The sequence below is a fragment of the Podarcis melisellensis genome (genome assembly GCF_964234715.1).
Source record: "Podarcis melisellensis genome assembly, chromosome: 3".
Lineage (NCBI taxonomy): Eukaryota > Metazoa > Chordata > Lepidosauria > Squamata > Lacertidae > Podarcis > Podarcis melisellensis.
The window spans coordinates 99007140-99583855 of NC_138530.1; the positions used below are offsets into that span (position 1 = coordinate 99007140).

General features: G+C 41.0%; 1 protein-coding gene across 1 annotated transcript; it reads right to left on the bottom strand.

The window, feature by feature from the left end:
- Positions 1 to 25958: 25958 nt before the first annotated feature.
- Positions 25959 to 427568, bottom strand: LOC309367252 (CUB and sushi domain-containing protein 1-like). Its single transcript, XM_081906663.1, has 4 exons — positions 426089 to 427568; positions 245085 to 245301; positions 152846 to 152958; positions 25959 to 26098 (listed from the first exon to the last, which is right to left on the bottom strand). The coding sequence occupies exons 1-4, from the start codon at positions 426156 to 426158 to the stop codon at positions 26061 to 26063; spliced, it is 438 nt and encodes a 145-aa protein (XP_081762789.1). The 5' UTR covers positions 426159 to 427568; the 3' UTR covers positions 25959 to 26060.
- Between the last annotated feature and the right edge of the window lie 149148 nt (positions 427569 to 576716).

Here is a 576716-nt window from a genome sequence, read left to right on the forward strand (position 1 = left end):
TTTCATGCGCTACACTCTGTTGTGAAAATCCATATTTAGGCAGGTTTTTTTAAAAGAAAGTTGCATTTTGATATGATAAACCATGAAAGCTCCTTAAAAAGCTATTAAGGGTGATGGTGTAAATCCTTACACCATTAATCATTACAATGTTAAGGTTTTGCACATGCAGTAAGCCCTATCTACTTTCCCATAAATCCAGCTGCCAATGGCAGATAGAAACAAATATGCAGGGAAACTCCTTGAAAATATAACTAAATATAGGTGTTGTCACAGTCTTGACAGCCAAAATTAATTATCGTGGCTATCTGAAAAAAGGCAAGTCATCTGTGAAAACAATGCCAATCACGAAGAAAAGTTTAGCTCATTACTCTGCTCGACTTTGTCAACAGGAGAGTAAATGTGACCACAGCAAGGCATTATTAAGCCCAAGAGAGTGCTTGTTAATGCTTTCGTTGGCAACATAATGAAATGCAGCACGTGTATCAAGTGATCTTTTACAGTATCTTTTTATCATTGTGTTTATGTGAGTGAGTTCCATCTTGGTAATCTGATAAACAATTTCCATGTTCATATGGGAATTAGATATTATGGCATCCTCAGATATTCAGCTATATGGAGTGTATTACAGCTGCCATCCACTAACCATGGAAATCAGACTTTCCTCCACATGGTTTTTTCACAGTGTCACAGATATCACTCTTCTTTGTCAGACTCCTTTATTTTTCAAAGTTTGAATGCATTTCTTATTCACATTCTAATATGAATGTTAAAAAAGAGCTTAGGTTGTTAATTTCATTTCCCAACATACTGGAATGACCCAATCCTACAGAAGTCTCTTCAGCAAAAGGAATAGCTAATATTTTCCCCTGGGGAAATGATAAATGTTAAGGTTAATAGCTTATGTTTAGCAATAACAACAATAGCGATCATAAATTAGATCCAGATTTTGCTCCTTATGTTGCAGGGCATCATTCTCCAAGGTCAGAATCATTTCATGGAGAAGTTTTTCTGTCCATAGAAGGAAAAATCTGGATCCAATAGAATAACATTGGATGCTGGTTTAATCAGTCACATTAATATATAGATCTAGATCTAGATCTAGATCTAGATCTATGAGTTGACTGAAAAGGTACCCCAAGGAATATACACATGTAATTTGCAGATGACAAGAACCATCTTAAGGCTGCAATCCTAAACATATTTACTAGGGAGTAAGGTCCATCGACAGCAGTGAGATTTGCTTCCAAGTAAATGTGCTAAGATTTGCTTTGCAAAAATGGTATTCTCCTTTCTCTCACCATGTGGGATGGAATGGCTCTTCTAAAATGCAGGTGCAGGCATAATGAAAATGCATATGTTTTTACTTCATAGTGATAGCTTTTACTCAGTTTTACTCACAAATTTATGAAAATGCAATCAGCTAAACGATCAACAAATCCATTGTATCTAAGATTTCTTCAACTGCTGATGCTAACAATTACACGGGGGTGGGGGTGGGGGGCTGTGGTGCTAATCGGGTGATAAACTGCAAATACATTTTATCTCTTTTGAAAGTGCCCACAAATACTTCTCGAGGGGCCAATTAGCAAGATCCCAATGCAACCCCTGGAAAGAGGCAACATCCAGTAAGCCGACTAATGAAATGCACTTATCAGATTGCTTCACTGTTTGATCAGATTACCTTATGGTTTACCTTCTTAAAACAAGCGGGGTGAGGGGTGGGGAGTCCGCTAGTTGTTTAGTAAAATTGATTAAATAAACTTTTTTTTTTCTTGCTTGCTTTTTTAAACTCCAGTGTACATTCCTGGTCTTTTGCCAATCTCTCTCTCTCTCTGTATAATGTTTACCAGAAAACACTTTCTACATCTGTCTGAAAATGTCAACCTATGAAGTTGTCTCCCAGAAAAGTAGTTTGCAATCTGCCAACAATGACATGACAGATAAGCACCAGCTTTATATTCGCTCAGCAATCACAGCAGCCTCTTATGGCAAAAACAGGCAATCAAGTTATAAAAGAGCTTGTCAAGGCGAGGGGTAGAGTCCCTGGAGAGTAGCATGCTATGGATTCATTATTCACCCACTTATTTCAAAGCAGCACAGGGTCAGGTGCGTGTTAGAACTCTGCCATATAAGACGCATTTCCCTTTGCCCTCTGGTGATGCCGCCGGGATCATTCTAATTTCATTTTGTGTTCCTTCAGTATCACCAATGTGTAACCTTCATGTACTCTGCATCACCATCACTTATAGCAGCTACACAATTAAATGTGGTGTTTAGCACTATAAAGAGATATGCAACTTTCTAAATTATAATCTTACTCTCACAATATGTAATTAGTTGTTGGTTTTCTGTCCTGGGAATACATTTTAAGACATTATTGTAAAAGTTGCACCTAATGAACTTACTCTTTTTTTAAAAAACAAACAAACCCAGATAAAAACGGTTGTTTCCCAACAGATTTAGGTTTGATGAGGCCCTAAGCTACTGAAGGTAATAGGGCCCTTTACATCATGTCCAGCTGTCCTTTGTCAACAACAAATTGTTGCTGTTTTTTTTGTGTTGAATATATGCTATATGGTAATTTATGGGCATAATAGGTATCGAAAGCCATTTGCCCATAACAAAATATGTATTTTATCAAAGAAATTGTTGAACTAAAATACAATTAAAAATAAGTATATTAATGGTGAAATACAATTAAGAAGTATATTTTTTGTGGGGAGGAGAGTGGGGCCCTAAGCTATAGCTTGTTTAGCTTATATGTAAATCCAGCACTGCAAATGTTGTGTGTCCAGATGTCAGCTCACACAACCATCTTTTTTCCTCTCCTCCCCCACATTCCTGCAAAGCCTCTCAAGAGGATTGGGGGAACTCCTGGACTATGTTGAACGGTGATGCAGTGAAATGCACAGAATGTTCCATCAGCATGCTCTGCTTGCACAAAAATATTTCATCTGATTTTGGGTGAATTCTCCCTCTCACTGGAGCCTGATTTAAGCTACTTCTTCCAACTGCAGCCCCATATGACCCATTACATGCTGCTTTTGGGAGCTGCAATGGGGAGGAGGAGAAGGTTGTGCAAGTAGCCTTCTACTCAGACAAATGCTGGATACACCTTAAATACCTTGACAAAGATAAATAGCAAGAGGAACCAAACCCCGATCAGATTGCAATTTATTTGTATCACATATTCATTTTCATTTCAACTGCTCATTGCCTCATGTGATCCATGAGGCATCATCATTGCTGAGAAAAAGAATGCCATTACCATTTGTTTTCAAAGGTTATTGAAAATCACCAAGCTGTCTTCCAGAAAAGCAGTTTGCAATTTACCAGCAATGACATGACAGGTAAGTGCAGGTTTTATGTTTGCTCAGCAATCACAGACATAGTTTGGCTTACTGGGCCATGCAACCCAGGCCGACGTATGATATTAAAGATGAAACAACTCCAAAAAAAGAATTTTGTATGTGTTTATGTCAATAAACATTTATTTATTTATTTTAAAAAGTTGATTATTGGTATTCATTAGAGAACAAGCACATTATGAATAGGAATGGCTGGTAAAGAAAATAGGTTAAAAAGGGGGGGGGACCCCTGGATGGTTAAGTCCAGTCAAAGGCAACTATGGGTTGCAACACTCATCTTGCTTTCAGTCCAAAGGAGCCGGAGTTTGTCCACAGACAGCTTTCCAGGTCATGTGGCCATCATGACTAAACCATTTCTGGCACAGCAGAACACCATGACACAAACCAGAGCGCACAGAACTGCCAATTACCTTTCCATCATAGTGGTACCTATTTATATACTCGCATTGGCGTGCTTTCGAACTGCTAGGTTGGCAGGAGCTGGAACAGAGCAACGGGAGCTCACCCTGTCGCAGGGATTTGAACCGCCAACCTTCTGATCGGCAAACCCAAGGGGCTCAGTGGTTTAGACAACAGCACCACCCGCGTCCCAATGGCCAGACAAGCACTGCAGCATATTATTTGTATTTTATGTTTGCTTGAGATGAAACAAAAGAGATCTGTATGTTTGCTGCAGGATGCAAAGGCATCCAGAGAAATCACCTTTTGTCTTAAGCAAAGATTACAGTAGATAGTAGGGAGATGGGTTGACATGCCGGTGTTTGAAACTATTATGTTTATTTCAGAGGTTATCCTAATTGAAGAATACCAGTGAGCACCTTAAATCAGGCAATGATGTCTGTGACTCCCGACTTCATTCTATGCAGTTTTCAATGCCTTTTAAGTTGCCCGAGACTTCCCACTAGATGCCAAATGTGCTTGCTCTAGTGGATCTGTTTAGTTGGGTATTGCCATGTAATCTGAGTTATCCATGGTGAAAATTGGGGCAGAATGGTCTCTCTTCCAGATTAATCTATGGCACATTTCTTTCTGGCTCTACCCATCATCAGCTCGGGATCTTTTCATTGCTATTAAAATAGGACAAGGATGGGGAGTTGCTTTGATGTGCTACCAATAATAATAATAATAATAATAATAATAATAATAATAATAATAATAATAATAATTTATTTATACCCCGCCCATCTGGCTGAGTTTCCCCAGCCACTCTGGGTGGCTTCCAATCAAGTGTTAAAAACAATACAGCATTGAATATTAAAAAATTCCCTAAACAGGGCTGCCTTCAGATGTCTTTTAAAAAGAAGATAGCTGCTTATTTCCTTCACATCTGAAGGGAGGGCGTTCCACAAGGAGGGCGCCACTACCAAGAAGGCCCTCTGTCTGGTTCCCTGTAACCTCACTTCTCACAATGAGGGAACTGCCAGAAGGCCCTCGGTGATGGATCTCAGTGTCAGGACTGAACGATGGGGGTGGAGACACTCCTTCAGGTATACAGGACCGAGGCCGTTTAGGGCTTTAAAGGTCAGCACCAACACTTTGAATTGTGCTCGGAAACGTAATGGGAGCCAATACAGATCTCTCAGGACTGGTGTTATGTGGTCCCAGTGGCCGCTCCCAGTCACTTGGTGAATCATGGCTAGCACAGAGTGGATATGGCCACGAAAGCAGAAAAACAGACAGATTTTTAAAACACTCAGTCTTTGCTGCTGTCATGTTAAAAAGGTAAAGGTAAAGGTACCCCTGCCCGTACGGGCCAGTCTTGACAGACTCTGGGGTTGTGCGCCCATCTCACTTAAGAGGCCAGGGGCCAGCGCTGTCCGGAGACACTTCCGGGTCACGTGGCCAGTGTGACATCGCTGCTCTGGCGAGCCAGAGCTGCACACGGAAACGCCGTTTACCTTCCCGCTGGTAAGCGGTCCCTATTTATCTACTTGCACCCGGGGGCTGCTTTCGAACTGCTAGGTTGGCAGGCGCTGGGACCGAGCAGCGGGAGCGCACCCCGCCGCAGGGATTCGAACCGCCGACCTTTCGATCGGCAAGTCCTAGGCGCTGAGGCTTTAACCCACAGCGCCACCTGTGTCCCTTGCTGTCATGTTAAGGATGAATAAAAGGCTCACTTATTTGCTTTAAGCTTCCCTAGGGAAGGTAAAAAATGTTATATAAGCATAAGTGAAATGAAATGTTCTTGTTTCTCATGGGTTGAATCCAAATGTTTCCCATCTAATGAAATAATTCCCACCCCCCGATGGAAGAAACTCCTGCCATACAGTGAAACTAACCTTTGAACCTAACCCCATATGAATGTGTTTGTTATATATAGCAAGGGGGTAGGACTGCAGTCCCCATACATTATGCTTCTAAATGTGTAGGTTGCCTCTTCTTCTTGCCACTGCTGTTATATGTAGCATGTTTGTTCCCAGTCATATTAAATGCTTCCAACAATAGCCAAATCAAAGAATGCACAGGACTTGTGTGAGAAGCATAATGTATGAGGACAGTGGTACCTCGGGTTACATACGCTTCAGGTTACAGACTCCGCTAACCCAGAAATAGAAATTGTGCTCTGGCAGCATGGCAGCAGCAGGAGGCCCCATTAGCTAAAGTGGTGCTTCAGGTTAAGAACAGTTTCAGGTTAAGAACAGACCTCCAGAACGAATTAAGTACTTAACCCGAGGTACCACTGTATAGAAGAATCATTTGGTGACTGGCACTACTATTCAAAATGCCTAACATAGTGTGTGTGTTTCTGTTGGGGGGAGGACAGATCAGAGATGCCATAGATACAAGCTGTGGCAAATCAAGGCCATTGCCCCCATCCCAAATTACTACAACATGAAGCAAGTGAAAAAAGTGAGGGGTGTATTGCAAGTTGGAGAAGCAGCAGGCTTGCAGCTTTTGGTTTTACTATTTAAACAATACTCGATACATCAGGATATATACTGAATGCTAAGATATAGTTTGTGTCAGCCTCAGTGTCTGTTAGACTCAGACTTCAATAACCTGTTAGGGTTGACAAGCATTTCAGATTTTCAGCCATGTCACTATTAATCAATCAAATAGCCAACTAATCAATTAAGCACTGAAATAGCACAGTGCAAGAAAACAGCTTGAAATCAAACTAATTACTGGCACTTTTGTCCCTCAAAATGTTAATAGCCCGTTTTCAATGTGTGGACAATTCAACTGTCTGTAGATATATCCTTTCAATTTTCCAATCTGTGGCAAATTGTAAGGAAAAAATATAGTGCAGGTGCACACATTGGCTTGGTGAACTACAACATTTCTTTCTCAATCCAAGTCACCAAATACCTGGACACTGGCTGACTAGTGACTGAAGTTACAGAAGAGAGTCATCTTCTGTAGTAACTGAAGTTACAGAAGAGAGTTGTGTGGAATCTACACACATATAAAAAAAACGCTGTGAAAATGCTTTTTTAAAAAAGGTTTTGAAAAATATATTGAATTTGCCATAGCTCACAATCGCCACCTAGTGTCACATTTCTATATTGCACTTTACAACACATTTTATTTGCAGCGATATAGCTGACTCCTTGGAAAGAATCAGTGCAACACAACCCCCTGCTTTGATACAGATTATCTTGTACTAAAATATTCATGATGAATGTTCCCACAAGGCTTTTCTTGATAACCTCTAAAGGACAAATTCACAGTCTCCCCAGGTGTCTTGCTGTATTGCTGTCCTGTTCTTATTGTTAGAAATAGGAAGTGTAGAATTCCCCTGAGAGACATCGCTTGTCTTACTGAAATTATTGTTTTTGCTCAGCATTTGTTTGATGTCTCAACCAAGTACGAATCTCTAAATTTGTCCTGGGAATGTCACTTTAGGGCAAACTCCAAACAATTTAAAGGTGTCCACTTCCCCATAAAATTTGGTAACTTTTGTCAAATGTTTTTACTTCCCTTAAGAAACTCCTTTTGGGATGTTTCCAAACAGTAGCATTCACTTTAGTGACCTCACAGGGAAATAAAGAGGAACTTTTATCCCTCCGTCATAGGAAGTCCTTGCTTCCTGGGGATGGAAGTTCTACAAGTCTCTCCCTCCCCACCAAAAAACTCCCATAACCTTTTCTTTGAGTAGGGCTCAGAGCTAAAAAAAAGACTTGACTAGCAGTTGCTGAAGTGCATTAAGCATCCTTTGCTGTCACTGGGGTAATCAACAACTTTTCTGAGTATAAACACTTCAGATAAGATAATCTGAAAAGCTATCTGTGTGCCATCTGATATTTAAATCCACCTTCTAGATTTCTACAGAACAAGGAAAATGTAATTAATGAGAATGTAGGTGTCAAACAACTTGAAGCTCTCTCTGTTTTATATGAAATTAAGACATAAAATTGAGTTTACAGTGAAATCTTTTATGTGACTACCCAAAGGAAAACCCCAATGACTTACTCCTATGTACGGTAAGCACACAGAGAAATGCAGTCTTAGCTTGCTAAGAATCTGCTAAGAGTGTTGCAGTATTGGCCATAATTCAACCAAGCATATTTATTTTATTTTTTGTTTCCAGCTGAGATCCAAGCCTGAGGAAATACACTTTATAAAAACATATTATAAAAAGCAACTTGTGAGGGTACTGAACCTGCATAATGCTATGAAACAAATGAAAATGTCTGCACAAACCACTATAAAAATAGGAAATATTATGTTCACGAAAGCTTTACAGAATGATCCGCTGTGGATCAATGGGTAACATAGTAAACACATTAAAAGGCACTAATATAGTGGTGATTCCACCGCAAAGTATGTTTTAATTGCACATTTCTTCCTGAAACATCTGGTTTGGAATGGCCTATGCATTCAGCAGATGTGCAGCTCTCTTTAGACTAAGGCTAAGGCTTTATACTAACAATGATTTATCAGTTAGATAGACTGAATCATATTAAGTGTAGGGTGTCAGTCTTTGCAAATATCCTGAAAACATCGCTGCATGTCTATTTGCATGGACAGGCGGAGTCCTCCAAACCCTGGGCAGCCCCTGTGTGGAATAATGACTCAAGACAACATACTATGGGATTAAAATTGGCCACAACTTTATTATGTTTCAGATTTGGGTAGACCTTGGCTCAGGAATTGGGCGTTTATCCCTCCAAGTCCCCTGCCGGGGATCTGGGGAACATCAGGGTTATCCAGAGGGGGGGGGGTTGGGCTAGCTCTGGAGAACATATGCTCAAGCAGAGAGAGCCTACTCCCATTACGCCGCTGTTGCAGAGGAGAGCAATGACAACCTCTCGGCGTACGGCCAAAGCCTCCCCTCAAACAACCCCTTTAATGGGGAACCCTGGTATTGCCGCCGCAAAGAGAAGGGTGCGTGGCTCACCGCTACACGCCCACTCCCAATTTAGGGAAAATAGACTAAAGGATTCCGCCTAAGGCCTGATATCGCCAAAGTTGTGATGTTTTGCTACGGGAAAGGCAAACCTGCCAATGCAGGAGAATTCCTTTCCGGCCCTTCAACAGCGACCTTGACGTAGCAGCGCCCACATACCTGTGGAGAAAAGGTTAACCTGCAAAAGAAGTCTTAACTGAGGGTGGGTAGGGTGGGAGAAGCTCTGGAGCCAACTGACGATTCCCAGGTAAGATCCTCCCCCTATTGTATGGGCAGGGTGGTCCCTCCCCCTACCTGGCCTGGTCACCTTGGCAATGCCTCCCCAGGTGGGATTGAGCAACTGGCTGAGGTAGGCGGAGACCTCCAGGTATCCCACCTGGGGAAGGCGAAGCCAAGCCTGTGCTAATGGTGTTGCATAGGGTCTAGGGGGCTGCTCACAACCACGCAAAGGGCGCCCCCCATTTAATGTGAGGAGCGGTAATTATGTGTTAGAAATGAGCATATGCATTTGTTCAGTGAAGTTGGGTGTGTCAGCTTCTCAAACTGCATGCAAGTTATGTTATTGCTCCTCTCAAGGCAACTATTTACTTTTCCTGGTCATGATTAATAAGCAACCTGTAAACATTTCTGATTATATTCAAATGTAGGCTGCTAATATTACCTATCCCCCTCACCCTGAAGATTATATTTCAGAATGACACCTACCCCAAACTCATTTAATGCTGCTCAACTTGACCCATGATGATACATTATGACTCAATCCCAATGCCCATTTATCTCAGAGGAATCCCCACTGAACTCCAGGGGATTTACCTCTGAGTAGACCTGTCTAGGATTGTGCTGTTAAATAAATAAGACAGCACAAATAAAAAGTTCACTCACTCTTCAATAAGCTCAACTCATGTGTTTCAAAGGGTTTTTAAAAACCAAACAAAAAATGCAAGCCTTAGCTGTTTGAGGAATGAGGACCTTTCTTGGTGGGGAGTGCTGCAGATTTGGCCCAATCCATCTGCATTTTAGATTGCAGTGTTTAGCAATCTGCTTCCAGGTTCCTGGTTCTCCTTTTCATTGTGATTTTAATGGAACAGATGTGGAGGTATCCCATCTTAAATGTTGTTTATTGCTCAGATTCACTAGCCATTGGGCCTGTACAAGAAGTCAAAGATTCTGATAAGCCTACTTGTAAAATTCCATTGTGTATTTGTCTTGTTTCATTAAAACCCAACTGTTTATTATTATTATTGTTGTTGTTGTTGTTGTTGTTGTTGTCATCATCACCATCATCATCCTGGATTTCTCAAGGACTGTTCAGTCCTGCAACAGCTCTGGCAAGTCTAGTGGTTATCTGCTATAGATTCTGACAAACTTAAACTGTTTATGGCTGCACAACACTCGGAAGGCAAACTTTAGCTGTTGATTGCTGAAGTTCTCAAATGTTTCAGCAAATAATCATGGTGATAATAGTTTTGTTTCTGCTGACTCTTTTCAATGCAATGTTAAAACAATGCTGATCCAAGGACTTGGAACAAGTCTTTGTTACAGCAAAATAAATGCATAAGCAAAAAGTGACGAATACACATACTCTGTGCTATATGTATGGATATATATTGGTTTAAACACACACACACACACACACAAACATATACTGGCATTCCAAATTGCTGCCTAAAATTGCAGCATAGGGACAAATTTATATTTAATCATCTATGTATTCTGACAGACACATCTCATACATCTGAAGAAACAGAAGGCTCATAACCTTTCATGTTATTCGATATTGATATTTTGATTAATGTATAACATATGCCTGGTAAACTAGCTTTGCACCATAGTTTTAAAAAATAAATAAATAAATAAATAAATTCATTTTCTCAATTCATTCTCTTAAGTCATTTCTGGTAACACAGCAAGTATCTTTTGAGAGAAAGAGAGAGAGAGAGAGAGAGAGAGAAGCACAAAGTGAGATAAAACTGCTTTATAGGAAACTAACAGCTTCAGAACACAGAAAAGGCAGTTAGAACCAGAGTTGAAGAAAATCAGCCTGGTCACTTAATCAATAAAGCATGATATGTCAGGCCTTCTTCTGCAAAGCTTAGCCATTAGAATAAAATGCAATTGATTGCTCATCTTGATCATAGTTACTTAGACAGTATGCCAAGAAAACACATTAAACGGCTAAAATAGCTTACATGGGGGAAAACAATTCAGCCAAGGTAACACAGCATTGTACAGAAAAGGGGGGGGGGCTGATAATTGTTTCACTGGACTCAAAAAGTTGCCTGTACTTGGGACTGTAATTAACTATAAACACAGTAAAAAGTGAATTTGAATACTCTGGTGTAAATGAGATATTTATTTTCATACTATATCCCACAGTTAAATTTTATTACAAATGTGTTGCTTCTAGTGCATGTTGAAAATGGATGTAACTGCAGAAGATAACTTTTTGTTTTTGTTGAAGGGGGTGGAATCTTTGATTCCCTCCCCTTTCTCAAATTTACATGATTGAATGCACAAGTTCTGAGCTGCCTTAACAAATATAAAGTAATGGCGAGGGATTACAAAATGCTCTTGCAAGTATATATGAAGTTATTTCTAATATTGGTCTGGATAGCACAGAAACTGTATCTGCTTTGTGTAAAAGGTTCAGGGAATTGTGGACCTGGCACTAAGTGGGCAAGAGACATGACAACCTTGCCATACTTCAGCGCTAATCCTGAGCAGAAATGGGCTTAAGCAACCTACCGTACTTTTCCGCCCCGGGTATAAGACTACCCCTATTTTGGGGGACTCAGATTTAAGAAAATGGGGGGAGATGGCACAGAGTTGTTGAGCTTTCTTTGCAGAGGATTGCCAACAGTTGTTGTGTCTTATACAGTAATACCTCTTGTTATGTTTGCTTCAGGTTAAATCTTTTCAGGTTGCGTCCCACAGTGACCCGGAAGTACTGGAAAGGGTTACTTCTGGGGTTTGCCGCTCGTGCATGCGCAGACGCTCAAAATGACATCATGCACATGCGCAGAAGCAGCAAATCACGGCCCACACATACACAGACGTGGGTTGCATTCTGCTCATGTTGCGAATGGGGCTCTGGAATGGATCCCATTCGCAACCAGAGGTAGAACTGTACATGGAAAAATACTGTATCCCCCCCCCCACCTGTCCATTAACACTAGTATTCCCGCAGCACCCAGTGTTCTGGCCATTTCTTACCATTGTAATGTTTCCTGTCCTAATTGACAGATGATAGACAGATGATAGAATTGATAGATGATAGACAGATAAATAGATGATAGATAGATAGATATAGATAGATGATAGAAAAATAGATATAGATAGATGATAGATAGCTAGATAGCTAGATAGCTAGATAGATGATAGATAGATAGATAGATGATAGATAGATGATAGATAGATAGATGATAGATAGATAGATAGATAGATAGATGATAGATAGATAGATAGAGATAAAATCTTTATTTGCGTCAACCACAAGGCATAGCAAAGGAATCAAATACAATCAAATACAGATATAGCTGGGTGGCTGGCTATACAAAATACGTTCTGAGAATTTACACCTATACAAATGAAAGAGTTAATAACTGTCCTTTGACCGCAAATAAAACTTATGAACAAGTTCATATGTTTACCCTGAAAGAAGTGCTGTTGAATTCAGTGTGGCTTAATCCCAGGTAAGTGAGGTTAGGATTGCAGCATACTATTCTGAGTGGGGATGGGGGTGGGTAGGCTGTTTGCCTGAGACCCTTCTAATTCCTGGATTCATCACAGATTCAATTCCTGGGGAAAACCATAATAGTTTCCTGGTGAGGTAATGGCCCTCTAAGAATGGGTCATTAAGGGGTAACCATGGAAGTGGCTCTGTGCCAGACAGTAAATGTGTGGGCCCCTCTCCCTCAACTTGCTGGTTGTTAGAAAGACAAAGGGCAGAGTTGGGAATTGAGTTGTGTGAGTTGAAGCAAGGCGGCAGGCTGGGCAGTTGTAGACAGAGCCATGCCTGATTTCTGCTGGAATCCAACACTGTGGCTATGGGAGAAGCAAGACCCCCTTGGGGTGTTAATGCTGTGAACCCCTCCATCATAGGCTCAGGTTGTATATATGCGTAAATAAGCTATATATCATAAAGATACCACATTCTTCCCTGTCCCTTCATTACGAGGAAACAAAACCCTGGGTAAATGCTTAGAACCCCCTGGAATCTCACACTGCTCAAAGGTGCGCAAAAATTTGTTAGTTGAGAACTTCATTCCCATTTAAATAAATGGATTATAAGTTAAGTCATGATTAACGTGTTATTTATTCCACTAACATAGTTTGGATGCAACCTCTTGACTCTAGTTTATATGCATAATGGACGCACTCATGATACATCAGTTCCGAAACTGCATTGGGCCAAACCATCAGACTTTAAGAAACCCTATGGGGTCCAATGCAAAAATATATATATAGTATGGTTTTAGCAAGACTGCCCATAAGTCAGTGTGGCAGTTCATACATGCACAAACACACACACAAAATGCTGCAAGATGGCCAAATGGCTTATATTGTATGGGCAGGGTGAGCGGGAAAGGCATATGCTGATTCCTTGTCAGTAGTATTGGGAAAGTCTCCTACATTTTAGAACTTCATTAATGGAACTGAAAGCAAAGTGGTGTTTTGCAGAGGTGGTATATACCAGTGTTTCCCAACCTTGTGCCTCCAGATGTTTTTGGCCTACAACTCCCATCATCCCTGACTAGCAAGACCAGTGGCAAGGGATGATGGGAATTGTAGGCCAAAAACAGCTGGAGGCACAAGGTTGGGAAACACTGGTATATACAGTTGTCCTCATATTTATAAGCATACATACGCGGCATGAAGCTGGGCATTCAGAAATGAAATGGAAAAGAACTAAGAAAACAAAAGTGATGTGTAAATCTCACTGCCATCACCAATATTACATGCGACTGGGGCACAGTTGTGTCCTGCAGTGATTATGAGTGGCTTGGCTAGGGGCTATGTTTCTCTTCACGGGAAACTTTCCCACTTGATCATTGTTTTGACGTAGGACAGCTCCTGCTCAGCCACGTTAAACTGAAAGCTGTGTATCTTCCAGTGTGGAGCTCTGCAGTTTAACCTTGTCACAGAACAGAACTGGTTACAAATATACAGAAGTTGTACTCAGAGAAAGTATTGTCACTCAGGCTATGAGATGTACATTTCCGGTTGGTTTTTGGCTGTGGTTCAGCACAGTTTAAGGACCATGTTATTCAACTTATGAGCTTTTCAGAGGAACAGTCCATCCCCACCCCACCCCCACGGTAGTACCAGATTCCTGCAGCAGTATGGTTTTCTCACTAGTTTTACTATCATTTGTGGTTCATCTGGGGTAGGTTACAAGTATTGCTCTACATTCCAGAGAGACTCTATCACCACTGTTTATCTTCTGCTGTGTCCAGGGCAGGGGTGAAACCACTGGTGTAAAGCTGGAGGTGGAAAGGGTTAAGTCTCACGCCACCTGCCCCTAACAAATCTTGTTCCTGCTGCCACTTTGCAGCAAAGAAGCAATACCTTAGTTCCCAGGTCTCTGTTTTAGGCTTTGGTCATTCAGCCCTATTCTGCGCTCACCTGGTTGCTCACATGAGAAACAGAGAACAAAACATTTCAATAATAGCTCTTAAAAATAATAATCAGGTTCAGTAAATTAATGTACGAACATAATTAAATTGGGGAAGGAAGTAGTACGTTTCCTAGGTGCTTTTGCAATGGGAAATTCCTCTTCATTTGCAACTTGATAAAAAACTTAAATTTCCTAATGTGAATGCCTAAGAGCCATTAGCAGCTAACCACTTATTCATCAAACCAAGGACCAAAAAGAGAGAGGGAAAAATGCAGTGTAGGCTAATGATGAAAGAAAGCTTTTGCTCAGCACAGCAATCTTAAAGTTCACGGTGTGAGATGCACCACCTTGCTATATATAAAATCTGAATTGTTTCTGGAAATACGTATTTAATTAAAACTGTCATTTTTCACCCTGCTGGCAGCAGGCACCAGCATGCGTCCTCATCCTCATGTCTCTTATCAGCAAATGTGCTATCTAAGGCGAAACAGCAGAGGGAGATATAAATATCTCAGTAGAAGGTATTATATAAATATCTCAGTAGAAGGCCTGGATTCTCTTTTCAATACTCTGTATATAAGGGGAAATTGACATTGCTGCTCTTTTCAGCTGTGTCAACCTGGCTGCATTCGCTCCCATCATGTGCAGTGCAATGTTTATCTCTGCAATGTCATGTTGCCTAAGCCGTTACCATTCTGAAAAGAACAACACCGCTCAGGGGCACTTTTTCAGAATGATCAGTGCAACCTGAAGGGGTTGGCTGAAAACGTTGAGGGGCACGGGCTGGGGCAGCTGCAAGACACATTCCCAGTAAACGACTGAAAATGAGGTGAGCCCTGCTGGATAAAGGCCTAGCTTCAGACTTCTCTTCCACCAGTTGGTCTACCAGATGCCTATGGGAAGTGCCTATGGAACAGCAGGTGGCGCTGTGGTCTAAACCACTGAGCCTCTTGGGCTTGCTGATCGGAAGGTCAGCGGTTCGAATCCGCGCGGCGGGGCGAGCTCCTGTTGCTCTGTCCCAGCTTCTGCCAACCTAGCAGTTCGAAAGCAAGCCAGTGCATGTAGATAAATAGGTACTGCTGCAGCGGGGAAGTAAATGGTGTTTCTGTGAGCTCTGGTTTCCAACAAGGTGTTCCATTGTGAAATAAGCAGTTTGGTCATGCTGGCCACATGAGCTGGAAAGCTGTCTGGGGACAAACACCGGCTGCCTCGGCCTGAAGCAAGATGAGCACCGCACCCCCCCAGTCGCCTTTAACTGGACTTAACTGTCCAGGGGTCCTTGACTCTCTTTTTTTTTGTTACCTTTTATGGGAAGTGTGCAAGCAGGGAAGGAGCACAGTAGCCCTTGAACACTTGTAACTGGTATTCAGAAGCATGCTGCTTCCAATACTGGGAGTAGTACACAGTCATCGTGACCAGCAGCCATTGACAGCTTTATCATCATTATTTATATATATATAAAATCCCTTTTTAAAGTAATTGGTGTAAGAAGTCAGGGAGGAAACAGAATGGAGGTCTATCATCAGGCAACACACCATTCTTGCTGATAGACTCCATGTCTGATCAGGACACCACCTGTTTCATAGACACCTGCTCAGTGGCGGAGGAAGAGTGGCGAGGGGGTGGTCCACCCTGGGTGCCAGCCTGGCTGGGTGACATCACTGTGGGAGGGTACCTCCCCATTGGGATGCTCGGGCGGGTGCCTACCCAATTAGGACAACGCTCACATGGGAGGCTGCCTCCCCCCTGGGATGTTCGGGCGGGTGGGCACCTACCCAATTGGAATGATGGCTTACACGGGCAGCTGCCTCCCCCTTGGGACGCTTGCATGTGCAATGTGCCATGCCCCAGCTGCCACGGGTACCGAAGCCCCTTCCTCCGCGACTGCACCTGCCTTACCTTTCTCCAGACCTACTTAACCCATTGCACTGAAACCAATATTTGTGAATTGACACGGCTTCATCTTGGTCAGTCATCCAGGAATTCACTGCTACAAGAGCTGGTGGCAATAGTCATTGACATACAACTTTAAAAGGGGGATTAGAAAATTCATGGTGGATAAATCTATGTTTTTTTCTATTAGGCATGGTAGCTTCATGTTCAAAGTAGGGATTGGGGTGGTGGAGGAGAAATTCACTTTGGTACACTAGACAAAACTAGACAGTTCAAACTTCCCAAAGTAAGATGTGAACTGGAACACAGCTATCATTCGAAATTCACACTTCACACATTTTTAAAGTTCTCTAGGGGAAAAAAAGTGTAACAAAATGCATATACTAGGGCAAAGTGTGCATAATGCTGCACATATCCATGAAAATAACATACAAAATGCATTATATTAGGGGAAATTGCATGCAAAAATGTGTATGTTAGGCAAACCTGCATACAACTGTATGTATATTGGGTGAAATGTGCTGACAATTGTTAATAAGGAGATACATAAACACACACACATTATAAGTTGATGTGGAAATACGACAAACTGAAAGTCAGAAAAATGAGAAAATGATTGGCATTGGCTATTTATCGCTGATTCATTTATCGCTGATTCGGAGGCAGTACACTGATTATGGAGGGAAAAGAATGTGAGAGTGATATTTCCTCTACACTCTGCTTATGCAAATAGGATGCTAGCCTGAACTAGATGGTCCAGTTGCTTGATTTACCTGGACTATTGTTTTGTTCAAAATGCATAATCAGAAAGAAGAAGAAGAAGAGAGAAAACCAGTATGACAACAGCATCATATTTCCATTCTTCCTTTCTTCAGAGTAAGATGCTCTCCCTGGTGTCAGAAGTTAAAGTATGCCATTGTTAATTTCATGTGCTAACCTGGCTGTGGCTGGTTCAGATTGCTTCTGTCATAACAAGTTTAAAGAGCTCCTTGGTCAATTTCAAGCTCATATGGAAACTGTCAGTCATGAGGTCCTATTCTTTGAGGAACAGATGACTGACGCCAAAGAGCTCTATAACCTACTGGAATGTGTCAGCTCATTACTGGAAGGTGATGTGAAATCTCTACCAAGAATATAGATCTAGTTCAGCTTTTACATTCCCATTTCACATTCTTACTTCCCTCTTGTGTGGCTTAAGTTGGAAAAAAATCCACATGAACAGTCTTACAGGCCACGGGCTACCACCATAAAATAGAAGATAATTAATATATTCTTGCCATGGAAGTCCACACTGATGCAAAATTAAAGGCATGTTTTGAGCATACTTGTAGTAATCCTGCAAACAGTACTGAGTAAACCTATCCACAGTGCAATGTGTCCTTAGTTAAAGTACTACTCAATAGTATCAGCATCTAAGCCCCTGTCTGTAGAGGGCAGCTCTGCTCCAAGGCTCAGCCCTGTGACTCCCTAGTAATGGATAAGTGTGTTGACCAAACAGGAGGAGGGGCTGGACAGCTGGAGATTGAGAAGCCAGATGGGCTCACCCCTGTCCCATTGCCAATAGCTTTGTGCTGCCTCCACCATTGGGCTCAGTCTCATCAGGAGAGTATCGCATGCTTCATCTTGTCTTTAAAACCTGGTGGGAGGAATATGACCAGTTGTCAAGACATATTCACAGCTTTAATCTGGTCTTGGTCTCATGGTGTCATTGGCAATCTGTACCTATAGTCTGATCTGAATAGCTATAACCCCTAAATAAATGTTCTTCCCTACACATATGGAAGAGCCTCTGTTGTTTCTGGGACAGGAGCCAGGACACACACACTCCCTCTTTCTCCCTCTCTTTGAGGAGGGAGAATTCTATAATTCAGACTAGTACACAGGTTGTGCTCCTCCTGGCCAGGGGCCAGTGGTTAAAAAAACTGTAGAACATCATGGCCATGAGGAAAATTACATACTCTAAATGATTTTGGGATGGAAGAGAACAAACAATCCCAGCACTCCAGCAGAACGGTTGGTCTTTTACTACATACTGTGGGTTAAACCACAGAGCCTAGGACTTGCCGATCAGAAGGTTGGCGGTTCGAATTCCCGCGATGGGGTGAGCTCCTGTTGCTCAGCCCCAACTCCTGCCAAACTAGCAGTTTGAAAGCATGTCAAAGTGCAAGTAGATAAATAGGTACTGCTCCGGAGGGAAGATAAACAGTGTTTCCATGCGCTGCTCTGGTTCGCCAGAAGCAGCTTAGTCATGCTGGCCACATGAACCGGAAGCTGTACACTGGCTCCCTCGGCCGATAAAGCGAGATGAGCACCGCAACCCCAGAATCGGCCACAACTGGACCTAATGGTCAGGGGTCTCTTTACCCTTTACCTAGAATAAAATAAATAATGAAATAACTGTGGATAGTCCTTAGCATTATGTAGTTTGATAATATGCATGATATTACTTGTATCGTATAATATCACTTTATACAAGACATGATTTAAAAAATATTTTGTCATCAAATAATTCATTATTAAAAATATTAAAATATGGGGGAAACATACTTTGGTTGCATTAGTTTGATTCATAATTCCTTTCAAATGCTAGCACATATATTGCATTATTTCTATGGCTTTATTTTTACCACTTACATCTATGATCTGTTCGATACAACACTCAGTTAAATTGAGGAATATAATATGATTGTCTACTCCAACTGACCTCAGTAGTTAGACAAGAATGAAAACAGAATGCACCCGAGCCTTCACAGTGTCAAATTCGAAGCTTTAAGAATGCATTCATTCTGACTAATATATCCACCCTCTGTTTGTGGCCCTTTTTGCTAAACTTAATATTGACTATTTTAATGCATTTTGTATTAATAAGGTCTGTGTTTACCAAAGCATCTTGGGAACAAAGCAGAAGATAATGCAACTTTTGGCAAAAAGTACAGATAGATAGCAATGGCAGTTCTTAGAAGGGGAAGCTTTCCGCACTAGTCTCGTGTCACACTGCAGCGACGACAAGAAGTTTAAGCGGGTACATCAGATTTTCATGAAGTAGTGCATTGGAAAATGATCAATATCTGGCCTGCTTTAAAACTGTAAGACAGCATCTGCTGAACTGTAATTATGGGCAGAGGTTTCAGTGGCTTGCTGGAAGCAACGTACAATTCAGACGAATATACAACGAACAAGTACTGAAAGCTCATTTGGAAGAGCAATCCATCATTTGTGTCAAACATGACAGTGCGATCATGCAGTAAATGTGCACTGTGTCAGATGTTGCTGATTAAAAAGATATAGCACTACTATTGAATCATGTGGATGCGCTTCTTTCTGTGCCACCTGTGGTTGCTTACATGCATTTGAAGAAATAAGAACGGCAATCATACAGAAAATATAAAAATGGGGTGGGGAGGGGAAAGGAGGATCTATACACATAAAATGAGCTTCTGCTTCAAAGAACACAGCACGGGGAAAATAAAGTTAGACAATTAAACTAATAATGTCCTGATGTGAATGAACCAAAATATTAACCAACGCATTAATATCACAGTGCAAGATTTATACAGTATTCTCATTACACAGGTTAATGGCTCCCCCCAACTATTTTTGAATTCAGAGTTTCAAAATTCATTTTGACAACCTCTGTATTGTGGGTTGATCATTTTAGTAGTGATGTCAAGAATGCCATATTTCTCTTCAAATAGCTCTTCTCTCATTAGCTCAGGGTCTTGAAAGATGCTTTCCGGTGATAATTCCACAACACTGGGTAACTGCTAGACTCATGTGGCTTGTTGATATCAGGTATCAATTGAGTGGGAATGATCCGCACAATTGGCCCCAGCCGTGTGAATCATGGATGCTAGTAGTTCCTGGATTGGCATGAAACCTCCTTATGGTGAAATAGCTGCTAGGCCGATGAAGTAAAGCGACACAATGCTCTAGTCATACCAGTATTTCTTATCAGTGTTGATTCTAGTTATGAGGCTTGCAGTTCAAGTGGGGACCAGCTCTGATTTGAGTACATTTACTGCTTATGATTTATTCAGTGCTTCTCTTCCATGACATGACAAAAAAGAAAAGGTTGAGAGCCAGCTCCCAAACCACATTGTAGGCGGAAATGGGACAGAACATCCTTTGTTCTGAAAACATGTGAAAACGGTACAAAGTAGACTTGGACTGATCAGTGCCTGAAGATGTATGCCTGAAGGTGTATAATGGTGTTACCAGTCATCGCCATAAACAACAACACTGTTGGACAGTCCATAGGCCTGCAGAATTTTATGAGCTGTATTAAATCCTAAACAACTTAGGTCCAATATACCTAGGAATGTCTTTCACCTCATGACCTGTCACAGTGCCGTGCATTGCCTATGGACAACTTAATTAAGAGTGCCATTTGTGTTCCAATACTGCACACATCTAGAGATGCTTTATTGCTAGCCACAGTTCTGGCACTCACTGCATTTAAAGAGCCAGGAGAGTCCAAGCATCTTCCTGAAGTGACAGGACTTAATACCAGTGCTGGAAAACAGGTTCGTGAATAATAACCACCATATTAATGTTTCCATTTTAAATGTATCTTTAGGACTACAGGTCGTTCATAAAGTTTGTCAATCACCATATGGGGATATGACAAAGCTATTCTTCACAAGATTTCTCAGTTCTTTGAGTTTTCTAGTCCATATCCCTATCCTTTTACTGTTGCCAGGTTTAATTGGACTTCTGATATAATTTACAGTGGTAGCTTGGTTTTCAAACTTAATCTGTTCCGGAAGTCCGTTCCAAAACCAAAGCATTCAAAAACCAAGGTGCGCTTTCCCAAAGAAAGTAATGCAAAACAACCCCTAAAATAGCAATTTAACATGAATTTTACTAACAATACTATTGATCCATAAAATGAAAGCAATCAAAGTACTGTACTATAAAATAAATAAGACAGTATTGTAGATGATAAAAATAATAATAATTTTTTTTTACTTGCAGTGATGATAGTAATTGCTTGGATGGGGGCTTTTATTCATTTTTGCAGTCACACAATCAATCACTCAATCAATCATAAAATGAAGAACAATCCATAGTCCCAAAAACGAAAAACCCACACCAACAAAAACACAAAAAATAGCAAAAACAAAAGCACCAAATATAAGCCCCAAATATCACCTCAGAACACTGCAATCGGAAATGGAAAGCTTTGATTACAATTGGGGGGGGGGACACAAATTAGCAGCGCAACAGTGAAAACGGGAGGAAAAAGGCTTTGATTACAATGGGGGGGCGCAAATTAGCAGAGCAACAGTGAAAACGGGAGGGAAAAGGCTTTGATTACAATGGGGGGGGCACACAAATTAGCAGCACAACAGTGAAAACAGGTTTGCAGCGTTCGAGTTCCAAGTTGTTTGGGAACTAAGCTGTTCGAAAGCCAAGGTACCACTGTATTTAAATGTTCTGTATGTTGCTCTGAATGCATTCATAGAGAAGCAGGGCGAAATTGTTTTAACTGAAAGTAAACAAATATATGATCAACAACAACAAAATGCCTTGCTCTTTTAGGCCCTGTCTTTCCACAGACCTCTCTGGGGGTGAAGCGAGACTTTATAAGACACACAGAATTGCTTCCACTATGTCCTTCTCCACCCTGTGATGTCTAAAACAACACATTGTGTAATTGACTTCATCATGCTGTGCATGTTGCCACCAGCCAGCGATATGAGGTTGGCCCAGGGAGACACACAGCAACATTATTGTATCACTCTTCATGTTGTATTATTTCTACAAGGAAAAGAGAACAAAAGACGCAGTACCGGTAGCTGTTAGAATGTCTGCTTCTGACATGACCCATCCATGGCAGTTATACATTACAGGGATAAAAAAAATGTGTGTCACAGGAACATCCCAATAACGGGGGGGGGGGGGGGAGAGAACTGTACTAGAGTGACAAATCATTACAAGTGAGGAGAAGGAAGCAGTTCAAAGATTGTTGTTTTTTAAACGAGATGTAGTTTTACAGGTAGTCCTTTGGGCAAACTAAAAAAAAGAATCAGAGTATATCAATAATTCAAAGCACAACAATAATGTGGGTCTCTCCTCATTTCTCCTCTGCAAAAATGAGTACAGCTAGTTTCAGGTTTTGTAGTTAGCTGCCGAAGTTAAAGATCTCCATTAGCACAGGTCTGAGCTGATCAGCCTACAGTGGTACCTCGGGTTAAGTACTTAATTCATTCCGGAGGTCCGTTCTTAACCTGAAACTGTTCTTAACCTGAAGCACCACTTTAGCTAATGGGGCCTCCTGCTGCCGCCGCGCCGCCGGAGCACGATTTCTGTTCTTATCCTGAAGCAAAGTTCTTAACCTGAAGCATTATTTCTGGGTTAGCGGAGTCTGTAACCTGAAGTGTATGTAACCTGAAGCGTATGTAACCTGAAGCGTATGTAACCTGAGGTACCACTCTATTTTGATTCCTGTCCTTCTCCTCTTCCTCTGTGTCACACATCACCTGGCAACTCAGGGAAACGGTTTCTTCCCTTGAGCGCGCGCGCTCTCTCTCTCTCTCTCTCTCTCTCTCTCTCTCTCTCTCTCTCTCTCTCTCTCACACACACACACACACACACAATGTACAGGAGGAAGTGATTCCCAAAAGAGTTGTCCAGAGATCAAGAGTGCAACATCCATAGGCCCACATGAAATCAGAAGACATTTGGGAGAGATGATGATTCGAGGATCTACATCCATAGGTGTGCTTTTATAGTCCTAGAAAAACTCATAGTGACTTCAGTCTGGCCTTGTGTGAAAATCCTTACAGTAAGGAAATGACTTTGTCAGAAACATTCTCTTTCCAGGTGCATTTGCTTAGTACTTCTAAGCATATGAAGAAAAGACACCAGGGGATAGAAGATGGGAAGTAAGTTCTTTCCCCCCTAATAATAATAATAATAATAATAATTTATTTATACCCCGCCCTTCCCAGTTCAAAAACCAGGCTCAGGGCAGCTAACAACAAATTTAAAACACTTAATTATAAAAACAGCATAAAATACAGTATAAAAACATGAATAACAATAAAATTCAAAAATCAGTTTAGGGGAAATAAGCATTAGATAATCCCCAGGGCTAGCTGGCTGAATTGGTCCTACTTGGGCCAGAGAGGAGGCCAAGGGAGAATTAGCTGTGGGGTCCCAGAGTGGGTGATCTTCATAAAAGGGGAGGGGGAGGGAAGGGAAGGGAAATAAAAGTTCAGGCTGAATTCAAATTAAAGGCCAGGCGGAATTTTCTTAGACACTCAGCCTACTGTTGTATAATAACAAATCAAATAATGTAAATGGCTTGTCACTAATAGATAATTGTGGAAGCTTTTTTTTTTTTTTTAGAATTGTATCTATGGAATCAATGAGGTATCTGTGATTCAAGATGAGAGGATTTTTTAAAAAAAAAATGTCAAGCTTCAGTTTGCATAAAGTAGTGATTCAGGTGACTGTTTCAGCTTCTTGCGGAATTACATTCCCTTTGTAAAGAATTGTCATTTTAATGGAAAAAGCCCTTAAATTACACAGGATTGTGAGAGAAGAGATAGCATCACCTTTGAAAACCATACCATTTAAGTATAATTTAGAACCATTACATGTATAAAAAAGTAGTTTTCAGTCAGATATTGTCATGTGAGCAGTACTTGTTGCAAAGCAGTCATACACATGGAACACAGTGATCTGACAAATATACAAAATATTTCAGCTCTTCTCAAATATTTCAGGTTGCAACTTTATAGCAGTGTTTCGTTCTGCACATCATTACATCATTCACGATTTCAAAATGTGCTATCCTGCTCAGCTCCATTGCCCCCCCCCCCCCGGTGCAAACGTTGGTTAAAAACCCAATGAATTTTAGACACATCCTGTTTCACATATAGTAACTTATGAATGTCAAGAGAAGTTTTTTAGGGGTGTAAGAGGTTGCCGTGCATAGAGGTGTGTACATTTGAAAGATCCATTGTGCATGCACAGATGGCAGCTTCAGGAATAGGACCTGAGAGGCGTTTCAAGTGCAGCGAAGCTACACATGTAACTAGGGCTTTTTGTTTTCAGCTGGAACTCACTGGAACTCAGTTTTGGCCTCTCTCAGGTGGGTGCCATTGCCATTACAGTGGTACCTCGGGTTAAGAACTTAATTCATTCTGGACGTCCATTCTTAACCTGAAACTGTTCTTAACCTGAGGTACCACTTTAGCTAATGGGGCCTCCCACTGCCACTGTGCCTCCACGCGCCACCACACAATTTCTGTTCTCATCCTGAAGCAAAGTTCTTAACCTGAGGTACTATTTCTGGGTTAGCGGAGTCTGTAACCTGAAGCGTATGTAACCTGAAGCACCTGTAACCTGAGGTACCACTGTATAAGATAACAAGAGAGCCGTCCATGGTGAGTTCCAGCACCAATTTTTCTAGAAAAATAGCACTGCGTGTAATGCAAAGCAGGTGAGAACATCCCTGCCACAGATATCTCTGGTGTGTTCAACAAAGTGTTACAGCAATGTGCACATGTGGTTTGAAATGGAGTGGTTGGGGAGAGAAACTGTGTTTTAAGCTGCTAATGTGTGCATAGCCCTAGATAGGAAATGTTATAATCCACTTCCTTGTAGTGCACATGAAGGAAGGACCACTTCCTTAATTGTGTACATGAAAACGTCTCGTCAAGTTCCAGAGTACCGCAGAAACCTAACAGGCTGGGTCTCTGCCTATCACAAAGCAAATGAAAGCGGGGCAATGTTCTGAGATGCCAGTGTTGTGATACTTTAAATAAATGATGCATTTGCAATAGTATAAATCATCTGCACCTGATTGCCTCTCCTGGCAGCCTATTACAATACTTGCTGATTGTGACAGCAAGCGGCATTTTTGGCAGCTGATCATTTTCACCAAGGTCTAGTATAGGGCTAAAAAGTGTTCCTTTCTTTCTTTATTGTCTAGTCGCATTTAAAAGTGCCGAAGGCCCTACAATCTCATAAGGCAATCAATGTGACTTTATCCTACTTGAGCGATGACATCTCAGTTGGTGGTAAGAAATAGGTGGGTTGGTACACAACTTAATACAGAATAATGTCGGGTAAAACTGTGTAGCCACTTGTTATGTATCTTTAATATATTAGACCTTATAAGCTACACCGTTTGCAAAAAAGAAGGGAAACTAATCTTCACATGTAATGGAAGACTTTGTATAGCTTTAATACCGGACAATTAGAGGTCAGAGTTCTAAAGCTGTTCCCTGACAATATGCTTAAGTAAACTTAAAAGCTTTGTCCCGTCACCTGATTAACCCTGACAGGACATTAAAGTGAGTTCAGGGAGTCACCAAGACTATCTATTGTCAAAGACTTCCTAATAACACTGTGATGTCATAATCTATTAAACCGCCACACTGTGGTTTCCACCCTGATGAGAGTCAGAGTGCAGCAGTATTTTATGATGAGAACTGCCCACATGTGAATTCTAAAAGAGCTTTTTCTTCTTCTTTGTAGAATGATGTTACTTTTCTGTACATGATAACAGTGCCCAGTGAAGACAATTAATTGCAAAAGTCTCTCTCTCTCTCTCTCTCTCTCTCTCTCTCACACACACACACACACACACACACACACACAGACAGACACAGACACAGATTATTTTGATGCAATAGATGTATTTTACACAGTGCTTTCAGTATCACAAAGGATTTTGCATGCATTGAATGATAACATTTTCTTAAAAGCTGGGCCATGGCAAGTCCATTTGCTAATACACTTTTCACCACAGGGGCTAAATCAGGAGCCAGCATGATCACAAGTGAGTCAATACTGAAGTAAACTGGTAGATGAACAGTCAGCTAAGGAATCGATCAGCCATAAGTGTGGGAGACTCTGGTGCAGAAAGGATATAAAGAAAGAGTTCTCCAAATGAAGTTAACAGACAAAGAGGGGTGTCCTTGTTAAAAATCTAATTGATGAAACCCCGTGTACACTTATGAACATTTTTTCCCCTTGTACAAGAAAGATAAAGAAGGGGGATCCTAAATTCCACACAGTCCTCCAGAATCATTTAGAAGAATAAACTAATGAGCTTAAGTCCTCACTGTGGGGAGAAGTAATCTGCTTTTGAAGAATCCATTTGTAGCCTGCTGCTTCTTTACCCAAATAAGAGAAGGGATTAGCACTTAAAAGTAATTTATAACCAATGGGAGACAATGCTTTGAAGGCCTGTGCATAGTGGTCCTTCCCATTCTTTTCAATGAGGGGAAACACCTCCCATTGTGGACATGGAATTTTCTTCCCACATAGACTAGGGTGGGAAACCCCATTACATACCAAGTTTCACACCTGGTGGTGCCAACCCAGAGAAAGGCATGCACAACAGTAGGCTCAGTTCATGCCAGACACCTGTTTTTAGAAGGAAGGGTGGCCTCAATACATGTTCCCCTTCTTCCACTTTGAAAGAGGACATGGTGAGCTCAGGAACAGAGAAGGACAAGGTTCAAACACACATTTCCTTCCTTCCACTGCAGGCCGTTTGAGCATAGCCAGATTGGACAGTTGGGTGGGCTAAACCTATCTTCAGGGATTGGCTGCTTGCTCAAGCAAATGGGAAGCCAGTGTGTGCAGCTGATCCTGCAGATTCCCACCCAACAGCTGAAGGGGAGAGAGCTGCTCTCTGCTTTTGCACCCTACCTTTCAGGCAAACCCCCTCCTGCCCAACAGGTGATGGGGTGGGGTGGGGAAAAAGAGTAACAACAGACCCACTTCTCACTTCCTTTCCCCACCCTTTCTCTGGGTACAAGTAGTGGACCTTACTGATGCCCTGTGTGAAGGCAAAATTCGGCACCTCCCTGCCTCTTCTGCTCCATTCTAAATCATAGCTGTGGTGCTCCGTGTGCTTGGGGCCCAGTGTGACCGAACCAGTCACATCCTCCTAAATCCACCTCTGCTGTGTGTATCCCATGTGCGCAGTTCCACATGTGGGGTGCAGAGATACAATGCAAGATACCCCATGTACAATTCAGCACCCTGAATTTCCAGTCCTGCAACCCCATGGGATGGTGGTGCTTAATGATAAAATAATTTCTCCTTGATGGCTAGCTGCCCTTATTATATAATAAATACGTAAGAACATATGGCGCTGCCTATACCAGATCATATCTCTGCCCAGCATGGTTTACACTGAAAGGCAATGACTTTCCATGATCTCAGGTAGATGCCAAAGATTGAATCTGGGACCTTATGAATGCAAAAGCACCCCCTCCACACACACACACACACACACACACACCAAAGATTCACTGCCATATCCCATAGGATAAGCAGGAGAAAACTGGAAGGACTCATCCATATTATTATTATTATTAACTGCTTGTTTTATTGATAATTTGGCATTCATACACTATTGAATTTCAAATATATTTGACATTTGACATTATACCCCATATTAAAATCACCGTGCAACAACAAGCACTGCTGACCTTTTACTGAGATATCTATAGCACTTAATAGATTTTTGTGCACTGAAAAATTCAAAGTGTACTCTAGACATACAGTTCAAAATAAATTTGCATTCGGTATGCAGTGCAAAAGTTATGCTAATGAGCACAATAGCACAATTTGTACCAACAGATATAACAAAATGCAATCTTTTGTTCTTTCCACCAAATGTGAATAAAGAAGCAAATATTGTTTACGAGTAAGAAAATAGGGAAAAGCTGAAGGAATGCAAGATCAAGCAAAATGTGTTAAAAATATCTTTTTTGCTTGGAGTTCGTATCACTGTAGCTTCTTTCACTCATGTGTTAGCTGGCAGCTAGCTAACGGTTACACACTGGCTAAAAAGAAGAAGTTTGAAACTCATTTTAGCCTACTTTATACTTCATTGTTGAACGGTGGTCCAGTATAGTTGATTGTTTACTTTTTATGGCATATTTTACAGGGTGTGGAAGCACTTGATTCTTAATAACGCCCCCACGGTACCCAAACATTTTACAGTGGAGAAGAAGGACTCTCATTGCAGACCTGCCGTTTCTCTTACTCAACCTTCTGCTTCATTGATTCATTATTTATTGTAATATTACGGAAGAGGGTAGCTATAAAGAGCATTCTGTATATAATTTAGTCATATTTATTGTTGCTTATTTATGCTTAGTACTTGAGGCTAGCAAGCTAGCGACGCAAACTAATAAGAGTTACTGTGCCCAGAGGAAGCATTCAGAAACACCAAATGTAGCCCAATAGCTTCAGCCAGTGTGAGGGCAAAGGACCTGAACTAGACTGAGGGCAGGTTGTAATTACATCAATGGCATTTATGCAGGCTCACGCCAACATGATAAGAGACATCAAGAACTATCTATTCCAGCCCTCTCCCTCAGTTTCCAATTGCAAACACTGAGAGGAGGAGGATAACGGAAGCCAGTATATATTAAGATCTATGGAAGCTGAGCTCCCTCTCTACCAAGCATTTAAACCAGTAACATACCACTTTAATCAGTCATGGCTTCCCCCCAAAGAATCTCAGGAACTGCAATTTGTTAACAGTCCTGTTAAGAAATTTTTACTCCTCTCACAGAGCTACAATACCAGAGTGGTTTAACAACCAACCCCTTTTCCTAGAGAACTATGATACTTTTGGTCATGTGGAGGGGATAGGGGTCTCCTAAGAGTACCCTTGGGACGCGAGTGGCGCTGTGGGTTAAACCACAGAGCCTAGGGCTTGCTGATCAGAAGGTCGGCGGTTTGAATACCCGTGGCGGGGTGAGCTCCCGTTGCTCGGTCCCTGCTCCTGCCAACCTAGCAGTTCGAAAGCACGAAGTGCAAGTAGATAAATAGGTACCACTCCGGTGGGAAGGTAAACGGCGTTTCTGTGTGCTGCTCTGGTTCGCCAGAAGTGGCTTAGTCATGCTGGCCACATGACCTGGAAGCTGTATGCCGGCTCCCTTGGCCAATAAAGCGAGATGAGCGCCGCAACCCCAGAGTCGGTCACCACTGGACCTAATGGTCAGGGGTCCTTTACCTTTAAGAGTACCCTTAACAAACTACAGTTTCCAGGGTCCTTTGGTGGGCCTTTGAATGTATAATTGAGATGAGGCCTTTGTCACGGAAATCTAGTCTGCTTATAGCTTTTGTATCAATTGTGAATGTTGAATAACTTGTTGCCATGAAATAAAGCTGTGTTTGTAGAAAACAGCACTCTCAACAAAAAGCATGTCACTAAAAACAATGTATCATGAAATGAAGGATGAGGAATTATATGGACACATTCTCCAAAGAAAATGACTGTAAGAACCTTTCATTGGGACTAATTGGGACATAACTTAATGGTAAAAATGTACTGTATCTATAAACTGTTCTTCTGTAGTATTATTGTTCATTGCCCTATTTTTATATGTTTGTTCTTTGATGTGCATTATAATTATATTTTCATATTTGCGGGTGTTATTGTTGCTTGGCTTGTTACATAGACCCTCGTTGCATATTGTATAGGCAGATGACCATTTTGCATACCCCACCCCATGCCCCACCCTGCCCCTATTCCACCCCTGTTCTTCCCTCTTCCAGGTTCAAAAGGACCCATGCGTCAGCAATCGCACATCATTTGGATGGGCCCAAAATGGTACTATACCCTGAGGCTACAGTAGTGCCACCTAACTGTGCAGAACCCCTCAGGTTACAAACCCCTCAGGTTACAAACACTCTGCTAACCAGGAAGTAGTACCTCGGGTTAAGAACTTTACTTCAGGGTGAGAACAGAAATCGTGCAGCAGTGGCGCAGCTGCGGTGGGAGGTCCAATTAGCTAAAGTGGTACCTCAGGTTAAGAACGGTTTCAGGTTAAGAACAGACCTGCGGAACAAAATTAAGTTCGTAACCAGAGGTACCACAGTATTCTTAATCCCCCTAATACCTAACAGTGCTGATAGATTCCTTTATTAAACACAACAACATTAAACTATTTTTCTGAAATAATCTGTATCTCTCTATGTTCCAGTAATATTGTTGGCTCACTGTTCACACTTTTCAAAGTGGCTTTTTATTCATAACCCCATGGACCAGAATTTGAGGCAAATGTTTCATGGATGTTTTCCTCGTCTGCAGTTGTGGCCATCTGAGGGGCGAGGGTATTATAAAGCAAGTTTCCACAACAAATTTTAAGAAAGCTTGATCTATTGATTCCTGCTCAGCAATAGGTTTTCTGCTCGGCCACAGTAACGTAAGGTATCTTTAAACTCAGCTTGGTGCACTCAGCAAGAACAATTCAGGAAGGTGGCAGCAGAAATGACTCTGGGTATGCTTGGCAGTCAAGGGCAGCGGGTGCGCCGAATATCATCCCCCTCAGCGATGACACCCGGGGCAGCCTGCACCCCCCCTCCCTATGCCTCTGCTCACCCCTAGGTCCCAGTGGTCCTCAGCCTGATAAGTATGGCACCGCAATGTATTTGAAATCTGCCATTGTTTCATATACAGTCATACCTCGGGTTACAGATACTTCAGGTTGCGTTTTTTCGGGTTATGCGCCGAAACCCGGAAGTACCAGAATGGGTTACTTTTGGGTTTCAGCGGTCGCACATGCACTTTGCGCATGTGCAGAAGCACCGAATTGCAACCTGCGTGTGCGCAGATGTGCCACTGTGGGTTGAGAACGCTGCAGGTTGCGAACGTGCATCCCACACGGATCACGTTCGCAAGCTGAGTGTCCACTGTGTGTGTGTATTATTTCCAGACTTCATTCAGATCAAAGGGCTTGAGTCCCCCCACCCAGTTCTCAAACTTTTTCCACAATTGCTTTAACGTGTTAAAATTCCTTTTTATGTTGTGATTTAATTAATGCACATCCACTTAAAATCACAAACATTAATTGTGATATGATTCCCTTTTCTGCAACGTTTGAACGAATGCAACAGCTGTGTGCATTGGTGGCTTGCAATGGATGAAGACATGTGAGACACAAGCCAAGATATGAAACAATATCAATGCAGAATGAAAGACATCTGCTTATCCCTAGATATTAATTATCACAAGCAATAAATATATTTTTAAAAAATTGCAAAGTAAAAAAACAACAACAAATTAACAAGGGATTTAAAGTAGCTTACCAATCGTAAGTCCACGCATTGGGGCTGAAAATTAAATAACGATCACATTGGATTCTGTTACATAAACTGCTACTATCTTTTCCTCTCTTTTTTCCCCTAGTCTGCCGTTGGCATTATACAAGACATATTACTGTTTCAAATCTCAAAGGTGGATGTGACATATCGAGTAAAACCATAAATATTAGCAGGAACATCCATTTGAGTTTGTTGCTGTGTACGAATGACAGCACAAGCTCATCTTTTCCTACCGAGACCAAATACAAGTACATCAGGGGCATCCATCAGTTTTCACTTGCTGTGTTATGCTCAGAGGTTTACGTTATGTAACTGTTTCTTTTCCTAGAAATCATAAACTAGTCATAAGAGAAGGGATAAAATAGCGCATGCATATGTTAAATGATGAGTAGCTTGATGTTATCCACTCTAGACTATCTACAATTTAAATAATGAACCGGGCTTTTCTCAAACTGTACTCGTATGGTATACTTGGGAAGGGATTAAACAATGATAAAAGTTCACTTTGTCTCTAAATTAGTTGGTCCTCTGTTTTTATCCTCTTTCCCTTCCCAGACTTCCATCTAGCATAGAAGATCGGAACAATTATGGTTACCTTTATTGTATTAAAATAAGTTCAGAAGCCGAATTAGATCACAGTTACATCTATTCTCCCATATAGCAATGCAATGAAACCTGTATTTAGATGTAAAGAATTAATTCTGATATCTATAAGAAACTGTATAGCTTGTTGTTTGTTTGTTTTTTTTAAAAAAGTGGCAATAATACCAGATTGTCTTGAAATATACAGTAGTTCCAACACTTACAGTGACAGCTATACTCATCATAGTTCACGGCGGTACAACAATGGTTCCATATGCCATGTTGACATTTATACGATGGCGGAAGGAATATTTTATATCTTCAGCCAGAGACAGGATGATAAGCAGTGCAAATAGCTGCCCTTGGACTTCCTATTGCCATCTATTACCAGCATAATCATCTGAACTAAAATTCTTAGAGGAGCTGATAATATTCAGGGCCATCTGCCAGGAAATGCACTTGGGGGGGAAATATCTGTGTTCATCATATATCTCTGAGCAAAAGATCTTAGCAGGCTGCTATAAAACTACTGTAAGCCATGTTCAAAGCTAGCAGGAGTTTTCAGGGAACCATATAGAAACCATTTCTGTAAATAATTTTGGATCAAATCTAGGCAGTGCTATTAACCTTGCCACTGCAGCAAAATTAGAATGATTGGGAGTGGTTTGTATTACTTTATTTATCATTTAATAGTAGAACAAATCCCAATGGATTCCAAGCCTATAGACTCTGCATGTGCAAACAAGCATATACAGTAAAATCAGCCATATGGGTTAATATGTATTAAACTAATACAGTCATGCTAGTCTGAGTGCCACTTATAGCCTCAATAGCTTCTTACCTATAGAGAAATAATGGTTTTAAGTCTTACATAATTCCCAAAGGTCAGTCAGAATACTCAAGTTCAGTGGTCTCCAAATTCTCCACCCCTCCTCCCCCACCAGGACCATTGCTGAAGGTCTTGGTGGACCACTTAATGATTTTTCTTAATTATTCTTTGGCTATCCAGTTACACATTTATTGAATTGTATGCTAGAATATACTATCCACTGGCATGGCAATCAATGCACATAATATTGGCAATCATGGAGGAAATGTTTGTAATATTACACATTTGTCCAAGTTCTTGATTTCAGCTTTTAAAAAAATAACAGAACAGACTATTTCAGCTTTTAAGGATTATTCCATTCCTTTGCCTAGGAACAGAATATAAAATGTCAGGCTTTCTGTTTTGGCACTTTGTGTTATTTAATGTCTAAATGTAGCATTTTCCCTAACTGATTCCAGATTTTGTCCCATAGTTAGTGCTATCATAGTACTTAAAATGTTCTTAATACCATAAAAGAACAAGGAACGTTAATGAACTGCTGGAGGTAATTCTACAGATATCACTATAGTCAAATATCATTCCTGCAAATAGGTTATAAAAATGACTTGGGGCTTCCGAACTCCACTGACTTAATTTTCCTGAGCCTGAAATAGGTGCACAGTCTTGTTGTTGGTAAGATCTCATGATCTGTGGCCATTCACACACAGAGGGCAATATATACCTTTGGATGGTAGCAATTCAGCAGAGGAGTCAAGTGGAAGAGAGAGTACAAATTAGGCCCCTGCTCCAGCCACAGGTCACTGGAACAAACCACCCTGTGAGCAGGAGAAATAGTGAACTGTAATAATCACCCCCCCAACCTTTAAATTGACTTTTACTGTTCTGATGATATGTAATTTGTACTGTTCTTATTGGCGTTATATAAGCCACTGTGGGAGTCTTGTTAACTCTACAACAGGGCAAAAGGATGGGGTAAAACTTCAGAGGATCAAAATTGTTTCTCTGTATTATTTTAAGAAGCCTAATAATTCATTAAATTATCTAAGAGGTGCAGCTCATAGTAATCACACAAATGTACAACCCAACAGTCTGAATGTACAATCCAACAGTTTCTTGGATGCACCTTCTGCTGAAGGATATCTACAAAGTACCTGGGAGCAGTGGGCAGATTTTGCCCTCAACTTCTTTTTAAGGTACTTTCTTCTTCTTCTTGAAAATGGACTCTGCACATTCTCAGGGCCACTCAGCCCCAAGTAACAGAACTAAAATAATCACATGGGGGGCATAGCTCAAACAGAAGGGCTTGCACCTAGTACTAAGATAAGGTAAAGGTAAAGGGACCCCTGACCATTAAGACCAGTCATGGCCGACTCTGGGGTTGCTGCGCTCATCTAGCTTTATTGGCCGAGGGAGCTGGCGTTTGTCCGCAGACAGTTTTTCCGGGTCATGTGGCCAGCATGACTAAGTTGCTTCTGGCGAACCAGAGCAGTGCACGGAAACGCCGTTTACCTTCCCACCGGAGCGGTACCTATTTACCTACTTGCACTTTGACGTGCTTTCGAACTGCTAGGTTGGCAGGAGCAGGGACCGAGCAACAGGAGCTCACCCCATTGCAGGGATTCGAACCACTGACTTTCTGATCGGCAAGTCCTAGGCTCTGTGGTTTAACCCACAGACCACCTGCGTACTAAAATAATGACATGCAAAAGAGGTGTTTTAGGAGGTAATACCAGGTATGTGAAAGTGGAGAGCATTTCCACCAACTCTTATGCATTCAAGAACATGGAATCTCATTTCACCAGTCACACCTTTTAGAGTTGTGTCATTCACAATGGAGGAAAAGGTTGACAAGCAGCGCCACCTTCTAGAATGGTTGCCAATAAGGAGGGGATTGGCTGATCAGCCACTAATGTAGATTGTTGGTTGTTTACTCCCAATAAGATATAAGCTATACAGCTGCTGACTCCTCTGCTTATCCCTCCCCAATTAACTCTGCAGGAAATTAAGCTTGCCATACGTTAGGAAAATCCATGTCATGCTCAGGTTTTTGGGTGTAAAAATGGCGTGGGGGGAGGGATTTCACCAAATCGGCAAAATGTCAGGGGAAACCCAAATTGATGGAAAAAGCAGTGTAAAGAGCTCCAAAAGCTTAAAATCACTATTTTGGGGTTAGGTTTCCCTAAGAAAGCTCAACAATTTTGGTGGGTTTCTAATTTTGGTCACATAAAATAAAATATACTTCTATGCAAAATTAAGCTTCTCTTAGTTTTCAATTCATTCATGAGGCCAGGAGGGCATGACTCAGACATCTGATTATTCATTATTTAATGGAATGTGTATTTGTAATTAATTAATAGATTACAGGCAAGCCAACGAATTTGTGTATTTCCTCTGATGTGCACTTTCAAATGCCACATTCTTCGAACATCTGCACTCATGTTTAGTGACTGCCTGTCAATCACTGTTATTTAGTTTAATGATTCTCTGACACACAATTTTCTTCCAGCTATCCAGAATAAATTAACTTAAGTGCAAAAGAACAGAGCCTATGTATTGTCAGATAATTTTACAGAAAGGCTGGTCAGATGTATTCAGAGGGAAAAGCTTCTTTCTCTCACCTTAGTTATCAAAATTGTGTTTTAATTAATAAGAACTGCTTCTAATAATCTATTGGTTTCCATGTTTTGAAGCATTATCATCAAAAGATAATCCTGGATCAGACAGCATAATACATTACTTCCACCTGATCTGAATATTGGGTTGCAAGTTCTTCAGTATTCATTTAAGATAACATGATAGGTATATTATAGAAAATATACATCGGGCTAGTTTGTAACACATTTACACTTCTGTTCCCAGAAAATGTCCTAACAAAGTCTATCCAGAGATTACAGAGGGTTGGGCCATTTCAAGCTGATTTAAACTCCATGTAATTTGTGGTCTCTTCCACTGGCATTTCAACTATGAAGAACAGACAAGAAATTACTCTAAATACAGCATTTCAACAATTCTTCATCATCTCCAAATACGTCATTTCTTAAAGTCTAAGTGCCGGTCCTCAGCAAAGCTTTGATAAATAGCATCTATTATGGTAATCACATCTGTGGTGTTCAGTATGTCGTTGTGGGGGTTATGAGCTTGAATCAGCTTATGGCAATTCTGTGACCTTATTCACTACTATTCAGATTATTTTAAGATACTTTGTGGTGCCAGTTAGTCATATGCAGTGCACCAGACTGATCCATTTCTGCTGAACTAAATTTGTTTAGACTACATTTCAGGAATGAAGTGGTGTGGTTTTTTTCAGGCAGCAGGGGGGAGAGAAATTAAGTGGCCACCATTTGTTTCTCCGCAGAAAGTCCTGTTTTGAGGTGTTTCTTTTAAATTCTCAGAAATTCAAAATGGCAGTGTTATTGCCCACTCGTTGGTGGCCGCAGTTACAGTGGACAGTACTTGAAATATAGGGTAATATCAAAGTACGTCATACACATAGAAGATCTATTGAAATCAATGGACTTTAAGTTCAATGGGCCTATTGTGAATTACTAACACTGTCACCGAGTAACTAACACTGAATAACAGCCATACATAAAATCTCATGTTTTTACAAAAGTGGGTGGCTATTAAAGCAGCTCATGGTTTTATTCAAGAAATGACGTGTTAAAATAGCCCTCAAATAAGTGGGTAGACTTGTTAAAAATATAAAGTCACAGTGTCCATGCAATCCCATACCCTCCAACATTTCTCCGATTAAAATAGGGACGTCCCATTCCATAACGATAACTATTTATACCCCACATATCTTACTGGGTTGCCCCAGCCACTTCCAACGTGTGTGTGTGTGTGTGTGTGTGTGTGTGTGTCTGTATTAAACATTTTAAAAAATAAACTTCCCTATACAGGATTGCCTTCAGACGGCTCAGGCGTTGGATGACACCGTGCTCTCCAACGAAAATAGGGACATCCTAAGGAAAAGTGGGGCATTCCGGGATCAAATCAGAAACCGGGACGGCTTCTCTAAATCAGGGACGTCCCTGGAAAATAGGGACACTTGAAGGGTCTGCAATCCTATATGTAACCCTGGTATACTAACAAAACTATGTTTGGATCTATTTCTTTTCAAAATAATGTTAATAATGTTTTTCATAAACAAAAGGATGCTTTATTCAAAAGCAGACTCAAAGATTTAAAAGGCACCCAACACTGATTTTTTTTTTTGGGGGGGGGCAGAAATGGCACAAGAGATTGTCAGTGCAACCATATACAGATGCTTAATAAGAAGTAAGCTTCATGGAGTTCAGTTCGACATCTCAAATAAACATGCTGAATAACTGTATGAAATATTTGACCAAACAAAACTGGGAAGAAAGTTGGAAGGGGCGATTTCACAAAAAATTGCCTCTTCAAATTCACTGATTCTATGGGTAGTATTCAACTAAGTTTTAGCCAGACATTTTAAAATTAATGAGCATGGCTAAGTTAGTTTCTTCTTAAGGAAATTAGCCCTGAATGCTCACTGGAAGGACAGATCCTGAAGCTGAGGCTCCAATACTTTGGCCACCTCATGGGAAGAGAAGACACCCTGGAAAAGACCCTGATGCTGGGAAAGATTGAGGGCACAAGGAGAAGGGGATGACAGAGGACAAGATGGTTGGACAGTGTTCTTGAAGCTACCAGCATGAGTTTGACCAAACTGTGGGAGGCAGGGAAAGACAGGAGCGCCTGGCGTGCTCTGGTCCATGGAGTCACAAAGAGTCGGACATGACTAAACGACTAAACAACAAGAACAAAGTTTTAATTTCAATGGGTCTACCCTGAATAATACATGGCTGAATCACTGTTTAATGCCAGTGCTATTAATATCAGTTTGGAAAGCATTATTTTACAGTATTACCCATTGTGGTTCCAATTAATTTAATAAAATTTGATGTTTATGAAATGTTTGGTGGTGGTTGCTTGAGTCATTAGGATAGGCCAGGCCTGTTCCACTTGTAACCCACCAGCTCCATCATATTCAAGTTAAGGATTCACTTTTTGCCACAGGGACATCTTCTTACAGCTATATAGAGTTAAAAATTTCCTCCTCCATCATGGAATTTAAGGATTAGCTCTAGCACAGGATAAGGAAGGGGGAGAATCCCAACACACCCACCCACCATAGATATAGGGCAAATGTACCATACAATGGTATCTACCAATACAACTGAAGATATTTGAAATAACAAAGCTAGTATGAGTTAAGGCAAAATATAAAACTTCTGTAGAATGTGCTGTTCTTTTTTTAATCCATCAACTCTGGTAAACTGCAAATGCTCAAAACATTTTGAAGCTATTAGCAGTGAAAGTTAGTTGTCTGCAGAGCCATAAAATAGACTCTGTTTGCCTCTAAGAATCTATAGCTGTCAACCTTGGATAAGCTTATCTTTTTCTAGTTCAATGGAAAGATCAGGTTGTGTATAGATTTCCTCTGAGGAATAAGCCAGGACTGTGATAGTCTCACTACGATGGAACATATAATTGAAATCTGCAGGATAAAAAAAAATCACAGGCTGGTAGAGGTAAAATTGTGTGCCTTACTAGTCCCTTGTCTTCTATGTGTTTTATAGAAGGCCATTTCGTCAAACAACTCAAAACTCTTGTAAACACAGTCTTGGATATAGTTACGGATGAGTCAAAAGCAATATTAAGTTTCCCCAAAAGTCATAATGAAATCCGAAATACTGTACAAAGCTAAAATACTATTGCCTTTCTTTTCCATCGCTGACGACATGTAGGCTATTTTAAGAATATGTTATTTAATCAAACGTGCATGAAATAGAAATGTGGCACATGGTTTATGATCAAAAATTACTCCTTAGCTCTGACATTATGCTCTGAAATGCCGGTGGCTGCACAATGCACATCAACTCACCAACAGTGGTGTTTGGAATGGAAGCTGTGAAGAAACCCTACTCAGATTAATTATGATGAGCATTTAAATATTACATGTACTAGGAAGTTTGCTTATAGAAATAATCAGTGGTGCTGGCATACTTGCACAGTGGAGATTTTATAGATATACTATACTGCTTGCTACTGTTGTGATTTTCTGTTTTTACTGAAATTCTTCTAAAGAAGGCTATAGGCATCATCCCCAGCATTATGCCATCTGAGGATAGAGCGTGTCTCATCATTTTGACTGTTCATCAGACAGAAACTGCTTCAAGGAAACCTGCAAGTGAGATTGATGTAGAAGCTTTGGGACCCAGTCTTCAGGTCTGCTGTGCACTGCCTGTGTGGATTGGCACAATTCCTTAGCCCTAACCAATCCCAGTTCTTTCTGAGGTTAGGATATAATTCAACCCAACTGTCATGCAACCACCAGTAACATCAGCTTGTCTAGTGAAAGTAGCCACTGGCACATAGCTGTTTCCTGGCTGGGAGCTGTTGTGACAAGTTTTGCCGGTCTTAGCAGCACAGCTTGTTGTTGCGCTAGCAGTTAGGCCATGGGGGTCTCTTGACCTTGGAAGGCTGATTTGTGGCTAAGTTTGCTGGGCTGAGGACTTGTATGCCTGTGTTGTGGAGGAAAGGGAAAGTTTGTTTGTGTTTGGGCCACAGCCATTGTAATTAACCAAACACACACTCATGACACTAGAAAAATCAAAAAAATTGTCCAGTAGCACCTTATGGACCAACTAAGTTTGTTCTGGGTATAAGCTTTCATGTTGCTACTGGACAAATTTTTATTTTATTTCATCTGTGTCAGACAAAATACTTACCTGTCACAAGGCTACTTACCTGAATCTAGAACCAGAAAAATAGTAATTGATCAGAGGCTTTTGTTACAGGAAAACATTTTTCTTAACCATTTTGCTACATGAGAATTCAAACTGACCCCAAGATCTACAAGAGAACAGGCTAACATAATCACATCCTGGGAAACAGTGAGAAATGTGCAAAGATTCTGCCTCACACCCCTTATCAATTCCAAATATAGTTCTTCTTCAAACCCAAAAGATCAAATGTTAGCAGCTGTTAATAGTTATGAAAGACCATTCATATGGGTGTGATATTATATTCTAACTCATACTCATCTGTTGGTTAGTCCAAATATATTGAACTTTCTCATCCTTAGAAGAAGAAGGAAAGTGGTGTTTGTGATTCGACGACCTGTCCCCCGCTTGGGAATAATAAAGACATGTGGACACAGTATATTAGATTAATGGGCTAGAAAAAGGCCACAACTTTTATTGATTACAGCATGTGAGAAGGTATTGGCTTAGGCATTGGACAACAGCAAATTTGACTCCACCCACTCGGAGAGGGGTGAGTCTGACGAGGGTTAACCACCAGTAGGAGGAGCCTGTTGATGCCAATACAACTATAAGCTCTCCCCTGATGTCACCGGAGGCCGTGCCATGGCCCCCAGCCACACAGGCATCGGACAGGATTCACGACCGCTGGATTCCTTTAACGGAATACCCATAAGTGAAGGGGTAGGCGATGGCCACACACTGCCCTTCCATACACCAACAACACATTCCAATGCCTAACCGCCACTCAAGCGGCTCGCCGCCAATACCCTCACAGCTGCAACCAATCCCTAAGGCTTCTGATGATGTCGGCCAACCATATATCGTTGCCGTGATCTGAAAGATGAACACCGTCATCCCGGAACAAGGTCTGGTCGCCAATCCGGATATCACCATGCAGAATAACCAGGCCATTCATGAAACACACTTTGTGCGCTACCACCCGATTTAAGAGTTTCCTGGATTTTTCAATGGCCATAATATTATGAGATCCGCGCCATACCCTTCTCTTCAAGAGTGAGGACCAAAACAAGGCTGTTCTGGGAAATACTATGGGTGTAATATTGTATTCCGTTTCCTGCTATGTAGTATGAAGGGAAGAGGGAAGACGTGCACCAGACTTCTCTGTCCTGTTTAAAGGCAGCCCTTCACATTTCATAAACAGATAACAGGACATGGGTCTCTCACAAGGAAGCTGCCTTATATTGAATCAGAACATTTGTTCATCTAGCGCAGTATGGTCTACACTGAATGGCTGCAGCTCTCCAGGGTTACAGTCAGGAACCATACCTGGAGATGTCAGGATTCGAACCTAGGAGTTTCTCTATGCCAAGGTTATGCTCTGCCACTGAGCTGTGGCTCTTCCCTAACTTTCTTAAACACATTAGACCAGCTCTGCAAATTAAATTGATGAAGAGATACGGCAAAAAAAGTTAGAATTATCTTTTATCCCTTTTATTTCATTTCCAACTTGCCTCTACAATGGATTACTATAGTCATAGTCACATACACTAGGCTCCCCACACCAGTGCCATGTAATGAACCAGTATGCAAATCTTCCTATACTTTTCTGAAGGGGATAAAACAGACAAATAGCATGACTGGACGTAGGAGCTCATACTAATGTTATATCAACTGCATGTGGAGGAAGAGGGCATGTTCTCTCTACCTCTCCCATTGCATAGAGCAGTGTTTCCCAACCTTGGGTCACCAGCTGTTTTTGGACTACAACTCCCATCATCCCTAGCTAGCAACACCAGTGGTCAGGAATGATGGGAATTGTAGTCCTCAAACAGCTGGAGACCCAAGGTTGGGAAACACTGGCATAGAGAACTGCTGCCTTGGGCAGCTTATGAACCAAGAAGACACAGAATCAATTGTAAATTTAGGCAGAATGTTCATTGCTCACACTGTTCTGGGAACTTCAGCAAGTTAAATTAAACATTAGACACATGTTGTTCCATCTGTAAGTTTAGCTCATTTTAGTCTTGTTTCTCTCAGTACTTTTTGTATGAGGAAGATGTAAACAAGTTTGAATATTTGAATGGGAAAGTTATTTTTATTATATATAGCTTATATTGGGTTTGGAAATGCCTTCAGACTTTATACATTCACATAATCTGTGGATCATTAAGGAGCCATTACAGTCTATTGTGTCAAGGCCTCTGTGGGGAAAATTTAATTTGCAGATTGGAGTCATTATCCCTTCAGAGCTGTTCTGTTCATTCATGTCAGTGAAGCTGCCACGTGCACAACTAATTCTGCATATTAAAAAGAGTACAAAAAAGTGTCTGAAGAGAAGAGCTGCTTTGTTTGTGCACATCACAGTCACTCAAGTCCATCCCACCTCTAAAATGGAAGGCAATAGGAACATTTTAGATATAAATGGCTTGTGCAATGGATTAAAGTAATCGTTTACACTTTGTGAGTTCAATTAAATAAATAATCAGCACAGGGTTCCATCTTTGCAAATGAGAAAAGTGAGTTGCCTCTGAAACGTATAATTACTTGAATCTTATGGTACAGCAAGTGAAAAGGAGGATAAGAAGAAATATACAGATGCAGCACTTTTAAAGAGAATGTTCAGTTATTGAAAAGAACAGGCTTAGAGTCTCTCAATTCTACATTACTACAAAACACAAGCTAAAATAATAGTTTTGAAATTAGCCAATCATACATATAGACAGTCTTAACTTAATATCGTAGATTAACTTTTTTATAGCTTCCCCTACCTCAGTCATTAATAGAGACTGTTGTGGCCTTTGCCAACGTTGAGCTATTATATTTGCAGCAATAATTAGGACCAATGTCAGATCTTTCAGATTATCTCAAAAGCACTCATCCAGGTGGCCTGAGAATCACTTGAGGACCAATCAGGAGTATAATTGATTAAAAAAAAGTTTCATTATACTAATTATCTCAAGCAGCATATATAGATGAGACACATGTATTCAAGAAGCTCAATAAGTTTCTACCCATTAGATAGCAATAAAAATGACAGCCCCAAACTAGTTATGGGTCACTGTTACTTCCAAGTCTCCCTCACCTTCATGTTCCACTCATCCACATACGGTACCTGGAGAATCTATTACTAGGAGAGTTATGTCAGACCAAGCACAGCAAATGTTTTTGCCCCGCATTTCCTGTACTACTAAGCATCCTACAAATATCTACTGGAATATGTTTGATATATACCTATCCTTCCAAATAAATAAATAAATCACAGGGAGTTTTGTGTATATTGTTAGCTGTTTTACAGGTAAATAACTATCAAGTGTTTGATGTATAGCAATGACTAAAACGATCATTTATTTACTCTCAAATTGGGCAACATTAAGATTTCTACCAATTTTTTTTTAGCACAAGATGCAAGTGTGATAAAAGCTAGATGCCATCCAGCATGTAGAATATAAAAGCGATAAAAACACCAAGCCCAGCACATATTTCAAATTAAAGAACACAGCATGCAAGTGAGATGCATAGAATGTCATAGAATCACAGAACTGTAGAGTTGGAAGGGACCCAGAGGTTCATCTAGTCCAGCCCCCTGCAATGCAGGAATATGCAGCTGTCCCATATGGGGATCGAACCTGCAACCTTGCTGTTAACAAGTGAGCTATCATCTAATCAACTGAGCTATCCAGTGACTCAGCTACATTAGTAAAGAAAAGGCGCTTTATATGAGTTATAACACTGTGAGACCAGAAGGCACTGCAGAATCCCGTCTTTCGCCAGCGGGATTTCCCTTTATGAAGTTTACAACGCTTTTAACTGAATTGCTGTTTTGATGTGTCTAGATCCAGGCCAGACTGAGCCACTTGGACCAACTACATTGGTCATAGCAACTACAGAAAGACTAATTAAAATCACCATTTATCCCCCCCCCACAGTATTCAAAAGAATATTTTGTGTGCAGTGTCGAGATTCCAAAAGGCTAGGTAAGTATTTCCAGAATCACTAAGTCATTAGCCACAGTAGTGTGAATAATTATTAAATTTTCATTGGCAATCCTCAGTTTCCATAGCATAATTGCCTGCTCTCATGTGGAGATCATTGGTAAAGTCAACCATTGTGTATTATTAGGCAATAATTGGCACTGCTGCCAAATTACCGGAAGATGAGTGGCCTGGATTTGCACTAGGAGGTGAAGCATATCAAAGCACTGAAACAAGCATTATCCCCTGCTAATTACTCCAGTTCAAGGCATTATTAATGGCCGATTCCAAAGCAGGCAACTTCAGTTGCTAATGTGTAAGCTAGCTGTGTGAGATGTGTCTACATCTTCTTCCAGGAGGTATTTCTGAATTCATTAATGGATGGGATCTACTTTTAAGTTACATATGGATAACAATATGTTCCCCCAAAGGCATAAACTTAGCATATTAATATAATGTGATTAAAATGCCTTGTGTCTGCTGCCATCCTAAGATCTGTCTTACAATGTACTAGAATTTCATTTACAGCTTACCCACTATTGTAAGCCAAATTCAGCATGGAAAACATTATCAAGTAGAATAATGCAAAGACCTTGACCAGAAGGAAAGATCATTGCAGAAAAGTGATTTTTAATTACTTCTTACTGAGAGAGATTTAACTGAAGTCACTAAGGTGATATCACAATGCCAGCCAATTAAACAAAACTATTTAAATTTAATTACCTCCACGGCAGGGTTACATCCTTTCCAAAAAAGGTTTTACTGATGCATGGGTCAATAGGTTACACCTACCATTCGTTCCTAATTACTTTTTAACAGTTTGGAGTCCTATTTTGATCCCTCTTACGGTCTGCTGATCTCCCCACCCCTATTTCAAAAAATCTCTAAGATTTAATGCACTTCTCAAAGCAGCTTCAGTACATCAGTGGAGAGCAGCAAAAGAGGTGTAAATATATTGGAATTTATTCAAAATGAACTGAAATGAGAAGGAAAAAGCTGACTGAATGAGTTCAGAATATTATTCATTGGACTAAAGTGGTTTATACAGAGTTGAAGATGACCATGCTGATGTCTCATACATAGTGATGTTTTACAGGGAAGGCAAAGGAGAGAAAAAGGTTTAAAGAGAATAGTTGAACTAAAGCGTATCTTTTCTTCTTTCTCCACTACTTGGAACTGGTCAAAACAGATAAAAACCTATCTCATCAAGTTGCCATTAAAATAATTGCTGTTAACTATAACCACAATTTGTATGATATTAACAATTTGTTAATGTGCTGCAAGATCTTTTATTCCACATTTGTGACAATATTATCTGCAGATTACTATCTGCCTGGGACATCTATCTACAACAGTGAGTAAACAGATTGGGGTTTGGAAGCAAAAAAGGAGGTAATCATGGTATCCCTAAAGAGAACATAATGTAATTCTGTAGTGACGAACTTGACATTTGAAAACTTATTTACAAAATATTTTGCAGATGTGTTGGATAATAGTATTCAAACTCCAATTAACATTATATATGATATGTTTGTCAATTAGACTGATATTTCCTACAAAAATAATCAATGTTACCAATAGCTTTAATGTTTTCTTTTTATTGTGCTTTAGAAGATGTGACTAACACAGCAGTTTTGCAACCTCAATAATTCATCTGTGACTTAGACCATTGCATTCTTTAAAACTATGAATCAAGTTTTCCCAATCTGCAGTGATATATAGCTGGTGTTTCATGCACAACTGCCACATTTATAACAATGTTTATTGGGAACTGAGGGCATGGGATTCTGGCAAAAGACCTGTGACTAACATTGATTCACAAGTTTCAGGTCAGCACCAAGTTCATGTGGGAACTTGCAATGACCATAGGAATTTACATTTCCTGTGGCAAAACCCCAATTTTAATTTTATTTTCAACCCAACATTTATCTTCATTTGAATCCTCTTTTAATAGATTTCATATTTATGAACACCATATTGCTATTACCTGTCTAACAAGTTTTCTTTTCAGTTTCTATGTCTCAAATTTGGTGATAACTTGGTTGCCAGTTCTTTTGTGCCTGCTGAGATAACTGACTCTAAAATGGTCTGTTCTCAGGAGTGGTTACCAAGGAGAAAATTTGTGTTTCTAATTAGCTGGGGATCCCTTCTGGATTTTATCTGGAAGAGGCAATCCCTTAGTTGACACTTATTCAAGATCAATGCAGAGCTCAGTTCTGGAAAATAATAATATTAGGCTAAAACATCTTGACAAGCTGCTTCCCAGAGTTGGTTATCAACCAATTACACATAACACTTTGCAGGAAATCCTCAATTGGCACTTTAGCTATTCTTTTAATATACTTTAATATTCTTTTAATATAACTGAGTGCTGTCTGCTCTTGGCTTAATTGTTGGCCACCTGGATTCTGTATGAAGAATAGCTGTTGATAGTCCTCATGGTAGAGAGTATAGCTTCTGAAAAAAATATTCTGCTCAGTTTCCAAAACTTCAGTAGAGTTCGAATCCGAGCCCCAGATTTCAACACTAGAGAGCAGTGATGGCCAAACTCCAGCTGTTTTGGGACTACAACTCACATCATCCCTAGCTAACAGTTCCAGTGGTCAGGAATGATGGGAATTGTAGTCCCAAAACAGCTGGAGGGCCAAGTTTGGCAATCACTGCTATAGGGCATTTGAGTAAACACTTTTCCACCAAACATCTTTAGAGTAAGTTCAATCAACTGCCCACAACAATCACATTTCGAATCAGGGGAAATCACCTGCCTGTATTTTAAAATATGTGAAAAATTTATTTACACTTTGCATTCAAGACTGCCTTGAGGGAAAGGGAGAGGCCTTTCTCTCTTGTGGTAAATTTCTGTATCTCTAAATAAGCTCACCAATTCAGCATAGGTAGGGAGAGCCAATCAGTATGGCCCCTGCCTCCTTGATACATCTGATGGGAAGTGAATTATGCTAACTTTACTGTATGTGAAAATGGAAAATTGGTCACTAGGTTGACATTTTCATGCAATTACCCTATAGGAATATAGTGTATATATCAGTCTTCTACAACATGATGCCCTCCAGGTTTTTTTTTTTTTTTTGGACAGCTGCTCATATCAAGGTCTGGTTAGGGCTGATGAGTTGTAGTCTCATGGAGGAACCCAGTTGGCAAAAACAGTTATATACAACAGGCATGCACACACATGCAAAAACACACATACACAGACATTCTAAATTGTGTCAATTGTGTGTTTTTTAACCTCCTAGTTATGTATGTTTTGAATAAAAAGTTGGAATGAAAATAAAAACAGATCATAGAATAATAGAATTGTAGAGTTGGAACGGACCCCAAAGCTTATCTAGTCCAACCCCCTACAATGCAGGAATGTTTTCCCCAGTGCGGGGCTTGAACCCACAACTCTGAGATTAAGAGTCTCGTGCTGAGCGAAAATGGATTAGCTTATTCACCAAATAATGAATACTGTGAAAATGGCCTTCCTATGAACAATTACTCTATTCTGCCTGCTTGCCCCAAAGCAGTAAACAATTATGATATGCTATATCTAAATCCTTCACTTGCTGCTTTTAGAATTTTTGGAATCACCATTCTATACTTGCTAGCCCTAGGCTCCTTTTTATTATTTCAGTAGTTGCCTGCAAATTGAGTTGACTAATAATTTGTTTCAATCAAAATCCTGTAAGAAATTTCTGAAATGAGAGGGGAAAAAATGATGAAAGACACAGAACAATACCATTTTATACGGGCTCCTAGAGACATAACAGAGAAAAACAGGAACATACCGTATTTTTCACTCCATAAGGCGCACATTTTTCCTCTTAAAATCTAAGGGGAAATGTCTGTGCGTCCTATGGAACGAATGTGTGGTCCCTGGGGCTGGGGGAGGGGACGACCCGGGTTTCCCCCGCCAGCCCCGACAAGCTCTGGGAGCAGTGGGAAGGCATGCATACTTCTAAAGCTTATACCAGAATAAACTTAGTTGTTCTATAAGGTGCTACTGGACAATTTTATTTTATTTTATTGTTATTTCAACTGTGTCAGAGCAACACGGCTACCTACCTGAATCTAAAGCCATATATTCATAACTGAATATAATATGTTCAATATTTACAAGCATTTTCTACAGTAGGCGATGTGTTATGATAATCTAAAAAGAGACGAGTTCACCATCTTCAAAAGCTGCAGGCCACATTCTCACTCTGAGACAAGTACGTTTAAGTCCATTGAAGTAAATGGTATTTAATTGTGTTGCGTATTGGATCTGTGTACCTCTCAAATTATTAAGTGAATAAAGTTGACTTGGATGAAATTTTCACATGCCTGAGCACTCTAATCACAATGATTTCAGGAAGGGATTGAAACCTGTGCTTGTTTTATGCTGATCTACATGACTTTTCCAATAACACCTTTTCCCCTGTGCATGACAATGCAGAGATTTCTCTCTGCCAGGGGGAAGAGAATGCATTTTAGTGTGTTCTCCCTCATGGAGAGCATGTGTTGTGGTGGGGTCTGCCGAGCCACCCCTCTGTTGCCAGACAGGGTTTCTAAAGTGGGCCTAGGGCAACGATTGGATGGCTGGGTTGCTGGGTTAAAAGTTATGTTGCAATTTGGGTGGGAGGGGTAAAAGGTTTTAAATACTCTGCATGCAGAATGGAGCTTTCTCCTTGCTGCATGCAACGGATCACCTGCCCACCTGCCCTAAATTAAGGGGGTTTTTTTTGCGTTGACCTTGCTATGCCTGTCATGCGGTCGTCTGCTGTTGGGGTAGGGGCCTGGTAGAAATTTTGTCCATTTGGCGGATTGGCTGGTGCCATTTGGTTTTTCCCTACTGTGTAGCAAATCATCACAACTTGTAAGGTTGTGGTTAGGCATTGGTTATAAATTGGTTGGAGGAGGGGTTAGGATAGGCTGGGCCTGCCCCTCCATGGTTGCTGCGGAAAGGGAATTCCGTTAAAGGAATCCAGGGGCTTGACATCTGCCTGAATCCCTGGAATGGGACTAGGGCCGGCAAGCCTTCGGGGAGCATGCGGATGAGAATTGAGGGTCTGTGACTCAGCTCCATTTCTCCCTGATATTGTTTTCCCTTACTGGCTTTCGGTGGTGCCCGGAAGTCAGTTCTGTCCCCAGGCGGGGGGACAGATAGTCTTCACCAATGCCTAAACAACCACTCACGCTTATGTATTTTAATAAAGTTGTGGCCAAAATTATGCCAAAAACCTTAAACAAAAATTATGTGTGTGTTGTGAGTTATTTGGGGGGGGTGGCTTGGGGACCTCGACACGCAACAAAAATCCATGACTGGATGGTGGTGCAAGACCACTCACCAGCGATAACTATTGTGATAACAAGGCCCTTACTGAAGGTGTGACATTTTCCCCAGCACAGTTTTTATTAGGAGTCAGTCTCCTCTTTTTCCATCCAGCCCCAATGATTCCTATTGTACCCACCCACATTTATGTGAGATGGAAAAAATACTATAACATTTTTAGATTCTCCATTATAGTGAATGTGGAGGTCACAAGAGCTTCATTTTTAACACATCTAACTGGGTCCAAATAAAAAGTTGAACTGGAGAGACCCAGATCAACTCTGGAACGGGCTAGGCTGCTTTCTAATGCTACAGATTTATGCAAGTTGAATTTTGTATCCCTGTTGCAGGTTGTGGTTTTTCTACCCCCTGCTCCTCGTATGTGTGACCCCCCCACCCGCCAAAATGAGTCACATGCCATGTTTGCTTCCATGAATCTGTTGGACACTTGCTGTGAACCAGATGGACCTTTAAGCGTACCTACCAGATCTTAAAATTAGGCTATTTCAAATAATAAACTTCATGTAAAGGTCAGCTAACGAAATAGTTGTACTACTATATTCATGGTAAGCTACTCATGCTGAAACATCGAGTGGGAATTAAAGCGTACATATTATTAAAGATACTGCGAGAATATAACAATTCCTTGTTTTGTAGGTGAGCTGAATAAATAACTGAAAATGCACCATTAAAACTTTTTCTTTTTAGTGGCTTCTTGCAAATTAATGACCAGAAGCTCTTAGGGCTGGCAGAGGGCAGAATTCAAGAACTTTGCAATTCTGTTCTCCATACGCACACCCTTTTCCACGATACTGAGATTTTATACATGGCATACATGCCTTCCGTAGCCTGAATGCTTTCCTATATTACTTAAATCCCCCTTTAAAAGACTTTAGTAACATTTGAAGGAAGACTTTAACGTTTATGTAGAGTAATGGGTGTGTGAAAATTTACAGGGATGCCTCAGAGCCAATTACCTTCTAACTCACAAATAGAAACTGTATTTATTTTTCTCAAAAATATTATCTGCCTGAAGGTGGTAGAAGAAGCTGGGAGAATTAAAAACCCAGAAAGAATAATGTGCCCTTCCATTTACTTGCTCCTTCTGACCAGTATATATGCTAATGGTCTTGTTTATTGAGATATTGCATACTTAACTTAGTATTTATATTAATCAAAAATTGATTCCCCTCCTAATCATACATCACATTCCAAGCCTTGAAGGAAAAGCAATACATAGCCATGCAGAAATGCCCAAGAAATAATATATGCTATTTATCTCCTGCTGTAAAAAAATGGAATAGTATACACAGTGAGCTTCCCTTGCTTCATAATTAAGTATCTAATTCAAACTCTTGGACAATAGACAAATTCATTTTCTCATGTCTGTGTGAAAGATAAATGAGTCCACATTAATCATTAAAACAGACTGTATAGTTCACTACTGCTTTGCTGGTGTTTGATGTTAATCATAAATCAATAGGATTAATCTAATCCACATGCCTTCATTGCCATCAAATCTAATTGATATAATATAAGAGTGTCTGATGGCCACTATGGTATATTATTTGTCAAAATAAAACATTATATATTGAAGACATAGTGAAGCTAATTTTCATCACCTACTATTGGAAAGTAGGCAAAATATAATGCTACAGAGTATGAGAAAAATTAAGGACTTGGTCTAGGCTAAGTTCAGTCTTCTAAGCTCCCATAAATTTCAGAGAAAGAAATTTAAGCATTTCTTAACTCCCCCGTTGACATCTAGAATATCAAAAGTGCTTCATTTGGGGGGGGGTCATGCTCTAGCTATAGGCAACATTCAATGCTTCTCTAGTTGGAACCATAACTCAATGACTTCATGCTTTCTGACCCAGATTCATATTCAAAATATGAATAAATGTGCATTTTGTTCAAGCTGCTGAGAACTGCATTGAAATGTTTGGATAAATATATAGTCCAGTAAACAGATACACATAAAACTTGCACATTCCAATCCATGCATTAGTCTGAGAGTACAGAGCAGGTTTGGTTTGTATAGCAATTTACAAAGGTTAAATTCTGCCTCCATCCCTAATAAAGGCTCTGCCTTTAGAAATCAATTGCTTGTAAATCCACATTACTGGGCCAGAAGAACCAATGGCTTGACTCAGTATAAGACAGTTTTATGTATGAATCTAGTCCAGCTTTTCCCAACCTGGTGCCTTCCAGATATTTTGGACTACCACTTTCATCATCTTTGATGGTTGTCCATGCTGGCTTAGGCTGATGGAAGTACTAGCCCAAACATCTATAGGTTACATTGTTGGGAAAGGCTGATCTAGTCAAAGGAACCAAGTTCTAAAGATTGTGTGATCCAAAAATAAATAACAGAAGCCAGAGGATTACAAACCTTCATGCATTACTGTCTTTTTCAAGTTTTTCTCAAATTACTGCTTGCACTGACTTAAGGATTTCAGGCTCGAAGACTAACTGGATTTAAGAGCTTGCCTCTGTTTATAATTTTTTCCCCAAAATACTTTGCTGAACTATCAAACAGCAAGAAAATGCAAACATCATTCAATAAATTTGAGTAGATCCCGTGTGTAAGATCATTATGCAGATCTCTCCAACAGAAAGACAGTTTGGTGCTATAGGGGTGGCAAAGGTGATTTCCTCAGGCATAGATTATTCTTTTTTCTAAGCCTTAAAGAAACTCTTCATTAATTTGACAGATCAAACACATTCAAAAGAAATTTAGCACTTATTACTGAGAGTAATTTATTTTAGTAAGGATGAGAAACCCATTATTACTATTATATTAACTCTTGTTAGAAAAGCAATTGACAGGACTATAAGTGTGGTAATTCAAGAAAAAAAAATAGGAAACAATCTAAGATTGAACCCTGAAAATCCTTTTCCAGATAACACAAATATTAAGCCACAGTTTATTTTGAACACATCTTTGCTAGCACATGTCATATTTTAAATACCATAATAGCCAAGTGGTTTTAGATAATAAAAACTAATTTGCAGTCATTCACAGCACATAGATTAATAAAGTCTCCCTCTTTTTTCTTTTTCTTTTTTAAAAAAGCTGTTATATAGCTGATTAAATTTTGAAAACAGGTGGTAGGATTATTTTGAAGTCATTACTGCAGTTCCCAATCAAGTTCTTTTTAATATATATTTCTACATGATAAATTACAATAAATTACTGCCTTGAAAAACAAAACAAGTGCTAAGTTGCCATGGGTGATATCACTTATTAAAATATGCACCATTAGATTTCAGCAAAGATTCATTTTATAAGTTTTAACATGGGATTTTGAAAGGTAAAGTACAAAAACATGGTCCTAGATAATTTAATAAGTTTATCCTCATGAAACTGGGTTTGCAGCATCCTGTTTCGATTACTAATGCATAAAACTTGTTTCTGTTTTAGAGAACAAAGTGTGGCAATATTGGGACCATAAAAAATCCAAACTGCACCAAGGAACCCAGTACCATACATAATATGCCAACTCATCAATGGGCCACACATTCCTGCAGACGTAATGAAAGATCAATATAAAGAAATTATGGGAGATCAATATAAAGGCCTTAGTGAACTATACACACCTCTGTCCTTGCTACAGATAGCGCTATTCATTTCATTGGTCTACAGTGGTACCTCAGGTTAAGTACTTAATTCATTCTGGAGTTCCGTTCTTAACCTGAAACTGTTCTTAACCTGAAGCACCACTTTAGCTAATGGGGCCTCCTGCTGCCGCTGCGCCACCGGAGCACGATTTCTGTTCTCACCCTGAAGCAAAGTTCTTAACCTGAAGCACTATTTCTGGGTTAGAGGAGTCTGTAACCTGAAGCGTATGTAACCTGAAGCGTATGTAACCCAAGGTACCACTGTATATACCAGTGTGCTCTCCATCTAGCTGACATTACAAGGAATCCATATTTAGGCAGTATGCCAAGAAAACATGATGTGAGAAGAGGTTTCTGCTAGAGATGTTGTCAAAACTTGGAAATATCTAATTGACAACTCTAGTGCAACTCGTATTCCTAACTGGGTGGCCCATGAAATCCAACAGTTCTTTTACAGCTCAGATCATAATCAAGACCAGAGATGAACCTGTTCACACCACTCACACGACTCCGTTCTCCCACTCCTTCCCACACAATAATTCACCACTTCCTCCTCTCCCAGCAGATCAACAGTATCCCCAGCATTAGTGGAGCCTGTGGCATCTGATATCACAAGGGGATTGCTTGAGGTCATCAGTTACACTACAGGGTCCAGCTTGTTTTCATAACTGGGCTCATAATTAACCACTTTATTTTCTGAATTATTTATTGCTTCAGTGTTTACTGAGCAAATTCTAAAATGCAATGGAGAGAAGCCAGGTGTGAAAGGCTGGGGAGAAGCAGAAGGACATCATTGCTCCCATCATTGCTCCCTGCGCCTGAGCCCAAGGTGGATTCACAGCATGAATGCCTCTTGAGGCTACTTTTAGCAGTGCATAATTCAAATGTATTGCCACACTCAGTACAATTTAACATCAAGTTCTCAGTGTATCTGTGTGCAGTATGTATGCACGTAATCAAGATTATTGAGAAGATGGCTAATACTCTACAGCAGCTTGTTTACTTTGTGAAAGTTTTTCTATTTAAGCAGTTTATCATGGTTTGTCAGATTTCTTAGTTGGGCTTGCCTAATATGTAAGTAAGTTATAAAAGTTTATGAGGCACTCATATGCACTTTGGAAACATTGTATTGCAAAATTGCTGCACCTTCCCCTTTCTGAGCAGTTTACAGGTTTACTTCACCGGACTCACTAATGATTCTGATCTGTCAAAGAGGAGGACGGTGAAAAATTGTTGCTCTTGAGAGAAGATGTAATTCAGATTATAGGCAAGCTGTCTGTAAATTGAGAATAAATATTCCATTTCTGGCACTTAATGTACAATCTGTTTTTATTAAAGGGTTTGGGCACTCTGTTTTGAAGTTCTCTGTACACTGAGGCTCTCTCCCATGTTGCAGTCTACCTTGAAAGGTGTCATATTTCAAACTAACAGACTTTTAAAGATAAATTGGGAGGCTTAAGCTAAACTCGTGATGCTTAGTTCTTTGAGCTTTTCATACAAGAGACATTTTTTTACAGGAAATCAGAAGGCCTGTTTCTCAATCTGCACTGGCCCAAACTAACCCACAACCTTACACAGAACTCCTCTGCACCCATCCACCCACAAATTTGTATAAGTGTGTGCATCTTTTGCATTTGCAGTGGAACCCTGGTTGTCGAACTGTTCACCAACCGAGGCACAAAGGCCTGTCAGCAATTTCCATTGAGAAAATGGAAAAATACGCAGCGGAAGCCGTTCAACTTCCGAAGCACGTTTGAAAACGGAAACAATTACTTCCGGGTTTTCAGTGTTCAGGTTCCAAAACTATTGGCTTCCGAGACACTCAAAAACCGAAGTTCTACTGCACAGTTGCAGAATCTTGCCCTTCATATAAAAGTCAATGTCAGTGATAATAAGCCATGTGATATTTCACTGTTGAGTGTATGCAACCTCTGCTCCATCACATAAGTCCCCACATGCAGGTCCCACTATTGGAATGCTCCTTATCCAAAATCTCAGATACCCAAACATAATTATATCCAAACCTTGCTACGCAAACAGCTGATTCAGATATTTGAACAGCCAGAGTTTCCCTTCTTCCTTACTTGTTTGCCTTTTGCCGCTCAGTGAAAGCTATTTCAGGCAAAAAGCATGGAAGGAGGGACAGAGATCCAACAAGTCAGGAAGCAGGAAAGATAAGGTGAATCAGTTTGTTTTGCTTTTGCAGATTAACTGTAGCAGTTTTGGGCAGAAACCATGAAGGGAGGGAGGGAGATTGGACAAATCAGAAATTAGAAATGTTTCCATAGGAAATAATGGAAATCACCAGCTTGTTAGGTGAATGTTCACCTAACAAACGATGGAAGGCATTGTTTTTGGAAAGCAGGACCTGCAAGTACTTGTTATTAACTACTGATATAGTATGAAGCTGTTTTGACCAATGTACATATTTTTGCAACAAATTCCTCCTGGTATAACACATTTTTGCATGTTGTTTTCACTAATCTATTCATTCCTATGCACATTTCCCCCCTATTATAACCCTTTCAAAAAGCATTCTTTGTTTGGATAACTGCATCACAAAATCCTGATAGGTGCGAATTTTGAAAGAAGGCTGATATTGTTTCAGTAGCGTGAACTGAATTCCCTCCCATTCCTACACTTAAACAAAAAGCAGCCAATGGGGGAAATTTCCTTTGATGTATACAGTTATTAGGTGATCCCATGTTCAGATGCATATCTGTTCTAAATGCACTGTTGTAGCAATAATAAATAATAAATTAAATAATAATTTTATTATTTATACCCCGCCCATCAGGCTCGGTTTCCCCAGCTGCCCTGGGCAGCCTACAGCATATCTAAAAACATAATAAGAAAATTAAGCATTAAAAACCTCCCAATACAGTGGTACCTCCGGTTAAGTACTTAATTTGTTCCGCAGGTCCGTTCTTAACCTGAAACTGTTCTTAACCTGAAGCACTACTTTAGCTAATAGGGCCTCCCATTGCCACTGTGCCACCGCCACGTGATTTCTGTTCTTATCCTGAAGCAAAGTTCTTAACCTGAAGCACTATTTCTGGGTTAGCGGAGTCTGTAACCTGAAGCATATGTAACCTGAAGCGTATGTAACCCGAGGTACCACTGTACAAAGGAAAAGAAAAAAAATCAGAGTAAAGCTTTCTTCATATTGTAGATTGGAAAATTCAAACTTAACCCATATCATATTATATGTATGCTTTTAAGTATATATATGATAAATCATGGACATCTTAACTTCAAGAGCACCTAAAGTAATAGTGCTTTATTGTCATTGCTGCTGCTCAGATTTCTTCTAGAGGGGCATATTGGCTGTTGATTTAGTCTGGGAAAGAAATAAACATTGATCCCTTTTTTTAAAAAAAGTATACAAAATATATAAATGGTATATTGCTCTTGTTAAATAATAAAAGGCTCTCTCTTGTATAAAGGTAATTTGAGCAAAAATTGTTGGAAGGGAGAAGGTTCATGAGTCTGACTAATGAAAGAGATGAAAAAGTTAAGTGTTTTCTGACTTTGATGACATGTAAACTGCAGTGTGGGAAAAGTATGCAGCCCACGGCCCACAATAAGTTAAAAGAAAAGGCTCACAGAGCTTTCGACTTCTACCTCCCATCTCTTTCTTATTCTTCTCAAGATTAATCAATGTGAAATTCTCTCTGCCTCGGGATTATACTTATATGAAGCTAGCTTGCATGGACTGATCAGTAATTTCCATTACGCAGAAAGGTCAGCATGGATTCCTCTGTTGATAGCTGCAAAACAATTAAGTTCTTCCCCACAGGGATGCATGGCCATTGCTTGACTCTTGTTTTTATCACTGTCTTAAAAGACCACAATTGTGAAAGCTATGGAAAGTTGAGAAAATATGTCCACTTCAGATTTCTAGACCCTTAAGCTGATTAGCAAATAGTTTCTTAAAGACATATCACAAGTGTCTCTACCACTGTGCACTGTGTAGCTAACAGTATAGTTAAGCAGGACTTTCTTTTCTGCATCTGGAACTCAGTTTCGGCACCTCTCAGGTGGGATCCACTGCCATTATAAAAGAACAAGAGAGGCGTTCATGGTGAGTTCCGGCACCTCTTTTCCTAGAAAAAGGAAGTAGTTAAAGTTACTTGTGGGCAAAGTAGAGGGCTTGGTTGAAACAATCCTTCCCTTCATGAGGTTTACAGATAAGGCACTGACAGAAGAAAATAGCGTTATGAATTTGTGGGTGCTGGACCTCTTCTAACCCCTGAACCCAGCAAGTGGGAAGCTGGACTAGCTTCCTGTGTTCAGGTAAAATCACCCGGGGTGATAGGCCATTAAGAGACAAGAGGAAAGGGGGTTCTGTGTCAGTTGACAAATGGGTGAGATTCCTCCTCCAGCTCTTAGATCAGGCATCCCCAAACCTGGCCCTCCAGATGTTTTGGGACTACAATTCCCATCATCCCTGACTGCTGGTCCTGTTAGCTAGGGATGATGGGAGTTGTAGTCCCAAAACATCTGAAGGACTGTGTTTGGGGATGCCTATATTAGATAGCTGGAAGGGCAAATGCCAGAGTTTAGAGTTGAAAAGTGCATGTAATGTGATCTAGAAGTAAAGCTGCAATCTGGAAAGCCAGAGAGGCAGAGCACAATGTTTGATTTCTGTTTGAATTCAAGGCTGCGGCTACAGGAGAAGTAAGATCCTTTGGGGGCATTAATGCTGTCAACCCCTCCATTGTAGGCTAGTAGTGTATGATGTGGTGTTGTCACTGCCTAGATGAGGCAGTATGGAAGTGAGGTTGAAGCTATGTGTTTCCAGTACAGCCAAGTAAATAAGGATAACCCATTTTAATTTGATACAAGACTTTTAGATAGCCCACAACATATGGGAAACAAGATGGTTTGCACTCTACAAGTTGAGCACACTGGTTTCTATTTTGTGTTTTGGAAACTATTGCAGGGCAGTTATATGAAATTTATAACATATAAACACACAAACTGAATGCATAACCAGACATGTTATCACTGGATCCTGCTCCAGATGTTGAAAATAAGCCTTGCTGGCAACTTCTGCTGTGTTTCCCACTGTCAGTTCATGGATACAAATGAGGAGCAAAACCTTCTGGGAACGAAAGTTTGCACTAGCGCATATTCACAACCCAGGCCATATTTCCATGCTGAATTGTGTGATTTGGCAAAGCCTTTTACCGTGTGTGTATGTGTGTGTATTCTTACATATTGAAAGCAGTCATGAAGTATGAAATATTTTCAAGAGGGAAAACAAACCAGGAAGTCTTCCTCCCATCCAGTGTTTTCAAGCATATTCATAAAGCATTCAGCAACTGCATAGAAGCAAAGAATCAGCTCCCAAAATCCCAAACAGCCCTAGCATTTAAGGGAAGATATGCACATTTTTCACCTCCTATGAAAAAAAAAACAAAAAACAAGAGGCATAATTATTCTGAGAATGATATGAGAGAATTAAATGGCTGGAAAATTGTTTGAACTTCAGCGATGTAATACCTTTTTGCAGACACTTGCCCTTTGTATGGTTCAGTGGAAACAGCACTGCTCAATTAAAAGAAAAAATGAAAATCCACATGAGAAACTCATCAGGGTGATTTCCATTGTTGTTCACCTTTGAAGAAAATATAATCTTCTTCTTCTTCTTCTTCTTCTTCTCTCTCTCTCTCTCTCTCTCTCTCTCTCTCTCTGTGTGTGTGTGTGTTAAAAGGGCAAGTATGCATATACTTTTGTTAAGTGAGTTTTCCAGTTGAGCCAAAATACCAATTCAGTGAAGTAGAAGGATGCCCTATCTTAGCCTGCAATCCTAACTCCCACCCATGGGACAGTCTGGAGAAGCAGAGATCACGGTAACTCACAGTGGCCACAAAAGAAGGTGGGGAAGGGAAGGGGAATTGGAACCAATTCCTGAAGATCCCAGTCCATCCTTACCCCTTACTCCACCCCCATTGAGCTTTCTGCAGGGTTTTGTGGGCAGAAGAGGGAAATTGGGCTGAAACTCTTCTTGTCTGAGCTAACCACTATGAGTGAACAGACACCTCCAGTCAATCTAACACCATCCCCACAGCCCAGCACAGTGCATGGCAGAGGTCCCGGTTTGGCGTGCTAGTGGTTTTCCACCTGAGAAGCAAACATTGCATATCGCTCACTGCTTCAGGTTATGTGCAGCAGGCTTGCAAATGTTTTGTTAGGTTTGTGAGGAAAATAAGAAGATGAAGAATAATAGCTAGTCAGGCCAGAACTCGTGGGAAATAGCGTAGCATGATTCATAAAGAGTCTACACTACTGTTGATTGGTGCAAATAATAGCAACAGGCACCCATGGCAAAACAAAACAAAACACAAAACCAAACCAAACCAAACCAAACCACAAGAACCTGTGGCAGTTATTTTAGGAATACAGTGGTACCTTGATTCCCAGACATCAAAAACCTGGAAGTAAGTGTTCCAGTTTTCAAATGTTTTTCAGAAGCCAAACCTCTGATGCAGCTATCTGCTATTATTTCCAGGGCACCTGCACCAATCAGAAGCCGCACTTTGTTTTTCAAACGTTTCGGAAGTCAAACGGCCCTCTGGAATGGATTAAGTTTGTGAACCAAGGTACCACTGTAATAAAAAAAGCAAACAAATAATAATAATTTATTATTTGTACCCTGCCCATCTGGCTGGGTTTCCCCAGCCACTCCAACAAATATTAAAACACTGCAACACTTTTCTTTTCATCTCACTGCCTGTGATTTTTCTCCCCTTCCCTCTAACTTCAAACCAGCAGGTTGCCAGACAAGACTCTGGCATTTCCCCCCATATGTTTATTGCATAGAGTGAGAGAGGGGTATCACAATGCAGGGTATATCCTCAAATTACATGCTTCCCCTTCCCTGACCTGAAAAAGCATACAACTGTATACAAGTACAAAATAATTTTGGACATGAAACAATTTTTGTGTTGACCAGGGGCAGAGCCTAGTGTCATAGCAACAACCCCTGCACGCAGATATTGATCTACTACGCAGTGAACATCTGAAAAGTGCCACAATAATATGCCTAAGCCCTGGTCACATTCTGCCATATGATGCCTGTGACTGTAGCAATGTTCACAGTGATGTAGTAATTGGTTTCAACCCAATTAAACTGTTCTTTGTACTGATTTCACACAGCTCTCTCAAATGAACTTATAAGCACGTCTCTAAATGCATTTCCCTTACATTATAGACTACAGTTCAAAGTGAATGATAAAAGTGTGCTTATTGAGGGGGAGTGGCGATATGTAGGGAGCTGTTTTCCATACAGCAGGCCACTGTGCATCATGTAGGTAAAGGTAAAGGTTAGGTCCAGTCGTGGACGACTCTGGGGTTGCATGCTCATCTCACTCTATAGGCCGAGGGAGCCAGTGTTTGTCCGCAGACAGCTTCCGAGTCATGTGGCCAGCATGACTAAGCTGCTTCTGGCGAGCCAGAGCAGTGCACAGAAATGCCATTTACCTTCCCGCCAGAGTGGTACCTATTTATCTACTTGCACTTTGATGTGCTTTCGAACTGCTAGGTTGGTAGGAGCAGGGACCAAGCAACGGGAGCTCACCCCGTTGCGGGGATTCGAACTGCCAACCTTATGATCGGCAAGCCCTAGGCTCTGTGATTTAGACCACAGTGCCACCCGCGTCATGCAGCATGTGGGGAGGAGCTAATACAAGCCTCCTGACAAAGCTCCGAACAATTCAACCCTCCCCTCTTAGGAACTTGCTGTGTTGGGAAGTCAGGATAGCAGTTGTGTTCCACCCATACTATTTCACCAGCTGCAACTGTGTACTGGGCCCATAGTACACCATCACCACCCAGTGTGACCCACATATTAGTCTTGCCAGAAACTGTAAGGTAAGAAACTCTTGGCTCAGATTTCGTGGCACAAAGTAAGACAGTCCTCATTCAAGTGGCCACATGGTACCACCTGATGTTCTCATCATCCACCTCAGCAAGAATGACCGAGGCAAAATATGCCAAGCTTGCTATGTCTGTAACCAATGAAGTTGTGGCCATCTCTCTCTCTCTCTCTCTCTCCCAACACACCCACACCACACAGGTATATTGTGTTCAATGCTTCCAGGTGACCTGCCTAGATGCACCTGGGGCAGAGTGAGATACTGGTATGATTGTGCTTTTCCTGCACAGGCCCTGCTGAAATAAATTGCATCACTAAGATTTTATTCAGAGCCTTTGGATCTGTCTTCATTTCTGTTTGCACTCTTTGAAACTGGAATAAGATAACAGTAAAAAATGAAACAGCTAGAAGGCTAAAGCAATTACATGCAATTACAAGTCTAGGAACTCCAAGCAACAGAAGGATGACCACAACTCCAAGCACTAGAAAGATGACCAAAGACTTTTCAAATAATGTCCAGACATATATTATATTTTGGATCCTCAAAAAAACCTCATGGCAATACATGTTTATGCTACTCCCAAGGAAAATTTCTCTGAATCACATATTACGTTTATCCTCATTAAATATTTTTAATGTAGAATTCAAAGCACCAAATGCCAACCAATCACACAAAAATGATCTTAAACCAATCAACATGATACTGCTGAGATATAAATAGCAAATGGTTTAACATTAAACACTGATTCCAATGTCATTCTCCAGAAGGCAAGAAAGAAATGAAATGACTGTTCTAAAACTACCTAATTTGTTTTAGACACAGAATTGGGCAACAACAAAAAGTATATTAAAGAGCTGTCAAAATGGACACAAGAAGAAAATACAACTTCAATTCCACAAGAAGCATGAATATAAAAATAAAGACATGGACGAAATTCACTGCCACAGGATGTGGTGATGTCCATCATTTTGGACAACTTCACAAGAAGAACAGAGCTATTGATAGTTACTACTCCTGATGGCTGGACCACAAAGAAGGCTGATCGCCAAAGAATTGATGATTTTGAATTATGGTGCTGGAGGAGACTCTTGAGAGTCCCATGGACTGCAAGAAGATCAAACCTATCCATTCTTCAGGAAATCAGCCCTGAGTGCTCACTGGAAGGACAGATTGTGAAGCTGAGGCTCCAATACTTTGGCCACCTCATGAGAAGAGAAGACTTCCTGGAAAAGACCTTGATGTTGGGAAAGATTGAGGGCACAAGGAGAAGGGGATGACAGAGGGCGAGATGGTTGGACAGTGTTCTCAAAGCTAGCAGCATGAGTTTGACCAAGCTGTGGGAGGCAGTGGAAGACAGGAGTGCCTGGCGTGCTCTGGTCCATGGGGTCACGAAGAGTCGGACATGACTAAACGACTAAACAACAATAACAACTCCTGATGGTTGTGAACCACTTTCAGTTTCAGAAGTGGTATGCCTCTGAATATCAGCTGCTAGGCAATCCAAGTGGGCAGAGTGTTGTTGTGCTCATGTCTTGCTGGGGGCCTTACCATAGGCATCTAAATGGCCACTGGGAGGAAAGGTTGCCAGAATTTGGTCTGATCCAACAGAGCTTTCCTTATGTTCCACTGAAGAGAATTCTTCCCCTATCAGCATTCAAGAAACACACACTTTCAGGGGTATTAAGTTTCAGCAAAACATTAAAGCTTAATCCACCTACCAACTCCTTAGGATTAATTGAATAAACGTAGCTCAGTTCATTGACAAACTCTTTATTATGTCTTGCTTGCAAACATTATCAGAAACATTCTGGGCGTTCTATGGAATGAGAGTCCTTTGCTGGTTAGTCACAGGACCAAACAACTGATCGGATCCTGACCTATAGCACAATTCTAGGCATGTCTACTCAGAAGTAACTTCCACTGAGTAACTCCCACCTATATATGCACGAACAGAATTGCAACCTCCACATCCCAGTTATTCAGCTAATGTTAAACCAGAGGGCTCTGTTTTCAATGAATGTGATTTAACTTCTCAGGATCTTTACGCTTGAGGTGAGATGGGAAGGCTGTTGCGCATGGACCTAGTGCGTGCTTCATAACAAACCATGTTTTGTGAAGCTGGCAATTTTACATCTGAACCAGACCAACATTTTTAAAGATTTTCTCTTCTAGATAATAACTAGGGAGGGGGGTCTGGAAGAGGGGAATCAGTTCTATTCTATTCCTAATCATCACATAGCTATTTAGGGCAGAAAGAATCATTATTAATAACAGCATTGTCATACCATTGCATTCATATACAGCTTTAAAGCACCCGGAGCTTTTCACATAATTATAATGGCCACATAAGGAAGGTTAGTAAATCTGGAGGGTTGCCCAAGGCTACGTGCCAATTTCATGACATGAAAAAAAAATGAACTGGGATCAAAGTCTGCACTGAACCCGAAGAAATCTTCAACAGTTCAGAAACTGACCAAGAGCTGACAATGGAATGTTAGGTGTCATTCCCAGAGTTTGTCAACTTACCCCACTGTTTCTGATATTTTGAACGTTTCAAAAAAAGTGGAGGTAACAGATATGAAGGTGTGTCTAAATGTGTGTTGTGTGCGTATATATACAGTGGTACCTCGGGTTAAGTACTTAATTCGTTCCGGAGGTCCGTTCTTAACCTGAAACTGTTCTTAACCTGAAGCACCACTTTAGCTAATGGGGCCTCCTGCTGCCGCCGTGCTGCCAGAACACGATTTCTGTTCTCATCCTGAAGCAAAGTTCTTAACCTGAAGCACTATTTCTGGGTTAGGGGAGTCTGTAACCTGAAGCATATGTAACTTGAAGTGTATGTAACCTGAGGTACCACTGTATGTGTATATACCAAGGACTACTAGTACGTACTTCTTGTCTTTCCAGTTTTCAGTGCTTTTAAGAACAATTGTCTCTCCCCAGCCTGTCTGAAACCATAATTGGAGCATCTGCTGAAGAATTTATTGCTGTAGCTACAATCTAATACCAGACCTACAGCACCATCACTGAAAGTACTAGAAACCATTCAGTTAATTGAGCATCTGGTAAGACCGTTTAGTTAAAGGGTCTGTCACTGTTCATACGCAGGCACCCTCCAGGTCTCCCCAATTACATTCGGTTTTTCATATAGTTCCGATCTGAGGTGCGCCCATTTCTCAGATGACTAACGGCACAGTCATGTTGAATATACTCAGAAGTCCAACTTACTTTAAAGTAAGGATGCAAGCAAAATAATGGTGCAACAGCCAATGACTAACAAACCATGAATCACATTACTATTTTTTTTTAAAAAAGCTTGGTACATATTAATATCTTTGAAACTGGCAGGAGAAAGATAAAAAGAAATCATGTGAAAAGAGAGGAAGCTCTTTAAAACTTTCTTTTTTAAAAGAAGTAGCACAGCAACACTGAGCAGAAAGCCTGCTCTCCCCAACCCTCGTCTTCCACTAAGCAAACATCTGCCCAATGCCAGTCCTGCTCAGCCTGCTAATGAGTTTTAAAATTCAGAGTATGACCGTTGCTCAGCAACTGATAAAGAATACTAGTCACACGCTTTGGAGTTAATATACAGGAAACCTTTACCCCACATATTCACAAATCCTATTTAAAAGGTTTTTTTTCTCCCCGGCCCTTGGCCATACAGAACTAAACAATCCTGCAGGATCTTTCAAATAATCATAATCATATGGGAACTTGATTTATAGATCAGGAAAAAAAAACCTTTTATATTCTGACATGACCACATGCTCTCTGAATTTTTGGTCCTTTTCCTCGAATGAAGACTGTGCGGCCTTACTCATGTAACGACTGAACCATAGCTGTCAACGTTTCCCTTTTTTAAGGGAAATTCCCTTATTCTGAATAGGATTCCTCGCAAGAAAAGGGAAAAGTTGACAGCTATGGACTGAACATGTGTATGAGGTGCCCATCCAGGAGGTATAGATGCCAGCTCTGTCCCCCAATATTATTAGGGTTCCCCCACCTCACATTTTAGTCCAAACACATGCTGAATGTCTGAATAGGACTTATGTTTAAGCATTAACTAGGATGGACTTTGATTCAATTTATTGTACATTGCTCTCCCTTTTTGAGAGATTTTCAGGGGACTCCCAGCCGCCACTTTATTAGATCCACACCAATTAGCTATGGAATTAAATTTCATACGACCAATCACTAGGACAACTCTAGGAATTATAAATGGCTTAAAAGATGTGGACTCAAATATTCTGGGAGTGGAGTTTGGTGGATGGGATGCTCACTGTGGGCAGAAGAAGGGAAGGAGATTTATTTGCCGGTTGCCAATTCCCCATTCTTCCAGAAACCCCCAATATATACTTTAAAAGTCTGCTCTCAAGGCTGGGGATGCTCCAGAACAGTGTGGGAGGTGGCAAAAATGGCCTCCCTCACTTTCACTGGCAGGAACCTTCACTTGATCAAAAAAACAAAAGCCTTCTGTATGCACAAGAGCAAACCTGAATCCCAGCCAAGGTGTACAGTCTTGTTCCATTCAAAAGATCCTTGAACAGATATCTTGGCAGAAAGCCACAACCATAATATTCATCTATTTATCCTAGAATAAACCTCTTGAAGGGACTTGGTCAGAGTTAATGGAGCTTCTGGCTCCTGATTCATTATATCACTGGAAATCCTTCATGGTCTTTCCAGATTTAACTTTCCCAGAAATTGCATACTCTCCAACATTTATCCTATGAAAATAGGGACGCCCCATTCCATAATGATAAATTTATTGTAGGCCTGTGGCCACTAACTGATTGTAATAGGAGGGATTTTAATGGTGTGTGCTCTGTATTTTCTTCTAATCTTGTTTGGCCTTTAAATGTTAACTTAAAAACAAAAAAATATATAATCGATAGATACAGATTGATAAGAAAACCACACACATCTGTTACAATTCATGTTGTGAGCTGTCTTGTGTCCTGCACTGGGAGAAAGGCAGGATATACGTTAAATAAATATAATTAAAACCAGTGAACAAATCCAAGGTGGGATTCAACTTATAGGTCCCATTAGCAGGCACCCCACACAATGTCTTCTGCTTGTGCAATGGGGCTTTCCCTCGCTCCTGCACTCCCCCTGGCTTTGGGTGGGTCAGGAGAGCCCGCAGAACAGCACTGGGGGGATTTTTCCATCTGACAAACCAAAATGCATGCCCTGACAGAATATTCACTTTAACATGACACTGAAATCCTCCCTCAATGTTTCCAAAGAGGTATAGGTGATACAGTTGCGTGTCAAGCCCCGAAACCCACCCCCATGGAATAAAGGCGCAATGGACACAGAATTTAGTTTAAAGGTTAATGGGCAAATTTAGGCCACAACTTTATTGAATACACAAGTGTGACTGGTATTGGCTTAGGCATTGGTATCTAATGACTATAACTGGTTCCTGCCCACCCAGCAGGGAGCCTGCAAAGTGTAAACTACCAGCAGAGGGAGCTCCAACAATGGCTATTGATTGGTACTCACCCCTGGGGTTCCCGGGGGTCCTGGCATGGCCCTAGCCCCTCACTGGGCTTTGGATGAGATCCAGACCCCCCCCCCCGATTCCTTTAACAGAATACCCTATTAAATGGAGGGGCAGGTGATGGCCGCACCTCCCCTCTCCACCTTCCCCTAAAACCAATGCTTAACCGCCAAACCTTACAAAGTTGTGACGATTGCTAAGAGGTAGGCAAAAACCAAGTGGCCACTGCCAATCTGCCATATTGGAAAAAAATTCCTAACCGGCCCCTGTTCCAAAACAAGTGACTAACAGAAGTCCAAAGCAAGGCCAAACGCTGAACTATCAATGGGTGGGTGGGTGTTCGGCAGCACGAAGCAAGAGGGGTTCCCCATGTCACACTACTATTTAAATAATAAAGCCCCGATCACCCCACCACTCCAATTGGCTAAGAACTGGTGGCGTGATTGTGGCACCACCATCCCAGAGTGGGGCAAAGCTCCACCTCCAGGCCCATTGGGGGGAGTCCTGGGCTGCATTCAAAACGGACCCTCAGTTAGGAGGATCCAACATATAGATATAAAGATATATCACCAGAATAGAGTTAGAAAAACAGAATTGTATAGCAAGTTTTTACGATATTAGAAAAGGAATACAGTGGTACCTCAGGTTACATACACTTCAGGTTACATACGCTTCAGGTTACAGACTCCGCTAGCCCAGAAATAGTGCTTCAGGTTAAGAACTTTGCTTCAGGAAGAGAACAGAAATCGGGCTCCGGCGGCGGGCAGCAGCAGGAGGCCCCATTAGTTAAAGTGGTGTTTCAGATTAAGAGCAGTTTCAGGTTAAGTACGGACCTCCGGAACGAATTAAGTTCTTAACCTGAGGTACCACTGTAGTAGAAAAATATACACAATGATATCATCCTAAAGATCCAGTTGCCCCCTGAACATTGTTTTGCTTCCATTTTGAGCTCACTGTCAGAGCTACAGCACAGCACTTTAGTCACTCCTATACCTTATATATTTTAAGCATATAGCATAATTTAGCTATTTAAATATAACTGTAGGTCTGTGCACTGGAAAATGGTTTACAACAGCCAGGGTACTGAGATATTACAAATAGCCAGGATCCACTGTTTCTATAAACGAACATGAAAAAACAATGCCTCATGTGAGGGTTTAGGGACAGGGCCTATTTTAACAACCACCAAGGAAGCCAAGTGTAATTCTCTTTCAGTTCTATAGCTTTCTGCTGGGTTGGCACAAAAACTATGAAGCTAGCAAAATAACAATGCTGGCTATTCCAAAGATGTGAATAGGAGCTCAGTTCTTTGGGTGCAAACCTAAATTTCATATGCACAGCAACCAAACAGAGAACAATGGTAACCTTGTGTTGGTAGCATAATACTTCTAGTGAATTATAAATTCTAGATGGACACTATTTTTCTTATAACATGTTACTTGTAATATAAGTCAAGATACACTCATTTCAAAGTATCATTGAGCTTAGTTTATGCAAGACAATATTTTATCTATTTCTTAAAAAAATTAATCAGAAAAGTTCACTTATTTTATGGTATGAATCTAAAACAACGCTGTAGTTAAATATGAAGTTAATTAAATTGCTTTGTGATGCTTTATTTTCTTTCCTATGAATACAATGGCAAGGACCCAAAGATCTACAAAACAAGTTTCATGTGCCTACTTCTTGATTTGTGTCTTCCAAACTACAGTTTCAGACCCTCGAAGTGTCCCTATTTTCCAGGGACATCCCTGATTTAGAGAAGCTGTCCTAGCTTCTGATTTGATCCTGGAATGCCCCACTTTTCCTTAGGATGTCCCTATTTTCATTGTAAAAATGTTGGAGGGTGTGCAATTTGTTAGAATTCCAGCCCCATGATTGCAGTCATGGGATTTTTGTCTATCACATGACGGTATATGTTTCTGACTCCACAGAGTGGGAAGTAACAGAGACAGGATGTTTGTGTTACTGTGTTCCGTGAAGTGGGACTATTGTCCTTTGTTCTTTTTCTCTTTGCCGTTTGATGCTAGAAAGAGAGGGAGCCATGTTGCAGTGTTCTGTGTGTGTTTATATGTGTAAATAAAGTAGATTAGCCAAAATGCTGAGTTGCTGAGGTCTGTCATGCAAGTTGCGAAGGCTCAGCAGATCCCTAAGTGTGCCAGTGTCGGTTGGCATCGGTCGCTGTGATGTTTGGGCTGAAGAAAGCTTATGAAGCTCCTGAACGATCGACCAGGACGGAGAGAACATGCCAGTCAGATATGTGTCTCTGTCCGGGTCCTACTCGAGTGTAGGCTGAACTTCTGAAAAATCCAACCCCCAAACAGTCTGAAGGCAATCTTGTATAGGGAAGTTTTTTTAAAAAAATGTTTTATTATGTTTTTATATATGTTGGAAGCCGCCCAGAGTGGCTGCAGCAACCCAGTAAGATGTGTGGGGTATAAATAGTAAAATTATCATTATGGAATGGGACATCTCTATTTTCATCAGAGAAATGTTGGAGGGTATGTTACAGAGTGAAGCATCAACCTACGTGGATTTGAATGCTGTATATGAGGTTAAATGTAGACTAGGACTTGAGTTCAAATCCTCTTTAAGCCACAGAGCATAACTTTGGACCAGTCACTCTATCTCAGCATAACCAAACTCAAAGATCCAGTTACAGATAGGTAGCCGTGTTGGTCTGCCATAGTCAAAACAAAAAAAAATTTCTTCCAGTAGCACCTTAAAGACCAACTAAGTTAGTTCTTGGTATGAGCTTTCGTGTGCATGCACACTTCTTCAGATACCTGGTATGAGCTTTCGTGTGCATGCACACGAAAGCTCATACCAAGCAGCTCATACCAAGAACTAACTTAGTTGGTCTTTAAGGTGCTACTGGAAGAATTTTTTTTTTGTTCAAACTCAAAGAGTTGAAGGATAAAATAAAATAGGATAAAATAAAATAAAATAGGATAAAATAGCAAAGTGAGAGGACATCACTGTATACCACTTTGATCTGCTTGGAGGAAGAGGAAGATGTAATGAACATCTTAGATAAAGCGAGTGCATTTGCACCCCAAAATAAGCTCCTACGTGTCCCCATGAAAGAGCACTGCCAAATGTTAAAACAGGCAAGGATTAAATAATGCTTCTGCATTAGCTCTTTCTTGTACAGAGTTTTTAAAAAGCATGACCCTCCACGGTTGCTATTTTGAAAGTTTTTTGTTTTTTTTTAAAGTGACATTAAATGCATTCACACGTTTAATGTTGTGCCTAGTTTGGCCCCAAGCCTAGTTTGCCTGTTTCTTGGGGAGACTGGCACCCATTGGACTGGTTTATTTTGCTATCAGAGCAATTGGTTAACTTAGCAGCATTGCCAAGTGCAATCTGAATTAATTCATTCCAGGCAGTTTATTTGGAGCCAGTGAATTATAGGCTCATTTCAATTACTTACACACAACACACACAAGAACACACACCTTCACACTTCAGCAGGCTTAATTATAACCACAAAGTGGCCACTGAGGCCAACAGGCCAAGTAACCAGGAACAAGGCAGTAGTTACCTCATGTTCAGCACTGTAATTCCCAGAAGCTGAGCTTCAAGCAAGCATGAGCCTTCATTAATATAAGAGGCAGCTACTCAGAATACTAAAATGAATAGCAGAGATCTGTTTATGCAGTGCTTCTTTTAGTGCTGATGACAGTCTCCATTATGTTTCTCTTTGTTTCTTATATTCTGAGCCCAGAAAATGAAAGAGCAATAATATATTTTTTCCCCAGTTGGCATCCTTCTATGTCAGGAGACAATGGAGCACCTTTGGGGGTGAAGTCAAACGGTTGGAGCGTTACAGAGACCAATACGGGAGAGACATGTTTTGTTGCAGCTGAGGCAGATTAAGGTTGTGCTGCTGCAAATGCACCATGGCATTTCTCTCTCTCTTTCTGCGCTCCTCCCAGCGGTCTTTCCTCCTCTGGTCACTGCTGTGAATACACAACCTTACTGTCTCCAGGCACTGTGGTCATCTGCAAGGGATTCCTGGGTTGATGCTGCTAGCCTTCAAGTCTCATTTGCAGACACCTTTGTAATGCAGAGTTGGTCTGCCTGGTGCCTGAAGCCAGTTCCCTGTAGAGCACATCCTCGTGGATCCTGGCATATTTCATTCTGTGGACATGACCAAGCAGCTTAGATGTCGCTGAGACAGGAGTGCAAACATGCTTGGAGGACCACAGCTTTCTTTTCAAATGTAATATTAAGAGGGCAGGTAAATAAAGAGGGAAGAAGATGATTGCTGAGTGGCATTGTCTCAGAAAGAGCACTTTGTTGCCTAAACATTTACATTCGCTGTGGGTTAAACCACAGAGCCTAGGACTTGCCGATCAGAAGGTTGGCGGTTCAAATCCCCGCGACGGGGTGATGTCCCATTGCTCGGTCCCAGCTCCTGCCAACCTAGCAGTTCAAAAGCACGCCCAAGTGCAAGTAGATAAACAGGTACCGCTCCGGCGGGAAGGTAAACGGCATTTCCGTGTGCTTCTCTGGTTCGCCAGAAGTGGCTTAGTCATGCTGGCCACATGACCCGGAAGCTGTACGCCGGCTCCCTCGGCCTATACAGTGAGATGAGCGCCGCAACCCCAGAGTCGGCCACGACTGGACCTAATGGTCAGGGGTCCCTTTACCTTTACTTCACTGGGATACTCAATGATTTTTCTACTTCTACAGATTTGTAGGTAAGTGAGAGTCAGTTTACAAGTTTAAATGGTCTTCATGACACAACACTGTGAGCCAACCTATGGCTTATCGGGACTGCAGGAATGTGCAGCCTTCCAGAGAAGACAACGCAGTTGCTTTGCTCCTGTTGGCAAAGTCACTCAAATAACACAAAAGTCCAGATACAAAAGTCTTGATGCCACTTTACAATAGAGAATGAACAAAACAGTATGTAATTTGAGGAAAAAAGGAACAGAGATGTCTTGCCTTTCTTACTTTAGGTCTTTTATATAGCAGGGAGACATTCAGCCAAATATACAGGGAGCAGACACCCTCATAACTACACAGCCAATCATAGCATGTGCTACCTCAGGAAAGATCTCATCACACTACTTGGTTGCTAAGCAACACCTCCACTACCACTCCACATCAGGGTCATAGCTCTTCAAATGCAGAGAACTCTGCTGCCATTACAAAAGCATTTGAATTTACCACATCGGACATGTAATTTAAGAAACATACCTGAAATTCCCACTAGATGGTGCAAAGTGAATCTGAAAACATTCTGAACTGTCTATATTTCAATCTAGATCTACTTTAGATTGCTATTTTTTGTTCAGTTCTACTATTTGAATGTACTTCCAATTTCACTGCTGGGATAAAAACTTTTGCATTTTGAAAAAACATGCAGATGAACATCATGAGCAGCAATTCTAGCTTTTGAAACTTCTAAAGAATCTGTATCTAACCGCTATTTGATGCATGTGCTGCTGTCTAATGGCATTTTTGGAGGAATTATTTCTTTCAGATTGTGAGCTAGATAATTCTTAATTTCAGTCAATTTTTCTATATAAATAAAAGATGCACAGCGTAGTAGCATTTGCTGTGCTTAAGACCACTGGACACATTATCTAGATTCACCACTGATACATGCTACCAAGTAAATTGCTACAGTTTTGCATTCCTGAGTGCTAGTAATGTGATTAAGACCATAAGTACATCCTTTCAGGAAACCGGAGTGTGCTTATTCCCCATTGGACTTGCTCACGATGGTTTGGATCCACAAAGAGGAGGAGGATATGCATCAGTACGGTTCCATGAACCTTTGTGCAAGAGCTAGTGGGAAACGTCTTGCAGGGCAGTGCCACAGTCAGGGATGACATTGCAATGTAAGAAACAGTAGCTAAGGGAAATATAGGCTATAATATATAAATGTTAGTGAGCCGAAAGGTCTTGAGAAATAACATCTCATTTTTCTTTTTTGTTATGATCTTTCTTCTTGTTTTGCTTACATCTTTCTCCTTGTACACTTAGAACAAGGCAAACACAAATCTATTTTTTTAAACGTTTTGATTTGCATGTATCACATTTGCCCTTTTTGGCTTGGTGCTCCATATGCTCACAATTCTATTCCATGCAATATCCACTTAGCTCATTTCCTTCCTTCCTTCCTTCCCTTGTATTTCTCTCTCTGATTTTTCATCTCAATCTTACTTTTAGTTTTTCATGTGCTAACAGTCTATAGTCCAGCAACTGAACATTACTTCCTTTCTGCCATTTCCTTTTGTATGTAATATCATAAACAGATTGTATGCCCATAAGCAAGATTTGTTTGTTTCCCATTGCCTGGGGAATTTCAGGTACTTTAGAAAAAATAGGTACTAATAAATACTATCATCATCATCAACAACAACATGACCATAATCATCATCATTATAATGATGAAAATAAACACCATTATTTATTATTATTGTTGTTATTATCGTTATTACAACATGAATTTCACATTTGTGTTGAAGTTCTCAGACACTAAAATTTGTGCTAGGATAAGGCATATGACTATGAAATCTATAGGTACCTTGTCTTGTGTAAAATTCAGCATGAGTTCCAAGTAGTCAGAAGTGTAACTGGGAAAGGATTGGGCCCCCACTTACAGATATTTTAAAGAGGCATGAACTGTATTTTACCAGATGTGTTCTTTTTTAAATAATATATTTTTATTAAAGATTTCTTAGTTTACAAAAATACGTGCATTGTCTCTTTTTTCAAAATGTGTTTTTTACAGATCAGTTTCACTTCTTGTGAGACATAGGCTATGAGATTAACCCCACCCAATGGACCAGAATGTGGGCTAAACCTCCCTTTAAATCCATATCAGCGAAAAGAAAAGAACTCACTCTGAAACTCACTTACAGATGGTACCTAACACCACAAAAACTGCTGCTAATACGCCCAGGAACCTCACCAAAATGCTGGAGAGGATGCACCTCCACATGTACATAGCTCCACATGTGGTGGGAATGTCCCAACATCCAACTTTTCTGGACATCAATCATACAAGAAATATGCAAAATAACTAAGCAAATATTAGAAGTCACCCCAGAACTGGCCCTACTTAACATCTTCCAAGATAATAATGCCCACTCACACATCATAAAGAGCTCATAACCCACCTACTCTCAACAGCCAGAAGCATCATAGCCAGACACTGGAGAGACCTGTCAGGAGTAAGCATGGACCAATGGTATCAAATAGTATAGGGTACCAGATGTGTTCTTCATCCTTCATGGGGTAAGTATGCATAGTCTGCACTTGGGATCCTTACTAAGGGATCACCCCAAACCATTTAATCATTATTATTTTTTTAAAATGACATTGCACATTCATTTGTAACCAGGTAGGATTTTAAAAGGTACACATGTAGATATGCTAAAGTATAATACGACCTGCCAAAATGATTGAAATACTACCGCTGATCTGGAATGCTATGGGAAATTCTGAAGGAGATAATCTAGCAATATTTTATTCTTGGCAAAATATCTCACTGCTTGTCAAAACATTTTTTTTTTGCATCTGTCCTTTTTTTTTATTAAGAAGGTTACCGAACACATAACAAGCACAAGCACACAAAGAAAGAGACAAAGAGATGTGATACATCCTTCAAGCCAGGTGTCAAATCAGGTTTCATTGTGTCCCAAGAGTGCAGTAAACTCAAAAAGCAGGCAACATAACTGCCCAGTGCTTTATCAATATGCAACACCCCTCACCCGGTACCTATTAGGAGGTGATTTTCTTGTATTATGCCCTTGTCCAGGGTGTGACTTATCTGATGCATGATATACAACACAGTGAAAAATAACTGAAGTCAAGTTCTTTAGTCTATATTTTTTTTTTAAAAAAGGTACATGTTTTGAGTAGGCTTTGTTCAAGTAGTTTCAAATTATTCACAGAAAGGAAGAGGGGGAAATTTCACTGGGCAAAGATGCATGGCACAGCTTGAACTGCAAACTTCATTCAAGTTCTAAACTCTTGTGGGTGGGCAAAATTTGAATTTAAACTGGAACCCAAACCTAACAAACATATTGAGCTACATATTGATATGTCCACCAAACTGAATTAAATAATTATTCAGGGCAGGATTCAAAAGCCTTATTTAGGATCATTCAAGGGCTCCCAGAAGAAATTTATTTTCCTACTCTTGCAGCCTATAATAAAAGAAACTGATTTTGAACTATTAAAAAAAAACCTTTTTCAGCTTCAAATGCATAGTGGGGTACTGTTTGGAGTGGGTGGTGCTAGTTTACACAGTAACCCTATGCAAGTTTACTCAGAAGCAAATCCCACTGATTTTAATGAAACTCACTCCCATATGTGTGCATAGGATCGCAGTCATGTCGTGCAATCCTATACATGCCTTTTACACATATCTGACTGTCAGAAAGTTGATGCAGAAAATTTGCTTTCTGTTGCTCATTACCTGGGCCAATGAGTTCAAATTACAGAAAGCGGGATTTTAGCTAAACATGAGGTAGAACTTGCTCATGGTATAAGCTGCTTCAACAGGGGAAGCAGATGGCAGTGGTCTCTCATTCATTTGCAGTTTTTAAGTAGAGGGTAAATGGCCACTTACCCGGAAAACTGTAGTAGTGGATCTCCAACCTTGCCAGGGCGTTGAACTAAATGCTCTTTGAGGTATCTTCATATGTCAACTCAGAAGTTCAGTGAGTTCAGTGAAACCTATTTCCAGTAAGTGTATACAGGCAACTCTCAACTAACATGGAGGTTTACAGGGTAAAGCCAGAATCACATATAGTCAAACACATTGGGTTCAATGGTGCCTGAAAGCCAAGCACAGTTTTTTGGAGCCCACCCTCAGGGTGGACAATACAGCAAAATTACTATTATTATTCTGTTACCCTCATACGAATATAAGAAGAGCCTAGTGGATCAGGCCAGTAACCCATCTAGTCCAACATCTTGTTCTTACAGTGCCCTGTGGGAAAGGAGTAAGGAAGACCTCAACAACTGGTATTCAGAAACATTACTCTCTATCACAGAACACGTTCATCATGTCTAGTAGTCATTGATATCATTATCCTCCATGAATTTGTCTCATGCACAGCACAGCCCCTCTCAGTAAGTATGGATGGGAAAACATACCACCACCCTTAAAAAATGTATTGGGAAACGTAAAAATCATTTCAAGAGAGCACCATTTTAGAAAACTATACATGATCACTAGCACCTATCCCCATTCCTAGATAAGTGGCAACATACATATTTAGTACAGTGGTACCTCTGGTTACATACTTAATTCGTTCTGGAGGTCCGTTCTTAACCTGAAACTGTTCTTAACCTGAAGCACCACTTTAGCTAATGGGGCCTCCCGCTGCCACCAATTTCTGTTCTCATCCTGAAGCAAAGTTCTTAACCCAAGTTTCTGGGTTAGCTGAGTCTGTAACCTGAAGCATATGTAACCCGAGGTACCACTGTATTTTATATGAGTATGCTGATTTCTTACAATAGGAATTCTTGCATGATGCTAAAATACCTCTACTGCCTAACTGAATAATATATAATAAAGTGATTGTGGTTTTTTAATTTTTTGAATGACTGAGCATTTTTCAACAAATCGAAATTGCTTTTACCTGTCATCTAATACCTCCCCAGATGTGCCATACCTTTCCTCAGCTTTATATTTTAAAATTGTATTAAAAAGTTCCGCAGACTTGTTTTGTATAAGATAAAGAGTCAAACGGCATATTGCGTATCACTGCATTAATTTGCACAAAATTAATTGTGCAGCCTTAGCTGCGTCACTGGCTTCCCAAGAGCCGCCACTCTCAGAGAGTTCCAGATTACGGTTGTGCAACAAAGACTTGCCAAGCTATCCAAACAAAGTGAGGATGACTAGAGAGTCAGAGAGGAAAGATAAACACTCATTCCCGTCCCCCTAAGCACGCAACAAGTTCCCCAGTAAACTGCAAGAAGATTGAAGACAGATGAAAGGAATTACATCTTTGAATAGCACACAAACTCTGGAACTCACGCCCACAAGAAACAGTAATGGCCACCAACTTGGATGGCTTGAAAAGAGAATTGGACAAATGCATGAAAGATAAGGCTACTAAGCCATGGTGGCTATGCTTGGCCTCCACAGTTGGAGAAAGTAATCATCTGAATACCAATTGCTAGAAACCACAAGAGGCATGGTTTCCTGGATAGCTCAGTTGGTTAAAGTGTGGTGCTGATAATGCCAAGGTTTCAGGTTCAATCCCCGTATGGGAGTGCTGCATATTCCTGCATTGCAGGAGGTTGGACCAGATGATCCTCAAGGTCCCTTCTAACTCTACCATTCCATGATTCCCCACCATATATGCATTTTCTCATCTCCATCTTTTCACAGGCCTTTTCTGTTACTCTGTACATTGCAGCCATTCATCCAACAGCTTGGATAGAGCGCTCCACCTGCCAGGCAGTAGGCAAAGTGTTTACTGCCTAAGTAATAAAGTGCAGTTCAATGGATATGCAGGCAGCACATGTGGGGGTGGGGGGAATGGTGTGTTTAGATATACTGCTGCAATAGGAAGGAATATGGAGGCTATGGGTAGATCTTGATACTAGAGGCTTGGAAGGACTTAGTGGTCAAATGGTGTTGGAAACAGAGGTTTATTTAATTTATTCATGTATGCAACTACAGCTGCAATAATGTTATTCGCCCCAAAATGGAAAGAAGCAGAAGTCCCAGCAAAAGAAGAATGGATACAAAAACTTATGCAATATGCAGAAAGGACAAAACCTACTGGAAGAATAAGAAATCAAAATAACAAACTTTTTATAAAAGAATGGAAATGGTTTATTGAATATTTACAGGTAAATTATAAACAGATAACTACATTGGCAGGATTATTGTAATAACCTGCAAGTTTTATAAGAGTATATATTTAAAGTAGATGAATAAATGAGTAAATTAAGTTAATTTGGATATGCAGAAGATATTAAAAATAAATTTAGGGAACTGCAGAAAGGGAGGGAAGGAAGTCAAGTTTTGAAATGTTTAAATGATTGTAAAATTAGTGAAATGTTTAAACCTGAAAAGCATTACAAAGGAAATGGAGCTTAATCTAATTCCCTCCACTCCAAATTAAGCAAGGGTCGTTTACTAAATGTGGTAGTAACTTAGACTCCAGGGACTTTAGAGTTTTTGCAACTGCCTTGGGGGGTTTTTTTGGGGGGGGATATATGGTGAATGTGACTTCCTGTTGAATTTCCTTATATGATAGGGGGGAGTTTGTTTGTTTGTTTGCTTTAAAAAAAAACTTTAAAAAAAGTTTGAACTTTGAAGTTTCAAGCAGCATTGGAATCTTGTGAGTCGGAATTCATTAAGCGCCATGATATGCCATCTGAACAGGGAGTGTGTGAAGGTTGTTATTATGATATATGAATTTTCTTTCTAATGCAGAGATGACTTGTACCACATATAAACAGTTGTCCATAGTAAATTTAGACTGTATAAATCTACTTTAAAACCTTAATATGGCTGACAGACCTGCTGAAATGTCCGTATGAGCCACCCACTCACTTGCAATCAAAACCCAAGAGCAAATGTAAATGCCGGTCAACTTTAATTTTGTTCTTTGGGAGATTTGATTCTGTTTCGCTGCCTCATTTGCATTGTCTGTGTGAGAAGGCCAGAATTTATCTGTGGGAAATTATATTCTGAAGTCATATTTACAACATCCAAATATCAGGTCCTTGTGGGACTAGATATGTAATACGAGAATTATAAATGTGCATGTTAAACATTAATACTTAGTCAGACATTGCTCCTTTAGTCTGGCAGCTGACATTTGTGATGTCTTAACTGTGCCAAAAAGAATGGGCCAATGGCTCTTTTCAGAGCCAGTATCAGGACTGCCAAGTCAACTGTTAGGAAAAGCGACTGAGCACTGTGTGTGATACATATTGAGGCCAACAAAATCTCTCTGCATGGCTCCTGCAATTGCATTTCCCCCCCCTACAACCCATATTTTCTCTTAATTAAAACATGCACAAATATATCTCCCCTCCCCTAATTACAGTGTACCTAGCAAATAGGTACATAATTGGGTTAAACTGAAATCTTTCCAGGGCAATTTTGTGTTTTAATAGTACCTTTCACCATTGGACCAAAGTGAAAGTCACTAAGGAGGGTTGTCAGCTGCCACTTGCTTACAAAATGACCCAAACACTAATTGTGTATTTTAAAAAAAAAATCAGTGAACAGATCTGATAATATGAATGGGAACTGATCTGTTTATGAGTGTTAATAAATGCCAAGATTTTATGGAAGTTTTCCTGTGTAAATACAAAATGAGTTCCCTCGCTGCGAATCCTTTATATTTCTATCCTGTGAAGAATAAAGCATCAATGACTTACTTCTGAGTAAACATGTGTAGGATTTTGCTGTAAATCCCACTGAATTCAATTGTGGTTATTCCCAGGTAAATGAGCACCGTATAGCAGCTCACAGTCTCAAACTCATTGTTTGTCTCTGATACCAGCTGAGCAAGATTATTCTAATTGTGTTATGCTGTTTTTATTAGTTTGTCTTTACTGTATATGGATTTTTAAAATATAATTGTTTTACTGTACACTGCCTTAGTATTATTTTAATGAGATGTAGCATGTGCATATTTTAAATAAATAAACTGCATACCTCGTCAGCCCCCATCATGGTAACTAGCAATTTTTGTCTTCTTTTGCTTTCTGCTATTTTAGTGGAACAGTATTCCAACCTTGGAACATATGTAGACTGCGACTCCCCTCTGCCCAAAATCCAGCTGCACCCTACAATTAGGCTTGGAGAAAAGCCTTCTACAAGGGAAGATGGTTTTCAAGCCTAGTTATTTCAAGCCTGGAGGGCAGCAGAAAATGTCCTTCCCTAGCTTCAGTCTCCATTAAGTGCACACACCCTGAAATGCTTTAACCCCCAAGCATAATAGCTTGGGGTACGGAGGGCAGAAGAAGAGTGTTATGCATTTCAGCTCAAGCTCCTCCCACTTTTGTTTCTACTCCCAGGGATGGGGAACTCCTGGCTCTCCAGAAGTTATTGGACTCCAACTCCCATCAGCCCCCAATTAGATGGCCAAAGGTGAGGGGATGATGGGACTTGTAGTCCAGCAACATCCAGTTTGCTAAAGGAACTAGACAGGTGCAGCCTGTCCGGCAAACGTTTCAAGGCTATGTGTGTTTTCAAAGGAAATCTAGCCACATCAAAGTTCATGGGGCTAAAGAGCTTCAAAGCCCAGTCCTTATGTTTTTTCCTGGTTTTGCAACCATGGCCCTCGCTGCTAACTGCAGAGTTCTGCCAGCAGCCCATGAAAGAGACTGAGGAGGCTGAGCTTTAAGACTGCAAAGGAAGACCTGATTCTGCTGCAAGTTCCACTTCTGTCATCTCTACATTTGGTCCTGCTGCTTTTCCCTCCTTCCTCCTCCTTCCACTTGCCACTCTGGCTATTTTACTTGGACCTGGACAAAGGTTGACCTGCATTTCTGTCTTCTCTTTTGTGGAATGGTGAATTTGCTTCAGCAATTTCCTTTTGTTCTTCCCAGAGTGGGTATTATTCGCTCAGGAGGCGGAACTACGCTTCTTTGGGTGATGAATGGTGATGAGCCCTACAACCCAGCGCTTCTTCTGCTTCCTCAGGATGTGTCGCCTTTTGAAAAGCTTTTTCTGTAGCTCCGTCTGGGGCCAGTTGATTTTTTTTTCCTGTGGAAGACCCCATGTCTCACCCACGTAGTGCTGTTAACTAGCAATTGTAAGAAGGTTCTTACATGCAGGGAACCACCACAATGCACATTGCCCATGCAATCGTTTCTGGAGGTGTTCAGAACCTCCTAGGTAGAATAATGTGAAAGTGTTGATTGTATGGACTGGCCTCTTTAAGTGGCTGAGCGAGTCACTGGCTGTGATTTGTGCAATTGTTTAGGCTTGGCAAAAGGTCTGTTTTATGCAATCACCACTTTCTGATGATCCTTTTGAGACTGCATGGGGGCCGGGCAGGTATGTAATTGTCCTTTATCATAATTCCGAGCAGCGATTAGTCTCTAAATGGCAAGCTGCAATCGCTTTGCCCTCCCTCAAATCTCTGCAGTGACTTTATGTCTCACTCTGCAGCCATTAAGTTTTAAGCTGCTGCGCTACTAAATGTGTGTTTGTCTTTTGAGCACAGAACCATGATGTAGCTCCCATGTGGTTGGTTGATGGCTGTTACCAGGCTGGTTGCTGGCTGAAGTCCATATGAGAGCAACACCGATGCTTCCATGTCCATGGAATATATGTGACTCTACCTGCATTTCTGTGGTGGCATTATCTATCAAATGTTGGTAGCTACACATGGAGCTCCAGATTTTGGGGTCCCCTAGAGTAAGCTGCTTTCAGTCCCTACCCTGAGCATCCAACACATCTGTACTACCACTTACTGGCTGGTGTTCTGCCTGCAACTCCTGTGGTGGTGGCATCAGGGAAAGAGAGCTCTGGGGATACATTGAACATCTGTATGCAGTGGCACCACTTTCTTAATGTAACATAACAAATAGGCCTTTGAGGAATATCATTGTGCACTTTCTTTTTTTCTCCTGGGTATTAAACTCATCATGAAACCCCCCCCCCCACTGATATTAATTTTGGTTCTGTTAGATACAAAATCCAAAACGTGCATTCGTTGTAAAACGTTTTATCTGTTCAGACGGCCACAAATCCCTCCCAGGGTTTACAAGTTTGCTTTAACTTTGTGCGCGTTCCAAAACAAATGGGATTACTGTGTATGTATACGTAAGAATCAGTGGAAAAATCAGCTTCATTGTCAGATACAACCATTTATATATAAAAGACAGTATTTGTCTTTTGGCTCTGCATTGACTCATGATGATACTTTGCCAAAAAAGGGGGGAGGGTTAAAAGTGATTGTTTGAATATGTTCGTGGTAACTTCCACACATGCTGAGATGTAGGAAGCCTCTTCAAAACAAAGGAAGGAAGACTGATCCTTTAAGAGGCAAGGCTTGGCTATAATTTGGATTGTCCATAATATGTTCCTACTGTGGAATGACATTTTAATGTTACTTCTTCAACCAATGCATTCATCTAAAGTGATGATAGGGACACAGGTGGCGCTGTGGGTTAAAGCCTCAGCGCCTAGGACTTGCCGATCGAAAGGTCGGCGGTTCGAATCCCTGCTGCGGGGTGCGCTCCCGCTGCTCGGTCCCAGCGCCTGCCAACCTAGCAGTTCGAAAGCACCTCCGGGTGCAAGTAGATAAATAGGGACCGCTTACCAGCGGGAAGGTAAACGGCGTTTCCGTGTGCAGCTCTGGCTCGCCAGAGCAGCGATGTCACGCTGGCCATGTGACCCGGAAGTGTCTGCGGACAGCGCTGGCCCCTGGCCTCTTAAGTGAGATGGGCGCACAACCCCAGAGTCTGTCAAGACTGGCCCGTACGGGCAGGGGTACCTTTACCTTTACCTTTAAAGTGATGATGATTTAAGAGAGTAAAAAAAGCCATACTGTGTAGTTTTCCTTTTCCTTCTCAGATTCTAAGATGTCTCTAATGTCAAAGTTTGCTTTCTCCCGCCCTTCTTATTTCTTGCACTTTACATTCATTGGGTATTCAGAATATTTCCATATATATTAGATCATCTCAAAATTTATCGTCTTCAAGATCTTTTCCATCAAATCATCCCACAGGAGGAGGGAAATGATCATCAGTATAGCTTTATTTGTCTTTTTAGAAGCATCTCTTCAAAAGCAAACTAAATTTATGTCCTGAACTTTCTTGTTTGGGGATAATCATTTGTCTAACCCATAGAACTTCATTTGCCAGTAATATTTGGAAACCCACCATTCACATGCTTCTACACATATTATAGTCAGGGATGAAGCATACAAAAATCTACTTGTATGCCTGATTTCCACTGCATCCCCCATAAATTTGTACACCTACACTTCCTTGCCTGTGATACATGTAAACAAAGTAATCAGCTGATTGAATCCCTTGCAAACCAGCTGAATGAATGCTAAAGGTCCCCAACTATGTATTAAAGTTCCCAGTTACCTAATTACTGAGGACCCCTTATTTTTCAAATGCCAAGTCACTGACCCCCTACTTTTTAATTTTTTTGTAACTATGGTAGTTACTTGTGCAAAGCAATTTTTTGAAGAAAATGTGGGCTGGCCCCTAATAAGCAAAGGATTTTAGGTATACAAAAAAAGAGAAACCATCCCAAAAATTGTGATATTACCACAAATTGCCTATCCCCAGACAGTAGGAAAACCTTGTCTCCATTGCTCCATTGCAACTGAATTAAAAAAAGCAATTGTGTCCCTAACTTGCAATTTTCTATACTGTATGTAGAAGGCTGTTTATATGAGAGAGTATTCAAACATGCTATTCCTTACTTGTAATCTGGGATGGTACATTTTAGCAAAACTTTGCCTCAGCCTGCTATGGCGTCCTCAGAAACCCTTACCCCTTTAACCAAAACCAAACGTTTCTGAACTTACAGGCTGGGATCAACATTCCACTCCAGAACATGTTGACTCAAAGTTTAGTCTCACTGATGAGATGATGACAGCATGCACAAAGAGATTTATTGGTTCAATCCTTTACATAAAAGGATAATATTGGAGGCTGAAAATATTGTTACTTGAAACTCCAGAGGGCCTTCTCTGTGTATTACAGCAGTATACAATTCTTGGCTAGCTAGAATGACCAGAGGTCTTACTCAGTATAAGGCAACTTAATAAATTTTTATGTATTTGAAAAATGTTTTCTAGCATTTGTGACCTATATCGCAACTCTCAAAAAGGAAATAAAAGTAACTTTGGATTTTTTTTACAAATTGCAAGCTAACTTTCCAAAGCTTTTAAATGAATTAAGGGTTGTTAAGAGACAGCCTAAAATAAAACAAGAGAAAAGGTGGTAGAGGGAAAAGATAAAATGAAGGGAAAATAAAGCAGGGTGCTGTTTTTCAAATACTGAAGTTGCAATTGTAGATGTTTATTGTGGGGGTTGCCACTTAAGGTTCTTAGCAAACCAGTGGTAGATAGATGATGATAGATAGATGATAGATTAGATAGATAGATAGATAGATAGATAGATAGATAGATAGATAGATAGATAGATAGATGATAGATGATAGATAGATAGATATAGATAGATGATAGATGTTTTGAATATACAATTGGGCTGGATCCAGATTTAGTCGTCCTTAAATAGACCCATTCAACACAACGGGACTTGTTAATCTTCAGTTCCCTTTGACTTCCGTTATTCTATTCCAAATATAACTAAGTCTGGCTCTGTCCCCATCTATACAGCAATGTGAGAAATAGCTACTCATAAAGGTACATTTACCAAGATCCTACATTGCATAACTACATTTCCCCTCTTTAGGTACAACCCTACAAAATGCTCAGCATGCATAAGCCCAGTTAGAAGGCACTCGTCTGGTTTTTAGAAGTAGCTCTCAACTGTAGGTATTTATATCTCCCTTCTGTGATCAAGTTACAAACTGGGGGTGAGGTGGGGAGGGCTTGCACATTGTGCTGATAGACAAGAACACAGAATCCATTTTGCCACTTTTAATTGTTGTGAATGGTCTTAATGGCATTGCTTTAAGTGGCAGTCTTAAGAGTGCTGAACAGCTGTCAGAAGGACCATCAACAGAGGCAGACATAGCAGATTAGAAATCCTTAACATGATAAATTATCAGACAGTTTATCTGCTGGGCCTTTGTCAGGACTTCTTATAAATTACAAACACAGATTCAGTGTTAATTCAATATTTCAACACCACAATAAATTATTGGATGGATTCTCACACTATTTTCACAGTTCCGTAGCACCACTGATTTATTCTTCATTAGCAAATACTTGGGACCCATTACAAGACCAATAATAAGGGCAAAATTAAGCACTTACAATCATAAATATTTGTTATTCTGATAGGTGCAAATGAAATATATTGCAATTCCATAGCTATAATGACTCTATCTGTCATCAGATTTGAATAACATACAAAGTAAGCATGTGGACAGCTTTTAGCTACAAATTAATGTTGCATTACCCTAAAAGACTTCAAATTACTGCATTTCCTTTAATTATAAATAGCTGTTAGCTACATTAATGCAGTTAACATTTTTTTTTAAGTACATTATTTTCTGAGAGGGAAAAGGCCTATGGGATATGGTTTACAGTTCCTCCAAAAACTAGTTATTCAGACTTGACTTGAATTCAAAGATGTATCTCCATTAAGAGATTACATGGGTGTGCACAGCATCCATCTCAGATCATATGCTAAAAAAGAGATCACTCCAAGTTAAAAGACCTCAGCCAATACAGGCAAAGGTGATCAAGTGAAAAGATGTCAAGTAATGGCTTGCCTTGCAACCATGTGCTGAATCAGTTTTATAAAAAGGAAGCTAAACCATCTGAAATTGATAGGATATATTTTTATGTAACTGGTTTATTTATGACATTTATATCCTGTCTTTCTTTCCAAGTAACTTGAGGCAGTGTCCATAGAGCCCCATGCCATTTTATTGTCACAACAATATTTATGAGGTAGGTCGGGCTGAAAGAGCGTGACTTCTTCAAGATCACCCAGTGTTAGGAGTCCAGGTTCCTGGCTTGATAACACAGTAAATGTACATAATTAAAAAGGAGGATTTATTGCAAAAACAAGCAATTAGCTCTGGACGGCTATAGCCAAGCCTCCAGCATCATCACTTAAGGTGACCCTTCTAAAGAGTCCTTCCGTTTCTGGCAGAATAAACTGAACCTATGACCCTTGTGTTTCTTATTTTGTTTCCTGTCAAACACCCGACCCCTGCAACGACTTCGTGGGCTCATTGGATCCTCTCCAACTTCTTCCTGTGAAGAAGGGCTGTATATCTTGTCTCTCGTGTCTGCCTGTGCCTCTTGAGAGCCATGGCCTAATTCCAACACGGTCTCAGCTACAGCCTTATCTGGCTGTCAAGAGGAGGGGGAGTCTGCATCTGCCTTCTGTCCCCTATCTGAGAGAAATCTGATCCAGTCAGTTGCAAACAGCTGGCTGCATTCCTAGGCTTGGAGCTAGAGTATTCATGACACCCAGTAAGCTTCATGGCTGATGGGGATTGGTCTCCCCAGTCTTAGCCTGACACTTTGATCACCACACCATGCCAGATTGAATCTTCTTTGAGATCAGTGTCTAAGACTATGGTTTCCAAAATCTGAAACATCTGACCTCCTACAGTGAAAACATTTAATATCCCAACATCTGGGGCTGACAGTTGCCAACTAATCTCCATGTGTTTCTAACAGCTGGTGTTTCTGCTTTCCAAAGTCGTATGAAGGGATATGGCAGGACAAATGCTAATAGCTGTATGGTGGTATGGCGCTCAGTCAGCGTACAGATTGCATGCTGATGTCACAGGGACAATTTCCTCTAGAGAAGTCCAAGATACACTAGCAAGCAGATGCAGCCTATGAATTCCAAACTAAAATAAAGCTTGAAAGCTTTATGAGGTGAATGTACACACAAACTACACATATAGCAAAAAGGTTTTTGATCTGTCACCTGTAATACCGGGTACATACCAACTTCTATATATTATATATATACCATTCGATAACGTTTACAGTATTGTCACACTCACCTATAATTGCAGCTTGGCTCACTAAACTAGGCCAAGCATTTCAGTATTTGAATGTATGCAGAACAGACTCACACAACAGAAGCTCAAATGTGCATGAAAACCACATTTTCCTCATCATATGTCACCAGCTGCAAAGAAACAGAACTCTAACAAGAACCTCTTTGCTAATCTTGCGGCTTAAATCACAAGAGTTTATCTAGGTATACTGGCCAATAATATTAATTAGAAAATAAAACACTTGAGATTTATAGTTATCTTAGCAAAATAAAATTGCATAGTATGAGATAATATCCCCAAATGACCAACTAAAGGTCCATCTGTAGAATACATCTAAAGCTGTATCATACCAACAGCCATGGCTTTCCTCAAATAATCCTGGGAAGCTTAGTTTGCTAAAGGTGTTAAGAGTTGTTAAAGATAAAGATAAAGGGACCCCTGACCATTATGCCCAGTCATGACCGACTCTGGGGTTGCAGCGCTCATCTTGCTATACTGGCCAAGGGAGCCGGCATACAGCTTCCGGGTCATGTGGCCAGTGCTTTCGAACTGCTAGGTTGGCAGGAGCAGGGACCGAGCAACGGGAGCTCACCCCATCACGGGGATTCGAACTGCCGACCTTCTGACCAGCAAGTCCTAGGCTCTGTGGTTTAACCCACAGCGCCACCTGCGTCCCTTTAAAAGTTGTTAGAAGAGTCCTATTTCCATCACAGAGCTATAGTTGCCAAAGTTCCCCGAGAACGGGTATTGCCAGCCCACTCTTGGGAAGTGTAGCTCAGAAAGGAGACCATGATTCAGCTATATATCTCACTGTTACTAAAGTGACCACATTTCTTATGTAAGCCTTATAGACTGGAATTGGTGCAATGATTAGTGGATTAAAGTGGGCTTAGACCTTGAGTTTCTTCTTTGAAGGTAAAGACAGAGCATAAATTTTGGGAATGAATGAATACATAATCAAGACAGCAAAGAAAGCATCACTGCTATCTTTTTATTTTTAATCCTCTCTGAAGGGATATTATTAAGATTTTGTAAAAAGTGTAGCACTTGAAGCAGACGGCATAATGACACACTCCATTATACATTGAGGAACCTTCCAAATAATAGCAAAAAAAAAAAAAAAGAGGGCAAAAGATTCTAGGCCAGATTGATATTTGGGCTGCAAATCCCCCACCCCACGCCTGTCACCTCACTGAGCAAATGGATCGTTTCAAAAAAAGCACAAAAGGAAGAAGCCAATGCTGTGAAGCTATTTGCAGGATGCACTCTCCACTCCTTGCATTAATGGCTCTCATACAATGCAGTCCTAATCACTGCTAAGCATTTCCCTTAGATGCCTTCCTTTAGCCAAATGTTGCAGACTGCATTGATTAGACAGTGATAGCTCTTAAATCACTGCTAATGGCAAGTGTAATTTTAGCAATTGGGAGGGGAAGGACATACCATGGGTTGCAGGTGGTTCTGAAATGCTATACAGTACACTAACAAAGTTTTCGCCACATTTCCTGTGGTTAAAAACGTAGCATAAATAATTTTGGCTATAAAAGCCTATAAAGTCTTTCAGGGATATATGCAGTACTACATTTTAATATAACTGTATACCTACTGCATCAAAATATTTAAAATGTATGATTTCCCCTCCTCTGATGTAATCTATTACAGTATTTGTTTTTGTTTGTATCGTGTTGCAAGCATAAAGGAAACAAACAGCACCTTCTGATTTATTTGTTCTACGCCAATAAATTGTAAGAGTGGGGTTGGCAGTGACTTTTGGAAATGAAGATCTGGGAACACAAACTCCCCTCCATTTAGAAATCCCCACACAATTACAAGCTGAGCCAACCTTTTTCTGTCTACCTTTTGGCTCTGCATGGCATAGATTAGTGCCAGTCCAACCCATTGCCATTGCCAATCATTCCAGCTTCTATATCTCTCAACTTTTCCCAAAGTTCCCTAGTTGCAAGTCAAGAGAGAAAAGCAGCCACACAAAAAACTGATGAAAGTTGTAGAATGATCCCACTTCCTTTCTACCTCATAACTTCGTTGATTTGGAAAATATATGTCCTTGAGCAACTCATGGAGCAGTTTGAACAATCTGCTTTGCCATTTGTGGAAGCTTTCGCCCTTTATTATCTTGCTTATTATTCAAGGATACATATATGGACACTTGTGCTCTGGGAAATTGCAATCCGACATAACTATGCATAAATGCTAGAAAGTGCATGAAGGGGTTAAGACCACTGAGTTCTGTTCCTAGGTCATGGCCCCCCTTCTCCATGAGGGAGGAAGTGAAGCTGCTTATCTTTTTCTTCCTCCCCCTCTTTTCACTATGTAATCCACCAGGACAAACATGTTTGAAACTTTATTCTATATTTTGCAAGAGTAATCTACCTGTGTTCCCCTGGCAGCTGCATGGAATAACACATGAACCAGACCTTTGAATTTGTAAATAAAGCATTTTAAACTTAATTAACAATGTGTGGTCTGTTCATTGCTAGAGGGGGTAGAGAAAGGGCTGAAAATGTTTCAAAACAGACCAAATAGGATATGCAAAAGGGTTTAACAATCTATACACCACACTATGCTGCTGATTAACTGGGAGAGTGTTTTATTTAACTCTCCTGGGGGCTGTCTTCTGCTGGAGAGCATGCAAAGCCCCACATTTTGAATCTAAGCTCCAAGATGAGTCAGCCCCACATTTTGAATCTTAGCTCCAAGGTGGGTCAGATCTATTTTCCACATGTACCACCACACTAGTAGCAACGTTTCTGCATTCAAAGTTTATAGCTTGTCCCTTTGGGGTTCATTGGTCATACTGGCTCTGTCCAGAACATGGTGTTTCAGCTTGTTGGATGCTATGCTGAAAGGAGCCTTTCTCCATTATGGAAGAACACACAGCATTCCTGTGTTCATGATATTATAGTTGCTGCAATGTTGTGGTTGTTGCTTAAATTAAAGAAAAATTATATGAAGGAAACACAGCACTTATTTACAATATGCTGTAAAAGTTTAAGAAAGTTTGAGGGGGCATTTTTCAGTATAAAAATTCCAATAAAGTATATGGTGTTAGGGCTACTCCCTTACTTTTCCTGTCCAAGCAGTCTCTTTTGTATTTCCAGACAGGCATAAAAATTATTGTTCAATGGTCATTCCTCCCATTTCCTTCAATCAAAACATCCTGCCAGTATTTCACTTTTAGATCATTTTTGAGTAGGCCATATTTCTCACATTTAATGCTTGATGTTTTGTTTGATGTTTTCATGGTCAAGTTGGTAACTCTCTTAGGAATCATCAAGGGTCTACTATTTTTCAACATGGTAGACCCTTGATGATTCCTAGAAGTGTTACCAACTTGACCTGCTTCTTGGGAGAAAAGCAATGACAAACCTAGATAGCGTCTTAAGAAGCAGAGGCATCACCTTGCCAACAAAGGTCCGTATAGTTAAAGCTATGGTTTTCCCAGTAGTGATGTATGGTAGTGAGAGATGGACCATAAAGAAGGCTGATCGCTGAAGAATTGATGCTTTTGAATTATGGTGCTGGAGGAGACTCTTGAGAGTCCCATGGACTGCAAGAAGATCAAACCTATCCATTCTGAAGGAAATCAGCCCTGGGTGCTCACTGGAAGGATAGATCCTGAAGTTGAGGCTCCAATACTTTGGCCACCTCATGAGAAGAGAAGACTCCCTGGAAAAGACCCTGATGTTGGGAAAGATGGAGGGCACAAGGAGAAGGGGAAGACAGAGGATGAGATGGCTGGACAGTGTTCTCGAAGCTACCAGCATGAGTTTGACCAAACTGCAGGAGGCAGTGAAAGACAGGAGTGCCTGGCGTGCTCTGGTCCATGGGGTCATGAAGAGTCGGACACGACTAAACGACTAAACAACAACATTTTCAAACATTTTGTACACATTAAAGTGATATTAGTAATGCCAGTGCTTTTTTGAATAGGAAAAGAGGTGCAGGAACTCCCACTTTTTTTTTACAGACAACCCTCAGTTGTTGAGCTTACAATGCACTGCCCCACAGCCATGAGCTTGCAGACTGAAGCCTATACAGCTGCCGGAACACACCAAAGAGGTGGTGGAACTCAATTCCAGTGAGTTCTGGCTGCAAAAAGGCCCTGAATACAGATGATGACAAGCTGGGCATTGAGTACAGGTGGATAGAAAAATAAAACACTCACGTTTGTTTAGATTTTATGTTTCCAAGAGCCTTGATGGTTCTTGCTTCATTTCAAAGCACTTCTTTGTTCATTAGCCTTTTCACATTTTTTATGACTCAATATGTTTGAGATTTTTAAGTATTCCTAACCAACACTTCAGAGTTAACATATAACACCTGCACTGAAATTATTTTGCTTTCTATTAATTTGACTGACACACTGTTTAAATAGACACAATAAGCAGATTTTTCTTGATGCCATAGTTTAGGTAGAAAAGGATATGAGGAAATGCCTTGCAAATGCTGTACAAGCACCTCTCAGCAATCCTTCAGTAGGATATCTTGTGTTAGAGTAGTAGTGAATGCTGAGCCATTGATCTTGAATGCGCAATTGCCAACACATTATTATCAGGAGACCATTTCTGCCCTTTGTGCCAACTGAAGCTTCTGATTACAGTGGTACCTATGGATGTGAACGGGATCCGTTCTGGAGCCCCGTTCGCATCATGAAGTGAATGTAAAACACGTCTGCGCATCTCGCGTTTTGCTGCTTCCGTGCATGCGCGTGACGTCATTTTGAGCACCTGCCGCATACGCGAGCGGTGAAACCCGGAACTAACACGCTCCGTTACTTCCGAGTCGCCGCAGAGCGCAACCTGAAAATGCTTATCCTGAAGCGTATTCATCCCGAGGTATGACTGTATAATCATTAGATCCATTACAAAAAATTAGTAAAAAAGCTATAGGGTACTAACTGCCTTTCCACACATAGGCCTATTTTGGCTAGAAAACTAAACTAAAGTTGTGTGAGCCTGTTCCTTCCTTCTCCTCCTATGTGGATATTAGGAACTATGCAGCATTTGCTTACATTTCAAAATAGCCATACTGAGCATTTTTATACAAGCAAGCCAGGATTGTAACTATGGTTTGAAGTTCCATTTCTCAGACAAATTGTTGTAAAAAGCAACCACAGTTTCTCCTGGTTTAGATAAACCATGGTTAGCTACAAATGAAAGTAAATATTTCCGATTTCCTCCTTGTGAGAAACACTCACTCTAAGGCTTATTCATGTAGCAGTAAAACATAGTTTAGTGTTATATGTAAACATAATCATATCACACTTGTGATAGTCTCAGAGTTCACCTAAACACGTAAAGAGTGGATGTGCCAAATGGTTTAAATAATGCATTTCATGCTTAATCTTTAAATCATCTCCTCAAATCAGGATAGAGACAAAGAAATAACTTAGATGGCTTTAGAGACTTAACACAAATTTGCAGGGGATGGGGCTATCAAGTGTGATGGTTGTATTTCACCCCCAGGGTCCAAGGCATCATGCGTCTGAATACCATTTGCTGGGGGGAAAACAGCAGTGAGGAAGGCTATTGCCCTCATGCCCAGCTTGTAGGCTTCTTATAGGCCTCTGGTCAGCCATTGTGGAGAAACAGGATGCAAGACGAGATGAGTCTTGGTTCTAACCCAGCAGGGCTCTTCTTATGTAGGTTTCAAATGATTAACAATGTTTGGTGGTATTTTCAGAAGGTTCTGTTATTCACCAAAAAGAACTTGAAAGGAAATCTGGAATGAAATTTGTACACAAATACCTGCCATCTTTTCCTAGCTTTGCATTATGATATTATCAAAGCCACATTTACATGCCTTGCCCTTCTACATGCTCAGGAGTGGTATCAACTGAATGGTTGCTGAGGGGAGAAAACAATTTTCAGTTTCTGTAAAACAGAAAACTAATAGTTTTGACAAAAGATCAACCTCATTTAGGGTTGGAACTTGGAACTCCTATTCACTGACCTGTCAGATATTACCAAAGGCCACTTCTTCTTTGATTGTGGCCAGATATTTGATTAAGCTAATTATGTGTACTTTTTATGGCATCATAGTGTTATCCGACAGTGATGATAGCAGTGTCTCATATTGTTTTACAGTATCTGATTGAATGATGATACATTCTTAACCAATAAAAAGCTGAAACCAATCCAATACCCCAGTCCTAAACTTATTTATTTGAAAGTGGAGCAGCTCACACAGCCAGCCTGTGCAAAAAGAACATGAAAATAAGTCCTGCTATACCGGTACATCATCATGTTGTGATGAACATGTCAAATGAATTTCTTTGTTACAAGGTTATTTTATTGTATGATTTCACTACTCCCCACTTCTTCAGCTATCATGGTTTGCAGTGGCATCCAAAAAGCACACTTTGTGCTTATGATTACCTTTAGGAAGAAAAGTGACCAGCCATGCACACATTAGATGTGTAAATTTGTGTTTGGTTATTTCTCATTAAGAGTTTCTAGGCTCACAGCCCAGAAGAGTTGTTTTCAGTTTCTAATGCCAATTATGCTATAAATAGTTCAGATAGCCATTATTCTGTGCAGTAGGGTTTTTGATTGGCATTAATGCGTAAGAGAGCTATTTATCTCATACAACACACTTTGCCATTTCTCATTTCTTAAGCCAAAATGTTTTCATGTAAACTCTTATGTCTGCTCTGCATAGTAAAATGACCACAACTTGAATTCACTAGCAGGAAAGTAAGTCAGGATGAGTTCCTATGTTTGAAACAGGCAGGCAGCGCCAGGTAAGCCCTGGCTAAGCTGATTGCCACAAAACCCTTAAGCTATTCGGAAGTGATGGAGACAGCAGACAGTTGGCTTCCTTCTTTGACAAGCTATCATGGTGATATACGGGATGAGATACTTCGGTCCACCTGCTACTAGAAACCCTGGTTAAAATATCCCTGTCACTTTTCAGCTTTAGAGGATGATGACCTTAAGCTTAACCATTAAAAAAAATTGCTACCTTAATCGTAAGTCACATGATACTTCTGTATTTAAGCCAAAATATTGAAGATGCTATTTTGCTTTGTTCCTGTAGACTAGAACAGGAGAAATCAATCTGATCCCTTCCAGAGTTTGTACTCCAACTCCCTCCCATCAGCACCAGCCATCATGGTCAATATTTGAGGATGCTGTGAACTGTAGCTCACCAGAACCTGGGTGACTAAAAGGTAGTCACACCTGCTGAAGAGAAGACAGTCAATTTCCAGTGTAAAATAAAAATAAAAATGTCAACTGACATTCCAGTGTAAAAACAATGCAAGTAGCTAGGATAAATATCCAAATGAAACTGAATTTTTTCATCATCCACAGCAAATGCCAAGTGAATGTAATTTCCATTCCTCACATATACAACATGTGATCCACAATAAAAAGCTGCTAAGGGGCCATTCCGTCTGTAGCTGACACTTTTGATCTTTGCTGCATCGGTGTTCTGACAACCATACTGGTATTGATAAGGAAGCAGTGCTCACAAACGCATTCATCCGAATCAACTGGTTCTAATCTGTCCAATCAGACAATTAGTAGACCTCACACAAGCTGCTGAAACTGATCCAGTGCTAGTCAATGTGGTTGCTGGTTTTCTGGGCTAGCGTAGTCTTTATTGGCTGTGCGCTGCTATTCAAGGGAAATCACACTGTGGTTCTGGCTTGATGAAACCTTGTAAATAGATCTATAAATCTGAAGTGGTGGGGTTAATGCCATGGCATTTTCGCAAAGCTATGCTAGAGGGCCTGGAATGTGATGAAGGAAATGCAAGGACGTGTGCCATTCTTCACATTTGCCTCTGATACTTCACCGCTGTCTCTGATGCTTTTGAAATATTTAATGCTTCTACCTGTAATGCCACATCACAACAGTATGCTGCAACCTAGCATAGGTAAGTAAGGTTGTTCTCAATCCTAGGTTGGTTTGGGAACCCAGTGAAACCATGGGCAGTGGGGTACAGGCAGCAAACGAAGACCAAGAAGCAGTTGCTAGATTGTAATTAGGCCACAACTTTACTGATTAAACTAGGTTTGGCATAGGCATTGTGAATGTAACCACTGATCAACCAACCCACCTGCTGACTGTTAGGCTGTTCATTAGACAAAAGGGGCTCATCCAATGTTAGGAATCCACCACACCATGACATGGTTCTAGTGGACCATGGTCCATAACTGCCAGGGGGTGTTGTTTTCATGCCATGGTAAATTAATCATGCAGAGTCTTCTTCATAAACTTTACTGAAGAAAATAAACTTGTTCAGAAACAGCACAGTTAAAGAGCATACACAGAGTGCTCATAGCAGCTACCTGACTCTTCACAGAGGCACAGTCTTAGTTAGTGATTCACTGGAGTCCTGGAGCCACTCTGTCTGCCTGAGCTTTACATAGCAACAACAACAGCACTATTCCACAGACTCCTCTATGCACAATCCACACAGCTCTCTGACTGAGGCCCAGAGAGAGGCTGGCTACTTTTATAGGGAGATTAAGTCATCACCCAAGATGAGTCACGAGTCACAATGACTTAGCAGTTTGCTGTTCACAGCAATTAGCAAGCTTAGGCTTGAATGATTGTGTAGGCCTTGTAGGATTTACTGCTTCTTCTGCTCTCAGGAACCTTTGTCTCATGGCAGTTGTGTCCTGTTAAGCCTCCAAGCTACACTTCTGGAAAGGAAGTGCCACCATCCAATATCCCTTAAGTGTACCTCTGGCTGAGATGGGGCAGGCGGGCTCTTTTCCCTGCCCGTCCCTGCTAAGGACCCAGCCCAGGGCCTTTTCTGCCCTAAAGTTGCAACATTTGCTATGATGATGATGATGATGAAGAAGAGTTTAGATGTGATATCCCGCCTTTCACTCCCCTTCAGGAGTCTCAAAGCGGCTCACATTCTCCTTTCCCTTCCTCCCCCACAACAAACACTCTGTGAGGTGAGTGGGGCTGAGAGACTTCAGAGAAGTGTGACTAGCCCAAGGTCACCCAGCAGCTGCATGTGGAGGAGCGGGGACGCGAACCCGGTTCCCCAGATTACGAGACTACTGCTCTTAACCACTACACCACACTGGCTCTCGAAGAAGGCTATGGGAACCAGCCAACCTGTCTGCTGGAAAAACCCTCCTGAAAGCAGTGACCAACACATGTCCATAGCAAACTCTGAGCCAAGCTGTTCCACTCATTGAGAACAATCCTGAAAAGAAAGCAAAATAGGGAGAGACGGTGTGTAAACCAAGCAACTACTGCTGTGCATTGTGCTCTATAGGTTTCCCCTTTTCATTCCGCTAACACAGAACTGGAAAGGTGAAGTGTTCACCCAGGTCTGTGCCAGAGCCCTGTCCCCTGGGAATCCAGCTTCCTCACTGATTGGCTCCCAAGGTCACATGGACATTCCCAGACTCCTGTGTGGCTGCAAAGCATAACCCCAGATGGATGAAGGACAGAAATGCCAGGTGTCCCCCTCTCCACTAGAGGGCTGGAGTCCAAAATAGCAGGTTCCTGATCTGTAACTTTTAAGCGCACTGCTATTCACAACCCTGCTGCCAGACTGATTTCCTAATCATTTGCCAAAACTGTCAGGTTCACCAAGCATGAGAAGGCTGTGATAAAATGGAAGCTTCACAATAGATACGAAGTAATCTGCAACACAAGCAGCCCCATAAATCAACCATTTTAATCCAGAACTTGATTCTAAGAGTGTGCAAAAGATTCAGAGCTTGAGTCACATCACACACGATTTGGGCTTGTCCAAACTGAAGCAGGAGCTCTCTGAAGCACTCCGAACTAACACCTTGACCTCCAAAGCGCTTCGAGGTGCTTTGGAAATTCAGGTTTTAAAAAACCCTGCGGACAATGTGTTGGGGGTGGGGGGGGAGGGAGATGAAACATTTATCCCCAAGCTTACCATATCAGGAAAATGTCATAAGCAAGATAAGGAGAGTTCTTTAGCAGCTGGCAGTGATTCAGAGGGAATAATTTTACCAGGGCTCACAAATCACATGGCTTTGGAGAAGGGATGCTAAAGTAATGTATCATCTTATTTTTGTTTGTTCCGTGTACCTTCCTAGTTGTGTTAGCGGTACTTGCTTGAAAAATCTGGGCAATTCCAAGTCCTTCTCCCTCTGTGCCACATATTCACACATCACCTGTTAAATCAGCTTTCTCTTAGTTTCTGTGACGTACAGAATCACAGAATTGTAGAGTTGGAAGGGACCCCAAAGGTTATCCAATCCAACCCCCTGCAATGCAGGAATCTCAACGTGTGGTCCTCCATCCAGTTTGAAAGCATACTGAATCCTGCTTAGCTTTGCAAATGTGCTAGCCGTTCTGTTGCTGCACTACTAGGAAAAACAAGACTTGTACATTATGCCAAATAAAGTAGGAAAACAGCACAAAGCCATGACATGACATGACATGTAATGGGTGGTTATACTCTCAATCTTCTCAGTAGATCCAATCCAGCAGTCTGTTGCCAGTGAAAGGTAGGATCTCATGCCGCAAAAAAAATAAAACATTGGTGATTGTCACAGAGGCAAGTATTGGATTTGCGCAAATTTACACCTTAAACAGGTGGTGTGTACAACCCAAAATGACCATCTACACTAATCAACAATGATAATTATCAAATGGCACAAATGCAAAAATTACTGCAGGGGGACATTATGGTGAAGTAATGTATATGCTGTAATCTGAATTAATCCCCTTTTATTGCTCTACCCTTTCAGACATCTGGGTAATAACATCTCTTTGCTGTGCATCACTGAAGAGTGAGCATTTGCTCTAAGTTGTTACCTATTTCTTTTGAATTTCAATATGACAATTGGGGTGGAGAAAATGCCCAAGGGGTCTAATTACTGAAAGGTTCTGTACTTGACAGATACTTAAGAGGAAATAATATTTTATTCAAAGATGCAGGGAGTATTTTGGGTTCGAAACAGGTTGAAGCAAAGTAGTCCTCTAATCTCCATCAAAATGCAGATCGTGTTGGATCATAATAGTGTTAATACCTTAAAAAAACTTTTGTAGTCTTTAGTACTAAAGTTTAATTTAGATGCTGTGTTTCCAGCATCTTCAAAATTGTTTTTATGATAGCAGTTGAAATTATTCAGGTTTTATACTTGGCTGGGTGAGTGTCATACAATTTAAACCCCATCCATGGGTCTCCTCAGTTCTAGTCTGGCTACTATTATTTCCATATTTAGAAGACTTGTTTTGTTGTGTTAAGTCCAACTATAGTGCTAAATGGGTGTTCGGATATTGTAACTTTGTATTAATGTGACATTTTATATGTAACTGTGTATTTTTGTAATATTTTATGTTTTCTATTGTTGCTCCTGTTTTTTGTGTACCACTTAGTCATATTTTAAATATATTAGGCAGTACAGAAATTAAATAAACATGGAGAAAATGAGGGATATTCAAGGGGCAGAGAAGCATATAAGGCATTGAAGGTGGTCTAGGGAAAGGGGAGTGTCTGAGAAAATGCCCCATGCTTGTGACAGGTTTAAGGAGCAATAGTTCATTAATGTCCACAGAGGTGAAGATGAGTAGATCCCACCAATTTGAAACCCATGAACCTCAACACTTGCCACCACTGAGAGCTGTTGTAGTACTGTGGTCAAGAACATGAGCTGTGAGCCCTGGGGTTCCCAGTTCAAAACTTGCATCAGTGGTATGCTCACTTGGTGCCATAGGCAAGCTGATGTCCTCACCCCTTAGAACCAAATGTGTAAAGTGGTATACAGTGGTACCTCGGTTTTCACACGTAATCCTTTCCGGGAGACCGTATGAGTTCTGAAATGTTTGAAAACCAAAAACTCACCACAGAAGCCTCAGTACGGAAAACTTGATAAGGAAGTTGTGTGGCATGTTCGACTTCCGAGGCACATTCAAGAACTGAAGCATTTACTTCCAGATTTACCGCGTTTGAAAACCGAAATGGTCGTCAACGGAGACGTTCAAAAATCAAGGTAGCACTGTAATTAATAATACAGAATTTTCTTTCCCATGTTAACAAGAACATATTTATGACACTTGAAAACCTCTACAGAAATGCAAAACGACAGTATCAGCACAGATGGACAAATCTGTTAATTTTATTTTCAAAGGATAGTTGTGTTTTGATTTGATTTGCATACTAGCACAGGAAGTGTGAATTAGGTAGGCTCACATTAAAACATATTTTTCCCCACCATACCTAAAACCATTATCATTTAAACATTTATAGCACACTTCCAGTTCAGCTGGGATTTTACAGTCCTTTGAACACTATTTTTTTTACTGAACTGTATTAAGATCTACGCACAATTATCTCACCTATCTTCATGTCTCTCCAATAGAAGGAGGGCCCCTAGAGGTAGAATGAAGTGTGGGAATGGAGAGGGAAAAAACATTGAGAGAGAGAGAGAGAGAGAGATGCAGAAAGCAAAGTGTTATGTGTGTGTATTAAACTAGGTAGCTAAAGCTGGATTAGTGGATTTGCTCACCTATGAGTACAGTATAAAGGGATAAGATGAAAGGTTTGATGAGAAAGATCAGTTGACTTTCTAGATAAAAGGAGAAGGTTCCATTGAAGGAAATGCTGATGATACAATAATGGCTTGATTCTCACTTCACAAGAGTCTCTGGAAATGGGAATGTACATCTCAATATGTGAACCATTGTGCTAACACCACCTTGAGCACTATCCCTTTCTCTGCTTATTGTTGTGAAGAAAATAATAGGAGATAATTGTGGTGTTGTTCCAAATTACCCCTAGTGAAGCAGAGAGCTGAGGTACAGCCAACCTTTTTCATGTTTGGATCTGGAGAAAAATGCAGCTAGCTTCAAGCACTAAGCAGAGAGAAAGGAGCTGTTTACTATGGCATTTTCCACCTTGCAGGCCAATTATTTCCCTTTGTAAGGTTACAATTGTGTTACAAGGCTCAAGCTCCATGCTGTCAGATATTTCCCAAATGTCGTTGGACAAGCTGTAGTCTGCAGCCTTTCTGTCACCAGAGTTAATGGGAAAAGCATGGAAGAAGAAACTTCAAATACCTTGCTGTGGAAATCCATTAAAAATAATTCCGCCTCTTCAAATATTGCAGTATGAGCAGGTAGCATGGCACGTATGTTTCAAAAGGCAAATATTAAACATTTTTTCCACCTTTAAAGTCTCAAAGTTGGATCAGAAAATAAGAATAGGAATGAAATTTTACAAACCTAATCTATTGTTAAGCAGAAATTAAGCAAGGATCAGTACAATAAAGTTAAATATTTGGTAAATATTCTGTGGGAGAATTTTGACCAACTGGTCAAAATTTATAAATTAATAAACTGAAATTCCCTATGCCCTAAAAGTTTCTCCTAATTTGGGTCTTTCCAATATGGTTATTTGTATTAACCTCATACAAACACACCTTTTCTGCAATGTGGGCATAATGATATACATACTGAGATGATTGGAAAGTTTATGTCTACATTTCTATGCAGATGCAAGCCCCACAGAGTTCAATGCAGTTTACTCCTAGCTCTGTGGGTAAGGTATTGCAGCTTAAAATAATTACCAGTATGTGAGATGCTTTGAGAACTCACGCCATCTCAGATAAATGCTTAATATTACTGCTTCAACCTGTTGACCTATACATACAAGAAAAGCCACCAAACCATAGCAAGGCAGGCAGAAGTTGGAGGGGGGGGCGGGTTATCAATTCAGAGTAAATAAGATTTCTTGCTTTTAGTATGACTGCCTTTGCCTGCAAAAAAATGAGAGTTATTAATTCTCATGGGGTAAGTTAATAAAAGTGTGCTGCTAATAGGAAGCATTAACAGATATGTTTTGATGAGTAATAAGAAATTTGACTACAGTGGTACCTCGGGTTACATACGCTTCGGGTTACACACACTTCAGGTTACAGACTCTGCTAACCCAGAAATAGTGCTTCAGGTTAAGAACTTTGCTTCAGGATGAGAACAGAAATTGTGCTCCGGCGGTGTGGCAGCAGCAGGAGGCCCCATTAGCTAAAGTGGTGCTTCTGTTAAGAACAGTTTCAGGTTAAGTATGGACCTCTGGAACGAATTAAGTACTTAACCCGAGGCACCACTGTATTTTGGAAAGGATATTCCTTGTGCCTCTTCAGTCTTTCTGTCCAAAAAGACTAAAGTGAACTGACAATAGAGCTGAAAACATGATGTGTGTATCCTATTTATTTATTAGATTCATAGCCTGCACCTTCCACCAAAGGAGCCCAAAGGATAGTTGTTGAAGAGCAGTGGCTAAAACAGCAGCACAAACAAGGAAGGCTCCAGCTCTTATTTCACATCTGCTATGAGCTCACTAGGTGGCCTCGGACAGGCCATTCTCTCCCAGCCATCTGCAATGGAGATAAAAAACAGCAACACACAAAACACCCAGCCTTAAGGAATTCAAGATACTTTGGGTGAAGGGCTTTGAAAACATGGACATATATGCAAAGTAGTTATTATGTTTGCAGTAGGAACTTCCCAATAAATTCTAGCATAGCTTAGCAATTATAGTTAAGCAACTTCAAATACTGTACATATTGTACAATGCTTGTTATCCGTTGCAGATTTTAATGTAGTGTACGTAGTGTCGGGGGCGGGGGGAGCTCTACTGCACTGCCAGGAGTGCCAGTGTGTGTATTTTTGACGATAAAAAGGCTGAGTGCTTGCCAGCAGCAGCTTGCTGTCAGTAAAAATGAATCTGAAACAGATGCCAACTGCGTCAACAGCTTGAGCCCTATAAATTTTTTATTAGTCAAAGACACAAATCATGACAAAAGTACATAGGTGCAAGCACATCAAAGAATGCCATTATTATATTCAAATTCAAAGTATAAAGCTATCAAATGATTTGTTTCCCAGGCAGACTATTACATTTCCTATCTAACACACCACAATGACCACATTAAGACCCACAAAAATCTATTTGGGGGAAATTTCCTGTTTTACCATAGTGAATTACTTCAGGGGTAAGCAGAAGGTGTCCTGCAATCCCCTGGTGGACCAATAGCTAGTTTCTAGTGTCTACCTAGCAGAAGTGCCCCACCCAGAGCAGCAGCAGCTTAGTAGGATGGTAAGTATGGGGGGGGGGGAGAGAGAGAGGTTGGGGCTACATGACACCCCAGTGAGAATGATGGATTGGCTCTGCAGGGGTATCAAACAGCCCCAACCTTGTCATTGCTTCACTTCTCCTCACCCTTTCTTGGTAAAGCTGCATATGCAAGACCACGTAAGTTGATTAATTATGTCTTAATTCACAACAGAGTATAAACAGATGCAGTTGCAGTTGTAGGAATTTAACATGAACTACAGGGATTCTAGCTTTTTTAAAATTTAAATAAGGATATTATTAAATAATAATAATAAGTTGTGTGCAGTGTACTTATTATTAAATTTGTATACCGCCCTTCATCTGAAGATCCCAGGGCGGTTCACAACAGGAAGATACAAAATGAGAATACAAAATACATAATAAAACAAGAGCAAAAATAAAAACAAACCAATAACCCACGCTCCCACAAACACACTTAGAAAGCCATAAAATGTTGAGCTAGCCACTCCTGATATATAAACAACCATGATAGGCAATGGGTAGGTTGGTAAATGGTAGGCAAAATAGGTTGTGTTTGTGTATGCTTTTTATACATGCGCCCACACATTGCACATACTTACATATACTGATTCATACATAGATTTCCTTAAAAATCTTCTGGATATCTAAATTTGTTATTATTTTTAAAGCCACTAATAATAATAATAATAGTAATAATAAATGTAGCTGTTAGTGCTTTAGGGTAATATATTTATATTAATTTAACATATTTAAGATATGTTATTTTACATATGTTTATATTATATATTATATTTTAATGTTATTTTACATATGTTTGAAAACATACACTTCCCTTCTAAAATAAATCTCTAAATGTACTATATATGGTATGCACTTTGAAATCGTTTGGAATGAGTGGTGCCAGAACATTCAGGAACTGTAACAGCCAGTGGATAACTAAGTTCTGATCCACATTAGTCTGGGAGATGTGGATCTAGTCTGATGTGGATCTGATGTGGTTTGACTTGCTCTGTGTTCTGGATCCAAAGCCATGGCTTTGGGGATTTACCCCAGAGAAGCAAGGTCTGTTGCAGTGTTAATGTGAGTGCACTGAGGCCTAGGTTGCATATCGTGTCCTCCCTAAAAGAGGGCACGTTTTGCGGTGAGACCTGGAGACTGACTCCCTGTGTTGTGGGTGGGTTGATTGGTTAGCCACAACCCCTGATTGGTAGGTCCCTCGGTGCGGGGTTCAATCTGGCCAATGGGGCACAGTCTAAATGGATCGCGGGACTTATATATACCCATGCACGTAACCCAGAGCTTCCTCTTTCGGCTCATGCATTCAGAACACCCGCCCACCGTTCCCTACTTTTAGGGCATTTTGCGATTGACCTTGCTATGCCGTTGTCTGTCATCTGTTGTTGGGACAGGGACACGGCAGGAATTTCCCCACTTGGCTGATTGGCTGTTGTCATTTGGGTTTCGCCTGCCGCATAGCAAATCGTCACAACTTGTACGGTTGCTGATAGGTTCTGGTTCAGGTGATAGGGATGGGAGAACGCTCTCGCCATCCCTATGTGAAGGGTATTCCGTTAAAGGAATTCAGGGACTCGATGGTTTGGTCAACCCCTGAGAGGGGGTTGTGCCCGTGCCTGAGTCCAGGGGGACATTTGGGTGGTGGGATTAGCCCACTCCCGGCTTTCCGCTTATCCAGGTGTTCACCCTAGGCTGACCTATGCTGGTGCCCTGGGTCAGCGTTGCCTGCAAGGGTGCAGGGAGCTAGTCGAACCAGAGCCTATGCAACCACTCACCTTCTGTAATCAAGTTGTGGCCTAAATTCTGCCAAAAACCAAAACTAAAATTTGAGTCGTGTGAATTTATTTAGGGGGGAGGTCTCTGGGTCTGAATACACAAATATGTGTAAATAAAATCATGCATCCTAAGGACACTGCAGTCTCCATTGAGGTTCATTCCAAGGAAACCAAACCTTGGATGAGCACTGGCAAGTGGCGACCCTGGAATCTAATGCTGCTCAGAAACAGAGATGTGTACAATGGTATCTGCCAATTCGGATGGTCTCGAATTTGTTTGGTATGCATATCTTTACATATTTCTGAACCTGTTTTTCCTGTTATGGGAATAAGACCCATTATTAGATGAGTGAGAAATTTAGTTAAGTGGTAAGAGAATTTCTTCCTCTGGCAGCCCTGGTTTTATTCCTGACAGAGGACAGGTCTGCTGCCAGTATACCAGAGCTGACCCAGAAACTACATGATTAGAACGTGGTTTAAGCTTGGTCTGGTTAGTGAGGAATTTCCACAAGGTGCCCAATAGGGAAAATAGAATCAAGACTTTACCTAGAAAGAAGTTTTCTTAAAGAGCAATAAAATACCAAAATCAGTCAAGTTACTCATGGCTGCCCAAGTAGCAAAAGTAGGCTGAAAGTCAGAAATAGGTGTTTTTGGAATCCCTTGATGACTACTGTTGGACAGTGGTAGAGCTAATAGGAAGACCATTGTAGTCTGTTGCAGTGACTGTTTGTGGTGGTTGTTTGAAATAGATGGTGAATTAGCATGGATGTATATGACTAAATATGGGACGCAGGTGGCGCTGTGGGTTAAATCACAGAGCCTAGGGCTTGCCGATCATAAGGTCGGCAGTTCGAATCCCTGAGACGGGGTGAGCTCCCGTTGCTCGTTCCCTGCTTCTGCCAACCTAGCAGTTTGAAAGCACGTCAAAGTGCAAGTAGATAAATAGGTACCGCTCCAGCAGGAAGGTATTTCTGTGTGCTGCTTTGGTTCGCAAGAAGCAGCTTAGTCATGCTGGCCACATGACCCGGAAGCTGTACGCCAGCTCCCTTGGCCAATAAAACGAGATGAGCGCCGCAACCCCAGAGTTGTCCGCGACTGGACCTAATGGTCAGGGGTCCCTTTACCTTTATATGACTAAATGAATGCTGTGATGTTTTAAATGTTGTATCATAATGCTCAGTAGCACTCTGGTTTTATTTTTATATTATGTTTATGTGCTGTATATGGTTATTTACATATAAATAAGCATGTGGTACTGAGCTCATCTTCCTTATCAAGAATGAAGAAGACCAGCAGAAACTAATTTGGCAGCATGTATCTGTGATCTTCTGTTACAAGCAAGCAGTTGAACATCATGTTTGCTAAAATACTTGCCAGAAGCTAGCAACCAGATTAGCTGCTATAATTCTCGGAAGCAGAGAGAGGTCAATCCTCATCCAGAAGTCAAACCTATCACTGATGCAATATCCAAAGGCAATCTCTGATCCAAGCTCTTTTGCCAAGTAACAAAGCAGAGGCATTTCAGCTGCTCTGTGTTGTTTTAAGCCCAGAAATGTAAAATTCGCATAGATTTGCTTGGTCTTCTTTAATTTTTAAGTAAGAGCTTCCCAGGAAGAATAGACAGATAAATAGTTAGATAGCGAAAACATTTATCTAAGCAGAGTTATTGTAAGAAAGGAAAAGCAATTAAATGAAATTTTAAAATTGAACGAAGGAAATCTCTTTAGTTGCATATTCATCTTCTACTACTACAATGTTCTATAATATCAAGGATTATGTAGTCGGAATGAATGATCAGACTGGAATAAACTAACTCAGGTAATTGGGTTCCTATTAGTTTGAAAGGGAAATAAACCCTCCCAATAAAGTAGTTAAAAAGTAGAGACATCACCTTGCCAACAAAGGTCCGCATAGTTAAAGCTATGGTTTTCCCAGTAGTGATGTATGGAACTGAGAGCTGGACCATAAAGAAGGCTGACCGCCGAAGAATTGATGCTTTTGAATGATGGTGCTGGAGGACACTCTTGAGAGTCCCATGGACTGCAAGAAGATCAAACCTATCCATTCTGAAGGAAATCAGCCCTGAGTGCTCACTGGAAGGACAGATCCTGAACCTGAGGCTCCAATACTTTGGTCACCCCATGAGAAGAGAAGACTCCCTGGAAAAGACCCTGACGTTGGGAAAGATGGAGGGCACAAGGAGAAGGGGACTGCAGAGGACGAGATGGTTGGACACCGTTCTCGAAGCTGCCAGCATGAGTTTGACCAAACTGCGGGAGGCAGCGGAAGACAGGAGTGCCTGGTATGCTCTGGTCCATGGGGTCACGAAGAGTCGGACACGACTAAACGACTAAACAACAACAACATTAAAGTAGTTGCTTTTACATCAGGGGTGGGGAGCCTATTCTGGCCAGCAGAAATCCTGGTAGGCCAAATTTGATAGGCCACCCACCAGCCAGTCAACAGGCATCACACTTTGAAACACTGACTGTGGGCTTTGATCATGGGTCAGCACACTTGGAAGCTGAAACGGCCCCCATGTTCCACTTGAGCCTCTAAAACAGACATAGGGAAACTCCAGCCCTCCAGATGTTTGGGACTACAATTCCCATCATCCCTAGCTAACAGGACCAGTGGTCAGGGGTGATGGGAATTGTAGCCACTAGCCTGCTCTAAAGGCTCCAACCGATTGGTGGCTGAGGATAGGAGACAAGTGTTTGAAAGCTCTTTGTAAAAGGGAAAAATCCCAAATGCAGTCAGTGCTTTCTTGTTCCCCTCCTCAATAAGGAGAAGAGGGGAAAGGTCTTTGGAAAACATTGCCTGTACATGAGTTTCAAACATCTCTCATGGCTTTTAAACATACTAAGAACTCCCTAGTTATATAGAAGTACATCTTCAACATGGAGCAGGCGGTATTCAAGTGCTATATAAGCACATGAAGGGAGGGGGAAGGCTGGGGAGAGGAACAAAAGGGAAATATGTAATTTATTGATTTCCCATTCCAGAAACAAGACAGGATGGCTCTTCTTCCAGGTTGTCTGGAGGAAAAATCAACAGGATCACTTTGGTGCTGGGTGAGGGAGGCAGCTAGGATAACCATTTGTTGCAGGTTCCCTTTGAATTGTAATAATAATAATAATAATAATAATAATAATAATAATAATAATAATGGCATAACAATATGAGGAGCATGGCACATAATCCCTTGGGAAATGACAGACCCGGTAGGAAATAACCTCTGCTTCCTGATCTTTTTCTTGGCCTGATCTGATCCACGTCTTTCTGGGATTCTTCCAACTATTTATAGCATTCTGTGTTTATGCTAGTATATCACAGCTCTGTTGACTTCAACAGGCCAAAGAGCTGTTCATCTAGAACTGTGCTATTCTGAGTCCCCCATTAAATCACTTACTGACCTTGCTAGCCAACTTGCCGTATTTAAATAAGAATGAAAAACAAAGAGCAGCTGGGTGTGAAAATGCAATCTTTTTTCAGTCTCTCTTAATAATAGCAACTGACATTTATGAATCAGCTTTTATCCCAAGGGATCCCAAAACATTCTGCAATATCATATATATATATATATATATATATATATATATATATATATATATATGCCCTCTTAAGGTGAGATTTGAGAAACTAGATAGAATTTGACTCACCAGTGACACAGCTTTACAATTTAACTCCAGAAGAAGATGGTTATAATGTTGAGGTAATCTTAATCTGCTTTAGTATTTTAACTTTTCCTATTTTAAAGTATGGTTGGAATATTTTCTTCATTTTCTTGCTTCATATTTTTATAAATGGTTTTGAAGGGTTTGTTTTTGTTGTTGTTTTTAAAAAACAACACAAGAGATGTATGAATTTTATGAAATATTAAATAAACAAATAAAATTCAGGCCATCACCTGGATTAAGATTTTTAGCTGCTTCGTGTTTTTTGTTTTTTTGTTTTGAAAAAACTCATAATTTAATAGCAATCTATATATTATGTGAGGAGGGTTGTTCTCTTTAGTCCCAACCTATGAGAAAGAGAAAGTAATCAGTATGCTTTAATTTTTAAAAGTCAGAAGGTGAAACACATTTGGGAAAAACTTGGTACTGCTTATTCTGTATGATTCTGTATGATTCTGTATGATAAGTCTTGTTAATCTTACCTACCATAGTAGCACCCATATGAGTGTGCCTCCCCAACCTCTCTGTTGTGTCCTTTGTCCACACGAAGCCCAATGGGGGACTTTTGGGAAATGTTGACTCTGTTGTTAGGGCGTTGAGATCCCTGACAACGCCCCAGCTTGATATTTTGGGCACTTTTAGGAAGGCAAAACAGTATTCTATATTGATTAACAGTAGGGTGCCTGGAGTAGCATAACCCATCATGCTATGGTACATGTGGGAGCCAAGGTGCCCCAACTGCTCCACCTGGGCTGATATCTACCTTCCTGCCTTCACCCCCACCACGAGCACTTCTGCTAACCAGCACTGGTGGTGGCTTTACCCAGTGATATCTGTGCACATCCTATGGCAGTTGAATGGCTGCAAGCAGTGTCAAGCAGTTTAAATTTCCCATAATGCAATGCCACAGAAAGTTCCACATCAGACACTCAGTTGTGACATAATAAAAATGGTATCTGCCCTGCAGCAATAGGAATGCATGTTCATGAGCAGGAGGAATTGGGAGGTGTGTGAGAGGTGTGTGAGAGCATGCAAGGAGAGCAGTCAACTCCAGAGGCAATGACATTGTTGTTATGTACTGAAGTTCTCACCCTGGGCCAGCAGGGGAGAACTGTAGACAGTTTTCACTCAGGTCCACATATGCAAATAAGGGATTGAAAGTGACGTTCAGTAATTGGATAGTTACAGAAAGTTGTTACAGTTGCATTGTAGTGGAGTTCTGTATAAGCAGGCTGGCTGAACCCTTCAGTTCAGTTCTGTTCTGAAGGCTGTGTCGTCTGATATGTTCACCCACAACTTAAGAATTGTTTTCCTAAGTGGAGAACATACAAGGAAAGCTTGAGGCATATGTGTGTGAATAGCAGAAGAGCAGTTGGCGCTTGCTGGATCTGTGGAGGTGCTAGAAAAAGGGTTGCAGCAGGAGGAATTGGAGGCATGTGATAACATGCAATAAAAGCTTGCGTGCATGCTACAGAAGAGCAGCTTGCTCCTGCTGAATTGGGTGAGAATAATAATTTTTAAAAACCCCAATGATTCTGCTTCTTGGGTGCCCCAAAATGGTCTTACAGAGAGGGAACCAGTTCTTATACTGGGTGCAGCCCTTAAGCAGGCTCCAGCAGCCAGGGTCACCCAGGGTCCTGTGGGTTTGGGAGGCAAAAGCCAGTGGGAGGGTTACCTTCCTTTGTTTGGGACAACGAAGCATGCAAGGAGTGTTTGGAGTAAGCAAAGAGGGAAATTCTTGCTTGCCAACTTGGGTAGACTGGGCCAACTATTCCGGAATAAGGTGCCTCCAGATAAAGACTAGTGGCCGGACTTTGATTTGCAGTTTGAGCCTGGGGGTGATGTGCACTGGCCCAGATGCAGTAAGAGACATAAAGATGAAAGGAATCTCCAATGTGCCAGAGAGGAAGCTGATGGTGTTTTGAAGCCTGTGTGTGGCTACAGAAACTGTTTAGGGACCGGAGCGCACGTTTGGAGGGCGGGAGGCAAAGAGAAATTGAAGGCTCTGAAAAGACTAAGCCTGTGATTTGAGACCGAGAGTAGTTGTTGATCAAATTGAACTGAGAACTCTGTAAAATCCCAGAACAAAGAGCCATGTAGGCAACTTAGCGCCTTTGGGGATTGTGTACTGATTTACCTTAAGGATCTTTCTTGAAAGTTTTGTCATTGCTGTTGGTTTGTGCTTTCTGCATGCTTCTGGTGAAGGGAACTTTATTTAATTTTTAGGAATTGTTCAGATAAATGTGTATTAAATGTGTGTGTATTAAAACAACGTTCAGCAGTAGTACAAGGGAAAGGAATAAGATATTGTTGTATTGGGGTGGGTTAAAAGTGTAGTTGTGTTTTATTGTCAGTTTTGTGGTGTGTGTTCTTAAGCCTTTGCTAACTTGTCTGATAAGTTGTATTCCCCCCCCCCCAGTTTGTTGTACATCTGGGGACAGATGTCTGGTTCTTGGAGGAGAATAGTGTTATGAGTTTGTGGGTGCTGTACAGTGGTAAGATTTTACATATGCTTCAAGTTACATACGCTTCAGGTTACATACTCCTCTAACTCAGAAATATTACCTCGGGTTAAGAACTTTGCTTCAGGATGAGAACAGAAATCGTGCTCCTGCAGCGCAGCGGCAGCAGGAGGCCCCATTAGCTAAAGTGGTGCTTCAGGTTAAGAACAGTTTCAGGTTAAGAACAGACCTCCAGAACGAATTAAGTACTTAACCCGAGGTACCACTTGTAAGTCCTTGGAACCAGGAACTTGCCAGACCACTATAATTGCCAGATCCAGGAAAGTGTTAGAATCTAATTAAGGCTGTGTGCTGGACCTCTCTAATCCTTGGATCAACATGTGTTGAAAGATAATTAAGTGAGGCTAGGTTCCCGATGATGAGATAATTGCCTGGGGTGATGGGCCATTAAGAAGACAAAGGATCAAAGAGACTCAGTGTGAGATGGCAAGTAGGTGGGACCCCTCCCTCAACAGATAAAGCCAAGGTTTAGAGCAGAGAGTTAGAAGCTTAGGGGTAGAGGCAGTAATGGGAACTAGAAGTAAAGCAGGAAGCAGGAGAGCCACAGCAGCATTTGAGAGCAATGGCCTGTTTGAATCTTACGTTTGTGGTTATGGGAAAAACAAGACCATCTTGGGGTGTTAATGCTGAACCCCTCCATCTTAGGCTTAGATTGTATATGTCTGTAAATAAAACACAATGTATATTCTAAAGACATCACAGTCTCTGCTGTCCCTCATTCCGGAACTCCTGGAATCTCGCTTGGAGATTTAGTGGTGTGCAATAACATTTATGATTTGATTATTCTAGTGTTAAGATTTTGGGAGATTTCTGATTGGCCAGAGGGGAGATAATTTTTTTTTAAAGCTACTCAGTTACTGAATTGATTAAAAATGGTGAAGAAAATCAGAGTACTGTAGCTTTCAAAATCAGCAAATGTATGGACCTTCAGCTAAAGTAATATGACTGTTCAAAATGGATACCATGTCCTCTGATCTCATATGCACCTTGATTTTCTCACCAAACACAAAAATCCACTTGTCTACTCAGCATATGCAATTTCCCTTTCTGTAAGATTAACACAGGCATTATGTCCACATGCATACCCACATTGAAGATGTGTGCTGGTAGAAGTGCCCACATTATAATGTCCTTAAATTTGCCATTGTAGCAAATGCTGTCAGATGCTACACTGATAGCAGTCAGCACGCCTCGCCTGAACAATTTATTTGCTTGGCAGAGCAAGACTTAGGATTGGATTGTTAGTTCTCAAGAATAGATAATTAAACCTTGATATGTCAACAACGATTTGTGTTTCAGATTGTTCCCAGCAGGCCTTTTCAGAAAAACCTCTCTTCCTACTGTTTGTTAGGATAGTCTTCACCTGCCTTGACAGCTGGGGTGCTTAAAACCTGTCATCTCCTGTTATCAATAATCAGCACTTTGCAAGGGGAATGTGTGTGATTATATACATGATTCTGCATATGGTTAGCTGTGGCCTACTGATCACAGCAACAAGCAGCTTTCATTGGTCTTGATGGCGGGGGGTGAGGAGCTTCTGCTTACTGCATAAGGTACAATAACCCCATATATATCAGAATGAATGACTGAATGAATTTGTTCCCATAAGAAGAATTATAATTATTTGGCGGTGTGTGCCTCCCTCCCTAAGAATAAAGCAGTTCCCTTCAAAAATATTCAGGTGGTAGAATGCCTCCTACTTTCCCGAATAGGGAGAAGTTGAACACAGGTAGTGATACACAGGTAGCACTATCTGAGTTTGGATTCTTTTAATGAGGGAGTATTTATACATTTTTATAATATTTGCTTGAGTGGAAGCCAACAGCAGACATTCCTGAAAAACATCAGATTTCCAAACAGAGACTATACATCCTCAAAGTGCTTTAAGTTTCTTCCCAAGTATGTCTGTCTGTCTGTCTCTTCCTCTTTCTCTCCTTCTTTCACATCTGTATATTCAAGTTCACACACATAAAATACATGTCCCCTCAATTTAGCTGGTGTTTGTGGGGAGAGGGAGAGAAATAGAGAGTATACTTTGATGGCTTTCCCATTTGAAATATGTACAGAGATTGCAGCTATCTCCTGTTAGCTCTAAACAGCAGGTACAGTGGTACCTCGGGTTACAGATGCTTCAGGTTACAGACTCCGCTAACCCGGAAGTAGTACCTCAAGTTAAGAACTTTGCTTCAGGATGAGAAAAGAAATTGCATGGTGGCGGCGCAGCGGCAGCGGGAGGCCCCATTAGCTAAAATGGTACCTTAGGTTAAGAACAGTTTCAGGTTAAGAACGACCTCCAGAACAAATTAAGTTCTTAACCTGAGGTACCACTGTAATTCTCAGTGATGACCCAAAAGAATTAAACAGAACTAATGGCCAGCCATCAGCAATGGCTCACCATTTATGGAATGCTCTCCCTAAGGAGGCTTGCCTGGCGCGCCCCCCCCCCATCTTTACATGCCAGACAAAAACATTCCTCTTGTCCCAGGTCTTTGGCTAATTAAACAATCTATGGCCTTTCAAACTGTGGGGGTGGGGTATTGTTTTTGTTTGTTATCATTATGTATTTTTGTCTTTCAATATTGCAAACCACCCTGTGATCCTTGGATTGTTGGCAGTACAGAAAGTTAATAAGTAATTTATTTATTTTTTAAAAAGGCTACTTCACCCAACTATTATTCATCCAGATGCAAGTAACAGGGTTCTTTGTCATCAGCCCAGAGCATTGTTTAGCTAGGAAAGTGTTAATTCACAGGGAAGGCAGCCTGATTAATTGAGAATTACCCAGAGATATGCTTCTTGGTTTCGAAAGTGAGTTATAATATATATTTCCTTAATTACACTTTTGCAAACACAGCCAAACTACTTACAATGTTTACCTGAGAGACTCATAAGACTGTCTTTTGAGTAAATATATACCTATTCCTTTTTCTAATTACATATTTACCTGTGCAACCCTGTAGCTCTGAATAAGCCATTCTGGCATCTTGGGTACTAAAAAAAAAAAAGCTTACTCTTAATTGTTGAACTATGGGAATTCCATCTTTTTGTCCTTAAAAAATGTTAAAACAATTTAAGAAGGAATATGAAGACTTGACTGAAACTTCCAATATATTGATGTTAAAACAATGTAAGGATCCTGGCTTATCTGAAGACGGTGACTAAATTCTCTTACATTTCAGATGATAGCAAAAACCACAATGCTAAGAATATACATCAGTCTTGGGACTCCTTGTCCGAAGAGGACCAAGGAGGCCTGGCTTTAGACCTAGCCCTGGGTCAGGCTCCAGAGCCAGTATTCTGTGACAAGATTAATGAGAGGCCATCTGCACCCAGGGTGAGTTCAGCTTCTGACATTGCAGCTAAATGGGTTACAAGCCCGAGTGAGAGACAACACTTTAAGCACCAATTGGAAATGAGTCCAGGCAAGGACTCATTGGGAATAAAGACCACTCTCTCAAGTAAGACCCTCTCCTCTGGAGTGAATGGAGTTGCTAAAAGTAATCTATGATTTGGGTGTGGTTCCAGCAGCTTCAGCGCAGAACCTGCACTGAATTCTGTCTGGCCTTGGTTCCCCGATGGATGACATTTTCAAGGAAAGTGTGGCCTTGCTCTTGCTTCTTAATCTTTCTGTAGCTTTTGACCACTGTATTCTCCTGGACTGGTGTAGTGGTTAAGAGCAATGGACTCGTAATCTGGTGAACCGGGTTCGGGTCTCTGCTCCTCCACATGGAGCTGCTGGGTGACCTTGGGCTAGTCACACTTCTCTGAAGTCTCTCAGCCTCACTCACCCCACAGAGTGTTTGTTGTGGGGGAGGAAGGGAAAGGAGAGTGTTAGCCACTTTGAGACTCCTTAGGGTATTGATAAACCGGGATATCAAATCCAAACTCCTCTTCTAATTGTGGGCACTGGGTTCCAGCCCTACTTATGGGTGAGGGAAGGAAGCCACCACACAATATCAAACCTTTGGGGTTGTAGGTAGGAAGGGTTACACTATGGAAAATAGGCTAGCCTGCAGGTTCTGTGATGGGTGGTGGTGGTTGGATGGAAAGATAAGGATGCCAACCTCTTCCTATTCCTGCCTCAGGCTGGTATGTGCTCACAGTGATGGGACAGCAATATGTGACTGTGAGAGCACATAGTGCTGAAATCTTGTTAAATCTGAGTTTTCCAGAACTTGCAAATTTTAAAAAGATGAGACAGCTGGAGCCCTATAAAAGGCCCTGCATTATACCAAACACAAGGAGAGCTTTATGACAGGGAATCAAAGTTATTGGGTAAGAGACTGAAGAAACATAGAAAATAAAAATAGGATTAACACCATTGTTGATGACAAGGAAGATAGAAACCTCTTTAAATAAAATGGGTGATGCTTTTGTTTTCTTTTTTAAAAACTTATATAGGGTTGCTCTAGCAGATATAGATCACAATCATGTGAATTGGCTCCTGTGATGTAATTATTAAATATGGAGGGAAATGTATGTATCTGGCAACATTACTTTAAAGCGAAACAATATGAGGCTCATAACAATGTTGGCTGCACTATATTGATCAAGGAAATATTATTAATTCAGTTCAAAGCAGAAAATGCATTCTGATTTTATTGCAAAATTTACTGTTAGCTTACTGATCTTTCATTGATTCTGAGGAATACCCATAAAAATAAACCATGTGAACAAAGTCCACACATAAGTTTCTTGACTCGTAGACAGAGCTCCTAAAATATGAACATAAAAATTACAACCACATGGCAACTCTACTTGCAAAATGATTTGCACTCCCCTAACCTTTGAGGTGCCATCCAACCCAAAGGAGCCATCAAATGTTCAGAGACTGGAAGATGAAGTCTGAACAGTTTACAGACTGTATTTGTTCATGTGTCCCTATCCTGATACAACTTTTGCTAACTGGTGAATAAATACTTGTTTCAGAGCTCCCTGTCTTTATGTAAAACGAGATACTTAAGGAATCCAGTACTACTTTCTGAAAACTCACATACTTGTTTTTCGTTGCAATGCAATTATCTGAAATTTACTTTCAAGAACATTAAAGTAGCATCTAAATTGCATCAAAACATAATTATACTTAATTGATACAAAAGCAAAGAAGAGTGAAGTGCCAATAAAGGAACTGAAGATACAAGAAAAGAAAACACACACTGTTAAATGTTTGAAACATCTCATGAAGTGAGAATTCGTAATGCCAATAGGTCTGCTAAGGTGTCTCAGTCATGATACAGGCATAGGACATAAAACATCACAAAGGCATTAGCAACACCAGGGAGTAACGCTGATTCCATTCTGATGTTCCTTCCATTCTGGTGCTACTTGCAGTGGTCCAGGATAGAGCGTTAGGCAGGACTGTGATTTGATCACATGTATTCCACACAAAAACTTGTGGCAATTAAAGTGAACAGAGATCGACATAGATGGCTTAAATCTATTTGGTGCAGTCCAACTAAGACAATGGGTGCCTCCAGATGGGCACTGATCATGTGTGCAAGTTGTTTTGTAGAATCCATGTGGAATCATCAGCATCAAAATGCCAGCCTGTATATTTAATCCAGGTTTACCCTTTCCATGGAATTTGTAAAGTGTTTTGTTGTTGTTGGTTTTTTTGCAAACAACTGTTGCCAGCAAGCCATTTGAAATATATGAATGACCCATTTGCAGTATTAAACTGCCATTTGGAAACATTACATGTATCCATTGATGTATCTACTGACATCCGGCTGAAAACCTGAGATAGCAGCTGGGGTTCTGTGTGGCTCCAGGTTTTCAGCACTGGCGATCTGCTTAGTGTATGAGGAGCATGGGATGAACTGAGTCTAGCACTCTGCCACCTCTCTCCTACTGAACACTTGATTGGTCCTGGCATTAAAAAAAATCTGGCTGAGGATGTGCATTTACTCCCCTGACTATTGGGCTGGAATTTTAAGCCCAGGGAACAGCAACCTAGTGCCACATGTGAGTAAGAAGATGAGGAAAAAACAGCTGTCTCAGGCTAAAGGTCCATCTAGTCCAGCCCTCTGTTCTCAGTGGCCAACCAGATGCCTTTGAGAAATCCCTGAGCACTCTTCCAACTTCCTAAGCAAGTAATTCTGGTTCAATACTTTTTCCTCCTTTACTTTTTGCCATGCTGCCTGAAACAGACTTTTTGTTGTTGCTGTTCAAACTTCACTTTGGTGGGTTTGACACCCGCCAACCACAGTCTTAAGACAAAGTTGTGCATAAGGCAAACTAACCTGTTCAGTTAAGCAGCATGACGACAACAAAAACATTACAGAACAAGCAACTATTAGATCCTCAAAAAAAGCTAATTCTGGGTGGGTGGAGGGAGAGGTATTTTGCTGAGAGAAATATAACTTGTCACTGAGCTCATTCATTCTTCAGATTCCCAGATTGTTAATTAGAAGAGGGGTTGCTGACTGGGTAGTTTAATTATAAAAGTCCTGTTTTCCAAGCACCTGAATATAAATTTTAGCCACACGCCGGTAAAAAAACTGGGAAGAAACAAAATCACAATTAGGATTTTTGGTCTTGAGGGAAACCTGAGCTTTGTTTGCAAGGGTCTTTCCAAAACAAGAAGGAGAGACTGCTTGGTTCTCCGCTAGACCTACCTCCATCCCAACAAGTTCAGTGACTTCTAATCTGCACTTCCACTGTTTCAGAACCTCTGTTTAGCCTTTCCTTCCACTAAAGTTGGCTCTATTTTCACTCTCAGCCGGTGGTGGCAGTGCAGAAAAGCTCCAGATTTTGGTTCACGTATTAACGTTTTTCAGAACTCCCCATGCCTACCAGTCATGTGAGTATTGTTTTGGGAGCTAGGGCAAGGAAGGAGACCTGTCACAATGTTTAATCACTGCTTACTTTTTGGAAAGGAAAGGGGCTCCACCTTAAACACTTGGGTTTACTTTAACCTAGAATTAAAAAGAGTCAAGATTCTAAGAGGATCTCACAGGATCATAGATACAAATACAACTAAATGAACAAATGATCATTCTGCCATGATGAGAACTATGTACTGCATTATATTATCAAAACTGCTAATGTTTGCTGTGCAAATCCACACTTTAACTTTCATCTTTGCTACGAGTCAGTACATTGTCCAATCCCCTGATAATATTCATATAGGAGAAAGAGACAAGAAACCACAACGTAAAGAAAAGAAAAAACAGTGAACAGGCCAATGAGTACCATTTTCCTTATAATTGCCTCAGGCTAGTTCAGGCAGCCCACGGTACATGCACACCATGGTCCAGTTTTGCCGATATTATAAGCTATGCTAGTTTATTAACTTTCTCTTATAATCCTTCTTTGGTGTTTGAAATGAATTATATTATAGTGGCTTGAGTGCTATGTTTCGATTTTAGCTTTGAAGCTTGCTAGGCAACCGTCACTCTCTCAACTTAACACACGTCAGAAGGGTTGCGATGAAGATAAAATCAGATAATCGGATAATTCCATCTAAGCCATTCTAAGCTTTTTAGGAGGAAATATGGGATGCAAATATGACGCCTCCAACTCCCCCAAATCCCAGAAAGGCATTGTAGCAAATTTGTTGAGAGACTTGAAGTGGTGTAAAAAAAGGGGAGAGAAACAAAGACAGGAACGTCAAGCTCCTATTGGCTTTGAATGAAACAGACTCACCCTCTATATTCTAAGATGCTTGCATGCCTATTCTACACTAGTATGTAAAGTATGTCTACTGTAGCCTGGTAACCTATTGAGATCATCCTTAACTAGATGCCTGCTTCACATGCCTACAGGATTCCAAAGTGCCAAGTACTTCACCTTGTGCAGCCCCTTAAATAGCCCCTTAGTTGTCAATCAAATCCCAACCGACAGAAAATTTCCCCCAGCAACAAAGGGGCAACCAATGAGGTGCAGAGTTCATCCAAATGGGCCTGCCCCAGCAACAAGAAGGCAGTCTGGTGATCTCACCGCAATACACGGCTCTCCATGATTTGGAGGACACGATTTGGAAGGCCATATTTTAAAGGTCTAACAGCCTATATTTTCATGGTTTACTTTGCTGCATATTTTGTGACTTTAAAACTCTGCTGGGGTTCTCTCACCAAAGAGTACTTGCCCCTAACATGGATCCAGAAATTACGGATATATATATATATATATATATATATATATATATATATATATGCTTTCGTAGATTTTCACGGGTACAGGAATGCAGGTTTTGGTGTCCTCGGGTGTCTTCCCGTGTAAAAGTTGGGGTGTCTAGGCGACGTTTCGACGAGGTCTCACTCGTCATCTTCAGGCTGGTGCTTTCGGCTTCTTGTTACTGGAACAGAGCAGGATCTCAGTGTTTGAGTTCCTATAAATACTGTTGAGGGGGTGTGGTGTATAGCCTCCAATGTTCTGGGCAGAGAGGAAGTTCCCAGGCTAGTGTGCCTTTTCTTCTTTTGTTCCTTAATTACTTGAGGGATATCTTGAGTGATTTCTTGAGTGATATCCTGAGTACCACTTAGGTGGGTCATTAGGTGTGGATTAGTTGCTAAAGTCTTTGTGTCTTGACCTCTTGAACTTTGTGAAGAGTTTTTCTGAGAAGATGGCTGTACTGCACTTAGTTGTGCTCTGGCTTGGCTTCGTGTATAGGGGCGAGCTGTGGTTTTGTGGCCTGTGTCAGCCAGATCTGTGTAGGGATTGCAGGGGGGTGCAGCATCCGGAGGTGCCACCATGGTTTGGCTACTGGATGGTGTCTGTAATTTATCTGTGGAGAGGGTCTGGGTTTGGGTCTGGTGTGGTTGATTGGTGATGGCGTTCTGTGTGCCTCTGGATCTGGTGTCAGTTTTTGTGGGGAGGGCTAATTTCCAGATGTCTGGCAAGCGGGATGTGTCGTCACGCTTGTTCATGTTGTGAGGGTGTTTCTCTATCTCGATGGCTTCCATGATTATTCTCTTGTGGTGATGTTCCATGTTAAAGAGCAATTTGGAATCTGCAAAATTAATTTCGTGTCCTGTTTCTTTCATGTGTTGGAAAAGAGAGGAAGTTTTTTCTTCTTTTTTGACGGCATTCTTGTGTTCTGCGATACGTGCATTTATTCGTCTGTTTGTTTGTCCAATGTACGTGGCTGGGCAGACTTTGCAGGGTATTTCATAGACCCCTTGGTTTTCCAACTGGATTTTATCCTTGGGGTTTCTGAGGATATTGGCTATTTTTTGGTTGGTGCAAAAGGCTGTTTTGATATTGTGTTTATGGAGGATTTTGCTAATTTTATCTGTAGTGCCCTTGATATAAGGAAGGAGGGCCATGCCATTGTTTTCTTCTGTGTCTTGGTTTTTGGGGGGTGTTTCTTTTTGGATTAGCTTCGTAACCCTGTTTTGCTGGTATCCATTGGCAATTAACACATTTGAGAGATTCTGTAACTCAGTTGTCAAGTGGTCTTTGTCAGCCAGGCGTTTGGTTCTGGAGATGAGACCCCTTGGTTTTCCAACTCTCATCTCCAGAACCAAACACCCCCCAAAAACCAAGACACAGAAGAAAACAATGGCATGGCCCTCCTTCCTTATATCAAGGGCACTACAGATAAAATTAGCAAAATCCTCCATAAACACAATATCAAAACAGCCTTTTGCACCAACCAAAAAATAGCCAATATCCTCAGAAACCCCAAGGATAAAATCCAGTTGGAAAACCAAGGGGTCTATGAAATACCCTGCAAAGTCTGCCCAGCCACGTACATTGGACAAACAAACAGACGAATAAATGCACGTATCGCAGAACACAAGAATGCCGTCAAAAAAGAAGAAAAAACTTCCTCTCTTTTCCAACACATGAAAGAAACAGGACACGAAATTAATTTTGCAGATTCCAAATTGCTCTTTAACATGGAACATCACCACAAGAGAATAATCATGGAAGCCATCGAGATAGAGAAACACCCTCACAACATGAACAAGCGTGACGACACATCCCGCTTGCCAGACATCTGGAAATTAGCCCTCCCCACAAAAACTGACACCAGATCCAGAGGCACACAGAACGCCATCACCAATCAACCACACCAGACCCAAACCCAGACCCTCTCCACAGATAAATTACAGACACCATCCAGTAGCCAAACCATGGTGGCACCTCCGGATGCTGCACCCCCCTGCAATCCCTACACAGATCTGGCTGACACAGGCCACAAAACCACAGCTCGCCCCTATACACGAAGCCAAGCCAGAGCACAACTAAGTGCAGTACAGCCATCTTCTCAGAAAAACTCTTCACAAAGTTCAAGAGGTCAAGACACAAAGACTTTAGCAACTAATCCACACCTAATGACCCACCTAAGTGGTACTCAGGATATCACTCAAGAAATCACTCAAGATATCCCTCAAGTAATTAAGGAACAAAAGAAGAAAAGGCACACTAGCCTGGGAACTTCCTCTCTGCCCAGAACATTGGAGGCTATACACCACACCCCCTCAACAGTATTTATAGGAACTCAAACACTGAGATCCTGCTCTGTTCCAGTAACAAGAAGCCGAAAGCACCAGCCTGAAGATGACGAGTGAGACCTCGTCGAAACGTCGCCTAGACACCCCAACTTTTACACGGGAAGACACCCGAGGACACCAAAACCTGCATATATATATATATATATACACACATACCAACATTTGGCACAGTGAGAAGCGACATCACTGACCTTCCATTATGACAACAACTCCAGAGCATACACAATGAGCCCCTGCAACGCTGCACCTGCCTTGTGTTGATCATGGAATTTGACACCCCACCAAGGTGTGCTACTCAAACCCTACGGCGAGATCTCAATTTAAAGATTTTCCCATGCTCAGTTTGAAGCTTATTCATTTAAACATATTCTATACTAAAAGGCTTTTGTAAATTATTCAGCATAATTGCTTGCCCTTCCAATATTTCAGATATTATGATAAGAATCAATGAGGCATTGCATAGGTTTAATAAAAGCCAAATCAGTTACATTTTAAACTAATATTGTCAGATTGAATTGGGAGGTTGAAACTATTGTTTCCTTTCATTAACAATAAATTGCTCATTTGGGGTCTTAACCTCCTCCTCCCCCAGAATCAATTGAAAGATTTCTCCAGGGTTTTGTTAATGGAAAAAGTGTTTTTTAAAATCAATTAACAATGAATTTTGCAACCTACAACTTCCATAGTCTCATGACTATAATACAATAGCAATATTAATGGTGTGTGTGTGTGTGGATTTAGATATATGTGAAATTCCAAACTACAACATAGCACTTAAAACTTTGGATTTACTTGTTTGACTTTTCAGTGACTTGTTACTTTTAAACAGTTTACCAGGAAATGATCATAAATATACATTTCAGAAAAAGCATTTTTAAAATAAAATTAACCCCTCCTAAGATACACAGAATTAATTTTAGATGTTAGCAATTTGGAATGCTTATAATGGGCTAGTGGGTACAGTGGCATAGTGGGGGGGCACAGGGCCAGTTGCCCCTGGCGCAAAATTGTTAGGGGCGCAAAATTTCAATACCCGGTACTGCCTCAATACAGCTGCCCATTTCCATCACTGGGCTCCATTGAAAACAGCTTCTCCATGTGAGCCAGGAAGTGACCTCTCCAGACAACGGAACGACTCTTCTTTTCTTCTCTCTGTGGCTGCGATCTCCTGGGTGACACAGGCACTGTTAGGCAGTCAAATGTGTATGCGTACTTCATTTGTTTCTCTCCCTCCCACTTCTGCACAGCCACAGGCACTGGCAACCCATGCTATGCCACTGAGTGGGTATAGTTATGCAAGAAAACATGTAAAGGGTTATCTATTTTCTTAAACATATCTTCATGATGAAGAGACTTTCCCCCAGATGATCAAGCCTTCAGCTCTTCTCCTTTCTTCCTGGTCAATGCCAGTAGCATAATATGCCAATCTCATGTAATGAGTGGTAGAAGGATATAATTACTGCAAGAATTTGTTTCCCCAAACCACCAAGTCCTTGTGGCTCTTGCATCGTACTGCATATGGTATGCATTACACTCGAGCTAGGGAGGGTCTTTAAGCTTCTCTACTGACAGAATTATTTTGGCTGAGAAACTGTAAGACCTCCCTAATAGAATATAGCCTTGTTTACAGCAACAAATTACTAACAAGTGACTGACTGTGCTAAATAAACTTTATATAGAAAAGGCCCTATAATGTGAAGTTGATGGATTCCTCAAAGTGATTTTTATCCAATCTTTTGTTTCTTAAAGTAAAAATATTGCTTAGGTTGTGCTTCTTGTCCTTACTTATAATGCAAAAAGTATATTACACAGTATAAAGATGCTCTGTGGGTCATCTGCTTTAAATCATAGCTGACAGATGTCTATCAATGAAAGTCTCGTGGGAAGAAGGGAAATTGTTCCACAACCGAAATGTTGTTAGAATGCTTTACTCATTATTTTCCATCCTCCTTTAATTTAACCTTTTAATTCCTTGCTATGTCCACACAGTTGATTGGATGAACAAGTACCTTTTCCGGGCCCTCACTTAATTAGTTGTAAATTGTTAATGTATGACATTCTCTCTAATTTTCATTATGCTAAGCTACTCATCCTTCACATGCAAGCTCTCACCCCCAATATCCTTGATCAACCCCCTAGTTCTCTTCGTAATCTTTTCCAATTCATTAACAAATGTGATACTTAAAATGCAGCTCTTTATATCATCGTCATCTACTTAAGCTAGTGTTATGTACTAAGCTTGGATCCTATAACAATAGGGAGGTAGGATCCTAGAATGCAACAACTGATTGGCCTGTGGGAGCAGCCCAATCAGGCTCCAGGAGGGAAGCAGAATCAGCCAATCAGAGGGGACCCATTGTGTTACTAATGTATATAAAGCTAGAGGTTTCGGGGGAAATTCATTCACTGTTTTACGAGCGGCAATAAAGAGCATGAAATCACTATGTGACTCCGAGTAGATTCCAGCTAGCTTTGTATGTTACATAATGCATTAGGATAACAACTGTGTTGCTTGTCTACACTTTCCCTGCAGCATCCAAAGTGAGAAATGCACACCTCTCCTTCAAGAACCAAATGGACAGGGCTCTACTTGCCCTTTAAAAACGCACACACACGCACACACACACACACACACACAGAGAGAGAGAGACCCCCTCTTCGTTCCTTTTCCTCTATTGTGTCAATTGTTCTGTAGCATCAGAAGTTATTCTCACCTACCAGTCCTTATGCCCTGCTCTGCTAACACATTTATTTTGAAGTAATAGTCATTATTACAAGTGGAATTATTTACAATTAGGCTGTTAGCCTAACAGCTGATTCATATGTAACATCTCCTGGTTTGTGTGAAGTGAACCAATAAGATTTCACCCATGACAGATGATCGCTGGCACTCACAGAGCTCACCAGGTATGAACTAGGCCCGGGTGTGTGTGTGTGTGCTTCTGCTAATTTAAAGGTAAAGGGAAAGGACCCCTGACAGTTAAGTCCAGTTGCAGAAAACTCTGGTGCTCATTTCACTTTACAGGCTGAGGGAGCTGGTGTTTGTCCGCAGATGGTTTTTCTGGGTCATGTGACCAGCATGACTAAGCCGCTTCTGGCGCAACGGAACATGGAAACCAGAGCAGCGCACGGAAACGCTGTTTACCATCCCACCAGAGTGGTACCTATTTATCTACTTGCACTTTTTGCCATGCTTTCAAACTGCTAGGTTGGCAGGAGCTGGGACTGAGCAGCGGGAGCTCACCTCGTCATGGGGATTCGAACCGCCGACCTTCTGATTGGCAAGCCAAAGAGCTCAGTGGTTTAGACCACAGGCCACTCGCATCCCCTGTTAATTTAGGATATATGAAATTCCCCCTACTGCTAAAATCTTTTAAAAATACATTGGCCTACTTTGTTATAGTTGACTTGTTCTGTTCAGCAACCATATGAAAACATTTCACAATCTATACAAGGGACATAGGGGTATGGTCTTCATATAGAAAATGAATTTATAAATGGAACACTGTTTCATCTTCCAAACATGAGCAAGGAACCTATATTGAGCTGCATATACATTTATCTAGGATTAAAAACAAGCCTAGCCAAGAAATATTCTATAAGAACAGGCCTTACCCACTCATTGGAAGTTTTGGATATTTGGAAAATAAAGTTACTCAGATACTTAATGGAAAAAATGTGATGGACATACATAGCAGAAGAGAAGGGAAAAAAAACACAGGCAAGTTCCTCACACATCACCTCAGTGTTATTCACCTAGCTGTTTTCTAATTCAAGCCCTATTTATATGCCACCTCAATTGATAAACTTCTGCCACCTTCTCATTCATGTCTAGAAAAGGTTATTCCCTAAACATGGAAAGGTAGGTTTCAGGTGAATAGAGATGTCTCTATGGCTTGTAAACTGCCTCATGTGTAGCAATATAGAAAGGCGGTATACAAATTAAAAACGAAATGGGGTGGGGGAAAGAAATGTGTCCCAAAGAACTGTGATGAATGAATGAACTGAAAGCTGCAATAAACTCTGAATGCACCAATTCCAGAATGAATTTTAGAAATTGTCCTAGTGAAATTGCAATTCGGGAAGTATGAAAGTCAAGGAGAACTAGTTGATGGAACAATAAAAGACAGGGATGGAGGAAGCCATCCTAATCTTGATTTAAAAATCAAATCACTCCTAATCACCCCTAATCTTGATTTCAAAAATTACAAGTTTCTGTAAAGTAATGTATATTCTTTACCTTTATGCTATGTTAAGAAACAAAACACCCAATGAAAACAGGAATGTTTTTCTTTTGCTAATTCATTTTGATAATGTAATTAGCAACCATTTCACAGGGTACCACTGTCATTTTTTGGACATCAAATAGCAAACAGGAAAGCACCAGGAGATACTTTACTGTATGAAGAAACGCAACAAGAAAAATGATGAGAAGGAATGTCTGAAGCTCAGCAGAATATGGTTTAGTGCTTCTGAGATTGGCTTGTCTGGAGCACTAGCAGAAATGCTCATCCAGGATTTATATTCTCATTCAGCACGGTTGAGTATAAAATTCATCTTTACATGCAGTTGTTCACCGAACACTAAATATAAAACTGCTTTATTTGTTTAGCAATATATTTGAGTTGTGCAATATGTTTAATCCAAATAAAAATGAAACAGTGCTTCAGATTTTAATAAAAATAAGAACCTCATTTATGGGTGGATAATGGTAAAACACAGGAGCGAGTGATTAATTTCCTAGCGGCTTAGAATCAAATATTTTAGAGCAGGCAGGCAACTAGTAATAATCAGGAATTAATAAGTGCTGGCAAACCACATTTAGAGCATATAAACATAAATTATATTTTCACCCTGATCCAGAGCGCCATGTGCTCTGAAATGCAAATACAGAGCTTCAAAACCTGTAAGTTTCCTCACTAGCTTCTAGTTTGCTATGCACATGGGTTAAAAATCAGGATGCATCAAGGGAAACAGTACAATGAAAATCTTGTATTACAAGGATGGGGAACCTCAGGCCTGGGGGTTCAATGCAGACAGTCTGGATCCCTGGAAAGTCCTCAGGCCATATTCCTCACCCTCGTCCACTACTGTTCTACTGTTGCAAGCAAAAGGGGACGTCTTTTCTTCCTTTCCCCATTAATAAAAACAAGAGTATATGGGAGTAAATACAGGCAGTTCATGACTCCTGCTGCTCCTGCTCTCTGTGTATATCAAAACTAGGATGCTTTTCACAGAACCTCACTTGTGCTAACTGGATCAACTCCAGACATTCCTAACTAACTCAAAGAGCCCATAGTAACCCCATCAAAGATAAATTTCAATTTAAGAAGTATTGCAGATTATTTTGTTTCCATAAGACAGCCCCCGAATCAGTGCACACAAGACTACAGAACCCTGTGGGACATCTTCAGGAGAAGAAGGAGAAGGAAAAGGCTAAGGAGTAAACCCTACACAAATCCAGAGTGGGGCTCAGAGTTGCCTCCTTCTGGCAACTCCTGCAGCCAAACTGGTGCCAAATGCATTTTCTGCTTTCCTTTGGACCACATCCATGAGGCCGAGAGGGAGCTCTTGTTGTCTGGGCAGCCCAGAATTTCCATACACACACAGTGCTCTGGAGTGGTCACTTCTGTGCTGCTAACACTGCAAAAACAATGCAGGAGGCTGCAGTAATGAGTTACCGGTCTCTGCAGACACAGCAGGTGCTGTGATTCTCCAGCAGTTTTACTCCACCGCCAGTGGCACACTCCATTGCCTCTCAAGATGGATGGACGCCAACAATGTACTACAGAACGGCACATGGATGTAGATGAAAGGCAGGTGGAATGCAAGAGTGAAGTTCCAAAGGTGGGGAAAAACAAAACTTCTGCGTTCAGTATTTATTGTGTAGGAAGCCTTTGAAAAAAATCCCTAGCCAGTCTATATTGCTATATCTGTTCTGATAAAGCACATAGGATTCAGTATCAGTAGACAGCACAAGCAGAGAGTGCTTATAACAGTCCTCCTTTTACATATGAGTCATTTCAAGGTAGGAAGAGAAAAGCACAATAGTCTTCCTTCCATTCGTCTTATTTGGTTCTAAGCTCGACAGATTGTACCTCAGTTCTAAAAGAAATGGTACGTGTTCATTCAGAGCAATAATTTTGCACAGGTTTTAAAGTGGCTGGAAGGTTTGCCCTTCACACTACACATTCAATTTACTTATTTAGAGTAATATAAATGGCAGGATGATTAAATCCGCTGCCTCTCTCCTTTGTGAGGCCCGTTTAATTATGGCTCATCTGCTTTACAGCAACACTGCTGGGTAAAAATGGCATGTTCAGCAAGCTGTTTCTAGGCAAAGCTCATATTGGGTAAATTAGGGAATTTCAGCAGCTTGATCTGATGATATATTGCCCTTCTTCCCTACCACCTGGGCTACCGCTGAGAATATTCATTAGTAACTTTTGGCTTATTAACAGTTATCTGTAACATCAAACAAAGCTAATTATCAGCACAAGTCACCTCTGTTGAAAGCCTTTTCTCCACTGTGTTGTCATTTCTCTTCCCCTGCTGCCTCTGCATGTTTACTCAGAAGTAAGTACCACTATATTCAGGTAAATGTTCACAGGATTACGATCCATGTCATTTTAGGTGAGATCATGTTATACCAAATCATCCCATATATATATATATTTTTTCCCAATGCCTTCCTCCTGTCCTCCAAAATGTAGATGGCAAGCTTATCAGGACAGGGATCTGTTTCTCCCTCTGCCTTCCAAATGTTATTCAGTCAAGCCCACTGACAGTACAATGATAGTGCTCCATAAATAAAAGGAAGGCATGCATATGTAAAATGTCTGGGTTAACCATTATGAACAGAATGACTGTGAATTAAAGAATCATACATCTGTGATTCTCAGCTGGGATGATGCAGATGTCTATGTTTGCCGTTAATCTAATATAACGGCCTTATTTCTAAACATTAAAAATCTGCCTGCTGTAAGTATTTAGAAGATCATGCATTTCCATAGCTTGCCTTCTCTTCATGTCTGACAAATCTGCTCCTGTGTCTAGTAAGCTTCACACAGTTTGGCTGTAGACAAATGGAGCTTCGGAGTCTAATATCTTAGGCTGCACTGCACTGGATAAAACTTTGTAATGGCTTTGTAATGTGGCTTTGAATATTAACAAATTAGATAAATGTAATGTTCTCCCATTAAGCTATTCAGGAAAGTGATTATGCACTGAAACATTTGTCATATTCACCAACAAGCCAGCAATCGGCAAACCAGACAATTCTAGCTTCCAATCTGAAGCTACAACGCCGTCATTTTAAAAATTGTGTTAATTATGTTGTCACTCTAAGCATCCGTGGACTTGGTTACTGTGAACCTGATGGCCAAATCCTGTGTTATAAAGAGGCAAATCTGAGTTTCTCATTGAATGTTAATGGGAACAACTTGGGTCCAGGATATCTTCAGGACTGTCTGAGCCCCTTATATCCCAGTTCAGTCACAAGATCATCTGGAGGAATGCTGCGAGTTGTCCCGAATGCTACAGGGGCCCAACTATCCTCAACTACAAGTCAGGCATTCAGCACTGCTGGTCCCATGCTGTTGAAGACTCTTTCAGCAGAGATGTGGCCGGTATCTTTGTTTTCAACTTTCAGGTGCTTCTTGAAGACTTTTTTGTACACTGAGCTTGCAGTAACCAGCTTAGACCTCTGTACATGCTGAGCTTTTCAGGTAGACAGGGAGATAACAATAGGCCTAGTTCCTCCCAATGTGAGGTAAGCCTGGCTTACTCTATGGTCTTAATCCTTCCATGCATTAATTAGAATTAAGCATGTTGGTCTAGTCTCAAGTGGGTGAGTGGGTAGTTCTGGGAGCCATCTTGCCTCACTGCAATGTGTGGGCCTTTAAAATCCACACTCTCCATCCTGGCACAAGCATCCCATTACATTATGGCAGAACCAACAGTTTTGACAACTGTCATAAATTAAAGTAAAAACATTTGTTACTAAAAGCAAAATGATGCATTTGGGCTGGGTTTCTAATTCCAGATTTCTGTAAGCAAATCCCTACTGTGTACATAATAGCAGCCACATCCAGTACATCAAAAACAAAGAACACAAATGTGCCATTTGTATTTATAAGAAATAATTTATGGCTACATGGATCATGAAATCTTAGGGAGAAACAGGTGCTTGAGCATCTGCAAAGCAGTGGGCAGGTGAATACATCCTTATGTGATATGCCCAAAGCCATTTAGCAAAATGTAATAGAGTTGTTCAATCTCTCAAACATGAACAGAAAAACAATTCCAGGAAACAGCATAGCTAAGTGTGTGCCTGCAAATGCATACATAAATGTTCAATGCAGTGTTAAACTTGAACCTAGAGATTTCATAGAACTCAAAACTTACTAGACAAAAAACACAGAATCTGCTGTTTCCAGGGAGACACCAGGAAAAGGAGTTTCAAATTTTCCTCTGTTCTCTTACAACTTGCAGGCATGAAAAAAGCATTTAGCAATGAACCACTTCACTGCCCTGTGCTTTGTTTAGTATAGACTAGAATACAGTAACAACTGTTTCCATCAATATTGCCTAAAACAGGTAGCAGCTTTCCTGGAATTTTGAATTCTGTGTCAAAAGTACCGAGGCAACCCAAATTGAATTTGTACAAGCTGAACTGGTGAACACTTAAGTTTGCAGAACAAGAATGCAAGATAGGATTCCTCCTGAAGTGTTCTATCAGTGAACAGCTGGAATAGCACATATCAATTTGACTCTTATAATCAGGGCTCAAAAAGGCAGGTGCAAACAGCTGTGAACTTCAATCATTAAAACTTTTTCACTAATAGGTCTATCTAGTGCTATTTTTCTAGAAAAATAGGTGCTTGGACCCACCATGAACGTCTCCCTTGTTCTCTTGTAATGGCAGTGGTGCCTACTTGAGAGGTGCTGGAACTGAGTTCCTGTGCGTTCCGGTTGGAAAAAAGCTCTGGGTCTATCTGGTTCTGCATGAACCTATCTGGCCTCAAGGGCCTTGCTTGGGCTTCCTCCTCCATCTGAAGTTAAGGCAGATAGTGACAAAAGGCAGGGCCCTTTCTGTAGTGGCACCTTGCTCTGGCTGTGTCATAGTTCTGGGGCATTATGCGGATTTAAACATGGCAGATGACAGCACAGAGGATGCCTGTGAATAGGGCCCTGAAATGGGGGGCGGGAGGGCATTTTGCTACAATTCTAACCCAGGACAAGAGGAGCACATTGAAGTCAACAGAGGTGATCTGTGATAGCACTCCAGTAAAGCTGGCTCTCCATAATAATTGTCTAAATGCTACTTTTGTAAGCAATGGCACTCTTAAAAGAAAGAGGCACGCATGATGGCCTGATCACACACAGCTGGAAATATTCCCTTGTCAACCCCATATCTCATGCACACTATGAGCTGAATCCATGTGGACAATCACAGAGAAAAGAATTGTGTTAAATTAACCTTGTAAAATTCTGAACATTGTATTACTGCAAGAAAGCCGAATGCACATGTTTGCAAGCACTTGAAGGAATGTTGAATCACTCCAAAATAGGGCTAAATGCTTTATGGGTGGTAGTCAGTTTATTGAGTTTCTTACTGAATAGAAAACAGCTTTGCATTGGGCAAAACCAGTATCTAAAAGGGTAATGCATTCCATAAGGGTAATTTGACATGTTTCACTTCACAAATATTTAAAGCATTAAAAAAATACCCTTATATAAGATAATAAGATTTATTTATTTTTTTGCTAGTCTTTTCTCTCTCACGGGATTATTCTGAAATTTAAATTCAGTGCTTCCTCTATAAACAGTTTCCCTCCCATCTTACTTAAGAAACCAGACCCCATCAGTCTGTCATTTCACTATTAAATCTATATTGTTAATTTAAACAAATCTTCTTTCAGTAGTCACTTTTGGAAACTATATTTAAAGATGAGGGTTAATACAGATGAATATATATCTCCTGTGATAGCCGTTTCCTTTGTGAGATGATCAGTGGTTTGAAATACTTATTTATCAGAGAAAGAATTTGCGCAACTCCAGTCTATGAGTCGAAAGATCTATTTTAAGCTGCCTGAGAATGAGACATAAAGCTATGGACAGAGTAAGAATTGGCTCTAGGGACAAATGACTGCCCAGTGCTGCTCCAAGTCCCTTTGGCAGCATGGATGGAAGAGCTGACTGAAGATGTTTTGCTGCCTGATATGAAACAGCAGATGCCTTATCCCTGCCACACATACACCTCCAAGTCAAGGTGCACACCATCCAAGGCTGGAATTTTGTTTTTGGCCCCTGAGGCAGAAGATTTCACAAACACCTCTTCCTGTGAACAAAGAAGGCCAAGGGCCTTCTGGCGGTTCCCTCATTGCGAGACGTGAGGTTATAGGGAACGGACAGAGGGCCTTCTCGGGAGTGGCACCCGCCCTGTGGAACACCCTCCCATCAGATGTCAAGGAAATAAGCAGCTATCTTATCTTTAAAAGACATCTGAAGGCAGCCCTGTTTAGGGAGGTTTTTAATATGTAATGCTGTATTGTTTTTAACACTTGATTGGGAGCCGCCCAGAGTGGCTGGGGAAACTCAGCCAGATGGGCGGGCTATAAGTAATAATAATAATAATAATAATAATAATAATAATAATAATTACTTTGCTGCACTTTATTAAATACAGCCATCTGCTTTCTTTGTTTCTAGACTTCATGGAGTTTATATGCCCATATTCTGTTTCAGCTGCACCTCCATTCTAGAGGATGCCCCAGCCTTCAGAAGAGCTTTTTTTTGGGTGTTCATTGGAGGGGAGTTTATGAATCCCATAACTTGTGAGAAAGCCGCACACAGGACTTTGGATCTCAGTCATTGTTTTAACTGAAGTGAACTCACTGAGCAGGCTCCTAGCTTCCTTTGTAGAACTGCCGTCATAGAGAGGAAAAGTTATTACCATAGAAAAATCATAGCAATGCAAGTATTAGTTACATACATGCTAATTGCCATCACAACTGTCTATTTCAATTCCTATAAAATCTATGGCTCGCCCCACAATCCATAAAGTACTGATTAAAATTAAATTGCCATTCTAAACCAAGTGCTGTCAGCAAAAATAATAAAAATCAATGGGGCTGTGCTACAGAAAGTAAATTTAGGAGCAAAACCTTAGCCTTGTGCTGTTTTTCTCTTTGGATCCCTTCACTTCAGTAATTAACTGTGTGATTAAATCTATTTTACACTTTAAATGAGCATTATCTATTAACCTTGCATCCATAATGTTTGTCATTATTCAGAATTCAAAACAATTACACGGAATCAGTTTCTCTACATAATCTACGAGATTTAAATTTTTTATGGCAGCACCTGCCTCCTCTTACTTCTTTTTAGAGTGTAGTCAGAATGAAGTTAATAACAACTGGGGTTGCCACTGAAATTCCACATAAATTCCACCATTCAGGGTGCTTTTTGTGGGTGCGGGGAAGAGCTCCATCTTGAGTGAAACATCAGAATAACTGGAAATGCTTTCACTAAACCCAGTGAACTTTCTCATGAGGGTTCTATACATTTCTAAATTGGTGACAGCCTAAGAGGTACAAGCATGAAGGTGAGTTTGTTTGTTTTTTTGGCAGTAAACAAGTCTTTGTTGCACATCCAGTGAATGGGTGAGAGGGCCAACTTGTGATCATGCCTGTTGTCCCTGCTCCTGACTGCCACATGTTTACAGAACACGTATGTTTATGCACCGTATGCACAAAGAGAGACCACGACTTCTTTTAGGTTCCTGATTATGTAGAGGAAACCTGAGTGCATATAACTGGTATGTATATGCTATGGTTTTCCCAGTAGTGATGTATGGAAGTGAGAGCTGGACCATAAAGAAGGCTGATCACCGAAGAATTGATGCTTTTGAATTATGGTGCTGGAGGAGACTCTTGAGAGTCCCATGGACTGCAAGAAGATCAAACCTCTCCATTCTTAAGGAAATCAGCTCTGAGTGCTCACTGGAAGGACAGATCCTGAAGCTGAGGCTCCAATACTTTGGCCACCTCATGAGAAGAGAAGACTCCCTGGAAAAGACCCTGATGTTGGGAAAGATGAAGGGTACAAGGAGAAGGGGACGACAGAGGACGAGATGGTTGGACAGTGTTCTCGAAGCTACCAGCATGAGTTTGACCAAACTGCAGGAGGCAGTGGAAGACAGGAGTGCCTGGCATGCTCTGGTCCATGGGGTCACGAAGAGTCGGACATGATTAAACGACTATTGAAGGTGGGGTGTTATCAAATGTAAGGTAAAGGTAAAGGGACCCCTGACCATTATGCCCAGTCGTGACCGACTCTGGGGTTGCAGCGCTCATCTTGCTATACTGGCCAAGGGAGCCGGCATACAGCTTCCGGGTCATGTGGCCAGTGCTTTCGAACTGCTAGGTTGGCAGGAGCAGGGACCGAGCAACGGGAGCTCACCCCGTCACGGGGATTTGAACTGCCGACCTTCTGACCAGCAAGTCCTAGGCTCTGTGGTTTAACCCACAGTGCCACCTGCGTCCCTTATTATCAAATGTACAAGGGAGTTATCAAGTGTACAAGGGAGCTATTCTATTCCTTCTCTTGGTGCACTGTTATTATTATTTTGATTTTTGCCTTTCAGTTAGACAACTGAAGTGTCTCCGAGTGATAAGTGACTGAGTTACATGGCAATCTAACATTTCAGAATTTTAACAGTGTGTTGCTAGTTCATAACACTTCACTTTTAACATAATTGGGCCAAGATACAGCTAGTATTTGCATTATGACTCAAGATTGCTTGTCTTGTTCTAGCTGCATTCTTCTCCAAAAAGAATATTGTCTGTTTTATCCAACAAAAAGAAATAAAGGCAATTTTAAAGTCTTAATCTAAAAAGATTTAATAATGTAGTAGTTAAGAGGAGCAAAATAGCATATATATTTTTCAAGCAAGAAAAAGGAATGTGAGCGATATTGTTAGCAAGTCTAAATGTTGGAAATTCTGGTGCTGTGTATGCAAAAGTGAGAATGAGTTTATTCTATTCTATAAATGGATTCTATTCCCACATATGAAATCTGAGAAAATGTATGTATTTTGTTTGATGTTCTGCCAACAACAACAAAAATCTATCTAGTACTTTACCTTCCAGAATTCCCCACAGTTTTAAATTCTTTCCCCCCCCAAGAATGTTTATGAGTTTTATAAAATCATTAGAGATAAGAACTTTCTGTGTAACCAAGGATGTGAAACCTGTGACCCTCCTGACTCCAGGAACTACATTTCCCATTATTCCAGACTACTCGCCATGCTGACTGAGATCTATCAAAGTTTGACTACAACAATATCTAGGTTCCCCATCCCTGAAAACATTTTTTAGATAAAAAAACCCCCACACACTCTGAATTATGCTCCATATTACCTAAATTAGAAAGTATTAGACTCAAGCAGAATCAAAATCATAGATTAAAACTTGGGAATATAAAAGTAAATTCAGCACAATTCCAAATGCAGTGATTTTGTGATGAAGAAAAACAACCCCAAGTTTAGATGTAATTGTGACCAGATCCAGGAATAAAGAGGCAAGATACAAGTGATGGGTTGAACTAGAGCTACATATGCTTTAAACTACATCTGCAGGGGAAATGAGAAGAGTAGGAGCCTACTCCGTGGCATTTCCGTGCGCTGCTCTGGTTCGCCAGAAGCGGCTTAGTCATGCTGGCCACATGACCCGGAAGCTGTACGCCAGCTCCCTCGGCCAGTAAAGCGAGATGAGCGCCGCAACCCCAGAGTCGGTCACGACTGGACCTAATGGTCAGGGGTCCCTTTGCCTTTACCTACATCTGCATGAAGATCCTATCTACTTCCTTCTATTCTTCCTTGGACAAGGCACACTGAACTGCCTCTGATTAAAACCCATATTTCCAAGGAAACTCCTTCGAGTCCCATTCCAATTATATGTGAGAATGATACAAAACGATTTTGTTTCTTTTTGCCCTAGATACATAAAGACTAGATGATTGATTCTTACCCAGGTCTGCTAAACTCTTATTCACCAGCGGCAAAATGTTGTTTGTGTTAATATGCTTAGGTTTTGTGGTATTTTGCCCGAAACCTCATCATCCACGTTGCTGATTGATTGCCATGATCTCTGCATGCAACCATTTACTGTTGCTGCTTGTGGAGCAGATGCGATACAGATCCTCAGGCTCTCTTTCACTGGTAGCTAAAAATGTCTCTGACTACAGTCTCATTACAATTAATTTCTGTTTCAGTTATTTTGTGATTATTTTGTGATGTTAATTGGCATCCAGCAGAGGTATTTTTGTTATGCCTTGATTAGAAGCCTTCTATATCCTCTGCGTATCAGCTTGGATATACTGCATTATGTTCCAAAATGCTATCCCTAAAGAGGCTGTAAATCACTTTCATATACATTTGACTCTACATCTCCTCTCTACCTAGCCATCCACAGCGGGATGTGAATTGCACAGCTATTTGAAGTTAGTGGGGGAAAATTCCCAGTGACTCAAATGGATCTGAAAGTGATGCAAATATTCAAAAGACTGCAAAGTTACTTTAGATTTGAAATGCTTGCTGAATCTGTATGGGGAATGAAAAGCAAACTTATGGAGATGATTATGACTTTCAATAATTTGTAGAATGTGTGTTTCTTCCTGCGAATTTATGCAACTCCAGGCAACTTAGGTAGCTAAATCAGAGTTGCAAGGATATCCTCAACGTTTTCCACAGCATTACTAACCCCATATCAATTTGTATGCCCATTTGCTGTACAAATGATCACCTTGCTTCAGTAAAATGCCATAAGGAAGTACAGCATATTGATCTCAGTGAAGCTATGCAAAAATTCACTTGTTCATAGAATGGAGAGGGGATGTGATTTTTATTCAATTTTTCATTCTCCTGCATGCTTGTAGCTCCACTTTCTGTGCTGTTCTGGAGAGTCCTCAAACATTCTGGCGCAGATTTATTTTTTATTTTTTAAGTGTGTAGGGGTGATTGGGAAATGGCCACCTCCTCATTCATAAACAATCTTTAAACATTGTTACAGAAGTGCTTGATGCTGTTTCCGCTATTCATGTGAATGAAATCTCGGATCCAAAGACCCTGTGAGTAAAGTTCTGCTCATGAACACTCCCATTCATGAATGAATAGGCCACAATAGCTGTTCCAAGAAAAATAAGAGCAAAAATGCCACACGGGTAATGCTGATGTTCCTCAATGATCAAATCAGCTACTTTTTGAATGTGCAGGAGTTATGTATTCTCCACAGGGCTGTTTAAGCATTAACTGTAGGTGGTAATTAAAGTAAGGTAAAGGGACCCCTGACCATTAGGTCCAGTAGTGGCCGACTCTGGGGTTGTGGCGCTCATCTCGCTTTATTGGCCGAGGGAGCCGGCGTACAGCTTCCGGGTCATGTGGCCAGCATGACTAAGCTGCTTCTGGCGAACCAGAGCAGCACACGGAAACACCGTTTACCTTCCCGCCAGAGCGGTACCTATTTATCTACTTTGAAGTGCTTTCGAACTGCTAGGTTGGCAGGAGCAGGGACCGAGCAACGGGACTTCACCCCGTCACGGGGATTTGAACCGCTGACCTTCTGATCGGCAAGTCCTAGGCTCTGTGGTTAAACCCACAGTGCCACCTGTGTCCCAGGTAGTTAAAGTAGATGTTAACAAAATCATCCAAGATAAGTGAAGTTTGATTAGAACTCATCTCTCAGGGGCCAGCTGGGCACGGCCAGGAAGTGGATCCCAGTGAGGCCAGAAATGCTGTTCACTGAAACGGGGTGATGATTTATTTTAACACCCTAGTACATTTCAGCTGCTTCGCAGTCATTAACAAAGCTGCGACATTGTCTACCCAGTAACTGTATCTCTTTTCCCTCTCTTCTGGTTGCTTCTTATTCCACTTTGGAAAGTGCTCTCTGCATTTAGAAAAGCTTACATGTTATTGCACCAACAAGGTTGGTCCAACAAAAACAGCAACAAAAATATTTGGCTCATTTTTGCATCCCGCATCATTTGGAATGAACACAGCATCCACTTTTTTATTTGTGAGATGTAGCGCAGCACACAGAAATGATAATGGATGGGGAAATCTCAGTTGATTCAACCCACACAAACACAAACAAAACTAATAAAGCTTAATAAAATAAACTCAGCCCACACAACTCCCCTGAACCTATTTTTCACAGCTCTGGCACACAAATAATTATATTTTCTTTAGCATTTCTCATAGCAGGTGCACTGCAAAACACACTGCAGCTAAGCAACACTGACCGTATTCAAAGAGTGTATTAAAATATAAATCTAGAACTTAAAAGACCAGGCTTCACATATGTTTAGGACTGGCACTTAAAAGAAAATGCACACTCATCTGTAGCCCCAGACCTAGGCACCTCTTATTTCTTTGCAGTTTTTGAACCGGTACATGGGCAATACACTTGTGTATTATATTCTCAAATGCAAACTTTGGAGTCACCCAGAGGATACAAAAAACAAACAAAACACAACCCTCAACCACAGTAAAGGAAATAGGATTCTCCTTTATAGCAAGTCAAATTAATTGCCCATGTTGCCCAGTAATGCTTATGCCAGCAACTCTCCAAGGTCTTAGGCAGAGTTCTATCCATTAACTAAAACTACAGTTTATGCTCTCCATTGAGATACAGTCCCTCCCCAGAGTTATTACCACTTCTGTATGGAGTATGATTGTAAGAAGCAACTGGTCCAAGGGCATGGTCTGTGGACACTATGCATATGAGCTGGAAACCAAGCAGGTCTAGATCAGGTCAGTGGGTGACTTGTGTATATACCCATATTTCATCTTGTGTTCCATGATGGAAAAAGGTAGGATAGGAAGGTGTATTTTTTTTCTTTTTTTAATGCAGTCATACCTTGGGTTACAGACGCTTCAATTTGCATTTTTTGGGGGTCATGGACCGCCAAAACCCGGAAGTACTGGAATTGGTTACTTCTGGGTTTCGGCGGTTGTGCATGTGCAGAAGCGCTGAATCTCAACCCGTGCATGCACAGACGTGCCACTGCGGGTTGTGAACGCTGCAGATCACGTTCGCAACCCAAGCATCCACTGTAACTTGAAAGGAGAACTGTTGAAGATGCATAAAATCTGTAAAAGTTTGATTAGCTCTGTTGTGTGTATGTGTGTGAGTGAGAGGGAGAGGGAGGGAGAGAGAGAGAATGCCAAGATGCAGTCTAGTGATTGATTGGAGTACTGAACTTAGGCCAAGGAAACTTGGGTTCAAATCTCTGTTCAACCACTATGCTTACTACATCTGTTTAGCTCTCCCGCAGCCCTAAACTAAATGAAACCCATGTGTTGGCCAGATATGCAGAAAAATTACTTGGGATAACTGAATGTACTGCGCACATGACTGCTTTGAGAGGCTCTTTTATTACAGGCTTCTAGTGTTTCTCAGAGAATAAGAATATGGAATGGTCACACTAATTCCTGCATATCCAGCAGTGACAACTTGAGATGAATTATTCAAATTGAAATGTTGTCTCCCACCAGTGCATAGGTGTTATTTATGTTCCTGGCATTTTCTTCCTAAAATAAGCTTAGCAGCAAAACAGTGGATTAACATTTTTCTTTCCCGAGCTAGCTGGGGCAAATGCCAGTGCAGTAGTACCATATTCGACTTGTCTTGAGTGATACTTGGCCCTTACAGTGCAAGTAGCCCTAATTGAGATAATTGCTCAGCAAATCAAAGTAGTGTAGTGAAGCAAGTAATTATGTGTCACAAATTGCTGGGCTAAACTATTTATTTTTTCAACCTGAATAAGTAACAAGTAGCAGGATTGCCCGAGTCTTCCTCTTGAGAATGAAACAGAGAGAGAGGGAGAGAGAGAAAGAGCGAGAGAGAAGTGACAAACCCATATTTTTTCTAAGCGACTGCTCTGGATGATGATTCATATTTCCTTTCTGAATCTTTTCAGACATGAAATTGTTTTAGATCTGGAGGCTATGATCCCTAACAGACATTAGAGAGAAACAATTTTCTTCAAGGCAAATTTAAGGCCAGAATCAGAAGAAGAGTGTAGTTTTGCTTTCTGTACCAATATTAATTTAAAAACTGACCACTGGGCAACCCCTCCACTCAGCTCTTGTCAAGAATCTGCCAACAAAAGAGTGGCACTGAATAGTTTTCTCTACCTGAGCATATATCTTGTTGTGACACTTTGGAGACTAAAAGAAGGCAAAGGTGTTGAGTAATCTTCATATAATATATATAGTTTCAGACAGCTGAGCCAAAGACTGGTGAAAACACCAATCAAGATACCACAAAAACTGAAAAGACAATTACAGCAGTTTCTATGTTAGAATTTACTACAGTATTTTCTTCCTGTTTTCTATTTTCTAAGAGGTTGTCTCACGTGAGCGCTCTATGTCTGAACTGGGAATTGACAGATTATTACAAATTACTCCAGTAGTTTGTGGGGGTGGGGGAATAAAAATGGCGCAGCTGCTTAGTCTTAAGAACATGAAAAGAGCTCTGCTGGGTGAGGCCAAAGGCCCAACTTCTCCAACATCCTGTTCTCACAACTAGATGCCTATGGGAAGCTTGGAAACAGGAAGCCTGAGTGCAGAAATGCTCTCCCCATTTGTGATTTGCAGTATTCAGAGGCCTAGACACCCACCATCCATGTGAACATACCAGACATTGTTTTTAACTTGTGGCTCCGAATGTGGGACATACACATACCTTGAACAATATTTGCCATAGGGAGAATGGCAGTTTTTGGAGTCTCTTCCATTGCAGAAAACAAGGTGGCCTAGGAGAGTGGGTCACACTCATGATGCATAGATATATCATTAATAAAACATAAGTGGATCCACTCACACATGAGAACCCTGCCCAGTTCTTCTGATTCCCCCACCTCTACAGGTATTCCCCACTTTGCTCTTCAGCCGCCTGCACTGCCAGGGCCAGGTGCATTTGGCTTATTAACTGTGTTTCAATGCTGGTTAAAGCCCTGGTCCGCTGTCCAGACCCCTCTCACTTGGCTGCCCCTGATAGAGCAGTTTGAACTTTGGCTTGGAGGGCTTTTGCCTTACAGTGTGACCAGCCTGGGCCCAGCCTGGAAAGTGACTATTTACGCCCTGGGAATGGGGTCACAGCTGCCGCCCACCCAGATTGCAGAGTAAGCAGCTATTTCCCCATCCTTCCGCATCCTCCTTTCATGCCCTTCCCCGGCCATTCTAAAGGTTCCTGCAACCTCAGGAGCTGCTTTTGGGGTGGTTGGATGCAGCCGAGAGCTGTACTGATGGTGGGAGATAGGGAAAATCCCCATGGGCAGTTTCACTCTGTTTGCTACCCTTTGTTCTCTGCATTGCTGCTCTTGTACTATGTGAGCTGCTTCAGCTACCTCTGTATGGAAAAAGTGTCATACAAATTTAAAGTTAAAGGAAGGGTTTAAAACTTGCTTTTATCACAAAAGACCAAAATAACTTCAGGACTTCCAGATAGAAATTAGAATAATATTTTAAGGAAGGGGAGAGGCGTGTGGCCATAACAGTTCAATCCCATATTAAAATCTAACCCTATTATTTCAACAGGAACAAACTAAGAAACTACAAATGTTTACAGTGTAGGTGTTAACAGATAAATGTTTTTGTTGTTGTTTTTTTAATTAAGACACTAGTAATATTGAAACAAGGATTTCACAGTTAATTGTAAAAATATGGTACCTAGCAATTATGCATTACCAACATGCTCTTAAAACTGGCTTGTTTATGCTGCTGCTTGTTTGTGCTATAATTTTGCCAAAATAGCACAGCTTTGTAATGGCTAAATCTCTGAATCAGTTAAAGAAGAAAAAAGAAGGGGAGGAGAAGGAGGACAAGGACTATATTAGGATAATGTTGTGGGTTGCTTTTCTTATGTAATATTTGTTTACTGTTTGATTTTTTTTTAGTTTCTGTGGAACATGCAGGGAGGAACTAAGGAAATGGTAGCATGCAATGTAAAACTTGGGACTATAGGGTACTGCTACTTGAAAATTCAAAAGGTCTATTTAGAAGCTGTGCCTACTGTGTCCTATCACTGAGAGGAGAGAATAGGTAAAACAGACTTCTTAATCTCGCAATACAAGTAACTACTTTTTGTTCGCAGGTTAGTGGTTCCTCCATGCATATCTCATGCAAATTTTTATTTTATTCTAATCTGTGTTTCAGAATTAATCGAACACTGAAAGATACTTCACTCATGAACACAAGAATGTTGGGGGACAGAATCAGTGCAGAGACTCCAAATCCTATGTCCCCTTCTGAGGTACCTCTAGTTCTGTAGAACACTCCTTCCCACAGGATGGTAATAGGAAAAATCCATGTCATCAGTTAGTCCTGCTCATGCAGTTGCCTCCTTCACATGCAATCAGGAGCCATATAGGATTGCATATCCAAAGATTTTTGTGACTTTATGTGATGGCAGCCTTATTCCTGTTAGGTATAATAACTGAGCCTACCAGAAAACAGACCCTCCAAGTGTTCCTATTTTCCAGGGACAGTCCCAGATTTACAGAAGCCATTTCTGGTTTCTGATTTGATCCCGGAATGTCCTGCTGTTCCTTAAAGATAAAGGTAAAAGACCGCTGACAGTTAAGCCCAGTCACTTTTAATGCTGTTTCTTAGGACACCTCTATTTTCATTGGAGAAATGTCGGAGGTTATGGTAGAATGTCCCTATTTTCATCAGAGAAGTGTTGAAAGGTATAGCGTTATGAGCCCTTAAGCCAAGAAGATAAGTACCTATACAATTTCTAGAAGACAACTGAAGGCAGCTCTGTATAGGGAGGGTTTTTTTAATGTTTAATGTTTTATTATGTTTTTATATGTGTTGGAAGCCACCCAGAGTGGCTGGGGCAGCCCAGTCAGATGGATGTGGTATAAATAATAAAATTTATTATTATTATTATTACTGAATAGGACATCCCTGTATTCATTGAAGAAATGTTGGAGGGTATGGAATAATCCAAGGCTGTCTAGCTATGTTTAAGCCATGTGGGAATGACTGAGCAGTAACTAAATCATGGTCTTGAACTATTCCCATTTCTGCCACACTAAAGTACTACAAAACATGGAATCGGGCCTTTTGAAAAACAGATTCCAAAACATTACAAATGCCTACTTATGCATTATGCCAGCAGTAAGATTTGTGAGATGAAAAAAACCAACAACTGTGTTCCTTGCATTTTCAAGTTGTTCAATTTTCCCCCTGCCAAGATTCATTTAGGGCTTAGAATGGCACAGAGCACTCAATACTTTCAAAGATTATAGCCCAGGAGCTTATTGGTAGTGAAGTTCTTCTCATGAGCTGGTGTCAGCATAGCAAGTATTGCCACCATCAGCATACTAACAATGGTGGCAACTGCAAAATAAACAACACTCCGCAGCTAGAGTGACAAGCAATTTTTTTGGGTAAACTTAATCTACTGTTACAATAATCCTAAAGAGAACTGTTAATGCATTTAAATACTCGCTTTCACAAAATTTCTACAAATATGTGCAGTAAGTATCTTTACTGCTTTATTTAAGTACATCCTTGATTTCTATGACAGCTGAAGGATCAAGAAGTGAATTGGAGGAGGAAAAGATCACATTTCTTTTTAACAGAATGTAGTCACATGTTTGAACAATTTGCATTTTATAAAGGCTATGGATTGCTTAAAGCACAAAACAATTTTAGATGCCTAAACTCAGACAAGGTATGAGTTTAATAACAGCAACATACCAATGATAATTTCTCTGTTATAGCACTGTAAAATGCCCAAGATGAAAGGCATTCTGCAAAACTTATTGAAGTCAATGACAACTGCAGGATTTGAAGTAAAATTATTCTTTTTTGAAAGGCATTGCAACCAAAATATACTGAAATTCTATATCAACATATACAAAGTACCAATATTCTTATTACTAGTAATGAAACATTGTTTTTTTATCTTCTTTACTAAACCTTCTGTTAAGACCCAATCTTTGCTCAGAAAAAAAGAAAGGAAAAATTGAATCAAGTGGATGAGCTCAGCTTCATGAATCTTCCAAGAGGTGGTAAAGGTGCCATGATGGCTCCATACGTTCACATACGCATGCACACATGCACACAAGTAAGAGAAGGAATGTTTACCTTCAACAGTGTGAAAAATGTTGTAGAGAATTCAGATATGGGAAAGACCGCTTGCTGTTCTCGGATTGGCTGGTGTCACTGCTTCAGTCAGTTATGGGGGCTCTTACTCTGACAGCAGACCTGTCAGAGTCAGACTTTTGTCAGGTCTGCTGCCAGAGTTTTAAAACCAGCTATGTTGCAAGTACCAACTTGGACACCCCGCCAATTTGCCTGCAGACAAAGTGGGCCTGTCTGGGTTTTCATCTCTGCCAAGCTAAGCAGTTGGCTCCTTACCTCTTTCACCGTGAACTAGCCTAGCCACTGTGATCCACATGACGGTCACCTCCAGACTTGATTATTGTAACTCACTCTACGTGGGGCTGCCCTTGAGACTGACCCAGAAACTCCAGTGGGTGCAGAATGCCGCGGCGAGACTCCTTACGGGGTCCTCGCTGCGGGATCACATTCACCCAGTGCTATACCAGCTGCACTGGCTCCCGGTGGAGTAAAGGATCAGGTTTAAGGTGCTGGTTTTAACCTTTAAGGGGGCGCAGGTGGCGCTGTGGGTTAAAGCCTCAGCGCCTAGGACTTGCCGATCGAAAGGTCGGCGGTTCGAATCCCTGCGGCGGGGTGCGCTCCCGCTGCTCGGTCCCAGCGCCTGCCAACCTAGCAGTTCGAAAGCACCCCCGGGTGCAAGTAGATAAATAGGGACCGCTTACCAGCGGGAAGGTAAACAGCGTTTCCGTGTGCAGCTCTGGCTCGCCAGATGCAGCTTTGTCACGCTGGCCACATGACCCGGAAGTGTCTCCGGACAGCGCTGGCCCCTGGCCTCTTGAGTGAGATGGGCGCACAACCCCAGAGTCTGTCAAGACTGGCCCGTACGGGCAGGGGTACCTTTACCTTACCTTTTTAACCTTTAAAGCCCTATACGGCCTAGGACCCTCGTACCTATGGGACCGCCTCTCCTGGTATGCCCCACAGAGAAACTTACAGTCTTCAAATAAAAACATCTTGAAGGTCCCAAGCCACAGGGAGGTTAGGCTGGCCTCAACCTGAGCCAGGGCTTTTTCGGCTGTGGCTCCGATCTGGTGGAACGCTCTGACACAAGAGACTAAGGCCCTGCGGGACTTGACATCTTTCTGCAGGGCCTGCAAGACAGAGCTGTTCCAGGCCTTTGGCCAAGGCACAGCCTGACCCCCTCCTTTGGTAATCCTCACAGAGCTCTAGCCCAATTGGTTGCCATTAATTTGATTTGAACTGATTTTATAATGAATTTATTTGAGAATGCTGTATTATTTTACTGTTGTTAGCTGCTCTGAGCCTGGCTTCGGCTGGGGAAGGGCAGGATATTATTATTATTATTATTATTATTATTATTATTATTATTATTTGCCTTCCTCATAGCAACTGTCAAAACTTTTAGTGGGGAAAAGACACTGGGTTTGGATCCTTAGTCTACTGATGTTTCGTCTCCCATACCAATAAAGATAAGTCTTTATAGTTCAGTTCTTCCAGCTTACTGTTTGCTTGGTGCAAGAGATACTTTTTTCTTTGCAAAACAACAACCACCTACTTCCCACATCACACACATAAAAGCTGGATGCCTACCCTTGTCAACCCTTATTCAATATTGTTCACTTTTGCATTAGCGTACAAAAAGCTCTAACTATAATCAGTAGTAAAACAACAGAAAGAGTATTAGAGGGCATTGGTTCCCCTTCTGAATGTGAACCTACAAATTTCTCGTGCCACTTCAAATGTTTGCAAGTAATAAGTATATCTGACCTCTGCAAGCTTTAATAAGATCATAGCCCAAGAGGTTACTGCCACAGGCACACCAATATGCTACTAATAAATAAAGTATGAGACAAAGCATGTTCACTGAACCTTAATAGTATATTATCGCCATGTACTGCATAATACATAAAGTGCTTTCTATACTTTTTCACTATAATTGATTTACCTATTTATATCCTTCTACAACCTAAGCTATACAGAAATTCATAAATTGTGAAGATCACTGATACTTACTTGCTTGACATTTATAAGCATGTCAATAATACTTGGAAATAAACTTCACAGAAATAAATGTAAATATACTTAGGATCAGTGCTTTTTTTCTGGGGGGACACAGAGGTACACATACCCCTAAACATTTTGTGAATCTTTGTACTTTTGTCCATTTAATGTATTTATTTCCCCCAATTTGAATTATAAAATGGTGATTTTCTTGAGTCAAAGTGAGAGTACCCCTAAACATTATTTTAGGGGGGGAAAGCACTGCTTAAGATTAATATGTGAAAGCCATAAGAATCAGTTGAATAATAAGCAGCAACAACTTAGTTTTCTAGTAAGCTACCATTGGCCACTTCCCACAAATGGCATTATTCTCAGGAGTTTTTTCCCCCAGTTTGTAATAAATAACCCAAGTTCAGAAGCTTCTGCATTCTTCCATGTCCAGCAGACTGGCAAACACTCTGAAAATTAAGTCTGTTTCCATGCTCTAAAGAGTACCCCAAGTGGGACTTTAGCTAATGAGCATAGGTTTTTAGAATTTCAGACTGCCAGACTAGTCCAATGCAGTAATGCATCACAGAGCTATTTAGGTGTCATGATTTTAGTGTAGCAAATCCATACAGTGGTACCTTCAGTTACGAACTTAATTAGTTCCGGAGGTCCGTTCTTAACCCGAAACCATTCTTAACATGCGCTTTCACTAATGGGACCTTCCTTTGCCTGGGGCAAAGTTCGCAATCAGGAGCATCCACTTCCAGGTTAGCAGAGCTCATTACCCGAAGTGTTTGCAAGGAGGATGGTACGTAACCCAAGGTTCCACTGGACTGAGTTTGCATGTACAACACTGCACCATGGCAGATATGGAATAGCAAACAGATCCCTCCAACATCACAGAAGCTGAGTTGCGTTCAGCCAAGATGAAGTGTAGTGAGCAAAACTGTTAACATTTGTGACCCCAGTATTTATCTGCCCTTATAGCTCTATCCCCAAATCCCCAAGAACTGTGGGCATAAGTTACGTACTTGTATATCCTAAATTACTTCCATTTCAGGGGATGTTCCACACATGAAGTGATGAAGTGTTGCCTCTTCCATCAAGACAAATGGGAAGTCTCTGTGCAAAAGAGATCTCCCTGTGTGCATCAGAGATTCAGTGTGGACATGGACTTGTTCTGTCAGAGCCAATGTTCACATGGACTTGCTCAATGAAGGAGAGAACTCTACCTGTGAGGAATCTATAATGGCTTCCTTCTCATCTGCACACTTGCACACTGAGCACATAATATGGGAATAAGAGCCTTTTCCAACATACAAATGATTTACTTTGTATTCTCTGACACTAGAAATTCTGTCCTTATCTAAGCCTTTGTTACAGCTAAAACAATTTTAGAAAATTTCAAAAAAATATTAAAAAGATAAGGCAGCCGAAATGACATACCAGTTCTGAAATGCTGGAGTAGAGTACAATCACCAGAGTGTTATATAAAGCACTGCTGCTACAGCTTTTGAAAAGGTGGTGATGACATTTAATTCAGCAATATACATGTGTACAGCATCCTAAAGGATATAAAAAAATGCAGCCACTTCCTTCCTGTTTGACTAACATGCATCAAGTCAAATTATATATACAAACTATACACTTTAAAACATAACAACTGGTTGATGAATTTAAATTATTTGTTTTCTGTTAGAGCTGACATTGTAATCATGACATCTATTCCAAGCTATTATACATTTGAGCTCCTAGAATCAATCTTTTTTCCAATAAAAAGATCACTCCGATAAACAAGTCGTTCCTTCCCTCCTTCTCCCCCCCAATTGTGTTTTGTTAAGTATGTCAGCAACAAGGCTGCGTGGGTAAGATCTGTGCTTCAGAAGGACTTTAAAAACAAAACAGCCCCTGAGAGCTGTGGAAAAATTCCTTTAATTGCCAGCAGAAAGCCTGGTGATAAGTCTAAAGCCAAAACTGTGCTCAGCAATGGTGTTTTTTTGTTTTCTGTTACCTCACCGATGCCACCATTTGCTAAACTCCTACGGCAGTGCTGTGTGCCAACATCAAAACAAGTCTAACATCCTACACACAGCAGCTGTCTATTCACCCACTTCTTTTCTCCCCTTGGTTTGATTTAAGGATGTGGCCTGTACTTTTGATGCAAAACATATTTTTTAACAAGGAGGAAGTGCAGCAGAAATGTCACCCATTCTGCAGGGTCAGTTGTAACGAAACTCAGCAGGATTTGAGGAGACAGCAGGGGTGTACGCAGTCTTGTCTGAGGATATTTACTGTCACAGTTGTTACAAATCCACAAGGTTTGCCCTACTGAATCTCTCTACGGGTGTCACGAGAAGAACATCGCCTTTTCTCTTACCGCCATCCTACGCCAACCTTTTATCAACACAATTAAAGCTACTGAAAGCAATTTTTTTTAAAAAAAACGGACAGTGGAAAATTGCCACTTAAGATCCATGTGAGATGGCCAAAAACATTGGGCCACCTGAGGCAGACCACCAAATGCTGCCATCTCCTCCTTCCTTCCTCATCATGCACCAACCCACTGGACAAATTCTAAACATTTGCTGCCACTTCCAGTTTTTGGTGCTGTGCGGCCCAGCTTTGCAAGGTCCCTGGACAGCATTTATGCCCACAATGTCTCATTCAGAGGAAGGGCAGACCCTAACTCATGATGCAGTAGGGTCCTTCCTCAGAGTGAGGCACTGAGATGATAGGGCAAAATAAACCTGCTGAGCCCCAGAAATGCTGTTGCCACTTTGCAGCAGGGGGAAGAAGAAGAGAAGAAGAGTTTGGATTTGATATCCCGCCTTTCACTCCCTTTAAGGAGTCTCAACGCGGCTAACATTCTCCTTTCCCTTCCTCCCCCACAACAAACACTCTGTGGGGTGAGTGGGGCTGAGAGACTTCAAAGAAGTGTGACTGGCCCAAGGTTACCCAGCAGCTGCATGTGGAAGAACGGAGACACGAACCCGGTTCACCAGATTATGAGTCCACCGCTCTTAACCACTACACCACACTGGCTCTCCCTGGGGAGGAGATACAGTTTAAAGTTTAACAGGCAACAGTATTTTTTGCTTCTGTGTTTCCAGGCTGCTTGCAGGCACAGACAGGCAGAACCTGTCTACTTTTTCCTCTTTGGAATTGGGTGAAGAACTGATGCAGGAGAGCAGGCAAGCTGTGGGGTCTGTGGGTGGGTTTGCAGGCAGCCCAGAAGCAGATGAGAAGGGGATGTGTGATCTAGCATCCTTCGCAATCTGCAGCCAGAGACAAGGACTTTGCCTTGCTTCATAGAATGGCTGGGCATGCATTCATGAGAAACTTGGTAATTGGAAGAATTCAACCATGGTTTTGTTTGGTTTTTAAAATGTCATTTTCAGTATGCCTAATCAAAATCTAGTTTAGACTCTTCAGACAAACCTAGCTTGCTGACTAGTTATACCACTGACTCTTGTAAATGCCTCACTTAGAATACAAAGTTTACCAGGGATACTCAGATGCAATACATATCTAATGCTATTTCTATCAGAATATCTTCTACAGTGTCAAATAAAGAGGTGTGCACGGGTGCAAAGAGTACTCTTTAATTTATATCTATAATTCTGCAAAAAGCCTAAGGAAACATGATCCTTTGCAGCCAGCATTATAAGACAACCTAGAATGTTTGAACAGGGATGATTCCTTCCCCACTCCCAGTGTTTCTTAAATATGCTCCTAATTGCTGACCCATTTCTAAATTGAGCTTGCTTCCTAATCTGCTGCTAACCTCACCGAAAGCAGAGAGGGACAAACTCTGTGATTTGCAGATGCTCAAACAGACCTCACTTATAGTGAGGATGCATCACTATAAGTAACGAAAAAGTCATGGGGGGTCAAAAATAAGTTAGAGCCCATACTACAGAAGGAAGTGTGGTTTAAGGAGGAGCTGTTTTTGCTTTGATCTTTTGTTTGATTCTGGTACACAATTCCTGAAAGTGTTTTAAAAGGGATGCTACTTTATAAGCACCAGCAGCAGTTGAGATAACAAAAGGACTAATGCTGCTAATGGAAAGGATTAAAGTCTGAATAGAGGCAGAGTTGCCTCTCTTTCTCAAAATGTTTACCAGATCATGGCACAAGTTTTTCAACCCAGTGTGCACTTCATTTTGCAAGACTTCATTCAGGTTCAGATTAGGTGATCACTGCAGTGGAAAACATAAATCAGGTTGGACACTGGATAAGGGACTGAGCTCAAGGGCAACAGTTTCTCCTAGCTTCCTTTCAAAATACAAATCCTAATGTTTCATGCACAGAGTGTGGTTCTATTGCCAGGTGAAGAGAACACATACTGTGATATAGCATGGAGAGAGACAAGATTGCAAGCCTGCCAAAACTAAAGTCAGCAATGGAGGCCGCCAAGACTGTCTACAGCTAAAAATGGTCAGAGGAAGGTAGAAGAGGAATCCATTTTATATGAATTTATACATGGAATCTGGTGGTTCTGATCCAATCATGCTTCAGTTGCATTGGGCTGCCTATTGGATCAAGCATCTGCCTATGTCTGAGTCACCTGTGCATTGCCTTTTTAAAAAAGAAAAAAAGCCTATGCAAGACTATACCAAAAATGCATGTATTATAAATATATTAATTATAGAAGAGTCAAGCCATGTGACACTATATTTCTGCAGCTTAATTTTAGAAGTACTAATCCAGCAGTAGTCTTATATGATCATATCCTGTGTGTGTGTGTGTGTGTGTGTGTGTGCATGCACACATGCTTATGTACTGATTACTTTAGGAAACTGTGGTCATGTGTGTGTGTATAACATTATAATATTGCATATAGCATGTACGAATTGCCCATATTTTTAGCAGAACAGCAGAACAGCCAGTGTGGTGTAGTGGTTAAGAGCTGTAGTCATGTAATCTGGAGAACCGGGTTCGTGTCTCCGCTCCTCCACATGCAGCTGCTGGGTGACCTTGGGCCAGTCACACTTCTTTGAAGTCTCTCAGCCCCACTCACCTCGCAGAGTGTTTGTTGTGGGGGAGGAAGGGAAAGGAGATTGTTAGCCGCTTTGAGACTCCTGAAGGGGAGTGAAAGGCGGGATATCAAATCCAAACTCTTCTTCTTCTTTAAAAAACCCTCGCTATTCATCAAGGTGTAAGATAATAATTAGAAAACATCAGTGCGGAAAAGTTCAACATCAAGAGTTTCAGAAAATTCTCTCTCTACAAACAAGCAGCATCAATATTTTGCTAATTACAGAAGCCAGAGGAAAGGCTTAAATGACGCCCACCTCTTTGTGGTTGCTAACAAAAAAGCCATTTCCCTGAGCTGTAATCTATGCAGCAGGGTGTAGTATAGAGATATCTATTCTACAGACACTGTTCTGTTCCCACGGAAGTTATATGGGAGTAGCTGATGGCCTCACGCAAGAACACCACGTTTTAAAATACTGGAGCAAGTGAAAAAAATGTTCAAAAGTCAGTCCCCTGGGTGGTGTACAACATTAAAAACACATTACAGAATATCAATGATTAAAAAACGTAATGACAGACACCCTAATAAAAACAGTCATCATAATAACAGTCTATTTTCCCACACTTTAATAGGCAATAGATTACTAGCCACAGGCTTGGGTAAAAAGGAATGTTTTTGCCTGGTGTCTCAATACATGTAGTGATGGCACCACGCGAGCCTCTCTTGGGAGAGCATTCCATAATTGGGAGCCACCACAAAAAGGCCTGTTCTCTTTTGGCCACCCTCCGGACCTCTCTGGGATGGGGGACATAGAGAAGCACTTCAAGTGACAAGCGCAGGGTCTGGGTCGGTTCATACACAACTGTACCCTGTAAAGGAGAACACATGGCCATCCTAGGGCTGAGTGTGTATTGCAGAGTATATGAAAAGGGATATTGCTTATGCTTCGCATAGGCTGGGACAAGATCTTTCTCAAATGCAGCAAGATGAATTTGGGAGTGACCAGTAGTGGACAGTGTGGTGAGGATAGAGGTGCTTAGCTGACCTTCCAGCAGGAGAGATGCCGCTGCTTACTGTGTGTGTGTGTGTGTGTGTGTGTGTGTGTGTGTGTACAAAAGTGCCCCACCATACCAATCCACTACGAGGAATAACACAGGAGATTTGTCCCAATGTTCAGGTCTTTATCTGACCTGTGCCTCAGTGGACGAGCTCAGAAAAGTGCACAGCTTTCTAGAACGCCCCTTGAGGCATTTCAGAAAGCTCTACGCTTGGATGAAAAGCAGAGAAACAATCATTTTCATCCAATTTTCTTAACTGCTTGACACAAGGTTTTATGGGAGGGGGAGTTGCTGTGATCTATATGATATCTCTCTCTCTCTCTCTCTCTCTCTCTCTCTCTCTCCCTCTCTCTCTCCCCCTCTCTCTCCAGACTTTCTGTCTGGTTGGGGGGTAGCATGTTTCTTCCTGGCACTGAGTAATTGTGACAGATTAGAGATTCTACTGGTTTACTGCCTGCCTCACTAAAAAGCACTCTCCCTGCTTGTCTGAGCTCACACAGTTGGTCTCAGAGGTGGTGTTGAGGACTCTCAGATTGCTGGTGTTGAGGGCTTTCAACGGCCATACCAAGGCGAAAAGCTGTGGCTCAATGTTAAAAAGGTAAAGGACCCCTGACAGTTAAGTCCAGTTGTAGATGACTCTGGGGTTGCAGCGCTCATCTCGCTTTACAGGCCAAGGGAGCCAGCGTTTGTCCACAGACAATTTTTCCAGGTCATGTGGCCAGCACGACTAAGCCGCTTCTGGTGAAACCAGAACAGTGCATGGAAACACCGTTTACCTACCCGCTGGAGCGATACCTATTTATCTACTTGCATTTTTGATGTGCTTTCGAACTGCTAGGTTGGCAGGAGCTGGGAGATCACCCCGTTGAAGGGATTTGAACCGCCGACCTTCTGACTGGCAAGCCCAAGAGGCTCAGTGGTTTTGACCCACAGTGTCACCCGCATCCCTTTCTCAATGTTACCTGATTTTATTTTATTTATTAACAGAATATAGCCAAGGCAAATGAATTACCTTACACTGGGATGTGCATTCGAATCAACATTCCACTGAAGGTAAATAATGCAGTGCAAATGAACTACACCCACATTTGTATCTGACTGTACATCTAAACATGTATGTTTTTACTCTGCACTGCATTGCTTTCAATAAGATGTGGTTCCTCTGCATGACATCTCAATGGTACAAACATTTGTATGTGTATCCCAATGTAAAGAAGCACCAGCCTAATTTCCTTAGTAATGGGGATAATGGCAACATGCCATACAGAAGCAGATGGGGAAACAAAGTCTTTTGTGTGTGTGGAATATACAAATGAATGGAAGCGTCAGGGCAGGGGCTGCAGACAGTTTTACTCTTCCCAACATGCCAAGTTTTGCAACAAAAACATTTTGAAAAATGAGCTAAAGCAGATACTCATCAACTAGCAAGGAAGCAGAAATTGGATATAATTCCTCCAGTGAAGAAACCCTCTGGGAAATTAGCTAATAGTGTAGAAGATATAAAAATGATTATTTTGTTTTTCAGCCACTTATATCAAACTGAGAGACCTCAGGATGTGACACATTATTATTATTTTTTTTAACGAACTGCAGATCCCCAAAGTTTAGATTTAAGATAATTGAGGAACTAAATGCTGCAATTTCCCACAGGAATTCATAAATCAGATTAAGAATCTTCAGAATAAAAGACACCTGATTTTGATCATTTCGCAGCTGAATTCTACCAAAATTATGCATAAGTATCGAGCACTTATTTAGGTGAGTTTGTTTAATTAGCACATTGACAACAGGGGTTCTGGAACGCAGCAGGAACACCTCCCTCCTTCTCTTTAGAATGACAATGGCACCCACCTGAAAGGTGCTAGAACTGAGTTGCAGTGAGTCCCCCCCCCCCCCAAGAAAAAGCCCTGCCACAGGCTGACATTGCTGGAATTTCACAAGGGATTATATTTTATCCTATAGCCAACACACACTGAATGGGTTAGAAGAAAACTGACATCCAGTAGGAAGAAATACACAGAGACCTATGTCTTCTAAATAGGGTCTTCTAATAAAAGTGCAATATGATATTATACTCCATAACCAGAAAACCATTACGGAAATGCTTCAAATAATACAGCATCTCTCTCATATATATCTTATCTAAATCTTACATAATGGTTCCAGATGTTTTCATCAACTGTGGATAATTAATTAGGGTAAATCACCCCAGTCACACCCTTCTCACCACTTCATTGTTTGCCTCACATTGTCCCGTGTCCATCATATGTTGAATAAAATCTTGCTGCTGCGCTTTTCCTTGTATCAAACATTTGGAGACAGTGGTTTGTTCCCCCCCCCCATAGAAAGATAGAAAGATATCTTTCCATAACAATTAGTTTTGTTTTTCTATCTGCCACCAATAAATGTGTTATCAAATCCTTAGAACTTATATTATTATTAGATGCATTCTAAATAAGAGTTGTTACTGATCTTTTATATATTGAAGCTTAGAAGGGTGATTTCAAAATAATAGGGTTTCCTCCATAGCATAGCACCTCTAAAGACCATAGCACCAAGACACACCATGAAATCCAGAGGCTTAGTTAAATAGTCTATGTCTTTAAAGACGAGGCAGGGCTGGCCCAAGACATTTCATCACTTGAGACAGACTCCCAAATGGCATTCCCCCTCCTTGTCAGGGAAAAAGTGGGTCAGGAAAGATCTACATCAGAATTAGGGGGGTGAGGAAGAAAGGTCAACATCTGCATAGCTGCCCAGGTAGACCTTGCCACCTGAGGTGGTTGTCTCACCTTGCCTCATAGATTGCCCAGTCCTGGGCCTAAGCTTGGGTTTTTTTGTGTGTGTATTTTTTTTAATTATTATTTTATTATTATTTGCAGGAGAACACCAAATATTTTCAAAACTTAACAATTTCTATAAAAGCCTTCTTTCATACACTTCTCCATGCCAAAGCAAACACAAACTTCAACCAGGAAATGTAGACCGGCAACCATTACAAAACTTCAGAATCAAATGCCTCACAACTGCAGAGCAACAAATATCAACATTATCATGCCAAACATTTTCTGAAACAAGCAAGCTGTTTTCTAAATCAAATAAGCAAAACAAAACTCTGCTATGAATGACCACAAGTTTCGCTCTCTACTAAGTTTGGAATAATTCCATTGTTTTCAGCTGTAGCGTTCTTGTGCAAATGATTTTATCTCTTTTACCCCCTTGGGGAAAGAGATTTATGAAAATCTGAACTCAGAATAGAAACTGCACATCATAGTAGTAGTGGTATCTTTAAAAAAAATCTGAATTACTCCCCGCTCCTACTGGAAAAGCACATTAATCAGTGCCTAGAAAACATACCAACTTTTGAATGCATATTCAGGAGTCTATGCATATCCATCAAGTTCTCCAGAATTCAGAAAACATAATGTACAATAAACCAAATCCATATAAAGATAAAGGTGAAACAAACATGCAAGGGTTTGAATAAATACCAGTCTAGTCCACTCACTGAATACAATTTTTTACCATGTTATTCCAATATATTCTAGTACAGATATGACCAAGACAGGTAACTCCAATAAACAAAATATAATCCTTCAAATTTGGGATTCAGGTCAATCCACAGGAAAAACAGGCTCACCAACCACTCTGTACATTTTTCCTCCCAAGTTTCTTCAATAGATCATTCAAAAATAGTTATTGAACCCTACCTTCGTATATCGCCTTGAATCCTTGAGCACTCACAGCGAAGTCTGTAGTGAAGCAGAGAGTCATAATTGATCCTGTGCTCACTATGGAGGATGGCAGCTGAAACCCAGAAAGCCTGCAAGATGCAAGGGACAAAAAGAAACCACAGTATTTGTTATTAATTGTAACAACAACAACAACAAAACTCCCAAAGAGCATCATTTAAATGTTTATATTGGCAGCCTCTTCTTTGATGAATATCTGAAGACTTGAAAAAGCATCTGGAGGTACTCCACTGATATTTCTAAATCTTTTGAAAACTTTTTAATAGCACACTTCACATCTGAGCTGGGGGAGGGCACCCTTCATCCTGACTATAATTAAAGAGGACTTGAGCTCTGCTCTGCTCTCTTCCCAGCAGGGAGGTCTACGTGTGTGTCTATGCGTGTAAATTAATGTTGGCCTGAGTGTACTACTGGTTTAGATACTAACCTTGGAAATGATTTGGGGGATGGAGCCAACATCTCTCCCCAAACAATTAATCATGGTTAGTTGGTTTGTTTTTACTTTTCACAACTGCCCATAGCCACTGCTCTTTGGTTTGCTGCCTGTGCTGCTGTTTGGATAGTGTTTTTGCATTTTCATTCCTTCTTGAGCGAACCCAGGCAGTTGAAGCTCTCTATTCTCAAAGTGACACTGTCAAATGTTTAGCTTTGTGCCAAAGCACACGAAACCCATTGCTCTGAAAGCAGCACTTCTTGCACTTGTCATGTGCACTGAATATGACCGGCTGGTACATAAAATAATGCCACAAAAGAGTAGCAAAAATTTTGTGAGTTGAGAGGAGGGGGCGGTTATGCTGTATGTCTGAGTCCCTTTAAATTCTTGGCTCTGGCAAGGATTCAAATTGCTGGAATAGCAAGTTTCTTGGTAATGGCCCTCTAAGTATGGGCCACTAAGGTAACAAAGGAAGTGGCTCTGTGCTAGATAAAAATGGGTGGGCCTCCCGCCCTCAACTCACTGGTGGTTAGAAAGACAAAGGCAAGAGTTGAGTTGTGTGTGAACTAGAAATGAGAAGCTGCAGGCTGCAGGCTGGGCAGCTAAAAGGAAGAACCACGCCTGATTTCTGCTGGAATCCAAGGCTGTGGCTATGGGAGAAGCAAGAACCTCTTGGGATGTTAATGCTGTGAGCCCCTTTCATAGGCTCAGGTTGCATATATGTGTAAATAAACCATATATCCTAAATACACCTTTCTGAGGAAACTGAACCCTGATAAGTTGTGAGGATGCACATAGGCTCCTTAGTATGTGGAACTGCTTTGCACAGACCATTTTAGGCATATCCATTGTGGCATATTGTGAAACTGTCCCTAATCCAGGAGTTATATCTAGACAGGAAAAACCAAGCAAGAAAACTATCTCTATTTGAATGCACAGTGCAAGGTGACAATAGAACTAAATCTGAAGGCTTTAAAATATTCATGTTCAAATAGTTTTTCTTTGCTTACTTTTCTTTGAAAAAGGACGGTCTTAATAAACTGTGAAGTTAGAAATAGGTGGTATTAGTGAAAACATAATTGCCCAATTTTTTTAGATTAAGCTGTTGGCGCAGTTGCTGCTGTGATTCTGAAACACATGGGAGATTCTGTGCATGGTAACCTGCTCATATGGAAAGATGCCCACACAGTCTGTGTAGGTAAGCATGTACAAACACACCCATGTGGTTAATGTCAACTGGGTCATAGAATTGCAGAGTTGGATGGGCCATTTCAACCTGCTGCAATGCAGAAATCACAGGTACAGAATATCTAACAGATGGCCAGGCAAAACCAGTTAAGGAGGTTTCATGAGCATTAGAGAGGTAAATATTATTATGTAGATCATGTGGCAAGTCCTGTTATGTATTCAGTGGTCTGTGTTTGCCTGAGCTTGAGTCTGGACTAAGGATTCTGAGCCCGTGTTCTGATTCGATACATGATATCCAATCAAAGAACAATTCAGGATTTGGGCCTCTGTCATTGGCCCTTAAACTCTGAGTTATGATTCACAGCTTGAAAGTTTAGATAGCCAATCATGTTGGGAGTGGGAGTGGCCCATGCTTTCAGAAATGTATATAAGCAGTTGCTTTGCCTCTGTTGTCTAGTTCTGTTAGGTCAATAAAGGTTCTTGCTGTTATTACTGTGTCTTGCCTCGTGGGAACCCACCTACACAGACAACAGCATTCCCAAATCAAAAGGTATGCAACCTCTAGCAAAGGAGGATTAATTCTCAAAGACTGCAGATCTATGCACATTTAGCAGTGAGTAATTTCCATTTAACATAAAGGACCTTACTTCTGACTGGAGAGGCATGCAGTTCTGTCACCAACAATGGCTTATTCCATTAAATATTCACATGTATGTTCCAGAAATCTTTTGAAGTATAATTGTTAGCAAATTCTTCCAAAACTGTAGTTTACAGAAAGTTGTATCCCATGTTTTCCATGCATAAGCAGAATATATTTCAGCTTGCATAACAAGATTTCTCATTCCTCTCCTCACCCCTGCAGTCCCCCATATGCCCCATGGGTAGGAACAGAAAGTGAATGTGGGTCACACAATACTGGATTCTCCACAGAAGTATACACTGCTAGAGAGAAAAGCCCATGTATATCAACTCCATGTGAAAATGAAATTATGATGTCAGATGGCAATGGTGGCTGCTCATGAGTAACCAGTCAGGGCTCCGACCTGTCTTTTACAGGTTTTTATTTTGGTGCAAAACTATTTACAGTGCAGTACCACAAGTTTATGTCTGCCTTAATCACTAGCAGAATCTGGGCATGGTTGTTTCCGGATCCTCCCCCCAACATAATAGCTTAGTCATCCCCAGCCTTTTCCTTCCTTCTTTGCATTTTACACCTCTGCGCAGGGTGGGCGACGGAAGAGGCATGCTTCCCTCCTGGCCGGCTTGACCAGGAGTGGTGCTGAGGCTCCCAGCAGCATCCTCTGGTCCCTTCTCCTCTTCTCCACTGGAGGTGTGGCTTTCCCCACCACAGGAAAAGGAACTGCTTCACAAGATTTTCGGAGGTTGCCTGTAAACCAACTCCCCCTCAGCTTCCCTTCCCTGTTCGGATGGCAGTCCCCTGACATATGACTTCCCAACAGGGTGCATGTAGGAAAGAAGGCACTTGTATGATTTTTAAACATTGCTGGCAAACTGTGATACTAGTGCACAGCTGTGCAAAGAAAAGTTGTAGGACAAGTAGCCTTAAAAGCAGGCATCCCCAAACTCGGCCCTCCAGCTGTTTTGGGGCTACAACTCCCAGCATCCCTGGTTAACAGGACCAGTGGTCAGGGATGATGGGAATTGTAGTTCCGAAACATCTGGAAGGCAGAGTTTGGGGATGCCTGCCTTAAATAATAGGCTTGAGTCAGAACTATACACTATAGCATTAACATAATAAGCTACCATTACCAAAGACTGTAAGAGCCAACTACTAGGGGCCGAAGTCCCTTTGCCCCCCCCCCCCCGTCAATAAACTTTTTGAGGGATCCAGGCTCCTACAAATTTGATGGGTGTTGCCATTCAAATGGTTTGTGTGTGTGTGTTGTGATTGATTATGCAGGTTAGGCCTTACCTGAGTCCCCCCCCCCCAGGTATTTGAATTCAACTCAGCACCCCTGCCAAAGTCTGAATCTTTTTGTCTTCTTTGTTGTGATATCAGTCCTTTAATGACCAGATGTTTTGTTTGTGCTCAAAGGCACATCCCAACAGACCTCAAAGTTCATTATCAGTAACACTGACTACAAATTCTCAAAGCAGTCTACTATTTTTCTATCCACGTAACTTGATTATTTTTGAAAAGACAGCAGGTGGCTAATATTGAGAGGTGTATAATTTTTTAATATCTATTGACTTGATATATTTCGTACACACACATGCTGCACTAAATTTCAGGATGTATTTATGCAGTGCCATGGTGACTATATCTTGATCTTATTTTGTTTTAGTAAATATTTCCACCTCTAGGATGATGTCTGCCTATGAGACCTGTATTATTGACAAATGACAGCCAATATGTCTACTTCATCTGATTTCAAGGAATACTGAAGTTGTTCTGACACAAACTACTTTTTTTATGAAGTGTGTATACTTCAAAGGCTATATGACTGCTTTAAGGGTAGTTCCTGTACACTACCTTTTGAAAGTTGGCAGTATTTTTTAAAAAAATGGTAGCCAATGAAAATGAAACATACGTTGAGTTAAACAAATAATCTACAAAATGTATCCAGTTTCAATGAAAGCAAAGCAAAAACAGCACTAAAATACAGTAATGGGATGAACATACCCAAAAAACCTGTTGCACACCTCCATGAAAGCATTTTGCACCTCATTCAGTTGTATTTCTTCTGGAAAACTCCTTTTATAGGTGCTCTTTATAGAACAGTGTCTAGCTTCTAACACCAATTTTCAATTTATTTTCCGTATTTGGGTACACTTAGCCAAGTCCAAAGTATGTATGTATGTATGTATCATATAATATATGCCCTTCCATAATCTCATCACTTAATTCTTTCAGATGTGAGTACAGGCCATAACCTTTCTCTGTTTCCAAATGTGATTATGACACTATAAAGCAGTGGTCTAATGAAGTGATCCAGTCAAAATCAAGCAATGGAAGAAACGAGCATGTGGTCTCTTTAAAGAAATGAGAAATAAAAATGATATTGTGCTTAATGTTTTTGTTTTTTTACCATTCTCCATGAGAATGCAAACTCCAGCTTTAGCCTTTCACCTCTACCTTATTTTTTAGAGTAAACTTTTTTTTAAAAAAGTAAGTGAATAAACTTTTGTTGGAAATGAAGTTATTTTATTTGGAGTTTGATAGTTCAAAAAGATACCGTCATATATATCCCAGAGAAAATATATTTTCTTGGAAAGACTCCTCTGTCATATTAACATCCATAATCATTCAATTATTTAACCTTATTAGAAAGGTGAATTTATTCATAAGGCAGGGAACATTAATTCCATCTTCCATTGTGCTAGAAGACATTTTATTCAAACCTTAATTTAAATTGTCACCCAATATTGTCAGGTCACCTAGCATAATTGAAGGATTGCATTTTGAAAATATCTGAAATTCTGCATAGTATTTTAGTTATCTCTGCCTTAGGAGCACAGATATATCCTTCTCAAAAGTGGGTAATATTATGGTTACAGCTACTGTACTCACTTTCAAAAGCTCTCAATTTCAATTAAAACCTTTGTAGATGCTGGTTTAGCTTCTCAAAGCTCCTCTCAGATTAGATCAGAAAATTCCTCCAGAAAAAAATATATGCAAGAAATCAGGTAATTTTTCAAATGGCTTATCAGTTCATATGGGGGCGAATGGGGGATACTGCTAGAGCAAATCAAAGGGAAGCAGTCAAAAAAAGAATTTACTCACACCTTTGGAACAAATAAACATTTAAAACATTTTCATTTGTGACCTGATGGCCAAATAAAGACACAGACACAAGGGCTGGGTTGAACTAGGTTAAACTTAAAGTGTAAACCAATGAAACACCCACAGAAGGAACCAACTATTGATGTGGGAACCAACATTAATGTAAGGCAAAAACTGCAGTCACTACAGTGCCCACCATCCCTGGCCTGTTGTGATGGCCTGGGAATCGGATTCAGAGGCTGAACCTGAGGAATCCCAGCCTGTACAGGATTCCCCGCCTCCAGAACCAGCTGAGCCAGGGCTGGGGCATGAGCCTGAAGGGTCCTCACCTGTGCTGGATCCTCAGGTGCAGGCACCAGCTGAGTCTGCTTTGGCCCCTGAGGAGGACCCATTGCCTGCAGGTGCTCCACTCTTAGCCCTATCAGAGGAAGCTGAGGTTGTCTCTGGGTCTGGTAACCCTCCAGCCTCTCCTGAGCTGCAGAGGTTCAGGGCAGAGAGGTGGAGAGAACTAATTTCCCGCAGGAGGAGTGCTTGCCTCCAGGCTAGGAGAGGCGAGTCACCTGAGGATCAGGTCCACCCTATACCTCGGGGGAGATAAAAGCCAGCCAGCCCCAGTCCCAAGTTGCAGGAGCAACATCATTGGTTGTCAGTTCCAGCCTGATCCATGACCTGCTTCCCTGCCGGAGCTCCTGACCTCACCTGACGCCCTGCCCTGCACCCAGCTTCGACTTCTACGGACTACCTTCATATTGCACCATCGACCTCGGACTGGACTCGGACCTCGCCTCTCAGTTAGCCCCCGGGACCAGCACACCTGTGGGAAATAAAGGCATACATAGCTCTTTTCCCTAGGCCACAGCACAATTATGAGTAGGTGGGCTTTGTGCATCCCCCTCATTTCCTGTGACCTTAGCTCCAGGTGGGTGGGGGAGATTGGCCTCAAAGGCAGCCTTTATCAGGGGTGTAGTGTGTGGGGGGCTGCTGGGGCAATGGCCCTGGGTGCATTTTTTCGGGGGGGGGGGACAGAGCTGTGTGAGGAGGAAGCAACAGGCATGCATCCTTCAAATCAGACTGATTGGAAGGGTGCATCCCTGCCCTCACATGGCACTGTTATACTAGGAGAAAAGAGTAAAAAAAACCCTCAGCTCGAAACCTCACTAAAAGCCAAAAAGGCAATTGCTCTTAGAGCCACAGAGCTGACCCGGAAATATAAAGCAGGAAGAAACCTACAGTGGTACCTCGGGTTAAGTACTTAATTCGTTCCGGAGGTCCGTACTTAACCTGAAACTGTTCTTAACCTGAAGCACCACTTTAGCTAATGGGGCCTCCTGCTGCTGCCGTGCTGCTGGAGCCCGATTTCTGTTCTTATCCTGAAGCAAAGTTCTTAACCTGAAGCATCATTTCTGGGTTAGCGGAGCTCCATGATAAGCTCTTGGTGATATACATCCATATCTGGACAATCAAATAATAATAGCAGAGCTATCCCCCCGCCATATAAAGTGCCTTTTATAACTTCCCCCCTTCATTTTTACCACCATCACCACCAGTTATGATAAAATGAGTCCTTTTCTCAACAGCCTCTCCAGCATTCAGGTTTGGTTAAGCCATTCACACAACCTCAAAGGAGTGAATCAGCGAGGCAAAAAATCCAACCTATTTCCTGATCTGGGACAATATCAACTTCAGCAGCTTTTTCTGCCTCAAAGAAATGCCATGCATTTGGTTCTATTTCAGCTCCCAAATCCCTTTCAAACACAAGTCTCAGTCAATCTAAGCTCCCAGTAGACATTTGAAAGTTACTTGATTACTGGATACTTGAGATTTTTATAAAATAAGAGCAGATGGCAAGTTACAACATCACTTTTTTATTAATAGCGGTGACTCCCAAGTGCTCATTGCACATCTTTTCGGTAGAGTTATAAAGGCATATCCCAAATTAAAATTGTTTATATGCCAAACGTGTTGCTTAGGGATTCATTGCTTACTTCATGCACCTTTCGGTTCCCTTGTGTATCTTTTAGCATGAAAATTATAATATTTTGCCAGGTTTAAAGGCATGATAGGACGTTCCTCAACGATTAAACGTAGAATGTTAAGTAAAACAAGTGTCAAGAAGACAAAATCTGTTCAAATCCCCTGATAGTCTCTGTGCTGCTGCTTTTTAGATCTCCGATAATTAGATAAACTCACAGTGCTTCTGGCAAGTACCATTTTCAAAAACAAAGCTGTATTCAGGGTTCATCTAACTGAATTCAATGAAAACCAATATGTGGAGGCAAATGTGGTTTGAATTCTACCGCAGCTAAGTAACTTTAATTTCATTTTGCCTAAATAACTTGAAAGATATAACACAAAGCTGTTGAAAGGTACCATCTACTACTATTGTCCCAAAACCCAAGAGGCATAAAATGCGGTCTCATCTACTCAGTCGCCTCTCATTTCCAGCAACTTGGTGGCAAAGTGCTTACTCAGATTTTCTATGGTGTTGAAATCTGGAGCTCTCATCTGAACTCCATTAAAGTTTTGGAAACTGTGCAGAATTTTTTTATTTTGGAAGCTATACTCTGGGCCATCAGGAATATTAGCAGCTCTTTGTACAGAACCTGGATGGCCAACAATTAAGACAAGGACAGACTAGTAGTATGCCTGTTGAGCATTTTCCTGTGCTGTGCTATATGGAATTGGATGATAACCAACTCTGGAAAGCAGCTTGTCAAGATGTTTTAGGGTATTATTTTCTAGAACTGAGCTCTGCTTTGAAATTGAATAAGTTTCATCTAAGGGTTTGGCTCCTCTGGATAGAATCCATAAGGGACCTGGAGACTAATTAGAAACAGCAAAAAAACTCCCCTTAGTATGCACTCTTGAGAACAGAGCATTTTAGAGCTAGTTATTTGACCAAACTCCCCCTAACTCAAGAAATGACTTTATTGAGTTGCATTTCCCACCACAGTCTTGGATGGCCACTGCAACTACATCACGTACACAGACACACTTTGTATTTGTGGTCAACCACAGATGGAAGATGACACACATTATCTGCTAGCCTGCCCCTTATATAGAGACGGAAGAGATCGCTTTCCAAAACCTTTATTCACACAAAAGCAAGCAGGTAAATCCTGCCATAAAGCTGGATTTGAATTTGTTGATGTCTCTAGTAACTCTTCTCTTACATCATAGGTTCATATTATGGATCCATGGTCTGTAATGTTTTATGTATGGGTAGCCTTTAGACTCTGCACTTCTCTGAATTTTGCAATAGAGTACAAAGCTGTTCATCTTTTCCAGAATCCAGTGCATTTAGAATCCAGTATATTTAGAAATGTACATTGAGTTAAATTATTGTTTAAATATTTAAATATGGTTTTATATGGCCTCATATTGGTAAAATATGATTTCATATGGTGTATTTTGTTTTTCAGTTCAAGATCGGGCCAATTTTAAGGGCAGCCATTTTTATTTGTTTTAGTAAGGTCCATGGGGCTGCTTGCCAATTGTATTGCCATTGGCTATTTTTCTTTAAGCTGCTCCCTTCCTTTAACTGTTTGTAAATTTTGTTTTTTTGCAGTGGGAGTAGGTTCTCACAGCCTGATAGTGAAAAAATAGTTTACAATGGAAGTAAACAGTTAAACAAAGCTTAGGGAAACAGACCTCACAACAACTTATGAACTTTTGGTAGCCTACCCCTGAAAATTGATAATTTTTGCTTCTGCAAATGCAACAGTGCATTTGGAGGATTAATTCTGCCTGACCCTTGTTCACCCACACTCATATGCATACAGACTTTCTTAGAAGTCAATTTCCCTGAAATAAATGGAACTTTAACTGAGTAACTTGGGGCATCAGGATACAGGATACCTTTCTCTACCATAGGTTTTCTTTTTTCCTTTTCCTGGTAATTCTTCTTTCCCCAGACCCAAGTCAATAAAAACTAGTTTTCCATGTAATTTGTTTATTGATATTGCAGAGCTGCCATAGTTGAACTGTTTTCGGTACTTTCTCCCCTTCATTCAGATTTATTCAGCTCAGTATATCCTCCCCACCATCAACACCAATGGGTGGTTGTCATATGGGTTGTCCATATGAACTATGATACTGTGTAATCATATACATGTTATTCATAAGTCAGTCCCATTGAGTTCAGTGGGACTAGATCCTCATTCAGTATGTCTAGAACTGCAGCCTAAAATTGTTATTGACTGACAGCTAGGAAGAAGCGGATCTGGTTTTTGAGTTGGCATTTTCAATGGCCGGAGAATGATGGTGCACTTCAGATGCAAATTGCTCTTTTATTTTCACTTCAAGAGCAGCATTACAGAAAGATAATGCAATGTCAGAAGAAAGGTTAGACCTTAAATGTGCCACAAATGTGTTCATTATTGTACCTTTTTCATTTTGTAGGAACTCTGACAACTATTATATTGCAAAAGGGGGCTTTTGAGCTATCAAATGAAACATACGCAATCTGTATTAAAATAAATATTGGAGGGGATGAATAAGTGAAATGACAGAATTGTTAAAGGAAAATTGTTTCTGCTATGGAACTTTTTATGGAAAGCATCTTACATTTGGCAATTACTGGTAAATATCAGTCACACAAGGCAATGATCATAGAAGTTAGCACTTTTTAGACAGTAGAAAGTGCATTAAAAGACTACTACACTTGATCTTAGCCAAAAGGCCGAGTGATTAAAAGACTATCAAAATAGAATGTTAAAAATATTTATGTGTTTATATTATCAACCTGGTTTCGTTCGAATGAGATTCCAGGGTGTTCTTACAAATATATTGTGCATCCACATGCACACACAAATTGAATAAAACTATTAAACATACCAAAGTTTTAAAACTGTAACCTGATATTAAATACATAAGATAAAAACAGTGACCATTGTGGATATCCCAATTCCATTAAACATGAACAGCTTGCTCTGTCCCATAAGCCTAACATCTCCAAACAACATTTCAAAGCAACTCCTAAAATTTTGTAATGAGGGACCACTACACAGCTAGAGAAGAGGAAATTCCACAAACTGGATGTCATAACCAAGACGGCTGTTGACCATGCTACCACCCACAAGCTTTGTTCCTCAGTGGGAGCATGTTAAGGGCCTTGACTTCATATCTGAATGCAGATATTGGGAGAGGGGCTCCATCATGTAATTAGAACCCAGGATTTTCAGGGCTTTATAGTTCACTGTGCACATCAACTTCCTTAAAACAAGCCACTTCCATACTTTGGTTATATCTGACACTATCTCCTAGGTAGTTTTTGGTTATGGACATAAGCATCGGCTCCTGGGGGCTGAGCCACTGTGGACCCTCTCAATTTGTTTTGGGAGGGGACTGGGGGCCTCCCTTGTTGAGGCTGAATGTAGAGTCGGGTGCAGAACGCTAGGATATTGGTTTGGGTCCCCTCAATGTGCTTCAGAATATGGTGCCTGTGGTTATGGATATATACCGTATTTTTCGCTCTATAAGACACACCAGACCACAAGACACACCTAGTTTTTGGAGGAGAAAAACAAGAAAAAAATATTCTGAATCTCAGAAGCCAGAACAGCAAGAGGGATCGCTGTGCAGTGAAAGCAGCAATCCCTCTTGCTGTTCTGGCTTCTGGGATAGCTGCGCAGCCTGCATTCGCTCCATAACATCCACACACATTTCCCCTTACTTTTTAGGAGGGGAAAAGTGAGTCTTATAGAGCAAAAAATACGGTAAGTTCAATGCTCTCCCCAGGTCCAGATATGGGGATTCTAATTATGAGAGCACGTACATATAAAAATAATTTAAGAAAATCAGATGGGACCCAATTCATACATGTGCTTCATGTGTAGTGCCTGTCTCACACAATGTCATACGCACAACTAGAATGAACACACAGCCTGTTCCTTCCAGCCAACCAAGGATTGTTATTTAATGGATTGTTAGTATTATTACTATTATCATCAAACACTCATGCCAAAGACTCATGTATGCAGCTGGGAAAGCCTGCTGTATGTTTCACCCCCATACCCACTTTATGTAATAGCATCAGCTGTGATCTTCGGGCTGTCAAATTTCAGGGGTGCCTTGTGCAACGCTAAAATTCAGTGCCCCCTGCCTCTCTCACTTAATTCCACAGTATTGCTGTGGCGCCCCCTGCAGCGTCCAGTGTGGGCGAACCAGCCCTGCTACCCTAAAACCCCCTCTGATAGCATTTCCTACTTGAAAAGCATTGCAACTAAGGAAACAAACAATGCCACTTTGTTAAAATAAAACGATCTTGCAAACTGTTGCCTTTACAAACTTACCATTGCCATTCTACGTACGCAAGTAAACACAGTGCTTATCCTTCCGAATGGGATAAGGAGAAAAACGATCTGTTTCAGAGCAAATTGTTGAAAAGCGTTCAGTTAGCAATCAAACTCATGATTTAATATATCCCAAAACAGCCATAGGAATTTGGCAGGGCAATGCAGCTGTATGACAGCATAACAACCACGGAGGAGAAGAGAGCACCATACCCTCAGTCTGCATCAGGCAGCTAAGCAGAAAAATAAGCTTCCCAAAAGTCGACATATTATCCAACTCTGAACCAAAGGATAAAAAAAAATTCTTGAATTAGCAATATGAATCTATGATTCACACTTTCTGGCCAGATACATAACTTGAGCCTATATTTTAAGGTTGACAAAATGTGTTTTATCTTGCTTTCCTTAAAATTTTGCAAAAGAGAGGTGGGGATCCAGAAGAAAATGTGGGATATATATATATATTAGGGCTACTATTGAAATGTGCTGGCGGATTCTGTTCAAGGGAAAATGCCAAGCAGATCCCACTAGAGAATTTGGAAATGGGGACTCGGCAGTCAGCTACAGATTTCACCCGGTCCAAATGGATTTTGTAACAGTGGCCTCATGATTTCAGCATGTGCAATATTATAATTTTTGTGTGCTTCACTTTGCAGGATCGCTATGCAACCTATAGGATGGTGTTTCTAGATATTTCATCATTCTTCTGGATATGTCTGTAGGTGTCTCGCTAAGCCGAACACATAAGCTAGGATATTCTGTTCCATTGCAATAAGTAGAAACTTCCCCCTGAATTAGAAGAACTAAATCTAGCTATTCTAGTTGCTACTGATTTTCCCCTGGCACCTACTCCATTACCTTTTTAGCCATACTTTATACCAAAAGAGTATAAAGAGTCATGGTGGTCATGACTAGACAGAACTTTGCTATATAGATAATTAAAATACATCCTGGTTCTTCATTAACCTAGCATCCAGATTAATATCTCAAGATTTTGACCCCTTTTAATAGACTCTTAATTCCGACTTGTTTTTTTCCCATTTTCCCCAGACCATTATCAATGCTGCTTTGATGTGCTGTTTTTATTTTATTTATTTTTTAAATGATTGTTTTTATCCCTTGGGAGGCAGGACATTTTTTGAAGGGCAGAATGCAAATCTTGCCCTTCAAAAATGTCAAAAGCTCTCCATTAACTGTACTTCCAATAGTGTAGTCTTTATGATTAAACAAATGCCGAATCTTCTTTACTATATATGTTCTGGTAAGAAATGCTTAACAATGGGGCTCAGTTATGGACCAGAAGCACCTACTCAAGTCATCAAACTTTTACATGCCTGCTTGACACACTTGGAAAAGACAGATTACTTACATCCATTTTAATGTAGCTTCAAGTCTGATCACGGCACACTGAAACCACATTGGTCACCCTGGTTGATGGCATTTGACAGAAGAAAGATGGGTGATTGCACCCCGAAGCCCCCAAGCCCTTCCCCAGTAAATATATTCAAATGGACACATAATTTTAGTTTTGGTTTTTGGGCAGAATTTTGGCCACAACTTTATTGATTACAAAACAAATTGAGCGGTATTGGCCTAAGCATTGGTCAGGGACTATAACTGACTCCTGCCTCTCTGCCAGGCAGTCTGAAAGGGCAAACACCAAAAGAGGGAGCAACATCGGTGAAGATTGATTGAAGTTGGGGTTCCTGGGGTCCTGGCATGGCCCTAGCCCCTCAAGCGGACTTTGGATGAGATCCAGGACCGGAATACCCTATTTCTGGAGGGGCACGTGATGGCCACATCTCCCCTCCCCCACAATTCTATAAACCAATGCCTAACTGCCTCATGAGCCTAGCGCTCACCGCCATTACCTTCACCTTGCAACCAGTCCTTTAAGCCATCACGGACTTCAGCCAACCACACATCATTACCTTCGTCAGATAAATGCACTCCATCTGACCTAAACAGGGCTGCATTAGAGAATGCAATGCCTGGGTGGGGGAATCACCCTGCCACTCATGGATACCTTCCGCACTACCTTGGAGTCTACCCACTTCCGGGCATTATTTCTTGCAACTGGGTTGATGCCATTGTGCCAAAAGTGCCTCATAAGGAAACGTGACCAAAAAATTAATGTGCCTCACCCACGTCGCGCTGCCGCATTTATAGGATCCCAGGATCATGCCACCTGCCTCAATTGGCCCAAACAGCCAGGCACGATCCCAGGGCCCAACTGACAAGGCTTGGGCCACGCCTAGCAACAACTCACCCCGTGGGGGTGGCTTAAGGGGCCCGAGAGCAACCAGGACCCTCAATTTAGGAGGATCCCATAAACCAACCCATCTTGTTCTTCTTGAGCTCTTGGCAGTTTTTGATATAATTGTATCATTCTGGATTACGCCCCCCCCAAAAAAATCTCAACCAGAGCAGTCTTACGAGTACATGCTTTGCACATGAAAGGTCCCAGGTTCAATCCTGCTTCAAACCTTTGAGATTTTATGCCACTCATTGTTGACAATACTAAGCTAGACTGACTGGCATTGTCTAATGCAGCATTCTGTGTTGTGTGTGTAGGTCCCCAGGCCACCTCTCAAATAATTTCACACAACACACAACTTTATTAAAATACAAAATCTGTGAGTGGTTGTTTAGACATTGGTTATGACTATCTGTCCCCCCGCCAGGGACAGAACTGACATTCCAAGCTCCGATCGGAAGCCAGTTGAAGGGAAAGTCAATGTTGGGAATCAGTTGAGCTGAGCGTCAGTCCCACGCCGCTCACCCAACCAGCTCCCCAAGGCTTGCCGGCCCTGGTCCCATGGAAGGGATTGGACGAAATCGTGGCAAGCCCCAGGATTCCTTTAACGGAATTCCCTTCAGCACAATTGGAGGGGCAGGCACAGCCTATCCATCCTATACCCTCCACCACCAGCTTATTAAAACCAATGCCTAACCGCAACCTTACAAGTTGTGACGAATTGCTAAGTAGTAGGCAAAAACCAAATGGCACCAGCCAATCATCCAAATGGAAAAATTCCTACTAGGCCCCTGCCCCAACAGCAGATGACCCCATGACAGGTCAACCGGAAAGCAAGGTCAACTGGAAAACAGGGTGGGCGGGCAGGTGATCTGATGCATTCTGCAAAAGAGAAAGGAAAACCAGAGAGCCCCCATATTTAAAGGCTATGGTCCCACCAACCAATTTGCTACATGCAATTGGCCCCAGCAACCCGGTCATCCAATCAATGCACCAGGCAATAGCCATTAACCTGCCTAGCAACACAGGGCTGGCCTGGTGGCCCACACCGCAACACACTCTCATTTAATTGGAGAATGCGCTTTACGTGAAAGAAGTTCTTCAAAGGAATCAACAGTGCAATCCTACATTTTTATTTTTATTTTTTTTGCAAAATCTTGATATATTCAATTGAACTCTCCCATGAGTGAATGTGTACATGATTGCAGCCCTAGTCAGACATCTGTAGTACCCTATTCCTTGAATACCTTACTGAGAGATTATCTATGTTAACCAGTGATTTTAACCATAGTGAGTAAAGTTTTCAAAAGTTTCACGTTTTCACAAATGTTACGTAGCTCTGCAACCTACTCTGCAGCAGCTCAGCCAGGCAGATTATTCCTCAGAGATGACAGTGATCCATTTTATTAAAACCGAAGTTTTATTTATCATCCAGGGATGACAAGAAGATACTGAACCACTCACTCTGCAACTCTTATCACAGGCCTTGTCTCTGTAATTACCTATTCTAAGTGCACATATAACAGGCCCTCGGGCTTCCAGAATTATCTCTGGCTTCAGGGACAGGCTTTTTGCTGCTTCTTTTTTTTTACAAACATTTCCCTTAAGGGTTGCCTCTGGAGATTACAACTGACACCAGAAAGGAGGGTGGGGAAGGTAGAGGTGCAAAATGGAAGACTCAGCAGGGGGAAAGGAAGAGGAACAAAAATGCAAGGAGGGAGAAGGCAATCAAGAGAGAGAGAAATGTGGGGTTATTAGGGGCACTAATTAATGAAGCCACACCACATTTTTCTGCAACAAACTCAATAATATCCTGTTGCAAGGGCTTTGCATTTCTTTTCTACATTGCCTACAGGTATCTGAACATTTGATTTGATAGCACTTAGGACACTAAGGCTGAAACCCTGTACATCCTTAGCTGGAAATATTTCCTTCTGTTCACTCATGCTAAACTTGTGGCCCAGATACCATAGCATCTTCTGTTTTTGATTATAACACAAAGGCCAGGAAGAGGGGAAAAATTCAGTACCCAAACAGCTGCCTTGGGAGAACACATACACAGTGGCATAGCGTGAGTTGTCAGCACTCGGGGCAAGGCAAGTAATTTGCACCCCCTAACCCATGGATTTGTGCCCCCTAACCCGTGGATTTGCGCCCCCTAACCCTAACCCCCAGATGTTGCGCCCGGTGCGGTCAGCCCCCCCTGCACCCCCCACGCTACGCCACTGCACATACAATCCTCCTTGAGACAAGGATCCAGTTTCCAATGAGGGAGGATAAAGAATTGTTTGCCAAGGAAGGAAAGGGAAATATAAGCAACCAGGGAAGACACAACCACACACTGACAGAAGCAGACTCCTGCGGCACATGACATAGGATTTGGAAAACAAAGGTGCAAATTCAAACCCTTGTCAAGGGGGATGTTACCTCACACAAGCTTTTATGTGCCTGGCCAGCAAGAGTTATGTTGGACCTGTTGACACCACAGAGTTGTTCCTTGCCCACTCAGTCATAAGCAGACACATCATGGGACATTTCTCTCCCCTGCCACTGCTTTAAGAACAAGTCATATAAGCAAATGGACTGCACTAGAAACCGTATCCTGGTAGAACAGCTCAGGTATCATAGGCATGGAGGTCTAGCTTTGACCTCACATGGCAGAAGCTCCTAGATCCAGAGACAAATTTACAGCTGCTTTGCCAGCAGAATTGTGCCTGCACAGCAGAAATGCTTGTCTAGCATCATACCAGTGTTGTGCCTCATAAATGACCGGCATATGGAAGTTTCCACCATATCCTACAGCCCCACAGCTGGTATAGAGGAAGACTCCCTAATGCTTCAAAATGCTGACAGGTCTAGTTTTGCGCATATATGCATTTATGTACACAAGCAATATATTTGGAACAGAAGTGCTGAGAAAGAGGGAACAAATTAACCATCAAAGCAAAAATTTATAAAATTCCAATGTTTTGAACAATTTGAACTCATTAATGACTCGTCACTTTTGCTGAGCCTAAAAGAGCTTTCTCCAGAGAACAATTAGCTCTTGTCTGAATACAAATATTTTTAAACGCACCTCATTCATGTTTGTTTTGTCAATAAAGCAACGACATCTCAGTCTCCCCGAGGTTAATTGCTTGACTTATTAAAGATGCATGATTTTTTGGCTTTAAATACACATAGCTGACACTCCATTCAGACATTCTTTAAACTTCTTATTAAAAACACCTTTTCAAAGGACATTTAAAAAACCAGAAGCATTTTTGTTAGGGATTGTAGGACAAGACCTGCCAAGGAAAACAAAGAATTTATGTATTCAACAACAGTGGCAAGAGTCTTGTAGCACAAGGATGGAAGAATGAGGAAACCCTGACAAAAGAACAGTGGCAAGAGAAATTGATGAACTATGCAGAACTGGCTAAACTGACATACAAATTGTGAGATAAGGACAACTGTGACTTTAAAGAAGAATGGGAACTTTTCACAAATTACTTAAAAAGATAACAAAATGAATTGGACTCCTTGGCAGGTTTTGCCAATAAACATACACAAATTCATTGATTGATTGATAATAGGGTAGACAGATGTGAGGACTTGTATAATTTTATAACATGCAGAGAATAATATGGGTTGAGAAATCAGAGAGGAGCTGAGGGAAGTCTCAGGGGGAGGGTTTGAGGGGGGAGGGGAAAAATAATACGAAATTGCTAATAAAAACATTTTTAAAAAACACAAAAAACCTCTTTCTTCTTTTTGTTCTGCATATACCAGACAATTTCACAGGCTTCTAATCTACAGGAGAATTTGTGTGACTACGCCCCGCCCCCCATATCCCATGCTTCTTCCATTAAGGTGTTTTATGTTTCAACAATGCACTGGAGTATGAGGGTGTCAGGATCAAGTATTAGAGGGAAAGTGTGTATTCAAATAATCCCTGAATGCTCCAGTGGATTAAGATCATTCTTGTAGCAAACAAGTCCATACTGCTGTAATTAGAGGAACACAGTAAGGGACTTGAAGGGACTGCTGTGGAAAGTTAGAAACCTAAGTTTTCGGACCCAAGAGATTGAACACAATGCTAATGTGCCCAGACCTATTATGAAACTTTGAAGAATGAAAACATACTGACCCACAGGCAAGGAACAACAAGCTTAAGTACTTGAATCTATGTATTTAAACACATAGGCTTTGATCTCCTGACATTCTGCTGTAGGAAGAAGTGGGAGCAATTATTGCCAATTACTCCTCCTCCTTGCAGGTCTCTGCACCCCCTGAAAATGTGCACCACAAGATTGGGAATCCCTCTGGAACTGTATGAAGAGGTGCTGCAGGGTGCAAGGGTAAGGAGGAACTGGTTGTATAGCTTGTAAAAAAAAAAATGCACGTTTTCTATATCCAGTGAATAGCTAAGTGCAAAGCAACCAACAACATTCTATTCCTGGAACACCTAAAGAAGTCGAATGCCACATGAATCAACGACAAGGTCAGAGCAATACCATCAACACCTTGTGGCTTGTTCTTTTGCTAGAAGAACATATTCCAGTGTCAGAGGCACTGCCAATCCACAGTCATGCATTATACATTTTGGCAGGACTTACCGCAGTAATCACGGCACCCTTTTACATTGCAAACTTATACGAAAGGCTCTTTCTGCTTAGATAAATAGATGTCAATATTATCGGGCAGCCAGGATGCAGAATGATTTGAGAAATAAAGACGAGGGTGCCACAGAAAAGGGCAGCAAAACATGCATTGCTAATGCATGGCCTTCAGCAATATTTTTATTTATTTACTTACTATACTCCAAGCATGGAATCATAGAATACATTAATATTCCATACAGCATTTTGGAAAAAGAAAACATCTGCCCTCATAACAGTTATTAAAAAAAAATTAGCAATGTGCAAACAATAAACAAAGCTATACTCCCACCCTACTAGCAGATAAAAATAAAAACTCAACACTGGCCCCCTTCTCCATAATCCAAAAACCCTTCACACCAGCCTGGCATTTCCCCCCTCCTTTTTAATCTCCCCACCTCACCCCACACAGAAACCCAGAGTCAAGACCAGCAGAAGTACATCCATGGTGGGTTGGTCCAGGGTTCTGCAGGAGTGGTCCAGCATCTTTCCTCCTTTCAGATGCATTTCTGACAACTGGATTTCCTTGAAAACCAATGGCACTGATATGTACCAGTAGACTCTTAAGTTCAGTTGACTTCAATGGGGTTTAGGCTGAAATCCAAACCCCTTCCATGTTGTGCTGGTGTGTTTGTGGAACAGACATAGCTGTCTCTCCATGCAGCCCTGCCAGCCTCACGTAGCCTCCCCCTGAGGATTGACACCATATCACGGCACTGCATTTACAGTGCAGATACACAAAGTTCATGTCTGTCTTAGTCACTTGCAGAATCCGGGAGTGGCCCCTTCTGGCTTTCTCCCTAACATAAGAACTTAGACATAGGGATGCGGGTGGCGCTGTGGGTTAAACCACAGAGCCTAGGACTTGCGGATCAGAAGGTCGGCAGTTCGAATCCCTGCAATGGGGTGAGTTCCCGTTGCTCAGTCCCAGCTCCTGCCAACCTAGCAGTTCAAAAGCAAGTGCAAGTAGATAAATAGGTACCGCTCCGGTAGGAAGGTAGGAAGGTAAACGGTGTTTCCGTGAGCTGCTCTGGTTCGCCAGAAGCGACTTAGTCATGCTGGCCACATGACCTGGAAGCTGTACACCGGCTCCCTCGGCCAGTAAAGCGAGATGAGCGCCACAACCCCAGAGTCGGTCACGACTGGACCTAATGCTCAGGGGTCTCTTTACCTTTAAGAACTTAGACACCCCAAATCTCCACCTCCCCTCCTTGCATTTTACCCCTCTGTGCAAGCTGGGCGACAAAAGTGGAGTGTGTGCCTCCTGGCCAGCTGGGCTAGATGAGGCGCTTGGGCTCTCAGAAGCATCTTCGAGCCCTCTCCTCGCTTGGCCGGCCCCTTCCCTCTCTTCTCCACTGGAAGTGTGGGGAAAGCTTTCCCCACTGCTGGATGGGGAACTGCTCCTCAGAAGTTTCTGTGGCTCCCTGTATCCCAACGGCGTCCCTGCCTCCCTCCCCTGTTCCAATGGCAGTCCCCTGGCACCTCAAAGGCTCAAAATTGGTAAGAATGCCTAGAAATAAGACACAAACTAGCAGTTTAGATTTCATTGAATATTAAAATCATTTCCAGGGATTGGAATGCATGACCCTTGGGGGTCCCTTCAAGCTCTACAATTCTACGATGCTATGATTAATAAAACACAGAATTAAAATAGCCACGTCATTGAACCATGCCCTGCAAAAGCCGAATGTTGGCTTTTATTTGGTTGTGAACTGCCTTAGTATTTATTTTTGAAAAGAAAGGCAGAATATAAAATTTTTTAATCATCACCATCCACAGATATCCTTTCTTGCCCCTAGGGGGGTACTCTAAACCACTTCTGAAGTGGCAGATTTGCAGCCAGACGATGATGCCAATCCCAAAAGTGTGCGAAAGTGCTGCATTTATGATTTAGATTTGGTTCACGAGACAGTGGTTTCTACAATTATAAGAAAGAACCATTCAGGGGCTATCCTCTAGACGGAAAGTGATATTCAGATATAGTGAATATCATTTGGTAAAATGGCTTTTCTTTTCTTTTCAGTTGGAACTCACCGGAACTCAGTTCTGGCACTTCTCAGGTGGGCGCCATTGCCATTCTAAGAGATTGAAGGATGTGTTTGTAGTGATTTCTGGCACCTCTTTTTCGAGTAAAACAGTAGTGGGCATATCCTTTTCAGTGAGACAAAAATGATGAGGGTGGGGACTATGGAGAGCTATTGTTGCACAGAGAACAGTCAAGGTGGCAGGGGGAATTCTGTTACTCCATGTAGATGCAGAGTGATGGAGCTTTTAACAAACACAATAGTAGGATATAAGGAACAAACTAGGTCATGCACTAGAAATATAGTTGCAGACTACTGCTAACAATCACAGGACAGAAGACAACGCCAATGGCCTAAATTGCAGCCCATTGTGAAGCACCTGAGTTTGAACCCAAACAAAGTGGAACATCCAGAAATGACCCAAAGGCAGAGAAGGGAAATTATGGCACCACTACACTCCTTGAATTGGCACAATATTTTGGCTCAGCCGAAACATCAGCACAGTACATAATACTAGGCCGTTTCAGCAGTAAACTTGTATCACGTTTTTCAGCAATTCCAGTCAATTAGGCGTGCACATTTCTCACTTGATGACCTCAGCAGCGCCACACCCTGAATGTGCAATCACAGGTCAAGTATTGCACGTTACTACAAATGAAATGCTATTATTAAGTACAAGTAGTCCCTACGTTAAACATGGGCAATTAAGTAATGAAAAATAAAATTGTTCTAGTAGTGAAATAGCTGTTATTTGCTAGTGCCAGAATTTTTATGCCTGGTTTTTTCACCACAATCCTACAAACACCTACTCAAAAGTAAGTCCCGTTGAGTTCAATGGTGCTTATCTCCAGATAAAAAAAGACTAGGGCTGTAATGGAGGGGGTACTTGGATACATAATTAAGTTGTTGTTGTTAAATAAAAGCAACATGAATTTAACTTCAACTGTATCCTTGCACTAGCCATTTCATCAGGCTGTAACAGAGGGAGAGAATGGAAACAATGCCATCCTATTGGCTCTGCTAAGGGACTAGACGCCTTTGCTTTTCCTGTTGAACTCATCCTTAGAAAAGAATTGTTTCCTGAATGTGCATAGATACTATGCAGCTCTGTAGAATTTGCAGCTCCGTAGGCAGCAATATTTTGCCCTTGAAAAGGTCAAGGAACTTACTTTAGGGTGAAAACAGTCATAATATAAATAGAGGATTCAAAGTGCATATACTTCATCTGTGCTGCAAGCCCAGCCGAGCTAGCAGACCGTAGTAGCATGCATAAAAAATGAAACAATAAATGAGAATTCTGAAAAACCAACAGCAATTCCATCAGCATCGCAGGTAAACACATGGGGAAGGAAACATTTAAAGTAAGCCTAACTTCAGACAGAAATTAAGGCTTAACTATCACAAACTGCAAACGAGGTAACTCAATGACTTACTATAAACACATGCTTACGAATGCATCGTGCAAGTACAGTAATCAAGCAGCCATCATTGGGTATATATTCAGTGACAAACCTAGGTTTGCCCCTGAGTGCTGTGCAAAAGAGTCTTCTGCCAACATGCGTTGTTCTCTCATAACTGAAACTTGATAGCCTCAAGTGGATATGCTACTGCTGTTTACTGACATTTGAAGATATCTACTGCACGTTAGTTTTCTTTACAAGAAACTACATTGTGTCCTTGGTTACCAATAACGTACATGAAGACGCCGTAGCAAATCATTTAAGGAAATTAAGAGGAAGCACAATTATCACAGGAATAATATAACAGTAATAATGGTGTTATGACCACATACATTAATAAAATCAGGAGATCCATATGACCTACACCAAAGAAGAAAATATTTTGCATTAAACTCACATTGTTATTGAGCATAACAAAGAATAAATGAAATACACTGTGGGAGATAAGCTAGCTCCCAAATAAAGGAAACAGCCTCAAGAGTTTCATCAAAACAGCTATTTTCTATTACTTTAACCTAGATAGTGTTTGGATTACTTAACTGGAGGATGTGCATGTTTAAAATTGCTAGCAACAAGGAGTGAGGCCTGTCAGTAAACACATTTAGTCCTTATGACAGAAGAAAATGAAAATGGGAATGCTTTCTGTGCCATTTGTTTTCATAACACATGGCCTTGAATGCTATTCAGACATATGAGATGCCCATCGTCTGCAGCCTACAATGAACCGACTCTGCAAATGTGCTGCGGAAAGTACTTTTTAGCCCATTAGAATTAATAGAGCAATCTCTTCGGTTCAGCAAGTTTGAATTAGAACATTTAGTCCTTATGCACATTTTAAGTTCTGGTCATATTGCAGATTTCTAAATAAGCTTCTTAAGCATTTTCCACTATCTCTGCATTTAGTGTGAGGTCCTTCTAAATAATATTGAAACACATAACTTAATGGCTGCCTGACTGAAAGGGCACAAATCTGATAGTTTTTAGTACCCTCGCGGAGGAGGCAGATAGCTAGAATTTTTTAATGAAAATAGCATGTGTTACCCACAGGACAAATGAGAAGCAAAGAGAAAGGCACTGTATGCAGCAACTGAACATAAATGGATTATCGAAAGAGCTTGAGTTTCTTGAAGCTCAGCAACGTTGGTGAAACACAATTTCCTTCTTAAGGCTCAGCCTAAAGACAACCATGCAATTGCTTGTGACTATTTCTTCATTATAAAGAAAATTATACAAAATTAAATTAAAAAAAATATGTTTATAGAAAGACCAAATGACTTCTTAACGACACCCGCTATGGCACATGTACCCCAGTTTTCAGAGCAGTGAGATATTTCAGGTGTGCAGAGTCTAACTTGGGTTCAGTTTCCTTTGAATGAGGCTGCTTTTTGTAGTACAGTGGTACTTCTGGTTGCGAACAGGATCCGTTCCGGAGGCCTGTTTGCAACCTGAAGAGAACGCAACCTGCGTCTGTGCACGCGCTGGTCGCAATTTGCCGCTTCGCATGCACGTGACGTCATTTTGCACGTCTGCACATGAGCGAGTGGCGAAACCCGGAAGTAACCCTTTCTGGTACTTCCGGGTCGCCGCGGGATGCAACCTGAATATGCGCAACCTGAAGCAAACGTAACATGAGGTATGACTGTATTTATTTTTATATACAAACATATAGGTCAAGCACAGGCAGAAGTTACAACTTAAAAAAACCAAACCCCATCTGTCACTCCAAATCCTTCAAAGTTTGCTGCTCTTGTTTCCCATCTGCTTCAGTATACAGTGTCTCCTTACAGGCTCAAACTGACACTGAATCAGCAGATAGTAGGGAAAGAGAAGAGTTTTGTTCACCATACATCTTTCACGAATACATCTAGGTGGAACCTTAAATGCAGCCTTTATTCATTAACACTCTTCATTAGAATCAGCGTCTACACACTTGGAAAGGGAACCTACATACAAGGTCATTTAGCCCAACGCAGGCACCTTTTGTGAACAAGGGCAGGATAGAAGTTTGATAAATAAATAATTAGCATACTTGCTAAATTTCGGAACTCTATATATGGGAAATAAATTCAGTTGCTAATATACAAACAAAACACATACAATGGGAATTCCGTTTTGTTCAGTTTTTGTTTTAAAAACCAGTGTAGACCTTTATGCCTTACTGAATCAAAACTGAGGAGGGAGAGCTGAAAAACGGTCTTATGAAGTACTAAAGGGCTGCTGACGTAGAAAACAAAGAGAGAGACCATTTTATGTTGGGGAAAGCTGCCTCTCATGTTGGTATACTGAGTGGTCATGAGCAACTCCTGTATAAGCCTGGGCTTCCTCTTATGTAGAGCTAGGCTCAATCTTGACTCACTATTGGTATAGAGATTTTAAAAACAATTATTCAGCAACAAGGGGTGGGAGTCTTCTTTTAGAACACAACTGGAAAGTGTATATGAGCATATATTTAAAATGATAAACAAAAAAATAAACACATAATTGAAACTTCAGACTTGTGCTGGAAATGTGCAGTGTCTAATTTCACCATATACAAATTGTCACTTAGGAACTTACATTAGTGACAGCTATTCAAGGTCTTCATTTAGACTTAATGAAGACAAACTATTGAGTTTTAATATACAAAACATTTCTCTCCTCAGCAAATGTTTTCCATCAATTTCCCCCTCATTCTTTTCCTATTGATTCTAACACCACTAAAATTGAAGGACAAATTGCCATGTCACAATGCTAAATATTCCTTTGTTATTTATTAGGTCATCTTTGTTGCACATCTTAGGTATGTTTCCAGTTCCCTAATGTAAGCAGCTAATATCCGAGAATCTGACACACATGACCATAGGCCCAATGTAAACATTGATGGAGATTAGTTTCAAGAGGTAAAATCTTTCAACATCTCAATGACTATTGGTTCCTTTTGCGCTCTGAGGGCCCTAAGACACCCCACTCCTATCATGAGAAGACACACCAAGGCTCGGTATGTCGGCAGTGGGACTGGATGGGGGGGGACTTTTCTTTCTTTCTTTTATGTGATTAATCAATAATCCCCCCTCACAAATCAGAAATGCCGCTTAAATGGCCTAAGCTGGATGATTTAAGACTGTGTGGAGATAAACTCTAACCAAAAGCATGTTTTAAGGAGATCGAGGAAAGTACAAGAGCTTTGGGATGACGCAGTAAAAGACAGCGTCGCCATTTTGGCAAGTTCTGCCAAAGGATTTGTGTCTGGGAGGAGGAATGGAGTTGTTTTCGTACTGCGGGCGAACCTCCTCGGAGGTCTAAAGAAGGCGACAGATTTGCGAAGATTAATGATGGAAAGAGTGCTTTTATTTATGGAAGTGGTGATATATGGAAACCATCTCGATATGGCTATTGGACGGACGGAAAAATTCACACAGGATTACAACTTGCTTTTACCTGCTTAAGGAGATTATTAGAAGAGGTCACAAAGAAAAAGGAAAAATATATGAAAATAACAAGATGAGATGTGGAAACAGCAAGATAGGACTGGTTAGAATTATGAACATTATTTAGACAGATTTGTGGACATTAATGGAGCAGCAAGAAGATGATTGGACCCCCTTCAGAAATATGGGTACCCCCAACAAAAATTTAAAATTCGGCTTTGTAATTTGGAATTTATGTGATGTGATTTGATTTGATTGGTTGGTTAATAAAAAAATTTTTTTTTAAAAAAAGACACCGCACTCCACCCCCCCGTAAATAACTTCACACAGCCACATATTTTAGTTTAAGTTATTGCGCAAATTTTAGGCCACAACTTTATTGATTACAGCAAAGTGAGCGTTATTGGCTTAGGCATTGGCAAAAGACTATAACTGACTCCCCGCCTCTCTGGCTGGTACTCTGAAAGGGTAAACACCAGATGAGGGAGCAACATCAATGAAGACCAACCAAAGCTCACCCCGGGTTTCCTGTGGTCCTGACATGGCCCTAGCCCCTCAACTGGGCTTCAGACGAGATCCAGGACCCCCAGATTCCTTTACCGGAATACCCTATTTCTGGAGGGGCAGGTGATGGCCACACCTCCCACCCCCCACATTTCAATAAGCCAATGTCTAACCGCCAAACCTTACAAGTTGTGACAATTGCTGAGGGGATAGGTGAAAACCAAGTGGCTATAGCCAATCTGCCGAATGGAAAAATATCCTACTCAGCCCCTGTTCCGAAACAGGCGACCCAATCCAAAGCAAGGCCAAAGCAGCACTGCCTAACATTAGGGAGGGTGGGTGTTCAGCAGTGCAAAGCAAGTGCCCCAAATTACATTGCGCTGCCGCATTTATAGACCCCGGGAATCATGCCACCTCATGCAATTGGCCCAAACAGCCTGGCATCATCCCAGGGCCGAAACTAAGGCCTAGGCTACATCGCTAACCAAATTAACCCTACGGGGGGTGTCTTAGGGGCTCGCGCGCAACCAGGACCCTCAGTAAGGAGGATCCCATTTCTCTTCTGAAACCAGTGAGACATTGTGTGTCTACCAGCTTGAAAAGCTACAAATGAAATGCACCCATCACTGCTCATGGTGTGCTTACTTGCTTGCAGAAACAGAAACAGCAGCAACTTAGTCACTGGGGGACTTTTATTTTTATTTTTTCACCATTTAACTCTGTTTTAACGTTTCTCCACAAATGGTGGAAAATATTAAGTACCGATGAGGAATCATCACAATGCTCTGGTCAACATTATAAATATGGAATTATAAATTTAAAACATTTTCTGGTTTAAAAATAAATCTGGTACTAAATTATTCATTACTATTTTAAATAGAGGCAAGTCTTAGAATGAAATTCACCCTACTACCCTTCAGGAGGGCAGACAAATTTAAGAACACAAAATTCTTCACCCACATAGAACAAAACCTGACTCACTGCGAGAAGAATGGCAAACTCTGGATTTCTTACTCTTCCCTCTCTGGTTTCCCTTGCAGCCTTTATCTTTCCTTTTGCACCTTTCTGCACCAGTGTAGTATCTCTTGTAAATTCTCTGGGACCTCCTTCTGACCTGCTAGCTTCCTGCCTTTTATACAGCTGTTGTGATTATCTCTGTAACACTCCACAGCTGCTGCTGTCCTGGCTGGCCATTTCCTGCTTGCCTGTGTTTTTCCTCTGAGTGAACCAGAAGAGGAAAGACATGGGAGGTGGGGGAAACCTCCACATTCTCCCAACACCTGCATTTCCCATCTTTGCTACCTTTCCCACCCCCTGGGGAGGGGGAATCATCCCAATCCATAAATATAAATATCTTTGGAAGAACTGCAGCTCTGATTTCCTTCCACACTATTCACACTGTTAGTGCTGGTGAAAGAGGAGAGGAAACATGGAAGGTGAATCTCCATTTTCATTTGTCCTGTCATTAGCTACTCCTGTGCCACACTCTATAAGTGGCATGGCACCTTCCTGTTCCATTAGATTCACTAGCAAAAGTGTTCCAAGGTTTCCAGGGCACTTCATAGGTATCCTATATAACCTGCATGATGGCATCTCTCCCTTGGTCTCTTCTCCTTCAAATCGCTTCTCAAATCTCACCTTTTCCATGCACACAAGCCCCTAATTGCTATTCCCTACTGTAACACAGCCTACTTTCGGTCTAAGCGCATGCAACGGAAACAACCACATATTGCTTTTTTTGAATTATTGATGTGTGAGCTTGCATAGCACCAGGAGCGCATGCATCTTCCTATGGAGGGGATGCATGAATTCTATCTTCACACAAGTTAACTTCCCCTTGTTTCTGTTATCTCATGCTAAGAACTCTGCCAGCAAACATTAAAAAGAGACACCTCTTAGTTCACTCAATCTAAGTAAGTTGGAATTTGAAAAGGAAAAGGAAAAGAAAGAAAGAAATGAATACGACATGAAGCTTTGAGCCTTCCAAGTCTGTCAGTGTCAGCTATTATCGCGGAAGTACCACATACTCAAGTCACAGAGGACAAATTACAGGAGTACTCCGATATTGTTATAACAGGGTCACTGTTGTACCTGTCAAGATGATTCCATCCATTTATTTGATGGAGGTTGTTTGAAATATTGCACATTAACCCAGACAAATTCAAGTGAAAATTGCCTCTGTTAAATCCTAATAGCAGACATTTTCGGTGCTATTTTTTTTTAAATCTCAAAAGACAATATTTGCTTTTAACGAGCTACAAATATTTAGGCTTTGGATTACTCAGGTCCAGGTCATTATAGAAAAACATTACTATAATTAGATAAGCAGAGCTCCCTATTTGTTTCTGCAGGAGACAATCCAGGGAACCTGTCGGATTATCTGAAATTAGGGCTGAACTTAATATTTGTGAGCTTTGAGTTTTTGCACTAAAGATTGCTGTTCAGTGAAGTAGAACTTCACTGGAAAAAAAGATGCAGCCAATGTGGGAAATCTTAAGTTCATGTGACTTTTGTGGCAAACGACTTCCCAGAGTGGTGGCAAAGTCCTCTGAAGAACTTTAAAGCATAGACTGCAAATTTAGTGTCTACCAGTACTCACTATAATGTTTGTGAAAGGTCGTGGTAAATATCCCCTCAAAAACCCACAATGCAGGAAAAACTGTTTGCTTTTCCTACACTGTTCCTGCTACACTGAAAATGCTTCCTTAAATATACCCACATTTCACTGAATGCCAAGATTAGGCACCTAGCCTCCCATCAGTTCTGAAAAGAGGAGAGGCACTAACAACTTCTCTCTGTGAGTGAGCATGGTATTGGCTCATACAGGTGGCATTTTCCATTGATGGGGGTGGCTGATGGGGGCCTGATGATACCATTTTATGGCCCTGCCTCTTTCATTCATGCAACTATCACAACTGATGTGCATTTTATTCTTGGCTGTCTGGCCTGTAGACAAACATGCCCTACAAGCTTCATCCTTAAATCAGTGAATGCTTAGGATTATACACAGGTCTGAGGTAGAGCAGGTTCCATAAATCAGGCCATAGACTACAGGCCTGCTTGTTGCTGTACTTATTTGCATTCATCAGTTGCTAGTAATAAGTTTATTCCGAAACTTGTATCTTTATTAAGATTAAAATATTTCCAGGGCTGCTTGCTAGCTGTGCAATCATATGCCCTCTCTTTTATAAAACTAATTTTATCAAGTCATGTTTTGTTTTAATCAATTTCTCTCTCAGCAATATTGATGACACTGTAGCACAGAAGCATTTCAAATGTCTCACACCAAACACAGAAAGATGCTGAAGGGAACTGATATATGCACAACCTTCAGGAAAAATAAGCAGTTAGGCATGCAATACCCCAGAGTACACACCACTGTATTAATAAAATATTATTAATAAAAGATTAACATTTACATCACCATCATAATGATAGGTCTCAATGGGGGAGGGGATTTCACAAATCACAAAGTTTATTTTGAAATTTGAGCCAAAGAAATGAAGCTTAATTTTCCATTCAAATATCCCAAGGGGAGAATTTTCTTTGAATATATTTTGCAATTTAAATATCATTAGCATTATATATAAGCATTTGCAGCAACAAACACATAATTGGCAATTCAAACAGCCTGTTTGGTTTCATTTTTTGATGCAACATAAATGCAAATGTCATAAAAGCTTCTTGTGCAAGTACAATTTTGGTTAATGTTATGGTACTGGTGCAAAGCTGAACTTAATGGATGTGTGTATATATTTGGATCACACATACATATTACACTGTTTACATGGGAGCTGCAGTACTGAAAAACCTTCACATATACAAACACCAGCTGCTATGTGGATAGTCACCTCAAAATAACTCAGGCAAATATTGCCCAAAGGGGACCAGGATAGGAATTCCTCCATGATGTAGAAGGGTAGTAGTTTGAACATCCAAACATGTTCTAATAACTGGACCAGAATATTTATTCATATGAGGATGGGAATTCATGCATACAGATGTTGGGAACTGAGTGTATCCCTTCACATGCTGGTTTTTTGTGTTCAACATGTATGTGTGTGTGTGAGAGAGAGAGCGCTTAAGAAAATTCTATTTTGCACATGTAGTCTCATGTACTCCAGACATCAGAAGTTTGTATAAGAGCTACACCCATGTTTCCTCTGTTTAATAAAGTGCTTTCAGCCTCATGGGCCTGGGTCTTCAGAGCCATGAGTAAAAGGAAAGTTGTGGAAGAGGTCTTTCCCATCCCATTCTGCTCCTTCGGCCCTCTGCCCAATTTCCTCTCTCCTTTTGAAACCAACTTGAGTTCCATTTAATGCTGTTCAAAATGGTTCTCCACCTATGCAAGGATAGTGTTGGCTGAAGGAATGGATAGAAAAGTCTCATTTTCAAAAGCTTTTCTTTTGCCCCATAGAAAACTGCACAAGTTTCTAGTCTTGGTTGTTAAATGTCCTAAGAAAGTAGACATTTCATCTTCCCGTGTTTGTAAAAATTGTGGTTTATGGAGCAAAAAAGCTCTCATATCAAATTCACAGGAAAATAAAATCCCCCCCCCCAATACACAAGGAGGGCTCACAAACTGAAGATCAGGCTGTGGTAAGGACTGGATGGTGGCAATGTTGATAGTGACATTATATCCAGCATCAAGGCTCCTTTCTAATATCATCATACCAGGCATTGACATGACACACAGGAGCTGACTGTCACAGTGAATTGCATCAATGAAACTTGCAATGGTGCTCTGAGGCAATATCAAGGTGCATTGAGGTTTCCTGGAGTTCAGTATCTCTTGAATCATCCTCACATTGTGAGTTTGTGACAATCAAGGACTAAAGGCCTTGTGAGCTGAGCAGTGAAACTGAATGTAATAAAATAATCATCATGCCTAACACGTTATAAGGTCAATAAAACAAAACAAGCATGATAAAACGCAGTAAAGTATTTAAAAAGTATTTTACGTATGGTATAGCAAAATGGAATCTACATCATGATCCTTAAATATTGTTGTGAGTTGGAGGGGCGGTAGGGGGATGCGGTAGGCTATATGACTCAGTCTATTCCAATTCCTGTATCCAACAGAGATTCCATTGCAGGCAGCCCCCACCCCCCAAGCTGATGGGTATTGCCATTCAAATAGTGTGTGTGTGTGACACATCTTGTGATCTGTTATGCGGGGTGGGGTTACCTGCCCCCCAATGTATTCAAGTTGGCACTCCTGACAGCAAACAGAGATAAGACAGTCATGAGTACGCTGCAGATGTATTGGGAGGGGAGGAATATTTTGTGCCAATTTATGGAGAATTAACTCATTCCTTAACAAATTTAAGGGCCGTATTTTACCTAGGATTGTCACTGTTCTTAGTAAAATGCATTTTTTCCCCCTGGCATAAAAGATGAGCAGGTGTCCAGCAAAACTATTTTCCATATGTTCCACTGATTTGCTTGGGTTCTTTTGTGCAACTGAATATTTGTGTAATTCATCTATAAGCTTTTCCTAATTGCACAATAATTCTCCTTGATATTTACAGCGACAATAGAAAGCCAACACTGAATCTATGAATATGAATCCTAAGCAAAACAAAAAACCAAAAAACCCCACAACAACTGCAGTCAGGACTTGGAAAGAAAAGAACATGCTAAAGCCAGGAGACAGAAGCAGGACTATTCTGTCACCATGTGGAGTCTACTAATGCATACTATTTGGAAGCAAACAGAATGGTCAGAAAGTCAGGCGGCAAAATCCTTGCATTCTAGCAGTAGCGTGAACGGTTGTAGTGATTGACTGCAGTGCAATCAAGCTCCCAATCCTTAGTACGAGAACAGTGTTTGTAGTCATCTTGTTTCATAACAAACCCATCACCACCTAGCAATACACTATAATGAAGATAAATGTAGCACCTATGTTTCAGTGCATCTTTGGAAGATAGCACTATGTTTTCTGCTATGAACTCCCTCTGACCTTACATCTGTGGGATTCTGTAGAATTCCTGTGTGGAACTTTTGAGAGAGGCAATTAAGATTGTAAAGGGTTGTATGGAATCTGATGGATAAGTCATACACAGACTTATTGCCTGAAATCAATTATCTGTGTGAAACGAACAATAGTAAACAATGCATCCTATTAGGTTTTTTTTTTAAAAAAACACCTCAGGTTACAAACACTTCAAGTTACAAACTCCGCTAACCTGGAAGAGTTACCTCAAGTTGAGAACTTTGCCCCAGAATGAGAACAGAAATCATGGGGCAGTGGTGCAGCGGCAGAAAGAGGCCCCATTAGCGAAAGCACATCTCTAGTTAAGAACAGTTTCAGGTTAAGAACAGACCTTCAGAACGAATTAAGTTCACAACTAGAGGTAAAGGTAAAGGTAAAGGGACCCCTGACCATTAGGTCCAGTTGCGGATGACTCTGGGATTGCAGCTCTCATCTCGCTTTATTGGCCGAGGGAGCCGGCGTACAGCTTCCAGGTCATGTGGCCAGCATGACTAAGCCACCTCTGGCGAACCAGAGCAACGCACGGAAACGCCATTTACCTTCCCGCCGGAGCGGTACCTATTTATCTACTTGCACTTTGACGTGTTTTTGAACTGCTAGGTTGGCAGGAGCTGGGACTGAGCAACGGGAGCTCACCCCGTCGCAGGGATTTGAACCGCCAACCTTCTGATTGGCAAGCCGTAGGCTCTGTGGTTTAATCCACAGTGCCACCCGCAGCAATTCTAAAGCAAATGCTGCCGCTATTTCACAGTATAAGATTCTACCTCCCCTGTCTTCAGATTGGTTAACTGAGCAGCACAATATAAAGTTTTTTGAAAGAAAGAAAGAAAGAAAGAAAGAAAGAAAGAAAGAAAGAAAGAAAGAAAGAAAGAAAGAAAGAAAGAAAGAAAGAAAGAAAGAAAGAAAGAAAGAGAAAACAGGGGCCCAAGAGGGAACAAGTTTTTCTCAGTAAGAAAAAATGCTGTTGTACCTTGAATTCACGTACAACAAATGTATGAAGGGGTGGGGATTGCGGGGGATGCACCCACAAAATTACATGCATAAATTTGCATGTCTGAAGAAGGCCTGCATGTGTATATAAACATAGGTTGTCTTCAGGCATTCAAAAAAATCCCAAAAATGGACAGGGTGGGTCAGGTGGAGCCTGCTAGCATGATTTCACTCCCCTGCTCCACCCAGGACATTCATTGTTCCTGAACTGAAAATCTGAGTGTGGCTTTTGCATGTTTGTTTTAAATATTTATTTCCCCAGGTAACGGAATGGCTTTTCCCAGTCTTCTTTTTAAGAATAATCATAAGTGATTTTTATATAATGTCTCTGACAGTTAATTCTATAGAAACAAAAGATGAGTGTGCCAAGTCTACTTCTATAATAATATTGCAACAGTGAGCCTTTATAAAATAGAATATTGGTGTTCTATAAGAGTTCCTTTCTGTCTTTTTAGCAGACTTTTATTCTATAGATGTGTTTATACTGAGATCCCATGGGCACTATATAATAACAACAAACAACAACAGTAAATGGAATAATGTGAATAATCTCAATGTATTGAAAGTCTGTGGAACATTGTTTAATTTAGTTCCAAGAACGCTCCAACTTCTTATCATGCCTAACAGTTTTGAATATATAATTTCCTTTGTCAGAGGCAGCTAAAAAACAAAACAAAACAATTTAACAAACATTGTTTTTAACAATTGTCTTTAGAACCGATTGAGGTCATTGCCCTTGGCTTTGAACTGAGAACACACACCCAGTGAATGAAGAGATCAGGGCACAGAGATAAGGTGATTCTTCACTCTTGCATATCTATGCAGTTGGGACTGGAGTGTCCAAAAGTATTTGTGCTGTGCTTAATGGTGCCTTTCAAATGTCAAACACAGCACACCCCCAACTATGTGGAATAAAATTCCACTAGCCCTAGCAATCACTTAGCATTAATGTTATAGTAGCGCTGGGTCCTGTGCTGCAGAAAGTATATACAACTGTAATGGTATTACATGACACCGAAGCAGTGGCATATACAGAACAGGATACAAATGGGCTGAGTGCTGTTAAAATGGAGCTTGCTGATTAATTTTCTTCTCCAGCTTGCTTTCTTTTCATGAGGTGACTTTAAATACAGTGGTTATCACAATAATGAAACAGCATCATTAGCGTGCTTCAGGTTAAGTTTAAAATGGAACACTGTGGCTTATTCAATTAACACATTGCTAATGACCAGGATCTATTTTTAAATTGGTTTTATAACAACCCATATCCACCCCTCCTTTTCTTGCCCAATGCAAGGGCAAAAACAAGATGACATTAAGGAGAGATCAGCCATATCAAAATAAATTTTAGGAGTGTATATGCTCTAGTACGAAACAAACATTGTTTACATAAAGCTGTTCATTAAAGCTCTTTTAATCAGTAGAGTGCAAGAGTAATCAACCATGTCAAGAGCAAGGCAATACGGAAATATATATATGGGTCAAGAAAACCTGTTGAACGCATACTTAGAGCATGATTCTACCCTCCTCTTCTGAAACTAAGAATTGTCATGTTGGATCAGAAAGAGGTTCATTTTCTTCCTAGCTGTGGCCAAGCAGATGCCTCTGGTAAGTTTACAAGCACAGATGAATCTGTTGCAAAAGACCAGCCACCTTCATGCTAGTCCGCCACCACCAATCCCAGAACATGGCCAATGAAGGCTGCAATACTTACACACTTATTTGGACTTAAATCTAACTAGACTTATATAGGACTGCATTGTAAGAGTCAAGCAAGAAGAGACAAACCCAGAGATTCAGGAAGTAATATTCTTAAAGACACATTCGCATAGATCCAACCACCTCAAGCCTAATGCCGAGGGGCTGGCCCACCAATGAGGCATGGTGAGGTGACTGCCTCAGGTGGCAGGATGTACAGGGGCAGTAGATCCAGCATCCAAGGAATACATCGCTCACTACGGCTGCCACAGTGACAGTGACAGATGCAGCACACTCCTTGGCTGGATCTGTCCACCCATCCCACCTCTACAACAACCTCTTGGTGAAAGGGACAGACTACTAGTCTTCTACCAACCTTGTTCCCAATATCAATATTTATTATGGCAGGGTGCAGGGGCACCATTTTGTGTTTAATCTCAGGTGCCCTTTAGAGAACTGCAGCTTTATATTAGCATGCAAGATAAGCATATAAGATACTCATGCTGGGAATCAGGGAAGAGGAAAGGTCAAGTAGGTAGAATGAGGGCCCTCAGACAAGGTAGCACTGCCCCTGTGTCTTCTGCAAGTACCACTGCTGAAATTCCAGAATGTTTGCCAATGGAATGGGGCTATACGATTTGAACAGGTGTGGAGTGAAAGGAATTGGTGCAGAGTGAGGCCTTGCGCAGATAATGCTCCCATGCTTAAGGTACCTGTGGAGGGAGGGGCATACTCACCATTGCTTAGCCATGGACATCCACTTAAGAAGTACCTGCCAAAGATGTGCTAGAAGCTCTGTTTTCCCTCTTTGAGCCATGCTTTCAGGCAAGATGGGCTGGATAGCTCCCATCTATAGCTTGCCACTGCAGGAGCTGTCATGGCACTTTGCTGGATCCCCTCCTCTCAACCTGTCCACCTTGTATGAATGGTGTATAGACTTGAAATTGCTATCAGGCAACTCTCTGAAGCATCTCAGTGGATTCATTGTGGTCTCTAAGGGTCCAGGAGTTGGGAGTCAATTTCTGTAGCCCTCTTATCAGCAACATCTGTGTTTCTTGACATCATCATTATTAGTAGTAGTAATTATTATTTTACCAACACTTAATTTCAGTTTTTATGCATAAAAAGAGAAAACAAAACTGACAGCTACAAAGAACAAAAAAGAGAGGACACCAGCCAACTAAAGGTATGCAATTATATCCCTTGGGTACATCTTCAAAAGTAGTCTATACTGCAATTTATTCATGCACTCCAAATTCCCAAAGATACTGTAAGCAGTTGAAGGATGTTAGCATTGGTGGCATAAACAATGACGTTCCACCACATGGCATGAAAAACATCCAGAGTTTCAATTCCCGGTTGAGATCACATTTATAAAATGGCAATATTCCACACATTGCTATACCACATTTCAATGTTCAAGCTATGCAATGTTTTCCTTCTTTTGCCAATAGTCTGTCTTGCAGCAACAAATAACTATATTACAAGGTCCTTGGATTTAAGCGTCACATTTTCATGTTCAAATATAGAGAATGAAAAGAGTTGTAGGGTACATTGGGACAGTAGTTGTTAAATAACATTGGGGCCATGAGTGGCCACATTACTATCTTCTTCAAAGCAGCAGGTAGTATGCCCAATCTGTTCCTTTGGCCCTCGAGGCCAGTCTACAAATGGAGAAGTCTCCTGGAGGGAAATATACATGATTTATGGTCCGCTGTAACACTGTCCCCTTGACCCTCCAGTCTGTGGTGCTACTGCACTGAGAACCTGGGTGGGCAAAGCTGGGTAAAGAGTCATTGCTCCAGAGGACTCAGGGACAAATGCCAGATGGGCTCTCTCGTCTTCTATTAAATCATGGATGAGCAAGAACTTATTTTGAACTGTCCTGCCATTTAATAACAGACGAGTCAGACTGGAGGGTGTTTTGGTGGTAAAGCAACCAGAGTTGTAAGATTCTCAGGGTGGGAGTGAGGAGAAGAAAGGGAAATCATATAGAATCTCCTGGTATTACATCTGTGGTGATTGAATTATTTCTGTCTTTGGGTCACTGGTCTATTGAGAGTGATTCTAAGCTCTCTCAGTGTCTTGCAACCTAAAAGTAGGAGGGCACAGTAAGGTGGAAGGTTTGCCCATTTCCCAATTTCCCTGTTAGGACAGCATTGTAAAGTATTTCCAAGATAACCATCAAATGGTTGAAAAAGCTGAGCTGCATCTGAGTGGGTGTGCTAGAGCCAGCCCAATCTTTTCCTCTGAGCTTGCTTTGCTGCATCTTTTAAAAAAACAACCACTCCACTTTCTACTTCTTTTATGTTTCTTGGGGTCTGCATCTCTGCCCCTGATTTCTGAAGTTCTCAGTTTTGTTCCCAGACAAAACTCACTTTGCTCACTTTTGTTCTTGACTGTTCGCTTTCAGGCCTATTAATAGGTGCCGCGGTGACATGCACTGGTTGCTAAGGCATGCAAATTGATCAGAAATAGGTGCTAGGTCACAAAGACACTTTGTCTCCCTGAAGCAAAGAAAAGTAATTTTGTTTGTTTCACTATGCAGCTCCTCAGAGAATAAACATTATTTCAGGTGCAAGGCTGCAGGTTCTATAAACACATTCTAATACGTACCTTCCTGTTTGCGTGTCGAGGTCCCCAAGCCACCCCCCAATAACTCACAACGCACACTTAATTTTTGTTTAAGGTTTTTGGCATAATTTTGGCCACAACTTTATTTAAATACAAAACCGTGAGTGGTTGTTTAGGCATTGGTTAAGACTATCTGTCCCCCCGCCTGGGGACAGAACTGACTTCCGGGCACCACCGAAAGACAGTGCGGGGGAAAGCAAGTCGGGGAAGAATTGGAGCTGAGACACAGACCCTCAACTCTCATCCGGCTGCTCCCCGAAGGCTTGCCGGCCCTAGTCCCATTCCAGGGATTGGACGAAAAGATGGCAAGCCTCAGGATTCCTTTAACGGAATTCCCTTTCCGCAGCAACCATGGAGGGGCAGGCCCAGCCTATCCTAACCCCTCCATGGAGGGGCAGGCCCAGCCTATCCTAACCCCTCCTCCACCAATTTATAACCAATGCCTAACCGCAACCTGGGGATGCGGGTGGCGCTGTGGGTTAAAGCCTCAGTGCCTAGGGCTTGCCGATCGAAAGGTCGGCGGTTCGAATCCCCGCGGCGGGGTGCGCTCCCGCTGCTCGGTCCCAGTGCCTGCCAACCTAGCAGTTCGAAAGCACCCTCGGGTGCAAGTAGATAAATAGGGACCGCTTTCTAGCGGGAAGGTAAACGGCGTTTCCGTGTGCAGCTCTGGCTCGCCAGAGCAGCGATGTCACGCTGGCCACGTGACCCGGAAGTGTCTTCGGACAGCGCTGGCCCCTGGCCTCTTGAGTGAGATGGGCACACAACCCCAGAGTCTGGCAAGACTGGCCCATACGGGCAGGGGTACCTTTACCTTTACCTTTAACCGCAACCTTACAAGTTGTGACGATTTGCTACGCAGTAGGCAAAAACCAAATGGCCCAGCCAATCAGCCAGATGGACAAAATTCCTACCAGGCCCCCGCTCCAAAGCAAACGACCCCATGACAGGCATAGCAAGGTCAAAGCAACAACCCCTTACTTTAGGGCGGGTGGGCGGGTGATCCGTTGCACACAGCAAAGAGAAAGCTCCAGGCTGCATGCAGAGTATTTAAACATTTTACCCCTCCCACCAAAATTGCAACATAACTTTTACCCCAGCAACCCAGTGAACCAATCACTGCCCCAGGCCATCTTTAGAGACCCTGCCTGGTAACAGAGGGGTGGCTCAGCAGACCCCACCGCAACACGTGCTCTCCATGAAGGAGAACACGCTTTCTCTTAGCTTCCAGACAGTTCTATTTCACCTGCACTATAGCAAAGAAGTTCGGAAAGACAACCTGGACAAAATCACAGACATATGTGACATATGTCACATCCTTTTGCACTTTTAAATGAAGGCAGAGACAACATCGTAGTTGTGTACATGGTTTGCTGTTATGAGAAGAAGCCTAGCCTCTCCCCCATACACCTGTGTTCTGCTGGGACATGGCTGCAAGGAGTTCTTGCATGGCTTATGAAGCTGGCTTGTTTCAACAGACCGTAGTTAAGACTAAGCACAGTTTAGGGTTTGAATGACACACCAAATGGCAGATAATCTAGAAAAGAAGTAAAAGCTTCCAATAGGTTCCTTGTAACCATACCAGAAGGGAAACTGCAATTCCATGGGATGGCTATGCCCATTCCTATCACAATAAACTGTACTTTACTGATACGTATAAATTCAGCCAAACATGTCAGGTTATCAAACAAACAAATTAAAAAGGATTAAAAAGTTACACGTATTGGTGCCAGCTGTCCATGTTTCCTAGAATTATATGCCTTTGTATTCAATTCTAAAATATATGACTGGGTTTCTTTCATTATTTCAAGTGAAGCAAATATGAATCTACTCCTAACAGTATTTGGGGAACTAAGCAGAACTCTTGGCTATGTAAAACATTTGCTTTTGTTAAGCATATGAATTCTCTTATCATTTTATATAAATGCCCATGGCAGAAATCTATTTGCTTTTATATGCAGCTTAGAAACCAAAAGTGTTTCAATGAGTGGAAGATCACACTTTCAAGGACTTTTTAAAAATGCATTTTTCTTTTTTAAAAACCTAACAAAAAGATAAAACACTAAACATCTACCCTTTAGTATTGAATTATTAAGTCTCCATGAATAATTCTTTTTGTCAAAACCTGGTTGCAGACTTTAACATCACATATCGACATGCAGTAAATGGAAATAGCTTATGGTTGAAAATTTTAAAAGGATGCAATTGAGTAATAGTTTTTTAAAAAAAAAATAACACAAACCACTTGTCAGGAATTTCAGCCAGAATATAAATATGGCAGCTGGAAGGGAAATGTCCTTGTTATTAGTCAGCCTTGAAGACTGACATATTCCAGTTACTGATAGCAGTCAATAAAGATAATTTTACTTTTCTATAAATGATAATTAAATGAATACTGATTTGAATCTTTCAGGCTTCTTTTTTTTTAAAAAAAGTTTAATTATTTAACCGTGTTCACTAATATAGCAATTTAAGAAAACACAAGCTTGAGAAGTAAAAGGAAGCTTTATATATGTCAATCAGTTGTCAATGGCAGGTGCTAATCCTATTCACATGTCAGCAAAAATAAAGATTGTTTTGAATCTTTCCAGATCACAGCACATCCACTTTTTTCCTATACTGATTTGTGAGTGGAACCTCTTGATTCAAGACTAATTCTGTCAAATGCTCAACCTTGGAGAAGATTCCTGACCTCTTGCTTAAAGTCCTTGTAATCTTCCTATTATTCACTGCCCCTCATCTTGTATCTATTAGAGCCCCTTCTTACTGGAAGGTCAATTAGGATACCAGAGGAGAAATAGAAAATATAATACAGCCTTTATTGTGCCCATGGAATTCACCTGTGGGGTTAATACTAAAGACAGATGTCTCAATTAGGTTTCATGTTGGATGATCAAAAACTTAGGTAAAGGTAAAGGTACCCCTGCCCGTACGGGCCAGTCTTGCCAGACTCTAGGGTTGTGCGCTCATCTCACTCTATAGGCCGGGAGCCAGCGCCGTCCGTAGACACTTCCGGGTCACGTGGCCAGCGTGACAAGCTGCATCTGGCGATCCAGCACAGCACATGGAATGCCGTTTACCTTCCCGCTGGTAAGCGGGTCCCTATTAAGCTACTTGCACCCGGGGGTGCTTTCGAACTGCTAGGTTGGCAGGCACTGGGACTGAACGATGGGAGTGCACTCCACCGCGGGGATTCGAACCGCCGACCATGCGATTGGCAAGTCCTAGGCGCTGAGGTTTTACCCACAGCGCCACCCGCGTCCCCTCGATCAAAAACTTAACGTAGTATTAAAACCTAATGCATTTTCTATGCCCAGAATGGATTCCCCGCAACCCTCATGTACTGATATCTACTAAAGCTTTATCCGCTATTGTTTTATATAAGAGGTTTTGGATCTGAGCCCCAAATCATTGTTATCACAATGGTTAATATGAATTCAGTGTGTTACAATTTGGATTAGGGAACCCAACTGCTTCATTCCAATGGCCAACTGACAACAACCTATTAAAGTAGTTGCTTTATAGATGACACGACACAGCTGTTTTTAGAGACAGCATGGAAGATCACCATGTTAGTTTAGAAGCAGTCTTAGATATCATTCAAATAGTGGGAATGGCCATCAACCGATCCAAATGCAAGTTTAGTTTCCCAAGGTGGCATATTACGGTATAAAGTAAGGAATGGAGAAATTATCCCAGAGTGGAACAGAATGGAAGCAAGTAATTGTTGAGTTCCACCTATTACCAAGAAACAGGCTAGTTCTTTCTTAGGCATAGCTAGCAGGTCTTTATTGCAGATTTATTCAGCAACTTGAGGATATAGTGATACCTTTACATGAATTTACAAAGAAGGTGATGTTGGCCATACAGACGTCAGGAAGCTTCTGAGAAATTAAATGATACTGTACTGACTATGCCAGTGTGGTGGAAAAATATGGCACTGCCGAGTGGCGTTTGGTGTTATTAATATGCAGATGACTCACAACTCTATTTCTCCTTTTCATCTCTTGCAGATGAGGTGGCTGATGTGCTATATTGATGCTTAGTAGCAATAGTGGACTAGATGAAAGCCAATCAACTAAACCCAATGCAGACAAGACTGCTGTTAGTGCGTGCCTCCTCTGACCAGGTGAGTGGCATTCAAGCTTTTCTCGATAGGGATGTATTCCTCTTGAAGGGGCAGGCTCATAGCTTGAGGGTTCTTCTGGATTCTCCTCTGTCACATGAGACACATGTGGTCTTGGCAGCATGAAGTACCTTCCACCAGCTTCAGCAAGCAGCCACATATTTCCATCTGTGATATGCTAGTTGCTAGTATCCTCTGGTAACCTCTAGACTGGTTCACTGCAATTTGATGTATGTAGGGCTTCCCTTGAAGGCAGCTCAGAAACAGCAGCTGGCGCAAAATGCAGCAGCAGGCTGCTATTCGGACCAAGTGGTTCTGGCCATCTAACATCAGTATTAGCATAACTGCATCAGCACCTACACATGTCCAGGCCCAATTTGTGGTGTTGGTATTAATCTATAAAGCCTTATTCATCTCAAGACCACAATGCAAGACTTACACAGCAAGAATATACAGAGACTTAACAGCTGTCACCTGAGGTCCTTCTCCATTTGTCCCCTTGAGATGCCTAGGCTATGGCTTCTCCACACACCTGTAAAATGCTGTCCTGTGTACCAAGTGAAGACTGCCATATTCACTTGGGCATTTGTTGAAATTAGAAATATTGGGAGCATTTTGTAAGTCATCAATACACTGCCCTGTGTAACTAACAAGATGAATGAAGAAAGAAAGAAAGAAAGAAAGAAAGAAAGAAAGAAAGAAAGAAAGAAAGAAAGAAAGAAAGAAAGAAAGAAAATAAGCTAAGATAAGAACATATACTATATATATGGGAACAGGAACTTGCCCTTTTAACTGGTCTTTGACAGGGCTTCAGACTATGAGGAATACCAACATAAAACCGCACAAATGGTCATAGAAGTTGAATGAGTTTAATATGTGGAATGAACATATTGCAGGAAAGAAGGGAATGTTGTTTCAGGCGCCCTATCAAAAAAGGAACAAGAGAGGTCAAATGACTGAATAAACTAATTCATAATCCCTCACATTCCCTAGTGCCTGTTGCATGCTGAACTTTGGATAAAGATCCATTTAGGAAGAAGGGAGGAAAGGAGGCCTTTGGCGTTACCTGGAGGTAATTTCTTTCGGAGGCTATTCCATCAGGTTGGCTATACTGCCATTTAGCACCCAAGGGAAGAAAATGCAAGGTGTCCAATATGTGGAAACTAGATGGCTGATTGACTATCCCGAAGGCACGTGACAACCAAATGGGTTAAAGAGTCATAGTTTTATTAATTACAACAGGCAGATAAGAAGCAACGTAGAATTGTAAGCAATGGAATTCAAGCCAGCTAGCATAAATTGCCAATTGGCTCAGTAAGGGCAAAAACACCTGGCATGAGCCAAGAGTTCACTGTTACCTGAGTCCTGCCCTTGCTTGCTTGCTTGCTCTTGAGGAGGAGCTGAGGGACCACCATCAAAGAGGCATTCAGTAGGGTATGTTCAGTGGACCGAAGGGTTGTGCAGCTGCAACCCACATTGAGCTGTGTAGTTTGCCTTGTGAACATATGGCTTGAATGCTTAGGTTTTCATTTTAGTTTTTTAAAAAACCTACTACATTTTTTTGCTTGCTCTTTGCAGTGGATGTTGTATTCTTAGGTAACGGAATAATTTCAATAATGCAGTATAAATTGAACATCTTGACACATCCCCATGTGAGTTTGTGGCCATTGTTTGATTCCTTTAAACCTGCTGTATATGGTAACAAAGTGGCAGTGAATTCAAGAGATATTCATTTTGATTATCTAGCAAGGCATAGCCACATAGCAAAAAATAATAAATTGACTGAACAATGTAATTTTAAACCTGAATGCTCTTATTATAACTACATGGGCCAAACCAATTAATACTTACACTATTAGGGCAAACCAGTGATAGCTGACAAGACATAAGATTACAATAGGCTACCTTCTATATTAATGGGCAATTGCCTATGTAGCAGTTGTAGTTACAGAACATTAGGCTCACTGAGAAGTTTGCTGAAACAAACAGATATTGACAGTGTAAAATGAAATGTAAAATCAAATATAGTCTTGCAATCACTGTCGTCCATGTTAGTGGTTGCTTGTGCGCAGACCAATGTATACTCCTTTGTGTGGAGCTGTCCCTTCTGCTGAAGTTAAATGGGAAGATTGTTTGCATGGCAGTAGCTGTAGATGGTAGGGACGCAGGTGGCGCTGTGGGTTAAAGCTTCAGCGCCTAGGACTTGCCGATCGAAAGGTCGGCGGTTCGAATCCCTGCGGCGGGGTGCGCTCCTGCTGCTCGGTCCCAGCGCCTGCCAACCTAGCAGTTCGAAAGCACCTCCGGGTGCAAGTAGATAAATAGGGACTGCTTACCAGCGGGAAGGTAAACGGCGTTTCCGTGTGCGGCTCTGGCTCGCCAGATGCAGCTTTGTCACACTGGCCACGTGACCCGGAAGTGTCTCCGGACAGCGCTGGCCCCTGGCCTCTTAAGTGAGATGGGCCCACAACCCCAGAGTCTGTCAAGACTGGCCCGTACGGGCAGGGGTACCTTTACCTTTACCTAGCTGTAGATGGCAGTGAGTAACTGTAAATGAATGTGAATGAAGTGAAGGCATTTCAAATATTGGATCTGCTGTTTCAACTAATCCATCCAAAAGTACTTAACCGACAGAGTTTTCAACCCATTATAGTTTCCACCAGCCCACACCACGGACGACAAAGACTATCCCAAGAGTTGAAAAGTCTGTGTGCCTTGTAAATCAAACACTGTACTTTGATCACCAGGGTGCCCTGCAGCTGTGTCAAAAGGCTGTTGTTTCCCCCCCTAAGAATGCTTCCTGTCTTTCTCAATACATATGATAGCCATATGTCCAGGTTCAAAATTAAGCCTTGCCCATTCATATTTATTATTTGTATAGCAGTCCCCATGAAGAAAAGCTTGCTGGGTTCAAAGGGTAGTCTAGAATAGGCACTTAAAAAAAATTTAAAAGTGACTGATAACTCAGTTGAATATTCCTCTTTAAGAAACTGGATTGAATGAGAAAAATCAGAATATCAATACAAATAAATATTCTGTACACCAACTCCAACATTAAAAAACAACAACCCTACATTAAATCACCACCTACTTTGAAGTGCCACATTGAAGTGTTTCTGCAGCTGACCTGCTGAACTATGAGCTCTTCAGAGTTAGTTTGGGAATGGGGACAGTATATTCTGCTGAGATCTAATCTTAGGACGTGTCACAAGGAAGGAAACCACTGCCTGATCTTTGTATGACCTTGGAGTCTGGAGGGCAAACCACAGAGTATATGTAACTATTACAGCAGAGAAATACAAGAGATGAATACCCTGTGAAGAAATGCAGATTGTATATAGACAATGCATTTCCAATAGCTTTAGAATGCATTCCTCATTCTGTAGTTACAATTTTGTTTGTTTATGTTTCTTGGTGGCAATGCTAACTGCAAGTCGGGGTATAATATTGATATGCATCTGACATTTAGAGAGTGTGCTGTCTTTTACAGATGTTTTATGGGTTATGACACAATCAATAAGGTTTTTCAGAAACATTTCTCATTTATAGCTATTGATCCAATGCTATTTATAACTCAGGATATTCTTAAACATTTTAGTGATTGTAAATAGAGAGTGTTGCATAATCTGTATCTCACAATTTGTCATCTGCAAGGCATTATCTTAGCATTAGACTGAGGCTAGTATAAAGTTCAACATGGCATCCGTAGTCAAATTCAAACAGGCAGAATCACTCTGTGTCTGGAATTAAAGAAAGAGCTTTGCTGACTCCTACTGGGAAGCAATTTTTGACAGTTTAACTCTCATTGTGCAATAAGTAATATTTTTGTAAAGATATACTGTCTAAATTGTCAACAGTGTATAATGTCTCACATTTATTGGATTCTATATTAGTGTGTCTTGTGCATGCTCGAAACATAAAGTTCAGGTAAAACTCTGCTCCTCTGGGTAAGAATCATGAACACAGTAATCTGTGCTTTAAAAGGACTAGCTCCACGATGCCTGAGGAATTCAGTATTTGAAAATGATAGTACAAATACTGGAAATAATGCCTAGACTGGAACTAAGTCGTTCACCAGGTCTGCACTTCCCAAATGTTCCAATGCAGAACTCAGCTCACAAAAAAATGTCAAAATAGGTTTTTAAATGTGTATTTTGAGAGAAAATATATTTAGAAATGTGATCTTTGATAGAAAACGAATATAGAAGGTATGAAATAAGGCAGTTGAACTATTATAGTTTCTGCCTACTGAAATAAAAACTTGCACTATGTTCACAAAATTCTGCCAAATTAATTTAGGAATGCGGGGTGATCTTTCTTCCTTCTCAGAAATAAGGATATGAAGAATCCTGCTGAGAAATTTCACTTTTCTTACCAAAATTCTTTTTAATTCCTTCAAAATTCCTTAAAATGTGTTCCTGGGCAAGAACCTCAGGAGTTTACATTAGAAGAAAAACCTTAATACATATAATTAGTTACTTCATCCTTAAACATGCATTTTTTAAAAAAGTGAAAAACACTAGATAAGAACTTCACCATGAGCTCATCATCATAATTTTATTTATGAAATGACCAAAATTATAAAGCACTGTTCACAAGCTCAATGCCTAAAAGTAGAGCGCTCTCTCTCTCTCTCTCTCTCTCTCTCTCTCTCTCTCTCTCTCACACACACACACACACACACACACACATTCTTATGTCAAAGTTTGCACATTAAATAAGGGTGACTGCTTTGTCAAATAGCCAAGCCAACTGCTTAATGACTGGTTTCAAATTTTCCTGCTTTTTCTAGGAGTTCTGAATATTAATAACAGTTCAGACAGAACTCTGCAGAAGTCTCTAGGAACTGTTGTTGTTGTGTGTGTCTTTTGAAAGGCTCCAAGTAACTGTGCAGTACCAAATGGTGCAGCTCAAGGAAACACCTAAGAATCTGGAGAAAAGGAACTGTGCGGTTCTCAAGCTGCTCTCGCCTAAGATGAGGGAAGCACTCTCATCGGTCTGACCTAAATATTGGGCTGAGTCCTTTTGTATACCATTTGCAAGCCCCTTATATGCTAACCCCACATATTGCACCTCGCCCACTCAGTAAGTGGCAGTGAAACTTGGCACCAGGAAACCAAGCACACAATGGCACCTTGCCTGTCCTGTCCCACCAACAGCTGCTGCAGTGATCCTCTTCAGGAGGAAGAACAGAGAGCTCCATGTTGGCAGAGTGACACTGGACTCATTGAACAAGTGGAGGCCAGCAGATGCTGGCAGTGCTGAACACCTGTGCTCAACTTAATACCCTCCACCCCCACCAAATCCTGAGTTTGGACCACATTCTTAAAGATGGATGTTCTTTTTGAGAATAATAAAATCATAGACACGAACACACACATTTTTAAAATCTGTTTTACACTGAGATGACACTCCAGAACAAATTATATAGTTCTGAGTAATTTCGAATCTGCTAGAATTATGCATCAATTAAAATAAAGACAACAGCTTCAGAGCAATATGCCGGAGTAATTAAGAACTGGAATGTAACCAAAGTTACATTTAAAAAGTTACTTTGACATTACTGAGTGAATGGTGCGTAGGTGATTATCACTATAGGCAGACTGCTATAGTTATACCTGTAGTGTGTGTGTATTTGTGTATGTGTGTGCTTGTATGCATACACACACACACAGTTTATTGAACAGTCAGGTGGTAAGAATATTTTCCACCTCTGCACAGACCCCACAAAGGAAACATCTATGTTTATTGTTACCAGAATCTGGGTTTCAGGTAAATTGGAATAAAGCATTATTTAAGATTGTTGAACAATAATAGAATAGGATTTATACAGATTCTCCAAAGGGAAAATATGCCTCAGTTTTCCCCTACCTTGCTCATGCTGCCCAAACAACCACAGTGCATAATTGTGTGTCTACTTTCTGCACTTCTGAGCTTTGCCCCTTATACAGACTTACTAGGCCATGTAATATATATCATATAGCTGCAAATCATCTTCCAAAGCAAATACTCTATTCCGAACTTTAAAATCGTAAGCGTAATGCTGGTGGTCAACAAAAGAGGTTCAAAGACTGTCTCAGGGCAAATTTTTAAAAATGTAGTATAAACACCAACAACTGGGAAACACTGGCCTGCGAGTGCTTCAATTGGAGAACAGCCTTTACCAAAGGTGTCATGGGTTTTGAAGACACTCGAACTCAGGACGAAAGGGAGAAACACACTAAGAGGAAGGCACGCTTGACAAACCCTCATCATGATAAACTCCCACCTGGAAACCTATGTCCCCACTGTGGAAGGATGTATGGATCCAGAATTGGCCTCCACAGTCACTTATGGACTCACTTTTAAAACCATGTTTATGGAGGACAATCTTACTCGGCCAAAGAAGAAGAAGAATAGGAAGAAGGAACACTACAGCCATTCTATCAGTCTGATTACATGAGAATTTTTTGCCCAACTGGCATCTCATTTGTGAGAAATTTAGAAACGCAGTATCCCCCCCCAGTAAATCTTTAAATGCAGTCCCCTGAGAATTTTTTTTAACATGTACAGGGATGTTTACTCCCTCTCCTCAAATGTACTGAAACAGACACTAAAAATCTTATTGTTCCTATAGAAAATTGAATACTGCTGAAGAAAGCCTTCCACAATGAATTTTAAAATTGTACTTTCTGTTATGAACATCTATTCTTAGCGCTATTGTATTTTACTAAAAATAGGACTCTGAGTGTCTTACCATTGGTGCTCTCCAAGGCACTGTTTGATTAATGCTAACACTCCTGAAGCCTGGATGGTATAAGAACGTTCTTAGGGGTTTGTTATACTGCTTTTATGAGAACAAAACATGCATAGTATAAAGTTCACATTACAAAATGTGCTTTGTCTTGGAGTTAGACATAGGAAACATTTTTTAAAAAAACACACACAAACAAAACAAAAATGATTTTGCAAGCTTCTTTTGTGAAATGGCTTTGAGATGTACCCTAACCTAATGACATTGCTTAATGTGTCTAAACATGCAACAACTTTCCTCCACTTGTCAGAAAACTAATCAAGACTATCTCAGGCCAAAGAGATAGGGATCATTCATTCATTTATATTTCTAACATCTAAATGTTATACTGCTCTCTCAAAGACTGTATTCATAAAGAAGATGATACTTCTTCGGTAGTCTTACTGAACAATATTGGAACTCAGTCTTTTGCTATCAGGCAAGCAAATCAGTACATGTGTCCTCTGTCAAATACTCTAAAAATCACCCTTCAAGCTTACAAAGCTGTCCACTGCAAAAGTCTTAAATGATTTGGATGACGGAAAAGTTCTCATCCAGCTATGGTTTAGGGCTGGACTGTTGTGTTGTAGAAGGTGTGTAACTGCTACTGACACATATCTACTTGTGCTTCTCCATGATAACTTTTAAGCTGCACACACATGTTTTATTGTGGAATCACTGTATCTCTGTGCACTATATATGTGTGTGTAGTCCACTCACAAAAGTGTTTCCTGAGAAACTGGTTCCATTCATGGTGTGTAGGGAGCTCGTTGCAGAATAATTCTGCATTACCTCACAATGTGTCCATTTGAAAATGCAGGCAGTCCTGACAATGGGGTGGTATACCTGACAATTATATTGTTGTTGTTGTTTAGTCATTTAGTCGTGTCTGACTCTTCATGACCCGATGGACCAGAGCACGCCAGGCACTCGTGTCTTCCACTGCCTCCCGCAGTTTGGTCAAACTCATGCTGGTAGCTTCGAGAACACTGTCCAACCATCTCATCCTCTGCCGTCCCCTTCTCCTTGTGCCATCAATCTTTCCTAACATCAGGGTCTTTTCCAGGGAGTCTTCTCTTCTCATCAGGTGGCCAAAGTATTGGAGCCTCAGCTTCAGGATCTGTCCTTCCAGTGAGCACTCAGGGCTGATTTCCTTAAGAATGGAGAGGTTTGATCTTCTTGCAGTCCATGGGACTCTCAAGAGTCTCCTCCAGCACCATAATTCAAAAGCATCAATTCTTTGGCGATCAGCCTTCTTTATGGTCCAGCTCTCACTTCCATACATCACTACTGGGAAAATGATATTGTAGGTTGGTGTATACCAAGATTGAAATAACCACTTCCTCCATCATTCACCTGCAGCATGTGCAGAGAGAAAAAGGCAGGGGAAGCCAATCAAGGGCAGAGTTTTCACATAGACAGATACCCACCATTGTGGGTGGCAGGGTGTAGAATCTATTTAGATTGAGAGCAGCATGCTGGTGACAAACATGAATGATTCCATACTGAGACTAGCTGCGTAGAATATGTACACAGCCCTAGTCAACAAGATGTGTGACCTCAATGTTATTAATATTGCAATGTGTTTGCGTGATCCATTCATGTACAGGATGTGACTATGCATTGTGTCACATAAGAAGTGAGTCAAGCAACACCCCCATAACACGTAGTTTATGCAGCTAATGGTTAGAAAGGAACTCGCAATACCTTTCTCCCCGGAGAAATGCAACAACTGAAGCTATGACACACCTCTTCCATTCACTGCTATTGAGAAGGGGAAGAACATAATCCTCAGATAGGTGGCAAAGTAACAGGCAAATGTTGACCAGACACATAGCCACCTACAAACACTGAGTGGTTGTAAGTCTAAGAGACTATTATGGTCCCTGAAATGCAGATTATCAAGTATTTGTAACAGGGCGTTTGCCCAAATGCTGTTACTAAATGGGACGGCGAAAAGTGAGGCCGCGTGACTGGCGCAGCAGCAAGTTAAGCTACCGTCCACGCCCCTTCCAAGCCACCTGGTTGGGTGCTTGCCCATGGGCATGGTGCGCCAGCCACGTGAGTGGGTGGCAGGGGGCTAATGCCCCCTGCTTGAGGCGGAGGTTGGCTCCCGCCCACAACCCCTCCCCTCTTTGCAGGAGGAGAGTCTTTACTAAACCCCCATCCCCTCCCCCAACAAACACTCACTGCCTAGCAATAATACTGTCAAAGGAAGCAAGAATCTCTGTGACACTCCTGCAACTGCATGGTCAGGGAATACACAAATGTGCATGTAAACTGCAACACTTTTATTTACAAACTAAATGCCAAATGATGATAATGCATTATAGAAATATAATGCGCAAAATGCCATCCTTATATTGTCCCGCTTTCTTTCAAGATATTCATAAAAGTAAAACCACCAGAGTCAGTCTTTTCATTTCCACTCCCACACTGAAAGAAGTCCATACTGTTTAAATTACAAGGAGATGTAAAGCGCATTCAAAATGGCACCTTCCTTGATTGCATATATTTAGGTGTAAGCATTATACACACCACCTTAGAAACATGCAGGAAATTCAAGCAAGCAACAGATATTTTTATTCTGATGACTAAAGATGTAATTAGCCACAACTTAAGCTAGAGAAGCAGTTGATAAATGTATTAATAAATAGGTTCAATAACCCATTTTTGTTAATCATTATCCTCAAAGTGTTTTATTTTTCAGCGTTACAATCTCAGGCTGGTTGGGGACCTCCTCAACCATAATTCCCTTGATTTGGCACCGCTGAAAGCAAAGTGGAACAAACAGAAATATTATTTATATACTTATTTTTACATTAAGAAAATGAGAAATGGAATTGATAGGCTTTAGAACAGGCGCAGGCAAAATCGGCCCTCCAGATGTTTTGGGACTGCAATTCCCATCATCCCTGACCACTGTCTCCTGTTAGCTAGGGATGATGGGAGTTGTAGTCCCAAAACATCTGGAGGGCTGAGTTTGCCTGTGCCTGCTTCAGAAGCTGCCCCAACCTCTTCCTGCAAGAGCAGAATATTAGGATGGTGGCAGTAACCACAACTGCAAGGAAGCTGCTTCCTTCTGGTCCAGTAGAAAGGAGGCAGAGCCTTTTGGATCCTAAGAGAATGAATGTTTGCAGCTTTTATAGATTTCACTTTGGGGGCCAGTTCATAATCAGACGGAGTAGGAAATTTTGGCTCTCAGGCAAGAGACTTAATATTTAGAATTATTACACGAGGAAAAACTAGAACTAACCTATAATAATACTGATAACACAAGTGTAGATTTCATATTAAAGGTTGTTATATCTGCATTCAGACAAACACAAGTATTTTTCATTCTTTTTGAATATGTTTTATTGGGATTTAAAGATCTAAATATCATGCACCACAGAAGCAAAAAAAAAAAAAAAGTCCGAATTAGGTTTTCTTTTCTTTTTTATTTTGCTAAAAAATATAACTTGCCACAAGACGAGAAGATAGAGTGTGACACTAATGATATTCATGTGGGTAGAGTCAATGCATCATGTTGTCATAAATCTGCCGTTTTCATTTCTCACTCCTACAGACATAAAATAGCAGCATTCAGTGCTGTAAAAGGACAGAATAATGGTGGAACTAGCATTCAATCTGCAAAACAGAAGATTGCTTACAATTCAGTAGGGTTTCCCTAAAAGCAGTAATATCCATTACACTGTTAATAGATTTAAAAGAGAGAGCGAGAGAAGAGGGAGAAACATGAACTGTGTATTGTCAAAACCATATTGGGCAAAATGACTTTTATCCTGCATTTATTGCAATCTGTTAACAGTTCTTTGAAAATAAATCATAGTATGATTCACAAAAGCTTGGTATTATCTTAACCGACTCAAGAAGGGTATTAATAATCTTATTTTTGAAACTTACATCCCACATTTTATACCAAAAGTTTCCTTGAACCAGCTCAGAAAAATAAATTTAAAACACTGAAACAATATTATAAGCATTATTAAAACAGGGCAGCAAAAAACCAGCAGCAAAACAGTAAATATTTAACTCATCTCAAAAAACTGTGTGCTGTTTGTGTGTGTAAATCATTCCAAAAGTCCCAAAAGGTTGGGCCTGGCAGGCCTTCCTAGGGCATGTGTTTCATTATTTTTGGGGTCAGCATAGTAAAGCTTTTGCCTATCATAGTTTTAAAGCATCACAAGGTGAGTAGATGACCCATACAAGAGACAGAAGATTAAACAAACAAACAAACAAACAAATTCCCAAGAAGCCTAACGTGATGAACTGAATTTTATGTATTTAACCAAAACTTCCCATAGTATTCCAACAAATATTGCTTATTATGATGAACTGTCCAAATTTTAAAAAATTAATATCATTGGAGGAAGGATATCTTATAATTGCTAGTTCATAACTGACTGCTGTTTGTGGTTTAATGGATATATATCCCCCCCCCACTTCTACCTGAGGTTTAATACACAGTCAAATCTATGACCTTCTCTAACAAGCTGATTTATTTAACATAGTCTATGTATAAGAAATTAATATTCAGAACTAGATTCTGTAGTTGGGATGGTTTATTCTGACCTAATGGTTCAGAAATAAATTATTTGGATTTATAAATATTGTAAAATTTTATATCACACTTTGGTCAAGGTTCACCTTTTCTAATTTCAGGCTAGCTCTTATGAAACTTGGGTCCACCTGCTTTACCTGACTGCTTTCTCTTGTGATTTTCACTGCTGTATTACATTATTATGAGCTAGGATCTCAACAAATAAAATTATTTTGTTTCTAAATTTCAGACTCAATTACTTAGCAACCCAAAACAGAGATTTTCTAAGATCCATATTTTAAATGCTAACCTGTTATAATTAATTTATTTGGGGAGGATACACAACTTTGTGGGTTGTATTTCATTCTCTCTCCTAATGGCTTTCAGCCAACCTGAATACTGTATCACCATTTTTGATACAACTCAACTGAATTTCCAGGTCCTCCGATTCATGTTGCTAATGTCTGCCATTTTCAGGACAGTATGTACACTGTTCTGAAGGACAGGGCAATAGCTGAGTTCAGATGTAACACTAAATCAAACCACGACTAAATGTGAAAGAGGAAGCATGAGTGTACACAGAGCAAAAACTGTGGTCCGCTGGCTTCTCCCTCAATCTTTATGCTGAGCCAAGCCATGTATTACTGTCTATAAATCTGGGCTTATGGTTTTTCTCCCCCAAACAAATAATGAGCAGTGAGATAAAAAGAAAACTTGGCTATAGCTTTTATACCACAAGGAAATTAAAGTAATTAGAAACACATTTCAAAGCATTTGTAAAAAAATCTGGTCTAAATTCATGCTGGACGCTTCAAGGCAGATTCTCAATAAAGTTATGTGCTAAGTGACCACAGGCCATGCCATCTACCTCCCAGGAAGAACATAATGACAAGAGGGAAACCAACCTGACCCCAACCACTGGTCACAGAAGGAGCGGCTGCAGGTTTATAAACTTCCACACCACAATATTGAAGAAGAGTTTTGATTTGATATCCCACCTTTCACTCCCTTTAAGGAGTCTCAAAGCGGCTAACATTCTCCTTTCCCTTCCTAGTTGGTTGCTAGTTGCTAGTAATATTGCTAGTTGTTTATCTCATTGCTTGGCTCTATATACTTTGGTCACATAGGGTTTTCATTTCAGGTGCGGGAGGAATGAGGTCAGATCCATAGCTGAGTAGTAAGTGGGGGTTCCTTGGAGTGCCAGTTTATGACACAGCTTAATGGCTTTTCCACTCACCAGGTTGCATGATGGGCCCACAACATCATTCTGCACCACAATGAGCCCATGATCCTTGCCTCCTCATCAAAAGTACCCCATGCATATTGACCGGGACAATGATACTGGCCAACAGATGGGTTAGGCCATGGGTAGGCAAACTAAGGCCCGGGGGCCGGATCTGGCCCAATTGCCTTCTAAATCCGGCCCACGGACGGTCCAGGAATCAGCGTGTTTTTTACATGAGTAGAATGTATCCTTTTATTTAAAATGCATCTCTGGGTTATTTGTGGGGCCTGCCTGGTGTTTTTACATGAGTAGAATGTGTGCTTTTATTTAAAATGAATCTCCGGGTTATTTGCGGGGCATAGGAATTCATTCATTCCTCCCCCCAATAAATATAGTGCAGCCCCCCCACAAGGTCTGAGGGACAGTGGACCAACCCCCTGCTGAAAAAGTTTGCTGACCCCTGTGTTAGGCAATGACCTGTTCCTGGTATCACACCAAAACTCTTTGAGTTTTAGTCTTCATAAACCCACATCAGCCTACGTGCATTAAGTGCTCCCAGGCACCGCCCCCTGCTCTGTGCTGCTGGCAGCTTGGCAAAATCACTCAAATGAACAGCAGAGTATAAATCTTCAAAATAAATAATTGAAAAATATGCCCAGGAAGCTCACAAACAAGGCATGAAAACAGTAGCCCTCCACCTTGACTTCTCTCTCATCAGCTGAGGTTCTTCTGCTGAGAGACTGTGACCCATTTACTGTAAGACCCGTAGAATCAGTTTATGTTCCTAATCTCTGAATTCAAGTTTATTCTTCCCATGGGTCTTTTCCTCCCAGGTTTCCCTTGGTGTGTCTTTATTTTGGAGTGAGGTTAATAAATTCTGCTTTCCATTGGAAACAGTTAACGCCACATAAGCACCCCCCCAAGTCTGCTGTAATTACCAGTGATTGGTACTGATATGCAATAAACCCAACCTAAATCTCATTGCTTAGACTTCAGGGGTGCCCAAACTTTTTTCAAAGAGGGCCGGATTTGATGAAGTGAAAATGCATGAGGGCCGAATAAAGTTGTTGACCTTTTTCTAGGACTGTAGTTGTTGAGCTTTTTTGTGGATTTTACCCCAGGAAATATACTGCCACAGGGACTGGGTTAAACCGACTGGTGGGCCATATCAGGCCCCCAAAATAGACTTTAGACATGCCTGGCTTAGATAGCCACCAGTTATAAAAGGAACACCCAGCTGTTTCAAAATTATCCGATGTGACTCAAAATCCCATGCATTTCTAGGGGCACTCTGACTTTTAATATGGCACAGCCAGAGTACAATAGCAGTAAAGATGAAAAAAACCCCACCTCTTAAACTGTGCAACCCTATGCAAATCTACCCAAAATTAAGCTCAATGGGGCTTCCACCTTAGCGGGTCTTAGTCAACCATTCAAATTAATGGACCTAATTAAGTCATGTTCAGTAGTTTGAATGGGACTACTCTGAGTAAGACTTAGTTGACTATCACCTATGTTTAGGGCTGCAGCCTCAGTGTGTCAGAAATAATGAATTATGCATTCTAGACTTACATTTCCAGATCTGGAAAGCTGAAGGAGTTTTAATAAGTATAAATTTAATAGGAACTCTTCTGCTAGAAGCTACTTTTGGAAATTATAACAAAAGAAACACCTAGGATGTACATTATAAATGCTTCATTGCAGATTATAATAAAAGATGAAAAGGCTTTTGTAAAGGGCGGACTTTGTAAGATAATCCATAACCTTTACAAAATGATGGCGCTTGTCAAAAGAGCAAAACCTACTTCCAATCAGTTCCAAACTCCTATCTTGACCAAAAAAGAAGAGGGGGAAAAAGTTCAGCAGTAGAAATACTCCTTTGGGGAAAAATATTAAAAAAGCAACCCTGCTTTAGTAGAGCAGCTGAATTACAAAGGAACAATGCACTGGGATTGCTCAGCTGACAAAATGAATGATAGACCTCAGAATATAACACTGCCACCTCTATTATAACAGAGGGCAAAGCCACTTCAGTTCCAGCTAAAATGCCTTGGGAAATGGAGTTCCCAATTTCTTCTCTTAAGTTATTCTATACACATGAATTTGACCATTTTACATTGCAACCTGCACAACAGCCTACCTTTCATTTCAATCTATACATTGTTAAAATAAATGGACTTTATTAACATGACATCCAGTATAAGCACTGCTAATCTATTGCTGTTCTCCCTCACTGAGGAGGAAGCTATTGTAGCACCAGTGTATCAAACAAGGAAGACGCTACTTAGCAGGGTGAAAGCTGCTGTGTTGTGGTATGTTCTTCAAAGTTTTGTTCCCCTGTTTTTCAGCCTCCCTTGCAGGGCACTTTAGAGATGTGCTTTCCCCTCTGTTTTTAAGAGCAAGTGAGGGCAAATCTGTCAGTTTCTCATTTTTCCAAACTTAAGTTCCTGACATTTTCACATTTGTTTGTGTGTTTCTTCAAGAAAAATACTATGTATGAAAATTTGTATTTCAGCGTGAATTTCTCCTAACATACACACTTCATATGCAATTTCAGTGAAAGACCTAAATGTTCATACCCTCCGTCATTTCTCTGATGAAAATAGGGATGTCCTAAGGAAAAGCGGGACATAGAATCATAGACTTGTAGAGTCGGAAGGGAACCCCAATGGTCATTTAGCCCAATCCCCTTCAATGCAGGGACATTCTGGGATCCAATCAGAAACCGAGATGGCTTCTGCAAACCTGGGACTGTCCCTGGAAAATAGGGACACTTGGAGGGGCTGCACCTTCAAATCCATGCTCATTATTTTGGAAGTAAAAAGAGGTCATTTAAATATATCAGATGCATTGTAGGCAACCCTCCCTGCTTCCCCCACTTACAGGAAAGTTCAGCCATCAATGTCATTGGGATTCAGAAAGGAAGAGTGTGCACCCAGAAAGACTGCAAAGTGCAGACCACCAGAGATGTACCGTGAAATAAAAGACACTAACATCATCCAGGCACCTCATAAGTAGGCTAAGTACAACAACCTCCTCTTCTCCACATCATTCGGGGAACATCAAAACATGCTCCTGCCTCCATGGTAATTTTTGAATGCACTTTCTTGTTATTATCTAACCTTTACATCCCCTCTTCACATAATTAAGAAAGCATGCCTTGGGTATTATGACAAATACCAGACACTATGGAAAAGCAAAACATTTCATATCAGCAATTCATTTTTTGTCCCTTTTGCACCATCTAAATGTTTGTATAGTTTATATTGCCATTAGAAAAGTCAGAGAGAAAGAAGCGAACTCTATTTGCTGTAAATATATACATGAATGACAAATCCACTGCAGCTTTCAAAAAGGGTGGAGCTCATCATCTTCGATCCAGAGCATGCCTTTTCTCATTAGCTATTCTGAATTAGTAAGAAAAAGTCCTAAATTCAATTACTCTTGCTGGCAGGCCAATTCGTTTTTAACAACTGCACTCTTTATGAGACACCTTGTACTGCAGTCATGGGGTTTTATTCATTTGAATCATATGGTTAGATGTAATTATAGCTGTCAATTCCTCTGTACTTTCAATAACACTGAAACTACCTTGCATTGCGAAGAAGATTCCATTAATGGGATTGATTCTGTCTTAATTGGCCAGGCCTGTGTATGTTAGAGTGCTTTTGCAATTCTAGCATCAATTTGTTAGGCTGTCTCCCTCCCCACTTGCCACCTTCCTTTGAGACACTGGCCACTAAAACTGCAAGCTAATGAGTGGAGAGAATTATCACCATCAACATAATCATCATAGAGTTGCCTCCTCCCCATTCAGTTTAATTAAATATTTCTCCACACATTACAGCAGTTTCAGGTCAATATCATAGCCATGAGTTATTAATTAAGGATATCAATAAACAGTGTGTGAGAAAACATTTGTTCATGTGCGGTAGCATATGAGGTTCTAAAAGCACAAGCTATGCAAAGGCTTATGTTGCATTGTTAGTTCATCACTAGGCTTCAGTATACAAGGTGAGCCATGGGTCAAAGAGATAAAGCCTTAGATATGCCAAGATGAATCACAAGTTTGCAGGACTAGAAGACCTTTGATACTTCTATTTTTGCTTCAAGGTGTGATCTGTGAACTAAGGTAAAGGGGACTGGTTCATCTAAGCTACTGCAGGTAAAAAAAGGTAAAGGTAAGGACCCCTGACAGTTAAGTCCAGCCATGAACGACTCTTGGGTTGCTGCGCTCATCTCGCTTTACTGGCCAAGGGAGCTGACATTTGTCCACAGACAGTTTTTCCAAGTCATGTGGCCAGCATTCTGGTGAAACCAGAGCAGCTCACGGAAATGCTGTTTACCTTCCCACCGGAGCGGTACCTATTTATTTACTTGCACTTTGACTTACACATAATTCTGGTCACTTTCAACGTGAAACATTTCATTTTACAAATTTACTATTAACTTAGTTTATAGAAATTGGACAGACTGAAGTTTATTGGAATACAATTTACTTGAGGAGGTTTTCTGAATTGACTTTCAAACTTCTTTCATTGAATCTGTGATTCATCAGTAATGACTTTATTTCTCACCTATAGAGAGATAATTTTATTTATTGTCGTTGTTTTTAATTCTGCTTCCTAGGAAACTCACCTGGCAGCTATCTTCAAAACTACATTATAAATAAAACAGACAGATGGTTCCCCACTCCAACCTGCTGGCTATCAAATTCCTATGTCATCAGCCTCCTAGAGATGGTTAGCATTAGAGAGAAATATCCATCCATCTTAAAGAAAAGAACGCCTATCAAGAGCACATGGTTTATGAAGCAGGACCAGGGCATTGCCTAGTCCACAATTCTTCAGGATTGTCATTGGGTGGGTGGCTGGGGGAGAAATCTGCACACCCTTCTCTTAGGGTTGTTACAGACATGGACAATTTAGCAGCACCCAATCCTTACTGCTCTACTGTAAACTGCAGTGGAATAGCAATTCTGTAATTTTAAAATTCAAATAACATTTTGTAGCCAAGTGGATAGTTCTCATATGTTGTTGTTTAGTTGTTTAGTCATGTCCGACTCTTCATGACCCCATGGACCAGAGCATGCCAGGCACTCCTGTCTTCCACTGCCTCCCATAGTTTGATCAAACTCATGTTGGTAGCTTCGAGAACAGTGTCCAACCATCTCGTCCTCTGTCGTCCCCTTCTCCTTCTGCCCTCAACCTTTCCCAACATCAGGGTCTTTTCCAGGGAGTCTTCTCTTCTCATGAGGTGGCCAAAGTATTGGAGCCTCAGCTTCATGATCTGTCCTTCCAGTGAGCACTCATCCTTCCAGTGAGCACTCAAATTCTCATATACCCACACCCAATTGTTATGAGTGGGGGAAGGGCTCACTGGAACCATAGAGTGATGGGAAAGGGTTAAATACTCCCTTCCCCCTCATTGCACTCATGGTTATGCAGCCACTCCCCTCTTGCTGAAAATTAAGGGAAAAGAAAAATAGACATAAAAACCAAGCTATTTGAAAAGGGAAGGGATGAAGTGTTGATTCATAGAAAGGAGTGAAGGACCACAGAGAAGGAAATGGCTAGAGCAATCCATACGACCAGACTAGGTCAGAAAATTTATGGATCAGATGTGGGAAATTGTGCAGCTGCTCCATTGTGTTAAAAAAAGTAACTTTTTTTGGAAAAGAGCAGCAACGGAACGGATGTAACATGGCAGGAGTATGTTACTGCTGCTGTTGTTGTTATTAGTTGATTTACACAAACGTCTCGAGGCGACTTACCAATAATAGTAAAATGCAATATATGAAAAACAAAATAATTAAAAGCAAAGCCCAAGACATTAATCAGATCGTAAAAAAGCCCCCAATCCCCTCATGTAAGTCTAACCACCACAGACAGCTCCTAAAGAAGATCAGCTGATTTGTGCTGACAGGGAGAGCCATGGGGAGCAAGCCTTCAAAGAGGCATGTTTCATTAGCGTGAAGTGGTTTGCACTGAAATGGCTTGCTAAAACAGCAAAAAACCCCACCCTCACAATGGAAAATAGCTCAATTTTAGCATGCAGTTTCAAGACCAACTGCTTCACTCTAATGGGACAAGTGGCTCTGAAGGCATGCTCCCACTGTCAATCAACTGATTGGCACTGGGAGTGCATCCTCAAAGGAGCTCACTGAAAGCACTCAATAGCTAATGGGTGGTTGCAGCAATTGCCTTTGAACTTTGACACCAAGCAATTGACAGGTAGGTGATCCCACCCATCTGTCATAGGTGGCCGACAGAGGATGGACATAGGGATTTGACTTCTACTTCTTCAGGGAAACTTGGAAAATCGAAGAGGTATATCTAATATCTAATCAGGTATGCAGGGACAAGGCTGGACGATGCAGAAATGAGATCCAGCACAAGAAGCCATCACAACCACTTAGTATGGTTGAAATACTAATATGTCATGATATGACTTAATCTCTTATTTCACATTTTCCTTAATATCCCTTTGAAAGGAAACACTGGGAAATTTCAGATGAATTAGGTATGCTTGATTTCTTATAGTTTCCATTTTATTAACGTTTTCAAGTAGTTCAGACAGGTCAGGCAAATAATTTTGCCTTACAAAAATGGATGATTTGACCTTAGCAGGTGCTTCTTCTCCAAGTGTTGCATTATACTTTCTTTAATTGTAGTCTCACCCCTCCCTCTCTTTCTTATTGGAACAACACATTGTCATATTTCAATTCTACAGAATAGGTGCTCATCTCTGGATAGGCTCGTAAGTTATGTTTGAGTTATTCTTAGCTTCAACATAAGCAATTAGAAGCACTGCTGCAAATACCCTGTTGCTTTCCTCTAAATAGCAAGCGCACAAGAACCCCAAGCAGTCACTTGCACAGAAGAGGAAATGGATGGGTGGACTTACCCAGGCCTGACCATCCCATTCCCGGTGATTCTGCACAAGGAGGAAGGTGACCCCTTGTAGTGGGGAGCATGCTGTATACATGTAGACTCCTTGCAGAATTTTTCAGGGTTTGCAAGATGCGTGGGGAGCTTACATGAGTAGAGCAGGCTCCTCATTAGAAAATGCAGTTGCTTTCCAAAGCCTATTCAATCTATCTGATAGCAGTAGTCACAAGAACTATTGCCTCCGTCTGGTTTGAATAATGGAAGAATGCTTTTCATGTGATCATTGCAATTATCAGAACCCAGCCTTACAAATATTCTGCTATGTGGCAGCAACTGAAAACATAAACTTGAATCCTAAAATATCATAACTGAAGGAAGCTTGTGCACATTATTCTAACTTGTTGCCCTCTACTCCTGAAAATATATTCTGCATTGGGGCCATCCTGAACAATGAGGGTGTGGCTTCTGAAATTAAGAAAATACCCTCCAAGTGCCACTATTTCAGTGGGATGGACACATTCCCTACAGCTGCTACACTTTCTGCCTTGCTCCATCCAAAATACTAGGCTTTGGGAAGAAGGAGGGCGGACTCTAGGACCCTGTCAGATCCCTCACGCCTCCTGTCTGAAGCCGTAAAAACTCTGTCTGAAGAGTTCAAAATGCAGCTATTGTTTCCAGTTGGTGGAGGGAAAGCATGTGGCAGAGGCAGGGCAGCATGGTTTGCGTGCCTGGCGATGAAGGTTGACAGGGTGTTCCCCTTCCACGATGTCCGCTGGGATCCAATCAAGGCTGTTGACAGACTTTTAGGGAACTGCCCATGTGGAATTTCCTCCTCACAATATCCAAGAAGGTGACCGGGGGGCACACAGCGCCCATCAACACCCCAACCCTGAGCGTTCTTCTCAGTCAGGGAGCAGACAGGAAAGCCAGACAGTGTGGTAGATGGGAAAGCTATCGGGGAGGAAAAGACCACATGAGGAAGGACAGAAGCAGAGGGAGAAAAGAAAGAGAGGGAAGATGAGACCTCCATTGGCTGAGGAGACCACCTTGGGCAAGCTGCACACAGCCCCAACTTGCCTCACAGGGTCCATAGATCATAGAACTGTAGAACTGGAAGGGACCCCAAGGGTCATCTAATCTAACCCCCAAAGACACGCATCCTGATTTTCATCAACAAAATGCTGGAGGGTATGTAAGAAGACAGGAAACGTTCCTATCATGAACCGCCTTAAGTTAACTTCTCTTAGGATCCAAACCAAAGTTTGTCATATACTATTCAACAGGAAGGAAAGTCATATGTATAAAACTTTTTACATGGAAACTTCTCATTTGAATGCATTATAATTCTCCCTTGAATAATTGGTTAATCATTAGCACACTCTGAATATTTTAAAAACCGGCACCAGGGGCTAGTTTCTTCAACTAGGCTGGTGTATTCTGCAGAAAATAAGGAGCAGCATTCCAGGAAGACAGTGGTTCATTAAGCATGATTTATTCATTTTCAGGTGTGGTAAACTGAACTTTGTCATGAATCAGGCTTTGTGTTCATTGATACTCTTTCAGTAACCTTTAACAGGACTGCCATATGTTGGTATCAATCATTATTTCTGAATAAGTTAAAAAATTCCTCTTAGTGCATTTCCCACATTAGAGACTGAAAGAACACTTTTGAGGTAATGATATTTTGTATGTTTTCAGTACAGTGGTACCTCGGGTTACATATGCTTCAGGTTACATACGCTTCAGGTTACAGACTCTGCTAACCCAGAAATAGTACCTCGGGTTAAGAAGTTTGTTTCAGGATGAGAACAGAAATCGTGCTCCAGTGGCACGGTGGCAGCAGGAGGCCCCATTAGCTTCAGGTTTAGAACAGTTCAGGTTAAGAATGGACCTCCAGAATGAATTAAGTACTTAACCTGAGGTACCACTGTACTTTGTCCTAGGTGAGGGAGAAAGAGGCAGTATAGGAAGGATAATGATTAAGGTGGCGGCATATTTTTTCTTACTTTTTATCTCAGAAATGTTCTTAAACATTTAGGGGGAAATTACTAAAATACATGAGGTACTGAGGTAGGATTATTCAGATGCATATTAATATAATATTTATACACTTGTTACAGGAGATTTTGCAGTCAGTGATCATACAAAGTTTCCTGTGGACCAGTAAATGGTGTTAGATCTGAAAATGTGACAACTTCCCTAATTAGCCTGTAACAATACCCCACTATTTGAATCCACATATTTTGTGTCAGGCCTTTCCCCCGCCCCCCACAGTAGACTTTACCCTTTACTTTGCCATTTGTTGTGTTGTCATTGTACATTTGTTGTGTTGTTGTGTTGTCATTGTTGTCATTGTATATTCATATCATGGCACATTTAATTTATCCATGTGTTACAGTCTTTGATAGCATTTTTTCTAAATGCTTTTTTCCCTTTTTTTCACTTGTCGCTATTATGTTCTATAGCAGGGGTGACCAGCTCCCAAGAGACTCACAGAATTAAAACCTGGCAGTGATCTACCCCCTTTTTTGGAGTTCAGGTCAAGGTGTCAAAGTTGTTGAGCTTTTTTTAGGTTGGAGGAAGGAAAGCACCAATTTTTGGGAGTTCAAGGCTAAACTGTGGCCCATTTTTAGGGAGAAAGGGGAACAGCCACTCACCAACACTTCGCTCGGGAAATGAACAGCCTCGCTGAGTAAACTCCGTTTTCCGTTCTGCAGATTGTATAACAATGGAGGGCAGGGTCAGGGGGCAGGGCCGGATTCTAAGGAAAGGAACCCAGCGACCGACCACGATCTACCAAAACCTCCTGGGGAATCTACCAGTAGATCGTGATCGACCTGTTGGACATCCCTGTTCTATAGCTTATTAGTAATAGTATTTGTCTTCCACTTTTTAATGACCTTTGTGTGGTGTATACTGGTCACTTGAAAAAGCTTTGTATTTGTTTTATACGTATGCTATTTGAACTACACATAGTACATAAAATAAATATGCTATGGTCCTATACAACAGGGAGGGCTGCCCTTTCTTTTGACCTGTGGGGTGCATTCACCTTTAGCCAACCTCTGGGTGCAACCCAGCCCAGCAATCTACTTCATCTTCTCTCATGCACACCCACCCACCCAGGTAAACACACTCCCAGGCACCCAGTCCCCTCTTTATCTGATCAATGCAGATCAACTGTGAGGGGAGGGTTATCACCCCACCCTGTTCATCAAATGATCAGTCTGATGACTGAGTAGGGGAAACATTTATCTCCATTGGGACACTGCCCATTCACACATTCTACTGTATATACTTTTAAAAAAATGTTTTGACGCTGCCACCAAAGTCAGTGGGGGCCTTTGGAGCCTGGAAAATTTCCACAAACGCAGGGTTAGCCATGGCTACTATTTACACTTGGGTAGGTGGGGGAGTAAGGGACGCAGGTGGCGCTGTGGGTTAAAGCCTCAGCACCTAGGACTTGCCGATCGAAAGGTCGGCGGTTCGAATCCCTGCGGCGGGGTGCGCTCCCGCTGCTTGGTCCCAGCGCCTGCCAACCTAGCAGTTCGAAAGCACCTCCGGGTGCAAGTAGATAAATAGGGACCGCTTACCAGCGGGAAGGTAAACGGCGTTTCCGTGTGCGGCTCTGGCTCGCCAGAGCAGCGATGTCACGCTGGCCACGTGACCCGGAAGTGTCTCCGGACAGCGCTGGCCGCTGGCCTCTTAAGTGAGATGGGCGCACAACCCCAGAGTCTGTCAAGACTGGCCCGTACGGGCAGGGGTACCTTTACCTTTACCTTAGGTGGGGGAGTAAGCCCCATTGAACACAATGAGATTCATTTCAGGGGAAGACTTGTATATAATTGCAATGCAAAATTATTAGGAACTATCTATATCTGTGGTAGTCAACATTGTGCTCCTCAGGTGTCAGGCTAAAACTCCTATCAGTCCTAGTCGGCTTGGCTACTGAACAGGAATGACAGGAGTTGTAATGTGACCTGTGGACTGGCTACTCCAGTTCTTTATAGCCTAACACAACCAAGAAACAGGATGCTGGATTGAACTAAGTAATTAGGAGCAGAATGTTATACCATTGCATTTTTCATTAATTTTATGAAAACATGATTTGAGGAGAGAGGTCTCCAATAATGGTGACTCAGCAAGGATTGTTAAAACTAGTATCATATCACCCTATTTTTAGGAGCATTGTGTACTACCACTACAGCAAATTCTCTCTGCACAAACAACCCACAATCTGCTATGTACACATGAACATTTCAAGACTTTAAAAATACATTGCATGGATAATAAAGCTTACCAATCCATTTGTAAGCTTTGACAATTATCAACCTGATAGTGTAAATTAGTGTCCTAAGTGAAGCATAGAAGAAATAATTAGCTGTAGGTCATACACAATGACAACTCATTGGCATTCAGATGTATCATTGTGTTATTTTCAGTGGAGCATGCTCTCAGAGCGCTCTCTCATTAGGATGGATGTCGATGGTGGCTAGAAGGATGTGGCAGATGACTCACTGAATGAAAACCCATTTTAAGAAGGGGAATTTGTTGCATCCCTGTTATTTTGTGCACGAATTATACAAGCATGGATTTGGATAAAGCTTCTTCCCAATTGCAGGACCACCTCCTCGCTAATCTTTTTTTTTTAGTTTATAATGTGTGGAAATAGGAGAGCTGTTCAGAAGCTTGTCCCCATGCATATATGAAATGTGTGTGGCAGGAGAGGCAGCCCTGCTCCTGATACTGCAAACTAAGCACATACACGTGAAGCTGAGGCTCCAGTACTTTGTCCCCCTCATGAGAAGAGAAGACTCCCTGGAAAAGACCCTGATGTTGGGAAGGATGGAGGGCACAAGGAGAAGGGGACGACAGAGGACGAGATGGTTGGATAGTGTTTTCGAGGTTACCAGCATGAGTTTGACCAAACTGTGGGAGGCAGTGGAGGACAGAGGTGCCTGGCGTTCTCTGGTCCATGGGGTCACGAAGAGTCGGACACAACTAAACAACTAAACAACAACAAGCACATACACAATTCAGCATGATGTCTGGAAAGGGGGTGGGTGGGTCTAGGCACATACACCTGTGCTTGTGATTGGGCACTCTGCAGTTTCCAGGTTGATGCATGGAGGCAAGCATCTGAGCTGCGCTATGATGGTGTTATGTACTGAGCTGAATCCTAGAACAATAGGATCCAGAATGCAGCAGTCTGATTGGTCTGCAGGAGCCACCCAATCCAGCTCCAGGTGGAAGTGAATCAAGAACCTGATTGGCCTGCAGGAGCAGCCAATCAGGCTCCTGGATGAAGTGAATCAGCAACCTGATTGGCCTATAGGAGCTGCCCGGAATTAGCCAATCTCGTGGGGCCCATTGTGTAAATAACGTATATATAGCTAGATGTCTTGGGGAAAGCTTCATTCATTGTTACTATAAGTTGAATAAAGAGCACGAAATTCACACTCGACTCTGAGTATATTTCAGTAAGGTAAACAGTGTGTATACAGGATGATATCCAATGTTACTTGCTAGAAAATGAGAGGGCACGACACAAAGGACTGCCCGACTAGATTAGCATACAAGGAAGTTCTGCTTTGCATAAAGTCTATAATGTTGCAGGACAAGCCACATGAAAACAAGGGAACTTTCAGAAGTAGATTATGCTGTGGCATGAAGGTCTAACAGTTTAAAGAGCAGAATTTATGGCATCCAGATAAAGATTTGGATTTGTTTAAAAGAGGGATTTTTTTAAAAAAAACCTATCAGGAATATCAGACTTTGCTCCCACACTTTTTATAGTTGGGAATAAGAGGGAATTTCAGCAGGTGCATGACAGATTGCTGGCCATAATGCTTTTATTTAAATGTGTTGTGTATTTTCATCGGAAATAATTATACCCTTCTGAAGAAATATTGGGGATATCCCTTTAAGCTAACTCTGCCAGCAAGGGTTTTGAACCATTAATTGCAAACACTGCTCTTTTCTACCTGCTAGGGGCTAGATAGGGGTTCATGGCAACATGGTTTGAAGGTGTGCTAGCTGAATTATCTTAAGTATCATGAAGGATGAATGTTTAATCATCATGATATTTCACTTAGATGCATGGTTATGACAACTTTATATGTTATGTATTATAGAATTGTAGAGTTGGAAGGGACCACTGAGAAAGATCAGGGTCCAGTTGCATTTGGGGTTTGTCACAGTTTGCTATATTTTTTTGGTTTGTTATATTTTGTGATATTTATAAACATATTTGTTTAGGTTGCTGACATTTTTGTGCTCTACAATATCTTATGAGAGACATTTGTTCAGTTGGTTGGTATTTTGCTAATGCAGTATATACACTGTGTTTGCATCATTCTGCTTTGTATATAAATAGATACATACTGTTCGCTTCTAATTGTAATCAGATTCTATTAAAGTATTATGTATATTTCATATGCATTTACATTTGTTTGCAATGTTTTTTTATCTCAATAGTTTCATCAAGTATATAAGATAAATAGCCTTTATTTATTAAGAACACACAGAGCCTTTCTGAAAGCTTAAAAAGAGTATAACTTTATGAATGTTATTTACAATATTTCTTATAATAGCAGATAAACAGGTGACAGGGACATGAAGAAGGTTTACAGGTACAGTCACAGAAGCCTGAGTCCATTAATTTGGGCAGGCAAATGAATGGGACAGGGTGGAACAATTGGTTAGGAAATGTAGGAAAACACATTTTTAATATGTTTAACAGTGCTATCCCATTCAGAAATGAGTCCAATTGCATGCAAATAGGATTTCAGCAGAAAAGTGTTTCCCCATCCAGTAAAGAACTTTGCAATTTGTTTTCTAAAATATATTTTAGCTCATCTGCTCCAGATGTGCATATACTGTGCATGTGCTACTCTCATTTAATGTAATCCACATCGCCCATGTATTATGAATGATTACCTCTTACAGTTCATGGCAATGACCTCACAGAGCCATCTCAGGTAGCAGTGGCTTGTTTTAATTTATAGATTCTGATGTTACTGGTTCGTGGATTAAGAAATATTCTGCCCATTTGTACCAAAGAGGCTGGAACAACTTGACATATGCTTCTGTTGCTTGAAGGCAAGGTTAATGGAATCTCTGCAGGAGTCTGAATGTTAATATGATTTTTACGATCATCATTGTATTAATATCCTTATTTTAACAGATTAATTAAACATTGTGCACCACTGACTTTCTGCTCTTGCTGTTGTGATAAAAGATTGCCTAATGAATTTTCTTGTAGGCATCTTTTTAATTATTGTAAGTGCTTCCCCTTCGTAGAACAATACATAGGGGAAATATTTTTTGGATTCTTTTCATGTAATTTAGAACACAGAGTGATTCTCAATTCAGCATTAAAGGTGACTGCTCATGCTGTTTTTCTTTTTCCAACAAGAGTGCTCTATTTCAAACAAATCATGGAAGGTCTGGGTGTATATCTTGGACTTGTAATTGAAGATACACAAGCATGCTTTGGACCAGTAACCTCTTTTACCCCCAATGATAGAGAAGAGTAGGGTGGGGAATAACTTGGAAGAAATGTTTCCCTAAATTGTAGACATCTTAAAAGGACAAATGGTTGCACGTTTGAAAGGAAAATGGAGCCTAATATGCTTCTATTAGTAATTGGGACATATCAGACATAAAAAAGATATTCTTGATCTTAAGAGGGGGTTTTTAGAGAGAGAAAATGTGGGTTTCTTATGTTCCCAATGATTTGCAGTACAGATAACTCACATCTAGCACTTAATTTAATTTACATGAATGCAACTTTGCGTGCATCGGTGAATGGGTGGGGGAAATAAATAGGGAGTGGAGGAAACTCACTCTCATTTTATTTATTTTACCCTACGCAAAGCTGCAATCGTGCACTAACTTGTCTTAAGGAAGGTGCATCTCTAACATCTTTTGGTCTTTTATGGCATTTACTAATGCAAGGTTCTGTTCATGATGAGCCACAGGTGAGAAGTACTGCAGACGGCCAAACAATCATGCAATAATTGCAACCACAACAAAAAAATATGGTTGCATAAATCACTCCTTATTTATTCAGTATGAATGATATAGAGTTTTTGTTGCCTTCAGCAGCAATGTAAAACTAAAGAATCATCAATATAATCATAAAAAATGTTTGAAGAATTACTTTATGGGTTTCAAAAATAATTGAGAATGCAAGACAAAAACCACATATATATACAGTATATGGCGAGTAACTTGTTTATGAAAACTAATTATCACCTAGGTATCTGAGGAAGCCCCGTGGGATTGTTGTGGGTTTTTGTGTGTGTCAGGCAGATTGAAACAAAGAAACAAAATAAATTGGGAGGTTTGGTATTATATTAAAATTTAAATTATTCAATAAGCAAAATAAGTTTCTCTAGAAACAAATATACTGCATGATAATTCTGGGTGTCCCTTCTCGCTTTGAATAAATTCTAAATATTGATGGCACAATATTGCTTTATATAGGATATTTTTCCAGCAGGGAATTGCACTTTGAAACAAGCTTTGTATTTGAGTTACACTGTTTTTGGTGTTTAGGTTCCAGCCTATTAAATTTGGCTCTATTTAAACGTATAGTAATATTTCAGATTATGTCCCATTGGGATTCCCTAGAATTATTTCAGGACAACTCTCTTGATTCATATATCAGTTATGTGGCAAGATTTCTACAAGAACACATTAAGAGGCAAGGTCATTAAGAGGACATAAAGAAGTTTCTTAAGTGTAGAAGATTTGCGAATAAAAAGGCTAACTTTGGATGGTACACAATGCATTGGCAGCAAAGGAAGATATGTGTAAATACCCATGGCTCTTCATTCAATGTCCTGAAACAAATGAGCTTTCCTGCAGCAATAGAGACAAGGTCTAGGTATGTGGGGTGGTTGCACATCTTCGCAGGTAAAATGTCATACCATATTTTTCGCTCTATTAGATGCACCAGATCATAAGACACACCTAGTTTTTAGGGGAGGAAAACAAGAAATAAGAAAGCAACACAAATCCTCCTGAGCTAAGAGAGAGCGCTCCTCCCTCTTTGCTCAGGAGGCTTTGCGGGGCTATCCCTGAAGCCAGGAGAGCAAGCTTCAAGGATAGCCCCGAAACCCAGGTAGGTTTCTCCCCCCCCCCATACATACAATATAATAAATGTTGATATTAGCTTTTATGTAACAGTTAAAAGTCTAGAACTGCACATCATCAGCTTACAATTCCCATTCTATGTTAAGGTTATATTGCTTATACAACTGTATTGGATTAAAAACCAAAGGATAGCAATGTTATTGTTTTCTACCACAAATGTATGTTTGCAGGAAGAGTTTAAATCAACTGATTGGGGTAATCTTCAGGAGATAAATCTTATTATAATGACTTGCAAAAATAATTCTAAAAAAGAAGAGAAGAGCAAACAAACCACATTGTTGTGAAATGCAAATGCAACAATTTGCATCGTTGAATACATATGAACTCTAATAGCACAAGATATTACTGGATGTCTTTGGCACTTTGGAAACGCTTCTCTCTCTCTTTGACAGATACAAACCAAGATGCAGATAGATACTGTAAAAGGGCTGTCTATTTTACAACTTGCAGTAAAAATTTAATTGTACATTTGAAGCTTTTCACCACTCCACACGAAAGACTTCGTTTGCCTGAAATGCACCCAGGTACAGGCTGCTGGAAGATGGAATTATAAAGTACTAAACACTTAGAGGAGGCAGTAATGCTGCCTGCTATTCTTCCTTTTGAATAGTGACTAAGATTCAGGCAACTATGGCTGAAACCCTGTTTTTTCTTTAGGTAGCAATGACCCTTCTCTTCCCAGCTCAGACTTGACTCCCAATATTAAATATCACTTTTCCCCAGGCCTGTCCCACAGGCATATGGTGGGCGATTCATGATGGCTTATTTATTTTGCAATAGGATAAAGTTCAAACTTGTAGTTTTATCACATCTTTCCAAGAGGTGAAATATGGAAAAACAGAAAGTTATCACATCAAAGAAATTGCTAGTTTTCAATTGACTTTGATTATAAATGTTGCAAATTGTAATGCTAGGAATGACATAGCAAAGGCAATTAAATCATGTCCTCAGAAAACCCTTAGAGTTTAAAAAACACACAAAAACCCCCACAAAAACTTAAGGAGGTAGCAAGAATTAGAATTGTCCTTCTTACTAGAGTAAATACATGGGCAATACAGTTGTGTTATCAGAAGAGGTTCAGATTTATTAGGCGTTGGGGTATGTTCTGGGAGAAGCCTGGGCTTAACCAAAGGGGAAGGATCCACTTGAAAAACTAGAACTAACAAACTGATGGCACTGAAAATCAAAAAGATGGCAGAACAGCTTTTAAAATGGTTGTTGGGGTAAAGTCAACAGGAGCTAAGGAACATCCAGTTCAGGATAAATCACCAACCTGGGATGAAGATGACAATGTTTATGATCATCCAAATGGAGGAGTACAACAAGGCATTCAATATGCAGGGTAAAATGCACATGTCAAATGCATTTGGAGAGACATCATGGACAGGTGTCTGTATAATAGAGGTGGAGAATCTCCAGCCCAGGAGCAAAATATAGCCATTCAGGTCTATCCAGCCCTTGAGAGTCTTCCCAGGCCATGTCCCTTCCCCAAAACAAACTCCTTCTTGGTTCTGCTTCACATTCTCTTCAAGAGCTTTTAATTGATTTGAAACTCTCATTGAACATTGATAATGCATTTTGCTTGAGTGATGGAGGGTGGAGAGATGGGATGTGTGTGTAGAAACCACATTGTTAAGGTGAGCAGGGTCAAGGGGACACACATGTCATTCAGTGGACTAGTCAGGGTGGAGTCACCAATGACAAGTAGACAGTGGAAGAAGAATCCTTACAGCTTACATCAGAAGTTCAGTGTTCTATACTGAAGGGATTTTGGCCTGTTCCCAATATAGTTTCACTCCTTGCAGATCTCTGTATGTTCATAAAATTGTTGCTAGTTTATCCCTGACATGGTCTTGTATCTTTGCTCCTAATGGGTGGGAAATGAAGAAAAACCAGAGGCTATGTTTTTGGTCTGCCAAGTTGTGCTACTGGAATATATGGAAAGACCCCATGTGTATTGTGATGTTGCATGGCTGACCATAATATTCTCAAACTTGGGATTCCATAATTAAATATAAAATAAGATGCACCCCTCTGAGATGAAATTAGTAAAACTAAATAGTAAAGTTTTGAAAAGAGGATAGTAGCCATTGATAGCTTTATCCTCCATGAATATATTTAATCCTCTTTTAAAGCCATCCAAGTTGGTGGAAATCACTACTTCTAGTTAGATAAAACATCACAGTTTAACTATGTGCCACATGAAGTTCTTTCTTTTGCCTGCCATGAATCTTCCAATGCTCAGCGTCATTGATTCTGGCATTAGGAGGGGAAGAGAAAAAAATTATGTCCCCTTTCTCCACACCATGAATGACCATGAATGTGTGCTCTTATGTTTGACCTTGGTAGGCACAATGTGACAGATGCAGAGCAGATCCAAAGTAAGCTCAGTTTAAATGGTAGTAATCAGATGTGGAAATACAGGAGAACCAGGCCACAGTGTCTCTGCAAAAGTGTCTATCTTGTAGAAGTAGATTTACTGGAAAAAAGAAAAGTAGTGGAGAGTGGGGTGGATGGAGAGAAACCAAGGATTTTTAATGTTCAATTAACCTTTCCTCAGTACCTGAGGAAATAGCAAAAACAAACAAGAAAGCAATCAACCTGGAAGCTCATAGAGACAAATGAGATAATTTGAAGCAAATGATGTCCAACAACCTACTTTGCCTTTTAAAAAAAACATTGTTATTAGCTTAGAGGGTAGTCAAATTCAATTGACATAACAGATCTCTACTTCATTAAGATACAGCAAAGAATACACCCAATTCCCTCATTAAAACTGGGGGAAAAATTGTACTAACAAATACATACAAAAAGGCAGTAGATTTATTCCTGTGGCTTGGCCCAGCTCAGATTGTAACACATCAAGCCAAATGCATCTATCATACAAATGCATGGCAGCCTAGCAGATGCTTCGCAAACCTCCTGATTTAGTTCTCCTCCTAGAGTCTGCTGTTTCCATGTGTATATTTACACTTGGCTCACATAGGCATTTTTTACTCTGGTGTGCATAGTAAATAACAACATGCAAAATGTGAACCAGCTCTCATCCAAGAAACATATTATACAGGTAGGATAAGCGTATCATGCCCCATTGGTGGAAGCCTTGCACAAGGCCTTTCTCTTGAGCAATGGGGCTTCCTACCCTCTTTTCCTCCCATGTGACTCCCAAAACTGGCTCTGAGGGGATCAGGAGAACACCATGTAGGGGGATTTCCAACAAGGGCGATTATCCCATGCAAAACAGAATCAAAGCAGATGCATATATAGATATTTGCTTTGCCCTGTGTTTGTAGTGCCATTCTCACATTAAGGGCTGTACTGTCAGAATAGTCTTAGAGCAACTGTATTCATTTGTATGCATTTCCCACTAGAAATGCTTAAACATAATGGTTGGAGCCATGACTGCAATTCGCTTACAAAAACGACAGGCTCTGTCCTGTGGAGAAACTCAATACCACCACAGCAGTGTGTAGCTACCAAGGGCTGCTGCAAAGATAGATTTTCCCAAGAGGTTATGGCTCTCAAACAGGGCCGTCTTACCCATAGGTGCTAGGCTTTCGGGGGCACGAGGCTGAGAGTCTGGGGCCCGAGAGTTGAGTCCAGGGAACAGCTTGCCTGTCAGTCGGTCGAAGTGTCGCGGCAGGCTCTTCTGCTGCAGGCACTGTGAGTTCAGGGGCAACCGAGCCAGCGAGACACTGAGGTGGCCAGCTGGCTCCGCCCTCCTGCACGCCTGGGACTGGGCAACCTGGGGGGGGGGGTGCCAGGCCGATCTTTGCACCACAGCGCTGCATATGCTTAGGACAGCCCTGCTCTCAAATGTAGTTGACACCACGTAAGAGGATTCAACATAATGGCCACTTTTGCATTTTTTAAAACATGGGTTAAACATGCACCATTGAGGTTTTTTGCATGTACAGTGGTACCTCTGGTTACAAACGCTTCTGGTTATGAAAGTTTCAGGTTACGAGCTCCGCTAACCTGGAAGTAGCTGCTCCTGGTTGCGAACTTTGCTCAGGATGCGAATAAAATCACGCCCATTAGCGAAAGCGTGCCTCAGGATAAGAATGGTTTCAGCTTAAGAATGGACCTCTGGAATGAATTAAGTTCGTAACCAGAGGTACCACTGTATGGGGATAGGAATGGGAAAGTGGAGCTGAAAGCCTCCCCCCGACATTGGGATGGGAAGTGAAAAGTTGTTGTATGAGGGGTGAACTTGAACTTACAATCAAATAGTGTGGCCAAGCATCTGTTTATTATTATTTTTCTTGTTAAAAAGAACAACAACCATTTCAAAATGTCAAGCAGCTAAATCTTAAGCTCTCCCAGCTGCCCTGGGCTATGAAAATATCTGAATAAATAAACCCATATTTGAGACACACATTACATCATTGCCATTGTACTGTGTGAGAAAATATGGAGATGTTTTAAAATATTTTTCGAAACTGGGTTCCAAGACCTGAAGAAGTATGGCTGCAATGAAAACATGTCTAGGTCTATAGCAGCGGTGGGGAACCACTGGCCCATTTGCCAGTCTTGACCCACTGAGGGGTCCAATTTGCCCCATGAGGCTATTTCCCCAGCCCCACAGCTGACATCTTTCCAGACATCAGGGCAGTCACATGCAATTCTGCTTTCAACACTGTTGGCATGTGCAAATGTTTCAGGGCAATAACACTGTTTAATTTCCAATCAGTGCACATCCTGCTAAAATCCTGTGAATTTTTATACCAGATACATTTCACCTTTTTGTCATACTTTTGTCTGCATTACAGTCCCCCTGGATAGTAAAAATGTGTTGGTGTTGGGAAAGGATTGCAAAACAAAATAAAGCAGACTGAATCTACTGCTAATGCATGATTATTGCTTCAAGAATATATTGCAGAATACACCTTCAATAAAACACTGGGAGTGGGGCTATGACAACAAGAACTTTTTAATATGACAATTAAAGGGAGAAACAACCTACTTTAAAGTCGGTGATTGCTTCTGGAAAATTCTTCCTAAGACATTATTCTCTCAGAACAAAATAGGCCTTGTTTAAGTCTGACAGAAAGCATATGTAACATGTATTATGGGCCTTGTCTCCTGACACATGAAGAATGTCTCTCAGCATTGAAAATTAAGTCAACAATAGCAGCAAGTGTGAAGTCCTAAAGCCTTAAAGCCAAGGATGTGTTAAGCCTCTCTCAAGATGAAGATGTCATCACCTCTTCTTTGTGATTTCGATCTTGTGAAGATTTATTCAGATTGACTCTAGGAAGAAATCACTTCATCTTTCTTAGCAGGATCTCAGACAGAACACAAGAAGTAAAGGGAAGAAAAATGCCAGAAAGGAAAGCCTGAGAATATGTTGCTGAAAAATAATTCTCTCCCCTAGTGTGTCCCAGATCTTGCATTGCTGACATGTTATTTGTTCCCCTCCTGAGAAAGATATTTAATGAAAAGAATAAAAAAAAACCACATGATTAAACAGCTAAACTAAATAAAAAAATATATATGTACGTGAGGATGTGCTCCAAAAATAAGCACACAGAGTGTACAGCATGGTTTTAAACAGGACAGATTTTAAAGATATATATTCCAGGCATATTGTCTCATACATATTATTGCAATTAAGTCTTTCTTTTATTTTTTTAAATGTATATTTCTCCAAGTGGATCGCTACTTGCTGAACAGTTACCTAATGCCATAAGAAATATGGTTTCACAATGTTTCCTTTTACCAGGCCTAGAACTGAATCACAAATGGATATAGCGGGAATACATATACCACAAATCCATGTGCTATTTTTAAAACTTGAAGCATCATTTATCAAAGGTAAGTCATTGAAATCAATGAAATGGGACTAAGGATGGATCTACACACAGGAGGGAAAACGCTATAAATAAGTCAGAAATTAAATCATTATAACAAAAGGGGGGAACGCTTTGTAAAATTGCAAAGAATTTTTTGGGGGGCTCTTCATTGCCGTTGGGTGTTGCATGTTTATAACACATTCAAAGTGTTTTCTTTGACTAGTGCAGCTGAGTCCTTAAGCTGCAATTGTAAATACACTAAGGCAAGATGGGGAACCTGTTACTTAGCTATAATTTCCACAACCCTGACCTCTCAACATGCTGGCTTAATTTGATGGGAGTAACGTAGAATTTGGGAGGGGGGAGGGGGCTAGGATCCCCACTGCTGCACTGAGAGAGGCTGTAATCCTAACCATAAAATCTCAGTGGTAAATCCTATTGAATTTAGTGCTGTTAATTCCCAAGTAAATGTTGTTAGGATTGCAGCCTAAGTCTCACTGTTATTACTTACTTCAGAGTAAACATGCATACAATTATGCTGTTAATCATAACTAATATTTGCTGGTTTGTACCTTTGGTCCTTTGGGCTCAGGGCGGCTAACACCAGATATAAAACAATTGATTGAAATACAACTTAAAAAATCAAGATTAAAATACAACATTAAAATGCAGCCTCATTTCAGCAGAAACTCAAAAACTTTTTTTGGATGAAAACGTCAAGTCTTCACCAAGGCTAACTATCCAGACTGGTCCTACGTGGGCCAAAAAAAAAGCCAGGAAGGAAAAAAGAAAGAGTGGGAGGGAATCAAGTTAATTCCAAGCCAAAACCAGGCGGAACAACTCTGTCTTACAGGCCCTGCGAGAAGAAATCTGATCCTGCAGGGCCCTGGTCTCATGAGACAGAGCGTTCCACCAGGCCAGTGCTGAAAAGGCCCTGGCTCTGGTTGAGGCTTATAAAACTTTCCCTTGTAAAACTTCACAGAGGGCTAGGCTTGGATTCTGAGGTGTCCCAATTCTTATTCAATAATTTGAGTAAAATGATAAATAACATCACCCTCCAAGTGTTGAACTACAACTCCGATCAGCCACAGCCAGCATGGCCATTAGTCAACATCTGGAGGGCCAAAGGTCTCCCATCCTTGATGGAAAGCTTGTAGCCTTAGGGATTGTAATCAAAGCTGGTGGAAGACTCATTGTTTATTCCTTTGCTCCATTGAGTATATGCTTCTTTTTGTGACTTTTCATTGTAATATCCTTTTCCTAAAACTTATTTCTTTTGTTTCAGGAAGCATTATATTTTACTTCAAAAAACAACTTGTTTTGACTTATTTTAATCACCCACATGCCTAGAAGCCATAAACTATGCTGCCCTGAGAGGCTTCAGGGAGACGTCAGGTAAGTTTTTAGGCTGGCTGATAAAGAGTAGTCTTGTAGAAAACTGCATTTATCTGAGGGAATGAGTTCTTAAGCATGGAAAGGGTGTACTGGACAGAGGAGTACATTCGGTGATAATTGGATCTTCCTTCCTTAGGTGGCAGGAGACCGAATATGGCTGGAGTAGCATCACACCATCCCTTCTTGTTTTGTCCTCTGAATGAAAATACCCTTCCTTCCTTCCATCCATCCATGGAAGTCATGAATGGTTCAAGTTTTCATTACCCTTTCCAAGTTTGTTATATACTTCTGACTTAAGTAATCAAAGCTGTTTTCAATAAGAGGCTACTGGTTGTTGTTTTTTATAATACTACTGCAGTTTAATCACACCTTTGGCTTTCTTCTCATCTGGCCTGCACCATTTTTATCTGTCATAATATATCTGCTGGCTTCCTGCCTTCCATGCTGAACCTTGTGACTCTTATACTATGATAAACCTGTCGCACAGCCCACACAACTTGCATAAATAGCAGCCACCGAGTGCTGAAGCCAGACACGCCTCCCGAGCAGCAGCATCTGTGGGTTTTGAAAACATTTCATGCTTCAGCCTTGAGAAATATCCCCTGTTAACATCCCATTGTCCTGGTAGGAGCAAGTTTAACAATAGCCAGGAGCTGAGGTCAAGCAAATGACCTACTTTTCACAGTCTCGGTGAATGCCAGCAACTGCCACTGTCACAGCCTATGCAGACTAGGAGAAGGTATATGCCTTGAAGTCATTGTATTGCATGTTTTATGCATACATTTACTTATCGTTACTTATAAGCAAATAGCCAGGAGACTCTGATAGTTGCACTCTCCCTTTAGGTGGCCAGCCGGCTGGCACATTGACCTTCTCCTCAGATTAGCCATTCCCCAGTCCTTTGTCCCAAGAAGTTTATGGGTGAAAATCAGTTGTTGTTGTTGTTGTTGTTGTTTAGTCGTTTAGTCATGTCCAACTCTTCAAGACCCCATGGATCAGAGCACGCCAGGCACTCCTGTCTTCTGAAAATCAGTAGGGCAATATTAATGCCCTCCCACCCTAATATGGGCTTTCTGTTACTTATTTACCAATACAAATTATCCTGTCTGAATAGGATGATCGTATCCATTCTTCTTCTGAAAATAATCACACTAAGTGGAGATTTGCTCGTTTATATATCTTAGGTCTTTTGAGTCAATGTGCTGAAAAGCAAAATTCTTTGTGACAGGCTGATGGGCTTAATTCTTTGCCTCGCGAAAAAGAAAATGGTACCAGTTAGATGATATGAGTATGTCTGCGTACACAGGTTTGATGCCTCAGTGGGGTGCATTTGCTTACTCAGTTCAGTTTATGCTTACTTTATATGCTACAATCCTATACAGATTTAACAGGGAATAAGCTTCCTTGAACACAGTATAGCTTGTATCTGAGTAAACATGCCCACAGTTGCATGGTAGTAAGCATTCAGAAATATTGCAGTGTTTTATAAGTCAAATTGGATCTACAACATGGAGAGGTTCCATCTATGAATGTATACCTTGGCATACAGGTGTTCCCATTCATCAATATTACTACTACTACTTTATGGACATGTTACTGCATTTTTGATACATATGTTGAACATGGAAAATGCAGGTTCCCACCTCAGGGAACTTACAGATTTTGATTGGTGGGAGGGGAGGTGTATGAGAAGGGAGAGATGAGGTTCATGAGAAAGTGAGCAAATAGAGCAGCATGTTCTAATAACATAGAAGTAAATCACTTCCAGGTAAGTTTGCACAAAATTGCTGTGTTTTGGTTGAAGAGGTGCAGGGCATTCCAAATTCTCAATCTGCTGCACTGGAGAAGCTTTTGATGAGGTGGCGATGTCTACTAGTGGAAGGTTCTGCCCATCACAGGACGCCTGGCAGAACCACGGTTAGATGGAGGTTATACCTCCACCAGTGATAGTTGATGCACGCCCCTGAAACAGGGCCTAGCTATTGAGAATGGACCTGTCTGCTGTGCCAGCCTTGAGCTGGTGTAGTGAAGAAAAAGGGTTTTCCTAGCACCACCTCTCCCTCTTACTACACTAGTCTGAAACCTTGCTGCTGCCTTCCATGAGTTCAGATTTCTCCCTAAGGGATTGTCAAAAGTTTTACAAAACGAACAAACCTGGGCTTTGAGGAGAAATATCAAGGAACACTTTTAGGTAACCAGGGATCAAGTTCCACCTGCAAAGGTCTGCAATGGAAAATGGTTAGAAATGCTTAGGAGAGAAAGGCTGTAAAAAACAAACAAACCAATACACTCCTTTACTTATATAGGAGCTCCATGTCTTTCTGTTAAACCTAATCTATTCATCACGACATCCCCCCTTGAAAATGCCATGTTTTCATCAGGCAGTGCTAAAAACATACAGTGATAAGAATGGGGGGGAGGGGTCATCCATAGGAATCTCAACAAGCACAGGGACATTGAGAAATACTTTGTACAGAGTACTTAGGAAGTAATGTGGGTGAAGGTTGTCTCAGCCTCTGTTAGGGCTTTAAAGCCTCAGAGCCAACACATGGAATTGCGACTAGGAAAAGAATGGGTATGATACAATGTCAGAGTTGTTATGTTATCAGCAGTCAAAACTCCAGCAACAGCATTTTTTATCAAATAAAGATTTTGAAGGCAGCCTATGCAGAGCACATTATAGTTCTCTAATCTGGACGTTATCAAGCACATATGATTTCAGTCTATTCTGTCTTCTCCAGGAAAGCACATAACTGGTGTACTAACATAAGCTGTTATGGAGCAGTCCCAGTCATCTCTCCCAATCGATCATACAGAAGCAGCTCTAAGTCAAGTAGCACACCCCCAAGCTGAAAATCTATATCTTAAAGGGAAGTGTAGGCAGACTGAATCCCTAAATGTAATTTATATTGATACGTCTGGTATAACAATATTCCTTTATGCCAGACTACAACTCCCATCAGCCCTAGCCAACATGACTAATGCTCAGGAGAGAGAGAGAGGAGTTGGGGTCCAATGAAATATGTAGAGCAACAGGCTCCCCAGCCCAGGTTTATGCATTTCTAAAGCCTACAAAATGATGCGTGCATATTAAAGGTTTTGGGTTTTTTTAAGGAGCCTGGAAAGCACTGCTCTGACAACTATATACTAAAGTTGCCATCTGCTATTTTCTTCTTTTTGGTGACATTGTTCACACTATCTACTGCAAATAGAACAGAAGTGAAAATCTAAGAGAATTTTAAAATAGTTGTGTGTTTCTATAGGAGAGCTAGATTTAGGAAGAAGACAACAAATTCACCTTTGATACACACGAAAGATATAGAGAGCATCTCTTTCTTTTAAAAACTGATTCACACACTGAGTCATAGTTGAGTGCAAAAAAAGATTGTATGATGTTATCTGAGACAGGTTACAGATGTGTAGAGTGTGATCCAAATATGCATATCAGAAAACAAATATCTTCCCTGGTTTATGGCTGCTCACATTAAGACTGAAATACGTACTGCTATATATATGCACAACCAATAGCACTTTATCTTAGATATGTTTTGGTTTTGTTTGTGCTTTACCAAAATTCAAAATCTATGTGTAAGAAGAAGAAAACAGAGCCATTTCCCAGTCACTTATCAGAGTTTCTAAATCCAACAATGTTATTTTGATATTTTCCAGATACCCCCAAAATACCTAAGCAAATGTTTGTTGTTTTGCAATAGTGGTAGTGGTACAATTTATGAAGTTCATCTCATACTATGGAATGGCGCTGAGAAGACACTTGTAGACTGAGATCAACAATTTTGCATCCTTTTGCAAATACTGATATGGTTTGCTTGAATCAATGACACAGAAAAACACAGGACATCATTTTGGGCTGAAAGTACTTCATGTTGCATAGCATATTTATTGAATCGGTTAATAAAAGTTTACTTCCATCTAATATTCATTGCATTGCTAATGTCTGTTTTAAAATATATATTTTAACTGGAAAGCTATATCTGCATCCAGCTAGGTCTCTCAGTTGCCTCATTTCTTGAACATTTTAATGTCACTTCTTTAAGTGGCATACAGATGAAGACACATTTTAAAACTCGATAAACATCGGAAAAACCGCAGTTCTAAAATGTGAGGGAAGCCTCCACAGATAAAAATGGCTTCCCACTTTGGTCAGTCATCTTTCATGATCTGGAATGTTATGGGAATAGTGTGTGAATTGGGGCAGGGGGCTGTCATCCAGATCTGGAACATTTAAAGAGTACTGTGGAGTTTAATAATGTTACCCATTTCATTTCAACTCAGCCTAGCCTTGTAGATTTGGTCTGTACTGAGTACATATCTAGTCTGAGCTTTATCATCTTGTGGACATCCAGGTCCATAAACTCTGTATGGTGTTGATTCATCACTGCAACTTCTATCCCAGATGGTAGCAGATGTGGGAGTGTTTTCATAGACCTATCTAGTGAGGAAACTATTTTGTGGAAGCTCAGTGTTGGAGCATATGATTTCCATGAAGAATGTCCCAGGTTGAATCCTTTCCACTTCCAGATAGGGCTGAGAATGTCCCCCATCTGAAATATTGAAGAGCTGTGGCCAATCAGTGTTGGCAACCCTGAACTTAGTGAACAAATTAAATTAATCAGTATAAGGTCGTTCTCTATGTTTCCATCATTATTACTGTGATGTGGCAACATATGTTTATTTCAAACAACAGCTGACTGTGATATAATATGCTGCAAAGGAAAAAATGCTTTGCTAATCTAAACTGTGTGAACTGGCTCTATAAACCAAACTTAGTACTGTGGATGAGCACTGCTAATTTTTTTTTACCTTTTATCGTTATATCACATCACATGTTTAAAAATAAGGGATGCTTAATTATAATTGCAGGGGATATATGTGGGCAGACAACATGATAACAGCAACTTGCTGCTTATCTACACGAATGGTAAAACCAATTGAAGTTCCACACTGCATCCCTGTTATTCTGCAGTAGTCCAAATGATTGAAGGTAATTTTTGCCTAAATGACATTCATCTGTATTCTCATGGTCCCCAGCCTGTCAGATAATCCTGCCAATCAGTGACATTTTCTGAGGCGTTTTTCACTGAGAATTGGATGAATGCCAGTGCAACACATTGGATGTAGATGACCAAGCTATCAACAGATGGTTGAATAAGCTTTAAATCATGCATCTAACTAAAACACTTATCTAATTTTAAGGAATGTGACCCCTTTCTCTAGCCAAACAGATCTTAGTAATTTGGTTGCTGAAGGATATGAAAATTCCTTTAAAATGCTGCCTGAAGAAAATGTGCACATATTTTGTTACAAAGACAAAAAGTGCAAAGCATTATTAGCATCCTTTAGAATGGCTATTCCTCCATTGTTTTGACAGTAAATGTATAATTGACCTTCCTTTGTTAAAAACAAAATGCTTGTGAGATTCATTACATTTAGCATGTCTACTAGAGTCAGCAAGCATATGAAACAGCAAGGTAAGGATATCTGGAAGACACATTTTGGACCTTAATTGCAGCCAACATCTCTGTGCTTCCAGTGTCCCAGGTCTTTTAGTTTCTTTCTAACCAATCATTATTGAATAGCCAGTAAGGCTACAACTATATATATATATATATATATATATATATATATATATATATAGAGATGGATCATTACCAAAGACTGAACAATTTAAGTCAAATTAGTTATTCAGGTGGGATGCCATGTGAAAGTGATGCTGATGCAGATTTTAGGTCAGCTGTAACCCTGAACTGAATTGTCATATATGTACAATGTGTTGTCTGTCTTATTTCAGTAGATGTGCCAAATGCATATATGCATTTTCTGAACATGTTGGTCTGTTGCAGTTGGGTTGGGCAACCTACACACACACACACACACACACACACACACACACACACACACACGCCACATATCAGCAATAGCTCTGCATATCTCCAGATATGCAAAGATACATTTTAGAAATTCCTTCTTATTGTCCTGGCCCTGGGGTTGAGCCCTCCTTTTTCAAGGGATTTGGAATGGGGGGAGAAATTGCTCTTAGGAACAGCCACATACATACATACTAAACCATACACACTTCCACAGGAGGAATTTGCTTCTAGAACTTGAAAATCTAGCTCAGAAGCCCTAGTGGAACCACAGTGTCCCTTGCTCTGTTGGAGACAACTATCACTAAAGCAACCTGGGCCCTTTTAAGTGAACCACGTCCTCTTATGGGAGGTGCAGCTAGCTACTGAGATTGGGCTGCATCTCTTCTTTAAGGCTCAGTCGAAAGGTGACAGCTACTGAAGCATTCTTGCTTGAACAGTCTGAGTTCTGCAGGGAGCTGTCCAGGGTACTATTGAAGCCTCGTCTTGATAGTGCTGAGGCCAACCCTCAAAAGAAAACACCTATTAACTTTATCTGATAAAAAAGAAGTCGGGATTCTATGATATCTGTTAATGTCAACTTAGTTAAAGGCAATCAACTTTTAAATTCAGTAATTCAGTAAATTGGAGAACAGCCTTTACCAAAGGTGTTGTGGACCTTGAAGAAGCATGAACTCAGGGAGAAAAGAGCTAAGAGGAAGGCACATTTGGCAAACTTTCACCATGATCAACCCCCACCTGGAAACCTATGTCCCCACTGTGGAAGGACGTGTGGATATCCAGAACTGGCCTCCACATTCACTTACAGACTCATTATTAAGCCTGTTTTCATGGAAGACAATCTTACTCGACTATGAGTGATTGCCAAAGAAAAAGAAGAATTAATAGTTTAAGGACAGATGAGGAACGAGTCCTCACGAACATTTCTGAACTATTGAGAAAGCCTAGTCCATGATGAGCTCTAGCCATTCTGCCTGGACTACATCTAATTATGCTCAAGCACTAAGTGAAGGCAGCGTACAACTAGTTTTTGACAGGCAACTGTGAACTCTCATTTAATATGTTTTAGGTAGTAATTGGGTTGAATATATGTATGAGAATACATGGTTGCATCATAGTCTCTGGCATGGTTAGGCTTCAGATGTATTTCTGATGGCTTGACTTTCATTCTGCACTGTAACAGTGAACATTTTTGACCCCATATTGTACTTCTATATCAGGGACTGGAGTGAGGAGTAATGGTGCGAGCCCCCCCCCCCTATTCTGAACCTTCCCAGGGGCAGGAGGACAGTATTGATTTAGAACAGTGGTTTGCAGAAGGGCATAGTCGAGAGGGGGAAAGCTGGGAAATACTGGGTGAGGAAGAGCTAGAAGAGCATACACCAGGAGAGAAACAGCTGGCAGATTCAGTGTCCTTGGACAGCATTCCTGATCCCCCCCCTTCGCCTAAGACTAGACGGACTTGGAAAGTGACATAACAGAAAGCGCAATGGCAACAAGCTCAGATTACCCAATGCAGGAGTGACGTATACACTGGACCCTCTGGATATGAACTTAATTCATTCCAGGGGTCCTTAAGTACCCCCCAAAAATCTGCAACATGAGGCGCCACTTCTGTGCATGCGCATGTGGCGAAACCTGGAAGTATACACTTCCGGGTTTGCCACGTTTGCAACCTGAAAGTCGTTCGCTGTGATTATTAAACAACTTATCTGGTAAGAATGCTCCTTTCATTTGATCTGCTTAATTACTGCCATGGGGGGAGGGATCCAATTCCCTGAAGCCTGACATTCTACAGGTTGGGGTGAATTAAGCTTGATTGTTCCCTGCACCTTTTTTTAAACTTTGGTTTTTTATAATATCTTTTTTACTGCAGGCCAAATTACTAAGGCCAACAGCCATTCTTCCTCATACCTCATTTTCTTGTATCGTGCTACAGTAAAGTCACATAGCACAGTTGATTCAGACCACCAGGCAACCTCCATACACAGAGTGTAGGACTCTGCTTCACTTTTGCTAGAATGTCATCTTACGCTATTTATAGGAATGGAATTTTCTCAAAGTATTGGTGTCAAGTTTATCCACACAGTGTTTTCCCTCCCCCAATTCCCATCTCATTCCTTGATCTTGACAAGTGGTGAGCTATTTTAGTTCCACTAAAAATATGAGCATATGCATATAAAAAAGTGTATAATATTTTCATAAAATATATGACCGTTCCACATTTCCTAAAACAGAACATAAACAGATGCATACAACAATGCAGATTACTGAATAGAAAATGTTATATGCTAATACTTATAAAAGTATAGTAGAGTGTGGGGCTTGACACCCTTTTTCTATTATAGATATAACACGAGAATTTCTATGTATACTTTTTTCATATAACCAATTGGGCACTCTTTAAGAAAGTAAAACACGACAATGAATGTGTAGCTCAGACATAATTAGAAGCTCAATGTAAGAGGCAGTCCAATGTGAGCCAAGCTCACCAGTGTCCAAAATGCCACATTTCGTATAAAAATCAATTTAAAATAAATTTCTCCTCTGGCCCTTGGTGTGTAAGCATCCATCCTTTATCATTATCTCCAGTTGTCACTCAAGTCAAATTAAATTGCAAATATAAAGGCGAAACAAGGTGTCTTGCATATATAAAAGGTATTTTAGAAAAGCACATGATTAATTTTATATATATATATATATATATATATGCTTTCGTAGATTTTCACGGGTACAGGAATGCAGGTTTTGGTGTCCTCGGGTGTCTTCCCGTGTAAAAGTTGGGGTGTCTAGGCGACGTTTCGACGAGGTCTCACTCGTCATCTTCAGGCTGGTGCTTTCGGCTTCTTGTTACTGGAACAAGAAGCCGAAAGCACCAGCCTGAAGATGACGAGTGAGACCTCGTCGAAACGTCGCCTAGACACCCCAACTTTTACACGGGAAGACACCCGAGGACACCAAAACCTGCATATATATATATATATATATATATATATATATATATATATATAACCAACCCTTCACCTTTGAAGCCTCCTACAAATAGTAGGAACTGGAGTAGGAACAGAATAAATGAATGAAAAAATGTATTATATATTTTCTTTATCTTACTAGGAGTTCAAAGACTGCTTTGGGTGGGGAAAACATGCTTATTTAAGAAAGCATCACCCTGAAAGGTGTATTGCCATCCTAAATAAAAAGAAGAGCTTCTGGTAAATGGTACAACTACAGAGAGGATTAACAACGTGTGTTATGACATCTCAATCCCAAAGTAGCAAGGAGAAGGTTATTTATTATGCTATTTAAATTATAAAAGAAGCTCACCTGGCAAAAGACTTAATACGTCTGTGAGACAAGCTGATTGTGTAACTGAACACAGGGACGATTCATTGCTAAATAGTATGCTGAATTAATTTTACATTTCTACACAGTGTAAGCTTTAACCTGAACTGTGAAAGAAAGTGAGGGAAGAAATATTTGACTTACAGAAGGCTTATGTAATTAGAGTGGGGAATACATGCTGTTTAAGATAGAGCTGTGTGCAAATGGCCTCTTGAAATTCTGCACCCTATTTGTGGTCAGAGAAACAGCATGGGGGGGGTGGTATTTCACCAAATTTTTCCAAGGGAAAAGAAATTCTCCAAATGTATCTCAGAATTCCCCCCATCCCTGCAGCTGCAAATAGCTACAGCAGCATCTTTGTTGTCAGCCTGGACATTATTTTTCTTTGTCTTGGTAATGCAATTTATCTCTTTTGGTGATATGTTAAGTGAACACACTACTAAAGACTTCTCCTGTGGTTGTTATGGAAAGATCTTAAAGGCATAGATACCAGTCTTTGGAGCAGAGAATAATAATAAAAAGAAATTATTTAAAAACGAGTAAGGCTGATGCCCACCTTTCCTGGAAATGTGATTTTTCTGGATTGTAAATGCACATATACAGTAGTTTTCTGTGCCTCCATCCTTTCCTAGTGGTAGAAATTCAAGTAATATTTTGTTGGCTAAGCTTCCTTTGGAAAATACAAATATAGAGACTTGGGGGTGCCCTTGTATAAACGTATATTTCCCTTGTAATAACACACGTATAAACTGAGTATTACAAGAACACAGAAATAATTACAACAGGCATAGGCAAACTCGGCCCTCCAGATGTTTTGGGACTACAACTCCCATCATCCCTGACCACTGGTCCTGTTAGCTAGGGATGATGGGAGTTGTAGTTCCAAAACATCTGGAGGGCCGAGTTTGCCTATGACTGAATTACACAGCCAGTCAGTAATAGCCTCAAAGCATCATGAATCCAGTAACCTTAATCTTTAAACCATTTTTTTTTGTCCTGGACAAGTCCAACATTTTTGGTTTAATATTCACTACTCACACCAAATTGGCAAAGTTTGACAAATAGCTCATTCTGGATAGCTGTCCATTTAAATAGGCTGAGGGTGGTTTGGGTTCTGTTTGCTCTGCCCATTTATGGGTTTTCATCTCCCACAGTGCTAGAATAGAGATAAACCCCTGATTTCTGTACTAGAAAAAGCATGGCTCACAATGCTTGGCTCACAACTCTTTATGCTTCCATGGTGCTAGTTTGTTGACTTTTCATTTTCGCGTTTATTCCACTTCTCATGTAGTATGGCTTCAAAGTAGGCTGTGGCACCTGCACTCAATTTTTATAAAAACAAGCAACTGAAAAATTGCATCTGCGGAGGGGGACAAACATGAGAAAGTTACATTTCCAATTCCCCACCCCCACCCAGCTGATGGTCAGTTAAATGTTGCCATGGGTCTTAAATGCCACGTCAGCTGTAAAAGCATTTTAAGCATCTGTTTTAATAGATGATATCTGCCACCGATACAACAGTTTGTAGGTTTTTACTGGCGGATTAAATTTATTAATACCTTGGCCTTTTCTGGTAGTTGAAATGGATCCAATTCTCATGTGTATTTGATTACTTTTCCACAGGTCTGTTTGGGTTTTGGCAGGTGTTTTCATGTTGAACAGATATAGCACAGTACTTTTGAGCTACTGTTTTTCAACAAAGGACCACTGTTTTAAATTCAGGGGTGAGAAAACTTTTTTTTCCAGCTCAGGGACCACATTCCTCCAGGGCAGAGCAAAAAGTAGGTGCAGCCAGAGGCAAAACTGGGACGAACAACAAATGTGACTTCTGCATTCATGCCATGCCAAAGTCAGTGGTTTCTACCTACCTACCTACCTACACAAACATGTATGGGCAATCTATCTGGAAGATAAAATTATATTTCTAGGAGTTAGTGATCTGACTCGGTTGCCCTCTTCCTGCCTCTTTTCCTTCCTTCTTCTCCTTATCTCTTGTTAAGTTCTTTGATGGCATGAGAACAGCCTTTAATGTCCTAATCAGTTAGGAGGAAGAGAAAGTGATGAGAACCTTATTTGATATTGGACATTGTTTGGAGAAAGTGATGCATTGGTAAAGGTAAAGGGACCCCTGACCATTAGGTCCAGTCGTGACCGACTCTGGGGTTGCGGTGCTCATCTCGCTTTATTGGCCGAGGGAGCTGGCGTACAGCTTCCGGGTCATGTGGCCAGCATGACAAAGCCGCTTCTGGCGAACCAGAGCAGCACACGGAAACGCCGTTTACCTTCCCACCGGAGTGGTACCTATTTATCTACTTGCACTTTGACGTGCTTTCAAACTGCTAGGTTAGCAGGAGCAGGGACTGAGCAATGGGCGCGGGGATTCGAACCGCCGACCTTCTGATCGGCAAGTCCTAGGCTCTGTGGTTTAACCCACAGCGCCACCCGCGTCCCTGATGCATTGGTGACTGGGGGAGTCATTTCACCACTTCTTGAGGGCTTCCAAGTGGCAGATCGAGGTGCTTGCATGGTATGTGTATATTGCTTGCTGTTTAGAATAAAATCTTTCGTCTTCTCGCTCTCTTGTGTTTTGTATTACTTCTGAATCTCATTTTAAAAGAACCACCTTGCATTCGGCAAGACAAAACACACACATTGCCATCCTCCCTTAAGGTAAACAAGAAGCATTATGACACTTCAAGTGCCCATTCAGGTCAGTCAAAAGCATTCAAGAAGAGGGCACAGCCTGTTTGGGTTGTGGCCTGGGGACAGTGCAGAGGGCTAAACTGAGAGGCTTCTCCACTCTTGCTTTAAGTCACCTGATCTTTCATGTACTTTCATGTACATTACGCAACGAGCAGTATATATTTTCGGTGAATTACATAATTTATTTTACTATTCCTGACTTCTGTATTATATTTATATTCCAGCACTGCCATGAGTGTCGTTAATTGTATATCTAAAATAAAACTGCACAAAGTCTAAAATGTGAACAGCTTATCCTTAGAGCTTTTTTGTTCTAGTTTAATTAGAACTTGCTATTTTAGTGATAGCACTCATTATCCGCATTTTTCCTCATTAGAGTGAATGCCGCTGTAGACACCACTGAGTCACAAATCATCATATGTTTGCACTGTGCTCTTAAATAATGACCTACATATCACTTCTTTTAAAAAAGAAGATTCCATGGCAAGCAGTTCTGTTACATCACTGCAAGATATAAGCAGCAGTCTGCATTTGTGTGTTTGAATATATAAACTGATTTTTTTTGAGAGAATACCAAAATATAAGGGCCAAAGTGGCAGGGCAGAAGCGGCTATTTGTCCAACCCCTTCCACTTAACCCATACAGTTTTGGCTGGGGTGATTTTGCAGCCAACCAGGATTCAGGTAAGGCATATGTGGGAGGCAGTGTGCTTCATCCCATCACTGGCTGAAGCCAGATGAGCCATTTAACCTCATTCTGCTCCTAACTTAGCCCTCTTTTGCTGCTGCCTTTGGTAGGATGAATTATTTGCAATGTACTCAAACTTGTTGCTGCCACCTTCTTGAGTGTTAATATTGCAGCATTATCAAGTTTGGCATCTTTGTTGAGCACATACTTTCTAGCTACATCCTTTAATTAGTCATGAACAGGCCAAAAGACACAGACTTTCATTTGCAAATAGAGGCCTTGGGAGGAAGAAAACTTTCTTCAACTGTAGGGTGTGTGTGCTAACCTTTGTTTTTTTCTGTGTTGCTAGTCATATGGTGATGCTGCTATAGTTTCTTCACACACACTACAATACAATACAATACAATACAATACAATACAATACAATACAATACAATATAAATATGGAATGTTTAATTCACTTTCATACTTTTGAAAGCCATATATCGCCTTACGGCATTATGACTATTTAAATATCCTTACCTGTAGCTGACCAATTTATTACTTCCCCTTTATAAATGTGCACAAGAATACAAATGTGAGCAAAACCCCCTTCAATATGCTTATTTAGCACCAAAAAATAATAATCTAATTCCCTGTTGCACATTAGCAGTAAGAACAAGTTCTATACATTCTAGTAGTTACAGATGGGCTTCTAAGACCATTTCTCCAGAGCCTGATGTGGGTGTGGGTTCATTATCGATGAAAACAAAGCTGTGCAATACATCAAATGTGTTACAAGAAATCCCTGGCTCAGAAACATCTTTTCAGTGGGAAACACCTGACACACAATAAAAAGAAACTTCACAGAACTTTTGCAAACTTCTGTTCAGTGCACATGAATGCTCTCTGCATTCATTTCCATAGTGTACATGAAACCTCACCCCAACCACTAGAGACAACATAGGCCAGTGTCTGTCCAGAACTTTAAGAATACATTCAAGTCCCTGTGTACATATTGGAAGTACTGAATTCAGAGTCTGATATACAGCCTAAGTGTTATAATGAATGAAGAGTTCTTCACCCTGCTTTTAGTACATTTTGCAGCAAGCAAGGTGACCACACTGTGGATAATAATTTGAAAATGCACAGAAAATTTGTAAAGCATAAAGCATTAAACGTTAATGCCAAAAGACCTAAAGTTAGCAACAGCAAAACAGGAAAAGTAGCAATGAAAATATGCTTGTCTTTGAAATAATTCAAACAACAACAACAAGAAAAAGCCCGCACCTTTTCAGAATAAATGTAACTATGTGGACTGAAACTGAGGCCCTGGTTGGTGGATGTACCAAACTAATCCCAGCTAGCAAGAGTATCCAAATGGACCAAAAGTGGTATTTGAAGCAGCCTGGGTGTAGGCTATTTTTGTTGGCTTTGCAGGAAGTAGCAGCTATGGTGGGAAACAATGGCCACGATATAAATGGTCAAAATATGAGGCTAGCCAACCCAGCATTGGAGCAGCAAAGTTAGGACATATACATTAAGTGTTTTTAACCACTCATGCAAAACAAGCATGCAGGAACAACACAATATGTTCACCAACTGGAGAAGGCTTCACATTTAAACAATTACCATGGCAGAGGTCTGCCACTCCTGGGCACTGTCTTCCCGTGTAAATCAAGCCCTTTTCTCCACACCAAGTGGTTACGTGAAGAATACCACCCAATCTGCACAGTAAGCTAGTGCTTGCAAAAGGCTTCATCCATGGAGACTGTTGCTATGTGGATTGCTATTTAAAGAGGTCTGCAGAAACACAGCATCATACTGCATTTATATACATCTGTAATAAGACATCCTCACTCAGTCCTCACTCTTTGGTTACATATTCCAAGGATATCCTTGTATCTGGGATACAGGGAATTGAGTGAAGTGTAGGACTGAAAACACATACCACGCTCAAAACCAATGCACCAAGTCTTTTTTGCAAGAAATACAGTACATCACTCTCCTTTATTTCCCTTCTACAATATTTTTCTTTCGGAGGGGGCAGTTGAACAATGAGGCAACTGAATGTGCTATCTGCTATATTGTCCCCATTTTACATGTTACTGAAATTACCAAATTTGTTTCTGAAACACAATAAGCTTTTCTATATAAGCAAGAGTAGTCAGACATTAACTTAACAATGCTTCCCCCCCGGCACTTGACAACCGTTGCTGAAGAAGAGAAAATGTAGAGAAATAATGGCAACTGTGATTGTTATAGCTGAAAATCAGGAGAAACAGATCATTTGACTTTCAACAAGCATCAATCCATCTCTTTGCCATTATGAAAAGTAGAACACATGTGGATATTAATTGCTGCGAACCACTAATTGTTCATGAAACAGAAGACTTACAAACAGTATAAGCGTAGCCATGAATAACTTTACCTCACTTTCAGGTTTCCTTGCTGTGGTTGCCCATCATAAACAGACAAAATATCAAAATCTTCTTCAAGGGCAAACGTATGAAATGATAATTGTATCCTGTTACGCTCTCCTGTGATAATGATCCATGTGCAATTGGCATAATTTGGATAGCCATGAGGAAATCCTGGGCTTTCTATTGTACCATTTGGACCCTGTACTAACCCTCCACAGTTCTGACCTGAAAAACAAAGAGAAAGAGAGAGAGAGAATGAAAAAAAGTGAGAAAAGCTGTGCTTTCCAATTTTAATATTTCTTTTTACCTAGTTTTAAATGCATATATTTCTAATTATCATAGGAAACATGAAAAGAGATATTGAAAAATCAGCATTCCATGGCATGTATCAAACCATCTAACAGCATGTTTATTTGAACAGTCCTGCGTGAGATATCTAACAGATATTTTTCTTTAGTGTAACAGGGAATGCTTCAGCTCAGCCTTTGCACTGTTGACTTAACACCCCCTGCTGTGCAGATAATGGTGAAAGCTCGTAAACTGTATCCCTTCTGGCATCCTGGCCAACTCTATTGCGCTGGTGTAAATCCTGGTCTGGGAAGAGTGAGGCATACAATGGGCACCACTAGTGAAAAGGCCCTGCTCCATGTAACTCCTGCCCTGTCATTCAATAGAGTGCCCACTTGCCCTCCTTCTTGACATGGGATGCTCTCTATTGGAGTCTCCAGGTCCAGTACAAAGACCATAAGAAGGGAGAGCAGGGACCTTGAAGTTCCCAAAAGCTGTTAATCAAGCAAGCAAGCAAGCAAGCACACAGGTCACCTTTGTCACAGTCAGGATGCCTATGGCCTGGCCAGGCCTGCACCCAATCTTGTTTTTGTACAATCTTGTTTGTCCTCAGTAACCAAAATCATATTATCAACACATATATTTTAAAGCAGAAAAGTTGTTTTCCTTCATTGGCAAGGAATCATACAAAACAAAGTGGCACTAATAAAGAAAAGTTCCAGGGTTGCAACAGAAAGCAAACTAAAAATGCTTTTGTAGTTCATCAAAACTATCCAGCAATACTAATAGAAAAACTGGTGCTATTAGCAGTAATCCTAGTTGGTTAATTGGTTTGGCAACTTCCATGCACAGGACGTCTGATGCTAATTATTTTCCCCAAGAGTTAAATGGTAACTAATCAGAGGCTGCTACAGGAGAGCTATGAGATTCAGGTGAGGATCGGATGGCTTGTCAATCCCAGCAGGCATATAAGGGGATGACCAGGCCACAAAAGGTTTACAAAGTTCAATTATTGCAAAAGTTTTTCAGTGTTAATTTTATGCATTTTTTAAAAATCACCATGGTATTTAACAATACCCTCAGCTGGGAAGGGAGGCTTCACACTGCCTATCAGAGCAGCCCCAATCCCAACTCCTACTTGTGTGCATACATTCCATACACAGCCTATAGAACCCTATTTTATTTTACTTATTTGCAAGGCTGGACACTGCCCGAGAAAATTTGGGGTGGGGGCTGAGCTTCAGCACAAATTAAATCTTGAACATCTCTCTCCCCTGTCTCTCTAGTGCGACAGCTTCTCAAGCAATAACAGCCAGCGGGAATAAGTAATGTGGCTTGGTGTGATCACATTAATATTGCTAATGCCGAGTACGTTGTTCCTGGAATAGCCAAACCCCATGCTGGGACTTCAGTAAAACCTTAATTACCAAACTTCAAGCTTCAGTTTAGGTGCTAAAATGTTTGATCATGCCTTTAGTCAGGAGTGCTGCATTGTGCCAGTTGTGTTGTAATGGACTCAGTGCTGGACTAGGAAGACCTGGGGGGGTCTGAATTCTTTCTGAGGCAAGTTGATTCTCGTTGGGTGACCCTGAGCCAAGCACACGCCCCTCTCATTCTAACCTACATCATGGCATTTTTTGTGAGGAAGAAATGTGGGACATCCTTTCTCTTATGCACATTGCCCTTAGTTCTTAGGGGGAAAGTAGGATACCCATTTTAATAAATGAAAGTACTATTCAGGCATACATTTTATGAACATGAAGGCACAGACACCATATTTCAATGCAAAGTATAAGATATTGACTTTTTAGCAGAAAGTGTTGATACTGGACTACAGTATGTGCATGGCCCCTAAATTAGGCAGTCAATAAAAGCCTCGTTTTCTAAAACTTCCAGTCACGACTGAATTCTAAGACCTTGCTCAGCAGGGCTTTGCTCCGAGATTGTATAGTATATACCCTGCAGAACCATATGAGGGCAGGCAGCTTATTAACAGGCAACCCCTTACCAAGTAGCCTTGATTTACGACAAACATGTTTTCTATCCATCTTGCTGAGCTCATTAATCCCACAAATACAGATATGCCGAATCTTAGAATTACACTGAGGCTTAAAAATCAATCTGTTTTGTAATGAATAAAATGTCTGCACAGAGAAAAGTTGGGAGGGGGGCGATGTTTTGTGCACAATGCTTAGGCTCTCACACGCAGTTTAGGCACAAATATAATCCCAATACTTGCTGTTATACCCAAAACAAAAAATTATTCCAGGCTACAATTTTTATTTTTATTTTATAACTTCCTATGAATAGGTCTCTAAGTCTAAATCCTCTACTGAAATGCTGTCAAATGCATGTGGGAGTTTCCAAATCTCAGCATAAAGGATTCAATAAAAAAAGGATTTGCAGGTTAAAACTAAGGACTAATAAGCAACCATTTTCTACTAAATTTAAATCAGCAACTCTAATGAATAGATATTAAAGCTGTGGGAATTCAGTAGGCCTTTAAAAAGAGAAGGATTTCCTAGCATATCTGCCAATTGTTCAAACCAAGCCATTATAATGCAGATACTGCCACATTTCTTTCCCTAAATGTAATGCCTTTTATAATCAAGTAGTTCCTAAAAATGTATTTATATCCTGTTAAACATAGCTTGAAGCAAGGGACGAGAACTCTCAGCTGGCAATAGGAAGCTGCAACAAGCTACATTATATGAATGCTTCCTTCTTGCATAATGAGGAACGGAGTATTGCCACAGCAGACTCAGCTCTCTTATTCTCTGTCTTCTAAAGCAGTGCTCCATGGTGTCTCCATGCACAGTGAATGCAAATACAAGGGAGAAGACTCATGGGAGCCAGTCATGCCCCGAGTGTTCTCTTGACCCTATCTGATCAGGTCAATGGCCCATCTAACCCAGCATCCCATTCTTACAGTGGCCAGCCAGATGTTTATGCAAAGCCCACAAGATCAACCTGAGCATAACCACACTCTGCTCAGCTGCAATTCCCAGCAACTGGTGTTCAAAGGCACACTTCTAGCAACAAAGGAGATAAAACAGAACCAGGATGGACAGTAGCCATTGAGAGTCTAATAATTCCTCCACAAATTGGTCTTATCCTCCTTTAAAGCTACACAAGCTGGTGGCCAACGCTACCTATTGTGGGAGTGAATTCCATAGTTTAACTACATGCTGGGTGAAGAAATACTTATTTTTGCCTGCCTTGAATTCTCCAGCACCCAGCTTCATTGGATGCCAACTTCTAGGATCCACAGGTGAGAAGTGAGTGCAGGGTGGACAGACCACCAGAGAAGGAGCACAACGTGTCCCTTGCCTAACACCCCATACACTCCAATTCAGGACTGGGCTATAGCTCCCCCCCCCCTGACCTTCCCAGAACATTAAGACCATCAAGAGCCAGCACGGTGCAGTGGTTAAAAGTGTACTCGTAATCTGGTGAACTCGTAATCTTAAGTGTACTCGTAATCTGGTGAACCGAGTTCGCTTCCTCGCTCCTCCACATGCAGCTGCTGGGTGACCTTGGGCCAGTCACACTTCTCTGAAATCTCTCAGCCTCACTCACCTCACAGAGTGTTTGTTGTTGGGGAGGAAGGGAAAGGAGATTGTTAGCCACTTTGAGACTCCATAAGAGGAGTGAAAGGTGGAATATCGAGTCCAAACCCTTCTTCTTCATCATCAGATGAGGCCTTGCTAGTGATGTCTCATTTTACAATATGTTGCTAAGTGACTAAATGGGAACAGTCCTTCCCTGCAGAGGCATTCATTCTTCTTGCTATAGTAGGGTTCTTCCAAATATCTTGTTGAAAACATGTTTGTCTGCTCAGGCTTCCATCAACTAGAATATTGGACCATTCTATATATTAGGCAATATTCAAATAAAAAAACATATACAAGCAGAATGACATCCACGTGCACAAATGAAATTTCCTCATTCTCTTCCCAATGTGTGCATCCCACATTGCCCCAAAATCTGCTCTGGAAGGTTTGTACAACCCCCAGAAAGAGTTTAGGGGGTGAACAGGGGGAGGCGGGAAATCCTCTTGCTCAGTAGAAGCTGCTTCGCTCACTCAAAGGGCTGTTTATTGAACAAGCCACTGTGTATCGGATCACCCGCATGCATCGGATCACCCGCCCACGCTCCCTAATCTAGGGCTATTGCGTTGAGCTTGCTATGCCTGTCATGGGGTCGTCTGCTTTTGGGGGAGGGGCCTGGTAGGAATTTTGTCCATTTGGCTGATTGCCATTTGGTTTTTGCCTACTGCGTAGCAAATTGTCACAACTTGTAAGGTTGTAGTTAGGCATTGGTTAAAAAATTGGTTGGTGGAGGGGTAAGGACTGACGGTGCCTGCCCCTCCAATGCTGCTGCGGAAAGGGAATTCTGTTAAAGGAATCCAGGGGCTTGCCATTCTTTCATCCATACCCCTGAATATGGTTTAGGGCTGTGCAAGCCCCTGGGAGCATGCGGGGGGGGGGGAGGGTCTGGTGCCCAGCTCCATGTTCTCCCCAATATTGTTTTCCCTTAGTGGCTTTTGCTGGAATCTGGAAGTCAGTTCTGTCCCTGGGCATGGGGACAGATAGTCATAACCTTAAACAAAAAATATGTGTGAATTGTGAATTATTTAGGGGTGTCTTGGGGGACCTCGACACGCAACACTGGAAAATAGTTGCAATAAGAAAACAAAGGTCATTTTGACTTAAATTGGGAGACATAGATTTGGTGCAAAGTTCCTATTGAGTGATTAGGAATTCAGGGATCAGTGCCGTGGACTCCTGTGTAAAGAAATTAGTCACTGCTGTCTTGAAAAGGTTATAAATATCTACCCCTCCAAGTAGCCACCTGTGATTCTGAAGTTTCTTTGTAACTGCCAATATGCCTTGAGGAAGAACTAACTGATAAGCAATTAATAAGCCTGAATATGTATAGTCTCCCCTGTAGGCTATGACACTCTATCCTGTCTCTAAGAAGACCACATCTGGTGCATATTTTGGGATTCAAATGGTGAAGGGAAATGTTTCCTAGGTGTTCTTAAAAATATCAAAAACTTGAGCACTATTTCTATGTTCAACCCTCAGGTTCTAAGGGTATACTTTTTATACCGGGAGAAAAATCTGATATAAATGCTAACAATTCTATACCCTTTCATGATGCCCTGAATAGTCTGTATTAGGCAGCTGGCTCATTCTGCCTTAACTGTAGAGCCGGCTACCCAATCTGTTCAGTGGCACATAAAAGGAAGAAATTTAGCTGTGGTCAACAAATTGACTGTGCACAAATATTCATGTTCGATGGCCAAATGCTATTAGATTCATTTATTGGTAAATGTTGGTTGATAAATTATCATTCTTCAGTACAGCGTTCAACATCAGTTCAACATAGAGCTCCCCCCCCCCAAGAATTTCATTTCCACATGATTCAAAAAATGATGCACATTTTGTATATGATTGTTAATTCCGCGGTCATCAGCCTTGACTTATAAAAACGTTCCGTCTTTGTTTTCATATGTATGTTGTGCTCTGTGACCTTTTGGTATTTATGCCTGTATTTTTTCTGAAAAATTAAACGCCCTCCCATCAGATGTCAAGGAAAGAAACAACTATCTGGCTTTTAAAAGACATCTGAAAGCAGCCCTGTTTAGGGAAGTTTTTAATGTTTGATCTTTTATTGTGTTTTTAATATTCTGTTGGGGCCGCCCAGAGTGGCTGGGGAAACCCAGCCATATGGGCGGGGTATAATTAATTAATTCAGACTTATTAACCATTCAACTCACTTGGAATATCCACCATTTATAGAAAGTGTTTCCCTGTAGTCACATATGTAATTTTTTTGCCATAACTTCTGTGCAGCTCAGAGTAAAACACAGGTGCCTGGAGGAAAGACACCACATACTTTAGCCATTTAAGAATCCTATGGGAGGATTTTGATGGTTGCACTAAGGTGATCTTTCCACCAGGACAAGCATTTTGGCTTGCCAGGCAGAAAAATGCACCTCTCCCCTCCCACCTACCTCCTACCAATGCTGCTGTGAAGGTTGTGCCTACTCACCCAAGCCAATTTTGAGGAATGGAGGCAGAGGAGACAAGGTTGGAAGACATGTATCACAAGCAGAAATTCTTCTGCAGGGCTTCCAACAACAGGACTCATTAGCTGAATCCCAACCTATATTTTCAGAATATATCCTTGATTATAAAGGATAGTTTTTGTGGGGACCGCCAATATCTGGTAACACCTTCTGGATAAGAACCTTTGAAGGCTTGATATAAAAGTTCTAGTCTTGGTATAGATTTGTGACATCAACATACACCATAGGGACCTTAGCAAAGAGGCACAATTTAGATACTCCCAGATGTATACAACAGGTAAGAACATAAAAAATATCCTGTGGTATGAGACCAAAGTCACCCATTTGGTACAGCATTCAATTTTCACAGTGGCCAACTAATATCCATGGGAAGCCTACAAACAGAGATTCCCTAGAAACCAGATACTGGCAATATATAGATATCATGACTAATAGCTATTGATCTCTCTCATATGCTGATTTGATTTCAGGAGAAATGTTTGTTTGAAAATAAGAAATAGTCTATGATCATGACTTTGATATTGTACAAATGGTGATTCTGTTTCACTGAAAAGCAGCCCTTTATTTGCTTCAGTCCTTGTTCTTCTTCTCTATCATGCTGCCTTCTGGTTGCTAAGCAACCACAACACCATCAAACCGTTTGCATAAAGCATTACACTTCTTTTATGTGCTTTAATAATAAAAAATGTCGGTAATTGTCAACTTTATGAATAGTATCCCTACATTCAGATGGACATCATGCTAATTGTAAAGGATGCTATGTCACCCTGACTTGCACTGAGAATTTTGCATCGGGTAGCACACATTCTGTGAAAATAGGAACACTTTTTTTGGGGGGGGGGTAATTCAAATACCACTGTTATCAAACCAAAGATCTCTGCCTGAAATGCTCCCCTATTATACAGTGAGAATACTTCTTCAGATACCATATGTTGTATCAATGGGATGAGAGTGGCACTGTGGTCTAAACCACTGAGTGTCTTGGCCTGCCGATCAGAAGGTCAGCGCTTTGAATCTGCACAATGGTGCTGAGCTCCTGTTGCTCTGTCCCAGCTCCTGCCAACTTAGCAGCTTGAAAGCACACTAGTGCAAGTAGATAACTAGGTATCTGTGATGGCCTGGGCATCTGATTCAGAGGCTGAACCTGAGGAATACCAGCCTGCACAGGAGTCCCCACCTCCAGGGCCGGCTGAGCTGGGGCAGGGGCTTGAATCTGAAGGCCCCTCACCTGTGCCGGATCCTCAGGAGCAGACACCAGGTGAATTGAGGACCCATTGCCTGCAGGTTCTTCAGGGGAAGGTGAGGTTGCCTCTGGGTCCAGTAACCCTCCAGCCTCTCCTGAGCTGCAGAGGCTCAGGGCAGAGAGGCGGAGGGAACTAAGTTCTCTCAGGAGGAGTGCTCTCCTCCAGGCCAGGGGAGGTGAGGCACCTGTGGACCGGGGCCGCCCTATGCCTCAGAGGAGATAAAGGCCAGCCCGCCCAGCCCCAGGTTGTGGGAACAACATCGTTGGTAACCTGTTCCTGCCGGCACCCTGACATGCTCTCCTGAGTTCCTGACCACACCTGACTCCTTGTTTTGGACCTCACTTCGCCCCTGACGGACAGCCTCCTTACCCTCAACCTAGGACCGGACTTAGACCATGCCGCATGGTAACTGCCCCCCCCCCCCCGGATCAGCACAGTACCACTATGGCAGAAAGGTAAACGGCGTTTCCATGTGCTCTGGTTTCTGTCATAGTGTTCTGTTGTTCCAGAAGCGGTTTAGTCATGCTGGCCACATGGCCCGGAAAACTGTCTGTGGACAAACGCCAGCTCTCTTGCCTGAAGCAAAATGAGCACTGCACCCCATAGTCACCTTTGATTGGACTTAACTGTCCAGGGATCCTTTACCTTTACCTATGTTGTATCTTAAAGACCCTGATGTTGGGAAAGATGGAGGGCACAAGGAGAAGTGGACGACAGAGGATGAGATGCTTGGATAGTGTTCTCAAAGCTACCAGCATGAGTTTGACCAAACTGTGGGAGGCAGTGGAAGACAGGAGGGCCTGGCGTGGTCTGGTTCATGGGGTCATGAAGAGTCGGACATGACTAAACGACTAAACAACAAATGTTGTATCAAGTTATTCTACAATGCCCTCTTATATGCTGGCTTCTGAAGCAGTGTATTAGTAAAACTGATTACTGTATTGTCTCTTGAGCCTGGACTATTGATTCATCCTCCATACAGGTGTTGGTGACTGACAAGTTTATTAAATAGGGAATACAGCTGGTTGGTAAGCATAGGGATGGGGTTTCTCGATGCTTGCTTGGTTTTTGAAGGCTAAGGGGACAGTGCACAGCTAATTCACAGTGTTTGGATATATCATACGTAGCCACAACATGCCTCCTCCCTAATCAAATAATAGTGATGGCCTGCACAACGTATCTCTTCCTTCCCTGTCCAATAAAAGAAAAGAGAAGCAGTAGTAGGCTACAAGAATAGGCTGTCATATATAATACTAGATGAAAGAGAAAAGGGCTGGTTGTAGAGGAAGTAAAAGGAAACAATGTGGTCAGAAGAGGCAAAGTGGAACTCCAGCAGCAGAGGCATCCCAGAGTCAGCAGAGTCAGTGTCCCACAAGATAGAGGATTAAATCCCATGTCATGATAGTGGGTGCAAGACTTCCTTGACTCTTCTTCCCCTGCAGTACCCCTAAAATTTGCTTTGGGGGGTCCTCAACCCTCCAGAGAGAGCACACAAGGGACTGCATGGAAAAGAAGAGAAAGAGAAAATCTGATTCGTGTGAGCAGCAGCCCACAGTGCAAACAGGCTGCCATGCTGGATACCACTCATGGAACATTGTGCCATATAAGAATGAAAGTACGATCCTTTTGCCACCAAAGCAGCTTTATGAATCCAAATAACCTTGAGTTAGATCGAAACTTCCCATCATGCTTAGAGTAGATCCATTGTAATCACTTGGACTTGATTTCAATGGGTCTTCTACTCTAAGTGTAATGAAGTAGGGATTGAATCCCTTACGTTTAAGGAGTGCCAAGGGAACAGGTACATAGCCTAGAAGCAAAGTATTTAAAGCTAAGGTTGCATGTTAAAAATAAAGTAAAATTAATCCTCAGTACTACACCCTGTGTAAATTTTACAACTTTAGCATGCCCTCTAAACATTTAAACCAAATTGTTATTGTTTCCCAGCAACACCAACAAACACAGCTGCTTTTAAGTCTATGGCATTATGATTTAGTAATGTGACAGTGTATTCACAATAGGAATTTCTGGTGCATAAACCGGAAGCGTTAATCTTAAAGCTGTGAAATTTACAGATTAAAAAATATATTTGCCATGGGTGTTCTCCGTATTGGCATAATTAATTCCAACATCTGTTAGCTTCAAATAACATCTAAGTTAGGCTTGACCAGGAAGGAGTCTTGAGGCACTTAATTGCAGCATAAATTTTCATGGCCTAGAGTGAACTTTTTCAGATGCAATTTGGGTTTAGTTTTGATTCCTGAAGCATCTCAATCTGACTTGGTCCTGACCTCGGATAACAAGTATAACGTGAACATGCGCTGTTTTAGGAGGGATTACCATTTTCATTTAATACTAAAGTTACCTATCAGAGCAGCCCAAGGAATGAGGAGATAAAGTCTAATAAGAAAGATAAGGTCACTCATACATTTGTTCTCCAGTACCTGATGGCACAAAACCCAAAATCATAGATATCAGAACGTTAACAGCACAATCCTCTACATTTCTACACAAACACAAGTCCCATTGACTTAGGTTGGACTTATTCCAAGGTGGGGATAAACTGAATTGCAGCTGTTTTAAAATGTACTCCTTCTGCAAATCACATTTTGCTGTTGTCTTAATTTGTTTCATTACCTTGAAGTTTATGTGAAAGCTGATTTTTTATTATTTTCGGCTTCATTGTGTTGAAAACAGAACTGAGATGATAACTTCAGTTTATAGTGGCAGCCCAATCACACTGATGTACAATGAGTGTTTGAACAAAGAGTACTTCATTTTTTTAAAAATAGAGACAAAATCCCACACACCAGCCATTTAGGTTATTTTGCCCTCATACAAAGCCAAAGTATCAGCACAGCAGGGCTAGCCTCAAAGTTTGTTGCAGTGTAGGAATGTTTCAATAAATCTCGGCTTTCCAAAATGCTGTTATTTGACCAATATGCTAATATTAATAACAACATTGCTAGTTTATTGGTCCTAGATCCAATTTCTCTGAACCTGTATCTGATTTCAAATTGCCAGCCATGTACAAAAGAGCACTATGAAGTAGTGGTTAGACTTGCATAGAGAAGACTCAGTTATAATCCTCAACAGTCAATCACTATATTGGGCATGTTGATGTTGGAAGAGCTCTTTGGGTGAAGAGTTTGATGATGATGATGATGGTGATTATTATTATTATTATTAATAATAATAAAAATAATAATACGTGTTTTAAAATTCCTCTTTGACACATCAAATGTCCATGACCCTGAGTGACTGGCACCATTTTTATTTATTTATTGCAGTTCTTCTCTTATGTAGCCTTGCAAAAACGTCACAGGCTGATTTCAAAGTACTTTATCGACCTCTTTGAATGTGGTAGGTTTGTGACTAATGAACTTAATCAATGAAAATATAACTGGAGGCTAAACATAAGGATTGTGGATTTAAGAAGCTTAAAAGGATCCAGCTTTTTGGCAGCCTTTAGACTGATCCTTGTGGGGGCTGCAACATCAGGCCTGGCTCACCCAAGAGGCAAGGTGAGGCAATTGCTTCAGGCAGCAGGATACACGGGGCAGAAGATCCTGATGCAGATCTTCACTTACCCCTTCTTCCCTAGTGGGGAGAGGGGCGGCATTTTTTGGTTTGCCTTAGGTGCCAAAATGTTTTGGGACCTAAATGTTCTTTAATAGTGGTGGGACAAAGAGACAGGACCCTGATATTCCAGCATACTTGTACACACTGTTCTCTCTCTCTTATGCTGAATCACATCGTTCAGTGAGTGTTTCATTGCAGCACCAATGTGCCCCTACCTGATCTTCTGCTTAAAACAATTGCAAATCACTTGAACTGGGTACTAAGTTCTGTTTAAACTATAGCAGCTCAAACAGCCTTTCTGTTAAAGCAGAAAAGCTGTGTTTGTACTAAGTACTAATTTCAATTTTTTTACTCCTCAATACAATTTTAATAATGAACAAGTGTTACAGAACAATTCTATGCCATTCTTCTATATAGAAAAGGCTGTGGTTCCCAGTCTTTTTGATATGACAACCCAAAAGTCCAAATTTACTTGATATGGTAACTCAGGGATAGGCAAACTCGGCTCTCCAGATGTTTGGGGACTACAACTCCCATCATCACTAGCTAACTGGACCAGTGGTCATGGATGATGGGAACTGTAGTCTCAAAACATCTGGAGGGCCAAGTTTGTCGATGCCTGTGGTGACCCATTGATTGTCACTTGAATTCTGGAGTTTAGATCTTCAGCAGCTTTCATTTTTATGCATTTTAACTGCAGGGTTGACTATTTTATAATCATTACTTGAGGCATCCAAGCAAAAATTTACTTAGTGCCCCTATTTAATGTGGAATTTGTTAAAATACGTACAGTACTTACAAAGTTATTCACAAGGGTTTTTTTTTTTTTAATGGTAATGTAAGAAGACCAATCATTTGATTGCAGGCTATTGATTCATAAACTATGAACATTTATTCCAAAAACATACAGTTGCAGAAGCACTGTTAGATATAACAAACTCAAGCTATGAATATATTAAATAGTTTTATTCACTGCAAAGTACATTTTGGAAAGCATCAGTGGGATGGCAGAGTTTGCATTTTTTCCACAAGTAGGTCAATGTAGAAGGGTGTGATGATTATCAGACACAGTCTCAGATCATTATTGATGCAGAGCCTGTTGCTGTATTTTTTCTCTCTCACAACCACCACTGCTGAAAAACCTGTCTTGCAAAGATATGTACTACCGAATGGCAGAAGAAAAGATATTGCTTCATCAGTAAGCTCAGGATACTCAGTGGTAACTAAGTACCCTAACTGAAACATTTTAGTAACCTGAAAACCAGCATTTAGATAACCTCACTTCCAAAAATGTATCTTTCAGGATCCTATCACAGTTCAATGAGTTGTTATTTTTGCACAGACAAAGGGTGTGTACACACTGCAAGAAAATGTGCATTCAGTGTTGGATGCAGGCACCTTTTGTGGGGTTGTTAATCTGAAGTGCGTTCTGCTGGGATGCTTGTAACCTGTTTTGTGCTGAAAATGCGCTTCCCAAGTACTTACTGCACGCATGTGTAGACTGAGAGTGCTTTCTCAGGTCACCACTTTTTGAAGCAGGCCTGTGACATTGTAGGGCTGTGCCACTGCCCCTTACCATGTTCAACTTATCTGTGAGTGAAATAGGCAAAATAGGAAACAGTATACTTTGTATACTGAAATACATATATCAATATATCAACACACAAGTTTCCAGCCTATCTCTCAGCAATTATTTTTGAAGGTATCTGAAATCACTAATTGAGAGAAGGGGAACAGAGAACACCATTTCACATTAGTTGGAAAACATACCGACCTGTGTGTAAAGTCAGCATGAATAGTAACCGTCACTTTAGATGACATTATTGCATGGAGGTGTGAGCCAATTGCAAGCCACTATGTAGCAAAGCACACTGTGAAAAACAACCCCTGTGTGCTTCAAAGGCTACATGTGCACACAGCCGAAGAAAAAATTAATGACTCAAACGTAAGCAAACTTCAAATCACCCTTAGCCTAATTATTGGTCAACCCTGGCCGCAGATCCTGTGATTATTTTTCTACAAGATGCTGGTACAGAAAGTCATTTTGAGTGAATATTATAGCTTGCTTCTGATGTGCAGGGTGCTCAAAGAACTCCTTGTACAAGGACCTTATGGTGAACCCTCACCAAATCTGCCACCAGAAAGTAGTTCCCAAGTGTTAAAATGTAAGATTCGAGCCTTTCTGATGTATGGTTACAAGCACCAACACTGTGTTATGATATGTCAACAAAAAAATATCATACCAGTTAAGGATAGAAGCAGTTCTTTTTTGGTTGAAAAAAGATGGGGGAACCCACCACAATATTTGTTTGTTTGTTTGTTTATTGCATGCCTAGTCACAGTGCCACACCCCAGACTGCCATCCAGGCAGTAGCTAAATGTAAGATGTGATTAAAAAAACTCAAGCAGACAATGACCTGGATTACAAATGGCCACAACTTTATTGATTACAGATATACAGTCATACCTTGGGTTAGATGTGCTTCAGGTCGAGTGTTTTCAAGTTACGCTTCACGGTTACCCGGAAGTAACAGAGCGCGTTACTTCCGGGTTTCGCCGCTCGCGCATGCACAGATGCTCAAAATGATGTCACTCGCATGTACCGAAGCAGCAAAACGCGAACTGCACACGTGAAGATGCTCAGTCACATATTACATTTTACTCAGGATGCGAACAGGGCTCTGGAACGGATCCCGTTCGCATCCCGAGGTACCACTGTAGGTGGACTTTTGCCTCAGGCACTGGGTGGATATCCGTTCCAGCCTCTCCCACCTAGACAATTCCTTGAAAGGTAAGGGATCTCAGTTCCTCCGAGTTTCCAGTGAAAAACAACCCCTGATTAAAAGCAATAATTATTTTGAGTTTGTGGGTCACAGCTCCCAGGTTGGGAAACACTGTGTTAAGGCATTTAAATCTGAATTCTACTCACACATCTTATCATTATCATCCATTTTCTATTATAAAGTTGCATCCAGTTTCATGAGTGAATCAGTCATCTCAACCATAACATGTTGTACAAAATTAATTTAATGGGTCACTAGCAAAAGGACATAAATGTGAATAACTTTTTTAAAAAAGAAGACTGTGGACAGATAAGATTAATCTTTTGAAGAATTTAACTTATAAGGAGGTTAATATTTTAAACAGAAAATTGCTTGTTTAAGAAAGGTTTTACAAAAGCATGTAGACATTTATGATGATAGTAATACTTTTATCGTCTCTGGATTTTACTGGCCGCCCATCCTAGTTCTACAAGGTTGTTTTTTTACTTTAATAATGCACACTTGAAAAGCAAGTTGATAATTGCATTTTTTTCAAGGATGCGTTACACATAATTAATGTAACTTCACAACATGTCTGTTCAGTAATCATAATACTTATTGAAGCTTTGATGATTTTGATAGCTTTTCTTGGAATTTTGTATGATTCATTAACAAGATTCCACTGATGGGATGGTAAGAGAAAGAAATATTATTGGTTCTATATTATTCTGGCTTATAGGTGCATCCCACAAGAACTGTCCATGTTCGCATCTTCTAAAGCTTATTTGGAACAAAGCCATTTTATATGACTAGGACAGAAGGGAAGGTATAAATTGTAAACAGCACATTGTCATGTGAACATAATAGTACTATAACCTTCATAACTCAAAGAGAAAGCAATTAGGACAAAGGAGACTGAGTTTCAACTTGGCACAGTGCTTTCAACTGACATAGTCTCAACTGACTGTGAGATCTTGTTGTCTGGGAAGCCCAGAACCTCTAAACACAATGCCCAAGCTTGCACCCCAGAGAGGTCACTTTGGTGCTGCTAACAATGCAAAAACAATGCAGGAGGCAGCAGTTACGAGTTACGAGTCTCTGCAGCCACAACAGATGCTGTGATTCTCCAGCGGTTTGACTTCACCCCCAGAGGTATACTCCATTGTCTCTTGAGACAGATGGGTAGCAACAAATAGTCCTTAGAAATGGATATTAAGTTTATTTTTATTATTACAGTATATTTCACTGGTAGAATAGAATCCCTATTCATTTGGGGGATAACTAAGAGCAACAAGATTGGGACGTGGGTGGCACTGTGGTCTAAACCACAGAGCCTAGGGCTTGCCAATCAGAAGGTTGGCGGTTCGAATCCCCGCGATGGGGTGAGCTCCCATTGTTCAGTCCCAGCTCCTGCCAACCTAGCAGTTCGAAAGCACTTCAAAGTGCAAGTAGATATATAGTGTTTCCTTGCGCTGCTCTGGTTCACCAGAAGCGGCTTAGTCATGCTGGCCACATGACTGCGGACAAACGCCAGCTCCCTCGGCCTATAGAGCGAGATGAGTGCGCAACCCCAGAATTGTCCATGACTGGACCTAATGGTCAGGGGGGTACCTTTAACTTTAAGAGCAACAAGAAGACAGGAGTGCCTGGCATGCTCTGGTCCATGGGGTCACGAACTAAACGACTAAATGACTAAACAACAAAGAGCAACAATGATTCACAACTCTGTAGCAGGCAAACTAGGCATCAGGTGCACATTAAATTGACATCTTGCATAGCAAGAAAGCAGTGCAGAAAGTCCTAAGAGTAAATTCAAACAATTCCTTTGCCATGCTTATGGTGGGAGCAGACCTTTTATTGTCAAGTTGAAGTTGTCAGTTTGCTTGCAAGTTCACTGAGGGCCACTGGCCTTCTGACAGGTACCAGTGCATTCTAATCCAAAAATGACCTGGGTAAGGAAGCAGCATACCTAATGGAATGTATTTAAAGCCAGTTATCTGAATGTTCTGAGTCAAATCCAAACCAGAGCTGGCACTTCAATAAATAATACAGGTTGTTGCACAAAACTCAGTGAGCCCCCAAATTCACAAAGATCACAAGGATAATTTGAGAGGTATTTTAGAAGGAGAAAAAAGCAATATTCAAGCAAACGTTGTATTGTACTACTTTGGTTTTAGTTTAGTTAAGACATGAAAGAAAACAATAAAGCTTTGTTACTGTAATATAGTGGTACCTCGGTTTATGAACTTAATCTGTTCCGGAGGTCCGTTCTTAAACCGAAACCATTCTTAAACCGAGGTTCACTTTCCCTAATGAGGCCTGCTGCTGCTAGTGCCCTCCCACCGTTCGGCTTCCATTTTTAGACCAAGGTAAAGTTCGCAAACTGGGACACTACTTCTGGTTTTTTAGAATTCGTAAACTGAATCGTTTGTAAACAGGACTGTTCTTAAACCAAGTTACTACTGTAACTGTATTATACATGTTTTCTCTGAGGGAAGAATTCTAATGGAAATAGTTTGTGTGTCATTATTCACAATTGTATGGATTTCTGTTATTTTGGTATTCAAAGAGGAAATTCAGAGATCTATAATGATCCATCTCTGATACTTAAATTCTGTGTTCTCCCCCTGCCCTATTTAGTTATGTGTCATCTGTAATCAATAAAGATGTTGCCATTTCACTTCCAAGAGATTTTTGTCTTGTCATGACATTCTTGTTGCTCCTTTGTTTTACCACCTGCTTCCCAGTTCTCAAGGCTCACTGTGTATAGGCTTGCTAATGGAACAGACTTCTGTTCATGCAATGGGGTTTCCCTTTCCTCTGTGCAGGCCCCAGGGAACCCCATAAATCGGCTTTAATTACACGGTCTTCCAGTTTAGATTTGGGGAGGCATGGGAGTTACAGGGGAGGAAGGAGGGGAGTGAAATCCAATTTTTCAAGCAGAAATCAGCTCATTAGATTCCACCCTTTTATTTCTATCCCCCTGTCCTGCTTATCAGTATTGGAAAGCACCAGTTCAATTTTCTAAAGCATTATAAGAAAGGTTGGAGTTCATTACAGAAACTGCAGTACCGATTCAGGATGCTTCTGGCCAAACTGATTAGGATAGTGCCTTCTGGAACCTTCTTCCACTAATTAAGGGAAATCAATTCATGCACATTTCATGTGGGACAGAAGTCAGCAAAGGTTGTGCTAAGAACCTTAGTTCTGAATGCTTCAAAATAAATTACAAAAGAGAAAATTGTCAAATGCAAGACAAAACCGTCAAATTGCACAGCTTTTAAAAGACACTGCTGTCTTCATGTTTTTTTTACAAGAAAAATAAAATAAAAACAAAATCTTGCATTTATGACTTTTGTACCTCTACCGAAATGTTACATTTCAGTGAAACAGAAGATTTTACACACAATATATTGCTCCACTTGTAGCTTTCCTTTTTTATTATTTTAAAAGGGTTGGGGGGAGGACATTCATCAACTGTAATGGATCATTTTTATTAAGGTGTCACAATTTGCAAATTATATATTGCCTGGCATGTTCTTTTTTCTCTCTTGGTCCTTCCTAACCTTTCATTCTTTAATCTGGTATTTTTAATTTTGTTTGTGAGCCTTAGGGCAGGAACTAGTATTTTAAATAAATGCTATGTAAAAACACTTAATTTATTTCAAGTGCATTATAAACCTATAAAACTATAATAAGCCTATCAATTGTCAGCATTCATACATGTCACGTGATCAGAGTGCTCCGTGTCATGCTGTCTTACATCTCACCTCAGATTTATTACGCTACCTACAGCAGGAAAGGGACACAGGTGGCGCTGTGGGTTAAAGCCTCAGCGCCTAGGACTTGCTGATCGAAAGGTCGGCGGTTCGAATCCCTGCTGCGGGGTGCGCTCCCGCTGCTCGGTCCCAGCGCCTGCCAACCTAGCAGTTCGAAAGCACCTCCGGGTGTAAGTAGATAAATAGGGACCGCTTAGCAGCGGGAAGGTAAACGGCGTTTCCGTGTGCAGCTCTGGCTCGCCAGAGCAGCGATGTCACACTGGCCATGTGACCCGGAAGTGTCTTCGGACAGCGCTGGCCCCTGGCCTCTTAAGTGAGATGGGTGCACAACCCCAGAGTCTGTCAAGACTGGCCCGTACGGGCAGGGGTACCTTTACCTTTACCTTTTACAGCAGGAAAATGCCGCAGCAGAAGCTTATGTGTAAGTTTTGTACCCAGTAAACCAACAGTGCTTTTTAAAGCATGGTTTAAAAACTGAATTTGAAAATGAACCTTAAGAACAGTTAGCAAATCAACAAACCCCAGGGTCCGTCCCCCATCCACTCCGCTAGTATATGACATAATAGTTTCAATGTGATCAGTAGTACTCTTATAGTTTGGCAATTTATATCTTAAAAATAGCATCCAGTCAGACTCCATATGCATGTAGAATAGACTTTCCCATCAGTTTTCTGTTGACTTTATAAGGCAACAGAACAGTGGCTGAAAGCACTCTTTGGCTAGAATCAAAGGGTGGAAGGGAAAGGTTAGGAGAAAGGCGACTGCCCCTTGAACTGCTGTATCCAAACTAGCTCTTTGCATAAGCTCTCTCTCAAAATCTTTGGAAGGGCAACAAAAGTTCATATGCCAAAGTCTGCATCTTCATTATTCACTGTGCTTCTGATAACATTGTGGCACCACACTGCGAGAAGTCTTCTGGTAGCCTTGCCCAAGAGATCACAGAGAATACATTTTCTCCCCCTACTCAAGGCTCATGCATCCTTTCTATGGCTGTTATGCTGCAGGAGGGAGATCCAGGTGCTGTTTTGGCCTCTGGTGATTGGTGGTTTGGGACCAGATATATGAACATACAGATTATTTAAATGTAAACATCTGTATATGAAAAGAAGAAATGATCATACATTCATTTAAATGTGTTACTCACATTCCTAGAAGCTATTATGTGGATTTAAAACAGTTGCTTCCCATTTTTATGCCACATTAACCATATATTCAAGTTCTGAAAAGCTCCTCAAAATGAATTATAGGCAAATAGGCATGATGAGCATCTCTTGTGGAAGTATCCTAATCTTCCTTCAAAATCAACTTACTTTGCCTACCTCCTCCCTGCACCCACGATATTGATACTTAAGTACAAGATAATTTAATTGAAGACGAATGTATGAAAAAGCTAATCTAATTACTCTTACTAACCAACTAACCACCAGGCTATATGCAGAGAGTATAGACTGTCAGTTCTTTCACTGATTTCTCAGATTGTGATGTATCTATGCCACTGGTATGTCACAAGCTATGACTGAAGCTACCGTGTTGCGAGGGAAATAGATTACAGTGGAAGTTGTAACCATCATCTGTTTCCTTAACTGTGACCTTGTAGTAAACCTCATTGACTTCAGTTGGATTTATCCCAGGTATGTATAGGACTGTAGCCTTAATGGCTCTGTGGAGAAACCTTTGGTCAGGGTTTAGGTTTTTTTGTATTAAAAAATAAGGTAACAGTAAAATAACTAAGGGAGGGGGTATTAGGAAAATCACTCCATTTATAGTGTACAAATGTATCATAAAGCTACTGTAAAAGTTGCACCTGACAATACACAGTTCTAGCCCACTGCAATTATGATTTGCAAAGAAAACTGGATACTAGGTCTCCCAATAGCTGCACTGCATGCATCTCATTATGACCACAGTTTACAAATTCCTTTTTCCACACTACTCAGACCGCCCATGCATCCATTTCCCATCATTTATTGTAAGATGCAAAGCCTCTCTCTCTTATATATTTAAATTGTTCCTTGTTGGATTTCCCAGCCCCATTTTTATATCTGCTTATAATTTGCAGAATGTATTTTTATTGTTTTGTTTATTTTTACACTTTATTTCTATTTAGGGTTCGCAGCTTTAGCATTCTGTTCATCTAATCTGTCTAATCTGTCTCTTGTTAATAGCACTGCACTTAGGAGAGTTAGAATATTTTCATTTTGTTCCATCTTCTCCTTAATTGGCTTCCTTAGTAAATTTATGTTCCCATGGCAGGAAGCAGTGATTAATCATATGCACAAATATGCTACCATGTTTACTGTTTAGTTGAAAGTCATAGCATTGTTTACTGTTTAGTTGGAATTCAGGCAACACCCACCCACCCACCCAACCCTCTTCCTATTCATATTAGTTTAGCATTCTAGAATTCCTGTGGTTCAATCTGATCTTTAGTGTCAACCCACATAATCACTTGCAAGTGTTTTGGGGTTGCAAGCATGAAGCTACCATTTGTATATACTAACACATCTCTGTGGAGCCTATATTTACACAGCCACTATGTTTGTGTGATCACATCAACCTGACAAGGGGCTAATGGAATTATGCAAAGAAAAAACACCCATGTGGTGATGTCACTACATTTAATACAATGGGTGCCTGACTCTTTATCAGGGTGCAATCCACTTGGAACCACATAAGAAGTGCCAGGCATTTGAACTGATCTTGAATAATTCATACATACTTGCACCATGTTTTGCCTTCTTTTGAACTCTAAAATAAATTTCATGAATTAAAGTTTTGACCTGCAAATATATATTTTGCTACACTTCTGTACTTCATGGTTTTCTTTTCATTTCAAAAACAAGGGAGTCCAAATTTCCAAGGGATAAGCAGTGGGCTTCTTTGGGAATCTGCTCTGTACAGTTTCCAGTCACAATGATCAATAAGGTAGAAAGTGATATGGAACTACCTATGCATGTATATACATGTGCAAACATTGTGTTGAATTGACAGTTTGTGAATTAAGTATAAGGCCAGCCGAGCTTCCTTGACTCAGACAGAGTCAACTACAAACAGATTTTCTCCACTTTTTTGCTTCACACCGAGGATTATACCAAGGTATGGAGAGTATGTAAATCAACCACTGAAAAATTCAAGAGAGTAGCTGTGTTGCTGCCATTATTCTTAGTGATGTTTCTTTTAATGCTTAGAATGAAGCAGATGGTTCACAAAAAAAGGAATTGATTCACAATTCCATGCTGGATCTTAAAATGTAAGGATCCATACAGAATGGGCATTTTAACAGCTAAAGTGTTAGGCAATTTGCATGCAAGCAATTGTATAGTAGGTAAGGTTTTGTAATGGGCTATAAAAATGCATTTGTATATTTCATTTCAGAAATATCTCTGTGTATTAAAATGGATTTTGTGATCATTCTGTTCTCACTAAATTACTTGTTTTTAAAAGGATGGAAATATTTCAGCGAAAGAGAAAAAACAACAAAAATTCAAGCAACATTTTTTTAAAAAAAATACTGTAGATTTATACTTACTCTACTGCAGTCATGAAAACAAACACTTAACAATAGCACACACATACACCAACAATGAACCCTGGGAAGCAATTCGTCATTGCCCTGCTCTTTGGAAATCTCATAATTACAAATCAATTTTTAATCATCTCAACACTCAAAATTGTGTTAATGCTTTCACTCAATTAAAAAAAATAATCATTCAGTTATTGTTGATTTTAACAGCTTCATTCAGTAGCTGCTCTTAACACCCGCTCTTGTATTTCAACCTTAAAAAAAAGAAAAAAGTAACCCAAACTAAATTACCTTGGTTCTAACTTTCACTCCAAAGTTAGGCCACACATCTTCTTTTAAAATGAAACACTGTCTCAGTATTAATTTTTTTACTATATGAAATGTTCTCCAAGGGTTCAGTCTTCACATGATAATGAAGTTATCATGCCTGACATTGATTCTCATCTTTAGAAGCAATTCATACCCCTCTTTTCAGACTATTTAACAATCTTTGGCTTTCATCCCCGTGCTAGGGACAAGAACACTGGGACAGTATGAATCTCTCTATTTGTGATCTATGTCACTTCCCTATTTCTGTTCCATATTAGCATTAATTGGTTGTTTTTCTTTCTCTCCTCTCCCCATTTCCCCCCCTCAAAATACACATATTAATATATTAGGCTACATTTTAAAATGTGTGTTTTAATAAGTACTTAGATGGGTGTTGAAATGATATTTTTCTCTCAAAATGCATATTGAAAGCTGTATTTAGATATATTAAGACCACTGAGACCATCACAACATTTCAAGAAGTGTAAAATCTGTTGGGTTAATTTAGTTCCAGTCTGCACACTAGGGTATCTCCACCAAGCACGGTTTATAAACCTCCTAGGGACTTCTGTCTGATCAATGTTAGTAAGCAGCATGACTAGATAAACCTTTTGTCTAATCCACCAAGGCATTTTCTTGGGAATAAAAAAATCAAAGAAGAAGAGTAGTGTTGTATTGAAGTCTGAAAACTAAATATCATTTGGGAAAGGTCAAAAGGCCCAACACAATGTTTCGGTGTTTGTTTCTTTTGTATTCTGTTTTCAACTGCTACAGGTAAAGAAGATGACAAAGAAATATTCTCTCCGCACCCTCCCTACAATGTAAAATCTTGCCAATGAAAAAGACGCAGTATAATTTTGCAAAATAGTTGCTAGTATCATGATAAAAGTGTGCACAAAAAAAGATCATATGAAAGTCCCACTCGTTTCAGTGAAAGATTGTATGTGTTTAGCCAGAAACATAAGAAGAAATGCTACTGTGTTCTAAGGAGTTTACTCCAAACAGAGGTGGATTTAGGGGAGCACGACCGGTTTGCCTGCACTGGGCACTGAGCCAAGAGGCTGCAGGGGGCACCACAACAATGACTGAGAATGGAGCATGAGAGACAAGGGGGCACCACGTTTTGACATCGCACAGGGCGCCACTGAAATGTTAAAGCCCAAAGTTTGCCACTGCTCCAAAGGAAGCATTCATAGGAATGTAGGCTTGTAGCGCAAACCTTAGGGGGTGTTATGTACTGAGCTGAATCCTAGAACAATAGGATCCAGAATGCAGCAGTCTGATTGGTCAGCAGGAGCTACCCAATCCAGCTCCAGGTGGAAGTGAATCAGTGACCTGATTGGCCTGTAGGAGCAGCCAATCAGGCTCCTGGATGAAGTGAACCAGCAACCTGATTGGCCTGCAGGAGCAAACAATCAGGCTTCTGGAGGAAGTGAATCCGCAACCTGATTGGCCTACAGGAGCAGCTCGGAATTAGCCAATCACATGGGGCCCATTGCGTAAATGATGTATATATAGCTAGACATTTTGGGGAAAGTTTTATTCATTGCTACTACGAGCTGAATAAAGACCATGAAAGTCACACTCAACTCCGAGTATATTTCAGGAATCTTATTTGGTTTGTCTAAACCCCAATGGTTTCAAGTTATGCTTTAACTTCCAAAATGCACCCACAGCTGTAGTTTCTCTTGTTGTGTTATCTGCTGCAGAAACAGATGTTTGGAAAAGGCACAAAGAAAAGCTCTCCATCCAGACATTTGTCATGACACTTCCCTCTTTTCACAAATCATGATGCACGTCTATAGGGAGTGTTGTCTTTTGTGTCTTTTCCAAACAACTAGCAGATCATGCAACAAACAAAACTGTACATCTGTGGATGCAACCTGTGTTTGAAGTGTTTGAAGCCAAATATTTTTTGAACATTACACAGGGAAGGTGGGTCTAAAGAGAGTATTTCTAATACAAATTATCAATACTAATGTAGCAACTGAAACATGTTGTGGTTAGAAAACTGATGCAGAGTACTGACACACGAAGGCAGGGTCCAAATAGCTCCTTTAGGCCCATGGAATGGGCTGGGAAGCCCAGCGTTTCTTTTCAAACATGCCAAATCTAAAGCTGCCTTTGAAACACAACGTTGAAAAATATATTTGGCACACTACATAGGTGGGTGGGGAACAGAGAGTGCTGTTCATGAAAGGCAAGCTTAACACTTAGTGGGGCATGTGAGCTTGTTGTAAACTTGAATCCATCTTATGCTTTAACTGTAGGTGTATTCAGAGGAACAGTGCATTTGTTTTTCCAATTATAATGCTAGAGCTTCTGTCATGTTTCCTAATATTTGTTTCAGGCTCATTCACACCAGTGGGCATGGTGTGTTCATTTGTCACACTTTTAAGACATAGGACGATGCAGAAGGAAGATATCAGTATGAAATGGCTTTGCCAACAGGAACTGTACATTGTAATTGTTGGACTTGACAATCTTTGGACTTGACTATCCTTAGACTTTATGACAATAAAACCATATAGAAGGTTAATAGTAATACGATATGGTATTGCCACCAGGAACTGTGCAATACAGTTTTATTATATATAATGTTATGTTACTCTACAGCCAGTTACATGTGTGTTGTGGTATTCTGAACATGATTTATGTTTTGAGGCAACTGTGGTGTGTGGTGACACAACAGCAGACATCATTTGGTCTGATGCTATCATCCCACCATTTCTGCATGTATGTATTTCTGTTCCCACATGACTCACCCATGACAATGACATGAAAAAAGTGAGTGCTGCCATATTGCTCTGAATTTCATCACTTTACTCCTACAATTTTCTGGGTTAGTGGGATTACAAGCAGATTCCCCTCTTCCCCACTGGAAGCAATTAACATGGACATGGGTGCTAAACTTCTGCTATATTCTACTAGATTTCTCAAAGTGGCTTTTATGGCACACAAAAGCTCGATGTACAGTAAGCCTGCAACGTCCACACATTTAACTTGTGCACTTTCAGCATTAGATGCATTGCAACAAACAAACAAACAAACAAACAGGGGAGTGGAAAAGGGGTGGGGTTCTAGGGAAAATGACTTTGGCAACGGCTGGGATAGCTCAGTTGGTAGGGCGTAAGACTCTTAATCTCAGGGATGTGGGTTTGAGACCCATGTGGGGTGATAGATTCTTGCATTGAATGGGGCTGGACTGGACGACTCTTGTGGAGGGGTCAGCAAACTTTTTCAGCAGGGGGCCAGTCCACTGTCCCTCAGACCTTGTGGGGGGCCGGACTATTTTTTTTGGGGGGGGGATGAATGAATTCCTGTGCCCCACAAATAACCCAGAGATGCATTTTAAATAAAAGCACACATTCTACTCATGTAAAAAACACCAGGCAGGTCCAACAAATAACCCAGAGATGCATTTTAAATAAAAGGACACATTCTACTCATGTAAAAAGACGCTGATTCCCAGACCGTCCGTGGGCCAGATTGAGAAGGCGATTGGGCCGCATCCAGTCCACGGGCCTTAGGTTGCCTACCCCTACTCTTGTGGTTCCTTCCAACTGTACAAATGTATGATTCTATGAGCCCCACCTACCATTGAACCCAATGGGTGTGCGATCCCAGAAAATAACGCCCACATAAGTTGCAGGCCTGCTGTAACGCAGAAATTAGAAGTCAGGGAAACATTAGGGAAATGGAATAAACTCCTGTACAAATGCAGTCCATGTGACACTTCTGCTTTGGGAGTGAGCCGGTAGCCTTCCTCCGGCAAAATGCTAGTGCTCATCTACTGTTCCATTGAAAGCCCTCATTAGCTTGCAGATGTCCTCAGGCTACTACATCTTCTTCCTCATTGTGTACAATAGGCTTAACTGCTCAAGGTACAGCCTTCCCAGCTTCCCAAGTGTAATTGTATCCTTTTAAAATTCAAACGGAAATATTCTTCATTAATTGTACAAATGTAATATCAATATAAAGTATGTCTTCCCTGAAAAAAGTAGGCTTTAATTCTGATTAATTTAGTTGTCTTAACATTTCTTTTACATTCATGCAAAAAGTACAATAGCAATTAAGAGCATGCTAATGGGCTTGTGCTAGTTTTAACTCTAACAGCTGGGAATTGTAAAAAGAAACTTATGGAGAATGGCAACACACACGGGACAGGCAGCTCACTCTCAGTAGTATTCCTACGTTGTCTCCAAATTTTGCATTAGGAAGTGTTGCACCTCATGCATTGCCATAAACAATTGCATTCCCCATAAAGCAAGCCAGAAAAAATCATGGAAATTTCTCCAGGTGCAGACTTAGGCCCTCTCCTTTATATGATTGAGGCTACAATGGGTGCAAAACCCCACTCCACTTACAGGTATCAGCTTTGTGCCAAATGATGTTTTGAATCATCCTAATTTGGATTTTCTCCCCCTCCCAAGTCCAAATACGATGCCAATAAACTCTCTCTCAAATCAAGTCATCCAAAAAAAAAAAGGCCTCATGTTATTCTGTTATTTTTGTATAGCTCTAAAGTTTTATTTGTTTCTATAGGCCTATGGGCTTTTCAAGAAGTGGGGCTGTTCCAAAGGTTGCTTCTGGGGCACTGAAGAGTTCAGGGTTGTTGTGGTTTCATTAAAGCACCAGCAGTAGAGCATTTTTCTTCATTCAATGTTCTGCGTTAATAAAGCCACTGCTTACCACCCAGAGCGCTTCAAAACTCCACAGGCAGCATTATAGAGAGCCTCAAGTATTAAGGCCTAGAAGTATTAAGTATTAAGGCCTTTTACCAGAAAGGCTGGTATGAAGCTTGAAAAATGTTCAAGCAAGAATACACACCGCTCGTCCCTTTCCTAATTTCTTAATTAATTAAATGTCCCTTTCTCCACCCTTGAAGATATGAAAGTAATATGGAGTATGGAGGAAAATTATTACCTTTTATTTCACCTACAAAAAGTTCCTGGACCAGTTTGTCTGCAAATAGGCAGACTAAATCCATTCTGGTAGGACTCCTCTGTCAGCAAATTTCATCAACTTTGGTCAAAAGGGGGGGGGGGATAGTGCCATTTTTAGATTCCCATTTATAGGGGCTGAGGAACACAGAGCTTCATTTATACTGAGAGGCTCAGAACTCAGATCAAAGCACAGAGAGCACTGAGTATTCAGAAATGTATGGACCAGAATTTTTTTAAAATTCACCTATACAGGTATAAGAAGAATATTGGGCCTGTGTACACTCCTGATGGATAAGTGTGGCAGTTTTCAACAAAACGTCAACATAGCATAGAGAAAACTGATCCAATGCTATATGGAAGTATTATTCCACACATTGCATTCAATAGCTTTTTGACTATTTTGCACCAATAGGCAAAATAGGCAAAAAATAGGCACCAATAGGTGTACCCACAGCACCAATCAAATGCTTGGGTATGTAATTCAAAGTTTCAAGTACTGAGTGGATGCATCTCTTAAGATCAGGATGCAGTATATTAATGTTAATTAAGAACAAGGTTCATCTTTCATGAAAACCTTGATGAGACAAATGCATTTGATCAGTAGGGATGTCTAGGAACCCTTAGCCTAAAAGTAAAGAAAGCTAAGGAGTTAACAAGGCTAAATCAGAGCTGTTATATTGTCAGGGAGGTTTCTGAAGGGCAGTGGACAGAAGAGGAAGAAAGGGGGATGACATGGGAGGCAGAACAGGGGGTGGAGAGCAGTCAGGGAGAGCAGGGACTCAGGGATGCTGGAGAGCCCTGCAACCGCTCAGAGGCTCGGGAGGGAAGCTCGGACTCAGGAAGGGGGCTTTCAAATCAGCAAAGACAAGGAGGGAAATGAAACGTAAGGATCAAAGACGTCTCGCGCAATTCCCACGCCTACTTTGTTGGCGCGGGAATTGTAGGAAGCCACTCCCTGAATCTGACTCAACGGGTTTGGACGCGTAATTCTGAACTTTGGCTGTTCTTGTATATATGTGATACAGACTGTAAATATCACGCTGATTGTGCTGGAGTGTTACTGTGAAGGGGAAACACCACCTTTACATATATATTGTTTAGCAGAGTATATTATGTGCATATCATCATACGTATATCACTATATAACAGCAACTGATATATTATGAAAGTACATTGTAGGTATGTGTCCCATGTCGGGGAAAGATTGTTGTTTAAGCTTTTGAAATAACACCATTCCAATTTTTTTTGCCATTTTGATCTAACAATTGATATCAATTTTTGCTTTTACCAAAATAATAACAACAAAAAACTTGAAATTTTAAGGTTAGAGAATAGAAAGGGATTGATTCTACCCAATATGTTTATTGCCTCTTAGAAAGATACAATACCTAAAAGATGCCAGCAGTGACCTATATTGTACATACAAGCATCTGGCCAGCATAAAGAAGCTCTTTTGAGATATTTTACAGTTCTTTCCTCTGGCTTGAAATAACGATCATGACCAGCCCATAAAAAATTATGGAAGCTCATCTTCAGATACTTTCAGCTTCTTGTTATGGCTTTTGTTACCTTTCTGTTGCTGTGGATAAAATGTTATTGGTGTTTTTGTAGCACATTTAAAATGAATGCTACACTATACTATATTAATGGCTACAAAATTAAAATACAGTGTTATTGCTGTAGGAGATTGGATTTATTCTTCTTTTAGGTATTTGGGGAAAGCTTCACTTACAACCAACAACCATTGATTTCTTGTCACAATGCCATTAAAATATCGTAAACATTACATGAACAGGCCCATATATATTTTTTTAAAAAAGAACATTTTGTGGAAGGATGACTTTTTAGTGCACACTACTGGTGGAAATGAAGACATTCTTAAGTACTATTGACTATAGAGCCAGGCTAGGCCTGCATAACAAGCTCTCATGTGACCTCTGTTTCTGAAGTCTTAGGAAGGCAGGAAAAACAACAAGGTTTCTCATGCTGCTGGATTGCTATATGTCAAGTGTGGGGAACCTTGAACCTCCCAGATGTTGTTGCTCAACTATGACTCTCATCAGCCCCAGCAAGCATGGCCAATGGTTAGGGATAGTGGGAGTTGGATTTCTGCAACATCTAGAGGGCAAAACATTTCCCACGCCTGCTCCTGCCAACCTAGCAGTTCAAAAACACATCAAAATGCAAGTAAATAAATAGGTACCGCTCTGGCAGGAAGGTAAACGGCGTTTCCGTGCGCTGCTCTGGTTCGCCAGAAGTGGCTTAGTCATGCTGGCCACATGACCCGGAAGCTGTATGCCGGCTCCCTCGGCCAATAAAGCGAGATGAGTGCCGCAACCCCAGAGTCAGCCACAACTGGACCTAATGGTCAGGGGTACCTTTACCTTTACCTTTTTAAGTCACAAACTGGGTAGGCTGACATTCCAGCAGGTAAAATGCAGAGAGTTGTTACTTGGTGCACAAACACACTGTTACACAAGCTCAGGCAGTGGCGGAGCTTCATGCTCCAGCTCTGGGGGGCGTAGAGCAGGTGGGGGCAGGGCTGTTGCGTGTCCGGGGGTGGGGTGTGCTGCTCGCAGGGGCATGGTGCACATCCTGGGGGCATGGCCCCCAACATGGGTGGGGGGCAGCCGTGATAGCGCCCTGCCAGGATTGCGCTGCCGGAGTGAGCTCAGGTGCAAATATTTGTGTTTACTCTGTGTAGCTTCAGAAGTAGCAATTAGTATTAAGCTTAATTTCTTCCGAAGTACAATGATCTTTTATGCAAACATAACCTCATATGGTATTTCACACTTGCCATTATGGTTTAACCTCTCTACCAAAGTTAGTGGTATTTATCATCACACCTTTGCTGTGCTGGTATTTAAAACAACAGCTAGTATTGCCATATAGCATTAAATTAGAGTAAGGCTGCAGGTTGACCTTCAGCTTTGACTTAGTCTCTCACACTGTTTTTTTATAATGGTAGACTGCATCTTCTAGATATCAAAGTGCTGCTTGTTTCCTTTATATATTCTTTTTTTTTTTTAGTCTATGAAGAGAAAAAGAAGAAAAAGAAAAAGAAAAAGAAAAGAACGGCAGGAGTAAAACAAGCAGTAAGCAGTCAACAACATTCACTAATATTTTCTTGAAAAATATTTATTCTAGTGCAGTTTTCTCTATAACCTGGTACATTGTATGAATGCATGCATTCATTCATTATGTTGTATGAATGCAAGTATTCTCTATAACCTGGTAAGTTGTATGAATGCAGGTCTTTTGTGAAGATGCACAAAATGTTCCTTAATCTGTGCTTGCAGTACTTGCATCATTTCTACTGTTGAATAGTTAATTTATAGGGTAGTTTTTTTAAAATAAAAAATGATGTACTGCTTTGCCCCAATTAACTGCAGTCTGTGCTATCCTTGACCTAGCCACACTGTGACAAAACCAGATACAGGAGCAATTTCCAACATAACAGTCACAAAAGCCAATCACTTTCTTGTGTTTGATAGCTTTATATACTGTGTGCCTCTTCAAGTATTTTGGCCTTTTAAGACTTCCATTCAAATAATGTAGGAAAAGATGTAGGGAGGAGGGATGCACAGACACAAAGAATGAATTTAAACCTATAATTATGGCCCAAGAACCCCATGCAGTTTGCAAAGACAGCTTAAAAAATAGCAGCAGAGTAATTCTATGAAGGGATGGTTATGATGATAACAATATTTTTGGCAGATCATGAACGCTTTTAATGAACTCTAACTGGGCACTCCAACCAATGAATAATATCTTAAGGCTCATTAACTGATCTTGGCTCAACCAGATAGGTCGCAATTACATACAAGTTGCTCTCAAGCAGGTTTTATGGTGAGTCAGAGACCCTCTAATCAGCTTCTGGAGTGTAATGTGGATCTGTAAATATTCACTCATTAATCAGCATCCCAGCTTGTCCCTAAACCATCAGAAGAGCACAGGTATCTTCCCAAGTGCTCAGCTTACACACCATGAATTTTCTAGCATCTTGTCACAGGGTATAATTTATTTATTCAGAAGGCGCAAAGACAGCATAAGCTCCAAGGATTTGGGTGGTTTGCACCTCTTTCACACACTGTCAAAGTCAATACTGTATGGCAAGCACTAGGCTTAAGTGAATGAATAAATATTGCTTGACGGTGGAAGGAATGGCAGAATTAAATCCTTTAATGTGGCTCAGGCGCTAGGACTAAGTTACATCATACAAGTCAAACCAAAGAACAGGTGCATATACAATCTCTGTCTACCAAGGCTACTGACACATCGCCTGGCAACGCTCTTCTTGTGCATTTAACCACTGCATGCTAAGCAGAAATTCAACAGTTGTGCCTTTTTCTGTAGTAAGGTAAGCATCCCCTGCAGAAATCCTGTCTATTTCATAGGAGCCCCACTGGAAGTGGGGAGAGAGAATTTCAATACTGCTCTCTAAAACCGAAGAATATTAACTTGCAGTCTCCCTACATGGATTTTGAGGAATTCATGATTTGGAATTAGCCAAACTCAGTGGCTCTGAGTACGAATCCCTATAAGGATGTTTGAGAAGCCTGTCTTGATGAAGCTTGAAACCTGTACTTCTAGGAGGGAAACTATGGATCTGTAACTCCTCACAAAACTACAGTTCCTAGGCATTTTGTATGGCTCTCTTAGATGCCATTTAGGGAGACACAATAAGAGAATTCCAAAAGCATGGTAACTCCCCTGAAAAGACCATCTCTCTAGTCACCACTTGCATCGCTCCAAATGGAAGAGGGATCTGGCTGAAGAAGAGCCTCTGCTGATCACCTCAGCACACAGAACCATTGATGCTGGAAGAGGCATCCTTCAGGTATGTGTAGAACAAAACAATTATAGACAAGAAGCTTGTAGCAGCATCACCTGAAGACTTATGGTTTAAAGAAGCAAGCACCATTGTTGACTGATTTTCTTTCTTTGTCTTTGCCCAGGCCTGCTTGGATGATTTTCCACAAACACCCTTTCAAGCTTGCAAAAAATGATCCGTTGACATTAAAAAATATTGTGAGCAGGTAAACAAAAGAACATTTTCAGGAACTGAGTTGGTGAATCTTATTTTGAAGTTTAGGCTTGAAATAATTAAACAGTGCCAAATAAAAGCGAGAGCAAGCTAGGGTTGTTTTTTTTGTGTGAGTGTGGATTGGAGGAAGTCATGGTCTTGCAATTAATTAAAAAAACTATGCTGCTTTCTTTCTTTTTCTCTTCCCCCTCCACACACACACCCTTTTTCATTACATCACCATTGTCCTTGGCTATTCAAGGCCTTCAACTTCTAACGTGTACTTTGTGGAGAAAACTAAAAATGTGGCTGTCAGTGTTCTTTTTATTTTATTTTCTTTCCAGTACTGCCAGCATTATTGTAACTCACTTTCAAAATGTTATGTTTCAGACAGTAAGTGGATTTTGACCAATACTAATTCATACAGACTAAGAAAAGGAGAAAACAAGTCAGGGCTAGGTCAGGTGTGATGTGGAGGGTGGGGAGAAGCTTCTATTTTGTTGCTTCTATTTGTGATACTTGCACCTTTTCAGGACATTCACATAAATACTGTACCTATATTATGAAACCAGAGAACATACACACATACAACCACACACACACAGAGTAAGTAAGTAAAAGGTTGCACTTTCCCAAATGCCCTTGTGTCACATGAGTTTGATACATTTCGAAAAGCCAAGGAGCAGCGCCAATTCATTCTGTGAATCATTTTATAGAGTATACATTTCCCCCTGATGCAGTACCACATCAGGCAAGATAGTTGGCGCATATAAACTTTTGTCAGTAGGCAATGAAAACCCCCCGTGATTAGAAATATTGACTGGCACAAGTTTTTTAGGTAAAGGTAAACGGACCCCTGACCATTAGGTCCAGTCGTGACTGACTCTGGGGTTGCGGCGCTTATCTCGCTTTATTGGCCGAGGGAGCCGGTGTACAGCTTCCGGGTCATGTGGCCAGCATGACTAAGCCGCTTCTGGCGAACCAGAGCAGCACACGGAAACGCTGTTTACCTTCCCGCTGGAGTGGTACCTATTTATCTACTCACACTTTGACGTGCTTTTGAACTGCTAGGTTAGCAGGAGCTGGGACCGAGCAACGGAAGCTCACCCCGTTGCGGGGTTTCGAACCACCAACCTTCTGATCAGCAAGTCCTAGGCTCTGTGGTTTAACCCACAGCGCCACCCGCTTCCCTTTAACTTGTTCCCTTGACAAGTTTTTTAGTCAACAACAAATTTAATGCAAGTTAGCATGGTGGGAAGGCTGATCCCTGGACTTCTAGTGGTCAATTTTCAGTAACTTGCTGTGTTCCGGAGCCTTTGGCCAGTCAGCAGGCTGTTCTTTATAGCTGGAAAGGGGAACCTGAGGATCTCCAGATGTTGTCCAACCCCCCATCAGACCCACCAAGCATAGTAAGGGATGGGAGGAATTAGAGTTCAACAGCAGTTTGAGTGTTGCCAGCTGATTCCACAACCCAGCGAAGAAGCACCAGGACTTATAATATCTCCTTTCCTAGGCTAGTCTGGCAATCTGCGCAACTCACCACTTCGAGTGAGAAGTAGAGTTCCAACCTTCAATCAATCTTTATTGTGGTCAAAGACCAAACAGCAAAGTTAACAAGAACAACATATGCCACATCCACTTGAAGAAGCAGACATAATTAAAAATTCCCTATAAACGTATTTACATTAAAAACAAAACTCCTTCAGCTAAAGTCTGTATTCCAGAGATTAAAATCAGTACTCATTAGCCAGCCATCACTGTATCTGCAGCCTATCTTGTCCTCATTGCCATGAAACAGAATTTCGCAACAGGCCTGATAATATTCAGATCTTTATTGGCAAGAAGGTATTTCACATAAGTTTCCTCTGTGCAACTCACCAATCACTTGATTGACAAGTAGAGTTCCACCCTTAAATTCAGCTCTTCATATGTCTGTAGCAATTTGCAATTTGTTCTTTAAATCCTTATGAAAATTTGTTAGCATTTCAGTGTGAATTTCGCTTAATAAGCACATTTTTTTGCATGCAGTTTTACCTAATTTACAGATTTTTGCAAATCATTCTCCTTATGTTATTCATTTCCATATGCTATTTTCAGAACACATGCATACGGGAAGGTAAACCCAAGCGCTGCACTGTAAAAGAAAAGGGGGGCAAGATACCAAGGCTACAAAATACCTGTGCAGCTAGCACAAGCAAAACGTCCAAAAACCTCTCCAATCAGAAGCCACCATGGTGCATCCTTCGCCCTCCGCCTTCCTCACAGCCATCCCTGGCCTGCTTCCCAGCTCCTTTGCTACCAATCAATTACCTCCTGAACATTCAACAATGCATCTCTCTCTGTGACGCTCCGAGCAACTGAATGGCTGGTGTCGGCAGGAGCCTCCTTGCCTGCCACCCTTTGCTCTGCCACCCCCGGCTGCCGCCGATTGGCTGATTTGAACCAGGACCAGGTGGGAGCCCTGCAGCCTCGGCGGCCAAGCCCAGGGAATGGAGCAATGGCCAGGCAGCTATGGTGTGGCTCCAGAGGCCGGGGAGCCCACTCCGGGTCACAAAACCACCCACTGATGTGATTGGTGAGCAGTCATTATGTACAGCTTACCCAACATGCATTTTTGTACTCATTAATTTGGTTGGAGAATTGCATTGCAAAATTCAGAGAAGTGCAAATTTTGATTGAATAGTGCATTTTGGTTTGAGAAGGGTGAGTTAGTAGTTTTCTAATTAAAATACAATCCAAACTGAATTTCTCTTCTATCACCAATCGCAACATGGATTCTCAAAATGCACCTGCCTTGTCTTGTCCCCCATCACTTCTCTTCATCTATCCAATTTTGTATTTGACCTCCAGACTGTTCATGGCTACATCTCCTACTTCCTATATTCAGTTCCTGTTGCCTGATCCAGTTCTTCATCTCCTTACTGTTTACAACTACACCTCCTGCCTCTAGCCCATGTGCTGATTGCCCTATGCATGTCAGACACAGACTGTATTGCAGCCTTTCACTAGTTAAGCCTGAAACCAGAGAGCTAGATTTAGCCAAATTTTTGGACTATTTCCCTGTTTTGTAGAAAATAATAAGTAATGGAAAACATAGCACTGGAGATCTTCTTGCTGATCTATAAGCCTTTAATTCAACACTTGCAGATAAAAATTGTGAGGGGAAACCATCATTAATTCCATTAAAATATAGTGTTTCTTTCCTATATTTAGCACTTCACTGCTGATTTTTATATCAATGATCTTTCAATCTGTTGCTAACACAGACAGTTGCTTAATAAGAAAGAGATTAATGAAAATTCTGTGGTATTTCTGGTTATCTAAATAGATTATGAGCGGTCCCTGTATTTTTTTTAATAACCACTGTAGAAAATTCTCTGTACTTCAAAAGATGCTACTAAAAGATGTAATGCTTAAAGAAAATTCAAACACAGAAGACGTCTTTTTGGGGGGGACTGATTTATTTAAAGTTTGCAATTACATGATAAATTAAATGCCTACCTTGATACTATGTACTACAGAATACTGAGCATTAAATGTTTGGTTTTGAACATTATTTGAGGGTAGAAAATGCAAATTGAGTATTAATGTCATTACAGCTGAAGTGAAAACTGGCATGGGATGCAAGCAATCTTAGAAAGTAAAAGCAGAACACAAGCAAGGGGTTTTGAACTCATGTACAGCAAGCAATCAGTAGGCTGATTAAACAAGTCAGGAAGAGAGGCAATGACCCATTCAAAACAGTGCTGGGTTCACGCCCACATTCTTCAACACCACCTGTTTCTATGATAATACATTATTATATATGCCATGAAGTTTAGTGGAATTTAGCTAATTTGAAAGGAGAGAATCCGGAATAGTCATCAACTTTACAAGGTAATATTTAGCTCCACCCAGACTGGGAGGAAATGGTCCTGCTAGGTTGAGTTGATGCAACAACTCAAATGTTCTTTTTATTGTCTGCTACTGTTTCTAGACACAGACAAACAAGTCTGAGCAATAAAACAATTATAGCATTTTCAATATTCTCCATTATAATTAATGGCAGGGGGAGTTTTATTTTTAACAGACCTGATTTGGAGCCAAATAAATCAGATTGGGATGTTTGTCAAAGATACAGGTACAGGTCAAATCTACAAATATAAAAGCACCTCCATGATAAATTTTGCAATACATTTTGGGTGATGTTTTCTGAGCAAAAAATATTTGTAAATTCTAAGCTTCTGAGGCTCAGTTAGGTATGGGCCATAGTGACATCTGCTGGAGATGCAAGCCCTCATTTGCATAATATAATCAGTTCCATATATCTGACTTCTTTGTATCCTTCAGCAAATTATGACTTGGCAGGCTGACAGGGAGAGACTGAAAACTATCTTCATTCTGCAGTTTGAAAAGTGTTAGTCCTTTATGGATATATACATATATATGGAATGCTCTCCAGTTTTGCATTAAAAGGCAAAACTTCTTAACTGCTAAATAAACAGGAAGGCTAAACCTCATTGGGTCCAATGTTGTGTACTATAGCCACAATGCTCTTAGACAAAAAGGTATGTCCCATATGTTTCTATCACTATTCTTATTGTTCAATAAAGTAACCTCGACAACTCAAAGTGGGAATACTCAAAGGTAGATCACAATGTGAAGCTGCTGAATTACATTATATCAAGACTTACAATGCTTTCATTTGTGGAATGCAATGAGACAAATGATTTTTAGTACATTATGTGCATTAATTGGCTTAGCAATGCCATGATGTCAGCAGCAACTCTATAGTGATTTAACATTGCTAAGTAAATACGGTAATTTTCACTGTCTCTATTTTTCTGCATTTATTTTACTTCTGACCTCACTACTTTCACTCCCCGTGCCTCCAGTTATGTCCATATGCCTGCCACTCAGGATAACATTCATATGATTTGTGCATCTGATAAAGGGAACTGTAGCCCACGGAAACTTATGCCATTTTAAATTTGTAAGTCTTTAAGGTACCACAATATCCTTTGTTGCTTTTACTTTAACTATGCAATCCTACACACATCTACTCAGCAGTTTCTCCCTGGTAAACTGTGTGTTTTGTATTGAATAACCACAATCTATTCAAATACCTCTTCAGCTAAACATCCATTTTAGTATTATAATTTTATAAATATTTTTATGCAGCATATTCGTTTCAAACACAAATATTTATTTATTTAACCCCCCCCACTTAACTCATATTGGCTCGTACTTCAAATATCTCCCCTCATATACTCACTTCATAACCCATTGATGAACTGCTGTGACTAAAATATCAGCTAATAAATACTGCTGAATGTATGTCCCATACATTCTTTCTTGCAGTACTGAAGGGAAGTGTAGTTCATGTAGCATTCCATTAGAAAAATTAGCTGTTAAATGGAATCAAGATAAAATATGTTCATAAAATTCTCCTTTCACTCAGGCTGGAAATTGCTATTAACGGGAAGAGGAATGTTTCAGTGTGTGACCTCTCATTGTCCCTGCCATCTACCTTTTCCATTTCTGTGTCAAGAAGACAACTGCTTCTCTTTCAGACAACTACAAATTGCTATAATGTAGTTTGCTTACAACCTTACTAAATAATCTTCGTCTTGCTGAATGCTGTTGCTGAAGCTCAATTATGAGCTTATTTACTCAGAAGTATGTCCCACTTTGTTCAATAAAAATTACTTCCGAGTAAGTGCTCGCCATATCTGAGCTTTAAAATTGATCTGCGGTCCAAAAACACAAATCACATATTTATATCACGAGGTGGATTCTGAGTATACATGCCTCCATTTGCTATTTATTAGATACATAGCAGAAGCAGCTCCTACATTTCTCCAAGTCCCATAGTCAAGGTATTGTGGCATCTATTAGCAATACAATTGGAAACATCACGCACCAGAACTGCTCCTGTCTGCAAGGATGAAGGGAAGGCTAGAAATAAAATACCTGATATTTTATAAAAGACACTGTTGGGAATATTATTCTCCTTTGAATTTTGCTAAACATCATTAAATCTATTTGCTGTCACCTACAATTCAATGTAGGTGATGTATGGAAGTGAGAGCTGGACCATAAAGAAGGCTGATCGCCGAAGAATTGATGCTTTTGAATTATGGTGCTGGAGGAGACTCTTGAGAGTCCCATGGACTGCAAGAAGATCAAACCTCTCCAATCTTAAGGAAATCAGCCCTGAGTGCTCACTGGAAGGACAGATCCTAAAGCTGAGACTCCAATACTTTGGCCACCTCATGAGAAGAGAAGACTCCCTGGAAAAGACCCTGATGTTGGGAAAGATTGAGGGCACAAAGAGAAGGGGACGACAGAGGACGAGATGGTTGGATAGTGTTCTCGAAGCTACCAGCATGAGTTTGACTAAACTGCGGGAGGTAGTGGAAGACAGAAGTGCCTGGCGTGCTCTGGTCCATGGGGTCACAAAGAGTCAGACACGACCAAATGACTAAACAACAACACAATTCAATGAATACACCCCCAAAACTCCTCAATCCATTTGCAGACTCTTCAGAGAGTGCAGAATTAAATGAGTATGCATTAGAACACCTTTTTAAAAGACAAATTAAGACCCGCTGTATGTAAAATAGCTGCCACCTGGGAACCATTTTAGGTGGACTTCCATGACTGTTTCCCCTGCTTTGTGAGCTACTTGTGTTACACTGTGTGCTATAGGGATGGTGGTACTTTCTTCCCACCACCATATACTTGGCCCCACTTACAGCACTCAGTGAAATGGTCTGCTGGTATGGAAACACACAATCTAGTCTTACTACAAGTCACTCTCTTTTCAAGGACGATAGAACTTGCCATGAGAGGTATATATTTTTTTAGTTTTATTCTAGAAATGAAGCATTTCATTTCTAGCTAGAGCTAGTTTCTTCAGCTTCTGCACCTAATAAGCCTAACTTTGTTTACTAAGGCTTGTGTTGATAAAAAGAAATACATTCAGCTAGAAATTACATAGAATGTGTTCTTTGTTTCCTGTGAATCACAGCGGATATTCTATTTATAATCAATAAGGAAAACCCATTTATTCATGGTGCATGCTAGTGGAGATAAGGCAGGCACACTTGACATTTAAATAATGAATAAAGTTTTGGAAAATAAAATGTAAGATATGGATGTAATTATTGAACTGTTGAATGTAGCTTCTTACTGTATGGCATTGCAACAAAAGAAGATGAAAGAGCGAAAGAGCTTGCTGTGCAAGTCATCTAGACAGCCAATAGTTTCATTGGTTGTCAGGAAAAATGGTTACATTCTACAGCTAAGTATTTATTACATAACTTGCATTTTGTGCATTCATTTGCTCTGCATTTTTTTATATAGATATGCAGAACAAGTAGATAAATTATGTGATAGGGTGTTCTAGTTTAATTAAAACATTTGCCAACATTCCAAAACAGGAAGAAGAGAAAATTTCAGTGTGTAGCAAGCTTCAAGCACTTGCAAGTTTAATAAAATAACCTATCTCAATTTAGAAACAATAGGGTTTCTTTCCAACTATGACGTTCTATGAAACCCATGCCAATGCCCCACGATGCAGAGACAAGCAGGTGTGCCCAGGCATGCCAGGTGTCCAGTGGCTTGACTCCTCCCTTGGCCAGCTGCAGCAGCCCTCCCAGCCACCATTTTGCATACCTGAAGGGAGCAGAATTCCACATTCCCTTCTCCATCTGGGAAAATAACCAGAACTTATCTCTGATCAAATCCTTGGTTTGCATCAAAGGCACCTCTATAGGACACAAGTCAAGTACACCTGTATGTTCCACCTGCCTCTTAAGCATCTGTATTACTGCCATTTTGCTGTTGTTTTTGTAATGCATAGGATTTATTCCCAAATTCTCTAGGAATCTAGGCTAGTGCCTTAAGTTGAGTGCTCCCCACCACCACCTATCTGTGATCTATAATTTAAAAAGAACAGCCTCTTGGGAGGTCCAGCTGCCTAACAGCAGAGCTCTTTTTCTGAATGCCACAGCAGGCATCCCGAGAGCTGTAGCACAAGTCCTGTGATGATCTCCCAGCACCAGAAAAGAAAAGAATGGAAATAAACTCTGAGGACAGAGGGTGAGTGCTCCCATTGAAGCAGCAGCTCTTATCCTAGCCCTGTATGTTGCTACACTGCAGGGAATAGAATGGGACTCCAACTCAACTGTGTAAACTGTCATCCTATAAGAAATCTTACAAGCTGATGTGAATGTTGAGATTTGCAAGGCAGACATGGGCATCAATATTTTGTAAAACATCTTGGACACAACTTTTGCTTACAATTAACACGTGCTAAGTTGGGATCAGTTAAGGTATGGAAAAGGATCTCTTGCTTTTTTTCTCAACTTTATCTCATAGTGGGCTGGCTACTCATGATGGTGCAGGTGTTCCCAGGTCCTCTGTTCACACTAGAACTGTAGTGAAGCTTTGTACCTAGCCATTTACTTAGGTTAAGAGCAGATCCTTTCTCCAACAGCTGCTCAGATCTCCTGGTTGATCCTTTCCTCACCCAAATACATGGCTATTGATACCTCCAAACAGTGGTGTAGTGTGGGGGGTGCAGGGGGGCCGGCCGCACCGGCCGCAACATCTGGGGGTTAGGGTTAGGGGGCGCAAATTACTTGCCTTGCCCCGGGTGCTGACAACCCACGCTACGCCACTGCCTCCAAAGCCTTGGGTACTTCTCTCTTACTCTTGAACAAAGAATGTTAGGTCAGGTACATAACTTCACAAACTATGGAACATACTGTTATGACTACTTACCTTAACAAATCTCAAAGTACTCTGATAACGTAAGTAACAGTCACCATAAAAAAGATGGGGGGAATGTCCATGGACAAACAGGGATTTATTTATTTGTTTTTGCACTTCATTTCCCCAAATTTGACTCTTTTAAAAGGTAGATATAAGAAACAACAAATGTGAGATTTCTGTTCTCTCTTCTTTTCCAATTACCTTCATGCTACTTGCATATAAGACTGGATACTAGACTGAAAACTGAATGCACTATTCTTTAAAACCAATGGTTGCACAATTTTGAAAAGGTTTGTCTCTTTCCAGAGAACACATAGAGTTCCATTAAAATAAATACAATATTGCCTAATTTATCTGAGTTCCTAGGGAGCATTAGGAAACTAATTAGGGTTACATTGGCATGGACTAGATAGGAAATACAATGATCACACCTGTATCTAAGTTATAACCTGCTGCCTGCATCTCTCTCTTTCTCTCTGCCTGTCTGCTTGCCTGCCTTAACAGACTGCCCTTTTCCTACTCAATTTTTGAAGAAAAAAATGTCCTAGAAAGGAATTTAGTGTTGTTCTACACCTAATAAAGCAAGCTGGTGTGAATTTGGGACAAGCTGTTTGGTGGCTTTTAGATTTTTCAGATCAACAGAAACAAGAGTGATCTTCCAGGTTTTAAGGAAGTTCACTGGTTAGAATAACAAAAGTCATAAAACTACAGTTGTAAACACACAGTAGGTTGTGTGCCTTCTGTTGTCTGCACAGGACAAGCAGCCTTTGTTTATAGTTCCTTCAGGTGTTTTATTCAGTTCAGTGGGTTGGTGGAGGAGAAGCAAATGGAGCTATAACTGGACATGCTAATTTTAGGACACAAATGACTTAATGAATGTGATAATCACACTTCTGGCAGTACAGTTATTAAAAAAACAATGACCTTGCTCTGGGGACCAATGCATTGTTTTAGCAAGCAGGACATATGGCTGCCATTATTTTTACACAATGGGAAATATGTTCAGGGTGGCAAAAATATGCTGACAGCTCCTGCTTATTATTTAATTGCTACAGCAATAATGAAGGTGGTAACAAGGTATATTGAATTCTCAAGGTAAACTGGAATTTTCATAGATCTGACACACCAGCTTAGATGTTTAAGTTAATAAAAGAACTTTAATTGCGTCGCATAGCTCACTGTTATCTGCCAGTATTAATCGACTTGCAGATGCCCACTTCTAAACATCTCATCACATAAACCCAAATTATTTCATTCTGACTCTGATGAAGATCTCAAGCCCTGGGCAGGTATATATAGAAGACAATCTTTCAAGTAAAGCACACACTTTTCCTCCCTCCTCCTTTCCTCTGAAGCTTCCTGGAGAGAGAGAGAGAGAGAGAGAGAGAGAGAGAGAGAGAGAGAGAGAGAGAGAATGTGTCAAAACAAAAAAAAAAATCCTTCCAGTAGCACCTTAAAGACCAACTAAGTCAGTTCTTGGTATGAGCTTTCGTGTGCATGCACACTTCTTCAGATACCTATCTGAAGAAGTGTGCATGCACACGAAAGCTCATACCAAGAACTGACTTAGTTGGTCTTTAAGGTGCTACTGGAAGGAATTTTTTTTGTAGAGAGAATGTGTGTATGTGTGTGTAAGGGGGCGGGGGCAGTGCGGTAATACAGCAATATCCCCTTCATTACATGAATGAAGGAGCAGCTTACTATACAAAGCAATGAGCTTTTGGTGGCTTTCTTGTGGCTAAGCGGCATCCAGCTGGTGGGTAAGCAGTTGTCCAGTGTTGGCCGATCAAGGCTGAAGCCAGAACTACAGCAGGCACCACACCTAAGAGCAGCTGGCAGCCCAAAGGATGCAAAGAAATAGCCACTGGCATGTGCCCCTCTTTGACATCAGTTGCCTTCAATGTTTTTAAACTGCTTTTTATCAGCTGGTGTGTTACTGATATAGAAGGATTTAGGGCTAAGTCCTCGCACGCAGATAACCCAGGACAGGCTGGTGAGAAAGTAGACTGTCTACAGTAAACTCAATGGATTTATGGGCATTTCATTGTCAGACGCCTACTTGTGATTTCTGAATTCTTTGTTCCTTTTGGGGGAACGCCCTCAGTTACTGAGGATGGAGGATTAACAGATATAAAATTGCTATGCTGCTAACCCACAAGCTACATTTTTCTTCACAGGATATAATCAAATGATATGCACACTATCTAGCCTGTCAATTTATTGGCTTCTGGTCCTTGGATTCAAATGTGAGTGGAAGGCACTGTGGTAGGGGCTGTGATTTCTGCTGCCTCTTCCAGCACCTGCAGCCCCTTTCGTCATCTCCTGCATCATTCTTAAAGGTCTTCCCATCCTCAGGATGAATCTTTTGGGGGGTTGCACAGAGATGCAGAAGAAATGAAGGGGTGTAAAAGTCAATTTCTGTGATACAGGTAAGAAGGGTTTTGATTTTCAGAACTGAAATCAAAACATTTAAATATTGATAAGCAAAATGGCCATGTCAAGAGAGGGACTAAATTACATACAAACTAATTTACAACCAGCCCTGAGTAAGCTTAAGACTGCAAGATAAATTCAACAGAAGTAACGGAGTCCACAAGTTTAACCTCACTGTAACAACTGAAAGAGAATTTCAGTGCTACAAAGCAATTCAATCCATTCCATCTTCTGTTTCCGTGAAACCCCCTTTTAAATCCCTGTAGAACAATCCAAAACAGGCCACAACCACATAAATTTAGCAGGATGGATTTCCTCCAGTTGGCACACAGGGGAAGATTTTTCTCTTCCTACTAACATCTGAAGCTACTAATTTGTATCATTCTATGGAGAGGAAAGCTTTATCTTACTTGACCTAGCTCACAGAGTCTAAAAGGACTCTGCTAACAAGATGATAGTGCAATCTTTTAGTCCTTTACAAGAGCAATAAGCATTGAAGTGCAGGGAGACTTCACTGCAGCTTTTGCCTAATAGCAACAATCACGGACAAAGAAGCAAAAACTGTTCTAGTGATAGCTTTGTGGGTTCGATCCATCAAGGGACACCAAAATGTCTGTCTCATTGTGATGCTAATTTAGACCCAACACTACTAAATTGCCTTGCATCTTTTCTCACAGAGGTACATCTCTTTCTGGGACCGCTTCATATTTTATGTATTATATATTTTATTTTATTTTGTGGTATTTATATACTGAGTAATCAACAAGTTTTCTAAGAGGTTTACATTTAAAAATATTTTTGAGCATGAATAGAGCTGCTTTTGTTGGGGTTCATTTGTAAACATGTCTCCAGAATGTTGAAAAATTCACATTTATATAAGATTATTAATGAAATAATTGAAAAAAAAAGCTTTTAAAGCTTTTTTCATGAAAAAAGGGGGAAATAGGTACTAGAGATCAGTTTCCATTTGTAGACCATTTTCCTCTCCATAATCCCCCTTGGAATGATGATACATCACAACATAGCATCATTTTACGTTGTATCACAGAATGTTAGAAGGAATGCCAATTCAGCAGCCAGATGACAGATGGTTTTTTGTTATTTTTGTTAAAGGGAAAAATGGTACCAGCACCATCTGCTACTGTTGCAACCAGCAAAAGCCCTAAAACTTGGAGTGAATTTCACTCCACACTTTAACCTTCACTTCTAACTTTGAATTTTGAGTCAAAAGTTCTCTAAGGAGGGCTAATCAATAGTGGCATTACTACACTCCGCTGAGGGAGGGGGAAAGTTTTGAACGAGCACAATTATGTCCAACAGTTCTGGGTTTTACTTGTTTTATTGCTTTACAGTTGTTTTCTCAATTAATCCAACATAAATACTGTAAGAAAGATTACTTTCAGAGATTTTGAGTTGCCTGAATTCAGCTACCCCCATGGTTCTGACTCAGCAGGAATTAAACCACGCTCATTCAGCTGACCCTGAAAACAATCTGAGCTTTTCAAGCTTCTCTCCCCCCCCCACCCCAAATGCTTGGAAAATCTCAAAAGGGTTCTTAAGCATTTCATAGTATTTCCCAGAAAGCCCAATGGGCCACAGGCAGTGGGAAACTCACTGTAGTCCCAGCTGCATAGCCCCCATCCCCATGCAGTATATCTAGCTAAAGTGTAACGAACCAATTCAAACAGACTACGTTCTGGGTTAAAAATGGTGGGAATTACCTGCATTGGTCGGCTTTTAAGCATCACTGGTGGGCCAGAGTGGAAGCATACAGCTCACAGCCTGCCAGTTATGCTGTGCCCACTACTAGGCCCCTGATTGGCCCATTTACATTTGAAGTTTTGGCAGCAATCCACCCTGAAAAGCAGCCAGCTCAGAATCTCATTGGCGGGCCACACTCATGAGTCCCAGTTGCCGGGGATGGCAGGAGACCAGCGAGGGGCCACAACTGCTGCCCATCTGGAAAGGGGTAAGCCCCACAAAGCATCTCCTTAGCAGGAAATTCTGCTTCCAGAATTCTAGAATGGAGAGTTAGATAGCAGTAAGGCAGAGGAGACAAATCTTGAAGTGGGGTGGACCTCACTCAGATGCAGCTCAACTTTTTACCTAGAGATGTCCTGAGTCTGAGCTTCATCCATTTGAAGTTTTGCACCACCTTTGATTTGACTAGGGCCCCTCACCCAATCTTCACCATTATCTCACTGTGCAACACTAGTAGTGACTAACAATGCCACTACTGTTGTAATATAGAATACTATATGATCATCAAAGTAAGGAAAGGCAGCTAAACCAAAATGGTTAACACTCCTTATCTTATTGAGTGCAGTGTATAAAATGCCATTTGACACAGCGCCTGTCCAAGTTGTTTCCAATAAAGACGACAGAGAATGATGAGAAAGAAGGGAAAGAGTGAGAAGAAAACAGCGAGGATAACTCACCATATTGGTCCCGTTAAATACCAATTATTTCTACTGAGGCATCACAGCCATTCTGTGTTCTCTCATATGTTGAGGTTGGCTTCACTTCTTTTGTAAATGATTATTCCAGAGAAACTATTAAACTAAAGAACATTTGGTACTGTAGCAGAAAAATAGCACAACTAATTTTCTGACAAATCAGTCTTAACATGACTAGCTGCACTTTAAAAAAAAGTGCTTTTTAAAGAATTACTAAAAAGGAGATCATACTAGCTGCCTTCATCCCATCCCCAATTAGTCTTGTAAATCAGGGACTGGCGAGAGAGAAGGAAAAGACAAAGGTGTCGGAATTTGCAAGAAACCAAAATTAAGCATTTATTTATTTATTTATTTATTTAATCCATCTTATTCTGTGTCAGTAGAAACTTGGCCTGCAATAATCTTCAGGCATTTGTACACATGAAGGAGGCTCCACATGACCAAGGCCCCATACCTTGCCCCAGCTCCACCCATTTATTTATTTGTTTATTTTTCATTTATTACATTTATACACAGTGGTACCTCTGGTTAAGAACTTAATTCGTTCTGGAGGTCCATTCTTAACCTGAAACTGTTCTTAACCTGAAGCACCACTTTAACTAATGGGGTCTCTCGCTGCCGCCGCACTGCCGTGCAATTTCTGTTCTCATCCTGAAGCAAAGTTCTTAACCTGAGGTACTATTTCTGGGTTAGCAGACATGCTAAATGCTCTTACTTCTATCATTCACCATATATTATTGGCACTAGTAGTTTTCCAGTCACTCCCTACCCATCACTTTGTGTGTGTGTGTGAGAGAGAGAGAGCATGTGGGCACACACACATATGAGCCTACTATTATTATGATTAGGTCAGCATAGTTTCAAGTGCCTCTGCTGACCACATTACTCAGGAGTCATGCATCAAATACTGTTATTGCTGAGACCATTGTGCTTCAAAATAAATGCTACTCATCAATGATTACATATATTAACCAAAATAATACTGTTCATAATTTCTTATATTGATGTTTAATTGTCAGGAATCCTAAACCTATTTACTGACATGTGCCTGTATGTGCTTAAGATTTCAATTGGATTATTTTGGCACCCCTGCGATAAATCTTTTCGAAGGCCTGATATAAAATACATAAATGTGTATTTTTGAAGCAATAATACTGCCAATACTCTTTGCTATAGCTAATGTCTATGAGTTCTCTTATCTTTAGGCAAAGACACTCTATTGCTGCTATTCTTCTTTTGCTTTAAGCAGCATTTGGTAATTGTCTACTGCCTGTCTCCCTGCTACCTAGACATCTTGTTGCACTTAACAATTTCCTCCATGTTCTTCAAGAATTAAGATCACACCACTGCCTTTGAATTAATTCTTTGTCCTAAAATAGAGGACTGCTTCATCATGAACTTAGCAAAATGTGTGAGAGGTCACCAAGTCACTAATACATGCAGTTAATTATGCCCTAATTCATCCATAGCCCTGGGAAAGGCTCAGCACAGACATAAAGTAGAGAAGAAAAAAACCTAGATAGTTTTCAGTTCTTTTGACCTGCCAGTGCAGAGGAGGACACGAACTGCATCATGTCCTTTGAAGACAAAGGAAGAAAAAGTAATAAATTTCCTTGGCTTCTTTCTCTAGCCTCCTCCTTCCCGCCTCATCTCTATCTTCCCAGACACAGGGCCTCACCTATGACTCTGTTTTGATGAAGACTAGAATTGCTGTGTGCTACAGCACTTGTCATTTTAAAAGGATAGCCATTTACACACTCTAGCTGAAAATATCCTCAAGAGAAGCATTTGCCAGTGTTAAGTGAGTCTCTCATATACAGTCATACCTCATGTTGCATTCCGCTCTTCTTATGGACTTTCAGCTTACGAACGCTGCAAACCCGGAAGTATTTACTTCCAGGTTCGCTGCCCGCGCATGCGCAGAAGCGATCTGTGCGCTTCTCGTATCCGCAGAAGCAATCTGCTTGCTTTGTGCATGTACAGAAGCGCTCAATCGCACCATGCACATGTACGGAAGAGGTACTCTAGTTGCGGACTTTTCAGCGTGTGAATGGCACCCCGAAATGGATTAAGTCTGCAACTAGAGGTACCACTGTATATCTGTATCTATATCTATATCACAATATGATGGGTACTCTGGTTATAGGTCTGGGGGAAGTATGTTACAAACATACAGTGAATCAAATAGCATGTTTCAATTTAAAAATGCAATAACCTTCCTCTTTAGACAAAGTACTTCAGTAGACAACATTTTAGTTCAAAGAATGCTACAGCTGTTACTACAGCCTTCACAACTTATAGAACACCTCCCTTGGTACAACTGCAGGACTGGGTACCAATATGTTTCTGGTCTCAATTCAAAGTGCTTGTGTAAAGCCTTACTCAGGACACCGATACCTCAAGGGTCACCTTGCCCCTCATGAACCAACCGGGATGCTGTCTTCATCATGTGAGGCCCGTCTCTATGTATCTCCTCAAAGAGAGATGTGGACTATGGCAACACAGAAGAGGACCTTTTCATGTGGCTTCCCATTTATGAAATGCTCTCTTCAGGAAGGCATGGCTTGTGCCATCATGATTATTTTTTAGGTGCCAGTCAAAAACCTTTTTACTCAACCAGGCTTTTGAAAACTGCACCTTTTATAAATTCATTCAGCCTGACTTCAGGTCAGGTTGGGGACTGGTAGAATAAGAAAAATGGTCTTATAGAGGAATATGGTATCATTAGGTTTCTATACTTGTTTGTAGTCATTTTAAAAGTGTGTCAAATACTTTGGTCTAGAGAATCGCCCAGCTTTTGCTAGTATAAATAATCCAGTGTACAGCTTCGAACATTACTCATGTGGAATTCTCATAATATATATTCAAATAGCAGGTGCCTCTACTCCTATATACAATATCAGTAATTTTGTGCCACTTGAAAGATGAAAGGCTACAGCTAACTAACTCATTTTCTATTTTTTCTATACATAGTGCATCCTTTCATTTACAAATTATTACCAAGTCCTGTATTGAATTTGTCACAGTCCTGAGGCAATTTCACATCCCAAGTTATGCTTCATACAAAGTTATGTAATCGTTAAAGTTTTGGTTTGTTTGTTTACCTCAAATACATGTGCATTTCTCCAGGCCCCAGTTACTACTTTAAGCCATTTGTAAGCAAAGATTGGATGAGAGGTTATTATATGGCTGGATGTGGGAAAAGTCACAACCACAAATATAAAGCCATTTGGAAAGAGAGAGGGGGTACTTAGCACTTCTTGGATCAAAACAAACAGGAATGGGTTAAACTAACCACACAACTAGCTTAATATGCATGTTGAGTCATGGATATTAGGTGTATAAAGCAGTATCTCAATTCATATGGTGGTGGGGTCAGCATATGTATTGTAGAGGAAGGGGGGGAAGAGTAGCCCTGGGCTGCTACTATTAGAAATTTAAGACCCCTACTACCAGAAGGCATAAAAAATTCAGCAGTCCACAGGGTTCTTCTTTCCTCCTCGCCCCTTAACTGCCAAAAAGTTCTGAAATGAACCTTTAATTTTCTTGGAGATAATTAGCTATTATCTTTCGAAAAAGCTTTGAAAGGTTAGACCACATTCTATTAGAATGTGGTTGAGACCACATGCTAGGCAGAACATATGACAATGTGAGAATGACTTTGATTACGTACAGTAGGCCAACTCTTGGCAGTTTTGAGTTCTCACTGAGCGTAGAGCTATGGAAATCAAAAGAGCCAGATGTGTTTTCAAAGGCTGCGTACAATTATGCTTTCCACTTCCAGTCAGAGGGCATTTGATTAGAAGCTTGTTTTGAAGTATTAACAAAATATCCAAATGTTGATGATTTTTCATGTTATTTTGAAGTTCAAGCACATTTTGTGCTAGAAGAGGCCAAGCTCATGGGATAGGATATTCAAGGAGTTTCAAAGCCAGTACTGAGATCAGCTGCTTGTTAGCTCACAATTTAGTCAACGTAATCAGTCAGGTTATGGACTCCATCCTCCAAATATGTAGCCAATTCATTCCACATTTTCAAGGCAGCAGTCCCATAGACACTTATTTGAACACTCAACAAGATTTCCATGCAAATAATTGGCGGTCTTGATTTTTGCTGGGAGAATTCACGTATTAGCCTTCTTTCATGCAACAATGAATGACAATATAACATCAGACTTGGAACAGCATTAAGAACATGAACTGGTTTTTCTTCCTGCAACTGAGGTACAAAACTTTGTTTCTTTTTAGACTTGTATCTTGCATGAAGTCCACAAAAATAGTTATTAAATTATCCAATTAAAGTAGATTTCAATTATTTTTGCATTTTGTCCCAGTTGTCTTGAGTAGAGTTGCTACTGAATATTGTCTGAAGTTCTTAGTAATTGTGGTGCTTCTGCTTTGACAAAAGTTTTCATAAGAATGACAATAATTCTCAGGGTGTTTTGCAGACCCCTAAGCTACCACCTCAGCAAAATTAAATCTGAGAAGGAAATTCATGCTTGTTAAAAATATATGAAAGGTTTTGAGGGAGTTAAACTAGTTTTGATAAAACTAACACAAATTTGGTGGCGGGGGGTTGAGGGTTGTTTTGCACAACCTCTCTAATCTATATTTCTGTAGACTTGATTCCCTTGTTTTTTCTATTCTATTTTTAGAATAGAAAATAACTGAAGAACTTCATCAGAATTTGTAAACTGGATTAATAATGCTTGACCTTTATTATACATGGTTTTTGTTGTTGTTGTTTTTTGTTTAAAGAAACACAAATCTCTCTGGGATGAGCTGAAACATTCCTTGGACACATTCTTGATGGATAACCTATTGATCTGGCTTTAAAAAAATTATTATTATTCCTCAAATCTTGTACACTACAACCTGTCACAATTGGCTGGCTTCCACTGGAGGATTTTTGCAGGAGGTTTGCATGCATATTGAACAGCTTTCTGCACCATTGAGAAACACTGTCAATGTAACCTGGATGATCAGTTTTCCATGGGTACTGGAAAGCATTTTAGGGTTCAGAAAGCTCTGATAGTCCACACAGAAATGAAGGATGGAACTAGATTCTTGTCTTGTTATACACAGGAACATCCATATTTTACACTCAATAAATTCTGGATCCAACCTTATATCTCATTTTCTTTTTCTTTTTTGGCTTCTACAGCTAAGGGCTATTTGATACAATTTGTACTTGACAAAAACATGTTGGTTAGTCCCGGCTTTTCAAAAACATGTCCTCCATTTTTTAACTTACTAGACTCTTTTTAACTAACTAGACTAAAACCAAACTGAAATATTAAATATAGCTCTGCTCAGAAGAACAATATGCAACTGAACTTTTACAAACAGGAAATGGTGATTGGCCAGGGAAATGGGCTAGGAGATGTATCTATTTGAAATCACTAATCAGAATACGCATGGTCAAATGCAAACTTTTTGGGGGGGTGTCTAATGTTGCCGTTCTATACATGATTACCCAGAGATAGAACTCAGTGAGGGAGAAATCTTGTTCAGAATCTGCATGCCCTGAAACAATGTATCAACCCTGAAATCCATCAAAATTCACACTTTGAAATTTATCCAACCGTAAAATGTTTATATTAGGAGAAAGTGTGCATAAACATGCTTATATGAACTAAAATAACAAACAAAAATGTATTTTATTGGGGGAAAGCACATGCAAATCATGCATATTAGGCGAAATTGCATATGTTATGAGAAACGCATACAAAAATACTGACAAAATTTCACGAGGACTTAAAAAGAACCACAGATTGATGCCAAAATGTGGTGAACTTAAGAATAGAGACATGAGAAACTGAGAGAAGCTTAAATTGATAAGATTTGTAGGTTCCTACTTCTGAGTATATACATATTAGTTTGCTCTGTTAGTGTACAAATATTATTGAAAATGAAATAGCGTTCAAACTTAGTGTTCCACTTTGCTCAAAAATTTGTAACATAAGTAGTCAATCAGTAAATATTAGTGGGATTGCATCCACTATATTCCCTGTATGATATAGACTTATATGTTTAGACTTGTGATTTGTTTTTACGTGCAATGTCTTTCCTAATTTGCATAAAGCGCGTTCTCCTTCAGGGAGAGCACATGTTGCGGTGGGGTCTACTGAGCCACCCCTTTGTTGCTGGGTAAGTTCTCCAAGATGGCCAGGGGGCATTGATTGGATTGCCGAGTTGCTGGGGCAAAAGTTATGTTGCAATTTTGGTGGGAGGGGTAAAAGGTTTAAATACTCTGCACGCAGCCTTGTACTTTCTCTTTTGCTGCGTGCAACGGATCACCCTTCCACCCGCCCTAGAATAAGGGGTTTGTTGCGTTGACCTTGCTATGCCTGTCATGGGGTCGTCTGCCTTTGAGCAGGGGCCTGGTAGGAATTTTTCCACCTGGCAAATTGGCTGGCTGGGTGGTTTTTGCCTACTGCGTAGCAAATCGTCACAACTTGTAAGGTTGTGGTTAGGCATTGGTTATAAATCTGGTGGAGGAGGGGTTAGGATAGGCTGGGCCTACCCCTCCATGGAGGGGTTCAGGATAGGCTGGGCCTGCCCCTCCATGGTTGCTGCGGAAAGGGAATTCCGTTAAAGGAATCCTGGGGCTTGCCATCTTTTCGTCCAATCCCTGGAATGGGACTAGGGCCGGCAAGCCTTCGGGGAGCAGGCGGGTGAGAGTTGAGGGTCTGTGTCTCAGCTCCAATTCTTCCCCGACTTGCTTTCCCCCGCACTGTCTTTCGGTGGTGCCCGGAAGTCAGTTCTGTCCCCAGGCGGGGGGACAGATAGTCTTAACCAATGCCTAAACAACCACTCACAGTTTGTATTTTAATAAAGTTGTGGCCAAAATCATGCCAAAAATCTTAAACAAAAATTACGTGTCCATTGTGAGTTATTTTGGGGGGTGGATTGGGGACCTCAACACACAATGTATTGCAGTCTGAAAAAAGATCTGCTTAGTAAGTGGACTCACTTGTAAAAATATAATTTTTGTTGGCAGAGGAATTCATAGCACTGTAGCTATAGTTATGCGATAAATCACTTTATATTAAATGACTAATCAAACAAGCTGTTTAAGTTTGTAAGAGTATAGGTATAAATCAAATAAGCTGATTACTTAGGACACTACAGCTGCAATCATTTACACTTACTTGGAAGTAAGGCCTAGTGAGCTCATGGATAAGACAGGATCGGGCTGCTCATTGCTGTACAAGGGAATCATACCAGAAGTAATTATCATCAGTCCCAAAATACCATTGATTTGATTCAGATAAACCATGCAGCAAATTGTATCTGATGATTCAAAACTGCCTGGCATTACTGATTACATGATGTTGTTCCTCATCTCTTTCCTCCCATAGCAACAAAGGCCAGGATACACCCCTACCTAGGAACACAAAGCAGGTTGCAATCTGGAGCACAAATGGAATTTAAATTGCTGTTTTCCAAGCTATTTAGTTTCATCTCTCTCTCTCTCTCTCTCTCTCTCTCTCTCTCTCTCTCTCTCTCTCTCTCTCTCTCTCTCTCTCTCTCATTCTCTTCTCTTTATGGTACAGCAATGGATAAAAATGATGACTTTCCAAAAGGTATTTTGCAGATTTTGCTCTAGATTGTCCCAATTAAGGGATAGTCTTTTGTTGTAGAAATGTTTCACATTGGCAACTGAATGGCAAGTTACTTCTCACTGCACAGTAATACTTGTCAAACCCAACAATTTACATAACCCAGAATCAGGCTTGGGCTGCTGAGGTGGATGCTGCTGCTGATTATTATTATTATTACTTATTTTTATTGCTCTTTATGTGTGCCGATTATTTATCGATTTGCCTCGCTGCACTAATGAACTGTCCACTATTGCCTCCATCTTGTCAAGATTGCTTTCAACCAGACCTACTCAATATTGCAGCACTTTACAGTTTATTCTGCATAAATATAAGAAATACTTTAAATGTAAGGAAAGTAAGAAAAAAAAGTGCCATTGATTATTGGTCTTCCCTCAGCCTCTTTGCTACTATGAAATATGATTTTACAAAAATGACAGTTGCTTCGCAGATTAATTGGGCAATGCAACATTAATCATTGCACATTTCCCTCATTCTAAACCTGTGGAGGTTTTGATCTGGTGCCAATGACAAGGAGCCCTTTAAGGTATGTTAGGACAAAGCAACGGTACTTAGACAACTCTATAAATGTAGCTTGAGCTGTGCAGCAGATAGAAGAGAGGAGGAGTGTTTGCAATAGTCTCTCAGTGACTATTGCTACCATGTTCTACATCAGGAGTCAGCAAACTTTTTCAGCAGGGGGCCGGTCCACAGTCTCTCAGACCTTGCGGGAGGCTGGACTATATTTTGAGGGGGGAAATGAACAAATTCCTATGCCCACAAATAACCCAGAGATCCATTTTAAATAAAAGCACACATTCTACTCATGTAAAAACATCAGGCAGGCCCCACAAATAACCCAGAGATGCATTTAAAATAAAATGACACATTCCACTCTTGTAAAAACACGCTGATTCCCAGACTGTCCATGGGACAGATTGAGAAGGCGATTGGGCCGGATCCAGCCCCTGGGCCTTAGTTTGCCTACCCATGTTCCACATCATGATGAAATTGCCCCCTGAAGACAGTTATTAGGACTCATTGTTATTATGACACAATGTAGTGGGATCCATATATATATATATATATATATATATATATATATATATATATATAATCACAGTGACAATATATTAGTTTCAGCAGCTGTTCTGATCCTGAAAGTACAGGAAAAAGTTATATATCAGAGAAGGTTCCTGCACAATGAATTGAGAACATATTTATGCACTTACTGGAGACAAGTAAATCACACTATTTCCAGTCAATGTCACTTTCACATGTGTTCACCCATAAGTCTGTTTCCCCGGCACATTTCTATTTCAATCTGCCATTAAACACACAGGCACAAATCTGCATGAAAATTCACATTTCAATACGTATTTATACCCAAACCCGACCTAAATCTTTTTCTCTTTTAAAAACAATGTTTTAATAAATAGTGCAATGGAAAGAACTCATTTCAGTGTGAACTCGGCATGTCTTAGGACAGGGGTGGGGAAGAGGACTGGATTCAGAGTTCCTCCACCCACTGTGGGTCACTTTGACAGGTGGATGAGGCCACACCTACCCGTCAGTCATGGGCATCACGATGACAGCATGTGACTCCTCAAAGAAAGGAATCGGGTGTGTGCTATAACTAAATTCATATGTGACAAACAGGCCCAGGAGAGGTGGATATGGTTCAGCTAAAATGGGCTGCCTGGCCAACTTCTGAAGCCTTGTTGACCTGATTAGGTTTCTGCGCCAGACGTTCCGCATGAGTGGATTAGAGCATAGCAGATAAATCACCTTTGGTCCCCTTGCATATCTTGTTTCCAGCTATGTTGCAAATGGTTTATTTTTCAATAATAAAAAATTGTTTGGGGTTGTACTATGCAACCACATGCATAGTAGAAAATACTGTACACAGTGCAAAATGGAAGTCCATAACCACAGAGGTGCCATTTGTGAGAAACTAACCTCTTCAAGGCTATTCTTTAAAACTAAGCATTTATCCCTACCTGAACTCAGTCCACCAAGAAATAATTGCTGCTTGCAAGTATAAGGATATAAGATAGCATGATTTTCCTGTCTACCTTGTATTTGTCATGCACAGTGCTGTTTCCATGTTCACTAGAGTTTGGAATTCCATTTAAAAAAATGTTGCTTGCCTTGCTGTCTGCTGATGCCAAACAAAATGTAATTAATTATGTAACCATTAAATGATGCTGCGCCATTCATTTCAATGGAAGGAAGCATGAGGAAAACAGGAAACATTTGCAGACTTAAAAAATGACAGCGAATACCAGTCATATTTGCTTGCCTGATTTCCCTTCCAGGTTGAGAATGAACATGCAAACTGAAATGATTTCTGGTACCAGTTCCAAATATGCCAGAATTCTCTACCATCTCTGCTTGTAAAGCAAAGTTGTGCATAATTCCCCACAACGTTCCACAGAGCTAAGTGGCCCATCTGTGCTGCTTACCCGGTGTGTTGTGTTGACTACTGAGAATAACTATGGAAGGGGACTAGCAATCTGAGTATAAAATTGAATTTCACAACTACTTGTTAAATTCCTATATTGAGAGGCATTGTTATTTTTAAATAAATAATGATGAGCATTGGAATTCTTATCTGACAACTCTGGTTATATGTATATATGCTTTGAATAAAATGTCCGTAGCATTGTGACTAAACCACTTATCTCACCGAAGTCAACAGACTCACTGGTGTTTTGAATGGATTTGATGACACTTTCTATCTCTCAGAAGAAAATTAAAAGTAGTTTCCATTTATCTTCATCATTTATGATGATTTACAGCAGAGGTTGTTCATCAGCTGTCTTTGCAAAGCTCAATCACTCTTTTTCAATTTTCTAAATTATCTCCCCCTCCCTCAGGGAACTCTAACTGGAATGTGAGTTACCTCCATTAAGTTTTCACCAGGGCCAAAGAAACAACTTAATGAACTCATTAAATCATCCAAATTATCTTTGCTAAATTGCCAATTGCAATTACTGTACTTCCCAACAACTCAGAATTGCTAAGGGTGAGATGTAGCACTTCTAAGGTTTTTTCCCCCCCACAAGAAAAAAAAAAATCCTGAGAAATATCTGAATGCACCTGGCAATTTAAATTACTATATTACAGCAGAAACAAACAATTTTGTTTAGTATTTTGTACACAAAATTCATGAACATTGGTGAGATACTCAGGCATGCATTCACCCATTTGAAGATCTCGCCTCTATTTTGTGAGAAGCATAGACGGTCTTGTCCTCATTAACAACAAAACCAGATTTATAGAAATCCACCCTCCTGCTTTTCATTCCCTTAGCAGAGGGGCACAGAACCCTCTCTTCAGTCTTCTGACAATCAGAAAGGCAAAATTAGGACAAAAGCAAAATTAGGACAAAGACGCAGTGACGGAGCTTCATGCTCCGGCACTGGGGGGTGGAGAGCAGGCAGGGCGGGGCTGGCGCATGTCTTGGGGTGGGGCGTACCACCTGCAGGGGTGTGGTGTGTGTCCTGGGGGTGTGGCGTGTATCCTGGGGGTGTGGCACACCCCCAGTGGGGGCGTGGCACCCAGCATGGGCAGGGGGCAGCTACGATGGCACCCTGCTGGGATCGTGCTGCCGGGGGTGGTGTGCTCCCCCCACACTCCTCTTCCTCCGTCAGTGCAAAGAAGATGTCTCCTTTTAACTATGCTCTCTGCAGTTAATGAAGCACTTAGGCGAATTAAGGAATAGTTTCTAGAGCTGAGTGAAAATGACCCCCCCCCCAGATTGGCGAACCAATTTCCTGGTGGCAGAATGTGGATATGAATGAATTCTGCCAAATATTATTCTGGGGGGGGGGGCGAGGCAGATATATCCAACAGTTTAAATAGAAAATTATCAGAAAAAAATTCTTGTGAGAAATTTAAGTTCCCTTAATGCTTACTGAAGCTACATTGTAGTTAGTTCATTATGGTGGAATGAAGCAGTGAGGTATGAGCCAAGCCCTCGGTTGGATCCATGGTTGCACTAAAAATTACCTGCCCTCTTTGTGTGTAGTGAAATTAGGGAAGCCATTTAAGGGAGACTCCTAAAAATGTATTATTTAAATCTACTGGAAAATTAGCTTTTGATAAAGTTCCATCCTGTAGTAATTTCTCTCCCTTACCTTTCAGCTTTGGCAGAAAGTAGGAGAAGCAGCAAGGCAGTGAAAACCTCTCTCCGCATGTCACAAGGACATGTGGAGCGAAGAAAATACTACACGTTTGGCAAGTTTAAAATTGGTTTACTCTTACAAACTCTCTAAAGGTCAGGTTCCTGTGCTTTGCCATACAACAGTCAGAAAGCACAGGCAGTAAAGCTTGACTTAGTTACAGAGGTGAACGTTCCTAAATTATTGGCATAAGAACTCAAGAAAGGCTTATTAGATACATGTGAGCTTGGAGAAACCAGCTCACACATTGAGCTTCTCAGGTAGACTGAGGTACAATAGGCTTGATTACTTTCCTCCCAAGGTAAGGGGGAGTGACCTAGCTAAGCCTGGCAGAACAGCTTACTCTACAGCAGTAAACCCTTAATGGATCAATTAAACTTAAGCATGTTGGTTATAGGAGGCTGGTTATCCCACAGAGAACCCATCAGTGAAGAAACTAGAGAAGAACTTTATCTTCTCTCTTAAACACATATAGAAGAGACCTAGGAAATTCTTGACCCTGAGATACAATGATGTCCATTGCTACCTAATGAGTCAACTGTATAATGACATTATCCACACATTTTACACTGACGTTTCTTGACAGCTAGGGAAACCCAGCCCTGCAAAGGTGCTGGAAAACCACTAAAGAAAATAGAACAAATAACAAAAAATGGGAAGTTAAATTTCTGAACCACATCTTATGAATTGGCTGTATTCACACCAGCATGACATAAACAGTTTTTTTACAGTAGCAATTCTTTGTAACATTTTTTTATAATTAAAGTATCAGTGGGGTTTTTTTTTTTTAGTTCTGCATATTGTGCAATTTGTGCTCTTTAGATCACCCATAAAGGCTTCAATTACTTGTAATAAATTGGTAATTTGATTGTGCTATTTAAAAAGTATCATGAGTACCTAAATTCCTGCATTCTTACATGCTTCATAGCAAGTGTTTGACAACATTAAAAGATGAGGAGAGACTGCCAATAATTAATTTGTTCATGCTGCCTAATCTATCTTTCCATTGAAATGTATCCTAAATTAAAGTCTAGGCTGTATTATCTTTAGCTTTCAGATTGGAGACATGTTATGCTCTACGGAAAACAATGAAAGTTGACAACTATACAGTTTTCAGATAGATGTGAATATTTATGCTTTTCTCTCATCAGTATCAGTAAAAGGATGGCAGTAAACAAATAAAGTGCATAGGCTATTATTATTATAAAAAAACCCTACCAAAACTATATCTCTAGTATTTTAACTACAAATTCTTTTTTTGAAATTGTGTATCTTTTTTCCAAATTATTAACTCATCATGTAGTTAAATGCACACAGCCATTGAAGTTGATTACATTCTCACCCTTATATAATAAATCTTTAGCTTTAAAAAATGCTATAGAGCTCCCTTGACAGATAAGGTTGTGGCTTTGTCCACAGCAGAGCAAATTGTAATATTTTACTCAAAGCCATTTCCTTAAAAATATTGTCCATCTGCTGTTTATTTCAGTTTGCTTTGCTTTCTGTAAACAGGAAAGCTAAAGTTCTCCTGAATATTTGCAGGTATACTTCAGGTAAACCTTAGGAGGAAAGGCTTGACACAAGTATTACATATAACTTTGCGAATTCATATTTTGAGTGTGCACAATTCTCCAGTAAGACATGTAAGACATTTATATAAATATAAATGTTGTGCAGATAGGAAAATACTGAAGAGTGTGAGAACAAATTTGTGCAGACCACACTGCATATAACAGAAGGAGGATTACTGTGTGTCAATAACACCTATAGCTCTCACATCCCTGCAGAATCTCACAGGGGTGCTTCATACATAGTCTCAACTGCCCCCAAAATCCTTAAGCCATCATGCAGAGTTCCAGCTTCCCATTGTTGTTGAGGTACGTTATCTGGGAATGGCTTCATAATGGGGGAAATGGAGGAAAGAGAGAGTTGCTGACTAAGGCCACCCCCTCTTTCTCTGCCACCTCCTTTGCCACTTCTCCTGGGAGGGTATGCACATATGACAACTGTCAGCATCCATCATAATGACACACACCTGGGCACTAAGCCAAAAGAGGTCTGAAACCCCATAAGCTAAGGAATGTGGAGAACCCGGAGAACAAGCAACAGTTGAGAAACTGACCTTAAACTGGATGACTTTGGTGACTGCCAAAGGTTCAGTCATTTCTGCAATGGCACTAGATTGCCTTAGGGAAATCCATTTCCTTTGCACCTTTAAATGTGCTTTAAAAACATTTTAATTCAGGAAGATTACCTTTATAGAACAACACTTTTAGTTGTGTTGTTTTATTATTTATTGTTGTTGCGTTATGATGTTATGAGAGTTAAAATAATTTGTAAACCATGTTATAAAAGATCAAGGAAACTGAAAAGTCCAATAAAAACAGCAACAACTATAACAGCAGCAGCTTACTCAACAGAGAGTTCTCACAGTGCATCATAGGCGGTGCTCTGATTAAATACAAGCCGCTTCCAGCCAGCTTTGGTTAGTGGAGCAATAACCCTCTGCTGGCAGCGATAGGATTGAGATGGCTGAGTGTGAGCACCCCACTCTAAATTCAGTTAGCTACGTAGTCATTTTCTTTGACTGAACCGGTGACCCAGCTCTTCAAAAATATTTTAGAAACTGATTACAATTTCTCCAGGAATGAAGTGGAACCATGCAACATACATTTTTTGTGTTTACCTCCATATGAATGGAAGCAAAGTTGACAGCCAGGGCATCACAGATCCACAGACAAATAAAGAAACTGACAGTATCCCAAAGCATTTGAGTAGTTAGTGATTTTTTCCAGCCACCAAGTACAAAAGAAGGAAATGAACCTACCACTTACAAAAAAGGTTAAATAAAGAAGATCACTACTATAAGAAGAGTGCTTGCTGGGCAACCCTCCCTTCCATTTTATTCTTTCATAAAGGTAATGAGATTTTCACAGAAATAAGGGGGCGTAATCTGCAGAAAGTATAGAAAGTGAGGGGGCACCACCAAAGTTGCCTTATACCGAATCAGACATTCGTCAATCTAGCGAAGTATTGTCTACACCGACTGCCAGCTGCACTCCAGGATTTTATCACATTTACCCATATTTTTGTTAATATTGATGTACTAATAAGTACAGTGATAACAAAGCTGAGACATACAAAAATAGTCTTTCAAGCAAGCCCCACCCCACTATATATCTGTTTTTGTGACGTTAACCTCAGTAACAAAAAAGAAAACTAGCATATATGAATTATTTATATAATAAATAACTGACACAAAATAGCTTGAATTCAAGAAAATCGACTCACTGCCATCTGCTGCTTTTACTCATCACGAAAGCATCAGAACATTTTGCACACGATTTAACTGCAAACGTAACATATGTCAATCAAAAAAGATTTCTAGTTACCACTGTACTATGAACTCAACAGTACATTTCCCCAAGGGCTATTGTTTTACACCTCTGTCCGTAGTGCAAGTGTGTGTCAAATTGTACTTTCATGAATTCCTTACTTTTCCTTCTAGGAAAAACAAAAACAAAACAAAACAATTAACTCCACAAACCTCCCATGGTTCTTGCAATACTCCCCCTTTACATAGAATATTTCCCACCTACGCAGCATATTTTTTTCCTAATTTGTCATTCATATCAAATGTTCTCAAGTTAGGCAAAAAGGAGTACAGAAAAAAGTAGTTGAATGAATTATAAGACAAGATCAAAGGGAATAAGCATCTTAAACTGAAACTCATGGGTAAGAAGTCACTTAACTTCATAAATATCAGTTACACTCAAGTAGCCTTTATTCTCTTTCAGCAACCTTAGCATTCCCAAAGGGGCAGTGCCTTTCTATCTTCTGTTCTGCATTCTTCCTCAGTCAATAAGGTCATTACCCACAGAGCAGGCATCCCGTCAGTGTCTATTAGACTTCTTCAATTTCAGTTCAGCATTTGAGCAGTACGGCATAATGCAAGCTCCTTGAAACGATGCCAAAAGATACCCAAATGGCAAACATTCTCAGAAAAATTACAGGTAAGAGCACCGTTGTGTGTAGCCATTAGATGATATTAACACCACACTGCACAACAGGCATTTCATTTTGACAGCTGCCCAGTGATATGGCATATCAATGTCATTGGTTTTGCAGTAAAGATCAGAATTAATTAGAAGAATCTAAGCAGAGAATAGACAGATATTTCTTAATAAACTGACAAAAAAATCCTGAGAACTTAATGAGGCAATCCAAAAGGACAAACTGTCTCAGAACACTCTATTTTATTAACCGAGGATGGTATTTTGAGCCATAAAGCAGCTCATGCACAAGTCATTAGATGTATTTGACAGGTGGAATACCAATGCAGCTCACTAGACTACAAACAGAATCTGGGATGGTTAACATGTGGCCGTCCAGAAGTTGGTGGACTGCCCTCCCCATCCTTACTGATCATTGACCTTTCTAAGGTTGATGCCAACTGAATTCCAATAACAGCTGGAGGGCCATGGATCACCCACCGCTAGTTTACTGCACGTGTATGAGGAGTGTGCACAGAATTCAGTTCAGATCCAGATTCAGCATTCAACTTGGTTCAATGTATGTCATGGGCTGCCCAATGTGACTCATTGTCTGAGTCCCCTTCATTTCCCCTCCTCCCATTAGTTATAGGGATATAATAATAATAATAATAATAATAATAATAATAATAATAATAATAATAGCTGTAACTTTTTCGCTTTTGATATAAGTGGATAAAATTTGCCTCCAATCCCTACATTGTGGATACAGCCTGCTATATTACAAGCAAATAAGTATAGAGGCTTTTGCCATATATGCCCTTAAATTTAGATTTCTTTAAAATGTGCCAAATAGGATGAATTTGCAAGCAAGGTCACCCTCCTGAGGTAACAAATTCTGCAAATTTCAGAATGATAGCTGCAGTATTTTTTTTCTGCAAGGGCAGCCTTTACAGTTTTTTTGGGAGGTTGGTTAAAAGAGGATTCACTAATTTCTATTAATGTTTTACAGTCAAATAGTATAAAAATAGCATACATGAGAGAAAGAAAACCTGCAGATGGCTGCAGATCTAGAGGTCTTTGTGCTGGGTATTTACAAGCTTGACCTAACTGTTACAATGGAGCTGTCCCAGCAATTTCTGCCCTCCCTAACCTGACATCTGTCTTAAGCTTAGAGAAGTAACATCCCAAAGCGCTGGGGATGGTGAGCAGTGGAAATCTTTATTCTCTTTGATTACAACCTAGACATGTTAGTAATCAAGGATGCCCCTACCCCTCATGATCCTAGGGTTTTCCCTTGAACTAGAGATGAAAAAGGTACCTCTCTGCCCACATCCTGCCCTTTACGGTTTATTATTAGATACATAGCATTGCTTTTAACATTCAGTTGTCCCCATCTTTTTGTTTCTTGATGTCTGTATCACTGATGTATAAAGCACTCTGGGATCTTTGCTTCAACTTGTAGAAGCCCAATACCCATCTGAGGAATCCTTTCTAAATCCATTATTTAGGATTTCTATACCACTTAATTATCTGCATTTCTAAGCAGTGTACATAGCTCCCACACCAAAAGTTCCCATTCCCCACCCAGTGTTTTTAATTTTATTATTGTCACATAGGTAAAGGTAAAGGGTTCCCTGACCATTAGGTGCAGTCGTGGCCGACTCTGGGGTTGCGGCGTTCATCTTGTTTTATTGGCCAAGGGAGCCGGCCTACAGCTTCTGGGTCATGTGGCCAGCATGACTAAGCGGCTTCTGGCAAACCAGAGCAGCGCACCGAAACGCCATTTACCTTCCCGCCAGAGCGGTACCTATTTATCTACTTGCACTTTGACGTGCTTTCAAACTGCTAGGTTGGCAGGAGCAGGGACTGAGCAACGGGAGCTCACCCCGTCGTGGGGATTCGAACCACCGACCTTCTGATCAGCAAGTCCTAGTCTCTGTGGTTTAACCCACAGCACCACCCGCATCCCTATTATTGTCACATAGAACCATAGAATTGTAGAGTTGGAAGGGACTCCAAGAGTCATCTAGTCCAAACTCATGCAATGCAGGTATGCTGCCCACAGCTATCCCTGGGTGGGCTCGAACCACCAACCCTCTGGTTAACAGCCAGAAACACTGCGCCACATGCACTCTTTCATATGACCATCTTGGAATTGTGTGCAGGCAGGGAAAGGCGGAGCATTGTCCACTCTAGGAAGTCATGCAGATCTCTCATTCATTCCTAACGCTTGAAGGAACAGGTGAGCAGAAGGATCAGATGGGCTGGACTCGTCTCTTTCCACCACAACTTGGCACAAAGGGATCCAAGTAAAAAAGGACACACATGATAGATTGTATTCAGCATAGTGCTTTGTGAGCATGCAATTACTTCCACTATACAACAGGACTTCCCACCCTCTCCTCTACCTCCAGGGCATGTCCCAAAATTGTTCTCCCCACCCCCACCACAAACTTCCAGAGCAGATTTAGGGACATGAATATGCACAGTATACATGGAGGGAGGTGACAGGGGAGCATGCCCGTTGCACTAACTGAAGTCAATTTTTTCGCACATTGTTTTTAGTTGAATGCTGCGTGATGTGTCTGAGTGAAAAAATGCAAGAATCAAGAGCCTTGAAGTGCTTTGGAGTATACATGCATAGTGTTCAAATGTTGTTCAGGGCTTGGGTTTTGTTTCCAAATCACCTGTCACACATTTTACAACAACTGAATTGGGTCATGGGGCGATGGGGTAGTGGGGACACCTCTGTGTCCTGTTCCCTACTTGTGGGGAAACATGATTTGCAGCCATTTTGTGTTTTTTCCTATATGATTAGCTGCTAATGAAGTCCCAGAAGTAGACTCAGAAAATAGACCAATAGTGTGACTGAGATACTTGATTGAAAGGGATACTATTGCTTGAAACCATTCGAAATAATGCAGCAATTGTTTAAAGTAAGCATTGTTTGAATTAACTTCTCAAGTAGGGCACTGAACGCCAACATTTGAATTTAGTATCTACTTGAGCCACTTGAACAGATTCTTAACTTTTCTCTGGACAGTCACCAGACTAAATGAAAGGTCTCTTCAGGCATAATAGATCCCCTGGGTGCCACTCTCATGAATCTTGACAAGGATTTTATACTGTTTATCCAGGCAGCATCGTATGTTTCCCATTCTTTTCTGCTGACGGACTTACATTTTCAGTGCTCTTTATTCCCATAGCCCTCTTTCCCCCCACTTGGAACGAATATAATTCACTTTAATAGATTTCTGCATAGTGTTTCAGAGATATGCATATCTCTGCTATTAAAAGTATTATGGCTTAAGGGAACAATGAGGCTGTAACCTGAATGACAGGACATTCAATGGATCTGTTGTTGCTGAAAAGCCCTGGGACGCTTTTAAAGAAGTAGCAGACATAATTAGTCCACATACAGATTCAACTGAAGTATTGCAACTAATTAAAATGAAAATGGTAATGGCAGCTGCAATTGCAGAACTTTTAAGCCCTTTTAAAAATTTAACAGAACACAAAATACTAATTTTAAGAATCAGTATTCCCATCATGAGCCAGTACGGTATTTTTTATTTTTCCCTAGGATCTGAGACAGTAATGCAATTTTTAAATTTAGGAAATCCCCTTGGAACTTCTTGCAGTTGTTTGAATGGAAGCTTATGTTATTTTTTTAAAAAAATATATAACAGATTTGCAACATCTGTCTTTTGGCAGTTACTGTAGTTTTAATTATGAAAAACAGTGAAACTTCCAAATGCAGGGTTTTTTTTGTTTTTGTTTTTAAATCCAATTCTCAAATATTCCAAAATGCAGTACCTGCAACCCTACATGCCACCAAATTTGTTAAAGTAGTTCGAGACGTTCAGTCTTTCTTTTATTTATTCTTATTTATTTATATACTGCTTGATTGCAAAGATGGCTGATAAGCCGTTTCTAGGAGCATGAAAGAGTCACACTCTCTTTCCCTAACATGTACTGGCACCTGTCCTACTGGGAAATGGGACATCATCCCATCAGTTCCTACATCATCAAGGATCCTTTATCACCAAATGCAAAATGGCATCCTGCAATAATGAAGGTATTGGAGTCCGACTCTTGCATACCAGAAATGGGAGATTGCTCACAGCCTCTTATTCACCAGAGAGATCTCTGGCATGCTCTTCCATTTCATGAAAGAACAAATGCCCACCGATTGTGCAATGTGAAATGTGACTTTCTGATATCCTCAGTCGATTGTTAGTAGATGGGATTCATCCCCAGAATTTCTGGCCAACAGTGGACCCTTTTACTAGTCTGTGGACCTGACTCTGTTAACCATTGGTGCTGGGCCTACCTTCTTCTTTTATTCAAGTCACTATATGCTCCACCTATCCTTTCCTTAGTTCCTATAACTTAGTTCACAGATTTCTCTGCCTGTAACTACCATTTCCCCAGTTGGCTTCCCAGACTTTAATTTTCTTGCTTGGCCTTCAGAGACTCCAGTCCTAAGATTTGTGTGAGTGTTTTTTTGGCCAGTGGAACAGACCTTTCATTTCTTTTTAGAAGCTGTACTGAATGTGATCATTCCATTGCTTTCATTTTGCGCTTGGTACCTTGGCTGTTAAGATCCCACAAGCTCAGCCAAAGTGCAGTGGAGACTTACAGATTCAGGTGGGTTGCAAACTGTAATTAGTTATATATAAATTAGAGCTGGAACAAACATTGGAACTTTGGGAAATTTGATCCCAAATATTTTTTTTGGAAGATGGAGTCATGATGAAAGAGGGAGTAGAGATGAATTTTGAGGGAGCACAAAACTCACTCACATGACTTGGCCACATTCCAAGGGGCTTTCTTGGGATGGGGAAATGTCCTCCCAAAAGACATGTCATTCTGGGAACAATATAGGGATGTATTATTGTTTTGATGGCACTGCGGGGAATCAAAAATGGCATTCCACATCACTGAGGAACTAGAATGAGCATTGTTACATTTCAAGTCCCCACCCTTGAGATCTGCACTCCCCACACACAATAGCCAAATGGCTATTTTGTCACATGCAATTTGAGTGGCGAAATAGGGGCATTTCAGTTCAGCCCTGTTCCATAGGTGTATCCTGCCTTACTCTTTTCTAGAATTAAATATGGGTTATGATTCTTTCCTGGAATGTTAAATTCTATAGTACAATGATAACTATAAAGAACTAAAATGCAATGGAATAAGTGCACTACTTTTGTGATGCATGCGTTTAAAAAAGGGCCAAACCTTTGGTTTTACTTTTTTCGGATTTTATATACTGAATTTACATTTCGATTCCAAGTTATTACTGTATTCTGCTCAGGCTTGGCAGTAAGTGATGTGACATGAATGTACAATTCTGAAGCAGAGAGGGGGGAAAACTTTGAGGAGAAACCCCCTTTCCATACTGGTAGTAAAAAGCTTTAATAAGTTTACAGCTCTCAAAATGTAAATCTGAACGCTATTGTGGGCTTTGGATTCTGGCAGCATGTGGGTGGCTCATTGTGTGGGTGTCTGCCAACTAAAAGCATAATGTCTATTGTTGCATTATTAGAAAGCTGCCATTAAGGAGATCAGCATACTATCACATTTGCTGGAGCTGAAGCATAAAATTACATGGTCTCCAATTCCTAAACCTGGATGACTATGTCAGAAGGATCACTTAAGTGCTGTAAGCTTAAATAAATGGTATGCAAAAAGCTGCCACTTACCAAATGAGAAGGCTATTTGTCAGAAATGTAAGTAAAGCTTAAATGGTTACTCCCCCTCCATTTAATTATCCTGAAGGATATCATATTGAAAAAGCTTCCCTCCCCTAAGAACGTGCAGTGGTGTTCTTAAAAAAACCCCCAAAACCCACACATTTAAGATTGCAGCTCAGAACTATTCTTTTAGAGCACTGGCAATTATTTATAAAGTCTGTGTTCAAATGAAAGCTTTATGGTGTATGTTATATGCTTGACTTCCTCTTTCTGCTTTCAGTTCCAATAAACAATAGTTTCAGAAATAGTATTATAATGGAATAAGTATAGACAGAAGCCCAACTTTCATGACTGGTGCAGCCCAGATAAACCCCATGGCATGCTACATTGCCTGCATTTTACACCAGCTCAAAACAAAAAAAAAATTCCTTCCAGTAGCACCTTAAAGACCAACTAAGTTAGTTCTTGGTATGAGCTTTCGTGTGCATGCACACTTCTTCAGATACCAGCTGTGAGCTTTCAGAGCAACCAACACTGTTGCAATGCAACTTTCCAAACCTAGCCGTGTGTGCCACCTTAAACTTTCTAGGTGACCTTCTACTCAGCATTTGAAGAATTCTGCCTCAGGGTATAATGAACATGGCATGGCTATCTCAATTTTTTTATTCAAATCCAGAACACATGTAACTTTCAGATAGGGTAAACTCACCATAAGGTAGTATTCTCAATTATTATTTTTTGCATGCTAAATGTACTCTTTGAAGGCACCCTGACGTGGTAAGAGCCAGTACTTACTATGTGAATCACAGAATCACATATCCTGTACCCTACTAAATATTACATCTTATTGCTTGGAGACATATCTAAATCAAATGCATATTCCACACCCCAATCAGTAAAATTGAATCATGGTGAGGTTCCCACATCCAAAAGAATCATACAAATAGGGTTTAAGACAACCTGGTCGACAATTCAGTGCGAAAGTGGTACTGTGAACTACTCTGGCTCAGCATTCCGAAAGCATAGAATTATGTTTTCTTCTGCTGGAAGTGCCCTTACTATAACTGGATGTTTACAATGACAACAGGATACAAAATTCCACCTTACCATATATAATTTGGTTAACTTTTTGCTGGAATAAAGACTTTTATTATGAACTAAACAGCATAATCAAGTTTTGATTGAAAGATGCAAATAAACCAACAACTTAATAGCCAGTGTGTCTTGGGCAAGTCCATCACTCTGTAAAGTTACAGTGAAACAGAAGCTAGGGTGGACTATGAAGACAGGGACAGGCTTGCTTCTCAGTGAGTGGAATCACCAGGGAGTGGGAACAGATTTAACACCTGTGCAAATAGTGCATCCTTTGCTAATTGCTCCCTTCCACTTTCTACCATCTAATTAAATGACTAGCCTTCCCAATTTATTTATTAAAAAAAAAAATTAGTATGTTTTTCTGGGCAAGTGCCTGTTCAAAGCGGCACACCGTCAAAAACAACAGAAGATAATGAGAAAAGTAATACATGATTTGAAAACAAAGATAAAAGAACAATAATTTTAAAACTTAAAACTACAATTCAAGTAACACTTTTTTAAAAAAAAAATCACCCTACCAACAGAGCCATTCTGACTGCTTTCATACTGGCAGAAAACAAAGATATATGACCTTGTCATCAGATCTGATATTTGTCAGTGACTTAAACAAAATAAATATGCAGGTTCTTCATATGTTGGTTATTTTGGGTCCATACAATTCAGACACACAGCCTGCATCCAAATCCCTGTAGTAGAACAGCTCATCAGGTTATAGACACAAGTTTGTAACGCTGACTTGGCAGCTGCAAAGAAAACCAAAAGTGCTTGAGGAAAGGTGCTAAGGAATCATTAAACTTATTTTCATTTCCCAGGTCTACAACAAATATAGGATAATTGTATCAACAAGGAATATGCTGTGTTGGGATCTGCTGCATCCATAAAACTCAATGATGAAGATTTAATATTTATTATGGTTGTTATTATTATTATTATTGGGCACACTTACCTTCTGCTGAGAGCAGAGGCAGCACCTCTGTGCTCTGAATACAATGTAAGCTGCAGGAAATTGTATTTCATTTACCTGTGCCTTAAGTGTTTCCTCAGCATATATCCCCTTTTTTTTACTTTCTGTCCAAAACTAAACATTTTGTGCAATTTTTGGGGTGTTATTCATGCATTTATAAGTCACAGTACATTTGCAAGCATTTTTTTAAGGATGAAAATCAAGATGTGTGCATTACTGGGTTAACGGATACAAAGAATTCAGGTGTGTGTGTGTATGTGTGCTTTAAGAAGGCAAACCATTCTTACTGTGTCATGAATATCTGTTAGATGTGTGCTAAGAAAGCAGGATGGCACTTTGCCTGCAATGTGTTGCATACTAGAACTGCCACGGTTGCCTGGCAACTGAACAGTATTTTCAGGCAAGATAAGTCTGAGTGAACATATAGGGATGCATATAGCAAAGGAGAAACAGGCAAGTCTGGTGGCAAATGTGTGGTGCATTCGTTGAGTGTTCCATACTCCTATGTTGGATTTTATCATTAAAATTACTGGGCTTCTTTTTTACAGTCATAAAGCTAGGCATTTACAATGTTATCACAGAAAATTATATTGCAGTCAACTTTCATGCTTTGCAAAATATCAAGCTAAGCTAGTCGTTTCCTTGCTAAAAAGAAAACTGCCGGATGTCTGATATAAGACAAAAGTAGCATAATCTACAAAGGTCTTTATGTGTGCACACAAGTCTACTGTACATGCAAAGTCTATATTTTGAGACCCATTAACAGCTGGTGCATGTGTCTTTGTCACCCATCTCTTTACATTGCTCCACATCACAAATTATTTTGTATATACAGTGTGGGACATGTACACAGTTCTCCAAGAAGTATATATAATTTCTGGCTGAGCAAATGTGCACAGGTAGCACAATTTAGCAGAAATGTTTTGAATTTACTAAAAACGAAAGAGGAGTGGGGGTGGGGGGGAAAGGCAGTAAGGAGCACATTATTATAGTTCAGACACGAGACCATAAAAATAAAGCTAGGTACATTTGTACATTTCTAGTTCGTTCTCCTTGAAGAAGGAGCAAATGTCTACGCAGACCAGGCAGCTGTGCACACAATGTTATGCATGAACATTGACATCAAGCATTACTTTGTGCTTTGTTAAGCAGTTCACAGAACTCCCTGATGATAATTCAGAGGAGTTACCTGTTCAGCAGTAATCCTGACCCCTGAATTTTCCAGAACTAGACTCAGTGTTAACAAATTATCCAGTGAGGAAGGGGAACGGTAGCCAAACTCTGAACCTTCAACTGTCATTTCAGTCCCTCCAACTGAGGAGCCTAAACTGGCCCAAAAGCAATTTCCTCTCCTACACATCTTCAGAAAAAAAGAGGTACAATACGTGTCTATTCAGTGATGTCACAGTATTTGTATTGGGAGAAAAGTTGGTGGTCCTTTTTTCTTATTTGCTTTTTTTATGCTCACTTAAGTTGCAAACATTATTAAAAAAAAGTGTGAGGAATCGGTGGCCTTTGAGAGATTGCTGAACTACAACTCCTACTAGCTCCAGAAAACATGGCCAGTGATCAGGGATGATGGGAGTTGTAGTTCAGCAACCTCTCAAAGGCCACCGATTCCCTACACTTGAACAAGAACATATAAGATATATGAACAATCAACAAATAAAATGTAAGTTGTGTTTTTAAATACTATGGACAGAAGCTTTTAATGTTTAACAGGTTATTATATTTTAGCGTTTTGTTGGAAGCCGCCCAGATGGGCGGGGTATAAATAATAAAAAAATATCATCATCATCATCATCATCATCATCAGGTTGGAGAGGTTTACAAGGACTGTGGAATAGAAATGGGTGCCATCTTGCCCTTTGCCTCAGGAAGTGAAATGTCAATCTCTAACATTACCTTTTGTGATTTGTGGTGTACATTCTAAGTGAGTTTCTGTTATCATTATTTTGAATAACCAACAAGTGTTCTAGAGAGTTTGTAGGGAAAATTCAAGGGGGGGGGGTTTAAATCTCTTTTTTACCAGTCCCTTCATTTTTGAGAAGTGTCTTTTTTTGAAGTTAAACGTAGCTGTGCTGGAAGGCATAGCTATGCTATATATGTGCAACGTTCATCTGAGTGGAAAAGGAGATTCAATATTGTAACACTTCCCTTGATACAAGGCCTTTTGCTTGCTCTAGCACCATATTAGTCATGCACTGACACCCATGGTGTAGTTTGCTGGGGAAATAATCTCTTGTCAATGGCTTTGTAAACATATAGGTGAACCTTTTCAACAAAACATTTCTAGTCTCCCTCACCTATGCTCTTTTAAAGTTTATTACAACATCCTAAGGCTAGTAGAGTTGTACAGTAAAGTGGTCACTTCTAAATGCAGGTCACTGTGGAAAATACAAGTCGTCTTTATTGGCAGATCAGGGCATGTGTGGAGTAAGCCGAAGTGAAAGAGCTGCAGTGGGAATTTCCTTCAGTATATTTGGTGGTGCTAACTCATGCCTCATGATCATGGCTTGCTAGGTTTGTCTATTAGGACTGCAGTTTTGTTTGCTCTTTAACACAAGGGCTATTAAACGATTGTGTGTTATAGACCTGATTCAAACGACAGATTCTGCACCACCACCATAGTTCTCCTTAGGGACTGTCACTTCATCATGACAGAGATTCACCTAGAGCTGTTCCCTACTATTAAATGACCATTCTTACAGCACTTTTGCGTGGACAGGCGGAGTCCCCAGATCCCGAGCGGTTCCCCCCCCCCATCATGTGGAATAACAACTCAAGACAACGTGCTATAGTATTAAATTGGCCACAACTTTATTAAATTTCAAATGTGGGTAGACCTTGGCTCAGGCATTGGGCGTTCTCCCTCCCCAGTCCCCAGCCGGGGACCTAGGGAGCATCAGGGTTATCCAGTGTGTGTGTGTGGGGGGGGGGATGGCTCTGGAGAACATATGTTCAAGCAGAGATAGCTGCCCCCGTTACGCCGCCGCCGCAGGGGAGAGCAATGACGACCTTTCGGCGTACGGTCAAAGCCTCCCTTCAGAAACCCCTTTAACGGGGAACCCTGGTATCACCGCCGCAAAGAGGAAGATGGACTAAAGGATTCTGCCCAAGGCCTGATACCGCCAAAGTTGTGACGTTTTGCTACGAGAAAGGCGAAACCTGCCAATGCAGGGAAATTCCTTTCCGGCCCTTTAACAGCGACCTTAACGTAGCAGCGCCCGCATACCTGTGAAGATAAGTTAACCTGCAAAACCTATGAAGAAAAGTTAACCTGCAAAAGAAGACATTAACTGAGGGTGGGTAGGGTGGGAGAAGCTCTGGAGCCAAGTGAGGATTCCCAGGTAAGATCCTCCCTCTATTGTGTGGGCAGGTAATCCCTCCCCTACCTGGCCTGGTCTCCTTGGCAACGCTTCCCCCAGGTGGGATTGGACAACTGACTGAGGTAGGCGGAGACCTCCAGGTATCCCACCTGAGGGAAGGCAAAGGCAAGCCTATGCTGATGGGGCCGCTCCAGATCTAGGGCTGTGCGCGTCCACGCAAAGGGCGCCCCCGTTTTAAGCGGGGAGCAGGCATTCCTCCTAGTTACAACATGAACAATTGAACGATTCAGCGTTTTGTACAGGGTGAGGACATGGCTGTACTTGACAATGAATGAAGACCTATTATCTTGCTTGTGTCCACAGAAAAAAAGTTGAAGACCCATCTCAAAAGAGGAATTTATCAAAGAAGTTGTTTACCGTTTTGGCCAAGACCTCCATAGACTCCAGATTTTCCGTAAATAACAATTCACTTTGTATTATATTTTCCTGTATGCTATGGACAGTCAAGCATTTACCAAAATGAAAAAGGAAAGTCTGACTGGTTTCAGGCTTTATGTCTGGCATTCACCACGGCCAAGGCAGATTCTGTGTAAAATGTGTGAAATTCAGACTCGGGGATTTTTCAATTGGGTTTAGATTTCTACAATATTGTTGTGCAGTGGACAAATTGAAACTGAATGTCCTTCCTAGTACCTGACTCTGTTAAATGGACAAATAAAGCAATTTGTTAGAAGTTAGTCCTGAAATGTATAATCCCTCATTGCTTCTCCTCATCAACATGCAATGGTGCTTGGGGATCAGTTGTATAAATTCTGCAAACACTCCATTCAACAACCTGTAGTTCCACTTCACAGACCTGCCCCCAGCCCCAAGTTATTTCTGAGGACACCCATGCTGAGCAGTGGAAACAGCCATAGCAAACTCAAGCTGGGGAGCTGGGGGGAATTAAGCATGATCTGCTCAGAAAAGTAGGACAGCAGTGCAAAATTCATATGATATTGTCTGAAGCAAAGTCATTATAAATGCAAAAGTATTATCAAAGCCATGCTGGAAGCAATTCCAGTGCTGTGAATAAAAGTGACCAAATGGGTGTGCAAAATTTTATACAGAAAATTTCTTCCTGGGCTCCATCATATTCTAGCATGATCAAGAAAGGGAACCTGGGATGAGGCTATTCAGAATCTCCTTAGAGTTGCTCAGTACTCAATGGTTCCAGTTACTAAACTGGCACATGGTGGGAAAACATCCCTTCATTGCAGGCACTGAAGTGAATGGGTGTTATTAACCTTTTGGAGAAAATGAAAGGGACTGCATTTGTGGAAAATAAATGATGGGGTTGGTCCAAAAACCTGCTTGTTGCCCCAGATTGGTGGCTGGAATGTACTGTGTGGAAAATACATTCCCCAATCAATATATATTGAATCACATTTTTGCCAACTAATATTTTCATTAGCACAATCATGGCATACTTCAAGCTTCTAGCACAGAGATTTTAGGTGAGTCAGTGGGAAGCTTGCCACACAACTCGTATTAACATTAATTGGCAGCAGAACAGTTGGAAGCTGAATTGAATATTAATACCTCAGTCAGGACATAAACAATGTTTCACATCTGATGTTTTCACTGAGGAAACTATTTTGGCCCATTCCACATAGAATAATAAATTAGGTTCCCCCCTATAATATACATATAGTGTGTATCAGTAAGAGATGTTTAGTATCTCATACAGAACAATATGCTTTTAATTGACTGGAAAATATCCCAAAGCTTTGCAAAGCCTTTCACTCTACTTACTTGCTCATCGTCTATTATTTGGTAATAAATCCTATTAAATTTGGTGATACTGACTATTCTTTCCACTGGAAACTTCACAACTTCTAACTAGTTTTCCCCCTTTATTCTATGCAGGTGTTTTCCAAACTTGGGTCTCCAGCTTCCATCATCCCTAGCTAGCAAGACCAGCTGGAGACCCAAATTTGGGGATCACTGTTCTATGCTATCTGTTTTACCATCACACAAAACTGAGGGAGCTCCCATACATATCTGTTAAGACCCCTTTCACTGTGTCTGTATTTTCTTACCAACTCTAGCCACATATTTAGATATGTTTCCCGCATCCTATGCCCTATTTGATCCTTAAACAGGCACACAGCCACAACTCAGGCTCCAAGACTTCTCTAAATGTTTTGTCCTATTCTTTGGGAAGGTTTGCTGAAAAGAGTGTGGCTCATTTTTTTTAGGAGTCACACACCATTTCTAAGTATTTGCTTAATTGCCTCCATCTGAAATACCAATGCAATGTCACTGCCACACACATTTTGTGTTGTGACATTGTGCTCCTGGTGTGCCCCAGTCTATGAACTCATCTGCGGTTGCAGCAAATCCCAGCAGAGGATAATCTGAATCATGAGCTTTCTTTGAAAACCAAGGAATCTCATGCATATTAAAATGGACTGTTAAAATCTGGAGCAAAGCTAAACTCATTCAATTTCTATCTCTCAAAATGAACAATATCAGAATGAAAATATCTATTATTGAAAATGTGAAACACATTGCCACTAACTAATTAACGGGAATATATTAGACAGTTAAAATTAGGGATGCTTTTGAAGTTCTCATCTGAATTTGTCTTCAGATTTAAGGGTTCTGAATTACTTCAGAGTGTTTCAGAGGCACTAATAAGTAACAATCTATCATCCTTCCATTTTTTATTTACAAACTTCATTCAGACAACTGCTCATGTGCAATATGCTGAATCTATCACATTGTACTTGACTCCCCTTAGAGCAGTGATGGGTAATGCCCACCTGCCAATCAGGCCATATCTTACAGGTTACTGTTGCACACCAGCACGTATTTGATTAAATGAGTTCAAAAGGCAAGTGTGAATCCATGTAAAAATAATGGAATGGGGAAAATCTGCTCTACCTGAAACCCAGTAAACTGGTTTTAGTGGAATTAAACATTTGGCTTGATTATTTTTTAGTGCCTTCTAAATTTCTCGTGGTGCAATTTAAGCATATTTTTGTTCTAGATTAGAATGTTTTGAGTTTCTCTATCAGTAACGTAGGAATTATGCAATTTCTTGGATAGCTCTGTACACTGACATTCCATCATTTGGGATTTTACTTATTGTCTTTAAGAGTTTACTCTTTTCAGTAAACTTGTATTTTAAATAAACATGTCCTCCTGCAGTATCCACATAGTAATTATCTTGTTGGTTTTTTGGCCTGTGTGCCCTAAAGGCATGTACAGAGAAGGAATTTTAGAAAGCTTAAAGTCAGATAACTTGGTAAGGGCCTTTGGTAGGGCCTTGTGGTAAGCCTTATATTTCCCAACATTTGTCATTAATGCTGTTAGTTTTGCTCAGCTAATTTTTAGCACTTACCCTTCAGTTGAAAGGGCAAGCAGTTAATGCACATTCTTAGCCAACTGGCAGGAACTGTTTTGTAAATGAGATTCCTGTTTCCCAAAGAATGAACAGAATTGCCCCTATACAAAGCACTGAGTATTCACCCGATCAAGAACTGTACAAGCAGGAGCTTGTTTTCCAAACAAGAGCCAGTCACAGGGCAGTCAGATCAAATTGGCTGAATAGCCAGAGTGCTAGCTAATGCTAATGCTGAAACAAGCCCTGAAGAAAATAAATTAACACAAGGATATTTTTTTAAAAAACAAACAAACCCAAAAACTTGTCCTACACTGTCAAAGCAAATGCAAAATTCCAAACTGGCTGTGCAAAAATGTCTTGAGATATTTTATCTGTTCATCTTTTCTTCCAGTGATTGAATATACTTTGCATTTAACACAACCATATCCTAATATTGCCTAGCATTTCTCCTTGGTAACCTCTACATGAATAGGCCAAAGAACGTGTTAAAAAAAATAAGTTGTGACTCTGGCAAGACAAATTGATAGTACAGGTTATAAATAGGGACATACTTCTGGACCTCAGAAAATTCAGAAAGTGAGGGGAAATGATGGAAACCTGTCATTTCCCACCACACATCCAATTTTTAATTTTTTTTTTAGAGAAAGATAATGCTCTAGACCACTTTAGGCAACTTTATGATAACACTCTGATAGGAATGCTTGAAGAACTTGATGCTTGTGAATTCTAATACAAAACTGACCTGATCTGGCTTTCACATTTTGTTAATAAAGCAAAATACATTGAAAAAAAGCAACCAGTTTCCTCTCTCTTTTTAATGAAGATCAATGGAGAAACAGGATGGAACATTTTTCCCTACCATAGTTCAACAGAATACGCAATATGCAGTTTTGAAAAGCAGGTAAGGTAATATCTTCTGATTAGGAAATAAACATATTTCTGCAGCTAGGATTCCAGACCCTCCAAGTGTCCTTATTTTTTAGGGATGTCCCTGATTTAGAGAAGCCATCCCGGTTTATGATTTGATCCTGGAATGTCCCGCTTTTCCTTAGGATGTCCGTATTTTCATTGGAGAATTATTGGAATCTATCTGACCCCTGAGCTATCTGAAGGCAATCCTGTATAGGGAAGGGTTTTTTCCATGCTTAATGTTTTGTTATGTTTTTATATGTGTTGGAAGCCACCCAGAGTGACTGACGCAACCCAGTAAGATGTGTGGGGTATACATAGTAAAATAGCCCCCATTTTCATCAGAGAAATGTTGGAGGCCATGGGATTCCATCCCCCACCGCACACACATATTAGGCAATGCCATTCTGGAACCAAACATTAAAAAGAAGCACACAAAGACTGAAAGGCACAATAATAATAATAAAAGACTAGGGTTCCCAAGTTTTGTTGTTAGCCACGGGTGCTTTTGGAAATCTTAGAACCTCCTATGCATACCACAAAGTAACTGTTTCACAGAGGAAAAACTGGTGATACTTAGAGCTGGAGATGTGAGGGCCTGGTCTGGGGACAGAAAACCTGTGTGAGGAGGGAGGGGAACGTGTTTTTTAGTCTTCACATTTGTACGTAGAAACACACCCAGAAAAAAGAACAACCATAGGCCAAACACCACACCTATACACACACAAATATATGAAACACAGATAAAAAGCAACCTTGGAAGCTTAACCACAATAAATACAAAAAATGATGATAATGATGAACAGAGGCCTTCACAGGTACCAAAGATCTGAGGACATTGGCTTACCAGAGACCCAAGGATTGGCCTATAAAATAGATTTTATAAAGAACACATAGCCAACTGCCAAAGATACGCCCATGGGGAGCAAAATATCTAGCACTTTGGTGCCTCAGCTAATGGTATTCATTCTTTCTGTGGCACACAGTGACATGCTGTTTCATGTTAAGTAAAGCACAGATCCTGCAATGTGCTGAATACAAGTACTTTTCTGTGCTTGGTCTAATAAGACTCAGAGCTTCAGTCAATTAGTTGATGGCAGATACAAAATAAAAATGTAAAGATTAAACATCTAGAAAACTCTGGTGTATTATATCCAGTGATACTATCATCAACAACCTTCAATTAATGAGTACAGCACTATCTCTTGGCTGCAGAACAGGTATCACATTGCTAAATCTGAATGTGTTTTATGAAGGCAATACTGCAATTGTAATATGCATATTTAAAGTGTTTCTTGAAGTAATTTAAAACAATTTGTTTGGCACTGCCAAGTAACAAATTATGAAGAGGTAAAAAGAAAGGCATCAACAGGTGTAGTACTAGGCATGTATGAATGTTTAATTGCACAATATCATTATTTTAAAACAGTAAAAAGCAGGCTGCCATAACCACATTTCTATACCAATTCCACACCATGTAATTTTCTCTCACAATGTCATCAGTAACAGCAGGAACTAGAAACTGGCATTACAAATTGGATTTCTGCTGTTGGAGATAGAAAGGATTCTTTGTAATCAACTATGAGTATTGCTCAGTGCCTTTTGCAATAGCAACAACACACTAATATCTATTCTGTAAAGGCCTTTTCAGCTATCATTGCCTTCTTTAAGAAAGGAGCTTCTAGTATGCTCTTAAAATTCTCTCTTAAAATGTGGTGGGCACTTTAGCCATACATATAAAAGCTCTTTTAAAAACAAAACAAACAAAACCCTTCACTCAGCTCTGCTGAACGTCCAACTAACCCAGCAGTACAAGTCGGTATGCTTCAATCTAATAAAAAATAAATCTTAACTTCCATGTCACCCTTGAAATATTCAACTAAAGAAGGAGAATGACTTTATTCGTATGCTTTGCTGATGGTCTTAGCTCAGGGCTAGACCAATAAATTTTGGCTCCCGAGGTGAACCATAAAATAGCATCCCTCCATCCCCACCAGAGAAGAAGGGGTGAGTGAAGAACTATTTCAGGAACAAAAGGGAAGAAAGATGAACATCGGGATCTGCTGCCCCTGTGGACCGTGCCACCTGAGGTAGTTGCCACACCTTGCCTCATGGTTGGGCTGGCCCTTTTGTCACAACTGGTAATAAATGTGGGCAAGAAGAGATTGACATTAGATTGGAAAGCACCCTGAATCCTTGGGATCCCTTCTCTACAGTTCCATGATTCTATGAAACACCTATTGAGTGAAAAGTGGCTTTCAACTTACCACTTATTGCTGAATGGCCTGAGGACATGTCAAAAGGAAGTTCCCCTTGGGTTCTAAAAGGCCTAGACCAGGCATCCCCAAACTCGGCCCTCTAGCTGTTTTGGGACTATGACTCCCATCATACCTAGCTAACAGGACCAGTCATCAGGGATGATGGGAACTGTAGTCCCAAAACAGCTGAAGAGCCAGGTTTGGGGGTGCCTGGTTTAGACCATCCAATGCTGGCCAGGGAGGGAGGGTGGGTTAGGTGAAGCTCAGGACTCTTGTTTCCCTCCTGCTGAAAAGCCAATTAAATACATGGCTCAGTGATTTGACAGGCTTGTGCTTTAAGCCAGGGTAGTACTTCCCTTATCAGAGATGAGGTGAACTTTCACCAATAAGCTCTTCAACCTGGGACTTCCTGTATTGCTCAGGCTTTTTGTTATTTGTTCTCTGCAGCTGATAAAATTATGGCATTCTAATCCAAACCCAATTATCTTGTGTCTTCATCCTGATGTGGGGGGAAATTTCATTCCGGTGTGGGTGAGATTTCATTTATTTATGTACCATCAACAAGCAGCCAAAATTTTATCGCTGGGAACTGAACTATATATAAGCATGTACTTCTAGTGAACTCACACACTCAAAATGTCATTTCAGTTGGCACACAAAAAAAGTATCCTTTTATGTGAGTGCATGAGTTTTCCCAGAGGTAAATCTATCATACTTCATCAGCAATTGGGCAATGGAACGATAAAACAAAGCCAAGCGGTTTAGTCCATCTGAAAAACATATACACCTACGCTACTCATAATATAAATGATAGTTACAAGTCCCCTTAGGGCACAGTATAAATTTATTATAAAGAATCATAAAAATCTCTCCCTCTCTCTTGCTGTCACACACTGTCACAGGCACATTTTTTTAAAAGCATTGTACTGAAGATAAGCCAAAGTAGTTCTCTGCCAAGTAACATAACAGTCAGCTACCAGCTGGTGGGAAAACAAGGATATTTAGCTAAGTACAGGCAGTGGGGTATGTGCTATGAATCAATCGAGTTCATTTAACTTTTTAACATCTGGAAGCGTAACTCCCCCCCCCTTTTGCTTGGCTATTAGATCATTGTATCATAGGCGCCAACTCTTAGAAGCCAAGATCCCTCCATAAAATATTTGAGTGCCCCCCCATTTTTTTGATGGGCATTGCCATTCAAATGGTGTGCATGCACTACATCATGTGATCAATTATGCAGAGTGGAGCTTACCTGCCCCTCCCCCATTTTATCCAAGTTGGCCTCCTTGCATTCTATTAATATTGGGAGGAATTTATCAAAATGGGGAAAAAACCTACTATGATAAGCCATCCAAGAAAACATACCAAGTCAACAAAAGCTGTCTCAAAATACTATATAAATATATACAACACATATATTAGAGAGTTAAGTACCAAGGATTCCACCCTAGTCCAAGGGATCAAATAATGAGCCAAATTTTAGAAATGGTATTGGTGAGCACCAGGATGGTGAAAGGGGATTCCCCATATTTGCCATTCATGTATTTGAGATGGGAATATGGATGAAGGAACTCTTTTTGGAGCTCACACACCTAGAAACTTTGGGCTCAGGGAGTATGTCTCCTTCACACCTGACAGTGGTGTAGCATTGCCTCCAAACCAGGGCTGGGCACGTTCACCCTGCTTAAGGCAGGTTAGTGCTTCTCCTTGCACTAACCACAAAATCCTAGATTTAAAAAGTATGAAGAGTGGCTAGGGAAACCCAGCCAGATGTGTGGTGTATAAATATGTGGTTGTTGTTGTAAAAAATTAAAACCTATGTCTGAGTGCTAATTTGGTTGAGCGCGAAGAAAAATCCTATTCGGGTAATGTGCAACCAGATTCTCCTACATTTCAACCCTAAACCATGAAAGCGGTCTGGCCAGATGTAGTGCACATTTAGGTTGTCCTTGCACTCACTCTGCCCTCTGTTGATATCTGCTAATGGAGTGTGTGACTACAATCCATGTGCTGATGCAACACTGTCCATTCCTGCCATGTCAGGTGGATGAAGTGGAATTCCATTCATGGATAATATCATCCCTGGAACAAGATACCAGGGGGAGTTGTTGTTTTTGTTGATTAGCTATCTTTTCCCAAACATGGAATTTCCACGGGCACATAGCTGGGTCATTTTTATTTGCTATGCATAGCAGTGTACAACCTTCGGCTCCAAGATGTTTTTGGCTTACAACTTCCATCTTCCCCAGGAAGCTTAGCAAATAATGAAGAATAATGGGAGTTGTAGTCCAATGACATGTGAAGCCCCAAGGTTGGAGAACATTGCTATATAGTATCCTTGCTACTATTTGAGAAACTTTATATTTCTTACATCAGAGGAAGGAATCAGTATACCCTCTTCCTTTTTCCTTTTTTTTTGTTTTTTTGAGCTTCCTTTTCATAAAAATACATGTAACTGCAAACCTATATTTTCACGGCTTATGTGCAAACTTTCACACCAAGTTTGCATGGCAGGTCTGTAATTGAATCTGTCTCGCTCAGAGATATCCAGTAAATTGGACTAGAGACAGCAAATGCAAAAAGTTTCTGAATTTTTAAGGTCTGATTTGAAAATATTATCAGGGGAGGGGGATAAACATAAAAGCCTGTTAAACCATAACAGATTGTGCTCACAAGGCTACTTTAATGGTGATTGCGCCTTACAGTTCTTAGTCCAGAGGTGAGCAACTTATTCAGCAAGAATGATGGCCACTGGAAAACAGGTTTTTTTGCAGCTAAGCCACAGATCAGGTGTCTTGTTCAGGTTGAGCATCATTTTTCATCACATGGTGGTAGAATTCTATAATGTTATAAAGTTAGTTCTGTTTTAAGATGATAAATGACAATTTTAAAGGAGGCTTTCAAGACAAAAAGTCCATTTTGGACAGCTGGGTAATCTACTAAGGTGCTCAGATCTCTATCCAGGGTGCTGAAGTTATAAATGTGAATGGGCCAGATATGATTCTCTGCTTTTGCTCGCTCATGATTCTCACAAACACTCTCTGTTTAAAACGACTTTGGGAGGTTTCAGAAGCATAGTTTAAGTAAGACCCACAAGGCACTTTGCAAGTATACACACCACAACCAATCTATTCTAGGTTACAACAGAACATTAATATTATTTTTTTTCTGCGGTGGTGGTGGGGACCCTGTAAGTACAATACCAAACTCTTTGTACCATGGCTCTGTCTCGACAAATCATAAAAGGAAGTGTATTCTACTTCCAGTATGCTAGGGTGTGGGAGCCTGAAACAGAGTTTAGACATTTGTTGGTGGGCAGAGCTGTTGCTCAGGAAAAGTTAAAAATAACTGCTGTGTTGTGTATGTGAATAACTCTGTGGTGTTCTGTGTCAGTTCCATACTACTCAAGCACGCTCATTTGTCAGGGGTCATCTTGGAATTAAGGACCTCTTTTTTTAAAAAAAACACATTACAGAGAAAAGAAAAACACAAAAAGAAAGAGGAAAAAAGAAAAAATACAAATCTCAAATTACTTCTTTTCAATTACTTATTTCTTGGACCTCCTCACACCTCCCTTTTTGTATTCCACTTTAATTTGTTATTCCAGCAAATTCTTCCCATATTTTTCAATTTTAATTTAAGTGATTTAACTTAGCAACTATTTAACAATCTTATTAATTAAATCCACATATCCTTTCCATCTTTTACACATGAATGCCTTAAAATTTCAAAGTTAAAACCATATTTATACATTACTCATTAGATCCTTTCTACTAAAGCCAATTGGTTCCTTTTCAGCATATTCCTAATATTCCATTAATGTTATAAAAATTCCAAAGGATAAAAAGAAATTTTTCTTATTATAAACTTTTCTAATCCAACATCCCTTTTTCCTGGTCACGGGTTATGTCAGTCCCGTCAATGAATTAAGGACCTCTTTCTCTCTTCTTCTGTCTATATATTTTTCTAACTTTGCCACCAAATATTTGAGTCCTTTTCGATTTGCACCAAACCACAGCTAATAGCAGGCCCAACAACCATGGTTGGCCAGGTCAGTCACTGCCAAAGCCTCACTGCTCATAAGAAATGCTTACTGGCCCAAACAGCCACCACTGGGCTCAGCTGCCATCTGCAGCAGCCGACTAGCTGGTCACCTCCAGCCTTTACCTCTTTGTCTTAAAAAACAAACAAACCCCAACTTTAAAAGTTTAACAAGACTTTCTAGCTGTTGCTGTTATTGCAACAACAAAAAGGTAGGGGTTGTTTTGTTTTTTAAAGTCAGAGAGGAGGCAGAAAGGTAAGCAAGAGAGAGAATCAGTGGTACCACCAAAAAGAGGAGATGCTGTGTTGGAAGGAGGATTGGCAAAGGGCTCATTGGCGGGACCATGCCCAAAGCCCTCTGAAGTATGGCACCAGTACAGACTAATAGCTAATTATCATTGTGGCACCAAGCAGGAATTGCACATTGTACATCCATGCCGATTTAGACTATATTTAACCAAGGAGCCTTAAGAAAGGAACTTCCTTTCTATGTGGTGATTTCTGGGGATGTAGCTTCTCCCTAGGAAAGTGGTTTCTCTCAGCTAATTTGCATCAGACAAGTGGGATGGAAATAATTCACTGTGGTTGAGATCTTAGACCTCTTTCTCAAAACAGAAGATTCCCCCACAACCCACTTACCCAATAGGCTTGCTTAGGTTTCTCAGGAAAAAACAATGTTTATGTATTATTTTTTTGGGGGGGGGGCGTTACTGAGGCTACTGAGCCACCCAGAATCTAAGCGAGTCCTTGGTCCACCTCAAAATGCCTTATTAATGGTACTATCTGACTCAGAAACATGAGTAATTTCCAAAGTTCCCTGATTCACCTCTTAATTCACGGCACACAAAGTGTTGATTCAAACTCTATATACCCATAGAATGGATAGGTTAATATGAAGCTATGAAGAAGCATTATGCTTACAACAACCTATTCATGCACAAAGAGACAGTATCTTTGTCAGGCATAGGCAAACTCGGCCCTCCAGATGTTTTGGGACTACAATTCCCAGCATCCCTGACCACTGATCCTGTTAGGTAGGGATCATAAGAGTTGTAGTCGCAAAACATCTGGAGGGCTGTGTTTGCCTATGCCTGATCTAGGTCCTATATTGTAAAGTGTATTTGCTTCTGATGGGGCCTTGCTTGGATGAATTATACCATTAAAGCTATGCAAAGAATCAAGCAAATCTGTTTTATAATTAACCTAAAATTAGAAGCAGCTGCTCTGTGACTATCATGCAACCATGATATACAGGAATCAATAGCAGAGAAATCTATAAGATCCCAGTTCATGTCCACCAGTTCAAGGAACGTTATGATATAAATTAGTCATTCAAGTTATAGTTGAAAAGATAAATCACCCAGGGCAATATGTACATTATTTAAATATTATGGAAAAGGCAAGTCATATTTCATTTTATATCTTATGATCTGTTCAAGAACATGTGGGTAAGGAACACCCACTACACATTTTCCACCCCAATGCTAAAAAAAATAAATGCACGCCCTATGTTCAAAGCTATTTTTACTGTAACAAATTTACATAATATTGCTGTGCTGTGCCTATGACTCAGATTTCTGCAGATGCAGAACTTTCCTTCTTCTTCCTGTTGCTTAATCCTTGATAGCTAAATGTTTGAGGGGTGGTGGTGATTTATTTAAACTTTTCTGACTTGTGCTAACAAAGAAGAAGCACCAAGGTCAGCGATTTCTGTAAAACACAGTAAGTAAATATTAGTAAGACTGAGAAGCTAATCCCTACAGGAAACCTACCACACTCCTTGAAAATAGGTTTATATTCTATGTTTCCGAGCACAATTCAAAGTGTTGGTGCTGACCTTTAAAGCCCTAAACGGCCTCGGTCCAGTATACCTGAAGGAGCGTCTCCACCCCCATCATTCTGCCCGGACACTGAGGTGCAGCGCCGAGGGCCTTCTGGCGGTTCCCTCATTGCGAGAAGCAAAGCTACAGGGAACCAGGCAGAGGGCCTTCTCGGTAGTGGCACCCACCCTGTGGAACGCCTTTCCAGCAGATGTCAAAGCAATAAACAACTACCTGACATTCAGAAGACATCTTAAGGCAGCCCTGTTCAGGGAAGTTTTTAACGTGTGATTTTACTGTATTTTTGGTTTTTATGGAAGCCGCCCAGAGTGGCTGGGGAGGCCCAGCCAGATGGGCGGGGTATAAATAAATTATTATTATTATTATTATTATTATTATTATTATTATTATTATTATTATTACTTTTTCAGTTAGACTACATTATTGGCAGGTTCATTTTTCAACATAGAGAAACAGTACCTGTTTAAGCAAATAAGGAAACAGACATAAAGAGAATTTTATAAGTAGGAATTTAACTTTGTTGTAGAATAGTCCCACTTACATATGAGTGTGGGAGCTGTGTCTTTGTGATATCATGATCTGATAGACACCAGTATCATGTGATATGGACCAATCATGTAGATTATGACTGGGAAAGAGAAATGTTTCTGAGTAATCCCACACTCTCATGGTTCTGGTATCATATGCAAATGTCTGTTAAATTGTAAAAGTAAAATGGTAAAGAAAAGCAGTACAAGTTATACCTTAAACTTTTCATTAAGCTTTCATGCACATTCCCCTGTTTAAATTTTAGATTGTATGTCAATTTGCTTCAATCATTTGAACTCACTTGAAAAGATAAGCTAAATTGTAACATCTTTTGAAATTTAAAACTGTTCCCTAAGTAATGGACTTCAGAATGCAATAATTCTTTTCCTTGCACTCTTTCACTCTTTTTAAGTATTCACTTCATCCCTAAACTTTGGCCATTTGCCTGATTTTTCCAGTACTTCCATAAAAACTGGCATTTGCTTAATACAGAGATTTATATAGGCTGCTTACAAGGAGCTACTCATTTCTTTAAGCGAAGTAGCATGCAACTACAAAAGAACAGCAATTCCTCACCAGAATGGCTTGAAATTGCTCTGGAAAGCTATTCAAATAAGACTTTGCTTTTAAATGACTTCAACTTCTGCATATTATTAAAGCTAAGATAAATTAGTACTACATGTTGGCTTTTTAATGATTTTGAAGAAAACTGCTGACAATATCTAAAAAGTTCTATTCCATAAACTTTGTGCAGGCACCAATTAAATGGAATATTGATGCAATACTGACCACAAAGATTTCAGACTAAAACTGAACAGAACATTGTATTGAACTGTAAGCATCATCAGGAAACTAAGGAACTGTTCAACTATTTTCTTGCTAAATTATGATGTTTAATGACTTTTAATTGTGACCAGGGAGATAACATATTACATAATGTTCCTAAGCAACAGGCTGATGACTTATCTTTAAGATTGTCATACATGTATCGGGATATCACCTGATTGTGACATGAGTAGGAATTATAATATTTTATGATGACTATGCTCGAGCCTCAGTTTATATTTGCCATATAGGTATCATAGAGCAAAACTATACATTGCAATGCAGTTGCATATTACATGAGCCTAATGGATCCTTATTTGTTTCAAAGTGCCCTTGGAAAGTGATGCTTTGCAGTCGGAAAAGGAAAGAGGGTTGGAGAGAGAAAAGGTATTTCATTGTTGTCTTGCTAACTGCTCTCCTCATGAAACTCTCACTGGCATCCTAGAAATATGTCTATCTTTCAAATGCAAATGTGCAACACTAAGGGGAGGGGCAATTGGACAGAATTTCAGATGGAAAGTAGTCAGCAGGACAGATGCTACTCCCCCAACTGAAGATGTTATTTCAGTGCAAAGCCTATCCTCCTCAGGGCATTTTTGCAATGTAGAAGGGGCTATCATAAACATTGGTTGCCGTATAACATGAAATTCGATTCTCTTTCACAGGCACCAAATTGTGTCCAACATTGGTGGGGGCTGGTGGGGCGGAGCTGCTGCTCACAGCATCTCCCAACACTGTGCGGCCTGGGGCAACATCCCGCCAGGCCTCCTCTGCCCTCTCAAGATTTCATCATCACTCACCAGTGACCATGCTGCATGGGACATGGGAGCTGGAGTAAAAGAAGATCTGTAAGTCCCCCACCCTCCCAGCAATATAGCTAATCTAATTTGTTTTGCTTGGTAACTCTCCAAAATCTAATTGATATTTGCCAATGCTGGAACAGTAAGGAAGTCTTTCATACTCTGAAAGTATGAGATGATAACAAGGTGGGGGGGTAGTCCAGTAGAAAAAAATTACTATCAATTTAAAATATGATAGCTTTAAAACCTATCTCTGCTGCCGTTACTGCTGACCATAATAAGGCAGGGGAATCAATTTTCAAATTTGCTGTTTCCTGTTTCTTTGTGTTTCCATGTAAGAAAGTATTCAGTATCTGGTATCAAAGAAGAGGAACACTTATGCTTTCATGTTTTCAGTGCAGGAAAAAGGTATATATTTGTGTTGCTATTTACTGTCATGCATATGTTCTAGAAAGAAACTGTTCTCTATTCTTACTTAATAGTTTGATGGTTCACTGACTTCTCCATCTGCAGTATCTGTCTCTTCCCTCAGCAAGGAAGCTTGACAACATTAAAAACCAGGAACAGCCATTTGACTAAATATCAGACATATAGGCAACAGCTGGAATCCCATCTAAATATGAGGCCGAATCATATAAAACTATTCACAGTTTAGGCAGCAACAAGCCTAGGCAGTGTTTTAGTGTGTGATCAATCTCTTGTGTCTTGTAAATTTCAAATGTATGACTATTGATGTGGCCTTTATTGCCATACTCTCTTGCAGAGTTTCTGTGACTCAAAACCAAGACATAAATGGAAGGCAAGCACAGAAAAGATATAAAGCTGCTTAAGGTTACTTAATTCTTTCAGCATTATTTATTTACCAGCAGCCAATGTAAAATGGTATATATTTGTCTTGGGCTGCGATCCAAAGCAGCATGTTGTTTTGAGTGGGCATTTTCTCTATACATATAAGTCATGCATTGCATCCCTTATTTGGGGGTCCATTCTCGGGAAACAACTTGCTGTGTCCTGGTTAACCCATGCATATTCAGCAGTTCAGGTCAATATATTAAAGGCTAAGTCCCACTGGTGACTTTACTACTGGTCGCTGTGGGCCATTTCCCTCTTTGTGTTAATGCAGCTCCAAGGTCACATTCATACTTAGAGTGAAAGCAAGAAATCAGCAGCAGACACTTGAGCTTTATGGGTCTATACATCCCTGTTTCAAGACTCTTCTAAGGCAATACCATTGACATCCCAATCCTCTCGCAAAAATTTATTACAGAAATGGCCAACTTCTGCATTTTAGGCTGGGGGCATCCATTTTCCAGACAGATTTGAAAGCCTGGAAGTCAATTTTGCAGCACAACCTAACTCTCTTACAAGTGGTCTGGATGTGTAATAATCTGCTGAGACCATTACATACAGAGCCCAAAAAAGAGAAGAAGAAAAACTTACTCTTCCAACTTTGGAAAGCAATGTTTTCCTTAAGAATGAACCTGTTAACTAGCATATCACACACTGATTTGGTTTTTTAATGGTCAACTATAAGTGCTGATTGTTTTCTGTATTATTATCATTCCTCATTTTGCTGTCCCCCACCCAACACAGAATTTTATATCCTATAAAATTGCATATAATGGTGTTATTCCCTTCAGGAAAGGGATGCTGCCTCTGGGCTAAACCTTACCAGATTTATTTATTTAGAGAAATTTATTTACCACTTCATTACAAAACTCCCAAGCAGGTATCTGCTTTCTATTAAGGTTGGAGTTTGCTTTGCAAATTGCAGGTATTGAAATTGCCATATTTCAAACAGTGAAAATCCGGACAGAAAAGTTCTTGAGCTCTTTTGGCAAAGTCACAAAAAGTGCTGTTTTTGAGCTATTTTGAGAGGAAATCAGCAAAAATGACACTGCCTACATGGATTGCCATGGGTTTTCCTGGTCACTTGGTTGATTTTTGCCAAGACAAAGCTGTCTACAGTATTTCCTGTAGAGGCACACTGTAAGTACAGCAGCAGGCTTGTAAAGCTTTTCAGGTGATGTTTGTGCCATGCCTTTTCAGTTTTTCATACTCTGTATGCCCTAGCTCCCATCCAGACTATGACAGCAGAAGCTCTTACTTGGGAGTAAGGGAAATATCTTTATTGAAGCAGACAAGGTTTATAGGTTCAGTGACATGTAATGAGTCACAGAAACTGTGATGCCTATGCTAGATTATAGAAAAGGAATGGCTAGCCAGGTTGGGAACAACAGTCCTGTTTTAAGGAGTCCAAGATCAGAGCAAGGAGTTAAGAGAGGCACAGAAATACCAGACTTGTCCCAACTGGTTGGCATGCCCATCTGCCAAGCTTTTAAAGACAGGGCAAGGAACACTTAATCAAGAGGCTCTCATGCTTTCCAAGTTGCTCACTGGCCCTACTGACTTCAGTTTCTGGTAGTGGGCTGAAGTCCTCCCCGTATTCTATTGCTGTGCTCCTCTTCCCAGGAGGAAAGAGGGGAGTTTTCCAACCATATCCTTGGAGAAGGAAGTACCTGTCTCCTCCAGGCTGTGTTTCCCAGTCTCAGCCACCTTGCATGCCAGCCTCCTGTCCCCCCACTCCACTCCTGAGCCAGTACCTTCCCAGAACTCATGACACTGTGTCCTCCAGAACTGGATATAGAAGCAAAGCAATTTTTCACTATTTCTGACGGTAGGCATAGAAGAATAAGTGTAAGGAAGGACCACTGTTCTACTTAAGGATCTGTGAACCTTGGAAAATTTTAGTGAACCAAACCTGCATAGCATTGTCTAGTTCTCACTGTGGTGCTAAATTTGTGTTCAGGCTGGGCTCAAAGAGTAGAATAGGCCAGAATGCTTCTCAATTGCATCTAATTTTCTGTCTAAAAGGAACAAATGGTTTGAGTGGAAGAGCATTCTCAAGTGGTACAGCTCAGACACAGGTTGGCCACCTCAGTGAGATGATGTCAATGTTCGGAGCAAAACTGAATCACCATCTCTGATAATTACAGTGTACTTTATTTCAGTCCAGAGGAATATATCAGAACTATATATATATATTTGCTTAATGCATTTATTGTGCTGTTTCTCAACATATGCCATTGCATCTAAATGACCATGCCATGTCAGATGTGTTTGCCAGTCTGATCTCTCAAATGGTTAACATAGGAACATAGGAAGGTGCCTTATACCAAGTTGTGCACATTGGTCCATTTAACTCAGTATTGTCTCTGCTGACCAGCAACAGTGCTCCGGGGTTTCAGGTGATTTCTTTCTACCTGGACACCCCAAATATCTTGGGCTGTGGGGGCTTGTTTGTTTGAGTGTTTTGGGTGTTTTTTGTACATGGCTTTGCAGGTCACATGGCCACTCCCATACTAAATAATTCCAGTAATGCTAAAAAGAAAAAAAATCCTGCAAGATGGGGTTTATTTCACATAAACTACTTCAAAATTCATTAATGAGAAATGAAGTTTGCCCCATTTTGAAATGTTCAAGAAAATGTCTGAATTGTACTTCTCTGGCTTTCAAATCAGCTTTAAAGGGGGGAGGGGTAGAAACTTCTTCGGGGTGTCTGATGCACATCTGGAATTCTTACCACATAGACATCAATTTGAACACGAGGCCGCTTAAGATATTTTTGCCACTTTTATCATGCCAATGAAAGCTCAGTAAGTGATTCAACAGCTTTGCTACCAACTGCTACTGGAGGAAGCTGAACATTAAACAGATGGAACCTATTACTAATAAAAGTGTTTACCAACTAGCAATTCAAGGAACCCTGTTGAATTCATCCTTGATTAATGTTTGTCTTGGCTGGAGACGTGAACCAAGAGGCCATTCTGAAACAATACACACCATACACCAACTAACAACAACAAGCTCAGAAAGTTGGTGAAGTAAAAAAAAGGGGGAGGGCATTTACAGAGAGGATTTAGTCACTTTAAGCTAGTTTGTGTTGTAATGCATGCTAAGTGAGTTCTGAACACTGCCACTTAACAGTACTACAGGGAAGTGCATTTGCTCAAGATAATTTTTTTTAAAGAAATGGAATGAATCCAGCCTTTCTGAGATAAAGAAAAGTTATTTTCATCTGCATGATAGCAGCTGTAACTGCAATTTTGCTGAGTGGTTCAGTACTCAGTTCTAAACTACTTATCAGAGTAAGAATCAAAGAAGCAACAAGCTCTCAAAACATTTAATGTATTTCATTGCTAATTTTGTCTTGGCTGTAATATTTGTCAGGGGTATTCAAGTTTTCAAGGAGGTTCAGTGTTGCATTTGCTATGTGAACAAATGTGTTATTGGTGTGTTTATTGACTGGCAAAGTGACCTCTGGTTCATGAAAGCTTACATCACATTGTCACAATAAATAGGCTGCTATTTAAAAAAAAATGCTGTAACAGACTAACACAACTACCTAATTGAAATATGCGATTGTGCAACATAAAGAGAACCAATGGCAAACTAATGCAACACACAAGGGGTTGCAGCAGAAATAACTGAAGACAGATGAGGTACCTAGGAGTGTGAAATGGAAGGGCCCCCTCAGAACACAGAGGGGCAGTAGTCCCTTTGGAAATGTGCCAACAGATAGCCAACAATTACCAGCATAGTTGTAAGAAAGCCAGCATATGAATGAGGCTGTCTCACTACTGAACAAAGCACACAGCTAGAAAGGTTGAGTGGACAAGTGCTGCCAAAGCTAGAGCCAAGGTGCCTTGGTTCAGATGTATTGCTAAACAATGGTTTAGTGCTTGGATGAGGAACTTCTGGCCCTTCCGATATTGCTGTTCATTGTCCATGCTGAATTGCGACTGGTGGGTATTAGTATACAGCAATACCTGGACAGGTATAGCTTCTCTACCACTGGTTTAAGATTACATGCAGAAGGGTCAGGTTTCAGCACTCCCCCTTTCCTTCTACTTCTTCATCATGGCCACAAGGAAAGTGGAAGATTTTACATCTGTTTTCAGTAAGCCACAGTTTAGTATTAAGTCTGAGTGGTGTATCTTAACCATGGCTTCTTGAAACAAGTCAACCATGACTCAATGAAACAATCTGACACCGTAAACCAGAAGTGGGGAACTGATCATTCTTTCTCCCTACCCCTGCAGGCCACATTTGATAGATGCAGGGAGCTGTATCACCTGACACCTCGGTTTCCCCCAGATGATTTGAAATCAAACAGTGCAGTCAAAAGCACAGCTTACAAAGTGGCAGTGATCAGCTGGTCGTAGGGTCTTGCAGAGCACTGGGCTCTTTAGCAAATATCCTTTCATATAAGCCTCACCTTTACCCACTCAGAAAAAATGCAGGTGTGGTACACTTTCTCAAGGTTTGGGGTTGCTTTCCTCTTACATTCTTTTTTTACATTGAAGGGACTATGCATATCGGCACTCACAGCACATAGAATCAGTGTAAACATCCTTTTTTATTTCTGAATGCTAAGTTGTAACTGAGTCCCAAACTATAAGATTCCTAGGCGCCATTATTAATCTCTACGTATGACAATGGTAAATATACCAGTGTCATTTTTCTTTATTTATTCATTTAAACTCTGTGCAACTAATCAAGAATGTACCCTGCAATTATTTTATATGGAGACATGAGAAAAAGAGGATGCCGCCTTGAAGTTTAATTATGGGCTCACCAGAAACGCAGCAGAAATAACAGAACAGAAGGCTCAGCATCCATAAATAGTTGTTTTATTGGCATGTTCATCTGTAAATATGGTATCAGGCCAGTACAATTATGAAAAGCATGGAGAGATTTAACTTTTACAGTCTGGAATGGCAGTTAAGTGTTGAGTTGTCTGCTACAGTAAATTGCCACAGTCCCTTGATGGCTTTATTTAAAGCATATCAATTATTTTGGGCTGTGGTCCTCAAAGCTACTTACATAGGAAACCATGTCTTTCACTAAAACAAGATTGAGATGCTTCTGCCATATGATACATGTAGACCCACCATTATTCTGATGGAAAAATAATGCAAGGAGATTATGCAAAGTCTTCAACATAACATTTGTCATGTTTTATGCTATTCTATTCTATCTTTCCCACCAACCAAAGCTTTGCATCTCACAAAGAACCAAACATTTTTGCAACATTATCAGATTAGATGTTTCAATATCATTTTTGGGTGTGTTTACCCATAAATGATTTCTTTCTCATTCCTGCAATTAAATTTCCATTTAAATATGCATTTCTCTCAAAAATGCACATTTCTAAACTCCCCCTCCCAAAATCAATGCATTTCTAAACACATAATAACACTTTTTCTAGTTGAGAAATCTATCAGAACATTTGTTCTTCTACACCATACAGAAATCACTGTTATTAACCAGTAGATATATTACTGAAATAAATAAATGCATAAAAATAACTAAACATTTGCCAACTGTCAAAGCTAGTGGATTGGATATCCAATCTTCACATTAGTCTGGGTAGCAAGAATCAAGTTAGTAAATTTCAGAATTTGCAAAGATCAAATTCCTCAAGTATCCACGTCTTACTGCACAATTTTAACCATGTCTACTCAGAAGTAATTTCAAGTGAATTCTTTCTTTCTTTCTTTCTTTCTTTCTTTCTTTCTTTCTTTCTTTCTTTCTTTCTTTCATTTATCAATTGACGTTGGCAGGAATTTGGCAAATTCTGTGTTAAGCAAGCAAGCAAACAAGCAAGCAAGCAAGCAAGCAAGCAAACAATAAAAGAATGACCGCTCCCCGCTTAAAACAGGGGCGCCCTTTGCGTGGATGCACGCAGCCCTAGATCTGGAGCGGCCCCATCAGCATAGGCTTGGCTTTGCCTTCCCTCAGGTGGGATACCTGGAGGTCCCCGCCTACCTCAGTCAGTTGTCCAATCCCACCTAGGGGAAGCGTTGCCAAGGAGACCAGGCCAGGTAGGGGGAGCGATTACCTGCCCACACTATAGAGGGAGGATCTTACCTGGGAATCCTCACTTGGCTGCCTAATACTAAGCCAGAGCACTGCTATGTCTAACTAGGAGCAGCTATGCAAGCTGAGCAACTCTCAGACAGAATTCAAGGAACTGAACCTGGAACCTTTTGCACTGAGCCAATAGTTACTAAAATTCAAAAATGAAATGAACTGTGGCATGAGTGTGGTAATGAACATACCCTTATGCAAACAGCATCATAGTTCCCAAGAATGTAACTATCACACCAATAGCAGAATATGAAATTGTATAGAATGTTTGCTACCATTCAGTTTTATTAATTATGAAAATGTTGTGTGCAAACTTTTCTTATGCCAGAGGGTTGTTTAACTCTACTATCAATCAACAATGATTTTAGTGATTCCCCCACTCCAGTTAGCAACCACCTACTATTTCTTTTCATCTTCTCTATTTTAAATTGCAAATGTCTACATTAAGCATCATTGCGTAGCCGTAGCCCTATAAATTATATCCCATTAAAACGACAATTGTCCTATATTTAACAATGCTTTCATACTGCAGACCTTTCAGCCAGAAATCAAATGCACCATTGCGAAGCACTAATTAAACTCATATGGATTGTTGAGGAATTTGAACAAAATAGAAACCAGCTCATTGTGCTACTGAGTTCTGATTGACTGCTAGCAATTGTTGGCAGAGAGGAATGTGTCTGCCTGAGAGGTACAGCATAAAGTTTATAGCCCTAAATGGCAATAAAAACCATTAGGCATTCTCTACCACAATAACTCATCTTGTTGTTATTTTTTTTAAAAAAAAAATACGCACACATTGTTGGACATTCGTATTGATTCTTCCAGAAACTTTAATCTTTGTTTTCTTCCTGAACTGCCTTCTCTTTTTGAAGGTGATTCTGGTGCCAAACAATACATGGAGTTCAGTAATCCAGTGAAGAAATCTGTTCAGAACCAACTCCTGCTGTTTTGATTTCTAAGGAAGAGAGTTTGGGGTTTTGTAGCTTCTAGGAAGTTAACTGCTGTATCCCTGTGCCTAAGAAGTAAAAGACTGATATTTCCAGATGCCAACATACACTGCAGAGTTTTGACATATCTGGTTCCATACAGTCATACAATTGTCCTTGGTTGTTCTTCTCAGAGTGTTCATTGCCCCTCAAAATAATAATGATAATGATAACACATCTACCCATGATTTAGTTGAAAATATACGAAGACCTAGAATGGAATCACAAGGGATGCGGGTGGCGCTGTGGGTTAAACCACAGAGCCTAGGACTTGCCGATCAGAAGGTCGGTGGTTCGAATCCCCGTGACGGGGTGAGCTCCTGTTGCTCGGTCCCTGCTCCTGCCAAGCTAGCAGTTCAAAAGCACGTCAAAGTGCAAGTAGATAGATAGGTACCGCTCCATCGGGAAGGTAAACGGTGTTTCTGTGCACTGCTCTGGTTCACCAGAAATGGCTTAGTCATGCTGGCCACATGACCCGGAAGCTGTACGCCGGCTCCCTTGGCCAATAAAGTGAGATGAGCGCCGCAACCCCAGAGTCGGCTACGACTGGACCTAATGGTCAGGGGTCCCTTTACCTTTACCTAGAATGGAATCAGGGTCATCTGAAATATGAGCTAAGAAAAAGCCCCAGGTCATAATCCTAGTTTGATTCCTGACTGAACATGAAACTCTTCTGAAATACAAGTACTTCTAGGGACAACCTCTACAGCATGTTTGCTAGTGTTCCTATTGTTAAAGCCTGAGGTACTCTACAGCAGCTCTCAAAATGACACATGTTTCTATTCATTCTGTGTTGTGCTATTTTTTGGTGTATCTTATTGTCTGCTTCAGTAACTAATATTTTCATAGTATGATCGCTCAAGCCAGTGGCCTAACAAGGAGTACAATAAAGTCAGAGGTAAAAATTCGTTCAACTTGAATGAAAGGGTTGGCACCATGCCCTTTTGAAATGTAACATATGTTACTGTGTACAGAAATTTGTGGACAGGGTGCTCCAACTGGTAGAAATGGGGACTCAGTTTTCACCAATTCCTCTTTCCCCCCACAAATTGATTGAAGAGTTGGAGGAGCCCAGAAGCACATAGGACGTAGTACAAGAGTCTGAAGACAGGGGGCAGGCAATAAGTGAGAACCACCTACCCCGCTTCTGCCAATGAAAGCCTCTGCTGGGTCAGAGTTCATTCCGTGATTTGAAGAAGCTCTTCTGGTCATGAAAAGAGGAACTCAGATTTCAAGCCAATGCCTATCATTTTCCTCTGAACTGTTGTGCTTTTTTATTATTATTCTATTTCCTATTGTACAGGGAAGATGGGAAATATATCCTCAAAAGTTAAACACTCTGGATATTTTTTCAAACCCAACTCCCTTGGCCTGAAAGAATGTCCTTTAATATTCCAAAGGTTTCAGATGTGAGACCTTGAGAAAAATCTTACGTCACAAGTGACTAGGCAAGTAGATATTTACATGCCAGAGAATTAGGTGGTAAAATGGACTACCAGGTTAGTGTATTAGGTTTCTAATACTCCATGTAAAACAAGAACAAAAACTCATTGTTAGTAGAAAGCTAGTACAGGAAGCAGGCTGGGTTAATTTTCTCTCTCCCTTATTTACTAGTTCTCCTTTTACTTACAGGGAGTTTACTTAAGGAAGCATTAAAAACATGACTTTCCTCTTTGTGATCTGCTGCTGTAGTCCATTCTAACCCTTCAGGATTCTACCACCTTATTCAGCTGCATGTATAGGTCATGCTACCTTTTGTTTCTTTAAAGTATTGTATGATTTCAAAAACAAGTTAGCACAACATTGTTATAAATATATAAACAGTTTCCTATTTTGGGCTTCATATGAACCATAGAACTGAAGTTTGATTACACAAGGAAGGTAACAATATTTTATAGAACCACTTTAGATAGCCTAGATTGCAGTACTGTTGTAAAACTCCTACACAGCTGGACAGAATGTAGCAGATAAGAGTTCAGATTTTCCCATTTTGAAGTTTTCTGCGTCCTCCATGCACACAAATCAGATAAACACAGCTGTCTCTTCACTGTTTTTTCTGCATCTCCAAATGAGTTAAGTACCACAGTCGAAAATGCTGGTGTGCATTCAAATGGATAGCTTAGGTTTTCTTTAAACTCTGGATTAGCCACTGTACCATACCACTTACAAAAGAAATGTGTGTCTTTTGAGATTAAAAACTGGCCCCTACAAAGATATATCTTGCAATAAATTTATTTCCTAAATATACGTACATTTAAAATTATTTAATTAAACATCCACTGTGGTCTTCAATACATACACGTACACACAGGCAGAGATGAATGTGCACACCACAAACATTTTAGATCCCCACCCACAAACATTTTAGATCCCCACCCACTTCTCACAACGTATATATCTAGGCTCTGAAATGCTGTTCCTATTTTCCTTCTTCTTTTTACTTAGGAAAGAATAACACAGGGGCTTTTTCAAGTTGCATATCCAACAGCTTTCAGTACTACAGGCACTAAGGTATGAGAAACCTGCATTGCACTGCCCTTGCAAACCATGTAACATTGCTTATAATATCATAAAAGATTTCTAGACAGCACCCTTAGATAGCTAGATATGTCAGCAGCATGCACAAGCCCTTCCAGAACCTTTCCCTTTTAAAGTAAAGTATTGTATGGTCAGTGTTGGGAGTTACATGGAAAGGGGGAGGTTGTTGCAGGCATGGGATTGTTATGTGTCACATGTCTGTTTAAATTCCAGCACAGTTTGCTGGCGTAAGCAGAACTTCCACTGTACTGCTTTTGCTTTGACTCTCTCTCCGAGGGGACGGCAAGGAGAGATGACATGTTTCTTTGTCTTGATTTGTGTTTAATAAATCTGTAGTTCATAGTATGTATTCACAAGTCTCAATCTCTTCTGTTGTGCAGTTTACACTGCTAAGTATAGTGTGCCCAAGTCTGGGATGCTTGGGTCGCTGATTTATGTCAGAGCCAGAGGTCGATGGATCTTTGCAGCAGCACGCCTGGAAGGAGATGATCCAGCTGGCCTTTCAACCCCCGGATGCCGACAGCCAGCGCCATGCAAAGAAGATGGAAGCCACAACCAATGACTCCTAGTGATGGCCATCTCCATGGGGCAAATCACTGCTGTGCTTGTGCTTTTCACATGGGTTGGGCAGTTTCCTCCATGCCATTGCAAAGATTGCTACGTTTTGTGGTGAGATGAGCAAATTACCCCAGTACACCTTGCAAGCAGCTGGATACAACTTTGCTGGAGGTGACTATCACAAGGAGCCATTTAGAGCAGCCTTCACACATCATCTGATTTGTGCACACACACCCTAAGATAAAGCAAGATCTCCCTTCCAAAACATGAAACATTAAATCAGTGACAAGAAAGCCCCATTGATTAGTTCAGGGGAAACTGCCAGATAACTGCCAAAGCAGAGTTCTGAGGAAACAAAGTACTACAAAGAGCTGTAGCTACTGCAGAAATAGAAGCCAATCAAAGCACTGCATTTTACAGACAACTGTGTGCTATAAAAAGAAACAGCACCAATGCCATTTCAAAAGAGGGAGGAGAGTGTTAATGGACACTTTTACTTGCCAGTGCAGAGTGGAAAGTCAGCCTAGTAGTGGCTGGGAGGAATGCAGAAAGAAGAAACATTTGCATCAGCACAACTGGATGCCTTCATCTGCCCCAGCTGAAACAAAACATGTCTCTTCCATATCCGTCTCTACAGCCACAGCAGGTGCTATAACTCTCCAATGGCTTGACTTCAACTCCCAAAGGCTCACTCTTCCATTTTCTCTCAAGACAGATGGATGCCAATCAGTGGCAAGAACTGAATCTTTTTATTACTGTATTGTGAATTTGGATGAGGGAGAAGCTGGCTAACTAGAGAATGAACTCAGATGAACCTTCCATACCTTAATGCTACCTCATATTCTCTACTATCAGAGTTCACTTCCAGCATTTGTCTATGTATGGCAAACATTGAGGTCCCAAGCATTGTGGAAAGCTCTCCCCCGAAAAGGTTGTCAGTTTTTTAGGCGCCAGGATAAGGCATATTTTATTTACCCAGACATTTCATGGTTAGTTTAGCCTCTTCTACCATGCTCATCTTTTAGCAGCGTGGGTTAGCAGGACTTGACCTTCTTATTGCATTGTTCGCTGAATATTTTAGGATTATATTTTTTTAAAGTGTAAGTTGTGCTTTGATTTGGTTATAAATGAAATTCATTGCCTAAAAATCTGTGTTTAATTGTTTTAAAAAGCAGGATTTTCCAATAATCAGTACAGGGAGTTTAGTGAGAGTCCTATCTGTTTAATTCCATTCCCAAGACTGGTTTTATTTATTTGCAGTATCTGCAAATGTGACGGCTTTGCTTTTATAGACATTTTCAAAAATCTAGCAAATCTGGAGCCAAATAAGAATAATTCAATGGGATCCACACAGGGGCATTGATTTTCGAAAGCTTGGCTTTGAAAGGTGGTTGTTTTCAAAATGCAATGCAACATTAGGACTCAAGGCAACACTTTCCTGTTCTCAGCTCTGTGTTAATATACTCAACTCAGTGCAAGACAAATCCCTCTCCCCAATAGTACTTAGTTTCTCCAGGGAAGACTAGCCACAAATGAAAAGCAACTCCTTGAGACTGTACTTAGGAGCAATGAAAGGTTACTTAGGAACAAATGAAGGGCAAATTGTGAAGGAGCACCCTTTCCCTGTTGGCAGTTTTATGTCTCACAATCATCAGTTCCAAAATATAGGTTTGTGTGCAGCAACAGATTTCAGAAAGGGCAGCAGTTTTCCCTGAATTGTAGTCCGCAGGGTGGTCCAAGATGGACTAGCACTGACTAAAATGTATTACATACCAAGTTTGCAGGTAAAGTATTGAAACAACACTTTTGGACCTCATAAATTATTTGTGCCTTTCTTCACCTTTACATTATGAAGTAACATATTTTGAAGGTTGTTTGATTTGTTTTTGGCTTTTGTTTACTACTGAGGCCAACAAAATGTTGAGTGAAAATAAATAACACATTTAAAACACTTCGCTGGTGCAATTCCTAAAGATTATGATGAACACAATGTCAATGTCAATTTCATTCTGTGAGTGTACATATGTCAATAACTATGCCCTGCCTAGGTATTTAAGCAGACCAGTTTTTCTATTTTTAAAAGTAAGTATTGATAATATAATGCAATTGAAATAATTTTTTAAAAATCAATAGGATTTCTCCAAGGTTATCTATAAAAGCTTTACTAACAGAGGCACCAAGAAATATTTAAAATTCTATGATTTTGTTTGCAGTATCATCTAGGCTATTAAATGGATTGAGTGCTCTCAATGTAATTAGAGCTCAATTACAAGTAAGTTAATGCATTTAGCTCATGACTATGTAATCACTTTGTGGAAATCTTTAAGGTGGTTAATTCTTTAATTTAGTGTTCTTTTTTTGGTGATACTACTGGGATGTGTTTCAAGGTCACTTAATGGAATTGTAGTACTGACTGAATCAATTTGGGTTTCCCTCTTCTACTGAAAAATTTGTGCATGGTACAGACAGTAGACTGGACTTTTCCTCATTCAAAATTTGCTGTGCTCAGCATTTCTCATTCATGTAAAAAGAAGGTATGTCCAAAATAGCTTCATAAGCAATTTAAGAACCCATGGATATCAATGGGTATCAGTTAAGCCAGAGCTTCTGCTGAAATCAATAGGACTTTAAAGTGCTTAAGTTGGGTTCAACTGCACCAAATATTTGACTCAGCTAACTTATTGGCTTCAGTAATGCTACTCTGTTGCTTGCACCTTTGTTCACAATGTGTTTTATTATATCTCAAAAATCCTTCCACAATCCACAAACAATAAAATTTCAAAGCATTTCTCCACGAAGTCAGCAGTTCTTAAGGCATCCGCAGATAATTATTTTTATTGCAATGTTCTTGCCAATGGTTTTATTTTCTGAAGTCCTAATATTCCAATGCATTATTTCAAGCATATCTCCTCTACTTCATCAGCATATTGCCATCACAGCCTTGTGTTATTTCCCAGACATTGTTCTGAATGAGGCAATGCACAAAATTAGCCCTATCATTCTTGAACGCTGTTGCTGAAAAAACATAGGGCCTTCTTTGCCAGATAATTGCTGTTTCAGCTGTTGTATAATGTATTGTTGTGAGACTTGTCTCTTACAATGTCTAAATCTCTAAGGAAAATGAAAATAATATTCTTCACATTTTGTGCTAAGAGTAAAGGCATCACTAGTCTCATAATTCCTGGGAGTTTAACTATTCACTTAATAAGGAATTGTTTTTAGTCTTTGCACATAGCACATAACACATCCCTTTTTAAATCTGCTAAAATGGTTCTGGACTTTTAACAAAATATACTGTTGAGCTGCAACTAATGTTTTCCTTTGTTAATTCAGTTTGATTAGGTTTCTGACTAGTTTATGTGACAACCATTTTGAAAACCACATAATTGAATTTCGTAGTACATCCTGATTCCAGTAGTGTCTGTGAAATGCACTTTTACTACACTGCCCAGAATGTCATCATAACAGAAGTCTTCATTTGGAGAGATATGTTGGTGTGAAGTTAAATAAGCATTCTGTACTTGGCAATTATGCATATAATTGCCTATTTATATGAATATACTTTCCTATGTGCATGGTTCTTAAAGCCTTAGTAATATTCCAACACACATGAGGCTCATTTCTGTCTACCAGAGGTGTAATGCCTACATGTAAAAAGATCACAATTGATTATCATTTTCTGGTTGTGCTTTCTGTCTTAAACAGGTTGGTTTGAGTTATTGACTTTGCTATGGACAGATGTTGGTCACTGGTTTCAGGATCAGGAAGGGGGATAGGCTGGGTTCTGTGGGGGGTTTTTTGCCTATCTCACAGCAATTGTCACAATTTTCTTGTGGTGGAAAGTACCTTGTATTGGAGAAGATGTAATTACTCCAAAATTGCACATGTCATAAAAAGAAAAGAAATAAAAATATTCCAACAGCTTTCCCCCTCCTGTGCAAAAAACCACACACCCAAAACCAACCTCAATGTGGCTATTTACATTATCTGGTTATAAATTGTTCAGATTCCTAGAATATAAATTTCCTGAAAAAATTAAGAAAAATAGCAGTAGTATACCCTTGAAAAACTTCAATGCATTTCCATTCCTATACATCTCCAGCTAATATTATTTAATTATGATTGTCATTCCGCCATGATGATGTTCTGCATTAGTATCTTGCTATTGCACATGATAGTCCTACATAGTCTAGTGAATCTTCTCCTTTCAGGATTCCTTAAGCAGGTTGTGGTTCTCCATCTGTTGATGTGGGTGACAGCTGTGAAATCCTTTTAGAGAATCTATATTGATTTCCTCTTAAGGATGGATTAGAAGGATGAGAGCCTCAAGGGAAAACAGCTGCCATCTCTATAGTGTGTGTGTGTGTGTGTGTTTGTATCTCAACTACTACACTTAGTATCTGTTGGGTGGATTCAGATTAAAAGGAGCACTGGCTCAAGAACCCTACCAACCATTAAGTATTATGGGAGAGACAGGAGTTTCTTTTTCATCTTGGAGCTAATATCTCGAACAACAAGCTAATATCTTTGTTAGGGAACTGCCATCAGCTCAGAGGCGAGAGGTGGAAGGGCAGCTGGATTACAGAGAGCCTCCAAAGATCGTGAGAAGCAGCACTTCCTCAGCGGAAGAAGGAAGCCCCACCTCTAGTGGGGAAGAGCTGCAGGGCTCGGAGGATGCAAGAAAGAGCCAAGACACCGTGGCTGAGCAAAGCGGGGAGGAGGGAGGTCTCCCTTTACCCAAGCCTTCCCTGCGCAGTAGGCTTTTGCGCAGAGAGGGGAGGCATCGGCTGTGAGTCAAGAGACTACTCTGCTGGGGAAAGTTTAAGGACCGCCCACTCTCAGATTCTGCTAGTGACTGAGCAAGACATGGAATAGTGGCATTCTGCAATGTAAATGTTTTTGCACCAATAATAAAGCCTTTGAAAAGACCAGTGAGGGATCTTGCCTGATCGCTCTCGAGCAACCACACCGATAGCCATAACAATCTTCAACAAGTAGACTGACAGTATGAGCTCTGAAGCACATGAAATATAAACCCCAATGTCTCATGGATCAACATTCTATAGAGATGCTTGGATGTCTTTGCACTTTCAAAAACACAATATAGCCAGGTTTTCTTTCATTATCAGACAGCTCTTATATACCACTAAATTGCATTTATTTACACATTCATGCATAAGTTGAAAGATCATGGCAAAAAATATATATTGAAATGCCACTTTGTGTACTACCTGAATGTTAGCATAAGACAATGCTGAGTTTGGGTAAGTTTCCCTGTTGAACCATCTCTTAAAGAGGAATCTTTATTCCAGTTCATGAACCCAACTTATTATCATTTTGTTCCAAGCATATGGTTTAGAATAGTTGGCATCCAGTTCAAATTCCCTGTGCTTCCTGGAGTCTTCTACTTAACTCTAAGTCAATAAATCTATTTCTAAGGGAAATGCTGCAGCCAACCAAGTACAACATATTGGGGTTTTTGACACTAATGACGCGGATATCCGAAGGAGTGTCTTCTCCAGTATAGACCAGCCTAAGGTGCTAAGATCAGCAGAGCAGCCCCAGCAGTATATACTATTAGGCTCTCTGGATAGTGCTGCTTTAAAAAATGAGTTTCATCCTAAAGCACTAAATCATACTATGTAATGTGTAAGGTTTAATGGGATATTATATTTCTTTTGCTGATATCCAAACAACAACAACAACAACCGCCAAACACCTAGGACCTTACATTCCACGTTACAGTTCTAACACCATATAATCCCTTATCATCTTGAAACCAGAGATAAATACATACTAAGTGTGAAATAACTAAGTTTATTAACTAGATAGCAGTTTTAAAAAAAACCCTGACAGTCAACAACAGGTACAACACTGAACTTGGTTGGACATTATACAAGAAAAAAACATGTTTGAACCTATGGAGACCACCACCAACTGAGAATCCTGAAGAACCAGCTGTGTCACAGTAGAGTGATCCCAGGGACACCTTGCTTGTGCCCCTGATGACTCCACACCAGTACCAGTTTCTCCCTCTTTACCTCCAGCTCCCTAGGAAATGAGATAGCTTCAGGTATAGGAATGTCCAGAGCCAGTGGAGTTGTGCTCACCTTGCTATCACTGCCAGGAGCATTCTTGACAGAAGAAAAGAGCCATATGTGCATTGGGAGCCAGGAGATGATGAAGAAGTGGCAGGAACTCCCTGAGATTACATAAATGTTCCAGTCTCTTCTGAGCCCTCCCTGAAATTGCAGCTCCTTACAGGGTTCCCATGGGCAGTAATGGCTCCCCATACTCCAAGGTACAGGGAAGTGATGACAGGCACTTCAACAATTTTTCAGTTGCTTCACATGTACCTTTTTCTGCTATGGAATGTCTTGGGAATTGCCTTGATAAGTTAAGCCTATTAAACCTAATGCTTTACTCTGAGGTGGGTCCATTAACAAGTCAACCCTTCCCACATTTCCATAGGTCAAAGAACACAATCCAGACTCTGAAGTATGCCACTTCGAGGAAAAGATGCACTGCAGATATGAGACAGGCCACATGCTAGAGATGCATGTGTATGCTCATAGAAACATACACCATTATCCAAGGAAAGCCTCAAGAGCCAATAGCTGCACATATGAAACATTTCCCCTAGTACATAATAGCAATACCGAGTGCTTCATCCCCCCCCCAAAAAAGTGCCAGGACTCACCATAAGGGATGCGGGTGGCGCTGTGGTCTAAACCACAAAGTCTAGGGCTTGCCGATCAGCAGGTCGGCGGTTCGAATCTCCGCGACAGGGTGAGCTCCCATTGCTCGGTCCCTGCTCCTGCCAACCTAGCAGTTCGAAAGCACATCAAAGTGCAAATAGATAAATAGGCACCGCTCCGGCGGGAAGGTAAACAGTGTTTCCATGCGCTGCTCTGGTTCGCCAGAAGCGGCTTTGACATGCTGGCCACATGACCCGGAAGCTGTACACCGGCTCCCTTGGCCAATAAAGCGAGATGAGCGCCGCAACCCCAGAGTCGGCCACGACTGGACCTAATGGTCAGGGGTCCCTTTACCTTTACTTACCATAAAGTAATTACAGTAAGTGCCACACTTTTTAACAATAACAGAAGTGCTGATATTGCATACCCTTGAGTACCCCCTGGGGGGGGGGAGCACTGGCAATACCCATCACAGGCATATCTGCAAAACAGAAAGCCCCCAAAGTGAAGATGCACAGTAATAGTTATTAAAATGTATGCACTTTTAATTTGCTAGTTCACATGCCAGAAATTCCCCAAACCTACTGACTGTGTCATCAGTCATCATACAAACCCACACACAACCTGTTCTGTGAGCTGATTTCGAATCCCATCTGTTAGGACACCAAAATCCTTTGCTGCCTCTTGCTCTCCCCTCCCCACTACTACATTTCCCCTTATTTTCATTTTTTAATTATTTCCAATGATTTTCTCCCTTGTCCTCCCTCAGCAAACCCCGAGTTTCCCTAGAAGATAGACAAGCACACTTCCTTTTACACACATGTAAAAACCATTCTGAAAATGCTTTTTTTAAAAAAGCATTTTAAAAAATACATTGAGTTTTCCATAAGGCTCTCCATCGTCATCTAGTGCCACATTGCACATTGCACTTAAAACACACTTAAAATGTTTTATTTGCAGCTGGATAGCTGAGTCTAGTCTGTCTTTCTTAAATGGAACCTATAGTTTTCCATCTCTGCTCAGTTATTTTTAGCAGCTTTTTAAAAAACGTGGCTCTTATACCTTTAGTGATTGTCTTATTGGCCAGAATTGAACAAGCAAAACTTTCTCCTCACTCCACCTCCAAGCCAGAATCTTGATTGTTGCATTTTTGCCTGTCATTCAGTTGTTAAAGGCACAGTAACCCTGTCAGAAGCAAAACTGCGAACTCTACTAAGTCTCAAGTTTCGCTGCTAAAGTACAGAAGAAAACAAAGTTGAAAAAGAGCCTATAAACAGTAACCTCTTGTGGATAGTGCTGCTAATTTTGAGGGGGGAGCGGTGGGATGTAGATGCACATCCTCCGATTTCAATGCAAATAAGCTCCTCATTCCTTCTCCAGATGATGGCCAAATGATGGTGAAATGTATTATTCCAGGGCCCACATCATAAGATGAGTCATATTCAGAACTCCCGCAATAAGATGAGTCATATTCAGAACTCCCGCAGACAAGAGCATATCCATGCAGAATAGTCATGCAGACACACAAGAGAGACCCTAATCCCACTCCATAGGACAACGCCACCATGCTCTATACCGTATGATTGATTGATTGATTGATTGATTGATTGATTGAATTTATATACCGCCCTATATCCGCAGGTCTCAGGGGATTCACATAATAAAACCAAAATATAAAACCACAAAATACATAATCAAAATAAAAGCAACTGCCAATTTTGTTAGCCTTACTGATGCCTTGGACCATGACCTCTGCTCTCTACTATTTTGAAAAAGTAAGAAGTCAGGATACCATATGTTGAATTATGGTGTATTTTTACACCATATGTACTTATGTTGATACCAAAACAAGGAAACAAAAGCCCTATATGTGCCATGTGCCACTAAATAAATATATTGAGCTTACTACAAGTGCACAGAATCAGTGCACAGCAAACCGATCAGGCACCTGGGGCAGCATGCGTGCCCTACGCCCAGAGGCAGGGCCAGCTGCCCATGGGGGTGAGGCCAGCCGGGGCAGGACGCTCCGCAGAGCCTCTGAGGAGTCTGTCTGCCTCCTCCCACTCAGCAGCCCTACAGCTGGGGGGGGGAGGCAGTGGGCAGACCATCTCTCCCAGGAGAGACGTGTGGTTCGAGCACACTGCAGGCTCCGCAGTGAGTGCCACCTGGCATTATGTCACCCCCCCCTTCAGTGGTGACACCCCAGGCGGCCTGCCCCTGCCGCACCCCCTTCCTCCATCCCTGCACTGAACAACAGAATGCTCTGAAGTACCGTATTTTTCGCTCTATAAGACGCACTAGACCATAAGACGTACCTAGTTTTTGGAGGAGGAAAACAAGAAAAAAAAATCTGAATCTCAGAAGCCAGAACAACAAGAGGGATTGCTGCGCAGCGAAAGCAGTGATCCCTCTTGCTGTTCTGGCTTCTGGGATAGCTGTGCAGCCTGCATTCGCTCCATAAGACGCACACACATTTCCCCTTACTTTTTAGGAGGGAAAAAGTGAGTCTTATAGAGCAAAAAATACAGTACTTATAAAAAGCCGATTTAGTTTTAAAAATATGAGTAAATTAAATTAGTTCTCCCAAGTGTTTAGAGAGACCAAACCCAAGACAATTAAAAATACTCAGTGAATTCCATTGTAAGTTAATGAAACAAATGAACAGCAACTTAAAAGAGCATGCAAAAGAGCTCAAGTTGCTGTGTCAGATCTTTTTGCTGAGTTATGATTAGTCCTTGATGTTGAAGGGGAGGCAGCCTTTGGGAGATGACTGAACTATTTACATGTTGCAAAAAGAGGGGCAAAAAGCAGCTGAGGCTCCATCCTTGATACCTCCAATTTAAGGATCTTGAAATACGTAGGGTTAGCAAAATTGATGGGGAAGATCCGGAATCAGCGCGACAAACTGTTTCAAAAGGACTGGAGCAAACATATTATATATGGAAGAACATTGTAAACATCTGAAAACACTTGTAGGTTTGAGTTGAAATGTTTTGTAATGAGAATATAAGGAACTGATTTACATTTAATGAGGGGAAATACATAAATAAGAGAGAAGGTAAAAAGAAATGCTAAGAAAAAAGTAATTATGTATGGAAGTCAGAAAGAGGGGTGGAGGGAGGTCGATGTTCTATCAGAGCAATGCTTGGATTTACTGAATTATGTATTGAAATTGTGATGATGATAAAATTGAAAAAATAATAAAAATAATTAATTTTTTTTTTTTAAGGATCTTGAAAAGCAGAGCTTGGAAAACTCTATGCTCAAAACTGTGAGAAATCTGCTTGCTAACCTTGGCTAAATACTGGGCAAGATGTATCAATGCTCTGACCCAGAAAGGCAGCTTCATAAGTTAGATTCTCGTAGGTCCCATGGTGTACAATAACTCTGCTAGGTAGGTGAAGTGCAGCTCACAGCTCTAACGTTCAAGGATTTTGCCACCACTGCACAGAGATGCCCACAGCCTCTAGGAATATTAACCTGGGAGATGGGTTCATGTTGTGGGGGTTGGATGGCTGAAAAGCTGGAGATCACTTAACCAATGGAAAGTTGACATGGAACAGCATATGCAAGTGCCACATCCTCCAGCCACCTTCAAAGATGGGTACTTAAGGCAATTGTCACTTTGTCTGGGTATGTAAAGAGTTGAGAAGCAGACACAATCTTCCTGGATCCTATGCTGGACAGTTGTTTAATATCTTAACCTCACCTTTGTGGATTCAGGGGAAGTGTGATCAAGAGATGTCTTGCATGTTCCTCTGGTATGGTAAAGGATATGCAATCTTGAAGCGGCATGCAGCGTCTGCTTATCTCAGTGTGACATAGAGCAATTTTGATAAGTTCAGTTCTGAAACACAGCAGTTTTTGAGAATGTGCAGCCTGTTCTTTCCTAACATACCACCAGGTTTCTTTCCTGGTGAACTGGGCTGAAGTTAATCAACTGTGGTCAATAAAAGTTGCAATTAAGAAAAACCAAAATATTTTGTGCTGCTTTAGACATTTTCTTTGGATGAATATTTGTAGTATTTTATATTTGCTTTACTGTTTTTTTTTAAAGATGTGTTTTTATTTATTTGTTTAACTGGCTTTTAAAATGTTTTTTTATTGTAAATCACTTTGGGATACCTCTGGATGTGTACAGTGGTATATAAATATAATAAGCTTATCTAAAAAAACCTATATGAGCAGGTAGCCATAGAATGAAGGCTCGTGTGCATAATAATTTAAAGTAGCTATCAGAAGTTAGTGGCTGTGTGAACTTGTTCACACACTAGAAGCCAGTTGTGGCTACATCAAATAGCCAAGTTGGTGTGGTGATCATATGAGCTGATTTGTCAATGCTTCAGTGGCAAAACGCCAGCAGATAGCAATATAATTAACATGAGCTGAGTTTCCAAGTGCACAATGGAACAAACATTTGATTGGTTTAACCTCAGTCCACTCCCATTCTCTCGATGGCACCATGACTGTGTATCTGTAAAAATGAGCATGTTAACCTTTTTGACAGCACATAGTTTTTCTTGTACAAATTATAATTAATTCAGTGTTCATTCTACTTTCTGTGAATAAATCACAAGCGATACTTACCGGTATTTGGTTTTTGCATTTCTAAATTGAAAGCAAAGTTGTGTTAGCTATAATGAACACCTGATTTCAAAATAGTTCTGATCCACTTTCTATACTGCATTTTGGGTACCAAGTGAAAAATATACTAGGTCCAGAATAACTAAGTGGATGCTTTCCATGATATAGATTTAGTTTTATCAGCCTAATCACTATTGAAGAACATCAAAATTTTGGACAGCCAATTTACCACATAAAACCTAATCTTCACACTATTTCACTTGTACTAATTGCAAAAAGATATAACCAAAAAGACTGAATACATCAAAGTTCAGATATGTAAAGTTTTCATCTACAAAATCAATACATTTTGAGAGAACGAACTTTGGAAACAAATTCAAAGCAGATGGAGAAGACAGTAGGAGCCCATCACCAATAGTCAACTAGTGAGCAAGGCAGCAGGAGATTTTTTAATTGTTTGATTTTGCTCTTGGTCTTTAAAAGTGGAAATGGACAAAATTGCTTTCCCCCCCTTCACATCAGGGCCCAATGCCAGCTACTCATCACATGCATCCAACAAATACATGGTTCTCAGTGCTTCTCTCAGGCCCACTCAGATGTTCAATGCCAAAGACCACTTGCTATAGCTACTGGGCTGGAGGACACCCACTGTACTACCTTCTGCTTGGGTCATCCCTGGCCTTTAGATGCCGAATAACTTCCTGACACTGCCTGTTAATACAGTACATGCCAAATTACATTGTCAAGTACACTCGTGTTTGATGCAGGTTGGCTCTTCAAAGGAAATGTGATAGCCCATGCAAATTCAAGTTTCCTTTGCTCTGGCTTAGTGCCTTCCAGTGCTGGCTGGAGTTGGTTTCATTGGGCATGATAACTGTGCCTGTTTCTCATGCACAAAGCAGCTTCAGAGCTAGGTTAGCAGTACAATTTATGGTTCATGTGGATGGTCTACTTTGTATGTAGTCTGGATGAGGGGATTCATTAAAAATAACGTGCCTCCCCTTCCAGGATTGTAATAATTTCTACATGTGTTTCTTTTTCCTAATCAGAGGAATATCTATGACCCCATGCAACACACATTCAAATGAGTTCATTCCACACATACTCTGTCCACACATGCTTTGGGCTAGCCAGCTGCCCTAAAATTTGTACCAGTTCTCAGTTCTCACTTTGTCTGGCAAGCCTTTTGGACTCTAGTGGAACAGAACAGCTTGCAGTCTAAATCCCACCAGTGAGCAGAGTCCCAGATAGTCTGGTGCCAATTTTTGCTCTTCCTTTTCCATCCCTTATACATCATGCATTTTAGACTGTAAGCTTGAGGATATGGACTGCATTCCCACTAATCTTTATAAGCCCCCGTGGGAGCCTTTTCTGCTAAAGGAAATGGGTGGGGGGAATGCTTTAACAGAGCAATCTTACTGGGTGGACAAACTGCCAAATTCAAAGTCCTGCTAGTCTCTTGCAAACAGGATGGGGATGATGTTATTCCCCACTCTTCCACTCATAGTCTACATCCCCTACAAAGTAAGGATTTTATTTTACAGATGGAATCTTTTCCTTGAGGCATCCCTGACATGCACTAGCAATCCTTTTAGTCCTTTCGAACATTGGAGTAGCACCAGCTGAGGACCTCACAGAAGAGGCTTGTGATACTGGACCTACCTCTCCAACGTTGGAACACCCTTAGAAAATCCTCTGACCCCTGGCACATGCTCCATAGAACAATAGGCTTGTGCCCATAACAATTGATCTGTAGTATTTGCTTGAACCAGGGACACAGGTGGCGCTGTGGGTTAAAGCCTCAGCGCCTAGGACTTGCCGATCGAAAGGTCGGCGGTTCGAATCCCTGCGGCGGGGTGCGCTCCCGCTGCTCAGTCCCAGCGCCTGCCAACCTAGCAGTTCGAAAGCACCTCCGGGTGCAAGTAGATAAATAGGGACCGCTTACCAGCGGGAAGGTAAACGGCGTTTCCGTGTGCGGCTTTGGCTCGCCAGAGCAGCTTCGTCACACTGGCCATGTGACCCGGAAGTGTCTCCGGACAGCGCTGGCCCCTGGCCTCTTAAGTGAGATGGGCGCACAACCCCAGAGTCTGTCAAGACTGGCCCGTACGGGCAGGGGTACCTTTACCTTTACCTTTTTATTTGCTTGAACCATTCTTTTTCAAGTTTTCCAATACAGACTACAATATCAAAACATGGCAGCCCAACAAGACTCAGTGTGCCTTCTGGTTATGCCTGCTGCCTGGAACCACAAAACCTGTATGAGCAAACTGAATGTAAATGGCAGTTGTTCACAGCCTATGTGGGAGGCCACAGTACATGGTAGTGACATGTGAGCGTCTTTTAGCTTGATGAATCGCAATTTTTTTATCCTTGTCCCATAGTTGCCCAAAATTATCAGGTCACGGTATTTGTTTTAGCAGTAGGCTTCTACAGATTTTGCTGGCATCAGTATTGATTGCTAAATTTGGTGTAACACTACCAGTTTTTTACAGGAGTCACCCCTTTTAGTACCAGAGAAATGGGAGAGATTTAAAAGTCACTTAGTCCAAATCTGCACCACAAGGCAGAATTTTCCATTGCTGACTAGACTTTTACAGACTTACACAACCAATCCACAAAGAAGAAAAGTACTTTTAATGCAGAATTTGTTTTCAGTGGGTTAATGGACCATTTTATTTGCTTGGTTTAGATATCTGAAAAGCCTTATGCAAATTATTGTCCACAAAATAGAACTATTCACACACACACATTCCCATGCAATCCTCTGTTTTGATATGAGAAAGCCATTTCAGCTCTGGGTGCAAATGATCCAGTCAGGGAAAGGAAATGAGCTCTATTTAATCCCAAAGAATGATGTGCCTATTAGGGTGGATTGTGTCTTCAAGTTAATATTTCACACTCTGGACAAGTAAGACCTAATGCATCCTATGCAATTTTTTTAAAAAAAAAACAAAAACATACCAAATTTTATTATTTATAAAAATGGATATGCCATTTTTCTTTATAAAATAAATCCACAGAAGCTTACAGAAACATTTTTAAAAGGTATCAACAATCACAAAAAACCAACAAAAGCTCTTCAAGTACAGTGGTACCTTGGGTTAAGTACTTAATTCGTTCCAGAGGTCCATACTTAACATGAAACTGTTCTTAACCTGAAGCACCACTTTAGCTAATGGGGCCTCCCACTGCTGCTGCGCCACCGGAGCACGATTTCTGTTCTCATCCTGAAGCAAAGTTCTTAACCTGAAGCACTATTTCTGGGTTAGCAGAGTCTGTAACCTGAAGCGTATGTAACCTGAAGCGTATGTAACCCGAGGTACCACTGTAATGGTAAAACACACACATGCTACCTTTATTAATGAGTTTTAGTACCTCACTCTATCTTAACTTTGTTTTTCATTTGGTTTATATTGGCCCGGTTTCTCTTGAGTTCAAAATGACTCAACTGCAAGAAATGATGCACTCATAGTAGATAGGCTCTTGGGGAACTATGCTGTTTCCACAGCCAAGCTTAAAAAGGTTAGTATTATGTCATATTAGGATGCTAGGATTATGACACCTTAATGGCTCCGTGCCTGCAGCTGTTATAAATAGTAATCTAACTGCCACTACCAATTCAAAGATGCTGGAGTTATGTTATACTAAACTGTTAAATTTATGACATCAATGTAAGAGCTGTGTAAGTGCTATATAAAGTGGAACTGGGGTGTGGGTCGGGGGTGGGTAATCCCTGGAACATTTTACACTTTGGCTTATGCAGGTCTGTGTAGAGACCACTGGTAGATGTTGCAGAATGGATTCAGATTTCCTATTGGGTCAGGGCTGACAGTTTTCAATGCTTAAAAATGATATGCAATCAAAGCAGACAGACTGACAACTGAACCAGGCTTCCTGCTTAGTTTCTCAATTTTAATGAAAGATCATATGTACCCAGCGTGTACATTTTTCATTCCCTTTGTGAAGATATCAGAGAAAACCATGATCTCACTGTAGCCAATGGACCTGCTCTAAGTTCGGCATTTGTTGTTGGTGTTGTTGTTGATGATGAAAAAGTTCCTTATCTCACGTTTTTGTGCACATTTCTGTAAATAGCATTTGTAACTTATCTGAAAAGTACTTATGTAAATATAAATATCCCATAGATGACTACTCGGAAATAAAGTTCCTGTGAGTTTAATGGACCTTACTCCCAGGTAAACAGATAAAGGATCACATCCAAAGTTCTCTTAATATTTATTAGAGGGCAAATGACTGACTCTGACTGCATAGTCACTGGAATTCAGGTCATCTATACAGTGGTACCTCGGGTTAAGTACTTAATTCATTCTGCAGGTCCGTTCTTAACCTGAAACTGTTCTTAACCTGAAGCACCACTTTAGCTAATGGGGCCTCCTGCTGCTGCCGCGCCGCCAGAGCACAATTTCTGTTCTCATCCTGAAACAAAGTTCTTAACCTGAAGCAATATTTCTGGGTTAGCGGAGTCTGTAACCTGAAGCGTATATAACCTGAAGCATATGTTACAGGAGGTACCAGTGTATTGCAGATAGTCAGAATTTTTATTATTTTACATTTTAGTATTTTGAGGGAATCATGTGGGTTATTAAATAGTAAATGTTCCAAACCATTCATGAGTGAGTATAGAATTCTGAATAATATTGTCCCTTTAAACATACATGCTTTTTTGCCTTTGCAAAAAATCTTGAACAGAGTGAAAATGACTGCTTCAGTGATAGACAACACTTGAGACTTCAATTCACTACCTTCTAAAAGCAAACGGGGAAAAGAATGTTTATAAAGACCATTGCAGAAATGGTGAGCACAATCTAGTGCATACCTAGCCTTGGCTTGACTACAGTGAAAATACTAGGAGTAAGGCTTTAAAGGTTTTTGGACTACAACTCCCATCATCCCTGACCAATGGCTATACTGGCTGTGTTGGATGGGAGTTGGATACCAACAACATCTGGTGTTCCCCCCACCCTGATCTAAACAATCAACATGTGAACAGCCTGGAAGTGCCTAATGTATCACTATTTATGCTAAATATGGTTATCAGTGCTGGGATTGGAGAGCCCAGGGTCCCCCATATATATCACACCAAGCTTTCTAAAGATGACTGACTTCAAGACTTATGATCATGCTAATATATGTGTAGAATTTTGCATGGCTATGTGCTTAAATTTGTAACAGGAACATAAATATATTGATTGTTTGGAGGAAGCTAATGTACAATCTAATCACTGTGAAAACCGTGAAACCTCACAGATAAGTTGGTGCTATTTTGCAAAGCTAAGCAGATACTGTAAATATTCTGACAACCTGAGACACATATTTGCATTATTTTTTTATGTAAGAAAGTTACCGCAATGTGATTCCCCCCCCCAATCGGTTTTATATGATGCTACTGTAGCACAGTTTGACTCTTTCCCTTTCCTTCTGTTAACTATGGCAGACTACATCACTGAAGAACTAGTCTTGCTCTAACATGGCCTATACTACCTCTTACCACATGAGGGCACACTCAAACAACATATCACTGTGCAAAAGTAGACGCAATACTAGGTGTGGTGACTTTGTCACTTCCAAAAAGGGGCATATAAATCAGTCCCAAGGCAACAAAAGTAAGAGATGAGATTGGCTAGCACTTTTAGAGTTGATTGCTTTCAAGGACGAAGAGCCAACTTGAGCGACATCATTGAGAAGGGTAAAATCTTGTGTCCTTGCAAGAGAAACAAGTATGTGCACACCTGTCTACATTTGTGTGCGCACATGTGGAATTGAGTGAGCTTGCTAACAACCACCAGACTCGTGTTGTGTGTGTGTGTGTGCATTCAGCAAAACTTATATTTCTATGTTAAGGTGTTTGCTGCTGGTCTCCTCACACGTTAACTTTCCATTTCTGTGCAACAAAGCAGTCTAGTTCTAAATTGTTCTGTTTAGCTATTCTGTGATGCAATCCACCACTTTTAGATCCAGGCGTTGCATAAAGAATTAATCTACCACCACCACCACAATACAAACTGATTTCAGTCAGTGAGCATACAGCCCGACAATAAGCAGTATGCTTCACAACTACATCAGCTAGCTATCAAGAGATAGGCTGGAGACAGAACAGCATGCTACCATATCAGCTGTAATTCGTCTCTGTAAAGCCAGGGTGAAAGGGCTAAGTGAAAGGCTGTGTAAAGGCTTTGCGCCAGCACTCTCACATTCAACTACATCATTAACTGCTTCGCTACTGACTCCTGAGCCAGTCAGTTAAACTCCCTCAAGGAAAAACACATCGGCAGCACTGCTGGTCTTACCTATTACTATTTTGAGAATACCATTTTCAGTTCTGTTCAATGGGATTTTGTTCTCAGCACAAAAGCAATACAAATCACAGCTGAGCTGACAGAGAACAACACCATGCTGCAGAAGCGTGTCTTTCCTATTTATCATTCTGAAAACAACAAAAAATTATCTGAATCATTAAAAGAGTGTGGCTTTCATTATACCCAGTACGTACTTTAAGAAACAAAGCACTCCTAAACCTTGACCTAGACTGAGGAATTTAAACTTACTCAGAGAGCAAAGGCAAGGAAATGTTCACTCACTGGAAATAAACATTTAATCAGTTATGCTGCCTTACTGCTCTTCTGCTAACACACTGAAGTTCATACAAAGCAATGCAATGCCAGAGGCATTGTAGTAAATAAATTTTGGGGTGGACAAACATTGTGTATATATATTGCATTTCAGCTGTGGTTACCACAGTGATACTGTGTGTAGTATAACACAGAGGTGTTGGGAGAGAGTTATACTCATTTATTATATCCTTCCAGTTTGATCATTGCCACTCATCTGTCATTGCACGACAACTGAGTAAACTTACCACCAAATTTCGCCTAAAGGGAAAATTAGGTATTCCTGATCAGGACCAACATCAGAGGAGTTAAAAAAAAAAGCCTTCACTAAATCAAGCCCTTGATGATGAAGTTGCTGTTTATTACAGGTGGGGTTCCAAGAGCATCCCTAAGAGTACAATGGAGTGTACATTTACTGAGATGAGCCCTTCATGAATTTAAGACTGTAGCCTTAATGCAGTACTATGCTTGCCTACTCAAAGGTAATCTGCCTTGCTTACTTGATTGATTTTTAATTTAAAAACATATGTGTCTTCTTTTCCATTTCAAAAGAAAAACAGTGAAACTACTAAGAACATAACAAAAACTTTGAAACAAGTTTAGTTTATTTCAAATATTTATAACTTGCATTTCAACAAAATAATTCAGGATATTTACAAACAGCAATATTTCTCTGTAGTACATTCTGTTCTTTGATTGTGCCATTATTTCATATAGGTTCATTATTTTACACTAGAAAATTACATGAAGGTATTTTATTTCTTTCGGGCTTCAACAAATGTCTTAGAGAATTGTTTAAGAAGACAGATTTTTATAGCCACTTTGCTACTCTCAAGTTCTTTCTGATGTCATGCCATGGCAATTAAGATATTTCATTCAACTATTTTTCATACTTCCATTCTTTAGTGAAAGAGTGAGAAAGAGATCGAAGCAGGTGGAGACTACATGCCCAAGACTAAATTCAGCCACCTACATTATACAGTTTAAGAAAAGTGCTGATTTTTAGTTAAAAATTGCTCTCAATGGAATGTAAAAAAATCTTCCATAGAATACAGATGATTGACATCATCAATGATGGCAACTCTTTTTCAAGTCTCTTTCTCAGCTGTTTTAATCACTTTTTTAAAAATAGCCTTCAGTATTTGTCTCATTATGTACTAACAGTCTGCTCTATTTCAGATCTTCAGCTGGAATCATTCTGCAAAAACTGCAATGCATCTGAATCTTCACAAATCTGATGCCACCCCCTCTAACATAGAGAGAGTGGTTTATTTTAAAAATGAAATAAAATGAATATTAATTTATGCTAGGTTTGGACTTCCTACACCTAGTTTAAAGTAAAACTTGAGATTTCAGTTATCAAGCTCCAAAGGAAAAAGCAAGTTGATAATAATAATTTTAAAATGTGCACCCTACTATAACAGAACATAATTAGACTTTATTTTAAAATTGACCTCTTTTGAAATGCATTCAGTACAGCATGTAATTCCAATGTGATGGAAAATTCTGAAGCTGTTTAATTGCCTGACCCAGAGAGTGCTGAAAGATATTACCTTATACTTACTTTGAAAAACGAAGTTGACAAAAATCTTATTCAGCTGATAGACCATGGTCTTCGGACCAAAGGAAAATAGAATATCAGTAAAACACAGCATAGGTTAATGAAGCATTGTGGAATGATCTCCCCAGGGAGGCTCATCTGGCACCCTCTTTACCTGCTTCGAGGTTGCAGGCAAAAGCTTCCATTTTTACCTGGGCTTTTTAATCTTTAATTTGAAGTATGTCAGGTACTTGTAGTCTCTTAGGTTCTCTTAGATATGTATTTTAGGTTTTTATTGGTTTGTTTGTTGTCATTGCTTTTAGTGTTATAAGTCACTTTGGGTAACATCTGTGGGTAAAGCAACTAAATAACAACAGTACTACTTACCTGGTTTGTTAGTATTATTTATGCAAGAAAGTCAGAGGGAAATTTGTAACTGACAATTGGACAGAGAAATGGTAACCCTAATCCACAGTGATGTGGGGAGGGGGAATTGGGCATAGCACATATGTCTCTCTGCCCAGCTCTGATGGTGGTCTCCACTGCTGCTGGCATCTCCATTCCACCTGCCGAAAGCACAGGTAAGTAGAAGCTAACGCTAGCAGTATCTCCGCCAACAGTAACCAGCATATACCCAGCTAACAGTAATGGGCCGGGTCTGTGCCAGCAGAAAATCAGAAATTTAACTTCCCTCCCACCTTTCTTCCTGGACAGCACAAGCATCAGGGTATTGGGTGAAGCAGTGGCTGCTTCATTCAGTCCTGCTCCTTCCAGGTTGGGAATTAGGACTGCTTCCTTAATCACTATAGACTGAACATGACAGTCGTCAGGTTGTAAAGCTAGGAAGATATGCACAGGAATTTGGATTCCTTCCCAATCTTCTTATATATGTACAAGGAAGAAAATGTGGCAGTAGCACAAGATTTAGTAGGGATGCAGGTGGCATCTGAGCCTCTTGGGCTTGCCTATCAGAAGGTTGGCGGTTTGAATCCCCGTGACGGGGTGAGCTCCTGTTGCTCTATCCCAGCTCCTGCCAACCTAGCATTTCAAAAGCACGCCAAAAAGGGCAAGTAGAGAAATAGGTACCGCTCCGGGGGGAAGGTAAACTGCGTTTCCGTGTGCTGCTCTGATTTTGGTGTTCCATTGTGCCAGAAGTGACTTAGTCATGCTGGCCACATGACCCGGAAAACTGTCTGTGAACAAACGCTGGCTCCTTTGGCCTGTAAAGTGAGATGAGCGCTGCAACCCCAGAGTCGCCCACAACTGGACTTAACTGTCAGGGGTCCTTTACCTTTACATTTTAGCACAAGACTTGCTGAGTATTTTGCTCCAGGAAAGGGGGTCAGATAGCCCACTCTCTTTGACATGTTCAAAATGCATTATTTGTGGGGGGTTTTGGTTCCTCTTATTTCAGACATGTTCTTTGGAGCATTGTGGAAAGTTGACTAAACTTTTTAAATTAATGCTGTCCAGAACAATAAAAAGTTTTGTCATTGACTTCAAAATTATGAGGAGCAAACTCTATAGTGGGCTGAGTTCATCTCTGTGAAAGCTAATCTGGTAGGTCAAAGTTGAGTTCCTAAGCAGGTTAAAAAAAAGCAACCTTTTAAGATCAGAAAATAGAGCACCCTTTAGGCTTAAAAATGTGGCAAAATGAGATGTGGTTTTCTAATATTACATAAATCTAAGATTATGATTGAAATGAATGCATATATTAAAATATGTGACCTAATTTTTTTGGCTTTTGCTCTCAAGATGGCTCACTGAACACTAATGAGAAGCAGAGACTTGTACATTAGAGCAAAGATCCTAGGGGCAAATCCATTAAGCATTCTTATTCAAATCATCATTGTCACCAATTGGCTGCATGGAAGGATAGAGCAATGGGCAATTGAGAAAACAGAATCTGCACCTCTGTGAGATGCACAAGAACCATGTTCTTTCATCTGTCTCATGTGGAAGAAGATTTATTCAACTTATCCTCTGCTCCTTGGAGCACCAGCCTTAATAGAGGTAGGAGATAAGAGATTTCATCTGCCCACAAATTAGTTTCAGGTCCTTCAGAAAGCCACTCTGTGGGAGTGCATTCAAAGCACATTTTCACCTTAATAGTTGGGAAGTGGGCAGGCATGGGACCTTGCCTGGGCATCCAGCCAGGTATTTTTGGCTGATTCAGTGCAATTCCTCCCCTGGAACTTTTGAGTATTGTTTTCCCACTACAGGCTCTTCAGGAGTATGTTCCAAACCACAGGAACAACTGGATTCTCTCAGAATTGTCTGCGTTCTGGCGAAGGCTCTCGTTAAAGAAGGGAAGGGTGTCTTGCTTCAATGCTTTTATCATTGGCAGTTTTAAGTCCACCTCTCCTATGCATCCCTGTGGAGGGGGAGGGCCTGGATAAATCGGATACCCATGTTCCATTCTCTGGCCCTACCCACTTGCCAGGAAGTGAAAGTCAAGGCCCCTCAGCTCTTCATAAACAAACCTAACTTATGGGTATGGCTAATGCTTTTTTCATTAAAAATGTTTGGGGGTACTCTCATTTTTCTACTCAAATTGAAATACTGCCCCTCAATGAGGCCAAACCTAGATTCACAAAATGTTTAGGGGTATGCGTACCCCTGCGTACACCCTCCCCCTGAAAAAAGCACTGGCTATGGCTATTCCAGCCTGTTCCCTATGTCTGCATAAAGTTTCTCATCCCTCTCTAGCCCTCTCTGCAAAGTCTTCAGATTTTTTATACCTTTCGTGTTTCTCTACCTTCTGTTTTGCCTGAGGAACAGCAGCTAGATGACTTCTCCCCCACCAAGGAAATGATAGAGAATGCCTTGTCCTACTCTTCCTTCTCCCTCAGGGGACTTCTTGGGTGCCTGGATGTTCCGAGGGGGTGCGGGGGGTACTTTGCTCTGGGTGCCATTCCAAAGGGGGGGGGACAAAATGCCAACCCCCGATCGGTGGCACCCCTTGGGGCACGCACCTCTCACCGCGCACACCCTGGGTGGTGTGCCACGCCATGCAGGCAGCACACCATACCCCTGGAACGTGCATCACGCCCCCCGGGACGCACACCTCGCCCCCCAGGACAGGCATCACTCCAGGTACCAGAGTAGGTTGCTTCTGTCTGACTTGCACTCCATTATGACCGAACTATTCCTCCAGTCGAGTCCTTCAGAATCGCCTCTGACGATGATTAACGACCTGAGCCTCTGATAAGGCTCCAAGCATGTTCTCATTAAGCAGAGTATCCAGCACGCAGGGAAGGAGCCGAGATAGTATGAGCTACATGGCTAGGTTTTATTTCTTACTATGCAGACAGAAAAGAAAGATCCTCTCTCTGTGAAAGCCGAGAGCAACTGAAAAAGGAACAGGAAACAGTAACATCACATCCGTCTCCCGTCTTCCGTGAGACTTCCAACAGTCTGGAATGTCTGTGGAATGTAAACAGAGTCTTGTGACTCAAAGCACTGCACCAGTGGCACAAACAGAAACTAACAGCTTCACCTCTGCTTGTACCCTCTTGCCATTGCCAGAGGGTACAAATCAGTTCCTATTTAAAAGACAGGTATCAGTGAAGAACTGCCAAGCCCCAGTGGGCCATCACAGCATGTTGTTCATACTGACCCAACTAGAGGAGGTAGTCAGGTCAAATATTTAGACAAAATGAATAAGTGAACTGTCTTGACGCAGCTCCATTATGACAAGACATTCAGAATGTCAGCAGCATTTAATCCTGACCTCATTTGGCAATGTGAGAAGCTGGAGCTTTAGTTCCAACATTTGACCTCGGCCAGACTTATAATGGGTGACTAGCCCACCACACCCAATGGGGAACTGCAACAGTAGTTGCAGGTGTATCTGCTAGCCATGTAGATAGATTCTAGCATGAGTGTTCTGGATACTTTGCTCCTTCTCTCCTTGCTCAAAGCCCCAGGATAGACTGAAAAACAAACAAACCAGGGCCCAGCCTGAGAGAGAAGGTTAAAAGGAAGCAAGTGCTGGGATCTATCCCATTGGAAAAGGTACTCAAGCACAGGCAGGTGGAGCACAATCTGTATCTTCCTTCCAGCATATCTACGAGGGTAGGGCATGATTCTTGCCACTAGGGCTGGTGCTGAAGAAGGCCTTGGGTAAGTACTGATTCTTTTATTTTCTTCTTCCCAAGGTTAAGGAGTGCATGAAATGACCTCCATCCTGCTTCACAGAGAGCCTACAGTAAATCCTCTCAGGCCAGCAATGCTGCATTTTAGAGGGAAATTCAATATTAATTCAGGATATCACAGTCTCTATGGCAGTGTCAAGGAATCCTTATAAAGCTAGGGGAAAGAATTAGCTTGATGGAAAATTGGCTCTTTCTTTTTTCATCGCATTCTTCAGTGAATATTAATTTTATTGATGTTTGTGCACATGTGTAAGCAAATGTATGCTCTAAGAGCAGAAAGTAATCCTCTCTACTAACTAATCAATTGTTGTGTATATTATACACACTATTATTGCTGAGGAAGAGCAAATGCCTTAGTGCCATCAATTCATGTAAGTGGTGCTGTTGTTGTTTTGAGAGAGAGAAAAGTCACACACATACCAGCAGTAATAAGCTTTCTTTTCATGGAGTTTTGATGGCACACAGTGGTTTAGAACAAGTTTGTGCAATGTAAATGTAAACATGGGGAGAACAGAACTAACAAATGGTGAGAATGGTGAGACAAAGCTAAGCCAGGTTCATAAGTGTTTTAAATGGGGGAAAATATTTTTGAAGAATTCTTCTTGTGTATATAAAACTTATTTATTTGGTTCTGCCACCCTCACCCCTATTTCAGTGATAATGATAGATCTTGGTTTCTTTCAAGGACCTTAATATTTCACGACTGTTCCATAACCAATGACACTGTTGTAGGGTAAGTCTTCCAATGGACATATTTCCAAACAAGAGGAGATAAGTTGGAGAGTATGGGAGGGAGGGTGAAAGGTAGCAGTATCAAAGTAGCAAAATGATTTGGTCTGCATTTGACTGGGCTGTCTCGTTGAGTAGAGCCTTCACCACTCAAATAGCACCATCTACTGCCCAACAGGAAGAGAATTTGATGATGGTCTAAACCAGTCATCCCAAATATTTTCTTTTAGAAATAAGGTGGAAATTTGGGTTTGGAGCCTAAGAGAAGGGGGGCGGGGAAGTAAACAAATGAAAAAGGTTTGAGTTTTGTTCCCTCTCTTTCCCCATTACAGTATTTTAACACTTCAAAAAGAAAAGTTACAATATGTTTGAAATGCAAATCAGTATTTATATGTTGGTTCCAAGAAAGAAAAAGAAGAAATATTTCAGCATGTTAACGTTTGATGAGTTAACACAAGTTCAATTTTAGCTGCAGGAGAGGTTATGTTTTGTTTTAGCTGATTTCAAAAGACAAAACATTTGTTTCCCTAACTGGCTTTTCTTGCTTTGGTTGACATTTCTGTCACCTTTGATTAAGAACTTCATTAGGATAACACTGCATGAACTGGGTATAAAATGCCATCCAAATACAGCAAAATACTGCCTATGCAATTTCGTAAAGACAAAATGATCATGATATGGGGGACAAAAATACAACAGCTTTCATTTGGATCACAGTGATGACAAGCCAGGGAATAAAAGTGGTGTTTGAGTTATGTTCCCCTGCTGGGTAATAACATGCAGTTCACTATTTATATAGAACACTTTTAGAAAACTCCTTTAAGCATTTGTTGGTTTTATAACAGTTAGTTACCTAACAAGATCACATCGTTCTCCCATTGCAGTCATCATCCTGTGGTTGAACAATCGAAGACTACTATGACATCATAATACCCAACAGTTGATGACTAAAAATATATATTTTTATGTTTGGTATCTGCAGTATTCAATGTACAACATTGCTTTTGAAAAGCATGAACTCACTAATAAAGTACACCATACCATTGTTTTCAAGAACTACAACAGTGTCTATTATTTCTTGTTTAAATAGTTTCACTTTCAAATTCTCTTTCACATAAACTATAATTTCAACCACACATATATGTTCACTTTAAAAGATTATGGTTTAAGTTTCAGGTATGCAGACATCTGTATTTAATGTCTAAACAGAATACAGACAATTAAGTCCTGTTGAGCTCATTGGGACTTAATTATGAGTAAACAACTATGACTCTTTCTCGATGAAATGTTACAAATTCCCCCTTTGAACTCCTTCATTTAAAGTAAGTTCAGCTATTTGCTGCCTTCTTGTGAGGCATGAGAAACATGCTGCCATAGGCGCCAGCTCCTGGGGGCCAGGCCCCCTCAATGGGCATTCGACTCCGCCCCTTGGCTCCTCATAAAGTCATGTGCATGGCGTCAAGATGTCGTATTGGGGCCCCCACAACCATCTTGAGAAGCTGGCACACCTGCATATAGCCATATAGTGAAAATAGCAAGCAAGTCCCACCTGAAGCCATTGCTTGCATGACCATAGAGACTGAAAAACATTAATGCAAATCACCAACAGAAAGTGGATACAACTGGAACTAGAGGTAGGAGTCATTTCTTTCATGTGACTAAATTTTCAGGGCTGCTTGGAATATTCCACATCAGCATGTGCCTGGGCAGGCCCTCAGTTCTCAGAAAACCATTTGCTCAGTTTGTAACCTACATTAATACCTTAGAGCTACTGAACAATACTCTAGGATACTACAGGAATGTAGGAATAGGAAGTTGTCATGTACCATGTCCGAACATTTGTCTTCTAGCTCAGTATTGTTGAAACTTAATGGAAGTTTTTGTCAAGGGATTCAGGCAGGAGTCTTTTGCTGTGTATTCTACCACTCAACTACAGCTCTTCCCTAAAGGACAGCAGGTAGTGTAAGATAGTGGTCTTCAGATTTACAGCGTATTGCTTTCATTTCAACTTGCTTGCCACAAAAGTGTCAAAGAGCCCTGGCCAAACCTGCTGTGCCTCTTCATCATCTGTGAAGTGAAACTCCTCCACAATTGCACATTGTAAGGGAAGATCAATTGCACCGGGCAAAGAATATTCAAAGTTAATTTCCCCACCGATACTAATACTCTCACTGAAAAGCCCTCAAGTGCTTCCAAAGAACCCTAAGTTTGAAAATCACTGAAGCAAAATAGTAAAAAGTTTAGCAGGCTTTGGGGGAAAAACAAAACAAAGTAGGCAGAATATTTGATAACCATATGGCATTCTGTTTTGGTTTCTAAGCAAAACAAATCAAAAACATCCTATGGAAAGATTTTGTCAACTATTCGGGGGAAAAATTTAAGCCCAGTTCTAAAGGAACCCTCCTACTCCAAATATATTTGGGGGAGATTGGACTTTTAAAAGAATTCTGTAGTATTACTTAGTTGGGTGGCAATGTTTTGTTTTTTACTTTTCAAAAAGAAAAGGGTGTTTAATTATATTGATGGCAAATAATGAGAGGCATTCTTAAGTCGGGCTGAAATCAATAGCACTTTGGAATACAAACATTTTTGTGTACCATCTCCCACTTAGGGTTGTTGATTTTATGTCAGTGTGCTAACAGTATTTTTGCCAGTGTTTATGACCTAAACGGAAAGTACAGACAGGCAAAATTTACTAATGATTATAAACTTAAAGACTCTAATATAAATATGCATCTGAACTGAGTGCATTGTTTCAGTAAGGTAGACTACCTTGTGTGGATTAACTGAGGGCAATGAATTTGTTTTGCATGACTACATTAATTAATTTAGAATAACCAAGATGTCTCTGTTAATATCAACAACTGTGCTTATTTTTTATGAAAGGCAACTGTTAATAACATAACTGGCACTATCTCTATTTTTCCACATTTTGTTTCCTTCTGACCTCACTGTTTACTATTCCCCACCCACCCAACCTATGCAGGTATGTGATATCGGCACATGCACATAAATACACAAATCCACAAGTCAGGGAAGCATTTTCATGTACCTGATAAAGTGGGCTGTAGCTTATAAATACTTGGGTTATACAAAAAAAAAAAATTGTTAGTCATGAAGAAGCTGCATGACTCTTTGCTGTTTTTGTGTGGCAGAAGAACTCATCTTTCACAACCACCTTTGCATGTCACACATTCATTTTGATCTCCATTCTCTGCAGCACTCTTTTTCCTACTGCTGTTATAACAGGCCACTTTATCTTCTAATTTTAGGTTTGTTATAAAACCTTCCCTCACACCCCCAAGACATATGCTATAGGTTTGTTCACGGAAAAGTTCTAAACTGAATTCATACCATAATTTAACATAATATTTGTTTATGGCGTCTCACCTGCTTTTTTGCTTTTTGCTTTTGTCTTCCAAGCAGATCCTCACCCTTCAGCTTTCCACCTTAGGACATATACAGATAAGAACCTTAGTCCTAGGTTCACCTGAATTTTTATTCTTTCATGAAAACGTTGTATCCTGGCCATAATTGACAATTGTGGTGGAGAACCTCAAACCCAGGGGCCGAACACAATCCTCCATGACTCTTTAGCTGGCCCTTCAGACAGTGGCATAGTTATGGGGTTGCCAGAGCCCAGGGGGCATGTGGGGGACGGGGAGCGAGGGAAACAGACTGAGCATGCATGTACATTCAACTGCCCAGGAGATTGAAGCTGTGGAGATAAGAAAAAAGAGTCATTCTGTTGTTTGGAGAGGTCACTTCCTGGTTCTCATGGAGAAGCCATTTTCAATAGAACCCAGTGACTGAAGCATGTAGCTGTATTGAGGCAGCACCAGGTGTTGATATTTTGCACCCCTAACAATTTTATGCCCTGGGCAACTGCCCCTGTGTCCTGCCCTGTGCTATGCTACTACCTTCAGAACTCTCCACAGGCAACACCTCTCACTGGCTCTGCTTTGACCTTCCTTGAGTATTTTTTTAACCTGGCTAGAATAAATCCTAGAACTCCGATAAAACCCTCTTGCTTGTCTGAATGGGTAGAGATGTTTGAGTGTGTGTAGAAGCTAAAAGGTAAAGGTAAAGGTACCCCTGCCCGTACGGGCCAGTCTTGACAGACTCTGGGGTTGTGCGCCCATCTCACTTAAGAGGCCAGGGGCCAGCGCTGTCCGGAGACACTTCCGGGTCACATGGCCAGTGTGACATCGCTGCTCTGGCGAGCCAGAGCCGCACACGGAAACGCCGTTTACCTTCCCGCTGGTAAGCGGTCCCTATTTATCTACTTGCACCCGGAGGTGCTTTCGAACTGCTAGGTTGGCAGGTGCTGGGACCGAACGACGGGAGCGCACCCCGCCGCAGGGATTCGAACCGCCGACCTTTCGATCGGCAAGTCCTAGGCGCTGAGGCTTTAACCCACAGCGCCACCTGCGTCCCTTGTGTAGAAGCTAGCCTACTGTAAAAAGGTAACATTAGCACTTATTACACTTTCTCTCTGGCCCTGTCCACCACTGGAATATGCGCCTCCAGAAGGTTGATTAGAAGAAAGGCTCCCTGTTCCTGTTTTCTCTAACAATGCCATTCAGCACACATTATAGCCAGAGACAGGTTTTATGATGTCAGAATCGCAACTGGGTCCCCAGAGGTATTGAGAATTGTAAATTGAAAAATGTGATTAAGGATCATGGTTAAAAAACAGTTTTATTTTTATGGATTTTCACAGCCTTATCGCACTGCAGTCTATCAACTATTTTGGCTGGTGCAAAAGCTCAGCAGAGAAAAAGGTTTTAAGAATTATGTTAACCATACTGTATGTTCTACTTAATTTAAAGCTCCTGTACATCAAGGGAAGGAGAATGGCTAAAATAAAATAAAAAACCTCCGAGATATGAATGGGAAATTATGCATTAAAATACAGAAGACCATGTAGCTTGAAATTTGTCTCATTTGGTGACAATGGAAGTTTTACTATTCACTCCAGCGGAACAAATTTTTAAAAAACCTAGCAAGAACACATTTTCCAGAAAAGAAAGGATATCTCAGTGACAATTTTTTATTGCTTTCTCAACTTGTGGAGTGAAAGCAAGGCTCAAATTAATTATAAAATGGGGTGTTTGACGCACAAAAAGGTGACAGTTTTATAAAGACTTTCATTTTTGTTATCTCAAGGTGGTAAAAGCTTCACAGTATGACATTCTTCATTGGGGGGAAAAAATCACAAGCATTTCAAGCTCTGATTAAAAGCTCCTTCCAGACATTTCACTCATATATATGTTTCACAAGTGGTAGAAGATTCTCAGCAACTTCTGTTGTGAGACACTGGACAGTGGTGGAGTAAAAAATAGTGAGTAATTTAGTTTAGTGAGGTTTTTTTTTTAGCTCAGTGCCACCTGCACACTTTAGAAGGCCAATGGGCAAGTCTCCTTCTAAGGGCCCTACCTGTTGTTGCTGCTCCTTTTCCTCATAACTGCAGCACCTGCTGCTTGCCAGGCAGAGAGCCAATGGACAAACAGACATTGGCATCTACTGCTCCTCTATCTCAACACCGCTATTGTTTGGTTCAGAGTGAAAGGCAAGTGTAAAAGCCAGGTTGCAACAGTGAAGAGGAAGAGCAGGTTTAGGGAGCGCTTATCTGTGGGACCCCAGCTGGTGTATGGGCCTATAGCAGATGCCCAACAATGTCAACACTAGATGCCAGACCTGCCCTTGGAGCATCTCGATCTCCATTCAGATCCCTCCTTGACACGTTAAGGACACACAGCACATCAGCTTGTACAGTTACTGAAAACTGGACAATTCATTATTTTTTATACTTTATATTTTATGTACGTAAGGAACACAATGATGCCACACTCTTCCTCATGTTTCACTTTCCATAACTTTATCCTGCTCTATCCTTAGCAGCTAAAATATTTATAATATTTACTATAGTGATGCCGACAAATGTATCCCTGCAACAACCTTGTGAGGCAGGTTAGGTAAGGGGCAGACTGACTCACAGACACCCATTACACTATACACACACTGCTTATTTAGAAATTTCACACGTGATATTTGTTTCACTGCAGACTTTGAATTTTGTCCTGCTTGAGGATCATGTTCCAAAGTGCAGCTTTTTAAAGAGGCAGTTTTTAAATAAGATACCTCTCCTAGCTTCTGCAGTTTTGAAGATACCATTTCCTCCCCCCCCCCCCCGCAAAAAAGGCAAGAAGGATTGTCAATCTGAATAGTTGTCCCCCAAAATTGTTTGTGGATGACCTTCTTAAGCACTTGGATTAACATTTTATAATCCCTACTTCACATATAAGGGATGGGTTTCAGAACAGTCAAGTGGCCCTCTTATAAAAGCTTATCATGAAATATACAAGGATCCAAGTGCCCTTGAGTATAATGCACTTGGATCATTAACACACTTTCTCCTTCTCACACAGATCTGTATCATATACTGTTCTGTGTAATTGTTTAAAGTTCATGTCTGCTGATATTAAGCTACATCCCGTGTTACTTTTTAAAGGGTAGGCTATAGTTTGTTGCAGCATGTATCTTTGAAAAGGACCGACAATAACATAGTTTGAAGCTCAATTGCTGTAAGTCCACAGCGATTAGCTATTCCAAGTTAAGTCTGGCAATAATTAAGTAAACTAAAGGTTGATTCAATAGCTTTGGTGGAGATCCCCAAGACTAAGTAAAGAAGCAGGCACTCAGCAGTTTTCATTTTGAACATAGCATATTGTAGCTTTTTCAAATGTACATAAATTGAGAAAGAATGGTAAACTCATTCTGAGCATGATTATTTTTTTTAGTGTAATCTGAAGCAACAAGTAGCCCATGCTTCTTAAAAAAAGGAATATAAACCCTGTCACAATATTATACCAGAGGCATGCACGCTACGTTTTAACCATTGGAGGACGTTCCAGAGGACAAGTATTTTATTTTACCATTTGAATTGGGCATTTTGCTAATGTGTATTAATAACTGAAGAACCGTCCCTTAGGAACAGGATTTAATTTATGGGTTTCCACTTCCTACATACCCAACAGGAAGACAGGCAAAATATATTACCTTAGGACACGCATATCGTCAACATGCATGGATATAAATTCAATAAAGGTTTTTAAAAGGAATCAAAAAGCAAAGGGTGACAGGGAAAATACACTGCCAATAAATGAGGGTCAGCAGTAGTGGCAAGCAGGACAGAGTGGGGTGGTGTTGCTTACTTGGCTGCCTAATGTGGAGGTTGCTCCCGGTAACTGAGAGGGGGAGATGCCTGAGCCACGCTGACCTCACTGATGCCTTACATCTTTTCCTTAGTTACTTGCAGTGATCTTTGCATTGGGAAGCAAGGTATGTAATGCCATCCTGCTTTGGTGGCCACTACTGATAGGTGAGAATAGTGGTGGGGAGACATGCATTGTCTCACCCTAATCTGATCTAGCTCCATATCAACTGCTGGACTAATGCATGGTCAGAACATAGAACATAGTTTTCACACTGCAGTTTGCTTTGGCATAGCTCTTGGTAGAAAAAATAAATACAGTGGTACCTTGGGTTACAGATGCTTCAGGTTACAGATGCTTCAGGTTACAGACCTCGAGTTAAGAATTTTGCTTCAGGGTGAGAACAGAAATCGTGCGGCGGCTGCGCAGCAGGCCCAATTACCTAAGTGGTACCTCATATTAAGAACAGTTTCGGGTTAAGAACAGACCTCCAGAACAAATTAAGTTCTTAACCTGAGGTACCACTGTAAATGTATCAATGTCTTTTTAAAATATATATATATCATATTTTGAAAAATGTGTTAGAATATATTTGAACAAGCATTTAAATGTGATATACATATACGTGTGTGTGTTAATGTGTAAATACAACAGAACAGTAAGTACGAGCAAAAGTGACACACACACCAGAAATATACTGATTCATCCATCACCTTCAAACTAATTTCTCTTCAAGAAATTTCAAAAAATATAAAAATAACTGAATTAATGAGGCAGACCTCAGCCCATGAGACAATAAGAAAACAAGAAGTATGTGGTGTGCTTTATTCATAATTCAATTCACACATTCATATTTTTTCTCTGTTTCCCTGTCTTATATTTGAGGCTTGGTCATGGAACCTTGGTAGAGTGTGGGTCTGCATAAAGATTCTAAACTATATATTTTTCAATTCTTCTTTACATTAGGGAATCATTAAACCTTTACCTTCATACGTTCTACATCAATAAATTTAATATGTTGCTTTTTTCTTGTTAGGGAACAAATGCAGTATCCTGTGGTCAGTCATTTTAGAATAGAAGCACCATGCTTCAACTACGCTGCAATGGGAGCACACTAAGCAGGAATTAATATGTTGTCTTCATGTATTAAAACACTGATTTTTTTCCTAAATAGTTTCATTGTACATTCTCTTTGAGTGCAATGAGCTCTCCTCATGTTGTACAATTAAATTAACTTCTCCACATCACCTTGCATTGCCACCAAATTTCCTCAGCTCAGATTTCCTCCAGACTGAAATAGCTGCCAACAGACTACTCAATTTAGCATTTCTCCATGTTGTGCCTCACTGCAAAGATGCAGATCAACTGGTTAAAAAATCATTACTTTGTAGAGTCATAAACGAATAAAACTATTAACTTCCTAACCCAAGAGAGTCTATCTACAATTGGGTGGGGTATACTACTCTGCTCATATTTCTGAACGATAATCAACAACATCATTATATAACATTTGCATACTGTTTCATACATAATACCAAAAATAAGAACAATTTCTGACTATGCCTGTTCTAAAGAAAACTAAAACTAAAAGCTGAGTAATAGGCAACATGCACATGCTAAGGTTTAGCTAATCTCTTTAGTGCTTTGTTGTTCATTATGACTCACAAGTCACACGTCCAATTTACAGTTTATAATTTCCCACTGAATTAATGCTTTCCATATGGTATCTCTAACACAGCCTACAACCTATTTATTGTGGTTTTTTTAAAAGAAAAAAAGAAAGAAGGAAAGAAAGCAAGCTTCAAGTACATGCTGTACAAAGATTTAGGAGATGTCTCTTCAAACACATTATTTTACTTTATTGGAAGTCCAATAATGAGCCTAATTTGATTTCCCCTCTCCTTTTGGTATTTGCAGTCTAAAATTATTACAAATCGGTAAGGTCTTATTAAATAATAAATACTATTACAGGAATCTCAACTGAAAGAACTAAATTCGGTAGGGACTGTGGTTTCAATTTTTATAACATAATAAAAAAATATTGTGGCAAACATATATATATATATATATATATATATATATATATATATATATATATATACTTAAAACAGAAATATGAATTATTATACGATATGTTGTAATGTACAAACAGAAACAGAAAATATGTCAACTAGGAACCATGTGCATTTGTTGAATATGTCCCATACATGTGCACTTGCAGTGCAGTCTCACTGTTTTGCCTATTTTCACTGTTGTTAAGACCCACTGGATTCAATAGGATTTGTTCCTAGGTAAGTGTGCAGAAGATTACTTTCCTGAACTACAGAACCAGGATCCAAACAACTTGTTCAGTGGGAATGCAATGTAGGATGAAGGTGGATGTAATATATTTTAGGCTGCAATACTATACACACGTTCTGAGTAGTGGTCGGTGGGATGCCAGAGGTGAAGAAAGTGGAATGGGTCCGAATTTACTACATTTTAAATAAACAAATAATAACAATAGCAGAGGCAGCAGCTAACTAAAAACAATTAAATGTAAATAGCACATTTTAAGAGAGAGAGGGAGAGAGAAGTTCACTCACTGCTGTTCCCATTTTGCAGATTAAAGTCCACAGTTTTGATCACTGGATCATCCCAATGATCATAAACTGATCCCATGAATTGACACCCAGTTTAACTTTTTGCAGCATGGTAACCTCTATATGCTCCCTGTTGTTTCGTGCTGTTCTTCTGTATCTTGTCCAATTTGTCTAGAGGAGCTATAACCTCTACTTTGTGATCACCTTTTTTCCATTTTCCATTTAACACACCATATAATTATTAGAAGGTTTTGATTTTAGAATGCATCTCATAAGCTTAGGATTCATATTACCTACATTGAACAAAAAATAAAATTGCTAGGGAGAAAATTTATAAGTGTCCAGATGAAACAAATATATTTTGAACTCATAATAGAAGCAATGGCCAAAGTGAATTCATTAGCTTTGGTTGAAATATATGCACTTTCATTCCATATCAATTTTACTTAAGCATTAAATAATGGGTGCTCAAGGGAACTGTCTAATGAGAACTTAAATACAATTCTGCAATTGGAAATTAAAAGTACACCATATAGAAGCCCATTAACCAACTGCTAGCAATGCCAAATTATAGGTTTTGCATAACCACCACTGATAGTTTTTAAATCTGCATTGAACCCCATGGAGGAGAAGTTATTATCACTATCTCATACTGCTTCAGGAAATAGTGTTACTTGAAACAATGATAAATTGAAGTACTGTAAGAAGAATATTCAACTGTATATTGTTGAAAAATAACAGGTGTTATTTGCCTGCCTACCTTTCTCTCCTGGATTCCTTTCCACGGGGCAGCCTGGGGTGGGGTGAATTGAAAGCCCAGGCAGAGCAGCCTCTGAGCTGTTGTCCACCCAGTAGAGCCTTCTATTATGAACAGCCCCGTGTGATGGATATTGATGATTACTTTTAACAAATCATTATTTTAACATTGTTATGGTGCTTCTATTAAATGTGTCTCAGTTACTTGTTGTCCTTTCAGAACCTACCTTCCTACTTTCCAACAAATCTACTAAGTAGACACCTTTCTTCGTATGCATTTGCATTGGAATCATGTTTAGATGTTTTAATCTTTATAATTTGTGTGGGAGGAAGGGTGAGATATAAAACTAACAAACAAAATGATAGCAGGAGAACTATATCTCAAGGAGCAGTCAATACTTGAACACTGTTAACCAGAACAAAATGTATTTCCTTTAGGAAAGGAATCAGAAATGATTTTTGGTTTTGAGTTAGAAAGGGTGTTGTGGATAAATGTTAAATATGTGTGTGTTGATTCAGTGGCTACAGCTATTTTTAAGGACTTCTCCCTCCCCCCCCCAAAGGATTCAAGTAAAAACAAAACAAATTATAGTTCAACTTACAAGTTAAAATTTTTTTAAAAGGCACCATTCAATCAGATAGTATTTCATGAAAAATGACTGCTTCTGAAATGAGTTGCATGAAGTAGCTTCAATTAGCTTTAAGAACAAATTATATAGTTATGAGTGGTGGTCTCTTGCAAACCATTGTTGACTAATTATAGAGTAAACCCCACAACCTGTTTAAAATTCATTACCCCATCTATAGCATGTGAATGGTGAGATGCTGCCTAGTTTTCCACAGTAGATAAAGCTACAGATTTGGAAATACAATTCAATAAGATATCTCCCACTACTACAACGTAATGACATGATCCAAATGGGGAGCATCTAAATTTAAACCAATATGCCTACTGAAGATTTGACATTTAGGGTAGACTATGGTTTCTACCATGATATGGATGGTTTGTACCATCCTGTTGAGTGAATGGAGATGTAAGCCAGTTAACTGTCTAGTTGCAGCACGTTTTATGAACACTTTATGACATCACTTGAACACAGCAACACTGATGCCATAGATAAGAAATAAGAATGGGTACCCATATCTATGATGCTTTTCCCCTGTAACATTTTGAACTCTGCTTCTCCTCTGCTACCATATCCAAAGATATATAAAGCCAAGGCTTCTTTAATTATTCTGAGACAATACAGTGCACAAGGAGAGATTGTAAGAAGAAATTTAAATATTTTTCAAGTTTGCCTTTTCAGCCAAATGAATCCCTCAGTTAAAGAGTAATCAGGTCAGCTTATTTTTTGTCTTTACTACCCAGCAAAGTATTTTTTTCCCCTTCTTGCAGTTCCCACTTCAGACTCAACGCCTAAATAGGGCTCTAAAAAGGTAAAGGGACCCCTGACCATTAGGTCCAGTCGTGACCGACTCTGGGGTTGCGGCGCTCATCTCGCTTTACTGGCCAAGGGAACCGGCATACAGCTTCCGGGTCATGTGGCCAGCATGACTAAGCAGCTTCTGGCGAACCAGAGCAGCGCACGGATACGCCGTTTACCTTCCCGCCAGAGTGGTTCCTATTTATCTACTTGCACTTTGACATGCTTTCGAACTGCTAGGTTGGCAGGAGCTGGGGCTCTAGTTTCCTTCTTTTTAAGAAAAGTAACAATCACAACCTGCACATCAAGTCTTCTAGCTTAATTAAAAGTAAACCTGAAACCACATTATAGCCTGGATGCTCCAGTAGTGTTCTTGTTCTACTGGCACCCTTAGCCAAGAAGGTTCTGCAAATGCCTATAATTCTCATTCTCATATACCTGGGTGCCATTCAGCTCATTTTAAACTTTGCTGGGCCTTTGTGGTTGCGAGATGAAACAAAAACCCTGATAAAGTAACTGTGTTGTACCATGGACCACTTAATTAAATTCAACCATAAGCACAACCTGCAGCGGGAGCTAAGCAACCAAAAATCAGGCAAAAGCCTGTAGCTGTAAGAGCAACCAGCCACTGCCAGGATAAGTGGAGGAAATTCCTTCTGTCCCCAACCCCAGCCATGCCCTGAAAGTGAGTAGAGAGGCCTTCCTACATCCCTCCCCTCCCTTGGGGTCCTAACACTCCAAATGGATGAGGCAAGCTGTCCCCTTGGCATCCTGCTTCCATGCCCTAAAACCCTGAGCTTCAGGCCTTGTGACCTACCCATCGTCCCCAAGGCAGTCACCAAGCTGACCATCCTGTTTCCCTTCCCACACCTACTTGCCAAAGTGACCAGTTAAACTGATTAAACCAATCAACCTGTTTAACAAACCATCATCCCATTCCACGCAGTAGTGGAATAGTCAAAAAGACCAGCCTGCCAGGCCAGATAACTGGCTGGCCCAAAATTCCTACTTGGTCTTGAAGGCTACCACGGTAGCTGCACTAATGCAAAATAATTCGCTTTGTACCAGTCACATGTAGCTACTGTAAATGCATACAGGTTGCTTTAATAAGAAGAGAAAGGTTGCTTTGGAAAGCTCCAGTGCAGTGCTAGATTAAACCATGTGGAGGTCCCTAGGTGGTCGAAATTTCAGGGGGCTCCTCACAAATTATCTCCTAATTACATTTTTGATTTTAACAAGCAACAATTTTAATAAACCCATTTTATTACACATAACAAACAGTATTTATTCTGATCCATTGTCGCTGGACTCCTAAACGGTATAGGGCCCATAGACCAGTGCCTACTCTGCCTATTTGGTAATCCAGCTCTGCTCCAATGTCTGCACACCACCTTTTCCTTAATACAAAGTATTTTCTTTGTATAAGCCCTGCTGTGCTTGCAGTATCTTTTATCCTAAAAAAGTAAGGATGTCCTTTCGGCAAGCAGAGTAGCAAACATGTCGAAAACTTTTTTTTAGGGAGAAAGCAAACACAAATTGGCCATGGAAGCTGATGGGGCTAGCATGGGGCTAGCAATAGGAGCGTGCCCTCATTTTGGATAAATCCCAAATTGAGTAGACCTTGTCTGAAGCTAATTGGTCAGCCCCCAAAGCTTTGAATCAGCTTTGAAGATTCGGGGGGGGGGAGTCAGTCAGTTTAACATCAACACATTTCCCTCCAAGCTTTCCATAAGAGGAAAATGTCAAGCAGGAGAGATAGGGCTGATTTTGTGGCTGACACAGCTCTAACTTCCAATCAGGGAATGACTTTCCCAGGTGCTTTCAAATCACAATGCTTTGGGGAAGAACACAGAACAAATATAGCAGAGCTGAGTCACAGTTGAAGTCCAGAAAGGATTGTGTATCCTTATGGAATCGTGTATCGTTGCCACCAAATGTAACAAGGTGGCACACACATTTACATACGACATACATACACTCTAGTTAAAACAAACAGAAAGATCAAGGTGTTCATAAACACAAGTGATAAAAGTTTTCAGAGTGTATCCTGTTTGCAATCGAAGCCTGGGAATCTGGAATACACAACACATGAGATGAACAGATGCACCAAACTTGCTTGAAAATACCATCCAGAGTTTGCCCATGGTAGATCTTAAACATACTCCCATTAAAAATACCAAAACTAGAAAAACAAGGATTGTGGCATTAAGAAAGTCAGTTGATCTTTTTATTTATTGATGACAACACTGTGTATCACGATCTTCAGCCGAGGGCCATTGCCGAATTATCAGTATTTGAGCAATAAACAACTGTAATGCCACACAGAACACTTGAATGGAGGAGAGGAAAAAATTGGCAAGGACTAGGAGGAAATGACAGTAGAAATAAAATACTGGCAGTGTCAGTTCAAATATACCATGTGGCTTATAAATTAGACTGTATTATTAGAACAACAGTAAAAGCTGCTCAGGTGCTATTCCCGCAGTTCCTACAATAGCCAAAGCTCTTTGAGGGTAAATTCTCACGGCTGTGTGCACTGACTGCTGAGTACGTCAAACAATGATAGCGACATTTTAAGAATGGTATTCCCTGTAAATTCCATTCCTGAAAAATGCAGGAGAAAAATATAAAAGGTACATAAATTCTGGTGTAATGGCATGGCTACAGGAACTAAGAAATTACTCAGCTTTGTTGTGCAATGCATTAAATCATACGGAAAACATTATAAAGTGCAGACATATGGCGTGAGAAGTTCATGCTGAAAAGCAATGAAATTGAGGGGAAATGTAGCCATTATTGCCCTCAAATACCACTATTCCTTAAGAATACCCTCCCCGGGGTTTGATTGAGCTAAAGCTAGCCATGATTAAGACCCATGGAAAAGAATGAAACTTATCCTAATTTAAGGCCCATTAAGAGTAATGATAAGGCCCATATAAATTGACCCAGACTCTGTGATCATCCTCTGAAGCTCTTCTCCATGTGCCTTCTCCATGACAGGCTGGCAACACAAGAACAGGCCTTTTCTGCAGATTTGTGGATTGCTCTCCCCAGGGAGGTTCGTCTCATGCCTTCTTTATACATCTTTAGATGTCAGGCAAAAACGTTCCTCTTCAAACAGACTTTTGGCTGATTAACAGTCCGTGTCCTTTAAAATATGTTTTGGGGAAAATTGTGTTGTTTTGTTATTGTTTTTATTATGTATTTTGTGGTTTTATTCTGCATTTTAATTAATAATATTTAGGTGGGGCCTTTAGGTGCATGCTTTCTATGAATAAGCCTTATGGAACACAGTGAAAACAGTGAAGAAACACCTGGGATAAAATTCACAAGGGGATGGAAAGCCTGCAGAGTGTTAGGAAATGTTATCAAATGGGAGGGAGCTTCATTAGCCCTCAAAGTTATCTCTGGTAGTAGCAATACCTACAGGTCTGCCTGAACAGTTTCAGCATGAAGATGACCTCTTGGAGAAGGCTTTGCTCTGTAGATCTCAACTGCTCAGCATCCAGAACTATTTTTTTGTTGCTTGTGCTACTTCTATCTGCCCCTGCTTAGCACACATGTGTAGACAAAAACAGCTGGCATCCTTTCTGGCAGGGATTTTGATAACTCTATGAAGCTCCAGAGTCACAAGCGACAGCTGGTACTTGTCATAATAAACAGAGCTGTTGCACCAACCTTCTGGGTTGCTGTATGGAGACTTCAAGGCAATTCAGAATATGTTAGCCTCTACCACCTCAAATATTCACATGGGTTCACTTAGTGGAATATCATATCAGGAATGCTAGGCTAGAGGTTTCAATATGAGGAGAGGGAGGGTATACAGTGGTACCTTGGTTTATGAACTTTATCCGTTCCGGAAGTCCGTTCTTAAACCAAAGCGTTCTTAAACCAAGGTGTGCTTTCCCGTAGCAGTGGGGAACTCAATGTACAAATGGAACACACTCAACAGGAAGCAGAACATTTTCTGCTTCCAAGGCAAAGTTCACAAACCACAACACCTACTTCCAGGTTTGCAGCATTCTTAATCCAAGTTGTTCATAAACTAAGCTGTTCTTAAACCAAGGTACCACTGTATACATTAAAATGTGGCTTCCCCATATGCTTAGCTGAAATAGTCCATTCCCATGGGAGCTGAACTTTATTCCATGATTAACATTTGCATGATTAACATATGCATGCACGGTCATTTCATTACAACCGTTACCTGGCGCCTCATATACCACATGGACTTCTACGTTTGAACGATTCACCTGGTCCTGCTTGTCCTCACACCCCTTGCATGATTACACTGTAAAATCCCCACCTCCATACAGCTTTCCAAACAGCGAAGACCCACATAGCCACAGCCAGTGTAAGTTCACGTATAAGAAGGTACATATACAGGGAAGATTGAAATCAAAACCTGTGTACATATTACTGGATTAAAGTACACCCTAAACACTCTTGGAAGCACATCCCACCGATTTCAGTTTAAAGTGATGGTGGTGGTGCAGAGAAGACTCCAATCTAAAGCAAACAAGGCCAGAAGCAAAAAAATATAAAAAATAAAAACAAAAAAATTATTAACACTGGAACTTACTAACAAATCTGTGGGCTATGGACCGAGGTCTACATTTTCAAATATAAGGAAAGAAAACTCTTTTATTTCTGCTACTGTGTTAGCTAAGAGAGGGGAAGGGTGAAATAAATGTGTTTCCCTCAGCAGCACACAAATCCATCGGTCCATTTTAGCTGCTGCAGTAAGTTAGAGAAAGTGAAAGAAATAGGAACAAATCCCAGCTAATAAGAGACTTCTATTTAGTTGTCTTTGGAAGTTTTCTTACCAACTGCCTCCAGCAAAAGAGAATTATTATATTCCCAGTGAAATGTTATTATCAGGTGGATTCTTAACACAAAGACTCTTCAAGCCCTGAAGGCAGCTAGTCTATCAAATATGAAATCTCAGAAATGCTGGGCAAAGAGACTGCTATGAACATCAGTTCTTTTTGTGAAAGGGGAGAAAACACTTGGTAAACCAGACATTTTTAGCTTCCGTGCCTGACATTTCTCATAATGACAGATGGCCATTTTCATATTTCCCACACTCCCATTATGCTCTTATGGCAAAATTACTCTGGGGGGAGGAAAAGCAACAGAATGTATCTAATTCCTTTGCCCATTTTATATGCCTTTTAAAAATAAAGAGGCCGCAGTCCGCATTTCTCCTCAGCTAAGAAAAGCTGTGGAAGGAATCTCAGTCTGTGATGTAAGCAAACCCTTTCTTCTTCTTCTTCTTCTTGCCGCCTGCTTCCAATCCTACACTTAGGATGCAAAACTCAGGAAAAGTGCAGCCATGACATAGAAAGGGCAAGAAAAACAGCTGATGCCCAAAATTAAAACTAGGAAAGTGCACAAGGAGTACAAGTCAAAATAAGCTGCAGTTGGACAGGAAGTGGTAGAATGGAACTATCACACAGGGGAAAGAAAAGGCTGAGATCATGTTGGAAGAAATATCTGCAGATACCATGGTAGGCACTGTGATCTAATTGTGTTCACTGTGTGGCGTCTCAGCATGTAGTGAAGAAGAAACATGTCCTAAAAATGGCACCAAAACCTCAGTATATTTAGGGTTGTTGGAAGATGCAATGCTCCACTTGCCAAGGAAGATGAGTTTCCATGTCCCTTGAAAACTCACTTTTTGCATCTAAATTCAAATTCACAGGTCTTGAATAAACAACTATATGCATACAGCTTGTTTACTTGACCAGACTGTAAAGAAAAAATATATCTGTGCCCTAGTGAAAAAAATCTCTCTCACCATTAAAGTCTAGAATAAAATCTAGGTGAGATTTTATTAGACCAGAATAAAACCAATCACATGCTAGGAAGCACATTATTTTTATTTTAAGCACATATTGGTAGTCTTAAAATTCTTCACCAGATACTTCTCACCTCTCCTTCTCTACCAGCTAAAATAGCTCAGTACAAACTCACTGGAATTATCCTAAACTAGGCAAGTATATATAGCAAACACCAATATAGCCTCATGGATTAAATAGATCGTGTCCCCTTCTTTCCTAACAGTTGCCTGTCCTTCCTTTCTCTCAAAAGTCTCCAAAGGAGGACAAAGATTTCATAACCTTACTAGGGAGCTTATTCCATTGTTGAACCACCATTAAAATTATTAATATTAAGTGATGGACAGAGCAACTCAACTCCCCCAAGTCCTTACTTAGGGTTGTGGGAGGGCTTGGATTGAGTAGAGGTGTCCCTTTGCTCAGCTCTGGAGGCTGAGCTGACCTCTCACTGGCCACCACTCAAGTAGTGATGTAAGCACCATTGCATCAGCAATTATTTTCATCTTCTGCCCACCAGTGAAGCCAAGGAGGAAGCCTCAAAATGAGGCGGGAAGGGACCTGTGTTGAGCTGGCAATGGATCTTGTCACAAGATATGATTATGGCGATAACTGCTGATTGTTGGAAAAGAAGCATTACATAGGTATATATCCATAACTATTAACTATGACAGAAAAATTGAATGTTTCTGTAGAGAGGGAATATACCTCTGAATGCAAATATCTATCAGTGGACAAGTTACATCCTTTTTGCTTCATTTACATGCCCAGCCACAGAGTACCTCATGCCAGTGCTGCTGAGTGGTAAAATTAATGGACACAACAACTGTCTCGGATTTAAACAGCCACAACTTTGTTGACTTCAGATGTAGGAAGCTTTGACATAGGCACTGGCCATGTATCCCTCTCAGCAGCACCCCTGCTGGGGAACTGAAACATGACAGGGTCTATTCGAGGGTGTAACCATCACAAAACACAGGTTTACGCAAATGGCCCCCAAACGCTGATGGAAGCTCTATGGCCTGCTAGCCCTACACACTTGACTCTTTGGACAGAGATTTCCCTCAAGACCCCTCTGACTGGGTACCCTGTTAACGCCACCGCAGGGAACAGGGTGTGTGTGTGTGTGTGTGTGTGTGTGAGAGAGTGAGTCACCACTTCACCACATCACAATTGGATGAAAGATTATAGGGTTCTGCACAAGGGCTTAACCCCCAAGTTGTGACTAGTGCTATGGGGAAGGTGAAACCTGCAGAGCAGCGAAAATTCCTTCTCTGCTCCAAATACGGCAACTGCCAAAAGACAATGGCAAAGCCCAGCTAGCTGAAAAGAAATGGTTTGAGCAGTAATCAACTATTAATGAAAGGGGAAGGTTGGGAGAAGCTCCTGGCCAACTAAATGCTGTGCTGAGTGGTCGGCTGGGCTAAGTAGATGGCCATGCCCCCCCCCCCAAGGGCTGCCTCCAATTGGCTCATTTGAAGGATGGGTTACGCAGGAACCCATGAGCCTCTGTGGGGGCCAGAGGAGACGGGGAAACAATCTAAAATGGTGACGCGCATCTGGGGGAGAGGAGAGACACCATTGCAGAAACATATGACTGTCCACTAATGGACACAGAATGCAGGACTTCATGGATCTTGACCTGATCTGAGTTGGACCTGAATAGGTGGATAAACACCTCTAACATCCTTACCGCTGTCAAATCATCCTTTGAATAAGGAGAACATAGACTTAAATATGGGGGAGGGGAGGTTGTAAATTTCATGGGAAGAGGAAACACTATAAATTGAAAACAGATTACATATTTTATGACTTATTTTTCCCCAGTATTGGTGGAAGGCATCTACATTTTGCACTATGTTACATTTCTGAAAATCAATTTTTCCAAAATTGCTCAAAGATTTCATTTAGTTTTAATTACTTTTGCTTAGTGACCACTGTTACATTCTCTTTCATGTTCTATACTACTAATCTAGCTTCCCTCCTTCTGAGATCAAAGTGATGCTAGCCGTTTTGGTCCTACAGATATAAAGATATGTGTTCAATGATGTGATTATCTTTTATTGGATCAACTAGCAGCATCAAATTTCACTGAACTTTTCATCAAACAAAATTAGCATGTCAGTTTTAGATTATGGTCTCTAAAGCTTCTCTTCAGACAAAATAATGGCACAGGCAGTAGTGTGAATTTTGGTAAAAACCCATTAAAAAGAAAGCTATCTATCTAAACACAGCTTAATGCATCTCCACCTTTGGATAAGTCCAATATCTTGTCTTAGTTATATTCACTGAAATTAGAGCTCCCTCATCTGAAATTGTAAATATCTGGAAGAAAATAAAATAGGAAAAAAAATAGGAAACTGCTTTGGATTTACTCATTATATCAAACAGGTAACTATAAATATGTATAGCTTGTTTTGAAGACATAGAGTATATACAGTATATATGAAGCAGCAACTAATGTATTTATAATTACGGATGGAAGGGTCGGACAATTTCAGTTTCTCATTCCTCCTATCTTAAATTCAGTTAGCCACATTGCTACGGCAATTTACATTTTAAAAAACCCTAATGAATTCTTTTCAGCATGCTAGGGCAGAGTTTTCCTAACTGGATTTTATACGTAGTTTTGACTAATATACAACTTTTTGCAAGCAATTTATCTCAATTTTTTAAATTAAATTTATGTACTGCCCTTCATTCAAAGATCGCAGGGCAGTTCACAAGGTAAAAACACATGATAAAAGCACAAATAAATAGTTAGAACAAAAACAAAACAAAACAATAACCCCCTCCCACAAACACATTTAAAAGACTGTAGAATATTAATCAGCTGGTTGAAGAGGAAGACTTTCACCTGGTGCCTAATATATATATATATAATGAAGGCACCAGATGAACCTCACTGGAGAGAGCATTCCATAAACAGGTAGCCACCACAGAAAAGGCCCTTTCTCATGTTGCCACCCTCCAGACCTCTTGTGGAAGAGGCACATGAAGAAGGGCCTCAGCTGGAGAACTCAGAGTCTGGGTCAGTTTATACAAGGAGAGGTGCTCCTTGAGTTATTGTGGTCCTAGGCATTTGGGCAGTTGCGTAATTGTTTTCACTTTATATTTTAAATGCACATTTCCCCCTAAAATATGCATTTTTGTAACCATTGGTTTGAGACGTGCACATCACAAAATCTGGAGAAGTACAAATTTTGAAGGACAGCTGAGTTTCACTTGTCGAGAAATGGAGGTGTTTTGTGAAGAAGTAAAAAAGATTCATCTTCTTCCACAGTTATTTCATATTTTTGATTGGTGGAACAAGAGTCTCTCTTCTGCTCTTTCCTACCATTAAATAATAAAGCGGTGACTGAATGGTGTATATTCTTGCCTAATCTTCTCTTCTCTTTGGTGATCACTCGTAGCTGAGTAAGATTGTCTTCCATAAACACGGTTTTAACAATGAGTCCGTAAGTGACTGTGGAGGCCAATTCTGGATCCACATGTCCTTCCACAGTGGGGACATTGGTTTCCGGGCAGAAGTTGATCACGTTGTGGGTTTGCCAAGCATGCCTTCTTCTTGGCACATTTCTCCCTTGCGTCCTGAGTTTGAGTGTCTTCAAAGCCCATCTCACCTTTGGTAGAGGCTGTTCTCCAACTGAAGCGCTCGCAGGCCAGTGTTTCCCAGTTGTCAGTGTTTATACTACATTTTTTTAGATTTGCCTTGAGACGGTCTTTCAACCTCTTTTTTTCTTTCTTGCCTAATACATATATATTTAAATGCAGCTCCACAATGCCATTTTCAGTGTTAGGCTTTGCAAGACTCCAGAAGGCTATCTAAAATGCTGCATGTAGTGTTCTGGAGATTGTCTGTTTTCTGTTGTAGCATATCAAAGTAGATTTTTAAATCTTTTAACTTTTCAGAAACCCCCCCCCCCCACTGCTGTACTTTAACAACAACAAACCCAGCTTTTCAGCACTCCACAGGCAGCATTTTGGACAGCCTCGCTTCTTGCAAAGCCCATGGATCTTTAGAAATACAGTATGGAGATATAGGGAACGCAGAGCTGAATAGTAAAGCACGGAAGCAGCAGAGTTACAAAGCAATGCAAGGCTTTGTGGGGGCCACGATCCAACTCACAGTAGGTGGCTGACTGACATCACATTTGACTTGGGAGGCGTCACTCGAATTCTCATTCTTTGGTCCTCTCAAAGAGCTGATGTACACCCCTAGTAACCATAGTATCTGAAAACATTAGTCAGGAAAGAAACAGGGTTGCTACAGGCAGTACAGGCTCATGAAACTGTTAGAATTAATGAAAGCTAATTTTGCTTTTTCTTAAGAAACAAAACAAAACAGATTTCTGAGCCAGATTTAATTTTATGCCCAATTTTAAAGGTCAGTTTGCTTATGAGCAAGCGTGCTAACAGGAATACATAAGGTGACTCTTGAAGTGTGGGTGGTGAATCACTGCTACTGTTAAAGGAGGTGTTCTGCATACTGCAATGATGTTTCAACTCAGTGTTCACAGTCAGTAGTAAAATGCTCATAGATCTCTTCAGCACAATGCAACTTCAACAAGCCAGACTGCAAATATCAGTTAAAATTAATGACCAAGCATCAGTACACAAAATTAATATGCAGACTGGACCCAATTAATATTTGAAAATTTAAATGGATCCCACTGGTGAGCCTCTTAAAGAAGTACTGCTTTGCTTTATGAAATGTTTAGAGCAATTGTCAAGCAGCACACCACAGCACACTGCATTGCACAGGGAGTCTGTTTTGTGGCTGACATGGTGTGGTCATGAAGGGTGAGTGAATGCCACCTAAGATGTTCAGGCAATGTGTTACTGGAGAGTAGTTTTCTGTGGCAGTCACCACAGGAAAAAGCATAATAATGGTATAAGGGCAGGTCTTAAAGAGAGGAATCCTTCCTCCTGGAGTACTGGAGAAGGCCACAACCAAAGGACCTGTGGGACTGAGCCGCAGGAAATAGAAATAAGCTCTTCCAGAAGATGGCTAGAGATACTCAGGAGGGGTACAACCAGCTCTCTTTTCCCTTATGTGAGAGAAAAATGAAGCAAATCTATCATTCTGTTTGATCCCAGGACAAGGAGGAGCTCAAGGCAAGAAGTTTAGTCTGTGTATGCAAAACTTTCTTGGCTGTGGTCCCCAGCTTTGCATCCACAGGGGTGGTCTTTATAGGGGGCAGCAACAGGGCCCCCAGCACCTCACCTGCACCAGGCATCACAAACCCCTGGGTTGCCCTACAAAGCTGACCAGGGGGAGGGGCACCAAAAGCACTTCTTGCTCAGGGCCCTATCTATCCTATGAATGTTCGGCACACTGAATCATCCTCTAGATTTTAACCATAGTTTATACTGCACTTGCATGTTTTCAAAGTAAGCTAGAATTGGAACACAGCTAAACAATTTTCTTGCAATACACTGTGTGGCTTTTGGTGGGGAACAAGCTCTTCCTCCACTTCTTTGTAATGCCATATATTTCTACAAAATAATTATATGCCTTGGGAACATCCATTCATTTCAACTGAAGTAATAAAGTTCACCATATCAAATGCAGACTGAAAGTTCCAAGCCTTTTAAAGAAGGGAAGGCTGATCACTATGTCTGCCTCATTAAGGGCAACTCTTGACAATGCATAAATCATGGGTAGGCAAACTAAGGCCCGAGGGCCGGATCAGGCCCAATTGCCTTCTGGATCCGGCCCATGGACGGTCCAGGAATCGTCGTGTGGATCGCCAGCATGCACATTCTTTCCCTCTCCCTCCCTCCCCCTCACAAGGCAGTGGTGGTAGCACCTCCTCCCTCCCTCCTCCTGGCTTCTCCCTGCCCTGCCTAGAGGAGGAAGGGGGCTGGGCTTTGTTGTGCCAGCAGCAACAGCAGCAGCAGCGCTCGAGCGGCTGCCATTTTAAGCAGCTCCTCTCTGGAGCCCTTTCGCGCACTGCTAATTGTCCCCCCCCCCCCCGCCAGCCCCTGCCGCTCGCAAGACACAGGTAAGCAGCCACCAGGGCTCCTGGTGGTCTTGCATCATCCCCCCCAAAAAAGATATAGTTCAGCCCCCCACAAGATCTGAGGGACAGTGGACCGGCCCCCTGCTGAACAAGTTTGTTGACCCCCGGCATAAATGAATGTATTGCTTGGGTAGGGTGTACTGCATATGAAACTTAGTAAGAATCTACCACTGGACAAGTTACTATAGTTATATGTTGTTCTTGTATTTACATGAAAACCAATTAAAAATATTTGGATTTTTTTTAAAAAATGTTATAGTCCTCTTCCTGTGCCTAGCTTTGCTTTACAAGATGACTAACTGGGTCCTCTACCCATACCCCATCAATTTGACAACAAGTTTATTTCTAACTGTACTCAATAACGCTTTCCCCTGACATAAGATCAACAAATCTGAGATATGCATGGAAGCAACGCGTGACTAAGTGTTACCTTGTTTACTTAAGAGCAGAGGAGCATACATTTCTACATTTCTACATTTCTACACCTGGTAATTTGTGAGATAGCTGAGATGGCATCTCGGAGGAATAAGTTGTGACAAGACGTTCCGTTTAAAGTGCCATTAAACAACACTGACATTGGGAGGGTCAAGCTCAAAGCATTTCACAAGGCTAATAGACAAAGTATATACAAATCTGCAACACAAGCAACAGTATCTGAAGACAAGGTAGACTGTGTGCAATTATATAATGGAGAAAAGCCAGAGATGCCTGTCATTTTACTATTTGCTTATTGAAGCTAGACTCTCATGAAAGAGGCACCCATCATTTCAGACTTTTAGCTACAGTGTGCCATTTCCACACATGGCTCTTAGGGAACAGCCTTATAGAGTCTAATCTAGCTAACTATAGAAAGACATTAGTGCTTCACATCTTTCTTCACCTGCTGAAACACCAAAGCTTTATTCTCCCTACATAAAACTGCTACTCCAGTGAGCAAGCAAATCAGGGATAAACCGTGTGCATAATACTTGAAAGAAGTGCTTGATTAAAATGTACTCAACTGCTTTATTTCTGTTTTGGCTTTTTTAGGATACATTTATAAAATTGTCACTTGGCTACTTTTCTGTATGGATACAGCTATTCAACAAACATCTTTCTTATGTGTGTAGGAGCCAACTCCTAGGGACTGTGGGGTCTTCACCTCCCCTAAAATAGTTCTGTTGGCGCAAGTGACAAAATGTCCCATGCAGGCCCTGACATGTAGTGCGGTGTATTGTAGCAGACATTTGACAATGGTAAAGCATCTCTTGATGGGATTTACAAAGGTGTTGCTAGTTGTTTTCTCAATGTTAATGTAACATTCTGTTATATGACATTCTGTAATTTTTCTTTTAGAAAAGCATATTTATTTTCCGTTTCAGATTATGCACAGATCCCGATTATCCAAGTTCACCTGCAATCACAGCATAGAACGATGTCAATGTAATTAGAGGTTCCATTCATCTGAATATCTGGTCATCCAAATGCACTGGAATGGTGCCCAGGGACATTCTACCCAGATTACACATTACACAAAAATCTGTAGTTCAAGTGGTAGTCTAATGGTTCATTAGATAAGGAACAGCTACTGCAGGTGGGAGAAATTGGGAGCAGAGAAGTGTCACGATGGCACTTCATCCTTCTCTACATTGCAATTTGTCTACTCTGAATAGTCTTCATAGGATATTCTCTTTATGGGGTTTTGGCTGAATATGGGAAAATACACAAAAAGAAAGTTTGTACAGCAGGGTGGGATCTGGAGCAGCAGAACAGTGTGGGGAGGGAATTAAGCAGCATCCTGACACTTCTCTGCTACTGCAAATGATTTTACCTCATCAAAATGAACTGTTAGCCTACTGTTTTTTTATTTGTGCATTGTATGTAGTTTGCAGCTGAGTTAGGTCAAGTTGTGCAGTAGTGAAATGAGTTAATAAAAATAAGGCTGTATGGTAACTAGCTTTTGAGGTGCTTCATAAATTATAAGCATCGTTCATTACCACCACTGTGAACAGCAGAGAATCAATACAGACTGCTTCACTAAGGGGTTGTCACCATTACCGAGTGAAGCATTCTGGACCATGAAACTTTGGGTTGCCTTCACATGCACTTTTATCTGCATGGCTACTTTCAACCACTGCAGTTGCTTCCATTTCAGAGCAGATATGAAAAACTCATGTGGCTCTATCGCATGCCAATGCCCTAACTTTGGGACGTGAATCATTCGTGTGCTTGCTATGCTCCAACAGACAAAAAAGGAAAAAAGCACCCAAATGTCATTGGCAGAGAGCCTAGTTTATACGGACTCAGACCAGAGCGAACACAACTGAAACAACGGTGCCAGTAAAGGCAATCTAAGCCAACTCCCCAGACCTGATTTTTTGAGCTTAGACCTTATAGCGCAGGCAACATTGGCTGTGTGAGTCATTTACTCTGAAAACCAATACATGTTGAGAGAAAAAGCTGAATAAATCCATGTGCTTTGACCACCATATCAGACCTAGCTTGATCTCATTGCTAATAAAGATGATGCAGCCTATCTCAGTATGCAGTGCTTATTTGTGATCAGAGATATCACATGCTGGGATCTGTAATCTTTTGCTGATTGTTCCTTCATATTAAAAATAAAATAAAATAGGGCAGCTGTACTTCATTTTTCTTTCAATCTCTCAGGGTCCAGGGAAGTTGCCAACACCGCCCACAGTCAAGCAAAGATCTGGCACTCCAACAATACACCATGTGAAATACACAGGCATGCTGATACCACCCACAAAGGGGAAGGCGTATTTACATCCGTTCCTGTGAATACATCACTACTGGAAGCAACAAGAAATAGATCAAAAGAGAGGCTGCAGCACAGATAAACAGCTCTTCAGTTTGAGCCTCAATAGCTCAAAGAAAAAGAAAAGGAAAAAACCTATCCCGACTGTCAGCGGGGAGGGGGGTACTGAGGAAAGGAAATAAGAAGTGCGGCACAGCTTTGGGAACTCCCAAGGAAATGGGGAAGGTTGCAGGAGTAACAGCATTCTGTAGTTAACAAAGATGAGTTATTTATAAGGAGGATATAACATAACAAGGAGATTTAGGCATTGTAGTGCACAGTTTGATGCACTAATGATGGCATATCTGCATATTAATTCATAAATAACTATACAACTTTTAGAAGACACCCGACGGCAGCCCTGTATGAGGAGGGTTTTAATGTTCTATTATGTTTTATTAATTTATTTTTATTAGACACGGACCACAGAAGCCACATGACACATGAGTCAAAAACCTATTTTTAGCTGCCTCAACCAAGTTGGGATAGCTCTGCTGAGGATTTTGTTAAAATTACAGGGTCAAAGTAAATATGTCTGAAGCCATATTATAAGCAATTTATGCAAGAGAAGTGACTGTTGAATGTATGTTTGAAGCAAATAATGATAGCAAACACTGGTAAGGGTGTTGCCATCAAATCTGGCCTTAAAGCAAAATGTTCAAGTCAAGTTCCTGGTTGGGTGAAACAGCTTGATTTCAAGGGAAGTGGGGTAGGGGGAAGTGGGGGAGGTCTTATAACAGGGATAGCCAATATGGTGCTCGCTAGATGTTTTTGCACTAAAACTCCCATCATCCCTAAATGCTACCTCTGCTGGCCTGGGATGATGGGAGTTATAGTCTCCAACTCAGAAGGCACAATTTTGGCTACCCCTGTTCTGTAAGGATGGTGATAATTCTAAAGATGGATGGAATACATATTCTTAAAGATGCCATCATTCTATATCTGAAAGTAAATTTGGAAAACTTCCAAAGAATGCGGAGTGATTCAAAATTTGCATTTCTCAAAGCAATTTTGCACACTTCCATTTGATGGAGCCAACAGTGCTTCAGTTGCTTACACCTCAGTACAGTTATGAAAGCCTAAGTGTTGTTATATCTGTGGGTTCTATTGAACAGTTAATGTGTTTAGCATTACAACCATATTGAATAAGAAAACAGTAATGTAATTATCTTTACCCTATAAACAGCTGCCCAGAAAGTATAGTAAATAAATAAGGCAGTGCAGTAAATAGAAGGTCTTCTGGAAACAATCATTTTGTTCTAAAAGAGTACTGATGCTTGATTTCAAAGGTTCAATTAATATGAGAGGTTTTTGATATATGGGTGTGCATTTACCACACCTCAACAGCTAACATTATTAACACACACACACACACACACACATATGGGGGACACTGAGGCAGCCATTGGCTAGCCTAGGCTTCCAAAGTCCAGAACAGACCACTCAATGTGTTAAGCCAGGAGAGGAGTAGTTAACTTCTTGAGATGGTTTCTTTCATTAAAATCTTCTTCCACCCAATCACACAAGGCATGAAAGAGAGTTATACGGAAGAGTGGCAAACTTTCTCTCAAATAAACTCATAATGTCCCTACGCTTTTTTCTGATACTTCCATAACTAAAGTGAGGCAGGAAGGTTATTGGAAGGGTACAGTTGAGGACTTGATCGGGATCCCACAAAAATCTGAAAGTGCTATGGTCACACAAGGTCATAGGAAGAGAAATTTGCTAGAAGAAAATATACTGCAGGTAGGCCAGTCCGGTAACAGTAAATGCATGTTTTTCTGCTACTTTACTAGCGTGCTTGTCCTACAGTTGAAGGCAAACAATTATGGTTTTTAGTGGTGCCATGACATTTGAAAGAAGCTGTAACCAAGGTATTATTGTAAAGCATAGAAGCCTATATTTTGAAACGTTCATCTCTGAGTTAATGAATTCCTTCGGGGTAACTTGTTCTAAAAGGAATGACCCATTGAAAATAAATGGGTCACAAAGCTATTTCACATGCTATCTTTTCACTCTCTCAGCCATCCTCAAAACATTACAAGGTTCAGAAGCATATGAGTTCAGTGAACTTAATAATTCCATTTAAAAGGGAAAAAGTGTTTTCACACTTGTAAAATAAAGTTTTATCTATTAAACCTAGCCATTCTTAGAATTCAAGCCTTAAGCATCAATTTAGAAATGCTTCAGTACCATAATTTATTTTGCCTGTTGCAGGGAAATGCTTCCAATGACATTCAGAGAAATAGCAAGGTAGTGGATAGGAGTCTGAACATGTTTTAATCTCAAAATTGTTCATCTTCCACATTCTGCTACAGATGTAAAATATAGAGATTACATTTTATTTTGGGCTTGGACAATCAAAGATATAAAAGATCTGTTATTTAAACATCTAAACCAAATTCATAATTATTAAATCACCTTGAGTTATATTGTTTTATACAGAATCTGATGATATACACATCAGAAAAATGGGATTAAATGAAGTAGTTAATATATCACCTTTACAGAATAAACTAATAGGTACCAAGTATATAAGTATATAAGTACTATGGGGATGTGGGTGGCGCTGTGGTCTAAACCACTTAGCCTCTTGGGCTTGCCGATTATTATTATTATTATTATTATTATTATTATTATTATTATTAATTTGTACCCCGCCCATCTGGCTGGGTTTCCCCAGCCACTCTGGGCGGCTTCCATAGAAACCAAAAATACACTAAAATATCACACATTAAAAACTTCCCTGAACAGGGCTGCCTTATGATGTCTTCTGAATGTCAGGTAGTTGTTTATCTCTTTGACATCTGATGGGAGGGCGTTCCACAGGGCGGGCGCCACTACCAAGAAGGCCCTCTGCCTGGTTCCCTGTAGCTTTGCTTCTTGCAATGAGGGAACCGCCAGAAGGCCCTCGGCACTGGACCTCAGCATCCGGGCAGAACGATGGGGGTGGAGACGCTCCTTCAGGTATACTGGGCCAAGGCATTTTAGGGCTTTAAAGGTCAACACCAGCACTTTGAATTGTGCTTGGAAACGTACTGGGAGCCAATGTAGGTCTTTCAAGACTGGTGTTATGTGGTCTCGGCAGCCGCCCCCAGTCACCAGTCTAGCTGCTGCATTCTGGATTAGAAGTAGTTTCTGAGTCACCTTCAAAGGTAGCCCCATGTAGAGCGCATTGCAGTAGTCCAAGCGGGAGATAACTAGAGCATGCACCATTCTGGTGAGACAGTCCGCGGGCAGGTAGGATCTCTGCCTACGTACCAGGTGGAGTTGGTAGACAGCTGCCCTGGATACAGAATTGACCTGCGCCTCCATGGACAGCTCTGAGTCCAAAATGACTCCCAAGCTACGCACCTGGTCCTTCAGGGGCACAGTTACCCTATTCAGGACCAGGGAGTCCTCCACACCAGCCCGCCCCCTGTCCCCCCAAAACAGTACTTCTGTCTTGTCAGGATTCAACTTCAATCCATTAGCCACCATCCATCCTCCAACCGCCTCCAGGCACTCACACAGGACCTTCACCGCCTTCACTGATTCTGATTTGAAAGAGAAGTAGAGCTGGGTATCATCTGCATATTGATGGACACCCAGTCCAAACCCCCGATGATCTCTCCCAGTGGCTTCATATAGATGTTAAAAAGCATAGGGGAGAGGACGGAACCCTGAGGCACCCCACAAGTGAGGGCCCAGGGGTCTGAACACTCATCCCCCCCACCACTTTCTGAACACGGCCTGAATATGATCACATGATGTGGCGTGCGCATGCACGCACACGCACACACACACACACGCACACACACACACTATTTGAATGGCAAGGCCCATCCCCTTCTAATATTTCATGGAGGGACAACAAAGGGATAGCCCCTAGGAGTTGGCTCCTGTGACCAGACCAATGTGTGGTTCCCACATCCGCTGTAATTGATAACAAGTAACTTTTAAATCTGCCTCAGTTGTGATGTCTTATTCCTATACATACTCCTGTAACACTGGCATATGAATATGTATTTCTTGTAATACATCGTTATCGTTAAATGTGTATTGAGGACAGCCACTTTAGCAAAATACCATAAGACTGGAGATAACTCCCAGTTATTAAGCTCAGTGTGTTACTTTGTTTCCTGCTGTGTAATTTAGCAATTTCAAAATTTGTGAAAAAAGATATCTAGTTTGAGAAGCATATACTTCACATTTCCCGGTTTTGGACCAAATAATTAAAAACAACATTAAAAATTATGTTGCCACCACTGGGAGTTGCAGTTTCAAAGGTCTACTTATTCTGGACATCCAAGACTTTTAATCACCATCACCCCCAGATTAAGGAAACTGTTTGATGAACAGTTTTTCAAGACATTTGCAAATATTAAAAAGTGGTGGTTAGTATTACTCATTTTGCCCCCCTCTTATGAAAAACAATCTAGTTTTGAGAGCAGCTGTGTTAAGATAGTATAACTATTAGCCACAGTTGCAAATGTAACACTAATTATTGGGGTGCCCAATGTGAGAGACCAGATGTCCCAGAGAGTTTTGAACCCCTGAATGGAAGACATGCGTAGGGAAGTGATTGTTTATGCCCCAGGTGGAATGCCTGCATAATATTATTTTGTTCTGTTTCCTCACTTGGAGGGTTGAGATTTTTATGAGTGCCTATATGTGACGACTATTGTGGGTTGGTGTGGGCTGGTGGTATGATAAATGCCAGGTTTTCTTTTTACTTTATTTTTTTAGTGCCCAAATTCTGTTTGCACATGATTGCAGGCCACACAGCTAAGTATCTCATGTGGAAAATAATGAGTGTATTAAATAATAATAAACCCAGCCAGATGGGTGGGGTGGTATTATTATTATTATTATTATTATTATTATTATTATTATTATTTGTACCCTGCAGGTAAACTCTTACAAGGCTGTATTGTTAGGAATTTCACCTGGGGATGAATCATAGTTTTGAATGTAGAAAGGTCCTAATTCAAATTAAAGGATGTAAGGTAGCAAGCCTGAGAAACATCTTGATACAAGATCTGAATAGCCTCAGGCAGACAGAGTTGACATTGCTGGATTGAACATAAGAAGCTAATTTATAGTAAATCATAATGTTGATGTATCAAGCCAAGTTCTGTCCACTGCACTCTTACTGGCATCGGCTATCCTGGATTTTAAGAGTCATTTTCAGCTATGTTGCCTGGGACACTTTAGCTAAGCGTTTTGTATACATGATAAGTGCTCTGTCCACTGAGCTTCGGCCAAGTGCACTACTGGCCTGGCTTGGTTAAGGATGCTTGGGATCTTCTTTATGCTGAGTCAAACCATTGTTCCATGAAGTTCAGTACTGTCTACACTAATCTGTGGTGACAATTCAGGGTTTCAGGCAGGGGTCCTTCCAAGCCCTACCTGAAGATGTCAGAGATTGAACTTTGGCTTCATATTGTGCCTACTGACACAAACTGCAACCATCCACTCAAACAAGAGGCAAGGGAAAGTTGAACAAACTAAGGTAAATTCATTAAGATCCAGTGTTTTACTATCCAGCAAATCATGCATTTTCAGTCAGAAAACCATTAGTTTGCCAAGACTATTATTGTTACTGCATTACTAAGCACATTTGTGAGGATGTAACAGTCACACCTTGACTAAGTCTAGAAAATTACACTAATGAGTCTTGCAGTGATTTATTAAGGCAGCCTGGAAGGTGATTTAGTAATTTGCTTATAAATAACGCTTCATGACACTTGTTTTATAGATCAGAGAAGTGTGTCAAATTCTGTATACCTTCCAAAGAGTAAAATACCAGAAAAGTCCATTACTTTCCACAAAGATGGATAAGGTCTCTTAACTGTGCAGGTGTTGGAGCCAGCACACATAACAATTTTTACAGAATGCCAGAATGATGCCCCTTAACAGTAGTGCTAATTATGACATTAATAAATGAAGCTCTGCTGGAAAAGATGAAAGAATGATCTAGCTTGCCATCCTGTTTCCCACAGTAGTCAGATACCTATGGGAAACCTATAAGAAAGATTTGAGAGCAACAGACCTCTCCTGCTGATGTTCCCCAGAGATGGGTATTCAGAGGCATGCTACCTTTGATCTTTAAGGTAGCATCTACCTTGGAAATATATAGTCATAAATAGTAGCCACTGATATAGCCTTGTCCTCCACAAATTTGTAATGAGTTCTGTGCTATGTGAATAAGTGCCTCCTTTTGTTTTTCCTGAATCTCCCACCATTCAGGTTCATTGAATGATTCCAGGTTCTTTCTCAATGCAGAATGTGTGGCCTCAAAGAAGCATGGTCAGTGAGCGCATTACCATCACTTCCCACAAACCCATTAATCCATGAGGGTATTAATTAAGTCCTTTCATGACATTCTCCATGTATCACTTTGAAATTAAATATGATATCCTGAGAATCACATTGTATGATGATAATGATGATGAAGATGATTAGGCTGGAGTAATTGAAAGTCTGGAAGAAATCATAACATGTTGCTCCTTGGGAAAAAAAACCCCTGGTTTTCTTTCTACTTTGCAGGAATCATTAGTCACTTTACAGCTTCTTTCTTAAGTTGGTAGTACAGCTATAATTAGATTGCACCTTCTCATTTGCATTCCCACTATGAAAGGTAATATTTTACATGTCAAATAATACATATGGATTAATATTTAGGGTTAAAAGCATGACAGTTTATTTCACATTTTAATGTATCCTACTTGGTATACGTATATTAGGTTAATGAAATATGACTTTAATTTCATGATTTTTAAAATTAATAGTCTCATTAGGAATTTGCTTAATCTGCAGACTTTTAGAACATTTTAAGGATGATTATATTCATTACTAAAATGTCATAAAATTATATATATATATATCACAGACTATGAAGACCTGATAGATCAATTTTAAATCAATGCATGTTAAAAGTTTGCATTAGTTTTATCAAGTGTAAATATGTCAGTGACCTGAACAATGAATAATCTGCCCATAAACTAGTCACCGGCTAAATTTAATGAATATCAGTCAGAAGCTATATATGCAGAACACTTATTTGTTTAAAGAGTCTTTGATGTTAATATCTCCTCTGTGGGACTTTGAACATTTATTTCTAAATGACTTTATCTTACTTAACCCTGGTCCATACACAATCTGACATGGTGCTTTACTTTGCATAGTAGACGAATAGAGTGCCTTCTTCATGCCTGAGGTCACTTGTGTGGTGGACAGGGGAGTGATCCTCCATTGTGCACTAGAGCCACATGCACAATATGAACTGCCCTTCATCTGAGGATCATAGGGCAGTTTACAGTATAAAAACACCAAAATAAGACATAACAACAAAAACTAGTGGTCATAATAACAAAAACTAACAACAACAATTTATTAAAACAATACACACACAAACCCCAGTTTAAGGCTATAGATCGTTTAATTCGCCAAAGTGCCCAGAAACTAATTGGCAGCCCACGGTCGGGCCAGGGTTGGCATTATTTGCTCAAACTGTCTTGCCCCTGTGAGCCACCTGGCTGCTGAATTCTGCACCAACTGAACTTTCTGAACCATCTTCAGAGGCAGCCACATGTATAAAGCATTGAGGTTCCCAGGACATCAACAACAGAATTTAGGTAAGCCCTGTCCCAATACGGGCATAGCTGGGCCACTAGCAAAGCTGATGAAAGGCACTCCATGCCACAATTCACCTGAGCCTCAAGCAACAACAAAGTATCCCAGGAGTACCCCCAAGCTATATGCCTGATCCTTCAGAGAGCATGTAACCCCATCAAGAGAGCCAGTGTGGTGTAGTGGTTAAGAGCAGTGGACTATTAATCTGGTGAACCAGGTTTGATTCCCTGCTCCTCCCCATGCAGCTGCTGGGTGACCTTGGGCTAGTCACACTTCTTTGAAGTCTCTCAGCCTCACTCACCTCACAGAGTGTTTGTTGTGGGGGAGGAAAGGAAAGGAGATTGTTAGCTGCTTTGAGACTCCTTAGGGTAGTGATAAAGCAGGATATCAAATCCAAACTCTTCTTCTTCATCATCATCATCATCAAGAGCAGGCAACCTTCCATCCATCTGGTCTAGGAACCACTCACTAACAGTGCCTCAGTCTTATCTGGATTGAGCATCAGTTTGTTGGCTCTCATTCAGTCCATTACTAAGGGAAGGCAACGGTCCAGCAACAGTGTATTCATGTTATCAATTATTGCTGAGCTTAATTCTTTTTTTATATTTTAAAGGAAAGAATTTAATCCTATTTAAATTCCATTGGCTGCTCCAATAACAAATTGGTTAAAAATAATCTGGCATATAACTAGAAACAATATCTGAAGTATAGCAAAGGCAGTTGTCTTTGGTTCTCCCTCCCTCTCTGCTTCTGAATTGCTCTTGCCAAAAAAAAAGAGGGGTATTCAGGTGAACTAGTTTATGTGAAGTTTTTAAATAACTGGTCCTTTTGTAGCACCACATGCTGTTAATTGAAAGTATAATATCTATAAATAATTTCTCAAACTATAATTGGGCAAAATTATACCACATTCATACTCTGATGAAAGTGATAGTCAAGGATTACAGAAACAAGGATATTAGTGGATCAGTCACCACTACGTACTTAATGGCTGCATCCTGTGACACATCATATTTTAAAACGCCTTGTGACTAGAAGCTGGAAGCGTAGCTTATGGATTTTAATGTACTCAGAAGACCCTAATCCACTTCTGTGCATGGCTTGCATGGTCAAGAATTGTAAATGCTGAACATCAGCAAGTGAGTTTACAGATAGTGCACCAAGGAGTCAAGCTTCTCAAGGCCATTTACCTCCTGGCTGGAGAGAGAAAATTGAAATGAAAAAGGGAGACATCAGTTATTTTTCTCTTCAGTAGGAATGTGCTCTGGAAGACTCTTAATATGGGTTTCCCCAAAGGGAGAAATGCAGTAAAATGGTGCCTAGGACCTTCTTGCTGGGAAGGAGTGACTTTCAGAACCACTTTTAATCAAACTAGAAGGTCATTGGGATCAACACTAATAATCCCAGAAACCATTTATACTGAATTTGCTTCCCCCTCCCTACTTTTTCTTTGTAGCCCTGGCTTTTCAAGGCCCATAATTTCCCAGCTCTTTTTACAGAACAGTGAAGATTATTCCTGTGATTAAAATGGAAAATACAGCTTTTCTTTCTTTTTACTGAATAATGGTTACTAAAACTGTCCCAGCCTGCCTAGGCCAGAAAGTTGCTCCCGTTTAAAGACAACAAATCAGGTTATAAACAAATAGTAAGTTTTATCACCATAATCCATGTGGATAGTTTGCAACACTTAACATTCCTAACTGAATAATATGTCACTGTAAATAAACACCATGCATGTAACACAATCCTTGGTTAGAGAACAATTTGTTTAGTACCTCTCAAAAAGATAACCTGCACATAAATACTCCAGCCATGCTGTGTATGTTTTCCTTCATAGAGGCCAACTCCTAGGGGCCCAGGTCCCTTTGACCCCCCAATAAAATATTTGGGGGGCCACCAAGCTAATGGGCAATGTGATTCAAATTGTGTCTTTTGATTGATTATGTAGTGTGGGCCTTACCTGCCCCCCTATTTTATTCAGGTTGGCACCCCTGTCTTCCTTTAAGATCAGTTGTTGCTGCAGTAGCTGCTACCATTAAACAAATTAGCGGTCAACACAGTCAAACTCCAAGATAGAAAACAACTTCCATTCTGCATAGTTGTCTCCCTTCTGCTGTTAGCTGGGCTGAGTCAGTAAATGTCCCCTTGCAATAGATTATAATGGATCGCATTACATTACAATAGATTACATTACTTAAAGTAATGTCTACAGCACATGCTCATGACCTCTCTATTCCATACATCCAGATGATCAGAGCCATTTGCAATAGGTCTTCCACCTCTCCCACTCTAAGATAACTGTCTCTTTGTTCCTCTCTGAATTTGTCTGCAGGATCATTGGTTAATCAGTATAATTTGAAGTTTCCAAAAGCAATTAAATGATACTCAGTTTTCTGTGTGAAATAGCACATAGTCTCCCAGAAGTTTGGCATAAGGAGAACTGGTTACTATATTATAAACTTTACTTATGAGTACACTTGTAACATGGTTATACATATTGATAGGATGAGGCAAGGCACTCCAATGAGCAGTGACACCATCGGAGTAGAACTCTGGGGCAGAGATCTAAAGCCCCACTCAACAAAGGAAGCAGGAGGGTCCCAAACTGCAATATTTGCAAATTCCACATTTTGAAGTAACCGAAATATACACTACCATCTAAAGACCATCTTTGAGACCATAAAGTCCATAGTCTAAAATTACCTATACTGCTGGGTATGGTAGCCAGCACAGAATGTTATTCTTCTTAAGGATTAAAATTGATACAGAAGGAATAAAAACAATGACTAGAAAAATCAAGGAAGATCATAGTCTGAGCTGCAAATCAGTTTTTACCAGGTAGATGGAGGTGAACTTCCAGGCAAAAGCAGCATGTTTATTCTTAAAAGAGCAACAATGCTCTAATCTTACAGATTATAATTGAGTGCCTAGTAGATCCCTGCCTCAGGGCCTATATGCACAAAAGTTTATGCAATGTATTAGTTTAGGAGTCATGACCTCTTCTAAAAAAGAATCCTTGAAAGTGTAGTTCAGGTGAGTATTCAGGAATTTTCTGATAGACATCTGTAGCTTCCCTCCTAGAAATGGGTTGCCTGATATTACCATTATCTCAAGAGGCATCCCAAAGCAATTACACACACACACACACACACACACACACACACTTTTACAACAATTATATGAAAGCAATTTAAAAACAACACACACACATATGTAATCCATTCAAATCCAATCTAGATACAGAGGGAAGGAGGGGATGATTTTTAAAGTAGTTCAAATCTATGATGCAAATATGTGTACTTTTTTCAGCATCGTACTTGGTTCTCAAAAGTTCTGCTCAGGGTGGGAAGCATAAAATCAACAAGCTGGGATTGTGTGCCTTTTGAGGTTGCACAAACTAACCACCACACATGGTTATCACATGGAAGCAGTCTTGAAAATCAGCCCAAACTTTGGAATTTGCAAAACTCCTTATTTCTCTAAGGGTTTGCTATGATTATTCTGCCAAGACGTCAAAATTGATTCAATTAATCACTGTGGTTCTTTTCAGAATATATTTCTTAAACATATGACTTATTTTATTCAGTTATAGATATACAAAAACATAATTCGTTATTGCAGCTGTCACTGTTGCTGAATTATATTACTAATGTATAAAGTACCTAAACTGCAAGGTACACTACAAAAATCAAAATGTAGGCAGACAGAATTACTTCTATACACAGCTGGAGTTGCCAAATCCAGATCTTGAGAGAGTTCCTGTACTTTTAATAGCTACCCAATTCATGTAATTGTACAAACAGATTTTTCTTTTCCTATACAGAGATGAGGTTGCACATCTCAAGCAGTCAGAATGTCCATGGAATGTATTATGGCATTAACAGTAATATACACCATAATTCAACAATGGATTGACAAATTCAAATCTGTCTATCTTCTATAACTCCCATGCAACATACTGACCTTTCTAAGTATTGCTTTGCTCCAGGTGAATTCCTACTATTTATTCCCACAATATCTTTGAAATAATATCCATATGATGTATGGGTTGTATCCAATGAAGTTGTTCCATGCATGCAATGGCTTCTTTTGGGCAATGGAACTTACCCTCCCTTCTCCTTTCCCAGCATCCAGACCACCATCAAATATGCTTCAGGAAGTTAAAGAAACCTCCTTAACAAGTTAGTCTGATGGTAATAAATTTATTAATCCACATTCTTCTAATGGATTCTTGTTTCCTTTCTCTTGGATACAGCACACAAAAAGATTGCACTGTTGTTCATTATTTGATCAAAACTTTTTTTTCTTTTTTCTTTTAGGGACGCGGGTGGCACTGTGGTCTAAACCACAGAGCCTAGGACTTGCCGATCAGAAGGTCGGCGGTTTGAATCCCCATGACGGGGTGAGCTCCCGTTGCTCGGTCCCTGCTCCTGCCAACCTAGCAGTTCGAAAGCATGTCAAAGTACAAGTAGATAAATAGGTACCACTCCAGCAGGAAGGTAAACAGCGTTTCTGTGCGCTGCTCTGGTTCGCCAGAAGTGGCTTAGTCATGTTGGCCACATGACCCGGAAGCTGTACGCCGGCTCCCTCAGCCAATAAAGCGAGATGAGCACCACAACCCCAGAGTCAGGCCACGACTGGATCTAATGGTCAGGGGTCCCTTTACCTATTATATATTTTTAAGTGTTTCTAATAGTGCTGCCCTCCAGCTTCTCGAATATTTTATTCCTCTGTGAAAGAGGATTTGCCTGTCAGGTTTTCATGGAACTTTAGGATGTCTTTATATTGTTGGTGGATGCAGGATTTTGAGCTTACCTGATCACTGCAAGTTAGCCGAGGTTGATGTGTGTGGCTTTTCCCCCCAGTAAGCATTTCTCCAGCCCCCCGCAGCATCCCTTGCTGTCCCCATTTCCTGACATGATAACTTCCCCTGAGTTTGATTGAAGACTACAGAGTGCAAACCACCAGTGAGATGACTTGCAGAATGAAAGAAAGCCCACTGGCAAGTAATATAAGCTCATCAAAAACACTGCACCAGATCCATGGGAATTTCACCAAAATCTTCTTTCCCCTTTCATAAATTTCTGAATTCAACTTGTTTTCTGATTAACAGACAGAGGCTGAAAAAATGCATGAGGGTTTTTTGTGTGTGTGTGTTTCTGCTTGCATATTTGTTATTAATGAAGAACCCAGATGCTGCAAAGTGGGTATCCAGAGCTCTCCACAAAGACTCCAGCACATCAAACAAGCCAAAGTCTCATTTATTCAGAAGACAGAGTGCAGGAGTGGTAGTTGAGAAACAAACAAAACATCAGTTTTGCTGTGAATCATAAGGAGAGACTGAAACTGTGTAAAAGCAGCTTGATTAAGGATAACCTGCACAGATTAAGGCAGAGGAGGTCATGCTTAACTAACCTGCTGGTGCTGCATGAGGGTATTTTTTTGCCATGAAAGATAAGGGATATTCAGCAGAAGTAGTCACATTACAAGCATTTGACAACAGGCCACAACAGAGATTAATGACTAAGGGAAATAATCATGAAAGCGCACACAAAACAACCTGCTGGGTAAAAGACAGGGATACTTGAACATGAAGAGACAGTATATTCAACATTCAAAAGTCAAGACCTCTGTTGTTTATAATTTATTTATACATAATGTCATTTAGCAGATAATTTCCAGTGGTCTACAAGATATTAGATGGTACTTAAAGCAACATTGGTTCATTTCTTCTTCTATTATTTATTATTATTTATTTTCCTTTTCTCTTGTTTTCTCTTTCTTTTGGTTTCTCCTTTCCTTGTCTTTCCCTCGTTCTGACTTCATTCTCTTTTAGACTAAGCAGCTGTATTATCTCAGTATATTATAAAAAATATACTCGTAATGGGTATGTACTTTTCAATACCTTTGAATAAGTATCAATATTTTTTTTTTTAAGAAACAATGTTGGTTCCTTTAGAAGAATGCCATAATCCTGTTGGACTCAGCTACACACAATCTAAAAGGTGAAAGATTTATCGAATCTGAAGAGAAACTTAATCTAGCACACAGTCTAGTTTTTGTAGCTGTGCAGAAATGAACACAAAACATCACAACACGTTGTGTCCCATTCCATGCCCTGCAGCAGCAGCAGCAACAGCAGCAGCAGCAGCAGTTCAATCCTGACCCAAAGCAGGGTGTTTTAAAGGGATTCTGTGCTTCCGCAAGGTTGATTCTTCACAAGGTGCCCCCCCAACAAATTTAGGAACTCCTTGGATCAGGGCCCCCTCTGCCTTGAAGAAGCATGAGTCAATTGCCTCAGGTGGCAGATTCCTACACCACCATAAACATGCCACTACACTAACATGAAAGGATATGTCCTTCTACTCCTGAGCCACCTTAGGTAGTGAGGTAGCTGGCCTGTGGGAGACAGTGTGCAGAGGTGTAAAGATGAGCAGAGCATCCTGGGCCAGCCCTGCCTTGAATGGTCCTATTTTGACACCAAAAACACTTGCTGTGGACAAATGTCTGCAAAAAGCAAAGCTAATCTCTAGCAGGTTACCATAGTAGGAAAGTGGTGGACTCTCCTTCACTGGAAGATTATAAATAGAAGATAAGTCAGAACAGAAGATCAACAGAGGGAGAGGTTGATTTTTCACTCAAAATTGCCTCCCACGCTTCTGTTTTTCCTGCAGGGGAAAAGTTTTAAGGGCCTTTTATCCGTGTCAGAGAATTAGGACAAAAACAGAAATAGGAAGGGAAATTGCTGATTATTAGTTTATTCATTTCATGTCTATAACGAAAATGAATCCAGCGACTACAATTGGTCTGCGAAGAATACATAACAACTCGTAATTTATGACTTTTTTCCAATTTGGATTGTATTTCCTTTTCACCGAAATGAATATTGTGGAATAGCATATGATAATGAAATTAGTTACGTAACTTTGCCATAGTGGGTAGAGAAATTTATGACATAGCTTTTGTTGTAAGCTGAACTGCAGCAGAATGGAAACTATACTGCATGTGATGGATATGGGGCAGAGAGGAAATAGATGCCTTCTTACATTCCTCCAGTATCCTTTTCACCTGCAGGGAGAAAAACAGCTGGCACAGGTACTTTGGAGGCAAAAACAACAGAGCTCATCCCCTCTTCCTAAATCTTCCTATTATTCATTTTTACTTTTGAAAAGCATGAACAGAAAAGAGACATATAACTATAAGTCTCCTCTAGTTTGACCGCTTGGTAAAGGCAGTGTATTATTAAAAGGTAAAGTGTTACATTATCTGCATCTCCTTGACAGAATTTTCAAAGGGAGATAATATTTTGTCAGATTAATGAAATCCTGAGTGAAAATAAAGGTTCTTTTCTAGTTAGGTTGTGAGCATTGTCTAATTATTGTTGCTGTGATTCACAGGCAGTTCAACTGAAATATATTCAGGTTGTGTTTTTTTATCTGCCAAGGTTTTGGCTTCATTGTGAACATAGTAAGTAAAACAGATAACAGACTTTTTTCACATTCCAGGGCTAGCCCACTTTCCGTCCTTCCATTCTGTAATGTTGGGAAGCAGTGAGAAAGTAGTAACAGAATATGACCAGTCTCAATCAGGAAAAAGTTTGAAGGGCAGAGAAGCTTCCATAGATTTTCATAGAAACAAATCTCACACACTCACCTGGTAATTCCTATATTGCAAAGATGCATATGTAGCTGAAAGCTATTTAGAAAGCAGCTTCTGATGACTAGGGATTCCCTTATATGAATACAAGCATATTTCCATCCCTAATGTACTGTGATACCTTGTTTTTAGAAGACCCATTTAAAATTAAAAATATGGGATCTCTGGGAACCCAAGCCAGTGAAATCTAACATAGGATTTCAAGCTTATTGTGTAATGAGTCTGCTTCTTAATTAAGGCTGGATCTGTTCTGCAAAGTATTTCAATTATATTTTGAGCAGTTTTATCTCACATTGCTTGGAGCAAAATTGCTTTGCCCAGCCTACTTTTTTCCTTTGCTTGCTTGTTTAATGTCCCCTTTGCTTTTTCTTGTGACCATGCATGTAAGTTTATGGCAAAATAAATGGGGCATGGGGGGAATTAAAGCCCACTTTTTATTACATAAAATTCCAATGCATACATGATTTTGCATATGCATATGCAGGTTTTAAGCAGTATTCATCATCCTCAGGGAATCAAAGAAAATGATATAAATTGATAAGCTGTTAGCAACAGATGTTTAGACATCAGTGAACATAGTTTCCTGCATGTATCACATTTAAAATCAATTTAGTAACCCTTATGTTCAATACATGAAGAAATACATGCAAATATACAAAACAGCATTTATACAAAACTTTTTTTTTCTAAATTTCCAGTAAACCAAAAACCAGGAAGCCTAAACAGTATCTACAAACCATTCAATGACTGGTCTTTTTGTTCCATCAACCAACATCATTACAAGCAATCACTGGTTTCTTTAGAAAATTCGAGGTGAATACTGTTTTTTATATCAACTTATAAATAACTTTTTTCAGTATATCAGGAGTTATGTTTATCAGAAATCTGCAGAATGAAGCTATATCCTTGTGAATAATGTAGTCTAAAATATCCTGCATTTATTTCTCACATTTACCTAATAAAGCATTCAAAAAACCTCATCCTTGGTTGACAGGTATATTCATTATAGAAGGAATCACGGGTGTCTACAGAACTTGTTTTCTCCCTGTGTGGGTGGGAATACTCCAGATAAATATAACTAGCATTTGAGAACAGGCCAATAATTTCTGGTAGATCTGGCAACAGAACCGTACTGAGGTCTAGGTAGGCTTAGCCTTTGAGACACTGGTATTCCAGGTCTATCCCTCTGTTGGTTCTTAGTGGGTACACCTACTGTCCATATATGGGTGGACCTGCTATCTAGACATCTTTCCACTCATAAGTGAAACCCTCTGTTTTCTCAGGCTCCCTTCATTTCCGCCAGCCCTTAATTAATTGCACTGCTGCTACAATCAGCTTCTCGGCCTCCTCTTCATTGCATTTCCCTCTAACCCCATCCCGCCCCCCCCTTTCTGCCAACACCACACACAAAATATCAGGGTAACAACACTGAAATAGACACCAGGGTTTTCTTACAATACCTCCCTACTCCCTTCAGCAAAATGAATATAACAACACTGCTCTACTTTGCAGGGCTGGTACAACACACTCTCTCTCAGGCACAGTCTTCCCCCCTGCACTATGGGCAAATAAAGATGGACTTTATCTACACTGCCATTAACAAGAGTAATTTTTGAAATATTTACATACTGAGAGTAAAATCACATTTTTTATGAAATAAAACCTGATTTTAAAATGTGAGCTCTGGTCTTTTGTTTGGGCATTAGGCCTACTCCCCAATGACAGATAAACACTAAAATCTAGGATAGCTGTGTTTTCTTCTATAGGGAACCAATCACTTCCCCACCCAGCAGAAAATGCTTTAAAACAAACTAAGACTCTGGGGGAAGAGCCATGGCTCAGCGATATAACATCTGCTTTGCATGCAGAAGGTTCCAAGTTCAAACTCGGCATCATATTGTATTTTAGTGTTCTGTTGGAAGCCACCCAGACTGGCTGGGGAAACCCAGCCAGATGGGCGGGGTATAAATAATAAATTATTATCATTATCATCATCATCATCATCTCCAAGTAGGACTGGAGTACTTTGTCTGAAATCCTGGAGAGCTAGATGAACCAATGGATCCATCTCAATATAAGACAGCTTCCTATGTTCCTAGGTAATGGGTGTTTCATTCTAGCATTCTCTTTGTCTGATTGGCCAGATGTACTTAGAATCGATGCTTTGAATTATGGTGCTAGAGGAGACTCTTGAGAGTCCCATGGACTGCAAGAAGATCAAACCTATCTATCTTAAGGAAATCAGTCCTGAGTGCTCACTGGAAGGACAGATCGTGAAGCTGAGGCTCCAATACTTTGGCCACCTCATGAGAAGAGAAGATTCCCTGGAAAAGACCCTGATGTTGGGAAAATTGAGGGCACAAGGAGAAAGGGATGACAGAGGATGAGATGGTTGGACAATGTTCTCGAAGCTACGAAGAGTTTGATCAAACTACAGGAGGCAGTGGAAGACAGGAGTGCCTGGTGTGCTCTGAGAGCTGAACCAGGAGACAGAAAAGGAGGAACCTGGGACAACTGTTTAATTATTTTATTTTATTTTTTTTAAAAAGAAGAGTTTGGATTTGATACCCTGCCTTTCACTCCCTTTAAGGAGTCTCAAAGCAGCTAACATTCTCCTTTCCCTTCCCCCCAAAAACAAACACTCTGTGAGGTGAGTGGGGCTGAGAGACTTCAAAGAAATGGGACAACTTTTTTATGAAGCCCACTACAGCAATGTATTATACAATAACACACTTGCTGCCTTTAAATATCCCCTCCTTCGAAAGGTGGCACTGCTTTGAGAAAAGCTTTGTGATTATATATATATATATATATGGAATTCAATATATAAAATGGATAACTTAAGACTGAGGAAAAAAACATTTGCTCTTCAGAGTATGCACTGATATGCAATAACACCTTTCACTCTAATGTTAATATAGACAGTGTGGCAATTGCTCTGCTAATCACAGGCTGTGTTAATTCTTTGGTCTAGCAAAAGTAAAGATAATGAAAGCCAGCAGTGAAATAGTGACATGTATTTGTGACTTGTGTTGTGAGCCACTTTGGGCACATTCTTGTGTGGGAAGTGGCATACAAATGCAAAGATGAATGAATGGGATGGATTACATTAGAGTGGGGGTTCACTCAAAATACGCTGGCACATGGAAGGAAGTGCACACGAGGAATGTGCATGCATGTTTAGACAAGGTTTGTTCCTAAATCTGAAATTCCCTTATTGGTCTTGAATAAGTCGCTGGCTCTCAGCTGGACTTTCCTAACTGTGAAATGGAAACAGTGGTTCTTTGAAAGAATATGAAGGTCTGACATCTGTTGTTTATTTGAAGGATCCAGGGAAAATGCTGATTCATCAAAACACCTCTATGACTGACACTACAGCTTTGGTACTCCAAGATGATGTGATTCTGAACATGTAGGAAAACTCCTATTTCTCTTTTTGCCTTACATCACTTCGGCTTTTCAATACTTATGCGTACGAAACAACAATTTTTCTTCATAAGCCACTTTAAAGTCTCCACCCAAATAATTTTGAAGCAACTCTAATGTATATCTGTACTTAGCAGAAATTTGGAAAGTTCACTTGGCTCACACACCTCTTGTCTCAGGTATGAAGCACTTCACACAGTTATTTAAATATCCAGGCAAGATAGCCTTTTCTATTTTCTTCTGACAATAACATTTCACTGAAGTAATTTTGTAAGTGGAGCTGTAGAAGAAATAAAATGATTAGCTCTCCTTTGTTCTGTAATCCTTCTGTAGTGTAATTCCCTTAAAACATAAAGTAGCAAGATAAAATATTGTCATGGAGATCAAAATTATACTTGTAAGTTTGCCTGTCAGTTCTATGGTAACTATTACTTATGATTAGTGCCATTATTCTTATTCCCCCCCCCCTTTTTAGTACAACAGTATTTAAATGTAAAACTGCACACACAGCCTTTAACAAAACATTGAGAAATTGAGCCTCAAACAATATCATTAATAAAATAATTCAAGTGCAGCATCCTTTTATAAATGATGCCAAACAGCAAGGAGGGAATCTGTGCCTAGTCAGAAGTAAGTTCCACTGAGTCCAAGTTAGTATGTACAGGATTAAAACTCTAGCGATGGAGTCAGATAGGTAGATGTTAAGAATAGTTCCCATCTGCCAAATTGGTGGTGGGGGCAGGACCAAGGATAGAGAGTTGTTTTGACTTTGAATGAGAAACTTATTGTTAAGCAATTCATACTGAATGCCACATGATGCTACTTCCATAAGGGCCATATGTGAACAACACCTTGTTTCATGTTCGTTTTGAATCATTTTAAAATGCAAAAATGTTCAGTTTGGTCTTGCTTAAGATAAGGGAACGGAGGATTCACATCTCTTAACAGTTGTGGTGGTGGGAGAGAAATTCAATTGCTATGGCAACCTGAGTTGAGGAAATCTTTCCTGTTTGCAGAGATCATCTCCATTCTATCAGTTGTTGTGTGTGTGTTTTTTACTAAATGTTACTAAAGAAAGCAATTAAAGGTTAATCTCTCTTCAAAAGCAAACAAATCAAAAGCCAGTGAACACCACAGAGAGCAAATGATACATTTCAAGTTGGTCAACAGCTTCCTAATACAGTACGTCTATGATGTGCAGGACGTTTTCTGTCCATTTCCATAGCATCAAATATTAATTTGATATGCTGTTAGCATCAGTGTTTGGCTTGAGCATACATTTAGACTTATATTTTTCTACTTGGATAAGTGGATGCATTAAAGGGCCTGAAACCCATTAAAGGCAAGAAGAATATTTCTGTTGGGTTCTGTGGACTTCGGATTAGGTTCTCTGTATTTAAACCTCCACGGCCAGGAAATCCAATTTGCATAGCATGGTTCCAAAATGAACATTGTGCCTAGCTGTGAGTACTACCTAACATGGATTTATTTAAAAACAGGCAGGCAGATTACATTCACATCTGCTGTGTAAAGGGCCCAGAAAATATTTCAATCATATCTCAGTTTTTGCATGTGTAATTTCGTAGCAAGGTGTGCAGGATAGCTGCTAGAAGAGAGGATTGAAGATGGCACATCATTCTAATCCCAGAGTATATTGTCAGCAAATCACACAGTCATAGTTATCACTTTCTCCAGAAAACTGACATAGCAACTTGAAGTGGGGCAGCCGGCTACTATTGTGTAAGAGGCCAGTTTTGATCCCTGTAGGATGAATTTTCTGATCCCCAGTTTAAAACATTTTGAAGCCTAGTATATCATCATTGTTCTCTCTCTAAGGCTTCACAGTTCCAACTAATTAATAGTACGCTCCTCTCTTTCAGCTGAGAAGTGGCAACCAATGTTGTGCGCACTTCACACACAGTGAGGGGCTGTTGCTGATCATCAGATGATACGCCCACCTGAGGAATGGGAAAGGAATATTAAGAATCTGGGGAAAATTTGCACATTTGGCAGAATGGCATAGCAGCATTTGCAAAAGTCTAGTAGTATTAAAGGGAATATCATATATATCCTCCCCACTAAAACTGTTGGTCTCCCTCCATACAGAGTACAGCTGTAGATGGAACAGTAGCTCCTGCCTTCATCGTCTAACATATTTCACAGCGAAGCTGTTTTGCTAAGCTCCACCCTTATATCTTTTCAACTACCCTAATAGACTAGCACCACATAGTTCAGTGTTGGAAATATAAATGCACTAAAGTTTATTTCATTTTCCAAACAACAAAAACACAGATAGAGATGATCACTCACTGTGGAATCCTTATAGTTGCTGAGTAGTACTAGAGATTTGTCAAATATCCAGTAAAGCTATGATATTCCTACTCCATACCCTCAAACCAAATGCCTATATTGGATCAATGAGCTAGATTTAATTATGTCCTTCCATTCATGAAAAGGGGCTTTGATCCAGCAAAGGCTCCTGTTCATGAAGGAAGAAACCAATTCATCTTATCCTCTGATCCTCTGAGGCCACCCAAATCAACACAGGAGGATTTGGGGCCATCCAATAGTGTGCAGGACTTAGTACCATTTTATGGGAAATTGCCAAAATAACCTCTGCTGAATCCAATCCCATTCCATGAATGAAAGGGTGCTGTTGGATTGTGTGCGATGAGAACCTAATAAAAGTTGGCTGCTTCCTAATTGCGAAGTTCACCAGTTTAGGCCTTTGAACATGTATATTTACCCTTATTTTAACAACTGCTGGAGAAAATGGTGGGAACATGCATTTATTTTTAGATTCACACACAGCTCTCAATAAAAAAATTATAATAGTAAGCCAGTATAAGGGTAGTTTTACAAAATATCCAAGCTCCCAAATAGAATATGTTTTGACTTCCACTTGCAAGTTCTGGAGAAAAGTAGGTCAGCACATAAGATTCCCCTACTGAATCTGACACAAAAGCAAAAGGGGAGTTGCAGTAAATACTTTGCAATGCCACAACTGTAGTAGCCCCTTCTCCTTTCCCTCATGTTATGAATTACAAGCATCTCTACCAGTCAGCAATTCTAATGTGTTACACTAGGCTGTGAGCACAATCCCACTATTCCATGCATATATACTCAGAAATCAGTACTACTAATTTCAATGGGATGTGTTCCCAGTTAAGTATCTACAGTATTCCATTTGAACAAGACTTGTATAGGTTTGCACTATTGATGTTGTTATGATTACAAATTAGGTTGAAATGACCCCCTTCACCATCTCCCACGGCTCTTCGGAACATTACCACAATATCCATATGTTCAAAGAAAAATCACATTGGTTGTATTAGCATATTTTCAATTCAAAACAGCTGTTAAGTTGTAACTGAGTAGATGGTGACTTCACAGGTATTTTCTATGAAATGGCAGTAACATTTAAAGTTGCTCCCAGATTCAACTCAAGCCATGATTTGTTGGTGATAGTTCATGTACACTAGAATTTCCCATTGTTATATTCAGCTTTATGCTTTTCTATTAATTTTCAGGGAAGCCTACCGACATTGCTGTTGAGGGGACTCTCATTCTTTTCTGAATTGGTAGGTTTGTCACATATAAAGCATCTCTGTGGTAGCATCACAATAATGAAACACTTCCTCCCTGCCTTCCCTTGCCTTTCGGATCTGGTGGAAGCTCAGTTTGGTGGCCACTGTACAGCTATTCAAATTAATTAGTGCAGGAGTAGGGTCTTTTTAATTCACAACCAAGCTAAAATGAAGTTATAAACCATGATCACTCTCCTCAACTTCTCATGCTACATATAAGCTTGTAATATTATCCATAACATACTAGCTTGACTTAATATAATGAGACATAATTATTTTGTGGCACTGAATCCCAGTCTTGTTGGGATTGGTACATTATGTATTTTCACTGGTGTGGGGATCATGCTGCATATTTTATTGCTTCCTAATTTAGCAAATATTTGCCTATGAAGGTAAAGGTGCACAAAGTAGCTACCTAGCTTTAAACAAAGACAGATGGCAGAAATTGTATGGTAACTGAAGGACTGTAGGAAATCACATTTAATGATTATACCTCCAATTAGAGTATTCCTGCCATTGCAAGAATTTGTGATTTTTGTGCAGCTGTGTCCTTGAAAACAAATCATTAGCAACATTCTCATTAGTCAAGAGACTTGTACTTATCATTATAAACATAAATATGAGACAAATTAAACCTAGTTCTCCTCCTGAAATATATATATATATGCCTTCCAGTTTCAAATGATCTCAAAATGCATTTTTGTGAAACACCCTGAGACCTCTGGGTATAAGGTGGTATATAAATTCAAAAAATAAAATAAATATGCTCTCCAGTTAACAAGTGATGAGCTACGGTTCTAAGATTCAACAAATAACTTTTTGGGTTTAACATGTTGTGTTAAGGGTTTTTCATGCTCACACAAGCTCTGACATTCCAGTTCCTATGGGGGTGGGGAGGAAATTCAGCAAATATACGTAAAAGTCCCTTGAATCTCAAACCCTTACTTTTCTCTGATATGTTTTCCACTCCACTCATTTCCCTCAAACTCTTTTCTACTCATATCCTAGGATTTCTTCGCCCTAACATAACTTCTTACCTATTGACATACTTGAAAGATAAACACTTTTTAAATTGCACAAAGCTACAAACATATTACAAAAATCATGAGTATGGCACATACTAGGTGTGCCCCTTGACCTAATACAACACTTTCTCAACATATGCAGCACAGATGCCTATTTTCCCCAAAACCACCCCAACAAAGGCTATGGAAGGAAAATACACAACACCTGTGAACTACCTAAAATTATTCATAGATTTGTCATTCAAAACAAGCCATTTATTATCGTTTCTACTCCAAATTTTTCATCCTAAAACGTACCTCTCCTATATTGCCAGATTTCGAATGTCAACAGAACTTTTTTAAAAACCATAAGCTGTAGAACAGGCTTTCTCAACCTCAATTCTCCAGATGTTTTGAGACTACAATTCCCATCATCCCTGACCATTGGTCCTGCTAGCTAGGGATCATGGAAGTTATAGGCCAAAAACAGATAAAGGGCCGAGGTTGAGGAAGCCTGCTGTAGAACCTACAATTCCCAAATGTCATAATAGAAGAATGAGATTCAGCTGTCTTGCTCTTAACAAAGGGCCACAACTGCGGATCTATGTTAATACTGTACTGTGAAATGTGTTCGTTGAAAATAAGAGGAATACTGCATGTTCTGATAAGAACTTACGTCAGTTTTTGTTTGTTTTGATTTGTACCAGCAGACAATTCACAAATGTTACCATAGTACATCACAATCATCACATCAGATATAGTTCATGTAATTTGTCTATATAGGTATCGCTCTTGGAAACACTGCAGCAAATATTTTATAGAACTTGCTAATCAAGAAAAAAACAGGTCACTTTATTTATGTATTTATAATTCATCATCTCCAAAGACTGAGGCGACTTACAAAACAGCTAAAAACTATACTGAAATATAAACCAACGAGACATATAAATTATAATTAAAATAGATAACAAAATTAAAATAGCAATACGTTTTTCTTTTAAAAAGAGAGATCAGTGCTTATTTGTCCAGTCTGATTGAAACTGGGTTATGAGTCCTCTGCAGGTACAAAATAAAATAAAATGTATTTCAGATTGGAGCCCTACCCCACTACTGTATTCATGAGCATTTAAATGGATTTGTGCCATAGAAAAGACAGATTTATTTTATTTTATTTTTTTAAAAAAATGTATAAAAGGAAGTAAAAAGACCTGTATATAAAAAAAACTTGTTTGCTTCTTATTTTCTTTCTCTTTCCCCCACTCCCCGCCTAGACTGCTGCTACTCTGAACTGCATGAATAGCTACGTTGTATTGAACCGATATATTAAAGAGTAGATCTCAATTTTGGCAACTCCAGAACCAAACAGTGACAGAAAATGAAGCTTCCCTCTCTTCCCTCATAGTCTCTGTGCTTATTTGAATCCCACTTAAGAAAACAGCCTCACAGTATGGGAACCACTACTCTAGAAGCAATGAGAATACAACACATAAAGCTTTTTCCACCCATATATATGAGTAGGCATTAAGCATGGCGGGGAACCTTAAGTTGTTGTAGTTCCAGTCATTATTTTGACAAAGTGATAGCAGCAAGCAAAGGGTACACAAAAACTTGTTCTTTGAAAATAAGCTGGAACACATGTATGTGTGTTCCGGAGCCTGACTCTTAGCTGAAGAAGGATATTCACTTCCCTGCTTTTCATTGAAACTTGGCATCAGGAATAATGTGTAAAATCTGCTTGTTTTGTATATTCTGTGGGAGATGGAAGAGAAAATAACTGCAGTGATGATTTAAAATTACCTTTTCAAATAACAGTATGGAAGACAGGTCACTTATCAGATCCGAAACATTTTTACTATATATCCTTTTATGCACTTCTCAGGTTCAGTTAGATTTAGAGGTTTCTACCAGATGTCCCCTCTGCAGCTCCCATTACCCCCTGACCATTGGTCAAGCTGGCTGGAACAGGTGGAAATTGGAGTTCAGTCACATCTAGAGGGTACCAAATTGACTAGCTCTGAGTCAGATGTCTGCACAAGAAAGTGAATTCCAGAAGAATTCATTCCTACTAGCAGAGATCTCATTTCTTTCCTATTCTTAAGAAACCATCACAAAATTTACTCCAGCCCCAGCCCACCAGAGCTAATTTTTTGGGGGGTATACATTGAGCTGCTGGGGAGAGGGGAAGAAAGATTCATGATGGTCTTGATATATTGAAACCCACAAGATGAGATTCAACAGATATGAATCTGTACCTGCATTTAGGAGCTAAGAATCATTGCCACAAATATAGAAGGGAGAGGAGACCCCCCCCCACACACACCTTACATGCCAAAGGTGTATTGATTCATCATAAGCCAAACATGAAACAGTTTTGCAACGTGGCTATAAAGAACCTTGCAGTCTTTGGATGCATAAATAGGTGCATGGTGTCCAAATTGTGATAAGTAATCATTTCATTCTACTCTGTGCTGGTCAGTTCTGGGTACTTTAAGAAGGACCTTGACCAACTGAAGCATGTTCAGAGGAGGACAATCAGAATGGCGAGGAATCTGGAAACCAACTGCTATGAAGAACAGTTGAGAGAGTTGGGTGTTTAGCTTGGAGAAAAGAATATTAAAAGGAGAGGGGCAATGGTAATGTTACACACACACACACACACACACACACACACACACACGGCTGTCACACACAATAAGGAGCTGACTTCTTGTCTATGTTTTTCCAGAAGGCAGGACTAGGAAAATGGCAAAAACTGCAAGGAAGCAGATTTCAGCTAAATATTAAGAGAAAGTTAGGAGTGGAATGGACTGCCTCAGGATGTGGTGAGTGTTGCTGGAACTACTGGAAAAGAGTCCAGACAACCGTCAGGAAGGGGTACTGTATCTGCCTCCTCCATTGCAGATTATGAACTGAACACAGGATTGGACAAAATGGTCAAGAATCCTCTCAACTATGACCTCCAAAGGGCACCTTGACCACCATGATGTAATCAACATTATATATCTACACTAGTAATTTATATTGGTTTTACACTAGTTGTTTATATTGGTTTTATACTATTTTAACTATCAACTGTACATTCTTCCCCTGTTTACTCCTTCCTCCATTTCCCCTTTCTCTTTTTTATGTCTGTCTGTGTGTATGTAGCAAATGAAATGACTGCTAAACCCATTAAGACTATTGTGTAGACATGCCCATAGCACAAAACTGAGCTCTTTTTAAGTGGCACTCGCATTAGAAAGGCTTCTGATAGGTAGCAGAGCAGGACAGGCTTGCTACATTTATTTCCCATAAGATGTTTCCATACACAGGCCAAACTTTAACAAGGGAGACATCTGAATAGCTGGTATCTGGATAATGAGTTGTGAATTAGGAGAATGTGGCTACAAAGCGGTTTCTGTGCTAGATAAGAGGTGGCATAATTTCTTTCTCTTATGATCACACAGTGCAGGGCTGGGAGCAGGAGAATTTTCAGCTGAGGGTGTGAGATGCAGATTTACACACCTGGTCCATAGGGCACGCCCATGTGAGAAAAACAAGGCAATGTCTCACTGTGAAAGTTAGATATGGAGAAGAAGAGTTATGCACTACGCAACACCCCTGGTGGTTGTACCTTTATCTCTATTGCTAACATTCAGACAAACCACTGCCTGAGCAGCATTATAGTTACGTTTATCAGTAGGATTAAGGTCCTTGACTACCAGCATGAACAAATGACTTTCGGAACTAATCCTTCTGTGCCTACAATATTATATGATCTGCTTTGGAAGACTTTATTTCTACTACAAGGTCTTTCCGTAAGTAGCGATATATTTAACAGACTTGAAGCAAGTCTCTTTAAATGCATGCAACAACTAATACTTGATTGGGAGCCGCCCAGAGTGGCTGGGGAAACTCAGCCAGATGGGCAGGGTATAAATAAATAAATTATTATTATTATTATTATTATTATTATTATTATTATTATTATTATTGAAACGAACTTAACCATTTTGCAGAACAGCTGGTCAGATGTCCTGGAAGCAGTGATGAAATGAAGTCACAGAATGCTACTTATGGTATTACATTTCCCTCTTCATCTGAAGAAAACTATCTTATCATCATCATTTTTAAATAAAAAATGTATACCGTCTTTCTATCTTACAATATTCAAGGCGGCTTACAAACTGAAGAAACAAAAAATGTACATCTTAAAACAATCTAATGCAATACAAAAATGTTATAATAAAACATGACTTTAAAATAGGCAACCTACATCAAAAAAGTAACATTCAACCATCATTAGAATAGTATTAAATAATAATAATAATATATAAAAGTTAAACAGAAATCCACTCAACAGTTACAATAAATAATTTCTAAACTATAATCAATAAAACAATGGCAAGCCACAGTACATAAAATAATAAAATACAATTACAGATCTTGGGAAGTGTAAAAAGGAAAAGGAAACTAGGACATTTATTTATTTTTTAAATCAAAGAAACCTACCTTCCCACCCACCCCTGTGAATATTATTAGTTCACAATCTTCATTAAGTGGCTATACTACTTTGGTTTGGCTGGAGTGTGATATAAGCACCGTAACCCCAGCCATAACCTTACGTTTGCAGGACAGCTTCTTAAGTCAAACCTCCTAAATTTAATACTGAGCAAATAGCCATCAAGAAACAACACCCTTCTATGTTAGTATAGACCATGCACAAGACATTGGCTGGATTACTTGGAGGTGTGGTTGTGGTAAATGATGACTATGATGAGTGAGGAAGATGAGAGGGCATTCTTTCTTAAGCGGCTTGGCATGTCACAATGACCTGCAGTTTGGTGGAGAGAAATCCCAAGCCCCAATGGGCACACCTTTCTACTCAGTCAGAGGAGTTATCTGGACTATCTATTTACATGCAATAATAATTGCCTCATTTTATCAGCCCAACACGTAAAAAAATAAGACCTGATGAGGATCTGAGCCAAGCTATTGAATTAAATAAAATCTTCAAGGTGCATGTGATCAAGGAGAGGAAATCTGGATATTTTCCCAAGCAGTGGACCACATTGCATTAACTATGGGTGCTTTCTCCCAGTCCCAGTACCATGATGGAGAAAGGCAAGTTATAGCATGTAAAATAGGTGTGGTCCCCCCTTCCTTTCATAAGAAAAAAAATATTATTCCCCAAATCAACACAGAGTAGCTCCCTTCTCAAGAAACGTTTGCTTTCCAAAAATCCAGTAACAATGGAAACGTAGTACAAAGCAACAACCAAAAATGCACACACCTTTTTAATCCCATTTAAAAATCACAAGAAGCAACTTTTACTCCTTGCTTCCAAGTTATATGCTTCTTTGCAGCTTCTTGTACCTATCAAGAACCCTATTAATTACTGGAAGCAAAGCTGCACTCATGTAACCTTAATTCCCCTCTGTTCCTTATAATTAGCAAGTAGTGCGTACCTTATTGCTGTGACAGAGGTGAGGTTAGAGAGGAGGATTTCTACTTTTTCTTTTCTTTTTCTTTTTAGTACAGCGGTGGAAACATATAGGCCTCCCTATTTATTTTTTTCCCTCCTGCCAAAAAGGAGGGTATATGCATGCTTTAAATCACATGGATGGGGATTGCTGGCATTGAAAGCAGAGATGCATTCCTGAACAATTTTAACCGAATATGTAGAGCTCATAGCCCTATCCTAACCATATTTAAAGTAAATTATCCTAGCTCAATAAGACCTACTTACAAGTAAATATGCATTTGGATTCTGGTTTTGGCTTCAAGAAAGTTACCGGAAGAAAGCCAATAGGCTAAAGACAGATTTCTATAGATTTTTAGCTAAAGAAAAATGAAAATGAACCACAAGAACCCTTTTAAAAGCATTTTATTTGGGAAGGAACTTATGTGCAACTGTTCAATAGGTTATGGGATTTGACCTACACATATAGTGTGTGTGTGTGGCAGGAATGTTAGTGATAAATATACTTGTCTTGTCAGGAAAGACAAAGAGAACATTACATATAACACACACACACAAACACACACACACTTCTCCATGGAAATGTAGCACTTTGGATTCTTCATCATAGAATCTCTGTCAATAAAAAAAGCAAATTAATTCCTCTCCATGGGGCAGTTAAAATAAAGAGTTGCTGGGCACTGCTAATTAAGATGTTATGTGCTTAGAAAACCAACGCTGATCTGTTACTAGGTGATAGTTATTTTTCAGTCACTCTCTCTGTAAGCAGTACACCTCGTTCCAAATGTAGGTTTACATTATGCTAAATATAGATGCGAGTGCTTTAAAGCTTTGGAATCTAAAAGGTAGCAGTGGGAAGGAGTCAAACGTCACTGCTGTTTCTTCTTCTTCTTTTCTTCTTCTGCTTATTGTCTGGATCCAGTGCTACGTAAGATTGCAGCCTATTTTCCCCCTCCCCATATTAAAATAATGCACAGCTAAATTAATCTTAACTCTTGCATCACCAAAGGTACTGCCCAAAGCCCACTTTATGGATTAGCTGAATACATCTGAGCAGTGCTTTCTAAGCATGAACCAGACTCAGCGTTTCATACACAATGTCAGCTTTTCTTTTCTTTTTTAAGGAAAATGCTAAAATGGCAAATGTCAAGAACCAGCAACAGTGTGTTTAATAAGTGAGTCAGAACTCTAAGTCCTCAGCTGTAGCTGAGACAATAGTGCTATTGATTGTAACTTATCCCACCCTCTCCTCTCCTCAGCCTCAAGAACATATTATTTGCCTTGATGCCACAGGATGAGCCCGTTTGATTGCAATTGTATGTCCATTCCTGGCAAATCCCCCCCCCCATTCCTCCAGTGCTCCTGGCCACAGGCAGCTGTTAGCAGCTGCTAAAAGAATCTGAATCTGCCAGAGGATCTGGATTTGTGTCCTTCTTTCAAATCCAACTTCTCAAAAAACCCCAATCCAGAGGCAAAGGACTGAAATGAAACACACGTGTCAGGATTATTAAGCAGCAATAGCAGGGCAAAGCAAAACCTTGGCTAATTGGGGCTGCACAGGGGAAAGAAAAACGCTGTCTCCCAGCTAAGAAGACACAGAGTCAAGGGTGGTAGAGGAGGACAGAGTGTGATGAAAATATAGCAACTTTTGGAAATGGAATGAAACAGAAAGACCTCTGTTGCCGCAGTAGACTGAAAGGGGGCAAAATCCTACTATGGCGTGTGAATAGCTCCAAGGGCGAGCCTTGTCTTTATAGGAGCTGGCCTTTCAGCACGATTTCTAAATATGTCAGATGTTTCTGTTCCTCTGTTCTTTATTCAAAGTGAGTAAAATGAGATCAGAGGCAGCAAAGAGCCAGGCATCACTTTGTCACCTGCGGCAGCTCCAGGGATGGGGTTGAAGGCAGGGTGGTGATGGGGCTTTAGTGCATTCATTAACACAACTTGCTCTTCTTGCTCCAAACTATGCAAGCCTTAGCACAACTCAGTGTATTGAAACAGAGATGAGATGTTGCCACCTGCCTTTTACCCTTCCTCTAACCTCTGCCTAGTGATTAAAAGTAATTCAGGGAAAGAAGAAGGAAGAAAAAGAGGAGGGAGGGAATCTAAACGGGATGCTCACTTATGCAAAGTGACCCCACTACTTTACAATGTGGCACCATGTCATAATTCAGAACACACACTCACACAGGAAGTAGACAGGAGAGGCAGACACAAGCACTTTTAGTCACTTTGAAGTTTTTGCTCTCTCTGAGTTTTCAATAATTTGCTATAAAATCGGGACAGCAAAAAAGAAGAGGTTGATTTGGGAGAAATAGCTGTTTTTAATATGTTATGCTTGAATGGATTTTTTTCATTTTATTAAAAAAATAGCAAAAGAAATTATCTATATCCCCCTCCTACCCTTTGTAAGGACACCTGAAGAGGAAGAGGGAGCTTCAGAAGCAAGACAGAAACAGGTTTTGAAGTAAGCAGGTGTTGTCACCAGAGGCAGCCACAACACACACACACACCTTGCCAACACGAAAAAGGCCCGGGCTAATGAGAGGCAAAGTGAATAAAGCCGACCTTGTTGTCTCAGGGGCAACTAGGCAAGTTGTGGGGCTAGGGCCAAGGCAGAAGTTGTGTAACCCTCCGGTATCCTGCCCCACCTTGGTTTCAAGGAGAAAGAGAATGCCAAGCAAGCAAACAAACAAACAAACGGTGAAAGGAGATTCCTGGATGTGGGGGGAGAAGAGAGGGACTACAGGCAAGATAAGCACCACCTTTTTCTATGCCGACCATCAGGAACATCCTTGGGTCCCCTCCAAGCCTGCTTCCCTCCCCTGCCTCCCTGCAACTTGCAAGGAACAAAGTACAGGTCTCAGCCATCCCAGGGGTGGGGTGGGCGAGGGCTGAGAACACCACACGGCCACCTCCTTCTGGGAAAGCAGGGCAGCAGAAGGGCGGGCGAGGTGCCTAGCTGGCCTTTGCTGGCAGCGGAGCTTCCTTCCATCTCGGGGAGGAAGAGGAGAGGGTCTGAGGGTGGGGAGGCGGCAGAGGAGGAGGAGGAGGAGGCGGAGGCGGGAAGGAACTTGGCAGCCCAGCCAAGCTATCTTTAGCATCCCTCGGTTAAGTACCAGCCACCACCACATCACCACCCATGTGCGGACGAGGAGAGAGGGCAAGGTCCCCCCCGTCCAGCCCGGGAGGCTCCCTTCGCTGGCGGCGCAGTTCCTCCCCCATAGCGCACCCCCCCCCCACAAACCACCAGCAAAAAACAACAGCAACAACCCCCACATAACCCTCCCTTCATGAACCACCAGCGGCGGAGCTGGGAGGGAGCAGGTGCCAGGCATGCCACGGTCCGGGTGTGCGCGGCGACGGCGAGGGGAGCGTGGAGCCGTTGACCAGTGTATATATATATATATATATATATTGGGGGGGGGGGAATACACGCTGAGGTAAAGCCGGGAGCTGGCACAGGCACGACACCCCTTCCCCCCTCCTTCCAGTCGGGTCGGCTGTAGAAGAATCTCCCCCCCCCCACACACACACACACAAAAGGAGGAAGCCCCCCTCAAGTAACGGAAAGAAGGAGAAACCAGCAAGGCTTACCCTGAGCTGCGGCGACGAGCCCCGCGCAGAGCACCAGCAGCCGAGCCTCGAATTGCCTCCACGCAGTCATGTCTGCAGTTTATTCCACACACATAGAGAGAGAGGGAAAGGCGCGAGCGGGAGCTCGGAGGAGGCAGGCAGAGACCCGGGGTGGGGGTGGACGGGGGGGGGGGGTTGCAACGCCGGTTGGTTGGTTGGTTGGCTGCTTGACCGGTCGGTCGGAGCACCTCGCCGCGGCGCCTCTCAGCTGCGAGCGCGGGCTCCCTCCCTCGCCAGAAGTGCCCGCGGGGCGAAAGAATCACCAGAGGGCGAAGCCAGGCGGAGGAGGAGAAGGAGAAGGAGGTGGTGGTGGTGTCGGCGGCGGCAGCAGCAGCAGCGAGGGGAGCTCCAGGTGCCGCGAGTGGCAGCGGCGGCGGCGGCGCAGCATTCGACGCCTCCTGCAGGACTGCTGGTTGCCTCGGCTCGCCGCCTTCTCATAGCATCAAGTGCCGGCGAGCCACTGCGGGGCGGAGAGCGCGCGGGGAGACCAGGCTGAGGGAGAGGAGCGGCGAGAGCCTCCTCCGCCAGCGGCTCTCCCGAGTCTGAGGCGAAAACCACCAGCTGCCCCAAGACAGCGGAGACGTCGACGACGAGGAAGACCGTGGAGAGGTGGCGACGGCGGTGGTGCGAGAGGAGGAGACGCGGCCGGGCATCGAGTGAGGAGGGAAGCCAGAGGAGACGCGGACGGCAGCGGCGGCGGCAAATAAAAAGAAAGGCGCGCGAGGGAGAGGAGAGAACCAAATGGAAATAGCGGGTTGCTCCTCACGGCCAGGAGGAGAAGCTGAGGGACGCAGCCGAGCCGGGAGAGCGCGGCAAGCTTGACAGGCTGCTAGCAGCGCAAGAAGGAGCTGCTGCTGCCGCTGCCGCCGCCGCCGCCGCCGCTCCTGCTGCTGCTGGACTCAACCATCCCTTCCCACAGAGAGGGGAAGGAGGCTGGAGCGGCGCAGCGGCGGCAGCAGGAGCGAGCGAGCGAGCGCACCCGCCAAAGCCCAAGGCAAAGCAGCCGCAGCAGCCTTCTCGCAGCCCTCACGAAACGGGGGTGGGAAAGCGAGGGGAATCGTTTTCTCTCTTCTCTTCTCTCCCCCCCCTCAAAAAACCCCCCTCCGCCCCGCTGAGGGAGGTGGCGGCGGTGGCTGGGAATCTTCTTTTCCAGTCACAGGTGACGACGGGGCAGTTGAGGGGGCAACTGGAGAGAGAAAGCGCGCGCGCCGGCTGAGGGGCGGGACGAGGAACGCGCTCGGGAATCCCGCGCCGCGCTGCGAAATGCGCTCTGGCGTCCCGTCGTCGTCCCTCACGCTTCTCGCCTTCCCGAATCCCGACAGACCTACCTCGCAGGGCGCACGTTGGGCGCCTTGAGGCGGCTGGTGAAGCGTAAAAGGCGGGAAGTCGCAGCTACAGGAGTGCAGGGAATGGTTCCCCCTGGTCGGTTAAACGACAGCAGGAGCCCAAACCCAGGCTTTGCTTGGTGTCTTTGAGGAGAAATGTCCTCCTGGGGTCGCCCAAGGGGCCGTTTGCAAGGGTCTGGATCCAATCTAAATAAGAGTGCCCTCCTCCCTTAAAAAGAGCAAGGGACACCTGGGAGCCAGTGGCATAGCTGTCAACTTTTCCCTTTTCTTGTGAGGAATCCTATTTGGAATAAGGGAATTTCCCTTTTAAAAAGGGAAACGTCGACAGCTATGGCCAGTGGGCAACCTTGAACTTAGGTCTAACATATCTTCTTTGGCTACGGGCTTCTTTCAAGGAAGCCCAACCATCACACACACACAATGCTGGGTGTTTTTGTATGCGTGTCTAAACCCACTGGGATAGCTCAGTCGGGAGAGCACAAGACTCTTCATCTCAGGGTTGTGGGTTCGAGTTCCACGTCGGGCAAAAGATTCTTGCATCGCAGCGGGTCGTATTAGATGACCCTCGTGGTCCCCTCCAGCTCTATGACTCTATGAAATCCGGAATAATACTTGGCTTTGGCTCTGTGCTAAAAATCACTCGCTTGGAGATGGGTGCCTGCTCCACCCGGACCATACTGAAAGAAGTGATCCCAAATTATGCATTTGAACATGTGTCCTTCCACCTGTGGCTGTCGTAGGACGAAGAAGACAGCCGTTTCCCAAATCCGATGGACAAGGCTCGTTAGGCCCCTGTTCAGCAAGGGCACTTAAAAACGGTGCTCCTCTTATTCCTTGGCAGCATTCACAAATGACACTTCCCGCACTAAAAGGCGTGCTTGGGAATCTCTTTTGGACAGCAATGCAGGCTTCACACACAGTCCGATCATCAGACCCAGGAAGTGCAAACCAGCAATCCTTGTTTCAGCATCACTTGAGCAATGCAAGACTGGGCAAGCCCCACTCCTGAATTACTTCTCTGAGCGCTAGCTAAATAATTTTAAGGGACATTTAGGATGTTCTTTCAGGACAGGTCGGGTTCTTCAGTTTATCTTCAATATGGCCATTTCCCCATGGAAGGGCTGGAAGTGGGTTCTCTGACCCCATTTCAAAGGAGTTTCGGAGTGGAGTCACTTAAAAGAGCCTCTGATGCGTTTGCTACCTTAGGTCCATTTCCAGCTCTCCGTCAGGGCAAAAATAGAGAATGAAAAATGGGAAAAAACCAAAACAGCTAAGTCGCCTTGGCACCTCGTTTCTTTTTCTCTGTTCTAATACTCTCCCATTCCCAATGTCCGGCCTCATCAATTTCTGCCATTTAAAACTATTTCTTAAACCCATTTCTTTGATGTCAGTATTGAGAAGACATCTTCTAAACGTGAGCCTAAAAACAACAACAACAACCTAGCCTTCGTTCTGTGGCATAAACTACAGTGGTTCCTTTTTAAGTCCACGAAATGTCAGCTTTTCTGTTTTCCTAATAAAACAGATTTGTTTGCTTAAAAACTCTCTGAAGCTGCGATCCTGTGTGCCCTGGGAGTAAGCTCCATTGAAGTCAGTGGGGCTTGCTTCTGAGTAAACCAAGCGATTCCTTGGTTTCTTGCCAGAAGAAGTCGAAAATTCTAAAGCCACTTAACACAGCAGAAAGAACCTTACTTCCTAATTAATGCCCGAAGCTACCTGTGCTGGTAATTAAAATACAAAGGATCACAGGACAGAAGCAAAACCAATGGCGAGGAGGAGTTTCGAGGTTGTAATTAATCACTGGTGATAAATTCTCTTTCTTGGTAAAATATGGAAAGCTGTTGCCTCGTTGTACGTTGGTTCAACGAGTGGGTACTGAACAAAATAGGCTAGCTCTGTTAATAGGCTTATATTTATATATTAATGTTGCTGCTTTTCTCGCTGGCGGGGCAAGCGGGACGGAGGCTTTGCGAACTGGAAATCTGCGAGAAACATGTGACACTGCTGCCATCTAGCGGCTTCATTTTTCTCTGTAGCGAATTCATAAATATTAAAGACACATTTCAGTCTTAGTTGGAAAAAAAACAACCAAAAAGGGATTATTAGCGCGTGTAAGAAAGATCTCCGCCACGCCCTCATCGTTTGCCTATCTATTTATTTGTTGACTTTATATTCTAGCCTTCCTCCCAAAAAAGCCAAGGGAGGCACAAGAGCCTATAGTCTCTACTACTATTGCAGATGCCACTCTTCCCTTACATTCCAGATTGGGAGGATGCAAACCTCGAACAGCGACTCATGCAGATGTACAACAGACAGGCGAATATGAGAGCAGATAATTTTGTTGCTTCTCTGCATCCAGAGTGATTTAATGCTTCGATCTGGTGCGGAGGGATATGGCAGCATAGCCTGATCAGGAGGGACAAAGGAAAGAACAACGAATCACGCAGATATGGGATAGGCATCTTCATGAGTGCTGGTGGCTCATAGAACTCACAGAATCATGGAGTTGGAAGGGACCCTGAGGATCATCTAGTCCAACCCCCTGCAGTGCAGGAATATGCAGCTGTGCCTTAACGGGGATCAAACCTGCAACCTTGGGGTTATCAGCTGTACACTCAAAGCAACTGAGCTATCCAGGATGTACAGCACACTGATATCCCTCAGTAAACCATTCAGCAATTATTGGACTAGTGCAAACCAGATGTGTTACCATTATACTTCCCATCTTTGTATGCATTGAATTCAAAAGGTCTGTGTTTTCAGAATGGAACTTTGAAGAGTTAAAATAATGAAAGCCAAACTCCCTGATGCTTGAAACGGTCATCTTCACTGCTATTGGTTCCCTCTTTGAGACACACTAGTTTTAAACAAAAGCCAGCATATCCCATTTCATCTGTTTGTACATAGTCTTTTCATGCTAGCATCCTTATCATCCTTCATAATTGTCAGTCCCTAAGCTTCCCTCAGCTGTGACCTTTTTGTTTGTTTGTTTCATACCTGTACCTTATACAGCTCCTAGCACACTGCAGGCCTGCTCCAGTCGACAGAACTAGCACTTTTACAAGTGTCACATAACGTTCATTTTGCACCCGCACAGAATTGATTCTTTGATGTGGCAGTACCTGTTCTCTAGAACTCCTCCTTGTCCATTTATGTTAGGTAGGCACCTTCACTGTATTTTTTCCTGCACCTACTAAATACTTATTTTTTTTTATGCAAGCCTACCAAAACATGTACTTTAATTTTTCTTATGTAGATTTTAATAACTGGTTTTTGGTTGTTGTTTTTTATTTATATTCTAATGCATTTTAAAGTTAGCTTGCTCTTAATGTTTGATTTAATCAGTATTTGCAATGAATATTTTATATTTTATATAAACAGCTTACAGTGTAGAATAATAGATTATGAAGCATAGGTTATGGGTGTGTGTGTGTGTGTGTGTGTGTGTATATATATATATATATATATATATATATATATATATATATATATGTATATGTATATATACACAGAAAATTTACTTGTTAGTTTACATTGGGAAATAGGAATACATTGGGAAATGCTCATGCACCAAAATAACAGGGAAAGTTCATGCCAGCTTATAGTTGGGGATGGGGAAAATGAAATTCTCATCAACAGAATACAGCACATCATATATGCTGGCAATAGGTTTATAGATAATGGCAGAATCCTTCATCTCAACATCTGTATCCATCATTGTGCTTAAAGAAAAAGGCTCTATCCACTGAAACACTTGAGCTGAGAGATAAACTCTTTTCTCTATTGAAAAAAAAAACCATGGGGGAAATATTTCTAATTCCAGGTAATATGAAAAACAGGACTGCAGAAACATTGCCTTGTACATTGCAATTATTGTTTTGTAATGAAGTTAGCGTCATTTACAATTCCCCCCCTTACAGGTTGCCATGGGCTTTTTACATCTTGCTGAAATTATTTTTTCTTTTCAAATTGAATTTCAGCTAGCTTTTCCTACATGACTTGTGTAATGAATAGGCAGTTTATTCGTTTTTAGTATTTAAAGTTCAGAGTTTACTCCCCTTCACTGAACCACTTGAGAGAGGGACAAGAGTATAGGTGAAAAACCTTTGATCATCCAGATTTTGTTGGACAACTACAACACCCATGGCTGAAGTTGATGGGAGTCAGAGACCATATGGAGAGACACAAGTTGTCTATCCCTAAACTAGAGGCTACAGACTGAAAGCAGAAAGTGATGCAAGAAACTACCTCCCAATAAACACATTAAGAAAGGGGCATTCTCCTGATTTTGTTCCCTTTTGGATAATCAGAAAACAGATTCTATACTTTGTGAAGCCTTGACATCTGAACTTGAAATTTCTTCAGGTAGGTCTTTTGCTGAACTCTGGGAGAAGCAGGACCTAAAGTACAGTACAGTGGTACCTCGGGTTACAGATGCTTCAGGTTACAGACTCTGCTAACCCAGAAATAGTATCTCGGGTTAAGAACTTTGCTTCAGGATGAGAACAAAAATCATGCGGTGGTGGCGCAGTGGCAGCGGGAGGCCCCATTAGCTAAAGTGGTGACTCAGGTTAAGAACAGTTTCAGGTTAAGAACGGACCTCCAGAACGAATTAAGTTCTTAACTCGAGGTATCACTGTATTATTCTGAAACAGTGTGTTGTTTTGTTTAGTCGTTTAGTCATGTCTAACTCTTCATGACCCCATGGACCAGAGCACACCAGGCACTCCTGTCTTCCACTGCCTCCCGCAGTTTGGTCAAACTCATGCTGGTAGCTTCAAGAACACTATCCAACCATCTTGTCCTCTGTCGTCCCCTTTTCCTTGTGCCCTCAATCTTTCCCAACATTAGGGTCTTTTCCAGGGAGTCTTCTCTTCTCATGAGGTGGCCAAAGTATTAGAGCCTCCAGCACCATAATTCAAAAGCATCAATTCTTTGGTGATCAGCCTTCTTTACGGTCCAGCTCTCACTTCCATACATCACTACTGGGAGACTTACTGAAATGGATGCTGCAGAATTTATTGCTCACCTACACACGACATGCTCTTAACTTCTTGTGGGTTTTGATACCAATGCATTAAGCATTATGTGATGATGATACTTCCTGATATTTTCACTTGCAGGCTGAATTATTTTTTGCAGCTCTGTAGATCTCTACAAAACTTTTGTGATGATCCGTTGAAAATTAGAAGATTTGTGTTAGAAGCACCTAGACTACAGAATTCATGATGAAATGCCAGCCCAAGCAAAGCACTCAAGATAATGTTTTATAATACTTCTTTAAGACTATGAAGGCCATGAAACAGTTTACAAACACAGAACCTTTACCTGAACAAATGGTAATGTTGAAGAAATGGTAGTAGGACTCGGACAAGCTACAACCCAAATGGGCAGCTGAATTTTCTATTTCAGTTTGTGGAAAAAAAGTTTAAACCAGAATTGATATTACTAGTTTCACACAAGACTAGTTTTGAATGGTTACATTTTAATATAGCCACCAAACATGGCTCTTCTGTAGTTTGTCTACAAAACTGAAAACTGTGACTTTTCAAATTGTACTTCCCCAAATTTCTCATTCATATTGCAAAGTTTTGCTTAGACTTCTGTAATAATTAATGGGATAAAATGAATCCTTAACAAAGACATACATACAAATGTGTCAAGACTGGAATACAGAAGGAAGATCAGTGGGAGATCATAGCAGCCATTAATTCTTACAAGCTGGAAGAAAAGACTGTAGCAGGAGGTATTTGGCTCGGAGAGATTAAAACAACCGGGCCCTGAAAGGCAATGTTTTTACAAGATTGGAAGCTGTGAAACTGCAGAAGGCCAGCTAGTATATCTAGTGAATAAGTCTCCCTGCTTGATTTTAGGCTATAACTTAATAATGCTTTATGACAAGCCAATACTAATATGTAATTCTGGGTCGCTCTACTCCTGCTTTGTAATTAGACAATGTGTGAACACCTTTGTTTATTGACCTCGAAAATGATGGAATCCTCTCTTAGTGCTAAGCACTCTTACCTAGTTGCCATACCTGAATCCTATGTAAAGAGGAAGTTATGACCACCATTCTCTCAATAACACACAACTAGCTGGAAATAAACCTGATGGGTATTTTTTTTTTAAGGTGGCTTTGGTCATCTCAAAAGTGTGTCATTCGAACAGGTTTTCTGAATGCAGTAAGTGTTCTACTTTTACCGAAGCAGTTCAAGCATTATTTTTATACAAGAGAAAATGGAAAATCTTCTATAGCAACAATTCTAACCCACTAAATGTAACTAAATATATTGCCCCCCCCGTTCCCCCTCCAGAAAAACACACACTTTCTGCCTTGTTTTCTTTGGTATGGTACAAGCCACTCATGACCTGGGAAAATTCCAGCTAGGAGTATTTTGACCCTTGGTAAATGAAGTCTTCTTGGGTCACAATATTAAGTTTTTCAAATTACCTTCAGTCTCCTCCTGAAACAACAACATTTAGTCAACTAGTATGACCAGGATGTAGGCAATATTCGACTTCTAAGAAAGAAACAAGTGCAGAAATCACTGGGACTTAAATGCAAATGCATTAACTTGTAAAAGTACAAAAATATATAGCCAAGGCAATAAAAATAAGTGAAAATGAATTCTTCCTTTTACACTCTCTCCTTTAAATGTACTTAGTTAAACAAGGACAATGAAATGATTGGTAAACAATGCAAGTCATTTAAATGAAATCCAGATAGGGATCAGCACCATGGTTAGCTCCTGTTTTCTGACTTCTGTGTTTACCAGGAAAGCATGGCTAGGAGGAATCAGTGTGAGACTCTCTCCACATCTTCCTGGCAACAACACTTCATGGTGTGACCCATTGAAGGAAGCAACAAATCTCTTCTGAAGCGTTTGGAGACATCTTCTCCTCTGCTGCCAAAGCAGCAAAAAAGCAGCCCTCATTTTCACAGAGGAATATCTTTTAAATGCTTGAGGGGTTTTTTTGCCCATCCTTAGCTTAAAAGATCTCAGTAGCTTGCTAAATTCTAGAGTCCACAGAAATCTCTACTAGATAGAATGTTGGGAGTCCCCTAAAATATTTTGGCTTAGAGCCAATTCCAGTCTTTCTTTCCATGGGCTCAAATGTCTAATTTCCCAAGCAAATTTTGACCACAGCCCGCCAGAAAGCGTACCTTGGACTCTCTCTCCACTTTCCGACTGAGGTTACAATTACTATGCAAAGACTGGACTGTGTGGATTTGATTGTGGGCACAGTTTGGGGCCAGGAATACACATCTCATTTGTCTTATTTCATAATCCACCCTGGAAATGGGGGCATTTCTATTTCTGATATGGAGAATTTGATTGTAGAGAAAGCCTGCACACCATGATTGTAAATTTAGGTTTGCACACAGGTAGTTGATTATCCAGTGCTTTGGTGCGTGCTGGTTACTTTCCATTTATCACATTCCTTTGCCTCCTGTGAAGGGTGTTATATAACACCCACGGAATTTATGGAATATAGAGCATCCCTTGATCAAATACATGGCACTATTAACTGTACATCACAAGGTGTTTCCATCCCCCCCCCCCAGGATGCAAGACATTACGTACACTTACTCCACCTGTATTTATACTCCATAGCTATTCAATACTTTGTCAGCTCTGCCACTGCCCCTAGCAAAACGTCAATTTGACTTATGCAGTATGTCATTTCCCTCCTTCTTGATGTCCCCCTTGGCAGTTGTCTTTCATTCGGCCCATGCTTCCTTCTAATATCATGTTGGCAACATTTACATAAACAGCAGGAGTAGCAGGTAGTAATATCAGATCATCATCAAAAGTCCATTTTTGTTGGTGTTGTTCCTAGATGAGCAGTTGTGGGCCGTATTTAAAACATACAGGTTTAAAATAGACACTGTTTTATCCTATGTTTGGAAGATCAATGGTCATACCAGCACTCTATTTTGGTGTGCAGCCAGCTGCTCACATTTTGAAGGACATAAGCAGCAATGCTTTCCCTTCTCTCCCAGTGCAGAGAGGAACCCCCAACTGCTCTGGAGGGTCCCCCAACCCTCTTGCAGGAGGAACCTGCACAAAAATAAAAACCCTCTAAGGCATTCTTCCATGCCACTTACAATGAGCCCCTTTGAACCGGTGGAATTCTTGTTGTTCTTGGCTCGATCTGCTTTTCGTTGCACATGAGCCTTTACTAATATTGCATCAACACTGAAAGGTTTGTGCTGCTAATCTAATCTTGGGACAAGCGTGGCTTGCCTTGGTTTGGATTTATATGCTTTTCTTTGCAATTAGTAGACATGGTGTTGCATGCATAGCTAAGTCTTATGGTGTTTGTTATGGGTTTCTTAAGCCAAGAACTAACACCGTGATTTGGACCACAGAATAAACAAGAAACAGTATCACCGTAAAGGGGAATGTTTTATATTACTCTGACTTATAGAGAACAGTACCCTACAAGAGAATGGTGATAATTGATAGGATAATTGAGTTCTTCATAAGTGTATATATATGGTGCCACATTTTCTATAGACAGCCATCAAATAGATGTGGTGTTTCTGGTTCAATAGAGCATGCATGGAACAGTTAGGATTCTCTTCCGCCCCCAATCTGGGCTCCCTTTTAAAATGCCCATACTCCACAGATAAACTGTTCGGTAGGAAGGGGAGAGGGATTAAATCTGCCCTAATATTGAATTTGTGGAGTTACAGACTTAAAAAATAAATAAATAGCTAAATGCATGCTGAATAATGCTGGGGAACTCCATCAGCAGCACTGAGATAGCTGGCTGGTGGAGGAGACACTTGTGGTATTCAACTGGTGTTTTCAACTTGTGGTATTCAATTGAGTTTTACTCAGAGTAGACCCACTGAAGTTAACGGACTTAGTCATGTGCTTTAATTTCCATGGTTCTACTCTTCAGTAAAATTTAGTTGAATACCACCCTTCCTCTATTGTGAATTAGCAGATTGCTTTCAGGACTTTACAACCAGCTGGCTATGGTGCGACTGGCGCTGGGGAAATCCCATAATATTTCCTATGGTACTTTGTCTATAATGTCACCGCCACTGGGTGTAAACATTTCTTAACCCTGAGGATGCTTAGCTTTGGACTTCTCAGGGACTACAAACATTATCGCATTATGAAGATCAATCAAACTCTGCAGAGCCGAGATCTTCACGTAGACTCTCACCAAGTGCATGAAGACCACCGCTTGACCATATCTTTGCTAGTCAATTAACCAATGGGGCTGGGAAGAACTTTATCCTGAGTGCCAACGTGCATTTCCACCCCCACCTTTGGAACTTTACTTGAAGGGAAAGGATGCAACCAGGTATTTTATCTGGTCTCGCAAGCTTTATGACTGCATACATTTCCATTGCTTTCTTTGCAATTTAACATCTGTGGCAATTTCAAGACTTTACTTAAAGAAGTAAAATGTTGGTGCAAGACAAACAGAGGGTGGAGAGAAAAGGAAAGAATTGCTTGTGAGTTTTTGCTGTTGTTGTTGTCTCTTTGAAAATCTAGATTTCCAAGTATCTCAGAGAAGAGTTTGTCAAGAGCTGCTCACGAGTTTTACAAGGGCAAGTTAAGTAACGATGGGAGGAAGAATGAGGCACACAAAAGATCAAGATCAGAAAGATCAAGCAGGATGTTGACAGGATAAACATATTACTACTGTCATACCCTATTCCTGCAAAATATAAATGTGGAAGTAGATGCCCCCAGCTATGTAGGAGTATTAAATAAGCTAAAGAAGCATCTCTGTTGTCATTTTGGGTGTTCTGACTTTGCTCCAGTAGTTTATTTCCCAACACTCAGTAGGTGGGAGTTAGGTTCGAAGTCAACACCATTCATCTTTCTCAGCTTTGTACGGGAGAATACTTCTGTGTCGTGAAGCATGCAGCCTTTCTAGTCACAGTTTGCAACGTTATCAGGATAATAATTTAATTTCCTTAAAGAGCAGTCCCTTGGACCCATCTCTTTCAATCTGACTCCCCCAACAAAAATTGTGTCTGACAGATAGAGAGCTGAGATATCGGCTACAATATCCTCACCCTAGCTACTTGCTCAAAACATTTCCTTTTCAGACCCCTCACATTCCCCAGAAGAAACATTATATGGTAACTCTAACTGGCACATCAGAAGGATCACATGAGAGAGCATTTACGCAGTTACGGTTTTTTTTTCATTATTTAAAAGAAGAAAGTATTTTCAAAGGATCTTGCAGTAGCACAAGGGGCTTGGGTCAAAGGCAGATGAAAAGCAGCAAAGGGTGCAATGGTTTTGTGCTCCATTTTTAAGTGCTGTGAAGCCCACTTCTGCTCCTCTGTGTTTATTCAGATGTATGTCCCATTGACTTCAATAAGCCTAACTCCAAAGTGTGTGTACATAAGACTGCCGTATTGATATGCATATGGTAGGGCTGGCATCTGCTTCAGTGACTGAGATGAGGAAAATGGGCGGGGAGGGGTGTCGCTCAGTGATGCAGCCTCTGCTTTCCATGGAGAAGGTCCCAGGTTCAGTGAATGTAGACAATAGTGAGATCGGGGAACTAATGCTCTGATTCAGCAGAAGGCAGCTTTCTGTGTACCTATGGCTCCAGAATGCACCCTTGAGGGTATACCGCAATGAATTTTGGAACAATTCTACCAGCTTGAATACCTGTTCAATTTTGGAGGGTGGGGATGAGAAGACAAGGTAGAATAAAACACAATACTGTGTCTCCCTTGAGCATTGAGACATTGTAATCATAGACCACAAGCTGGGTATGTTTAGCCTGGAAAAGAGAAGACTGAGAGTAAGAGCTGTTCGACAGTGAAACAGACTCTGTTGGGAAATTGTGGACTCTCCTCCCTTGGAGGCTTTCAAGCAGAAGTTGGACAGCCATCAGTCATGAATACTTTAGTTGAGATTCCTGCATTGCAAGGGGTTGACCTAGATGACCCTCAGCATCCCTTCCAGGGCCAAGAGCCCTGCTCAGTGCTAAGAACCATGTGGAAGACCTAGGTCATCAGCTGGTCCATACCCTACAGGCCCTAGGCCACACCAGGAAATACTGCTGCAATCTCCCAGCAACTCCAGTAGGGAGGGTGTCAACTGCCTTAAGTAGTGGAGGTGGCAAAGTTGGCCATCCGAGCTGTGTCAGCCATGGGGGACCACAGCCCTTGTTCCCCTTCCCACCTGCAACACAGGTGAAGCTCCTAAGCACTGTCCAAATGTGGTCTCCTCAGGAGTTCGTGGCTGCAGTGCTCCTTCTTGTGTAGACTCCACCTCTGCCCCACCCTGCCAGGTGGATACCTTCCTCCTTGCAGGAGGAGGGGATGCCAGCAGCAGTCCAGACCCCCTTTCCCTTGCTCTTGTCCACATATAGGAGTGAGAGAGAGAGAGAGAGAGCTGGAGAAGAGAGATCAGGGGCTACCTGCAATTTGTTTTCATCTCACTGTTTCCCCAGAGCTTGCTTGTCCATGGGACGATGAGAACGAGACACTGAGCAGAATTCAACCTCATACTATTATGGTCTTTCTGCCCATGCAAACATTTCTGCTTGCCAGATGAAATGATTTCTCATCTCTCCCCACCTCCATGTTCTCTGCACTGTTCTGAGGGTTCTCCCAACCCTGTAGAGCTACTTTTTTTGAGGGGGGCACAGGGTAAGAAGAAGGGAGCACATTTTGCAGTAGCAGCACTTATTGCACTGCGTCCTGCTAGTGCAATCCCTCCCACAGTACAGAATCATCAGTTAGTTACAGCAAATGTTTCCCCTTCCCTTGGTTATTTTTATTATTGTTATGTATTCAATTTATATACTGCCCTTTATCAAAAGATCTCATGGCAGCATACAACATTAGAAACACATTACAAAAGATCAGTGATAAAAAACATAGTAAAAAGCCTACTGACAGACAGCCTAACAGCAAAATAATCATAATAAAAACAGTCCTCTCCTCCACACTTTCACAGGCCATAGATTATGGTGCTTTGCCCTTGTCCACCAGCTATGGGGCTAAATTGGGACTTATCTACAGAAAGGATTGAGCATATCACCTGTATGGGAGATGCTTTTCCCCCACTGCAGGGGTAGAGGCAAAGGTTGTTTGTGCAATATAATTCTGACAAGATACATCTTGGCTGGCAAAACAGCTGAACTGGCAGAGTATTCTGCCAGCATATCCGGGCAGTTCTGCTGGTATATTTTTTCATGCCAGCTGCGTATCTCAACTTCCACTAGCGTAGTGGAGTTCGTGCACACATCTTTTAACATGTAGATATTTTGCTTGGGGCTCATCAGCTTTGCCATGGTAGGCAGGTGCTCTCATTATTCAAATAGACTCAGCAGAGATTTTTCAAAGATTAAGTGTTTGGCAAAAGATTAAACAAACCTTCTTTCCATATGCAAATACAGTTGAAATATGAATAGCAGACAGGGATTTTATACAGATGATAGATAGATAGATAGATAGATAGATAGATAGATAGATAGATGATAGATAGATAGATGATAGATAGATAGATAGATAGATAGATAGATAGATAGATAGATAGATAGATGATAGATAGATGATAGATAAATTTTGGGCATAGAAATGCAATAAGATTGTCCTTGCAGTTGATATTAAAAAGTATTTGGATGAAATTCTTGGGAAACTATACGTGTCTCTTTGATGATTTAACCCTAGTGAGCTATCATTCTGTTTTAGTCCGCAAACATCTTTGTTCATAGATGGCTATAGACAAAGTACAGAAGAGTTCTGTTGAAGAAATTGCTTTCGTATCACCTTTACCAAAGAAGATATATGGGGAAAAATAATAATCAGAAGGTGAGTGTTGCTGAATATTTAGATATTTAAAGCATTCCCCCCTGGATTATAAGGTTCCCATGACAGGTTATAATTCATAATATTCAAACAATCGTTTGATAAAGTGTCACAAAAATTAAGAATCAACATACCAATAAGAACAGGGTTGTTGTCGCCTTCCTTATTGTGTTGGCATGTTTTTGCTTCGCACTTTGTCCGTACTTGGAAGCTTGCCTAAGAGTTGGGTCAATTCGGAACAGAGGCAGAACTCTGTAGATGTGAAGTTCGTTGTGATATTTCGGTGGCTGGCTGGGAGGGCCACAAGGATCCACGCAGGCAGTTGTCGTTGGCATCTCTCAAGAGACAAGGGAGTGCATCTCCAAAGGTGAAGTCAAACCGCAGGAGAATCACAGCACCGGCTGGGGCTGCAGAGATCAGTAACTCATAACTGCTGCCACCCACACTATCCTTGCTACACTAGCAGCACCACAGTGACCTTCCTGGGGTGCAAATCTGGGAAGTGTGTATGGAGGTCCTGAGCTACCCAGATGACATTACTCTCAGCCTTGCTGATGTGGCTCAAAGGAAAGCAGAGCAATACATCTAGCACCAGCTTGGCTGCACCAGTTGCTGGAAGGAGGCAAACAGGATGCCACTGAACCGTCTTAGGGACTCCACTCTGGATTTGTGTAGGGTTTACTCCTTAGCCTTTTCTTCTCCCAAAGATGTCCCGCAAGGTACCGATTTTTCCTTGGGGTTTACTCTTGAAGCCCTTTCTCACAAATAAGTGAGCAGAGATAATCTCAGAGGTATGCAGACTGCTGGATAAGAATTTCCCAGAAGACGCCCCTCCAATAGATGTTCCTGGATGCTCGTGTTCCTGGGCTTGACTGTGTTGGGTCTGCTAAGAGATACAAGGGGAAGCAATCCTTTTTGTTAGAGAGAGGCACAGTCATATACATAGACAAAGGCATCAAAGAGGCTGAATGCTGTGAACATGACTCCAGCGTTAAAAGGTCTTCGTTGGCTCCTGGTTTGCTTCTGAGCTCTGTTCATAGTGCTGACATTGACCTTTTTAAAGCCCTACACGGCCTCAGGCTGGGATATCTATACAACTGTGTCAACCTGCCTGTCAGCTCAGATGTTTATCAGAGGGCCTTTTCTGTTCATCATTGTCTTCTGAAGACAGGCAGGTGATGATCAGAGAGAGGTTTCCCCCCCAATTGGATGTCAAAACATGGAATGTTCCATCAGGTCCCTTCGTTACTTACAAAATCCATCCTGCTTTGGTGAGTCTTTAGTTGCTCATCTGGCTAGCTTTGCTTGAAATATATTCAGGAAATACCACAGCTCCCTGGCAGACAACATGGTTTTCATTCCATGCAGGGCTGGAAAAGATCTTTGTCTGAAACCATGGCGAGTGTCTGCCAGGCAGAAGTGAATAACGTTGTACAGTGGGTTGCATTTCAGCCATCCAGAAGTCAGAGGTCTCTACACACACATCTCCCCATCTCTTTTAGCATCTTCATCTGCAATCATAAGCCCACTTACTAAGAGCCAGCCTCATCAAATTCATTAGGACTTCTGAATAGTCGTGGGATTGGTTAGAATTGCATTGTTAACGCATGCTAGCACCATCCTATGCATGTTTACCTGACGGAAAGTTCCACTGTCTTCTGTGACCATGAAAGATCATCTGAACCAGAAAGAACCATGGGAAATGGCTGGAGCTCAGTGACAGAGCATCAGCTTTTTATCCAGAAGATCCGAGGTTAAATCCTTGGCGCCTCTAGGTAGGACTGGGAATGTCACCTGTCTGAAATTCTGGAAATTCATAGCCATTAAGTGACTACAAAATTGTCAATGGTTTGACTCCGTATAGGGTAGCTTCCTGTGTTCTTAATTTTGTTTAGGACTGCAGCCTGTGTTACATCAGTTTGCTTTCAGAGTGTCGGGCTTGTTTGCTTTGTTTTCACCCTGCTCTCAGTTGTTAAAAGAGAGAGCGAAAGAGAGTTATAAATCAAAGGGCACACTCAGAACCAACTAAAGAAAGGAACTTATTGATGACTGTAAATCACATCTGCATGAGTCAATGGAAGGCTAAGGAAATAAATCTAAAGGAGTCCAAATTGGTATGGCATCCATATTGATTGCGTTGGAAATAAATGCACATTAAATTGTGACTTAGAAATTTAACAACAACAACAAAAATTATCAAGCAACTCAGGTTTTGGCCCACATTCAACAATGACCTGAAAATTGCTAGTAAGATAAAGAACAGCTGTGCCTTCGTAAAATAAATTCCAAACAAGGGGAAACAGCCTGTCAATCAGGTTAGTGCGAAAATTAGCATCTTCCTTCCTTCCTTTCTTTTTTGCTGTTCTCCCTGTTGTCTCTTCTAATGCATGTTCAGTACTTGTAGTGCATGTTTTGTACCAAAGGCAGCACTGATGTGATTCTGTTCATAGTACAGGATGCATTTAGGAACAGGTTACTGTTGTTCTATCCTGAGATCCCAGTGTATAAAGAAAATTTGCTTTCAGTGGAAATTGCTGCATTAGCCTTCTTTCATTTATTACTGTTGATAGAGCCTCAGATCTTACTTATTTTATTTCAGAAATGTATACACCACTTTGTGCGGTAGCCTCAAAGCAGTGTGAAGGCTAGAAAGTTAGAATAAACTGAAACTAAAACTGTGAAATCAGAAAACTTACTCAAAATGCCTGCTGAAATAAAGGAATAATCATTTTTTTAAAAAAAATCTTTAGCAGTGCTAGAAATTCAACAGGGAGAGTACATGTCAGAACTCAGCTGCGAAGGATTGCCAGAGAACTGGACCCATGATCCTACTGTCTGGGCCATGGGGGAATTTCCAATGCAGGCCAACTTAACATCTTTCTGCAGAGATAGGACTTAGTTGCCTGTATTGGCCATTTCTGCTGGTCTTTGACCTGAGACAAATCCTGCACTCATTGATCTGATAGTGCTTGAAACAATTAACGAGCAGGTGCTAAAATTGGCTCGGTTCCCACTAGTGGAGAATGGTTATGTAAGCTTTCAGAATATTTAGAATTAGCCAAATTGACAGATATAATAAGGCAAAAACCCAAAAGTGAAGTGAAAAAGCAATGGGAGTGCCTAAATGGATACCTTAAAAGCCAAGGTTCAAGGACAGAGATCTGGCTGAGTCTGGAATAACCTTGTGAAGTGAAAGGATAAGAAAGAGGGATTTATATCTAGAAAACAGGAAAACAGGAAGATACAATGAGAGGTAAAGGAGGTGCTGTGGGATTGGTGGAAGTCAATGTTTTCATTTTCAGGGTTTATATTATTAATTTGTAAGATTTTGATTTGGTTTTTTATATGCTTGTTTTTGTGTTTTGTGTATTGCTATTTTTCGGGGGGTTTCGATGTGGAAAATACTAATAAAATTTACTATTTAGAAAAAATAAATAAAAATAAAATAAAATTGGCTCTGTTCCTGAACGTGAAGACTGAGGGTGGGATTCAGCTAATGTGTCCTGTCAGCGGAAGCCCTGTGCAATGCTTATGCAATGGTGCTTTCCTCCCCCAGCACACCCCCAAAATTGGCTCGGGAGAAAAGTGGGAGAACCCCTGGAACTGTATGTGGGGGAGTAAGGGGTGTGTCATTCCAAAATGCCTTAACATTTCATCTTAGCGTGATGTTGAATTGTTCCCCGTGAGGAACCAAGTTCCTGTTTTCTCCCCTCTCTGCACCCATGCACTCCCTAAAGAAGACTGGCCCTGAATTCCTAGTGAAAAGAGCTCATATAAAAATACAGTTCATTTTAATCAGGCATCAGATGCATTTCTTTTTCAAAGACTTTAGTGATTTCTCCCATACAGACACCTTTTAATGGTGAGTTTTACATATCGTTAAGGCTGAGTTAAGGCTGCATCTTCTAGCCTGGAAAACATACTATAGTGATTTTACTTTAGAAAGTGTTAAACTACTATTGTCTCATTTCTTTCCAAGTGTGAAATAAAATAGGTCTAACACGCATGCTAATATGATCTTGCTCAGCTTGGTTGAAAGGGTCTTTTCTCTTAATACACACTGCTTCTAAAATTCATTTTCCCACCCACTAAATCATTCATTTCATGAAAAATGATTGCAATTACACCCATAAGCCTGCACTGTATACATGTAAATCATTTATGGGGAATCTCTGTCCCCTACAGCTGTTGCTGATCTACCTCTCACATCATCCCTGGCCATCAACATCTGGAAGGCCAACCATTCCCCACATCTGATATAAATGCTGACAGATTTTTAGTGGCCAAAGCTGAGAAGTTCTTTCAGTTAAAATGTTTTGGGAAAGCTGTCTCAAGCAATATTGACTGTCTGGCTGTCATTTTATCCTATTGTTCTTCTAAGATGCTTTCCTGCTTTTTATCCTCACACAAGAACCTTATAAGTAAGTCTGGGAGCAGAGGCAGATTTAGGGGAGTGCAACTGGGTTGCCCACAATGGTCGCTGCCAGGGGTGCCGCGATAATGACTTAGAATGGAAGACGAGTGCCAGAATGGGGGAGTATGCTGAATTTTGGCGTCACAGAAAGTGCCGCTGAAATTTGAAACCACTGGGGAGAGATAGTGTTTGGCTGAAGGTCACCCAGCAAGCTTTATGCCTAAGTGAGAATTTGAACCAAAGTCTTCCCAATTCTAGTGTGACACATTAACTACTTCTACCATACAGGCTCTCTCTTTATGTGTAAGTTTCTGGACAAAATCAGTTGTGAACCAATGCAGTGGCAAGAGTTGTTGTGTAACTTCAATTGACCTAGGTGTCATTTTAACTGTATTTTTGGGTCTCTGCTGTCTCTGCTCCTCTAGATTCCTTTCTTTGCACCGGCTTAACTGTTTTTCAGCTCATGGCTTGCCCTTCTCTCTTCCTGTAACAACCTTGTGTCAGACTTCTGCACTCCTTATTTTCCTTAAAATCCTGCTACCTTTTCCTGCTCAGCCTTTTGTATTTGGCCCACAAAACCCCTTCTGGCTATGGCATAGATAGATATAGATAGATAGATAGATAGATAGATAGATAGATGATAGATAGATAGATAGATAGATAGATAGATAGATAGATAGATGATAGATAGATATAGATAGATAGATGATAGATAGATAGATAGATAGATAGATAGATGATAGATAGATAGATAGATGATAGATAGATAGATAGATAGATAGATAGATAGATGATAGATAGATAGATAGATAGATAGATGATAGATAGATAGATAGATAGATATAGATAGATAGATGATAGATATAGATAGATAGATAGATGATAGATAGATAGATAGATAGATAGATAGATAGATGATAGATAGATAGATAGATGATAGATAAATAGATAGATGATAGATAGATAGATGATAGATAGATAGATAGATAGATAGATAGATAGATAGATAGATAGATATAGATAGATGATATAGATAGATATAGATAGACAGATGATAGATAGATAGATAGATAGATAGATAGATAGATAGATAGATGATAGATAGATAGATAGATAGATGATAGATAGATAGATAGATGATAGATAGAGATAGATGATAGATGATAGATGATAGATATAGATGATATAGATATAGATATAGATGATATAGATATAGATACAGATAGGTAGCCGTGTTGGTCTGCCATAGTCAAAACAAAAAAAATTCCTTCCAGTAGCACCTTAAAGACCAACTAAGTTAGTTCTTGGTATGAGCTTTCGTGTGCATGCACACTTCTTCAGATACCTAATAGATATAGATGATATAGATATAGATATAGATAGATAGATGATAGATATAGATAGATAGATAGAATCTTTATTTGCATCAGCCGCTAACCATAGCAGTAAAATAAAATAAAATGTACTGGAGAGAGAGGTAAAAACCTAACTATGTAAAATACATTTTGGGGGTTTACATCAATAATCAAATAAAAAATCTTATTCTAATTGCACCCGCTAAAAACTTTGCAGTTTTTGCAGTCAGCTAATCATCTTGTTCTGCTAAAAGAAAGGACACAGTATCAATGGTTGAGCAACCCAGCATGGACAATAATAGAGGGGTAATGACCTCACTCCTCAAATCTTTATACAGAGCTCAAGCCAGAACACATGAGCCACTGACTCAATACTGCCATCTCCACAGGGACATAACAATTTTTCCAGTGGGATTTTTTTGAAACTGACCCTCATGTACAACTGAACGCACTATATCTGTATATTGGAATTGTTAGTTTTTGCAAATAGGTTGCCAAAGTGTGAAAATGACTAGGTGGGAAATAATTATACCTTGGATCTGGCTGTGGCATCCTCCACCAAATTGCTGATTCACTTCCCTCCCTGAAGCTGAAAACTTTGGAAACCTATTGTTGAGAGCTTCAACTGAAACATATATGAACACTCTATAGTATCGCAGCAGTTCACGAATCACTGTCAGAGGGCTCACCACTATCCTAAACCTATTTAGCAATATTCATGAGAAGTTGTATTCAAACTGGCAAAGATACCCTGATATAGTGGGGGGAAAATATGCAATAGTTTGCAGAACTGACAGAGAAGTACATTATTTGTTTCTCTGTGAATTCTGCAAACTATTGTATTTTTTTAATATATATATTTCATATGCCTACAGTCTCTCATGCAACCCACTGGAACACCAAGCAAAATTTTCTCTTATATTGCTTAATGTAAACATTGTAAAGCCACGGTAAGGAGCTAGGCTTTTAGACTCAAAGAGGAAGACTTCCTCCATCTGAAAAAATGGAGGAATGATCTTAGGCCTTCCCAAGCATGGAGGATAATTATTAGTGCTTGGTGCACTCTTGCTCTTAATGTAAAGCTACAGTGAAAAGGTACATTCTTTCATCTGTGCTGAATCTTCCAACATTCAGCTTCATTGAATGTCCCTGAGTTCTAGTGTTATGACTGAGAAGACCGCAAATGCATCGTCTCTGCCTATGAGTGCCTGTTGTTGTTCTCTGGGCTTTGAAAGCAGAAAGGGCTTTCTGATTTGCATCAACAGTACTCTAACACTGTGTGTGTGCATGCTTGTGTGTGCAACTCCACTGCACAACACACAGAGAACACAGTAAATTGCTCACAAAACCTTAGGACAGGCATAGACAAACTCCGGCCCTCCAGATGTTTGGGACTACAATTCCCATCCTCCCTGACCACTGGTCTTGTTAGCTGGGGATGATGGGAATTGTAGTCCCAAACATCTGGAGGGCCGGAGTTTGCCTGTGCCTGCCTTAGGAGGAAAGGATGATCACTGGTGGGTGGGTGCTCATAGTTGAGTAGCGATATGAACCCTAGTGTCTCAGATCCTAGGTGGAATCTACACACATATAAGAAATGCTGTGAAAATGTTGTTTTTGTTTTGTTTTTTTTAAAAAAAAACATTTTGAAAAATATATTCAATTTGCCATAGCTCACCATCGTCATCTAGTGTCACATTTGTATATTGCACTCTACAAGACATTTAAAATACTTTATTTGCAGCTGTATAGCTGAGCCCCTAGTCTAACACCCTAACCACTACACCACACTGTCTCACAAGTGTCAAACTCTGGGTGTAAAGACTGGGAGCCATTTATGTTGTATCTACAGAAACAATGTAAAGAAATGGACTCACTAGCAGGATTTGAGCAAACACAATTCACAACATGAATACAGAATTTACAAAGATGATGTTAAAATGATAAGAACATAACAATACTGATTTTAAAGAATTTTATATTAAGATATAATAAAACAAGCAGGAGAAGTTAATATGTAAAAAACTGGAAGAGGAAGTTGAGGGAAGTCGTGGGGGGAGGGAATCTTGGAATCGTTTTTTCTTTTGTGATCTGATATGATGTTATTACGATAAAAATGGAAAACTTAATAAAAAATATTTTTTTAAAAAACAACAACTCTGGGTGTGGCTCTCTTCCAGAACTTGTACCAGAGACTAAACTTCATCATTTTCTTCTTTTTTAAAAAATAAAATAAAATACTGTTATTAGACAGAAAGTACAAGTGGGAAAAGATCCAGAAAGACTAAGCTTTATGGATTCAGCATTGTTTCTGTACCTAACTGTGTCTGCATTTAAAAGAATTAACAGCAGCATGTCAAGTGCAGGGTACATAAGCAAGCCCATTAATTTGACAAAGAGCCAATGTCAGGGTTAAAAGGTAAAGAAAACAAAACCCTTAACGGTTGTTACCTGCCACTTTCAGATGTTGCAGCAAGCCCATAAAATGCATTTGGTTCTGTTATGAAATAAGCTTGGGGAAGGGATGCAATACATCATTTGAAAAGGCCAGACAAATTATATAAAAGTATGCTTGCTTTGTGAATAACAGCGACAACAACGCTAAGAGCCTTAAATGATTCAAAAGAGTGGTAATGAAGTCAAAGCTTATCATCTGCAGGTAGAGAAATCGATCAGCATAGGTCAGGCATGGGGAATGATTGGCCCTCCAGATGTTGCTAAACTGCAGCTTCTATAAGTCCTAAAAGATGGCCATTGGCTAGGGGTGATGGGAGATGATGTTCCACAATACCTGGAGGCCCCTCTCCTGACATCTGTGATCTAACCAGATCACATATATCTATGCTTTCCATTAAGGGCATAGCTGTCAACGTTTCCCCTTTTTTAAGGGAAATTCCCTTATTCCGAATAGGATTCCTCGCAAGAAAAGGGAAAAGTTGACTGCTATGGGTAGGGGGATCTGTCTGTTGTGGTTCTTCTACATAGCAATGGGGAACCAGTGTCATTACAGATGTTGTTAGACTCCGAACTCCCATCAGGCCAGGAAGCATCATCACTGGTCAGGGATAGTGGCAGTTGTTATTCTACCAACATCTGGAGATCACAGTAATGAAAACTTTAGGCTTTACAAATTCTAGATGGATTTCCCAAACTGTTCCTCGTTCTTTCTAGAATGTAGAAAGTGTCCTCGAGAGTTTGACACCTCCCCGCCCCAAAAAAGCCCTTTAAAATCAAGCTGTCACTTGTGCAGTGTTTTTGCCTAAATTATTCAATTAAGATCAAAGTTGTATTGTATCATACTTGTGTCAGAGAAAACATTTGCACTGATTGGATGAGCTAGTGAGATGTTTAGGGCCAAGTTGAAAGTCTTCCATGTCCATTTTGTAACACCCATTTTCTGGTTGCAAAATTTGATGGCTTGTTAAAACAATTTTGGTTCATTGTTGGCAGGAAGGAAGCAGAGAGCAAGAAAGAAATTAGGGGGCATGAGCATAGTGGAATTTTACCTAGAGTAAAGCTTCCAGCTTTTCTTTTCTCCATTGGAAGAAGGGTTAGGTGAGACAAAGGGAAAGAAAGAAGAAATGGTATTTGCAGAGGGTAAAGATAAAAAGGTAAAGGTTTCCTGGACGGTTAAGTCCAGTCAAAGGCGACTATGGGGTTGTGGCACTCATCTCACTTCCAGGCCGAGGGAGCCGGTGTTTGTCCACAAACAGCTTTCCGGGTCATGTGGCCAGCATGACTAAACCACTTCTGGCGCAACGGGACACTGTGATGGAAACCAGAGCACACGGAAATGCCATTTACCTTCCCGCCGCAGCGGTACCTATTTGTTTATTTGCACTGGTGTGCTTTTGAACTGCTAGGTTGGCAGGAGCTGGGACAGAGCAATGGGAGCTCACTCGATTGCAGGGATTGCAGGGATTCGAACCACCGACCTTCCAATCGGCAAGCCCAAGAGGCTCAGTGGTTTAGACCACAGCGCTACCCGCATCCCTGTAGGAAGAAAACTATTAATCGGCTTGGAGGCATGCTGAGATATCTGGTACTGGCAGCAGCATATTTGGTGGGAGACTGTTCTGTTCCATTTTTTAAATGTATTGATCTGTCAGTACTGGTGGCAACACAGTTGCAAGCAATTCTCCCACAATACCTCTATCTGGATAATGCTGTATCACAATATAGTGTCATTCCAGGGTCCTTGCTGATAACATATATATATATTCCCCAAAAGCCTTCCACTGTCACTTCTTGTCCTGGTAAGCCATCTCTAAGTAAAAAATCCCATCTCTAAGTAAAAAATGGCTGACAAATGTCATTTGGCAGCATCGTGTGAATACATGATTGTCCAAAATAGCATAGCTGGGAACACTCAAAAAACCAAATTATTGCACATAGCTGGGGGAATAATTCTGTGGATTCTTTTTATGCCATTGTTTGGGGGAGGAATGTAAGGTTCTTAGAATACCACGAACAAAATAATTTCTTAGATCAGACTATTAATAATGGTAGCAAAACTAGTTTTATCTGAGACTGTTGGGATGAAGCAAAGCACACAGCGCTTAAACAGATTGCGGGGTGAATATAAGCATTCTCAAATGGGAGAAGTACTTATAGACTATAAAGTAACTGAAAGCCATTCAGGGAATTTATCAAGTATTGAAAATAGGCCATCTACGCAGGTTTTTCTTTTTTTAAAGAAAGATTAGCGTATTCTAACTTTAGCCTTGGCTGCTTCCTGCATTTATCTTTCTGGAGATGTTTGTGTGTGTGTGTGTGTGTGCCATAGCTGTCAGCTTTTCCCTTTTCTTGCGAGGAATCCTATTCAGAATAAGGGAATTTCCCTTTAAAAAAGGGAAACGTTGACAGCTATGGTGTGGGCACGCGCACATTTAATTCAAAGTATAAAAATAACTGAGAGGATGGAATCTGAGTGATATCCTTCAACACAAATATAGAAGAATCAAGGGAAAGCAAGAAAATGGTAGCCCAAATGCATTTTAGACTTTGTGTGAAACTCTTGAGAAGGCTCTCATAATCCATTGATTCCATACCTTTCAACATCCCTCAGATGAAAATACAGTGGTACCTCGGGTTACATACGCTTCAGGTTACAGACGCTTCAGGTTACAGACTCCGCTAACCCAGAAATAGTACCTCAGGTTAACAACTTTGCTTCGGGATCAGAACAGAAATCGTGCTACGGTGGTGCAGCGGCAGCAGGAGGCCCCATTAGCTAACGTGGTGCTTCAGGTTAAGAACAGTTTCAGGTTAAGAACAGACCTCCGGAATGAATTAAGTACTTAACCCGAGGTACCACTGTAGGGACATTTTCATCTGAGGCATGTTGGAGGCTGTGCCTCCCACACCCCATGCTAATTGAAACCACATTGAACTAAATGGGAGCTCCTTACTTCTGAGTAAACCTGCCTTGGAGGGTATGAAATAAGGGTGGTGGGGACTGAGAGAGCTGTTAAGTGGGGATGGGGAGGAAAGGCTTACATTACAGGATTATTGGCACCTTTCAGTTTCCCTAGGTCCTTCATCAAAGCTACATTCTGGCTGCCTGGCTTTGTATTTAAACCCACACATGGCAGTATGTGCTTTCAGTTCTCCTTGGGGTTTTGCTTATTCTATGCACTCTGGAGACCAGAGGACTAATGCTTACAGAAATGGAACCCGTCGCTCTTGTCAGCAGCACTAGGACCCACTGTCTCTGGGGCCCCAAATGATTCCTTTTGTATTAAAGTTCTTGCCTCTCCTCCCATTGCCAGTTGAATGCCAAATCTACTGACATTCTCTGTGTGTTCTAGAGGAGGAACTAGGCTGGCAGCTCAGTGTTCAGAAAAATGGCTCTAGGAAATCGCATGCAATCTGGGCACCCTATAATGTAGCTGTCCTATATAGATATAGGGAAACGTTTGCATTAGGGATGCTTGGGGAAACTGATTTCTGCTAATTTCAAGATGAATTTATCCAACCTTTGCCTCCAGGATTAAAGCACAGATCAGATCATTATAATGTCTTGGATTTTACACTTCTCCAGATTTTGCAGTAGTGGTTCCCAGCAAACAAAATGCATTTTTGCAAACAAAATGCATTTAAATAAAAAAGCGAGAAAAAATATATTTAAAGACTCTCACTCTCTCTCTATATATATATACACACACACACATATTTTGTCTTGATTATTTATTTATTTTTATAATGCAGATGGATGCAGTAATGGAAAAGAAGTGGTTTATGAATAAACACATGCTGACACCCTCAAACATGGTCCGTAATAGTGTTTGCCAATCTGGTGCCCTCCAGATGTTTTGGGTTGCAGGTCCCACAATCCCCGGGCAGCAAAATCATGCATTTAACTTTCTGGAAAAAACAAAGCAACAGAACTCCCAAATCCATCTCAAAACACCTCGTTAATTGTGGAATCCAACTTAGGAATGTGAGAGTCTGTCCTACATTGTCCCAATTTTCTCATGAATTGAGTTACACATTGAAAGCCGATGTGGGGAGGTGGGAAGGTAGCCCATCTAGCATATGGTTACCATATTTTTTTTCAACGAATCCGGGAACTCTCCCCCTTTTTTAAAAGCTGAATAGCAACAGGGAGTCAGTAGTGGAGATGGTGAGGCAAAAGACCCTGGGCCCAAGCATACATGCATATGTATAAAGGTGCAAAGTCCTCCTTTCGCACCCTGAGAAACATAAATGCACAGAGTTTTTAAAAAAATTGGGCAATGGCCGCTCACCCACGACTCTCGAGCCTCCCCCAATCAGTCAAAACAAGGGGGGAAAGGGGGCAGGAGATTGCACAAGACCCATAATATGTGCACAAGGCACATCATATGGGGACTTCCGGCGAGGAAAAATGGCAGGTGCCACAGCAGCAAGCAACTTCTGAAGCCAGCCAAAGCCAACTGCGCTACTAGGCTGGCTCTGGGCTACTGAGGCTGCCACTGCCACATTTTCTGGGGACAGATTTGCAAATCTGGGGACTGTCCCCAGGAACCGGGGACGTCTGGTAACCCTAATCTAAGAGAAGGAAAACTCTATGGGATATCTTCAGGAGAAGAAAAGGCTAATGAGTAAACCTTACCCAAATCCAGAGTGGAATCTCTAAGGTGATTGTATGGTGCCTTGTATGCTTCTTTCATCAACTACTGCAGCCAAGGTAGTACCATATGTATTCCTCTGCTTTGTTTTGGACCACTCTATGAGGCCAGGAGAGAGGTCTTGTCATCTGGACAGACCAGGACTTCTATACAAACTGCCCAGGTCTGCACCCTAGGGAGGTCACATCAGTGCTGCTAACGCAGCAGTTTGACTTCACCCCTAGAGGCGCACTCCATTGTCTCTTGGGACAGATGGTTGCCAACAACAGCAACTACTACCGCATATGTTGTTTTCTGAGAGGCCTTATATTAGAATGCATCGTGACACCTTGTGAAACATGCACAAATTTTGGGCTGGTAAAAAAAAAAAATAGTACATTGGTAATGATAGCAGATAAGTACTTCCCAAGTAAGCACACTAGCCAGAACAGAAAAGGAACTACATGTTCAGTAATGCTTCTAATTGCAGCTGATAGAACAAGTGTTAAGTTAGCATAAACATCCATGATAATTCCAGAAAATGAAAACAGCTTCCCATTGCCAACTTCCTGAGAAAATACGTCTTTGGCAGAATCTGTTCTCCTTAATAGCAAAGTATCAACTTGTCACAAAAATTTCAAAGGCAACTTTCAGCAACGATCAACTTGAGAGGCGGGGGGAAATCTGTAGTCCTTCAAATGCTGTCCAATTCCCCAGCCAATGATCAGGGATGATGGGAGCTGAAGTCCAGCGATATCTGAAGGAGAGCAGGTTCACCATCCCCTCTGAAGAGACAAAGATTTATAGCATTTTAAAAGGAAAACAGAAATCTCTAATTCCCTATCAGTTTTATGTGCGATATGATACTGAACACTGAAAATTTATATCCCACTGTTTCGTAGAATAGCAACACTGCATTTTAGACTGGTCTGCCCTTGCATTCCTGAGTCCAGAAATCAGCAATCAAGACATTTGGGGAAGCTGGCAGCCTAAATGGAGATTAGGAATATAAGAAATATAGTAATTCTCTAGTTTGGGTGCAAGCATGCTCTTGCAGAGTAGGGGCGTGTGCACACATGACGATCTGACCATTAGGTCCAGTCATGGCCGACTCTGGGGTTTCGGTGCTCATCTCGCTTTATTGGCTGAGGGAGCCGGCGTACAGCCCAGCAGCCTAGTACAATTCCCATGCTGTATTAACATGACCATGTGGGCAAGGCTAATTGCCTGAGTTTTAAAAAAATGGAATTGCCCCCTGGTGGAGTGATGATTCTGTGGGAAAGACCCACATAACCAGCCCCTCTGCCATATGTTTAGGGTATTACGCACATACCCCTGCAGTATGGCTTCACATTGCACGGATACCACAGTGCTGGGTTTGCAAGTGCACAGCTGAAAGGTAAGATATATAATTTAGTTTATGATGCTGGAGAAGGGATTTTAGAGCAGTAGAAGTACACTTCCTGTTCATGCTGTTTAGCAGCAGTCAACGGGAATCTGACACATTCAACACATTAGATAAGCTAAGTATATTCATTAACAATTTAAGGCCACCACATAGTGTTTAATGAGCAATTGTACTGGTATAATCCCATCCTCCTTCAAAACATATAATTACAACTTTTGCTTGCTCAGTGACGGGTAAATTATCATTTGACCATTAATCTCCAATAACACAACCAAGCTGAGGTTCAGTAGGCAACCTTCCAATTAGCATAAACAAACATCCCACTGCCTCAGGTTGTATTTTACTTGGAAGGAATCTTTGAGAAATGTCTCAGTTGAAGATTATCTTAACCACAAATGTGCTTTTCAGTCAATATTGTCTGAAATGCAGAAGCCTTAATGCTTGCATGCTTTTAGTCTCTTCACCTCCGCTAAAACTTCATTTTAATTGTTAAAACATAGCTGTTTACTGTTTCAAACTGCACTGCAAAGGCTAATTGCACTCTGCAGATTAACAGAGCTATAGAAATGATTAAAACTAATAATTTTCTTCTAGAGTGCATGATCTTGCAAGGTTTTATAGGAAGTTTTCTTGTTTACCTTCAGACATTAGTAAAGGCAAATGGAGATTCTTGACCACCCCCTCCCCTAGGATTGTGTTAAGAAAGGGAGCAAGGGATTTGCAATAGGAGCACTTAATTCAACTATATGTATCATAATCCAAATAATATGTCTCTGTTAATAAGCTTGGGCCATGTGGACTTGCTCATTCACAAGCTATCAAACAGGTTTCTACACCATTCAGATATTTCTTTCTTATTTTATGGGTTATTTCATTTTTAAAAGTACACTTGATACTGACATTAACAAGTTAGGAAGAAATTGGACTACACCTTGAAGGCTAGAACTGATCATGTCTGCAAACATTTTCTAACTGTCTCCCAAAAAATCCAATTTAAAGCAAGTAATGCACAGGTGTATGGGTTTTTTCTTTTTCTTTTACACAATCTGTGCACTGTATAGCCACACATTACTATCCACAACAGCTCATAATACAAGGGATTTGGGATACATCCTAAGCAATTTTTTTAACTTGGCAATAAATGAATCCAAGTAAATATGTTTATGATCAGGGTGGTTTTCTGAAGGAGGTGATGGAGGTCCATCACAGTGGATAGCTAGTGACTCACCCTCCAGGTAAAGACATTTTTCCGGATTTCCCAGGCAGATAATCCTTCAGAACAGTTTTATATGAAGCAAGGGTAAGTCAGGAAGCTACAGCTAAAGCTAAAGGACTTCTGAAGCAGGAAAAAGTGCTAAAAATGGCTTGATTTATTTGCACATCCTGCCTTCTACTAGTGAGCTACATCCTGCTGAAATTCCCTCTTCTACACATCTATTCAAGTTGGAAGAGGCTTGCCTGTGCTTTTTCTTATCAAAAGCACTTGAATAATGCAGATGGAGTCCAGAGACAAAATCCTGGTAAAATTTTACTGAACAAAATGTTATACAACTTGAGCAGAAAGAAACAGAGAGGTTTTGTCTTTTTGGCAGGACGTGATAGCTGGGTTAGAGTCAATAAAATAGCCACGAGAAAATACCTTTACAGCTAGACAGCTTCTCATGCATGCTACCTCAATAAATATCATGCTATTTTAACCCTCTTGGCTAATGGCTTTATTGCAGATATTAATATTGCACAGTTTGAAGCAACTGGATGCATAAGAGCTGATTCCTTTTGGAAGAAATCATTGTCCAGACCAGGGGTCTGCAACCTTTAAGACAAAAAGAGCCACTTGGACCCGTTTCCGAAGGAAAAAAAACTGGGAGCTGCAAAACTCGTCATTATAAAAATAACTTTTTTGTCACCTTTTTATTATTTCCTTGTTTGACCCCTCAGAATTACTCCTCCTCATAGAAATAAACGTTAAATTAACAATTCACCTTTTTTGTGTGTGTGTTCTTCACTCCCCTTCAAAACAGTGACCAGCGTACATGCCCCCTTTCAATGCAGTGACCAGCGTACATGCCCCTTACAATGTAGCAGGCGGGCGGGCGTCACAGCCAGTACAGCGCCCACCCCATGCGACGTCGCAGCCAGTACAGCGCCCACCACAGTGGGGAGTGTTGGGGCGCACAATGCGCCTCCTCCCCTCGCTAGTATCCGCCCCGGAGCCGCGACAAAGGTGTAAAAGAGCCACATGCGGCTCCGGAGCCGCGGGTTGCAGACCCCTGGTCCAGACCCATAAAAATAGTACTTTTTTGTTACTTGCAGAACTTTGCGTGACCAGGCGGCGACAGCTCCATTCCCCAGGGAATGGAATAAAGACTCTGACGATGTTATATGGAATTAAAATTAGGCCACAACTTTATTAAACTTCTGAATGTAGGAAGACCTAGGCTTAGGCCTTAGGCGTGTATCCCTCCCAGCCCCCCAGTCAAGGGGAACTGGGGCTCATCAAGGTAAATGGGATATACGGGTGCTTTGCAAGACGTAAGTGTAGCAGGCAGCCAAGCCCATATCCCCCGCACGCAGAGTAGTTCATGAACAACCTCTCGGTGTATGGCCAGTGGCACCCAAATATATAACCACTTCACCCCCCCCCCATATAGGGAAGAGAAGACTAAAGGATTCCACCCAAGGCCATAACCACCGAAGTGGTGATAAATTGCTATGGGAAAGACAAAACCTGTCAATGCAGGAAAATTTCTTACATGTCCTTCAACAGCAACCAGTCAAAGACCATAGCCGCGCCCGCTAAACAGGAAGAAAAAGTTAACCTGCAAACAAGAAACATTAAACAAAGGGAGGGTAGGGAGGGTGAATCTCCAGAGCCGACTGCCTGGCTATTGTCGGCTCCACCCCCTATTTATAAATGGGGCTGGCCCCACCTCCCAGCAATAAATTTGATTACTGAGGCTGGGTGTGAACCTCCAAAAATTAGCACTGAGAGGCAAGCCAGCCCCTGTTTGCCAGTAAGCTCCCTGGGAATTGTAGCACCACACGTGATCCCGCAAAGGGCACCCACAATGTAACATGTGAGTTTTCATTCTCTAAAACAAAACAGAAACATCAAATGATACATCCAAAACATCCATACAATGTCTTGTGCTGTCCAGCACAGGCTCAGCATCTTCAAAATAAAATATAATTCCAAAAATCCAAAAGGGTCTCTCCTCCACAACCTTCATTCCACCTTTCATTGGCCTTATGCTATGCAGCTTTTGGAGAGCCATTATCTCCCCCTTTTGTTCTCTGTGGTGTTCAGAGAAAAATTAAACCCACCACCTTTTCAAGATAGCGATTTGCAACTCAATAGCCTCATCACATGATCAAAGGTTACAACACTCACATGTTAGCTAGCAGAAAACAACACTTAGTAAATTATCAACTCATTAAAGAGCTCAGAAACCACTTAGAAGACTATTGCAGAAAAGCCACATGTTAGCAATACATATTTAGCTTTCCCCCCATTTTAAACCTTTGTTAATACACAGGCATTTTCCCATTTCTGTGTGAATTAAACCAAATATATATAACCGAGTTTACTGGCAATATAATTAACCTTTAAGTTATGCAATGAATGATGTCTGCTGTTGCAGTTCCAATATTTTTCACCTTGGCACCCTTACTTCAACCAGCTATGGATACAGAAGGAAAGCTGAATTGATTTATAGCTGATCAAAGTGCATTGATACGTGCACTTGCATGTATGCAATTCAAATGTTTATTACTGTCATAGACCAGCACAAGATAAAAGGACCTCCATACATGAATAAAAACATACTTAGACAGGCAGTAAGGCAACTGAAGAAGTTGAGGGTACACTACACTCACATGTAGACAATTCTTTTACATGTGTGGGAGGCCAAAGGTAGGGAGCTGTGGGCTCCTCTGATATGTGCATTCTCATAACTATCTCTTCCCCCAAAACGCACCCCATGGTAGTGTTGATGTCTGATATTTGCCTGGTTGCATTCTCAGTGCTTCAAGCTTGGATTCCATTGCAGCTCTAATACTTGGTTCTTACTTTAGCTTTTAAACATCATGTAGATTTGACGGTAGATAAATGGGGAGAGGGGGAGAGTTAACTTTTTGAAATCATATTCATACCTGAGAGCAAGCCACGTTGGACTCAGCAAGAATTACTTCTGAGTCAACTCAACCTGCACACACTTTCTTGGAAGATTTCACTGAACTTGGAAGAATGTATGAGAAAGTCTGCTTTAGGGTGCAGTTATCAATCAATTTGTCTTAAACCTAAGCAGTTTAGCTGGGACCCAAAGAATCTTAAACAGGGAGGGACATGACATCTTGTGTAACATCCCTGCATGAATGCAGAAGAATAAAACAAAGCCCAGTCTGGGACTATGGATCAAGCTGTCACTTTGGACCACTTTAATCAGGAACAGCCCATGTCTTGGGGGCCAAAAATCTATGCATAAGGCATTGCTTTGCTTGTGAAATGTTTAAGTCGCTTGTGTAATGAGGATGGGGGAACTACTGTTAAAGAAATCTTTGGATCCTGAATGTGGATGATCTTAAGGAGGTGGAACAAAGGCTCATTTAGTCCAGCATTCTGTTTTCATAGCAGCCAACCAGATGTCTATCTTTATGTGTCGCCATCCTTATTTGCTGAGGCTTTCAGAGTTTAATCCAGTTGTAGCACTGTGTGTTCCATCTAATGTACTTCTGGGGAAATCCTGTTTATCAAACTGTTAAACCACAAAAAGGGGTTGCAAAATGAGATGCCGTTATCTTTGCTTCTTTCTTGGACTGTTGCATAGCTGCCGCCAGTTAGAAATCATAGATTTCTAATGAATTTTTTTTTATGAGACATACAAACATAAAAACAAATTTGTATTGAGTGCATTTTAATCTAGACTTCCAAGATAAAGCAAAAAGGGGGAAAACTTGATGTAATTTTACAGCAATAAAATTAACAACTGGTGGAGGGACTATGACTCATCTCACTAAACCCTATCATGTGTCTGACAGATAATACTGAACATTTCATCCCTATGCCTAAACCTTTTGGCCTTAATTTTCCCCAAACTGGAATGAATGATGATACCGAATTAGCAAACATTTTATGTATTTTTTTAAACAATCTTTTCCCATTTTAGATGCAGCTATAAATATTATCAAATCAGTTGTACAAGGCAACTGAGACCCTTATTATAAGAGCAAGGGAAATGGTCCACGTTTTCTGATCAAATTAACATTTCATGCCAACATTTTGTTTCCATTTAACCATGGTGCATCCTTTCCACATGTCCCTTTCCATGTGTTTAAGTTACATGGTAGAGGAAGCTAAAATGATACAATCCGAAAGGATCCATCTTCTCTACCCAAAATGGATAAGGAGAAAGGATATGACATGCATTCCTCGTTCCCATTGTATTTACATACAGACATGCAAATTGGGTGATGAGATTTCAGGTCAGGCTTAGCTAAACAATTTTCCACGCTGTAGGCAAGAGACTGTTATATAATAACCAGACCACTTGGGGAGAAAAGGCTTCAGTCGGATAATATTCGTTCATCATAAGCAATTAAAAGTATTACAGGGTCAATGAGGAAGAAACAGTCTGCTTCAATAGGTACAGGTGGAAATAAGGAAATACACATAAAAACAACTAAGGGAGCTTTGTAAATAAGTTCACAAATGTTACTAAGCTTGAAATAATTACTAGCCTGCTGGGAGATGGCAGAGGAGGGCCAGAGAGCATGCAACCGCCTGCTGCCTGGGTGGAGCGTCCTTGTGGAGCTTTATGAAGGTCTCTTTGATTCAACAGAGGGTCCCATAAGCAGGGGAGGTTGGGAGTTTTGCAATACCCCTTTCTCTTGCAATGCCAACCCCCCGGCCGCCGCCCAGTTATACCTCCCATGCTGTTCCAAGCATACCTCAAATCTCTAGAGCAGATTAGTGAGGATGCAGGGACCTGGAAAGGGAAGGAGGAATCAATAAAAATCACTGGCTTTTCCTCTAATATAGGTAAAAGTAAACCCCTGACCATTAGGTCCAGTCGTGACCGACTCTGGAGTTGCGGCACTCATCTCGCTTTATTGGCCGAGGGAGCCGGCGTACAGCTTCCGGGTCATGTGGCCAGCATAACTAAGCTGCTTCTGGTGAACCAGAGCAGCGCACGGATACGCTGTTTACCTTCCCGCCGGAGTGGTACCTATTTATCTACTTGCACGTTGACGTGCTTTCGGACTGCTAGGTTGGCAGGAGCAGGGACCGAGCAACGGGAGCTCACCCCGTCGTGGGGATTTGAACCACCGACCTTCTGATCGGCAAGTCCTAAGCTCTGTGGTTTAACCCACAGCGCCACCCGCATTCCCTCTAATATAGGGTTTCCCAAACTTGTAGTCCAGCCATTGGTGGACTACAACTTCCATTATCCCTGGCTAGCACGACCAGTGGTCTGGGATGATTGGCACTGTAGTCCAAAAATAAGCTGGAGTTTGGGAAACTCTGCTCAAATGGAAGCTTCCATTGGATCAAATAGCTTTCCAATAGGGGATGGGCATGGTTGCAAAGCACTCTTGCTTTCTATGCAGAGCACAAGGCATGCCACTTGTGGCTACCAGGCAAGTGAACACCAGGCCAGCCTAAGAGACAAGTCAGGAAAATCAAAAGGAGGGATGCTGGGGGACTGCTGTACCAGCTGCAGCCGGTGCTGCTTTAAATAAAAGCATAGGAGACCTGTCAGAAGAAGGATGATCTGTTTACTAGTGAAACTGATCAAGACAGTATCATCAGCAATTCCTTCTTCAGCCCACCGCCCTTACCTCACAATGACTGCTGGAGCTTGTCAGTGAAATAATTGGTGAAGCAAGAAATGTGCCTCCCTGGGAAATTAAAGAAAGTTCCCTCAGGTCTTTAGACGTAGCTGACACTGTTGCAATAAATAAAAGCCTAAGTGTGGGCTGGTGGCAAATATAGATAGTACTGTATCTTCTATTTTATAATTAAGTGCAACACACACTGCTTTCTAAGACTGATTACAGGATTATTATTTTCTGCCTTGGTTAGTTAGAAAGGGCCCTCCTTTTTCTGAGGCTACATAAGAGTGTTATTCTTTCTATTAAAAATCACTGGATTAGTTACTGTCCTCCACCCTCCTCTGCATGCAAAGGATTATTATTATTTTCTCCTCATGCACCTGTGCTATGAATAAGCCAAAAAGATGCAGTAGAGTCAGCAGAAAAAAAAGTATGCCCTGCAGGCTTAGCTTGTACTTTTGACATTTACACAGCATTTCACACTCGTATTTATTCAATTCCCACACCTTTGTTAAAAAAGAAATATCCTGAAACCCTGGCACCACTTAACGTACTCGTGATGCCAACACGAAAAAACAACAACACAGCAGATCAGTGCCACACATAATAGAAGACATCAGTTTGAAATAAAGGTTTGAAATGTTTGAATAGAATGACACCCCCCCCCCAAGTTTGGAGCACATATGTGCACACACAGACGCACACACAGACACACACACACAGCGACACACAATACCCAAGGAGTAAGCCTCAGACCCTTGTTTACTTTCAGATATTTTGGACAGTCCAATGCCATGCTTGTCTACACAAACAAAAGTCCTAATGAAGTAAAATGTAAGCAATACTTACTTCCTCTGTGGTTTTTGGAAGGAGGAATGTAATTCGTTAGATGGAGTAGCACTCCCCCTAAATGACCAAGTCCACAGTTTGAGAATGTTCCTGGATTCAGCACTGGTTGGGGAAGTCCAGGTTGCATCAGTAGCCAGAAATATACAGTGGTACCTCGGGTTACATACGCTTCAGGTTACAGACTCCGCTAACCCAGAAATAGTCCAATGCGAGTGCCACTTAAAAAGAGCTCAGTTTTGTGCTGTGGGCATGTCTACACAATAGTCTTAATGGGTTTAGCAGTCATTTCATTTGCTACATACACACAGACAGACATAAAAAGAGGAAGAGGAAATGGAGGAAGGAGTAAACAGGGGAAGAATGTACAGTTGATAGTTAAAATAGTATAAAACCAATATAAACAACTAGTGTAAAACCAATATAAATTACTAGTGTAGATATATAATGTTGATTACATCATGGTGGTCAAGGTGCCCTTTGGAGGTCATAGTTGGGAGGACTCTTGACCATTTAGTCCAATCCTGTGTTCAGTTCAGAATCTGCAATGGAGAATTCAGATATAGTACCCCTTCCTGCCTGACGGTTGTCTGGACTCTTTTCCAGTAGAGTGGTACCTCGGGTTACATACGCTTCAGGTTACATATGCTTCAGGTTACAGACTCCGCTAACCCAGAAATAGTGCTTCAGGTTCAGAACTTTGCTTCAGGATGAGAACAGAAATCGTGCTCTGGCGGCGCGGCAGCAGCAGGAGGCCCCATTAGCTAAAGTGGTGCTTCAGGTTAAGAACAGTTTCAGGTTAAGAACGGACCTCTGGAACGAATTAAGTATTTAACCCGAGGTACCACTGTATTCTGTTGGCTTTGGCTGGTACACTAATTGCAGCCGAGGGCAGGCCTAGCCACAGTGATCCATGTGCTAAACTACTGTACTGTAATGTATTGTAGTGCACATGGAGCTGCCTTTAAAGGCAGTCCAGAAACTTCAGCTGGTTGAAAAAGTGGGTTGATTTGCAACATGGGATTTTACATGTTATCAAACTTCAAGAGTATAAACATACACACACACACACACACACACACACACACACACACACACACTTGAAGTCTAATCACTTGAGAATTGAAACTACAGCGAGGAATGACAGTACTTGATTCAATCAGCTTTGGGAAACTTTATTTGTTTTCCCCAATTTCTCTAGAGAGAGAATGAATTCCCAATGGACAGGATCCACTCTGCAGTATGAGTAGCTCAGATTTTGGGAACCTCTTTTTCACACCAGCACTTTCTTATGGAAAACAAAATTATTCCCAACCAGAAGAATTAATTCAGCATAGTTAAATTCAGCATAGTTAACTGTGCTTGCCTCAGACCAGCTGACTTCCTAATAGACCATAGTAGAGGGATAGAATAACTACATAGGTATCTTTAATGGTGCACAGGTGAAATTCTAGCACCCCTAAAAATAATAACATACACAAGAGGAAGTGTGCAGCAAGAAGTTTAATAAGGGGTCTGCTATTTCCTTTAGGCTGCTCCAGGGTACAAGAAGACTGGTTCTACTCTGATTATTAGGTCCCCTTTACTATGTTGATTGCCCAATTTAATAATATTTAAAAGTTCTGATGCAGTAGATGCATTTCTCTGATTCCCTCCCCTGCAGGAGATTCAGGGGGATGATGTCAAAGAAAATGATTTTTTTCAGTTGTGGCTCTTCACCTGTAGAATGTATTCCCCAGTGAGTCTACTTTGCACCTTCACATAATTCTTTATAATACCAGGTAAAGACTTACCCTCTCCCCTTAACTTTTGGTCGACTGGGCTGATTTTGCTCTACTATTAGTGTGCTGCCAAAGCTTTAATTAGTTCTTATGAGAGTCGGGTGGTTTTATGATGTGGGCATTGCATGAAAATGCTATATATATATTATATATAGCATGTACCTCGGGTTACATATATTATATATAGCATGTACCTTGGGTTACATACGCTTTAGGTTACAGACTCCGCTAACCCAGAAATATTACCTCAGGTTAAGAACTTTGCTTGAGGATGAGAACAGAAATCGTGCTCTGGCAGCGCGGCGGCAGCAGGAGGCCCCATTAGCTAAAGTGGTGCTTCAGGTTAAGAACAGTTTCAGGTTAAAAACGGACCTCCGGAACGAATTAAGTACTTAACCTGAGGTACCACTGTATATGCATTTATGTTTATGTTTTTAAATGTAGCTTGCTTGGAGACCTTTTAGGTAACAATGGACTAAATCATCGTTATCATAATAATAATAATTGTTGTTGTTGTTTAGTCATTTAGTCGTGTCCGACACTTCATGACCCCATGGATCAGAGAATGCCATAGTATCATAATTTTAGCACTTGGAAAAATGATCTTCTCGTCACTGAGTGTTGAGCTAGATTCTTTCTGAGTCTGCTACCTCAGCATTATTTACCTCGGTTAAAGAGATCAAGTTACAGATAAAGCTGTATTAGAAAAGAGCCCTTTGCAAATGTTTTGTTTTGTTTTGTTGCATTTCTTCCCCCTCCTTCCCCAATGAGCTCAGGATGGTGGACATTCCCCTCCCATTTTATCTTCACAAGAACCCTGTGAGATAGGTTAGACTGGGAAAGACAGAGTGGTTGGTTCAAGGTCATCTATCAGGTGTCATGGCAAAAGAGGGATTTGAACCTATTAGTCCAACACCTTGACCACTGAACCACCCTTGTTTCTTTTCATTGGGGTTCAATCTGCAGATTGGCCTTTGAGAACTCATACTTTTCTGCTTTGGGCAAGCCTTCTCAGATCAGCGTAAATGCCTCTGAATGCAGAGGAAGAGGAAGAAGAGGAAACCAGACTTCAGCATATCAACAGGGTATGCAAATCCATCCAGGCCATAGCTGTCAACTTTTCCCTTTTTTAAAGGGAAATTCCCTTATTCCAAATAGGATTCTGCGCAAGAAAAGGGAAAAGTTGACAGCTATGATCCAGGCATGCATCAATGACCACACAACAGGTAAGAGCTGTACAATGCAAAAAATAATAATGATGTATTTGTCTACCCTCATTAGGTTACTCAAATGTCACAACTGCAGATCTGTCTACAGAAAGCTTCCCTTGCTAGTTTTCAAGCAGCCCTTCGCATATTGTAAGGATCAGGGGGAAAGAGGCAAAAATTAGGCTTTCCCTTTTTCAAGGGGCTGCCCTTGAGACTGACCCAGAAACTCCAGCAGGTGCAGAATGCCACGGCGAGACTCCTTACGGGGTCCTCGCTGCGAGATCACATTCACCCGGTGCTATACCAGCTGCACTGGCTCCCGGTGGAGTACAGGATCAGGTTTAAGGTGCTGGTTTTAACCTTCAAAGCCATATACAGCCTAGGACCCTCGTACCTACGGGACTGCCTCTCCTGGTATGTCCCACAGAGGAACTTACGGTCTTCAAACAAAAACATCTTGGAGGTCCCAGGCCACAGAGAGGTTAGGCTGGCCTCAACCAGAGCCAGGGCTTTTTCGGCTGTGGCTCTGATCTGGTGGAACGCTCTGTCACAAGGGACTAGGGCCCTGTGGGATTTGACATCTTTCCGCAGGGCCTGCAAGACAGAGCTGTTCCATCAGGCCTTTGGCCAGGGCACAGCCTGACCCCCTCCTTTGGCAATCCTCACAGAACTCTAGACCAATGGTTGCCATTAATTTGATTTGAATTAATTTTATAATGGAATGATTTTAGAATGTTTTATCATTTTACTGTTGTTAGCCGCTCTGAGCCCAGCTTCGGCTGGGGAGGGTGGGATATAAATAAAAATTATTATTATTATTATTATTATTATTATTATTATTATTATTATTATTATTTTCCTGCCCTAATATCCAATCATTAGGGGGCTTTAATTTGATTTCTGTTTGTCATACGTATGATAGCAATTTTCCTTCATGTGATTAAGAGCAGATTTCTGCAATTGCAGGGGGGAGGGGGAGGGAGAGAAACTGCCTACATCCACACTTCACACATTTACCAGCTTTCTGGCATGTGGTGGCACAGCAATTCCATTCGCTGCACCGCAAATGTGCCTCATTTCCCTGTGCTCTCTATGCAGCGGCACAAATAGAATACAGATTGATGGTTGGTGCCAATCAGCATTGGGCTTACAGTTCCCTGTGCTGCCATTGATGTTTCACCAAGCTCCTATTGGATTTTCATGTCCAACTCTAAATGTTCACCCAAGCCAGCCTCGTTCCCACTGCATGAATGAGTAATGAAGGCTTTTCTATTTTTGAATCTGGCAGCCCTGACTCCTGTGTAAAAGTTTCATGGGAAAATTGAAGAGTGTGGCGGCTGAACTCCTCTCCCTGCTCCCCTCCCCAACTCTCTCCTACAGATACAGCTTTGGCTGTTCACTACATAACTGGCTTATCCCATTGTACAAAAACCCATTTATTTGTGTAGTGGCAAGCCACATGGTTGATTAAGTGCTGTCCCAAATCTATTACCATGAATTATATTTAAATTCATAGCAGGTTTCCCCCATTTCAAGGTAACTCAGTAGAGTCTATGAATATACAAAGGCAAGACACAAAAGCAGCTTAGTCAACTATTTGAAGTGAATGAATTTGAGCAAGTTTGTGTGTGTGTTTCAGGGCTAACCGGGCTTTCGCTATTCTAAGCGTGTGTGTGCGTGCTTTTTGGCTTGTTAGGAATGAAGGGGGGCATCTTATTGAGCAAAATCACATTTCATATTGAAGGTGGTATTAATCTTTCCCCATTATATTGCATTTCTATCGGGTTGGCAGATATATATACAAATAGCTGGTGCCTTTAAATGCCACAATTGGTAGTTAGCAAGGCTAAGCCTGCACTGGGTCTTTTTGTTTGTGTTAAAAATATCTTGCCCACCCATATAAAATACCAAGGGAGTATACCACAATCTATGCAAACATTTGGTAAGTATAGCATAATAATATGTGATGCAGCGCATGCTATTTGCTGCAATACTCCAAGGTTTTATTATAGATATGTGTTACTAAGACATGGATTAGGGGCAGGGAACATTTTTGTACCAGTGGTGCAGATCCTTATCTCCCCACCAGCACAAGCTACCTTTGACAGATAGGAGGGGTAATCATCTGACATCATAATGATGGAACACCACCTGGTTTGCAACAATAAATATTTGTTATTCAGCCAGGAGGATATCAGTGAGGGGCGGGGGATTCCCTTCACTATCCCACCGGTGAATCTGGCTTGCAATGTGGGGACTCAGTTCCACACCCTGTGGAATTCTTCTGGAGACGTGAATTGCTACAACTTTGTTGGGATTCCACAGCCAGGTAAAAGCATATCTGTTTTCCCAGGTTTTTGGAGGAATTTAGATATGTTTTCTGATGGTGCCGCTGAGGTTCTGCTATTTTGCACAATGATCTATAACAGGTTTCCATTTTAGTTTTAACATTGTCGACTTATGGTGTTTAACATTTTGTCTTAATCTATTACATTGCAAACCATACTGTGATTGCAATGGAATGCAGCATGGTCTGAAAGTTTTGAAAATTAGATAAATAAACCTCACCCCTTCCTAATCTGAGATGTTCAGGATTTGACAGAGATCTAGCATGACCTGGCTGGCATATTTTCCCACTAATCCTGGGATCAAGCAAACAGAAGATTATTTAAACCATGGGTAGGCAAACTAAGGCCGGGAGCTGGATCCGGCCCAGTCGCCTTCTAAATCCGGCCCGCGGACGGTCTGGGAATCAGCGTGTTTTTACATGAGTAGAATGTGTGCTTTTATTTAAAATGCATCTCTGGGTTATTTGTGGGGCATAGGAATTCATTCTTTTTTTCAAAATATAGTCTGGCCCCCCACAAGATCTGAGGGACAGTGGACCAGCCCGATAGTAGAATTGCACACTCTTCATGGGATCCACAATAGCCCTCTGTACCTAGCATTTTAACATTTTATCTAAATCTCTCAAGACTGAAAGACGCATGTTTCGTTACATTCTTCTCACTAGATTGAAGGGGTTGCATCTGAGGAAGTGGAGTCAATATATATCAATAGAATCCTGTCAAACCCAGTGGATTGTATATCTTTCCATTTCTGGATTGGAGATTTTAAAAGGCATAGAAGAAAGCTGTAGTGCAGTTCAGAGACTGTGCTAGACCCTCCCCCAAAGTGTAGATGCAAGGAAGATCTAGCACATCCCAGAAGACTTTGTTGTACATCTTTCAAGGGAGAGAAAGCAAAAACACCTCCCAGATGTCTTCCTCCCCTGCCCTGCATGTGTCCTGTCCTGATCCCCACTAAGAAACAGAGGATTATGGGCCTAGTTAAAGAAAAAAGAAAAAAGGTTTCCACCTTTACCAGAAGAAACTTGGTTCTGCTTTTAAAAAAGTAAATATTCTGAACCAGAGTCAACATAAACACACACATGAAGGGATATTCATAGTTGTCACCAACAGTTACTTACAACGCCTTGCTTCTGTAAATTTTACATTAATCTTTTCAAGTTTTCACTTGTGGAAATACGAATCAATATGAGTATGTGCCGTGAATCTTAATTACACACCACAAGGAGCAGTCGATTCTCAACAGCTGCTTAACCTGTCATTTTCTTTTCAAAGCTTGCAAACCGGCTGATGGCAGCAAGGGCTGATGCCACATCGAGAAACACGAGGAGCTACTGTTCCTCCTGGAAGGACAACTTTTGAGGTGACCTCGAGAAGCACAATATTGCAAGGCCCAAAGCAGTCGAAACATCCTAAAAGAAGAAGTGTGCGTGCATTTTCCTTTGCACTACACTCAGTTTCCTGTGTCAAAGGAGAAGATCTAGTTTGCAAAAAACCTTTGAAGAAACAACCACCATGATGATTCTCTGCTTTGGAAGACCAGGCAACCACAAATAAACCTATGGTCACTTAAAGCATCCCCAATAAACACACGAGACGTAACGGTTGTGTTCTTAGATAAATAAGGTATACTATTCATTGTATCCAATAGTAAATTTCAACAGAAGTAACTCATAAAGTTCAACAAATGAACAAAGCAGAAGACCCAGTGGGTCAGATCCAAACAATCCACATGAAAAGTTGTTACAGTTCCACAAAATCCTATCACAGAGTCTAGACAAGGATTTCCGGAATATTGGCCTTGTTTTGCCGTCCTGGGCTTCATCAGTAGCTAAAGCACTAAGTAATGCAAATAAATACAATATCATGATCTCACACATTTTACAGTAAAAATATCAAACAATAAATGGCTTGTTTGGACTTTACGACCAGACAGGTGGAATAGACACCATTACATGGATGGACCTTATGCATGAACTGACTAGAGAATGATCTGATCCACTGGGTCTTCTGCTTTGTTTGTTTGTTGAACTTTATGAGCTACTTCTGTTGAAATTTACAATTGAATACAATGAAAAGTATACCTTATTTATCTAAGAACACAGCAGGTTATGTCTCCTGTGTTAATTTGGAAGACCAGGCGGCAGCATGATCAGTTATTCAGGGAGTCTATCAACAGTCTCAAACTGAACAAATCAGCAGTACTTTTCTCTAAAACTCACAATTTACTTATTTTCCAGAGAGCTGAAACTGGGCCAGGGAGCAGGATACTTATATGAGCTTTGGAGCTTTTGAGTGAGCATGCAGTATTGCCACAGTAAGATGGTGTGTTCAGTGTGCGCTATAGTTGGCCATGCAGCGAAGTGGCAATTTGATTGCTCTGTCATGCAGCCAGATTGATTTTGAGAGAGCAATCCGTCTTTTGGTTTACCATCTATCCAGCTATTATGCACATTGAACTTGTCGTGCATCTGTGGCCTATTTTTCAGTCATGAGAATGAGCCCAGAGGAAGGTCCTATAAAAAATACCTACAGGGACTGCTCCTGGATGACTTCAGAGCAAGCAGTTGGTGACTTGCAGCCTTCTGGATGCCTTTTATGTTTTATTTTGAAATGATTTCTGGGGAGGGAGAAGGAGATGGGCTAGATTATTTCAGTGAAACCCAATGACTTCTAAATGTAAAAGCTTGTGTGTGTGTGTGTGTGTGTGTGTGTTCTTTCAGATGCATTCCCTTTCATTGTTTCCTGGAACCGTGGTTGGAAAGCAACCTTTGATTGCTTATTGCTCCCTGCTAAAATGCAATGAAATTCAATTATCACAAAAACAGTCGGTGCGCTTCAATTTTTGTGTGGCTTGTTACTTTTTAAATTTGGAACATCTCCCGATTGCTGTCACAGCTATTGCATTGTCTGAATCAATTGCCGTGGCATGCTTGCTAAATTGAGAAATGGCGTTGTGAATGCATAAGAGGTCTCACGCCTCAACAAGACCAGTTACAAACAGGGAGAAAATACCAGACAGGGGAATTTCTCATCTGCTGCAAAACTTTTTTATTCCTTTGCCTGATTTCCTTTGAGAATTCACTTGGGGACAAATAACACTCCAGCCTGTTCTGCTGCTGCAGGGCTGCATATATATATTTTTCACAAGCTCTTATGCAGATAGGAATACTTTTAAGTAGCATTGCACCAACTTTTTTGTTTTTGTTTTACCAACTTTGATTTTCAGTGCCAAAGTTTCAGGCATGGGTAAGGGAAAAAGATAAAACTTCCATTAGAGGCTCCCACAAACTGCAAAATGTCACATTCTCATCGTCATAAATATTTTGTGAGTAGTGTGTTTATAATATCCTTGCTATCCTCATCATATCCACCCACACACACCCACACAACTTTTTGGAATTAAAATTCCTATAGTGCTCTACTATTTCCAGCATCTTCTTGTGTTCTCATAATAACATTATTTGAGATTACATTTTATTTTAAGGGGGGAAACAAAGGCACTTGGCTGCCCATGGCCATTTGTTGGTGGACTACGGGGTTTTTTTTACTGGCATGGAGTTTAAGTATGCACCCAGATTCAATTGGACCAGTGTGGCATCAATCACATGGGTCCGCCAAACATAGCACAAATGTGGGAGGCTTATTGCCCAGCCTTGCTTATCCAGCTCATCTCCTTCCAACTGGGAAAGAAGCAAAGGAAAGATCATGAGTTTTAGACAGCTATCTTTTACTCAAAGTAGACCCATTGAAATTAATAGCCACAACTAACTTAGGTCCATACATCACTACTGGGAAAACCATAGCTTTAACAGTAGTGATGTATGGAAGTGAGAGCTGGACCATAAAGAAGGCTGATCACCGAAGAATTGATGCTTTTGAATTATGGTGCTGGAGGAGACTCTTGAGAGTCCCAGGGACTGCAAGAAGATCAAACTTATCCATTCTTAAGGAAATCAGCCCTGAGTGCTCACTGGAAGGACAGATCCTGAAGCTGAGGCTCCAATGCTTTGGCCACCTCATGAGAAGAGAAGACTCCCTGTTAAAGACTCTGATGCTGGGAAAGATGGAGGGCACAAGAAGAAGGGGACAACAGAGGACGAGATGGTTGGATAGTGTTCTCGAAGCTACCAGCATGAGTTTAACCAAACTGTGGGAGGCAGTGGAAGACAGGAGTGCCTGGCGTGCTCTGGTCCATGGGGTCACGAAGAGTCGGACACGACTAAACAACAACAACTTAGGTCCATTAGTTTTCAATGGATCTCTTCTAAGTAAAAGTTAGTTGAATATAACCCTATATCTTTCTGCTGCCCTCTTCCTGCGTTTAAAGGGAAGGATAGAAATGGTTTAAGGGCTAACAGGGTGAAGTGGGAATTATTCTCTGGCTTGGATTTTAACCCAAGATAGTTGAGTATTCAGTGGCCTGGTATCACTCAGCTCATCATCAAGGTGAGCATTATATGCTCTTGATGCTTAGATCCCAGCCCAAGGCAGCAAGCATAGGCAGCATCTGTAAATTTCACACCATTTTATTTAAGCTGCCCTGTTATCAGCATGCAGTAAACAGCTGACGCTTCTAGGCTGTAAAGCTTGGCCTCAGAGAGCATTGTGACTGCTTTGCAGTGCTTCCATTTAATGGGCCACAATGATTTTGTTTTTCTGTGTTAGTAATAGTGAAGACCGCACTCGCCCAACCCTTTGCTAATTAGCACCTGCTAATAAAGTTGGGGCCTGTCGAAAACCAGCCTTGTTGTCTTGGTCTTCCTGCCATTTCTGGCACCAATAATTTTCTCTCTTTCATTCCTTTTCTCTACTTGTGCGATCTGTTGAGATTTTACAAACCTACAAGTGTGAGTTTTGCTCTCTGAGAAGACTAGAACTGTATCCCCAATTTCCCCCCCCTGTTTTGCTGACTGCACTGTTCATAGCAATGGCGATGCAGTTCATAAATAATGTACTTGTAATATTAATGTTCACTGCTTGTAATATTGCTTTAATTACAAGTTGGGCACCCTTACCCTAAAACTCGCTCATAATTAATACTGACATATATGTTGAGCTGCTGTTCTGCTTTTGTGCCTGTGCTGTTAGCAGTCAGTATACCCAGTATACCCAGATGGTATCTGCTGTTAGTTTATACTCAGAACTCACTTTACATGGTATGGATAAGAAAATCTCCTCCTTTCCTGATAAATGCTGTCATGATCCCCACCAGGAGCCCATGCTGTGCCTTAATAGCATCTTTTTGGATTGTGCCCACTTTACTGGCAGCTCTTTCACCAAAATTCCTGTCCATCATCTTAAGGCAGATGAAGACCTTCTCTCAGTCCTCCTCCTCTTCTTCTTTCTACATTGTCAGACACATTACCTTATCTCCACTTACTCTTCTTCTTCTTAGTCTTCCCCGACACTGTCCTGGATCTGCTTCTTTTTTTATGACTGGGAATTTCATTGACATTTCTCTGACTCCCTTTTCCTAAAGCTTATTGGATTTGATAGTTTCAGGTTAAAAATGTTGTTTTGGATTTAAATTGTCATACCGGTGTGATTTCTCTTTCTTTTCTCTTCCTTCTCTGAGAGCCAGTCTCCTGGTAAGACAGCGTTGTGTATAAACGTTGAAATAAATCACATGCAATCTTGCTACTCCCTAGATTATGTGGGCTGAGCCAGGAGGTGATAAGCTATGATCTCATCTACTCACCAGCCTTCTTTAGACATTATGAATCACACAGTTATAATCATGGTGACAAGGATAGTAGAGCTGGAGCTGTTGGCACTGTTGGAAAAACGCCCGGGAAGGCCGCCACCTTCCCAAGACACAGAGGCGTCTCTCCGGTGGCCACCCTCTGGCTGTAAATCTTCCTCAGTCGAGAGAGACTGGTAAGAGCCAGTGTGGTGTAGTGGTTAAGAGCGGTAGTCTCGTAATCTGGGGAACCGGGTTCGCGTCTCCGCTCCTCCACATGCAGCTGCTGGGTGACCTTGGGCCAGTCACACTTCTTTGAAGTCTCTCAGCCCCACTCACCTCACAAAGTGTTTGTTGTGGGGGAGGAAGGGAAAGGAGAATGTTAGCCACTTTGAGACTCCTTAAAGGGAGTGAAAGGCGGGATATCAAATCCAAACTCTTTTTCTCTTCTTCTAATAAGTGACCCCTCCCTCCTGAGAGGAGCACACTCATCTTCTGGCATCCCATTGCAGAAGAAAGAGACAATCAGTAGCTCTAAACTACTTCATTTACATTGTCTACACACAGAGCTTCCATGAACGTGTCTGCTCTCTCAGAGCAGCAGTACGGAAGAGCGCACTTCACACAGAAGCGAAAGTAACTTCTTACAGCACTGAAACTGAGCTGAGACTTCCTGTCTCGCGCCCTCAGACACTCACGTGATGTAAACAACCATTTGCTGCTCTCTGTGCAGCTGGTGAGATAAGAATCCTAACAGGCACCACCCCTACCATTACATTCCTGATATGCTGGGGATGAGAGTTGGAAATGTTCTGCGTTTATAGGCATCTCACACAATATAGAATGGAGGTAGGTAATGTACGACCTTCCAGTTCAAACTCCCATCATCCCTGACCATTGGCTGTGTGGGCTGGCAGTGATGCAAGATGGAGTCCAAGCTGTCCCTATTTTCATTGGGAAAACGTTGGAGGATATGCAACTGCTTGCCTGCCCCAGATTTAGAACTCGGCATCATCAAGATTCCAAATCACGCAGGGAGCCAGAAGGTAACCAGCAGGGCCCCAGCCTCAGTCCCTCACTCCCAATACACTGATGATGGTGGGAGTAGCCACTGAGAACGTAGCAGAGAATGTGAGCGGGGGAGTGGAATTGGCTCTGTTTTCCCTCTTATGCCACTGTCACTGTGTGAGGGCTTCAACAAATAAGTGGAAAGGCAACTATGAATCTCTCTGGGTAACATTGAGCCAGTCACTCTCTCTCAGAATATTATCCCTCACAGGGTTCGGGTACCTCAGGTTAAGAACTTAATTCGTTCTGGAGGTCCGTTCTTAACCTGAAATTGTTCTTAACCTGAGGTACCACTTTAGCTAATGGGGCCTCCCGCTGCTGCCGCGTAGCTGCCGCGCGATTTCTGTTCTCATCCTGAAGCAAAGTTCTTAACCTGAGGTACTATTTCTGGGTTAGCGGAGTCTGTAACCTGAAGTGTCTGTAACCCGGGGTACCACTGTAAAATGAGGCGGTAAAGGCTATTTATTTATTTTATTTTCATTTATGAATCACTTCCTGAAGCAGCTAACTAGAAACAGATCAACAGTAAAACAAACAAGCAAACAAATAAGCCATATTTTTTTTTAAAAAACAATTTAATGTTCAATAAAGATGCATATTGGGATAAGAATCTGCACTTTAAAAGTCTTCTTGAACAAGGAAGATCTTCAAAAGCAACTAAAAAGGACCATAGAGATGGTGCTTCTTTAGTGTGCTGCAGAAGAGCATTCCAAACAGTAGGTTTCTCTTTGAGGATGGGTGGGATATAAGTGTAAAAAGAAAATTATTTTTTAATTTGGTAAAAATAATCCCTTGACCCTGTCCTCACTAAAGTGTTTGTAGTCATAGATGCCATGTTTTTCCTTGTGATAGTACTATGTCACTTCTTTTTGCTGCCTGTGGCAGCCATTTTATGATGGCCCTCGCGGGACTTTTTCAAGCTATCAGTACTCGTACCTCATTATTTCACCAAGAAAGAGAAAAAGAGAGAACTGCATACATTATATCTGTGCTTTCTTTTCTGGGGGTGCTCAAGGGTATGCAGTATCAGCACCTCTCTTTTTTTAATGTTCAAAGCACGGCACTTACCATAACAACCTCATGGTGAGTACTAGCACTTTTTTGTCTGTATTTTAAAAAGCACTGCATTGCACATCTATCAAGATCATCTCAATGAAACTCAGTTCTATTCTTTTGGCTAAAAGAGGCCCGATTTAAATTGCCCAGGATATAAGCTTCTCTAGAAGTACCTTACTTACATACTGAATGTGGCAGATACTTGTTTGATTTCAAAAGTTTTAATATCTGACTTCAGCATGGCTGCACAGAAATTCAGAAGCTGTTTCAGAAGCCCTGGGTGTTGTCTGAACTCAACGACATTTCTGTGAACACTTGTAAATTGCTATAGAGGGTGTTCCACGTAATGCCTGTTGTAATCAACTGTGCAGGAGTCTCGAGACTTGTCTTCCAGTGCTACTAAGATCTCTAAAGGCTCAAGCCCAGGGCAGTATTTCAGTTTCTAGGCAATCAGAGTGGGTGACAGTTTTCTTTTCCTTGAGAGAGGTGGGTGGTGTAATGAGCATTGCTAGTCCATCATCTCCAAGAGTCAAAAGGACAGAGCTTTGGCGAAGATTTGTTCTGTAGGACTACTGGAGTTTAAACAGAAACAGACTGTCTATCTTTAGATAGCAAGATGCCTGAGAGTGCTTGCAAATAACCTACAGGAGTCATCTCAAGGCTACACATATTGAAAAGCTTGGATCCTGAAAAATACTTGGATGACAGGAAGAGAAGCTCTTACTATGAGCACCTGTGCTAGCGGTGTTTTTATTATATGCAAAAAGAGGGAAAGGTAAGTTCACAAGCAGCCATAGAATTTGTTTTTGTTTTTAAAAAACAGAGTAAGGCCCAGTGTGTGATAACTAAGGAGGAAAAAGCCATCATCCCCGTCATCTTGAGGCAATCAGCAATGTTTCCTCAGTAATAATAATAATAATAATAATATAAAAAAATTATTATTTATACCCCGCCCATCTGGCTGGGTTTCCCCAGCCACTCTGGGCAGCTTCCAATAAAACACTAAAATACAATAACCCATTAAACATTAAAAGCTTCCCTAAACAAGGCTGCCTTCAGATATCTTCTAAAAGTTTGGTAGTTATTTTTCTCTTTGACATCTGGTGGGAGGGTGTTCCACAGGGCGGCTGCCACTACCGAGAAGGCCCTCTGCCTGGTTCCCTGTAACTTGGCTTCTCGCAGCAAGGGAACTGTTAGAAGGCCCTCGGCACTGGACCTCAGTGTCCGGGCAGAACGATGGAGGTGGAGACGCTCCCTCAGGTATACTGGATCGAGGCCATTTAGGGCTTTAAAGGTCAGCACCAACACTTTGAATTGTGCTCAGAAACGTACTGGGAGCCAGTGTAGGTCTTTCAAGACCAGTGTTATATGGTCTCGACGGCCGCTCCCAGTCACCAGTCTAGCTGCCGCATTCGGGATTGTTGTAGTTTCCAGGTCACCTTCAAAGGTAGCCCCACATAAAGAGCATTGCAGTAGTCCAAGTGAGAGATAACTAGAGCATGCACCAATCTAGCGAGACAGTCGGCGGGCAGGTAGGGTCTCAGCCTGCGTACCAGACAGAGCTGATAAACAGCTGCCCTGGACACAGAATTGACCTGCGCCTCCATGGACAGCTGTGAGTCCAGAATGACTCCCAGGCTGCACACCTGGTCCTTGAGGGGCACAGTTGCCCCATTCAGGACCAGGGAGTCCTCCACACCCACCCACCTCCTGTCCCCCCAAAACAGTTCTACTGTCTTGTCAGGATTCAACCTCAATCTGCATTCCTTGCTGTCCTTCCACACTGAGAAGGAAGGAGTGGGTAGTTTGAAAATGGTGAGACCATCTCCCATCACTCAAGTCTATTCAATTCAGAGAGTCCAGTTCGTTGAACCATCCCTTGCAAGACTGAAAATATGGCACTGTTTGGCCTCTTCTCCACCATCATGAAGTAATCAGATTCTAGTTATAAACAAGAAAATGCTGAGACCTTTAAAATCCTCTGGGCAGAAGCAGCTGGTTATTTTTGGTCACAGCAATATATAACTTGCACTGAAGCTTTCTAAAAACCACTCTAAATCCTGGAAATCAGAAATTAGATTCAAAAAAGCAAGGAGTGCCCGGATCATACTGAAAATTCTACAGTAGACCTTCAACAGTTTCTTTCTCTAACTTTCTCCTGCGATACACATCCTTCAATCCCTCAATCATCTCTATTACCCTCTGCTATGTGCCCCTCTTGCTACCTCTAAAAAACCCAAATCTTAACTGATCTGCAGAGAATGTAGAATCCACGCAAACCAAAGACAAAAGCAAACATGAAGAAATGTGAATACTGACTTCTCTTCATAGGCATCCTGTTACACTTAGATTTTCTACTGAAATATAAAAATGTGAACATTTCCATTGATTGTGACTTTCCAGCATGTGGCTTGGTTTATTGTGAGAGTCATCTCAAATTATTTACCCTGTAACCACCTTTCTGTAGCGCAGCTGCCCTCTATTTGTGGCAAGCTTGAGTCTATATTCTGTAGGTTGATCTGTGGGGGACTGCGGTGAGGGAAAGATCTTTCCTCACAGCTGGGGTTTAGATTAGATAACCATTTGGTTCCTCCTGGCTCTGTGTGATTCTGCAAGTGTCGGCTAATTCCTCGTGTCCAGTTGTTTCTTTGTGCAGCCATTTTTTTCTTTCTACCTATTTTCCTCTTTTTTATTATGAGAAAGCATCTACTCCCACATAGATGCAGTATATTTGATATGGATTTCAGGATATGTCAGCCAAATAAGCATGAGAGCATCTACAAAGCATGGTTTCTGTGTGAACATGTCTTTTAGCTGAAAGGAAAGGTATGACAACATGACTGCATTGTCAACAACAACAACAACAATTTTATTATTTATACTCCGCCCATTTGGTTGGGTTTCCCCAGCCACTAAGGGTGACTTACAGCATATCTAAAATCATAATAAAAACATCAAAATTTAAAAACCTCTTGATACAGGGCTGCCTTCAGATGTCTTGTAAAAGTTGTGTAGTTCTTTATCTCCTTGACATCTGATGGGAGGGTGTTCCACAGGGAGGACGTCACTGCTGAGAAGGTCCCCTGCCTGGTCCCCTGTAGCTTTACTTCTTGTAGTGAGGGAGCCACAAGAAGACGCTCGGAGGAGGACCTCAGTGTCTGAGCTGAAAGATGGGGTGGAGAGGCTGCTTCAGGTATGCTTGGCCAAGGCCATTTAGGGCTTTAAAAGTCAGCACCAACACTTTGAATTGTGCTCAGAAACATACTGGTCCCAGCAGCCACTTCCAGTCACCAATGTGCAAAACAAATAAATAGGTAGGTAGACATCAAATGTAAATGTTAAAAAGTTACCATTATGGATACATGTGTGCAGACTAAAGAGCTATCTGCATTGCCACTGTGTTTTGTTATTCTCTTGTTTTCTCTGTTCTTAGAACTGTCCATCCTTGAATTGTCACCTCTCTGCTGTTCTAACTTGGTAGAAAACTCAAAACTTGTTGTGAAGCTGTTCTGCAGTCTTGGACAAAGCAGTAGAGTTCTATGGAACACTAGGAGGACTTTAGAATCTGAGTTTGAAGATCCACAGGCTACATCATTTGTGTTAGTACACTATGGGACTTCAGCTGACACCATTTTCTGACCATTTCTGGATCTCTGTTGGAAACAGAAATACTGTCTACTTTATGCATGTGCTACTTAAAAATTGTGGTCAATTAATGTCTTGCAAAACAAGAAAACAAAAGAGGATACAGATTTGTATAAAAGTTCAATAAGCTGATTTAAACATACAGGTGCAAAATTAGAAATAGTTATATATGATTTAATGGAATAGTATAGAAGACTGTGGCCACGTGACCTGTGTGCTTGACAAGCCTGCTGCCTACATATTGCATGTTGATGGACAACTTTTGAGCCCCTGCTCTCCCTTCTTATGATACTTTGTTTTTAAACTAAACTTGGATTGGACAGTCCTTCAAACAGAAGACATCTTCAGACAGAGGGATGTCCTCTGTTAAGCAGAACACATGGCCTCCCTTTACTTAGATAGTTCATAGCACACAGAACTGCTGGTTTCTAAGCAGGGGGTAGTAGATTTTAGTGGTGTGATAAATTGGACAACATGGGTCCAGTGATCCAAGAGGTTAGAGACCTCTGTTTGAATGAACAACCCTTCTGTAATACAGGGATAAAACTGAAAGTACGCTATCCATTGCCCCCAGTAAGGATTCTGTGGCTCACATTTGGCTTACATTTTATTAACCTAGGAAACCTCAATCCATTCCAGAGTTCCAGGGGGTACAAGGCAAGCTATGAAAGGTAGGGCAAGCATACCTGTGGCTCTACCCTAAGCTTTGTCTAACAGTTCTTAATAAACTTCACTGTAGTACTTAGCAGTTGAGCACTGTAACGGAAATGTCAAGTCAGAAGGTCAACTCCACTGTGGTGGAACTCGGATCATCACATTTCCTGCTAGGAAATTACTGAAAAATACAGGTTTTTCGGGACTGCACAACTCCATTTCTTATCTCAAGAAAATTGCAGCCAACAAATTATACACTGTTTATAAAGCCTTTGTTTGGAAGAAACTGGGAGGAGAGAGAGAGAGAGAGAGAGAGAGAGAGAGAGAGAGAGAGAGAGAGAGAGAGAGAGAGAGAGAAGAAAGATGAAAATTCAGTTGCTTAGGTAATAGTGTTTGCCACTTGCCAGGTAAGACTGTGAGTACTTCCCTGTTGCTATTAAAACTGTGCATTTACACAGGGCTATTCCCTCTCCTGGAGTCATTAGTGGCAGAGGGTTGGCATGTCAGTCAAAATTCTCTTACATAACCCTGAAGGAAGAGGAAAAATGGTTTTGAGTTGCTTGTTGAAACCTTTGCATTGTAATTGGAAGTCCCTGCTGTTGCAGCGTAGCTCTTGAATTGAAGTTGTGTTTCACTGTATTGATTACACATGATACATTGTCCTCCTTTATGCATACCCCCTCATGTGATGTCAGGGGAGCAAGGCATGCTCCTTAGCTCTGTCCCCTAGCTGTTCACCCCCCCCCCATTGTGGAGCTGGAGGCTGATCATCTATAGGAAATACCCTTTCCTGTTTTAGTATCCTGACCTTGCACAACAGTACCAGATGGTACTGTTGAAAACTAAGTCTTCTCTACAACATTCTTTGTACCCTATGCATTGGGAGGTGGTGGAATAGCTGGATCCCATCGTAGTTTTTTTTTTGTACATCGGTGAAATGTTGAGCCATCCTTTTCTTTCCAACACTTATTGCTGGAAAATGGCTTTTCGACCAAATGCTCACATGTAATTTTCTTGCACCCTTAAGCACACACTTTGTCTTTTTTTTGCTAGCTCAAGGGAAGTTTCTAGTTTGTCTTCTCCTTTTTAATCTTTTAGGGGAAAGTTTCCAAAAGTCACCAAGTTCTAAATTAGGACCTTAAAGATGAAAAATGTTCTTGCGGATCTTAAAGGGTCTACAAAAAAGAATGCTGGAAGAATGTTCATGTGAGTTCCTTGTCCCGGGCTTTGAAACGTGGCATGCATTGCTTTAACCCAAATGGTTAAGGAAGATATAAGTGTTAAATCTGCATGCAAACAGATGCTTAGCTACTGAGCTACAGCTCTACCCCCCCCCCCCAATTTTGTGAATATGTGATTAATACACTGGGACATTGCAAAACAGAGATATAACCCAAGGCAAAATACAATAACCACACAGAATAGGCTTATCTATCTTGCTGAAGACATCCTCTGATGCTTTGGATTTAACTCCCAGTATATGCAGAAGATTCTTCTATTTAAGTTTAGAATAGGATTGTGTACTGCCACAAAATCTGGTTTGGATTCCACTTTGGGGCTTTGTAAAAGAGCAAGTTTTTGGTCCAAAGTGCTTTGGAGGCTGTTGACTTAGGGTCCAAATTCCAATTTGGAAGAAGAAAAAAATAGTTTCTTACCTAGGTGTGGGAAAGAAATTCAATTCAGTTCACATTTAAAGGTGAACTTGCCTAATTCACATTTTGGAAAACAATGTGTGAATCAAAGCACAGTCATCCTTTGAAATTCATCCCTCTCCCCGAATTTTGCAGTGCGGTTGCCCAATCAAGTTGTTGTTGCTGGCATCTGTCTGGCAGTTTTTCTTGGAGTGTGCTGATTTCTAAAGTCCTGCAGATGTTCTGTCAAAATGGAGTGCAGGGCCATGAATGTTGTTCCCTCCTGTGACCTTTACACATTCAATTGAATGTCAGCGTGCTGAACATATATGGGTTTCTCTCTATGGGGAACCATGGAAAGCCAGTCATACAGCATGTGATTTGTTGTTAGTGCAGAAAATCTATGGAGGTCTCCAACTGCATACATGGAGGTCATAAGCAGGAACAGTACCTCCACCAACATTTTGTGTTTTTTGGGGAGAGGGGAGACCATTTGCATATGGCTTGATTGGGTGATTTTGTTTGATTACTTTGAGAAGTATTGATTCAAAAGTTGGGTATGTTTGGAATTTCTCTGCTGACTTAACAAGTTATACTTGGTTTTAATCACACAATTGTAGATGGATCAAATATTATAACAAGAGCTGATTAGACTGAATTTGTCTACATAATTAAACCAACCTGTGATTATTCAAATTGTTCATGTAACACATTCTTCAAAGATTGTGATCTTGCAGCAGGGAACCATCTGCACATTCACCTTCATGGGGACATGGCATCTCTAACTGCTTAGGTAACGTGGGAAAGCATGTCATGAGACTGGAGCAGGAAAGCGTGACATCAGCCACAAAATGCTGGTGCATCCCCTCCACTGTTCTTAGCACCCTGCAACACACTAGGAGAAGGCCATGTAAGAGAGGACAATGAGCAATGCAAAATTATTTCCTATTGGATTTGCCACAAATCCTTGCAGCATATGTGGTATATAAGATGTAGATGCTTCACCTTCGAAAACAAACTAGATTCAAATAATGAGCATTCGGGTTAATCAACACACATTACAAAATATAACACCCAAGACTGAACAATGTCCTGAATGCCATCAAATCATTGATGGGCCCCCTAAGGTATGGTAACCTAGATCTAATCAAGACACAGTGGGGAGATGCTGAATAGAGCCGCGAAACAGCCAAATGCAATCAGTGCTTGACTTTTGCATGGCAATCCGGGGACTGAAAACGGAAGTTCTAATCTCTCTAAAGTAGACTAGGAGGATGAGTTTGCCAATGGGATTTTTAATGCATGTGGCTGCTGAGAAACAGAGTTCACTGAACAACATTCACATTCTGAGAGTATGCATGTGTGAACTAGCAGGGAGAAAATCAGATTCTGATGAACAGATTTTTCTTTTAAAAGCTTAACAATAGTTTAGTTCACACCATATAGCAACTGCATTATGTGTTGTGTCGATGTTTTCTAATGCATGAAGCTTGTGTTTGCCTTGTTCACAGTAAAGTTCCAAAATCTGCCATTTTGGTTTTAGTGGTTTTTTTAAAATGCAAAATAAATACAAGCAAGCAAGCATTGTGATCTCGAGTGCTTGGTACCCAGGGGAAGACATCATGAAGTAACTCATCATTTAAGGCTTTTTCAGATCAGGAATGTGGGCATCTGAGGAAGCTACAGAGTTCTGGAGAAATGTTTAATGCAAAGAAACACACACACCACCCAGTCAGCTCATAATGCTAAGGGATAAAGTTAAAGGGACCCCTGACAATTAGGTCCAGTCGTGACCGACTCTGGGGTTCCGGGGCTCATCTCGCTTTATTGGCAGAGGGAGCCGGCGTACAGCTTCCAGGTCATGTGGCCAGCATGACTAAGCCGCTTCTGATGAACCAGAGCAGCACACGGAAACACCGTTTACCTTCCTGCTGGAGTGGTACCTATTTATCTACTTGCAATTTGATGTGCTTTTGAACTGCTAGGTTGGCAGGAGCAGGGACCAAGCAATGGGAGGTCACTCCATCGCGGGGATTCAAACCACCAACCTTCTGATCGGCAAGTCCTAGGCTCTGTGGTTTAACCCACAGTGCCACCCGCATCCCTTAATGCTAAGGGATACTCAACCCAATACTCCCTGAAATTCTAAAGTGTACTGCAAATGAAGTGGAAAAGCAAAGCCTGCTTCACAGGGAAAGAAGATATTTGAGAAGTTGGAGAATGGGTTTCAGCACAACACTACCTCTGAATATTTTAAATGGATGCATACTTAATAATACATATATGTGCCCTTGATGCCTCGTAAGTGATGTAGTTATGCTTCCAGGTGCTTATTGTGGGTACTCACCAATGAGAGAAATGTACTTGTGTGTTCAGAATTGCTTGAACTTTAATTACTGCATCCTATATTGCAGAAGACTGCCATTCCATTGGACAGAGACTCTGGACCAGATTAAACCCTGAGCAGAGAAGTATGGTAAATAACTATCATTAAAATTTGCAGCAACACCAGGACCTTACATGATTTAGATACTTTGTGTTTCCAGTGTTCCACATGCTTCAGGTTTAGTATAGTTAGGTCCAGTTGGGAAGAGCAACAGTCACTTTACGGTTTTCTCCTGCTCTCTTTGGCTTTCAGCATATTCCAGAACACTTTCAGCCTTCAGCTACTCTTGAATTCTCTTCTGCTCCATGCTTGCGCACCAACACAACTAGGCTTTAAATCCTCACTGCTTCTCTCTGTTCATTTCGGCAGATTGAACGGGCAGATGTATCCAATTTAATGGAAACCTAATGAGATCTCTCTTGACACCGATAGATTCCAAAGCTTGCCACGAGAGGTAATGCAAAGATTAATACCATGAGGTGCCACATGAAACACATTCTTGGAAAAAAGATATGCTTTTTGCGTAGATTTTTTTTTTAAATTCTCTCAAATAACTCCCCTTCTCCCGGTCTCCTTCCTCCAAACCTCTTCTTCTTCATGTTTGCAGAGTTTCTTTAACTAATGAGGAGGCCTGGAGAGTGCTTTCTGAACTCTTATCTCTTGCGCTGTCTCTCCTGAACTGCATGATGTAACTGGCACGACACATTGACAAGAGGATAGCTCTGTGACTTGAGCTGCTATAATGGATCACGGTATGAAGTCAGATTGTTGAGCCCAGTTGACGAAAAGATAAGCAAAGTGTTTCAGAAAGGTTTGTCCCAGTTAACATCAGACAGGTAATTTTTCCACCCAGTGTGCAAGTAAACTGAAACTCTTTAAAAGATTGCCTTTGAACTAATCTGGACGTGTCTCTATCAGTTAAGATATTCCCCAAGTGCTGTTCCTTGCCTATTGCTTTGTTTTCGTTCTGAAGTGAATCCCATCAGGGTATTGGCTGGGATGCATCATTAATCTGTAAGCATCACCGACTGTAAATTTCTGCTTTTGTTCATCATTAAGAAATATGACACTGGTTCGTCATTTGCAGAATTTCTGCAAGAGAAATGTTAGCCTGGGCAATTATTTACCATTTTAGGTTAATAAAAATAATAGTGCAATGTAGCCGAACAGGATGAATAGGTATTTTATCTCCATATGAAAAATATCCACATGAAAAATAAAACCCTGTACTTGGAAGACAAAATGAAAGAAACTATAACATGATATTTTATCGAGATAAAACTATGCAGTGTGTGGCATTTATTAAAGAAGCATTTTTACATCTTCTACCCTATTATTTGGTCTGTTCATCTTCTTGAAATTATGCTGTGCTGCTAATTAGCAGTTGGATTGTTGAAGAGGGTTAGCTTGACATGCAAGCACAAAACAAATTATAAATATCTGAAACGAAAAAGAGATTATGCAAGCATATAGTTAAACAGAAGAACCTCTTTCTATAGACATTAATGAAGATGACTGGCAGTTCAGTTCCACCAATCTTAGACTAGCATAACACCTCTCAGATGTGATAGATTCCAACAGAAATACTTTTTTTAAAAAATGATTCTAGTGAATATGAATAAAAGTAGCAGATGGTAGCACTTTTTGTATGAATATAATATGGCTATTTATAATAGCTATCAAGAACTTCCCTCCCATTTGCAAGATTGTTCAAGTATTTATGCTTTTCCTGAATCATATGGTTGATGTTCCTGCCAGAAATCAACTCACGTGCCCACGAAAGGCAGGCTGGTTCTGGATCTGGTCCTCTGGCTGGATCCCATACCCCACCCTGGGTCTAAATGGAATGATATGAGTCATTCAGTTTCCATCTGTCTCAAGCAATGAGAACCACAAGTTTCTGAGTCTCTCTAGGCTTTTTCCACTTTAATCTATAATTTGAGTCACTCTCTATAAATAAAGGGTCCATGTTCCCCATTCACTACAATGGAGAATCTGAAAGCAGATATTTCCTCATTTGGCCAAAGTTGATAAAATTTATAGGCACTGGAGCCTTTCCATAGTGGATTAAGGCTACCAAACAAGCCTAAGAATTGTTTGAGGGGGAAGTAAAGAGTATTTGCCCTTTCCTTTCCTTTTTCCTTTTCCTTTTCCTTTTTTGCATAATCCATATTAGGCAATACCTTTATTAAAAGGTAAAGGGACCCCTGACTGTTAGGTCCAGTCGTGGCTGACTCTGGGGTTGCGGCGCTCATCTCGCTTTATTGGCCGAGGGAGCCGGCGTACAGCTTCCGGGTCATGTGGCCAGCATGACTAAGCCGCTTCTGGTGAACCAGAGTAGCACACGGAAACACCGTTTACCTTCCTGCTGAAGTGGTACCTATTTATCTATTTGCACTTTGACGTGCTTTCGAACTGCTAGGTTGGCAGGAGCAGGCACCAAGCAATGGGGGCTCACCCCGTTGTGGGGATTCGAACCGCCAATCTTCTGATCAGGAAGTCCTAGGCTCTGTGGTTTAACCCACAGTGCCACTTGCGTCCCAATACCTTTATTAGGTGAACTAAAACTCCAAAATCCATTAAGTTTCATATTTCCAAGGGGGGAGCAGGGGAATCATGGTCATTCTTACTTCAAAATAAGTAGGAGGTGGACGAGTAGTATACATTCTTGCTTGCTTGCTTGTTTTTGTGGGGTTTTTTTAAGAATGCACCATCACACCAACCCTTCCTTTGTTGTGTTAGTTTCTGTATTCCGATAGGTCATATAATGTGACAGTGCTTGAAAACCTGTGTGTGAAGTTCTGAAGAGCTCTGGGGTTTTGTTTGTCAATTAAAGCAGAGCAACATAGGGTTTAAAAATAATAATTAAATGAAGTTTTAAACTCTTTAAAAAAAAATCTACTGTTGTGCTCTAACAAATAAATAAAGAGATATTCAGTGATCTGCAGTCCAACATCTTGGACCCTGATAAGCATGCTGATTTAGTAAAACATAGAGCTATAAAGGATATTTTAAAAAAGAGCAATTGAGTGACTGGAGGCTTTATGGGGGACATGATCTGGCCATTGACATTGTGCTCTGACTCAGGGAAGGGAAAAAACACCCAGAATCACCCAGTTCACCTTGTTATTCAGCCCACACACAAAGCCTCTGTACACATGTACTAATTAGAGAGCTCTCTGTATGTCAGTTGAGGCCAGAGAATGCTGCTGTAAATTATGCATATTACAAAGATCAACTATATCAAAATATTTACAGTAATGGGAGAGTACAGAATGAGAGACTATGCAGATAAATCAAGGAGAAATGGCATGTCAGCTCTGTTTGGCCAGATCCAATATAAATGCATCCAGCAACTAAGGTTCCAGTTGTTGAGTCGCTTAATATTCTGTTTTCTTTTATTGTCAAAATGATTTTTTTCTTTTAATCAAAGTCTGCTTCAGTTTGAAATTCTGAAGCAGAAGTTCTGAAAGTTTCTCAACATAGGCCTGCAGGGACTCAAAAGACAAACAGAGAGGAAAAAAATCAAGGCAAAGAAGTGACTTAATGTGTGTTGAATTAGGAAGACTTTGAGCAACACTGTATATTTTTAGAGATCTAAGAAATCTCAAAGACATTTTTAATCAGAGCTGAAAGATTTTTTTAAAAAACACTCTGATTGTTCTCCCTCTGGAACTCTGACCAGTTTCAGGTTTGCAATATGTTGTTGTGCAATTCATTCTTAATTGCATTTTGTCTTTCTTTTTCTTTAAAAAGCAATTAGATCTCTGTGACTGGGCTAGGCTGAGGCTACTGACATCTTCACCATACAGAGGTTTGTGAATCTTTCCCTTTGTGTGGCAAACTAAACTAAACTTACGGTGCTTATTGGCTTTGTTTTCTTATACACGACCAAAAGTTACTTAATCTTTGGCTCCATACGTTTAAAGCCAAAAAAAGAAAAGAAAAGAAAAAGAAAATCCCAGGAATTGCAATTTTCTCAGAGTGCTGAGAATTATAAATCTGTGTGGAATAAACCACAGTTCCCAGGATTTAGGGGTGGAGAGAATTATGATTTAAGTGTCCTTCAAATGTATGTTGTGTACGCAGCCTTTGCCCCTATCAATCTGTCAGTAGCCTCAGTTGGATCATGAATAATTTCCATTTCATTGGATAAAGACTGATATTCGGAAACATCAAGACAGAGACAAACCAGAAAATGTTTTTAAAACCCTTTTTTTATCGTTAGAAAGCTGGTGTCAGTGGGGCAGTGGAGAAGGAACCAGAGGGGGGGGGGAGCCCAGCTCTGGAATGTTTTACAGATGACAATTAATGACACCATTGTCAAAGTTCCAGAATAATTGATGGGCATTATTACTTTATTGCTTTTTCAGGAAAAATGGGGCTCAAATGTGAAAACAAGAATTCGGTTGCCAGATTCACTAAAATCCACCAGTTATATAGGGCAATTGAATGAGGCAATAGAGGCATTTAAGGGTGGATCTATACACTGGGAGGTGGGGGACAACGATTATAAATAAAACAGATATTTTTTTTTTTTAAAAAAAACCTCTACGGAAAATCACTTACAATTTTTCTTTGCTCTCTGGTGCCATCTGGTGTTGCATGCTTATAATGCATTCAGAACGCTGTTTCTTGACTAATGTAGCTGAGTCCTAAGTGTTACTATTGTTTTGTAACAATTTGGCACAGGTGAGAAGTGAGAGAATGAGAAAAAAGGAAGCAGAGATTGGCTACATCTTTCCCCTACTCTGATGAGGTTCTTTCTTCATGCTAACAGTTTAACAGACAACCATTCTTTGCAAAACATTGCCTTTCTAATTAAAAGGTTGCATTTAAGTTGTCTGAAGTTCTTCCATTAAATCTCAATGTGTTTTGTAAGTTGAATCTATGCAGTAAGAATTAAGCACCACAGAATTCAGCTTGCACCCTGGTAAAAATGGATTGCAGTCATGTCACATGATTGATCGTGGATGTAAACCAAGTTCTCCCCATTACCCAGTTCCAACATACTAACTATTACACCAGTTTTTGCCAGCTCATTTTCAGTGACTGCCAGGTGATCCTAATAAATTATGCTATGTACTGCTGCTCTGTGGTGTGTGTGTGTGTGTGTGTGTGTGTGTCAACGGGGGGTGGGGATCAACATGGCTGCATTTTTGGACTCACCACCATATCACTGGGCAGTGATGGATAAGAATATATGTGGAAGTCTGTGGTTTAAATATCCGTTCATGGTTTCAGTGGGGCTTGTTTAGCACAACTTTGTGGTGTGAATTTTGCACACAGTTTACACTCAGAACCCCAATCTGATTCAAAATTAATTCAGCTTCAAACACTCAAGTGCATATTTTCATCACAGCTTCTTTTTTGAGTGTAGGTTCTCATATTTGGTTGTCAAGCTTCTTCTTTGTTTTATTTTTTTTTTAAATAATTATTTCATTATTCACAGGCTTTGTGTCTGAATATTTTGTATACTGCCCCAGACTCCTATGATATGAATTGCAGTCAATACGCAGGGTGGTGGGGACACAGATAGATAACACAGATGTGCAGCTGATAGATGTTTTCAAGGTGATTCAGTCCTTAGGGTCATGAAATGAGGCGGGGTCTGCTTATGCTCCCCACTATGATTCATGGTGTTGGGGTGTGTGACAGGGACTTTTCCGTGGTGGCATTCCAACATTGGAACAACCTCCCCTTTACTGTTATTTTCTCCTCCCCACCTTTAATAATCAAAAACCTGTTGAAGATATGCTGCAATTTTGTTGTTGTGTGTTAATGGTTTGGGTATTTTAAATATATTTATGGTTCTTTGTATGGATTTTATTTATGCAATGCCTTCTGTTCTGTGCTTCATTGTTTATTATCTGTGACACCCTCTGAAAGAAGGAAATAAATTATGTGGATGAAATAGTTACAGTCTCTCCCCCCCTTTTTTAAAGCTGCACACTTTTTTTTTTTAAGCTGTACTGTTCTTCATTGCATTTCCAGACTTTTGGGTAATTTCATTGGACTGTCTTAAAATGGCCCTATTGCCTTAAACTCAAAAAGCCTGAGATAGCAAACTGAAGACCAACACGAAAGATCGAAAGACGATGGAGATGGAAGTTGTTGTGGTGAGCAACAATGAAGCAAAACAGATCAGGCTAAAGGACTCTGGATGCTGCGTGAAGTGTGTAAAAGCCAAAGCTCTTCTTCCTGGCCTCATTCACTGCTACATGCAGGAACAGCTGCGGCATACAGAATGCCAGGGCAGCGCAGCACATTTTGTTGCCTTTTCCCAATCCTCCAAATTCTGGCAGCCAGTTACCGGACAGTTGTGCAAACTCAGGGTGTTACTTTAGGTGTTTCCCATTAATTACTTTGTGACACATACCTGAGAAAGAATGGACATTCTCAACTAATTTAACTATAGAGCGCCATCAATATTCATCAGGTAGCACTTATTCTGCCTCTCATTTTGGGCTGAGAATACATGCTGGGGAGAGATGCACAGATCGCACAGCTGTGCCTTGCCCTTCTTGTTTCTATTCTTCTAAATTTCATGGTTCTGTACCTGTTCTTCTCTTAATCAGCAGTTGCCCTTGTGGTGGGGCAGAGCTGCATGCCCAACACAAGCATGGCTGCAGCTTATCTGAACATGGTGCGGCAAAGAGAAGGAAAGATCAAGAATGCATGACATGGAGCCCACTGCATTCCTGCCGGAGTGTTCATGGACCCTCAACATCAGCACCAACCTGTCCTATCCCATTCTCATCTGCAGTGATGCCATCAGGTAAAAAAGGTAAAAAGCTAAAGGACCCCGGGACGGTTAAGTCTGGTCAAAGGCGACTATGGGGTTGCAACGCTCATCTCTCTTTCAGGCCGAGGGAGCCAGCATTTGTCCACAATCAGCTTTCCAGGTAATGTGGCCAGCATGATTAAACCGCTTCTGGCACAATGGGACACCTTGAAACCAGAGCGCACGGAAACGCCATTTACCTTCCAGCCACTGCAATACCTATCTATCTACTTGCACTGGTGTGCTTTTGAACTGCTAGGTTGGCAGGAGCTGGAACAGAGCAACGGGAGCTCACTCCATCGCGAGGGTTTGAACCACCAACCTTCTGACTGGCGGCTGGCTCCATGGCTCTGCCCTTCCACAAGGGCTGCTACTGGGCTTAATGTGGAAGAGTCATTAAGCATAGTGACGCTCCTTAATACAGTATTTTGCCAAATCTTGTGGGAAAACATCTCCCATTTGATTACAAAGTTTAGCAAAGTTTAAAGAAAACAGAATATTCTCATAAGTAGCTGCCAATCCTATACTCATAAATATATTGAAGAAACTCCAATTTGTTAGTTTCAGTAGAATTTATTTCCAGGTATGCTTACTGTTATACGGGTATGCTTACTGTTATACAGGTATACTTACAGGGACGCAGGTGGCGCTGTGGGTTAAACCACATAGCCTAGGACTTGCCAATCAGAAGTTCGGTGGTTCGAATCCCTGTGACGGGGTGAGCTCCCATTTTTCAGTCCCTGCTCCTGCCAACCTAGCAGTTCAAAAGCATGTCAAATGCAAGTAGATAAATAGGTACCGCTCCTGCGGGAAGGTAAACGGCGTTTCCATGTGCTGCTCTGGTTCGCCAGAAGCGGCTTTGTGACCTGGCCACATGACCTGGAAGCTGTACGCTGGCTCCCTCTGCCAATAAAGCGAGATGAGCGCCGCAGCCCCAAAGTCGGTCACGGCTGGACCTAATGGTCAGGGGTCCCTTTACCTTTATGCTTACTGTTCTCATCAAATGGTTCTGTCCTATTTATGTTTACATGGAAGTAATTGTAAATTGGGTTGCAACCTTAAATGACCTAGAATCTGGATCCTAAGACTACAGAACTGAACTAAAACCCTACAGTATGTTTCTGTGATCTGGTAGGTTTTGGAAGTTAACAGTTTTTGATCTCCCTCTTTTGTCCTTTCTAAGCTGTCACCCTAATTCTTGGATCACAAATGAACAAAGTCGATAGGTGGTGAGTGTATCGCTGGGATTTTGTTAGCAGCAAAGACATAGACTCTGACAGGTACCCCATCAGCTATTAAAAGGGATTGTGTTAGTAGCAGTAACAGGCAAAACAGAACTTCTGGAATACTTTGTTCCTGGTGAAAATTCATACCATGTCCTGTACAGCTAGTCCATTTTGCCAATGGCAAAGTGTCAAAAGGTAACATCTGCCCACCTTAAATCTGAAGAACTGAAAAGAGTATAGCTGTTCTCTATGCATCCGTAGCAGCACTTGCTAGCAGAACTACCCCATCCAAATTTCATAAGCAAGGGAACAGTCAGATGATCAAAGTAGATGTGAAGTTGAACACAGGCCTGACAAAAATTGCCCATATAGTTGTTATTAGCTCTGGGAGCAAAGTTTCCATTGATGCCAATGAAAGCTTCCTACTCTGGGTTAATAGCAGCTACTGGTGGTGGTTTTCATCAAGGCCACACTGAGGGAGGAAAAGGTTAAAAACCAATTTCCCCTCATGCACCAAAGTCCTGATTAAAATCCACCCTGCCTGAACATTGCATTCATTTTCTTTCTTTCTTTCTTTCTTTCTTTCTTTCTTTCTTTCTTTCTTTCTTTCTTTCTTTCTTTCTTTTTCTCTTTCTTTCCTTCCTTCCTTCTTTCTTTTAGTAGCAAGCAAGTAACTAACTGCCTTTGGGCCAGGTCTAATATGACCAAGAGGTTAAGGTACTTGTGCCACGGCAGAAATGTTGTGAGCCAGTTTGGGGCAGGGCAGTTCGTGTGTGAAACACTGACCACACATGTATAAGGTCTTTCTTTTAGAACCTTTTTGGGGGCAAGGGATGCTACTCAGTTCACAATACAGCTGAGCTTACAAGGGAGCCAAATTGTGTTGAGAACCAGATAATTATGGACTTCAAAGACACCACTAAATGATATGTGCATGCATTTTTGTACATGGCTATAACTAGAAGAGGGGGACACAGGTGGCGCTGTGGTCTAAACCACTGAGCCTCTTGGGCTTGCCGATCAGAACGTCAGCAGTTTGAATCCCCACGACAGGGTGAGCTCCCGTTGCTCTGTCCCAGCTCCTGCCAACCTAGCAGTTCAAAAGCACGCCAAAAAGTGCAAGTAGATAAATAGGTACCACTCTGGTAAGAAGGTAAACGGCGTTTCTGTGCACTGCTCTGGTTTCAGTGTTCTGTTGCGCCAGAAGCGGCTTACTCATGCTGGCCACATGACCTGGAAAAACTGGACAACCGCCGGCTCCCTCAGCCTGTAAAGCCAGATGAGCACCGCAACTCCAGAGTCGTTTGCAACTAGACTTAACTGTCAGGGGTCCTTTACCCTTTTTTTAATAACTAGAAGAATGCCGAACCTCATGTACAGAGCAACTAAAATATGCAGATTTGATGCATACATGTGAGCAAAACAACAACGACAACAACACAGATAAGTCTTTCTTTTTCTGAGAACTTCCTGAGGTTGTTTTTTTTTTGTTTTGTTTTCACCCTGCTTCCCACCTCCAGAAAAAGAAGCTCACTCCAGAAAAAGAAGCTACAATCTATTTTTTTTTTGAGGGGGGTGGCCTCAATTCCACCTCCCTCACATATGGACTTTACCTATTTCTTTTTTTAAGACTTAAAGCCAAACAGTAATGCATTCCTTTTTGAAATGACAAATGTAATGGCCTGTCACTTGTCTGCCAGCAAAGCATATGGGTATATCATGGTGGTGGGGCAACTATCATTGCTTCCCGAGCAACTTTCAAGGGGGCACAAGCCAGTGGTGGATGAGGCCAGAGGAAAAGGTGAACGAATGAAAAATTTGCATTTGTTCAGTACAGTGGTACCTCTGGTTATGTACTTAATTCATTACGGAGGTCCATTCTTAACCTGAAACTGTTCTTAACCTGAAGCACCACTTTAGCTAATGGGGCCTCCTGCTGCTGCTGCACTGCCGCTGCACAATTTCTGTCCTCATCCTGAAGCAAAGTTCTTAACCTGAGGTAATATTTCTGGGTTAGCGGAGTCTGTAACCTGAAGCATATGTAACCCGAGGTGCCACTGTAGACTGCTTTCTACACTCTCACACCCCTTGCTCCCCCCATCCAAGGAAGCAAGAAACATTATGAAAATTCAAGGGTGCATTCCACCCAGCAAAATTACTCAAAGAAGGCCAGCAAGAAGGCCCTGGGGAAAGAGGGTGTGGCTGGACAGTGGGATGGAGCTCCTATTACTAGCTTCCAAGCAGGCAAGTCGCTGTTTGGGACTGCACACCATTGTGGCAATCCCATGCACACATAACAGGGTGTAAGTCCTTGTGAACTCATTGGAGTTATTTGAGTAGGTATGAATGGTGCTGTGCCCTGCTGAAACCAATGTAATAAGTTACTTGCAAATAACTAAAAATACTACACTTCAGATTGAATTTAGTCATGTAGCTAGATCATGAACTGTGAGTCATGCATAAAAACCTATTCATTTGCCATTAGAAATGCTTATTTTAAAAAGGCTTAGCTTTCGAATGTTGGTTAGCATTGCAGCATTCATGTTTAGAATCTCCCAAAGAGATTACTGAAATATTCACCTGATTCTTTGTCTCTCTTTTTCTTTTCTTTTTACCAATACAAACAAAACAACTGCAGCTTCAAAATATAGGGCAATTCTAGCATTATAATTTAAGACTTCCATTACCTGGTTCTAGAAACCACAACAGAATCAAAACAAAAGAGAGAGAACAACAAGCCTCAGGTGTGCCATTACTTGCTTTGCTTTTCTCGTCAAATCACTCTATGAGTTGTGATCACCAATTACTAGCCGATTTCTGTTCAAATGTCAATATAACTCAATGCCTTTTTTAAAAAAAAGAAAGGAAAAAGAAACCAAGCAGAAATGCCATTAAGAAGAAGAAGAGTTTGGATTTGATATCCCGCCTTTCACTCCCCTTCAGGAGTCTCAAAGCAGCTAACATTCTCCTTTCCCTTCCTCCCCCACAACAAACACTCTGTGAGGTGAGTGGGGCTGAGAGACTTCGGAGGAGTGTGACTGGCCCAAGGTCACCCAGCAGCTGCATGTGTAGGAGCGGAGATGTGAACCCGGTTCACCAGATTACGAGTCTGCTGCTCTTAACCACTACACCACACTGAAATGGCTCCACAATCTGGAAGTTACAATGCATGTCACAATGGAGTAAGCCATTCATACACAGAAACACACAATGAAAGTTGGGGCTTCTGCAGACTGCAACAACCTTTAAAAGAAATGGAGGGTTGAGGTATTGTGAAGGAAATGTCCTGATTAACAAGTCATACTATGGCACAGGAAAAGCTTGCTCCACAGCACAACCCAACGCAAACATTCAGAATTAAGTCCCATTAATCTTACTTACTTTCTCATTGGTATTAAATGTAGGGTTACAGTGTAAGTGTGTTCAAATTTGGTTCGATTTCCTCCCAATTACTAACATGAAAAGGTCAAAAGAAACCCAGAGCAGATAAGAAAGAAAAATGTTGACAAAAACAATGAAAAGGACAGACAAAATAGTTTTAGATGCACTGCTATAATTTGGTAAACCAGATATAATGCTAAAATGTCCAGAACATTTTCATGCTGAAGTAGTGTGGAAAATGGTCTTTATTTCATAGAAGTGTATGTCAAAACAATCAAGAATTTAATGATTATTGACAAGGACTGTGTTCCCTTCATTACTTCATCTTGCAAATTTTGCATTTGCTGTCTGAAGCAAATCTGCTCTTTCACATTGTTCACCTGATCTGACATCTGATTCAGTAATGATATGATGCTATTTCTGGTCTCAGTGCTGAACAGATGCATGCTAAATTTGTTAAATTCCAAGAAGTAATTATTTAATAACTATAAAGCATGAAAACAATTAATTCCTTATCTTTCGTTCTTGTGGGCCTAAAGGCACTTCTAGAAAGAACCTTTGAATATTTTCCATTTCTGTTTCTCAAGATACTGATGACATGAATAGCATCTTTCAAACATTAATTACTTAATGGCTACAGTTAGGGAAAAGAACCCTTTTAAAAAATGTCCATAACTACCACAGCCTCATTCTGCTCATAACACACAGAGCATGGAGGAGACAGCTTGTGAAGCTATGCAGTCTACAATACTGCCATGAAGTTGGCTATTCTACAGATGAAAGAGTATTATCTTTTGCACATATAAGTAGTTGAAATCCACCATGCTGAATTCACTGACACCGGTTGCCAGTTCTCTTTGATCCAGCATACTTGTGTCAGATGTTGTCATAGAAGAAGTTACCCCAATAACCCAAAGAAGTTTAGTGGCTTTGACTTTGAAAGACACCAGAATCTCTTGTGATCTTCCTCGCTTCATAGCAATGAGAAATATTATTATTGAAAACTGTCCTCCCATTTCTCAACGGGTTTTCCTCAGAAAAGAGGCTTCCATTTCTCTTTTTCATTCTCAGGGAACTTTGGACTTTTCGTCAATGTAGCTGATTTTGAGCTTACCTTAACATTGCAAGGAGTGAGGTGTATGTTCTTTTCCAGTAAACATTTCTCCAGCACCCACCCTGGAAACAATGTTTCCTGGCCTTAAAGAGCTTCATTGGAGGGGTTAATTCACAATATCTTCCCCTGTACTTTGACTGAAGGGAAGGCACCTGGGGAGGCAGCAGACTGCAGACCACTGGTGGGATGACTTGTAAAATGAGAGAAAGGTCACTCAGAAAACACCCCACAGGTACCACAAAGATAAGGTAAGCATAACAAAAAAACAGCACCCCACCCATGAGAATTTCACCAATGCTTGACTTCACCCTTGATAATTTTGAATTTTTATTTATTTATTTATTTATGGAGAAAGGTCATAAAAACTGCAAGAGAAATGTTAAGCAGAGAACCAACAAAGTCACACATTTTTTAATCAGTGTGGCATACTGATTAGGGTATTAGACTAGAACTATAGGTGAGGGGGGAGAGACAGGTTCAAATTCCCACTTAGCTAAATTCCTGAGTTAGACCTGAGCTGATACAATTTCCTTTTAAACAAAAAATGATAGGAGTGTGTTTAGATTCAGATGATTCTCAAGGCAAGGCAGAGAGCCACAGCGGATTTTGAGCTTCCCCAGTGAAGTAGGTTCTTCAAAGCATAAACCCCTGAAGTATTTTGTGGCAGCTTGGTGATTAAAATATTTCAAAGAAAGCTGTAGACAATTACAGTCATACCTTGGATCTCAAACGCCTTGGCTCCCGAACAAATCAGCTCCCGAACGATCAAAACCCAGAAGTGAGTGTTCTGGTTTTCGAACGATTTTTGGAAGCTAAACGTCTGGCGTGGCTTCTGCGGCTTCCGAATGGCTGTAGGATTGGCTCCTGCAGCCAATCAGAAGCTGTGCCTTGGTTTTCAAATGGTTCTGGGAGTCAAATGGACTCCCGGAACGCATTATGTTTGAGAACCAAGGTACGACTATCTACTAAAAACGAAACTATCCCTCTAGACATATTGAATGAGGAAAAGGACAAGGGTTGGGCAGGGGAGACAGAAAGCAGTTTGAAGAACTGAAACTTATGTTTCTAGCTTGAAGGAAATGGCAGGAACAGGAAGATATGATTTACATATCTAGCTTGTAATCAGAGGAAATTGTTTTACCAGTGCTTTTTAATTCCATTGATTTTAGGGAAGGAGCAGGGATAAGGAGAATTCCTTCATGATTGACAGCTCCAGGTTGTAATTGGAATCTCAGTGAGAAAAGGACCAAGGGGTGGGGAAGCAGTAAAATACAACGTGGGACAAATGCATATTCCTGCATTGCAGGGGGTGGACTAGATGATCCTCAGGGTCCCTTCCAACTCTGAAATTCTATCATTCTATGAACTTACAAACAATACAATAGATTATATATATATATATTCACTTGCCACAGCTAAGGAACAACTGAAGGTTGTACTGTATCACTGTGAATTATTTGAATTTGCATGACTTCATTATGGTACATTAACTATGCCTTTGCCCTCTTGAACCCCTCCCCCACATTATTTACTCTCACTTCTTGTCTATCCATAGCTCAAAAGAGACTGGTGAGGCTTGCGCTGGTGGGGGGAGAGACATTCTCCTTTGTATGAAACAGAGAACAAATAGTATTACTGATGTTGTGAAGGCTAAGGTTACTCAAACATAAAGAGGCTCCTTTCTTTTCCTGCTGATTCATTCTCTCCTTTTTATCATCACCCCCCTCCCCTATAAACTTGCAAGTCTGCAAAAATCCAGAAGTGCCTCTCTATTTTCTAATGAGGGGAATACAAAGACTTTTCATAGTTCCCTATATTTCTAATTCACTGCATGCTATCAGAGTCTAAAATGTCACCTTCAGCTATTTGAGTTATGGAAAATAACCATGGGGTTGGTTTGGCTTCATGAAGATTTCATGCCATTTGAATGCGTGCCAGACAGCACCCCATCAGTAAGTTAAGATACTTAAAGAATTTTCTTTTCAGGGTTGCAGCCTTCGGTTTGGACGTTTTGCACCATTGATGATGATGATCATCATCATCATCTTCCCATGTAGTCTTCAGGAGGCATATGCTATGAACTTTAATGTTCATGTGTATCTGGGCAGGCCCAACCATGAGGCAAGGTGAGGAGACTGCTTCGGGCAGCAGGATCCACAGAGGCAGCAGATCCTGATGTAGATCTCCATTGATCCCTTCTTCCTGATGGGGAGGGAGGCGCCATATTGTGGTTTGCTTCAGGTGCCAAAATGTCTTGGGCCAACCCTGCTGTGTGGTCTCCCTGAGTGCCATAGATTTTGGCTTATTCTGCTTTTACACGTGCTATTGTTGATTTAATTGTACATACCTTCGCTTCTTTGTAAAATAATCTTTTTAAAGTGCCTTCTGGCCAGGAACAAAGTTTGCTCATGGTGGGGGGCATGGGACAACAACATTGTGGAAGTTAATTATGCTACATAGCTGGATGGTAATGTTGTCAAGGATTTTGCAAACTTGGTTTGCTTCTTTGTTTTTGATTTATTGTTACACATGTAATTCTATCCCATTCTTCTTCAACGGAGTTCAAGGTGGCATGCATGATTTCCCCCTTCCCATTTCATCACCACAACAATTTTGTGAGGTAGGTTACACTAAGAGACTGTGACTGGCCCAAGGTCTTCCAATGAGGTTTATGGCTGAGTGGGGATTTCAGCCCTGGTGTGTTTGGTCCTAGTCCAACACAAGACTAGCTTGTTCAGCTTGTAACATATATTCAGTTTTAATCACTGAAGGAGCCCACATTGTCCCTGGGGATGGGGGAGAAATTTGTTCAGCTCACATTTTAATACGTCAGACGTCCTGAAGCAATTGCATTCTGAAGTTTGACAGTCTACATAGTTGCAAGGCGGGATGTGCAATTCAGTCGTACGTTGATGTTATTTGCATTTTCCTGCTTGGATTATTCCTGCAACCCTTTGCATAACCAGGATAGCTAAATGGTGCTGGAAAGTTTTTCCTCCCTGTCTTCCACTAGAAACTGCCCTATTCTCTAGTTTTCCATGTTTATGAAGTACTTTAAAAACCAGCTAAAACTGTGCTAAAAACAGTAGGACAAAAGAAACAAGTGTGTATACACACCATGAGAAATTAGGCTTCAAGTATCTGTGGGTTAAACCACAGAGCCTAGGACTTGCCAATCAGAAGGTCGGCGGTTCAAATCCCCGCGATGGGGTGAGCTCCCGTTGCTCGGTCCCTGCTCCTGCCAACCTAGCAGTTCGAAAGCACGTCAAAGTGCAAGTAGATAAATAGGTACCGCTCCGTCGGGAAGGTAAACGGCGTTTCCGTGCGCTGCTCTGGTTCGCCAGAGGTGGCTTAGTCATGCTCCACATGACCCGGAAGCTGTATGCCGACTCCCTCGGCCAATAAAGTGAGATGAGCACCACAACCCCAGAGTCGGTCACGACTGGACCTAATGCTCAGGGGTCCCTTTACCTTTACCTATGTTTTCGAAAAAATAAACTTCAAGTACTGTATCTTTTTGGGAAAATAAAGTGTATTGATTTTCATAGATTTTATAACAGTCCATCTCCTCTCCCTGCCCCACCATCTCCACATAAAATACCCCAAATACACATTCCCTGAAGTGTTGTTGGCATTTGTCTCGAGAGACCATAGAATACGCCTCCAGGAGTGAAGTAAAAACACAGGAGAATCACAGCAAATGCTGTGGCTGCAGATACCTGCAACTTGTAACTTCTGACTCCTGTGTTGCTTTTGCTGCATTAGCAGCATGGAAATGACCTGCTCAGGCCATAAGCCTGAGCAGTGTGTATGAAGATCCTGGGCTGCCCAGATAACAAGAATTATCTTGGCCTTGCTGATGTGGTCCAAAGGAAAGCTGAGCAATATGTTTGTCATCAGCTTGGCTGCAGCGGTTGCCAGAAGTAGATGTACAAGATGCCATCCAACCACCTTAGGGACTCACTCTGGATTTGTGTAGAGTTTACTCCTTAGCCTTTTCCTCTTCCACAGATGTCCTGCAAGGCAGTGGGTACAGACTTTTCCTTGGGGTTTACTCCCAAAGCCTTTCCCATGAAAGTGTAAATATACACTATTAAGTCATCACTGAAAAGCTATACAAAGGTTTCGTTCCATCAGTTTTCGTTATAAGCATGTTCTTTAACTGCAGCAGAAGAAATAAAGTTAAACCAAGTGGCAGAATATTTCTTTGATTTCTTATTGCATTTTCTTTATACAGTCTTCAATTATCTTAAAATATTAGTCAGTTGGCAGCCTAAGGTATATGATGTCTTCAACATCTTATTCAAGACTCCCTCATTATTTTCCTCAACATTAATTTAGTATTGTCATATTCCTTCTACCTTAGTGTGATGTTTTGTTTTGACTAGTCATTATTTAGAATATTTTACTTGTGGGCAGCTCCACACTATGAGCAATGAGCTGTTGCTTTTGATACACTGCCTATTCAGATAATTCATCAATTATTATTTTAAAATAAAAAATAGCTATCCAGAGAAATACTTTTTGATCATTAAAGAAAGGAACAGCCAATTATGTAAGTATTAACAGCATAATCTCTTAAGTGCATCTGATGGCACTGTAAAATATTGATGGGTATATAGATTTAGTGTGTGTATTTGAGAATGCTTACAGGAACAGAACAATTTAAAAGCCACACATGCTTCTGTTTTGACTGAAGCCAGGTTACTGGAAAATAAAAGGTCTACCTTTTAAAAATGTATTGGCAGATATGTAGTTCAGAGGATGCTGGCCTCTGAGCTCACAACACTTTACTCTAAGCAGAGACTGTATTCTAGATGGCCACAACCTTTAAACAAGTCTTCAGGTAAATTGCTTTCCTATACAGCCTTGCTTGGAGCTGACGTAAGTTATGAGTTGTACTGTAAAAGTTTACACACTAATTAGTTAATTGTGAAATTAGAGGCCTTATCTCAGGACAAATTTTCTGCACTAGACTGATTGTGTTGTATGTTTGTCCTTTGATGGTAGCTTAAACATGCATATTAAGGCGCGCGCATGCACACGCACACACACAGAGCTCAATACAGGAAGTATCTTTTCCAAAGGGTAACTGATGGCAGAGGCCACAGTCTGGCCGGAACAGGTTCCTGATTTCTTCTTCAGATGCTTCTCTGGGATGTGAAACACAAGAACAGTCAAGTACAACATTCTTAGAGTGAACATGTTTGCACATGGGGAGGAATGTTTGTCCAGCCAGCAGGTAAACTTCCTATTTCCTTCTGGGCTGGGACAGACTTTCTCTGCATGTGACTAGAGGTGGGTTTGGCCTCACCTGTGCAGGTAACGACAAAAGCACAGGGCAGGGCAGCCATCTCTCTCTTTCCTTTGACTACATGCATCGAAGAAGCAACATCTGCTTAGCCAAAGATGCTTTCTTGGCTCTAGCCAAACGAGGACAAAGGGACTGTCTTCTTATGAGATAGCTTAGAAAAGTAACATATACCTAGAAATTAAGTCTGCCTTCTGGGATCCTATTGTGAACAGAATAATGTGTGAGTAAACCTTTTTATACTTTTATAGAAGACTGTGTCGTGTCTTATCTTTTATGAGGGAATAAGGGGAAAATACCAGAACAGTTATTATAGAGGCATCCACTGCAAGTTTAAAAGGGGGAATGTTACTTTGCTAAAATTGTGAAATTGTTAACACAAGTTGGAAAGGCTATAATCAGACAATATATCCTCTCCTGCATCCCTGAACATTTCCACAGCTTCCTTCTTTCCTACCCCTTTCTTCCTTGGGATCCTTCTCAAAGTGCAGTGGTTGGCCTGCGCTGGGGTGGGAGGAAGGTCCCTTCTCACTCTTAAGCGCTGTATTTATGGTGGTGCAGCCTTGTCAAGAACAGTTTCTGTTACAGCAGGTAAGTGGGGTTGGCAAAAGCATTAAGGCAAGGATTTTGACTCCATTCCAATCAGCCCTATTTCCAATTGGCTGGGAACCACCCAAAGCCTGCATAGGGCTCCTGTGAGATCCCAAGTCCTCTTGCAAGATCTCATGCCCCACGAGAGTCGGCCCACCCAGAAGGCTGAAGACCCCTCCTCCTGCCTCTCCTAGAATTCCTCTTCTGCTACACAATTGGCACCCTGTTTGCAGCTGAGCCCAAAGAGATGGTTTGCCAGTAACCCTTGACAAACTACACTGCCCAGTATTCTTTGAGCAACAGTGTGTACAGAGCCTTGAATCTAAAGTGGGAGTGACTTTATGCATGTTGGCCTTCAGTGCTAGTATGAAAACCAGTCCCCATTGCTCTTCATGACCCAGTCTCCTTGGCATCAAGGCAATATATATTACATCGCATTAATCTTTACTGAATATATATATGAGACGCCAACCTGATTTCATCCTAGCTCTTGAGAGGCAGAGCTGTGCTTTTAGTCCTGATCAGACATATGCAGGGAACAAAAAGAATTATAGATCGAATCCCGGCCTAAAGCTTGTGTTAAGACATGCTTAATGAACCTGCCCTCCCAATTGCAGTTCCTTTGCTTGGACCAAGGACTCACAGCTTATATTTAAGAACTTGGTAGCAGACCATCATTTGTGTGAGGTTTTTCTGCATTCAAACTGTAACCTGCTACCTCATTATTTATAGGATTCCTTACCTGACCATCACCATAAGCGACCAGGGAAGGTTACAACTATATAAGCATACCATTAGAAACAAAACAGTTCATACAATTGTTAAAAAGTAAAACAATTTTGAACAAAAGCAGTTAAAACAAAACAGGACACCTTCACAAACAAAGAAACCTTAATCGTCAAAGGCCCTATATAAAGGATTTTATATAGAAGTAGTTTTAAAATAGCCTGCTATACATAGTGTAAAGAAGTGTGTCTCCAGCTTATGGTGGAAGTTCAATAAAGGTGGTGCTGATAGGCACACCTGAGGGAAGGAAGCCAATTCCACAATTTAGAGCAGGGTTTCCCAAATTTGCTTCTCCAGTACAATTCCCACTATTCTTGACCACTAATTATGCTAGCTGGGGATGATGGAAGCTATAGTTCAAAAACAGCTGGAGACCCAAGTTTGGGAAACTGATTTAGAGGATGTTGACTCAGAGAAGCTGGGCCAAAATTTCCTGCACTTCTGAGGGAGGTGAAGCTACCAAGAGAAACCATGAGCTTAACAGCTGAAGGGTTCCTTAAAGATGGACGCAGCCTTTCAGATGTCTGAGGCCTAAACAGGGTTTTAAACACCACGGTGAGCATTGCCCTGGTGAGTTGTGCAAAAGCACAATGCCCATTTGCCCCAGGCTCACTCATATGCTCCCTGGGGTTGCAACAGCCCCTGATATCCTTCTTAAAAAATAAAATAAAGGATATTATATAGAATATCCTTTTTTAAAAAGCCTACTAGATAACTAGATAGAGTGTGATTTATGCTCAAGCAAAGTTTATGTCAAAGACATTTCTTAGGAACTGTGCTTTTCTGTGTTGCCTGTTGTGATAGTGCTCTCCAGTCTCCTGCTTCTGCTTTTGCATAGTTTATTAAGACTATGTTTCTTTGTACTTCTAAGTATTAGTACCCAAATGGGAGTCTGTGGGATGATACGCCTGCATACAATCTGGCTGCACCACCACCCTAGGTAGGGATGCCCAACACATTTGGCTGGGTGAGAACTGAAAGTAGTTTTCAACTTTAGAAGTGAAACAATGTTTAACAGCAGTGCAGAAAGGTGGGGGGGGTTTTGTGACAATTTAGGAAATTATGGAGAATCAGCAGCATTTGGGAGCCACAAGGAATGACAATATTTCGGGGCAATGTTCATATGCTATCTTGTTCCTCTCCCCAATAAAGGTAAAGGTACCCCTGCCCGTACGGGCCAGTCGTGACCGACTCTAGGGTTGTGCGCTCATCTCACTCTAGAGGCCAGGAGCCAGCGCTGTCCGCAGACACTTCCGGGTCACGTGGCCAGCGTGACGAAGCTGCTCTGGCGAACCGGCACCAGAGCAGCACACGGAAACGCCGTTTACCTTCCCGCTATAAAGCGGTACCTATTTATCTACTTGCACTTTGACATGCTTTCGAACTGCTAGGTGGGCAGGAGCTGGGACCGAACGACGGGAGCTCACCCCGCCACGGGGATTCGAACCGCCGACCATGCGATCGGCAAGCCCTAGGTGCTGAGGTTTTACCCACAGCGCCACCCGCGTCCCTCTCCCCAATAGCTTGTCTATAATACCAGTACTCTTTTCTCCACAAGCAAATAGCCTCTGTTAAGCTTTCCTGGTAGTTCCTTCCACACTTCTACAAAAAAGCCAAAAAACCCACACCCAATCCTGAAAATTAGACCAAGACAAAAAATACTTTGGCCTCAAGTCTCCAGGTGATCAAGGGAATTTGTACACAGGTCTCCCAGACCTTAGTCTAGCACTCTAGATACTAAACCATACTGAGTTTTAAGAATGCTGTTGCAACAAGAACAACAACAAAATTAAACACTGGTTGGTGAAATCAGACAATAAATACTGAAACTAGATGCTGATATGCTATCAAGCCCCAAATATTTGATATTTATTTCAAAGGACATGCCAAAAGCTTGAATTATAATTTAAATATTTGACTTTGAAATCCACTACAGTAGAATCTTGCTGAGTTTTGAATTAAGGGCTATATTTCAAAGCTCAGTATACTCTCTTTTCCTCATTGGTGTCTATAAATGTTCCTTGGTATCTGTGTAATCATCTCAATTCATCCATGAGGACAATATGATTAAATAAACCTAGAGCTGGAAGAAATTTCAGAAGCCTTTGTATGATCAGAATTACAGATATGAATTATGCACTACACTTTCCCCCCTCAGGTGCTGCAGAAGAAATAGCCTGTACATTCAGTGCAAGGTCATAACATGGATTATGGGCAACAGCATTAGAAACAGGACAGCCTTGACTCTTAAGGAAGAATGTCTCAGCTGAATTTTTTTTTAATCCAGTTTCTAATCCATATACAACATACCCATCAAAACAGCTCCTAATTTTATTAAGCACATTATGAATCACTAACTGCGCATATCTGTACATATCATGTTAGAAGCACAAGTTCATGGATTAAATTATCTCACAGGATTCTTCTCTGTGTTTGAGGATAATGCATGTGAAGAGTCTCTCTCTCTCTCTCTGTGTGTGTGTGTGTGTGTGTGTGAGAGAGAGAGAGAGAGAGAGAGAGAGAGAGAGAGAGAGAGTGTGTCCAGGGCCAGATTTAGGTTTGATGAGGCCCTAAATTACTGAAGGTAATGGGGCCCTTTATATGTCCAGCTGTTCTTTGTCAACAACAATCGTCGCTTTTTTGTGTTGAATACAGTGGTACCTCAGGTTAAGTACTTAATTCGTTCCGGAGGTCCGTACTTAACCTGAAATTGTACTTAACCTGAAGCACCACTTTACCTAATGGGGCCTCCTGCTGCTGCCGTGCCACCAAAGCACAATTTCTGTTCTCATCCTGAAGCAAAGTTCTTAACCTGAAGCAATATTTCTGGGTTAGTGGAGTGTGTAACCTGAAACGTATGTAACCTGAAGCGTATGTAACCCGGGGTACCACTGTATATGCTATATGATAATTTATGGACCTAATAGGTACCTAAAGCCATTTGCACAGGCAGAATGTAGGCAACCTATATATAGAAATGAGCAAACCTGTGATATTTTAGGGAGCAGGCTAGCAGGCAGGGCCCATTACTTACATCATAGGAGCCCACACAACACAAAGCACTTTTGCTGTGTGTAGGTTTTATTTTATTTGTTTTTAATCTTATATTTTTGAAATGTACCTCCAGGATTTTTTCCCCTTTACATTTTTGGGGAGCCCTAAGCTACAGCTTGTTTAGCTAATGTGTAAATCCAGCACTGTGTGCATCTATCCCAAATTTCCCCAGGCACACCAAGTGTGTCTGTTCCACCCCTAGCCTTCCCACGATGAGAAAAAGGTCTGAAAGGGGCTCCTAGGTGCATTATCACAGTGAGGAACCCTGATAATGTTGGCTTCCTGAGCAACGTGGCTTCTAAGCAGATTCCACTGGATGTACTTAAAAGCTGGTTTTCAACACACAATACAGTGGTACCTCTGGCTACGAACTTAATTTTTTTCCGGAGGTCCGTTCTTAACCTGAAACTGTTCTTAACCTGAGGTACCACTTTAGCTAATGGGGTCTCCTGCTGCCGCCGCGCAATTTCTATTCTCATCCTGAGGTAAAATTCTTAACCCGGGGTACTACTTCCGGGTTAGCGGAGTCTGTAACCCAAAGTGTTTGTAACCCAAGGTTTTTGTAACCTGAGGTACCACTGTAGTTGAGAGAGGACAGGTGGGGACATTGCACACATAAACATTGAGGCAGCAGCAGTGGCATGTTCTCAGGCCCCAGCGCTTTGTTCAGGCTCAACACCTGAAGAGCAAATGATACTATGGAATAGGGAATGGTATTTTTTTGTCACTCCTAAGTGGGGCATTAAGCAATTAGAATCATAGAATTGTAGAGTTTGAGGATCATCTCTGAGGATCATCTAGTCCAACCACCTGCAATGAAGGAATCTCAGCTAAAGCATCCCCAAAGAAGCTATATCCTCCTCTCATCAGCAGTCTTGTAATAAAAGCAATAAATTTTTGGACAGGCTTTTCATATACCGTAACACTTTTTCTGGCTCCAAGAGTGATGTTCTTACTTTGGAAGTGACCAAAAGAGCATTTCTCTTAGCCAATGTAATGCTCTTCCTTTTGCTGAATCAGATAGGCTTCATGTGACCTCTCCATCCATTTCCCTCAGTGCCAAATATTTCTGCCGTTTTTGAAATATTCTTTTCCATAAAAGATGTGCTGTTGTTTTAAGCAAAAAGAGGAGGGAGAGACTTGCTTCCAAGCCGCTGCTCTAATATGTTTTTGGAGTCCTGGAGAATGGAAATGTGAAAACTATTTAGTGAAGTTGAGCTCTGCTCATTGAAGAAGCTTGGAAGCTCTACTTTTATTGGTTTACCACCATGAATATGTAGAGACAAAGAGTGCCCAATACTACTTCTGAAGTTGTCTGCTAGCATTTAAGCTTCCTTTCTGCCCTCTTCCTATTTGTGGTATGGGTGTGAATGTGGAAAAAAGTTATTTCGCTTCTGGCAGCTCCATTAGTTTTATTTTCCATTTGTGACAGTCTTATTTGTTCTGCTTCATTTCCACTATTGTTTCGTTGATTTCTATTTTCTCATTTGTTTCATTTCTACATTGATCCTTCTGACAGTAAGAACTGTTTGACAGTGGAACAGCCTCCCACCAGAGCTGGTGGACTCTCCTTCCTTGGAGGTTTTTAAGTGGAGGTTGGATGGCCATCTGTCATGTATGATCTAGTTGAGATTCCAGCACTGCAGGGGGTTGGACTAGAAAACCCTTAGAATCCTGTGATTCTATGATTACAATGGAGATCCAGCTCTTCCGACACCTATACTCTCTCATACACACAGAGACATCTAAATGGCATGATATTTTCAGGTGCTGTACATTCTTGCGTAATAGATCCATCATATTTCAGGCAGATTGGACAAAGATCCCTTTTCTATAAGCAACTTTAAAGAGCATCTGAGACATCCTGTATGCTTCCTTTTGCTTTTTGTTTCAGAATAGGAAGAGTCCCTCCCCCCATTCCTTTTTTACTTGTAGAGCACTCTAAGATCCTCCACCACATACAGAACGTTTCCTGAGCCTTTTTGCAATGTGCTCCTAATGTTTCTGCGCTTCAGATGGGGCAGTTTTCAAGTCCCCTCTCTTTGAGAGCACTCTCCAATCTCCTCTGCATACAGAACATTCCATGGCTGTATCACTTTGTTAAGCAAGGCAATGCAACCTCTCTTGTCAGTTTCAAAATTCCTCCTGCGAGAAACAAATGGGAGGAACGAAGTGGATGTATTTTCTTCTCTCTTTTTCTCTTTCCCCTCCTTGCCACTTGATGCAGAAGCGGAGCTAGCTGCTCCAGCAACCATAGAATCATAGAATAGAATCATAGAATCATAGAGTTGGAAGAGACCACAAGGGCCATCGAGTCCAACCCCCTGCCAAGCAGGAAACACCATCAGAGCACTCCTGACGAGTGGCGCACGTACTGTGCACCCGAAGGTAGGGTGAGCGAGCCGTTCATGGCGGGCTGCTTCCTGGGGGGGGGGAGAGTCGAGCCACTTTGCCAGCAGCCTTCTTCCCTTCCCTCTTCCTTTTGACAGCTGAAGCAGACAAGATTGCTTATTATCGGTATTGACTGGAATAAAAATAACATCTTTGGTAGTGCATTCATCTTTGTAGCTGTTATGCTTCTCATCTAAGAGAGATACATTCTATTCCAAATTTCCAAATCTTTCTTAATCTCATTCCAAACTTTCTCATGATTTTCTTTATATAAATTTAAGTTTTTATTAGGAAACCAAATTCCTAAATATTTGACTTTGTTGTGAATTTCTATTTTTGTAATCTGCATTTCCTTTTTCTCCAGTTCCGTCATATTTTTTTGTTAATATTTTTGTATTTCCTTTATTTAATTTAAATCTTGCCATTCACCCAAACTCTTGTATTTTTTCTAAAGCCTTCCCCCCACACCCAGGAAGCAGCCCGGGAGCAGAGGGCAATGGCGCACTGCCAGACCGTGACTCCCAAGCCTCCCCCGAGCTGTCAAAACAAAGGGGGGAGGGGGAAGCCTGCTGTCAAGGTGGCGCAGCTCTGCCCCTTCCCCCAACAGCTTGGGGTAGGCTTGGGAGTTGCGGGCAGGCAGCATGCTGAATGTCTCCCCCGTCAGTGATAATAATAATAATAATAATAATAATAATAATAATAATAATATATTTATACCCCGCCCATCTGGCTGGGCTTCCCCAGCCACTCTGGGCGGCTTTCAACAAAATATTAAAATACAATAATGCATCAAACATTAAAAGCTTCCGTAAACAGAGCTGCCTTCAGATGTCTTCTGAAAGTTTTTGTTCTCTTTGACATCTGGTGGGAGGGTGTTCCACAGGGCGGGTGCCACGACCAAGAAGGCCCTCTGTCTGGTCCCCTGTAACTTGGCTTCTTGCAGTGAGGGTACTGCCAGAAGGCCCTCGGAGCTGGACCTCAGTGTCCGGGTAGAATGGTAGGGGTGGAGACGCTCCTTCAGTGATGACACTCGGGGCGGACCACCCCCACTGCACTCCACCCCTCCACCCCTGACTTGATGCATCCTACTTTTCAGAAGACAGTCCACTGTTTGAAAGGGAGGTCTTCTTCAAGTTCAGTTTGAAGAGAAGGCACCATAGGAAGGGGGGGAAGCTATTTATCAGCAGCTAGCACAGGAGACTGAGCAGACACATCACAGTCTTCCCACCACGGTGAGATGCTTTGCATTTCTTCTTCTTTTTGTATATATTTTTCATTTGATTTTAAAAATATGAATGTACAACAACAAAAATTATTCAAGATCCAAATATCGGCCCTTCTCTGAATCTCTTGACTCTCCCCCCCTTCCCTTCTATGTGCCCTAGTGATAATATCTGTAACTGCATATCAATACTATCCAAATTTTCTCCTTCCAAATTATCCATACTTTCCGTTAATTTACAAGTGTGGTTAAAATCCTACTAATGTTTTAACCTGCTTACAGTGGTCTTTTAAATAAATTGTAAACTTTTCCCGTTCTTTTTTAAAGTTCTTGTTTTCTTGATTTCTGAGCTTCCCAGTTAATTTTGCCATTTCAACATTGCATTTATAATAATAATAATATAATAATTTATTATTTGTACCCCGCCCATTTATTTTTGCACCATTGCAATTATTTCTAAATACACATCTACACATATAAATTAGCATATGCAAACTTTATGGAAATTAGTGCACTCTTTTATCCTCTTTTTGTGTGTGAGCTATTTCTTCTTTTCTGACAATGCAGGGCAAGCAATCTAAATTCACCTTACACCAGGGTGTGGTTTGGATTACATAGAGGTGTCTCTTCACTGAGTTCTCCTAGCTGAGTGGACCTCCTGCTCATGAGTCACTGATGGTGCGACATACAGGTGGGTGGCTGTACCAGTAGCAAGTGGGAAGTTCTGTATTGGTAATGGGGCATTCCAAAGATGGATACAGGTTGTGGGGTTTTTGTTTTTGATTAAAGGAAAGTAAATGGGTTTATAATAAAAGGAGAGTTCCCTGGATGCCTAGATCCAGGTCTGGGGCAAGTACTATTCAGTGAGAGAATCCCAGCAGAGATTTAAAATCACAAAATATGCAGCAAAGTAAAGCATGGAAATATAGGCAGTTTGACCCTTAAAATAACCCTTCTAAGTTACTTCCAAAGTTCCCCTCTTCCCTTAGCACAGAAAGAGACCCCATGTTTGGTAAGTTTAAAAAATGATTTACCGTACTGACTAATGCTTCAAAGGTGAAATTCATGTGCTTTTCCATACAGCAGTAGGAAAATACAGGCAGTAAAACCTTTACCAAAGGGGTAACGGTTTCTAAGTTATTTGTATAAAAACACGAAGATGATTTGCTTGTCACACAGCTGAAGCTTGGAGATTCCATCTTAGATTTCCTTACTGTTAGGGTTCACATGGTGTAATGGGGAAGAAAAAAGGCTTGATAACCTTTCCTCCCAAGTTGAGGGGGAGTGACCTACCTAAGCCTGGCAGGACAGCATAACCCTTTACGCATTAATTAGGCTTAAACATGTTGATTAGATGAAGCTGAGTATCCCACAATGACCGCTCCCCGCTTAAAACGGGGGGCACCCTTTGCGTGGACGCGTGCAGCCCCTAGACCTGGAGCGGCTCCAACAGCATAGGCTAGGCTATGCCATCCCTCAGGTGGGATACCTGGAGGTCTCCGCCTACCTCAGTCAGTTGTCCAATCCCACCTGGGGGAAAGGGTTGCCAAGGAGACCAGGCCAGGTGGGGGAGGGATTACCTGCCCACACAAAGGAGGGAGGATTTTACCTGGGAATTCTCACTTGGCTCCAGAGCTTCTCCCACCCTACCCACCCTCAGTCAATGTCTTATGTTGCAGGTTAATTTTCCTCACATGTTTTGCAAGTTAATTTTCTTCACAGGTATGCGGGCGCTGCTACGTTAAGGTCGCTGTTAAAGGGCCGGAAAGGAATTTCCCTGCATTGGCAGGTTTCGCCTTTCCCGTAGCAAAACGTCACAACTTTGGCAGTATCAGGCCTTGGGCGGAATCCTTTTGTCCATCTTCCTCTTTGCGGCGGCGATACCAGGGTTCCCCGTTAAAGGGGTTTCTGAAGGGAGGCTTTGACCGTACGCCGGAAGGTCGTCATTGCTCTCCCCTGCGGCGGCGGCGTTACGGGGGCGGCTATCTCTGCTTGAACATATGTTCTCCAGAGCCGGCCCATCCCCCACACACACACTGGATAACCCTGATGCTCCCTAGGTCCCCGGCTGGGGACTGGGGAGGGAGAACGCCCAATGCCTGAGCCAAGGTCTACCCACATTTGAAATTTAATAAAGTTGTGGCCAATTTAATCCCATAGCACGTTGTCTTGAGTCGTTATTCCACATGACGGGGGGACCGCGCAGGATCTGGGGACTCCGCCTGTCCACGCAAAACCAGGTTCCAGAGCCAGTTTCATTGCCATTGTGTGATGGCATCAGGCCCAATCTCGGCCTGATCATCTTTTCCTGTACACCTTCTGCCATGCCTGACACAGGCAGGAGGGCTACAGATGTGGGAATGACTACGCCATTCTGTAAAGTCCCACCAGCAGGTAGGGAGAAGTTTGGATTGCACCCTAATTGAGCACTTTAATCTGATGGCAGTTGACTACACCACTATGACCTTCTGGAACGAAACTACTTTTGTGTGGTTACTCTTGAAGACAATTCAGAAGCTTCAGCCATTATTATTTTATTACATTTATATCCCACTTTTTCCTCCAAGAAGTTCCACTCCTCATTTTATCATCAACAAAAATAAATAAATGAGTGAGGTAGGCTGAAACCTTTGAAAATTATTTGCCCATGTTTTTTTGCGATCTGTCACCAAGTGTCTCAAGACTTGACACCAAACCATGAGAACTACATGCTGAGTTTTTAATTTAAAAATTTCAGGATTTTACACTAGAGAGGCAAATGCTGTATGACACATTCCCAGTGCCTCAGATTTCTATATTCTCTCGGCTTGCATGACTAGATATTAGATTTTTGTTGGCCATCAGGGAATGAAATTTGATTTTTCTGCAGGCTTTGTTTCACTCTGAAATCTTGTTAAAAAGGTCTCTTTTGAAATATCCAGGAGTAGCTTTTCTTTCTTTCTTTGCAGTTACCTTGCAACACTCTATTCCCCTAGCATATTTCTGATTTACTGAGACATACACTGACCATCAAAGGAATGTATTTCTTTCCAACTTTCATATTCAAAGACTTTTCAGGGTCTTTTTTACTGTCCTAGAAGTGCATACAAAAAGCTGTAAAATCTCTCTGTGTGCAACTGACCTTTTTTTAAAAAAAGAAATTGTAATATGGTATTTGCTTAGTGTAAGGTACTGTATTTGGATTTTGTTTTTTTTTAATGTGGGATGGACCTGTGCATCAGACAGGTCAAGCCAAATTGAACCTAAATTGCTTCTGTCTGCTTTTGCATCATAGATCTATTGATCTTTTCCACTAATGTGTTCACATAAATCCTTAGATTCCAGACACTCATTCCTTTGAGCAGAGCTGCCTGAGTTGCTATGTAACATAAATGCTAGGCCCTGTGGGATAACTTTAGAAATCATATTAGTCTAGCTCAGAAACTGATCATTACCACATTAGAGAGAGAAAATTAAACAACAAAACTCTTCTCTCTTTTGTTCCAAGGATGGTTACATTCTTATAATATTGTTATACATGCCACCCCAATTTCTGAGTGGTACAATATGGTTTACCCCTGATGACATTTAAAATAGCTTTATGGTGCTTGTGTTTAAAGCCACAGTCGCAGGTCTTCTGTGTGATATTGTACACAGAAAAAAAATCAGCTATCGGTGTACATTGGGTTGGGTCCAGACTTTGCTTCCACAAGTGAGAGCATCCCCCTAGCAGAATGTGCTCAAGGGACACTCCTGCTGGCATAGAGGTAATTGTGACCAATTATCTCTTCTCCTTCTTTTCAAAACCCAGTGTCACCTCCCACACTATTCCAGAACTTTGGGGTCTCTCCAGAGCAGTCTAGGAGGCTGTATTGGGGAGTGAGGAGGATGAGTGAGTGGAAAACTAGCAAAAATTGTATTTCTCCTCATCCCTCTCACCTGAGGGACCCCTACAGCATATTAAAAATCTTTTGTGGACAGGCAATGGACAAGAAGTCTTTCCATCCCCCAAAGGCAAAGTCTAGATCCAACATGTTTTTTTTTACTTCCCTTTCCACACCTGCCTGTAAAAAGGGGTTCTAATTGATTATTTCGTTTGCCAAAGATGTGGTTTGCAGCCTGTTCTCTCCCCCTTACGTCATGGCTATGATCTCTGAAGTCTTATGCAGCTCAGGACCACAATACCTAAGGACCGCCTCTCCCCATACGAACCAACCAGGACCCTGAGCTCATCATCTGAGGCCTCCAGGATATCTGGAGGGTGGCAACATGAAATTGGGCCTTTTTTGTGGTGGCTCCCTATTTGTGGAATGCTTTTTCTAGGAAGGCTTACCTGACACCTTCATTACATATACAGTATTTAAGCTCTAGGCCAAAAAATCAAAAAAGATCTTTTCAGCCAGTCTTGGGCTGTTAATCAATCTATGGCCCTTTCAGACATGTCAACTGTCCCGTTTTAAGTGGCACATCCTGGATCACAGAAGCCAATCCTGGTTCCCGTTTCAATCCTAAAATGTCCCAATTTTTTTGGCCTGGCATTCTAGGATAAGTGTGACTGGCCCAAGGTCACCCGGCAGCTACATGTGGAGGAGCGGAGACGCGAACCCGGTTCCCCAGATTACGAGTCTATCGCTCTTAACCACTACACCACACTGGCTCTCAAAGAGACTTTGGTGAATATCAACAGAGTTGCACCATCCGCAGAATTGCACCAAAGTTCATTCTGGTCCAGAGCTCTGGCATAACTCTGCTGATTGCCAAAGCAACAGATGAGAGCAGGGAGAGTGAGGGCAAGTGTCCTGGGCAGCATGGGTGTCTGTGTGTCCCAGATTTTGTTTAGAAAAAGTTGGAAGATATGCCTTTTAAAGCAGAGGTATGTGTTACTGCTTAAATTTGCCCTCTAGTTTCTCAAAGGTTTTCTCCCCCTGCAAGAGAAGCTTCCATTTTTATGCCTCATTCTCCACAGGAAGATTTTCTGCTTGCCTTAACTTTGTGAGGTGGTCAAGAGTGGCATGCGTGTGTTTATTTCCAGTAAACACATTTCCAACACTCTACAGTCCCCTCAGATGCCTACATTTCCTGATCTTAAAAGGTCCCAGGGGAGGAGTCGCCACACAACGTTTCCCCCTGGACTTTAACTGAAGCAGAGCTACCTGGAAAAACTCAATCACTTGTGAGGTGATTTGTAGGGTAAAAGAAAGCACACTTACAAGCATCTCTTGGCCACCTCAAAAGTAAGTTCAGTCACTAAAATGTTCTCTCCCCTTGGATAATTTTTCAATAGAATTCATATTTCCAATAAGGAATAGGGAATAGGGGAGAAAATACAAGAGAAAATTCCAGCACAAGAATTTATAGACAGAAAAGTGAGGGTTTTCTGGAGTTAACAAGGCAATGGGAACCTGAAGATCAGACCAAATAATTCACATACTATATATTGAGAAGCTTCTGACGATTTCAATCTGATAAAGGAAGTCATTGTTAAAGCTTCATTTTCTAAATCAATAGATTGACCTTTCCACTTTAAATATCACTGGATTTTTTTTTACGTTTCTGGCTGGATTATTTAGCAGCAAGGAGCCAAAGGCAAAAGATTAAAAATCTCTCTGATGCTTTCAGAGTAAAAGAAATCCAACATTCTCAGACTAATAAGCTAACTTTGAAACACTAGTCAATATCTTCAGCTCCAACTTCTCTTGTGGTCCAACATGGTTGTACAAAATGATGATGAAACTAGCCCTGATATTTCTTTACATTTCAGTCTTTTTGCAACTACTGGTCTATCTGAATTTGAAGCTACTTTATTTTCTCTCTCCTGATGTTCTAAGACTGTTATTCTTCTTTTTTCAGCCCTCACGCAAATACAGTGGTACCTCAGGTTACATACGCTTCAGGTTACATACGCTTCAGGTTACAGACTCCGCTAACCCAGAAATAGTGCTTCAGGTTAAGAACTTTGCTTCAGGATGAGAACAGAAATCGTGCTCTGGCAGCACGGCGGCAGCAGGAGGCCCCATTAGCTAAAGTGGTGCTTCAGGTTAAGAACAGTTTCAGGTTAAGTACGGACCTCTGGAACGAATTAAGTACTTAACCTGAGGTACCACTGTATGTATTTAAGGTTAAAAAAAAAACAGCACTAAGACCAGGAAGAACAGTGGTTCAACAAACAGAATCTCCAAGGGTAAGAGAAAATATACTTTCATGAAAAAAAAACTAAAACACTTATACAACCTTAAACTGGATGTGTTTCAAGTAAAAAAAACCAACAACCCACAAGTACGGTAGTAGAGGGGAGACCATTCACATGAATATAAACCAATCAACATATAAGATATTATATTTGTGAGCCTTGCAATTATAAGATGACAACCTGTATATAGCTGAGGAATGGTGAAAGTAATCATGGTGTTGAATGTTGCCTTTCAAATAGCAAAAAGAAACACTTAAAGGATAAGAGGAACCTTGACTTCTGCAACAGAATAGAAGCTGAGATGGTCTCTTCATGGTGCTTCATGACTTTTCAATAATCCTAACAGTGAAACTTCGGTTCATTTCAATGTCATGTCACATATTCATACTAGCTGAGAAGGCATGTGACTCATCTAAGAAATGCTGGTAAAACTCTTGGGTTCCTTTAAAATTCCTCAGATGTTTCCTCAGAGAAGGAAACCTACCAAATGTCCTTCAAAATTTACTTTAGGCAAGATTTTGTCTGCAACTTTGATGTTTCTGAACCACAAGCGCTGCTCTTATGCTTTAGGGATGACCATTTACCCCAAAGAAACTTTCTCTGTATTCATTTCATACAAAGAAACTTTCTCTGTATTCATCTAGACTGAAGAGTATGCGAATCAAAAGATAAATTAACAGTGGCGTGTGAACAGCTTTACAGGCAGCTAACGAAATGAGAATGAACAGGCCTGTGTGCTCTCCAAAGGGGGCTGTGTGTTAAAAATGCATGTGTTTGAGGTAAATGTATTAAGAGAACCTAAAATAATCACGTTGATGGGGAAAATCTGGTGAATGTAATATTTGCAGGAGATGAGAATGTAATTCACAGCTAAGATGGAAATGTTAAAAGATCAAAATGCATATACTCTACTGCCACCCAGCGCGCTAACCTCTAAGCATTTAAATATGTCAAAGGAGAAGTATTCTGCCCTGGAAAACAAAGGTAGAGAAGTTGAGAGAGCCGGCTGAAACCATTTCTATTGGGAAATAATAGCGAGGAGACACTATAATTGTAAAAATGATTAAGTTAAAGAAGATGTTTATTCAAGCCTATGATCTTCAACCTTTTGTTCAAACAGAAAAAGCTTTTCAGATAACTGAACTGAACTATTCCCGTCAGTAGTCTATGACAATCCTATTACAACCACCAATGAGGATTCACTCATTCAATTACCTGCTTCCAAGTGCTTAGAAAAATCTATGAGTTACTTTTTGGCATGGAATGGAGAAACAAAATCACAACCCACTGAGCTAATAAGAGAGGTGCAGACAGGAAGCTCTGGTTTTTTTAAAAAAAGACTTCTCTCCATATCAAATCCAAATACATATAATATGACAATGTAAAATATGGGGGGTATCAAAATGAGAAGCACAAGAAGGAAGGTTTCTGTGGGACCCAGTATATTAATTTGAAACCCAGGACAGGGGCTCCCATCACAGCTTTTTCCTCCAGCCATATGGTCCTAGGTTCAATCTCCTTGTATGACAGGGAATGTCATACCCTTTGAAACGCCCTTTCAAATGCCCTTTGAAACATTAGAGAGTCTCTCTAGTGAGCAATACAGGGCAATGCTTGTATAGATGGACCAAATGTTTGTCTCTATGACTGTGCACTAGGCCAAAGTGTGTGTGTGTGTGTGTGTGTGTGTGTGTGTGTGTATTAGGGCTGTGCACCAGCCACAAGATTTGCTTTGGATCTGTAGCACTGGGAAAGAATCCGGTCTGTTTCAGATCTGCTCTGTGTCTTTCCCATTCAGGTTATTCATGTACGAAACAGATCTGTTAAATCCAAAGCTCTAATTCCACACACACATATCCTGGCATTAACAGAGAATGTAAAAATAACAACCCCCTCCCCCTCTCTTTCTCTTTTTTCATTTTCACAGAAGTGGATGAAATGTGCAGTCAAAGGAGCCCCTCTAGAGTGGATCAAGTCTGCCAAATTGTAGGCAGATCCATCTAGGGGTTTTCATGCAGGGAGCCTTAAAAGTTTCTTTAAAGAAAAGGTCTTTTAATGTGTTAACTTTCTGCCAGAATTGGATGCCATTTGCAGGCATGGTTGCCCCTTCGAAGGGGTGAAGCCTGCCAACTCTTGGAACAATTTCTTTATCTTATTTATTATTTATCAAATTTAAATCTTCCACTTCCTTCCCAAGGAACGTAGGGCATCAAACATGTCTGCAATAAAAGTACAACTTAAAAATAAAAGAAAAACATTTTTTAAACCGTTAATAGATCCAAAAGCTATGAAACACAATAAAACGTGGTTCTCCTGCAAGGGCAGACTTTATCATTTGGGGGTAAGTAAAATAGAAATCACTTAACCTCGCCCAGTGTTTTGTGAGCAATCAATCTGAAAACTGGTGACTCGAGGTGCCCTTGGCTAAGTGCGTAAGAATATGCTGGCAATGAGCAACACATCTGGGACCTTACTTAAAGGAGAAACAGGCTTAGCTGAGTGTGAGAAAAAGTACCAGACCAAACCACAGGGGAGAAAACATTAATAAAAATATTAATTCAGTTGTATGTCATGAAATCACAAGTACTTTTAAACTGAAGAGGGGAGGGGAGGAGAACTCTGAGACGTTTGCACAAACCTAAGGAAAAATTAGAGAAAACAAGCAGAATGAATAACAAACACTTCAAGTGGTTTTGTTATTGTCATTGTCGGAGAACAGAAAGGGATCAAATAAAAAATAAAATCCCCAAAGAGCCCTACATGGGTGGAGAGAGAGGAAAAGTTGAATGGTGCTACTGAGCTTTGCTAAAAGTTTCTAAACATCTCTCCACCCCCTGGTCCCAAATCTCTCCACCCCCTAGGATTGGAGTGCCCTAGGGAAATGATTCACTGTGATTAAAACCCAGACCTGTTCATCAAAATAAAAGACCCCTCTGCCTGTTCACTCCGCACTCATGCTCAATGTGTTCTATATTTAAAATAGCAAAATGAAAAAGCACCCAATCCATAGAGTGACAAGACTTTAAGAAGTTCTTAATCCATCATGATTAAGAATTAACAATTGTGCCATTGTTAATGGCACAATTTGACTTCAGCGTGTGAGAACCTCACCTCAAGATTCAGGCTGTACATGGAGCTGATAACACACATGTGCTCAGATGTTTGGATTTCACTTGTAATAATTTCTTAGCATTGCTTTTACATAGTGAATGATACATTGAATCAATAGCAAAATAGATTAATTCTTCAGCAATCTTAAGGCTTTGTTGTTCCTTTTAGAAGGTGCATGGCAATGGTTCTTTGTGGGGAAACTAGTTCTATATATATTTATTCATGAAGGCTATAGTGCCAGTCAGACCCACCTAGCCCTGAGATAAATGGACACATCTTATAATGGGTTTTATGTTAATATTTCCAGTTTTGCATCTGGTCTGAACTCCGTTCGATGTGCAGTGGCTGTAATTGGATGTGACACTCCCAGTTCCCTTAGTTAAATATAACATTTGGCTGAATCTAAAAAGAACTTTTGGTTGACAGCAGAGCACATTCAATGGACTAAGTTCTGAGTTAAATCAATGTTTTGATGTAACTTAGTGTAGCCAAGTGGAATTCTAGCAGTAGAAATGCTATGCTCCTCCTGTAAATGGACATTGTGTGATCGGGGCCTGAGCAAAGCCAAACAGCAATCCAGGTAGATTGCAAGGGAAGTAAAGTGATGTTATATAGGCCAGAAGGTAACCACCTGGACATCAGGCCATACTGGATTCTGCTGCTGGGCTAGTGGAAATAAGCAGTGATCAAAGAGAGAAGAGATGGGGAAAGAGCTGAACATGAGGGCGTTATGGAATTCTACTCAATATTGATCCACAGTAGATTCCAATGTATATTTAGCAGAGTAAAACTAAAGAAACATTGCAGGATTCCCCAAAAATAGACCAGAGCCAATTGTATTTTATCCAGCAGAATTTTACTGCTACTGAAGGCAAATGAGCATAATGGTCACAAATCCAATACATTCAGAATTGGCATTGTCCATAAGAAATCCAGTTGCAGAAGTCTTAAACTTACAATAACTTAATAATAAGTCTTAACACTAAACATACTACAGTGCTATCTTGGTTTACAAACTTAATCCATTCCGGAAGTCCGTTCTTAAACTGAAACCATTCTTAAACCAAGGAGCGCTTCCCTAATAAGGCCTCCCGCCGCCAGTGCCCTTCCACCGTTCAGATTCCGTTCTTGGACCGAGGTAAAATTCTGAAACCGGGACACAATTTATGGTTTTGAGGAGTTTGTAAACCGAATCATTCTTAAACTGGACTGTTCTTAAACCAAGGTACCACTGTATGTACAGAACACCACACCAGAAGGAAGAGAGATAGAAAGAAAAAGTGAAACCCAGGCTCCTTCTGGCCTTACTTTTACAGTCAGCATGACCATGACAGAAAGAGATAAGAGAACCAGGTTAAACCAGCTGTACTCAGCTTCTATGAAGGAATAACCCAAACATCATGAACCTTCTGCTTGTTTCTTTCATACAGAGAAGCTTCCAGAACCCTCTTGAATTAAGTAGTATAGGAAAGATCTCTACACTTCAGATTAATACCTTCTGCACTAAGAAATGCAAACTGACAGAAGGGAGGAACTAGACCTGAGTTTAGTAAGTCAGCTTGTGGGTTCTTGTGTAGGTGAAATGTTAGAACTTGGATTTAAGGCAGGAGGGGGCCCTTTTAGAGTTAGGCAATGATCTCCTAAAAGTTTATTGTACTTTCCATGGTGAAAGTAGCTGCTCCAAAGGCTAGACAGCATCTGTTCAATCACTGCTATAGGGGGGGGGGGAAGCTTTACATTTTTTAAAGGAATCAATTATTACGGGTTGTAGGCAACAAAGCCAAGGGGAGTCAGTGAAGCCTTCCCCAGATGCTGTGGATTTTACAACTCCTATCATTATTTATTGATTTATTAAATTTATTTTTGCATCCCTCCTCCCAAAGGAGCCCCCCCCCCCCAGGGCTGCAAACAAGAAGGCATAAAAATGCATTGCAAAATCTGGGGAAGCACAGATGTCAAAGGACAGCAGTGTATATTGGTTCTCATATTTGTTTTGGATTAGGTTGTTCCACATTAAAATGTGAACCGGAATGGATTTCTCCTCCCACCCTTATTTATGCCTGGTAATGGATCGAGAAAACTATCTGGCCACAGGCTGAGACCTTGTCTGCCAGTATATTTCCACAATTTCTAACAGATTTACAGTTGAACTATTAGGCTCTTTGTGTAAGTAGCATTTCATCTCTTCTATTCTGTTGTATAAAAGCCTCCAGTAACCATAGGCATCTTGTTGGTCATTGCCTGAAACAGGATGCTGGGTTATATAGTGCTTTAGTCTGGTCCAGCAGGGGCTCTTCTTATGTTCCTACAATAAAGTTATGATGGTGGAAGTAGGCCACCGTCATGGTGAATGCCTAGGATTACTGAGAAATGTTGTAATAATTCAGCACCTTTGAGGCAAGCTAGGACTTGGGTTATTTAACTTGGTATGGGGCGCGGGTGGCGCTGTGGTCTAAACCACAGAGCCTAGGGGTTGCAGATCAGAAGGTTGGTGGTTCGAATCCCCGCGATGGCATGAGTTCCCATTGTTTGGTCCCAGCTCCTGTCCACCTAGCAGTTCAAAAGCACTTCAAAGTGCAAGTAGATAAATAGGTACTGCTCCAGCGGGAAGGTAAACTGTGTTCCCGTGCACTGCTCTGGTTTGCCAGAAGCAGCTTAGTCATGCTGGCCACATGACCCAGAAGCTGTCTGCAGACAAATGCCGGCTCCCTCAGCCTATAGAGCAAGATGAGCGCACAACCCCAGAGTTGTCCACGACTGGACCTAGCGGTACCTTTACCTTTATAGAGCACCATTCTGAACATTGAGCACTCAGACTGGGGCATGGAAATAAACACATTAATTAATCTGTTTATAATTAATTTTAATTGCCATTGTTTGGATTTTTCTTTTCATGAGCTGGTGGTATTTTGTCCCCCAAAAGTGTTTATGGTTGAAACCTCTGTTAAAAGGAGCACAGTGACAAGTTTCCCTAAAATTTAGTTCTGCAATCCCTTAAGGATTGCTATTGTAATTATTAGAAATTCAGGTCGGATAAATGACTGTTCTAACTACAGCCTTAGGTATCAGCTGAATAAGATTCTTCGCCTCAATATAATTATTCAATACAATTATTTATTTAATTCTCTGCATGAACAATGTGGTGTTTTTCCCCTTCCTTGTTTCTTGCTTGAGGCTCTTATATCTCCACCTCAGCTCAAAGCACTGTGATTCTTTATTGCGGAAGAGATCAGGTCAGATCCCAAGGAGGAATAGGAGGGGCTCCAGGAGTTGAATCTGAGCAACTCTGTGGGAGAGGTGAAATCAGGACCCCAATAAGTGTATGAGCCTGAATGTGGGGGAGGCCTGTGGCCCAGAGAATAAAAAGGTGTATCCAAGGGAGGGTCCAGTGGATTGTTCAACTCCTGTGACACCAGACACCCCCAGTCAGATACCTTCTTCTGTGGAGTCACCTTTGGCACATGCTCCTGTTAGTGAGGAGTCTCCGCCACTGGGTGAGGCAGCTGAGAATACATGAGATGCTGAGCTGGTGCTGACCATGGTGCTGACCGTGCCACCATCTCCAAGGACAAGGAGACACAAGTGATGGACAGACTACATAAACCCGCTTTCTTGTCCAGTCCTGGGACTCCATGTGCTAAATGCTGTGCCTGTCCTTCAAAAGGAAGGTTTGGGGTATGTGGTTCAAAATCTTTGCTGTGCTTAGCCTAGTCAACTGTACCTCTTACGTATCTGCTGCACCTTGTAAATTGTGTCTTGCCTGTGTACCACTCTGATTTATGGACTAGACATTCAGGTTCTTCATCTAGCGGTGAGGGCCAGGATGAAAACCACATGTATCTCTTATAGGATGTGTGGGAGCATCCGTGCAAATTATGGCACAGAAGGAAAGAAATGGAACACAATGCAGCACAAAATAAGCTCAGACACACATGCACACCTTGTAACAGGGCCACTACAACACACACATGCTCTTTCATCCTGTTCTGCAATGTTTTTTTTTTCTTTTTTTCTTTTTTTGAATTTTCAAATTATAACAACAAATTTTTCACAAATCTTAATTTCCGGTCTGCATCGTGGAGGAAATGGCGATGCCTGGGGCTTTGTCTGAGTAAGATGGAGACCTTGGGGGGTTCAGGCAGCTGAGGGGAGGTTTTGGGGCTAAAAAAGCCCCTCACATAACCCCGCAGAAGAGCAGGGCTCCGACGGGGTCCAGCTGAGCCCCAGGTCTCCCGACAAACCGGCCCCCGCAACTGTATTGGCGGGGGGGGGGGAGAGACGGTCGAGGCGGGCTCTCAGCTCCAACGCACACCTGAATATCTGAAGCCTAAAAGCCACCCTCTAAAGTGACAGATCTTCTGTCAGTTCTGCAATGTTTGAAGAAGTCTTTTTGTTGTTAACTTTGTTTTGCCAGACAGGAGGAACACACCACCAAGGGAATGTCTCCCACACACAATGAAGCAGTGTAGGCAAAACTGTTTCGTTCTAGTGTGTGAAAAAGTCCTTGTTGATATCTCTTAAGGGATCTGTGTGGGTGCACAGGTGCTGATCACAAGCTGTGCTACCTGTGGAGATCAAATGTATTGAAAGAGCAGCTCTGGTTTTAATTGCAAAAACTAAAAACAAACGAACAAACCTGGGTGGATAAGGCATCTCAGGCAAAAGTTAGGGTGGTGGAGAACCTTTGGTGTTCCTGTCTGATTTGCTGCCTACACCGGTGCCATCATCTCGGTTCCACCCACAAACTACTATGAGAATAAATGGTGTGCAAATTACAGTGTTTGAATAAGGTTCATTAAACTGACTCCTCCGTTTAAAGAATCACAGTTAAGGTAAGAGCACCTGCAAACTTCAAAATAAATGGATTCCTTCCCTCCACCTCCCCAAAATATACAGCTGCATATTCCTTTTCATTATGGGATGGGTGATGAGTCACATATTTTAAAGCAGTTCTCAGTCAGTGCAACAAATGGTGCTGTCTTTTGTGTGTATTTTTTTAGGGGATGGCACTTCAGAATAGTCACTAACATCAACGTATCAACCTCGGTTTTGTAAGTCTTTAGCATGCTACAATACTCTTCATTAAATTTGACCTTATTGTTGGTGAGTCAGGCTGCAATCCTATGCATACTTCCCTGGGATCTTCCTTCTGAAATCATCATCCTCAACCCCGACAAAAGAACAGTGGCAAGAGAAATTGATGAACTATGCAGAACTGGCTAAACGGACATACAAACTGCGAGATAAGGACAACTGTGACTTCAAAGAAGAATGGGAACTTTTTACAAATTATCTAAAAGGACAACACAATGAACTGGACTCCTTGGCAGGTTTTGAATAAACATACACAAATTTATTGATGGTTAATATAGTAGATAGATAAAATAAGGATTTATACAATTTTACAGTATGCAGAGAACAATATGTGGTGAGAAAACAGAGAGAGGAGCTGAGGGAAGACTTGGGGGGAGGGTTCGTTGGGGAGGTGGGGGGAAAGGGGGGAAATAATGAAGATGATATGTTTTGATATTTTGTTATGTTAAAATTGTTAATAAAAAAATAATTAAAAAAAGAAATCATCATCATCATCAGGGCTTTTTTTCAGCCAAAGCTCACTGGAGCTCAACTCTGGCACCTCTTTTTCTAGAAAAATAGCAGTAGTAGTAATAATAATAATAATAATAAACTCTGGAACCTCTCAGGTCCAACTTATGACACATTGCAGCAATCCAGCTGTGAGGCTACCAGGACACAGACTACTGAAGCCAGATTGTCTCCATTGTAGAGTTGCAGCAGGGCCACCAGGTAAAGTCGGTTGCCACATAATGAAGGCTGTTTGTGCCTCCATTGACAGTAATGTACCAAGGAGAATGTACTGGGTCACACACACCCCATATCTACTAATACTACTACTACTACTAAATTACCCACCTTTCATCCTAAGATTCAAGGGTGCATTACAATAAGCACAGTATTAAAACCAGTTTAAAACAACTTAGAACCACAGAAATAACAAGGTACATCTAGGGTGTCAAAAGCCAGGCTAAAGAGGTGCGTCTTAGCATTCACTGAAAGCTGTGTAATGGAAATGCCATATGCACATATGTGGGGAGAGAGTTCCTCACCTTAGGGTCTGCCACAGAGGCTCCCCCCTCCAGGGCCACCATCCCTGAACTTCTAAGGGTGGTGGAACAACCAATAGAGTCCCCTCTGCTGATCTTAACACCCAAATAAGTCTGTAGAGAAGAAGGCAGTCCTTCTATTACTTATGGTCTGAGTCATTCAGGGCTTTAAATGCTGACATGAGCACCTTAAACTGGGCCCAGAAACAAACTGGCAGCCAATGATATATTTTTACAAACCACTGCATTACCTTTATTTGCCTTAATGTAACTACAGTGGTACCTCTGGTTACATACTTAATTCGTTCTGGAGGTCCATTCTTAACCTGAAACTGTTCTTAACCTGAAGCACCACTTTAGCTAATGGGGCCTCCTGCTGCCGCCACGCCACCAGAGCACGATTTCTGTTCTCATCCTGAAGCAAAGTTCTTAACCCGAGGTACTATTTCTGGGTTAGCGGAGTCTGTAACCTGAAGCGTATGTAACCTGAAGCATATGTAACCCAAGGTAACACTGTATTGCATTTATTCTTCAAAGCAAGGGAATCCATCAGTCAAAAGAGGCAATGCATAACTTTGTAAGTGTGTGTAGGATTGCAGTATGCAATATGAGACCTACTTACTTGAGAGTAAACCCCAATGGAAGCCAGTGGAACTTACTGCAGAGTTAACATGCAGCGTGTAGAACCTGCCAAGTTCATTGGCTCCCAAATCACAGAAGTCAAGCCAGAAAATAGATGGAGTTGGCACTTCATTGCAAAACTTCATAAAAATAGAAACAGTCCAAAAGCTGCATGCATGTGCAATAATACGGTGTGCTGTGATTGCAAGAGCAGTGTATATGCTGCCCCCCCTTTTTGAAGGGGTATACGGCACAGTGAAGACAAATGAAATCACACAAACTGTACCCTCTAGATCTGATGAGGTTAAATCAAGGTGGGTGAGAGGGTACGGCCATGGCACAAAGCATTTCATACAGAAGATTGTTTTGTACAGGTTTAAAATGCTCATAGAAATGATGCAGTGATATAGGACCCAGCTATAGAACATCTCGTGATCCTGACGAAATTGAAGTTCAGTTCCCACTTACCATGTTTCTTGTTTCCTGACTGCTTTAACATCAAAGAACTGAAGCAGAGAGGGGGGGGGGGAAACCAATCCAGATCTCCTCCAAATCAAAAAGGAAAACTCCATTTACTGGCTGGAATTGCTGCTGTTTCCTACAAGTACTTTTACAGCAGCTAGCATTACCATTAGAGAAGGATCTAAAGGCACATGCCATAACAACTGCAGTCGGGCCCTGTAATAGTCTTGTCCCTGTATCCTCAGGAAAGTCATTACTGGCGGCAATTTCTAGTTGGGGGCGGGGGGAGGTAGTCATCATGTGCAGGTCGGAATGAGTCTCCAGCACCCATTTCCCAAAATGGCTGCCAGTCATCTTTCTGTAGCTACTGTCCCATGACATACATAGCTATAAAATTCATATCAAACTAGAAACTTGGTGGTGTTCCAGCAGTAATATGATCTAATAATGCTATATTCGTTTTAATAATAGCATGTTATTTGTAATGCCTAATAAAGGTTTGGGGAAGTAAGTAGTAACGTGATAATGTCAATAATTGACAAAATATGCCGAAAAGCATAAGGAACAGGGTGTGTACGCACACCATGATAAGCTTTCAGCTTCCACAAATGCTATACCCACACTTCCAGTCACTCCAGATAGGACTTTTAGTGTGTATTCAATGCAATTTGTGTCCTCAATATTTCCTGGATGCTCACATGGCATCTGTTGCCTGTTCAGACCACAAATGTTGTGATTGGTTTTATCCCACTTTGGATGCACTACAAGGCTAGGGCAATGTACTCACTTAAATTTGCTTCCTAGCGATGCGGTCTCACGTGCTTCCTGTTGGTGCTGTTTCAGTGGCACCAACAGAGGTTTTAGCACAGCAATCACATCTTTTTTGATGTGCTAGGGTACCATGGCAAGCTGCCGCTGGCTTGCTCTCTTAGTGTTTGAAGAGTTGGCTAGCGGGTGGAAAGTAGAAGGGCTGATGGTGTCGGTGGAGCTAATAGTGAGGAATGTGTTACTTCCCCCTGTGAATTGAAGGAGCTCTTCCATTTGTGGAAGCAGCACTCTGGATCCAACAAAGGGCCTTTCCTGTAGCATTGCAACAACTCTGGAATGCTCTCCTTGGGAAAATCTTCCAGGTTCCTTTCTTGGATCTGTTCCTCCAGAAATGGAAGATACTGATATTTTGACGGGTTTTTAATGTGTCCTTTCTAGTTTTGTTGCTGCTGTAAGGTTGTGGGTTGTTGCTTTTTAGAATTGGTTACATGGCGTATATTGCTTTCAGAAAGTGTTTCTTAGTTTTTGAAGTGCTGCAGGGATTTTCTGCATCACATGTTGGTGCACTATGTCCACTTAGTTCCTGATGGTCTACCCTGACTGGGAACTGTTCTCCAGGATTTCGGACAGAGCTTTCTCTCTTTCAGCCCTCCCTGGCGATGCTGGGGAATGATCCTGGAACCTTTTACATACAAAGCAGATGCTCTGTCGCTGAGCTAGGCCCTTCCCCTTGTCGGGATCTCCGCTGCGACCAAGCTGAAAAAGCTCATTTTCCTCCGGAATCGCCCCCGACGATAATTAACGACCTGAGCCTTTGATGAAGCCTCAGGCACATTCCCATTCAGCAAAGAATCAAAGCAGCACACGGAAATGATGAGATTTATGGCTACATCACTATGCTTTATTTCTTACTACGCAAACAGCAAAGAAATATACCACCTCTCTCTATGCAAGTAGAGAGCAACTGCACAACAAAGGAACAGGAAAACCACTAATGTCACATCCCGTCTCCCATCTCTCGTGAGACTTCCAACAGCCTGGACTGTCTCTGGAATGTAAACAGAGTCCTGTGACTCTAAGCAGCTGCACAGTGGCAAACAGAGACTAACACCCCTGTTCTGCGTTAGTTCTGTCCTTCCTCTGCTGCTGAAGTAATGGGGCATACATTCAATGCAGGGTGGAGTGAAGACTGTTTCCAGAGGGTGCAACAGTGATAACTTTTCACACTTTGTTGGTATGTACTCTCAAAAGTAAAGGGAGGTTGTCCAGATTGCAGCCTGGCCACACTTAGGAGCTCACCTTTCTGACAAGCTAAAATGTTTTTGACAAAATACTAATCTGATTGGAACCTGGCACTGAGCTCATAATGTTTCTAATGGAATTCCTTTCAGGAAATGGTAGCAATTGCTCTCTGCCAACGATATAGCAAACTTTCATTATATCCGGAAACATTTCCTAGAAAGAAATGCTTTCAAACCAAACCCTGTGTGAAGTAGACGTGCCACTTTTCTTCCTAGTTTTTGTGCCTTTATCAACAGCCTATTAATATATAATATAACTGCAAGAACTTGGCGGTCATTTGTAATGACTTCGATGCAGTTCTACACACATTTTACTTACCAAGCAAAACTAAATTATTTTAATTTAACCCAAATATCTTTTGAATTCCCAAGGCATATTATTATGTTTTGGCGCTCTTCATTTGGGGAATTTGAAAGCAGAAATGCTTTCAACATGCCCTACTTGCCCTAATGGCCAATGGTCAGGTCTAACAGTTTCTGGAAGGCATCAAAGCACCACATTGGCTAGCCCTGCACACCTTTATCTCTCTTCTTTTTTTCCCTCCCTTAATCTGTCTTCACTGAGATAATGAGCATTTGCTAACACATGGCTTTCCTTTTTCTCAATAGCATAGCCCAGGACTGTCTAACCAAGGTGCAGTCTCATGTAGAGTTTACTGGAACCGGCACTGAGAAGCTGAGAGTACCCCAACTTGAGTAGTCGAGTCCCTATACTTAATTTGCCTTCCTTTGCTCCTAAATGACAGGAAGGCAGCCAATTCTACTGCTGCTGTTCCAGCCTTCACAAGACAACAGTTATTCATATTTAAGACAGGCTCTCAGCTAGTGATTCGGGTGATTGCCGTAAGCAGCCAGCTGGTAGCCTAAACAGCCGCAGCCCCTTCGGCTCAGTAGGAAGACTGGCTGTGGTGATGAAGGACACTTGTAGCTCCTTTAAACTTCTTCAGATCGCTGCTTCTTTTTATGCAGTATTAATGTTTAATAAGGTTCTTTAATTCATTTCCTATTTAGCTGCAGCCAATTCAGGAAAAGCACTCTGAACTGATTAGAAACCACAACTCCTCCGTTTAGTTTCCCTCTGAGAATCCCTTCACATCCATGACATTTCTTAGCAGGAATCAAATATGTACTGACTACTGCAATTTCCTTTCCTTCCTTGTGTGGTTGCCAAGTTGTGATTGTTTTCCTCGTTTGTTTTTTTCCTGGCTTGACTCCTTAACTTTTAACAAGAAAAAATTGAGCATGTGAAATAATTCCCATTGCTTTATTACCATCCATTTTTAAAAAAAGAAAAGAAAAACCCTGATTAATATATGCACATGCTGTGCTCTAAAAGGTAAAGGACCCCTGGACAGTTAAGTCCAGTCAAAGGCAACTATGAGGTGCGGCGCTCATCTCACTTCAGGCCGAGGGAGCCGGTGTTTGTCCACAGACAGCTTTCTGGGTCATGTGGCCAGCATGACTAAACCGCTTCTGGCACAACGGGACACAGTGACGGAAGCTAGAGGGCATGGAAATGCTGTTTACCTTCCCACCATAGTGATACCTATTTATCTACTCTCAGTGGTGTGCTTTTGAAGTGCTATGTTGGCAGGAGCTGCGACAGAGCAACAGGAGTTCATTCCATCACGGGGATTCAAACCACCGACCTTCTGATCGGCAAGCCCAAGAGGCTCAGTGGTTCAGACCACAGCACCACCCATGCCCTCTGCTGTACCAGGCACTCAAACGGAGCCAGTGAAAGTGACAACCTTCTTTTACTCATATTGATAATAAATGGGCCTAGCTCCATCAGTGTTTTCAACAAAAGAGAAATGGTTTTATGATCAAACCCAGACTAGCATTTGTTGCATGCCTTTTGACAAATCCATGTTCCAACCCATTTATCACAGCTTCCTTAGAGATGGGCACATTGATTACATTAATTGATTCATGGCTCAAAGAGAATAAGAAGAGTCATTAACAGAATGGCCTTGTGCAAATGAAATATTACATAAATCAGGTGCTGAATAGTTGAGCAGTGCCGGCTTCAGGTTTTAGGATGCCTCTGTGTAAATTACTCTGAATTGACCTCCTTAACATGGAAAGGTAGGATGTGCAAACCAAGAATTCTCCCACAAACCTTTGACCTTCCTGGGTCTACCATGCAGAATGCTGTTGGGTCTTTCTTGGTCTTGGGACCCCAGAAAATGCCAAACTCGTCACCTTCAGCTGCCGGCATACCTCAGTGCTAGGAAAACCGTCGCATCCATCCCTAAGGCTGCAATTCTGTGCATGCATATTTGGGAATATGTCAGAGTAAACTCAGTAGGAATTACACACACTAAATGTAAAGTCTAGGATGTGATAAATGGGTTGCACAAATGGTGGGCGGAAATATAACGTCACTACTTCAGTGGTGTTGCCCCAGGTGCAAAATTGTTAGGGGCATAAAATTCCATCACCTGGTACTGCCTCAATACAGCTCCCCAATTCTGCTGCTGGGCTTTGTTGAAAACCGCTTCTCCGTGCAAACCAGGAAGTGACCTCTCCAGACAATGGAACTGTTATGTACTGAAGTTCTCACCCTGGGCCAGCAGGGGGGTACTGTAGATAGTTCAGGTCCACATATGCAAATAAGGGATCGAAAGTGACGTTCAGTGATTGGATAATTACAGAAAATGGTTACTGTTGCGTTCTAGTGGAGCTCTATATAAGCAGGCTGGCTGAACCCTTCAGTTCAGTTCTGTTCTGGCCTGTGAATAAACAAGAGCTGTTTGAAGAATGGCTGTGTCGTCTGATATTTTCATCCACAACTTAACAGGAACTACTCTTCTTTTCTTATCTCTGTGGCTGCAATCTCCTGGGTGATACGGATGCCTTAGGCAGTTGAATGCACATATATATTCCATCCATTTCCCCCTCTTAATCCCACCTTCCAGGAATATGTTTTGTAAATAGCAGCAGTTTGCTAATGCCTATCCTGGGTAGAGGTTGTTCTTTCATTTCATTTCATTTTTTTATTTTATACCACAGTCCTGCACAGATGTAAACCTCATCAATGAGGCTTATTCCTGTTTGCGTGTATGTCTAAGAATGCAGCCCTAGTCTGTATGTCTTCACTTCAATGAAACGTTAGGCTCATTTGTGTTTAGCAGCTTATGCTTCCAAATTATTTCACGACTTCTCACCTATGTTTGGTGGTCACAGTTGGCACATTATTACGAGTTCCATGCTTTCCTGTGGATTTAGATTTGGAGCCAATTTTCTTCTGTCTCTGCCTCCTAAATCTCCTTGCTGGGAACTAGTAGCCTCTGCTGCCACAACTGTGTATTATTAGTGCAGATATTAATATTGTGCAGCTTGAAGCAATAGGATGAATAAAAACTGAATCCTCTTGGAATAAAAAATTGTCCAAACGCATAAATACCATTCAAAAGCTTTACTAACAGAACTTTCTTCATAACAGATACAAAAACATATAATGGTACAGCCACATAGTTGTATAATATCATGTGCATGTCCAGCACAAGTTCATCTCCTTTCAAATTTGAAATAACTCCAAGTAGACCTGTTTTCTTTCCAGGAGAAACCTCATTAGCACATACTTTGTTTTCCGGAGCTTCCAGAGAGAAAACTCAAAACCAACTCCCTTCAAAATGGCGATTAACACTGAATAACCCTCTCAGGTGATCTAAAGTTAAACACTACGTGAGAGAGCCAAGAACATAAGCAGTTCATTATCAATCCATTTAGATGCTCAGAAAGCTCTTTTTAACTTTGGTGGAGTTTTCTATATTAAACCTTCAGCAATACACATTCAAACACATAAATATATTCTCCATTTTAATGTCCATCAAACAATTAAAATTATGTCTGAATTAGCCATGTTGACTCTCCCTGAAATGGAAGATCAACTAGGCTCCCCTTACATATACAGTGGGAGTGTGGATCCTGGAGGTTGGGACAAATCATACATTTGTTAGCCCACAATCTTAATTCTTAGGACAGTATCCAATGCTCTGGTACCATTAGTGCAAGAGACTTCTGCTTGCAGAACAGAACTTTTCCCTTGTCTCCCCTGTAGTACCTGCACAAACACCTTCAAAAATCAGCTTCAGAAATGGGGTTGGGGAGGAAACTGAGGTTCCTTTAATACAATTCTTTATAGTTAAAGAGCCATCTCTGCTGATGTATGCCTTATGAAACTGATATATGCTAATGATAGCCAGGAGAAATAATGAGACAGTAGAACCAGGAATTACATTTCAATGAACTTCATTTCATCCAAAGGTTATCTTGCAATCTTTCGCCTGATGGGTCAGAGCAGAAGAAAGCTGTCACAAGCAAAAGGATGAGATGGGTTCTTCCCATGCCTGTTGTGTTTCAGTGCCTGGTGTGACTAGCCACTCCAAATGAAGAGTGAAAAGGTTGTATGATCCTCCAGCATAACTTTGCCTGGCCAATCCATTGCTTTCCACTGTCCTGACCTCTTTCTTGGGCTGTGTGCCAGTCAGCACCCACCTTCATGTTTGTCTGAGCGCTTACAAAATGCCTGCACTTCACAGTCTCACTCTCTCTTTCTGCCTGCCTGCCTAGGCCTTCTACATGATTAGCCATATAGTTTCTCTTGGGACTCATCTTTCCAGCCCTTGAACTCCTCACTTCCCACACTGTAGCACTGATAGTGAGACGCATTAGATCATTTCCAGACAAGGCAGAAAAGTGCCGGTCAGTTGTACGCAATGTCCCCCTCCAATTTTTGAGCACGTAGTAAACTGGTTTAACAGATTTTAAAAATAAAAACAAACTAACATGGGTTTTTTGCTAGATTAAAACCTACACCTGTAATTTAAACAACAAGTCCTATGGCACAATGGGTCAGAGTGTTTGGCTCTTAACCAGAAGGTTGGTGGTTTGAGCGCCCCCAGCGATGGATGTGGGCAGGATTCCTTACTGCAGGGGGTTGGAGTAGATCACCCTCAGGGTCCCTTCCAATTCTACAATTCATTGTGTCACTCAGTGGCGTAGCGTGGGTTGTCAGCACCTGGGGCAAGGCAAGTAATTTGTGCCCCCTAACCCGTGGATTTGCACACCCTAACCCTAACCCCCAGATGTTGCGCCCGGTGCGGCCGGCCCCCCCTGCACCCCCACGCTACGCCACTGGTGTCACTACAGAATATCTCAATATTCTTCTTTACAGAAAGCAGTTAAAGAAAACCTGGAGCGTTCCTTTAAGCTCCTGTAAAATTACTATACACATTTTGGAGTAAGTGTGTATCAGCATTTTGCTGATGGAGAAGATTGGCTGCCAGTTCTTCTTGGCAACAAGCAAAGTAGGTCCAAGACTTCTTTCCCTGTATAGTATCGCTTTATTGTATTCATAAAATTATAATGCATATTAAGATTCATTGACTAACAAACTTAAAAGTGCTGTTCAGTTGCAAACTCGTGCTAATGGACATTATCAAGCACACCATCTACTATTCTGCAAAGAAGTTTTATGGAGACTTGGCGGAAGTATTAAAATCTCACAAAGAGTGCAGATGGCTCTTTTAGAGTTTTGCTGTCTGTGTGTGTGTGTGTGTGTGTGTGTTTTGAGGGAGACTGAGTGCTTCAGTACTCCCACTGACAAGGTCTAGTCTAGTAGGATGACTGAGCACACTTGGTGGAATGGCGCTTGTCGTTCGACTGCTCGCTGGCTCTCTAGACGCTTCTCCTAAAATTTCAGGCTGTCAGATTCTCGAGTGGCATTTTGTTTGATCTTTAAACCATCTCAGTAGGTTGTGTTTTTGTTTTTTCCCCTTCAACTACAAACATTTTCGATTTAATGGCTTGGCTTTGAGCTTCTCCACTTATTGTTTTCCTTGTTTAATAACAGCTTGGCTGGCTCCAAAAGTTCACTAGAGAACAACTTTTTATTTTTTAAAGAAGGGACAAAAATGCTTGTATGTGTGCTTTCAGAATGTAATGGGTGGATGGCAGGAAGGTAAATATCTTCTTCCCAGATAAAAAGCTAGGAGGAGAACGTAGGCAGCCGCCAAGTGGTCTTAGTACATCTGCCATGGATGTTTTAGCTGAGATTCCTGCATTGTAGGGGGTTAGACTAGATGACCCTCAGCATCCCTGCCTACTCTACAGTTTTATGATTCTATGATTCTACAGTGATGGGCAACATATAAGTGATCTCAGGACATGATCTGAAGGTAGGTGACAAAGCAGTCTCGCTTCTAGGCAGTGTCTGGATGGAAGAGGGACTGGGAATCCTGTGGGTGCTGCCTTGTGTTCCATAATGGAAGAAAGGCAGAATATAAGCGCTATTAATCATAATTACATACCCATAATGGAATACACACTAGCCTTCCTATTACTTAACTTTCATACAAAATAGCTTTACAAATTAGCCATCCTACAAAATAGTGACTGTAATTACCTGCACTTCTGTAAAACCATGAACAGAAAATTATTGTTCCTGGCCACCCCATTCTCTGCCAAGCAGCGCAAGATTCCAGGGGTCTTGGCATTTTCCTTCAGAAGGAAGGAGGCACAGCAGAGGCTGTAGTGTCTTTGTAAAATAAGCTTTATTTACACCTGAGTGTGGATGGAGAGGGTTCTAAGCATCACATGTCAAGAGAGATTTGTTCCTCACAGCAGCATAGCATTCCAAGGCAGCCGAAATGTCATCTCTGTGTCTCGTTCACATAGGTTTTCCTTCTGCAGGCCACATGACCTCTGACCCCAGCTTTCTTCTTCCCCCCAAATGTATCTCCATTAAAAAGAACATTTTTTTTATTGCTGTGACATCAGCAACCCTGGCAACCTCTGAACTCTGCTATTGTCTTTTGCTAACGAACACACAGCTGAGGGAGAGACTCCACTCCTTTTCTTATATTTTGTCAAGGTAATGACTCTCTCATCACCTGATGTTGTCCTTTGATGGCACCTCTCTCCGCCACTTCCTGAGGAAGCTTGCTTGGCTTATTTTTTAGGCCTTGCTAATTCCATCAATCAAAGCCCACATTTGCTAATTTCAGAAATCGTGAGGAGAACCTGGCACACAGGAAATTTAGGGGATCCTTGCCCCCTGAAAACCCATGACACCACAAACCTAAGACATCTGTTGGCATATATAAGCATATTTGGCTATTCTGAAAATATTCACCATCAGCATTCACAGAGAAGAATTTGGTGTGTGAGAGTGTACATATGGAAGGGAGGCATATTCATTTCTACACTAAGCACTAACCCCTCAAGCAACATCCACACACTATAAAGTTTAGCAAGGGTCTCTCCTTGAACACTCCAGCCTTTTTTATAGACTACTTGCTCCCTCCTCAAGAGAAATAATGTTAGTGATGCTCTTCTCTATAAAGATGTCAAGTAGGTTGAAAGCACACTTCTTCAGACGGATCCATTTCCTTCTCAGTGCCACATTAAAACAAAGCCTTTAAATTGCAGTAATCACCCCTGGAACTGGACATTCTTCCATTGCAGAGAAGCAGAGAAGCAGAGAAGCAGAGAACCATTCTTTAATGGAGGAGCAAAAAACAAACACACGCCTCATAAAATAGAATAGTTAGTGCTTTGAAATACACAATGGTCCCACCATCTTGACTCAACTATCCTACCCGTTTCCTGTGAGTCTCTTACATACTCTGACATGAGGAGAAACCAGACAAGCTCAGTTGACTTTCATTACATTGTTCTCATGAGGCCTAAATCTTTCCCCCTCTATGTGTACCAATGAAATCACCCTGAAGTTTTCCATTGGTTCAAACTTGCTGAACACAGGCAAGGAAGAGAGAAGAAGGGAGGGGGGAATACACTATAATAATACATATTGTCTCAAAACACATCTGTACAACTGGTGGTTGTTTCCCAACATGCCAAAAATCATCCGAATCCATGTTTTTCACAGATATACATATATTGCACATGGGTTCATAAATAGAGGTTACATCCATGTAGGGAAAAAGTGGTATGTGCAGAGTTTCCCTGAGAGACTCTTACCTTTCAGACATCTGCCTTAGACTTGTTAAACAATGTGTCTAAAAACACATAGCACTGTTAATCAAAGAGTAGGATTCATTATGATTCAGTGCTAAGCTACGTTTATTGATGAGTAGCTATGTGAAACAACAGTTACTACAATGGAATATTTAAGCTAAGAACCTTTTTCTGCAAGAACAAAAAGTTAACTGTCTAATCTCAGATATTTTAGGCCCATTTTCTAATCGTCAGTAAGTGCATCTGAAGTCATTTCAATCCTTTCAGTTTAATACCATGGAAAAGACATAGGCTAGGATGGGGTGTCCATGATATCTTAGAAAATATCTCAACTAATTTTATTTAACAACTTTTCTTTTATGGATAGGCAATTATGAAGAAATTGTCAACACACTGGCATGTTCTTATTTGAAAATATTTCATTATGAATGCTTCAGCGAATTCTTGAACTATTCACTAGAATGGGTAACTTACCATGAAGTTCGGCAAATTTTCTGGAGCAGCTTTCTGTGTTTTAGGATTGCATCCAATGTGGATTATACTCAAAGTAGACCCATTTTAAATGGACATAAGTAACTTGCATTTTTATTAATGCTGACTCTGAGTCTGAAAAAGTTGGATATAGCCCATATCAGTTTTTTACCACAATGAACTGGCAGCTAGTAGATAGGTCAGTCTAATGATTCTTTGTCCCAGGATAAATGGTAGAATGTATGATTAAGCATCTTGATGAATGAGCTTTGCTGAAGAAGGAGCATCATGGTTTCTACCAGCTTTCCAAAATTATTTGAGGCTGTCAACAATCTTGCAGTGGCTTTTGCATATTTCGGCTTATTTATTGTTTAATTTGGTAATTTACAACCTGATCTTCATTAAAATCAATCATAGAGCGGGGTACGACATAAAAATATATATTACATAATAAAACAAAACAGCAAGATATTCATTAAAATAAATCTCAGAGTATGGTAAGGCATGAATTTACATAATACCTAATAAAATAAAACAATTTGAAAAACCAAACAGCCACCACAACAAATCAAGTTTGCACCACAGCACGAGAGCAACAAAACATATCCAGTCAATTAACCAAATACCTGAATAATAAAACATTTTTACGAGGAAAGTCTAAAACTCATTAGGGTTGGTCTCCACTAAATCTGTGAGGGCAGATTGTTCCTTCATCAGGGTACCACTGCAGAAGACCACCTCTCCCTTGTCACCCCTTACTGTCCCATTGTCAACTGTTCCAGTTTTTGGGGGCTCCCCATTTAATCTCAAAGACCAGGCTGGTATATAGAGCAGTAGGCAGTCCCCCTGAGGTAGGCTGACATTACTGTCAATCCCAATTTGAGCTGGAAGTATGGGTACCCCCAACAAAATTTAAACATTCGGCTGTATAATTTGGAACTAATGTGATTTGGAAATAATGTGATGTGATTGGCCTGTTAATAAAAATTATTATATATATAAAAAAGTCATTACTGTCAATCCCAGTATATTTCAGGGACAATATCCTCAAAAATCAATGACACTTCATGGAAAGTCCTACAAATTGTCTATTTAGAAATGAACGGGATCTCCTGGAGGCAAATGCAAGCTTCAAAGGCATTGGCATTCTGAGGCTGCAATTGCTGGGGGTCCACTCACCTGAGGCCCACTTACCTATGAGTAAGCCCCACTGAACTCAGCGAGACATTCTTGGACGTACACAGTGTAAGGCTGCATACACGCCATACAGTGGTACCTCGGGTTACAAACACCTCGGGTTACAAACACTTCAGGTTACAAACTCCGCTAACCCAGAAGTAGTACCTCGGGTTAAGAACTTTGCCTCAGGATCAGAACTTTACCTCATCATGAGAACAGAAATCACATGCCGGTGGCACAGCAGCAGAGGGAGGCCCCATTAGCTAAAGTGGTACCTCAGGTTCAGAACAGTTTTAGGTTAAGAAGACCTCCGGAACGAATTAAGTACGTAACCAGAGGTACCACTGTACATTTAAAGCACCACTGTGAAGCATCCTGGGAAATGTAACTTTCCCCTGACAGAGCCACAGTTCCTAAAATACAATTTACGAGAAATGTGCTCTCAATGTGCAATCCTAGCAACACTTTGTTAAGCTCCACTGAATTAAATAGGATGTATGGATGCACTTCTAAGGAAATGTGATGAGGATTGTGTTGTACGTCTTCTTTGTCATTCTAAGTCTTTGACATCCTTGCCTTTTTGTAGCCAACCTTGGGCAGTGTCCTTTTTTCTTTCTCGCATTGTACCCTAAGAGTGATATTTATCTATATCTTACCATCACATTGCCATCTATCAATCTTGTGGTGACCATTTCAAATCCTCCAAAATGTTTCCTTGAACTGATTATTTTTGTGTTTGTGTGTGTGTGTGTGTGGATGTGCACATCTTCACTTTTGGCCTTTTGGGACTTCTTTGAAAGGTCAATTTTTCACCGACAGGACATTTCTCCCCACCCTCCACCCTACCCCATGCTGGTTATATCTGTGACATGAGCTCATATATGTTCCTTTATCGGGGCAAAAGTTCTTTTAGTGTTTGGCACATACACCCTGCTACTCTGTGCAAACAAAGAGCTTCCTGTGGAAAAAAAATACAAAACTTCCTATGAAAATAAATATAATTGTCTCTGCACAGTTGTTTTCCATTCCAGGGTGAGTCTGTAGTTGACAGTCAGAAGGGAAGCTATGGATATATAATCTAGAAGTGATGGGCAACAACTAAACCCAGGTGTTTTTTTAAGAGGTGCAAAAAATAGGTAGTTCTATAGGAACTGCCACCAGCAGAGTTCCTTAATTATGAGTCAAGCCCCCTACATTTTGAACCACAAGAGAAGAGAGGTCCAATAAATCCCAATTCAGCACAGGCAAGTAAGTACACATGACAGGTAAACGTTTGACAGTATTAATGATAGCAACATGATTCCTGCCAAAAAACGTATGCACAATAATGTATTGTAGGTGTAAAAAAATGAGAAAAAGCCCAGTCTTACTCTTTTTTTATAAAACACACACACACACACAGACACACACAGCACATAAATGTCTCATATTTGTAGTCTCTTTCCTAACTTTCAATGCTTAATATCATCAGCACTGGAAGTCAAGCTTTATTGTGAGAGATGCTCTCATTCATCCTCTTTGGAAGCATGACTCCCCAACTGAATGGCTTTGTAAATGAATGGCTTATAACAAGCTAGTGAATGGTTCGCTTGTGGGCAATGTAAATCATCCTTTGCCTGTTTACTTTCACATCCTCTTGAGCATGGGCTCCGTTCCATGCCTGGCACCCTAAAACACAATAATGACGGTACAGTTATGGCAAACGTGGATTTCTGACATCCAGGTAATGAGAAACTCAACACTTAGTGCCACTTATCCATTAGCCGGAATGAAATGTGAAATAGATTTGCATGCTGGTTGGGAGAGATTTTCTTAATAAATTGCACAGTGCAGCAAGTCCTGGAGCCTGAGAGTGACAACTCTTCAATTATTACTCAGCTCAGGAATGTTAGCCAGAGTATAGAACTGGGAGTACTGTGTATGACAAAAGTAGAATGAAATGCCCCATCCATTTCCAGGGGATAGAGTTTAATGAGGACATGTTTTCAAAGAGTCTGAATTTATTGTGGCTATGGCACTGTGGTAGGAAGCATACATTGCACATGTAAGATTCCTGCTTGAGGGAAAGAAATCTGATGTTATTAAAGGATCTGGAGCAATGGGATTGGAAGGCATTTCTGCCCATGCCCCAAAGGTGGTAGCTCTGAATTAACTGATCTCCTAGTAGAAACTCTATATTTATTTTTCAGGGTGTTAGATTTCCAGACTAATGCTTTCCAAACTCTTGAGACTTCATTCATACAGAATGCAGACAAATATATTTGCTCCAGTTCAAGAAGAGACATGGATCCACATTTGAAACAGCCTTTCATGCATGTTGTCTACCTGAACATGCATCTACTTGTGGGCCACAAGGCTTATTTGAGCTCCAGTGAATTGGCTGAAAATGTGCTTTGATGCAGATCATGAAAATACCCACCCAAGGTCACTACTTGCACATAACTAGTCATGTATGAGCAGAGCTGAATTATGTCTTTTATGTTACTGAGAATTAAGAATAAACTGTGATGGAAGTGTATTGAGACCCAGTTTTTTGGGGCCTGTATATTTAGGAGGCAGGCGAGGTTCTGGTCCTGTTCCTTGTACCGTGGTACCTCGGGTTAAGAACTTAATTTGTTCTGGAGGTCCGTTCTTAACCTGAAACTGGTCTTAACCTGAAGCACCACTTTAGCTAATGGGGCCTCCCGCTGCTGCTGCGCCGATGCTGCACAATTTCTGTTCTCATCCTGAAGCAAAGTTCTTAATCCGAGGTACTATTTCTGGGTTAGCGGAGTCTGTAACCTGAAGTGTCTGTAACCCAATGTACCACTGTACTAATATACATATTAGATTTTTCCTCCTGGGCTTTGAAGATGGCAGGATGTTACTTGCACTCCTGCATACTTTTGGGGAGGTGGGGATTAGGCTATAAATTTATTGGAACACACTACTTTGTAAATGTATCTAGGATCAGTCTGCCCATATGCATAGCAGAAATGCATGTAACTGTTTTGAAGATCGTTTTAATTTTCTTAGTAGAAAAAGGACACCAAACGAACATTAAAAAAAAAAAAGGTGGAATTATCCCTAAAAAGTTATATGCAAAATATGCATTCTATATTCTATTCTGTTTTATTTTTCCAAGGGGTGTGTGTGTGTGTGCTTATATATCACCACCCACAAACTGATGAAGGAATGCTAACAGATGCCACTTTGCTCCACTGACACTTTTGTACTTTTGTATATGTGTCTAAGAATGCAGGTCAAAGACGGCATTTCCTTTTGGCAAGCTAAACAGAATGATCCATTTTTGAAAGACTGCCATCCACAAAAGGGCATAAAATCTGCATTTTCTTTCATCTATCTGGATTAGTGGATTATCCTGCAGACTGCCCAGGCTGCTGAGCTATTTTATATCCTTCGTCGGTGGGTTCTTAAAACTAATACAACAACAGGTGCATTTCTAAGATTTGGCACATGTGGATGGGGAGAGGCTGTAATCACATCGTTGATTAGCAGTGCAGCACACAATCGTAATTATTCATCTCATAATCTTTCAGAATCCTGTTTCGGTGGCCAGCAATATGATCTAAGAAAGTATACGTAGCTTCTTTCGCTTTTACCTCTGTTGCTGAAAATTGTACATCAAGAGGCAGGGTTTGAGCTCTGTTCTTTTTTCCCCTTCTGTCCAAAGCAAGCACACTTCAAAACTGTTTAATGCAAGTACACTTCAAGACTACTCTGAAAACACCCTTAAACAGAAGCAAAAACTGTCAAATCTTCCTGCTTTGCCATGTTCGCTTCTTGCTTCTCCAGTGATTCAGATGGGTTTGGCTGCAGACCTCCTCTTCCAACTTGCTCATATTGACACAACAAAGGAATATCTTTGTCCTGTTCTAGACAGGCTATTTGTCGTTGGACAGGCAACAGCTCCTCTTGCCGGGTTCCATGTTAAGGGGCTGGATGAGGCCTGAGTGCTGGTGAGAGGTTTCAAAACTGCACCAGAAATGTCAGAAGCCCTATCCCACTGTTCGCAATGCCACCAAATGGGGAGAACGCAAGATGATAACACAGGCCATATGCAAAGATTGTCTTGTTCATTTAACTTGGAAATAATATGAAAATACTAGTACAAAAGGGAAAGCCTTATGGGAAATATGGGGTCAAAGGTCTCCTCTTCTTCTGCAACACTGGATTTTGAATTAACATCTGTTAATACCGCTAATTCTAAAAATGTGTTTTGAAAATATTCCACATATCAGAAATAATTGCCCATAATTAATGCATTTCTCCCATGTTACTCAGTTGCAAGCAATATCAGGATCGTTGATGAAATAATATCCATTACCTTCATATCCCTCAGAAGTAAGTCCTGCTGAAATCGATGGGGCTTGTTCCCAGGTAAGGGGGGTTAGAAATGCAGCCTTACTTTTGTGCTATGGTGGTTTTACTCTTAGTGCACATGCTTGTTTTTTATGGTTTTTAAGTGTGTGTTTTAAAACTCCCTGGTGGACTTTGCAAATCTGTTCTCTCTGGAGCCCCTAAATCAGTGACTAGACACAGGCCTGCAAAAATTGCCTTGTGGTATGTGAGGAAGTGTCTAAATGGGCTCTTCAGCTCAAGAAGTACTCTTGTATGAGTGCTTCTGATGTAGCCAGCTCTTTTTGGGTCCCTAATCAATTGAACAATGCAGCCAAAAACCATATTACTCGCTTCTGGCTTACAATCAAAGCTGTGCTTTTTAACAGTGCCTTTAAAAAAAATATGTAGCCCAATAAACTGCACCTGGAGGTAGATTTTCGATTTGTTTTAATTAAGATTTAATTAAATCTGCTGCAATCCTAGCCCCACTCACCTGGGAGGAATTCAGTAGGACTTACTCCTGTGTAGATATGGCCAGTATTACACTGCATGTGAACTTTGCAAATATACCAACTTACCAATATTGACATCATGTACGAAACATTAATTTCTGCCAGAGGAACCCATGGCATGTGATGAGGGGCTTGAGGGAAAGAGCCCTCGTTCTGTACTCTTTCCCACAAGGAAAGGTCCCACAGGTCTACTGATGCCATTGAGCTTATCCAGCCATTATGGGGCAGGCAAAGGAAATACCTTCCTGGTTCCTATCCTGCCATCCATAGAACCATAGAATTGTACAGCTGGAAGGGACCACAAGGATCATCTCATCCATCGTCTGCAATGCATGACTCTTTTGCTCAACATGGGACTCAACCTCACAACCAGCCCTGGAGTCTCATGCTCTGCTGACTGAGCTATCCCAGCTCTAATGGGCATTTTTACTATCAGAAAACATAACAAACCTTCTAAGGCAGTCAATGATATCAGCCGACAAAAGAAGCATATCATAGAACCAATCAAAGCCAGCATCAAGCTAAGTTTTCTCTAAAATTAATTTGTTCTTTAGTCTTGGCGGGGGGTGGGGGGTGGAGGAAATCCCACCCTAAAACAAACCTTCCAATTTATTAAATAGAAAATAAGCTTCTTTGTACTAATCTAAGAATTTCACTATCCTGAATTACGATGCCATGCATTAACATTTCAAAGTATTAGATTGTCTTTTAAACTATTAATTGTATACCGTGACCCCCCAGTAACAATTAATTTACGAATGATGTGTTAGAACTGAGGGGAAAACAGGAACGTAAAGAAACAAATTACAATATATCTATTAGTAACATATGTGGATATTCAGTTATTCAAAACCAGCTTAATTTCTTCATTAATTGGATTCCAGCTTGCTTTATGGTCTGTGAAGGAAAATCTGAATATTTGTCAATCACATTGTATACTTCAGTTGGGGTCAGAGGAGTAGTGTGTATATATATATATATATATATATATATATATATATATATATATATATATATATATTTGCTTTCGTAGATTTTCACGGGTACAGGAATGCAGGTTTTGGTGTCCTCGGGTGTCTTCCCGTGTAAAAGTTGGGGTGTCTAGGCGACGTTTCGACGAGGTCTCACTCATCATCTTCAGGCTGGTGCTTTCGGCTTCTTGTTACAGGAACAGAGCAGGATCTCAGTGTTTGAGTTCCTATAAATACTGTTGAGGGGGTGTGGTGTATAGCCTCCAATGTTCTGGGCAGAGAAACACCCCCCAAAAACCAAGACACAGAAGAAAACAATGGCATGGCCCTCCTTCCTTATATCAAGGGCACTACAGATAAAATTAGCAAAATCCTCCATAAACACAATATCAAAACAGCCTTTTGCACCAACCAAAAAATAGCCAATATCCTCAGAAACCCCAAGGATAAAATCCAGTTGGAAAACCAAGGGGTCTATGAAATACCCTGCAAAGTCTGCCCAGCCACGTACATTGGACAAACAAACAGACGAATAAATGCACGTATCGCAGAACACAAGAATGCCGTCAAAAAAGAAGAAAAAACTTCCTCTCTTTTCCAACACATGAAAGAAACAGGACACGAAATTAATTTTGCAGATTCCAAATTGCTCTTTAACATGGAACATCACCACAAGAGAATAATCATGGAAGCCATCGAGATAGAGAAACACCCTCACAACATGAACAAGCGTGACGACACATCCCGCTTGCCAGACATCTGGAAATTAGCCCTCCCCACAAAAACTGACACCAGATCCAGAGGCACACAGAACGCCATCACCAATCAACCACACCAGACCCAAACCCAGACCCTCTCCACAGATAAATTACAGACACCATCCAGTAGCCAAACCATGGTGGCACCTCCGGATGCTGCACCCCCCTGCAATCCCTACACAGATCTGGCTGACACAGGCCACAAAACCACAGCTCGCCCCTATACACGAAGCCAAGCCAGAGCACAACTAAGTGCAGTACAGCCATCTTCTCAGAAAAACTCTTCACAAAGTTCAAGAGGTCAAGACACAAAGACTTTAGCAACTAATCCACACCTAATGACCCACCTAAGTGGTACTCAGGATATCACTCAAGAAATCACTCAAGATATCCCTCAAGTAATTAAGGAACAAAAGAAGAAAAGGCACACTAGCCTGGGAACTTCCTCTCTGCCCAGAACATTGGAGGCTATACACCACACCCCCTCAACAGTATTTATAGGAACTCAAACACTGAGATCCTGCTCTGTTCCAGTAACAAGAAGCCGAAAGCACCAGCCTGAAGATGATGAGTGAGACCTCGTCGAAACGTCGCCTAGACACCCCAACTTTTACACGGGAAGACACCCGAGGACACCAAAACCTGCATATATATATATATATATATATATATATATATATATATATATGTTTAAAGAAAAAATGTAATTGATCTAACAGCCAGAGTCTTGGTAGTTGCTGTTGCACAAGAAGGAGCTTTTCCAGTTTTGTCTCACTTATCTCTAAAAATGCTGAAGAAACCCTTTACTACAATATTATGTTATCTACAGCACACAATGGCATTGACACTTGAGTGATGGGCTGAGCTGAAAAACAGGCATTCTGGGAACATGTTCAGGAGCTGCTTACTTGAAGGCATACACACATATACATATACCTATACATATCATATGCACATGCCATTGTCTTTCTGAATTAAAATCTGACACTCAAACACAATTTATCTTCCCCCTTTAGTTGGAGCATGATAACACCTGGAGGGCCACAAGCCCCCAAAAGGTGTGTGCGCAAATGCTTCCACTGGGCCACTGTAGCACCTCTGCTTGTGGTTAACGCTTAGCTGGAATGAAATATTCAACGCAGCAATAGAGAAACTAAAATATTAATTTATTTGTCAGACAAATAAATGAGAGGCTCAGTGGTATATGGTTACCAAGCTCTGGCCTGCCCTCCTGCCATTCTGGCCAGCACTTATATTCCCTTAATCCAGCCCCCTTTGCTCCTCCTGTGGCTGCCTCTGTCCAATCAGCCTGGTTGAAATTCCTATTGGTTGTTTGCTAGAACCAATCACAATAGATACACCCATTTCCTTCTATCCTTATAAGGGAGACAAAGAGCTATATATAAATGACAAATAAGTAATAATATATCTTACATGGAATCTTAATTACCAGTTCACCTCTTGCCCTCCTTGCCCTATTGCCTTCTAAAACAAATGGTTAATCTTACATTTTTATCTTCAAGGATCTTGAGTTAATCATCATTGAAAGATCTCCTTCATTTGAGGGTCTTTTAAACAAATGCCTGACAACTATATATCAGGAGTGTTCGATGGCGTCTCCTGTCTGGCAAGGGGGGCTAGGCTCATTTGCCCCTCTGGTCTCCTATTGCAATATGACTCTAAGAATCTAGCATTTCTTAAATCCTTTGCATAATTACATTTAAGCCAATATATTTAAGCTAATATATTTCATACATTATCATAGGTAGCCTTTTAAAAGAATAAAACCTTTGTAAAGTAAAAAGGAAGGAACTCAGTAAAAAACAGCTTTTAAAGAAGCCTCTTTTAGTTTACACCTCCCCCTTTCCAGCCTCAAAATAAAATAGGAAGAAGCTTCTTCTCCAGCCAAGCCAGTTGCCTTTCCCAACATTTATTGCCCTTTTTAACTCTCTCAGTTTAAGAAAGAAACAGCTTTAGAAGATTTCCTAAAAATGCTCTTTCTGTCAGCTAGATGTTTTTCCCCATTTGCTCCTGGCTTTTGAAAATTTAGCTCAAGGTTTAAGAGAGGCCCATAGTATCATTTTACTATTTGCCCATTCCTAATTGTGTTTTCTCAACCTGCAAGGGCAGTGTATGTAATTCCCTTTTTTTATGACTTTGAGAATTTGTTTTTCCTGCTATAAATCAAGGGGGCCCCTTATCTAGGAGGATAGCCAAGGTTTTCTGCCTGGCATGAAACATTTGAAAATCCTTTTTAAGCTCATTTTAAAATACAAGCCTTGATTGAAATATATAAGCTTTGATAAAAATGCAGGCTTATAATTAGATGCCTCACCACCACTTTTACAAAAAGAGGTGTGAAGGTCATATTTTCCCCTGGCCTCTAGAAGGAGGCTCAGGACTGCAATATCTCAAGGACCACCTCTCCCCATATGAACCCACCAGACTCTGTGTTCATCTTCTGAGGCCCTTCTTTGTGTGCCTCCTTCTCAAGAGGTCCAGAGGGTGGCAACATGAGAACGGGCCTTCTCTGCAGTGGCTCCCCATCTGTGGAAGGCTCTCCCCAGGGAAGTTCGCCTGGTGCCTTCATTATACAGGCGCCAAGCAAAAATGTTCCTTTTTAACCAGGCCTTTGGTTGATCTTATTTACACCCTACGCCCTTTTAAAATGTGGGGGGTTTTTTGGGGGGGTGCTATTGAGTTGTTGTTTTCATTCTTACTAGGTATTTTGTAGTTTCATATCTTGATTTTATTCTGTGAACTGCCCTGAGACGCCCAGGTATAGGACGGTATATACCGTAAATTCTTCCTAATGTAACCCTAATGTCTCAACAAATGAAACTGACCTATGGAAAATGTAACTTGAAAAAAGAGACATTGTGAACCTTTGTAAACCAAGAAAACTTTAAATAATAATAATAATAATAATAATAATAATAATAATAATATGCAATTCAGAGACACACACTGTGTGTGTATATATATGAATTAACCATGATAGTTCATAGCACTTGATAGATTTATCCTCCATGTGTTTGTCTAATATCTAGCTATCTGGCTTTTCCATATAAGCTAGTGGCCATCACCCCCTTTTTTAATATAAAAAAACCAAAAACAAAATAGGAACAAAGTGTCAACAGACCATATGGCAACACCAGGTGATGTAATTCTTATCCACCTGCAGCATCAACAGCATCCAAAAACCTTCACTCACTTCCTTTAGACATGTAGAGCTGCCACAGAAAGTGATACGAATAAAACAAGAGCAACAAAAGGGTTTATGAGGAGACAGGTGGTGCTGTGAATTAACATTGGCACTGGAACGTACTGCTGCAATATTAGCCAAGAAATATGAATGTGCAGCCGGAAAACTGTGAGGAGGGATTGCTAATTACAAGGCGTGGGCACCAGTCACAAGACTTGACTAGCATCTGTATCTGTAGCTTTGTTTCCGAGCCATCCCATGTCTTGCCAATTCAAATTGTTATTCGGGACAAAATTGGATCCGTTAAGGATAAAGTTGTTGCTCACTTACCCTCCCACCCCATTCACAACAGCGCAGGAGCTAAAAATGGCAGTAGATAGCTCTTCACAGAAGCAGATGAAATGTGCAGACACAAGAGCCCCTCGAGAAGTGGATTAAGCTTAGCCTAATTGCAGGCAGGCACATTCAAGGGGTTTCATGTGGAGGACCTTTAAAGTTTGACTTTTAAAAACAAACAAACAAAGTCTGTATCATTTTCACTTTCTGCCAGAATTGGATTCATTTGGGAGGCACCGGTCACACCTTCTGAGGGGACTAAGCCTGCCAAATTTCTGAATGAGAGCTCCAGTTGTTCAGCAACAACTTTATGGAGGTGTATCCAATAGGAATTATGGGGGGGGGGCATGGATTCCAAGGAAAGACTGGACCAGAGGAAATGTATCCCACTCCCCAAGCATTTATGCTGCTGTCCAAAGAGTTATTGGTGTGAGGGAGGACCACACAAACACACACACACACACACACACACACCAGTGGTTTTTGTTTGTTTGTGTTTTATTTGGAATCTTCTCACTGGGAGAGAAAGAGAGAACTCCATTCAGTGTTCTGTGCGTTTATGTATGAACATGAATTATATAGACAGCTAAGACAAGGGAGCAACTCATAGGGACTCCCTAATCCAACTCATAACAACTTGTTGATGGCATAATCTGACAGTGTTTCCCAAATTTGGGCCTCCAGCTGTGGTTGGACTACAACTCCCATCACCCCTAGCTAGTAAGACCAGTGGTCAAGGGTGATGGGAGCTGTAATCCAACAACAACCGAAGACCCAAGTTTGGGAAACACTGCTAGAACATGAGAAGCTTTTCTCAAATCAACCCATTGTGCACACAGAGCAGATCCCCATTCCTATAATTCAAGTGTTTGAAGCTGATATATTGATTTCATGAAAAGCACACACCATTATTAAATGCTGATATGAATGAATGAATGAATGGAGTGGTTGGGTATATTTATTCAAGAAGCACACCAAGGAAAGTTTAAAGCAGCTTTATCCTGTCAAACAGGACAACAGCTGCTGGGGAACCCACAAAGTGGAGTCCACCCACCCAAAGAAAACACAAGCTTTATATAGGCTCTACCTTTCAAACTACAATATCCAAGTCACGTATACAACGGTGGTCTTATCAGGAGTCGCAGTGAAAGTCTAGGAGGCTCATTTATCAGTGTCAGCACTTTTCTTTACAACACCTTCACAGACCATCCTGTAGTTCCCCTTTACAACTTCTTTTTTACAACTCTCTTTTACTTTTTTTTTTAAACAGCTTTTAACATACATGCAGATGTTTTCCCACTACAGGCTTCTCCCCTTTGATGGAATCTTCTCACTGGGAGAGAAAGAGAGAACTCCATTGAGTGTCCTGTGCATTTATGTATGAACATGAATTATATGTACAGCTAAGGCAAGGGAGCAACTCGTAGGGACTCCCTAATCCAACTCATAATAGCGTCACTACTCAGTCTTCATGAGCTCTTCCATCCCCTCCCTCCATCTCCATGTTTTTGAACATTTCCATCTCATTTACATCTTTGCTGATACTTGTAGTTGCTCTAGAAAACACAGAGAGCAAACTTAATAATAATATCAGTATACAATATGCCAATAATTATTAGGGCTAGAATGAAATAGTGGAAGATAAAAAGGTAAAGGTAAAGGATCCCCGACAGTTAAGTCCAGTTAAGACGACTCTGGGGTTGTGGCGCTCATCTCGCTTTACAGGCTGAAGGAGCCAGCGTTGGCCCACATACAGTTTTTCCGGGTCATGTGGGCAGCATGACTAAGCTGTTTCTGGCGCAACGAAACACTGAAATCAGAGCAGCGCACAGAAATGCTGTTTACCTTCCCACCGGAGCAGTACCTATTTATCTACTTACAATTTTTGGCGTGCTTTCGAACTGCTAGATTGGCAGGAGCAGGGACCGAGCAATGGGAGCTCACCCCGTCTCAGGGATTCGAACCACCGACCTTCTGATCGGCAAGTCCTAGGCTCTGTGATTTAGACCATGGTGCCACCCGCGCCACTTGCATAGCGGAAGATAGTGTCCCCCCCTTAGAGGTCCTGCAAGCCAACCCCAGGGATCTCATGTGAAGCTGTTAGCCTGGACCTGCCTTTTCAATATTTTCTACATTCTGTTCTATTTCTCTGGTGGTGTCATTAACAAGTAGAGCCTATTAAATCACATAGCCCTTCTTTTGTTGCAAATATATAATCAGCAGCTATGCAGTTTTGCAAGGGAAGTTTCCAAACCTGTCCCAGCTCTTCTGCAAGGGCTGTTAATTAACAACCTGGCTTAATTTTTTGCTAATACATCCAAACTTCAAGATAACTTGAGAAAGTCCATATGATTTACTCCTGCCCAATAGAAGGGAAATGCCTCCCTTAAGACAGTCTTCCCTGTTTCCTGGCAACTTAGTGATAGTTCTTCCAGCTGGGCTTGCATAAGCCAGTGAACAGCCTTTGGAAAAACACTGTTTTTCCAGTGTGGTGTAGTGGTTAAGAGCGGTAGTCCCGTAATTTGGGGAACCGGGTTTGCATCTCCGCTCCTCCACATGCAGCTGTTGGGTGATCTTTGGCTAGTCACACTTCTTTGAAGTCTCCCAGCCCCACTCACCTCACAGAGTATTTGTTGTGGGGGAGGAAGGGAAAGGAGAATGTTAGCCGCTTTGAGACTCCTTAGGGTAGTGATAAAGCAGGATATCAAATCCAAACTCCTCCTCCTCCTCCTCTTCCTCCTCCTCTTCTTCTTCTTCTTCTTCTTCTTCTTCTTCTTCTTCTTCTTCTTCTTCTTCTTCTTCTTCTTCTGCACACCCCTCTTTAGGGGTTATGGGTGGGTATTCTCTTTTCCTGAACTCTTCTTGCCAGTTTCATATGCATATGGGTGAAAGTAGAGGGACCAAAGTGGGGTAGTCCTGATTTAGCATTTAAAGTCTTGGCCACGTAGGAACAATTGGACTTGGAAGTGTCATGATGCAGACCTGGCTGAAAGATACCTTCTGCACTGAAACTATGTGAAAACACTCTCTGAAATATACTCGGGTAGAAACTCTATCTCCTTTTTCAAACCCTTGGGCCTTACAAGGGGCTTCCACTTGGTCAGTCAGTGGTACTAGTGTCAGCTGCAGTGAAGGCAATGTGTCATTGTGGCAACATTCCCACATAGTCTCACTCTTAGGAGTGAAAACAACAGAGATTGAGGTCAATAAAGGAATGGGTATCATTGCAGACTAATGTAATGGCATCCTTCATTTCTCCCTTTCCTAATTGTCGTCTTGTGAACATCTGGTTTACCTCTGTACAAAATGGGAACCTCCAAGTGGCTTTTACCAGCATTACCCATGGTGTCAGTGAAGAAGCAAAGAAAAAGAAAAAAGGCTTCATGTTCACGTTTGGACACCATTCCATCTTTTAGAGGTGGTTTGCACCACTGCTCAACCTCAGCAGAGGCTGTGATGGTAGGTAATCCTGACTCAGTGTCTAGAGCAGAGGTTTTCAACCTTTTTGAGTCCACGGCTCCCTTGACCAACTACATTCTTTCTGCGGCACCCCTGTGGGGCTCAGGAGCCCAGTTATGTCACCCCTTGCCTGCAAAGCTGGTAGCCTCTCATCCTTTTTCAAACACCTTCCCTTGTGGAGTCTTCCCTTAGCCTCCTCTCCTCTCCCCTCTCCTTGAAAGTCTTTTGGTCCACAGCTGCTGCTGCCCCTGGTGTCTGAGCTGCTCTCCCTGCCCCAAAGAGAGGTGTCTCCTTCCACGGCCCCACAGGGGCCTGGGAGGCACCCCTTGGCCAACCCCAGAAGCACCATTCACCTGGGGAACTTCTAGCCAGGGCTGCTGCAACAAAGAGCTGTGGAAGCCTTGGAGAGGCAGAGAAGTGAGAGGGCACCAGAAGAAGGGAGGGAAGGAAAGAGGGACAGAGGCCAGTGTGGCCCGTAGCACCCCTGACTATCATTCAAGTCACTCCAGGGTGCCACAGCACACTCGTTGAAAACCACTGGTCGACAGGATCGTGAGTGAAAATCCAAGGATCAGTCTTATTGAGGGAGGCTGCCACTTTCTCAGAGTGTGCCAAGAGTTTTTGCTGTTTGTTTATTGTTATTTCCCAACAGTGAATGAAAGTGGACACTGATCTCTGAGCTGAACCAGTTTAGCCAAATCAAGCTGTTACATGAAGTGCTGAATTGGTGTCCCAGCATATATTTTTGTTGGTACACAGGTCTGATTTAGCTAAAAAGTTTTTGTTCCTCGCCCTCTCACCTGCCAGGAATCAGATGCATGTTAGAGGTATGTGAAAAAAGGAACTTATCCAACAAATATGTTCTGAAAATGCTCTGTGATGCTGTAGTTTTCGACTAGCATTTTCCCAGTGTGTTAAGCTAGCTACTACTTTAAGAACCCTTTACATTTCTCATACTACTTTAGATCTCAACTATAAAGGTGCTGTATGATTTTTCAGACAGCCTGGCTCTGCAAAACTTTCATAGTAGCCAAGTGAAATATTTTTAGGCATTCCACTTGAGATTCATGACAGCCCAGGTGAGCATTGTTGTTTGCCTGCCAAGGAATGGTTGGTTTATAAAGGGCCATGATTGATGCATTTAGTAGTATTTCATTCCCTGCTCCTTGAATATTTTGATGAAGATGAAATGAAATTGTGTTTCTCTTCATTTTAGCCAGATGTTTGTTCTCTCTCTCTCTCCTTCTCAGTTCTGGTTTCTCTTGGATATTATTGCATATGGTGGTACGTGTGTAACTTGAATTACTTTGTAATTCTAGAGCAAGGAAAGAGGGATAGGTGGAAGGGACATGCAGGGTATTTTCATGGTTTATTTCCAGGAAGCAATTAGTGGTATTTAGTGGAATTTATTGCATAAAAAAACCCTTTCTGGCTCATCTCTCCACTATATCAATCTCAGCCAGCACTAGTCCTCAGAAATAACAAGAGATGGGCTTTGACATCCCAAACAAACTCAGCATTGCCTTTTTCTGAATGTTAAATAAGTGAAAAACCACTGTGATACAGCTTGTACCCAGCTTGCTTTCTGGGGTCAGTGAGTAATTGGAATAAAGAACAACAAAATATTAAAATGCAAAAGACCATTGCTTGATTTCTAATGGAAGCCACCTATCCTGTTCCATTCTACACAATGTCCATAATTACTTCCAGCTAATGTAATTTTAAATAGTTTGAGCTATCTCTGCCTATAATTTAAGTGCACCAAGACATCACTATGAATCATGCTTCTCCTGCTGAAGCACATTATACCAAAGGGAACCTGTAGGGCAACAGTACTGTACTAGATGCTTTGTTTAAATAGACGAGGTCACGGTGAAAGGCACTTGTTTTTCAAACAGAAATTCAACAATGAAAAGTGTCATTGCTGTTGCACCCCTTCATAAAGAAAAACCACAATGCACCTCTTCAATTATGATTTCTGATTGGTGACTTTTACTGTAATTGTAAAAACAAGTCATGTGTCAGAGGTCCAGTCAAGGTGAAGTTGTATTTAAAGCCCCTACAATTAAATTACTTAATGAGAATCATGTTAAACACAAAACAATTCATGCCATAAAGTCAAGGAATAATCTGCAACATTCCAAGTTAATAGGGAAGAAAAGAAGGACAAATTAATCCAATTATCCACTTTTTAAAGCTATTCCAGGGGAAAGTACATTTCTTCACAATCAACTTTCAGCACATTTACCTAATTAATGCAATTTGATAAAATGAAACAAATTCACAGTGCCATTAACTGAGTGAGTTGTGTTTAATGAAGTTGGGGTTCTGTATGAAACATTAACTCCAGCGGTAAATCATTTCCTTCTGCCTGGAAAATAAGTATTTATCAGTACATACCCTTACTCTGAAAGTTTTAGCTGTAAAAGGCTTATCACCATAATCACGTCTTGATAAAGCAACATAAATTAACACTTTGATTAAAGTACTCATTTAAGTGTAGGCTGCAAAGAAATCCAATGGTGTGGCAGCCTGGGACAAATTAAATCGCCTCCTTGACAGGCTAGATGATAAGAGTCTCAAGCTGATGGGCAACTGTCAAATGTTAAATGGAAATATCTGTGGCTGCTACATTATCAATTTTATTCAGCTCTACATTTTGCCTGATGATATATTATGCCTCTTCATACGTCTATGTACAGAAATTACTTTAGCAAACAATCCATATTCATGAATTCATAATAAAATATACCTAGGGCAGAATCATTAAAAAAAACCAAAAAAACCCACAGACACACTCATAAGGCTGCAAAATGCAAATTCTTTCCTCTGCTATTGAAATCAATAGGACTAAAGATGGGTGGCTTCATCCTGCCTTATTTTGGATTGGCTTAGAAAATGAGCTACCTCCCACTCTTCAAAAAGTGCTGCTGGACTCAGGCTTCCAACAGGCAACTGGTGGACCATGATGAGAACTGAAGGCTGGATTAGATGGGCCTTTGCTCTCTTTCAACTGGGTCCCCCTTACCTTCTTTAGGGAAAAGTCAGCTTCTGCCAACCACTCTAGGGCAGGCATGTCCAAGAGGTAGATTGTGATCTACTGGTAGATCACTGCACTTCTGCGGTAGATCACTGGTACATCATTGTCTCCCCCCAAAGAAGCTGAACAACTGTGGCTCCCCTTAAAAAAGCTCAACCTTATTTTACCTCCTCCCTGAAAAAAAACTCAACAACTTTGACCTGAACTCAAAAAAGGTGGGTAGATCACTGCCAGTTTTGAACTCTGTGAGTAGATCGCAGTCTCTTGGGAGTTGGCCACCCCTGCTCTAGGGCATGACACTCTGGCCATAGAAGAGAGAAGAGGGGATATTTCCCTACACTTTCTGTTATGTGCATAACACACACACACAAAAATGACCTGGGGTTTTTTCCAAGGGCTACTGCAAAGGTCATCTTCTCCTTTCCTTCTTCTTGCTTCCATACCCTCACTGAATAAGTGTTGGTTGCATGGAAAGGGAAAGGATTTGCAGGACTGAGGGTTGGATTCTGAGGTGGGAGGGCACTGGGAGCATAGAAAGCTGCCTTATACAGAGTCAGACCATGGACTACAGCAGGGGTCAGCACACTTTTTCATCAGGGGCCAGTCACCTGTCCCTCAGACCTTGTGGGGGGCTGGACTATATTTTGAAGGGGGGGTAATGAACGAATTCCTATGCACCACAAATAACCCCGAGATGCATTTTAAATAAAAGGGCACCTTCTACTCATGTAAAAACATGCTGATTCCCAGACTGTCTGTGGGCCGGATTGAGAAGGCGATTGGGCTGGATCCGGCCCCCAGGCCTTAGTTTGCCTACCCATGGACTACACTGACAGGAAGCAGTTCTCCAGAGTTTCAGACCAAGATGTCTCCCGGGCATACCTGGAAATGCTGGGGATTAATCCTAGTACTTCCACGAGCAAGGCAGATGTTGTATCACTTAACTACACCCCTGCCCAAAGAGGGCACAGTTGGGGAGATAAGCTGGGAATTCTTCTCCCGGTTGTTTATTTTATTTATTCCAAACATTTGCATTCTGCCCTTCATCTAAAAGATTCCAGGGTGGTGAGCAACAAGTCTAAATAAATTATTTCTATCATAAACACTAAAATATACAATAAAGACATAGTATTAATAGATAATATGAGGCATCAGCTACAATCATTCAGGAGACAACGGCATTCCACAAATTAAAGCATGCGGGAAAATTAAAATGTTTTAGCCTGGTGTTGAAAAAACTAAAAAAAGGGCAATGTACAGTAGGTGCCAGATTCAACTCTTTAGAAAGTGCCAGGGTTGTAATCTGAACTGGAGAACAATTCAGGACACCCTTGATACCCACAAATTTCAAGACAAACCCTCAAACTGATAATGGAGCCCAAAAACCTTTGCTGGCAGCCCAAAATGAGTCCTAGATCAGAAGAGATTAACTTTGGCTGCATCATGCAAAGTGATAATATGATTTGCTCTGCTAGTAAAAGAATGAAGAAACACTGGGATGTACAACTGATGTACCACCGTTTAAAGCTAATTCAGGCCCTGGTTAATTTGATATTTAATGATTTGTGATTCTATTTTTAAATTTGTGCACAGTGGTTTAAAGATATGAGATGCATTTATTTGATACATAGGGGCTGATGAGGTAAATTTATAGAAACAGTAAATATGCATACATATTGCCATTAGCCATAGCTCTTATTTTATAAACCCAAATAGCACCAACCTGCTATTTGTTGTTAAATGGCTTGCTTTCCATTATTACTGTTGCTTCAGTTTAGTTTTGATTAGTGTGGGATAATTTTTAACCATAATATGTGGATGATCATTAAAGTGAGCACTGAAACTCCTATATTTGGCTTGAACAAATCATTTGCGACTGAAACAGCAAACTCAGAGTCTGATTAACTAAACATATTCTATTTATACTAGAAGGAGTGGGAGGCTGTGAGCAACAATTCATGCTTCTTGTATGAATTCAATACTTATCGACCTTTGGCATAAATTCAGAATGTATTGTTCCTTGAAACACCAGCATTTTTTGGAGTCCTGTGGAGGACAGTGAGAGGAGAAAGACCAAAATCTGTCAGCAAAAAGGTTTCTTGGAAACTGGTGAATCCTATCTGTCATCCTGACCTAAGGTCTTCAAGGTTGCTCTTGAAAAACTTTGTTTCCTTAGTGGCACACCATAAACATGGCAATAGCTATGTGGAGATATTGTTTTACAGCTGATCCATTCCTCAGATTAAAACCAGTGAAGTACATGAAGGGAACCTGCCCTGTGAACCAATGTTCCCTAGTAAATACATCTAGATGTCTGTGAAGTTTTGTTCCTGCTACACCTAACTAATTTACTATTATGTCTTGTGGGCCTACCTCATCATTGACCCTTTGATGTGTGCAGATCTATGAATTTGATTAAGCAGTTCAACCCAAAGTTTCATTTATTTCATGTGCATTATTTTGGGATACACGCTTTGAGCTGTGCAAGTGGCCACTTTGCCTGCACAATGGAAGTAAATGAGAAGGAGGAAGACATTGAGGAATCTGCCATTTGTCTTTGAAGTGCAACCGCTTGCTGAGTGTTATAAAGAAAGCTCTGGCAGAGCTTGAAAGTGACCAGGGGGGTGCCATGTTACTCCTCTGGTCCAAATGTACTGTTTCTAAATCTTTACATTCATTCCTACATCTCTTAGATCAAGAAACCATACAGCCTTACCCTTGGTTTGTGTTTTTTCTTCCATTTTCATGCTCAACAACATGCAGTATGGCTAGACACTATTTTCCACGGAGGTCAACCTGAAATTAATATTGCATTGCATTTCTTTTAGCAAGCTTTATTTACAGAAAAAAATGCATTACACTTGATGGGAGTTATTTATTGGAATTAGACTTTACATATGGAGGAAAAGGTCTGTCATTGGCTGTTGGCTGTGGTAGTTAAATGGAACCTCTATGTTCAGAGGAAGTCTACTTCTGAATGCCTAGTGCAGTGGACTATCTGGTGATTCCCCTTCATCTGGGCCTGGTCAGTCTTTTCCCCTTCCTTATGTTGCACAAACAGTTGGCAGTAATTGAATTACCGGTAGCTACTTTTCTAATTTGAACCTCATTTCACTATCACATTCAGCTCCAGCTTGTGAAAGCTCAAATACATTTATATATCCAGTGCTGAAACCAGAGTAGATGGACTTCCATCATTGCGTGGACAGGCGGAGTCCCCAGATCCTGCGCGGTCCCCCCGTCATGTGGAATAACGACTCAAGACAACGTGCTATGGGATTAAATTGGCCACAACTTTATTAAATTTCAAATGTGGGTAGACCTTGGCTCAGGCATTGGGCGTTCTCCCTCCCCAGTCCCCAGCCGGGGACCTAGGGAGCATCAGGGTTATCCAGTGTGTGGGGGGGGGGATGGGCCGGCTCTGGAGAACATATGTTCAAGCAGAGATAGCCGCCCCCGTAACGCCGCCGCCGCAGGGGAGAGCAATGACGACCTTCCGGCGTACGGTCAAAGCCTCCCTTCAGAAACCCCTTTAACGGGGAACCCTGGTATCGCCGCCGCAAAGAGGAAGATGGACAAAAGGATTCCGCCCAAGGCCTGATACTGCCAAAGTTGTGACGTTTTGCTACGGGAAAGGCGAAACCTGCCAATGCAGGGAAATTCCTTTCCGGCCCTTTAACAGCGACCTTAACGTAGCAGCGCCCGCATACCTGTGAAGAAAATTAACTTGCAAAACATGTGAGGAAAATTAACCTGCAACATAAGACATTGACTGAGGGTGGGTAGGGTGGGAGAAGCTCTGGAGCCAAGTGAGAATTCCCAGGTAAAATCCTCCCTCCTTTGTGTGGGCAGGTAATCCCTCCCCTACCTGGCCTGGTCTCCTTGGCAACTCTTTCCCCCAGGTGGGATTGGACAACTGACTGAGGTAGGCGGAGACCTCCAGGTATCCCACCTGAGGGATGGCATAGCCTAGCCTATGCTGTTGGAGCCGCTCCAGGTCTAGGGGCTGCACGCGTCCACGCAAAGGGCGCCCCCCGTTTTAAGCGGGGAGCGGTCATTCCTGACCACAGACCAGGGCTGATGGGACTTGGAGTCCAACAAAATCGGCCTGGCCCTAATAAGGTATTTTCTTAGGCTGTAGTTGCAAATCTTATTCTCAGTCAAAAATAAGAGTCTACTCTTTCCCACTGAGAATAAGATTTGCAGAAAGAACAGCCTTGAAGTTCAGCTATGTTGTATGGAACTGTTCTGTTTACAGCATGCGCTATCAGTGATACGTGGTAGAAAACATAATATTTGGTTGAGCATTATAATGAAGCGTGTACCATTGAACTCAGTTATGCTTATTCCAAGTAAAAATGTTTGCCATTATAAGTACTGATTATGGATTTGCTGCTGGGAGATTCCACTATAATTTGTTACGAGAATATTGTTGTGGTCAACTTCACTACTGGGTAGTTGAGGGAGTAAATTATAATTGATTGCTAAAGGGAAAGTCTGGCATGAATTACAGGAATTGGCACAGTTAAAAAGCTGTTCAGAGGAAAACATCACACAGAGCCAAACAAACCCAGTCAGTTTTTTTATATTGGTTTGGAAAGAAGAATGCAGAGGGAGCGAGGCTGAGGTCAAGCAGGAGAAGAGGTCACAGGACAAATTTGTAGGAGGAAAATATTTGAATCCCTGTGACCGACATGTGTGGGGTAAATTATAAAAGAATCAGCTGGGTGCCTGGATTCAAAATGTGGAGCTAAATTCACTCTGAAACAGGAGAGAGCCTCCAGTAGCAGAATTTAAACTCACAAAATTCAAGCAGCAGTCGGAAGTGTAGGTTGTTAAAACTTTTTCATATCCCATTTAGTCTGCTTGCAGAGTGTTTCCTTCTTTTTATCCCTATGTGAGTGACTCTAAGCAAAAGACCTGCAGCACAATACCTGTTTAAAGCCATTTTTCTTCTTCTTCTTCTTCTTCTTCTTCTTCTTCTTCTTCTTCTTCTTTTTAAAAATATTTTTATTATGAATTTAAACAAAACATATTATCTTAAAACATATCATACTTGATTTCCCCCCATTTGCCCCCCATAAAATGACTCCCCCTCCCCTCTCCCCCTGACCTCCCTCAGCTCCAATCTCTGATTTTTCTACATGTTACAAAACTGTATAAATCCTTAATTTATCTGACTGATTGTTGTCAATAAAAAGTTTGTGAGTGTTTATTCAAAACCTGCCAAGGAGTCCAATTCACTTTGCTGTTTCTTTAAATACTTTGTAAAAGGTTCCCTTTCATCTTTAAAGTCACAGGTGTCCTTGTCCTGTAGTTTATGTGTCAATTTTGCCAATTCTGCGTAGTCCATCAGTTTCTCTTGCCATAGTTCTTTAGTCAGGGTTTTCTTGTTCTTCTAACCTTGTGCTATTAAGACTCTCACCGCCATTGCCACATACATGAAAATATTTTTCAGCTTCCTTGGCAGGTCTTTTCCTACAATCCCAAACAAAAATGCTTCAGGTTTATTAACAAATGTTAGATGGAACATTTTCTTCAGTTCATTGTATATCATTTCCCAAAACTTTTTAATTTCATTAAAATCCCACCACATATGGTAAAATGTCCCCTCTTTTTCCTTACACTTCCAACACATATTTGAGCTGGTTTTGTACATTTTTTTCCTAACTGCACTGGTGTCATATACCATCTATACATCATCTTCATACAATTTTCTTTCAACAGAGAACAATCTGTAAATATTAAATCAATTTTCCATAACCTTTCCCAATCCTCCAGCCTAATGTTATGACCTATATCTTGTGCCCACTTAATCATGACCGATTTTACCTCTTCATAGAGCAGTTTTCTTCTTCACCTCTCCCCAACCCACATCACCCCCCCCCCAATAATCCATGCACAGCACCTTTATCAACCTGTATTCAGGCTGTTGCAAGTGAGCTCAATATTGCCCCCTCCCCTGCTATCTTTGCTTTTCCCATGTTATCATTGGAGCAATTGCCAAACCAACATTTTAAATTATCTACTTTGCACTGGCTTGCAAACAACCCCTCCATTACAGCTAAGAACGAAAAAACATAAGCTGTTGCAAGTGTTGAGCCACTGCAGCTATCATGTATTCGCCCTTGCTTTTCCTTTACTGAATTTTCCGCCTTGTGTTCCTGGGACTAGTCAAAGCTTTGCAGGATCTGGAGTTGGGTCTCTCTGAACTAGGAGGCTATAGTCACATCAGTGTCACTCTGTAGATCATACTTCAATTCCTAACTCAATCCTTTTCAACCTGTCTGTCTCAAAATTCACTTGCATCCTGGATGTGACACTTAGCTGAACTATACTGCTCTTTTCTGCTCACTTTTTCCTGTTACTAAATGTCAAACAGTATTATCAGAAATGCAGCAATGAAGGGCTTTGGCCCCAAAATATAAAATCAAAAGGAGTTCTCAACTCTTCTCATTTATTAAGGTCTGCCTATCTGTGTCAAGAGTTAAGTGAAATTGTTGTTTTCATCCCTTTGGGTAGGTTTTTTATTTTTTATTTTGCTATTCCTCCACTTTCCTAAGCTTCTTGGTTCAACACCCATGCATCACCAGTGTCCTGTGAGAATTTCCACATCCCTTTCCAATGTTTTGCATCTCGGATTTATCCAGCAGGGAGAATAAATGCTAAGTGTTAGGAAGTTCTATTGACAAAACCATTAGCGGTACCACTAATACCTTAAATCTGTTGAACCGAATGGATTAAAACTTGTGAGCCTGATCCAGGCCAAAGTCAAGCACTTTCAAATCCCATTGATTTCAATCAGTAAGAATTTGGCAGGTGCTTAACGTTCCCTTTGAAATGAATGGGAAGCACTTTTAAAAGTGCTTGATTTAGGCTGGATTTTCCCCTGCCTGTTTCTTTTCTAGAAAAACTCCATAAAGATGGGGAACGCTCCCCTTTTCGATACACAGACTCTGTCTTTTAGTGAAGTGTTTATATATCTTTGGGGATTTTAGTTGCCCTAGTGCAGGTGTATACTTTAATTAGTTAATGTTTGTAAATAGCTGGGAAACCAAACAAAGCTTTTTACTGACTGCCACTTCTGCTAATAAGGCTCCCAATAATAGCTGCTCATAGGCATCTAAAGCCCTCCATTTTCAAAACGATGTGGAATGTGCAATGAATAGATCTTCGTAATCACTTTGGAGAGGGAGGGAAAGTAGCATTAACCCCCTATTACTTTTCAAGGGTATGAAATTAAGAATAGAAAGCCACAGTTAGATTTAAATAGCTGGGGTTTTTTAACTTTCTGTTTTTGTTTTTATGGCCCTGCTAAGTCCTCATATGCAGGCTCAAGATGCCGCCAGTGGGATGGAAATAGAATCTTTAGTATTATGGACTTTTTTGTGGCGATTGCTGTAAACACTCCCAGCATGCCTATTTCCATTCCTCCTCTACCTGGATTAAAATAACCAATATCCAGCCATTATCATCGCCTTCAAGTAGGAATGTTCTCCAACATGCAGCTGCACAAAGAGGCCCATGGAGCAATGGAGAAACACCAGCTCTGCTGACCATATTGTTACTCAACACATTGTGGGATGTTTACCAAATGGAATGGTCCATAAGCATGGGGGGGGGGAATACACTTGCCTACAGACCTAGAACCTACATATCCTACAAAAAAAAACCCCTCTAGGCTGTTTAGAGTCCATTTCATCCTTGCAACAGCAGCAGCATGACTACCACCAGCCTGTGCAGTCAGTTAAGCTGAGAGGATGCCCCTGGCCCAAGGTCATCAAGAGAACTTCATGGATAAGCGGGGAGTTGAATGTGAGCTTTCCCAGGCATAATCCAACATGCTGGAAGTCCAGGATCATATTGTGTTATGTTCTTCTTAAAATGGTGTTTTCTCTTGAATTTACAGCTCCTTTAATTTAATATCAATGAACAATGGCTGCAATTCCATATACACTTGCCTGAAGAAAGCCCACTGAACTCAGTAGAAAAGTAGAGGGCTTTGTTGTTGTTGTTTTAATGCACCATGTTTAAAGTCAGATAAGTCTGTATTTGCTTCTGCATCCTTAAAGGTAAAGGGACCCCTGACCATTAGGTCCAGTTGTGACCGACTCTGGGGTTGCAGCGCTCATCTCGTTCTATAGGCCGAGGGAGCCGGCAGTTGTCCGCAGACAGCTTCCGGGTCATGTAGCCAGCATGACTAAGCTGCTTCTGGCGAAGCAGAGCAGCGCACGGAAACACTGTTTACCTTCCTGCTGGAGCGGTACCTATTTATCTACTTGCACTTTGATGTGCTTTCAGACTGCTAGGTTGGCAGGAGCAGGGACCGATCAACGGGGGGTCACCCTGTCACGGGGATTCGAGCCGCTGGCCTTCTGATCAGCAAGTCCTAGGCTCTGTGGTTTAACCCACAGTGCCACCTGCGTCCCTCTTCATCCTTAATACTTTAGAATAGGAGGGGGCTTTTTCCTTTTGGTTCTTTTGTGATGTCACTTGTTGTACAACTGAGAGACATGCCATTCTTTTTTCACACCATACGGCACAGTAATCCACGTGTATAAACACACACACGGGACAGAAAGAGACGTCTGCCATGAAGCCCCTTCCTCTTCCATTGTCCACAAACAAATAACCTCTTTCCTCTCTACTAATGATTCAGGTGAAGGTTGTTTTTTGGACACCAACCATGGCTAGGTCATCATATTCCACCACCTTGCTTTTTCGACTTATACTGCCCCTGCAAATGCACACTCTGCATGCAAATAAATTGTTCTTGACAGATCACATTGTTTCTCACTCTTGTACATACAAAAACACTCTCCACCTTCCAGGTCGCCCTGAGGCCAAAACCAAACGTTGCAGTACATGCTTGGCTGCAGGCAGGAATAGCAATCCCATAGCTCCTCCTCTCTCCCTGTTTGGTAATGCAAAAGGTACAATGATAATGAGAAGTTAGTTGTGTACACATTCCCAATGACCCCTCTGTGTACAGTGATCTCCCAGTGCTGGTTTGAGAGGCAGCGTACATGTGACATCAGTCACAATGCCTGCCTATTGTAAATATCTTCTTTCTTTCCTATGAAAAATGGTACTTTGGTGTGTTTGTCTTAAAACTGGCTTCCATCTGAAATTGAGAAAAAGAACAACCTAACTCCAGTTTAAGCCTGTAATGTGTACATCCTGTTTCGCAAGTTCCTTTCCACCTGCTGCCATTTGTGGAGTTGGGGGGTGGAGTTCACAGTGGGCTCATCAAATCGCATCCCACCTTTTTGTAAAGATTTTGTAAAGATTAATCTAAAGATTAGGAAGGTTAAGGAAGGGGCTTGTTGTTTTGGGCACTATGAGGCTGACAGCATTGTGGAGTGGGGCGTCTGATGCATCACCAAGAAGGAAAGAAGAGGACGGAGATTGCGTGGAACTTGAACATGCTGATTTATAGATGCAAATTTAGAAGTTTGCTGTTTTGAGGTTATCATGGTTTTGTTTTAAAAATGGGTGAATACAATACATTTATAGCAACTCCACCCCCTCAAGAATCATGGGAACTGTAGTTTCCCCCTACAGTTCCAAGTACCTTAGACAAGCTTCAGTTCCCAAAATTATTTAGGGGATAAAAGTTTTTATCTAAAATATGCTTTAAATGTATGTTGTATATGTAGCTTATGTTGTTTTCAGTGGGGTGTGTGTGTACATATATACACACACATTTCGGTGCAGGGGAGAAGCAACTCATATATTTTATAAGTAAGTAACAGTTTTGATTGTGCCTATTAATAATATTTCCTACAAACTAAAATGTATTGGCCTCTTCAGATTTTGGGTGTAGAAAAATGATCCCACCTTCTGATCCTTTTACAGGGCAATTCTTAATCGTCAACTGATAAGTGATTTCTGTTGAGTTCAATGGGGCTAACTCCCAGGTAAGTGGCTATAACATTGCATCCTTATCTGGGAGTAAAATCCCTTGAACCTGATGGGACTTACCATATTGCCATCCAAGCACCATTGTTTAATATTGTAAAAGTGCCTGAATTGTGGTAGATAGTGCATGGTGATATGTTTGCAATCTTAACACAAACATGAAGCAAAACAGAACGGGACTTGAAGGGGCAACAATTATTTTGCACACATTGGGCAAAGTTAGAAATAGCATCGAAAAGAGAATAAAAGGAAGTATATACAATAGCTAACTCAAAGTTAAAGGGGAGGGGGGACCCACAGAGGATCAAAACAGAACAACATCAAGAGGGAAATGCCAGGGAGAGGGAGAAGGGGGGAAAAGATGGGTTTTTAATAATTTCTTAAAAGAGGACAAAGAAAAGGCCTGAAGAATATCCAAAGGGAGAGAGTTCTATGCATAAGGATCTGCAAAAAAAAAGAAATCATGAAGATGAGAAATAACACAAGGGAGTAGAGGTTTAGGAGGAGGATTAGTATTTGATGAGCACAGGGAGCAAAGAGGAGAATAGAGAGAAAGCAATGCATACAGATAAAACAGATCTATCCATATCTTAATACAAACCAGTCTGAAGTGGAAACCATCAGCTTAAGGCTGCAATCTTATAAAAACTTACCTGAGAGTAAAGCCCATAGAGCTCTGCACAGCTCGGCTCTGAATAGGCATGCACATCACTGTGCCAGAAGTCTATTATCTGGGTTCCAAATAGTGGAACCCTTTATCGACCGTGGGAGCCGAGAAAGGGCCTCTTGATTCATTACCTTCCCAGACAAAGTGGGAATGCTACAACTGCAAATACTGTATGCATATCATACTGATAGACTCAACTGGGAACAAAGTCTTGCTGACGGAAATTTATTTTCATAAAACGTTCAAAAGATTAAAATTGGCAGTAAACTAAATGCAGGTTGAAGCATGCATCAGCGTTCTAAATATCTGGGCAGGCTTGTCTACACACAAAAAAAATGTGTTTACAGGGTGCTGAAAAGAGCACAGTAAGGGCACCTGCCTGATGTCAACTATCATTCTTGAATTATACTCTGTGGCAAACTCAAGATGGCTGCCATGTGATAGCGAAAAGGTCATGAGCTGCCATCGTTATGAGAGCTCAGCTTGGCATATGTGGCAATAGGTTGGAACATCCACTATTGAGAACCTTAAAATGAGAACCTCCAAGTACACTCCTGATTGTCCATTGGCTAGGGCAGCTAGCTATCCCTGCCAATCAGCTGATTGGTAGTGACAGCAATCCTGCTGGGATTGGCTGCAATACAGAGTTACCTGTAGGAAACTTCACTGTGTAGAAGCTGGCTTCTACCCAAAGATGAGCTTGAAAGCACCACCTGTTAGTGGATAGCCTATGACTTCAAGTCGACTGGAATCGGATGTGCTGCCGAATGAGCAACTTGCAATCACCACCTAAATAAGTGGTAGACTTCCAGCCCACTGGATTGGCTGCACTACCAAGTCCCCTATGGGGGACCTGGAAGTGCAGATAACTCCTGCAGAAAGCCGGGTTTGACACTGCCACCTATCAGCTTCACTCTGCTTGCATTTCCCATTGCGTGAACAGGCGGCAACAGCCCCAGCCCCCAGGGAACATAAGGAAGGATAAAGACTCTGACAATGTTATATGGAATTAAAATTAGGCCACAACTTTATTAAACTTCCGAATGTAGGAAGACCTTGGCTTAGGCCTTGGGCGTGTATTCCTCCCAGCCCCCCAGCCAGGGGGAACTGAGGCTCATCAGGGTAAATGGGATATGGGGCACTTTGCAAGACGTAAGTGTAGCAGGCAGCTGAGCCCATATCCCTGCACACAGGGTAGTTCACTGACGACCTTTGACGGCCAGTGACACCCATATATATAACCCCTTTAAGAGGGGGACCCTGGAATCGCTGCCACGGGGGGGGGGTGAATCACCACTTCACACACACACACACACACACACACCATATAGGGAAGAAAAGACGAAAGGATTCCACCCAAGGCCATAACTGCCAAAGTTGTGACGAATTGCTACGGGGAAGACAAAACCTGCCAATGCAGGAAAATTTGTTCCTGGACCTTCAACAGCAACCAGTCAAAGACCGTAGCAGCGCCCGCTAAACAGGAAGAAAAAGTTAACCTGCAAACAAGAAACATTAAACAAGGGAGGGTGAATCTCCAGAGCCGACTGCCTGGCTATTGTCGGCTCCACCCTCTATTTATAAATGGGGCTGGCCCCACCTCCCAGCAAGAAACTTGATTACTGAGGCTGGGTGTGAACCTCCAAAAATTAACACTGAGAGGCAAGCCAGTCCCTGTTTGCCAGTAAGCACCCTGGGAACTGTAGCACCACGCGCGATCCCGCAAAGGGCACCCACAATGTAAAGTGTGAGCGCTCAATGTTGCATAGCATGTCAGGGGAAATTGGTCATCTGATGTCATCAATACTTCAGGTGACTGACAGGATGTCGGACCCTACTGCGGGTCAGGGACTTTGCCAGTAGTCAGAGTCTACTAGCTGGATCCTGTCTGATGTTTTCAGCAGAGAGATGCTCCAGAGAAAAAGATAGCAATAGAGAAAGTCTGTCAGGTCCTTGTACAAGGATGAGTGCCTTTTATAATTCCCTTTTAACAGGGAGGAACGGTGGATGCTGTGATTGTAGCAAGTGAGTGTGGGAGAAAAATCAAGAATTCCCTAAATCTTTAATATTTTTCAAAACTAAAATAAACACACACACAAAGCCTCTGGGATAGGAAGGAATGCAGCCTGAAATAAACATATAGTGTTGTTGTTTAGAGGGGGAAAGGGTCCCAAAAGCTTTAGCGTTGAACTAGAAACAATAGATAAAAGAAGCAATTAGGCAGAGATGAAAAGAAAAATAATAATTCAGGACTATTTTTTAAACCCTATATCTGTAACTCATAGAGTTTATTTGACTTGTGTGACTTATATAGTTAATAATATACCACACTGCAGTTTGATGGTGAGTGCAGAATAAATATTCTCTCTGTTTGCGGGCCAGATATTTTCTCATTTCATCCTTTATTTAGAACGCGGAGCAAAGACAGAATAAGTACAAAGCTTTAAAACAGCATGCATGGGTATTGTGCTGAGGGATTTTTGGATACATAAGCATAGTTATAATCACAATTGAAGAATGTTTCCTAGTTGTATAGATGCTAAATTGGGATCTCCGCAGCTTTGTTAGGCAAACAGGAAGATACATTGCAGAAAGATTGTGGAAGATGACGTGGAGAACCAATTGGGTTTTTAGGAGGGAAATTCAGCTCCTAATGCCAGCACCTGACTGGCCAATTAGGAAAGCTGAGGCGTGCATTCATAACATGTCTCCTCCCCTGTTGGGTATGCCAAACATTTCCTTGCCTGTTTGTGATTACCTGAAGTCGATTATAATGGTGGTCCTAATGAGTGGCAAAGGCATTTTTCAGCAAGGCAGCTATTTTGATTTTTCCTAAATGCACACTGTGGTATAACATCACTTCAAGAGGCAATGTCATTTTGCAGGCTGCATCCAAGTGCTGTGCTGGCAAACAATAGAAAAGGAGATTGGAGATTTCCATTTAAAAATATTTCTGACATGTTGCTTGTTCCTTTTTTTCTTTCCTGTTAAATAGCATGCCTTTCATATATGATTGTTCGGGTAATCAATCCCAGTCAGCACGGCCAATGAGCAGGAATGATTAGAGTGAGTTTCACAACATCTGGAGGGTACTGAATTGGCTGCCCTGATGTAGCAGCGGGAAACCATGTTTTCCTGTCATATTTGAGCCATGCCCATGGTTTTTCTTGGTTAACCTAGATGTTTGGTATATACATGACAGAAAATGAAGTGTCGCCATTAAAATAACTCTGCGGGCCATCAGGAGTTTGGTTTTTTATAATAATAAAAAAACTACTAATAAATACATATGAATTAATAGATATTCCACAATGGAGCACTGAAACATATAGATTTAGGTTGCAATTTTAACTTTTTTCTTTTCTTTTCTCAAAAGCTTATACTGTAGGAAGTTCAGTATAACTGAACTTCCGGAGGCGGCGCGAACGGCAATGGCTGCCAGCTCCTGAACGGGAGAGGGTAGCTCCGTCGAAACGGGTCGCCCGCTACGGCGAAGCGGGGACCCATCCAGAAAAACCACAGGCAGCAGAAGCCTGTGGTCCTGAGACCCGGCGGGCGCCAAAAGCAGCCCCTAAAACGACGAAGGGACCCCGTAAGGGGCTCCGGACCGCGGAGGGGGTAGCGGCGCTGTGGGTCGTTGCGCGATCAACAGAGCGAAGCCGCGTCGCTGTTGCCGGTGAGCGCTGACCTTTCTTCTTGAAACTGCTAACTTTGGAAAGCAACAACCCGTGAGTAATTTGGACAATATACTTCTAAAGCCTCTAAAAATTGTGAATTTGGCTGAAAGCGGAGTGACGAAAAACAGGAAGTCCGTCTTCCGCTGACACTGAACTTGAAAGTAAAGAGCAGGAGGAGTGGAGACAAAGAGTAACGTTTTGCATTGACTGATCTGGCACCTATTTAAACTGTTGTTTCTGGCTGATTTAAAGACTTTAAGTGGTTGATTTTTGGACCTTCATTGAGTCAAGGGTACCTGTCTTCTGTTGATCTATTGGATTACAAATAAAAGTAAGAAACCCAGGTACTGGAGCTGCCTGAGTAACTGAGCAGTCAGCTTGCAGGCTTTGGATACTTTGAATCTGAACTTTGGAACATACTGAGTTTGAATTTGTTACTTTGAAACACTTGTGGTCTAAGCACTTTTGGAAACAATGTTTGGCTTTAAGTTTTAACTCTGCTAAAATTTATCTTTGTGAAGATCTTTGGAGATCAATTCAGACTTACTAATATTAATTGGATTGGACTTCCTCCCCAAAGACATTCTAAGCTCCACCTAGAGGATTTTTGGATTTACAGCAGTGACTTTGTTTTACTTTCTCTTTCCCGGCCTCCTGTTTGAGTGTTACCATCTGGGCTCTTACTTTCTCATGGGAACAATTCAGTTTGACCTTGGTTTTTAGATAACTTTGGAATGAGTGGAACAAGAAAAAGGGGAAGAACCAGACAAACAACGTTAACTTTACCGACAGTCTCACAGCGTAGATCATCTGTGCCTGCTTTGCCTACTACTTTGCCTCCTGAGGCAGAAGCGGCTTCCCTGCTACAATCAGGGGAGGGAGAAACTGAGGAATTACAACTGGAAGATATGGCCTCAGGAGCAAGTGGCACTATTTTGGAGAAAATTTTTGAAAAATTGGAGGCTCTGGACAGAAAGGCTGACCAGCAATCAGCTAAAATTGACTTAAACACAGAAAGTTTAAATAGACTAACTGGACAAGTTGCACAGAATGTTCAATCTATTGGAGAATTGAAGGAGGCTGTAGGTGAAAATCGGAAACTGGCGGAAGACACTAGCCAAAGATTGGGACAGCTTGAAAAAGAAGTAAGACCACTCAGCAAACAAGTAGGAGAACACCAGATCTACTTTTCCATGACAGAACTTCGGAACAGGGAGGCCAATTTAAGGATACGCTCAATTCCAGAAGTGGAAGAAGGTAACTTAACTGAGTTCCTTACCAAAGAATTTTCCAAGTTTTGGAACTTAGAAGAAAAAGACTTTAAAATACTATCTGCTTTTAGGCTTGGAAGACTTATAAAGAAGGAGAAGCCCAGAGACTGTTTGATAATATTGAGATCAAAGGAGGAAAGGGACAAGATTCTAGGCCTGCACTACGGAAAGTCACTGGATATTTTGGACAAAAGAATTGAAATTTATAAGGATATTCCTAAACAGCTGTTGGATCTTCGAGCAGACTACTCGGAATTAGTAAAATTGCTAAGGAGCAACTCAATCATCTTCAGGTGGGAGTTTCCCCAAGGTTTATCGTTTACTTTCAGAGGGAGGAAGACCAAAATTAGAACGCCGGAGGATAGAGACAAGTTTTTGGTGGCACACGGAGAAGATCTTCATAAGGGACTTGGATTACCCCCAGGGCCTGAACCTCCGGGGGTTCCTGCACCCTCGGACCCCCAAAAATCTGAGAATAAGGTACCCCCACAGCAAGAATAACCAGATATATTCAGGATGTCTCTGCAACTTTTGAGCTGGAACATAAATGGCTGTAACATTCCAGGAAAAAGGAGAAAAATCTTTCACATTTTAAAAAAGGAACATTTGGACATTATTTGCTTACAGGAAACACATGTGACCAGGCTCCACAGAAAAGTGTTAATAAATAAAAGACTTGGTCAGGAATTTATATCTTCGGATACAGTTAAAAAGAGAGGTGTGGTAATTTATGCAAAAGAGAGCCTTTCACCTAAATTTCTGTTTAAAGATGAGCATGGAAGAATTTTGGCGATAGAAATACAACATCAAGGGGAAAAAATACTGATATTAGGAATTTATGCTCCAAATGAAGGAAAATCGGAATTCTATAAGAAGTTGCATGAGACTATGCTGGACTATCTGGACTACAACAACATCATTATGATGGGAGATATGAATGGAGTTGTATCAACCAACATGGATAAGTCACAGAGCCAAAAAATTTCTAAAGATGGGAGACTACCAAAGACCTTCTTTGAAATGACAGACAATATGGACTGGATTGATATTTGGAGAGTGAGAAACCCCTTGGGAAGGGAAGGAACATTTTTCTCTGAAGCCCAACTGACTTGGACAAGAATCGACCAGATATGGATAACTAGAGGTCTGGCACCTAAGATCAGAAAGGTGGAAATCTGCCCAAAGACATGCTCCGACCATAACGCACTGAGAATGGACATGACATTGATTCCAACCGGTTCCTTCAGATGGAAGATGAATGATGGCCTGTTTAGAGATCAGGAGATTACTAAGAAGGCCCAAAAAGCCCTAAAGGATTATTTTGAGATCAATATGAACACCACAGTGGAAAAAAGAACTATCTGGGACGCAAGTAAGGCCGTGATGAGGGGGTTCCTGATACAACAGAACACAGTAAAGAAAAGGAAACAAAACGAAAGGAAAGATAAAATTTTGGAAAAAATCAAGGAGTTGGAGAAGAAGTTAAGACTTAATCCGAAGTCCCAGCCGATTCTGAGAGAAATCAAACTTTACCAAGCACAATATTGTAAACTGATAAATCAGGAAATAGAATGGAAAATCAAACTAATGAAACAAAAAACTTTTGAGTCGGCTAATAAATGTGGAAAACTGCTAGCTTGGCAGTTGAAGAGGAGACAAAAGTTAAACACAGTGACAAACTTAGAGATTGAAGGAAGATGTATCCAGAACCCCGGAGAGATTAGAAAGTGTTTCCAGAGATATTTCAAAAAATTATACACTCAAGGGCCACAAGATGAAGCAGCGATTAAACAATTTTTAAAGACAAATGGACTGGCAAAGTTGTCAGAAGAAAATAGATCAATTCTGAATGGCAAAATAACACGACAAGAGATTGAGCAGGCCATCCAAAACATGAAACAGGGCAAATCACCAGGACCAGATGGGCTGACCTCCAAGTACTATAAGACATTGAAAGACTATTTGATACAACCACTGATGGAGGTCAGCAATGAAATTTTAGAGGGGAAGAAGGCGCCAGAATCGTGGAAAGAAGCTTTCATCACATTGATACCAAAATCGGAAACTGAAAAGACACAGCTTAAGAACTACCGTCCCATCTCCCTTTTAAATGTGGATTACAAAATATTTGCAGACGTTTTGGCAAGTAGATTCAAGAGGGTTTTAAACAAAGTAATCCATAAAGACCAGGCAGGCTTTCTCCCAGGTAGACATATGTCTGCCAATACAAGGAACATTATAGATATATTGGAGCTTTTACAAACAGACATAAATACTAAAGCTGTTTTAATTTTTATAGACGCGGAGAAGGCCTTTGATAACATATCCTGGAAGTTTATGAAAGGGAATTTAAAAGAAATGGGAGTGGGCCGGGGGTTTGAGAATGGGATTGATGCAATATATTCAGAACAAAAGGCTAAACTGATAGTTAACAATGTGGTTACAGAAGAGTTTAAAATTGAAAAAGGAACACGACAAGGCTGTCCGATTTCCCCGTTATTATTTATCTCGGCCCTGGAGGTGCTCTTGAACACGATTAGAGGGGACAGGTTGGTGGAAGGGATACAGGTCGGAGCGAAACAATACAAGCTTAAAGCGTTTGCAGATGACTTAGTTCTGACATTACAGGAGCCAGAATCTAGTACGAAAAGAGTACTACAACTAATCCAAGATTTTGGTCGGGTGGCGGGATTTAAACTAAATAAGCAAAAAACCAAGGTGTTGGGAAAAAACTTGACAGATATTGAGTCGGAACGGTTTCAGAGAGAGACAGAGTTAACTGTGGTTAAGAAAGTTAAATACCTAGGGGTAAACATAACAGCAAAGAATTTGAGTCTGTTTAAAGATAATTATGAAAAATGTTGGTCTGAAATTAAGAGAGACTTGGATAGCTGGTCAAAATTGAAACTTTCATTGTTAGGTCGAATAGCTGCTATTAAGATGAATGTATTGCCAAAAATGTTATTTTTGTTTCAGACATTGCAGATTGTAGATAAAACGGAGTGCTTCCGGAAGTGGCAGAAAGATATCTCCAAATTTGTCTGGCAGGGCAAAAAGCCCAGAATTAAGTTTAAGATATTAACGGACGCAAAAGAAAGAGGGGGCTTTGCCCTGCCAGACTTAAAGTTGTACTATGAAGCCGCAGCTTTCTGCTGGCTAAAAGACTGGCTACTTCTGGAGGACACGGATGTGCTGGATTTGGAAGGTTTTAACAATGCATTTGGATGGCATGCATATTTATGGTACGACAAGGTTAAGATCAACAAGGTCTTTAAGAACCATATTGTCAGAAAAGCAATATTTAATGTCTGGACAAGATACAAAGACTTATTAGAAAACAAAACACCGAGGTGGCTGTCACCTTTGGAGGCTAAGGCCCGAAAAAGACCCAATATGGAGGCCAATTGGCCAAAATATTGGGAAATACTAGAAAGGGATGGAGACAATTGGAAATTGCAGAGTTTAGAGAAAATGAAAGACAAAGTGCGAGACTGGTTACACTATGCTCAGATTAAGGAAGTGTTTAAGATTGATAAAAAGTTAGGATTCCAGGTGGAGAAATCGAAACTGGAGACAGAACTGCTAGAACCTAAGACCAAGGTACTTTCAAAAATGTATAACTTGCTGCTGAAATGGAACACACAAGACGAATTGGTTAAATCGGCTATGATAAAGTGGGCCCAGGATATTGGGCACAACATTATGTTTGAGGACTGGGAAAGGTTATGGACCACCGGGCTGAACTTCACAGCATGTAATGCTCTGAAGGAAAATGTAATGAAAATGATATATAGATGGTACATGACCCCAGTGAAATTGGCTAAAATATACCATTCGTCTGATAACAAATGTTGGAAATGTAAGGAAAATGAAGGAACATTCTTTCACCTCTGGTGGACCTGCCCTAAAGTGAAGGCCTTTTGGGAAATGATATACAATGAGTTAAAAAAGGTATTTAAGTATACCTTCACCAAGAAACCAGAGGCCTTCCTTCTGGGCATGGTCGGCCAGAACGTGTTAAAGAAGGACAGAACATTTTTTATGTACGCTACAACGGCGGCAAGGATACTTATTGCTAAGAGCTGGAAAACCCAAGATCTACCCACACTGGAAGAATGGCAGATGCAGCTGATGGACTATATGCAACTGGCTGAGATGACTGGCAGAATCCGCGACCTGGGAGAGGAGAGGGTTGAAGAAGACTGGAAGAAATTTAAGATTTATTTACAAAAGTACTGTAATTTGGTTGAATCCTAACAAGGAAGCCAGAGCAGAAATAACTGTCTACCATTAAATTATAATTTTTTATTTGAGTTTAACCTAAATATTGCACTTAAGAGCATAAACAAGATGATAATTTGCTTGGAAAAATTCGTTTTTAATGATGAAAGTGGAAGCGGGAGACGTGAGGGAGTCCGCAATAGAATGAAAGGATGTTATGAAACCTATTCTGTTTGTTAAATATGTATCTGTAAAAAATCTTAATAAAAATTTTTATAAAAAAAAAAAAAAAAATATACTGTAGGAAGTTCACAATGAAAGGAAAGCTTAGTGTTGGCATCACAGTGAGCATCTGAAGCAAATGTTGCTACCTGAAATATTTACTTCACCTAGTAAAAATGTTGAAAACAATCTGGCTGGGCCCAGACTAAAACCCGTGCTTTGCCTGGAATGGGAGCTGGCAACCGCCTGATGAATTGACCAAAAAGGGGACGGGATGGGTGGTAGTCATGAGATTTAAAGTACAAGATGATGAGGGTTGTCTTCCCAGGGGCCCAAATCATTTTTCAACCAGCCTGTGTGTCAGGGAGAGGGAAACGGGAAAAGATGAAAGAACAGAAACCAGCAGTTATAGAGAGCCTAAAGAGATCATTAGCAGCCTGTCGTCTGACAGTGGGTCTGACGTAGAGAGGGAGGAGGATGAGCCTGGAACAAGTCATTCTGTACACAGAGGAAGTCAGGGGAGGGGTTTCCGCAGACTTGCATGCTGGGTACGGAAAAGGAAAAAGAAAGAGTAGACGCGGCAACTGTGCAACAAGGGGACGGACGCTAATTGAAACGCTCATAGGCGCCGACTCCATGGGGCCTGAGGGGGCCCGAGCCCCCTCAAAAATTCATTTGGGGGGCTCCGCCCCCCCAATAATTTAAGAAAATTATTAGTTATATTATGCTTTGTAAAATCACAAAATTATGTTGGTATTTTTTATTTTGCTTGTTTGACGATAGTTACCTTTTAAAATACATTCAGTAATGAGTTAAAACAAAGCCACTCCCGATCTAGAGAGGGGGTGGGGTTGCGGGCTCTCGACCCATCAACAATCTTGTGGGGCTGGCGTCAGCCCCGCGAGAAGCGGGGATTCCCCCTAGCTCATTAATATTCACCGCCCACGGCGGCAGCCAAACGGCTGCCGCAAAGGGCGGGCCCTCACAGGTTCACTTAAGGTCGGGGCAGCCCGGGGCTCACCCCTTTCGTTCCCCCAGCAGCAGCGGTTTGGAGGTCTTGGGCCCCCCCAATATTTTTTATAAGTCGGTATGGGCCCCCGCCCCCCCAATATTTTTTATAAGTCGGCGCCCCTGGAAACGCTGAAGATGTACTTTTGAACTTTGTCAAATAAATCAAATAGTTTGGAACTGGGTGGGAGCCCGGAGTCTTATCTATGCCAGCTGGACAGCATTAAGCCTCTGACACTGTGTTTCTCCTTTCTATCCATACTTGCTGTGAACACTCTTGTTTGTTTCATCAAGGTATCTGCAGCTGGGGTAGGAAACCTCAGGCCCATGGCCAAATGAGACCCTCTTGTCCTTCCCTATCAAGCCACTGGGACTCATCCCAGGCCATGTCCCACTATGGGTCACATCTCCTGTCCTCAGAACACATCCCTTTCCCCCTTATCCACTCTTCTTTAGGGCTTTTGCCCTTGATCAACGGGTAGAGGGTATGAGAGGGATATCGATGTATAGAACTCTCTCTTGCACAGTTGAGATGGAGCCTGCTGTGGAAAGGTAAAAATCACATTTGATTGTTTAGGCCACTTCCCTCTGCTTCTGCCCAGCAGTGGAATACAGCCCCCAGAAGGATGTCCGCAGGAGAACGCAGCCCTCAATTTCACCACCCCAATCCTAAAGAATTCAGATAGCTATTAATGAAATAATATAGTTGGTGTTTCAAATCCAAGAACAATGAAGCAGATATCTCTTACCAGATTGACATGGTCATTCATCATCTCCAGCAGTCATGTATTTTGGTTATCCTATCTATACGCCGACCTTCTTTCAAAGAAGGCAGAGTGGCTTGCACAAAGTTTCCAAGGCGTCTTTCATCCAGATAGCTGATAGAGCCAGACCTTTTTAAAATTTAACTGCAGACCACATTCTGTGCCTTCACTCCAGACCATTCTCAAGCCACGCAGTAAAGCTTAGTATTCTCGTGGCACATGCCACCATTTGGGAAACTTGCAAATCAGAGAAGTGGAATGTAATCAAATGCTCAAGCAGGTTGGAGTTACTATGCAAGTGGCTACTGTGTGATAATGCTACCCAATCTAAGCAAAGCCAAGATTTATTTTCTTAGGAATGGGAAGAGCCTCTGGAACAATTCAGGTGAGCCTAGGAGCTGCAGGGAAGAAGGGAAACATCCTGAGTGACACTCTACTTTGAGGATGCTACTACCAATGATGGGATAATCTGTATCCATCTCTTGTTATAAGCCCAGTTACTGATGCTTTCTGGGCAACTTCCAGAACACAAGGAATTTAAAATCATGCAATACAAAAATAAAGCAGCATTAAAACTGTCAATATAATAGAGGGAGAAGGGTACCAA

Bases quoted from the DNA above. Each gene is read 5' to 3' on its own strand.
- LOC309367252 (XM_081906663.1), bottom strand. From the start codon at position 426,158: ATGACTGCGTGGAGGCAATTCGAGGCTCGGCTGCTGGTGCTCTGCGCG. The intron at 245,302-426,088 runs GTAAGCCTTGCT...TTTGTTTTTCAG, and splicing joins GCTCGTCGCCGCAGCTCAGG to GTCAGAACTGTGGAGGGTTA. The intron at 26,099-152,845 runs GTAGGGTTCAAT...TTTCTGCACCAG, and splicing joins ATTCAAGGCGATATACGAAG to AGTCTCCCACACTTATGGCT.